This window comes from Bos grunniens, chromosome 27 (genome assembly GCF_055505025.1).
Source record: "Bos grunniens cultivar Pamir isolate PY7600 chromosome 27, Bosgru_T2T1.0, whole genome shotgun sequence".
NCBI classification, from domain to species: Eukaryota; Metazoa; Chordata; class Mammalia; order Artiodactyla; family Bovidae; genus Bos; species Bos grunniens.
In genome coordinates, this window is record NC_141191.1 from 16,058,532 (window position 1) to 16,563,369 (window position 504,838).

The 504,838-nt window shown below is 44.1% G+C and overlaps 4 protein-coding genes and 5 long non-coding RNA genes across 29 annotated transcripts; 6 read left to right on the forward strand and 3 right to left on the reverse strand.

Moving 5' to 3' along the window:
- Positions 1–6,363: 6,363 nt before the first annotated feature.
- On the reverse strand, positions 6,364–16,159 carry RWDD4 (RWD domain containing 4). Of its 2 annotated transcripts, none has more exons than XM_086379919.1 (7): positions 15,878–16,159; positions 14,429–14,509; positions 12,299–12,404; positions 12,067–12,214; positions 10,805–10,922; positions 9,875–9,924; positions 6,364–8,184 (listed from the first exon to the last, which is right to left on the reverse strand). In XM_086379919.1, exons 3-7 carry the CDS (start codon positions 12,322–12,324, stop codon positions 8,152–8,154), a joined length of 375 nt encoding a protein of 124 aa, XP_086236045.1. In that variant the 5' UTR covers positions 12,325–12,404; positions 14,429–14,509; positions 15,878–16,159; the 3' UTR covers positions 6,364–8,151. The 2 variants fall into 2 exon arrangements, with proteins under 2 accessions (XP_086236045.1, XP_086236044.1); XM_086379918.1 differs by having other exon boundaries at positions 12,299–12,408.
- Positions 16,160–16,171: 12 nt separating this feature from the next.
- TRAPPC11 (trafficking protein particle complex subunit 11) lies at positions 16,172–55,345 on the forward strand. 6 transcript variants are annotated; one of them, XR_015156106.1, is made up of 31 exons: positions 16,172–16,512; positions 21,566–21,790; positions 22,636–22,805; positions 24,045–24,115; positions 24,929–25,043; positions 25,798–25,897; positions 26,258–26,331; positions 27,896–27,992; positions 30,009–30,142; positions 30,795–30,942; positions 33,314–33,407; positions 34,349–34,428; positions 34,536–34,614; positions 34,722–34,776; positions 35,132–35,277; positions 35,759–35,820; positions 35,916–36,048; positions 36,646–36,776; positions 38,006–38,161; positions 39,925–40,112; positions 40,216–40,364; positions 40,549–40,670; positions 41,982–42,101; positions 43,201–43,266; positions 43,375–43,531; positions 45,973–46,084; positions 49,354–49,445; positions 50,694–50,827; positions 52,263–52,430; positions 53,800–53,954; positions 54,375–55,345. XR_015156106.1 is itself a non-coding variant. In XM_086379915.1 (31 exons), exons 2-30 carry the CDS (start codon positions 21,587–21,589, stop codon positions 53,925–53,927), a joined length of 3,375 nt encoding a protein of 1,124 aa, XP_086236041.1. In that variant the 5' UTR covers positions 16,172–16,512; positions 21,566–21,586; the 3' UTR covers positions 53,928–53,954; positions 54,375–55,345. The 6 variants fall into 6 exon arrangements, 4 of the variants coding, with proteins under 4 accessions (XP_086236041.1, XP_086236040.1, XP_086236043.1 ...); XM_086379915.1 differs by having other exon boundaries at positions 53,910–53,954; XR_015156107.1 differs by having other exon boundaries at positions 16,298–16,726.
- Positions 55,346–98,630: 43,285 nt separating this feature from the next.
- Positions 98,631–294,425, forward strand: STOX2 (storkhead box 2). Of its 9 annotated transcripts, XM_086379924.1 has the most exons (6): positions 99,491–99,554; positions 99,746–100,188; positions 275,874–276,026; positions 282,640–284,905; positions 285,066–285,114; positions 290,051–294,425. In XM_086379924.1, the coding sequence occupies exons 2-5, from the start codon at positions 99,825–99,827 to the stop codon at positions 285,070–285,072; spliced, it is 2,790 nt and encodes a 929-aa protein (XP_086236050.1). In that variant the 5' UTR covers positions 99,491–99,554; positions 99,746–99,824; the 3' UTR covers positions 285,073–285,114; positions 290,051–294,425. The 9 variants fall into 9 exon arrangements, with proteins under 9 accessions (XP_086236047.1, XP_086236048.1, XP_086236050.1 ...); XM_086379922.1 differs by lacking the exon at positions 285,066–285,114 and having other exon boundaries at positions 99,415–99,554; XM_086379927.1 differs by lacking the exons at positions 99,491–99,554; positions 99,746–100,188 and adding an exon at positions 187,487–189,224.
- A 20,153-nt stretch (positions 294,426–314,578) lies between these two features.
- Positions 314,579–336,410, forward strand: LOC147343558 (uncharacterized). The gene is made up of 9 exons (XR_015156110.1): positions 314,579–314,789; positions 316,215–316,294; positions 316,927–317,101; positions 318,988–319,058; positions 320,215–320,378; positions 327,219–327,322; positions 331,001–331,125; positions 331,693–331,881; positions 336,359–336,410. It is a non-coding gene; the product is annotated as an uncharacterized LOC147343558 (long non-coding RNA).
- ENPP6 (ectonucleotide pyrophosphatase/phosphodiesterase 6) lies at positions 334,017–448,728 on the reverse strand. Of its 7 annotated transcripts, none has more exons than XR_015156108.1 (9): positions 423,658–423,927; positions 393,228–393,407; positions 372,611–372,722; positions 367,670–367,811; positions 365,672–365,851; positions 363,251–363,388; positions 352,724–352,853; positions 340,689–341,078; positions 334,017–335,639 (listed from the first exon to the last, which is right to left on the reverse strand). XR_015156108.1 is itself a non-coding variant. In XM_086379934.1 (9 exons), the coding sequence occupies exons 3-9, from the start codon at positions 393,382–393,384 to the stop codon at positions 347,591–347,593; spliced, it is 1,074 nt and encodes a 357-aa protein (XP_086236060.1). In that variant the 5' UTR covers positions 393,385–393,407; positions 444,333–444,484; positions 448,561–448,728; the 3' UTR covers positions 343,961–347,590. The 7 variants fall into 7 exon arrangements, 5 of the variants coding, with proteins under 5 accessions (XP_086236059.1, XP_086236060.1, XP_086236056.1 ...); XM_086379934.1 differs by lacking the exons at positions 334,017–335,639; positions 340,689–341,078; positions 423,658–423,927 and adding exons at positions 343,961–347,805; positions 444,333–444,484; positions 448,561–448,728; XM_086379933.1 differs by lacking the exon at positions 334,017–335,639 and having other exon boundaries at positions 340,626–341,078.
- On the forward strand, positions 336,477–337,613 carry LOC147343560 (uncharacterized). The gene is made up of 2 exons (XR_015156113.1): positions 336,477–336,612; positions 337,447–337,613. It is a non-coding gene; the product is annotated as an uncharacterized LOC147343560 (long non-coding RNA).
- On the forward strand, positions 352,145–354,499 carry LOC147343561 (uncharacterized). Its single transcript, XR_015156112.1, has 2 exons — positions 352,145–353,006; positions 353,945–354,499. It is a non-coding gene; the product is annotated as an uncharacterized LOC147343561 (long non-coding RNA).
- Positions 363,065–394,701, forward strand: LOC147343562 (uncharacterized). Its single transcript, XR_015156111.1, has 3 exons — positions 363,065–363,176; positions 391,848–391,990; positions 393,584–394,701. It is a non-coding gene; the product is annotated as an uncharacterized LOC147343562 (long non-coding RNA).
- A 33,013-nt stretch (positions 448,729–481,741) lies between the features above and the next one.
- Positions 481,742–485,674, reverse strand: LOC147343563 (uncharacterized). Its single transcript, XR_015156114.1, has 2 exons — positions 485,443–485,674; positions 481,742–481,935 (listed from the first exon to the last, which is right to left on the reverse strand). It is a non-coding gene; the product is annotated as an uncharacterized LOC147343563 (long non-coding RNA).
- Between the last annotated feature and the right edge of the window lie 19,164 nt (positions 485,675–504,838).

Genomic DNA, 504,838 nt, shown 5'->3' on the forward strand with positions numbered 1-504,838 from the left:
AGGGTATACAATTTGCATGATTTTCCTTAAGAACTTCAGTAAAAGCTTGGTTTTTTTTTTTTTTTTTTTCTTTTAAAAAATCAAGTTGCAAGTTCACTGAGATTCAGTTCAGTCGCTCAGTCCTGTCTGACTCTTTGCCATCCCACGGGCTGCAGTACCCCAGGCCTCCTTGTCCGTCACCAACTTGCAGAGCTTTCTCAAACTCATGTCCATCGAGTCGATGATGCCATCCAACCATCTCATCCTCTGTCATCCCCTTCTCCTCCCGCCTTTAATCTTTCCCAGCATCAGGGTCTTTTCAAATGAGTCAGTTCTTCGCATCAGGTGGCCGAAGTATTGGAGTTTCAGCTTCAGCATCAGTCCTTTCAATGAATATTCAGGACTGATTTCCTTTAGAATGGACTGGTTTGATCTCTTTGCAGTCCAAGGGATTCTTAAGAGTTTTCTCCAACACCACAGTTCAAAAGCATCAATTCTTCAGCACTAAGTTTTCTTTATAGTCCAACTCTCACATCCATATATGACTACTGGAAAAACTATAATTTTGACTAGATGGACCTTTGTTGGCAAAGTATGCTTTTAATATGCTGTCTAGGTTTGTCTCAGCTTTTCTTCCAAGGAGCAAGTGTCTTTTAATTTTATGGCTGCAGTCATCACCTGCAATGATTTTGGAGCCCCCCAAAATAAAGTCTCTCACTACTTCCATTGTTTTCTCATCTTTTTGCCTTGAAGTAATGGGACTGGATGCCATGATCTTAGTTTTTTGAATGTTGAGTTTTAAGCCAACTTTTCCACTTTCCTCTTCCACTTTCATCAAGAGGCTCTTTAGTTCTTCTTCACTTTCTGCTACAAGGGTGGTGTCATCTGCATATCTGAAGTTTTTGATCTTTCTCCCGGCAATCTTGATTCCAGCTTGTGCTTCATCCAGCCCAGCATTTTGCATGGTATACTCTGCATATAAGTTAAATAAGCAGGGTGTCAATATACAGCTTTGACGTGTACTCCTTTCCCAGTTTGGAGCCAGTCCAATGTTCCATGTCCAATTCTAACTATTGCTTCTTGACCTGCATACAGATTTCTCAGGAGGCAGGTAATGTGGTCTGATATTTCCATCTGTTGAAGAATTTAAGACAGTTTGTTGTGATCCACACTGTCAAAGGATTTGCCATAGTCAATAAAGCAGAAGTAGATGTTTTTCTGGAATTCTCTTGATTTTTCTATGATTCAGTGGATGTTGGCAATTTGATCTCTGGTTCCTCTGCCTTTTCTAAATCCATCATGAACATCTGGAAGTTCACAGTTCATGTACTGTTGAAGCCTGGCTTCATTTTCAGCATTACTTTGCTAGTGTGTGAGATGAGTACAATTGTGTGGTAATTTGAACATTTTTGGCATTGCCTTTCTTTGGGATAGGAATGAAAACTGACCTTTTCCAGTCCTGTGGCCACTGCTGAGTTTTCCAGATTTGCTGGCATATTGAGTACAGCACTTTCACAGTATCATCTTTTAGGATTTGAAATAGCTCGACTGGAATTCCATCACCTCCACTAGGTTTGTTCACAGTAATGCTTCCTAAGGCCCACTTGGCTTCTCATTCTAGGATGTCTGGCTCTAGGTGAGTGATCACACCATCATTATCTGGGTCATGAAGATTTTTTTTGTACAGTTCTTCTGTGTATTCTTGCCCCCTCTTCTTAATATCTTCTGCTTCTGTCAGGTTCATACCATTTCCTTTATTTTGCCCATCTTTGCATGAAATGTTCCCTTAGTATCTCTAATTTTCTTGAACAGATCTCTAGTCTTTCCCATTCTGTTGTTTTCCTCTATTTCTTTGCATTGATCACCAAGGAAGGCTTTCTTATCTCTCCTTACTGTTCTTTGGAACTCTGCATTCAGATGGATATATCTTTCCTTTTCTTTTTTGCCTCTAGCTTCTCTTCTTTTCTCAGCTACTTGTGAGCCTCCTCAGACAACCATTTTGCCTTTTTGCATTTCTTTTTCTTGGGGATGTTCTTGATCACTGCCTCCTGTACAGTGTCATGAACCTCCATCCATAGTTCTTCAGGCACTCTATCAGATCTAATCCCTTAAATCTATTTGTCACTTCCACTGTATAATAATAAGGGATTGATTTAGGTCATACCCGAATGGTCTAGTGGTTTCCCTACTTTCTTCGATTTAAGTCTGAACTTGGCAATAAGGAGTTCATGGTCTGAGCCACAGTCAGCTCCTGGTCTTGTTTCTTTTTCTTTCTTTTTCTTTTTTTTGCTGATTGTATAGAGCTTCTCCATCTTTGGCTGCAAAGAACATAATCAATCTGATTTCGATATTGACCATCTGGTGATGTCCATGTGTAGAGTCGTCTCTTGTGTTGTTGAAAGAGGGTGTTTTCTATGACCAGTGTATTCTCTTGGCAAAACTCTGTTAGCCTTTTCCCTGCTTCATTCTGTACTCCAAGGCCAAATCTGCCTGTTACTCTGGATATCTCTTGACTTCCTACTTTTGCATTCCAGTCCCCTATGATGAAAAGGACATCTTTTTTGGTGATAGTTCTAGAAGGTCTTGTAGGTCTTCATAGAGTCATTCAACTTCAGCTTCTTCAGCATTAATGGTTGGGGTATATACTTGGATTACTGTGGTATTGAATGGTTTGCCTTGGAAATGAACAGAGATCATTCTGTTGTTTTTGAGATTGCACCCACGTACTGCATTTCGGATTCTTCTGTTGACAATGAGGCTACTCCATTTCTTCTAAGGGATTCTTGCCCACAGTAGTAGATATAATAGTCATCTGAATTAAATTCATCCATTCCAGTCCATTTTAATTCACTGATTCCTAAACTGTTGATGTTCACTCTTGCCATCTCTTGTTTGACCACTTGCAATTTACCTTGATTCATGGACCTAGCATTCCAGGTTCCTATGCAATATTGGGATAATTGAGATTACCTTACATTTATAGGATAATTTAAGGAGAATTAGTATTTCAAAAAACCAAATTTATTTCAGTTGCTCAGGTCAAAAGCTTTGGAGTCCTTGTTGATACATGTCTATTCATTTCTCCTACATCTGTCATCTGATCTGTGAGCAAGGCCCGTGGCAGTTCTCTCAATGCACATTCAGAAGCTGATCATTGCTCACCCACCTCCACCCCCTCACCCTAGTTCAAGCCATTGATATCTCCATCCACATTTCTGCAGGTTTCCCTTCTGGCTCAGTTGGTAAAGAATCTGCCTGCAATGCAGGAGTTCTGGGTTCGATCTCCACTTTAGGAAGATCCCCTGGGGAAGGAAATGGGCAGCCACTCCAATGCTCTTGCCTGTAGAATTCCATGGACAGAGGAGCAGGAAAGGCTGTAGTCCATGGAATTGCAAAGAGTCAGACACGATTGTGCGACTAGCTTCCACTTTCACTTTTCCACATTTCTGCAACAGCTTCCGCACTGGTCTCTCCCTGCCTGCCTTCCAGCTTCAGTTCATTCCCAACACTCAAGCCACAATAAACAGTTCAAACAAAAGTCATCCTGTTTCACTCCTCAGCTCAGAGCCCTCTATGTGATGGAGTATTAGTCACACAAAAAAGGAAATCCCACCATTTGTGACAACACAGATAGAATTGAGGGCATTGTGCTAAATGAAATGTCAGATAGAGTAAGACAACTATGGTGTGGTGGGTATGTGGAATCTGAAAAACTCGAATGCATAGAAGCACACGGTAGGTTGGTGGCTGCTGGGGGCTGGAGGGTTGGGAAAATGGGGAGATGCTGGTCCAAGGGAACGAAGTTCCAGCTATAAGATGAATAAGTCATGTCCAGCATGGTGACTGTACTTAACAACGCTGATTTCATTCTTGAACGTCGGTGAGAGAATAGATCTTAAAATGTTCTCACCACACGGAAAAATAATTATGTGAAGAGATGGAAGTGTTAAATACGTGTATGTAAGTGTATACGTGTTGAGTATATGTTAAGCGTGTAAGTGTATCAAATCACAATGTTATGTCAATTACAGCTCAATAGAGCTGGGGGGAACCCCTCTTGAGGCTGTCCACCTTACTCCAAGTAAAAAACAGACTTGGAGGAAAAGATAGAAACTAGGGTAAATTTTAACAGATGGCATTTGTCAGCAATTAGTGGGAGTGAAGCTTCTCTTTTAGCAGATGGGTGAATGTTCTTGTAACCAAACTCTATGATTTCTTCATTATCATGGAGACTTTGAATAAATAACAACCACCAATTTAAAACTGTATCTTTGAGCATCCCCTGGAAGGGAAGGAATATTTAGTGTATTCAGCACATATCGAATGAAATGGCCAACTTGCAAATCCTAGATTTAGTGATCCTCAGAGACACAGGACAGAAAGAGGAAAAGGATTCACTTAATTTCATTCACATTTGTGCTTTAAAAAAAAAAAAAAACCATTCTATTGGGTAGAATTTGAAAAGGGCGTGATTTTAAGAGCTCAAAACAGACAGGGAAAAGCATATAGGAATTAATCAAGAGTTTGCTGCCACTGAAACCTCAAAGGAACTCAGATTTTCCCCGGATACAAGGTCTGAGTCTTAAGTATGTTCCTTCACCAATGAGGTAGGTAGTGACTCAGGACACTGACTGTGCTCTGTCAAAACACACACACTATCACTCTGCAGTCGCAGCAGAATGAAGCGCTAGAGGACAGGATTCTTTAGGCTACACACGGGGTGGTAAGGCTGGGCCCTTGTAATTTCACACAGGAAAACCTTTCTCCTTATCTCTGGGGCTCTAAACGGTGTCATCAATTAAAGCTTTCGAGGTTAATTTCTAACACTTAATCAAGAAGCAAGACGTTTCTCATCTGTATCCTCTGCTCTCTCACTGGGACAGTTTATTCCTTACTTTATAACTTGCATTCTCTTTTATGAAAGAAGAAAGAACTGATCATACAGAACCGTTTGTGGTTTCAAGTATCAAGAAGTGTCCCAACAGGCCCAATCTTTGCGGGAGCCACAGAAATAGATCCTTTATAGCGTCCAGAAGGACACAGAGAAACGTGCAAGGTCACTTCAAATTCCCCAGATGCCAGTAGTAACAGACAGAGGAACATGGGCTGGGCAGGGATGCTTCCTGTCTGTTTCATCACCACCATAGGTGGCTCAGACGGTAAGGAATCTGCCTGCAATATGGGAGACCTGAGTTCAGTCCCTGGGTTGGGAAGATCTCCTGGAGAAGGGAATGGCTGCCCATGTCATTTTTCTGGTCTGGAGAATCTCACAGACTGTATAGTCTATGTGGTCGCAAAAAGTTGGACATGACTGAGGACTTTCACTTTCCTACTTTCATAAGCAGATTATAATTTGTCAAAGTATGTTTTTTTTTTTTAAAAATTGGCTGCACTGGGTCTTAGCTCTGGCACATGGGATCTAGTTCTCTGAGGCGTCTGCCTGCAGTGCGGGAGACCTGGGTTCGATCCCTGGATTGGGAAGATCCCCTGGAGAAGGAAATGGCAACCCACTCCAGTACTCTTGCCTGGAAAATTCTATGGACTGAGGAGCCTGGTAGGCTACAGTCCATGGGGTCACAGAGTCGGACGCGACTGAGCAACTTCACTTTCACTTTCTTTCCACCTTCCACAGTAGATTTGTAGCCCTTTCTATCGGCTGCCCAGAGGTTCTACCCACTCCTTACCATCCTGGGTTGAGGGGTTTTTTTTTTTTTGAGATGGCAGCTCAGTCAGTAAAGAATCTGCTTGCAGTGTAGGAGACCCAGGTCCAACCCCTGGGTTGGGAAGATCCCCTGGAGAAGAAAACGGCAACCCACTCCAGTATCCTTGCCTGGAGAATCCCATGGACAGAGGAGCCTGGCCGGCTATGGTCTATGGGGTTGCAAGAGTCAGACACGACTTAACGACTAAACCACCACCACCACAGCGGGGAGGAATTTAGGCTGAAACCCAAGAGTGAGATAACTTGCTATGAGTTGCAGAAGAGCACATGTATATATACCTACATTTACCGCTCCATCCAGAACCAACGTTCAAGACAAGAACTCTTCCCCAGGGGCCCCACGAGGGCCGGGGTCAGCCTCATGTGTGCTGTGCATGCGTGTGTCTCTACCCTGAGTTAATCCTGGACTTCATCTCCTGACTTCTGGGCCCCTGAGGCTGTGAGAACTAAAGGTTTACAACTTGCATTTAAACTTTTTAGATGCTGGGCATTTCTTATCCTCTCATCAGCTCATTTAAAATATCTTTTTTTTTTTGGGGGGGGGGGTCCAACATTTTGCACCATTTCTAGCTGGATGGTACATCTTGCGCTGTAAGTCAGAGCAGTTATAAAACCAACAGTTCTCTCTCAAGTACGTGAAATAAAACATACAGAAACGTCACTGGGTAAAATTCAGGTTTTATTGCTTATTACATCATTCCATACAGTTTTACGTAAACAGACTTTGAGAAAATATAGTGGGAGTATTAACCAGATGACGGCGACCTTGGTGAGGATGTTCAAGTGCTTTACATAAGGCAGGAAGAGGCGCCACTGCCACCGTCAGCCCCGGAATTTGTACACTCCATATAAAAAGAGTAAAAATAGTTCATTGGCATTTAACTAGCATTATTCTTTGTAATCTATGAGCCACGACACACCTGAATGATTTCAGAATCTTCTGCATAAAACAAAGCATTTTTTCCTACTAGCAGATGTAGCAGTTTCAGCTTCTTCGAAAAACAAGCAAATTGGCACAACATAAACCACGCCCACAACATGAAGACAAAAGTTAGTGTGTTCCAGTGGTCCTGGATTTTGATGTCTCTGTCGGACTAATCCAAGCAACACAAATGTAATTCGGCATTTAAGAATGAGACTGAGTTTCTTCCTGTAGTTATGCTTACGTTAGAATTCAAGCGATTTCACTGACGCCTATGTGAACCTAGCAAAAACCACGGCTACAACAATCTGCTCTTTTGCTAAGGAAACGTCTTTAAAAGTTTACTATTCGTTAGAAACTTAGACCCAAGCTGCACAGGTATAACTTGAGGGACCAAGAGCCAACCTTTCCAGAAACCACGGCAGTAGTCTAAGTATTTTTGAAGCTGGGGAGCATATGCTATCTCACATACATGTCAGTAACTTCCTGGTAAAACTGCACTAATAGCTTCCTCTGTTAATGACTTAAAAAAAAAAAAAAATTCCAGCAAGTACTACAGTTCAGCATTTGAAAGATTTCCAAGTCTATTTGTACATGGATGCCCGGGCTGAGACACACATTTGGGTACTGGAAAAGCAACAAGGCTTAAAATGCGGTTTTATGTGAAACCACTTAGAAGAACTCAGTTACCAAACAACTAAAAATACACAATGGATAAATAGGAATTTATTAAAACCGCTGTCTTTAACAATATAAAAATTAAATATTAAGGCATCTTTTACTCCCATCTAGGTATATGCAGCAAAGAGAAATGGTTTAAATAGGAACCAGCACTTCTATTCAAATATTTTCTAATGTATTTGGCAGATCTTTTAATTTTTTTCCTTTCTCTGATTCCATGTATCATTGAAAGCTCTCAGGATCAAACATCATTACCCAAATCAAAAGTATTAACAGATATACATTTCTTAAAAAGCAGTTCACCCCTGAAAAATAAAAAGGACCTAGAAAGAATATTACGTATAAAGTTCAAATACTAGTATTTAAATTTCTCTGAAGCAATTTACGCTTCAGTAATTAAGAGAAAGAAGGAACAAAGACTTAAAGACGAGAAGCCTGTTAATACGGATCATACTGTGAAAACACTGTTCACTCACTGTTCTCCACTGGGATAAGAATTTGCAAAGGCTGGAAACCCCTTTAAAAAATATCACATCCACTGGAATAAGATCACATAAATTGACATCGATTATTTGTAACTCCTTGTATTTGTCCGTTTATAATTGGTTCCATAAAGTATACTAAACAGTAACATTTTCACCTTTTATTAAGGCAAGTTTGTGAAAATAATTTAATACAACCAGATTCCCTTCATGAACTTTCAGCTTTAAACATTTTTTTTACGTAAGAAACATACAAAACAATTGTTTTATAAAAAGCCACCTCGATACCAGAAAAGAGTAATGAAAGATTTTGAACCCCATTTACTTATTAAAGGATGCTCTTTCTTCGTCTCAGATCCCAAGGGCTATTCATCGTCTTTAGAGCCAGTTTTGCTCAACTACAAAAAAAGATGAAAACAAATATTCAACAAGTTTAAGCTATCGTCTTATCTGAGTTCACTTTTTCCACTTAAAATCAAAAGTCAACCCACTCCAGTGTTCTTCTCTGGGGAATCCCAGGGATGGGGGAGCCTGGTGGGCTGCTGTCTATGGGGTCGCACAGAATCAGACACGACTGAAGTGACTTAGCAGCAGCAACATTTATAGTTAACAGAACAGGCAACAGCGTTCAGGTAACTTGTACCACCTAAAGATTTCACCACGTGGAAATACTAACACTTTTAAAATTCAGGCTCAACTACTTTAAACATGATTCTTTGATAATATAACCTCAACAGAAAGAGGGAAAAAAATTCCTTAAAGCTTTCCAAGAAATAAATTGGAACCGAGAGTATACAAAAGGTGCCATTTATAAAAGGAATGATATTTTTGTGTTTTTTTAAAAAAACAATAAATTCTAAAATTTTTAAATTGTGGTAAAAAAAAAAACCGTATTAAGATTTATCATCTTAACCAGGCAATTCTTAAAATTTTGAAAATGGTACAACTCTTAAATTGCAGGGTCAGCCTTTTGCCCAAGAAGACGATAAGAAATAAAGATCAACCTCAAATCTCGTGGGTAGGGTTTTAGACCACTGCGGTAAAGTGAACATCACAATAAATCAAGTCACACAGATTTTCTGGCTTCCCAGTGAATGTAAGTTATATTTACACTATACTGTTGCATTATGTGTAAAAGAACAATGCACATACCTTTATCAAAAAATACTTCATTGCTAAAAAATACAAACCCTCGTCTGACAATGCTAGATTGCCACAAACCTTCAATTTGTACAAAACGGTATCTATGAAGCAGAATAAAGTGAACTGCAGGAAAATGAGGTCTGTCCATACTGAGTTTCTTTATTCCAAGTGCAGTTCATGGCTCCTCACTCTCAGATGACTGTGTACTTGGTTTTAGAACCACATCAATTGCTTCAAATAGTTTCTATAGAAAAGGCCCAAACAGCTGGCTTCAAAATAAACTTTAAGAAAACACTGCTTTTAAATCACCCGTATTTGTGGGTCCTCATTGATCCTAATTTTGGATCACAGGAATTATTTCACATAGCACAGTGACACTAATTGGCATAAAAACTCATTTCACAAAGTCCCAGATAGGGCATTAACTCGCTGTGTTAAGGATCTGTTGACGAGGAATCCAAGACAAACGCTGAGAGAAGTGGGCCGAAAAGCCCAAGTGGAAAGTAAACAATTCTGTACAACAGAAACAAAAAACCTTTCTTGAGGATGGTGGGCAACCGCATTCAGGGGTTTGTCCTAAAAAAAGTACTTCACCTCCACTGAGAAATCAAAACACTCCTTTTTGTGACTTGTTCCTTCAAATTCCGTATTATCTATAACTCAGAGTTATGTTTTACATAAACAGTCACCCTTTATTGTAGTTACAACTCACTTCTACAGATTTTTCACTATTTAAAAAACCAAAACCTAAAACTGAGGGGCTAGGGAAGAGAAAAATGTGAAGGATATTTCAAAAATACTTACATGCTGAATGTGAAAAAGGAAACACAGACATCAGGGTCCAATGCAAAGATTGATGGGGGAGAAAATGGAAGATGTGAATTTCATTACTTGACAGCAGTAACTGTAACAATCTTATGAAGAGGAGAACAAAATGTTACAAACCTTCACCACATCAACCCAGTTCCATCCCCGAGGAAGTTCTCCTTTGTGATCTAGGGGAGAAAAACGGTAACTTTATTGCTAAGAACAATCAGTAATACTTAAACTTAAATAAGATTTTTCTATACTATTCTATACCACAAATGGATTAAAAATTTAAATCATTTATTATTAAGGAGGAAAAACAGCCTATCGTCATTCTGCACTGAAAGCACTTTCCCTGGGAAAGTTCCCCTGGGAGTACTTGCAAGGCGTTTTAGATGTTACTGCCTTTCTTATTTATCCTCTTCCCATTCAAGACAAAACCTGACATCACGGAAAAAAGATGGAGGTGAGCTGGTAATGCCAGGAAGAGAAGCTAATTAATTTATTAGTCTGATGCCCTTGCACAACTTCCCTGCTTTATATAAGGTCCCCGCTTAATGAAATAAGTGTGTCACTGTGCTGTTCTGTGAGTTATATAAATAGATCAATTACAGAAAAAATCTGTTATTTATTGTATTATGATCTGATGGTAGACCAGACTTCATTTCTAATGAAAGCTGTATTTCAAAAAAAAATGTCAACAATATACTTATCTGTCATAAAGGTAAACAAACAGGAAAATCCCAAACATGTCAGAGAGGGTACCGGTAGGACACATATTTGTTCACTATTCTCATATTCTACAGTATTCAGACTGATGTACACTTGGCCACTTCACCTTCTTCTTAAATGCTTCTCTCTTGTGGTAGTTCAGTTCGGTCACTCAGTAAAGTAGTAGTAAATATTTTCAATATGTATTTGTGACTTAAAACTGTCTCTGATCCAAATGGTTTAAGAATAAAGAGTGCAGAGAACCAATATTCTAAATCTAAATAATACTTATTAGGCACCCATATCACATCAAAAAGCAGTCAAGTGTATCATAAAAGAAAAAAAAATAACACAAACCTGTTTTATCTGCCAGCTTACGTTTCTGGGCTTTTGAAAGTTGTTCCTTTTTATCTTTTTTCTTACTTGATGGAGCTGTATTAGGAGTTTCAGCTGAGATGATATTGCTTATGGATGTCTAGAAAAAAAGAAATAATTCTTAGACTCTTGCCTTAAAACTTACTGAATTAAACTAAATATGCCCACATCCTGAAATGAGCTGACAATTTTTAGGTTTGTGAAGTAAAAGACTCTTTAATTATTATGTTCATTAATCCGGTCAGGAAGCTCAGCACATGACTGGTTTTACTCCCCTAAAAGTTCACACTGAAGGACATAATATTGTTACACTGTTATCACCAGATCCTTGAGAAAGAAGATCTGATACCAGTATTATCCTAAAGCTCTGAAGTGCCGAGGTAATTTTACAACTCAGTTCATTTGCTATTATTTGAAAGCTTAAATATGTCTTTAGAAAAATCACTGTGTGCCTACTTAGAGCCTTCTGGTTCCCAGAGGAAATGAAGGAAAATTTTTAAATATTTGAGTTCATGGAGTCAGAGAGACAAAACTGAAAATGCTTACCAGGTGCCAAGCATTGCTGTAAAGGTTGTACATATATCACTCATTTGATTCTGAGTACAATCTTATGAAGTAACTACTATTATAACTCCCATTTTACAGATGACAAAACTGAGCACAGCAAGATTAAGAAAGCTGCCTAAAGTCACACAGCAAAGAGTGCATTCTCAGGGCCACAAGGTCTCGCTCCCAGTGCAGGAGTCACCGCCCTTCTCTGCTCCTCTAGCTGCCTCTCAGGGTCCAGCTGTAACTATCATTTTGAATGTAATACAAAATCTCCTCCCAAGCTGTCCTGGTGGCTCAGTGGTAAATAATCCACCTGCCAATGCAGGAGACACCGGTTTGATCCCTGATCCGGGAAGATCCCACAAGTTGAGCAGCAGCTAAATCCGTGTGCCATAACTACTGAGCCTTGCTCTAGAGCCCAGGAGCTGCAACTGCTGACGTGCAAATGCTAAGGAGCCCCTGCTCCACAAGAATAGAAGCCGCCACAATGAGAAGCCCATGCACCGCAACTAGGGAAAAGCCTATGCAGCAAGGAAGACCCAGCACAGCCAAATAAATAAATAAACTAAAAAAACCCCACCAAAAACAAAGTCTCCTTCCAATTAAAAAAATAAATAAATTAGTAGTAAAAATGAATCACTAGTAGCATAAAACCAAAGCAAACAAAACGTGGCAAAGTCGAATCCCCTGCTCACAGCAGAATGAACGGGATGATGGTTCTCCATGAACTGCTCCTTATTGTCCTTGGCGTATTCAAACAACGTGTAGGTCATGGCCGTCCCGAGGTGGACTTCCACTGCTTCCTGTAACTTGGCTAATATGCTCTGTTTTACATCTGATGATCTGCAATGCACAAGAAATACACCGCTAAGAGAAAAGTAAAAAAGGGAGTTACCATGACTGAAATGACAACGTAACAGTACTTACATGGTGTTGTTAAAAAAGGCATTCATGGATATGATGGGAGGTGTCTGCGGATAGGTTTCTGTCCAGGAAATCTCTATGAGGAAGGCTTTGGGATCCCCATTTTCACCTATCTGAAGAAAAGGGGAATCTTAGGCTTGTAAAAAGTTCTACAAAAACAGAATATTAAATGATGATTGTTAAAATGATGACCTCAAAAGCTTGTGATCAGATCGGAAATGTCGTTATTTTTAAAAGTTCAAGGGGATGAGCTAAGTAAGACCCTGTTGAGGGTGAGGGTAGTGTAAACGTGTGTGACTTTTAACCCACTCTGAGCCTGTTTTAACAGCTTTGGTTGATGTCCACGGCCTGCCTCCAGTCTTTCCCAGCAGCAACTATATATCTTATACGTACAGTTTTTATACCATCAAAGCTTTCTGAGGACAAAGAGAAGATATCAACCATGGACAACAGAAATAGAATAGATAAAATCCACACACTTGAAATACCTCATCTTTCTCTTCAGTTTTCCAACTGCTAAATCATAATAGACATTAGGAACATGTAAATGGATAGGCATTAGTTAGCACAATCTCAAGAAACTAGAAAATGAAATGTAAAATTCAGAGAAATAAAGAAAGGGCAGAGAGAGAAGGAAGGAGGGCCTTAGCCTGGGCAACAACTCCTAAGTTTTTATCTTTTTATTTATTCTATTTTTGAGGTGTAATTGAAATAGATTATGTTAATTTCAGGTGCACGACATAATGGTTTGACATTTCCATACACTGCAAAATGATCACCACAATGAGTTTAGTTAACATCCACCAACACACACAGTTACAGGGGTTTATTTTTGGTTATGATGAGAACTTTTATGATCTACTCTCTTAGCAACTTTCAAATACACAATAGGGATTATCAACTGCAGTCATCATGCTGTACACAATATCCCCAGGACTTATAATTGGGAAGTTTATATCTTTCAACAGCCTATTTGACCTGAGTTGCTTAAAGATCTCTTTTTTTTCTTTTGCTTTCCCCAGCTTTTTATTTTGAAAACGTTTACAGAAAAGCTGGAATAAAACCATGAACACCACGCACACTTCACTGCATACAAATCCATCAGTGTTTACACGATAGGACACTCACATATCCTGCAACATCCTCAGTGAGTAACTGCTGGTGTTAGCGCAGACATCGGGGGAGGACGGGGGGCTCTCCCATTCACTAGGGTAGGGAGGCCATGAATGGGGAAGTCTGGGGAGGTGACTGGATGCAAGGAGAAGGGCCCAGTGCTTAACTTCACTGTTACCTTTGGCCACTAAGTCTCTGTTGTTCTATTTGTGGGGTGATGTGAGGACTGTGGAGCTTGAAAGGGAACTGAGAAGCAGTGAGCAGAGAGGGGAGTTTCTGAAGGAAATAACTATAAAGGATTTATTTCCTGTGAGGTCAGTAACAATCATGCATAAGGATCAATTTATTTTAAATGGTGACAATGTCAGCAACCATAAACCTTTCTTAAGTCTTTTATGAAAAAACCTTCCCCTACCACCCGCCACTACTTAACAGTTTGGATAAATGGTCTATATTATTTGTTTATGAAGTCAAATACTGGTGCTGTTCCATGCTGAAAATTATAAGCAACCTGTGTTTTAAAGAAAAATTGACATTTCATATATGTGAAAAATATTCACACGTGTTGATAATACAGAACTACAAAAATAACAACTTTTCCTGACTAAGCTGTAAAGCAGTAAGAAGAAAACTAGGCTTGGCCTAGAGACCTGGATTTTAACCCTAACATTTATCAATATCGCTGTGGAAACTTGGGAAGTCAGGGCTGAGATGCTATCTTTAAGATTAGAAGGTAAAAACCACAATTTCTAATGTTTCTTCCATTTCTAATACTTCATATTTCTCTTATACTAAACACATTTATCTTAGTTTGAAAAAGCTTCTGAATTAAGTTTTCAAAGTTTGAAAATAACTGATGTCATGGTGATGAGTTTTCATTTTCATTTAAATGTGTCAGCAAATCCAAAGACATAGTAAATGTAAGCCACTAAATTAAAAAAAACAAAAACAAAAAACCAGCATTTTAAAAAACAACTTCCCAACAAAGTAGCAAGTGCTCCTCTTTATGTTAGGTCTTACCCTGTATTGAAATGAAACTGGACTTAATTCCCGGAAACTTTCATCTCCTTCATAAATAGAGCGTAACGCCTCCAGTTCCATCTGAAAGAAATGAATTAAAAGGGTTTTGTTTAATCGTACAAGTGGATTAGAAATAGAACATAAACTTATAATATGTCCACGGTCACACAATTCTAGACGACTGAAGGAACTAATAAGAGTGAATGAATGGAGAAAAGCTAAAAGGAACCAGTCAGTGTGAGAAGAGGAGGTCTGAAAAACTGGGCAGGAAAATGATCTCCAAACATCTGAAAATCGGTCCTATGAAAGAAGAATTGAGTTTTATTGTTAAATGGAGATCTGGTTCTCACCGCAGGAATTTTGCTTCAGTATATCTGAGACGGAGAGCAGGCATCTGTTTTACTAACAATTGCCCAAATGGTTCTAGGTGGTGGTCCCTGGGCCAAACTGGAAGGAACATTACACTGTACGCTGCACGCTTCACAGGAAGAACTGTTCAAGCCTTAGCTTAGAAACTAACCTGGCAAGAGTATTTTAGAAGCATTTGGACGTCATGGCTTGTGGGTCTTCTTTAAAGGTAACTTTCAACCCCGAGATTCCATTACTTCTATCATACACTGATAAAAGTGCTAACTTTCAAGCAGTATATTCTAAATGAAGAGTGAGATTGGGATTATTTATCTAGGAGACTGGGATTCTAGACCCGATTTTACCACAAACTCACTGTGCAGCCCTGGGACTGTCACTTTATGTTTGTAGACCCTTCTTCTCATCTGTACACATTACACATTTAGAAGCTCCCTCTAGAGATGACCTGGAGCATCCCTTCCAACTCTCACGTCATATGATTCAATGTCAAGGTGGCATTTCATGAGAAAATACTTGAGTGTAAACCATACAACTACCCTAGTACATGGATGCTCAAAACAGACCTCGTATCTACTGGAAAACCATAAGGTGAATAAATGATTCCTTCCACCAAGCTATATGGCCAGAAGACACTAGGGTCATTACTTCCCTGCACCAGAAATTTAACTAACTCAATTAACTTTCTCTGCCGGTCAACAACAGATTCTAAGATGTAAACGAGATAGGATTCTAAGAAGCCTAACTCGGAACGCGGGCGCTAAACAACTCCGGGGTTTAAGGCCAACCAAGTGCACCGGCTTGCGGGCCAAGGACACTTGCCCTTATTGTCAAGAGACCCGGAGGTGGGGGGCGGATCCCCGGCTTCGCAAAAATCCAAAACTGCGGGGCGGGTGGGGGTGGTGGTGGAGAAAAAGCAGAGGCGGGCCCCCACCCCGGCACGCGTACCGGGGCCTCTCCCCGCAGGACGCCGACAAACTTGGGGCTGCTCCAACCAGATTGCCGCCTTGGGGGCTAGGGGCACGCGCGGGCGGAGAGGGGCACCGCGCCTGCGCGGGGAAGGGGCGTCGTGCCCGGACTCACCTCCTGGTCCTCGTTGGCACCCATCGCCCCAGTCACGGGGCGCACAGCGTTTCGTGACAACGAAAAGGAAGCAAGGGCCGTGGCCCCGAGGCCGGGCCGCTCCCTCTCCGGCTCCCTGGGCTGCTGAGACACACACTTCGCGCGGCAGAAGAAGAGTCGCGCGCCCCCGATGCCCGGGCTGAGCAAACCCGTCGGGCCGCTGGCTGGGGACCGGAGGCCGCGACAGCCGGGACGCCGGGAGGCTTGGATGAGAGGCGGCGGGGCGGTGACCACAAAAGCCCCGCCCTCTCCTCCTTCTCGCTGCTCCTATTGGCTACTCCTTTCCCCGCCCCCCCAGCTCCTTCTCCTCTAGGACTCGGAGCCCCTTCCTTACGTTTCCGGGAGCGGCGTCCAGTTCCGGTGCTGCGATTGGTGCAGAGCGCTGTCAGGCAGGTCCGGAAAGTGCTTCCTGTGCCTGCGCAGGTGGGCCCTGGGAAGTTTCACTTGCTGGCCCCGGCGCAGGGGCGGCGGCTGAAGGGACGACGGACCCAGCCTCCCCGGCGGCGTTCTGTGACATCTCTGCCTGCTTACTCTCGTCCTCCGCCGGCTAGCGGTGAGCGGCCACAGCCGCAGCTGGCCTGGGACTTGCGACCTGAGTGAGTCCGAGTCGGAAGACCTCCGGGGCCGAGAGAAACCGCCGAGGAAGACTGCTAGCGCCTAAAGATGCTGTTTTTTTTGGGGGGCGGGGGGTGGGTAAGGGGGGGGGAGCCTGTGATATCCTACGGCATCAGCGAGTGCGTTCCTGTTTTAGCTGCTAAAGAAAAGACGCCCCAGCTTTAAAGGGGGTGGGTCGGGGAGGAGAGGAGGAAGGTAAGCGTCTGCCTTTAGGGCTGCAGCGTTTCTTCACTTGAGCTCCGGGGAGCAAGATTCTGGACCCGGGGGGGGGGGGGGGGGCATGTCTTTCCTAAGTCGGGCTTTTTGCTTCACACCCTCAACATCAGCTTTTGTTTCACCGTCCCGGCCTCAAGCTGTCCTTCCTCTTTTGATCGTTTTTGTAGTTGGACATCGTTGAGTCCCATCCTTACCGGCCTTGTGTCCTGCGCATCCTGAACCTCCGTTAACTAAAAAATAGGGACTGCATTATTATTGTTATTACCTGCCACTTTTTTGCAGTCTGTCATTCTTTCTAAGGGAGCTCCCCTGGTGGCGCTACTGGTAAAGAACCCATCCGTCAGTGCAGAAGACATAAGGGTGGTGGGTTCGGTCTCTGAGTTGGGAAGATCCCCTCGAGGAGGAAATGGCAACCCACTCCAGTATTCTTGTCTGGAGAATCCCATAGACAGAGGAACCTAGTGGGCTACAGTCCATGGGGTCGCAAAGAGTCTGACACGACTGAAGAGATTTAGTACTCACGCATTCTTTCTGTGGAGAAGGAAATGGCAACCCACTCCAGTGTTCTTGCCTGGAGAATCCCAGGGACAGCGGAGCCTGGTGGGCTGCAGTCTTTGGGGTCGCACAGAGTCCGACACGACTGAAGCGACTTAGCAGCAGCAGCAGCATTCTTTCTGAGAGTCTTCCTTATAATTATATGATCACGCCAGCTTCCAGACTACTTCCCTTGCACAACTTGCTCTCCCATCCAGAGTGTGTACTTCCTACTTCTACATCTCCTTTCAGGTCATAGTTTGGTTAGTTGCCTCATTGGTTTCTTCCAGGAGATCTGGGAATTTCTCCTATAGGCTGTCATCGAGATCCATAGAACCTTTGCAGTTGGCCTTTGCTGATATTCTTCCCATTTTTTTTGGCCACTGATTAGGCATAGCCATTTCAAATGCAAAAACTTCCTAAGGTAGTATGTGGCAAGACTTTCTGATATATTTTCATACGGTAATTTTTGGTACACAGTTACCATCATTTAGAGCTGCATAGTTTAGTATAATAGCCAGTCACCATAAATGGCATTTGAAATAGACTAGCCTGATTGAGATGTGCTCTGAGTGTACAATACACACCAGACTTTGAAAGACTTAGTATTAAAAAAGGTAAAAGGTTTCACTAGTAACTTTATAGTTATGTTGAATTGATAATATTTTGGACATTGGTTAAACAGCATATTAATAAAATTAATTTCATCCTTTTTTAATGTGACTACTACAAAATTTGAAATGATTATATATTAGTTTATGTTTATATTATATATTAGTTTATATGTTTATGGACATAACATAAACTCTTGGACAGGATTTTGATTTTAAGTGATTAATAGTCATTTCTGTTTCTCCTTATTTCCACCTTATTTCTCCTTATTCAAGGACCACAGCTAATTCTTTTGAGTCTTTGGGGTTACTAAAGGAAGTGGGCATTTAGGGCTCTAATCTAGATTCTTTGGGATCAAGCAGTGGCACTCAGATTGTGCTTTGACCATCTCTTTTTTATTTTCACCCCAAATTCACTGAAACTAGAATGGCTATTTTTCTGAACATGCAGCCCTTTGCCCTCATAGCTTACTCCTGTCCTCAGAATATCTGTTGAAGCAGTTCTGAAACGTCTGTCTATTGTACACATCTGTTGTTTCTGGTAGGCTTTCCAAACCATTTATCTGGTACCCAGTGTTCCTTTAGTACCTAAGGTGAGAAGCCTAATAGCCTTTCCTAAATCAGTTTTTCAGGTAAAAATACTGTTTCAGTGGCCTACGTGCTTCTCACAGAAATTGTGTGTGAGTCCTGTATGACATGCTGGTGAAGATAACCTCTGAAACCAGTCTTATGGTACATGTGTATGGAATCAAGAAATTATTCTTATAATACAGTGATAATTTTGATTGCAATAAACACATCTTTATATGATTGCTTTTGTAAACTTAGTGCATCTTGGATTGATACAGACCGCTTCTCAGCTAAAGGACACAATAGAAATATGTTCTCCTGGAGGGTTCCATTCATTATTAATTTTTCCCTTGTAGATTTTCCTTTAAGTGATGTATTTGCACTAATTGTGGAGAAATGAGAAAACATAGCTACTTAGATAATTAGCATACAATTTTAATGATAGCTTAGGAAATCAGAAATTAGACGTTAGCAGTTACAAAGAAATTAGAGATAATTGTACTTTATTGTATAAGTCAGTCAGTCATTACTATTATTATTTAATAACTGAAGTAGGTAGTTTGATCACCCTCCTGCGATTTTGGTCTGTTCATCCTGAAGTTCTGTGTGGTTTTGAGATGTTACAAGAAATAGTGATTTGCTTAAAGTTGACTACAATCGTTGTACATGTTGTTGTTCAGTCGCTCAGTAGTTTCCCACTCTTTGCAGCCCCATGGACTGCAGAACACCAGAATTCCCTGTCCTTCACCATCTCTCGGAGTGTGCTCAAACTCATGTCCATCCATTCGGTGATGCCATCCAATCTCATCCTCTGTCATCCCCTTCTCCTCCCGCCTTTAATCTTTCCCAGCATCAGGGTCTTTTCCAGTGAGTCAGTTCTTTGCATCAGGTGGCCAGAGTATTGGAGTTTCAGCTTCAGCATCAATCCTTCCAATGAGTATTCAGGACTGATTTCCTTTAGGATGGATTGGTTGGATCTCCTTGCAGTCCAAGGGACTCTCAAGAGTCTTCTCCAACACCACAGTTCAAAAGCATCAATTCTTGGGCACTCAGCTTTCTTTATAGTCCAGCTCTCACATCCATACATGACTACTGGAAAAATCATAGCTCTGACTAGACGGACCTTTGTTGGCAAAGTAATGTCTGCATTTAATATGCTGTCTAGGTTGGTCATAACTTTTCTTTCAAGGAGCAAGCGTCTTTTAATTTCATGGCTGCAGTCACCATCTTCAGTGATTTTGGAGCCCAAGAAAATAGAGTGTCATTGTTTCCCCATCTGTTTGCCTTGAAGTGATGGGACCGGATGCCATGATCTTCATTTTCTGAATGTTGAGTTTTAAGCCAACATTTTCCACTCTCCTCTTTCACTTTCATCAGGAGGCTCTTCAGTTCCTCTTCACTTTCTGCCATAAAGGTCGTATCATTTGCATATCTGAGGTTATTTACATTTCTCCCGGCAATATTGATTCCAGTTTGTGCTTCATCCAGCCCAGAGTTTCTCATGATGTACTCTGCATAGAAGTTAAATAAGCAGGGTGACAATATACAGTCTTGACATACTCCTTTTCCTATTTGGAACCAGTCTGTTGTTCCATATGCGGTTCTAACTGTTGCTTCTTGACATGCATACAGATTTCTCAAGAGGCAGGTCAGGTGGTCTGGTATTCCCATCTCTTGAAGAATTTTGCATAGTTTGTTGTGATCTACACAGTCAAGGCTTTGGCGTAATCAGTAAAGCAGAAGTAGATGTTTTTCTGGAACTCTATCTTTTTCCATGATCCAACGGATGTTGGCAATTTGATCTCTGGTTCCTCTGCCTTTTCTAAATCCAGCTTGAACATCTGGAAGTTCACAGTTCACATGCTGTTGAATCCTGGCTTGGAGAATTTTGAGCATTACTTTGCTAGCGTGTGAGATGAGTGCAATTGTGCGGTAGTTTGATTATTCTTTGGCATTGCCTTTCTTTGGGATTGGAATGAAAACTGACCTTTATAGTCCTGTGGTCACTGCTGAGTTTCCCAGATTTGCTGGTATATTGAGTGCAGCACTTTCACAGCATCATCTTTTAGGATTTGAAATACCTCAACCTAAATTTGGAATTCCATCACCTTTACTAGCTTTGTCTGTAGTGATGCTTTCTAAGGCCCACTTGGCTTTACATTCCAGGATGTCTGGTTCTAGGTGAGTGATCACACTGTGATTATCTGGGTCATGAAGATCTTTTTGTACAGTTCTGTGTATTCTTGCCACCTCTTCTTAATATCTTCTGCTTCTGTTAGGTCCATACCATTCCTGTCCTTTATTGTGCCCATCTTTGCTTGAAATGTTCCCTTAGTATCTCTTAATTTTCTTGGAGTCTCTAGTCTCCCATTCTATTGTTTTCCTTTGTTTCTTTGCATTGATCACTGAGGAAGGCTTTCTTATCTCTCCTTGCTGTTCTTTGGAACTCTGCATTCAGATGGGTTTATCTTTCCTTTTCTCCTTTGCCTCTAGCTTCTCTTGTTTTCTCAGCTATTTGTAAGGCCTCTTCAGACAACTATTCATTTTTAGATTTCTTTTTCTGGGGGATGGTCTTGATCCCTGCCTCCTGTACAGTGTCCGTACATACCTCTGTCCATAGTTCATCAGGCACTCTGTCTATCAGATCTAATCCCTTGAATCTGTTTCTCACTTCCACTATATAATTGTAAGGGATTTGATTTAGGTCATACCTGAATGGTCTAGTGGTTTTCCCTACTTTCATCGATTTAAGTCTGAATTTGGCAATAAGGATTTCATGATCTGAGTCACAGTCAGCTCCCGGTCTTGTTTTTGCTGACTGTATTGAGCTTCTCCATCTTCGGCGGCAAAGAATATAGTCAGTCTGATTTTGGTATTGACCATCTGGTGATGTCCATGTGTAGTTATTAAATTGTAATAGGCCCAATTCAAGAATTAAAGTTTTCCCATTTGCTCTCTTCTTTCGGATTTGCTCGACAGTTTGTAAACACTCAAAGTCTTTTGCCTTTTTGTAATATTTCCTGAATGGTAGAGGTTCATATGTTAGATGAGGATGTGGGCTTTTACTAAGTTGATTATTGATGTATTAATGTTTGCATTTCAGAGTTTTCGTGACGTCTTAAACATGAGCCCCACCCAGTGGGACTTCCCTGTGGAATTATGCTGTCGGCCTATGGCTTTCGTCACTCTCACAGGCCTGGATGTGGTCTATAATGCTGTCCATCGCGCTGTCTGGGATGCCTTCTGTGCCAACCGGAGGGCTGACCGGGTACCGATTTCTTTCAAGGTGCTCCCAGGTGACCACGAGTATCCTAAATGTAGACCCAAGGTAATGACGTTACTTGCAAGGGGACCCTCCTTCTCCCTCTGTCTCCCCTTCTTTGAGTGTGTATATCTTTTTTGTTCCTGTATCTGTGCAGGGAACCCCCTGAGTGTATCAAGGGCATGGTTACAGAGGTGCATGAAGAAAACTCTAGATGTTTTCATGTGTGTAATACGCTGCAAGTTCCCAAGTTGTTTTGTATCCTGTCCTCTCTTTCCTCATGTGGAGTAAAGGTTGGACCAGCATGAGCTGGAGTAGTCTGGGTTGGTGCAGGTGCTCTGGGGGTGATTCGAGAGTTTCTGGGTGGTTTGGGCCATCCCCTCCCACGACATGGCACTCCTGCTGACCCGCAGTGACTGCCCTTCTGCCCCTGTACTTAGGAATTATCCTTCCTTTTTTTCTTTGACCCACAAGGAGGAATAATGCCATCCTGGCCACATGACTTAGAAACAAATGAAGCCATTTTGGGGTTTAGAGAACACCTGAGCAGCTTTTATAAGAGCAGAATCTGGGATAGTGAGGAATATAAGTAGAATTTTTGGGGGAAAGGGCTGTTTAATTCAGCCTCTTGAATTTGAAAGCTTGACATAGTTATTTAAAAGACTTGAAGTCATTAGAAATGCTTTGGCTTTGGTCCTTCTTTAAATGGTTACGGTACTGGCTCTAGGGTTGAGTGTCTACCTCCAAAAATTGCTCTTATTTGGTCTCTGTAAAAAGTGTTACCTTTAAAAAGTGTGGCATGTGTGTATGGAATGAGAGAAATACACAGAAAGTGCCTGCACTCCATAACAAGTGGTCTCTGCTGTTCTCGTTGTCAAGTACCTCTTTTCAACTTTGGCCAATGTTTGCAGAGAACTTCGTATGAATGGTACATCCCCAAAGGGATCTTAAAGACGGGCTGGATGAACAAACATCTGAATCTGGTGCCAGCCCTGGTGGTCGTGTTTTATGAACTGGACTGGGATGAGCCCCAGTGGAAGGAGAAGCAGTCCGAATGTGCCACCAGAGTGGAAATAGTCAGGTATGGTCCCCTTTGTCAGGCTGACTGTGTGAGGTCAGACCTACCTCTGGAGCTTACCGACACTTACTGAAGGCAGCTGAGTGCTGTTAAGACTGCAGTGGTCGTTCTGGTATCACTGGCCTCTGAGGAAACCTGTTGATTGGCTAACAGGTAGCATTGCTGCTGCTGCTGCTAAGTTGCTTCAGTCGTGTCCGACTCTGTGCGACCCCATAGACGGCAGCCCACCAGGCTCCCCCGTCCCTGGGATTCTCCAGGCAAGAACACTGGAGTGGGTTGCCATTTCCTTCTCCAGTGCATGAAAGTGAAAAGTGAAAGTAAAGTTGCTCAGTTGTGTCTGACCCTCAGCGACCCCATGGACTGCAGTCTTCCAGGCTCCTCCTTCCATGAGATTTTCCAGGCAAGAGTACTGGAGTGGGGTGCCATTGCCTTCTCCAACAGGTAGCATTAACTGACCTTAACTTACAGTATGCTAAGCAATGGGAAGAAATTTCAAAGACAAATTGGCCTGAATATCCAAATGTTTTTCTTGCATTTATATATTTTTTTGAACTGTAGTGGTTTATTATTTAGCCTCATAAAGCACTTTTTGCTTTATCACTGTTTGTTTCTAAATAATTCTTTTGGATGACTTCTCTAACATATCACTATAAAGAAATAAGTTGTTGTGTAACTTTTATATTAAAGTATATGTTAAACTTTTGCCTTCTAAGAAGATTTTTTTTGTAAGAAATAGGAGCTCAATATGGGAGAAGGCAATGGCAACCCACTCCAGTACTCTTGCCTGGAAAATCCCATGGACGGAGGAGTCTGGTGGGCTGCAGTCCATGAGGTCACTAAGAGTCAGACACGACTGAACAACTTCACTTTCACTTTTCACTTTCATGCCTTAGAGAAGGAAATGGCAACCCACTCCAGTGTTCTTGCCTGGAGAATCCCAGGGACGGGGAAGCCCGGTGGGCTGCCGTCTGTGGGGTCACACAGAGTCGGACACTACTGAAGCGACTTAGCGGTAGGAGCTCAATGTGAGATTATACTTTTAAGATTTAAATCATTGTGGCATGTATGTTTCATTATATGTGGGGGAAAAAATTCCCCTAATCTTGATTTTTTTTTTTAGTGTAAATTTGTCTTTCTTGGACTAAATTGTCAATCTTGTATCTTACGTAAAATCTTGAATACACTTTTTAAGTAAAAACAGTTTAATTATTAATTCCTCTTATTGCTCTTTTTCCGCTGCAGGCAGAGTTTACAAGGGAGAAACACCAAAGTTGCAGTGGTTCTGATTCAGAAGAAAACCCCCTTACCCCCAGGTAGCAGAAGGTTGCTTAACAACTAATTGATTGGTTTATCCTTCCAGTTATTACCAGAAGGCATCATCTTTAATATTAAAATCTTTTGCATTCAGTTATGTGAAAGATGGTGTGTTAACCTTAAAAAAGTGCCAATAACACAGGAGTAAATGCTTATTATAAAAAAATTAGAAACATTAAAAAGTGCCGATCTTCTCAAGTCCTGCTCCCTAGTTCCATTCACCTTACCTAGGGAGGCACACATTAATTGACCCTATAGTGAACAACTATAGGTTGTTTTCGCTTTTGAGATCTCGTTGAAATTATATTCCTTACATAATTTTTTTTTTTTTTTTTTAATTTCCAGTAGGGCAAAGAAAAGTGCTGGGGGGGGGTGGGTGGTTCTAATTTTCTATAAGAAAATGTCTTATTTCAAGTGCTTATTTCTTCTACCATCTCAAACTTTAGAAGCCAAAATGTATTTTTGTTTCTGTGTTGAAACTTGAAGCGTCTTAAATAGTTTTCCAAACCATTTTCATGAATGGTTTTATTGCTTTTATTTTTAGTTACGGTTTTTGAAACTGTTATGTGGTATATCTGTTGTTATTCCTTGGCCTGTCTTGGCTCTGTAGAAAATTCCACAGTGTTTTTCTATGACAGAGATGTATGGTACAGCTTCTAAGCACCCCACAGAGCTCTCAAGGCCCCTGGGGTCCTACAGATGTGGTGAAAAGTGGCTTGAGTTTTTTTTTAATTACATTGTACCAATTTGGGGAAGTGTTCATTAGGAAAAATATACTGATTATCTCTCTTTATGGAACTTGTTGTCAACAGGAGAAGATGTCATTGCTTCAGAAAGGGCTGCAGCCTTATGCAACGCGTGTGAGCTGTCAGGAAAGTCTTTGTTCGTACTGCCCCATACAGACCACCTTGTGGGTTATATTATAAGGTGAATAACCGAGACAATATATTGAATTATTTAAGTTTTGACTAATCCATTTTATTTTACTTTTTTGCACATTTTGCTTAGATGTATTGAAACCCTTTTATAACTTCAGAACTCTTCCAAGGAGGAAGAGCCTTGAAGATCAATCTTTGTCTGACTTTGAAGTCAGCTTTCTTTCATCCCTGGGAAGATACTGCTGATACATACTTATTTTCATAAGCAGAACTTTGAGTTGTTTACCCATCTTCAGGCAATTTGGTTCCTCTGTAATCTCATAATTATAGAATGAAGCCGGATTTAACTTACACAAATGTTACTTTCACCTCATTTGCTAGTTCTCACTTCCGCTCCCTTTCCTGTTAGTTTTCTTTATCTTTAAACCCTAAATGTTACAGTCGCAAAAACAGTCAAATCTAATTGAGTATTAGATATCTTATTTCTTTCATACTTATAAAATAATAAAATAATTGGAATGGGAGTAATATTAGAGCTTACCTAATTTTTACAAATTGTAAGAGTTATTTTTATTGATTATTTCTTAGACAGTAAATAATTTTAAATGGCTTTTGGTGGGTCTTATTTGTAGATTTTTTTTTCCCTAAAAATTTAGTTTATAGTTTGTTTTACTTTTTATCTTAAGAAGTAAATCAGGCATTATTTCTGTCAGGATTTACTTTCAGGTCTTAGAAATGTGAATCTTGAAAACACTTTGGTTTAAAGTAACTTTAGTGTTTGAATGTTTGTTTTTTTTTAACAGATTAGAAAATGCCTTTTATGAACATGCACAGACTTATTACTACACTGAGATTAGAAGAGTGAAATCTCATAAAGAATTTTTGAATAAAACAACACACCAGGTACATGTCTTTTCCTAGAGAAGGAAATAGTAGCAGCATTCTAGAGCAGATTATTCATCATCAGTTATTTTTGAGGAGATTAAAGTTCTTAAATACTTTGATGTTTTTAAATGGCTTCTGTACTTTTGAAGTTTTTTTTAAAGCTTTTAAAAATTAATTTACCTTTTGTCCTCTTTGCCCTTAAAGCTCATGAAGATGTACTTTTATAGCCTTCTTAACTACATTTGTTTACTGGAATAATCCTTGAACCTTACTTTCGAATATTTTCCTTTATACTTTTAGATTTCCTCTTAACAAGCATTGTTATTTTTATATTTTTAAGAGAAGATGTGTAATGTATTTTTTTTCCTATTTTTTCAGCTTTTATTTGTTAGACATCAGTTCAAAATAGCTTTCTTCAGTGAGTTGAAACAAGATACACAAAATGCTCTGAAGTAAGTTTCTAACAGTTGTCAAACTAGATTTTTCTTTATGTTAACAATAACATATTAAGAGCAATTTCTGAATCACAACCAAACTTTAATTTTTAAAATGTTTATCTTGGTTAGATTCAGGTTCGTAATATTCACTTTAATTTTTCTAGAGATAAATGGAATATAATGTTTGAATTTTTGGGAAAAATATCCATTTTATTATCAGAAGTAAATTTTATAGTATTAGAAAGCTTTCTGTTCTAATTTAATTAATTTCATGATCTAAAGAAATAGAGTACTAAAATTTTTCCCATCCTGTTGCCTGCTTCTCATTTGTATACTCAGTAAAACCCTTGTGTGAAGACTGATTTTCAAAGTTTAATATGTACTGAACATTATCTGAATCAGACTGAATTTTTTAAGGTGTGTAGTACATTTATTCAATTCAACTGTGATTTTAATTAATTTGTTTTCAGTTTATAATACCTGCCAGTAGCATCATCTGTTATTCAAAGGCTCTGTTTAGCACTTTGAAGAATAGTTGCAGAGGCGTTGGCAGTGGTTAGATGTTTTATCCCTTTGCTTTTATTTTGCTACACAGAATATAGTAAAACATCTCTTTCTAGCTTAACTGAATTTTTTAAGATTGACAGTGCCAGTGTAGCAAAAGGATAAAAACCAGCTTTCTATCCTAAAATTGAGGAAGGACTAAGTATACTTGGGAGTGGAATAGAGAAAAACTATAAGTAAGTCTGTCATTCAGAAGAATATTGCAGGAACCTCTTCTTTTTTGTTTCTGATGAGGTGCTAAACACCAAATCGTGTTTTATAAATCTCAGCAACTTCATATATAGTTTTACCTGGTTTTAAAAGGTAGTGTATTTATTGTCCATGGTATTAGTGAAACACCTTCAATTCTAATTCTGTTCAAAAACAGTGCTGGAAAGAAAGCTGTTACCTGGAGAAGTTAGGCGCGGTTTTCTTTGGAGAAGACTGCGATTTTTCTCATTACCTTCTGTCTTCTGTCAGACTTTGCTTTCTCACCCTGTTCTCTCCGTAAGCACTAGCTGCCCTGACGGTGTCTCCACTGAGCCCGTGCTCTAGACCAGTGGTTCCCACGTCACGTGGAGAGAAACCTGGCTTTAAAGCTGCTGACCCATCTCTGTCTTGATGGCTCCTTCTTTGCTCGTACAATGTCTGTTTGAGGAGCTCAACAATGATGCTTTTAAAAATTACTTGTTTTTTAACAGAATGTTAATTTTGCCATGTAACTCTTGGTCAATTTTCAACTTTACTTTTGTTTTTTCAACTTATTTCTTGTCAGCTGTAGACAGATGTTAGTGACCGAACAACGTGCTGTGGGTTCTGTTCTTAGTGAAAAGACATTGACTCATCCCACATATATCAGTGTGTCATTTTCCAGGACATCAGAGACTGATCTGTGTATGTTGTTGCTGAAGCTATTGAGTGTTAAGACATGTTGAGTAAATATCGACTCTGTTATTTCTGGCAATTTTGCTGATAGGAATCTTTCCTTAAAATCAACCGGCATCATGATTAACTGCCTTCCCCGTGTTTATATTAGGAATTACAGGACTGCCTATAACCTTGTACATGAATTGAGAGCCCATGAAACTAACATTCTGGAAATTAAGACCATGGCAGGATTTATAAACTACAAGGTAATATTTCTACTTCCAAGAATAAGGAATATTTGGCTTTAAATATGGGATTGTCCACTTAAGGTTTGAAAATCCTGACTAGTCACTTGCTCTGAAAAGTGATCACTTGATAAATTGTGTTAGGCACTCAGTTGTGTCCGACTCTTTGTGACCCCCCTGGACTGTAGTCCGTCAGGCTCCTCTTTCTGTGGACTTCTCCAGGCAAGCATACTGGAGCGGGTTGCCATTCCCTTCTCCAGGTGGTTAATTGTGTTGTGCTCCTTTATGTCCCTTATCTCAAGGGCTGCCCTGGTTCTTAGCAGCCTAATTGTAGTGCTTGGTTATGAGCTATGGGTCCCAGAGTTCTCATTTAGAGCGGTTTTATCTTTGTAAAACTCCTCCAGGAGGGTCTTTTGTATTTAAGTGGGCGCAGGAGACAGTGAGAAGAAAGCTGCCTCTAGTACTGAACTGTAAAAGATGCGATCTATTAGAACTGGGTACGCTTCCTTGGTGTAATGGCATAGGTCCAGAAAGAGTGTACTTATTCCCCGTAGAGAAAAGTTTGATACCTGTTACGTGAGCACTTTAAGATCGTATATGGCAGAAGTAGACACCTCCGGAAGATGAGAGAGGCTGTGTGTTGTGCTTTTCATCTTTCTGCACCCATCTTTTAAAGAGGCTGTCTCCGGGTTAGTGATGTGAGGGCAGACAGACACTTGATTCATTACTCGTGTAAGTGTAGCTTGGTACACCTTCTGCAGAAACTATTTTTTATAATGACTGTGAAGATTTAAATTTGCACATTCCTTTTGACCTAGCAATTCCATTTCTGGAAATTTATCCCACGTCTGTGCTAAGACTTACAAATCACGTGTATGAGGATATTTATTGCATCTTGTAATAAGAAAAGATTGGAAACCCAGCAGTAAGTGATTGGTCAACATAAATAACTCCAAACAATGAAATACACAACTGTTAAGAATGAGGCAGCTCCACATATTGAAATGGAATATCGAAAATATATTGGTAGGTGAAAAAAGTGAGGCACAGAACAGTATATTTAGTGAAATGCTATTTGTATGAAAATAATATTAATAGTTCACATGTAAATGCATGCACATACTTGTCTGAGCAGAGACTATACCACGAATGCCAGGAGCTGGTTGCCTTTAGAGGGGGAAATTGGACCCCCAAGGGACAGGGATGGATGAGAGAACAACTTTTCATTTATTCCTTTTTACCTAAAAAATAAAATCAAAACTGCTAATAAGTATGTGAGCTTCCCAGGTGGCTCAGTGGTAAAGAATCTACCTGCCAAGCAGGAGACATGGGTTCGATCCCTGAAGCTTCCCTGGAGGAGGGCATGGCAACCCACTCCAGTATTCTTGTCTGGAGAATGCCATGGTCAGAGGAGCCTGGTGGGCTACAGTCCATGGGGTTGCAAAAGAGTCGGACATGACTGAGTGACCAAGCCACAACAGTAAGCATGTAGAAATAAATTTAGGCTTTGTTTCTTCTTTTTTTTTTCATTTACCCTACATACGTATAGATTATTACTTTGAAATAGTATCCCAGAGAAAAATTTTTCAAGAATTTCTGTGATCCTTCTTTGATACAGAGGCTACTGTGCTTTTATTGTGCTGCAGAATATCTTTAGCTTTCTGACAATTCTACAACTGAAAGTTCGTCTGTCCTTTCTCAGTTACCTGTGGGAAATATTTTATTTTTGCCCATCTTTAGGCTCTTCACTGGGTTTAATATTTCCTTATGCTATACTTTAACGAAACTTTCTAAGGTATAGAATAGATTGACTACAAATAGTGAATAATTTTATTTCATTAATTGATGGGACATAACCTTTTTAGATAACTTTTCTAACAGAAAATCAGTTTTGTTGTACTTCAATTCTATTGAACTTCAGAGATGGACATTTCGTAGTTTTTTTAAAGTTAGTCTCAAATTTTATATACTTTTAAATAAACACACCTTTGAGTTTCGTTTTCTTCTTAACTTTGGCGTTGGTTTTACATCTTGCAGATCTGTAGGTTGTGTTTTCAACACAACACCCCGCTGGATGCAATCGCTCAGTTCCGAAAGCATATTGACTTGTGTAAGAAAAAAATTGGAAGTGCGGAGTTGGCTTTTGAGCATGCAGCATGGATGTCTAAACAGTATGTTTTAAATTTATTTTCAGAATTTTTTTTAATCAAATTCTTGGAATTTGGAGGAATGGAGTTAGCATGGACTTTGGTTATAAATTACACTAAGATTTTTGTCAGTAAGTAGGTTTTTAATGATCCAGCATGTTTGGTGTAATGGCAGATATTGATTCATACAGTTCCTTAATGGGAATCAGCTGTTTACTGGTCCCATCTCTTTCATTCAACACACACACACACACATATATATATCAAGTTTCTGCCATGTGTCCAGACACTGAGAATATAGCAGTGAATAGACAATATCCCTACTGATATGGAATTTGCTCTTTGAGACTGATGACAAAAAATTGCTAAAATGAAAAGTTTCCCAGACACGTGAATGTATTTGAGTGGTTGGAACAGTGTTGACATCTGGTTTGAGGATACATTTATAAAGACTCACTAGCATGGGAGAGTTGACTTAGAGAATTTTTCTGTAACCTACAATTAGTGTGTATTAGTATTTACAAAGCAATCCCCACAGTTTACAGCTCACCAGTGGCATTTTCTGGATACAGTCTTCTGAGGTTATGGTTTCCGGGTGAAAGACTAGTATTAATAGAAGTAAGCTTCTTTTTCTTTTCTCTCTTAAAATTTCTTGATTTTTTTTTTCCCCTTGAAGATTCCAGGCCTTCGGAGATTTATTTGATGAAGCTATTAAGTTGGGGTTGACAGCTATTCAAACTCAGAATCCTGGTTTCTATTATCAGCAGGCAGCGTACTATGCCCAGGAACGGAAACAGCTTGCCAAAGCCCTCTGTAACCATGAAGTAAGTCACTGACTCCTGTATTACCTGGCAATTAGGAAGTTTATTAACCTTCTCTTGAAAGAGGATAAAGCTGGTTGGCATTGATAATTTTTTTCCAAGCCTTTGCCTATAACGAGTTTTTATCGTAGATATTTTCAGGAATTAGGATTATTTTCAGTTTTAGCCTGAGTACTCTCTTTTCACCTATGAACTAAGCAGACATTTTTCTTTGAAGAACTGATTTTTGATTAGCCATAAGTTAGTGATTTTGACCAGGAAAAGTTGCTTTAAAATAAAAGCCACAGTTTAGCCTTTGCCACACTGTAAATTCATTGTTTTGCAGTGCAAAGGACACTGAGCAACGTGCTTTATTTTGACCCAGTGGAGAGGACGTCATTGGACTTCTTTCTCTTCCTGGGGTTCTCCTCCATGGAAAACTCTAAAGAATCTATTTAAGAGTACTAATTGCATAGTTTTTTAAACTTGACACTTTATATTGCCTTTCTCTTGCATGTTTGTATCTAAATACCAATTACTCCATAAGCACCTTTTAAAGTAGAATCATGGTATGTGTATGTTTATGTACATAGATAGAGACACTTGCATTCATATAGTTATATCAGTTTATTTTCACTTAAGATCTCAAAATTCTTCTCTGAAATTAGGGGAATTTAAACAACAGTGCTACTTAAAAAACTGTTTAGAAAAAAAAAAGCAATTTGCATTTTAGTACTTTAAATATTTGAATTTTTCCCCCTTAAATCATAATATACCGAGACTATTTTCTACCATGTTATTTGGATATGGTGTATAATTTCATTGTATATTTTATATTTTTAAAGTTTGTCATATTATCATTTGAGCACAGTTTTTAAAAGGCGATTAAAACTAGGTCTTGTCAGGATATGTATAAACAGGCATTTGCAAATCCTGGCTGGAGTGTAAAATGATATTTCTGTCAACTAATTATATTTCTGTCAAGTAATTACTTCTGTCAAGTAATTATATAATCATGCCTACCTTTTGACCTAGAATTTCATATTCAGGAAGCCTAAGGCAGATAAGGGATCCTAAGAGATAAGTTTTAAGAGTTACTTATAAAACTATTAATTGTAGTGCAAAATAATAATAATGTAAACAACTGTAGGAAGTCTGTTAAAATGTGGAATAGAAGATGCTGTTATAAAAAATAGCATGGCTATTTTTCATAGCCATGAAAAATAATGTTTTGGAAGAATATTCAGTGATATGGTGAGATATAGGGAATGTATTTAAATGAAAAAAGTAGGTTGAAAAATTATTTTAGCTGATGACAGGTAAACATTCACATATAAAATCTGGAAGAATAATGTACACACTGTTAATAGTGGTGGTAGGTCTACAGGTAATTAAATTTTTATCCTTTTCCTTTTGGAAGTTTTCTTTATTTTTCAACAAAAACTCTTTTTACGTTTTGGTTTCAGAGGGGAGAAGGTTATTTTAAAAAAAAAGAAAAGGAAAGCAGCATAAATTTGTGAATCCTGGTGCCAAAAATATCCTTCCTCCACCAATACCAGGACTTAATACACTTACAATAAAAGAAAATCATCTTTTTTTAAAAAACTTCTGATAACATTTTTATTTACACAAAAATATATATGGTTTAACTATCAAGTTTAATTTGTAATATATTTTTATTGGTTTATAAATAAAAAGAAAATGTAGAGAAGTTATTATTAAATCATTTGTTAGAATCAGGTTGGTTTATTCAGTTTTATTTTTATGATACTACCTGATCCAACCAGTCATTCTAAAGGAGATCAGCCCTGGGTGTTCTTTGGAAGGAATGATGCCGAAGCTGAAACTCTAGTATTTTGGTCACCTCATGTGAAGAGTTGACTCACTGGAAAAGACTCTGATGCTGGGAGGGATTGGGGGCAGGAGGAAAAGGGGGCAACAGAGGATGAGATGGCTGGATGGCATCACCAACTCGATGGACATGAGTTTGAGTGAACTCCGGGAGTTGGTGATGGACAGGGAGGCCTGGTGTGCTGCGATTCATGGGGTCGCAAAGAGTCAGACACGACTGAGCGACTGAACTGAACTGAACTGAACTGACCCCTCTCAGTATTCTTGCCTGGGAAATCCCATGGACAAAGGAGCCTGGCAGGCTACAGTCCATGAAGTCGCAAGGAGTTGGACATGAGTTAGCAACTGAGAACGCCCACATGGAATATTAAACAGTTTTTGTTTAATTTTGTGAAAGTTCAATTTGTGTTAAAATAGTCACAACTTTGATATTTAATTGTGTGGTTTGTATTTATGAAAGCTTTTTTATTCTGACAATGATTAGGGAAGAGTTGGTTAGTGATGGGTTGTATAAACTTATTCAGGGTTGTGTTTTAACTTACAGGCTTCTGTAACGTATCCCAACCCTGATCCCTTAGAAACACAAGCAGGCGTTCTTGACTTCTATGGACAACGATCATGGCGACAAGGAGTACTCAGTAAATGATTTTTCCTTTTTCCTTTTCTGTCAGTCTCCAAAGGCAAGAGATTGCTATCTTAATTTTTCCTTTGGCTGCATTAATATAACAAATTATGTTGAGGTAGCAATATTTGCTTTTTAAGCATTCTTTAAAATTGAAGTACAGTTAATTTACAATATTGTGTTTCTGCTGTCCAGTAAAGTGAATCAGTTATACATATACATATATTCAGTCTTTTTTAGATTCTAAACATTTTTTTAAGATTTACTTTTTAGAATGTGTTGTTTCTATCACTGCATCTTAGAATAACATAGCTAATGATGTGATCAACACATGTGGACATCTGTTGTCTTAAAGAATTTAGTAAGCCACTGTGGCCAATTTTTATATTTGACACTTTAAAACATTACTTGTACTACCTTAAAAATAATTTCTCTGCATCTTTCTTGTTTTATACACACTTATTTGGAGCAATTTCTGTGGCCATTAAACCTTAAGTGTTAAGAAATCATTTACTTTGGGGGAGAATGGATACATATATATGTACAGCTGAGTCCCTTCCCTGTTCACCCGAAACTATCACAGTATTGTTAACTGGCTATACCCCAATGCAAAATAAAAAGTTAAAAAGAGAGAAATTATTTACTTTGGTGTCTAGGAAATATATTCTATCTAGAGAATGATATTGATACCACTTTTTTTTTTAATATCACTTTTGAGGTGGTCGTTTCCACTGAGCAAAAGAGTACTGAGCTCAGTATCGCACCGTTCAGAACAGAGGCCACCCCGAAGATTCCATGCTGATAGAGCCGCCTCTTAGACTCTTCAGAGTTCTAGAATGTTGAAGAGTCTGAAGTACATTGTAGTAAAGGCCTCAAGGAGTGCACACATCCAATGTCCGTGTGGAGGATCTGTGTTCAATGAGCTATCTGAAATGGGCTGTGTCCTCTCTTACACAGGCTTTGATCTTTCGGATCCCGAAAAAGAGAAGGTGGGGATTCTTGCCATTCAGCTAAAGGAGAGAAGTGTTGTTCACTCTGTGAGTTTTTGTGTTTTTTTTTTTTCCCTCAACACAAACTGTATTTTCAAGGAAAACATGAGATTATTTTTATTGGAATGTTTAACACTTTTTATCTTTCCCAACAGGAAGTAATAATAACTCTTCTAAGCAATGCTGTTGCGCAGTTTAAGAAATATAAGTGTCCAAGAATGAAGAGTCACCTGAGTATGTATCCCTGACATGCCATGACTTCATGCAACTTTTGAGGGATTTCAGATTATACTCATACAAGATTTCAGATTACATTCATACAATCTTTGTTTCCTTTATAGTGGTTCAAATGGGAGAGGAGTATTACTATGCAAAGGATTATACCAAAGCTTTGAAGTGAGTCCTGTTCACTATTTATTTTTGTAAGCATTCTGATTCCCTTGCAGCTAAATGAGAACGGAAATTTGTAGTGGAGGATTTATTACTTCCATGTTTATTCCCACTTCTGTTAAATACCGTTTCTGTGATTTTTTTTTTTTTTCCAAGTAATGTTTATTGGTACAGTCCTTTTCAGACTCCTAGCAAACCTCACATTTATTTAATGTGAAAATACCTGTTGAACTATTTCAGGGAGATTTTTCTGAAGTTTATATAAAACGAGTAAAGCACTTGCTTTTCGTTTCTCCATGAACTCTTCCTACACTGCCGTGTGAGGCTGGCTCAGCATGTCTGACATGTCGCCCTCTGTCAGGTTGCTGGATTACGTGATGTGTGATTATCGGAGTGAAGGGTGGTGGACCCTGCTCACGTCTATACTGACCACGGCTCTGAAGTGTTCCTACCTCATGGCCCAGCTGAAAGATTACATCACTTACTCCCTGGAACTCCTTGGCAGAGGTAACAACATTCTTTCAGTAAAATCTGGAATCTTAACAACTACAGAGACTCTTTAAGCTTCTTATAATTGGAAACATAATTCAGTATCAAATATCTGATAGTACTATATCACCTGCTGGTCACTTTGCTGAGAGAAGGGGTTTATACTTTAATGGAACTTGATACAGTTGAAGGTCATACTGTAGTTGAGAAGAACAGATTTCTTCTGCCTTACTTTTCAAATTATTGCATAAGATAATTGTTCACAGAAGAGTTCAAATGCACATACATAAAGTGTTGAGGCTGACTTAGAAAGCTGAGCTGTCAGTTTTCTGAAATTGTGCTTAGCCATTTTAGAAGAGATATTTATCTACAGTATTTTAATACCTGTAGGTGGGGTATTGGGCTTACTTGGGGCTTACCCTCCTAATACCTGTACAGGGTCATGGGCTCACTTGGCCTGTCCTATAGTTCTGATGTTTTGCTTCTTCCTTTCTATTAGCTTCAACGCTGAAAGATGATCAGAAATCTCGGATAGAAAAAAACCTCATAAATGTTTTAATGGTAGGTTGGAACTCTTTATATATAAAATCTGTATCTGGATATGTGTATTTTTTTTATAACTAGCTGAACAAATGTTTAACTCCATGTTGGTGCAGAATGAAAGTCCTGATCCTGAACCTGACTGTGATATCTTAGCTGTGAAAACTGCTCAGAAGCTGTGGGTGGACCGAATCTCTCTGGCTGGCAGCAATGTTTTCACAATAGGAGTACAGGACTTTGTGCCATTTGGTGGGTAACCAGCATCTATAGTATTATCTTAGAGAAATTGTCCATTTTCTAAGAAATAAATAGATGCAGAATAATAAAAGTCAAAGAATTTTCCAAATACAGTCATTTTGTAGATAAACCGAATTTTTTTTTTTTTTTTTACTTTCCACATCGACATACAAAGATGGTCAGAATTTTAAATACTTAGTTTAGGTCTTAAAATTTTCTGCTGGGTTCATTTTTAGTTCAGATGTTATTTGAAACACATTTGAAAAAACAGTTATTTAAAAGGTTTATGCTTTCCTATCTAGGCAGGTATTTTGAAATAAGCTAAAAATAACAGAATGGTTCTTTTTTCTTTAAAATCATATGTCAGTTATATTTCAGGAGCAAGCATGCTTTTAAAATTAAAGAGGTTTTGGAGGTAGAGTTCATTAAAATTTTTTTTTAAAGAGTTAACTGCATTTATGTCTGTTGAAATGCTTCAAGTTCAGAAGTCAGTTAGAATACTCAGGAGAGATGTTTCCTTTCTGAGGAGCAGATGTTGGTTGGAGAATAACATGTGTGGGGCTACACGTCTGGTGGTGTCTGACTTGGCCCCTTTTGTTCCGTTCCTAGTGCAATGCAAAGCCAAGTTCCACGCCCCAAGTTTTCATGTCGATGTTCCTGTGCAGTTTGATGTTTATCTAAAGGCTGATTGTCCACATCCCATTCGGTTTTCTAAGCTCTGTATCAGCTTTAATAATCAGGTAATGGTACCTTTTAATGTGTGTGTGTGTGTTTTTTTTTTACCATGTATGTATTGTACCATAACTGGCATTAAATGAAGTAAAATGAACTTAGTGACTTTTAGGTCTTAGTAGGTTTCTCGCTAATAGGTGTATGATACAGTCTATCTAAAAATAAATGTATTTATAATTTTCAACTTCTGTGTCCGCAGTGCAAGTCTTACAGTTTTCCTATTCTAACTTTTGTTTTCACTTCCTGCTTAGGAAACCTATGACCTTTGTCTATACATAGAGAAAAGTTTTGTAATATGTAACTTAAATTTCGAACAAGATATATTCAGAATGAGTGTGATTAGATTTTCAAAATCATTTGTTTTATTCTCACATTAGTATTAGCTTTTCATTATAAAACTGTTTGGAGAAGGCAATGGCACCCCACTCCAGTACTCTTGCCTGGAAAATTCCATGGATGGAGGAGCCTAGTAGGCTGTGGTCCATGGGGTCATTAAGGGTCGGGCACGGCTGAGCGACTTCCCTTTCACTTTTCCCTTTCATGCATTGGAGAAGGAAATGGCAACCCACTCCAGTGTTCTTGCCTGGAGAATCCCAGGGACGGGGGACCCTGGTAGGCTGCCATCTATGGGGTTGCACAGAGTCGGACATGAGTGAAGCAACTTAGCAACATAAAACTGTTATCTTTTTGACTTTAAAGAAATGAAAGTGGAATAGATGGATATAAAGTAAATGTGTAAACGTGCGCTCTTCCAGTTTCATTCCTTTGGGGGCATCACAGTTAACTTCTCGAATAGCTCAAACATGGTATAGTGCCCATATATTAGCAACTTTTTTCTGCAGAATTGGGATAGTATATTTCTCACATTTGAGCATTTTTGTAGTGTGATGTAGCCAAGTGCTTGATTATATTCTGTTTCAGTTATAAGCCCACTTTTAATTTTCTGGTGACCCAGAAAGTATGTTGAGCTGTTAACCAGCAAGCATTTATTGATTTTCAATATTCTTAGCATCGTGGCGAACCTGAGAAAATTCAGTGTATGTCAACCCCATTAAAATAGAAGCATTTTGGGAACAAGGGCAGGAGCAACCCCGGGTCACTTGACGATTAGTATGTTTTATTCAACTACAAACCTTACCCAAGGATTCCTTCTGATTAATTGGAGAATCTTAAAGCAAGAGCATGAAATTTATGTTTAAGAAACATAAACCGTGACCCTCACTCTTGTCTTTTTCAGGAATACAACCAGTTCTGTGTAATCGAAGAAGCATCCAAAGCAAGTGACGTTTTAGAAAATTTGACTCAAGGCAAGATGTGTTTAGTTCCTGGTAAAACAAGGAAGTTTTTATTTAAATTTGTTGCAAAAACTGAAGATGTAGGAAAGAAAATTGAGGTTAGTTATAAAATGTGTTTAAAAAATATTTTAAATGATACAAGTAATAATGAGCATGCATCAGAAAGAATTTCAATAATACTTAAGTTTATTAAGTTAAAAATGAAAATCTTCCATTTGGACTTACCAAGGGAAATCATTTATTATGGTTTTTTGATAGGTTTCCTTTCAGTGGGAATATATTATACGTAATATTCAGTAGTTGGCTTTAAATTGCTAGATAGTGTTGTGTGTTAGACATCACTTCCTGTTAACACATGAGACCAGCCTTATCTTTAACGCCTGTATAATCAGTTGAGGAATTTTTAACTATATATATCATGTATATGTGTGTGTATATATTTTCTGTAATGTGGGCTTCCAGGTGGCACAGAGGTAAAGCATCCACCTGCCAACACAGGAGATGTAGGAGACCTGGGTTTGATTCCTCAGTCAGGAAGATCCCCTGGAGGAGGAAATGGCAACCCACTCCAGTGTTCTTGCCTGGGAAATTCCACGGACAGAGGAGTCTGGCGCGGGCTACAGTCCATGGGTCATAAAGAGTCAGATATGACTGAGTGACTGAGCACAAGCATTCTATAATGTAGCAATTATATTTTGTAAAATATGACATAATTCACACTAAGGTGTGGTATCATTTTGATGTTTAAACATTGCTGATTGCATCTTTTTAAAAAGCTTGGTACTTTAAAGGGTTCATTTAATGTAGATAATTAAAATGTCTTTCAGGAATATAAGATGAAACTCATTTTTTTGAGCATAAACTTTGGAGCCAAACTCCACAGGTTTCAGTTCCAGCTTTCGAGCTCACCTGCTTGTGGCCCTGGGCAGTTACTTGACCACTTTTATCACAGTTTATTCATCTGTAAAGTGGGAATAATAATGTTACCTACCTCTTAGTGTTTCATGAGGATTAAATCAGTTAGTATAAATTTCCTGGAATAGCAGTTAGGACGGGGTAAGCCTCTCAGGAAATGTTGTTTTCCCATGGCTGGAATGGGACAGGTAAGCCTAATCTGAACTTGGGACCATTTCTCAGACAGAAACATAAGACTGCACCCCCAGTATTCCCATAGCAATTTTTGTGAATCTGTTTATTATATAATCTGTAAACCAGTATCCAGAGTTTTTGCTTGTTCATTTAAAAAAATTCTTCATGATTTTGACTAAACCCCTAATGTCATATTTTAATTTTTTATGAGAAACTAAGGAAGTTTTAAAAAATCTTTTTGCAAGATACCCCAAGGAAGCCTACCAGATGCAAATCAAAATTAATAATGCTATTAAATATATTTGCAAATAGATTTAGTGGAAAGGACATTTATTCAGTTAGTAAAAAATTTCCTTGCTTGTACTGTTGGTGTCATCAGGAAAAGTCCGTGTGGAAGTTGGAGTTAGGTTCGGAGGAGGTGAGTGGTTACCAGAACATTCGTTAGTTTTGCTCAGCAGCCACTGCTTGCCTGTCTGCTCCCTCGGGCACCACCCCAGGTGCTGAGGTAACTGCCGCTCGGCCCGTCTCAGCTGGAGAGTCGGGTTATTGTCCTCGTGTGAAGGTGAAGAGGTTGAAACCTGGTGCAGGGTTACTAGCCAGCGTCCCAGCTGACAGGGGCCCGGGAGCAGGCTCTCCGAACGGTGTTCCGACCTGTGTGTCACGTCGCGGGTCCCAGGATCTCCGTAGCGCAGCAGCCCACCCCGAGGCTTCCTGGGAGGGGGTGGTGACAAACCGTACGAGGTGGCCTTTCTGACAGACCTCCTCCTCGCAGATTACGTCCGTGGATCTGGTTCTGGGCAGCGAGGCGGGCAGGTGTGTGGTCCTGAACTGGCAGGGAGGTGGCGGGGACGCCGCATCCGCCCAGGAGGCCCTGCAGGCTTCTCGCTCTTTCAAACGAAGACCCAGGCTCCCCGACAGCGAGGTCCACTGGGACGGCATCGTGATCCAGGCGAGCACCATGTGAGTCGGGCTGCGGCGGGTCGTGGAGGGCCGGCTCACTTCTTTGAATACTTTGCTGTTGTTTTTAGATCAGTTACTTAGCTAGCATTTTTTCCCCCCAAAGGATCATTTCCAGAGTTCCAAACATTTCGGTCCATCTGCGACATGACCCACCCGCCCTGACTAACGAAATGTACTGTTTGGTTGTGACCGTTCAATCCCACGAGAAGAGCCCGATCAGAGACGTGAAGCTCACTGCTGGCTTAAAACCTGGTAAACTTTTCTTTTCAAAATTTCATGTGCGTTGATCCAACATGAAATAAACATCACGGTATTAACTTCAGGAAATCTGTTTTGAAAATGGTTATGATCGAGTGCTCTCTCTGCAGTAGTGTTGATTCGCAGGACAGCATTTGAATCTTCTGTATTTTTAAAATGTCAACATTTGTACTTTCAGGACAGGATGCCAATTTAACTCAGAAAACGCATGTGACTCTTCATGGGACAGAACTGTGTGACGAGTCTTACCCGGCTCTGCTCACTGACATTCCCGTCGGGGACTTACAGCCCGGGGAACAGGTGAACTCGGCCAGCCGGGACTCAGAGGAAATGGGTTAGGTTGTAGTGTTAAATATGGAGTGGGTTTTAGACAGCTTTGGCACATTTTAACAGCACATCCCGAGACTAAACAAGTCATTTAACTTACGCACATTTTATGCACACATTAGACATATTTCAGTTCAGTTCAGTCGCTTGGTCGTGACCAACCCTTTACGACCCCATGGACTCTGTGCAGCACTCCAGGCCTCTTTGTCCATCACCAGCTCCGGCAGCTTGCTCAAACCCATGTCCGTTGAGTCAGTGATGCCATCCAATCTCATCCTCTGTCATCCCCTTCTCCTCCTGCCTTCAATCTTTCCCAGAATCAGGGTCTTTTCAAATGAGTTAGTTCTTCGCAATCAGGTGGCCAAAGGATTGGAGTTTCGGCTTCAGCATCAGTCCTTCCGATGAATATTTGGGACTGAATTCCTTTAGAATTGACTGGTTTGATCTCCATGCGGTCCAACAGACTCTCAAGCGTCTTCTCCAACACGATAGTTCAAAAGCATCAGTTCTTCAGCACCCAGCTTTTTTTATAGTCCAACTCTCACATCCGTGCATGACTACTGGAAAAGTCATAGCTTTGACTACATGGACCTTTGTTGGCGAAGTAATGCCTCTGCTTTTTAATATGCTGTCTAGGTTGCTGGTAGCTTGTCTTCCAAGGAGCAAGTATCTTTTAATTTCATGGCTGCAGTCACCATCTGCAGTGATTTTGGAGCCCAAAAAAATGAAGTCTGTCACTGTTTCCACTGTTTCCCCATTTTTTTGCCATGTGATGGGACCGGATGCCATGATCTTAGTTTTCTGGATGTTGAGTTTTAAGCCAGCTTTTTCACTCTCCTCTTTCACTTTCATCAAGAGGCTCTTTGGTTCCTCTTCGCTTTCTGCCATAAGGGTGGTGTCACATATTTAAATGTATAAAATATCTTTAACAGTTTTTATACAAGGGGTTTTATAACAAATGATCCTGATATTGGAAATCCATTGCCTGATAAAATAACTAAATAACATAAACTTTACAACTTCTTGAAAGAACCTTTCAGTCAATTTTTATTTCCAACACATAATACAGAGTTCATGAGAAGTTGAGAATGATAATAGAAAAAACAGATGGTGTGATAATGACCCCATTCCTAGGCTATGGCAGGAACAGCTGTAAGAAAGTGTTCAGGTGATTACCCAGTTAGTCCAGTAAACTCTGGAAGGTGGGAGCATTATCCTAGAATATATATCAGGAGGCAATCTCTGTAGTATTAATTAAATTAAAATACTTTTATGTTGTTGCAGCTGGAAAAAGCGGTATACGTTCGCTGTGGAACAGTGGGCTCAAGAATGTTTCTTGTGTATGTTTCTTATCTGATCAATACAGCGATTGAAGGAAAAGAAACTGTTTGCAAATGTCACAAGGTACTTTTTTCATGGCGACTTTGACAAATATCATATGTAGAGTGTTTTCCTATTTTGTGTTATTTTAGTTAACCTGTGAAATAAGCAGCCTAGGTGATTATAGTGTCCTCCCAGCCCAACAGAGGAGGAGACCCAGAGATCTGGGGGTTTGTAGTTTGGTCACTGCAGAGAGTCTGGGCTGTGGCCTCTTTTAAAAGTCACTGGGAAGCAAAGATAAATAAAAGCCCATTGTTTTATGAACAGACCCTGGCAGAGAAGATGAAACAGGTGGGTTAAGAGTCCAGACCCCAGGGTCAGATTCCGTTCAGCTTCTGCCTTTGTTACCTACTAGCTTTGTGACCCGCCCCCCCGCACCGCCCATCTTAAAGCAGCAGTAGTACTGACATCTGTTTCTTGAGTTACTGTGAGCTTTACAGTATGTGTACAGTGATTATAAGGGGCTTCCCAGGTGGCTCAGTGGTAAAGAATCCGCCTGCCAGTGCAGGAGACCCAGATTAGATCCCTGGGTCTGGAAGATCCCCTGGGGGAAGAAATGGCAACCCACTGCAGTATTCTTGCCTGGAAAGTCTCATGGACAGAGAAGCCTGCGGGCTACCGTCCACAGGGTTGCAAAGAGTCAGACAGGACTGAGCACACACAGTGATGCTATGTCATATTACATTATTGCTATTATCATTATCCTTATTCTAGTCATCTTGAGCCAAGGTGAAGTAAGGGACTTAAAAAGAAGACCCAGATTCTAGGCTTCAGACCACTAGCGTCATGGTTTAAGGCCAACTGCTAAGTCTTTAACTTTTGGTTCCTCTTCTGTGGAATGGTGATGGTGCCTGCTGTGCCCACTGTTGCTGGATCCTGCCATAAATAATGTATGAGAAAGCGCTCTGCAGGGTGAGCTGTTACACAACCATAGGTGCCTTGTTAGAAATGCTAACCTGGACTCTCTACATAGGTTTTTACAAATATTGTCTAAGGGAAAGGTCCTAGTTTCGTAATATTTAAGTTGGGATTATTTATTGATCAGTAATTGATTTGTGTTTTGTAGTCTTCTTTTGTTAAGACTGAGAAAAGCCATCGATGTGCCCTTTCCGTTTCCCTGCAGGATGAAACTGTAACAATAGAAACGGTCTTTCCATTTGACGTTGCAGTTAAATTTGTTTCTACAAAGGTATGTCCTGGGAAGCACATTGGAAATCACTTAGCTGAAAGAAATTAACAGAAAAAAGGAAGTGGGTCAGTGTACTTCCTGACAGACCTTTGTCTCCATCTGCGACAGTTCGAGCACTTGGAAAGGGTTTATGCGGACATCCCCTTCCTGCTCATGACGGACCTGTTGAGTGCCTCCCCCTGGGCCCTGACCATCGTCTCCAGTGAGCTGCAGCTTGCTCCCTCCATGACCCCCGTGGACCAGCTGGAGTCCCAGGTGGACAGAGGTGAGAATGTGGCTCATCCCCCTTCACTAGCAGAAGACAGTGGGGGACAGTTAGCATCGTTTACAGTTGACCTTGTTTTAAAGGATCAGGTTCTTGATACTCTAAGAAAGTGACTAAGAAATGTACTTGAAAATACAGTATTTTTTCCTGTTTGGATTTTTAATAGATTTTTTCCAATTAATTTTTAATTGATGTTTACTACTGTTTATAATTTGAAATGGGAAAAGGTGTTTATCAAAGAAACTTTGGAAAACAGAAAAGTAGACAAGTTTTCTAAATCATCCAACTAAAACAGTTTATAGAGCAGATAATACCTTTCTGGTTCAGGGTACTTTGGGCTTTCTTGTATTTCTTAAAAGGAATAAAAACTAGTTTGAATGTTCAGTTCAGTCGCTCAGTCGTGTCCGACTCTTTGCGACCCCATGAATCCCAGCATGCCAGGCCTCCCTGCCCATCACCAACTCCCGGAGTTCACTCAGACTCACATCCATTGAGTCAGTGATGCCATCCAGCCATCTCATCCTCTGTCGCCCCCTTCTCCTGCCCCCAATCCCTCCCAGCATCAGAGTCTTTTCCAATGAGTCAACTCTTCACATGAGGTGGCCAAAGTACTGGAGTTTCAGCTATAGCATCATTCCTTCCAAAGAAATCCCAGGGTTGATCTCCTTCAGAATGGACTGGTTGGATCTCCTTGCAGTCCAGGGGACTGTCAAGAGTCTTCTCCAACACCACAGTTCAAAAGCATCAATTCTTCGGTGCTCAGCTTTCTTCACAGTCCAACTCTCACATCCATACATGACCACTGGAAAAACCATAGCTTTGACTAGACGGACCTTTGTTGGCAAAGTAATGTCTCTGCTTTTCAATATGCTATCTAGGTTGGTCATAACTTTTCTTCCAAGGAGTAGGCGTCTTTTTATTTCATGGCTGCAATCACCATCTGCAGTGGTTTTGGAGCCCAAAAAAATAAAGTCTGACACTGTTTCCACTGCTTTCCCATCTATTTCCCATGAAGTGATGGGATCAGATGCCATGATCATCGTTTTCTGAGTGTTTTAAGCCAACTTTTTCACTCTTGTCTGTCACTTTCATCAAGAGGCTTTTGAGTTCCTGTTCACTTTCTGCCATAAGGGTGGTGTCATCTGCATATCTGAGGTTATTGATATTTCTCCCGGCAATCTTGATTCCAGCTTGTGGTTTCTTCCAGCCCAGCGTTTCTCATGATGTACTCTGCATAGAAGTTAAATAAGCAGGGTGACAATATACAGCCTTGACGTACTTCTTTTCCTATTTGGAACTAGTCTGTTGTTTCATGTCCAGTTCTAACTGTTGCTTCCTGACCTGCATACAAATTTCTCAAGAGGCAGGTCAGGTGGTCTGGTATTCCCATCTCTTGCAGAATTTTCCACAGTTTATTGTGATCCACACAGTCAAAGGCTTTGGCATAGTCAATAAAGCAGAAATAGATGTTTTTCTGGAACTGTCTTGCTTTTTCCATGATCCAGCAGATGTTGGCAATTTGATCTCTGATTCCTCTGCCTTTTCTAAAACCAGCTTGAACATCTGGAAGTTCACGGTTCACGTATTGCTGAAGCCTGGCTTGGAGAATTTTGAGCATTACTTTACTAGCATGTGAGATGAGTACAATTGTGCAGTAGTTTGAGCATTCTTTGGCATTGCCTTTCTTTGCGATTGGAATGAAAACTGACCTTTTCCAGTCCTGTGGCCACTGCTGAGTTTTCCAGATTTGATGGCATATTGAGTGCAGCACTTTCACAGCATCATCTTTCAGGATTTGAAACAGCTCAACTGGAATTCCATCACCTCCACTAGCTTTGTTTGTAGTGACGCTTTCTAAGGCCAACTTGACTTCACATTCCAGGATGTCTGGCTCTAGGTCAGTGATCACACCATCGTAATTATCTGGGCCGTGAAGATCTTTTTTGTACAGTTCTTCTGTGTATTCTGGTCAACTGGATATAAGGACAAATATTGTGAGGGTTTAAAAAAATCACGATGTAGTCTTAAGACCAAATATGTGTGTGGGTCACTCAGTCATGTCAGACTTTTTGTGACCCTTGGACTGTAGTCTGCCAGGCTCCTCTGTCCATGGAACTCTGCAAGCAAGAATACTGGAGTGGGTAGCCATGCCCTACTCCATGGGATCTTCCCGACCCAGGGATAGAACCTGGGTCTCCTGCATTTCAGGCAGATTCTTGACCATCTGAACCTCCAGGGAAGCCCGAGACCAAATATAAGCAGGTTATTTTAGTTGCTCTGTCTATCTGTCTTCCTTGAAAAAATCATTTAACATCTCCAAGTCTCTATAGATAATATACAAAAAATTGATAAGGTATCCTTTTTTTGTTACATTACTTGGATGTAAAGCCCTCTGTTTATAGATGAAATGACTGGAGGATTATAAAGTCTCTGTCTTGCAGTCGTCTTGCAGACTGGAGAGAGTGCCAGTGAGTGCTTCTGTCTCCGATGCCCATCGGTTGGAAATGTTGAAGGCGGAGTAGCAACCGGGCATTATGTTATCTCCTGGAAGAGGTGAGACTGTGTCCCCCCTGCCTTTTCTCCATTATCCGTGTCATCCTCATGCCTTTATTGTGTGTCCCTCTCAGTTAGCAGGTGAGAGCTTCTGCCAGCCTGTAGAACGGACGAGAAGCTACATGCTGCCACTGACCATTTGTCAAAAACACGCAGATGGAAAAGGATAACTTTCGTTCATGTTTGTTACAGCTTGTGATCTATATACTGACAAGATTTTCGCCAAATTCTGATGACAGGACCAGTAAAAGCATTAGGAGAAACTGCCCTCATTTGCAGTCAGTAGGACTGTTTGCACAGAAAACCCAAGGGGATCAATACGTTATTAGAATTATAAAGAGTTTCAGCAAGACTGCTGTGGATATAGCATCAGTATACAAAAATCAGTTGGATTTCTATATATCAATAATAAACCTCAAGGCAAAGTACTTTTAAAACAGGTATCATTTATGTAACAGCAAAATGATGAGAAACGTATCTAGTAGAAGATATGTATTACCTGTATGGAAAAAATTACAAAAATTTAAGACATTAAAGGAAGACCTAAACAAACGGGAGAGGTACAAAGTAGTCCCTGATCAGATCAGATCAGATCAGATCAGTCGCTCAGTAGGACTTGGTTAAGATTTAATATTATAAATTGTCTGTAGATTCAGTGCAATTTCCTTCAAGATCTCAGCAGCTTATTTTGTTTCTGTGGAACTTGACACTCTTGGATCTAAAATTTGTATAGAAAGGCCAAATGTCAGTAATCGTCAGAATTCTCAGAAGAGGTACAGCTAGGCAAGGGTACTTGGCCATTCAAATTCTAAGACTTATTGTAAAGCTACAGTGGACATCACTATGGTGTGGGCTCAGGGAGAGGTAGATAAACCAGTGGGACAGAAGAGCGAGTCTAGGAATTGTTCCACAGATGCACATATGGAAATTACGTTTCATAGAGGTAGCATTGTTACCACCAGGGGAAGGATGAACTGTTTTATAATTGGTGGTAAACAACTGAGTATTGACTTGGGGAGAAAATGGGATATCTGTTGGGCATTGTATATAAAAATTAATTTCAGATTTATTGAAATTCTAATTGTAAAAAGCAAAACTTTACTACTTTTAGGAGAAAAATAAGAGAATCATTTTATGACTTCAGTGTAGGGAAGAATTTCTTTAAATAGGACACTAGAAGTATGAGCCTCTAAAATTGATGAATTTGATTTCTTAAAATTAAGTTTTTCAGTTCATTAGAAAATGCCATGAAGAATGTGAAAAGACAGTACAAAGTGGGGAAGGCTACTTCCCAGCATCTGAAATGAACAGAGGATTCGAATTCAGATCAAGAACTTTTTCAGATCATTAAAAAGAAACCTCTAAGCTGAAAGTTGAGAAAAATACTTGAGTAGGCATAGTGATCAGGAGAAGCTGAATGGTCAGTAAACACAGGGGAAAGAAGGTCAGCCTTACAAGTAATCTGAGATTTGTGTACTCCCACTACTTGGCAAAAATAGAGAGGCTTAACAATGCAGAGTTTGTCACGAGGGGAAGTATAATTAGAATGCTGCTCTGGAAATCTGTTTGGCAATACCTGGTAAGCTGATGGCTATAGCGTGCAGTCCTAGAAAAGATTCAAACATACAGGAAGGGGACGTGGTTGGGAGTGTTCATAGTAGCACTGTTTATAATAAAAAATTAGAAGCAACCTAGATGTCCACCAACAGGAAATTAGGTAAATGTGGCACAGTTGTACAGTGGAATATTATATATCAGTGAAAATGAAGGAACCAGAGCTATAGCTGCTGCTGCTGCTGCTAAGTCGCTTCAGTCGTGTCTGACTCTGTGCGACCCCATAGACGGCAGCCCACCAGGCTCCCCCGTCCCTGGGATTCTCCAGGCAAGAACACTGGAGTGGGTTGCCATTTCCTTCTCCAGTGCATGAAAGTGAAAAGTGAAAGTGAAGTCACTCAGTTGTGTCCGACTCTTCGCAACCCCATGGACTGCAGCCTTCCAGGCTCCTCCATCCATGGGATTTTCTAGGCAAGAGTACTGGAGTGGGGTGCCATCGCCTTCTCCGAGAGCTATAGCTAACAGCCTGTTAATGTTAAATGAAACAAAGCAACTGCAGATGTTCAGGATATGAACAAATTGTGCAGAACTAGAAAACATGTAAAACATATGCTTCCTAGGCTTTATGTATAATTTTGAAAAGCATAAAGAAACAGGAATGATAGATGCCAAATTCAAGCTAGTAGTTACTTTTGGAGCGGAGGGTAGGGGGTTCCAAGCAGCAATGGGTCCAGGAGAAGCTTCAGCTCTGTTGTTATGTTCTCTTAGACTAGGAGGTGGATACATGGCATTGCATGGGTTATTTTCTTGTGTGGCTTAATTATTTTATAAATCTTAAAACTAATTATTAAAAGTAAAAAATAATTTTCTTAAAAAAATACCTTGTCTTTTTTCCACACCGCTGAGTTTACCACGTTGATGTTCAGCTCAGTTCACATTTGTAGGAGTTAAAAAACTGTTCTGAAGGCACTGCTTCGTTTACTCTGTCGTGTTACCGTAATACTGTAAAGACATGTACTTCTTAAAAGGGAGGGTTGGCTGTTTTGCCCGTGGCGCTTGCTCAGTAACGCTTTGCCCTTTTGAAGCAGTGTCACCTGTTCCACCTCTGCATACAGGCTCTTCCCACAGGTTGTCAGATAGTTGGCAGCCGCCCCTGTGGTTCCCACCCTGACTGTCCTACAGGGAAAGTATCTGACCGCTTCATAACGTTACTCACTTTATCTGAGTAATGCCTGAATGCCACTGTGTCTGCTGATAGTGACATATTTTTAGATCTGCAGTTTCTCCTGCACACCCACGGTGCCATTACAGCAGCGCGTGTCCAGTGGCCTGGGCTCCTCTGGGCACGGTCCTCAGTGTGGGGAGACATTGGGTCGTAATGTAAACACCTCTGCTACCGATAGAGGACATTTTGCTACCAAAACGCTGGGTTAGATGGTGTGCTTTGTGGTACAGTTGACTTATGTTCTGACACAAGTCCTGACTTCATCACTGAGACCAAACAGCAGCCTTGAGTTGTAACGCTCTTTCATTGAAAGTTCTCAAAAATGGGATTGGAAAAGCTCCTACTTCACAAAACTCCTTCCATTAAACCTTTAGAAAAGGGGTCATTTGTATTTGCTTTGCAGTGGGTTGGTGAATACCCACGTTCCCTGGTTTTGATGTATTTACTCCTCACATGAAACGTGGACCTAAGGGGCCTCTCTTCTGCCTAGGACTTCAGCCACGGACGGCGTCCCCATCATCAGCACCGTCATCACCCTGCCCCACGTGATCGTGGAAAACATCCCTCTCCACGTGAACGCAGGTGCCTCCACTCACCTTTTATTTGATCTGCGGAATCCAAAAAGAATATTTATTTTAGCTGCTAAGATTTTTTTTCTAACTTTCCCCATTAAGAGAAATGCCCACCATTTACAAAAAGTAGATTGTGACCAGTCTTGTTTATCTATACCTCTACACGACCCTCCTGCCCTCAGCATTTTGAAGCAAATGCCAGAATGTTATTTCATCTATAGAGATTTCAGTATGCATCTTTAACATCACTGGCTGTTTTTCTAAACATAATCACAGAGTCATTATGATAACTAAAAATTAGCAATAATTTTGCAATATGATCAAATTCCTGTGTTGAAATTTCCCTAGCTGACTCTGAATGTTCTTCATAGTTTGTTATAAGGCCTCTGCATTGCTGTTGATTGGTGTTGGTGTCTAGACTCTTAAAATCCCTAGGCAGGCAGACAGCCTCTCCCCCACTGCACTGCCTCTACCCCACATCACCTCCTCTACCCCCTTCATCTCCCCCCTCGCTTCCTTGATGTTCATTTGTTGAAGAAACTGTCCTCGTGTAAAGCTACCTATAGTCTGAATTTGCTGACTTGCACTGCATCATTTTTAAGTATTTCTCTGCCCCTATAAATTGGTAACTGTGCGTGTGTGTGCATTCAGTCACTCAGTCATGTCTTCGTGACTCCCTGTAGTGCTCCCCGCCAGGGTGACTCCCTGCCAACCTCCTCTGTCTATGGCATTTCCCAGGCAAGAATACTGGAGCACGTTGCCATTTCCTCCTCCAGGGGATCTTCCTGACCCTGTGTCTCCTGCATTGCAGGCAGATTCTTTACCACTGTGCCACCTGGGAAGCCCAGTTAGATCTATAGTCTTGATCAAATTCAGGTTAAAGATTTTGACAAAAATACATCATAGTTTCCACCAAGGGGCCCATAATGTCTGTCATCCCATCTCGAGCCATTATTGATATTTAGGGAAATTTTTTGTAGGTTTAAGAAATTAATCCTAAAAGGTAATTCAGCTCTTGGTAGCCAAGACCCTTTCTGAGCCAAATCAGTTTAGAAGGAGACATTGATTCTTCTTAGCCTGCTTTATCATAGCCCTGTGGCTATTTTACAATCAGAGAATTTTCTTATTTAACAACAGTGCAGTGCTCTCATTAATTTAAATAACTCCATGTCTATGCAATGAAATTTATTTACAAAAGGAACCCATGAATGGTGAGCTTTGTTGTTTTTTTTAACCAAGAGAAATGTCACCTTTGCAGATCTGCCGTCATTCGGGCGTGTCAGAGAGTCGCTACCTGTCAGGTATCACCTGCAGAATAAGACTGACTTAGTTCAAGATGTGGAGATTTCTGTGGAGCCCAGCGATGCCTTCATGTTCTCAGGGCTTAAACAGGTACAGGTTGTATCTCACGGGGTTGCTTGTGAAGACGGAGGAGTGTGGCCAGAAAGTGGAGAGCTGTCAGAAATGGCTCTTGTTTTGGTAGTGGTGAATCTTAAGTCACTTTTGAAGATTTAATTACAACTTGCTGTAGAAGTGGGTTAAATGGGCCACTCTTTCCATGTTGAGATCACACATAGAGGTTCTTTCTCTATGTAAAACAAGAGTTCACAAATCCCTTGGACTGATAGAATTCCTGGAAATTTTTTATTGCTAACGAGTTTGTGTGTGTGTGTCTTTTAATTTGAGACCTTTTGAAGCATAACTGCACAGATTAAAAGCCTAATTTGCTTCTGAACTATCAGTATAATTTTTTAGAGATTTTGATCCTGCATAGAGTTATCTGTGTTACGTGTAGGCACAATTTTGTATCTACATAGAAAAATATGTGATTCAGATGTTTTTCTTCATCTGTTCATATCAGAGGTGGAAAAGTTCATCAGATTTTTGGGTGGAACATGCTCTCAGGCAAAACCATATTTTCAGTAAGAATACTGTCCCTCTCTGTCAGAGTGGCAACAGAGACACACCACAGTGGTCAGCACATGCTTTTTATTATTAATAATAAGGGTGCAATTAGAGCACAAACTTGTAATAACACCAAGTAGTATTCACCCTGAGTCAACCATCTGGCTGGCATGTCCTGAGTGCTGTTTGCTGTTAAATGAAAGTAGAATTACACGTGAAGTGTACTATAGGTCTGTACACTGATATAAATGTATAATATTAATATACACCAAGTATAACGTTGGCTGAATATGTTGATTCACAAACACATATATTATCTCTGATGCATCACATACCTTTATGTATCATTTGCAAATGAGTAGGCTTTTCTTGATTGTCCTGATCTGTTTCACGTATTGACTTGAAAATAATTAAAGTACCGAAAATCTTACTAGATAGTGCTCTTTCCTTTTGCCCTGAAGGTACTTACCTTACCACAAAGGTAAAATCCCTAAGACAAAACACAGGAAACAACCAGCTCCTCTCACGTTGATGTAATGTTTGCAGAGATGCTCTTCTGCACGTTATCCTGTAGCGCACTGTGGCTGTAAAGCCTGCCTGGTCTGAGACACGGGAAGTGCTGAGCTGCCTAGTGTTTGCATTGTTAAGCAAGAACAGGTTGCCTTTTGCGTGTTGGTAGAAACTGAGAAACCATGCACGTGTTTGTATTACATTTGTTACCTGTGTGGTTCTGGCCTCATTAATTCAGCCCTACATTTTGGTGTCTGTCTAGAAGATGGAATAGGAGAGGGTGCAAATATTTCTCCAGAAGGATTTAAGTGTCTGATCATTTGCCAGAACTTGACAGGTAACAACATGTAGCTGTTGCGAGTTTATTTGATACATGGATTTGTTTATCTTTTTCTGTCACTTTGTGATTTAGATTCGATTACGTATCCTCCCCGGCACGGAACAGGAGATGTTATATAACTTCTACCCTCTGATGGCTGGGTACCAGCAGCTGCCGTCTCTCAACATCAACTTGCTCAGGTTTCCCAACTTCACGAATCAACTGCTCAGGCGCTTCATACCAACCAGTATTTTTGTAAAGGTAAGGTTTAGACATTTTCTGTTTTTTATTGTCTTGGAAACAAATGCAAGTAGATGTTTTTTCACATCAGTTGGTCAGTTCAGTTGCTCAGTTGTGTCTGATTCTTTGTGACCCCATGGACTGCAGCACTCCAGGCTTCGCTGTCCTTCACCAACTCCTGGAGCTTGCTCGAACTCATGTCCATCCATTCGGTGATGCCATCCAACCATCCCATCCTCTGTCGTCCCCTTCTTCTCCCACCTTAAATCTTTCCGAGCATCGGGGTCTTTTCAAATGAGTCAGTTCTTCTCATCAGGTGGCCAGAGTATTGGAGTTTCAGCTTCAGCATCTGTCCTTTCAATGAATATTCAGAACTGATTTCCTTTAGGATGGACTGGTTGGATCTCCTTTCAGCCCAAGGGACTTTAAAGAGTCTTCTCCAACACCACAGTTTTTTCACGTAAATGTCACTAAATAGTATTTTGAGACTAGCAATTTTAGTATCTTGACTGTTACTATAAATTTGGCAATATTGCTATTTGTTTCTTATTAAGTTATTATCAATTTTTTATTTTCTATTTTATAGATTTTTTTCTTAGATCTAATTTTAAAGGTTTTTATTCCTTTGGGCAAATGAAGATTTATCTTGATGGCATCCTTAAACATGTGTTTCCTTTGGCTTAGTAAAATATATTTCTATTTTTGTTTTTCTTTTTAAAAATTTTTATTTTACTTTATAATTTATTTTTTAGAAATATATTTTAAAGTTTTAGTTAATTTGTAACTAGTTTTTAATCAAAATGGATTAATTTTCTGAATACAATCCCTGAACTTTTCTGATTCTAATAACTATGTAGTGCTACTGGATTTGGATCTTTTCTAAAAATGATCACCCGTCAGAAACTATACTCGGGTTTAACGTTTTGATTGTTTTAAACAGTGATATGATTTCCAGGTTCCTGTTCTTTGACTGACCTAGTCTTCCGTTCATTCCATTCCTGCACTGAGCTTCAGTTGCCTTCCTCACACATGCATGCGTGTGTACCTACATGTATGAAACCTCCCAGCCACAGAACAGAGCAGGAGACCCCCTTCCCAGCCTCAGGGAACCCCCAGAACCGTCGGCTTAAATCACAGCCATCGGCCTGTGGTGCTGCGGTTCTAACGCTGGTCAGTCGCCTCTCCTGCTCTCCCCACAAAGGTCCGCTTTTAAAGTCCGTCAGCGCAGTAAAGTCATTTGCAGGAATCTTATTCTTTTAACTACTTGATGACTCTCTGGGGTGTTGTCAGACTTTCTGACTTGTCAGAAATTTTACGCCTAAAAGCAGTCACGATATCTTTTATTGACTCAGCTTTTCCTCTTCTGATGTCACATTTTAAATTTTTTCAGTCAGTGAACTTCGAGAAAAGGGCATTCTGCGTTTACCCGCCACTTCAGTCCTCGCAGTATTTGTAGTTATGCACCGTAGAGTTCACGATGCATCACTCTTTCCCAAACAGGAGAAGGGGAGCCCTTGAGGCCCAAGGAGCTTGCTGGCAGCGCAGGTTTGTGGCCTGCTTAAAGCTCGGGACACAGGCTGAGCACGAGAGGGAGGGTAAAGCTTTCCCTCTCTAGCAGGAGTGGTGGCCAGGCGCCCTGTCACACACGGTGCACTGACGGGTGGGTGGCGGCTGCAGGCTAGGGGGCGAGGGGCTCCACGGGCAGAGGATGTGCTGCGCTGGTGAGCTTGCCACTAGGAACAGAGGGAGCGGGCCGCACGGAGGCTGCGAGGTTACCGTCCCCAGGCTCACCTGGCGAGAGAAGGTGGGGGAAAGGAGACAGATGAACATAATCTTGTTTGGAAACTTGCACACGTTTATTCTGTGTCTGTGAAACAGTTCCAAGTACTTGCAGACCCTCTCCAGTTAACAGCGCTTCTGTGGTCATTCTTACCTTGCAAACCCTCCTTGTTTTCCCCTCCGAAGCCACAGGGCCGGCTCATGGATGACGCCTCCATCGCGGCTGCGTGAGATTCAGGACGGGCCTCAGCCATTCTCAGGGAGAAACTGGGCAGAACTTTGTGATTGTTTCCTGGTGAGCTGTACTTGATCATGGTACAGGTTAATCTTCTCTATTTTTTAACGGATGTTACACCAAGTCTTCAGAGGAAGTCATGCTAAAATATTAGGAAAATCTTCTAGTTTGACTAATAAATATTTGAAATCTGTCAGCGTGACGTGAAAGGGTGTTAACCCTTTGTTTTTGTTGAAAGTCATTTTGTGGACACGGGCATCTTCACAGTAATGGGGTTTTGTATGTGCAGTAGCTGAGGAAAGTTAAGTCTCTGAAATACTCCTGGACAAGGGGAGCCGTGCACCAGTGTCTGCCCCGGAAAGCTGGGAACCCCCGTGGGTGTCTTTGAGAGTTGGCTAAACCAGAGATAGAATAAATCTGTTCTCATGCATCTAACGTATGTTCAGAGTCCATACACAGGAACCAGAAAGCAGTCACGGGACTGACAGAGACAACTTCCAAAAAGTTTTAATGAAAGCAGTTTAAGATGTCTAAAAAAAAAATAACCTTTGCTTACCACCAAAACATTTCAGATAGGTTCAGCTTGCTTGGTTCATTTATGAAGCAGGTTCATAAACCAGATCCTCACCTGTCAGGATCTGAACTGCAAGATGCTAAGCATAATCTCCTAAACTGAAAGTTTTAGAGAAAGATGAAAGGTCTAAATCTAAAGTTCTAGAGCTTTTAGTTATGTTGTGTAGGTTGAAAAGAACTGTTTAAAACTTTTGAAAATTCATGTACATAAAAAAACATATTGTGAAAATCCTCTGTTAAAATATCTTAATTTAAAACTCCCCTGTTGTCCAGAAATTTTTATTATTTAAAAGTATAGGAGTTGTAAAAAGGAAAAGAATGATGTAAATAAATAACTTTCTCTTTCAGACATGCTTGTGTGTACCTTTTATTTATTTTGAGCTTGTTGGATAGCTTCTCTGTGGAGCGGCTTTTGCTGGCTAACACCATTGCAGAAGTGTGTGTGGTGGGGGGGGTGTTCCGGAGCCAGGGGCTGTGATGCGCTGGGGGGATCTGAGCTCCCTGTTGTCCCTGCCGCTCAGGTGGAGACCACAGGAGCTTGTCGGATCGTCCCAGGGCCAAGTCCCAGCTCTGGTGACTTTGTTCACATTGCCCTTTGTGTGTCTCAGCTTCTTACCTGGAAGACATGGATGATATGAGGATAATAAAAATTAAAAACACAAGAGGGACTGTAAACAAAAATGCCATGAAGTAATGTCTTCTCTGTGCTCTTTTATTTTATATCCTACTCTGTTCTGTTAAAAGATGTTCCTGGTGTAACGAATTGATTTCATGACTCACTAACAGGATGTAACCTGCAGTTTGAAAAATTCAAAGGTGCATCTGATGCCGTACTCACATAATAAACGTCTCCTGTGTGTACACTGCCATTGTCAGACACGAAGTACCCAGGGCATGTTAGGACACATGGATCTCTGGCATTCACTTTAGCATCACTAGCCTTGATGTCAGTGTGATCTCTGTGAGTGCAAATACACCACATAAATTGGCCTGCGCTTTCCCTCAGTAGCATAATCCTTTCTCAACCAGGAATCCTCCATGTCGTTCATTTTACTGCAAATGTATTCCATTTACTTATTTTAAATTATAGCAAATTTTAATTCAGAAATACATGAAATAGTGATCTTGCCTGGGTTCCCCAGACAGAGATATCACAGCATTGCAGGAGCCGTTGACTCACTGAGGTTACAAGTGTCCAGAAGGACCGCGGAGCCTTTCCCTTGGAGCCTCTGCTTCAGCCACAGCCCCTGTGTCCCTCCTGAGAGGCTCCTGTCTCCTCTCTGAGTCCTGTGTCACCATTTGGGTCTCACTACTACTCCTTACCAGTACTATGCACCACTCAGGGGGACACATTTTTAAATAAAGCATTTAAAACTTGGCCTTTGGGGGAGTGACTAAAGTTTGCTTTTTGATTCTTGAAAGTAAGCACTGGTTTTTAATCAGTGTGGAGTGTTACCAAGAGGATGGGGACGGTAATGTCTTTGGAATAAAAAAAATTTCCAGTTTGCTTCATTTTATATTTTTATGATCCTAAAATTACAACTTCAACTCAGTTTTCCTCATGAAGTGTTAGGTTCCTTATCTTTGAATTCTTCTTTTTAAGGGACTGTATGGGATCATGGGATCATGGCTCTTAGATGGATTTTTTTTTTTTTTTAATGTCTTCAGCTTACTTGAAAAAAAGATTCTTTTGTTCTCATTCAGTCATTTCTTTCATGGCCCATTCATAACTCCACCCAGAATATGAAAAGCCTCTCTTCTTGATGCTGTCCCTAACAATAGCTCTGAAGAATTCTGAGCTGTAATTTCCACATTGGCATTGCAAAGAAAGAGGGGGTGCTTTCAAGGAAGAAACAAGTGGGAAAGCTAAACTCACTCTTTCAATGAGGAGCGCCGATGTGGTCTCCACATGTACCTTTCTGAAGCTTCCTCTCTTGACCTAAAACCCCAGAAAAGGCACCAAAAGTGTCCCAACTCCTTGTACTTTTTACACTAGGTAAGAAAAAAAATGCTTAAGATGGATTGTGTTATTTACCGGTTGAGAGAATAGATGGTAACGACTGTAATTTTCAGGAAGCGACATTGGTGATTAGAGATTGTTGAATGAGTATGTGATAGCAAACAGAAATGTGACTTGCTCTTGCTGTGCATTTGTGTTCTGAAACATTTCCAACAAGGGATACTCAAGCCATCCTTTGATGAGTGAGCCCCGTCGCCACCATCGTCTTTGTACTTAAGTCAACGATGCCATTCTCAGACAGCTACTGAAGGGCTGCATACAATTCGCCAAACGAGTGTAAAGCCCCGTGTTTTCACGCACGAGAAAAGAAATTCTTGGCTTAAGTATGTTCAAGTTCTCTTCCAAGGTCAAATTGGTGAGAAACTTTCCCTTCCACTCAATTTACTTGCACCTGAGAGCGAAAGAGACAGTGTTCACCGGGCCTTTTGTGTCTGCTTTCTGAAGCGTGTTTTACCAGAGTCAGCCCTGCCAGGCACGCCTGCGTTTCCGGTGACATGTACCATGCAAATGATAGGTTGAGCCATGCTTTAAATTCTAGTTTCTCCCCAGTCGTTCAGAGAATGCAAAACTCATAGCCACCTTGCAGCTGGTTTCTCATTTATGGAAAACACTTCTCAAATGTATCAGCCTGCCTGGCATGTGAGAACTTGGAAATGATAACCTTTATTAGGTTGGCCAGGATAACAAACATAAACCATGTATGTTTCCCAAATGATAATTGCCAGTATTTATTGAGGGCTACCAGTCCATTCTAAAGGAGATTAATCCTGGTTGTTCTTTGGAAGGAATGATGCTAAAGCTGAAACTCTAGTACTTTGGCCACCTCATGCGAAGAGTTGACTCATTGGAAAAGACTCTGATGCTGGGAGGGATTGGGGGCAGGAAGAAAAGGGGACGACAGAGGATGAGATGGTTGGATGACATCACCAACTCCGTGGAGTCATGTGAACTCCGGGAGTTGGTGATGGACAGGGAGGCCTGGCGTGCTGCGATTCATGGGGTCACAAAGAGTCGGACACGACTGAGCAACTGAATTGAACTGAACAGAGTACCAGGTGATCTTTGGTCTTAACCTCATTTGTTTAATACTCAAAAAAGCCCACTGTGGAGTAGATACTATTATTATCATCCCCATTTTAAAGATGTGGAAGCAGGCACAGAGAAGGTAACTTGCCCGACGTTCTGGTTATCACTGCACAGCAAATCATCCCAGTACTTGGTGGCCCAACACAACAATCATTTTTTATGGTGTCAGTGGGTCAGGAATTGAGGAAGGGCTTGTCTGGGCAGTTCTGGTTTGGGCTCACTCATGCAGCTGTTCGTTTGACAGTGGGTGAAGGAGGAAATAGGAGGGTGAGAACAAGGAGGCTGCAGCCGCATGGGGTTAGCCAGGCGTCTCTCCGTGTAGTCTCAGGACCTTTGCAGGCGGTCTTTGGGCTTCCTCACAGCATGACGGTCTCAGAACGCTTGGCTGCTCCCATGGCGGCACAGAGCTCTGGTGTGGCTGGTGCAGCCAGGAAGACAGAAGCCTCATTCCCTTCCACGGCCTGGCCTTGGGTAGCACAGAACGTCGCTTCCACAATGCTCACAGGCCCATCCACCTTTAAGAGGAGGGAACGTGAACCCTGCCTCTTGCTGGGGAAATGGTCACATCCTAGAAGAATAGCGGGGACAGGAGAGCTCACTGCAATCTTTGGAAAATGCAACCTGTCTTAGCCAATGACATGACACGTGGTGGAAGAGCTGGGTTTCAAATCAAGGCCCTCTGCCTGCAGCGGAGAAGGCAATGGCACCCCACTCCAGTACTCTTGCCTGGAAAATCCCATGGACGGAGGAGCCTGGTAGGCTGCGGTCCATGGGGTTGCTAAGAGTCAGACACGATTAAGCGACTTCACTTTTCACTTTTCACTTTCATGCATTGGAGAAGGAAGTGGCAACCCACTCCAGAATTCTTGCCTGGAGAATCCTAGGGACAGGGGAGCCTGGTGGGCTGCCGTCTCTGGGGTCACACAGAGTCAGAGATGACTGAAGCAACTTAGCAGCAGCAGCAGCAGCCTGCAGAGCCCACTTGCTGAACCTCCACGCTACGCAGCCACCGCTTTAAGGCTGCCCGTGTTTGCTCCTAAACAAATGAGCTTTGGCTAAATACGGGTTTGATGACTGAGGCATTGCGCACTCTGTGACTGAGACCTATTCTTAAGTCTATGGCAGCAACGCTGTTGCCCTTAATTACACATTGACTTCCAAGTGTTCAGAGTGCTTGCCATGAGCCAGTTTCTGTGTCAGCAGCTAAAGCATAAAGGAATCTTCTTCCTGAGGACCGCCAGTCCAGCACGAGTTGCTGCCATGCGATGAATGCAATAGAAGTGGGCACAAGACCGGTGAACTGATGAGATGTGTGGGAATGGCTTTAAAATGCTCCAGAAAACAACATCAAAAACTGGAAGACAGCCTAGGTCAGCAAGAAGTAGATGAAACAAGATCTGAAAATCGTTGATCATTCTTTAAAGCAGGTAAAGAGTGCCTGGGGGCTGTACTTTTGGATATGTCTGCAATTTTCCATGATAAAAAAATTCATAGAAGATTCAAGGTAGAGAGGAAGCCCAGTGGAGGTGATTATAGGGTGTGAGTGAGGAAGCAACCGAGAGGAGGGGCTGACTCCTGGAGTGACACAGGAGTGGCTTCCATGTCCCTAATGAAACTACTGGGAGTTTTTCCTGTAGGGAATGCATTTCCATCGCCCCTGAACCAACAATGTTACGGGAGCTGGGTTTTGGGAACATAAAAGTTTGTAAGGTGACGAAGGGGTGCTGGCTGGTGTCGGCTCCTGCCCACCTCCTCGCATGCCAAGCTCTCTCAGTGTAGACAGGCTGGCTTTGTTTTCCCTACCCGAGAGGTTCGCAATCAGTGATAAGAGAATTAGGGGAGGAATGAAACTCTGAAAACTGAAAGAATGCTCGCTGCTCTTCAGCACTGTTGCTTCTGGAGAGCAGGGCTTTTTCTGTTAGAATTTGATAATTTTGAACAAAGTCTGTCATCTTGTTAGTTGTAGAATGCTCTCATTAGAGTATTGAAGAGTTGTAGCTTGAAAAATGTTTGACCCTGGGTGATAATGAAAAACCGTAGTCTCCACAAAGGACTGAATCCCAAATACCCAACTTACCAGGAAACAGTAGGGAGCCCTACATTCAAGATGTGTTTAAATATTGTTTAAACACAGGATAGCTCATGTGTGTATCAGAGGTGTTAGTGCCTACAAGTTGTTCAGACTACGTTTACAATATTTTCTCTGCTTGTAATTCCTACCACTTAATTCATTTTATTCTTTCATAGAGAAAATTTCCAAACATATACAAGAGAAGAGGCTATAATACACCTCCATGCTTCTACTCAGCTCTGTAACCATTAATACTTTGCTCTCTACTGTCTACATAGCACTGGACCCACATCTATCCCCCTATTAAATAATTTCACCCATAAATAAAAGGACTTAAAAAACATACAATGCAATAATATTATTACATCTAATAAGTTGCCAATAATTCCTTCAGTTCAGTTCAGTTCAGTTCAGTTGCTCAGTTGTGTCCGACTCTTTGCGACCCCATGAATCCCAGCACGCCAGGCCTCCCTGTCCATCACCAACTCCCGGAGTTCACTCAGACTCAAGTCCATCGAGTCAGTGATGCCATCCAGCCATCTCATCCTCTGTCGTCCCCTTCTCCTCCTGCCCCCAATCCCTCCCAGCATCAGAGTCTTTTCCAATGAGTCACCTCTTCGCATGAGGTGGCCAAAGTACTGGAGTTTCAGCTTTAGCATCAGTCCTTCCAAAGAAATCCCAGGGCTGATCTCCTTCAGAATGGACTGGTTGGATCTCCTTGCAGTCCAAGGCACTCTCAAGAGTCTTCTCCAACACCACAGTTCAAAAGCATCAATTCTTCAGTGCTCAGCTTTCTTCACAGTCCAACTCTCACATCCATACATGACCACTGGAAAAACCATAGCCACTGGTTGAGTAGACGGACCTTTGTTGGCAAAGTAATGTCTCTGCTTTTGAATATGCTATCTAGGTTGGTCATAACTTACCTTCCAAGGAGTAAGCGTCTTTTAATTTCATGGCTGCAGTCACTTTGCTGCTGCTAAGTCGCTTCAGTTGTGTCCGACTCTGTGTGACCCCATAGACAGCAGCCTACCAGGCTCTGCTGTCCCTGGGATTCTCCAGGCAGTCACTTTAGAAGTTGCCTAATATACAACATATGTTCAATTTTCCCTAATGGACTAAGCAGTCTTTTTAGAGTTGGTTTGTTTCAATCAGCATCCTAACAAGGTCAATCATTATGTTTAATTATGCCCCAAGGCTTTTTCGAGCGTCATTTACTGTAACAGTCCCTTCCCCACTTCTATGCCTTATCATTGACCTGTGGAAGAAACGGGATCAGTGTCTTGTAAAGTCCACACCCTGGTGTTGGCTGGTTGCTTCCCACGGTGTCATTGGGCTTGTTTCTCTCTTCCCTGGATTTCCTGTGGACTACGAGTTAGGGTTTAAAGCCTGCCTGAGTCCCTCTCTACCTACCTTGCCCCATTTTTTTTTTTAAAGAATGTCTCACAGTTGATTTGCTGCATATCTATTGCCACACAGACCTGATTGCCTCACTTTTAGTGATGCTAAAATGGATCAGTGGGCTTACAGGATGACGGCCTAATCCCTTCATTATGAGGTTCAGCTAAACATCCATCAATGGCAATTGTCTGAATCAGTCACTTAATTAGAAGTTGCAAAATATAATTTTAATATACTGGCCTGCATTTATTGGCTAGAATTATGCTGTTGAGAAGCATTCTTCCCCACTCACCTACTAGGTCTATGTAATTACTCTAATAAATAGTTCCTATAGGAAAGAAAGAATTTTTAATAACTTGATTCTTTCTCTTTATAATTTTCAGGGTAATGAGAGATACCTTAACTAACTCTTTGTTAACCAAGAACTTTGGTTTTTGTTTTGGTTTACTGGTCCTCTCCTTTTCTCCTTTCTTCTTATGAAATAATCACGTAAATGAAAGACTGCAAAACAGGGGAGTTGGTGCGAGGACTTTCTGACATTTTGGTGGCTTTATCACCTTCTCTATAGGGACACCCAGTGCCCTCCATCTGGCTTCATCTGAACAGAGGGATTCTTTTTTTTTTTTTTAACTTTATTTCATTTTGGCTATGCTGGGTCTTCTTGCGGTGCCTGGGCTTCTCTGGTTACTGGGCATGGGCTCCAGAGTGTGGGGTCAGTAGCAGTGCATGGGTTAGTTGCCCCATGGCATGTGGGGTCTTAGTTCCCTGACCAGGGATGCAATCCATGTCCCCAGTCTTGGAAGGCAGATTCTTAACCACTGGACCACCAGGGAGGTCCCCAGAGGGATTCTTACGCCTATGTTTACCCCTGTAAAGCCTCTGCTTTGAAAAGAAATTTGACAAGGAATCTTCAGCTGTAAGAATGAGACCAACAAGAAAACTTCTATAAACTTTTGTCAGACAATCACTTCTGCAAACCTGGGCCAACCACACACTACAAATCAATATTACAGAGGTTCCAAGTGATTCCCTAGAGGAATTAGTGCAAGAACCTGATACAGAGGAAAGATTCAATGATGTTTAATAAATGGATTTTCTATGAATTCTTTGAAAACCGATTATCACAGCATGGTGGCTCTTTCAACACAGATGCAGATACTGTTAAAAAATTATTTGGGATACTTGTTAATGACAGTTAGCCAGACTTATTCAAGAGAGGCTATTGCAAAGGGGTTTTGTGGGGGAGTGAGATCAGATTCAACTCTGACAGAGATGAGTGTGGGTTTGAAGGCAAAGAGCCGGTGGGCATCAGTGGATGGGAAATCTGTTGTTTAGTTACTCTGTCATGTCCTACTCTTTGTGACCCCATGGACTGTAGCCCACCAGTCTCCTCTGTCCATGGGATTTCCCAGGCAAGAATACTGGAGTGGGTTGCTATTTCCTTCTCCAGGGGATCTTCCCAACCCAGCCATCGAACCCTCATCTCCTGCATTGGCTGGTGGATCCTTTAACACTGAGCCACCTGGGGAAATTTTTTTTATTGCTGAGGCAAACCCTAGGGGGTAAGAGGAATTTTTGCTAGACCAACTCAACAGAATGCCTGCTGAAGGCAGCAGAGATGGTCAGGTACCAAGGTGGGGAATTCCTCCTGATTTAGCAGGATTCTTGCCCAAACTGGATTCTCCACAGACAGGCAGAGAAGCCCAAGTTGGACCTGGTTGAGCAGAGGTGCCCAGAGGAGCCTGACTAAAGTTTGGTCAAAGGAGGGGTAGGTGCCCATGCCCACTTACAACCATTAACCACGATGTTTTATTTTTCAGGTTAATCATTCTTCGTCTATCAGGTAGTAGAGTATTTGCTGTTTTCAAAGTCAAGTGTGTCTGAGCGGGTTGGGCAAGCTGAACCTTTCTTTTCAAGTGTTGCCACCTGCTGCCTCCCAGAAGATGAAACCAGGGCCGCCCCTTGCGAGAGGCTCAGTGCATGAACAATGCTAGCTCAGGACGCAGGAGGACGGTTGTCGCATGACTGACTCCGAGTTCTTCGAAGCAGAAAGAAATTTCCAAAGTGGTTAGACAGGCTGGGTGACTTCAGGACAAGGCGCCTTTATGTTTTAAAATCGGAACCCAGCTGTGAAGAGCCAGCGAAAAGGTTTTCTTGTACCTGCTGGGATGACCTGCAGAAACCCTGGCTGGGAGCGTGAGCGCGGACTCCGCACGCACGCACGCACGCACGCAGGCTCCCCTCCACTGCACCCCGGGTCCCCGCGTCCCCGGGTCCACTGCACACCCGGGTCCCCCCATCCCTGGGTCCCTGCACCCCCAGGTCCACTGAACCCCTGGTCCCGCGTCCCCCATCCCCGGGTCCCCGCACCCCCGGGTCCCTGCCTCCCCCGCAGCGCGCGCTGAAGGGATGCGAGGATGCAGCTAAAGGGATGCCACCGCTGCAGCGGCAACCAGGCTGGGCTCCAGCGTGAGGACCCCTAGTGCATCTTAGACGGAAGTTCACCCTAGTGGGATCACCCCTGGCTTGAACATGGTGCAGCCTCTTCCAGAAAGCCGGCCCTGCTGCTACGCTGAGAGAGGCCCCTGGGGGCGTTTTCAAAGTGAATGCAAAAAGGCTTCTAAGGATTTTGCCAAGCCCATGTAGGGTGTGGAGCCCTATTAAATCTACCTTTTCTTTCCAGGAGGAGGTATCATAGTCGAGAAAGACAGAGGTTGTGTCCAGTTTAGAACCTCCAGGCTACCCGCAGATGTAGGGACCGAGTGTCCTAACACCCTGGCCTTCCCGAGCTCCCAGCTCACCCCCTCCCGCTTCAGATGCTGATAGAAGAGTGGAGAAGCTCTGTGTCCAGAAGGCAGGCGGCTAGTATCTGAACCGGGTGTCAGCTGCAAACTGGCATTTGCCGTGGGGGGTCGCCATCTCCCTCTACAAGGATTAAATCACGTGCTACTGCTGACCTCCGACACCCCCGAAGGGCCGAGGGAGGAGAGCAGAAAGGAGGCACTCTGTGTTTGGGGTGAACTGGAAGGACAGGTCTTCAGAGAGTTAGCTATGCTCAGGAACTAATTTTATGAGCCCAATTCTTGTATCTCCTCATATCTAGAAAAGCACTAAAATCCTTCATGGTGACGACTGTTTCTCGTGACCTAGCAAAGCTTCACGAGACTAGTAGAAACCTTCTGGAAAAAATATGTGCTTGATTACATGTATTCCCCTGCACCAAAATCACATATATACTGACCTTTCCCCCCTGCCTCTTTGGAGCTGTCTCCCAGAGCTATCTGAGGCGCCGTCTCCAGTCTGCAGTCCTCATTTTGCCCCAATTATAACTGAACTGGCAGCTCTCATGTTGTGCATCTTTTTTCAGTCAACAGAGGCCAGGGGAGGAGGGCAGCGGACACAGGTGCCTCAGGAATGTTCCCTCTCGGAAGGGAGCGTGGCCTGCATTGCAGACGCCAGCACAGCTACACTCAGGTCCCGCCTGCATTCTCTCTTTTCCTGTTTGGTTTGGCAGATCTGCAGAGCTCTCAGTGGGGCCTGAACCCTCACGGACAAGTCTTTCTTTGTTAGAAGGGCCCTCCTCCCTGGTGAAATCACCTTTATCCAGATACATAGGTCTGATCAAAGGGAAATACTTTAATAACACGGAAAATGGTTGCTGTTATAGTGTTGTGGGGCGGCGGGGCGGAGGGAGGTGGGGGGAAGCAAGTTCCAAAACGGTGTGTGATCTGATCTTGTTTTGTCAAACACCACAAAAATACAAATACATACTCAAAGGAAAAACACCAGAAGTATATGCATCAAATTCTACTTTTGGCTTATTGGATGATAGGTGATTTTAATTTTCTTAATCTTACCTATCTGTTCTACAGTGATTTCAACAGTAGACATGGTTTTTTCCTAATCAGAAAAAAAAAGAAAAATTTTATCAAACAAACAAAAAGACAGTGTCACAGGCCCAGTGGGAAGAGAGTCCATGGGTGGGCACACCTGGTGATACTTTACCAATATACCCACGAGAAGCACCCGTGTAGATTGCTGGAGACACTCTATCTCGTAGAAGATACAGATCGGTTCCTGTTTTGTGGCCACTCGAGGAAGAAGCAGATGAACCCCCACTGCTGTTATAACCACGATGCTTTTCTCTTACCCAGAAGATTCCTCAGGATATTGGTGACTCTGATCTGTTGCTTGGCAACATGTTCATTGAATTGGTTCTCTTCCAATTTCCAATCCTCTGTGGCTGGGGAACTTCTCTGTCATGCCTCAGCTTTTGGGCTGTAGGAGGCAGGTCTCGATTTAGGTCACTGACCTTGGGGACGATGTCAAAGGGATCCAAAGAGCTGCGAAGTCTTAACTAAAGGGGACCCAATAGCTTCCTTTTTGCCATAGCACCCTAAATGGGCCTTCCAGCAGAACCACAAGAATGTAAGTGCCCAAAAGACAGGTTTTATTCCCTGCGCCGTCTCTCACTTCTAGAACTATTCCCGACACATTAGAAGGAACTGGTAAATATTGATATCAATAAATATAGCGATGAACTGTAGACTTACTATTTGAAAACCTCTCAGGTGTTCAGATTTCTCTTTCCTTTACTTTCTTAGTTCTTATCCTTTCTCCCTCTTCTTTTCTTCTCACTTTTACAATCTATCAGGAGAACTCCTTCCTTACCCACCCCATGCCCATTTGTCATTTCCTCACTACCAATCCAGTTATTTACTAAAAATGACAACGAAACCCACAGGCCACAGCTGTTGTCTGGCCCCTCGAAACTTCCAAGTCCCACCCAACAAAGTCTTGAGACCTGGGAAAGCCAAAACCAAAACTCAAGCGTTTTCAGCTGTGCCCGGTATTCTTGTTTCCAGCTCCTTGTAAACGTGAGGGTGACTGGAACGCTGGTATCCCCACACGAGGGATGCCAATGACTTTTGTCAAAACGTGAGAAGGAGGGACTTCCCTGGTGGTCCAGTGGCTAAGCTCCCAGAGGGAGCAGAGGGTCTGGGTTTGATTCCTGGTCAGGGAACTGGATCTCGCATGCTGCTGCTAGGACCCAGGGCAGGCAAATAAATAAATAAATACTATTTTTAAAGTGTGAGAAGGAGAAGCTGTATCAGACACTGCAGGCTGAGGGCCAGTGTAATTTGTGTAATTCGGGAGCCACAGGCACTGGACCCTGTTTCCCTTTGCAAAATCCCCTTGTCTCTCTCCAAGCTGGGTTTCTGTGTCCTGAGCCCCAGTGAAAGCTCTAGAAAATGCTATCTCTGGGGAAGAGGTGGGGAGGTGGGACTCATCTGCAAAGGTAAATAAAATATGAGGCCAGTTGTAATGATATTTTGATTTTTTTAAAAATCTCTTCAAAAACTCTGTATGGCATTTTCATCATCATAAAAATAAGAACAGAGTCATCTGCCCGAGGATTAAATAAAGCAGGACAGTCTTAGGAGGAGCTGGACCAAGGCCGCTGCAAATGTCACTCTCTCTCCCTCCTGCTGCCTGCTGTTCTTGTGCTTATGTCTTTGGGACCCCGATTTGTAAGAAAACTGCGTGTGTGCCTGCTAAATTGCTTCAGTTGTGTTCGACTGTTTGCAACCCTATGGACTGTAGCCCGCCAGGCTACTGGGATTCTCCAGGCAAGAACACTGGAGTGGGTTGCCATGCCCTCTTCCAGGGAACCTTCCCAACCCAGGGATCAAACCCGCGTTTCTTAAGTCTCCTGCATTGGCAGGTGGGTTCTTTTACCACTAGCGCCACCTGGGAAGCCCAAGAAAATTGTATTTCCTGCATTTGGGATCCTGGTCTGCTCCCTACTGACGTAAGAAATGGGAAGAGGCGTGGTCAGGCGGCCATGTTGCCCAGCTCTGTCCACACTGAATTTTGTGACTGGTGGGTCCTAGAGCTATGCACTCTGAATGGTCTAGAAGGAGAGAGGCTGGGGCCAGTGAGTCTGAGCGTCACTGTGGGACATCCTGCTGGCCAGTGTCATTTCTCTATCTCAGTTAAAGTTCTCTGCGAGATTTTGCTAACTTACATTCTTTGCAGCAAAAATAGAGTGATTTAAAACTTTTTTCTCATTGAAATCAAGGCATCAGGATGTGAGTCATGGATACATAGAAACAGAACTTTTCACTGTCTGATATTTCCCTCTTGGAAACCCCAAAGAGGCACGGTTGTTGACAGCACATATTGATCATTCATTCTGATTTCTAGAGAACCTGGGCTAAGATAAGTTTATTCCAGAATACCTTTTCACTTAAATGAAAATTCTTCTTTGTCAAATTTTACCCAGACCATTCACTTTCTTATTACTATATTATTTTTAGTACCATTATACATGCAGAGCAGAAAACTTGGAAAATGCAGAAAAATATGAAGAACTCATAATCTCATTACCTAGTGATCAATACCTTGAACATCTTGGAGAATTTATTTCCAGTGTTTATTCTCTACATCAGGGAAGGTTATTTTCTGAATCATCTTGGTCCAAGGCAGCCAAACCTATTATTTTCAAACTATTTCTTATGCCTGGCAGCAGATCCATTTGCAAATTTTTACATGGGCAGCTTCAGCTGGAATAGTATAAAGTCACAGGTGTATTCTCATAAATTAATGGACATTCCTAAAGTACCTATCATGCTTTAAACATGTTAGTCATGGGTAGATTTTCTAAACACATGTAAACTTGTCTTTTTTTCTCTTCACATGCAGTGGCACTAATAATAAGCTCTCACAAGGATGCTCTGAGAACAATAAGGCATGGAGGAGGGCTGAGGTTGAATCACTATAAATAGGAATAGTCATGAGATTCAGTGGGGAGATGCTGGGCACTTAAATGTGTGTGTGCTTAATCAGTCCTGACTATTCTCGATTCCACGGACTGTAGCCATTTCTTCCTCCAGGAGATCTTCCCAACCAGGTTTTGCATTGCAGGCAGATTCTTTACTGTCTGAGCCACCAGGGAAGCCCAGGCACTTAAAGTGGTGATATCAAAATAAAGAATATTCATGCTGGTTTATTGGAAGTTAGACTAGTGTTTTGGGAGACTATGATGTCATTATTAATAGCAGACTTTGTGATCAGCTGATTCTGACTTTTCTCTTTATATGTTGTCTGACACTTGGGTATTATTTAACACTTTTAAGCCCCAGTTTTCTCATCTGAAACTTGAGACGAATAATAGATATCTTGCAGAATTGTTCATTTATTCAACTAGTATTTGCTCAATGCCAGTTATTCAACAAATATGCATGCGGTACTGTGCTAGTCTTTGGGGCACTTTGTAGATCATGTGCATTGTAAGAAATAATACAGAAAGATCTTGTGTGCTCTTTACTAGTGTCCCCAAAGGTTTTACTTAGGTAAACCTAAAGTACAATGTCACACCAGGACTTTGACGTTTTTGCAATCTGCCAATCTCATTCAGATTTCCCCAGCTATAACCAAGAATTGATGCTTTTGAACTGTGGTGTTGGAGAAGACTCTTGACAGTCCCTTGGACTGCAAGGAGATCCAACCAGTCCATTCTGAAGGAGATCAGCCCTGGGATTTCTTTGGAAGGACTGATGCTAAAGCTGAAACTCCAGTACTTTGGCCACCTCATGCGAAGAGGTGACTCATTGGAAAAGACTCTGATGCTGGGAGGGATTGGGGGCAGGAGGAGAAGGGGACGACAGAGGATGAGATGGCTGGATGGCATCACTGACTCGATGGATGTGAGTCTGAGTGAACTCCAGGAGTTGGTGATGGACAGGGAGGCCTGGCGTGCTGGGATTCATGGGGTCGCAAAGAGTTGGACACAACTGAGCGACTGAACTGAACTGAACTGAATGACCTCAAAATAAAAAGTTTAATTTAAAAAGTGCCCTGCTCAGAGCTAACCAATGTTTTAAAATCAAATAAGGGAAATTTGGATGATGAGGATGGTAGTCATGGTGACAGTGGTGATTATGATACTAATAATCATTTATTGAGAATCACTGCAAATTCCAAGAGGACTGAGGAGTATTTATACCCTAAAGATCAGCAAATACTACATGTCAAGTTGGTTTCTGAGTTTTGTTTGTTTTGGTGTTTTAGTTTTTAAACGTTTTAAACTGTTTTGAGAGCTGGCTCCTACACCCTCAGAACTCCGTTTTCTCTTCCCTTAGAGAAATTCCCTTAGAATTGCTAACCTATAAAGGCTGTGAGTAGGTTCAGCGGATAGTGCTGGTTCGGTCCTACCCAAACCACCAGAGTAAACCATGTCACCTAATTTTATCAAAAATACTGTTTGAGGATTGTTTAAATGTTGCTCTCCTATTGTGCTGATGGGGATTTGGAAATATTTATAAATGCTATTGCCCTGACTGAAAGCCCCCAGAAACGATATTATTGGGAATAACAATCTCCATGTCTTTATAACACAGTAATAATGTTATCATATCTTTATAGAAGCACTGTACAGTCTACATAGAGTTTTCACGTAATCTCCTTTGGAGAAAGATGGAGCAAAGATAATTTCATTTTGTAGGTGACAGAACAGGCCCGAGAAAGTCAAATGATTTATTCATTTGCAGGTGACGGGTGGCAGAGCTGGAATTTGAACTTGGGTTTTCTAACTCAAAGCTAGTGATTTGCGTTAAAGTGCAAATACATTTGCTAAAAATGTTTAAGTTGAGCTAATATGTGGTCAAAATCCAGGGCAGTGTTCAGATCATTGGCCTCTCATGGACTAAATATCCAAACATTTGACCAAATTGCCTAACTAGTCATCCTTGCCTGGTAATATCTCATTCTAGTTTGCCCACTTCGGGAAACTGTACTGCACTCTCCTGGACGCTCAAGTTTAAAAGGAAAAGTGGGGGCAAAGAGGTGTCCCCCCAACACGTGTGGTTCAGGAATGCCAGAATGTTGTCTTCTGTTTCCCTCATGCCCTCCCCAAAAATTCCTCCTGCTTCACTGGTGCCTGAAATTCTGTAATTTATTGTTTTGGCATAAACCCAGGAGAAAGGAAGAGACATAAATTTTTTCTTTTCTAGAGCTGACTATGTGCCAGGTACATTCTTATTTATTCTCCTCATCAATCTTATGCATTACCCTCTTTTATAAAAGAAGGAACTGAGGCTCAGAGAAGTTGAGTAATTTTTTCAGGGTCACAAAGCAGGTAAATAGAAGAGATTGTAACTGAACTGGAAGCAGGTTAACTCTAAAAGTGATAATTTATCTACTATTCTAGGCTAATGTTATGCTAATATGTATGCTCTACTACTGTATGAAGTTGGAGACAGAAATGACAACCCACTCCAGTACTCTTGCCTAGAAAATTCCACGGATGGAGGAGTCTGGTGAGCTACAGTCCATGGGATCGCAAAGAGTCAGACACGACTGAGCAACTTCACTTTCATTTTCACTATATGAAGTACTACGCTCACCAAACAGCATTTATTTCAAAAGCAACAGACTCTGAATTCATGGAATGAACCAGGGAGAAGAAGACCTTATTTTAGTTTTCTGGGGCTGTCAAAACTAAGTGTTACAAACCAAGTGGCTTTAAACCATGGACGTTTATAATCCTGCAGTTCTAGAGGCTGGAAGATTGTGATCAAGGTGTCATCAGGACCATGCGCTCTCAAAAGGCTCCAAGGAAGGGCCCTGCCTTGTTTCCTCTGAGCTTCTGCTCGTTGCTGGCAATTCTTGGGACTCCTTCACATGTGACAGCATAACTCCAACCTCAGCCTTGTCCCCATGAGGTCCTCTTTCCTTCCCGCCTTTGTTTCCAAATTCCCCTCTTCTTATAAGGACAGCCATCATGGGATTAGTTACCCCAATCCAGTAGAACCTCATCTCAACCTGATTAGATCTGCAAAAATTCTGTTTCAAAATAAGGTCACATTTACAGATTTTGGGTGATAGACATTTTGGGGAGACATGACTTAACCCAGTATAGACCTGAGCTTATCCGTATCTCTTGACAACTTGCTCTAGGTAGCCAAGAGACCATTTTTCTTTAACCCCTTTGGACAAAATATTTCCCAACATTTAAACATCAAATCTACTGATTCATCAGTTGTATTTTTTCGATAGATGTAGGCCATTCACTGCCTGTCACAAAGGTCTGTGATGGGGTTGGAAGGGTGGCTGAGCTCTCTGACGCTTGGGTTGGCTGTTTCGAGCTTACCCATTTTCTTTCCCTTTATTGTTATTGCTTGTCATTTCTTCTTGATGTTAGCATTTGTGGTTGTGTAAACCCTCTCTCACTTCTATCTTCTGAGAGTTGGAAAGCCAGAACTCCGAGTTCGCTATAACTGTAAAATTTAGCCTTATACAGACTTAATAACAAACCAAGGGGCTTCTCTCTCTCTCTTTTAAACTTTTTATTTTATATTGGCAGTGTAGCTGATTAACAATGTTGTGATAGTTTCAGGTGTACCGCAAAGTGATCCAGCCACGCACATACCTGTGTCCATCCTGTTGCAAGCAGCATACACAGAATTAAGACAAGATTCTAAAGGCTACTGACTTGGAACTTGTTGAGAAAGCTTGAACTCAACAAAATAGCATCACACTTCACCTGGAGAAGGCTAGAAACAATCCTATGTGTTGGTATTCTATTCCTTGTAATTAGGGAAGAGCTAATACCATTTCAGTCTTGCAGCTAAGCGTGTGGTCCATGTTTCAGCCATCTGGATTCTTCACCTTTGAATGTTGTCCCTGTGCTTCTGGCTCTTCTTTTCCGCAGTAAATCTTTCCTGTTTCTTTAAGGCTTGTATCGCTAATCACAGCTATATGCCCTTGTTCAAAGCAAGGTCTTGAAGCATGCAAGTTTCATTAATTGATTTCTTTAAAGGAATTTGCTGCCCTTCGATATACTCTACAAGATGCGGGCTGCCTGCAAGTTAACGGGGATGGTTACACAAGGCTCTGTCCATCTGTCTGTCTGTCCTTCTGTCTCTAATCCAAACACGGTCTTTCCAGGGCCTGTCATCTCCACCCCTTTTCTGCTTTCCTGATTCCAATTTATGCATTTGCCATATATCTGAATGGAAGCTGAGTGAGGTGTTGCTGTGTTTACTTAGTCTGATAATATGTAGAAGCTCAAGTGGTAAAGGAATGTAACAGTTCTTAGATTACCGAGCCTCGTACACTCAAGTCCATTAACCTCCGGCCCCTTTTCCTGCCAGAATTCAACAAAGGAGAAGTCAAAAGTTGAACTCCAGGGTAGGAGGAAATTGACTGTATAAATGCAGATTCTTCTAGGCAGGCTTAACGTTTTAACGCAGGCTCAGAGGCTGACCCCATTGGGTCCAGCAATCATTTCTTCTGAGAAGAGGGTCTGTAGACTGTTTTCATTGAGCAAGTTTTAGACATTTTGCCCTTAAATCCGGTTTTGCAGGTGTTGGTCTGGCTCTGGGTGAAACCATGATCAGGGCCAAGTTTCACTTGTTGCCTTCACAGCTGCTGTCTGACTCCTCCCCCGATCGACAGTCCCTTCTCTGATCAGGCCCCACACTGCTCTCACCGCCTTAGACTGCCCCTTGTTTTCCAGATCCCCCTAGTTCTCAAAGCTTAGGCCTGTCCCAGATTCTGTTCCCTCCAGACGGATCTAGACATTGACACAAGCCAGAATCCGGGAATTTTCGAGCTGAAGGAACTTTAGAGATAAATTCGACGGATTAATTTAGTTAAGCAAAGGATAGGTGATACACAAGCATATCTCATTTCATTGTGCTTCTCTTAATTGCATTAGCAGATATTGGGTTTTTTTTTAAAGATCAAAGCAATGTGGCGACTCGACACTGAGCAAGTCTATTGACAACATTTTTCCAACAGCATTTGCTTACTTCATATCTTGCGTTGCTGCTGCTGCTGCTGCTGCTAAGTCGCTTCAGTCGTGTCTGACTCTGTGCAACCCCATGGACTGCAGCCTACCAGGCTTCTCCATCCATGGGATTCTCCAGGCAAGAACACTGGAGTGGGTTGCCATTTCCTTCTCCAATGTATGAAAGTGAAAAGTGAAAGTGAAGTTGCTCAGTCGTGTCTGACTCTTAGCGACCCCATGGACTGCAGCCTACCAGGCTCCTCCATCCATGGGATTTTCCCGGCAACAGTACTGGAGTGGGGTGCCATTGCCTTCTCCCATATCTTGTGTTACATTTTGGTAATTCTCACAATATCTCGAAATTTCCATTATTAATGTTTATTATTGTGATCAGTCATCTTTGATGTCGTTACTGCAAAAGGATTATGCCTTGCTAAAGGCTCAGATGATGGTTAGCATTTTTTTAAAGCAATACAGTGCCCTTTAGTTGCTGCTGCTGCTGCTGCTGCTGCTAAGTCGCTTCAGTGGTGTCCGACTCTGTGTGACCCCATAGACAGCAGCCCATCAGGCTCCCCCGTCCCTGGGATTCTCCAGGCAAGAACACTGGAGTGGGTTGCCATTTCCTTCTCCAATGTATGAAAGTGAAAAGTGAAAGTGAAGTCACTCAGTTGTGTCCGACCCTTTAGTTAAGAGCACGTGTATACCTGTGGTGGATTCATTTTGATATTTGGCAAAACTGATACAATTATGTAAAGTTTAAAAATAAAATTAAATTAAAAAAAATAAAGTATAAAAAAATAAATAAATAAAAAGCTAAAAACCTGAAGAAAAAAAAGAGACATGAATTTTTTTTAAAGACATAGTGCTGTTGCACACTCAATAGACTAGTGTGTGTGTGTGTGCTTAGTCATGTCTGACTCTTTGCAACTCTGTGGACTGTAGCCCACTAGGCTCCTCTGTCCATGGGATTTCCCAGGAAAGAATACTGGAGTGGGGTGCCATTTCCTCCTCCAGGGAGTCTTCCCAACCCAGGGATTGAACCCACACCCCCCATGTCTCCTGCATTGCAGACAGATTCTTCATTGCTTGAGCCATCGGGGGAAGCACTTAATAGACTGGAGTGTGGTATAAATATAACTTTTATATGTGCTGGGAAACCAAAACAATTTATGTGACTCACTTTATTGCAATGTTCACTTTACTGCAGTGGTCTGGAGTCAGTTCTACAATATCTCTAAAGTATGCCTGTGTGTGCACACACACACACACACACACACAGACCATATACACAGACACAATATAGGTATAATAAGGTGCAGAGGTGGTATGGGGGGTCCTCCCAATTACTCCATATCAAAGGTTTACTCCCTCAGAAGACCTGCTTGGTAAATGATAACACAGCTCAAATGAGCTTATCTCTGGTTCAGTGAGCCAAACCCAAGACATAGCATTTACTGACTAGGAGGGATGAGTGGACCATTATCTTCCTTGGGAATTTTTGTTGTGAGAGTTCACTCGTTATTGATGAGACTACAAACCTCTATAAAATCTTGGAATTCAGTAATGCTTTGCATTTAGAAATTTTATTTTGAAATAATGAGATAATCACATCTCGCATCCAGTACTTTAGATTTAGGTAATCATTTCACAGAGCCTTACATACTATAGGGTGCGTTCCATACACAACGCTTGATGGATAAACTGATAAAATAACTATCATTTGTGCCTTGCAAATGGTCTCTTGAGGGAAGTAGTTTTGAAAATTACTGGGCCCAGGGATAGAATGTCAATCTTCCAGGTTATTCAGTGCTTTTGTGTTTGCGTCTCATGCATTTCTCATTTTTAGAGTATTCTTATTTAGTCTTTACACATACAATATGTTGCTGTTGTTCAGTCACTCAGTCGTGTCTGACTCTTTGTGACCCCATGAATTGCAGCACACCAGGCTCCCCTGGGGTTCACCATCTTCTGGAGCTTGCTCAAACCGATGTCCACTGAGTTGGTGATGCCATCCAACCATGCCATACAATATGTACTTGGCTCATTATGTCTTGCTGTTAATTACTGAGCATGATGAAATCTACTTTGAGAAATGCTAGAACTTTCTTCGCAGACCTGGCCAGGAGTGAGGCATGAGCGGGGCAGTGCAGAGGCTGAGTGGAGCTGAGGGCTGGGGGGTGGGGGTACTGCCTTCCTGAGTTGTGAGGCATCTCTGGTCCTGGACACGCCGTGGCTGCCGGATACGGTTCCCACAGCACAAAAGGAGCAGAACTTCCTTTAGATCAAACTCGCCCACAGTGACTTCTATTTATCATTCTTTCATCTCCCTCTAGAATCCTGACAGGGAAAAATGCTGCCTCGGGGTTGCTGTGCTGCAAAGTACAACAACCCACTCTCAGAAGACCATAAATATTTGGAGTTTGAAGTGGATTGGGAACTTAAAAAACAAAAAAAACCCTTAAAGAACTAAAGTTTGGGAACAAGTTAGCCAAGCCCTGCTTTCCTTAAAAGGCATCTGATATGCTTTGCATTAAAGCTGACCTTTTCGTAAGAGTTTCTGGAGGAGAAATTGTGATTAGTGGTTTTCTTTTCCCCCTGCTTCTTTTAACATGATAAAGATTCACTCTGCCAGCTGAGCATGTATGGTGGGGTGACAGCAGGTTACTTTCTCTGTGGGAGAGAGAAGTGTTAGAGTGAGGCCCTCCGGGGGAGTTCTTCATGCTGGCTACAGCTTTGACGAAGGCTTAAGCTGAAAGATACATCGAGTTTGAAATACATATTTTACAATCCGGGACGGTGTCCTGGATTCTGGCAGGCATGCACGCAGCATCCTGTCACGCAAGGCAGAGAGCGGGGCTGAACTCATGCCTCAGATCCCTTGCGAGGAGAGATCCTCTTACTCACCCTCAGGAGCAAAATCACAGAACTCCTCTAAGACCTGTCCAGATGACAAGTCAGCTCTCTCAGTCTGGGGAGGGCAAAGAATAATGCTACAGAGATAAAGAAAGGAAGAAAGAGAGAGAGGGAGGAAGACAGAGGAAGGAAAAGAGGGAAGGAAGGAAAGAAGGAAGGGAAAGAAAAAGGAAGGAGGCAGAGAGAGACAGAGAAAGAGAGAAACAAAGAAAGAAAACGAAATTCATTTGACTGTCATTTGCTGAGGTTTTAAAACTCTCCTTCATCATCTGATAGGAAAATCTGAGAGCAATTATGTTGTAGGAAGGGGTGTCCCCCTCTAGGGCTCCAAGAGCGGGCTCTTGTCTAACACTCGGAAAAGAACTGTCCAAGGAGCCAAGTGCTGACAAAGCAAGACACTTTATTGGAAGAAGCCACCCAGGCAGAGAGCAGCAGGGTAAGGAGAACTTACCAGGAGAACTGCTCTGCCACGTGGCTTGCGGTCTTGGGTTTTATGGTGATGGGATTAGTTTCCGGGTTGTCTTTGGCCAATCATTCTGACTCAGAGTCCTTCCTGGTGGTGCACATATCAGCCAGCCAAAATGGATGCATGAGAGAGGGATTCTGGAGGTGGACGGACACATGGTGTCTCCTTTTGACCTTTCCTGAACTCTTCCGGTTGGTGGTGACTTATTAGTTCCCTGTTCCTCCTGTCATAAAACAACTCATGTAAATGGTTACTAGAGAGCCTGGCCAGGGCAGGCGGTTTCAGTCAGTGTGCTTCCCCTAACAATTCCAGCCGTGGTTTGGTTTGTCCTGTGTAGACCATAGTTCTCAAGGCTACGAGCAGAATGGACGATGGGGTCAAAGGCAGGGCCTTGGTCTTAGATCGTCCTGTCCTTGGGGGCAGCCAGGGAGAGGAGGGAAGAAGAGCAGGGATGGAGTCAGGGCTGGGGTCCGGGCTGGGGCAGAGCGATGCTGGCAGACGTGAAATCAAGCTCTTCCGATTTTCAAAGCAAAACTGTTCTTGTTTCTTTAAATCACATGCTCTGGCTGAAGACCACTATTGAAAGCAAGGCTAGCTCAGACTTTAGCAAGGCTAGCTCAAACTTTAGGTCATGTATTAACCCCACTGCATTATTAATATTTCTAACATTTCATAGAGGGGACATTTGGTGACACCCAATGTCAAGGGGAGGTCCCAAAGGAAAGAGAAAGCCAGGAGACATCACAAAAGCCCCAGAGGTGTGGAAGCAGACAGGTAGCTCTGACCATTCTCGCCTTGTATTTGTGTATTTGGTTATTTCAGGTCCTTTTTACTACCAACTGGGGCACAAGGCTCTTTCTCCATCCTTCACCTCTGACTCTGGCAACTTCTCCGCTAACTGCCCCCCAACCCTGTTGCCTTGAAGATAGCTCTGATCCCAGGCTCCAAATGCAGAAGGACAAGTTCCCAAGAGTACAAACAAAGGAGACAATAGAATTTGAAAGAAGAGCTCCAGGGAACCATTCAGATCTGAGTCTGGAAGTAAAGATAGTCGTTGGCCTTACACTAGCAAAGTGGTTTTATTTTAAATTACCTTATGATTCAGTTCAGTTCAGTCACTCAGTCGTGTCCGACTCTTTGCAACCCCATGAATCGCAACACACCAGGCCTCCCTGTCCATCACCAACTCCCGGAGTTCACTCAGACTCACATCCATCAAGTCAGTGATGCCATCCAGCCATCTCATCCTCTGCCGTCCCCTTCTCCTCCTGCCCCCAATCCCTCCCAGCATCAGAGTCTTTTCCAATGAGTCAACTCTTCACATGAGGTGGCCAACGTACTGGAGTTTCAGCCTCAGCATCATTCCTTCCAAAGAAATCCCAGGGCTGATCTCCTTCAGAATGGACTGGTTGGATCTCCTTGCAGTCCAAGGGACTCTAAAGAGTCTTCTCCAACACCACAGTTCAAAAGCATCAATTCTTCAGCACTCAGCCTTCTTCACAGTCCAACTCTCACATCCATACATGACCACTGAAAAACCAAAGCCTTGACTAGACAGACCTTTGTTGGCAAAGTAATGTCTCTGCTTTTGAATATGCTATCTAGGTTGGTCATAACTTTCCTTCCAAGGAGTAAGCGTCTTTTAATTTCATGGCTTGCCCAATTTATCACATAAAATAAGATGCAGTGATACACACTACAACATGGATAAACAATGAAGCCATGCTAAGTGCAAGAAATCGATCACAAAAGATCACGTATAATGTTGTATGAGTTCTTATATGAAAAATGTCCAAAATGGGCAAGTCTGTACAGACAGGAAGTAAATTAGTGGTTGCCTAGGGCTGTGGAATAAGGAACTGGGGAAAGGAGTGACTGATAATGACTACAGGGTTTCTTTTCTGGGTGATAAAATGTTTTTAAAAGTAGATTGTGATGGTGGTTGCATAACTCTGAATAAACTAAAAACTACTGAATTGTACACAAAGTTCTGCAATTTTATGATACATGACTTTCTTAATAAAGCTGTTTTTAAGCATATAGGATGCCAAGTTAAATTTGAATTTGTGGCCCTAACTGCAAAATTTTAGTATATCCTATGCAATATTTCTCAAGAGGCAGGTCAGGTGGTCTGGTATTCCCATCTCTTGCAGAATTTTCCACAGTTTATTGTGATCCACACAGTCAAAGGCTTTGGCATAGTCAATAAAGCAGAAATAGATGTTTTTCTGGAACTCTCTTGCTTTTTCCATGATCCAGAGGATGTTGGCAATTTGATCTCTGGTTCCTCTGCCTTTTCTCAAACCATCTTGAACATCTGGAATTTCACGGTTCACGTATTGCTGAAGCCTGGCTTTGAGAATTTTGAGCGTTACTTTACTAGCGTGTGAGATGAGTGCAATTGTGCAGTAGTTTGAACACTCTTTGGCATTGCCTTTCTTTGGGATTGGAATGAAAACTGACCTTTTCCAGTCCTGTGGCCACTGCTGAGTTTTCCCAATTTGCTGGCATATTGAGTGCAGCACTTTCACAGCATCATCTTTCACGATTTGAAATACCTCAACTGGAATTCCTGCCTGCCTCTTGAGAAACCTATATGCAGGTCAAGAAGCAACAGTTAGAACTGGACATGAAACAACAGACTGGTTCCAAATAGGAAAAGGAGTACGTCAAGGCTGTATATTGTCACCCTGCTTATTTAACTTCTATGCACAGTACATCATGAGAAACGCTGGGCTGGAAGAAGCACAAGCTGGAATCAAGATTGCTGGGAGAAATATCAATAACCTCAGATATGCAGATGACACCACCCTTATGGCAGAAAGTGAAGAGGAACTAAAAAGCCTCTTGATGAAAGTGAAAGAGGAGAGTGAACAGTTGGCTTAAAGCTCCACATTCAGAAAACTAAGATCATGACATCTGGTCCCATCACTTCATGGGAAATAGATGGGAAACAGTGGAAACAGTGTCAGACTTTATTTTGGGGGGCTCCAAAATCACTGCAGATGGTGATAGCAGCCATGAAATAAAAAGATGCTTACTCCTTGAAAGGAAAGTTATGACCAACCTAGATAGCATATTCAAAAGCAGAGACATTACTTTGCCAACAAAGGTCCGTCTAGTCAACCAGTGGCTATGGTTTTTCCAGTGGTCATGTATGGATGTGAGAGTTGGACTGTGAAGAAAGCTGAGCACTGAAGAATTGATGCTTTTGAACTGTGGTGTTGGAGAAGACTCTTGAGAGTGCCTTGGACTGCAAGGAGATCCAACCAGTCCATTCTGAAGGAGATCAGTCCTGGGTGTTTATTGGAAGGACTGATGCTAAAGCTGAAACTCCAATACTTTGCCACCTCATGTGAAGAGTTGACTCATTGGAAAATCTCTGATGCTGGGAGGGATTGGGGGCAAGAGGAGAAGGGGATGACAGAGGATGAGATGGCTGGATGGCATCACCTACTTGATGGACGTGAGTTTGAGTGAACTCCGGGAGTTGATGATGGACAGGGAGGCCTGGCGTGCTGTGATTCATGGGGTTGCAAAGAGTTGGACATGACTAAGCGACTGAACTGAACTGAGACAATATTTGGGATGTATAATAAAAATGTTTTTATTGTTTGCTTAAAATTCAAGTTTAACTTGATGTCTTATATTTTATTTGGCAATGTTACATTTCAATTAAATGTCTCAGAAACCACCAGTTCACAGAAGTAAGAATAAATAGCTCATGAAATGTCATTTAAATGAGATTTAAGGAGACCCCTATGTACTTTGGGCATTAAAATGCTTAACAATTAGCTAAAACCAAGAATTTCTTGATTTAATGATAATCATTTAAAAAAAAAATCTGATTGTAGCTGTTGAAGCAGAGAGGTCAGAAAGAGAAGAAATAACCTTTAAATTGTTTTATTAAAAATTTCTTCAAATTATAAAAAATGTTTAGAAGAGAGAATTGTATATTTTATAAGAGCCTTCTAACTTTTACATTTTATAAATCTTGCCTTTGAATTAGAAACATTCTGGGGAAAGTTCATGTGTGTGTAGCTTCAAAATTTTGACTTAAGTGGAGAAACTATTATAAAATATTTACTATATAATGATTGTTACCCAATGAGATTTACCATAAAGCAAAGACTATAAGGTTGTTATAAGATTGTCATGCTTTGTGGAAGAAAATGGAGTCTCCTTCCAGTAAGGTCTCATGTCTAAGGCGATGTCTCTGTTTCTAAATTCTGGTGAGCAGGATTCTCTAGGTTTGCACATGCATAATGCTCATGTTTACAGAATGACCACACCCTGCTTTGATTCTGGAAAATCCAGCATGAAATCGCTACAATGGCATAAATCAGTGCAGGATTACTAAGCAGTTATTAGCAAGTGGTGCTTGTAAACCTCTGTTCATGCTCTCTCTATCTCTGTATATATTTTTGGCCACCTCTGAGGCACACGGGGATCTTAGTTCCCCCAGCAGGGATCAAACCAGCGCCTCCAGTGTGGAAGCATGGAGTCTTAGCCACTGAACCAGCAGGGAATTCCCTGTTCATACTCTCAGCACAGTGGTAACAGCAGTCAATATTTTTCTTATCTTACAATTGGGAAAACATAAAATTGCAATAAATTGTTCTGAATTTAATAATTAGATAAATTGGAATTCAAATATGTTAGGGGTTACATAATGCAGCATTTAACCAAACCATAGATTTTTTTTTGCTAAATATTTATAATAAATAGTAGATGTTAAACTAATCTCTCACACTGTAATGGCCTAACTTTTCCATTATGATATTGGTATGATAAAGGATTAAATTTCCTAAATAAAAAAATGGATAAAAAGAAATTAAAATGAAATCAAATTGTCAAGTTCCAAATAAATTCAGAGAAACAGACCAAATTCTGCCCTTCAAATAATTTCAAGGAATGTAACTAATGTTAACATAAATGATGGGTGTTATAAATGAGTTCAACATTCAGCAATGATTTTCAGAAAACTTTCTTCCTTCTGTTTACACCAAGAGTTTTTTAAAAACATTATTCACCTAGGTCACACATTATGATTTTGATTCCTAAAATGCCACTGCATAATTGTTCTCCATTTACAAGTATTTTTTAAAGTAAGATGGTAAAGAATCTACCCGCTAATACAGGAGTCACAGGAGACATTGGTTTGATCCCTGGGTTGGGAGGATTCTGTGGAGCAGGAAATGGCAACCCGCTCCAATATTCTTGCTTGGAAAATTTCATGGACAGAGGAACCTGGCGGGCTACAGACTGTGGAATCGCAAAGAGTTGGACACAACTGAGTGACTGGGCACAAAAGATCTTTAAAGAAGATAGAGTTGTCAAAAAAAAGGTAAATACTTTTTTCAAAATAAGAAACAGAATTTAAGAGCATGAACAGTATTTGGGAACAGAAGTGCTTAAAAGAAGACAAATTCAGGCAGATGACTTATTTCTTAGACCCATGAAAGCTTTTTCTGCTGAAACTCTTAAAGACTGGAGTGTTTCTGGGGCCAGGGGCCAGGAGAGTGAGGAAGCCCCCAGAGCTGGATTGAATTCCGGCTCCTCCTTTTCCTCCTCGTCTAGAGTTGGCTCGTGTTGTCTGTTGGATTCTGGCCCAGGCATGTTAATTAAAGCCACGAAAGACATGAAGAAGTTTACATTTTCCTAACACACAGAGGTAGGAAATTTGGGGTCAAAACTGAAAGCCACAAAACTGGTGGAATTCGTAGTTCTTAGGAATGGGACAGTGCTCACTGGCCTCAATCACAGGACTCGTTCCATGGGAGAGAGAGCAACGGAAAAGGAAGGGTCTTGTGCTTGAATGACTAAATGATTTAATTATAACTGCTCATTAAAATTAACCGCATCTCCAGACTTTAGCACGCAAGAATATTTGCGGATTGTAGATGGTACACAAAGCTGGGCAAAAATGACGCATGGTGTTCAGACGTGGACCCACTGTAAAAAGCAGAGACAAACCTCACAAAGGCTGAATCTCTTAGACGTGGATAAGATGAAACTCTTTGCTTTTCATTCATTCTTGAAGGCCAAATGTGTCTGAAATTGGAATTACCTTTTCCTATCTTCTGTTCATTCTGTGTCAGAAGTCTCTCTCTGCTATTTTTTTTTTAAGGATTTAGTGTTGTTACTTTTAAGTCCAGATTTTTGTCAGTCAGTTAAGGAAACCATTAGGGCCACTCCCGGCCACTGGGCTAACACACTGAATGAAGAACACTTGGATCTCTGTTTTAATTTACATTATACAACATTTATTTTCATGTATTTATATAAATAAATTCAGTCCAATTCAACATTATACAGCTTCCACTATGATCTAACACATTTATTGGATTCCCACACATGTGCCCCCAATTGTTATTGATATATATTGGTAAAACCCTGCAATTCGTCTGGTGTGCATAGCAATCTCATAAGTCATATTTAGTATCTGTTGGGACTTGATGGAATTTGAGTCTGGCCCTGGTGGCTCAGCAGTAAAGAATCTGCCTGCCATGCAGGAGACACAGGAGATGTGGGTTCGATCCCTGGGTCAGGAAGATCCCCTGGAGGATCTGGGGGAGGGCATGGCAACCCACTACAGCATTCTTGCCTGGAGAATCCCATGGACAAAGGAACCTGGAAGGCATATAGTCCATGGGATCGCAAAGAGTCAGATACGACTGAATTGACTGAGCACGCACAGGATCTATGAGTTTATCCTGCAGAGGGTCACCAGTCTTTTGAAAGATCTTGGAAGAGACCATTGCATGATCTTCTGGCTCAAGGACAATCCCTTCCTTAGACATAGGAGATGGAATTTCTTTTACTGGCATGGAAGACTTGGCAGAATCTGCGAACTCAAGGTTCCCAGCTGTACTGACTATGCCTGTATGTCTCCTCCAATTTTAGGGTCCTACTTCTTTCCATCATTGCCTTAACTTTAACAAAAGAGATCCTGGAAGACTAGAATTCATCTGAATTGGACTTTGGTTTGGTTTTCAGAAATCTTGGCGTTGTAGCTACAGGAAAAAGGTTGTTTGTTTTTAGGGTGACTATAGAATGTTTCAGGCTTCCCAGGTTGGCACTAGAGGTAAAAAAAAATTCACCTGCCAATGCGGGAGACACAAGAGACACCGGTTTGATCCCTGGGTGGGAAAGATCCCCTGGAGGACATAGCAACTCACTCCAGTATTCTTGCCTGGAGAATCCCCATGGACAGAGGAGCCTGGTAGGCTACAGTCATAAGATCACAAATAATCACACAAGACTGAGCACGCATGCTCAAAAAATATTTCTTATCCTTCAGCCAGACCTTCAGCTGGGGATTTAAAGCCCTGAGCTCATCATTTTCTTTACCCAAGTTCTCCAGACTGTAGCCCAACAACCTCATTGTCTATAAAGGGCTTCTTTTTATTGAAGAAGCTTCTTAGTCACCTAGAATCTTGCTTTCTATGAACGTTTGATTGCAAATAATAATTAATTTTTGCCACCTCATCTCATGGACTACCATTATTAGTCATTATTAATAATTCTCATCACTAATACCTTTAAATTGAATACAATCAGAGAACCAGTTTCAGATGGCCTAGAACTGAGAACACATCCTCTGGAACCATTTCTGGTACTAATTTCTGTATAATCTGGGTTCAGTCAGAGAAGCAGGATCACTGTAAGTGAAAAATGGATTTATTCTAGGAACGAGACCTCACATAGTAGTGGGGGCAGCTGTGGGGCAGGGTCTATGCAAGGCTGTTGCCTCTGCATCTGGTGATGAGCCTGAAGCCTTTACAGGTTACCTAGGTTACCAACAGTGGGGGCAGGAAAGCTAGATAGGAAATGCAATCAGCCCAGACCAACTGGGACCCATGAGAACAAACCAGAATCTGTCTATCTCTACTGCCCCCAACCCTGCTAATACATGTAGCCTGCTGACGAAGCTGCTGGTCTTCACCACCAAGCCACACACACGTCTGGCCCAGGGGTCGGAGAAGCTGGGCAATAAGATCTGGTGGGAAATGGAGGAGAAGGAGCTGCCTGCTGTACCAGGTGTGGCCAGCAGATCAGTGACACCACATATGAGCTGACACGGTGCTTGGGCCCCTGCACTGACTTTATTCAGAGCCTACCAACATGGCACAGGATTCACCTGACTTCTAAATAGCGTGCAAATTTCTCTTGTGGTCAACCCTAACCCCAGAAACATGCCGGAAAAAAATGCTGGGCAAGTTCTTCCAGCCTAATCAAGCTGACATTGCATTGTCATCCCCGCAGCAAATGATCAATAGTCCTGTTCTCATGGAGCTTACATTCTAGTGAGAAACCAGGTTAAAAAATAGAGATTTAACTATAGATACATACATATATGTAAATATGTTTTTGTGCATTCTTTATTACAGCCTTTGGAGATAAGTACTTTTATTATCTCCATTTTATAGAAGAGGAAAGAAACTAAGGCAGAAATAGATGAAATATTTCGCCCTGGTTCTCACAGCTGCTGCTGCTGCTGCTGAGTCACTTCAGTTGTGTCTGACTCTGTGCGACCCCACAGATGGCAGCCCACCAGGCTCCACTGTCCCTGAGATTCTCCAGGCAAGATCACTGGAGTGGGTTGTCATTTCCTCCTCCAATGCATGAAAGTGAAAAGTGAAAAGTGAAAATGAAGTCGCTCAGTCGTGTCCGACCCTCAGCGACTCCGTGGACTGCAGCCTACCAGGCTCCTCCGTCCATGGGATTTTCCAGGGAAGAGTACTGGGGTGGGGTGCCATTGCCTTCTCCGGGTTCTTGCAGCTAGTAAGTACCAAACCCTTCTGACTAAGCCCAGGGCATTAACTGCTCCTCTGTTTTGTTTATTTGGCACAAAGTGTTCCCCAAACACTCAACTCAAACTGCACACTCTTTTCAGGTGATAATCACAGATTTTAGCAATTCATGGCATTCACATTCTTTTTTTTTAATTAATTAATTTATTTGACTGCACCAGGTCTTAGTTGAGGCACCCAAGATCTTTATTTAGCTGCAGCATATGGGATCTAGTTCCCTGACCAGGGATCGAACTCAGGTCTCCAGCACTGGGAGCGCAGAGTCTTAGCCACTGGCCACCAAGGAAGTCCTGCATGCACTTTCTTTTAACTGAAATGTACTCATTGATAATTATCTCCTCCAGCTGAATATAAAACTCTCTGAGAGATGGTGTGAATTTTCTTTTTGCAGGCTCACCTCCAAAGCTAATTGATAGCGCCCATTCAGCAGGCCCCTTAGAACCTCCCACACTGACTCAGTGCCTCAAAAACGTCAGAGTGAGGTATGCAGACCTGGGGCCCGAGCAGCTGTCTTTAGGAAAGAAGGCTTTTCTGAATTGCCTGTGTCCATTCTTGGAAATGTGCTGAAGCAAAGAGAAAGTAGTCAGGGTGCCTTCAAGGATTCCCCCGGGGGCTGATAATTCCTCGTGATAATCACATAATCCAGGCAAGTCAGGGCAGGGAACAGTCAGGGAAGAAAGAAGGGTCAGAGTTGGAGCCGGTCAGACAGAGCCAGGCGTTTACATCTGCTCTGAAGAAGGATCATCGCAGGGATCGTTACACGAATTCCTGTAGTTCATTCAGCCGACGGAAGAGACAGAAACCTCAGGCCTAAAGCCTGTGTTTTTGTATACTTTCAGAATGAAAGGACTTTTGTTGTTTCTCCTTTAGATTTATTGAATGTTCAACCCACAGAAAACAGAAGGTGGGGGGTCGACCTGGAGGGGAAAGAGGCCCCCACCCACTACCCATCATTTCAGCTTTTACTGTTATTGGCTCCCGTGAAAACACCGGAGAGGGATTTGTTTTGTGGTCGGGCTTCCTTTTTTTTTTTCTTTTTAAACATCATGACTAGATCTGCAGTATTTCCTCAAATATGTAAGGGGAAGGGAGCGGTGACTTCCTAAAGGAAAGTATTTGTATTTTTAGACTGAAATATGCTTTGACAAAGCTTTTCTCAAAAAAAGACATAATAAGAGAGTTCTGAAAAACAGAAAACCCCTCTTAAACTATAGTGAAGGCAGTTTAGCTTTTAAAAAATATATTTTAATGTCATGAAAGAGAGATAAGCAATTTTATTTTCAAGGATGACCCTCCTCCCCCAGCTTCCAAAAAAAAAAAAAGTCTGGATTTTAGACTACTTGCCTCAATTCCACTTTGCTTCTGAACGTTTTTGCTTTAGGGTCACACATCAGCAGAGTCCAGGAGAACCAGCCCCTGGGGAATGAAAGGATCAGAACAAGGTCACCAGTGTGGGTAATGAGATAATGGGGAGGGAGTAGGGGGTGAGGAAGAAGTAGGAGAAGGCCTGGGGAGATACTCCTGTGAGGACACAAACCGCTCTGCTTTGTCATGAACTTACGGTGTCTTACATGTCGATGGAGTCCTGGAGGTCAGTCAGCCCAGTGTTTTTGGTGTTTCAACCATGTGTATCAGTCACATCTGACTGCTAGCGACCCTATGGACTGTAGCTCACCAGGCTCTTCTGCCCATGGGATTCTCCAGGTGAGAATACTGGAGTGGGTTGCCGTCTCCTCCTCCCAGGGGAATCTTCCTGACCCAGGGATGGAACTCGAGTCTCCTGTGTCTCCCGCACGCATTGGCAGGCAGGTTCTTTACCGCTGCACTGCCTGGGATGCACGAGCTGAATATGTAGCCTAGGAGAGTCGGCCCGTCCACAGCTGGGACCATGGCAGTACTTCCCAAAGGAGCACTGGGTGGTCCGGAGAAGGCATGGGACTCAGAACAGCAGCCAAGTTAAAGCAGAACCCGCTTTGAGACATGTGGCTTCAGGAGGGACACGGTGTGCCCACATGCGTGTAGACAGGGGATCTGGCCTCTGTGATGTCCTCTCTGGGCTTTGGGAAGACATCTGCCTCCCCCACTTCCTCTCAATACTTGTTCATCCTGAAATCCCTAAAAGCCTTTATGTCACAGTTGGAGATAAAATGCCTTTTAAAAAGGTAAGAAGTTAGCATAAACATACCACAAGTGAAGGCGATGTGGTAGCGGGCTCCTGTCCATTCCTGAGCACATGTTGATATGGCAGGGAGAGGTGGCGTGAAATGACGCGGGACCCGAAAGGGAGCCTTGAACCAACAGAGGGTCACAGATCACAGATTAGAAACCGGCCTGATAGCTCCATTGGTAAAGAATCCGCCTGCAGTGCAGGAGACCCTGGTTCAATTCCTGGGTTGGGAAGATCCACTGGAGAAGGGATAGGCTACCCAGTCTGGTATTCTTGGGCTTCCCTTGTGGCTCAGCTGGTAAAAAATCTGCCTGCAATGCAGGAGACCTGGGTTCAGTCCCTGGGTTGGGAAGATCTTCTGGAGAAGAGAAAGGCTACCCACTCCAGGATTTGGGCCTGGAGAATTCCATGAACTATATAGTCTATGGGGTTGCAAAGAGTCGGACATGACTGAGTGATGACTTTCCCGTTCAGAAGATAAAAATGCTGTTTACAAATTTTGTATTATAAGAATTTTCAAGCATTCAGGAAAATTAAAAGAATAGTATACTGATTACCTAGAAAATGACTTATTTATATTAAACATTTTAATGTATCCACATTTGCATCATCTACCTGTATCTGTGTGTGTGTGTACAGTCAGGGATGAACGACTTCTTAAGAATATGGAATGCAAGACAGTAAAAAATGACAAGGTGCCCTGCAGAGAGGTGTCAAATGTACTCCAGATCACAGACTCAGGGAAGAGGGACCACACCCAAGATTTCAGACTCTACTCCCTTCCACTGAGCAACGTATCTGCTTATTAATTATGACGATCCATCCCTCACCCTCGGACCATACTTCTGAGCGTTCAAGCTGCTTTCACATTATGCACATTATTTTCAGTGTCTTTCTACCCAGTGTGAAGTAAAGAAGGAAATCACAGGGAAAGGGAGGTGACGTTGTGCGTCAGGGTCCTGAAAGCAGAATCTTTTCCAGGAGGTAAGCTCCAAAGATGACGTGCGGTCTTTCTCACACTGATATTTATGGTTCTTTTGAAATTTTGAACAAGAAAACTGGAAAAATCAATTTGGGGCTGTGAGCTCCTAAGGTGAGGCCATAGAACTTCACAGGGAAACCAAAGAAGCAGTTTTATTCAGAGGCTGCATTTCCTATCCTGCACACAATGCTAGAACCAGGAGGAAGACTAACCTGGTTACAGGCCCTGTTTTAGTGCCTCACTTTCACTTTTCACTTTCATGCACTGGAGAAGGAAATGGCAACCCACTCCAGTGTTCTTGCCTGGAGAATCCCAGGGATGGGACAGCCTGGTGGGCTGCGGTCTATGGGGTCTCACAGAGTCAGACACGACTGAAACGACTTAGCAGCAGCAGCAGCAGCTGCTCTCGGGCTCCTCACACACTGTCTCCTCTTTCTGAAATACCCTTCTTTCCATCGTTTCACTGGGTCCTGTGCCCTCATCCCACCCCAGCCTCTGCGCCCCACCCCACCCAGTGCTCACTCCTCCGGTTGCATTTTTACTCTGGGTTGTAATTTCCTGAGTATTTGTTTCCTCCGCTGGACCACAGACTTCACGAGGACTGAAACTGTGTCTTGCGTGTGCATAGTCGCTCAGTTGTGTCTGACTCTTTGCGACCCCAAGGACTGTAACCCACCAGGCTCCTCTGTCTATGGAATTTTCCAGGCAAGAATACTGGAGTGGGTTGCCATTTCCTCCTCCAGGGGATCTTCCCCACCCAGGGATCGAACATGCATCCTGGCATCTTCTGCATTGGCAAGCAGATTGTTTACCACTGAGCCACCTGGGAAGCATAATTGTGTCTTACCTGTCTTTATAGTCTCCGAGCTAAACTCTATCCCTGCCACTAGCAGATGTGCAGGAACATTTGTTGAATGAAACCGTGAACTCATGAAGATTTCAGTTTTAACTTGGTGTAGTAAGGTTCAGTGCAAGCGGAATAAAGTGTAGCAGGACTTGTTTGTGTTTCATTTTGGGGTTTGTTTTTCAAGGGTGAGAGGCAAGTGAGGGAGGTTGGCAAATGTCAGAGGAGGGGAGGAAATGGACTTGAATGTAGTTAAGACAGAGGCTTAAGCAGGTTGGAAGGCAGCCCAAGAGAATGCTTGAGGAGCTCATGCCCCAGTCCTGGGGACAGAAGGAATGGAAGTGTTCAAACAAAGAGCTGCTTGAGCTCGGCGCTGCAGTCAGAGGGGGCATGCGGTAAGCGGAGGGAAGGACCTGAGGAGAGGGGAATACGGGCTTGGCCACAGCCCTGCCCCTGAGCCTTGCTGAGTTTCAACAAAGAGCAAACGGGATTCCTCTCAAAATAGCTAAAACTCTGTGGATAGCCTGAGCAGAACTTTTCCAGTTTCCAAAGGAAGAGATGTAAGTTTCCAGAGATGTTTCAACAATACATTTTAAATAACATAAAATTCACCATTTTAAGCAATTTTAAAGTGTACAGCTCAATGGCTTTAGTACGTCTCCACTGTTGTGAACCATCACTGCCATCCATCTTCAGAACGTCTTCCATCTTCCCAAACTCTGGATGGAGAAAAGGGGACCATCCATCAGGTCACCTACCCACAGCTCAGGGACCACCGGCCCTGAGAATCTCTCCATGGCCAGTATATTCGCAGATTTCCCTGTGTGCCCTTGTAGGGCACAGGCAACTTCTGTGAAGGATAATCCCTTAAAGATGAGGGCTGGTAGGGTAGATAAGAGCCTGGGAGTCTGAGCTGCTGAAATTATCTGAGTCTCCAGTCACAAAAGGACAAATGGGAGAAACAGACATTGCCTGCGGGGACATTTTTAGTATTTAGAGTGATTCATCAAATTCAGGTGGTAATCATTGAGATCCCTGGCCACCAAACAAAAATGTGCGAGAGCACTTAGCTCTAATGAATGCAAGACAAAGCAGAGATGCCTTTTCCCTTTCTGGGGACACAATGCTTGGACTGGTCTGACCATATTTAGAACCATGGCTTTGCTTTTGTTTTGCCAACACTTTCTCCAACTCAAACCATATTATAATATTGGTATAGTTATGACCAACCTAGATAGCATATTCAAAAGCAGAGACATTACTTTGCCAACAAAGGTTTGTCTAGTCAAGGCTATGGTTTTTCCTGTGGTCATGTATGGATGTGAGAGTTGGACTGTGAAGAAGGCTGAGCGCCAAAGAATTGATGCTTTTGAACTGTGGTGTTGGAGAAGACTCTTGAGAGTCCCTTGGACTGCAAGGAGATCCAACCAGTCCATTCTGAAGGAGATCAGCCCTGGGATTTCTTTGGAAGGAATGATGCTAAAGCTGAAACTCCAGTACTTTGGCCACCTCATGTGAAGAGTTGACTCACTGGAAAAGACTCTGATGCTGGGAGGGATTGGGGGCAGGAGGAGAAGGGGATGACAGAGGATGAGATGGCTGGATGGCATCACTGACTCAATGGACTTGAGTCTGAGTGAACTCCAGGAGTTGGTGATGGACAGGGAGGCCTGGCGGGCTGCGATTCATGGAGTCGCAAAGAGTCGGACACGACTGAGTGACTGATCTGATCTGATAGATATTAGGTGATTTGTGAAGATGATGAATTGTACCAAGATCGTGACCAAGTAAGTTTATTTTACTTTTTGACAGCCCCCCAAGTAAGTTTATTTTTATTAATATATTGTTCTTTAAATTTACCCATGGAATTGATTAGGATAGGTTAGATAGGTTAGAGATTTAGAAAATGGTCTAAAGATCTCTATGGTTGAGTTCTGAGTCAGGAGGAAAACTGAACATCAATAGAGAAATCACATTTTCGTAGAAAGCATTCATTCTAGCTATGGCTGGGGTAGGCTTGTCTATGATCTTCACTAAAAAAGTAAGTCAAAGCCTGGGTTAGAGACAAGTTAGGATCATGATGGAAACTGTCTGGAGGAAATGTGGAAGTCGGTTAATTATAATAGGTTCTGAGCTTGGAGCCTATACACTCAGCTGTGCAGAAGTCCTAAGGAAAAGGCAACCCCAAGCCCTTTGCAGTGGTAGGTGTAACACAGCCTCCATCGGCATGATTAGAATTTGCCCAATCCAGTCAATCACCCACTTTCTGGTGTTTGGTTCCTCGTGTGAACCCAGCAGTCTGGTTATGGTCCCAGCAGCAACAGTGACAGACATGCTCTTCCCAAACACGAAGGGAGACACAAACACCACATTCACATATTCCACACGTGCAAATCACGTGAACAAACTAAGACATTCTAAGAGCAGCCTTTGTTGGATCACGTGACCATTGTTATTTGCTTTTATCTTTACTAACTGCCTTACCGAGATGTAACTTATACAGCAAAACATTCACCTCTGTTAAGCATACAAGTCAAAGAATTTCAGTGTATCCACAGAGTTGTGCAATCATTGCTACTGCTGCTGCTAAGTCGCTTCAGTCGTGTCCGACTCTGTGCGACCCCATAGACGGCAGCCCACCAGGCTCCCCCGTCCCTAGGATTCTCCAGGCAAGAACACTGGAGTGGGTTGCCATTTCCTTCTCCAGTGCATGAAAGTGAAAAGTGAAAGTGAAGTCGCTCAGTCGTGTCCGACTCTAGTGACGCCATGGACTGCAGCCCACCAGGCTCCTCCATCCATGGGATTTTCCAGGCAAGAGTACTGGAGTGGGGTGCCATTGCCTTCTCCGGTGCAATCATTACCACCACCTAATTTTAGAAGATTTCCGTCATTCTTAAAAGGAACACCTTCTCCATTAGCAATCAGCCCCCATTTCCTCCCCAGCCCTTGGAAGCTACCAATCCTACTTTTCTTCTCTAGAATTTTGCCTTTCCAGATGTTTCATACAAATCAAAATCATACATTTTGATTTCTGGACAAATCAAACCCATTTTTGATCTGTGGATGGTTGAATCCACAAATGTAGACTCCACAAATATGCAAGATCCACTGTACTATAGAGTCTGGAACCAATCCCCCATGAATATTGAGGGTTGACTTATTCTGTGGTATGGATATTCAACATTTTGCTATCCATTCATCAGTTTATGCACATTTCAGTAGTTTCTATTTTTTGACTATTGTAAATGCTGCTGCTATGACCGCTGTGGACAAGTCTTTGTGGGGATATATGTTTCCATTTCATTTCTCTCTGGTAGATCTCTAGAAGTGGAATTGTCAGGTCATATATAGGTCTGTTGCACTTTTTGAGGGACTGCTAAACTGTTTTCCTTAAACGACTATATCATTTGACATTCCCACCAGCTCTGTATGAGGGCTTCGGTGTTTCCACATCTTCAACAACACTTGCTATTGTCTGCCTTTTTTTGTTTTTTAATTATAACCACCCTAGTAGGTAAAAAAATGATATATTGTCTAGTCTTAAATCCATCCTTTGAGTTCTAATTTAAAACATTTTACTTTCCATTTTTGAGTGCTTGTACTGAGAAGTTTTGGGGCTTCACTGGTGGCACAGTGGTAAAGAACCCGCCTGCCAATGCAGGACACATGAGTTCAATCCCTGGGTCGGGAAGATCTCTGGAGAAGGAAATGGCAGCCCACTCCAGTATTCTTGCCTGCAGAATTCCATGGACAGAGGAGCCTGGTGGGCTATAGCCCATGGGGTAACATGACTACAACAAAAAACTGAGAAAATTGTAGGATGTCTATTGTGCTCTATTGCCAGGAATGGAAGGCCTAAATGTGCTTTTTTCTTGATAATAAATATGTTTTCTAATAAAATGTTTTTATTGTATGTATATATTTAATTCTGATATGAAACTTAATTTTTAGACATAGAGTGCTTACCTAATTACTTTTTCAATTTACATTTACGCCCTTTAAAATATTTAAGTAGGATAAACATAAATTGACAGCTGTGTGCTGAAAAGATACTAAGATTCACAATAACTGTCACAGATGGTAGACAAGTCTTGTTGACTTGCCACTTATTTTGCATTTCTAAATTTTCAGGACAATCCCCATTAATAGTATAAGGGAAATATAACAAATTACAAATAAAGCAACTTCATTTTTTTAGAAAGGTACATTTATTCATCTAGAATAAATGAGACAAATGCTTAGAAGTTAATGACTTTATCTTGAATCACCAAGAATGACTAACTATATATAATTAGATTTCTAAACTCTGGTTAGTCACATTTCAAAAGTAATTAAGTGGAAAACACCATAGGAATCAAATTCCATTTGTAACAAGGCCCAATGTCGATGATTTTGAAGTTCCACTTTAACAAATACAACATGAATAAGATCATTAAGCGTTCTCTTGAGAATGATTGTGTCTGTCTTTTAAAATGCTGTGGTATCTGCATGTTTCAGATAGCAGTTATCTGATTAACTACAGCATTTGCCTAAAACCATCTATTTTTAGTTGGCTCTTTTCTTGCCTTTGGAGATCTGCCATCTGCAGTGATTTTAGAGGAAGGCGGGCCTGTTGACTGGGCAAGATGACAGGGTCCTGGCAGGTTATAATTTCCATTGTTGAAGATCTCAGACTCTGAGCATCCACTTCCATATTTGGAACAGACAAAATCAAGGGAAGAACTTGGCAATTAGGTTAAAAAAAAATTAACAGATAATGAACTGATTCCATTCCAGTTAGTAGGAGAAATACACAAGAATTGTGTTTGTTTTCTCATGTCGTTTTGTTATTAATATCAGCTATTATTTCACAAGAAATGGCCACAAGGTGTTATATAGGCTCATCCATACAGTTATGAAATTAATGACAGTAGAGTACGTATCATGGCAACAGTTTGCCATGTTTTCTTCCCCCAACACAGCCTACACAGAAGATGCCATTTACATGAGGGACCAAACCTCATGGGAGCACTGGTGAACGGCACGAACCCTGGCAGGGTGGCTGTAACTCCAGCCCCTTTCTTTTGTATCTAAGAAAGCCTAGCAGAATATGAAGGATTGAGCAAACTTATTTCAAGAGGAACTTTGAATCCACCCTATTCTAAAAATAAATAAAAAGGAATCAATCCCAAACAGGTACTATTGTTTATAACCATTTTCTTGGACACACTGCCCAGCAACTGAGACTCACGAATGGATCATGTCCCTTAGGTTGGAAAGGACTGTATGTTATATGTCAGCCTCATACAGTAAGTACTCCTCTTTCAAGTCTTAGTTCAATATTATTCACTGTATGAAGTCTTATGTCTTTCTCAATGTTGCCCATTTAATGAATTTATCCTTCCTTTTAGCTCCCTCCCCATTGTAATATGTACATTTGTCCACTATTTCACTAATAAGGCCTAATTTCATTTTGGGGGGATTACTGTCTGTCTCCTCTTGCAAACTGTAAGCTCCCCACAAATAAGCATTATGTCCTATTTATTTCTGTATCTCTAGTTACTCAGCATACTGCCTAGAATACAAGTTTTTTGATACATGATTCTTAATGAATGGTAGCAAGATTTAGTAACTTCTAATCACTTTGAGTTAAAGACTGAGGCATGCATGCTAAGAACATGGACATCTGCTATTTAAAATACTTCATTTAAAAACCCACAATAACTTGATATGGCCGATGAAATTTTTGTTCAAATAAAATGGACTTCTAGCATAAAATGTGGGGTATGTTGAGTTGGGTTTACAATTATAGTCAGGAAGAGTGTAAAGTATTTTAATAGGAAAACTAGGCTGGCTTCTATTCTCAACTGCTCCCATGTACAGCTTTAGGAAATGAACAAGAACCAACCACGCATAGAAACAGAAGACAAAGAAAAGTACGTTTTACACACTGCTCTTTGAAAACTGGTTTCCAACTGGGATGGGCTTCCGGTTTGTGATGGAGATGCCAGGGCTGGTACAATATGAAAGCCAGAATACAGAGGCGTCATGGCTGGGTTACTCTCAACAGAGGCATTATTCAGAAGATCTAAGAACCAGCCAGAGTTCATTTTTAGGCTTACATGAGGCTCTCAATTATGGCAGCAATATTAAACTTTGTCTTAGAAGAGATTCATTCTTTGGGGGCGGGGAATGAGCCAGGAATCAGCATAGCATTTAAGAGCACTTTGAGACATTTTGAGAAACTGTCTCAAGCCATCAAAAACTGTTCCCTGTAAGGAAGATCAATACAGGTCTTGACTAAGTGAAGTATCTTTGGTAGGCTGTCAGGAGAAGTGAAGCATCTGACGTACTTTTGCAGTGTTTTCAACATCAAACTCATTCTCAACCACTATTTGAGCCAGTATCCTCAAGTGATTCACACACGTGCGGCTGTGATAACAAGATGATCAGTAACTCTTTGAAGAAGAGTGGAGGGGGCCTTTATGCAGTTGTTAAGAGCACAGACTCTGGAACCAGACTGCCTGGATGTGAATCTTGGCTTGAGAACTTTACACCAAGTCACCAAGACCTTGAGCACATGAAGTTCACCAAAGTTAAGATCTCTGTGGATCAGTTTCTCATCTATAAAGTTAAGATGACAAAAGTATCCAGCCCATAGGGTTTCTGCACAGATTAAATGAATGAGTATAATAAAGTGTCTACAGTGTATACGACACATAGGAAGCACCATGATAATGTTAGCTATTCTAATTATTAACCTGGGATAAACAGTAACAGACATTCCACTGAGAGCATCTTTCTGGCTAGTAGGTGAGCATGTAGACATAAACATCAAACAGAATCACTAATGCTGCATAAGTCATGGGCTTTCTAGGTGGCACTGCCAATACAGGAGACATGGAAATGTAGGTTTCCATCCCTGGGTTGGGAAGATCCCCTGGAGGAGGGCATGGCAATCCGCTCCAGTATTCTTGCCTGAAAGTCCATGGACAGAGGAGCCTAGCGGGCTACAGTCCATGGGGTCACAAAGAGTCAGACATGATTGAGCAACTGAGCATGCAGGCATGCACGTGCTACAGTTAAGGGTGTTGGTGGCTTACCCTTGAAAGAATCCTTTAGGAGGCTTTTAATTAGAATAAGCAGTAACCCCACAGTTATAAGATCTCTGTGGGAACTCTTGGGCTCCTACTGCAGTGAGGTTTTATTGAGTGGTTTGTGCAGATGCCATTCTTCCTGACACATTAATCAATTGGTGCCTTGAATTATGGAGTTAGGAGTCTAAATCACTTATCACACTTGTGAGATAAAAATAACGTAGCAGAATTTCCATTTTGCTTTATAAAAGTTGACTTTCCAGAGGTGCCACAATCAGGGCATCCCTGAAATCTTCTTTCCTGCCTAGATTCTTATTTGTTAGACTTTCCCAAGAAGCATGCAAACATTACCACAGTGCAACATTAAGTAGTGCAAACATTATAACAGTGGTCCAATGATCTATTGCTCTTTAATCATGTACCTCAAAACTCAGTGATGAAAAACAGCTGCCACTTTATTATGCTCATAGTTGGGTAGATCAGGAATTGAGACCAGGCACAGCTGGGGAAGGATCACCTTGGGTATACAAAGCTTCAGTTGGATTGACTTGAATACCCAGAGATGCCTGGGACAGCTCAGTTGGGGGTTACTCTGGGGCCATGGTTCTATTATATTTGGTGTCTGCTGGGGCTAGAATATCTCTTTCACTCCTGTGTTGGTGTCTAAGTTGGGAAGGTGAGAATGGCTGGGAACTGGCCAGCACTGTGCTCTTTCCATACCTCCTTCTCATGACTAGCTTGAGCTTCCTCACAACATGATGATCTCGGGGTACCTACACTTGTTACAAGGTGGCTGCTTCCAAGAAGCTTAAGTGAGAGCTAAGAGGCTAATCAGTCTACTCCCAGAACCGGTTCAGCATCAGTTCATGCGTGCGAAGTCACTTCAGTTGTATCCAACTCTTTTCGACACTATGGACCATAGCCTGCCAGGCTCCTCTGTCCATGGGATTATCCAGGAGTGTGTTGCCATGCCCTCCTCCAATTCATCTCTGCTCTACTGGTCAAAGCAATCAGAGGTCCTAACCAGAGTTCAAGGGGTGAAGAGAGATTCTATGTCCAGACAGGGGAGTGACGGGGTCACATTATGAAACGCACAAGCCTGGGAAGCATTGTGGCAGCTCTCTTTGGAAAACACAATCTGCCATGAACAGAAATTCCAAAGTGATGGCCCTTAGGCTGGAATGCACCTCCCTGAGTGATGACTGTCTGAGTGTCTGTTATATCCCAGTGGACAACCAGCGACTGATAAGCCTGGAGCAGAGCAAGTTTAGCAAAGCCCTCTCTCCTTGCAGGAATGGCAGGCAGTTGACAGCAGGCAGCGGGGAGAAGGGCTGATAAAGAATTTCATTCACAGTGCTCTTTCATTCTTTACATCCCACTTGATATTGAGCTTCAGTATGGAGAAAACTGAGGCAAGGGTTCTCCCCAGGGAGAGAGGATTTCTTATTTGATAAGTTACCAGAAAAGTTCTTCCTGAACATTTTCAAGTAAATCGGTGCAGCAGTGTCTCCTGAATGAAGTCATACTAGTTTATCGTGGAGGTTTTCAGTTCCTTTGGAGGCTGCAATGTATGCCGAGGCAACTTGGGTTCCAGAGTCATAAGTCTGATTCAAATCTTGGGCTTATCAACTATTCATTGTGTGACCTTGGCCAAATTAGCTCACATCATTTTTCTCCTTGGAAAAATCGGAATAATTGTTCCTCCTCCTTGAGTTTTGTAAGAATGAGGCATTGATAGATGTTAAACAGTTTTCCTTGGAAAATAACCAGGAACTGTCTCCACTACATGGGTCAAGATAAAGGTCTTGGAGGCTGAACCTAGGGAAGGAACAGTTCCTTGCCAAGAAACATTTGCATCTTCCTTCATGATGATGTACCCAAGTGCCCCGCTGAAGGGGATGTAAGCACAATGTAAATTTTCCAGGGACATTGGCAGTGTGGCCACTGCAACCTTGGCAAGAAACCCTTCAATGATCCCTCTCATCATATAACTTTTTTTTTTTTTTCAGGTCAGGCGTTTTCAAAGTGTGGCCCAGGACCACCACCAGCAGCAGTTAGCTAAGAATTTGTTAGAAAGAACAGTGGTTAGGTTCCACAGCAGACCTACTGAATCAGAAGTAGTGAGACCCACATCCTGGTACCTCTGTTTTGACAAAAGCTGCAGGCGACTCTGTGAGCACTTAAGTTTGAGAAACGTTGCTCCAGGAAAATTTAACATGAAACCTTGGGGTCAATTAGGGTTCTAGATATACAACTAGTCTTTCTCAATGGAAAAGAAGAAAAACGGAGTTTGTACAGAAAGAAGCTTAATGAATCGGTTTTTTGTTTGTTTGTTTTCGTTTTCTAAAAGAGTATAATCATTACCTTTCCTGGTGAATTTCATATCCTTTTCGTCAATGGAAGAAGACACTAGGAATGACCGGGTTTCTTCTACCTTAGGCCCACAGTACGGGATGCAGATACGGGAGAGAGTTCCCACAAGGGTTTGGGAGGAGGGACTGATGACAATTTTTCGTGGTTGACTAAGTTTTTTAAAAAGCCACTTCCAAGGGCACATCAACCAGTCAGCGGAGGCACTTGTTCCAGCAGGAGGTGGGAGGTGGGGGCGGGGTGGAGCGTGGGGAGGAGCGACACGCGCAGCTCGGGGACTCGGGGCCTTCCGTGAGTCGCCGTGAGTCCGTGGACCCGCCACCTAAACGCACCCCAGGACCCGGCCATCCGCACCCCCCGGGACCACCTTCCGCCGCGGACTGTTGGGGATTCCTCCGGCCCGGTCCGGCCAGGCGGGTTCCCCTGCCTCACGCGAACTGCCCGCCCCCATTCCGCGTCTCCGCCCCTCGCCGGGGCCGCCGGGCGCCGAGGGAGGCAAGGGTGCCACGGCTGGAAAATGAGCGGTGCCCGGAGGGTGGCCCGGAGCTGCAGGTAACGCGCGCCAGCCCCCGGCCCTAGAGGGCACCGCACACGCGCCCCGTCCACGCGTGGCGACCACGCTGCGCCCACCCGCGGGCTTGCGCCCAAGCGGGTCCCGGGGTGTCCTGGCGTCGGGGCGCAGGGTGGCGGGGGCGCGGCCGGCTCCGGGGGGGCGGCACTAACGCTCCCCGCGTGTCCCGCAGCTCAGTTTGCTCGGCCGTTCCCGGGAGCGGCGGGAGGCGGCGGCGGCGGCTGTGAGTGGGGTCACGCGGCGGGCGCCGGATGCCTCCGAAGATGGAGAAGTTTCTGCAGATCGCGCCTCACTCTCTGGCCATCGTCCTGGGCCCGGCTGAGGGGCCGGCGGGGCAGAGGTCCGAGGCCGCCCGGCCCACGTCCCCGGCCGGGCCCCGGCAGCTCTCCCGGCACCACATCGGCTACGAGATCTTCGCCGACTTCAAAGCCGAGAACATGCAGCACTTCTGGAACAAGAAGGTCACGGCCGCGGTGGCCGAGACGTTCTTCCTGGGCTGGATCGACGAGCAGGTTCTGCTGATCCAGGGCAAGGAGGAGCATTTGGAGGCGCTGCGCGAGGGCTGGTCGCGCCGGGCGCTGCGGCCGCCCTCGGGCTTCCACATCCGCTGCCTCGGTGAGTCCGGCCGCCGGGCGCCCCGTCCCGTCCCGCCGGGTCGCGTCCGGTGCCGTAGCGCCGGGGACCTCTCCCCGCCCTGCCGGAGCCGGCGCGCAGGCCGGGTTCCCCCGGGCGCCCGCGTCTCTCTCCACCCCCGCGCCGCGCCGGGGGAGGGGCCGGCGGCCTGGGCGCGCGCGGGACGGGGGAGCTTCCTGGCACCGAAACCCCGGGAGCAGTACCTCTGCGCGCACGGCGCTCCTGGCCGGCCGGCGGGAGCCTCCCTGGCGGCACCTGCGGGGCGGTGCCTGGGGCCGACCAGGTGGGCGGCGGCGCGGGAGGCTCGGCGGGTCCTCGGCCGCTCCGGTGCTGCCGGGTTTCCGCATCTGCGCTCGGCTCTGGCCGCGGGCGAGCGTGCAGACGAGGGAGAGGTGGAGACAGACGGCTCCCAGGTAGCTTCGAGCGGCAGCGGGCTTAGCCGCGGGAGACGGCGGCTAGGTGCGCGGGCGCCCCCGGGTGCATCCTGTCCGGGGACCGGGACCCGGCCCCTCCGCGCCACCCCCGGCTGCCTCTGCCTGGCGCGGCGCGTCCCTCCCGGGGTGGGTTGACTTTTAAGCGCCGGTGTTTCTGTGCACGACTGAGCTGTGTAGATTTCGTTGCCGCCCGTACATCTTTCAAGTAATTTTGTGAGTTTGAAGGTAGGAAGAGACACGAGGACCAGAGAAAAAAGTCTGATCCTCAACAAAAGAGAAAGCAGTGTCCGGGAAGAGCCTGCAAGGTGCTGTTCACTGCTGCGTTTCCAGCGCGTCTCGATCTGCTGTTTGTTTCTTAAATTGCCTTACTTTTTCTCAACCCAGTCTGCATCTCTTTTAGACTGTACTTTTTATTTTTGTACTTTAGGCTCGGTGGCTCAAAACGGATATAGTAAATAGTAATATTTTGTGAAACGGTTTCGGGAAAGAAACCATTCTTCTAGTCCCAAGGTTTAGAAATTCTTTTGTGACATTTTGGGAGGAGGTCAAAAGTTCAAACGCTAAAAGACGGTAAAGCCGCCTTTTTCGTTAGCCAGGGTTGCTACGCTACCTTCTGCTGAAAGCAGACCTTTTTACCTGCTAACGTGCCTTCCTCTACGTATGGCAAATTTATAGCATTTTTTTTGTTTGTTTTGTTGTGTTTTGTCAATTTTCGAATAGCAGAGATCTTTACAAAACTTTCTTTAAATCCAGTAGACAAAAAACTAGTAAAGCTTGCCTCTTGTGTGTTTTACAACGTGTGTTGAAATTTCGAAAGGTGCCTTCACTTTCTTTTTTGACGTTAGCAAAAACCTCAATGGAGTCCCTGTAATTAAGCTGCCTTAGTAAAGGGCCAAGATTAATGTCTCCGAGATTTCATCTGCTCTCCTACTGTAGAACTGCAACACACTAGGAGGTAAGAATGTATGTAGTCATTTTTAGGCACTGCAGAGATTGCATTTCAATAGTTTTTAACCTTGACTTCATACTTATTCTTTACTTTCTATTTTGGAAAATTTCAAACAATATGCAAAACTAGTACAGTAGTTCTCTCCCTCTCTCCTTCTTTGCCAGGATATTTCAAGACCTTGAGCAGATGCCTGCAACCCCAGATGGACCTATATGTTAATACTGTTTTTTCCTATACCTTCATACCTATGATAAAATTTAATTTTAAAATTTCTTACAGTAAGAGAATATCTGAATTGCTAGCATCATTTCTCTTCTGCTTTGGGGCCATTGTTAAGTAAAGTAATGGTTACATGGACACAAACACTGCAATACCACCACTGTTGAAGTGATGCTGGGCAGGGCGACTGCTAAGTGGCTAATGGGCAGGCAGGTAACCTATGCATTGTGGATTCGCTGGGCAAAGGGATGATTTACATCCCAGGATAGGGTGGGATGGGGGAGTGAGTTCATGAAGCTACTCAGAATGATGCCCAATGTAAAACGTATGAATTGCTTGTTTCTGGAATTTTCCATTTAATATTTTTGGATCTCAGTGGACTCCAGGTAACAAACTGCAGAAGCAAAACCTTAAGGGTTTTGCTTATAATAAAAAATGCTATATTGAACTCCTATGAACCCATTATCCAGCTTCAGAACTTACCAGTATATGACCAATCTCATTCCATCTTTAAATCTCTCCCACTGTTCGAAATCCCAGCTATTATAATAATAGCGTTTGATTTGTAAATATTTCGGTTGTTCGTATTATTTTTCATTTTAGCAGAATTGGTGAGCTTATGGAAATTGGTGATTTGTCATATCAAGCAAATAGAACTATTTTGGCATTTTAAGGGTTTACAGATTGCTGTAGTTCATTGACTGTGGCCTGTTGCCTCGGTATCTTAAACTGTCTCAAGCTGACTGGCAGCTGGCAGGTAGAGTAGCTGCACTGGCTCAGCCCTTACCTCAGTAGCATGATGGCCAGCACGCAGAGCACCTCCTGAAACCCACAGCAGACCAAGGAGCATGGGTGATGTCTTCTGGGATCCAGGTGGTTAGCTTTTGTGAACTGCTTGGGGATTCAGTAACGATGGTAAAATACTGAATTGTTTGTGATGGTTCACCTCCTGTAAAACTTCTCTCAGGGAACCTCCGTGTCAGCTGCAAGGCTTCCTAATTTTTTGGTGGAAGATCTTTTATTGAGCTTTGAAACTCCAAAGTCCAGAAGCCCCTGATAACTGGCTCACAACCTTTTACTCTGAGGCACAGTATATGTGTGGACAGGTTCATACACTCAAAAATACAAGAAACAAAACCTCAGCCACAGACGTGTACTCAGAGGGAACCTAGCTCTAAATCTGGAAGGAGTGAGTGCCAGTCTCTTAGGCACTCCGTCTAATTTATATGCAAAAGCAGGAGTTGATCATTATCTGTGAGATTTTATTATTAGTAATGCATTTCTTGCAGGATAACTTTCAACGGATCCCTCAGACTGACTACCTATATTATCAGGTGCTTTTATGTGGTTTTGTGATTTTCCTTGATTATTTCGTGGGTATGAGACAGCCACAAAACCAGAGAGAGATGAGCCTTCTGGAGGGCATCATATTTCCTCTTGTTGAACTTGAATTAACTTCATCAGTCACAAGTAGTCCTCTTAAATAACTGGTAGGCAAATGCCAGTTTGCATTTTATTCTACTTATGGTTAATAATTATTCACAAAGTTTGGTTGTTTTCCAGGTAGTCTCTGAGAGCTCATCTCTAGGTCGTGGTAATAAAATTGTCCTGTTAGATCCTCTCAGTGACGAAAGGGGAAGATTGCCTTTGTTCCATCTCAGAGTAACCTTCTCCTCGTGGGGTGTGTGTGTGCGCGCGCGCACGTGCGCACAAATGCATTAACCCCATGGACAAGAGGTCTGCCCAGGCCCTCTTTTTTGGCTGGGGCCCAGCGTTGGTGAGGCAAGCCTACACTTTCACTGCAGGATTGAAAACAATCTTGTCTTGCCTTGTAACTTGAAACATGCGTCTTGAAGTTGCCAGCAATTCCAGATTACTTTTGGCTGTAATTCCAAAAGTGTGTGGTTCTAATCACACACTTTTCAGGTCCGGGTTCAACAAGGGGGAGATGACTATGGATTCAATAAGAAGCAAGGAATTAAGGAACTCAAAGGAAAAGTAGTTTTGATTTGGGAGATTCAAACCCACTGCTTAGAAATGACCTACTTTGGACATGGAGGGAATAAAAATTCAGACTTTTGATTTCTGGGGCCCTCCAAAGGGAGGTATGGGCAGGAAACTAACAATGTTTTAAAGTTGTGCTGTGTACTTTGATTTAACACTCAGTTGGACGTCTGACATGTTCACTGAGTGCCTGCTAGTGCCCGGCTCTATGTCCTTCTGGAGGTTATAAAGACTGATGAAGCCTGCCGTCTTTGTAGAGATGCTGACTCTGGAACTGGGCATGTGCAGAGGCCTCTGAGCTCAGGGAGTGAGGAGCAGTTACTTCTTCCTGGTGGCCTGGGAGAGGGGTTCCCAGAGAAGAGGCTTGCCCTGAGCCTGGTGCAGGGCTTCCTTCAGATCAGGACAGCTCTCCCACCTGGGCAGGAGCATAAGTGGTCACCGGACGGAGGAATCCCAGACGTGTTTGGCTGGCTGGGGAGTAGGGGGACAGCGGTATGATCAGACAGCAGAAAGCGGGGCTTGGGCCAGAGGTGCCAACTGAGAAGCCCTGGTAGCTTCTGAGCAGGGAGAGGGAATGACGGGGTTTGATCTTTGGTATCCTGAGAATTCTGGGGCAGGGGAGGGGACTGGGCACAGGTACAGCAGCTATTGAAAGAGCAGTGGGGAGAGGTGGTGGGCGCTGTGAGGGAGTGTTTGTTCTCTCTCAGTTCCTTCCCGTGGTCGGGGTTACTGTGCTTTGGAACATAGCACTGTAGCCTGGTTGAGTCTGGAGGGCCTTCCAGCCTCCCCACAGCCCCAGAGGCCCTTGTGAGGCCCCTGCGGGGAGCCCAGATGTTCCTCCCTCCTGGGGCTCCTGGGGTTTCCCACCTGCCAGCCTGATTCAGATCTGACCATCTCCATAGATGCTCCTAACTTAAGATCTCAGGGACCGTGGCTCAGTGTCTCTGTCCCCTCCAGTGGCTCTTTATACTTAGATATTATATTTTACTTTATATAGTATTATACAGATTCTTTGCGACCCCATGGACTGTAGCCCACCAGGCTCCTTTGTTCATGGGATTCTCCAGGCAAGAATACTGGAGTGGATAGCTATTCCCTTCTCCAGGGGATCTTCCCGACCCAGGGATCGAACTTGAGTCTCCTGCACTGCGGGCGAGTCTTTACCATCTGAGCCACCAGGGAAGCTCCATATAAATATATATTTGTATAATTATATAAATATAAATAAATATAGGTATATATTATGTTTATACATATTATATAAATTGAATTATACTTTGTGTGTGTGCTCAGTTGCTCAGTCATGTCTGACTCTGTGATCCCATGGACTGTAGCCCACGAAGCTCCTCTGTCCATGGGATTCTTCAGGCAAAAATACTCGAGTGGGCTGCCATTTCCTTCTCCAAGGGATCTTCTTGACCCAGGGACTGAGCCTGTGTCTCTTGTCCCTCCTGCATTGGCAGGCTAGTTCTTTACCACTGTGCCACCTGAGAAGCCCATATTATACTTTATCCTTAGCTATTAACTTAGTAAGGACCAAACACGCTTTTTAGGCTTTAAATCAGAACTTATACATTATAAAATTTTTAGCTGTTGTATCGCTAAAATTCACATAATATTATACATCAGCTATAGTTCCATAAAAAAAGAAAATTGTTTAGAACATAAGGGCATCAAGCATTTCTTCTATTCTTTATTGGTTTTTTTCAAAGAGAGTTGCTCTCTTAAAGTGGCTTTTCCGAGTAGTAACTTTTTAAGACAATTGTTTTAAAAGGATACACTTCAAAAGAATTTGTATATATCCCAACCAAAAGTTGATTTATTTAAGTCAACTTAAAATTGAATAATATGCCTAGGCTCATGTCTGGGATTGCCAAATGAGTGTTATAAAGCTTTTGGAATTAGAGGCACCCAGTCATTCAACAACTGAAGAACCTCCTCCGATCTCCTAGGATTTGTTCTGGGAATTGAAGTGGAGAATAGGTCAGACATAGCCCTTGTACTTTTGGATATTCCATTCTAAGAGGGCAACAGAAATTTTAAAAATTAAACAAAAACTAAGAATTTCAAAGTATTTTAAGGGATTTAAAAATTAAGCAGGTGAGGACTTGCCAGGCAGTCCAGTGGTTAAGACTCTGAGCTTCCACTGCCGGGATTTCGGGTTTGATCCATGGTTGGGGAACTAACATCCCAGATGCTGTTAAAAAAAAAAAAAAAGCAGGTGATAGAGAGTGACAGGGAAACATGAGATGATAGCTAACATTTATTGATCATTTACTATTTCATAAATGCTTTATTTCTGTTGGCTATTTAGGTATCATTATTTTACCCGTTTTACTGTTGAAAACACTGAGGAATAAATAGCAGGACAAGTGCTTCTCCCAGGACGCCTAGTTAGTAAGAGAGAGAGCTGGGGTCTGGACCCAGGCAGCATAAGTTTTGCCTGTTTTTCTTTTTCTTTTTGGTTATACAGATAAGATTCAAGTTCAGGTTGCCGGCCCCCAATACACACACTCTCCTAGCAGTTTAGGGTTCCAGGTACCCAGAGGCCACGGGTTTGCTTGGAGGTGGCTGAGACCACACAGGGAAAAGGGAAACCAGCACCGGTCCAGGATGCTGCGAGAGACCCTCACGATCAAGCTTCCTTTAAGCCAAACTGTTTGGTCCATTGCTTTGTGTGGTTAATGATCTTTCTGCGGGGCTCACTCACAGGAAGGCAGATTCTTCATTTTCTGTCCCAAAGCCACATTCCCCGCCAGGGCTTTGACTGACAGCCCAATAATACCTCTTGTTTTGTGTAGCACTTGACTGATGGATGAGCTGGGGGCCAGTGGTGGAGGAGCAGATGAAAATCAGCTTGAATGCCGGAGGGACAGAAAGGAAAGCCCTTGAGGCTGATGCTTGTTGAGCCAGCCAGAGAATGGAAGGTGTGACCGGAGATGAGGTCAGAGGGGCTGGCCGACGCCAGGTCGTGTGGGGCCTCTTGGTATTTTATTCTGTGGTGACAAGGTTTTGAGCATCCAGTACAGTTAGGGCACTGGGTTGGGGTCTGTAGAATATCCAGAAAAGCGTCAGACAGGGGACCCTCTCTTAGAGAAGCTTACCTCCTGTATTAAAATCTCACTGTCTAGACAGTGAACAAGGATGTATTTCAACTTTTATTGATTTCTAGCTAGTCATAAAGATATTTTTATGAATTACCTCACTCTGGCTCGAAGAAATTTTCAGTAAAGGTGTGCCAATTTCATCGTAATGAAGTGTTTAGAATGAACTTCAAAGACTCAAGGCCTTGTGATAACTGTTGTAATTTAGATTATACTGGCATGGGAGGATACGGCTGTGGATATTTTGATATCAGTCTCTCTTGACAAAGAACCGTAATCTTGGACACTGTCAAGAGTCAGAATTAGTGGTATCTCTTTAAAGAATTTGATAAATGATTTGGGTCAAGAGGTACAGGGAATTTATCAGAGCCTTTGGGGGTGGCAGACCCACCTATCTATGAGAGTCCGCAGGATGGTGGTGGGCACCCTGTGACATGGCCCCCCGGGCTTGAGATATTCTTTTGATATTAATGCAATGAAAGCAGACCTCCCTGCTGTCGATGTGAGTCTTAATGGCTCAACACACACAGTAAAATTCTTCCTCTGCCTCAGTTTCTTGGGAAGGCCCTATATTGGAGTTTTCTATAATGAGAGCCCATCTGTGGATGTAAAATGGCATGTCTCTGAAACAGGGATGTCACCTCCCACTTCCCAATACCAAACACGTGGGGGAGGCTTTAAAGTCCCCCTGTCTGCGTGGATGCCAGCTGTGTAATAGTAAGTCCAAAATAACCTCCTCACAAAGCCACAGGTCCCTGGAGGTCCCAAAAGGCTTACCAGTGTCGCTTAGCTATGGACCCAGTCTGGCAGGATTGCACCTTCTGACCACCTGCGATCGCTATGGCCTCTGTCTTCACGGTGAGGCCGCTGGTGCTCAGAGGACGCGCTGGGATGCTGTGACTGCATCCCCTCTTAGCATCTCCTTCCATGCCTGTCACCCTTCCCCTGACGCTGTGTCAGACGCCCTCCTCCCCATTTCTTCTACTTTCTCTCCAGGTTTGGGCAACTTTTCCTTTTAAATCTTGCAATCACAGGTGATGTCTTCTCTGCCTTTCTACTTCTAAGGCCACATGCCCCCCGCCCCTAACAGCCCGAGTTTTTTAGAACCTGAAGTTCTCCTTATGTGTCCATTTCCAGGACACCAGAGCTCCATCACCTGCTCTTCTAAAGAACACTGTCTCTGGCGATTCCAGGCTCCTCATTTTCCTTGGAAGTGACCTTCATGAGTCAAGATAGTTTTCTGACACTTTCATGCTGAAAAAGAGGGGAAGAACTTCTATATGTTTAATGTCTCCAAAGGGACACCATCCCAGATGTGATTTTCAAAACAAAATTTTATTTCTTTATAGATGTTCCCAAACCTGCGGCTTTCACCCCTTGAGGCTGTTTTCTGCTCTTGCGCAGGTCCTCTCCGCAGCTTTTTCCTGCCAATCTTACCAAGGCTAGGGGGAGCGTTACAGGATCTAATCTGTGTTCCTGCAGTAGAGGGGTTTTTTCTCTGCTATGTGGAAACATCTGTCCAGTCTGGCTAGTTCGTGTAGCTTCTTTGTTTTTTCTTTTTTTTCTTCATGTTAGTTATTTTTTCTCTGTTTCTGGACAAAAAAATCAGACACTTTCTGGACTCCTCCAGAGGAGGCCAAAGGATGATACAGTCCAATGAACACTGCTGTCCTTCTGGAAAGAAATTCCAACTCTTTATCTCATTGATTATAATCGTGTTTATGCCACGTGTGTGTGCGTGCACACGCGCGCTCAGCCGTGTCCTACTCTTTGCAACTTCATGGGCTGTAGCCCACCAGGCTCCTCTGTCCATGGGATTTTTTAGGCAAGAATACTGGCATGGGTTATCATTTCCTCCTCCAGGGGATCTTCCCAACCCAGGAATCGAAATCTCATTCTGTTGTTACAGTTCACCCAGATCCTCAAACCGCCTTCCTCCAAGATCTTCTCTTGGCCTCTAGCTTCTGATGGCTGGTCCTTTCCCCCTTGGTTCATTCTGTTTGGGTCTTGATGATATCAGCTTGGGGAGAGCCTGCTGACTTTACAGTCAATATACAATCGCAGGATACACAGATGTTCCTTTCATTGTTGTTATTATGGGGGACAACTTTGTGACCAGCATACCTTGTCTAGGTTGATCACTCTCCTTTTATCAGAGTCCAGTTATTAGTTTGTAAAAAAAAAAATGGCTTTAGGTTATTAGACTGAAGTACTAACATAGAAAAGTGAAAGTGGTTCTTTAGAACCCGTCTCTGAACGCGCCAGATGATGGTGGTTGCTCTCTCATCCTCCTTCCACTCTTTCCTGTATCTTGAACATTTCCTCTTACATCAGTACTAAAGGAGGACCATTCTAGAGGACGGGCTTTATGCTTTTTGCTCCTTCAGTTTATTAAATGTCTACTGAGTCTACTTCAGAGTTGGAGAAGGGGTGAGTAGGGAGGAGGAAAAAGAAGAATGAACGTCTGTTAATATTCACTGTGGGTCAGGCATTGTTCTCACACTTTAATATAGTCTCATGTAACCCTTACTGAGGTTGTGCTAATATTTCCATTCTATAGAAGAGGAAACAGATTCAGAGAATATTTATACGTACATGTTTAACACAAGTCCTTTCTCATCCTTTTCACCTTGAAATTTTTTCCCAAAATTAATACTGGAATATCTCTGCTTTTTGATTGGTATATCGATTGCCACCTTTTGCTTTATCTTTTGTATGCTTTTATTTTAGTGTGTGTTCTATAAGCAGGATATCGAGTTAGACTTTAAACCCAATATGAAATTTGTCTTTTTAGAAATATTGAACCACTAACTGTATTGTAATAACATTTGTTTGCTCTTGCTTGAAACTTTTGTATGTCACATGGAAGGCCCTACAATGTGGGTTTGTTTGTTTTTTTTTTTTCACACAAATCATTTATGTTGAAGTAGTGCATTCTTTTTACAAATGAATTAAATACCTTCTTTGGTGCTTTGCTCTTGACCTTGTAACTAAAGCAGTAGCTATAACCAGCAACCTAGTTATTCTGTAGCTTAGGTGAATCCCCAAATCTCTATCATCAACCCTAAGGAAGTGAAGCCAAGAGGGAGATAATCATAGCTGCTCCCATAGCCCCTCCTCAGGGAGGGAGCCAGTATAGACCTGAGTTAGTAAAACAGTCACTTCCTGGCTTAGAAACCCTCTTTGGACAGTGTTGATTTGGACCAGAGGCCGTGGAGGCTGCCCTTGCAGGACCAAGGCTCAGAAGACGGGGAGGATACTTGGGCAGGGCGCTGGTTAGCATTTGGTCCTGTCCAAACTGGCCATGAGACATTGAGTCCTCACCCACTGGTCCTTGATAATTGGTCCCGTGCTCACGAAAGTTTTGAGCAGGCCCAAATGTCCTGCAAGGGTGGCCTTCATTTATTCTAAGGAGGTTACATCAGTGTCATTTGGTAACTGGACTATTTCCTTTGTTTAGCTTCTTTTTTAAAAAACTTGTCATTTTATACTGTGCAAAGAGTCTTAGATCCAGGATCAAAAGCAGAAGAGTGAGGGATGTTGGATGTTACTGAGTTAAACTGGCTCGCAAGGCAAGCAGCAGGCTCAGGTAATTGTAGAGAGAGATTTTGAGGTGATACAAGAAAGAGTAGAAGCTTCTTATAACAGAGGCGCATCTTTGGTTTGCGGAAGTCCATGCAGACAGAATTAGGTGGAGACTGCTGATGGCGATAATGTAGTGACATGTGACTGATGACTGTGAGGAAAAGGTTTAATTTGATGAACTTTTCCCCTCTTCTTTCAAAAATGAGCACGTTGCATATCTTTTTGACACTGTGAAAGAAACAAGGCTCAGAAAGCCCCAAAGTTTCTTTCCTTTTAAAAAAATTTAAGTACAGTTGATTTACAGTGTTATGTGTTTTCTTAGAATAGTGTAAGTTTCTCTTGTTTTCAAGTAGGTGCCCACTCGTTATAACATGGCTAATACTAAGAAAGCCTGGATTCCATAAAATCCAGCATTATCTAGCTATATTTGTGGTGAAAATGTAAAAGCAAATTTAACCAGCAAATTTAACCAGCAAATTTACATGCAATTTGAATAAGTGGGATTTTAAATTTCTATGTACTCAAACTGATGATTAGTTGATAAAGTTTTATTGTGTATAATGCCTTTTTAATGAGCCTAAATATTTGAATGACTTTAGATTTAATAAGTATTAAAGTGCCGTGCTGAAATAAGTATTACATTTTTTTTTTAATTACTTTTTTCTCTCCTCTCCCATTAAAAATTCTGGACATTTATTAGCAGAAGAAGGAAGGATTGGTTAAATGCTAACAGAACATACATTGGATTATTTCTGAAGAGCAGTTTGTTGTGAGTTGGTGAGTTCACATCATTTCAATGACTGTAAGACGGACTGTAAGAATGTAAATCTGGAGTGGCTGAATCCAAGGGTCAAGTGTATGATCTATTCAACAAATGCTTTTAATTTCAAGGGGAGGGATTTAGAGTATGCACAATTGTTCAAGGAGAGGGAATGTGAGTAATTTTCTCTGAGCCCTGACCCTATGTACGCAAAAGTTCTAAGGACTTATGCATGCGGACTTGAATGAGTGAATGTGGTCCTTTGTAATATTGCCAACATATTTAATTTTCCAAGTAGGTAGGTCATTGTGTCAACTTTGTCCTCATGCCAGAACCATTATCCAGGCTTTTCAATTAAGATACTGCCTTCTCAAGTCACAAAAGTTGAAAATGACTACCATTTATATGCTCACCTGTTTTAAAATAACTGGCATTTATGTTCTGCTTGCTTGTATTAGCAGCTCCCTTTGAGTGTGTCTTTCGCATTAGTTTGTCATTGCTTTGAGGATGGAGACGATAAACTTCGGTTATGTGTCCTACTTCAGGTCTCTCTGTGATGTGGATTTATGAGTGTAGCGTGAGTGTATTTAGAAGTATAGTTAATGCTAACTGGCTGCTGGCGGTCATTTCTAAACTCCCTTTTGTGAAAATAATTAGACAAGGAGATCGTTAAACTGGGGTAGCCCTAGTGTCTTTGGTAGCTTATGTAAGCAAATTGAATCCAGAGTCGACCAGATTTTTCTTGAATCTGAGAAAACAAAACTTAAGAACAACTACTAACAGCTGAGTGAAGTTTCTTACGTAAGCCAAACATTTAAGATACAGCCAAATAAATAATTGCTTTGCTTCCCCTCTTCTCTATAAGCACCTCTGCTGTAGCCCCCCACACTGGCAAGCCCCCTAACCACTTTTCGGTTTTGACAATGCCTGAAAAAGCATAATTTTGGCAAAATATTATAAAATATATAATCTAATGATGATTATAGTTAACAGCCTATGTTAGATTTGTTTGAGTTACAACTCTGCTTTAGAAAATAAGACTTGGGGTACAGATTTTAAAAAATAAGTCAGATGGCATGTTAGTTATATTTCAGTTAAAGAGAAAATAAATTGGATAATTGAGGAAAACCACAGAGAAACTGGCCTCTTCAGCTGTTTGAAAAGCAAGAAGGAAAACTAGTATCCCTGAATATTTTTGTTGTCAAGGGAGGGGAAAGAATTTGAGAGGAAAGGGTGTGAAATGAGGTCATAATTGGAAATAATGGACTTTATTGTTAATGGTTCTGGCATGTGACCCAAGCGTGCAGGTTGCCATGTTGGGTCACCTAAGGCAGCAGCCACAATTCGGGACCTGAAATACATTAAAAGTGTTGCTGCAAAGTTACTGTGTTTTAGGAGGACGGAAGAAGACGTCACATTTATTAACAGACAAGTTGTATGTGCATGTCCTGAAAAGAAAACATTGAAAAAGTTATGTTTGTATTTCTGTATCTATTAGGATGGGGTTTCCCTCGTGGCTCAGCGGTAAAGAATCTGCCTACAATGCGGATGATGTGGGTTGGGTCCCTGGGTTGGGAAGATCCTCTGGAGAAGGGAACGGCAACCCGCTCCAATATTCTTGCCTGGGAAATCCCATGGACAGAGGAGCCTGGAGGGCTGCAGTCCATGGGGTCACAAAGAGTCGGACATGACTTAGTAACTGAACAACAACAAAACAATATATTAGGATACACGAAATTATCAAAACATTTACTTCCATGTCTGGATGCCTGTAGCAGCCTTAGCTGCCAGTGTTCGAGACTTCAATGTCTTTTTTACTTTGCAGGCCTGTCCGAACAATCTTCAGAATTCCTGGGTGAATTTGGGAGATAATAAATAATTTCATGAGGCATTAGTCACGCATGGATTCACAAATGTACATTGTAAAGAATAAAATGTATATTGTATAGTTTTTTGAAAGTAGAGTCATGATGTCATTTAGCCTTAGTCATGAAAACCTTATTCAGAAAATGGTGAAGTTTTTTTCCCTCTGGGAAATTCACTTTTCTCCAGTACACGAGATCGGATGAAAGTAGAACAGGTTATCAGGAATTCAGAAAAGCTGTGAAGGTTGTAATTTGGGTAATCTCTTGGGGGCTTTCCAGGTACCACCAGTGGTAAAGAACCTGCCTGCAAATGCAGGAGACATAAGGGATGTGGGTTCGATCCCCGGGTTGGGAAGATCCCCTGGAGGAGAACATGAAGAATGACTCCAGTATTCTTGCCTGGAAAAGAAAAATTAGTTTTCATCAAAGAGATTCTCACGAAAACTAGGTTTTTACATCCACCAAAACTCTTTTGGGGAGGGCAAGTGGAGAATTCCACTCTGTCCACCTCTAAGGCCAGTACTGAACTGATTGGATTGAAAACTCAGGTCAAGCTATTGAATTTTCATTGTAGCCCTAGCTCACTTTTGCTGTCTGCCGTGATCATTGAAATTTTGCTCCTGGTCTGGGTACCATATATACCTGAAGTAATGAAGGAAGAAAAAAGATCTGTTTTGTCTTCTTAAGGTAGGAGAGCACTCACCACCACAGCTTTGAAATGTGGTCTGAATCCTTGGAAGTTTGTGAGTTGAGTCAAAGCAAAGAAAACCCTCTGACAATTTTTGGGCCAACTTAGAAAACACTGGCTTCCAAAACTGCTCAGTAATCTAGGAGAAGACCTCAGTCCTTACTGACTCAGTGCTTTAATTGTGGCCAGGAGAGTTTGTGAAGCACCAGGGAGGTACCATGCTTGGTGACTCTTCGGATGCTGATCACAGGGTTCATCCTGTGATGGGTTCTCACAGGGAAATATACTTGCCAGGTTTGTGAGTAAAAACACATAATACCTGAATTTGGGGAACTCCAGGGAAAAGGCCACCTTCTCTGCATGTATGAACAGCTTTCATTTGGAGCAGTGCATATTTGGTAGAAGAAAATTGATTTTGCATTTTCCCTCATTATTCTGTTTCGGAGGTGGGTTCTCTTTGCGCAGTGAAGAAAATCTGAGAAGTCCAGATTAATTTTATTTCGATAATAAAATGATATTCTGTGTCCGTGATAAACTGCTTAGGCTTATGCTTCTCACTTTCTATTTTATTTTTTTACTGCTTGACCCTATCATTAGAGTCTTACCCATGAGGAGGTTCATTACATAGTACCCTTTCCCTTTCTGCCCTCCATGGAAGGCTTTGGAATACCCGAGCAGTCCCTGTAGCTTGCTGGGCTGGTGTGTGTAAGCCTTTGCCAGGTGATAAGGCTGGGTGTGGTGTCAGAGCCCGGGTTGGGTTAGGGTTCTCATTCCTGCTCTGAATTTAGCAGCTGTGGGGCTCAGACCAGACCCTGTTCGGTTGGAGTAAAAAAATAAAATTCATGAAATAAAAAAAAAATACAAATGTAGTCACTTAACCTACAGGACAGGGAAGCCTGGTGTGCTGGAGTCCAAGGGGTTGCAATGAGTCAGACACGACTGAGCTGAACTGAACTGAACCTTTTTTATTTTTTTGGTCGGTCTACTTATTTTTACATAACGATCTATTATTAGTATGTACATATCTTGTATCTTGCAAAGGGCTGAATTTTTCGTGCTTGGTTTCCAAGGAGGCTGACTGAATACCAAGCTGTTGGATGAGTGGAATTTGGCTGATTCCAGTCATGGTTTTTGAGATGTTCAAAGTCACCTTGAAACTGGACGTGCAGACAGTTGAGCTGAAATTATTTTCCGCTCAGGGTTCTGTTGGCGGTGGGGCCCTGCTCCCCTGATGCTAATCCAATAGAATGTAACAACGTTTATTTCGCTTCTGAGTTGTACACAGAGGCTGGGTTAGGACCTCCCTTGGCTGGGTGCCCTCGTGTAACTGTACGGAACTTCACGGAATGCGGGTCACGGCTTCATTTTCCTTTCCGTCTGAAGAGGCGAGGGCCTGTGCTAGCAGGTGGGGTGCTTTTCTATGAAGCGCAGTGAAAGCAAGACGCCAGTGTGGTTCATGCCAGGGCCCCGCAGACGGCTCGCCCGTTCAGAAGACGGCAGTTCTCTTGCCGCTACTATCTGGGATATTTTCATCTGCGACTCTGAAGAGAACGGAGGGTGTTCCAGACCCAGATTTTAAAGGTCAGGGCTCGCAGCTTCATGCATTTCTGTGTGCTTTGATATCGCAGGTGCTGGGCCCGGGGTTGGGGGGGGAGGGCTTGCAGAGGGCCTGGGAGGCGGTTGGGTCTCCAGGGCGGGGCTGCAGTGCCGCCTGCTCGAGGCTGCGGGGTTCAGCGGGAAGGGGGCCTTGTTCTCTCAGGCAGCACCCCCATCCTTGTCCCAGTCGGGCTGGGCTCCCAGCTCTCGCCTCAAGGGGTTTGTGAGTGAGTAGGCGAGTAGCGGGGCGTGGTAGGGCGGGGAGGAGGGAGGACCTGGGGCTCAGACCTGGAGGTTAGGAGATTGGATCCAGACTGGCCCCTCGGACCCAGCGTGTCCTCCCCGAGGTGGCCCTTCACGCAGTGGGAGCGGAAGTGAGGAGAGCTGATGGGTTTGTGTCGTCTCACAGTCCTGGGAGCCGGGCCTGTGCCCGGCCCTCCTCACGCTCCCTTCCCTCCCGGTCCCCTCGACCTTTCGGGCTCTGGCCTCGGGTGCTGCCACCCACAGCCCGCACACCCGAGGGCTGGAGTGAAATGGCCCGGCAGGGTCAACCCCACGCATTGTGAGCCTGGATGCGGTTCTTGTGCCCTTCCAGACCCAGCAGGCCCTTTTGCTGTTTGCTGCTGCAGCAAAGTCACTTCAGTTGTGTCCGACTCTGTGCGACCCCATAGACGGCAGCCCACCAGGCTCCCCCATCCCTGGGATTCTCCAGGCAAGAACACTGGAGTGGGTTGCCATTTCCTTCTCCAATGCATGAAAATGAAAAGTCAAAATGAAGTCGCTCAGTTGTGTCTGACTCTAAGTGATCCCATGATCTGCAGCCTACCAGGCTCCTCTGTCCATGGGATTTTCCAGGCAAGAGTACTGGAGTGGGTTGCCTTAAGAATGATCTTACTTACTGTCCCTTCTAGAGAAGGACATGGCAACCCACTCCAGTGTTCTTGCCTGGAGAATCCCAGGGACAGAGGAGCCTGGTGGTGGGCTACAGTCCATGGGGTCACACAGAGTCAGACACCACTGAAGCGGCTTAGCAGCAGCAGCAGCAGCAGCTCTGTCCCTTCGCTCTATGGTAGATTCTGAAGTAGCCATGTATATACATGAACATATTTAATCTTCAATACTTTGGCCACCACATGCGAAGAGCCTACTCATTGGAAAAGACCTTGATGTTGGGAAAGATTGAAGGCAGGAGGAGAAGGGGGCGGCAGATGATGAGATGGTTGGATGGCATCACTGACTCAATGGACATGAATTTGAGCAAGCTCCTGGAGATGGTGAAGGACAGGGAGGCCTGGCATGCTGCAGTCCATGGGGTCGAAAAGAGTCGGACATAACTGAGCAACTGAACAACAACAGCAATTCAGTCTTCACAGAAACTCAGTGAATTTCTTCTTATCTCCATTTTATAAGAGGCTAAAATTCAGAGAGTACGTGTCTCACCCAGTGTCAGACAGGTGAGGGGGCGGTGCAGAGCTTCACCCCAGATCCGCCAGCCTCTGTGCCTCCCCCCACCCACTCCTGGGCACCCTTCTTCCTAAACACTCACCCACTTCTGCCTGGTCCACTGTGGTTCCCCTGTAACCTTCAGGAGCTCTCTTAAGCTTTTGCAATCAATTTTTTTCTTCCAATATGAATTTAGGACTTCCCTGGTGTCCGTGCTCCCATTGCAGGAAGCACAGGTTTGATCCCTGGTTGGGTTATTGCATGCTGCCTGGCAAGGCAAAAAAAAAAAAAAAAAAAAACAATATAAATTTAACTACAGTAATCTAATAGGTGTTCCTTTTCTTGATTAAACGAGCATCAAGAGGCCGTGGCTGTCCAGAAGGAGACTGTCTAAGGCAAACTGTACAATAAAAGGCTTTCCTTCCCACCCACCTCTGCTACTCCTTTTTCCTGCCCAGTCACGTCGTCAGATGTTTGGCCCACAAGAAATTACAGCAAAGCAAGTGGTCACAGTTCTCAGCACTAAGTGAGAGTGATGCCGACAGGTATCTGTTGCTCCCGAGTCCGTCTGCTAGAGACGGTTCCAGCAGGTCTGAAAACTCGCCTGATGAGCTGGCCCTTCTGTTTTCTAGAGCCTCCTCAGTTTTCCTTGGCTCTTTCCATCCGCGCCCCTAGATTGTCAATGCCTGCTGGGGGAAGGTTTTATTCTTTGGCACATTTTAAATATTGTAAAAGGCGGTGTACACTGTACATTAAAAAAGGTCTAACAACAATGCAATACCGCTTTGTCCATCAAACGCAGCCTTGGGCCTTGATCGTTTCCCCAGGTACGCAGACGTGCACAGCCTTGTACTTTGAAAACCGGCTGCCATCCTTTCCAGGAGAAGTGCTTTTAGCTTCGAGGAGGCATCCAGTGTTCAAGTAATTTGACAGTTTTGTGTAACAGTTTCATTGAGCTTCATCCCCTAAAGTGTCACCTACTTGAAAATTGTTTGGGATTAAAATAATCTGATAATAAATCCAAACTGGCCAGGGTGGGAGAATTTCAGCACAGATATGCTCCTATGAAACTTTACTTTTTTCTTTTTCTGGGTCATAAAGCTAATAAAATATACTTTCCACCTCCCGACGTTCCCCACGTTTTCATATAAATTATTTCTCACCTATGTTCTACTTTCCTTTAAGCCTATTTTATTTTCCTAGGCCAAGAGCCTTGGTTAATTTCCTTAGATAAATATCGGTTATCTCTGATAAGAAAAAGCCCACTTCTGCTGTTGCTGCTGCTAAGTCGCTTCAGTCGTGTCCGACTCTGTGCGACCCCATAGACGGCAGCCCACCAGGCTCCCCCGTCCCTGGGATTCTCCAGGCAAGAACACTGGAGTGGGTTGCCATTTCCTTCTCCAGTGCATGAGAGTAAAAAGTGAAAGTGAAGTCGCTCAGTCGTGTCCGACTCAGCGACCCCACAGACTGCAGCCCACCAGGCTCCTCCGTCCATGGGATTTTCCAGGCAAGAGTACAGGAGTGGGTCGCCATTGCCTTCTCCGAAAGCACACTAGAGAGAGTTAAATGGAGCAGCTAGCTATCTCAGTGAACTTGCAATGACAGATAAACAATGACAAAAATATTATTGTGTGATTGTAAAAACAAAACAACAACAACACTCAAAACAGAAAACTTTTTTTTTTTTGATTGAAAGAAGATTTTATTCAATTCCATTAATTCAATCAACAGTTACATCTACATATAAGATACTGTGCTAGAGTTCTTGATACAACAATGATCAGAGAGCTCAGTCTTACTGGATTTGGCCCTTTCTCTAGTCAGACAAGAGCAAAATTTGTGGGTCTCAAGATTATTTTTAAAGTATATTCACCATCCCTCCTAGCTTTTGACATTGACAAGTCGCTCAGTCGTGCCTGACTCTGTGACCCTATGGACTGTAGCCTACGAGGCTCCTCTGTCCATGGGATTTTCCAGGCAAGAGTATTGGAGTGGGTTGCCATTTCCTTCTCCAGAAAACTTACTTCTTGACAAACTGGTTAACAGAAACTCTTATTTGACTTGTGCGATAAACTTCAGAGGGAAGCAGAGAGAAAAATGTACATTTTATGAAAACAATGGTATGTCAATCGATGGAGCATTTTGTGTATATTACATGATGCGAGGATACCAGGCACCGTAGGAGACCCAAAGACTGCATGCATTTGGCCCCAGCACCCCTTGGGGCTCATGACTTTACCAGGAGCACACGGAAGGGGAGACTGGTGGCTGCTGAAGGGTTGAATCTTGTGCACCTGGGCAGTCTCCCTGGGTTTCTGGATGGGGGATAGGTCAGACTAGCCTAGCTGCATTCCTACCCTGGACAAAGTGTGAGGCCCCCAAGTTGGCTTTCTTTCCAGTCTGTACGTCCAGAGAGCCCTCTCCCTCCTCACACAGCCTTGGGGGCTGTGGAGAAACATGGTGAATAATCCTTGACACGTAGAGACCCAGGAGGCACTTGATAAAAAAGGGGCCGATGTAGAAACTGAGAGTTCAGGCTCATCCCAGGGTCTTGGGTGTCAGTGCTGGGGATTCTGTTCGACGTAGCTGTGACATTCTTTGCCACCTGATGATGCTTTGAAGATCTGGAGCTAATTTTTCATGGAGGAGACGGAGAGGCAGTGGGTGGGGAAGAAAGGGGGTATTATAAGGAGGAGAGAAGAAGATTGAATAGGGCTTTCAAAGTGGTATGGAGCAAGGTGAGCCTGGGGGTCATCAAAAGCTGGTCCGTGCTTTGGCTTGTGGTAAGCGTGTGTTGGGGTGGCAGAGGTCAACTCCTAGCCTCCCCTCTCATCGCCGCACCAGTGAAACACCCTTGCACTGGACATTGAGGAGCCTGAAGCAGAAGGGCGGGAGGCTTCGCCCAGGACTGTGTATAGTTGCTCTCTGGTGCAGGAGTCTGAACTGGAAGGGGTTTTGCAGGTATATGTAGGGGCTTCCCTGCTGGCTCAGTGGTAAAGAATCCACTTGCCAATGCAGGAGATGTGGCTTTGATCCCTGGGTTGGGAAGATCCCCGGGAGGAAGAAATGGCAACCCACTCCAGTATTCCTGCCTGGAGAATCCCATGGACAGAGGAGCCTGGAGGTCTACAATCCACGGGGTCACAAAGAGTCGGACACGACTTAGGGACTAAACAACAGCAGCAACAGATGTATGAGAACTGATCTGCCCTGCCGGCTGGGCTTGGAGGATGCCCCCTCTTCTCCCCATGCCCCTTGCCCCAGGCCTGGGTGTAAAGCCATGATCACTTACTTCCATCGCTCTCCTCCGGGACAGCTTGAAACCTCAACCTAGAGAGACGGGGAGCTGCTGGGGCCCGACTTTGTGGGGCCGAGGTGCCCAGGGGAGTTAGATATCCTCACTCAGCAGTGGAAGCTGCTCTGGGCGCCTTGGTAGAGGTGGATGGGAGACAAGCAGTGTTCAGGGAAGGTGGTCTGGCCACAGGGTGACCTAGTGCGGAGGGGGTAGGGGCAGTGATGGGTTATTTGGGTGCAAGCTGAAAACTGATGGCGTTTTCAGCCTCGGCACTTCTGGGTCATTTTTGACTTCCTCCTCTGACATTCCCTGTTTGTCTCCCCGGAAGTTCTTCATGTTCAGGGCACAGCCGACTACCCAGGGAGCACATGAAAAACAGATTCCGGGGCTGCATTCCCGGGGCCGGGAGCGAGCCTGGGAATCTGCATTTTCAGTTTGCATCCCAGGCTATCCTAGTGCAGGGGAATTGAGGACCACTTTTGAGAAAGCTGACCTGGTTAGTAGTCAGGTTCTATCAGGTTTGGAGCTTCTTTCTTCTCTTCTGCCTTTTTGATCAGCCCCTTCTTTCTGTTTTCCCTGCCACTGTCCTCCTGGCCTCCTGCCTTTCCTCCCCGCTCACTGTTCTCTTCCAGACCCTGCTTCCATTGGAACCTCAGGGCAACCCCAGGCAGTCCGTCCCCTTCGCCTGGTTCCAGGGTCTCCTGTCTCTGTCCGCCACTGGCCCTGCAGGCACAGCTCTCTTCCTCTTGCTGAGAAAACTGCCCTGACCTCCCTGCTAAGTAAGTGGTGGCCCCTCGCCCCCATCTTTGCGAATCTGCAGCTTCTGTTCCCCACACTGCCTAGTTATGGGGATGTGTCAGCTGTCAGCGTGTCAGAGGAGCCCAGGCTTTGAATTTGGCAGCGACTCTCACCTCCATTTTTCGTGCTGCAAAACCGGTCCTGCAGGGTTTCCTGAGATAATTCCCGGGAAGAGACTTAAGTTTAATGCTTAGTACATAGGATGTGTTTATTCCAATGTTCTTTCTTCCTCTTTTTCTTATGTGTCCTGAATCCCCAGCTGGACCAAAACACCCTCAATAGACAAAAAATGGGCTTTCCGTTCCCCTCTATTCTCAGCGTTGAGCTTAGTTGGCTTGATAGGTAATGATAATACAGAAAGCAGTCACAGTAGTGACAGTGGGGGTAACGGTAACAGCAAACGTATAAAGTATTTGTGACGTGCCAGACGTTGCATAGAGCGTTACTCATTGCGTCTTCTCAGCAGAGCTTTGAGGTAGGTGCTGTTCTGTACGCGCGATGAGGAACGCGGGGCATGGAGAGGCTGCGGGACCTGCCCAAGGGCACCCAGCTGCCCAGGCTTAGAATTTGAACTCAGAACGCCTGGCTGCCTCCGCTGTACTCTTAATAGCACTGAAGTAAGAAAAAAGCCCACTTTACATATGTAAAATATGTTGACCATACACAGAAATAGAGGGATGCATACAATGAATTCCTATTTAGGCCACTTCAGTGATCATCATCATGTCCTATCTTACTTTATCTGTATCCCCACCCGCTCCTTTGTCTCCACTTTGTATTATTTTGAGACAAATCCTGGACATACACCCTCCCTGTAAATACTTATGTAAGTAAGTAAGTAAGTGTTAGTTGCTCAGTTGTGCCCGACTCTTTGCGACCCCATGGACTGCAGCCCACCAGGCTCCTGTGTCCATGAGATTTTCCAGGCAAGGATACTGGAGTGGGTTGCCATTTCCTTCTCCAGGGAATCTTCCTAATCCAGGGATCGAACCCGGGTCTCCTGTACTGCAGGCAGATTGTTTACCGACTGAACTACAAGGGAAGCCTTATGTACTTATAGTAATTATGTATGTATCTATAAATGATGGATTTCTTAGTATAATCACAATGCTTTTATCACACTTAAAAATGTTATCAGTTATTCCTTAATCTCTTCAGTTTTGTGTTTAAATTTCTCTGACGATTGAATTAGCTTTTTTTTTTTAATAATTCATTGGTTCACATCAGGATCCAAACAAAAAAATAGCCCATTTTTCGTGATGATTTTTAAAGCAGAATACCCGAAGATGCTTACTTACTGAGTTTAATTCAGCAGATATTTATCACATGTCTGTGTGTTTTGCAAGGCACAATGCGAGGGTGATGAAAGATATTTTCTGGGAGCTGTCAACTGGCCGTGGTGACTGATAGGATTCATAAATGGCAGAGGGCATTGGCTTGTTTTGCCTCTAAGGTTACAAGCTTGGAGTGAGCGATGCAGGAGTAGAAGCCTTGACGGAGAAAGGGAAGGTGGAAGAATAAAACAAGCCCAGGAAAAATGTGATGGCTCTGGCTTGTGGATTGTAGTTAGAGCTTAAAATCATATTCTGTCCTACATGTATATGTCTGCATTCCATTCTTCTTCTCTGACTTTCCACTTGATTCTTCTTTCAGTGGCAACTTGGAAGTCATGATGCTGGCTTTGTTTTCCTTGAAAAAAATCTTGATAGAAATTTAGGGGTGAGCTTCATGACGATTGTGTCTTTGAGTAAAGTAAATAAATGTGTGTGTGTGTTGGGGGAGGTGGTAAATCCACGCATTTCAGTGGCATAATCCCATTGGTGACAGATTCAAGGTTTTAGGTATGTGCTTTTATTGTTCCGTCTGACTCTAATGGAGGGGAAAATGTTTTGTCAAAAGAGAAAAGCATTCAGAGAACGGGAAACATTAAATTCTGTGAAATATTTCTATTCGCTTTGAGATTATTCGTCCCTTTGGTTTGAGGGCCTTTCTAACTTCAAAGTGATTTACCTTGAGTTTGATGGAATCGGGCTTTAAAACTAGGCTGAGAATCATGTATATGCTATAAAAATCTACCGCTGAAACTTGCTGCTACAAACATGTGTGTTTCATCAAGTAGATTTAAGTTGGAACAGGCATAAGAAAGAAAACAGTTTGATTTGGGTGCCAACTGGGAGATTAGAATAGCAATTTGCTTATTTCAGCTGTTTTATTCAGTAGCACTTATAAAGTTGACTAATTTCCTCCACAAATAGTTTGCCAACTTCCATTAAGAAACAAGAGATTTTAGGAATAAACTTTTACTCTTTTCCTATCCAAAGAGATGGTTTTCAGTTTTGTTTTTTTTTTTTTAAAACGATCAAAACTATCACATTTTTCTTTGGCTAGAGAAATTCTATTTGAATTCCTGTCTGACTCATTTTTCATACTCATTAAAAGTTATTTATAAAACTGAATCATGAAACTACTGGATTTTTGGTGAGACAGTTAATCCAATGTGCTTTAAAAAAATTTAAGTATAGTTGATTTATAATTTGTGTTAGCTTGATTCAGTTACATATACATGTTTTTTTCAGATTGTTTTCCATTATAGGTTATTATAAGATACTGAATAGCCCTGTGTTATATAGTAAGTCATTGTTGCTTATCTATTGTATGTAGAGTAGTTTGTATATATTAATCTGATACTCCCACTTTATCCCTGCTTCTCTTTCTCCTTTTGGAAACCATGTGTCTTTCCTACATCTGTTTCAGTTTTGTATATAGATTGATGTGTATTATATCTTAGATTCCACATATGAGTGATGCCATGTAATATTTGCCTTTCTTTACCTGACTTAGTGTGATCGACTCTAGATCCATCCATGTTGCACGAATGGCAATATCTCATTCGTTTACGTGGCTAAATAACATTCCACACCCCCAAACTACATCTTCTTAAACCAATTGTCTATTGATGGGTGCCTGGGTTGTTTTCATGGCTTGGTTATTGTGAATAGTTTTTGCCTGAACATTGGGGTACCTGTATCTTTTTAAATTAAAAATGTTGTCTTTCTGGATATATGCCCAGGAGTGGGGTTGCTGGGTCATATGGTAGTTCTGTTTTTAGCCTTTGAAGGACCCTCCGTACTGTCTGTCCTCCACAGAGGCTGCACCCATTTATATTCCCACCAACAGGGCAGGAGGGTTCCCTTCTCTCCACACCCTCTTGTAAACTGCTGTGAATTGAATTGAACTTCAGATCTGTAAGTTATTTTTTAAATATTAAAAATATTAATCTCTATATTCCATATTCTCTGCTTTGGGATTGAGCTGTAGAAGTGGCAGAGAGAAAAAAGAGAAAGCATGGAAAAAACCTGTTTCTTTTTCCTATTAAAACTCTCAGTCCATTGTCATTTTATTGCTTATCTTTCTCTTTATTGTAGCTCTTTCTGACCTTAAGAACTCATCAGTATTTATAGATCTGCTAAGTCCCTTCAGTCGTGTCCGACTCTGTGCAACCCCAAAGACGGCAGCCCACCAGGCTCCCCCGTCCCTGGGATTCTCCAGGCAAGAACACTGGAGTGGGTTGCCATTTCCTTCTCCAATGCATAAAAGTGAAAAGTGAAGTTGCTCAGTCGTATCTGACTCCTAGCGACCCCATGGACTGCAGCCTAGCAGGCTCCTCCGTCCATGGGATTTTCCAGGCAAGAGTACTGGAGTGGGGTGCCATTGCCTTCTCCGATTTATAGATCTAGAAAATTATAAATAACAAAAATTTCTGTAAGCAGGAAGATTATTAATTGTTCCTCATTTTCTTATGTGTGTTTTTTAAACTATAGGTCCCTGGGATCAGGAGCACAACACCTTCTGAATTTCATATGGAAATCGGTCCCTGGTCACCTTATCTGAGCCCCCGCCCCTCCTGAGTCCAGCCCTTTCTCTGGGCTCACAGTCACGTGAGCCACGATCCCCTCTGCAATTTTAAGCCAGCTCGACTTGGGGGTTTCTGTTGCTGCTGCTGCTAAGTCGCTTCAGTCGTGTCTGACTCTGTGCGACCCCATGGACTGCAGCCTACCAGGCTCCTCCACCCATGGGGTTTTCCAGGCGAGAGTACTGGAGTGGGTTGCCATTGCCTTCTCCTGGGGGTTTCTGTTACTTGCAGCCAAAAGCACTTACTGCACTTTATAAATAGATCTATTTCCTGTTGGAAATGAACATGAATAATTTTCTTTTCTGGGTCAAGGAATTTATACTCCGAAAGAGACATGAAGAAAAGGGAGCAATTATTGAACACCTGCTGTGTGTCAGGCACAAATGCAAGGTGTTTTTACAGACATTTTCCTCGTCAGTCCTGAAGGTGGGCATCATCATACCTCGTCACCTGTTCCTGCCGCAGTGAGTGATGTGGCTGCTGCTGGCCCTGGGGCCCACGTCTCCCACGGCTGCTGGAGGGAGGCTGGTTGTGGCTGGCTCTGGGCTGTCCATGGGTCTTTACCCAGCTCTGGGCCTGTGGCCTCGTGGAGGTGGTGCTGTTTCCGGTGTCTGTGTGACAAGGACTAATCTCACTCCTGCCCCTGATAAAAGGTGTGTCGGGATCACCTGGTGCCTTCTGACTTGCTTTTCTGCCAACTTGTTTTCTTTGCACGGAGTAGTAGAAAATTGGGCCAGATGTAACTTGATTTCTGACTATAATTAAAAAATTTCCCGGCCATTGGCCAAATGCAAGCAGAAGTGACTTATTAAATTCTGAACTAGCTGGAGTGCTTTCCAGATGCACTGAGAGATTACGTTATAGGTCATGGCATGGCTTTCTGTATTCCACAGGGCGGTGAAATGAAGCTGTGATTGAATACATCATCCTTTGAGGGGAAAAAAATCAGAACAAAACACGTTGAGTGAAGGTCTAAGTGTTGGGATTGGGAAGGGCAGTCAAGTTTGTCTCTGAACCCTGACCTTGGGACTGACTTCACCTTTGACCTTGCTGTCTCAGTGAGCGCCAGGCTGGTCTGGCCTGGCTGCTTGTCATTCCTCATGTGGAGGTTTGAAGAAGTATTTCAGGGTGATATAGGGCCTTCTGGCTTTCCTTGGCGGCTCAGATGGTGAAGAATCTGCCTTCAGTGCAGGAGGCGCAGGAGACTCAGGTTCGATCCCTGGGTCGAGAAGATCCCGTGGAGGAGGACATAGCAGACAGAGGAGCTGGCGGGCCACAGTCCATGGGGTCACAAAGAGTCGGACACAACTGAAGTGACTTAGCATGTAAGGGAGCACAGGGCCTCCGAGGTGGCTGAAATTAGCTGGGGTGGAAAAACATATCTTTTCATCCTAGGCCAGCAGCTCATGGACAAGAAATGAATCATGTGCTTTTCTCACACATGAAGGGCAGCAATTAAGGATCCTCTTCCAAGAATAGGAAATTTGTTATGGTTTCCTTGTCACCTGATCCACCATCAACACATCTGGGAGAGTCACGCTGATAGAGGACTATTGAATGAGAGTGCTTTGTGTTCATAAAACGTTCAAAAGGTGGTTCTAACAGGTAGGGCTGCATTTTTGAAAATAAAATCTTTTGGTCAGCTGCCTGTAATTACATAGTTAGTGCAGTAAAGTTGTCTCAGTTCAGAAGTACCCTCTGAGGTTTAGATCAGCCCTGGACAGGCCTTCCCTGGTGGCTGAGATGGTAAAGAATCTGCCTGCAATGCAGGAGACTCGGGTTTGATCCCCAGGTTGGGAAGCTGCCCTGGAGGAGGGCATGGCAACCCATTCTAGCATTCTTGCCCAGAGACAGAGGAGCCTGGCGGGCTACAGTCCGTGGAGTCGCACAGAGTTGGACATGACTGAAGCGACTAAGCAGCGGCAGACAGGCCTTGGGAGGGCTGTGGGATTCTGGTTCAGCCCCTCTTGGTGGAGATGCCCCAGAACTAGGCTGAACTTCAGGCTTGAGCAGCCTGCGGTCACTGGAGGCTGTGGGATTCTGTCTGCTGGTGGGTTTCCGTGGAAGTTGTTTGCTGCTAGCAGGCAGAGGAGAGGAGAGGCCACGAGAGGCAGGATACAGACGGTGAAAAGGTTGGCCTTTGAAAACACACGCCCAGAAAACTACGCACACGAGGAAGGTTTGGACAGGAAAGGAGCTTGGCTCTTTGTCCTCGTTTCTGCCCCTGGTTCTGCCTTGAACTTGGATGCTCTTCCTCCTGGTGCTGCCAGATTGCAGCCCCTGTCAGGAAACAGGGGGTTAGACCATCCCTGAAAGCTCCAATAATTGTGTCATCATGAAAATTACTTTTTGATGAGCCTGATGGAAAACTGAGAAAGGTGTAAATATTTGGTGATTCTCAGACTTCAATTATGGGGAAAAGAATGGGCTAGAGATAATTTGTTCAGTGTTGGAATTTTGTGGTGAAGAGTTAACTGACCCATCACATAAAAACTCGACTGTGTTGTATAAGAACCAAAACTGTTTTGTTGGTTTTTTTTAATGGCCATACTATTCAAAGCCATCTATATGATAGGTTTTATTTGTTTATTTATTTTTGCCCCTGTTGCTTGGCACGCGGGATCTTAGTTCCCAGACCAGGGATCAAACCTGCGCCCTCTGCACTGGAAACACGCTGAGTCTTAACCAGCAGACCACCAGGGAAGCCCCATAAAGAAACAAAACTTTTAACCCATTTTTAAAATCCCGTTCTTTGTCACTTTCTCTTTGGCCTCAAGTGCCCTGTCCCCACTTCTGAGTCTTTGTTTTGCCTGGTTTTTTGCTTGTTTTGTTTGTCTATATTTTACTACTCTGCCCCAGTCCTCCCTGTTGAAAATATTATAAGCATGAGATAACCTTGAATTTTTTTTTTTCATCCCAAACTGACAGCAGTTTAGCTAAAGCAGTTAGAAAGAGTGATGTGAGAGTATGTTGTCACAAGATCCAGCCATGAATGTCCTTCCTCCAGTTACAGCCAGCTGGGCATTCTGGGACAAGCCATGTGTGACCTCATGTCTCAGTGTTCACACCTGTAGAATGGCTGTGATTAGTGTTCTTTGCTTTACAGGAGAGGAACCATTTCTTTGGGATTTTGCAGAGTGGGCTGACAGGCTGGAGAGCCAGAGAAGAGCAGGTGTTGCCATCCTGACTCCAAAGCCAGTCTGGAAGCAGAGTTCTTGTCTTTCGGGGAGCTTCAGTCTTTTTCTCTTGAGGCTTCTAGTGTCTGGATGGGGCCCGCCCACGTTATGGAGGTTCATCTGCTTTAATCAGAGTCTATGGGCAAAATGTTAATCACATCTAAAAAATACTGTCACCGCATCTAGATTGGTGCTTGATCAAGTATCTGGGTGCCGTGGCCTACTCAGGATGGCATGGTACCACCAAGTTTAACATTCTCCTTGTTGCTCAGTTGGTCAGTCGTGTCTGACTCCTTGCAACCCCAGGGACTACAGCACACCAGGTTTCCCTGTCCTTCACCATCTCCTGGAGTTTGCTCAAACTCATGTTGGTTGAGTTGGTGATGCCATCCAACCATCTCCTGCTGCTAAGTCGCTTCAGTCGTGTCCGACTCTGTGCAACCCCATAGATGGCAGCCCACCAGGCTCCCCTGTCCCTGGGATTCTCCAGGCAAGAACACTGGAGTGGGTTGCCATTTCCTTCTCCAATGCATGAAAGTGAAAAGTGAAAGTGAAGTCGCTCAGTCGTGTCTGACTCTTAGTGACCCCATGGACTGTAGCCCACCAGGCTCCTCCATCCATGGGATTTTCCAGGTGAGAGTACTGGAGTGGGGTGCCATTGCCTTCTCCCAACCATTTCCTATATATATGCAAAAATAGTTTACAAATTATGCAATTTCCTGTCTGCCACTAGAGGGCACTCTGACCAAGGGAAATGGAAGATTCCCTTGTGCCTCATCTACTGTTTCCTTCTAGAGCAGACAACATCAACACTTGAGACCCTAGGGGACCTCTCCTCTCTAGTCCCTCATTTTACAGTTGAGAAAGTTACTTCCACTGCCCCGAAGTGTATGCTGCAAGATGACAGAGTAAATTAAAGACAGAAACTAGAGTTAGAACTGTGGTCTTTTGGACTTTACATTTCATATTCTTTCCATTTGAGGGCATTCTAGTCATTTGTATTCATTGCCTGACAATTAATATAAGTTAATAGTTAATGACCAGCCATACTTTGATGGAAGTAAGTTGAACTTATGAGTTATTTTGGTTGGTTCATGTAAGTTGCATGTGATGAAATCTTACACAGCATCCCTGGTGGCTCAGATGGTAAAGAATCCACCTGCAGTGTGAGAGACCCAGGTTCGATCCCTGGGTTGGGAAGATGCCCTGGAGGGGGGCGTGGCAACCCACTCCAGCATTCTTGCCCAGAGAATCCCCTTGGACAGAGGAGCCTGGCAGGCTACAGTCCATGGGGTTCCAGAGAGTTGGACACAACTGAGTTACTAAGCGCACACACAATTACAAAGTAATTCACTTTCAAAACACCTACATTAGTTGGTACTGGGTCTGTAGTTAGCTTTGGTGAATACTCTAAGGGTTTTGTTTTATTTTTTTGTAAAATATTCCCTTTAAGGGACGCAGAAGGCTGGTGACACATGAAGGCTCAGCCTGCAAAACTTTTTTCTTTTTCCTGTGTGTGTATGTGGGGTGTGTGTGGGGAATGTGTGTGTGGGTAGAGGGGTGGGTATGTGTGTGTGGATGTGTGTGGGGTGTGTGTGTGGGATGGGTGTATGTGTCTGTTGGGGGTTGATCGGGAAAAGGGGATGCAAGTCATAACTTGACTTGTTGTTATAGCGTCTTTTGCACCTTGACTGGACTGTTCGAATACCTTATTAGAGGTAGGCACTGGGCATAAAAGGCTGATTTTTTGGAGGATGGATGAGTAGTTAAGAATAACAATTCCTTGCCTGTTTGAAAATTCTGAGTTTGTTTCTGGTGTCTGTTCTTTGTCCTTGTACTGATACAGCCATACTTGTTGTCTGAAGGATGAAGTCTTTTGGCTCTTGGGGTGTCTCCTTTTCATCTGGTAGATTATGTTTAGTCTCCCCACCAGGGGGCAAGCGAAGAAAAGCAAAGTCAGTCTGATTGCAGCTTCATCACTGCAAATCCACGGAGGTGACGTTTTCTTATGGCCTGTTTATAGCTAGGAGGGATTTCATGTGTGTGGGGTATGTATGTGTGTATGTTTATTTGCTATATTTCACTGCATAGCATTGCCACAGTTGCCACAATTGCTTCCCTGGTGGCTCAGCTGGTAAAAGAACCCACCCGCCAATGCAGGAGGCACAAGAGATGCAGGTTCGATCCCTGGGTCAGGAAGATCCCTGGGAGAAGGGAATGGCAACCCACTCCACAATTCTTGCCTGGAGAGTCTCATGGACAGAGGAGCCTGGTGAGCTGCAGTCCATGGGGTCACAAAGAGTCGGACACAGCTGAAAGTACACACACACACACACTCAACTTAGCTTCTTAGAAATCCTTTAATAAAAATGATTATGACACAGGTAACAGTTTCAGTGGGAATTCTGACACCATGGTGCTTGTCCCGTATGCATAATTTCAAACTTGCCAGCGTCCCTCTTCCATGCCTGTGGTTTGGTCTTAATCCATTTATCTGGCTACAGAAGTGCTCAGGCATGTAGTTTACAGTATGTTCTCAGACACTGCAGACTATAGGTCTGCGGGAAAGCATTTTCATCATACTGTTATTAAATAATCAGAATCCTCCATTGAGGGTGAGTCCTGTCCTGCCTCTTGCTACCCACACTGCTTCTTAAAGTGAGGTACATTTGGAAGTCACCTCACTGGCTATTTTAGAATACTTAGAACAACTTAAAATATGCTTTTTTTTTTTCAGTTAATTGAGATATAATTGACATACAACATAAATTTGAGGTATACAGCCTAATGGCCAGACAACCATGCAATGTGAAATACAGGACAGCTTTTTAGAATAGGTGAGAAGTTTAGAAAACAGGAGCAGGAAAAATAAGCAACTCATTAAGGATTTGTTGTTGGATGAACTGTGAAAACCAAATACAGAATTGACCTTGCCTGAATCAAAATATTGAAAAATAGTGGGTAAGAGAAATACTTATATTGAGAGTTTTATTTTATCATGGATGCATGCAATTCCAGAGAGTCATTTATATGGAAAAAGCTTTGACTTTGGGATGATGAGTCCTGGCCTGGCTTTCAGCAAGTGCTCTATTCTGGCTGGTGTGTGGCTTACGTAATTAATTTCCTCATTTAGTCCTTATAAAAAAATTTGGTGGATGATGAAGTCATTTGATCTTTTTATGTTCATTACACTTCATATTTATTAAAAATATAACACACAGGTGATTCCTCATTTCTCTAGTTGTTCTTATTGTCTTTCTTGATTTGAGACTTTAAGAAGTATTGACTGTCCCATGCATTCTGCAAGGCTCAGTCTTAATAAATATAAACCAAAGCTGCTCTTTTAGTTGGAATCTAGCATGTAGCGGTTTACTAGTTCCATACTGCATGACTAAACTAACTTTTCGGGTGCTCTGAATGACATATAGAAGACTATGGCTTTACTAACAAAACAAACAGGAAAACTTAGAGCCTCACGGTCTGTTTCTATCAGTTTTCCTTCAATTATTAATACCTACTGAAGTAGCTGCTAATGACTGATTACTTATACAAATAAATTATAGGTACTCTAAAACCCTGTTTGAAGTTTCTTTAAAGTTTCTGATTGGGTTGCCACCAGGTAAATGAGTGTGTGAGCCTTGTACAGGCCTGTGAACCAAATTGCTTTGCGATTTTATATATTGAATATTTAATAAAGGATGCTCCAGGGCTATGTGCAGAAGGGGTTAAGCTGGAGTGGGGGAAAGTGCCTTATGACAAAGATTCTGTCTTCTCAGAACATACCACGTTGGCTGCCTGCATTCTGTTCTTAGCAAATCAAGCCGATTGGGTTTTAGCTCTGGTTTGTGCGGTTTTTCCATGCATAATGGTCCCATTTTCATCCACTGCTTTTGAAACGTGCTCGAGTTTGCAGTCATCTCTCCATGATAAAATAAGTCACGGTGCGTTTCAAACTTCTTTATTGTTTTTGAAAAGGAAACCCTTTTTTTCAAATGAAATTGCACACGGCATCCCAGTATATAAGGATGAGGGCTGAATGACTTTTTTAAGGTAGAGGGACTAGCCGTTCAGAGCCTTGCCCAGGTCTTCCCAGAGGGGCCTCGCCCCAACCCCTGGAACCCTCAGAACATGGTGTGGAAAGCACTGGCGAAGATGAAATTGCTTTTGTATTGAGGCACAAAAGTGAGTGTATTTTCCACTCATTTTTGGTACTTGCTCAGCCATGTCTGTGTACAGATGCTTTGGTCTACCTGCATGGGAACTGAACTTTAGATCAGGGATTGGCAAACTTTTTCTTAAAACTCTCTCTACAGGCTCTCAAAGTTGAATTTTGCATAATTTTCACATGTGAAGAAGTACTGTCTTTTTTCCAACCATTTGAAAATGAATAAGCATTTCTCTCACAGGCCAGAGAACCGCAAGCTGGATTTGGTGTGTGGGTCCTAGTATGCTGATTCCTACTTTGGTCATTCTATAGGGATTGCTTTTTAAAAAATTGCATATGTTTAAAACAATAAACGCTGAAGAGGGTGTGAAGCAAAGGGAACCCTCCTACACTGTTGGGGGGAATATAAATTGGTACAGCCGCTATGGAGAACGGTACAGAGGTTCCTTTAAAAACTAAAAACAGAGCTACCATATGACCCTGCAGACCTGTTCCTGACCATATATCCAGAGAAAAACATGATCCTAAAGCATACATGCACCCCGATATTCACTGCGGCACTGTTTACAGTAGTCAAGACATGGAAGCAACCTAAAAGTCCATCGACAGAGGAATGGCTAAAGAAGTCGTGGTACATTTATACAATGGAATAGTACTCAGCCATTAAGAAGAATGTAATAATGGCATTTGCAGCAATGTGGATGGGCCTAGAAAGTGTCATACTGAATGAACTAAGTCAGAGGAGGAGAAATAGCATTTGCCATCCCTTATAGGTGGAATCTAAAATGATACAAATGAACTGACAAAACAGAGACTCACAGACTTAGAGAACAAACTTATGGTTGCAGGGGGGAAGGGATAGTTAGGGAGTTTGGGATGGACATGTACACACTGCTATATTCAAAATGGATAACCAACAAGGACCTACTGTATAGCACAGGGAACTCTGCTCAGTGTTATGTGGTGCCTGGATGGGAGGGGAGTTTGGGGGAGAATGGATACATGTATATGTATGGCTGGATCACTTTGCTGTGCATCTGAAACTGTCACAGCATAGTTAATCGGCTATATGCCAATACAAAATAAGAAGTTTAAAAAAAAGACAAAAAAATAAAGGAGAGTAAAAAAAATTGTATGTGTTTAGCTGAAGTTCAGATTGAGGCGTCTGTAGTTTGTTTCAGCTTCTCTGATGATCTCTTTTCTCTTTCTGAGGCTGCTACTATATGTCCACCTTGTGTCTCAGTTCAGTTCAGTTCAGTCGCTCAGTTGTGTCCAACTCTTTGTGACCCCATGAATCGCAGCACGCCAGGCCTCCCTCTCCATCACCAACTCCCAGAGTTCACTCAGACTCACGTCCATCGAGTCGGTGATGCCATCCAGCCATCTCATCCTCTGTCGTTCCCTTCTCCTGCTGCCCCCAATCCCTCGCAGCATCAGAGTCTTTTCCAGTGAGTCAACTCTTCGCATGAGGTGGCCAAAGTACTGGAGTTTCAGCTTTAGCATCATTCCTTCCAAAGAAAACCCAGGGCTGATCTCCTTGTGTCTCACAAGCTGCTAATTCCTAGTGCAAAAGTTCTCTCCAGTACGCTGTGCTCAGATGCAGTGAAATACCTTCACACTGGGGGTTAGGGCATCAGTGTATGCATTTTGGGGTGGGGACACAAGCATTCAGTCCATGACACTCTTCAGCTTCCTTATTTCCATTTTCATAAGAAGAGCAAAATTGAAATGAATCCTCTCAGAGGGCTAGTGAGTTCCGGTATTTGCTGTTGCCAAGACCCCACATCATTGTCACCAAAAAGTCACCTCCCAGTTTGTCTCTCTGAGCTGAGCAACAGGTTTTAAAGACTGGTAGGAGGAAGGGATTGAAAAGAAGACGACGCAGGGACTTCCTGGCGGTCCAGTGGTTAAGACTTTGCCTCCTAAATGCAGGAGGTGCAAGTGTGATCCCTGTCAAGGAGCTGAGACCCTACCTACTCTGTGGCCAGAAAACCAAAACATGAAACAGGAGGAATATTGTAACAAATTCAATAAAGACTTTAAAAATGGTCCACATCAAAAAAAAAAAAAAAAAATCTTAAAAGAAGACCCAGAGCCAGGAGAAGAGCTTAACTGGTTGACACGCAGGCTGAAATTTACCTCTTCTTCCAGCAAATATCCATGCAGAGTTTTGCATCTTGTGGCTTGTCATATATTCCTTGTACCCAGCCATCCTAGGCACGGTGCTAGATTAATGGTGCGGCTGAGTGATGCACGTGTATGTGTGTGTGTGTTATAACTGCCCTGTTATTTGCTATTCACAGTGGCCCTGTCAAGTCGGTTGGCCAGTGTCTTTAAGCTGTGACCCTGCTGGCTGTTAAGATCAAGCGCAGAAGTGTGGGGAGTCGGACAGACTTGCCCAAGATCACATCACAAGTTAGTGACAGAGCTGAGATTGAAACTCGTGTCCTGTGTAATTGTCACATCTCGCTACTTCCTACAGCCTCCTGGGTGGTTGGAAAGCGTTTGTCTTAACTTTATCTTGGAAGCTGGATAACAGGGTTTCCTGTTTCAGCTTCGCGTGTCCCGCCAGCTCTGTCATCTCTGATCGTCTTGATATTTCGTGTCTCAAATTAAGTGTTGGAGAAATTTTGTGGGGGGTAGGGGTGGTGGTAAAGCCTTTTTCCTGCTAGGATAAAGTCATCATTCTGTTGTAGTCATTTAAGGCTAAATTCCCTAGGACATTAGGGATAGGCATATATGGCTTAGGAAATTAACAGTGATTCTTTATTCCACTGGCCAGATTTGTCCAGAATAAAGCATTTTAAAATTTAAATTTTTATGTTGAAATGTTGGTTGAAGTAGAAACTTGTGTAGGAAAGGAAAAAAAACAAAAATCATTGCTGATAGAAAAACAATTTTTAAAGAAGCAAGACATGAACAAGTCATTTTCTAATGGTAGTAAGTATTCAGGATAAGAATCCAGTTCTCTTAGGACTCCTGCTGCTGCTGCTGCTGCTAAGTCACTTCAGTCGTGTCCGACTCTGTGGGACCCCATAGACAGCAGCCCACCAGGCTCCCCGTCCCAGGGATTCTCCAGGCAAGAACACTGGAGTGGGTTGCCATTTCCTTCTCCAATGCATGAAAGTGAAAAGTGAAAGTGAAGTCGCTCAGTCGTGTCCGACTCTTACCAACCCCATGGACTGCAGCCCACCAGGCTCCTCCATCCATGGGATTTTCCAGGCAAGAGTACTGGAGTGGGGTGCCATTGCCTTCTCCACTCAGGGCTCCTATCTGAAGGAAATCTTTCTGTTTAGGTGATAAAATGATTTTACTAGGCTGGAACTTCTTACAGTGCTGGGGAATCGCATTTGTAGAGCTGCTTCCTTCAGGTTGAGCATGTTTATCTCACCAAGGCTTGGAAGAGAGGCCAGCTGAACTTCAGGACTGCCCGATGACTCCTGCAGCTCGAGTCATTATGGGAAAAGACAGAGGGACATGCCGGCCTCCTTGACTTTCATGAGCTGGGCAATGGGGCTTTCATTCTCCTAGACTTTCTGGGTCCCTGAAAGCAGTTGACATGGGTCCCCAAGAATTGCTTCAAGTTCTTTAAGGAACAACTCTTGGGGCAGTCCTGGTCCCCAAACCTGGATTTCAGGCTCAGCCCCATCCCTTGCTGCTGCTTATCCTCTGCCATCTTCTTTCCTTACACGTGGAATGAGGTTGACAGACTTGGACAAAAGTCTGAGGATCCATGAGAGGAGCTGACACATTGCTCAGCATGGTAACTGGCCTGGAGCCACTGCTCAGTAAAAAGGTCATTCGCTGTCCGTCTGCTGGGTGTCTTCCCTTTCTTGGGGGACCCCGGGCAGCCGAGCCCATGCTTGTCCTTCCGAGGAGGTGCTGAGTCTGTGCTGGCCCCAGACGCAGCGGCCAGGTGGGCCGGAAACCTGCCAGGGCACTGAGTGCCTGCCGTTATCTGAATCTGGGTTTCTCCATTTGCATTCTGAAATCTGGCATTTAAATATCTGTGTGTGTATGAACATGCGCTCAGCTGTGTCGGACTCTTTGCGACCCCTATGGACGGTAGCCCGCCAGGCACCAGGCAAGAATACTGGAGTGGGGTGCCATTTCCTCCTCCGGGGACCTTCTTGACCCAGGGATCGAACTGGCCTCTCTTGCATCTCCTGCCTTGGCAGGCGGATTCCTTACCACTGTGCCACCTGAGAAGCCCAGAAAGGCTGGTGCAAGAGGTTAAAGGGTTTTGGGAAGAGAGCTGTTCGTCTTCCAACATTACATTAGGTTTCCTCATGCCCTTTTGTTTAAATTTTACTCGAAACAAAGAGACATCACATATTTTTCTTTAGATATTCAGGTTCCTGCCTTCTGCCCAAGCCCCTCCTCACCACCCCACCTAAGGAAGGGGAGTTACAGCTGTGATCCACTGGGGTCACAGGCAGAGAATCTGTATTGCTAGGTGGTACCATTTCCTTGAGCTGTTTGAAGACTTCAGAACCCTGAATGTCTTAGGACTGTTTAAAATGGAAGTTGCAAAGAAGGAGTGAGGAGACCAAAAAGAAAGAAGCACAAGAGATGCACTTATATTTATAGAATCTAATGACACCAGCGATGGTGTGAGTACTGAGAACTCCTAATTATAACTAGAGAGGCTGTTAGAAGGCTCAAATGTTCTGAGTCTGTTTCTTCTGAGGCAAAGAGAGCTATTGTTCACCTCTCCGAGAGTCAGCCGCTCCCATAGGTGAGTAGGTTGTCATTAAGTATAGTTAAATGACAGTTTACTAAATGCATTCTGCTACCTAAAGCAGTCCTGCTTTGCAGTGACCCTCTGTGTCAGCAGGGTGAGCTGTCCCACACTGATTAAATGGTGCTCTGGCTGGTTCTACGGCTTCTCAGGTGCACAGTGGTGAAGAACCTGCCTGCCAGTGCAGAAGAGACAGGAGACGTGGGTTCGATCCCTGGGTGGGGAAGATCTGCTGGAGAAAGGAGACATGGGTTCGATCCCTGGGTTGGGAAGATCTGCTGGAGAAGGACATGGCAACCCACTCTGGTATTCTTGCCCAGGAAATCCCACAGACAGAGGAGCCTGGTGGGCTACAGTCCATGGGGTCGCAAGGAGTCGGACATGACTGAGCAGGCACACGTTATGTTACATTACTGGTTGTATAAAAGAGTCTCAGAGTTTCTTGAACTTTAGAAAGTAATCATGAAAAGTAACGTTGTTGTCATTGACAGCAAACTTGTTACTATTTCTTTCTGCATTTCTTGGACTACTAAATTCAATCTTTTTATGACTTAGTTTTACAAATTCAACAGATGTGGGACACACGTTCATTGAGTGTCCGCCGTACCAGGCACTATACAGTCACGAAGAGAAACACTCAGTGGACGGAATTGCGGAAGTTCTTGCGTATAATTTCAGTGTTTTCCACGTTCTCATTGACAAGATGAAATAACCACTAAAGAAAGCGTAAGCAGTTCCTTTGGCTGAAGTCTCAGAAGATTTTCAAGTACGTAAAACTGGGGGAAGGTAAAGATTTTAAGAAAGAAGTATATATAAAAGTAACTTCTAGCTCAGTATATTCATAATCCACCAATGCCCACCAATTAATAGCATTATAGAACTTTCTGTTGTAATATTTCAGAACCTTTTCCGAATTATGAACAGTTTTATATATCTCATTCCATCTGGAAACTAAACAGAATTTGACAGCTGACAGCCGATAGCCAAAGCCGGGTTAAATAGACAAAGCGTATTAATATCAATGATGTAAAAATATGCACTCTATAAACCAAGAAGGTCTTGGGTGGCTTTCAGACTTTTAAAAAAAGTATCTGTAAGCACTTTAGCCATTTCTTTTATGTTTGTCTATTTAAAAAGATGGATTTGAAACTATGAAACATTAGTGACAGTAAGAAATATCGTGGGGCAATAATGCTGTGGTCCAGTGGCTAAAATTTCTTATTTTTTCTGATTTCTTGAGGATTGTGAGGAAACAGAAGCTGACAGGCAAATAAGAGGAGAGAGTCAGTTCAGTTGCTCAGTCATCTCCGACTTTTTGTGACCCCATGGACTGCAGCATGCCAGGCTTCCCTGTCCATCACCAACTCCCGGAGTTCACTCAAAGTCATGTCCATCGAGTCGGTGATGCCATCCAACCATCTCATCCTCTGTCGTCCCCTTCTCCTCCTGCCTTCAATCTTTCCCAGCATCAGGGTCTTTTCCAATGAGTCAGTTCTTCACATCAGGTGGCCAAAGTATTGGAGTTTCAGCTTCAACATCAGTCCTTCCAGTGAGAGTTTAGGGGGTGTTTTTATCAGGATTGCCTACCTGAAAATCAAACAAAGTAAACATGTTAAAATAACCAGCGCATGTGTTCCTCTCTTATTTATAAGAAGTAAATGCTGCTTGGAGAGGGTTTTTTTTTTTTTTTTAAGTTTGATCTTTGCCCTAAATAGAAAAGCACCAATATTAAAAAAAAGAAAAGATTAATTACCCAACATTTTATTTGGAGTTTTACTTTCAAACCCAAAAATTCTTTGTTTCCAAACTTGGTGCTAAGGAAATTTTCTGTTCCAAATTAAAAAAATAGAGAACATGGTTTGTCAGTTTTTTTCACACTTCTTGGATTTAACTTTTAGAGACAATTTAGAGAATAACAGTGCGGTAAACTGTAAGAGCTGTTTATAAACTTAGCAGAAGAATAGTAATTTTCCTAAGGGTTTTGTACAAATACATATATTTGTATCAAAAGTTGAGAGACAAAAAAAAAAAAAAAGTTGAGAGACAATGCACTAACTTGAGGGCTACAAAAAGTTTTTTTGGTTGATTTTTTTCTGGGTTTAGCAAAAAAAAACCCAAAGCCCTGAAAACCAAAAACCCCTAGATTTTTTTGTTTCCTTTGTGATTTGGTCACTTATAAAGATAACAACAGAGAAATTTTCAAAAAATATTCTATATTATTTTATAATTAATACTGTCTGAGCCACAAGGGAAGTCCATGTATAATTATAAAATATATTAATTATATAAAATATAACTATAACTTTATTAATTATATAGAACATTAATTGTAGTGTTAATTACAAACAGACCCTATGGATTGTAGCCCACCAGGCTCCTCTGTCCGTGGGATTCTCCAGGCAAGAGTACTGGAGTGGATTGCATGCCCTTCTCCAGGGGATCTTCCCAACCCAGGGATCGATCCAGTGTCTCCTATGGCTCCTGTATTACAGGCAGATTCTTTACCTCTGAGCCACCGGGGAAGCCATTAATTAGAAACATATTTATAACTATATTATGCAATATATATTATATAAAATAGCCCATCATTTTACATTATTTTCTTCATGTGTCAATATATTTCTAATAATTATAGTTGACCCATAGTCCTGTACTTTTATTTTTACCCAGTTAACATCTTTATATATAATCAGTTTTACATAGTATAACCTCATCTATGTAGTGGTGGTTTAGTTGCTAAGTCGTGTCCAACTCTTGGGACTCCATGGGCTGCAGCCCACCAGGCTCCTCTGTCCATGGGGTTCCCCAGGCAAGAATACTGGAGTGGGTTGCCATTTCCTTCTCTAGGTGATCTTCCCAACCCAGGGATCGAACCTGCACCTCCTGCATTACAGGCAGATTCTTACCACTGGGCCACCAGGGAAGCCCAATATCTATATCCAGTTCCAATTTTGAATCTTAATAGTCTCAATAGATTATTATCATAACAAAAATCATTATTTGGTGAATTTTTTTCACTGCCTTAGAGAGTTCCCATGGTCCAGTTGAAAATTTTCGAGATGAAAAATGTCTTCAGGAAGATAAGAGTTGATTTCTTAGGAAATCACACCTGTGAACTCATTATCCTCTTCAGCTTGCCTGGCATTAGTAGGTCAGTGAATTCAAGGTAAACGATTGCTTTATTTCACTGTAAAATCAGCAGTTTTACTCATGGAAACCATCTTCTTGTCTCTTACATCTCCTGCATTCACAGGCAGATTCTTTACTACTAGTGCCACATTGATAGGTTGTTGTTTTTTTTTTTTTTAAAGCACTTAGAATGTCATTACATTGCCTTCTGGCCTCCATGATTTCTAACAGGAAATCAGCCGTTAAACTTATGGTGGCTTCCTTGTATGTGACATGTCTCTTACCTCTTGCTACTTTTGAGATTCTCTCTCTCTGTCTTTTAATACTTTGATTACAGTGTGTCTCAATGTGGGCGTCTTTGAATTTATCATACTTGGAGTTTGTTGAAGTTGTTAGATGTGCAGATTAAGTGTTTTTGGCCATTATTTCTTCATATACTCTTTCTGCTTTTTTCTCTTCTCTCTTTCTGGAACATCCATTATGCTTGTGTTGGCATGCTTGATGGGATCCCATAGGTCTCCTTAGGTTATGTTCAATTTTTTTCTGTATTCTTATTTTTACTCTGCTAAGATTGGATAATCTCAATTAATTCATCTTCAAGTTCACTGATTCTTCTCTCTGCTCAAATCTGATGTTGAGCTCCTCACTTCAGTCACTGTACTTCTCAACTCCAGAACTTCTTTTTGGTTTCATTCTGCAGACTGTTTATTGATAGTCTCTATTTAGCGAGATGTTATTTTCATGGTTTCTTTTAGCTCTGTGTATATGGTTTCCTTTAGCTTTTTGGGCATATTTAAAATGGTTGATTTAAAGCTTGGTATTTTAACTTCTTCAGAAACCATTTCTATTATTTTTTCTCTTTCTGCTGTATATGGGCATACTTTCTGGTGTCTTTACATGCCTTATTATTATTATTATTATTATTTTTTTGGTTGAAAACTGAATGTTTTGAATACTATATTGTGGCTACGTTGGAAATCAGGTTTCCCGCTCCTCAGGCCTTGTTCTTCTTTTTTAAAAAATTTTTTAGGCCTTGTTATCCTTGATTTTTGTGGTTGTGATTTTTGTTTAGTGTTTTTTATGAACCAATTGTGTGAAGCCTTTATTCTTTGTCATATAATGCGCTTGATGTCTTTGGTTAGTGTAGTGATCAGCTAGCAATTTTGACAGAAATTTCCTTAAACATCTCAAACCAAAAAAAAAAAAAAAGAGAGAGAGAGAGACAGGTCAAGCCTAATTATAATTATTTGAAAACAAGGTCTGCTCTGATTCTTCCAGCGCCCGTAACCCACACCAGGAAAGTGGGTTGCGTCTTCAAAACCACCATTGAGTTGGGTAGGGGACCATGGGACCAGAGAAGTTAAAAATGCCACAAACCTCTTATAGTGATACTTAGTTCACCTGGTTGCTGTAAACCTTTAACCAACTTTCAGATTTCAGATAAAGTTGATTCTGACAGTTTTTATTAGCTGTTTTGTAGAGGGACTGGCCCGTGGAATTCCCTCCTCCACTATTTTCACAAATGTCACTCATGTGCTTGTATATATAAGAGAAAACATATGTGTGAGCTGAGTGCCAATACCTTTGGTACAGAGCAAATTGGAGAGGAGAGAGATTGAATGAGAAGAAGGGAAAAGGAAATGAGGGGGATATTAATCGACCCAACCTCAGGCACCAAACACAGCACAGTCTTCCTAGAAAGTGATATAGTTCGTGTGTCTGTTCTTTTAGGGAAACAGTGTTTGGTTGCCTGAAACAGACACTTGAGTAATACTAGCTCAAACAGATAGGGTTTTCTTTATATCAGATAATGAGAAGCCTGGGTTGGCCAGGCAAAGGCTAGAGAAGTAGCCCAATGGTGCTGTCAAGCATGCAGGCCCTGTTGGTCTTTCTCTTCACTGTCATTGGAATATTGGCTCCTACAGCCTCTGTTGTTGCCTTTTGATCTCAGTGTGGCTGCTGCAGCTCCAGGTATCTCCCTGTGCATCAGGAATTGATGCACCACGTCTTTTTCTGTTTTTGTTTTCTTGTTTTTATGTTGGGGCTGAAAGTTCTCCTCAGAAGACTTCTGTTTTATTAGCCATGAGTAGGTCCCATGCCATTTCATTTCAGTCACTGGCCAAATTTCCATGACAAGTTATGATTCTTTCCTTAGGGCTGAGCAAGGGCCTGTCGCTCAAGAGATCAAAGGATCCGGGACTTCCCTGGTGGTCCAGTGGTTAAGAATCTGCCTTGCAATGAAGGGGACCTGGGTTTGAACCCTGATCTGGGAACTAAGACCCCAGATGCTGTGGACCAAACAAGCCCACATGCCACAACTAGAGTCTGTGTACCACAGCAAAAGATCCCACGTGGCACAGTGAAGATACGTGCTGCAACTGAGAGCTGACACAGCCAGGTAAATATACTGTTGAAGCGCTAAGTTGCTTTAATTGTGTCTGACTCTTTGCAACCCCATAGACTGTAGCCCGCCAGGCTCTTCTGTCCATGGGGATTCTCCAGGCAAGAACACTGGAGTGAGTTGCTATTTCCTTCTCCAGGGGATCTTCCCAACCCGGGGATCAAACCCACATGTCTTATGTCTCCTGAGTTGGCAGGCGGGTTATTTTACCATTAGTGCCACCTGGGAAGTCAGAGCGATCAAAGGATCAAGATTCTGTAAGCCAGAAACAAAGAGGGAAGGTAGCAATGGATGGCGGAGAAGGCAACGGCAATCCACTCCAGTACTCTTGTCTGGAAAATCCCATGGACAGAGGAGCCTGGTGGGCTACAGTCCATGGGGTCGATAAGAGTCGGACACGACTGAGCGACTTCACTTTCACTTTTCTCTTTCCTGCATTGGAGAAGGAAATGGCAACCCACTCCAGTGTTATTGCCTGGAGAATCCCAGGGATGGGGGAGCCTGTTGGGCTGCCGTCTATGGGGTCGCACAGAGTCGGACACGACTGAAGTGACTTAGCAGCAGCAGCAGCAGCAGCAGTAGCAATGGATGGTGGCCATGGACAGAAACTAGGAGGGGTGGCAGGTAAAGGTGGGAGGTGGTTGCATGGAAGATTCAAGGTGAAACAAGGTGTCATTGTTATTAGGGAATTAAAGGGATTAGAAACGAGGATCAGAAACACTAAGTGTCCAAAAGTCATATAATGGGGGTAAAACTAGAGATGCCCACTGGTTACTTTGGCCAAAGTGAGCCAAAGCCCATGGCGTTCCCAAAGCTGGGACGGGGGCCTGGAGCCCACGTCACGGCCCAGGTGGAACAGATGGGCTCCTTCAGAGTGCCTGGTTCCTGGCTCTGGTGTTTGCTGGTGGGAGTTTATGTTCCACTTAGAGCTGGCAAGCAGCTTCTGGCAGGTGTGGCAATCTGCAGGCTCTTAGACAACCAGCTAACTCTGGGTCTCAAGTCAGATTCCAGACACTGAACTGGAGATTGGGAAAGGGTTTTGCAGAGCCAACTTGGGAAACTGGCAAGAGTCCCAAATTCCAGGAGGAGCCAGATTTACCCGGCAGTTAGCAAGACAAGAGCTTGGGAACAAAGCTTAAGGGTGAAGCCCTGTTATTTGAGGGCTGGAGGCAGGCTGGGATCAGGGAACCAGGAGCCCTTTGATTAAAGCTTTAGGGAGGGACTGGCAGCCAGGGTACCTGATGGAAGACCCTGGGGCAGAGCTGGCTTGTGTTAAGTGAAGGGTCGAGCATCTCAGGGTGGGATTGGTGGTGGGAACTGACGATCTGACCGATCTGACCGAACCTACTACAGACGGGGGATCAAGTGGTCCCATGGGGGAGGGAAAAGGAAAGATGTAGCTCTGTAGAGGAGAGCTCCAAGAAATATTTTGGAGGTAGCATTTATGGGACTTGGCAAGAGGAAAGGCATCTTGGCGTTTGAGCCTCCGTGACTGGCTTTATACAAAAATATGAAATGTCCAAGCAGCAGTCATTTTCGATGCTAAAACCCCTTGAGGTAGGGATGTTAGTAATTGATACGTGAGGCTTGGGAGAGAGACTACAGCTGGAAATGAAGGCTGGAGTCATTCACATCAAGATAGTCATGTAATGAGACTAGATAGAGGGCGTGGAGAAACAGTTCAGCTTATGTGCCACAAGAAGAAGTTATTTCTTCCAGTGGTTGTTATTTGTTTCCTATTTATTTGATTTCTCCATGAATTCTTTTCTCAGATCCTTCATATTTCCAGTTGATTCTTCTTTCTTCATGTTTTCAGTTATACCTAGTTTTCCCAAATACCTGCATCTTCTTATGCCTGGTGGCTCAGACGGTAAAGAATCTGCCTGCAATGTGAGAGACCTGGGTTCTATCCCTGGGTTGGGAAGGTCTCCTGGAGAAGGGCATGGCAACCCACTCCAGTATTCTTGCCTGGAGAACCCCATGGACAGAGGAGCCTGGTGGGCTACAGTCCCTGGGGTTGCAAAGAGTCTGACAAGACTGAGTGACTAACACACATGTCTGAAAGGCTTATTTAAATTCTTTAAGGATTTAAAAAAAGAAAAATCAGAGGATACCATCTTCCCCATCCCCCAGACAAGGATTTGTGTTTATTCTTTATGATTTCCCTTCATAGCAATTGTTATTTATGGGTAACTCCCAAGATTCTTTAGTGATAGTTTTTTTAAAAATGGCCAAAGAAGAATGTGTTGTGACTTTTCCCCTTCATTTTTTAATCATGTAGCAAATGGGAGGATGGGAAATGCTGTCTTATCACAACCACATCAAAATTATTCCAGCCTCAACATCCTGACCACACCCTGTACTTCGGAAGAGCGTTCCTTTAAAGCCACAAAAGATTCTTTTCTTCCATATTAAGCTGGAGAGGGTTTTCCAAGATTTATATTAACAAGGAAAAAGAAAAAAAAAATTAAAACCAATATCATCAAATTGTTGGTTTCATAAATTGGTATAAGAATGCCTAAGTGCAAGTTATACTTAGGAGAAAGGTATATATTCTTAACAGTCAGGATAGTGAAATCATTATTTGAATGAATTATTTGAAAAATCATTTGTGAGTTTGGGGGGAGAGGTGTCCATGAGTTTTTCAAACACACCTACTAAATGTAAAGAACTTTCCAGAACTGCAGTCAAAGCTATAGGTAAGGTAACCAATATTGTTGAGAGCAGGACACTATTGGGATCAGAAGTCAATGTTTGGAGTAGTTACACACTAGGATTGTCTGGGGCAAAACAATGTAAGACTTAGGTCACAGGAGTTCTGGATTTCAGTGGTGGTTCACGGGTCACATAATTCAAGGTGAAACGAAATGAAAGTCAGGCATTTCCTCCTTGTCCTGGCCTCTATATTGAAGCCGCCGTTTTGTTATATAAAATACAGGTGGTTCAAGGGCCTGGAAATGCTGAAATGAGATTGTCTTAGTCTTTTCCTGTTGCTTTTCAAGTCAAGGTGACGGTGTTTGGAGACCGTGTTGAGTGGATTCAGGGCCCAGCCCTGTAGGTACTTAATGACTTCAGTGTGGGCTTTTAATCTCCTGCCCAAGTGTTATCTTACTTGTCCAGACAAGCCTTCACCATTCTAGGAGAGTGTGGGAAAATTAACACTGCTGAGCGACCCGGCAAGGAGAGAAATGTCTGAAGCTAGAAATGAATTGCACTCGTATTTATTTTAATGCGGTCTGGAAACGTACAGCTTGAGATCTCTGTGCCGCTTAAGGCGAGCCCAGCACCCTTCCACGGAGGGGGAAAAAAAAGAGCGAGAGGATTGAAAAATAGAGCATGGCTATCTTTACTGCTGGAGTTAGCTCTCAGGAAACCTGAAATGCTGAATGTAATAAAATGTTGACAGCAGTTTCACTTAACATGCGGGAACCCTGGACCAGAACGACATCTTTGGCACCAAAGGAAATCAGGAGAATAAAAACAGCAGTCGTCGGGATTTGAAGGAAAGCCACAGATTATTACCATCTGTACGTTTTCCAGACCCTGTGCAAAACCAGAAAGCCAGGATCCAGCCGGAGAGTAAGTATATTGAACTCTGGTGTATGTTTTTAGACGGAAGAAAGTTAGAAATTGGTCTCAATGTTTGAACACAACGCTTCGTAAAACCTGACGAATTTTTTTTTTTTTTCCCGGTAACCATGTCCTCATGGTTTATCTTGAAAACCTGTGTGTTTCACGTGGGAGCTACCATTGTTATAAACCTTTATTGTACCAGGTCATTGTACTTTCATGGTTTCTCTGTAAACGTAGCATTGTAAGTTGCTCTTCTATTTCAGATTGTTCTTGTATATCGTGTTTTTGTGTTCTTTCTGGAAAGTTGTGGAAAGTTCGTGGTGAAGCGCATTTTAGTGTTTGGGTCATGAATTGATCAGCTCATCACTGTCAGCTATCAGTTAGCTCATATTTTTCTGTTTATTATCCAGAAGAAGGTACTTTCAGATGAGCCAGTCTTTAAGTATTTTTGGATTAATTTCCTGCCTCACGTTGACTGACGTTATAATTTGAGCCAACAGCTGCATTCTCTACGGTTGAAACCTATATAGAGACTAAACATAAGACACAAAAAAGTTTCTGACTGTGTGTGCTTTAATCAGGGTTGATGTTTGTTCAGAGATCTGAGACCTCAACTTGTAAAGTCTAGCCCTTGAAAAGCGAGAATCACTGAGTGGGCTCGGGATAGGAGTGGCAAGAGGGGAGATGGGTTATTCCTTTTTATAAAAGGAGAATGTCTGTTTTAAAATAACAACTAGTGAATAAGAGAGGCCTGTTTATCTAAAATGTTTACATGAAAGAATTAAATCCTATGTCAATGGGACCATTAGGTAAACTATTTGACATCTCATTGAGAAATAGAAACTTGTAAATAGCTTTTGATATGTAGCTCTGAGAATAAAATTTAATGGGATGATTCTAACTTGAAAACAGCAATTAATGACAGATTGTAGAAGTCAGCCAATTAATTGTCACTGAGTGCTTTTCTATCCAACACATATGAAAGATTGTTTATAAACAGGGAGTATTTTTTTTCAACGTGCATATGAATTTTGTATAACACTTGGCAGTTCTTGGCTAGTTTGGCAACATTAAAATCTTAGCTCTTAGACTAGTTTCCTGGAGATGAAATATTCCATGGATATATCTGTGCTTTCCTTGCAAGCCTGGCAATCTTAATGTTTAGCAAGACATTCTTCTCTGCAGTGTTTTTCTTCAGTCACCTCAAATTCTCAGAATAATTTAATATGAAGTGTTTGGACAAATTGAAATGAGGGAAGGGTCCCACACCTGTTGAACCCTAGGTTTGCAACGACATTGAATCGCACGCATTGTGCTTAATTCTGAAAGCTATTCATCCCAATGTTCATTTTGCAATTAAAGTGTGTATACGGGTCTCTCTCGCTGCAGGGTGTTCTTTCGTGTTAGGACAGCCCAATCCATTTCTTTAATTAATGACGCAGAGTCTTAGTTCATGGACCAGTCTCAGGGGAGTAATTTAGCATATGTGAACGGGCTCACAAGGCTTTCTGGACTCTTGGGTCCTATTTGATAAATTATTGCTTCAATATATTAAATGGACCCCAGTGTCCTAAAAACATTCATATAATTTCCACATGTTCATTTTTTTTTTCTTGCTGGAAAGTGTAACTTACAGCTAGAGTGGCTTAGAAATCTTGGCTCCTTCTTGAAGAAAAACCAATGGGCACGTTTAGCAAACCTTTCAAAAATATCTCACTGCAGGAAAATCTTTGATAAAATCTATGAATATGTTTATAACATTTTTAACTGTCTGTGTAAGCATCTTAAAGCTTCAGAGAAAAAATGCTAAATTGGCATAGTTGATTTTTCCTCTTGCAAAACACTTATGAGCAACAAGGTTGTATTGAGCAGAAGGTATGGTTGGAATGGCGTGTTGAGGAATGTTAATGATTTGTCTGAAGGGGTGTGCGTGGAGTGCACAGGCTGGCCCTTCACCTCCATCCTGCCTTCTTTTTGAAGTGACATTTGGCATTTTCGCTGCTTAGTGGTGCCAGCTCGCTAGGAATCTTGAGTTCATCACACAAATTCTGGGTCCCAGCTGCTCTGACATGGGTCAAAAGTGGGGCAAGCCTCACCGAAGCTGGTAGCTGCCTTGGCAGGTCTGTTCTGAGTCAGTTTCCCGTTTAGAGTTTCATTCCTGGCCTCGCTGGGGGCTCCCGGATTGGTGGAGTCTTGCTGCAGAAATGTATCTCGTTGGAAATGTGCTAAGTGTCGCACCCCTGGACCCAAGCAGGCCAGGCCTAGGAAATTTGTCTCCATCCAAAACAAGAAGGACACCCTGGGGGTCTGCCTTCACGGAAGCCACAGAGGCCCTTGGCTATCTGTCCCCTGACTGACTTGCAGCTGATGGCAGGGTGGTCCAGAATCATAATAGAGTAGTTGCCTTGCCAGTAGCCGGCATCGACCCTGGGGCTTGATGATACCCTTGCCCGAGAATAATGGAGAGTTTTGCTCTTAGGGAAAAAGAGAAGGAAGATGTCACATTGTTACTTTAAAAATAGTCCTTTTTTTTTTTTTTTGCAGCAGTGTCTGCTGAGAAGTGATTGCATCCTGTATTCATTTTGGAACTCTGTTCTCTTTGGTACTTATCCTCTAAGCTTAAAGCAGTCAGCTACCAGCTCTCATGGAGAATTTGCTGTGGGAAGTCCCGAAGGCTTGGTCCATGCCATCTGAATGAGAAGTGGGGCATGTGGAACAGCAGTGAATACTGTGAGTGTATGGTTGGAGCCAGATCGTGTGGTGCTGGCCCTTTGTGGCAGGAGTTCAGAGGACAGAAACCCAGCCAGGCCTCCTCATCTGCCTCAGCAGTAATCCCCCTGCCTCCTACAAGGTTCTTCCCGCCCGGCCAACTCCTGCAGCAGCTGATCCTGTGCCTCCCTCATGCTAACGTGTCAGGCAGCCCCCTCTCTGATGTGAAGTCCGGTCCTGACTCAGCTTCTTCTGGAGCTCTGTTCCTCCACCTCCTCACCTGCTGCTTAAAAAGACAGTTGTGCTTTCATGTTCCTTTCTTCCTGAAATGATTCTCCCCGGAATCAGCAGTAACCTCGGGATGCTGAACGTTTTCCCTGGCCCCGCCTCCTCTAGCGCTCAGCGCCTGGGGTTGTGGCTGGTCCCCTGCTCTGTTTTGTGACTCCCCGCCCTTGGTTTCTGGAAAGTTGCGCTGTTCTTGTTTGGCATCTCTTTTGCATGCGCTTTTTGGCAGTGCCACTCCCGCCCACGCTTCCGTGATTCTTTCCCCAGTTTCAGGCCTGCCCGTCTCCTTATTCTTGCCCTTGGGTTTATCCGCTCACCTCCCTGAGCTGTTGCAGTAGAGGACTCAGTCATGCACTTCTCCAGGGTGGGTTAAGAGCCTACTCTCCGTCTACACGTGGAGGGTGGAACGCTGACCCGACTGGTGCCTGCCTCCTGGAGTTTGTGGTCCAGGGAGGCGGAGAGACAGGCACACAGTTCACATCCTTATTGTCGGGGAGCCGCCCCTAGCCGGGGGGCGGGGGGTGCTGCGCCTCCTGTGCGAATCCGTGGCGGGCACCTGACCTGACTTGACCTGGGGGATGAGTCCTAAACCCACAGCCCCCTGGACCCCTGACCTCTCTCTCTTGAACTTCAGTCTCTCTTGGATGAAGAGGGAATGGTCTCTCCTGGTGACCTGTCGCCACCTCTAGCACACCAAGTCTGAGGGAGTCATCTTTTCCCCCCAGTGTGCCCCCTACTGTCTGCTTTCAGGCCACGGAGCCAGCACGTCCCCCCACCCCCTTAGGCTGGAAGTCTGGGCATCACGCAGAGTTCAGATTTCCCTCCGGTTCCTCACCCAGTCGCTCGCCCACTGCTGTCAGCGGGTCCCCTGAAATCGCTGTCCACTCTGCTCCTGACTTTCTGTTCCCATGGCCGCTGCCGGCGGCCAAATCCTCACCACTTTCCTGCCCTTTTAATATTTGTAAATGGGCTATTTGCCGATTCAGAGGAGATTTACAGAAATTACCCAAGTGGTTCATGTTCTTGGTGGAAAAATTTTAGAAAATGCAGGTAAACGAAGAAAATAAAGGGAAGAAGAGAAAACTCACACGCCGCATCACACAGATAACATTCCTATTACAACTCTGATATTTAACCTCCTGAACTTTTCTCTGCACTCTCTATGCATCAGAATATTCTCATATGTGAAAATGGGAAAACTGTCTTACAAACTGTGGTTCTATTCTCTATATTGTTTTGGAGCCTACTTTTTTGTATTTAGCCCATAAATGTTCATCCCTTGACATCTTTAAATATAATTATTTGTATTATATTTGTATAATTATTTGTAATGATTTTCCATGGCTGCATAAGGATTTGAAATAATCAGGACTTTAATCTCTACACTTATTTCAGTGCCTTGGTGCACTACCGCTAGGTCATCTTCTTAAAACATTTTTTATTCTTGCTATTCTTTCATGCAAAAAACCATCAGTGGCTTTCTGTTGCCCAAATGTGTGTGTGTGTGTGCACACGTGTACACACACACACACCTCTTCCTGTTTATGTAAAGAGGTTTTTCTGACTTGGTCAGGCTTCAGCATTCCTTTCCTCGTCAGGAATAAGGTTAGGCCACGTTTTGGCGGTTACCATACATCTTGCAGGACGGTGGGGCTTTGGGATGATGGCGGGACAGTTACTGGCATGCCCCCAGCACCTGGCTCAGCATCTTGCTTCTTCCTGCATCCATTCTCTCCTTTTACTGCCGTCCAGTGTCCTGGGCCTGCCAGTGACCAAGCCCCTCCTCCCACCCCAGCCCTGGCTCCTGCCCAGTGAAAGTGTTTGACAGCTGTGTCAACATGCAGATGCAACGGGGCAGGACCGCGGTGCCTGCCACGGGGGTAGAGGGCTCTATGGGGTGACTTTGGAGCCTGACTTGAAGTGCTGCAGCGCTTACCAAGTTAAGCTGGTGGTCAGAGAGGATGGGGTGGGGAGGGTGGAAAGTCTGCACAATGGGGTGAGGGGGACAGTCCTTGGAAGGAAGATGGGGAGCTGGATTGTGGGTGTGGCTGTAGCCCAAAGAAAGAGATGACAGGTCTGGGGAGGGGAGGGCCTCTGCAGGAAAGGGTCAGTCCGCCCAGCAGACAGTTCTGATCAAGCCAACTAAATGGTGAAGCACAGAGACGCAGCATGGCTGTGGTACCCCAGGAAGGCATGATCGAAACCAAGATCAAGTTCTGTGTTTTTCTGGTTTTGATGTTGTTAAGTCAGATCTGGAAACCCATATATTACTGGGCAATCCAGAATATTTTATGAAACTGACTGGATTTGTTTTTTCCTAGTCTAGCAAGAGACTACAAAGCCTGTATGGTGTCTAAGACTGTATTTTCATTGTCACAGTATTTCTTTTATTAGGATTAATTCATGTCAGTTTTATTTACTGATATAAACGCAGACTAGAAAGTGTGTGTGTGTGTTTACATACTTGTCAACACATTAAAGCTAGGCTAACCTATAACTATACCTTTCTGGGGAAGAAGTGAAAACCCTTTTTACTATTCAAAGGTAATATATCTTCCCATAATTAAATATCTCTGTTTTAAAAATCACATCCCTTCTTACTGTCTAGACCCACTCATTGTGAATTTTTAACTCAAAAAAGTAACTTGCTCCAGTTTTTGAACAAGGAGACAAGAAACTATTCAGTCTTCACAAATAGAATCACAGTGTTTTAAACTGTGAGGGACTTTCCATGTGGTCCAACCTCTTCATTTTACAGAAAGGGAAACTGAGGCAGTCATAGGTGCGGCAATTTGTCCAAAGTGACACAGCTAATGAGCAGCTCAGCCAAAACAAAAAATTGGGATTTCTGGCTTCCAAGTCCTATGACCTTTCCACTGCCCCATGCCTCATCCTAGTTTTATTAAAAAAAAGAAAAGAAAAGAAAAGAAAAAAAAAAGTCAGAGAATTGAACTGACACATTTCTTTAGTTCTTCTGCCTCTATCCAGGGTGTAAAAAAAAAATCCTGATGTATTTTAAAAGAAACATTTAAAAATGTATCCGGACGGGTAAAGAAGATGAGGAATATTTGTGATATGCTAATTAGAATATATCTCATTATGCAAGAAACATGGAACTTGGCAGGGGGGGATGCTATTCAGAGCAACTTGAGAAAACTTCAAAGGCAGGACAAAAGAGGGTTCTTTTCATTTATTTGATAATGTGTGGTTGCCATCAAACTTCCAATAGGGTCTGACACCTTTATAATAAATCCCCGTAGAAACTGGGGGAATCTGTCAGACGCATGGAAGGAAAGGCAAACAGTTCCGTTTTTCTCTGGGTTTCCTCGGGTGTAAGTGGGGGCCTTTCCCACAGCGCTGGCCTGCCAAGCTCCTTCCTGTAGAAACCCATCTGTGCTACCACGAGTCGTTTGCAGAGGGATCATATTTTGGCAGCCAGGCTAATCCCTCCAAGGTGACCCACTCTTTGGAGAAACAGATCATTTGCAGTTGTTGTTACGAAACATGCGTGCAGTGATGCATGTCGTTGTTTGGGGGAAAAACAATCAAAGTGTGTTTTCTCCCCATGGCTGCTTGTTTCACCAGATCTCTCTAAGTAGAAGCGCTATTCTTTCAGAGCAGTTCTAAGTGTCCTGGGGAGAAACACCAGAATGTGGTCAGGTTTCATGTTCAGAAGGAGACATGAGCCCCCTGGTGCAGAGGGAACTGCCCCTATCCCCAGGGGGGAGTCCAGAGACCTCGCCCCTACTCCAGATCAGAGGGGGCTGTCCCTTCACCTTGGCAGGGCCCCCCACCCCTGCGACTCTGGGGCCAACAGAGCCCTTCCTGCCGGCTGTCTGCCTTTGCACCTGACTCGACCATTTCTGGTGTGATTGATGCAAAGGCTATGAGGTTCATAGGTACCCGCGAGGATGAAGGACAGAAGTGTCAGTCACCCTTGGCCTGTGACAGTCTCTAGGTAGGAAAGGTCCTAGGGAAGGATCAGGACACCTCAGGGTGCCAGTCTGGAGTTTAGATGTGTCTTTCAAGCAGGGTTTAGTGGAACACGTGTGAATTTTACCATTAGAACAGACTGGTTTGGGATCCCAGCTATTCTGTTTGCAGTCTTAATGTCATAATAGCCTAGAATCTTCTTGCCTAAGAACCCAATTGACTCCTGCAAGGGCTGAGGACTCTTGTGTCTCCAAAAGGTTATTTGTGGAGCATCAGTCAGACAGTGCTCATGAAACAAGGGGTGCCTGTTGAGTAAATGTGGACATGGTGCACAGCATCCCCCCCGCAAACCCCACAGAGTGCCAGTGCCAAATGTTGCAAAGACTCAGAAGTTCTGCAGTGGGAAATACGTTCCCGGCCATTCCCCACCCCTGGCCACAGAGCCCCTCTTTATATGCAGCATCCATCAACATCTGGGGCAGTTCTGGGAATGCCATTCAGAAATACCAGCCTGGGGAGGTGCTATTTAGTGTTTACTAAATGGTCTCTTGAAAGAGTTCAATTATTTCCTGAGACTCCCGTCTCTGTGAAAGGATTAGAAACCACATCTGTAAAGCACTTCCATATGCTTAGCATGAAGAACCTGGATAAACGGAGATTCGAAGTGTTGAAAAATCATAAATCCACTCCTGTTTTGAACACTCACGTTAATTACTTTGCCCTTTGAACTCACAGCATTTCCATTACTCTGGTGCCGGGATGGGCTTGTACTTCTGGATTCTTGGTTGTCAAAGCCGGAACCAGTCTTAACTGGTTTAAGAGATAAATGTTCGCAACCACGCATGGCTTTGATTTTGGATTATCATCTACAAGCATGTCCGTGTACGTGGAAAAGAGTCTATTTGTAGATCGCTTGCAATCTTCTCTACCTGGTTGCATTCCTCTTCTTTTAATTTTTTTTCCCTGCTCTTACCCAGGGATTTGCAAAACTATATCTGAAGTCGCAGGAAACGTTTCTGATAGATGTTCACAGAAACCCTCCTGAATTCTGGCAAGAGTTTGTGGAAAAGTGCCTGATTCACTTCTAGCTTCAACTTTATAATTTCTCACAGATTTTCACGTCTCCTAATACTTTTGTTTCTCCCTGTTTCCTAGTTCCAGCCACAAGTGTGTTGTCTTTTTCATTTTCTTAACTCTGTGGTCTACCCTTTTTAAAACATTCCTTTATTTTAATCCTCTGCCTGGAGTTCAGCACTTCTTAAATTAAGTTCTCAATACAAAATTTTTGAAATATGAAGAAACAGAGGTAAATAGGGCTTTTTACTGCAGGACTTCTGAGTGCCTTTAATAGTCTAATATGCATTGTTAATCTCCAAAAGGGAGATAGAACAGTGTTTTCCTAACTTATACTACTGAACCTCTACCTCAGCCCCTTTAATAGCATCTTAGAGGAATGTTATTCTGCAAATCCCTCTCTGCATCAGACCCAGACATCTCAACCTGTACTTTCCTTAATCATTCCTGTAGCATTATGTACCATTACCCCTTTGACTATCTGTCCCAGTAAAACTAAACTGTATTATAATCATCCTGAAAACCTTTTTATTTCTCCAGATCTTCTTATGATATTCCCTCTCTTCCCCATGGATCCAGTGATCTTTCCTAGCAAATCTAGAATGCTTTAATTTCTTTCTTTCTTCTGCACCTCTATCAAATCACAGCTTCTCTGGGAAAACTTGACTGACCAAGCAATCTACAAAGCTTTAAAGTTCCAGGAAGCCATCACTTAGGACAGTAAGAGAAAGAGGTGTGACTGTAGAACCAAACCCTTGAGAGAGAGGCAGGACCAGGGCTGGTTCCTTTTAGGATGACTCGACCTCACAGAACTTTGCTGGAAGTTGTGGCATCATGAAGAGCAGGGACAGGTGGGTCTCCTGGAGAAATGTCGCCTTTAGATAAGATTCATTTTTGTATAATTTTTTCTGGCATGCAGTTCGTCATTTTATAGAATGAAGAGTTTTTTTCCAGATTATAGATTACTATAGTTTGCAATATTGTCAATGCTTCCTGTTAGCACAAGCATAATCATAGCCAACAGAGGAAGGAAGCATAAAGGAGTTTGCATTTTTTCACCTGTTAGATTTGTTGGTGAATCAAATTTAACCTGAGCACAATACCTTGACAACACTTGAGGTGTGACTAGTGACCTCTGTGCTCAATGGTGATAATGTTAGAGCAGCTGTGAGTTTTGAATCAGATTGTTACTCTCATTCTGAGTTCAGTATCTGATCTGTAAGATTTATCTTTGGTTTCTTATAGTATTTTTTTTCTTTTCCCAGTACTTCTCAAACTTTAATGTATATCTGAGTCTCCTAGGAATCATGTTAAAACACAGATTCTGATTTTTTAAAACTGGAGTGTAATGCTTTACAATGTTGTGTTAGTTTCTGCTACACAACAATGTGGATCAGTTATATGTGTACATATATTCCTTCCCTCTTAAGCCTCCCTCCTACTCTTCACCCAATCCCACCCGTCTAGGTCATCGCAGAGCACCAAGCCAAGCTCCCTGGTTCCCACTAGCTATCTGTTTTACACATAATAATGTATATATGTTTGTGCTACTCTGTCATTTCATCCTACTGTTGATTGAAACATGCTCCCAGACAAAAGTGAGTTGAGAAGCTAACAGATTATTTACACTGAGAAACACATTATTTCATTGCCTGGCATTTTGCACCTTCTTTGCACCCTTTCGCATTTTGTACCCTTCTTATTGCTCTACGTTTTACACTGAACTTTTCTTTAATGTTATTTGAGAAATCTAGGAACAGAGCAAAATTTAGGTGTGTGTAAGCATTTAATCACCTGGACTTTCTGGTTGTCAGTAGAAGTCTTTGAAGTTTGTTTTCTTATGACTAGTATATTTGGACTGCCAATTTGGTTGTAAATTTAGACTTTATTTTATTGTAGTCTTGATTGACTGAGACTCTGCACTCACTTGAAAGGGAATAGCATATTAGCTTATGGATAGTTGGGGGCAGGTAAGATAAGTCTATTTTAAGTATATGAAATGATTAGTGTATTTTATTTTGTAAACCAACAATGTCTAGAGTTGAAGCAATTCATCCTCATGTTTGCTATCTGTGGTGCAAATTAAAGGAGAGAAAGAAAAGCTGTCTTTGCTGTTCTTTTTTTCCACGAATGGGGGCTATTTTATGTGACTACATAAATCAGTGACTGCAAGGAATCAGTGACTACACTCTCTGTCACTGTGTTTCAACTCTTTAGCTGCCTATGAACAATTTGGTCGATTTTAGAGTAAATCAGGATAGGAATGTATTCATTCCATACACACGCCATGGGCACATCCCTCAAGCTTTTGGAAAACAGTTTTTCTCTAAACCTCCATTTTCATTTCCTGATAGCACTTTAGGAAATTCCACGAAGATCCCGATTGATTCTGAAACTCCCGGATTGCCTTTAAAACCTACTGAGACTCTTGACTGAGGGTTTAAAGAGCAATTTCAAAAATACAATACAGGAAGAGAGGGTGAAAGAATAGAACTTATTAAGCCCAAGAGCCCAGGGAGCAAAGGTCAACGTGGTGAGTGACCAGTGTCCATGTCACTTTTTGGACAGGGGTCCTGAGGGCGGTGTTGCCAAATGAGCTTTCTTGATCAGATAATCATTAAAGGTATATAAAAAGATCACAGGCTCAGAACAGTGGCTCAGCCAACCAAGATCCTGCTTTGCAGTGGGACTGGCCATTATCTGTCCTTTGTCATCAGGAGAGCAGATTCTTCTTTAAGAACCTGGGGTGTGTCCCCCACCCAGGCTCTTGTCTCTCATGTCGTTAATGCTTGGCTTCTGCCTTTGCTTTTACTCCATTGATGATCACTGGGCTCCTTTGCTGGTCCAGGTTTTGTGCTGAGCACAGGAGATACAGAGGGAAATAGCCTCTCCTCTGGATATCTCACCCTGGAGAAGGAAATGGCAACCCACTCCAGTTCTCTTGCCTGGAAAATTCCATGGACTGAGGAGCCTGGTAGGCTGCAGGCCATGGGGTCGCAAAGAGTTGGACACGATGAGCGACTTCACTTTCAGTCTCACTTTTCTGGATATCTCACAGACCCACAGAGGGTAACAGACGGGGAAGCAATTTATCACCATGTGTCGCTAGAGCACCCACAGAGAGGTGGGGAGGCAGAAAGAGGAGTCAGAACTCCTTCAGCTTTTCATTTGTGCTGTTTGAAATCTGTAGGCTAGGACATGAAATTAATATGCCTCTCAAACATTGGAGTGTACCTCATGCTTAGGATTCTTGCTTGGCAAGTCTGTGTTTACCCGAAGGCCTCTCTTTTAGCATTATCTCTCTCTCCATGACTGCAGTCTTGAAGTGGCATCTGAGGTGAAATGTTAAGAAAACATTTGGACATCAGGCCAATAAATCACAGAAGCTGTTTTGCTAGTCAAGTGTAGTGACATTTTTAGAGAAGACACCAGAATCTGCAATAGCCGTGGCTGTAAGTCCTTCCTGTACCTATGGGTTGGGATAATGAAAGACAGATCTGAATCTTACTAGGGTGTCCAGGTGGGCTGGTGAGGTGGTAGAACCTTCTGCAAAGACGAAGGTCATCCGTGAGGTGAAGGTGGCCCAGGTACGCAGGAAAAGTTCAGGGAAACAAGGGATGGATAATTACACTGGGGGGAGGCGTATCCAGGAGCACCGAGTTCCTGATGGCCAGGAAGGATTCACACGCCGGGTTTCTCTCCTGGATGCAGCAATGCTAACCTTTCCCTCCAGTTCAAGACCTTATGGAATGTAGCAAAACCTCCAAAGAGTGGGAATAAGGTACCTGGCTTAATTGAATTTTCTGCCTTAATTAAGAGTAAACCCTTCGGTCAGGCTTCCTAGGTGGCTCCAGTGGTAAAGAACCTGCCCGCCAGTGCAGGAGACATGGGTTGGATCCCTGGGTCGGGAAGATCCCCTGGAGAAGGGCATGGCAACCCACTCCAGTATTCTTGCCTGGAGAATCCTGTGGACAGAGGAGCCTGGTGGGCTACAGTTCATGGGATCACAAAGAATCGGACACAACTGAAGCGATTTCACAGGCACACACAAACGTTTGTTAAGAGTAAACCCTTTTATTAAAAAAGGAAATCCTTTTATTAAAAGTAAGCCATTTCCCCCCCTTCTCTCCTCTTGTCCATGAAAATGTCTTTTATATGATACAGTGAATACCCTTGAATCTTTGGGATTTAGTTGAGGTTTGGGGATTTCCCCAAGTTCATTTGACTTTGGTATTATATCTCATGGTAACAGATGAGAATGTAGCTCTCAGAAATTCAGATGATTTTCTATAACTTTAAACAACCAAAAGACACTAGTTATGTTTTCATGTGCGATGTGAAGGTTCTGGTTAGTGACATTAAAGTTTACCAGCACTGTGGGATGGCACCCCACTCCAGTACTCTTGCCTGAAAATCCCATGGACGGAGGAGCCTGGTAGGCTATAGTCCATGGGGTCGCTGAGGGTAGGACACGACTGAGCGACTTCACTTTCACTTTTCACTTTTCACTTTCATGCATTGGAGAAGGAAATGGCAACCCACTCCAGTGTTCTTGCCTGGAGAATCCCAGGGACAGGGGAGCCTGGTGGGCTGCCGTCTATGGGGTCGAACAGAGTCGGACACGACTGAAGTGACTTAGCAGCAGCAGCAGCAGCACTGTGGGATGCAGGCTGCTTTTAGTGTCTATGACAAACGGAAAACATGTTCTTCTGTTACCTTACAACAGTTTTGCCACCAAAAGGAAAGAAAATGGACAATAAGAAAATAGAACCTGCTACTTAAAATAAATGTAATTAAAGGTGGCTAGAAACTGTCTTTGAAAGCTATTCCAAAACCATGTCTGGTATCAATGGCGTATATGGATCGATGGGTAGAGACAGATGTTCCTAAGTTATTTCTAAGCTCTTTTTTTACTGTAGCCATCAGAATCCCATGAAGGTTAAAAGCTATAATTATCACCTTTTCAACTTGCTAAGTTATATTTTCATCGTCGGAGGTAATTTGTATTACTGAATCTATATACCACATGATTACATAGTTTGAAAATACGAAATGTTGTCTTTCCTTAGATTAAATCAGTAGAGATGGAATTTGGTGTAACTATAAGAATACTTAGAATGGTCATTTATCACATCGTTAATTTGTTAACTCAGAATCAATCTTTATTCATTTTGGCTTTACTAATTTAAAATTTTATGATTAGGGCAAAAGTTGGACTAGAGTTATTTTCAGAATTTGTGAAAAGCCTAATTAGATTATATAATTGCATAAATAGAAACAGTCGGTGACTATTTAAAGCTACTTAAGAGACCATTCTCTGGACGTTTTCCTCTACTTGAAAAACATTGATAAGCTATTTAAAAATCATTCCTCAGTCTAAAGGAATCCTGAAGACGGTTTGCTTTTCCTTGCTCTGTGTGTGTGTGTGTGTGTGTGTGTGTGTATGTATGATGTTGTGATGTATTTATTTCAGGCATTATTATGGCCAGACCAAGGAATGGCCTCTGGTTAACAGAGGACAACTTTTAAACAGACAATCCATAATGTGATATGGAGATCTTCACCAGCATTTGTTTATGAGTTGATTTTGAGCAGCTCAGCACTCATTTGCAAAGGAAAGACTCTTTTAAAGTAGTGAATACATTTTTAGACTGAACCACCCACCCAATTTCATTCTTCATGTGGCTGTGATATCAGAGTACTAGTATGTCCAGGGAGAAGGCAATGGCACCCCACTCCAGTACTCTTGCCTGGAAAATCCCATGGATAGAGGAGCCTGGTGGGCTGCAGTCCATGGGGTCGCTGAGAGTCAGGCATGACTGAGCAACTTCACTTTGACTTTTCACTTTCATGCATTGGAGAAGGAAATGGCAACCCACTCCAGTGTTCTTGCCTGGAGAATCCCAGGGACGGAGGAGCCTGGTGGGCTGCCGTCTATGGGGTCGCACAGAGTCGGACACGACTGACTCGACTTAGCAGTAGCAGCAGCAGCAGTATGTCCAAGCTGTGTGCTATTATAGAATGTACTAGAACTAGACAGCTAGAACCATAGTATGATTAAGGTGCCTTTGATGGGCTGGTTCACCAAAGTAGTACATTAATACTCTCATAATAAAGTAATTTCACCTATATGAGGGACCATGTTGGCTTTTTGTACTCTGGACTATGACGTGCATTATCATTTATAACATGTTTCTTGGGACAATGCCTTCTACGGTGGGTTGTGGTTTATAAAATTTTAAGTCAAAGAACACCTGTGTACATATTTGATTTATGAGAGTGGGAGTAAACTGTTTAATAAGACGAATATTGAGAGATTTAAGAGTCTTTCTTTGAATAGTCGTGTATCACACAATTATGATCTTCATGGCATTTCCAACATACTAAGTCTTTCAACATCATAATTATGAATTTCATAATTTCATTACATTGAGCAGGGAAGGTTTCCATTGTTACATCATTAAGAGTGGGGTTGCTTGTTCATGGGACCTTGTTTGTGGATGGAACTTTATTCTTAAAAATATAAAAGTGTACTTTCTGGGAGGATTCTTTTAAAAAAAATTTAACAGCACCTTGTTTCTTTTATTGAAGTGTAGATGATTTACAATATTATATAAAAGGATTCTTTATTTCACAGTTTTTATTAATTCCAGCTATTCTTCCCCTGGCAAGCCCACATTCATGGAGTTTCCCAAATGTAAAAACGTTCTTGCCTGAAAAGTTCCATGATTCTATCTTGAAAGTTAAACTTCAGACCTAGATGTCATGCAGATACTGGTTTTATGTGGCATGTTTCATGCTTGCCTCAGGTTATTTATGAGCTTTCTATTTCTCTGGTTCCTTCTCTGTCTTCCCTAAAACGAGGCCACAGCGATGGTTACGCTGGGGAGCAGGCACCATTCCTGCCTGGGTTTTAAGAAGAGATTGCTGGGTCGGGAAGATCCCCTGGAGAAGGGCATGGAGACCCACTCCAGTGTTCTTGCCTGGAGAATCCCATGGACAGAGGATCCCAGCGGGCTAAGTCCGTAGGGTCGCAAAGAGACAGACATGACTGAAAACAATTTTAGCGTACACATCGCCCTGACACGGGAGCTCTTTGGGGCCAGGTCTTCGCTCCAGGTGTGCCCACGGTCTTGGGGGTTTTGTTTTATTTTCTTTCTCAGCTGTCTTTCTCCCTTTAAGGGCTCTGAAATCCCTGCAGGGCATAGGAATTCTTTGCCCTCTTCTTGGCTGCCTTTCAGAGGGCATGTCTTTTTTTAGTGCCTCTGATAGGCGTTTCCTGCTCTTTTTTTTTTTTTTCAAATTGCTAAACTTGAAAAAGTTTTTGAACCTTGAAAAATGTGTGTCCTGATCTACTTTCCGGACTCATGCCAGTGAGTAAAATTACGCTAATTGCTTTTAATCTCCCAGTCACTTCAGTTCTGGTGTGAGAACATTGTGGTACGTGTGAACAGGTTTTTGTGCCAGAAAAATAATCAAAAACCCTTGCTCAGAAAAATAGTGCCATTAGGAACCATCAGCAGCACATAATAATGGCAATTAATGACAATCAGGGGCCAACTTACTGCCTGCCATATCTGACTTTTTTTTTAAAGGAGTGAAACATATGAAGTTTATTTTATTATTATTATTTTTTTACTTTGTGCAAGTATTTTTACATCTGCTTGCGATTAGTCTGCCTTGTAACTACCACCTCAGGCCCAGTTCTTTTTAGGGGAAAAAATGAATTCCTTATGTAATAAGTTATCGTTTGGAAAATTTCTCTGACAGACCATGAGCTCTTCTTATGAAACATTCAATACAAAAACAAAAAAAAAAAAAGAAAAAAAGCGCGCAGCTGTAATTTACTACAGGAATAGGGGTTTATAATGGAGAGATAGTGGAGCTTATGTATCCATGTTAGTTACTTTCACAAGGATGAGCATTTGTACCTCGTATCTGAATGCAATAATGTAATACAAAGGGTTACAGCATAAAAACCCCTATTATACGGGTGAACAAGAACTTAAACTAAGAGAGCATGTTATAAAGGGGAGCCCTTCGGATCTTGCTCAAGATGGCTTATTTACTAGAAACATCTTCAGTTTAGGCTTATACGGAAGTATAAACCCCAAAGGCAAAGTAATCGTCAGATTCCAGAATATGTATAAACATTATATGTACTTAAAAAAAAACCACAAGTGTATTCCAAAAATTTAAATATAAGAAAGAAATACGAAAGCTATGTGTCAGAGACCTGAAAGGCATATTTAACATTAATAACAGAAGGGGCCTGGGCCTCTTGTAGATTTTGAAGTGGTGGTTTTTAAAATTAGAAGCTGGGTATGTTGTGACCTAAGAAGCATATGATTTAGCTGTTGCTAGGGTAAGGGGACTGCTTTTGCCAAAAGCTGAGTAAACAAACAAGATCAACCCACATAAATTGATGTCTCTGGTCCTCACAGCTCATTGACCATCTGCTTGTTTTTTTGTTTTTTTTTTTAATTCTGTGTTTTCTCCCCTTCAATATCTGTGTATCTGACACTTTGGAATTCAGATCTGCCTAATGAGATTAGTCAGTCATCTTTGTGGTTCTGCTATTTGCTTTTTTTCTGTGAAAATTTGAACAATCTTGAAAACCCTGGAATCAACCTGAAGACCTAAAAATTTAAGAATGTCTCGTTCTGAGATTCGTGCCTAAGCTGTGAATGTTTCTCCTTGGGTTTTTAAAGTGTTACTTGTTTTTCAGAAGCTGTCTCTTCATTTTGAATGCAGAGGGAGTCTTAAATCTTTTCCCAGCATGTCACATCCCGTTGGTGCGTTGTTTAGATCTGTCCGTAAGCGTTTTTGGACTATGCACAGTGAAAATGGGGAGGACCGGTTTGTTTCTTAGCGTGCTCGAGATTCTAGAAGGGTGTTGAAGACTGCCTTGTCGATGTTAAGGGCTGTGCTAGCAGCCCTCGCTGCAACTTTTCTACTGAAACACCGTGATTTGGGATTGTTTTCATGCATGCTGTGGGAGGAATAATGCCGCTCTTTTTACTGTCTCGCAGGTATGTTGAAAGGATGAGTGAGGCAATGTATGCGAACAGGCTTTTGAGTTCTTTGGAAGAGAGCTATTTCAATCAGGCATATAATTAGCTTCACCCCCATTATTATTGTGCTGCTTCTAAAACTTGCACAGGGCAGCTCCACGGTAAGGCAGGGTGATAGTTGAATCAGCCCGAAGCCGTCAAGGCTGCCCACCTTTCCCCCCCAACCCTTCCAGTTGGGAATGGCTTCATTTTCCCAGGATGGTAATCCCAGGGCTCTGCAGAGAGTTTGAAATGACGTCATCTCCATCAGAGAGTGTGGATAAGCTCTGTTCCCGGACTTGCTCTCTCCTCCAGCTGAGGTCCAGGTGCGTGTCTTTTGTTGTACAAAAGCCCACCTTTCTTCCCACCTGGGCTGGATGTCTGAGACCCACTTTGCCTGCGGCTCCTGTAAGTACATGGCGAGTGGACCATCATTCCATCTTCCCTAGAGAAGGAGTGCTCTCACTCAGACTGGCTTCCACCAGCATCCTAGCAGATGGCAAGAAACACATTGCAGAGACTTGGAGAGAGGAAAAAAAAAAGCTGGGTGCATGCTACCCACGCTTGGGCTGCAGCTGTAGTTGGATATTGGCTTATCAGTGACATTGTGGGAAAGTCCTCATTCCCTGGGAAAAGTGAGTCTTTCTTTTCTTTGCAGGGGTGGTGTCTGCTTTTGTCTGCACCCCGAGCCCTCCATGCAGTCAAAACTGCAAAAGAAAGTCTTTTACATGTACTGTCTCTTAGAGAAGGGGAGAGCCGTGGGGCCAGAGATTGGATTTATAGAATTCTCCCGAAGCGGCTGTCATCTTGGGTTGACTCCTCGAAAGCTCAAGAGAGTCTCAGGAGGACTGAGATTATGAATGAGCTTATATGACTTTTTTGAGTGTTTAAAGCATACTTATCATTGCAAGTAATTTTACAGAGCTCTTTTACCAATATTTTCTCTCGATTTGTAGATCTATGCACAAACATACACAGAGAATATTGTTTTCCACTATAATGGAGTTTGTACGCTGTGGGGAACCTTTGGTTTCTACACGCACTCGAGAATGGAGTCACATACATGTCAAGAGCTCCTGTTCCTCAGGCTTGGAGTGGTTCTCTGTTGCCTCGTTCACTGGCCAGCATTCTGCCCCAGTGGTCATCCAGGGCCCTTATGTGTTGAGGCTTGTGAAGAAGCTGAGCTCCAGTTCTTTTTTTTTTAAACTACAAAATATTTATTTATTTATTTAACTGCACCAGGTCTTAGCTGTGGTATGTGATTTTTTTTTTTTTAAGTTGTGGCATGCAAATTCTTGGTTGTGGCGTGTAGGAACTATTAACACTTCCCCAACCAGGGATGGAACCGGGGGCCCCCTGCAGAGGGAGCCAGGAGTATTAGCCACGGGACCACCAGGGAAGTCCTCCAGTTCTTTCAGTTATTACTTTCTTAAAAACAGGGGGTCTTCCCTTCTTTCTCTTTCTCCCCTCCTCTTCCTACAGGCTTTGATCTCGGACAGGCGGTAGCGGGTACCACAGTCAGGGTCTTAGAGGATGGGGTAGAAGAAAGAGGGATTGGGTTGTTTTCTCCTCCTTCCAGAGGCTGAGTTGCCTTTCTAGGGAGTCTGTATGTGTGCCCCAGGCCAGGTGTCCTTTTGGGGAGAAGAGCCAGAGACTGGGTGCCCCCAGGCTCTGTGACCCAGGGCATCCTTGTTCACATGCCCTGGGAGCCCAGCTTCCAGTGTCTCCATCCGTTGCCTCTGGCTTTGCCTTTGACGGAGCGGTAGTTGGTGCCCCTTTGCAAAGGCCTCTGAGAAACTTGAGTGACACTGTGCATGCATGCTTATTTGCTCAGTCGTGTCCAACTCTTTGCAACCCCATGGACTGTAGCCCGCCAGGCTCCTCTGTCCATGGGATCCTCCAGGCAAGAATACTGGAGTGGGTTGCTATTTCCTCCTCCAGGAGATCTTCCTGACCCAGGGATGATACCCGCATTTCCTGTGACCTCTGCATTGGCAGGTGGATTCTTCACAACTGTGCCATCTGAGTAGTCCCGGGAGCCATTATGTTTGGAGGCTCAACTTAAGACCTGGCTCTTGAGAGGGAGGGAGGGTGTTTGGCTTATTTTAATCTTGCATCAGTACTTTGAATATTGTTGTCCTGGTGACCCCAAGGGAACTAGCATCTTTACAGGAACACTTTGCTGATGCTCAACGCCCCATGTACACCTCTGGCGGTCCAGGTCTCCTGGTGACCCAAGTTTTGTTTCTTGCGGACACGTGAACGCTGTCCCTGACACACAGACTTGTTTGACTGAGACTTTGTCTATCATTGAACTTGAAGGGGAGACTCCAAGCGGTCTGAGCCATTACCCCTGACTTGGCCAGGCTCCAGGCTCTTGGCAGCCTCCCAAAGGGAGCCTTCCAGGGGGCGGGCGGCGGGTCCGGGGGCCTGGGCGTCACTTCCTCCGGGGGCAGTGCCCGCCTTGGCCCAGCCACCTACCTGGCTGGCTCTGACCCGTGAGCCAGTACTCCTTGTTTATAGCATTAGTAACCCGAAAGGGAGCTCCACCGGAGAGGAGGTTTTTAAAAATGAAAGTAGTCAGTCAAGTTAAGCTGGGGGGACAGGAGGAGAGACTGCCAACTGAAGTAATTTGAGAGGTGCTAAAAGACCCCCACCAGCACGGAGGCCACCCCCAGGGCAGCCTGCACAGCAGGGGCCCTGCCCCCACCCCACTGCTGCCCGGCTGTGGCCTAAGCCACGTGGCTTAAATGCTGGGCCCTCTCTCTCACTCGCCTGCCGATCGGAGGGATTGCCAGGTAGGTGCTGTGAATGAGTAAGGTGGGTCAAGGTCTTGACACTCGTGGCCCTCCGGGTACCATTGTGACCTGGGAATGGAGAACCAGATCTCAGCGTGAGAGAAGTTGCCGATGGTGCTCGCACCGTGATGCACAGCCACTGATGTTTGGCCTTTGTTGGGGGGACAGAGGTGGGGGAAGGACCCTGGAGCCGTGGGCTCCAGCCACAGGGGCACGGCTCAGCTCCATTCAGGAATAAAGGCCCTGGGCTATGCTAGTGTTGACCTGAGACAAACAGAGGGCCAGAAGCCCTGCAGTTGAAGATGGGTTTATTTGGGGTCAGCACACAAATGCAACTCAGGGTCGGCAACCACGGAGAGCCGCAGCGAAGTCCCCACGCAGCAAGAGAAGGAGAACTCTTTTTATAAAAGAGGGGAAACGGAAGTTGGGGGGCTGTGGTAAACAAAGGGCCCCTCAATTTTCATTGGCTGGGTCCTTCCTTGCTGGGAAAGAAGAGGCGTCTTCCTTTTTCCTGTAGGGCTCTGCTGACATCACAGGACGTGAGAGTGCCCCCTTCTGGTCTCCCAACTCTAATCGAGGTTTCTGTTTATTAATTTTTTACAGTATCTTCAGGGTTTTTTTTGATGCTGTAAATCTGTAAAAATTTCCCCACTTTTAAAAATATTAAAGGATTAGAAATGAAAAGAAAACCCTTCTATGTGAGCTGAATTTGACTAGTTTTCATCTTTGGGAGAAATACCAATCTCTTAAGTTCTCTCTTAGATCAGAATCTTACGGTCTTGGATTTCTGTTCCCCATGCTGTTCCAAGTGTGGTCCATGTTCCAACACATCAGCCTCAACTGAGAACTCCAGAGAAGTGGAGACTATTAGACCCCATCTACATTTTAATACGGGTCCAAAGATTACAATTTGAGAAGCAATGGACTAGAATATCATTTCAGGGAGGGTTCTGCTAAATTATTTTGGAGTGGGGGAAGACATGAACAGTCATCGGTATGTAAGCACGAATGCAGTCTTCAGATTAATTCATTGATGAAAAGAATGAATGGGTTCAAATACATGAAGATTACGGTGGATGCAGGAAGGAAACAGGCCTGTAACACTTTGGTTGGGATGTTGTTTTGTATCCCGTGGGCACTGGGGTGGGATGCATGGAAGCTGTGAGCTTCTGGTTGAGGAAAAAGGATTTTTGTGGTGGTGGTTTTTCAACTCAATGAAGAATTCTAAGCGCCTACCTGATGCCACACTTTGCTTAACTCTTTCACATAATTTATCCCATTAAATCCTGACAACAGTATTTTGCGGTGAGGATGATCACGTGAATGTTTTACAACAGGAAGCTGAGCACCAGGGCAGCTTGGGAAGCCTTCCAAGGCCACCTGCTGGGACGGAAAGACTGCAGTTTGCACCCGGGAGAGCTCAGGCTTCTCACCTAGAGAGCAGTCCAGCTCAAGCTCCTTTCCTGTAACTCGGCCAGGGCTGGGCCTTGCTGGAGACTTTAAACAATTTCTAATTACTTTTGGGAAAGGTTTTTCTCTTAGATCTTCCATGGAGGGTTTGCTCTGTAAAAAGTGGGAGCAGCTCCAAAATAAGAAATATTTGATACTCCTATAAAGACTGATGGTTCTGTTTGAACAGTTGTCTCTTGCTCTCAATCTCGGAAGTTGGTTCCTGATTTTGATTTGAAATTCGAATTGCAGACAATAGCAAAATCAGGAACATACAGGCAGTCTTGGTGTTGAAAGAAAAGTGAAGGGGTGTGAATTTAAAAAGCATGTTCATTGTGCACTTTTTATGAAAAATCTTCCTTTATAACGACTTCTTCAATTTAGTATTTAACATTTCAAAGGATTTCAGAGGACTCTGCCTTCTCAAAAGTTGCCAAAGATTTCAGCTATTGTCATTATTAGACTTCAAAGCAGGGACTGCAGGCGATTTTAATGCCAACGCTTTTAATCCTAACCTTTGTATTGAGATTAGGAACACAAAGCCCGTAAGGGGTAAACCAAATTTTTTTTGTTTTGTTTTGCTTTGTTTTTCTTTTCCCCAAAGAGTTACAATGAAAGCCCCAAAGCCCCACTCACTGGAATTGTTCTTCACTCATTGATAGGTTTTTTTTTTTTTTGGAGCTATAAGCTGTGATGAAATCAGCACAATGGTATCTGTCATTGAAAAAATAGCTGCTGTAATGAAAGGACTTGGCACCTACAACAGACAATTTCAGGTGCTCGCAGCCTGTTTCTACAAAAGATAAAGAGCCATGAGTCTCTCCCAAATTACCTTGTATGTGTCATTAGTGTTTGAAGAGCATATGTGTGTTTGGGGGAGTTGGTATAAATTAGCTGCAGTGACCTCAGACAGCCTCAGCCTCGCTTCCGCTGACCACTTACCCACATGCATGTTCAGTTGCCCAGTCCTATTGAGACCCTATAGACTATACCCCGTCAGGCTCCTCTGTCCATGGGATTCTCCAGGCAAGAATACTGGAGTGGGTTGCCATTTCCTCCTCCAGGGGATCTTCCTGATCCAGGGATGGAAGCTGTGTCTCTTGCGTCGCCTGCATTGGCAGGTGGGTTCTTTACCACTAGAGCCACCTGGGATAGAGAGTAGTGTGTACCCATTAATCCCAAACTAATGAGGCACAGCTGTAGGAGTTACAAGTGGCATAGTTGGTTTGCTGCTGCTGAAGGGGGGGTTAGCAGGAACTGTTTTAGGTGTGTGGCTGGCTTCATCAGAGGCTTAGGGAGTGAGATAAACAGATGATAAACAGAAAGATAAGGTATACTTGGAAGGATGGAGATGAGAGATAGGGAAAGGTGATAGTGTGTTACGGTACAGACAACACTGAATTCAGAAGTCAGATACCCAGGGCTTTGTCCATTTTGGGCGGCCAACTTGCTACGCAGGCTTGGGAAACTTGTTCTGTAGCTCAGTTCCCTGACCATATAGTGCACGTGTAGGAGCAGACGGCTTTAAATGTCTTCTTTGCCCATTATCAGACTACTCGATTCTAACCTGAAGTACCCAGGCATAAACCAGCCAGCCAGCCAACCATCCAAACAAGCCAAGAGACATGCTGTGGAGGATAAAACATCGTGCTAATTTTGCAGAGGAATTGAAAGATACTGTCAGAATTTTTAAAAAGATAACTTCATGGCCTGATCAGAGACAAAGGTAATTTTTGTCATCTACATGAACTATACCAGGAAAAGTATGTTTGGATGCCACGAAGATGGGAAAGATGAGACTGAAGTGTTCAGATTAAGATTAATTCATAGGCATTTATGCATTTATGCCTATGAAGATGAGACATACAGAAGAAAAGACCTAGAAAAAATTGTGAAAGAGACAGAAGAAAGATTGGACGTTATTTTACTATTTTCCTCTCATTTTAAAGTTTGGACAACCAAAGTGTGAAATTTTAGCATCTTATCCCTGACAGATAAAGAACATTGTAGGATAGTAGTTTTGACTATTTGGTAATATATTTCTGAATAGGATTTAGTGATTTTTTTTTTTCCATCTGTGTACAGACTCTCAGGAGGGAATATTCACAAAGGAATACAACGGCTGGGTATTTAAAATTTAGACCACTGGATAGATAGCAGTTAGGTTTGTCTAATTGGTTGCATATGGGGGAAAGGATGAGGGTGAAAACTTTGTAAATAACACTGTAGAGTGGTCCCTACCTCTTTAAAATCCTTTCTGCCTTCAGTGAGATTGAAGTGAATTATCTTACCTGAGCTCCAACTGCTGCTGAGGTTACCTATAAACTCAGAGATTGTCCAGGAAAGAAGTACAACCTCAGGCACCAAGAGGGAGAGGAAGTCTTAAACAAAATCATGGAGAACAAGAAAAGGCTTGGTCAGTGAATTGAAAGGACATCACCGTGGCACATTTTAAGATCTTAAACGGTTCGTTCAAATGACTAAATCAAAGTGTTGATCGTTAAAAACCAGAATTCAACATGAGGTACTACCTGGGGGCCTTAAAAACCTGATAAAAACAATGTAATCTCTATGTAAAATGCTGTTTAGTCATAATGGCACAGAAAGAGTAATTGTTCTATGTTTAATTATTTTATTCTCATACCCACTCAAACCTGTTTCATCCACAATTTAAATTTTCCATCTGATTTCATCGTCTCACTGGCCTGTAGCTTTGTGACACGGGCAAACAATGACCAAAAAATCCTAATAGGTGAAATATCTTTAGGCATCTCCATTTGGGAAGTGGAAGTTACTTTGAATCAACAACTTTAAAATAACCGGTTTCGCCTGGTTTGCCCTTAAACTGACCTAGAACTGAATTAATTACATGTCACAAGAGCCCCAGCTAAAGTACCGTTCTGTAATATGCTTTATGACCAACTACACTATTTGAGAAGTATGAGTAAGTGGCTGATATTAGAACTTCAGATCTAATGTACATAAATACCCGACTCACTGTTCTGAAAAATTACAGTGGAATTGTTTGTTCTGAAACAGATTCCAGTCTGTTCTCTCTTTACAAGGACTTCCAAATGGAATTTGGAAAACCGAATCTCTGAGATGAAACTCCATTCCCTCAATCCATGTCAGACCTGGCGTGGTTTTTCTGTGTATGGAGCTTTCTGTTCTTTGACTCTTTACTCTCCATTCACATCCATCTTTATGGGTTCCTGAGTGCTGGGTTCCTGCCCTTTTTTTTTTTTTTTTTTTAGCAATCATAAAAGAGAAAACAGGGTATTTCCCAGACATAAAACTCTTTCCTGTTTCCCAGTGGATCAGTTAATCCTGGACCATTTCTAGAGTTCAGCAAAACTTAATTCAGTTAAATTCTGTCACTTCATTCCATCCCAATTCTGACTACATAAAGAGGAAGAAAGCCAAGACTGTGGCCAATGTCAGAAAAATATCTTTCTCCCAACGTTTAGGTTGACTGCTTAGTTCTTGTAGTTGGACAAATGTGCCATGGAGTTTTAGCAGCTGTTAGGATTTACTATGCCTGAGTTGCCCTTTAAACTGCTTGTCTGACATATTTTGCTGCTTATTTTTAAGTGGGCTTCATATTTCATAGTATCTTATAGCTGGAGGAGACCTTGGGAAACTTCTGGTTGAACCCATTTGCTTTAGAAATGAAACAGCAGAGCCCACAGAAGTCAAAAGACTTGTTTTAAGGTCACAAAGCCAGTAAGTGGCAAGTGAAAGTCACTCAGTTGTGTTCAACTCTTTGTGACCCCATGGACTATAAGGTCCATGGAATTCTCAAGGCCAGAATACTGGAGTGAGTAGCTGTTCCCTTCTCCAAGGGATCTTCCCAACCCAGGGATCGAACCCAGGTGTCCTGCATTACAGGAGGATTCTTTACACCCTGAGTCACCAAAACCCAGGCTAGAACCCCAGTTACCTAATTCTTGCACCAGTGGTTTGGTCATTTGTATCAGAATAGAATGTAGTGATATTTTTACCTCTCTCTAAACTCAGGAGGAACATTTTCTGAAAAATGCATGTTATTATTGGAGATTTTTTAAAAAGACCACTTTATATAGCAGTTACTTTTTTCCCTTTTATTTTGCACAATTTCTAATGTGCAGAAAAGTAGAGAGACTAGAAACACAAACCCAATAGCCAGGTTTGACCATTTCTAATTCATGATTCATCTTGTTTCATCTGTATCCCTACCTTCTCTCCCACCCCATGTTATTCTGAAGTAAACTCAGACATTGTATTATTTCATCCGTAAATAGATCAGTACGCATCTCCAAAAGATTGACATGTAAAAAGATAACCACAGTACAATTATTAACTGAAATAAATTAGCAGTAATTCCAAGTGTTATCAAATATCCTATAGTCTGTTTTAAAAATCTGTTATAAATAATGTATGATCATTTTATTTTCAAACATATTTTTCCTAGGAGAAACAAACTCAGTTAAGAATGGTGGGTATTTGAAATGAGAGAGGGAAGAATTGGGAGTTTGGGGTTAGCAGATGCAAACTGTTATCCATGGAATGGATAAACAACAAGGTCCTGCTGCATAGCACAGGGAATGATATTCCAATATCTTGTGATAAACCATATGGAAAAGAATATAAAAATGTGTGTATATATACATGTATAACTGACTCACTTTACTATACGGTAGAAATTAACACACGTTGTAAATCACCCATACTTGAATAAAATGAATTAAAAAGAATAGTTGGTGTTTTAGGTCAATGAAAAGAGAGTGGCTATACACGACTGTAAACATCACTGATAAAAACATGTCACGAATTTATAGTCAGCAAGGAATTTACTAGATATTCACTTGGTTTTGCCGTGTTTTAATTCTCCTTTCTACCCAAACGGTAAATTTTCATGTGATATTTTCCAAAGACATTGCAGCTGTTCTCTTTGAATCCCTTCAAGTCAAGCATCAGGGTATGAAAGAGACTTGTCACCACAGAAAGGGAGAGAGTCGTGGCTATTTTTGGTGGCAGGTTCAGAACAGATTTTTCCTTTGCGTCAGCAGACGTGAATACCTTCAGCTCCTTGAGCTCTAGTTTCCTAGCATGGGATATAAAATATTTTCTGGCTGGGGACAGGTTTTGTTCATTACAAATTAGGGAAGATTAATTGATTCTTTGGAGGAAATGGTTGATAATGCATTTCTCATTTCTTCAATTATTCCTTTTTTAAAAAAATAATTGTATTTACTTTTTTATTTTGGCTGTGCTGGGTCACTTGCTGCGGGCTTTTCTCTAGTTGAGATGGGCGCTGACTTCTCTCTGGTTTTGGTGCACGGGCATCTCATTGTGGTGGCTTCTCTTGTCATGGAGCAGAGCTCTAGGGCGTGTGGGCTTCCGTAGCTGCAGCTTCCAGGCTCTAGAGCAGACAGCGTATTAAAAAGCAGAGACATCACTTTGCCAACAAAGGTCCATAGAGTCAATGCTATGGCTTTTCCAGTAGTCATGTACGAATGTGAGAGTTGGACCATAAAGAAGGCTGAGTGCTGAAGAATTCATGCTTTCAAACTGTGGTGCTGGAGAAGACTCTTGAGAGTCCCTTGGACAGCATGGAGATCAAATCAGTCCATCCTAAAAGATATCAACCCTGAATGTTCATTGGGAGGATTGATGCTGAAGCTCCAATACCTTGGCCACCTGATGTGAAGAGCTGATTCATTGGAAAAGAATCTGATACTGGGAAAGATTGGAGGTAGGAGGAGAAGGGCATGACAGAGGATGAGATGGTTAGATGGCATCACCAACTCAATGGACATGATTTTGAATAAGCTCCAGGAGTTGGTGATGGACAGGGAGGGCTGGGGTGCTGCCGTCCATGGGATCGCAAAGAGTTGGACATGACTGATGACTGAACAACAACAAAAGCTCTAGAGCGCAGGCTCAGTAGCTGTGGAGCTGCTGAGCTTAGTTGCTTGGCGGCATGTGGAATCTTCCCAGAGCAGGGATCGATCCCATTTCTCCTGCATCGGGAGGCAGATTCTTCACCACTGAGCTACCAGGGAAGCCCTCATTTCCTCCTTTTAAATGTCTTCAGTGACGGGAGTCAAGTGCATCTTTTGAATGACTGTCCCATCTCAACACCTTCAGATAGGTGTGGAATATAAGTTGCAGGATATGAAGTCCAAAACAAAGAAATCTCATTGCTTGTCTTTGGTAATAAGAAAGCTAGGCGTTTTGGCAGGCATGAGAACACCAGACCTGTTTACAGGAGACTTTTTATTCCTTAGAGAAAGAGTAGGAAAATTGGGTCCTGGGTGGTGAGAAGCAGGCAGCAAGATTTTCCTGAAGGCAGCAGTCATGAAAGTGAACACCCTAGAGAATCAACCAGATGGGAGAAAAGAAAGAAACTAGCCGTAAAAGCACAGCCGCGTGCTTGGTGCTGCCCTGCTGTCACACCCCTGAAACTAACAGCAGAGAGAAATGTGATCTGAAGCGAGCTGGAGATTCGGTCTAGGCCAGACTCACTTCGGGGACGTAATACACCTATGTCGTGTGCTTATGGGGCCCGCAGGCACACCTGGGGATTTGCTTAAGGTTTTCCCTCCCGTTCCCATCCCCCTACCACCTTTCCAAACGTGGACAAAGTCCTTGCTCCGCATCTTTCCTAGTGTCTGTTGTTGTCGCGTGCTTGTTTTACCTTGTCTCTCTGCCTTTGGTTTTGGCTGGTCTAAGAAGCACAAGTGTTCAGGAGAAGAGAGAGAAGGGTGGGGATTATATCGCTGATAAATCCTACGGTTGGAGCGGCTGTTTTTGTGACTCGGGAGGCCCACTGGGCTCTCCGAAGCCCTGCCTTCTGCGATGATTACCTCCTGCTTGCGTCTTTCACCCTGGCCTTGAGATGCGGTGATTCTCCCGCATCTGTGGGACCTTGTGGGGCCGGCTGCCTCATCTCCGCAGTGTTAGTGGTGCCGAGGAAGGAAGAGGAGACGCCGCAGCTTCTGGAATCAGAACAGGATGTAAAAAGATGAAGATGTGCCGGCCCGGTGGGTGAGCAGCATCTCTGTGTCTCCCTCACTCCCAGGGTCCTGCTCTTTCAACCTTTTTGTGTGTAACTCATGGGATTTGTAGGACATATTCCTTTAAAAATGCACTTTAAAAAAGTATTTATTTATTCGTTTGGCTGCAGTACTTGTGGTGCAGTTACCCTGCTGAGCGTGCTACGTACGTTTTCATATTTATTCTTCACACAACAGTAGGAGAAAGCCCTTTCCTCCATTTTCCTTGGAGGAAATGATGGCCTCGTAGAGATTTTTGGACTTTGGTCAAGGTAACGCATCTAATAAGTGTTAGATCCAGGAGCTTTCTAATACCTGCAGATGGAGGCAAGTATCTTAGACCCAAGTGTATTCTCCTTCACCACGGAAAAAAGATAGGGTGTTGGAGAGCTCCATTTTTCTTGTATTTCTGAGACAACTTAATTTTTAAATTAATTTTTTTTTTTTTGGAGTATAGCTGTTTTACAATGTTGTTAGTTTCTGCTGAACCAACAAAGTGAATCAGCCATACATTTACATAAATCCCCTCTCTTTTGGATTTCCTTCCCATTTAGGTCACCACAGAGCATTGAGTAGAGTTCCCTGTGCTGTACAATAGGTTCATATTAGTTATGCTTTATACGTAGTGGTGTGTATATGTCAATTTCCCAATTCATCCCAGCCTTCCTTTATCCCCTTGGTGTCCGTATATTTGTTCTCTACGTCTGTGTCTGTTTCTGCTTTGCAAATAAGATCGTTATACCACTTTTCTGTATTCCAAGTATATGCGCTATTATACGGTATTTGTTCTCTTTCTTACTTCACTCTGTGTGACAGACTCTAGGTCCATCCACGTGAGACACCTTCATTTTTCAAAGAATGGGGATTCAAGGCTTCAAACAAGTTCCGCCCCCTTAGCCTATGCCCCCCAAGCAGTAATAATAGTAGCTAACATTTGTAGATGGGGAAACAGTGGTCAGACTTTATTTTTGGGGGGCCCAAAATCACTGCAGATGGTGATTGCAGCCATGAAATTAAAAGACACTTACTCCTTGGAAGGAAAGTTATGACCAACCTAGATAGCATATTCAAAAGCAGAGACATTACTTTGCCAACAAATGTCCATCTAGTCAAGGCTATGGTTTTCCCAGTGGTCATGTATGGATGTGAGAGTTGGACTGTGAAGAAAGCTGAGCACTGAAGAATTGATGCTTTTGAACTGTGGTGTTGGAGAAGACTCTGAATTGAGAGTTCCTTGGACTGCAAGGAGGTCCAACCAGTCCATCCTAAAGGAGATCAGTCCTGGGTGTTCTTTGGAAGGACTGATGCTGAAGCTGAAACTCCAATACTTTGGCCACCTCATGTGAAGAGTTAACTCATTGGAAAAGACCCTAATGTTGGGAGGAATTGGGGGCAGGAGGAGAAGGGGACGACAGAGGATGAGATGGCTGGATGGCATCACCGACTCAATGGACATGAGTCTGAGTGAACTCCAGGAGTTGGTGATGGACAGGGAGGGAGGCCTGGTGTGCTGTGAATCATGGAGTCGCAAAGAGTCGGACACAACTGAGCAACTGAACTGAACTGAACATTTGCAGTGACGTCTCCGTAGCAGGCATCCTCTAAGCAGTTCGTGTGGATTTGTTGATTTGAATCTTACAGCAGCCCTAAGAGTTCTACTAGCATCCTCATTTTCCAGTTGAGAAAATCGAGACTCAGGTGGTCACACGGTGGGGATTGTTAGTGGCCCAGGGCATTCACCCAGGCAGGCGGCCTCTAGTCTCTGCACCCCCAGCCCTCTGATTGTACCACCCAGGTCCCAGGTCCATGGAGGCTCCGTGCTGTTGGCTTCCTCCTGGCCTTGAAGGAGCCTGGACCCGGAGGCCCCCGTGAAGTCTGGCAGAGGCAGCGCAGCCTAATTGGGATCTGGATGCACGCTCCTGCCTGCTCGGTGCCAACCCCGTGGTTAGGTCTTATTCTGACTTGCTTATTTATGGGCCCTGGGGCTTGGCAAGGAAGGAGCTAGAGGGTCAGACAGTCTGCACCAGAAAGAGACAGATTCTTGCTCCTGTTAATGAGAGTTAAACATCTCAAGGGCTGCTTTTCCCCACCCTGTTCTCCACTTCCTTCTTTTGGAAAGTGCTCGAACCCTGCCATCAAGCAGATGGCCTTGAGGTGGCTGCTTGACCCCTTGTTCCGTGGGCTCACTAGGCTTCGGACGAGGGGAGGGGACAAATGCTCCCATCTTCTCAAGCTTGGAAAAACAAGTTGGCTTCTTTCCGGCCTGAGTGATCTGCACAGGTTTACTCTAAAGGGAAGGTTTGCTTTCATAAGCTGCCAAGGAAGTTCTTGGGCCATCTCGCTTGGTTTATTTATTTTCTTAATGAATTCAACTTTGGTTTAGGAGTTTGCAGAAGTTCAAGGATAGTCATCAATAACATTCTCACAGGTCGAATTGGGTTCCCTTGCCCAGTTCCTTGGGCTTCCCAGGTGGCGCTAGTGGTATAGAAGCCACCTGCCAATGCAGGAGACATAAAAGACGTGGGTTCGATCCCTGGGTCGGGAATATCCCTTGGAGGAGGGTATGGCAACTCACTCCGCTATTTTTGCCTGGAGAATCCCATGGACAGAGGAGCCTGGCTGGCTACGATCCACTGGGTCCAAAGAGTCGGACATGTCTGAAGTGATTTAGCATGCAGCACCCCATTCCTATGTTGACATTCTAAGCCCTGAGACCTCAGAATACGACTGTGTGTTTTTGTTATTTATTTGGCTACACAGGGTCTTAGTTGTGGCATGCTGGATCCAGTTCCCCAACCAGGGATCGAACATGGGCCCCCTGCATTAGGAGCTCAGGGTCTTAGCCACTGGACTGCCAAGAAAGTCCCCAGTATGACCTTATTTGGAGGTAGAGTTGTTGCTGATGCAAATAGTTGAGATGAGGTCATCCTCGGGTAGGTGGCCCCTAATCTGATGTCATTGGTGTCCTTGTAAAACAGTGACATTTGAACACAGAGATACACACATGGCGGAACGCCAAGTGAAGACGGGTGATGCAGCAGCAGCCGAGGAAGGCCAGGATGGCCAGTGCACCGCCAGCAGCTGGCCTCCCAGCCCCGAGAAGGAGCCCACCCTGCCCACGCTCTGATCGTGCACTTCTCCAGAACTGTGAGAGAGTTTCTGTGGCTGAAGCTGCTCAGTGTGTGGCTTTTTGTTATGGCAGCCGTAGCAAACAGATACAAACTAATTCTTACAAACGAGCGAACAATAAAAATGAAAACATTAGTTAGCCAAGTTGGACGGGCCTGCCTGCGCCTTTGTGGAAAGTGGGCTTTCTTTTTTCCAGTATTGAAGCAACTTAGAATCAGAGGACCTTGGCACTGGGGGGCCTCGGCTGGGGACTGACACGGGGTCTGCAGGGGCACCTGCTGGGCTCAGCCTGAGTCCAGGGTCACTGGCTCACTTCTGCTTCTCTCTACCCACACTTCCTTTCCATTCATTCGTGACTTCAGGTCCTTTGCACAAGATCCATATCCCGGGAATAATCTCTGTCAACTTCTCTCCCCTTTTCTGCCTCTTCCTTTAAGCCTTCCTAGTTTTGATAGCGATGTGCCAGTTCCTTCCTTTCAGCTCTCCTGTACCAGAAGTGAAATCCCCACTCCCATCTGGCAGAAAAAAGACGCCCTGCCCCCAAATTTTAGATTCATCCTCCTCCTCCACCCCTCCAGTTGAAAACCTCAGATTTTATAATTATTAAGACATGCTCCCTGTTTAGAGACAAAAGAAAAAGTGACCTGCTTGATTCCATTTCCAGCAGCGTGCTACTGCTAAGTCACTTCAGTCGTGTCCGACTCTGTGTGACCCCATAGACTCCGCCGTCCCTGGGATTCTCCAGGCAAGAACACTGGAGTGGGTTGCCATTTCCTTCTCCAATGCATGAAAGTGAAAAGTGAAAGGGAAGTCGCTCAGTCATGTCCGACCCTCAGCGACCCCATGGATTGCAGCCTACCAGGTTCCTCTGTCCATGGGATTTTCCAGGCAAGAGTACTGGAGTGGGTCACCATTGCCTTCTCCTTCCAGCAGTGTAGCAGACCATATATTCTGAAAAGTCTCCTGATTAAAAAAAAAAAATCACTATAAATTTCCAGGTGAAATATTTCATAGCATGTTTTGGCTCTTCAGTCTCATAAAACACAAACCCAGCTCCATTCACCTTTCAGTACCACTAGCAACTCATCCTCAGGGGAACTGGCCTCTTCATACTGAGCAGAGAGACTGGTAAACAGAGTAAGTTGCAACGGGGTTTGATTATTTAGAACCGTAAAAGAAAGAGAGATGGGGAGGGAGGGGAAAGAAGCAGGAGGAGGAGGAAGAAAGAAGGGAAGAAGGAAGGAAGGAAAGGCGGGAACTAATCATTGGTCGACAGTCACCTGGGGCCGGTGATGTTTGTAGAGCGTGGGTGGCATTGTTCTCAGGTCTTGTTGTTTGGGAGAGCACAGAGGTAGTGATCCTTAGATTTTTTTTTTCAAGTTCAAGAATGCTTGTTGAAATATCAGGGTAATCACTGAAAGAATGAAAGAAGTCACTAAGAGAGAAAGAGAAGACCTAAATGATTTAACGTGGCACAGTAAAGAACTTCCTGAACTTTTCAGGGATGCGGCCGCTGACGTGGCAGTCAGAAGATGTGGGTGTGTTCAGCCCTGGACCTGGTAGAGGGTGTTAATTAGAATGAATTAAATTAACATTTACTGAGCGCTAGCTGATTGCCAGGCACCTATATCATGTAATCCTCAGAACAACTCCATTAAATTGGCACTTAGGTTTTCCCCCATGTTCCAGAGGAAGAGCTGTTGACAGGGCATGTCTGAGGTTGCTCAGCTGGGAAGTGGAGGTGCTGGGATTCAGACACTGACAGATGTGCTCCAGACCATTCACTTTTAGCTCCTAAACTGTTCCACTTTAGCAAAATCCTTGCAGGGAAATCCTTGTTGTTGTTCAGTCATTCAGTCACGTCTGAGTGACCCCATGGACTGCAACACCCCAGGCTTCCCTGTCCTTCACTATCTCCCGGAGTCTGCTCAAACTCATGTCCATTGAGTCAGTGATACCATCCAACCATCTCATCTTCTGTCGTCCCCTTCTCCTCCTGCCTTAAGTCTTTCCCAGCATCAGGGTCTTTTCCAGTGAGTTAGCTCTTCATATGAGGTAACCAAAGTATTGGAGCTTCAGCTTCAGCCTCTATCCTTCCAGTGAATATTCAGGGTTGATATCCTTTAGGATTGACTGGTTGGATCTCCTTGCAGTCCAAGGGACTCTCAAGAGTCTTCTCCAACACCACAGTTTGAAACATCAGTTCTTCAGCACTCTGCCTTCTTTATGGTCCAACTCACGCATCTGTACGCGACTACAGGAAAAACCATAGCTTTGACTAGACGGACCTTTTTGGCAACGTAATGTCTCTGCTTTTTAATATGTTGTCAAATTTGACATAACTTTTCTTCCAAGGAGCAAGCGTCTTTTAATTTCGTGTCTGTAGTCATCGTCCACAGTGATTTTGGAGTCCTTGTGTTAGCAAAATTCTAAGTGGGGAGCAGAGAAGACTGTGTTCCTCCAGGATGATTCAAGGCCTCTCCTCTCCATTCTCCCTTCCTAGAGCTGTAAGCCACCTCCCAGAAGCCTGCAGCTGTACACAGCTGGAGGAAGCTTTTGTTCTGATTTCATGGGTACTGCTGAAAGCTCTTAAATTTGGTCATTTGTCCATAAAATCACTTTCTCAAACTTTTCCCCTTTAGTTGCTGAGGTTGCGGTGGTGATTGTAATAGTCTGTCATGACACGTGAAAGCAAATTGGATGTTCTCATAATTGTTGCATACTTAGGACATACTTAGCCTCTCATCCAAGCCAGTTATATTTCATTTGTTGCAAAAAAGATTCATCCTTTAAAATCCATCTGTGTTATAGTGTGGTTTTTCATTTGGCTTGGGAAGCTGGTCTGTGGTGACCTGCAAACAGAATTGAAAGAAAATATTCAAGATCGATTAGTCTGAAGGAGCCGTGTGGATTTAAGTCTAAATCTCATGCTGCTATGGTGGAGTGTAGGAACAATGCTCTTTGGTGACCTAAAAGGGAAGGAAATCCCAAAAAGAGGGTATATATGTATACTTTTAGCTGATTCACTTTGCTGTACTGTAGAAACTAACACGTCATTGTAAAGCAAGTGTACTCCAGTAAAAATTAATAAAGGCAAAGAAGTATTAAATAAATAAATCTGATGCACAGTCTGTATAAACCAATCAAGGGAGTCATTTGAGTTGTCCGAAGAAATGTGTCTTCTCTTCTACACGCATATATGTTCACGCTGCTGCTGCTGCTAAGTCACTTCAGTCGTGTCTGACTCTGTGCGACCCCATAGACAGCAGCCCACCAGGCTCCTCTGTCCATGGGATTCTCCAGGCAAGAACACTGGAGTGGGGTGCCATTGCCTTCTCTGATGTATATTCATAAAACGCACTAATAACTTAGAAATTGGAGGGCTGTTCTGACAATATAAAGAATTCTGTGAACTTCATTTGGACTAACCAAGAGCAATTAACAGATAATCCCAAATCGAGTACTCCCCACACTCATCATTATGGGGTCAGGAAAAATCCTGGATTGGGAATCTCAAGCGAGGAATTTGGGTTTTTCAACCTCTGTATGACTAGGGGGCAAATCATACTGCCATTAAGTCTTTGTTTTTTTCATCTTTAATTATGATAACAGATCTCGCCTCACTGACCTCAAACCTTATGAAAGTCAATAAGATCCTATGCAGACATAATCCACTGGGGGCTCAAAGAGTTGGACATGACTGAGCAACTAACACACACACACACGGTGGATCTGAGGGAAAACAAAGTATGTGTAATATTCCTTTATAACCCGGAATCCACCTTACAAATTCATAGGCATTTGTTGGGCTTCTGATAGGAACATTGTGCCATGCCATGACATACTTCAGTTGTATCTGACTCCTTTGCGGCCCCATGGACTGTAGCCCACCAGGCTCCTCTGTCCATGGGATTCTCCAGGCAAGAATACTAGAGTGGATTGCCATGCCCTCCTCCAGGGGATCTTCCTGACTCAGGGATGGAACCTGCATCTCCTGCATTGGCAGGAGGATTCTTTACCTGCTGTGCCTGGGTATCTTCTTTCTTTTCTGACAGCTATCCAATTCAATAGCACCCACGGTTTCTGTTATTTGCTGGTAGCAGCTCTGTCTACCCCTGGAATTCAGCTTGTTTGGTTATCTGATGCAGAGCAGGATTAATAGATTGAACAAAAAAATCCAGAAAGGGATCAGTTCAGTTCAGTCACTCAGTCATGTCTGACTCTTTGTGACCCCATGGACTGCAGCACAGCCAGGCTTCCCTGTCCGTCACCAGCTCCCAGAGTTTACTCAAACTCATGCCCATTGAATCGGTGATGCCATCCAACTATCTCATCCTCTGTCGTCCCCTTCTCCTCCTGCCTTCAATCTTTCCCAGCATCACGGTCTTTTCAAATGAGTCAGCTCTTTACATCAAAGAATTGGTGGCCAAAGTATTGGAGTTTCAGCTTCAACATCAGTCCTTCCAATGAATATTCAGGACTGATCTCCTTTAGGATGGACTGGTTGGATCTCCTTGCAGCCCAAGGGATTCTCAAGAGTCTTCTCCAACACCACAGTTCAAAAGCATCAGTTCTTCGGCACTCAGCTTTCTTTATAGTCCAACTCTCACATCCATACATGACTACTGGAAAAACCATAGCCTTGTCAAAAATTGGCTGTTTTTTTCTTGATGCCTTCTCCTTGCCAGCAGTGAATGGGTACATTTATAGGTTTACCTCAGATCTGCACTTTAAGAGAGAGATTATTACCATCACAATGGAAACAAATAGAACTCAAAGACTGACTTTCCCCAGGCCCCCAACAAAGACATGTCTCCTTGGCATCACCACACCTCACCGCCCTCTGTTACTCTGACTGTCATTAGTCTGGCCTAGAGATGGTTACTGGGATCCTGCCAACCTGCTCCAGCCCCCGTTGTCCGAAAGACTCCGGCCCCTCTTGAGTTACTTCTCCTTGGTGAGTTCTTGCATCCCCAAACAACTGCTTTCTTTGGGAGTAGAATTCACTGGGCACCATGATTCAATATAGCCCTGTTGGAAGTGGGTTATAGGTGACGATGGACCTAAGTGGAGAGACTAAGAGAAATTCAGCTTAGATTTTGATAAGAATGAAAAGACTGAAATATATGTGCAGTCTCATCATTCTTATGACCTCTCCTAGATGTGTTTTACCCCATGGATTTATCACCTTCCACCACCAGTCTAGATCTGTTGGCCAAAATGTGAAGTGGTCCTATGGATAGAGCTTGATGAGAAATTTGGCTTTTTTTTTTTGGTAGATTTACAAGAGGTGTTTGCACATGAAAGGCTCTGAGAAGTCCAGCATATGTTGTAACTTGAACATATCTTCTGAACTTAGGCTTCTTTTTAGCCTTGTTTACTTCTCCGTATAGAAGAAAAGAGGCTTCCCTGGAGGCTCAGTGGTAAAGAATCCACCTGCCACTGCAGGAGACCCAAGAGACGCGGGTTTGATCCCTGGTCCAGGAAGATACCCTGGAGTGAGAGACGGCAACCCACTCCAGTATTCTTGTCTGGAAAATCCCGTGGACAGAGGAATCTGGCGGGTTTTGGCCACGGGGTCGCAAAGAATCAGATACGACTTGGCTACTGAGCAACAACAACCACTGAACTTACAATGGAAACATCTTTTCAAGTCATATTTGGTAACATATCTCAGGACAAGTGTTCCCCAGAGCAAATTGTCTGTTGCGAGCTGTGAACCTAAATGCCAGCAGTGTAATATCTGTGCTGGCAACCATACAGGAGGTCCACACAGGGATTGAGCATCTTCTAAGACAGACAATAAATGCTCAAGCTTTCTGATAACGTTAAAGCTAGCAGTTTGGGGTCTGGGTGAAGGAGGACAAAATATATCTAGTAATTACATGATAGTCCACCTTATTAGCTGTTTTTGGATGCCAAAATATCCCAGGTCATATGAGTGTGCATACATGAATATAGACATATCACGTGGGCTTCCCAAGTGGCACATTGGTAAAGAATCCACTTGCCAATGCAGGAGACTCAGGTTCAATCCTTGGTTCAGGAAGATCCCCTGGAGAAGGAAATGGCAACCCACTCCAATATTCTTGCCTGCAAAGTCCCATGGACAGTGGAGCCTGGTGGGCTACCATCCATGGGGTTGCTAAGAGCTGGACACAACTTGAGCGACTGAGCACACTGAATGCATTGCATAAGAAATTTTCCCAGTCTTCCAGCTCAAAAACTTCTGAAAAAGCCTCACTCTCCTGGGACACACTGTTTTCCATATTCCGTTTAGGTTCATAAGTTGAGCCATACAAACGTCCGATTTTAAGCTGTGTATATGTATGTATCTTTTGACTAAGCACACTTTTCAGGTTAAATTGTTAATATCTTTTTCAAATTGTATTTCAAGAAGCAGCAGAAAGATGAATGACTATCAGACTCAGAATTCTGATTTTTTAAAAATATTTATTTATTTGTTTGGCTGTGCTGGGTCCTGACTGGGGCCTGTGAACTCTTAGGTGTGGTGTGTGGGAATCTAGTGTCCTGATCTGGGAAACAGAGACTTAGCCACTGGGCCACCAGGGAAGTCCCCAGAATTCTGATTTTTATTTAACAAATATTTTAATCACAAAGTTCGATGCACATGTCACAGCATACATAAATATGTAAGCACCCGTTTCCTTTCTGCAGACTCAGCTCTCTTACCATACCAAAGGGGGACTTTTTGTGTACAGCAAAGATCACTTATAGATATTTAGATCTTCAATGAATGTTCAGTGTACTAGATATACAGATTCAAAATACCAAATTTTCCCTTATAGAGTTATAACTTGGAAAACCAAAATTTCCTTCAGTTTTTATAATCAGCATTATTTGTTTGTACATTTGGTATTTTAAAGATGATCAAATAAAAACTGTAACTCTCAGTGGGCCTTTGAAAAGCACTGGATCAACTCAAACTAAAGACTAAAGTCCCTTTACTCAATAATTAAAACACAGTTATGAAAGACTTCAAACCAAATCTTTCAGAGTACTTAATCAAGCTTCCTTAGTCATCATATCTGAGCCAGTTACTCTGAGCCACTGGGCACAGCCATGAACAAAGAAGAACAATGAACTGCAATGAGCAAAATAAAAGTATCCCTTGCCTTCATGGAGTTTACATACTTGTAACTATTAAATTCATTCACCTCTTGTAAATCTAATAAACCAAAGTTTTAAATGAGGAGCATATCAAAGTAAAAATTCTGACTTTCAACTTAAACCTACAAGTCTAAAATCAGAGTTGGCCCTTGAACAACACAGGTTTGAACCACCCAGGTTCAGTTATAAGTGGGTATTTTTCAATAGTAAATACTATATGGTCTGTCCATGGTTGATTAAATCTGAGAACTATGGATGGGATGGCAGCTATAAATTATACTTGAATTAACCCAGTTGTTCCAGGGCCAACTATATACATTTGAACTAGAATCACAAAGCAAATGTTTGTCTAATTAGTGTCACTAATCTATCCGATATGTAAATACCAAAGGTACAAATGATTCTTAAGCCTGATTAAAAAATTACAAATACTGTGAAAGTGATTTGTTATATCGTTTTCTCTATTTAATTCTAAACTGTCCTACTAGGAACCACTGGGATTACACAGTTGAGCTTACTTAATGAACAGGTCATGACCCAGATACTTGATTGTCTCAAGTAGGTTGAGAGATTTGAAACTAGGACTGGAGACCTAGAAGTTGTGTATGACCAGAGTGAATCTTTCCACAGGACGGATGCACACACCGAGTGTGATTTTAACAGTGGCTCTAGTGATGCGACTCCACCTCTCCGTGGCATTGGTTTCACAAGATGTTGTTTGCTAGGTTCAAGTCTTACCTTCATAACTTTTTTTGATGTTGCCACTTACTTTGGATGGATAATTTCTTAACAGCCCCAGTCTCCTGCTTTACTGATTTGATTCAGCTAAGCCACCCTATTTACTGCCTGGTTCTTCTGTGTCTGGCTATTTGGCTTTGGCTCCGAGAACGTTCTCTTTTTTGAGTATGGACACTGGGTGATATCACTGCTCTGCAAAGTGGAGCTGTAACTCTCCTCCCAAAATAACTATCAACCCACCCTCATTCCTTCATACCAACAATGAATCAGTTTTTCAGTTTTAAGTCATATGATTCAAATTCAAATCAAACCGTCCAGAAGAGCCCTGGATGACCCCTTCCCTAAACAAATTCCCTCTTCTAAGCCCTCTTTATATAGAAATTTTAAAACTATCATTGCTTCTTTGCTTAAAACCCTTCATTGGCTCACTTACTACAATAGAATTCGAAACCCTTAACAGGCCCTGCAAGCCCTTGCATGATCGGGCTCTTGGCTTCATCCATGATCTCATCATGTGCCTTCCCCTTACGCTCCAATTCCAGCCACACTGGCCTCCTTTCACGTCTTCCCACGGAAACCGAGATGCTTTCCTACCTCAGGGCCTTTGCATGCACTGTTCCCACTTTCTGAAACATCATTCTCCCCACTCTTTGCTTGGATGACTCCATATCCTGTACGTCTCAGGTTAACCATCATTTTTTCATAGAGGTGATTCTTCTTTGTAGACCTCAACACAATCTGTGTATTTATTTGCTTACTTCTTAGACCGTAAGTTACATGGGGCCATGTGTGGTGTTCTGTTTGCCTAGCACCCATCACAGCATATACTAGTCAACAATAATTTATTGAATGAATAAGTATCACAGTTGCAATGTGTGTGTGTGTGTGTGCTCAGTCACACAATTGTGACCCTGTGGACTGTGGCCCAGCAGGCTCCTCTGTCCTTGCGATTTCCCAGGCAAGAATACTGGAGTGGGTTGCCATTTCCTCCTCTAGGGGACCCTCCCAACCCAGGGATCTAACCCAGGTCTCCTGCATCTCCTGCACTGGCAGGATTCTTTACCACTGAGCCACTTGGGAAGCTCACAGCTGTCACAACAATCACCACTAGCCTTCAGTCACAACTATTATAATCATTCATAGAACCACTTTTGGCTCATGGGAGGTAGAGTAATTGTTTGTTGAATTGGGTTGAGATATCTAAATGTCAGTATCTCATGCACCCATTAATACAATTATTTTTATTACCTTTATGGTTCTTTACACATTTAGTCTTCTATAGCTTCTAAAGCTGGAGGCTTTCTGTTCTTAGCCGTCTTCTTACAGTAAAGAAGACATTTTAGCATGCCTTTTGGGGAACTGTCCTTTTCTAACTTTTAAAAAATGTCACTGAACATTAGCTAATTGGTGTAGGGTTGGTACTAAATCTTGATTAGTGTAAATACACGTTCTATAGGCTGCTTAGTGATTTTTTATTTGTTTACCCTAGTTTCCTGAGAGAGGCTTATGAGTAACCCTAGCCCCAGGTTACAGAGGGCAGCCCGGAGATGTTGAATGGAAGTTCTAGATTCTATCATGTTTGTGGCTTAAGCTCCGCCCTCTACTGTGTCGTTCTCCAAGAACCTTGCCCCCTTCCCCCACCCCACCCCAAAATTAATGCCTTGGAAAAGCACCGAATTGTGCCAAGACTCCTGAATCTTAACCATTTAGGACTTGGTGGCTTTTTTTTTTCTTTGCGGGGGAGGGGCTTTTTTTTTTTTTTTTGCGGTATCAACCTCATATCCCCGTCTCTGTACCTTGGCACCTGCGAAGATGAAAAAACAGCATAAAATACTGTTTTGAACGTTGCATCGTCACTCACGGGAAAAGGCGCAAAGGCGTAAGAAAAATCGGCTTTATTTTTGTTGTTTACAACACCTAGGCGTTTTTTGGAAACCCGAAGGAGAAGGTCAGGGTTGCTGGGGAAACGGCCGCAGGGCCGCGCGGTCGGGGTTCGCCGCAATGTGCCCGCGCGCCTGCGACTCGGCATGACCCCCGCGCCCCTAGCCCTGCGCCCCGGCTGGGGCGGCGCATAGCCCCCTCCTCCCGTCCCGCGCCGCGCGCACTGTTGTCCTTGAGCGATTGGTTGGTTGGACCAGAAACAGCTGTGCAGAGCTCAGCCATGCAGAGGGGCTGTGGACCTGAATGCAGCCTGTCGGGCTGGGAGTAACTGACCCCGGGGGCTCGAGGGAGAGAGAGGACAAGTCGGAGCCGCCTCCGCCGCGCTCTCCCGGCGGCGTGGAACCAGGTGCCCGGGCGCTGGCGGCGGTCTGAGGAGCTCTGGGTTGGCGCCCCCTTCCCCCGGCTGTAGCTGCCTTCGGGGTTGGTGCAGGTGGGGGCCAGGCAGGGCACCGCGGATCGCCCCGTTCCCACTGACCGGTTTCTCTTCCTTTCTGCGAGGGGGAGGCGCTAACCCTCAAAAAAATGTAAATATCCAGGCGCGGACTCCGGGCTGGGGCACCAGCAGAGTTCCCAACGCCGCCGCCGGGTGTTTTGCATGGAAATTGAGAAGCCAGACAGGATCGGTGCTCTAACTTAATGCAGCTCTGCGATTAGCAGGAGGCCGGGCACCTTCCCGGCTCCCTGTCCATCAATAGCCTTTCTGCGCGCTCGCGATCGCCTAGCCGCGGTGCCGCCGTGCGGGGTGTTGACCGGCAGATGCCGCATCCTTGGCAGCCATGGCTCCCGTCGCCGCCGCGGCCAGTAAGTAGGAGCATGCATGTGTAGGGGGGGGCACATGCGTGTCGGCGCGCGCGCGCACACACACACACACACGCACACACGCACGCACACCACCCCGAGCCTCGGAAGGAAGGAGGAAGACCGACGAGGCGCTGCAGTTGCGAGGACGACTCGGGCTCTTCGTGAATTCGGCAGGAGCCGGCCTGGCGCAGCTGCTGACTGCAGAGCCTGCCCCAGATCGTGGGCACACGCGCCCCCAACCCCCTCACCCGAGCCTCTGGAATGAAGACTGCCTCCCGAGGACTGCAGGGGAGGCAGAGCCAGCCCGTGCCCGGGACTGCGGGCCGCGCGGCCGGTAGGCCCAGGGGGACACGACTTGGACGCTGTCATCCCCACGCCTCGCTCTGAGCTGCCCGGTGCCGAGAGGGTCTGCCGCCGCCCCCTCCGGCTTCCCGGGCGCCCGATCCCGGGTCAACCCCGGAGGCCCCGGCTTCCTCATTTGTTTGGGGCTTTTGTGCCGGGGGCTCACAGTTGGCTAAGCACTCCAGCGCTGAATCGGGCCATTGTCTGCTCTCCCATTGCTTCCACGCTGCAAGTCTCGGCGCCCCCACCCCGCCCGCCCCGCTCCCCGCCTCCTCCTGGCCGGGGAGCCTCCTAACGTGCCTCCCCCCCCCCCCCCCCCCCCCCAGGAATCTGGAAGCTATAAGCCGGGCGGATTGCAAATGAAGTGTAATGCATTGTGGGACGTGTGTAAAATCGGAGCCTTCGCCGTGGGGGTGTGTGGGGGCGTGGGGAGGGCCGGACCCGCCGCTGGCGGTGTAGACGCCGACGAGGAGGGGCTGGGAAAATGAGCGCAGAGTCCGCCCGGGTCGTGCCCGCCGTAGACGGATGAAGCCGCGCACTGCGCCCCGGCGCTGAGGCCCGGAGGATCGGGGGCGGCGGGACGCCCTCTCCACCATGAAGAAGACCCGGAGCACAACCTTACGGCGCGCCTGGCCTAGCTCGGATTTCTCGGACCGGGCCTCGGACCGCATGAGGTCCCGCAGCGAGAAGGACTACCGCCTGCACAAGCGCTTCCCCGCGGCCTTCGCGCCCCAGGCTTCGCGGGGCTACATGACATCAGGTTGGTAACCGCGTTTCTAACCCCGCGGGCCGGGGCCGCGGGGTGTGCTCGGGTCCTTCCCCGGGAAGGGACGCGCGGTGATTGATGCGATAAGTTATAGGGAACGCAGGGGCAAAAAAAAAAAAAAAAATTAGCTCCCATCCACCATTTTGTACCTCCGCAAGATCCACAGCAGGCCCTCTCAATATGGGGTTGGAGAGCTGTTAGTTAGGTAAAATCTGGGAGGGGGACGCGCCAGGCGTTTTGGCTGCACGGATAAATGACCGCCAGCCTGGGCGCCCAGCCTCCCTGGGCTCGTGGAAGAGCCGGCGTCCGCGGTTGCCCTCAGTACCGGGCTGGCTCGCTCCCGCTCGGTGGCCAGTTATTATATCCTACCGGGTATTTAAACAGCCCTTCTTGCTTACAAGGGAACAGGTTCCATGCAGTTTTGGATGGTTTGAGTCAGGGGAGAGGTTGCAGTCAGGCTGGTCGGCTTGCTTGCACGCAGGGAGCTGTGTCGCGGCTCATTGAATGCATTCGGTGGGGTAATGGTGTGTATGCGGATTGAATGCTCACATGATTCTGCGTGCATTTAACATATGTTGCTTTGAATTAGGTTGTATGGGAAGAATGGAGGCTGTGTCATGTGTTTGCATGCCAGGCAGGAAAGACAGACAAGACGGTAAATGAGGATGAAGGCTTCAGAAAGGGTTGCGTCTTAAAACACATAGAAGCCTTTCTGAAGGCGCCAGTTAGTTTCCTTTGGAAATGCAGCGGAATGGCTTTGCTTGTGTGTCTTGGGAACCCAGGGATAAAATACCTGAAATGCTGAAGGAGGAGGACTGTAAGACTCTTTTCTCCTTGTTTTCTTCTTACTGTTGACTTGTTGACTACTTGTATGTAGCGATGTGTAAGACACCAATTTTGGTTGATTTGGTTTTCATTCGGAATGAATTCATTTTCTTTGAAACAAAATGTCATGGAAGAACTGAGATTATATTTGAAAACACATCCTGTACCAGACCATTTTAAATCCTGGGAAGATTGCTTTAAGCTTACAGTTGGTACTTAAAGTGTAGCTCTACTATCTTTCTCCTAAAATAGCAAGTTTTTTTTTTTTTTTTTAAACCTAGGCCCAGTATTTCATGCTTTAAAAGTGTCTTGTGACCACACTTCCATGAGTAGAAAACCTAAATAAAATAACCATCTTTTTTAAATTGCAAAATCTGGTGACATAAGGATGTACTGTTTTGGCAATAAGGCTCCCTTGATTTTCCCGGTCATGAAAAGCCAAATTTGTAAAGGAAGTGACAACTACAGTTTATGCTTCAGTAATTGAAGTCAATCACTGCTGTGGTTGCTTTATTCTTCAGGCTGGTGGCAGTAAATTTTGAAATACAGCTAAATCCAAATGTAACCTCAAAACACATCTGTCCATAAACCCATGTCTGCTCTGGGTGTTCAGATAATCTCAGGTTTCATATGTTTGAGGTTTGAATGTCTTCATTCCACTCTGAATGGTTCCCCCTCTTTTCTTTTTACCTCTCTTCAGGAATCAGTACTGATACGAAGTGTGAGGCTGGAGGGGGGCAGGTGGCCATCATTTCTTCCACAGACATGCAAGACTCTGTAATGCTTTCAGGCGCATACCCATGGAGCCCATTCTCATCTCTCTTGGCATAGCATCATTATGATCACTGTTTCCTTCTTTGCTAAAGAACTTCTCTGCTATTGCCAGTTTTGCAAGGTATTTTTGAGGGCTTGAGGAAGAAGCTTTTCATTTTCTTTGATTCTCTTGTTTCATTTCTTGCTGTGCACATGGTAAGCTGGTCAGGGGATACTGAAGGATCAGCTCTTTCAGGCTGGTGGAGGTCTATGTAGATTTCACATTAGCTTACTGTTGAGAAAAGAAAACCCAAAGGTGGGGGAAGAAAAGCTGTGTGATTCATTCAGCATTTCATGGAATCTCCCCTGCCTCAAGCAGAGAGCCTTGCTAGATTCTCATGGGGCTGCAGGGTTGGATATAATATAGTTTTGTCCAAGGATGAAAGTGGTTATTTTTTCTTTGTTTTAATTATTGTCCAATACATATAATAAAAGGGGTTGGGGCTCATGGAAGGATCTAATAATTATTAAACAAACTCCTCCAATAAACACTGGGAGAGTAGGTGCAATCTTATATACACATCTTTCTGGGGGAGATTGGAAGTAGCTTATCAATTTCCTTTCCAAATATAAGTGTTGATAGTAATAGGTGGTATATTGAGACACTTGGAGATCATGTGGGAGATGTTCTCTTCCCCTTAACAAATGTAAGAAAATCCATTTGTATCAAGTTAGTGACTCTGGGTGCAAACAGAGGCCTTTGTCATTTAAAAATGAAATAGAAAATGAAGCAACTTAGAAACAAATGAGGCTTTTCATATTTCTTCTGTTTGTCCAGTCATTTGGCGTAATAGCCACTAGTGTTTATCGTGCTTCTTCTCAGTAAAAAGAGATTTTGTTGTTGAGTTCAAAGGACAAGATAAGCTTCTTCAGAGAAGCACTAAATGACTTAATTTCAGTTGAGGTATTTTTAGAAATCCCCATCTGAAAAAATTCCTTAAAAATATTGTGAAAGTCACTTTTTTTTTTTAACTTTAGGAAAGGAAAGAGCCTTAGAAGTTTTAATAGTTCTTCTTTTGGTCTGGCCTACTGTCACACAGTAGGTATTTCAAGTTTAAATGTGTTTATTTAAGGCAAAATTACAGGCATTCCATAATAGGTTTCTAATGAGACAGCACCTTTTCAAACAGTCTTTTCTTCACTAATGCATAATTACCAGTTTGAAATGTGATTTATAGCAATAGGCTTGACATTTAGCCTTAGCTTTTTCGTGTACCTTCGGGATAAACTACACTTAAGCTCAAGAGGTTAGAATAGACACATCTAAAATTTAAAGAGATCCTGCAAACAGATGGTTAGATAGAGAATTCTGAAACTTTAAATTTTAAAGACTGCCTTATGTGACTATTTCAGCCCCCAACTCATGCTACCAAATCAAAAATAATCCTAAGAATTCACAGGCCTCCTGGCAACCAGCAAGTTCACAGGCCATGAGATGTGTTCATTGTTCATCTTGAATGTTAATTTCCCAAAGGTGGTTTCTGGGCAGAAGGGGAAAAATCTTGCCTTTTGTTCAAATCAAGATGAATAATATGCATCCATGATCTGAATAAGAAAAAGGGTTAGGTCAAATAAATGTGGGGTTATTTTTCCATAGTTTCTGAAACTAGAAATTATGATATTACTTAGAAAAGTAAAACTCCCCACAAAGAGGGAAGTAGCTATATAATCCTTGCTGCTACTGCTAAGTGGTTTCAGTCGTGTCTGACTCTGTGCGACCCCAGAGACGGCAGCCCACCAGGCTCCCCCGTCCCTGGGATTCTCCAGGCAAGAACACTGGAGTGGGTTGCCATTTCCTTCTCCAAAGCATAAAAGTGAAAAAATAAAGTGAAGTCGCTCAGTCGTGTCCAACTCCTAGTGACCCCATGGACTTCAGCCCACCAGGCCCCTCCATCCATGGGATTTTCCAGGCAAGAGTACTGGAGTGGGTTGCCATTGCCTTCTCCGGCATATAATCCTTAGGGCTTCGTATATGGGAATGTGCTTACCTACCTTCATGAAATGGTTTTCAAGGCACCGTACCTTTGTTAATGAAGGAGTTAGAACTTTCTCTGTTAGGACCTTGTGAACTGTGACCTCTTTATGCAAATGATGCGGCTGACTTTTAACTTTCTTCCCTCTCCTCTCCCCCTGCCCTGGGGCCAGGGCGGCGGGCAGGGGTTGGGGGAGAGGGGGTAGCTGCTTCTTTATATTGCACATGGCATGCCATCAAGTTTGGGGACATTTCATTGATAAAGATTGGAAAGCAATTTTTTTCCCACTATAAAGGTTCTATGGCACACGTGCATGAAAGATATCCTTTATGAACTCGACATCCCAAAGTCATGGTACTTTTCGATGGATACTTGTCATTTGAAAGAAAAGTAAGTCAGAGAGTTTTAAAGGATTTGAAGAAGAAGCCCCAAACTGACATCTTAAGAAAATATAAGTCAGTTTGGTCTGCTGATCTAACTAACGTGAATCAGCGGGGAGGAATGGCCAGGACACCACCTTGATGAGTTTATTAGTTTTCATTTTTTAGAAACTAATTCTGGGGCACAGTGGATGGTGTGTCCCAGTTCCTTATGTTCTGTTATTTTGAGAGACATGAGAGTTTTCTGGGAGTGGAGGATGGGCACCCAAGGTTCTAATCTGGGCCTGTCCCAAACCAGCTGTGTCCCTGGTGGGTAACATGACCTCTCCCGTCTGTAATGGGCCCTCCTGGCCCACGTTTCCATCACAGGATTGGGCTCCGTGGAGGCTCTGTATTGAGCAAGGCGGGATTTCTGAGCACTTACACAGAAATTGTTAGAAATAACCTTTGCCCTTTCTTATTGGAGTCATGTGCTTCCGTACCTGGGGTGTGTGGGAAGAGTGCTCTTTTGACAACGGAGTCTTATTTCCTGTCATCCCCAGATGTTCCATTAAGTGACTGCATTAGGGCTTGTCCTGGTGACCAGACTGATGGGAGTAGGGGGGATGAGGGACGAAGCCCTGGCAGGTTCTGATCATTTGGAGTTTTCATAAACAGCATCCTGTTGCCTCCTATTCAGTCTTTGCAGAGATCCATTTCCAGCCTCGCTGCTCCAACTGTGTTTTAATTTGAAACTACCTGTGTTGACTCCTTGCATCAGGCCCGTGGAAGTGAGGAATATTACACTTGGTGGTGAATGACTTTATTCTTTATTTCCCAGGAGAACGTGAATGTGGTTGCAAAAGGTCACCTCTCTTGGTATTTCAATATCTTTTATACTCTTGAGAACGTTTTTATTTGAAAAAAGGAATATGAGTATATTGTATAAAAACCTTAGCATTTTTATACCTCCAGAGCAATTATGGCTTAAATTCTCTCTACCCCAGAGAGTTAGGGCAGTTCAGACACTGGTTTGTTCTTTGGTACAAGATTGCTTATGCTGAGTGCAGACAGAACCAAGGAGCGAAGTATGATTGGACCCTTGCTGGTGGGAACGCAGGCCGACTTTCGCAACTAGGACAGGTTTTGTGGATCAGCCATAAAAACTGCATGAGGCCTGATCTGTCACGTTTCGAGTAGAGCTTCTTGTAGTTCGTAAGAATTTAGACTATAGACTCTATAATGTAGCCCTCACCAGTTACATGAGAAATGACGTGGGTAATTATTTTTAAAGTAGATAGTAAACTTTTCCTTAAGTAGTTAAGCTCCAGACTATTTTTATTTGACGTCGGAATGCACAACCAGTTGGCCAGAACATCCCATTGATTTCTACCACCTAAATAGTTCTAAAATCTGCCCCTCCCCCCTCACCGCAGTTGTTTGAATCTTCTGTTCCATCAGGATGTCTTCTAAACCGACCATGTCCAATTCATGCTCCATGTGTCCCCAGAGGGACTTTATTTTTTTAATCCCTCTCAAAGCAAAACTGATCCTATTCCTTTCCAACTCTTTTTGATGTTTCTTGTGCCTATGAATGAAGTCTGAGACCAAGGCTCATCATGGCATGACCTGCCCTACTTTCCCTTCCTTTCCTTCCCCCACCCACCCTGTGTTTCAGGCTCTGGAGTCTCTCTACCTTTGGGAACATCTTGTTGCTGTTTGTGTGCCTCTTGCGATTTATGTCATTCCACTGAGAATGTGCTCTCTGTCTTTAAAGGTCTGAGATTTAGCTAATGTATAAAGCTGATGCTGTTGAGCCTTCCAGAACAAGCTCAGGTAGCCCCTCTCTTTCTACAGTATGTCACTCACATGACATTTGTTTTCTGCGTGTGTTGCAGCAACACAGTTCCATTGTATTGCACCTCGGGTTTGCTAGCCAGTGAATCCCTCAGTCTTGGTATTACGTGTTTGTACCAGCCATAGAGCTTGGCATATATCAGGGACTCTGGAATTGTGTATTGGACAAATGAATAAAACACGGCTTCTCTTTAAAAAGTTTGTTCGTTGAAGAGATATCTTGAATTCCTAATGTGAGTCATCCTTTTGTACTCACGAAGATTCTACTCTTCAAGGACTTCCTGTTATGGTTGGTAGGACCAGCTCTCCGTGACTCAATCATTTGAAAGCAGTAAATACTGGAACATAATCACGAGTTAAGCGGGGTGGTTGATATGGCTGGTGTAGATGGAACAGGAGTTTAGAGAAGAGATGCCAGTACAGAACACTGCCTGGAGGGGGGATTTCCTTGCTTATTGAAGGACTGGGTAAGAGTTGAGGAGACAGAGGAGGAGCAGGACTGGGGGAGTGAGTATGAACCAAGGCATGCAGCCGGCAAGGAACATATCAGCGTGAAATTTGCCATTCTGTAGCTGTGGGATGTAACTAGAAATAATGTGTAGCTCGGTCAGGCAGGATCTTGAAATGTAGGTGGGATTTAGAATTTATGGGGCAGAAATTAGATTTGTGAGTTTGAGAGAGAAACAGTGAAAGGAGCGTCTTAGGAAGAGGGGTCTGGGCGTGGCTGGCAGGGTAGATGGAAGAGATGAGAGTTGGGAGGCTAGGAGACCAGCTGGAAGGTGGTGGCCGGGACAGACTGATCAGGCAGTAGTGTGTTGAGGGACCACCCAGAGCAGTGTTTCCCAACGCTCCTAGGCATTAGCACACCACGCTTGAGAACTTGCAAACCGTGTCCACATACCATCTGTGCCTTTATTTATGTAATAGTTCTGTTGAACTCTACCCACTTTTATATTTAAATGGATGAAAAAAGAAGCATTTTTAACTTCATGTGAAATAATGGGTTTCATTTGACAGTTGTTTTCCTGACCCCCTTTACAATTATTATTATATCACTATCTCAGTAAAAAAAATGATCCAGACAGATACCACCTGAAATGTGGTGATACCCCCACTCAGGTACCTGAGTGGTACTCATGCCTCATAGTGAGAACTTGTATCAGCCAAAAAAGGACGGATGAGTGTGAAGGGCAAAGGGACCATCTGTGAAAAGAAAGGACCTGGCTGTTCCTTTGTAAGTGACTGGATTGAAGAGGGGAGAGGAAATCAAAGGTGAATCAGATTTTTGTTGGAAGAATGCAACACATGACCAGGAGGCTGGGGGAAATGGAACAGATGATGAGATCCATGTTAGACTTAAAGAGTTGGTTGTCTAAGCAGAGAAGTAGGTATACATATGATGGGGTAGTTTGGGGGTCACCCACTTAGCAGTGTTAGTGAGAACATGGAAATACCTTAGCCATTGTATTTCCCATTCTGCTTCTTCAAGGGGAACAGATGACTTGCTTATTTTTATTTCCAGCAGATGGAAGGTCAGTTGGATTCCGTTAACGTTGGATCCTACTTGGGTTTCTGAAAACCTGTAGACTCAAGGTTAGGATTTAGAAATCATCTGCTCTCTTTTCCTAAAAGTAAAGTGCTTTTTAATGCTTGCATTTGTTTGATTAGTGTTTGCACTTACTCAGAAGCCCTTGTGTTGTTGATACAAGGGATATGCTTTTGGTATCTCTAGTTCAGGTTTGAAAAGAGTTTAGAGCTCTGCAGGCAGCAGCACAAAAGACTAGACCAGCTATGTAAATAATGTATATTTCAAACATCTGTCATATACCGATTCAGTGGGAAATTTATGGCTTAGGTAACTCATATACACAGTTAAAAATCTCCATTTATCTTCCTATGTAAATCCATGATGGCCCCTCCAGGCCAAGTTTTCTCTTTTTGAAGATAAAAGAGAAGTATTTGGCAGGTGCCTGTGGGCATTAGAGGTAGCAGGACTTATGCCCAGCCCTCTCCTTCTGATGGCCGTAGTTTCAGAGAGAGGAACTGTCTACTTTGTAATTAACACCCCCCACCTCAGCCCTACTGCAGATTCCTGTCTAAGCCGATTCCCCTCCGAGAGCTCATAGACCATTTATTGCCTTCAGCACATCCAACTTTTGCTTTGAAATCATTTATTTCATTATTAGATAAAATGAAGGCCCCTATAATGATTGAGGTACCATGGATAACTGTCATTTTTTTGGCTGCCCAGCAGGTGAACTCCCTCCCTGCCGTCTGTGTATCTCCCCACTGTTGTGAGTTGAATGTGTCCTCCCCAAAAGATAACATCCAAGTCCTAACCCCTGGTAACCCTGAAATATGACCCTATTTGGAAATAAGGTCTTTGCAGATGGAATTAAGTTAAGATGAGGTCATACTAGAGTCAGATGGGTCCTGCATCCAGTAAGGCTGATGCCCTTATAAGAAGAACAAAGAGACACAGACGCAGAGGAGACATCCATGTGAAGGTGGGGGAGAGATTGGAGTGATGGGTCTGCAAGCCAAGGCAGTATGGGGATTGCTTGGAACCTCCAGAAGCCAGGAGAAAGGCGTAGAAGGGCTTCTCCCCCAGAATCGCCAGATGGAAACAATCCTTTGGCTCTTGGCTTCCAGAGCTGTCAAGAGAATAAATTTCTCTTTGTTTTAAGCCACCCAGTTTGTGGCACTTTCTGTCAGCAGTCCTAGGAAACCAGTGCACTCACCCCATGGACCCTGGGACCCCATGGACCCTGGGACCCCATGGACCCCATGAACCTCGCTTCCCTGTGGAGACTGGCCCGCTGTCCTGGCCCGCCTGCCTTGCGGTCATGGTTTCACCAAGTGTTCACTCCTTTCCAGACTCTGCATGGGCGCTTGTAGGGCAGTGAGGTACGGTCCCTGGGTGGTGGTGGTGTGGCAGCAAGATGGCATTCTGCAGGCAGTGTCCTGTGTGTGGCAGGGTAGACAGTGCCCGCTGCAGAGTGGTTTGTGCGCAGGGTGGCTGCCATGGTGTCCTCACTGAAGTGGCTCTGAGTTCCAAGCCTGGGTCTCCAGGCCTTCCTGTGATCTTGAGCTTCTCAGTACTTTTCAGTAAATTCCTTTTCGGAGGGGCCATGTAGCAGAATGATTTAGAGCAGACATGTAGCTCAGATCACTTCATAATCCAGCTTTTCCAGTACTGAGTGGCTAAACTTGGACAAGTTACCTCTTTTTGCAGGGCCTCAGTTTCCTTACCTGTAAAATGGGAATAATAATGACATGTATGTATCCATGCGGTTTGGGGTGAATTATGTGACTAATATGCGTAAAGTATTGCTTTGGTTCCTGTTGAATAGAAATGGAAGAACCCCGAAGGAAGCAGATAGAATCTCAACAAGGCCTCACAATTGTCACTTCAAAGTATGCTGTCAAGTGTAAATTGCGTATAAGCTACATTTAAAAAAGTACAGTTGAGTTTTGCTCTGCAGCTACGTTGTCTTCATTTTTGTGAAGACTTCAGGGCCCTTGTTGTCCCCTCTTCAGTAAGACCCAGTGTCCCCTCCGCCTCGCATTCAGCTGCTCTCCTCTTTGGCCTGATGAAGCCGTTTCTTCTCCGTGCTCCCGTAGCATCCTTGTGTGCCTCTGATATCATGGACACACCTGTCGTCATCTTCTTGTCTCATCCTCCCTCTAGACTGTACACTCTTTGTGAACTTGGTTCTAGCCTCACTTGGTTTTGTTCCAGCAGTTGCTGGGTATGTAGTAGGCTTACAGTAGGAGCTGAAAGGTGCATCTACGGGGACTCATTGTCTTGCTGCATTCCTGATAGCTGCAGTGAGATCTCTGACTCTGTATTTCCTTTCTGTAACAGCAGTCATAGTCAGTCTCCTGGGGATTGATGATGAGAGGCCCCCAGGGTCCTTGTACCCTATCAGTAATCCTGACCCATTCACACACACTGCGCCGAAGGAGTAAACTGGGGCACTCTAGATACCACTGTCTGGTACATGTATAAGCTTCCATATTGGGATTTCAAGCATTCCAGCATGGATCTTTGATGAGATTATAAAACAATATAGCTTTTTGGAATCCACCAAATTTCTAGGATAAAACATCCCTTTAGATGCTGGAGCTTATAATGGGGCTTCCTGTGAACCTAATGAACTCACTTGAATTTTCATTTTGACTGGTTTTAAAGTAATTGAAGGGAGTATTTGAACCTTTTTTTTTCCTCCTACACTTGCTGACTGGTTATTTATAATGAAGACAGCGGACTACTGTTGGTAAACTGTTTTTTTTTTTTTTTTTTTTAAAAGGTTTTTAAAAAAGTCTTCTTAGCCAAGGATCTGGACATGCCCAGAAGAGCTGAACAGTGAAGATGGTCATAGTCTCAGGTGGATTTTTCCGTAATTGAAATAGTGGCTTCTTATGTTCATAAAGTTCCTTTATATAGTGGCAGGCTTTTAGACTTGGGGCTTTGATTTTACTCTTCGGCCATGCTGCGCAGCAGGTGGTATCTTAGTTTCTGAACCAGGGGTTGAATTTGCACCCCATTGCATTGGAGGTGAGGAGTCTGAGTCACTGGCCCACCAGGGAAGTCCCTTGATTTAGGGCTCGAAAGTGAGACAGGATGTTGGTGTCCTGGTACCCACTTGCTACCTGTATAATCTTGGCAATGTATCCTCTGCTTCTCATTTATAAAATGAGGATAAAGTAGTATCTAATGTGTAGTTGCCATGTGGAGTAAATGAGCAAATGCATGCAAAATATTAATAATTAGCATCGTGCCTGACACATAGTAAGAACTTAGTACATTTTTTGCTGCTGCATTATTTCTTTGGGTACAAAACTCTACAAGAGTGACTTGTTCCTAAATATTTTATACTTGAGCCATGTAGAAGAAGGGAGATGACAGATAACTTGTCCAGGGTCGATTGGAGTTAAAAACAGCTTTCAATCTGATTCTTGTACTTTGGTCCTCACTTACTCACAAATCAAATATTCCGTTACCCCCTGACTTGGGTATGTGATCTTCTAAAAGGTTCACAAAATTATTCATTCATCTAAGTGGGTTCACTTGTCCCTGAGTTTCCATCTTAGGAACCAGGGTAGAGAATCGTTGTTTTCAACATTCCCATGAGATAGAAATCTAAGAGAACTTGGCTCCACCTGAAATCGGGGAAATGCTGCCCTGTCTAGCGTGTGTGTGTGCTAAGTTGCTTCAGTCGTGTCCGACTCTTTGTGACCCTATGGAGTTGCCCACCAGGCTCCTCTGTCCATGAGGTTCTCCAGGTAGGCATAATGGAGTGGGTTGCCGTGCTTGCCTCCAGGGGCTCTTTCCCACCCAGGGATCGAACCTGTATCTCTTATGTCTCCTGCCTTGGCAGGCGGATTCCTTACCACTGCGCCATCTGGGAAGCCCATGTTCCTCCCTTGGTGACTTTTAAATAGTCAGGCCGGTGCCCTGGAATCTCAGGTCAGCATGTCCCCTTGGGTTGCGGAAAGGGGGTGCTACCCTTTGGGATCCGCTTTTCGCTTGTGTTAATATTTCAGCAGCTTTCCTTCGAGCAGATGGCTTGGCAGCAGGACTCGGGGCTCTGGGATGACAGACTGAGCCGGGGAAGGAGATGAGGGTTTTCCCTCCTCCGCAGCTTTCGAAGCTGCGGCCACCTCCGCCTCACCTCACTGTCGAGGCAGACACGCGGAGCATGGCCGGCCAGGATTTGGGAACTCAGAGCTTCCCGTTTTTTTAACACATCGCCCCTCCCCAGGTCTCCCTTCCTTCAGAGTCCAGGGGAAGATAGCTGCAGGAGAACCTGAAGTATATATGAAGTAGCTTGCCTTATATGGCTGCGGCCAAGTCATTGAACTTCAAAAGCCTCCTCTAATTATAGCTCCACAGTAAGACAAAAGCCTTGGCTTTTGTGGGCGAAAGCATGGTTTTTGGAGACGGCAGATCTTGTTTTCCCATATGCTGTACACTGCTTGGTTGTGGGTGGTTTCAACATGTGGAGAATTTCAAAGAACATTTGTTCGGGATGCCAAAGGCATAATGATGGTGTACCATCCTGAGCCGAAGGGCCAGAAAGGATGGTTTCCATTGTCAAGTGCAGCCGGAGGTGGGAAAGTGCGTTCTCCCAGTGGAGCCAGGCAGAGCATCGCTGGGCTAGGCTTGATGCTCAGGGCCTCCTGCCGTGTTGTGTAGACAGGTCCCAGAAGGTTTCTGTTCAGCCTGGCAGTAGGAAGCCGGAGGTCAAAGGTCCCAGGCCATGAGCCCAGGGTTTCCTCTGTTGGTCTGAAAACAGGCTTCCTATCAAGATAAGAGTTCCCAGGGCCTCCTAAAATGTAGACATGAAGAGGCGGCCTTTTAACCCTCAATTCCTCCCTCCGCCCAAGAAAGGGAACCATTGTTTATTGAGTATGTACTTGGTACCAGCCAATGCTTAATTAAGAATGACCTCATTTCATCTCAGAATAGCCCTGGGAGGCAGTCACCGGTGAATATTTGAAGCATCACAGGCCATACCCCTGAGATTTTATACATACACACACATACACACACACACTTAAAATCTTGTATGTGCTTGACTGTTAGTCTACATGCTTGCTGTTGTTGTTCTGTTGCTCAGTTGTGTCCAACTCTTGGCGACCCCATGGACTGCAGCCCACCAGCCTCCTCCGTCCATGGGATTCTCCAGGCAAGAATACTGGAGTGGGTTGCCATTTCCTCCTCCAGTGGGTCTTCCTGACCCAGGGATTGAACCCATGTCTCCTGCTTTGGCAGGATTTTCCACCACTGTGCCATCTGGGAAACCCAGTGTACATGCTACCTGTTGGTAAAATTAACTTCTTATTTTTAAGTAAATGTGAAGTATTTGCTTTCACCACTCCAGTGGTTCATCTTGTACTTGCTGTAAGGAGCCCGTTGGAGAGGCCTGGCTTGTACTGAGAGGAGAGAATTTAGAGTTTCCTGCTTACTCTAACAAGTCTAACCTCAAGTATTTGTGTATGTCATTGGAAAAAAGAATCCCAGCTCTGCCAGCTGATATTCTGAGAGTTACCACGCTTTGACCAAAGAATAGGAAGAGTCTCCTAAAACCTGGCAGGGTGTCCGGGGGTGCATGGGTGGCTATTGCTGGAATATTCCTGCGCTGCTGTTTCTTAGGCTTCCTCCTCTTATCACTGTAGAGGGGGTTTCTCATCCTTCTGCTGTGAGCTCCTCGCTGTCCTGATTGGCCCAGTGTTATCAGAAGCTGTCCGTCAGTATGGTGAACACCCCTGATTTTTTTTGGAGGAGATGAAATCCTTGGGATTGCACAGCTCTTGGGTCTTACTTGGTACGAAAGGTACCTGACAACCACGTTTGAAACTTGAGATGGAAAGAAGTTCCCCCACGGAGACATAATTTCATTCATTTGTAAACCATTCTCTTCTGCTGACTCATTTTCTCTGAACTCCTTTACTTTTTCTGTTAGGAAGAACTGGAGAAGGATGAGGTTTCATGCAGTCTAACTTTTGCCATCTGTTGTTGTAAGAGTTTATGCTGAGCAGTTATTCTGAGCATCCCAGTAAGGCCAGGATACAAATCATGGAATAATTTGACAGTACCCCACCCAGTAATTTAAAATTACGCTATCAGGGGTCAAAAAAGGGGGGGTTCCATGGGTCTGAATGATATAAGATAGCATGAAGTCCAAGGTAATCAAGACATTAATAAACTAGGATTTTTGGTGAATATGATTTTTACAAAGTATTGATATTTAGGGGCCTTCCCTGGCAGTCCATTGGTTAAGACTTTGCCTTCCAATGCAGTAGGTGCCAGTTCAATCCCTGGTCAGGGAACTAAGATCCCACATACTTCGTGGCCCAAAAAACGTAAAAAATGGGAATTATATTGTAACAAATTAAAGACTTTAAAAATGGTCTGCATCAAAAAAAATTTTTTTTTAAAAAGCATGGATGGTTAAAATTGAGTAAATGAACCATATCTTTAATGATGAGGAGGGCATGGCAACCCACTCCAATATGCTTGCCTTGAGATTCTCCATGGGCAGAGAAGCCTGGTGGACTATAGTCCACGGGGTCGAAAAGAGTTAGACACGACTGAGCGACTAAGCACAGCAAGAAGTCAGTTAACCAATTTAGAACACATCAGATATGTTTTTTTTGGGGGAAAAAAACTGTCCTTGTGATTTCCCCATAGGAGTCACTGAGAAAATCCTGTACAGTTTCTCCTAGTTTTTCAGTGGTCAAGGAGGAGGAGTTCAGTCACCCATGGCAACGGAAGGAATGTGAACGCTACGAATGGATAATCTCCATTTAGTACCTCTGCTGGTAGGAGGACTTGCAAAATCTAGCACCTGCATAATCCTTGGATTATGTAATATTTAAAGCAATACAAATACAGGAGCAAACTCCTGTCCTTTAGAACATTTAAAGAACAGCCTCAAAGTTTTATGATATACAGTTATTTTTTTAAAAAGCAAAAATTGGTTTTACACACTATGGAGTACTTTAAAATTATATGTCTTTTTAACCAACACCCCCCCCCACCATGTTTTATGGCTGATTAACTAGTGAACGCTTAATTCTCTATGTACTAGACTTTAAAATAGCAAATATGTATAGCACAAAGTTGTCAGCTCTTAAATTAAAAAATATAATTTATAGTTTTTCTGTATTTTTAACATTAGGATCAAGGCACCGAGATAGATAAACTCATAGGATGAAAAAGATCGTTTCCTTGTATTCCGTTTCCTAAGATGAATTTCTTAATATTTGCATGTCTATGGTTTTAATTTCTTGTTGCCAAGAAGGCAGTCTGGGAGAGATTTGACTGGTAAACCCACTTCCTTAAAGAAAAGGGTTTTAACACTCTGCAGTAAGTTAAACATCCAGAAATTACATTTATCTGAGCTAGAACTTTCACAGATTCACTGTGCCCTGCGGCTCAGATCAGGAAGATGCTGCTTCAGCTACAAGCATATTTGACTCTGTAAGGCTCATTCTTGGGTCTTCTCTGGTGGCTCAGATGGTAAAGAATCTGCCTGCGGTGCAGGAGACACAGAAGATGTGGGTTTGATCCCTGGATTGGGAAGATTCCCTGGAGGAGGAAATGGCAACCCACTCCAGTACTGTTGCCTGGAGAATCCCGTGGACAGAGGATCCTGATAGTTTACATTTCATGAAGGTCACAAGGAGTTGGACACAACTGAGTGACTAAACACACACACAAACACACACACAAAATAAAACAAAAGGGTTCCTGTTTCTTGTGCTTTTCTTTGAATACTGTATTCTTATTTTTTCCCCCAGATGAGAGACATACTTCATGATGGGTAATGTCAACTTCTGATAATTCAAATGCTATTCCTGTTCATGGCCTGTGACAGGAGGCGGTGCTGTGGGGTATAAAGATAGGAGCCCTTCTTCCCCTTGGGTTGCTTAAAACCCGGTTGAGAGCCCAGCATCTCCTTGGAGGTGAGCTGCAGAGAGCAAAATGCGGGACTTGTGAAAAGGCCCAAGTTCCCACCATGAGCTGGTGCGTGGGTAGCACTGGGTTGTGGTGTGCTTGTGGCTACTGGCCCTGAGTTGTTACTGGCCTTGCATTCTGGATATCCTCACCTGAGCACAGCCCAGGCAGGAACATTCTGTGCCGACTGAGGCTCCGGGACACCGTCTGTGCACCAGCATCGAGCTGGTTCCCTCTGCAGAATCATCCAGGGAGCTTGTTAAGCAGATACGCATCTTGGCTTCATTCCTCCAATATTTAGATTTGTAGTTTTGGGATGAGGGCCAGGGTTCTGTGTTTTTAGAAACTCCCTGGGCAATTCTGATGGACAGTTGGTTTGGGGGCCACTAATTTTGCATTCCTCTCTCAGGACTATGAGCCTCTCCGCTGATTCATTCATTTATTCAGTCACTTCCTCTCACATTTAACAAACTGGTACCCAGAGCTCGTGTGAAGGTTTGAGTACATGGACTTGGCTTTAGAGAATGACCATCAGTTCTTGCCTTGGAGAAGCCCACAATCCCCTGGAGACTCGTGGAGGCGGCTGCAGAACGCTGTAACACAAGGTGGAGGAGCTGAGTAAGGAGTCCCAGAGCAAAGCAGGAGGGCCTAATGGAAACCTCGGAGCCAGGAAAGGACCTCAGAAGAGGCACAGGGAGCCCCGAGTTGGCCCTCAAAGGTCTGATGGGAGTCAGCCACGTGGTGAAGGCTGTGGGGAGGAGAGAGGCTGGAAAAGGGAGGGACCCCCGGGCAGACCTCTCCTTTTGGAGGCTAATTGGGGATGGTGGGAGATGACGACCAAAGGGAGCAGAGACCACAACCTGCAACGGTCTTAAATTTCAAGTGGAGGATCTGCACTTTCATCCTGAAGGTAATAAGTCACAGAACTTTTTCTGGGATGCTGGGATTTGCAGTTGAGAGGGATCATCCCAGCTCAGGATGGAGGATGGGCCGAGGGACCCAAAGGAAGAAGCTGGTAGGTGGACAGTGGATACAGATGTGCTCGTAGGGGTAATGGGGTCAGAATATTGAGGAACCTCGAGATGATGGTGTCTTGCTCTTCCTGGAAGCAGGAAGTCGGCCATTGGCTATGAGAGGTGGAAGAGGTGCTAGGCGAGATGGTGAAGAGTTCTAATACTGATCGCCGTGTTGGTACCAGAAGAAGGATGTGCTGTATGGATTGGGGAGCCACGTAAAGAGCCCAGCTGGGGCTGAAGACCCCGACTTTGTGATGGCATTTAGTTTCTGTTGTCGTTATCGATGATAAACTTCTTTTTTAAAATTTATGTTTATTTATTTGGCTGTTCTGGGTTTTAGTCCTGGCACTCGGGATCTTTGTCGTGGCATGCAGACTGTTAGTTGCGGCACATGGGATCTAGTTCTTCGACCAGGGATCGAACTCCAGGCCCCTGGCATTGGGAGCATGGAGTCTTAGCCACAGGATATAAGCAACTTCTTTATTTGGCTGAAACAGACGTTCAGCTGATAACTTTTTTACCTGTGCAAACCTTATCCCACAAGCATGTTACTGATTCCCATGGAGAGGCTAGGAAGCCAGGACTGTGCAGGCAGCTCTTTCCTCATCGTGGGCAAAGAGGAGTGAGAAACTGGGTTTCCATGATGCTGACAGCCAGCGGCAAGTGTTAAGAATTCTACGTAGCTGGCGCAGTGATCGTTCATGATTTTTGTTTTGTTTTGTTTTCTGTTGAATATAGGCTGTTGACTTTTAGATGGCATTTAGTTTTTAAAGTTCTGGCTTCTCGGCCTTTTGGCTAAGATCTAGTATGGGAGCTTCCCAAGTGGCACAGTGGTAAAAAATCTTCTGCCAATATAGGAGACGCAAGAGACACAAGTTGGATCCGTGAGTTGGGAAGATCTCCTGGAGGAGTAAGTGGTAACACGTTCCAGTAGTCTTGCCTGAAAAGTTCCATGGACAGAGGAGCCTAGCAGGCTGCCTTCCATGGGGTCGCAAAGATTCTGACACGACTGAGTGATTGAATACAGTTTTAAAGCTAACTTAATTTGATTGGGTGTATTTTCATGACTGGTAGTCTTTAATCTGAGTGCAGAAGTGGGAAAACCAGACATGTGGACTTTTCTGAGATTGGCACTTGGCCATGCAGAAGGATCAGGAGTGATCAGGAGGCTGATCTTTTCTCTCCCTGTATCGTGACCTGTGAGTGAGGCTGATTTGGAGGTGGGGCCTTGAGGGTGGATGGGAAAGTGATCTGTGGATTCAGCTTAATCCTCTGGATAGCATTGATAGTCTGATGATAGTGTTCTAAATACTCCAAAGGTGAATCCAAATTAAATTTGGATTGGCAGAAATACAACAGGCAAAAAAATTGACTCTTATTCTCAAGCTAAGTTGTTCAAAACTCACTTTTCAAGTTGTTTTAAGAATAACTGAAATCTGAATATGGTGCCACTAAGAATTTTTTCCTAAGAACCATCGGTGTTATTCTCAAGAAAAACTGATCGTCTAATTAGGTCTTTGTCAGAAGGAACTTGCCATGTATATAATGTCCCACACTAGACAATGTAATAAATATAACTGGAACTAGAACTGCACTAATTTGGGATAATTAGGAGGAAAACTTGTCTAAATAAGTGAAAGACTTAAATTTTATAGAATGTTTAATGAAATGGAGTCATTACTTTCATGTCCTTAGGCTATCTAACGAATGGATAAATTATTTATAATTAGCATATCAATTGTTGCCACATAAGACATTGCTCCTTTATTATTTGAAAGCAAGTTATTTTTCCCTTCTTCAGAAATTGATATGGTCCCTTGAAACCTCATTAATGCTACTTATTTATACTAGCTAAAGATGACCTTTAGCCCAACCCTATTCTGTAATCCCCAAATTCCAAATTGGTAGATTTCAAATTAAAGTAAAATTCTGTTTTATGGGAGAATGAGGTAATTCTGAATCCTTAAAGACTGCAAGGAGATCAAACCAGTCAATCCTAAAGGAAATCAACTCTGAATATTCATTGGAAGGACTGATGCTGAAGCTCCAATACTTCAGCCACCTAATGAGAAGAGCTGACTCATTGGAAAAGCCCCTGATGCTGGGAAAGATTGAGGGCAGGAGGAGAAGGGGGCAACAGAGGATGAGATGTACATGAGTTTGAACAAACTTTGGGAGATAATGAAGGACAGGGAAGCCTGGCATGCTGCAGTCCGTGGGGTCGCAAAGAGTCAGACACAACTGAGCAACTGAACAGCAAAGACATCTTGGGCCTTTTGCTTTATATTTAAAAAGAAATACCTTTTTCTACCATCTATATGGGAACAGGTGTTTTTAAAATTCATAAATAATACCTTAAAATGCATAATATATGCACATGACATATTTAAGAATAATGAATTGCTCAAGATAAATTTAAAAAGTAAAATTAAAACAATGAAATCTAAGACAAAAATAAATAATAAAAGTCAAAAATAAGTAAAATATTCAAAATGGTAGTATTTACTGTATCCCAGAATAAATAAATAATAAACACATTGTTTTCCTCAAAGACTATTTCAGAATTGGTGATGATAATGTCCTTCATTTATTTGGGAGCCTCCTAGATACCAATTACATTCTTCCATTTAGTACAACAACCCATCCGGTGAAGTCGGTACTATTATTATATCAGTATGCTGTTGAGGAATCTGGGGTTGGACATTGCACATCTGATAAGCGGCCAAGCTAGGATTCAAATCCAGATGTAAGTTTTCTTAGTAAAAACCTTTAATGTGTTATCTTCCAGCTTACAGTTAGAGTAAAGCAAATGATGTTTTTCACCAGATCTGTAAAAGAATTAGGAGATGGAAACTGGGCAGTGAGTAAAATATCAGGAACAGAATATCCTAGGAACAGAAAGGGGAAGAGTTGTGTTTAGTGCAACAATGGCATCGTGGTGTGAGGATCAGAACAGGACATGATACGGAGTATTAATCACTGACCTTAATCTTTTTTTCTAGCCAGTTATCAATTCTTTGCACACACGGACTTCCTTGTTGTTTTTCTGAATGTAGAGTCAACATCAAGTAGTGACTTTGGGCCCGGTTTGGAGAAGAGTGCCTGAGCTTGGATACAGGCTCTGCATGTCGCCAGCTTTGCAGTCTGGCCTCTCAGCCGTCACTAAGATTATAGTCTTTTTTGTGCAGCGTATAGGGTGAGACCAAAAGACTATAAACCTGTACCCTGTATATCAAGTAACTGGCTATAATTAAATTCAATGCTTTGTGCTATTTTTTGATTCTTTGGTGACATTTGCCTTCCTTCAAAAAACCCAGTACATATTTAGATACAAGTGTTTTAGGAATTCAGGGAAAAGAATGGCCCTTGGTCTGGTGGGTTTAGAAGTATGTTCCCTCTCTTTGTACTAATTACGTGCAGATATGTTGGGTCACGGAGAAGGCAATGGCACCCCACTCCAGTACTCTTGTCTAGAAAATCCCATGGATGGAGGAGCCTGGTAGGCTGCAGTCCATGGGGTCGCTGGGAGTCGGACACGACTGAACGACTTCACTTTCACTTTTCACTTTCATGCATTGGAGAAGGAAATGGCAACCCACTCCCATATTCTTGCCTGGAGAATCCCAGGGATGGGGGAGCCTGGTGGGCTGCCGTCTGTGGGGTCTCACAGAGTCGGACACGACTGAAGCGACTTAGCAGCAGCAGCATGTTGGGTCATTCTCTATCTGAGTGTGTCTTTGAGATAGAATTTCTATCAATAACTGGTTGACTGGGTTATGTATATTTCGAGTATACTAAGTGAGACTGAGAAAGTGATAGAGTCTCTGGACATAGTCACATCTGGTTCTTCTGAGCCTTTTGGAAGCATTAAAACCAAATGAACAAAGAGACTGTTTTGCTAAGGATTGATACATCTCATTTCATCCCCACACATACCCCCAAAAAAGACCATTTAGCAGCACTGGATGGTGGAGGGCCAAGGCATTGACGAGCTTGTAGTGAAATGTGTTTCTGAGGTCCTGAAGCTGTCTTGTTCACATTATGGTCACCGATTATTTTTGTGCATCTGGTACAACTAATTATCCTAGCTACATAACATAAGAAGGGAATTGGTTTTCAGTATTCATTTTTAAAGCTTAATAGAATAATAGAAGGTATATTTCTTTCCTTTTTCTTGTGGGAGGAAGAAGCTATTTTTTAATGGCATCCATCAGTATTTCTGAAAACTTGGTCTGAATACTGATACAAAACTACAATGTTTTCTTTCTTTCTTGAGTGATGATCCAAGAAACAGATGACTTCTGTAGATGTCCTTGTATCAGAGAGATGGAGCATGAGCCATAATAGAAATTTCTACTGGGAGATAATGAAAGTGTCTTTTAGGATCAAAATGGCCTTTAAAATATTTAATCTTGAAACTAGAGTTTGTTAGTTTGTTGTTGAAATGACTGTATTAAACCTAAACCCTGGCTTGCTGAGTAACTTTTCATTGTAATTTCCTAAAAGATCTTCATTTATCATCTACTACAATGTATTCCATATAGAGTGACCTATTCGTGGTACTCTTCTCTTGGTTTATTCAGTGATCTCTAGCATCTATATACAAGCAATATTTTAGGTCCCAGGAGTCTAAGGATGGAAAAAACTCGGCTCCTCTTCTTGTAGATGCTACAGGCTGCTGCTGCTGCTCCTAAGTCGCTTCAGTCGTGTCCGACTGTGTGCGACCCCATAGACGGCAGCCCACCAGGCTCCCCCATCCCTGGGATTCTCCAGGCAAGAACACTGGAGTGGGTTGCCATTTCCTTCTCCAATGCATGAAAGTGAAAAGTGAAAATGAAGTCACTCAGTCGTGTCCGACTCTTAGCGACCTCATGGACTGCAGCCTACCAGGCTCCTCCGTCCATGGGATTTTCCAGGCAAGAGTACTGCAGTAGGGTGCCATTGCCTTCTCCATGCTACAGGCAATTGGGAGAGAAAGGAAGCGAAAGAAAGTCACTCTTCCTGGAAGGTAGTGTCCATGGTAAGGAGAAGCCAGAACTGAGCCTAAAGACTCAGACAAATCAGGAGGGCTTTGTAGGGAGGGTGACCCTACAATTTATCTTCCAAACTGGAGTGTGTGGACCAGGGAAAGAGACTCTATTAATAAAGACACTGGAATAGCAGGCAGAAGCTGCAGTTCTCCTGTGAGATACACGATTACCTTATCGGGTTAAGAGATTTGCAGGCTATTCACAAGGCAATCAACAAGGAACCAAGGAAGGTTTTTAATCTAGAAAGTGACGTGGTAAAAGTTGGCTTTGTGGAAGGCCGAAAGGGATGCATGGAGACCCAAATAAGGGCTGTTCCTGGGGCCCAGGCCTGAGAAGGTGACCACTGGGAGCTCATGATGACAGCAGAGAGGCAGAGTGGTGACCAGTCCTGAGAGGTACTTTGGAGACCCAACTAGCAGACCTTGGTTATTACTGGATGCGGCAGCTGAGCAGGAATGCAGGAGTCAAGGGTGGTCCCCAGGTTTCTGGGGGAAGAGAGAGGCATCCTTTGCTGAGATGGCAGTGATGAGGAGGAGCAAGTTTGGGAGAGAGGCATTGACGAGGTCCCTTTTGGACATGTTGTGTTTGAAGCCCTTATGTAGAGGGACAATAGACATGCTTGAAAGACATTTTTTCTCTCATGTATTAACCTGAAAATCAATCTGCATAACATACTAATATCATTACGTATGGATTTTATTCCGCATTGAGATCTTGAGCCCGAAGATTTGCCTTGTTTACTCAAGGGACCATGCCAATCTGGACTAGTCTAGTTCCCATTTCGAGCCTTGTGAGAAGGGGTATAGCTGGTTCTTCTTTCAGTTTGGTTGTGTCGGGTCTTGGCTCTGGTGTGGGCTTCTCTCTCCAGTTGTAGCACCAGGACTTAGCTGCCCCGTGGCAAGTGGGATCTCAGTTCCCTGACCCCACATTGAGCCTGTATACCCTGCGCTGGAAGGTGGATTCTCAACCACTGGACCGCAGGGAAGTCAGTCCCTGGTCCTCTTGAAGAAAAGCGGGGAGCTCAGCTTCCTACAGCAACAATGTTCCCCAGCTGCCTGTCAGAACTTTGGAAGATCTGGGTGTTTCTGCACCTTTAGAGCTAAAGAATGGAGAAGGAAATGGCAACCCACTCCAGTGTTCTTGTCTGGAGAATCCCAGGGATGGGGCAGCCTGATGGGCTGTCGTCTATGGGGTCGCACAGAGTCGGACACGACTGAAGCGAATTAGCAGCAGCAGCAGCAGAGCTAAAGAAATGTCCCACCTGAGAGCTCCTTGTTTAAACAATATTTGTAGCGTTTTGCAGAAGACTACTTCAATAATACCTAGTATTTACAAAGTACTTACTCTAAAGAGCTTGCTTTAATTTTTCCATATGTCCTTAGAACATACATGGGAAGTTGGCAAGAGGCAGAATTCACTTTACAAATGACAATGATAAATATGACTTGGTTAATGTTTATATTCTCCAAATATGTATATTTTTAATGGGCATCAATATAAAGGTTTCTCCTTAAGCTCCCAGAAGATTTCAGAAGCGGAATTTTCCATCCAACATGTCCAATTTGCATCCAACAAGTATTTTAATTCGTGGCCAGAAATATCACACCTTTCCCTATTGCATTTTAGATAATAGTGATTAATTTTAAATTTGATGTCATAGATTTAGCAAAAGACGTAATTAAGGATGGCTTTTCTTAAGTATGTTTAATTGTATTAAAATCAAAGTGATTACATAAAAATCTTTAAAAAACAGGGGAGTTTTATGTCATAATACATTGTGCCCAATTTGGGTATTCCTGACAATTTCAATTTCAAACACGGTAATTAAAATGGTAGTGTCTTCTGTTTGGAAAAGCATTTATTATTTGTTTATATTCCATCTCATTCTCCCTCCCCCTAAAGTATTTGAAATGTCTTAGGGAGATTTTTAATATAATATGATTTTAAATATTAAGTAAGTGGACACAGGGAGAAAAAATAAAAGTGGAGAAGTAAACTGAAGGTAGGATGTCTTAACTCACACAAAGATAGTGTAGTTACTGGAAGCGACAAGAAATTCCATCGTATTTAAAGGTTAAATATAAAGAGGGCACTTCAGTGAACAATCACCGCCCCTCCTTCCTGAATGCCCTGTCCTATTCCATTCTCTTAAATCAGGATCAGGCTTATTTGACATTCTGATCTAAGTGTACAATCATCTTTTATTTTCATATAGTCTATCTATGGGCTTCCCTGGTGGCTCAGTCAGTAAAGAATCTGCCTGCAATGCAGGAGAGGTCAGAGACCCGGGTTTAATCCTTGGATCGGGAAGATCCTCCGGAGGAGGAATTGGCAACCCCCTCCAGTATTCTTGCCTGGGACATCCCATGGACAGAAGAGCCTGGTGAGCTGCAGTCTATAGGGTCTCAAGAGTCGGACACGACTGAAGCAACTTAGCATGCGGTGCCAGAGTTAATTAAAACAACTATCCAGATTCTTTTATTCAATAGTTCCTTAATTTAGAGAAGTAGTTGTCAACCTCCATAATAGTTGTCTTAGCCTTCATAGACCTCCTTTTTTTTTTTTAACTGCAAATACTTTGGTGATGCTTCTCTTCCTACCCAGAAATATAAACTTACCTATACACGTAATTTCAAAAGAATCGATTTGTTACCTCATTGTAAAAATAAGTGGGAATTAGAAGGTAATTTATAATAAAATAGTATTTTGTTAATCACAAAAATTTTCATATGCTTGGAAAGGGCCCTCCTGAAGCCCTGATGGAGTCGTCAGATGCTTGTTCCTTCCAGAACAGTCACAGGTGCAAAGGCAGCTGAACCAGGCGTCCTGTATGCAGGGCTCAAACCATAATCCCCCTGGCCAGTTGTGGACAGTTTCCTGAAATGAGGACTAACTCAAGGCAACATTTCAAACAAAGCAAAGTTTGTTCCATGTCCAGTCGTAATCCTGGAAAAGTCAACATTTATTAAAACTTTGGGAAGCAGTTCTGTGTTAACACATAGAATGGAGTTCTGTTCTACGCGCAGATAATTACAAATAAACGTTTAGCAGCTTGGATGCCCCCCTCCCCTACCACGAACACTGGAAGGTACACTCGGGGAACACGTGTTCTGGGGGTCTGCTCTGTGCACTGCAGCACTTGAGCAAACGGGAACCTCCCTCTTGGAACCTCGGTGACACTCTCTCAGGCTTAGTGGCACACAAAACAGCCACACAAATGGCCCGGACTTCTCTCGTGGGTTCCACCCTGTGGAAGCAGAAGCAAAAAGGTGGAGAAAGGTATTAATGAGTTTACGTTCAGGGCTGCCTTTGCCTTAGACCTGGAATGTGGCATTTGAGGATCAACTCCCTGGAGAACTGTAGGACTGAGTAGATCTAGAGTGGATAAATCTGTCTACCTGTTCCAGAAAAATAGAAGGGAAACTGAGGGAAGAGGCGTGAAAGGCTAGATGAGCAGGCACAGGTGGGGCGTGGAAAGGGCAGAGCAGTTTGGTAGCTCCTGAGAAGTCAACCCAGACTGAATCCTTGGTGTACTTGGTAGCTGCCTGATCTGGAAAAACCCTTTCCAACTCTCTTAGTCTCTTTCTTCACCTGCAACATGAGCACTTATGCCTCATTTATAGGGTTAAATGGGAATTCATAGGATGATAATATATTGCAGTCATTGACATTGTGCCTGGGACCCAGGTTGTACTTAAGATCTGCAGGCTTCCTCTGCCCACTTCCTTCTGCAGTTCAGTTCAGTTCGGTTCAGTCACTCAGTCATGTCCAACTTTTTGTGACCCCATGGACTGCAGCACTCCAGGCCTCCCTGTCCATCACCAACTCCTGGAGTTTATTCAAACTCATGTCCATTGAGTTGGTGATGCCATCCAGCCATCTCATCCTCTGTTGTCCCCTTCTCCTACCGCCTTCAATCTTTCCCATCATCAGAGTCTTTTCCAATGAGCCAGTTCTTCATATCAGGTGGCCAAAGTATTGGAGTTTCAGCTTCAGCATCGGTCCTTCCAATGAATATTCAGGACTGATTTCCTTTAGGATGGACTGGTTGGATCTCCTTGCAGTCCAAGGGACTCTCAAGAGTCTTCTCCAACACCACAGTTCAAAAGCATCAATTCTTCAGTGCTCAGCTTTCTTTATGGTCCAACTCTCACATCCATCCATGACTACTGGAAAAACCATAGCTTTGACTAGACAGACCTTTGTTGGCAAAGTAATCTCTCTGCTTTTTAATAAGCTGTCTAGGTTGGTCATAGCTTTTCTTCCAAGGAGTAGGCATCTTTTAATTTCATGGCTGCAGTCACCATCTGCTGCAGAGGTTTATAATCTGTTTGCATTTCCAGGAGGGGGAACGTATGAGTGATTGTTCCCTGCAATTTTTCTAGGTGCTTAATTTTTAGGTTCTTAATTTTTGAGGTAGAAAACCTGATAATGTAGATGGTACATTGTGTACACTGAAGCATCCTGAATTTTGGTTGAAACAGAGCCTCTGTATTTTAGATGTGGAGTTTACATTTCAAAACATTTCTTGGAGAAAAAAGAATATTTTTTTAAATCACAAAAGAAATATTTTGTTGTGAAAGTGAAGTTGCTCAGTCGTGCCTGACTCTTTGCAAACCCATGGAGAGTAGCCTGCACCAAGCTCCTCTGTCCATGGGATTTTCAAGGCAAGAATACTGGAGTGGGTTGCCATTTCCTTCTCCAGGGAATCTTCTCAACCCAGGGATTGAACCCAGATCTCTCACATTGTAGACAGATGCTTTACTGTCTGAGCCACCAGGGAAGTTACCCTTGTAAATAAACTTAAACCTGAAGTCTCATCACCCCAATCTGACTTCTGATTACTATAATAGAATTTTTTAAATTCTTTAAAAAAATTTTAATGGTGTTTTATTATTGTTTTACTTTTTCTTTTTTCTCTTTTTATTTTTTAAATTATGAAATATGATAACACATTTAAAGGAGACTTGGAAAATACAGACAAGGTTATAATTTCATTATATATTGCAATTATTTTTTAAGTAGAAAAATTAAGATTTTTAGTAGTAGTTTCAATGTCAAACTCTCAAAAATTAATAGAATGAATATACAGGGAAGCAGGAGGATATAGTAGACCTGAAAAGCATTATGAACCAATTCAACATAATTAAGATTTGTACAGTTTTCACACTGTTGTTGTTTTATTTTTATTTATTTTATTTTTAGGCCGTACCAAGCAGCATGCAGGATCTTAGTTCCCCAACCAGGGCTTGAACCCATACCCTGGGACAGCCAAGAAAGTCCCTGTAGTAGAATTTAAACTTAAGTTACTCCTTCAGCCTTCCTCCTGGTTTTAGCGAAGGCTGTTCTTCCTTCTGGAGTCCTTCTGTGCTGTCTTTTTGAAACTTTTTTACCTGACCTGCTGGAGTCATCCTTGTGTAAAATGTCCACCTGATTCTACTTATCACTTCAGCCTGGCTTCTCTGCGTCTGCTGTGATTGATGTATATATTTTTACATTTCTCCTGTAAGGGTTTTACTTTTTTTTTTTTTCTTTCACAGTGGATCATGAGTTTATTGAATACACGATTTTATTTTAGTGTAACAAGTTATTTCACCTTCTAAGCCCCTATGGTAGTGGTGCTGTTTTTGTATAAGAAAGCTGCTCAAAAATGAAAAATACAGTCCACTGCATTGATATTGTGATTATACAGGAATATTTTGTAGACAGAACTGTGTCGGAAGACCGAAAGTGAAAAAGAAAAACCAGATTGTGAAAAACCAAGAGCTTTTGGAGTACATTTAATCATAAATAAATTTATATAAAGGCGAAATGCAGGTGCATGGAATTGTTATTTAGAATTACCAGCCTGCTTGTACTCCTGGAGGTGTTGTAAAAGATTGGTGACACGTGACTTTTTTGTCTTTATTTCAGACTTCATGCAGTTATCTGTTATAACCATTTGTATGTCCTGTAAATGCTGTATCACTTTATTTCCATTATAACTAATTATTGAAATAAGGGTTTTATAAGGATGGACAATCCTCTAAAACGTCTAGAGATGTAATTTTGTGGCCAAAGGATTGATGCTGTAAATATGGTGACTTCTTTATATTAATACAAAGGTATTATCTTATTAATTTTAACAGTTTCTGAACTAGGCATCATGAGTAAGGAGGGAAGAAATCATGACAGTATCTTGAATTTACACTTGCATATATTTTAATGAACTCCAAAACACTGCATGGGTATCAGATGCCCAGGTAAAGCATCCACTAATGGGGACTGTGGTGATTTCCATTTCATTTGATGGACTTTTTTTTCCATTCCATTTGATGTGTTTTTCTTTCTCTGGGTCATGCCCTGCCTAAGAGAAAACTTGCTGTGCGTGCTAAGTTGCTTCAGTCGTATCCGAGTCTTTGCAACCCCATGGACTGTAGCCCACCAGGCTTCTCTGTCCATGGGATTCTCCCGCCAAGAATACTGAAGTGGGTTGCTATGCCCTCCTCTAGGGGATCTTCCCCACCCAGGGATGGAACACTTATCTCTTATGTCTCCTGCACTGGCAGGCAGGTTCTTTACCACTAGCGCCCCCTGGGAAGCCCAAAAGAAAGCTTAGCAATATGCAAAGAAAATCCCAAGCACATTGAAAGTATTTAATGTATGTCATGGTTCAGCTGAGATAAAAACCTGTCTTTTTTAAAAAAATTATTAATCCAGAATTCTCCCCTCCCATCCAGGCTGCCACATAATATCGAGATACATGCCTGAAAGGCTATGTGATAAAATTTTTAAATATCCATCATCCTCCAGCATCCTCCTGCCCTTTTAACTTATTATAATTCGTGTGTGTGTGTGTGTGTGTGAGATGAGAACACATAACATAGGATCTACCCTGTTGGCAAATTTTGAATATACTCAATATAGTTAACTGTGGATGTTGTTTGGCTCCACGGGTATACACTTATCTCCAAAGTTATCAAATTGTGTACATCAAACATGGACAGCCTTTTGTATGTCAGTCATACCTCAATAAAGTGGTCTAAAATATATTTTAAAAAGCGAGAGCAGCATCTAAATGCTGATGGCAGTTTGATGTTTCAGTGGGATCCAAGGCCTGTCTCGTGAGTTCAGGCGTGGTCTGAGCTGCAGATGGTGCGTTCTCAGTGGACACCTCTTTGGAAGGACTAGTTTCTGTAATGCAAAGGGCTGTAAAGTCTGAAAACCATTTATTTTGCTGCTAGATGATTTAAACTTATCTCTAACTTTACTGGATAAATTGTTGGCATTAATTTCATCAATGGAGCATTAAAGATGAATTTTGAAAGTACGGCATCTCTGGCTTTGAGTAAAGTTTGAAAAAAATCCCAACCTTGTTGAATTAAAAAAAAAAAAATCTCCATTCCCTCTAACATACCTTTGTGAGCCTGGTTTTTCTACTATCAGTCAGTCAGTTCAGTCGCTCAGTCGTGTCCGACTCTCTTCGACCCCGTGAATCGCAGCACGCCAGGCCTCCCTGTCCATCACCAACTCCCGGAGTTCACCCAGACCCACGTCCATCGAGTCAGTGATGCCATCCAGCCATCTCATCCTCTGTCGCCCCCTTCTCCTGCCCCCAATCCCTCCCAGCATCAGAGTCTTTTCCAATGAGTCAACTCTTCACATGAGGTGGCCAAAGTACTGGAGTTTCAGCTTCAGCATCATTCCTTCCAAAGAAATCCCAAGGCTGATCTCCTTTAGGATGGACTGGTTAGATCTCCTTGCAGTCCACAGGTCTTCTCCAACACCACAGTTCAAAAGCATCAATTCTTCGGCGCTCAGCTTTCTTCCTAGTCCAACTCTCACATGACCACTGGAAAAAGTCTCTACTATGACTGTTATTAAAACAAAACTCAGAAGCGTTTTAGACATGTATTATCTCCTGTTAAGTAGTGCTGCCATCCATCCAGTTTAGATTAGAAAATTAACAAGCAAGAAGCAAGCTCATTTGTCACATTAAAAGGTTTATTGATATGCTTAGTTTTGTTCAGGGTATGCGTATAGACATTTAATATGGGGAATATTTTTCTTCCATAAATTTTGTCTCATCACAATTATAAAAAGAGAATTACAAGTGTAGTAGCATTTCTATAAGTGAATTGTCTGTGAACACACTTTCAGCAAAAATACCTAACATTTGTTTTTTCCCTATGATTTATTTGTTCTGATGATATTTATTGAGATGTAATTTTATGTCTGCATATCATGATAAAAATTTAGGAAAAAGAGAAAAAAAATTGGGCTTGCTTTTGACTTCTCTGGAGATCCAGGGGTTAAGAGGGTGCAGGTTTGATCCTTGGTTGGGGAGCTAAGATCTGCATGCCTTGGGGCCAAAAAACCAAAACATAAAATAGGAGCAATATTGTAACAAATTCAAATAAAGACTTTAAAAGTGGTCCACATCAAAAAATATTTTTAAAAAAAAGCAGTTTGTCTTTCATATCATTTTTCCCCAAGAATTCATTTTTATTGTATTTGCAAAAGTATCCTTTGCCACAGATAGTTTGAGAAGTGCTGGTATAATTAATCTGTCTGAAGTTGTGGTAACAAGCAGACATTTGGTTTGTAAGCACATCTTAGAAACACTCCTTTGTCTGGGGACTTTTTAGAAATGCATATACATTGTGATTTTCCTGTGACATGCAGGGTTCTTATCATATCATTTTTTTCTATTATTTTAAAAAAAGATAGTGTTTTCTTTCAAGTTAATTTCCCATCACTTTGTATACAGTAAGATTTTATTACCAGAGTTTGCTCTTTGAACTGCTATAGCTTCTGTGTGATACCTTTGGTCTCCATAAGTCTTCGTGACTTTGGAGATTACATTCTACCTAATTTTAGGATGTTTTGAAACCCACTTCAGATTTTTTTTTTTCCTAGCCCTGAACAGTAGCATCAGTCAGCTCTGATTTAAAATGCTCTTTTAATAGGTTACTCATTATAGATAGTTTTTATTTGAATGAATTGTTTTTAAAACGAGAGCCATTGTGATAAAGTAGAGTCAGCACCTTGGTATATATGGGGTAGAAGACGGTTTTCAGATTTTGGATGTGTAAAGGTTTTCAGAGTTAACCAGGTAATTTGGATTTTTAAGTGATTTATAGCAGTCATTTGGTACCTTGGGCCTAAGGATGGTGTATTGGTTTTCTTGGGTTGCTATAGCAACGTACCATAAATTAGGTGACTCACAACCACAGAAATATATTCTCTTATAGTTCTGGAGGCCAGAAGTCTGGAACCAAGGTGGTGTTGTCAGGGCCTCACTCCCTCCAAGAGTCTCAGGAGGGAGTCTTTGTCACTCTCTTGCAGTGTCTGGTGGCTTCAGGCTGTTCTTGTGTCGTGGCTACATCATTCCAATCTCTGCCTCTGTCTACACACCACCTCTCCTCTGTTCTGTGTCTTCTCTTCTGTCCCTTGTAAGGATACTCATCATTGGATATAGGGCCCACCCAGCCAATCCAGAGCTTCCCTGGAGACTCCGATGGTAAAGAATCTGCCTGCAGTGCAGGAGACCCGGGTTCGTTCCCTGGGTCGGGAAGATCCCCTGGAGAGGGAAGTGGCAACTCACTCCAGTATTCCTGCCTGGGAAATCCCATGGACAGAGGAGCCTGGTGGGCTATAGTCCATGGGATTGCAAAGAATTGGACACGACTGAGTGACTAACACTGAGCACTGAGCAGCTAATCCAGGATGATCTTATCTTGAGATCCTCAACTTATCACATCTACAAATACCTCCCCACTGCTCACCGTGCCTTGCTGCTTGCGGGGTCTTAACTCCCCCGACCAGGGATTGAACCTGAACCTCTGGCAGTGAAAACAAGGATCCTAACCCCAAGACAGCTCAGGAATTTCCTACAAAGACTTTTTTCTTTAATAGGGTCTCAGTTGCTGGTTTTGAGGGTCTCCACTCAATCCATTACGGATGGTAACAGATCTTCCTATAATTACCGAGCACCTCCTGATGTGCTGCAGTGGTTGCTGGAAGCATGTGAGCTGTGGTAGCGTGAAAAGGGCTGATTTTGGGGGTTGGTAGCCCTGGATCTGGGTTCAGGTTCTGGTAATCTCCTAGCTCTGTGACCTGGGGGCCTGTTTTTTAGTTTCTTTGCACCTCACCTTCCTCCTCTGCAGTGACCTGGTGAGCAGATGCAGTATGCCTGAACATTCTCCACCTGTGATAGATATGTCAGGGGTGATCATAATTTCAAATAAGGTGGTCCCTCATTTGAAGATGCACTTTTTTATCGTTTCTGAAATCAAGGTGCTTTTCTACATTCATTGTTTTCCCTGACTTCGTGAATTCACAGTCCCATCCATGCCTATTGTTTTCTTGGCACTCCTGAGGCCAAGAAAGCACTTCATTGCTGTGTTTACAAATTAGTTAGGTCCAGTACTCTTGCCTGGAAAATCCCATGGACAGAGGAGCCTGGGAGGCTGCAGTCCATGGGGTCACTGATGGTCGGACACGACGGAGCGACTTCACTTTCACTTTTCACTTTCATGCATTGGAGAAGGAAATGGCAACCGACTCCAGCGTTCTTGCCTGGAGAATCCCAGGATGGAGCCTGTTGGGCTGCCATCTATGGGGTCGCACGAAGTTGGACACGACTGAAGCGACGCAGCAGCAGCAGCAGCAAAGGACTAAAAAAGTGTTTAAATGACGTCCTAACAGTTTAGTGGCAATTTGAAAACTGTTTTTTTTTTTTGGTTCTTAAATAACTCCAGTAACCTACTGAGTAGATGCGTGCACACGCTCAGCACCTCACAACTTCTCAGACCTGGGAATGAGATTGGACACTGTCGCCCTTATTCATACTCCACACCGGTTTCTGCATAATGGTGCTTTTGATCAAAGTAACCACCCTAGAGCCAGCTCTTCAGAGACATTGCTGTAGTGAAAATGTAGCACAATCCAATTTGAAACCATGAGATAACACCAGCTGGTTGTTGGTGTGATGTCTGAGAGAGGTCATCATGTTTTCTAATTTGGTGATACTAAATTTATTTCCTAATCAGCAACGTAAAAGCCTGGATGTAAGAATGTCTTCTTCATTATCCTAAATAATTGGCACCCTATAGTTTATGCTAAACGTAAATTGCCTTTGTACATTTCCAACCCCATGTATTTTAATGCTTCAAAATTTTGTTTTCTATTTGCATAAAGTAATTGTTCAGTAAATGCATGTTGATGAAACTTGTGTCAAATAAACTAGTTTTCATTTAAAGTATAGTGTGAAAGTGTTAGTCGCTCAGTTGTGTCTGATTCTTTGCTACCCCATGGACTGTAGCCTGCCAGGCTCCTCTGTCCATGGGATTCTCCAGGCAAGAATACTGGAGTGGGTAGCCATTACCTTTTCCAGGGGAATCTTCCTGACTCAGGGATCAAACCTGGGTCTCCAGCATTACAGGCAGATTCTTTACCGTCTGAGCCACCAGGGAAGCCCAGGTTTCATTTAGGCTAACACCGAGAGGAAACATTCAGGAGACACAGAGCTTGGTGTTGGATTGTTTTGGGTTTGATCTGTTACAGCTAACCAGACATTTTTAAAGAAGCAAGCTCTGGTCTAGCTTCTTTTGCCTAGCCAGAGATGAAGATGATGAGTTAAGAGTATTTGAAAAAGCATTAGTCATCTTCAGTTTATCTTTTCATAAACCAAGTTAATTACTCTAGAAGATGACCATCCTGAACTCTGGGGTCAGTGTACAAATGGAGTCCTTGAGTAATATGCATTGATTCAGAATAATCATTCTTACCCGTTCTTCTGGTTCTCCTCCTACTCCTCAGTTCTTTCATTTATTCAAAAAATGTTTCTTGGGACTTCCCTGGTGGTCCAGTGGTTAAGACTCTGAACTCCCAATGCAAAGGGCCAAGTTTGATCCCTAGATCCCACATGCCTCAACTAAGATCCAGTGCAGCCAAATAAATAAATTCTCAAAAAAAAAAATTTCTTGAGCACCCCAGTATTTATGTACTGGGATCTGTTCTGCATCAGCCTACTGAGCATATGATGATGAGCAAGGTGGACGTCACGTGATATACGCAAAGCACGTAGCAGAGTACTGGCACATAAGTTATTAGCAACCAGTAGATAAAATTCTTATTACCAAGTCCATGTATTGTGCATTAGAAAGCTCCACCAGAAGGAGCACAGGGATGTCCTATAAATCAATAGATTGTGAATTTTTTGTTATAGACGTTGGCTGGAGAGAGAATGGGCGACTCCTCTGTGCTAACAGACCTGATGAGCCCCCTGGTGACGTTCGTCCCTTCATCGTGCCTGGCAGCCGATTACTGCTCGTCTGTTATTAGATTGCACATGTGTTGATGGATCTGTCCTCAACCCATTAGAAAATATGCATGGTCCTCAGGGGTATGTAGTACATCAAAAGTGTCTAAAACCCTCAAGGATTAGTAAGTAGTTAGCCTTCATGCCTAATGTGTAAACAGCAGAGGAATCTTTGATTTGGGCTCAATCAGTGTAATTTTGATGTTAACAGATCAGCAGCCAACAGTTAAATAAACTTTGACACTGAGAGTAGATGAGCACAATCCAATTTGCTGTTGATCGATCAACCAGCTAATTTTGTTTTAGTTTAGACATTTGTACGGCACTTTTCTCATGCATTTGTGATGCACATATGTGCAAAGCTTCTTGCTTGCAAAAAACAGCAAAACAAACAAAAAACCCTCAGATAATTATAGAACATTCATGACTCACTCCATCGTACCAGACCTAAGGTCTAAGGTCTGGTACTCCTTAGTACTCCATCGTATTAAGACCTGAGGTCTTAGATCTGGTCTCAGGCATTCGCTGAAGGGTCACTAAGAGGCTTCTTATTCTTCTGAGCTCATACCTATGTGATCCTTCCACCTCCTTCTTTAATTTTTATTTTTCATAGTTCTCCAGCTCCCTTTCAACTGTATTCTTCCCCTTCTTAAAAAAATTTCATATTGCATAATTGAATTGGTAAATCAACTTCTCAGGAACTCCAGAAAGAGAAGAAAAAAGCTCTTTATTTGTAAAACGTGGGCCAACCATTGTTTCAACTTGAGAAAACAGATGACAGGACCTTTATAGAACTGCAAGTCTAGTGCAGGCTCAGATGGAGAGACAGATGATGTTTATAAAGCTTTTTCTCTATCATGTTTTTTTTTTTTTTTAAACACTCATTTTTTAAAAGTTGGTTTCCTTTTGAAAGCACTTCTTATTGACATGAAGTTATTTTTTAACATTATCCTAGTCATAAAGAAATAGGCATTGGTCTTTGTGTTGCTATTTAGTATTACAGGTCAGTTCCTCTAACTGCTGGGATGTTGAGTTCCAATTCTGACAGTGAGGAGTTAAAGCTTTTCTAGGAAAACATATGACTCTGGGATGCATTCAGCTTTCAGAGTTGCATACAAAAGAAGCTGAGAGATCCTTAAATTTAATAAGGTTCATTATTCCAGATGGAAGTTTAGGCTGCAAGACAACACCAGCCCATTTTTAAACACATTTAATCATTTAAGTACGTTAATTGGTGGTATAGGATGTTATGGGGCAGTGACCTTGTGTTTGCAAAGCTGACAATCCAGGAACCCTCTGTCCATGAGCAGGAGTAGTAACTCAGTCTTTCTGTTGATAAACTTAGCTGAAGCAGGGAGTCATTTTTTTCTTTTTAATTGGAAATATTTTATTTCAGCTGAAAATACCATTTTGATGTAGGGCTAAGGACTCTTATTTGCATATGAGTATGCACAGTTTTTCTTACAAAAATCATACCCATAAAACATTATCTATGATTTCCAGTTTGGGTTTCTGTAGAAAAGGATGAAAATGGGTTGATAAGAGTATTCAGTATACTAATCTGTCAACTTTTGAGTGTTTGGAATTTTCCATGTTAAAAATGTTTTTAAAATAAAAATATGAAGAAATAAAGCTATTGAGCATTTAAAATATATGAGGAGAAATGGAAGCATAGAAATTATTCTTAAGTTTTATGATAATGTGTGTGTTCAGTTGCTAAGTCGTGTCCGACTCTGTGACCCCATGGACTGTAGCCCTCCAGGCTGCTCTGTCCATGGCATTTCCTAGGCAAGAGTATTGGAGTGGGTTGCCATTTCCTTCTCCAGGGGATCTTCCTGACCCAGGGATTAAACCCGGGTCTCCTGCACTGCAGACAGATTCTTTACCAACTGAGCTACAGGGGAACCCCCCCTCCAATAAATTATTTTTGTCCTTTAGATTGTATAGATCATTTCCAGGTTGCATGTGCATTTTAAACAAACGTTAGTAGCGCTCTCATTGGTTCTGATGGGAGCAAGGTTCTCCGAGTGCCTATAGAAGTACATTTAGAAATGGCAGCCCTGGCCTTTCTCTGGAGAAAAAGTTTTGTGAAAACAAAAAGGTTCAGTTTTCTTGGAAGATGACAAATGATGCAGAAGGTTGAGGAAAACCATGTGTAGTGAAGTTGTTTTACATTCCTGAAGCCAAACCACACCATTTTAGTGGCAACTCAGGGCTTCCCCGGTGGCTCAGTGATAATCCATCTGCAATGCAGGAGAAGCAGGAGACACAGGTTCAATCTGTGGGTCAGGAAGATCCCCTGAAAGAGGGCATGGCAACCCACTCCAGTATTCTTGCCTGGGAAATCCCATGGACAGAGGAGCCTGGTAGGCTACATTTCATGGGATCAAGAGGAGTCGCGCACGACTTAGTGACTAAACAACAACAGGGACTCTGTAATTTAGAGTCCTGTAAGACTCTGTAAGACTTCTGGAAATGATCCCTTGTCCTTGTTCAATATATTCTTTCATCTTTGGTTTGTTTTCTTAGGATGCGTCATCCCCTCTGTCCTTGCTAAGAACTGTAGTCATCTTATCCTCCTTTGAGAATGTATTTCTTTAAGCTCTTTAAAAAGCTTCACTCACGAAATGCTTTATGTTCTAAATCTGAATAATACATTTTGAATGTAGCTACATAGCTCCCTTAGGATGCCAGTTTTTTAAATGGAGCAATTTAAAATATTTTCTATGCAAATGGGCACTCGGGATGTAAGCATTTTGATAAGCATGCAGTCATCGTTTCAAGGTATAACTGGTCTCATTCTAAAACAAACGCGAGGTATTTGCTGGATTCGAGGTCACAAACGATTTTTGTTTGTTGCAAATGACCTCTTGTGTTTAATAAAAGAGCAGGGTGCCTAGTGATTAAAATCATGATGGACTTTTGTTGTCATCCTGACTTGATTTCCCATTCTGAGTCCAGCATTTATTTGCTGTGTGACATCAGGCCAATTACATACCTTTTCTTAGCTGTAATTTGCTGTCATAAGACTTAACTACTTCAGAGATAATTGATGTGAGGATTAAGTGGGATTATGTACGTGAAAAGTGCCAAGCACATAGCAAGAAGGTAATAGTAAGTAATATTTAACTGTTGGCCTCAGCATTTATGTATGTGCACGCTCGGTCATGTCCAACTCTTTGTGACCCCACGGACTGTAGCCTTCCAGGCTCCTCTGTCCATGGGATTTTCCAGGCAAGAATAGTGGAGTGGGTTGCCACGCCCTCTTCCAGGGGATCTTCCCCACCCAGATCAAACCCCCCATCTCTTGCATCTCCTGCATTTGCTGTTGCTGTTCAGTCACCCAGTCATGTCCTATTCTTCGTGACCCCATGGACTGCAGCATGCCTGGTCTCCCTGTTCCTCACCATCTTCCGAAGTTTGTCCCCAAGTTCATGTTCATTGCATCGGTAATGCCATCTAGCCATCTCATCCTCTGTCGTCCTCTTTTCCTCCTGCCCTCAATCTTTCCCAGCATGAGAGACTTTTCCAATGAGTTGGTTCTTCACATCAGGTGACCTCAATACTGGAGCTTCAGCTTCAGCATCAGTCCTTCCAAGGAGTATTCAGTGTTGATTTCCCTTAAGACTGACTGGTTTGATCTCCTTGGTGTCCAAGGGACTTTCAGGCATCTTCGCCAACACCACAGTTCAAAGGCATCAATTCTCTGGTGCTGTGCCTGCTTTATGGTCCAGCTCCCACAACCATATGTGACCACTGGGAAAACCATAGTCTTGACTATACGGATCTTTGTCAGCAGAGTAATGTCTCTGCTTTTGAAAACACTGTCTAGGTTTGCCATAGCTTTCCTGCCAAGAAACAGTTGTCTTCTGATTTCCTGGCTGCAGTCACCATCCGCAGTGATTTTAGAGCCCAAGAAGAGGAAATCTGTCAGTCCTTCCATCACCTGCATTTACTGGTGTATTAATTGTGGTGTTTGTGGGGCCAATCTGTCTTTTGCTTCTCTAACAGTGTGCATCCCCAGATGTGCCCTGTTGCTTCCATCCTTTGAGTATACAAAGAATTCAACTCTTCCTCTAGCTGTATACGTTATGTAATCTCTTCGTGGGACTTCCTTGGCGGTCCAGCGGTGTCCAGCGCAGGGGATATAGTTCAGCCCCTGGTCGGTGAGCTAAGATCCCACGTGCCTCACGGCCAGAAAAACCAAAACATAAAACGGAGATGAGATTATAACAGATACAATGAAGACTTCCAAAGTGGTCCAGGGTTTTAAAAAATCTAAAATAAAGTCCTTCCTGCGCCTGTTTCCCTGTCTGTAAAAGGGGCAAACAAGAGTACGACCTCTCTGAGTTGTGAGGATGAAGTAAAGTGATAGTTGCTTACTCTTCAGCACTCAGTACACATTTGCTCTCTTTTGGGGCATTATATTCCTTTCTTGAAGTGCTTCTCTGTCCCTATCCCTTCGTGAAGAATCCTTGCTGGTCACCTTCTTTGCTGCGTGTTTTGGGGCGCTCCCAAGCAGAGCTTAATGTTCCTGCTTGTGCGTCCCAGCACCGTTTTGTACACAACAATATTGCGTCTGGTGCACTGAATTACAATTAGTTGGCTTTTCACTTGATTCTGTGCTCTCCTAAGTTAAAACAAGACTCTGTTGTAGCGAGTTTCTATGTAAGGGTAAAATCGAGAGCGATGCTTGAGAAGGACGTGGAGCTTTCTTTACTTTCAAAAGTAAAAGCCAACAAATAGACTGTTTTTATGTTGCACGTTTATAATTTGTTCTCGAGCTGGTATGTAGCATTTCAGAATGGGCAGTTGGAATGTTTTCCAATTTAGAGCCTCAGCACTGGTGGTTTCACACAGAGTTTGGGGAATTATCACCAGGCAGACACTCGGGTGCACCCGGGCCTGTGACTCTAGAGACTGTTGCCTTTGGCGAAGCTATTAACTCATTAATGCTTTATTTTTAAAATTGAGGTGATGAGTCCTAGCTTAACTGCGTTGCTGTTAGGATTACATGAGAGATGATGTAAAATCCCGTTCCTGGTTCTTTGGTGGTGCTCAGGAAATCTTAGACCGTTTCTTCTCCCTGCTCCCAGTTTATCCATACTCATCTTTATAGATTAGGAGAAAAATAATATGTGTTATGTGTTTACTCAAGTTCCACACAGTAGTGGAGTTCTCATTTTGATGTTTTTAATGTCCTGATGGGGAAATTGAAGCTGTTGCCGTCAGAGTTGGGGAGAGGGTTTACAGTGTTCACAGCCAGTCACCAGACATAAAGATCAGGCAACAAAGGAGGAAGCATAAATATAGCATATGGGAGAGAAAGGGGGCTCAGAAATGACCTCGAGTCATAAAAACTCAGAAGCCAAACCAAACAAGTAAATGTGTGCGTGCTTAGTCACTAAGTCGTGTCCGACTCTTTGTGACCCCATGGACTGTAGCCCACCAGGTTTCTCTGTCCGTGGCATTCTCCAGGGAAGAATGCTGGAGTGGGTTGCCGTTTCCGCTTCCAGGGGAATCTTCCTGACTCAGGAATCGAACCTGTGTCTCCCACATCTTCTGCATCGGCCAGTGGATTCTTTACCACTGAGCCATTTGGGAAGCCCAAACAAATAAATAGGCAGGCTTTAAAAGAATCACAGTATTAATTCTTTAAGCATGGGAATTCAAAGTTATCACTGTCCTTCTTTTCTCCTATATCTTTAACTTCCAGAAGCTGCCTTTATAGTTTTAATGCTTTGGACTTAAAATTTGCTGTACTTTCTTCATTTTACTATTTCAAATTTTCATCAAATATTTTTATAATTTTTAGTCATATTTATTTATGAGTTGTTTTTTCAGGCTGAGAGGGTCTTATAATTCTAGAAATTTATCTAAATTATACTCTATATTGTGTGCTTTCCCTTATTTTTATTGAAAAATAAAATTTTTCAATTTTATTGAGCATTTACCCTCCACCTCCGGCCACGTTACCTTTCTGAACTTTTCTGCCATCGTGTATGTACCTCCAAGGGGGTTTAAGGTCTCCCAGAGATAGGTAATAACTTAAATTAAAAATCGTAAAATTTTCATTTTAGGCCTGCTATTCTATTCTCTCCATTGTACAGGATTTTTATTATATTTGATTAATGTGCTAACTGCACGACATGTATTAAATTACATTGTTATTTCCTAGAAAGGGTAGCTGAAATTCTTTTAGTTTTTATTTCTCCGGGTAGACTAAATCACTTAAAAATTAATTCATCCCTATACTCAGTGCACGTTGATTGTGGGCCTGGCCGAGGTCTAGATGCTGCTGGGCATTTATCTGAGGCTCTATGCTGGCGAGCAGAGGCCTTATGGACCTTCCGACTGACAGCGAGAACAGACCAGGAGAGGAATGAAGCCAGCAGACAGGAAATTGAGAAGCAGGGACTCTGACCCAGGCGGGGACTTGGGAGGGAGACTGCTGCGCTGCAGAAAGCAGTGGGGACTCCATTGTGGCTGGGGCTCCTGAGGGGGTGGGGGAGAAGACCCTGAGGACCGCGGGACACCCTCAGCCGCCTCCATCAAGCAGGTGGCCTCATAAAGCTGAATTGATGCTTTTGAACTGTGGTGCTGGAGAAGACTCTTGAGAGTCCTTTAGACTGCAAGGAGGTCAAATCAGTCCATCCTAAAGGAAATCAGTCCTGAATATTCATTGGAAGGACTGATGCTGAAGCTGAAACTCCAATACTTTGGCCACCTGATGCGAAGAACTGACTCACTGGAAAAGACCCTGATGCTGGGAAAGATTGAAGGTGGGAGAAGAAGGGGACGACAGAGGATGGGATGGTTGGATGGCATCACCGGCTGAATTTAAGCAAACTCTGGGAAATACTGAAGGACAGGGAAGCCTGGCATGCTGCAGTCCCTGAGGTTGAAGAGTCGGACATGGCTGAGCGACTGAACAAGAGCGAACCGAAGCAGTTAAAGGCGTGTCAGGGAAGTGATGTGACCACACTGAGACACGTTGCAAAGCCCCCTTTCCTGCAGTGTGGAGAAAGGGCCTGGGGTGACAGGTCAGGGAACAGAAGCAAGACCCAGAAAGGGAAATCCCATAGCTTCCTCATCCCTGAGAGTCCCATCGGTGACTTAGAAAAAGATCGTCTCATCCAATTTTTTTAAAGGTAGGTGATGGACCATTCTGACTATCCCATGCTTTCCCTCTAACTCTTTTTAGTTCTTATCCGTTAAAGTGGTTTTGTTTTCTATGCAATGAACAGCACTGGATTTCTAGTCTCCCTTTCTCAAAAACCTTCAGCACAGAAAGAAAGTGTGTATGAGTTTTCTCAAAAGACAAGAAAGAGAATGAATGTAAAATAATCCAAGTCATGCATATTTCAAAACAGGAAAACTGCTGCAGAACCCACATGTGGCTTTATATAAAAGGTATGTTAGCGGAGGACTTAGGAGGGAGGTTTGTTCTATATACCTCAGAAACCATAACATGTACCATTTCACAAATTAACCACAATTCAGAATATTCTTCTAAACATAAGAGTAAAGAATCTATTACTGATTCTACCTTTGTTCTAAAAGCTTCATTGGAGCTTTTCCTTGGCTCTAAATTGTTTGAAACTGGCTGTATGGTCAAAAGTATATACAGATTTCTTCAATATGTATTAGATTCCTTTTTACAAAAGTCACATAGTTAGGGGGTTTTCTATTAAGTAATATGTTCACCGCTTTAAAAATTGGGAAGTTTGTAAAATTTTCAAAATAACTGGGGGTAAACCGGAAGGGAATTTAAAGGGCCGTGAAATAGGAGGGGGCATATTCGGGGTATTCCTCCATCTGGACAGCCTTAAAGTCTATGGCAGTGGCTCCCAGAACATGCCGTTGGAGGAACAGTCAGGTCTTTTGATTAAAAAAAAGAGTTCTATGGTCAAGTTGGTCTGAGAAACACTGGATTAAACAAAGTTCAACTCTTTTCATTATGCTTGGAGTGCTAAATATGCTAATATGAATGGTGACTCTCCCCAACTGGTATAATGTGCTTCCCAGATGGATTTGACCACAAACATTTTTTAAAAGAAGTGCTCTCTGAGAGTAATGTTTTCTGGAATTTCCTTTGGAAATGCTAATCTGTCTTGCAGGGGTGCCAAGATAAAGTGGGGTACAGGGATGTAGTTCCTAACCCCACACCTGTTCCCTCTTCAGTCTTCACTGTGAATGCCTGTTTACTCTGCCCATTGATGGACTGTCTCTTGTTCGTTCCCCGGGCAAGCCCAAGACCCCATTTACAACAATCTGAGTCATAGATGACTTGATTCAGCGTTTTTTCCTGTGCCAGGTGCTGTTAATGAGATACATATTTTTTATTATACTCATTTTTGTGGGGGAGGAGGGCCTGCGCCACATGGCTTTCAGAATCTTAATTCCTTGACCAAGGATTGAACCTGAGCCCTGGCACTGAAAATGGTGAGTCCTAATCACTGGACCACCAGGGAATGCCCTTTACTTACATTACTAATGGGGAAACCAAGATCCCAGGAGGTTAAAAACTTTTGTAAAGTCACACAGGTAATAAGTGCTGGGCGCAGAGAAGGTACTCGGTAAAGGTGTGACTGATCAATTGACATCTGCTGTACCTGAGCCTGTGCTGCTCATCAGTTTTGTTTTTATAATAATTTGATTTTTACTTTCACATAGGTAATTATGTATACAGTCAGATAACAACTGTAACAGTCAGTCAGTTCAGTCACTCAGTCATGTCCGACTCTTTGCGACCCCGTGGACTGCAGCACGCCAGGCCTCCCTGTCCATCACCAACCCCTGGAGTTTACTCAGACTCATGTCCGTTGAGTGGGTGATGCCATCCAACCATCTCATCCTCTGTCGTCCCCTTCTCCTCCTGCCTTCAATCTTTCCCAGCATCAGGCTCTTTTCAAATGAGTCAGTTCTTAGCATCAGGTGGCCAAATATTGGAGTTTCAGCTTCAGCATCAGCCTTCCTAATGAATATTCAGGACTAATTTCCTTTAGGATGGACTGGTTGGATCTCCTTGCAGTCCAAGGCGTGCTTACAAGTGATAAGCACATACACACTATTTCCCCCGTCTGGTACAGTCGGTCTTCTGTGTCTGCAGGTTTTGCAAATGTGGGTTCAAACAACTGCTGATAGAAAATATTTTTTAAAAATTTCCAGAAAGTTCCAAAAAGCAACTCGAATTTGTCTTGTGCTGGCAACTGTTTACATAGCACTTGCATTATATTGATATTAGATATTGGAAGTAATGTAGAGATGATTTAAATATATGGGAAGATGTGTAAAGGTTATACGCAAATATTATGCCATTTTGTATATGTGCCGACAAAGGTCCGTCTAGTCAAGGCTATGGTTTTTCCTGTGATCATGTATGGATGTGAGAGTTGGACTATAAAGAAAGCTGAGCGCCGAAGAATTGATGCTTTTGAACTGTGGTGTTGGAGAAAACTCTGGAGAGTTCCTTGGACTGCAAGGAGATCCAACCAGTCCATTCTAAAGGAAATCAGTCCTGAGTATTCATTGCAAGGACTGATGCTGGAGCTGAGGCTCTAATACTTGGGCCACCTGATACAAAGAACTGACTCACTGGAAAAGACCCTGATGCTGGGAAAGGTTGAGAGCAGGAGGAGAAGGGGATGACAGAGGATGAGATGGTTGGATGGCATCACCGACTCAATGGACATGAGTTTGAGTAAGCTTTGGGAGTTGGTGATGACAGGGAGGCCTGGCGTGCTGCAGTCCATGGGGTCACAGAGTCGGACACGACTGAGTGACTGAACTGAACTGATATATAAGAGACTTAAGTATCCTTGGATTTTGGTATCTTCGGTCATCCTGGAATGCCCCCAACTCCTCATAGGTTCCAAGCGACGACTGTGTGATGAAAAATACCATCACCTGTCACCTTCCATCCCCCACCGTTTCTAATTCCCACTTGCCAGGGGCACTCCCTTTTGACTCTTTTAGTTGTTTCTTTGGTATTTACTCAAGTTTCTAAACAATGTGCTTGTGATGCTGTGTCTTGGTTTTTTAAGTTAAAATTTTTGTCTAAAAAATAGGGTAAATGAAAATTTAGTGTCCTAACATACTGACTTCCCATTCCCTTATCCTCCCAGTGCAGTGACACAGGAATTCATAGATAAAATCAATAATCAATGTTCATGGTATGATGACTATGTAACTTTTACTCTCTGAAGCACCAAGAGTTGTAGGAGTACATTTACTTTTAATACAACCTGTCTATCCATCCATCCAGCTATTATGTATCTACCTTATGTACCATTAGAGAGTAGTTGCAAATATCATGGCACTCATAAATAACACGACACTTCATCCTTGCTTGTTTTTCAAGAGCAAGGATGTTCTTTTTCATAATGAAGCTAGAATTACCAAATTCAGAAAGTGGATCATTGCTAGAATACTATTATCTAGTCTACAGATCTTGTTTAAATGTTTCCTATGATCCCAATAATGTTCTCTATAGCTGTTTTTAATGTTATTTTTAGATTACAAGCTCTCATCAGTCATCACACGTGGCACTGATTGCATCTCTCCAGTATTTTAATCTAAAACAGTTTTCTAGCTCTTCTTGGCTTACATGACGGTGAAAGTGAAAGTCGCTCAGTCGTGTCCGACTCTTTCTGACCCCATGGACTATATAGTCCATGGAATCCTCCAGGGTAGAACACTGGAATGGGTAGCTTTTCTCTTCTCCAGGGGATCTTCCCAACCCAGGCATCGAACCCAGGTCTCCCACATTGCAGGGAGATTCTTTATCAATTGAGCCACAAGGGAAGCCCAAGAATACTGGCGTGGGTAGCCTAGCTCTTCTCCAGGGGATCTTCCTGACCCAGGAATCGAACCGGGGTCTCCTGCATTGCAGGTGAATTCTTTACCAGCTGAGCTACCAGACATGACGTTAACCTTTTTGAATGTTCCAGGCTGGTGGTGTTGCAGAACGTTCCTCAATATGAAGTTGTCTGATTATTTCAATTAGATTTAAACACCTGTGGTGGGGGTGGGGGCAAGAAAGGGGCTTCCCCAATGGTTCAGCAGGTAAAGAACCTGTCTGCAATGTAAGAGACACACAGGAGACGTGAGTTCGATCCCCAGGTCAGAAAATAGCAACCCACTCCAGTACTCTTGCCTGAAAAATCCCATGGACAGAGAAGCCTGGCAGACTCCAGTCCAAAGGGTCACAAAGAGTCAGATGCGACTGAGCACATGAGCCAGAAGAAGAGGGGAACAGGAATCCTTCATAGGTTGTGCTGTGGTTTTCAGTATGTGGCATTGGCAGGCATGGTGGCTCTGTCTCACTGGTGATACCATATTTGATCATTTGGTTACAGTGGTGTCTGCTTGTTTTCTCCATCGTTTGTAATTAAAAAGTAGTCTGTTCATTGTTCTGTTGTTCTCTTCACAGTTCCAAGACTGTGAATCTCTAACAGCCTTTTAACCTATGGTTTTACCAGGCATCAGTAATTCTTGCTGGGATTACTTTTATTGCAATGGTGGTGACCATTGCCAACTCTGGTTCTAAAATACCTTCTGAAGCTATGAATTGGCATTCAATTATTTATTTATTTTTTTTAAAGCACTCTCCTTTTCTGCACACTGTAATTTTTTGTTTGTATTTTAATCACAGTGAACTCTTGGATTCTTTTTTATTCACTGTGTTATTGTCTTTTGCATACATGCTGTTTGATGCTTAACTTGTTACTGATTTAGCCGTGAAAACCCTTTCAACTTGGTCCCTGAATCACTTGAGGTGTCACCATCAGTTTTTGAGCCTTTTTCCTGCTTTCTGGCACAAAAAGATGTCGTTGATGCACTGAAGCGTTTCCTGCCTCAGACCTGGGGGCACGGGGGAGGTTAATCGTTTCTCTAAGGAATCTTTTATCCTTGTAGTGGGGAATAGTATTTAGAACCCAAGATCATGAGGACTATGTTGGCTCATTGCTACTTGTGTAACATTGCCTCTAGGGATTTCAGTGGATGAAGCTAGGGGGAAAAATACACACACAGATACGCATCACACACTTCCACATCACAGAGCTCCTTCTCTCCTTTCCCCACTGCATATTTGTGTATTCCTTCTACCACAGTGTATTTATGAATTTTCTCAGTCTCACCATACACACAAAGTTGTTTCATAATGATGACACCCACACCACCATCCGTGGTTTGTTTTTTCCCCTCTTGTATTATATTTAAACTTTCTTCACTCTCTTAATTCAGCTACCTCTCATCCATCTGCTTGTCCAGTTTCCAGAATTATTTGAGGGTGACATCTGCTTTCGTCTTCTCTCTCCTTCTCTTTTATTCCTCTTACTGTCCTTGTTGTGGGAGTTGGGAGCTACTGTTGACAGTCTACCATGTTTAACCAAGAGCCTCATCAGAGATGTTCCATCTGTTGGTTGCTTGGAGGGAGAAAGGAGACAATATTTACCTTTGATGATACCCGAAACGGCCCTGCCAGTCATCTCTCCTTCACTTTCACAGCTGACGTTCTTCCCATAGCCCTTCCTGACAAATTAGAATTCTGTACGGCTTTCTCAAGGTTTCTATTTGTAACCATCTCAGTGGGTGGGACTTCTTTCCTGTGTTAAATGTTGGTAGACTTGAAAAGAGATGTGGATGATGCTGGAAAAGATATGGCCCGCCTATCTGATTCTGTGTTTGCGTTGTGCCTTGTGGGCTCAGTACCACCAGTCAGGCAGAGCCCTAGATGACTTCAGACAGAGAAAGGAGTTGACCTTTCTGGGAGGAAACCAAGCGACTTACCCAGGTCTGAATATGATATCTTGATTTCCCCCATTTAATTGAAATGAGTGCAGACTTTTCCTATAAACTGTAACACTGGGGTTTTCAAAACCACTTTCATGTCTGCTGTTTCTGCTTCTTTACAGTGAACATAGGCTCACATTTTAATGTTCTTTCTCCTTTGTTAAGGGCCCTCCTGGCTTAGACCATAGAGAATCTGCCTGCAATGCAGGAGACCCGGGTTCCATCCCTGGGTCAGGAAGATCCCCCTGGAGAAGGGAATGGCAACCCACGCCAGTAATTTCTCCTTTATTAAATGTGTTAAGAGGAACACTGAAATAGCAAGAGAAGTTTTGACCTTAGAATTCCAAGAATGCCTATGGTATCAGCTCTAGTTATGAGGTGTAACTGGAAATAGAATGGGAGTTTCTAAAAGGCCATCTCTGTGAGGCACCCATCCTCTCTGAAAGAGTTTGGGAGGTTTAGTTGATCTCGCTGAGCTTTGGTAAACAAAAGCTGGCATTTCTCTTTCGTGGGTTTTCAACTGCGGAGCTGCTGTTTTCATCCTGCCCCCATGGTGGCACATTTTGGTGGGCAAATCTGAAATATATGGCACATCCACTGGCATGCTTTTTTGCTGAGAACCTCTTCTGGCACTTGCCATATTGGCAGTTTTTATAGGGTCTTTTCCTCTGTGCTCTATTTATTTACTCTGCTTGCATTGTGGAATTCTGGGTAAAAGGCTGCTTTAAATCAGAATCAAAAAATAAATTAAAAAAAATATTTTTAAAGACCGTTTTTGGCCGAGAAGCTTGCGAACATTTCCACGTAAATCATCTTTGACGAATTGGCTTGCCTCTTTCCAAACAGGAAGACCATCCTTCGCGACGTTCAGGGTTTGGTTTTGCTCTGCTGCAGACTAGGTTTAGCGACAAATTCCATCTGGCTGAAGCTCCATGCAGTCTCTCTATTGATTGGTTATATTGGGACTTCATGGGAGTGTCCTTCAAATCGCTTTTCCCAGCATTTTTAAAAGCTCCACTGGGGGGAGGGGGGAAGGAGAGAGCGAGAGAGAAAGGAGAAAGGACCCTGCATTGTTTCAGTTTGCATCCAACATGCAAAACATAGTCCTAAATTTTTAATTAGCCAAGTGAGTGGTGAAAAGGGAAAGTAATATAACAAGCCTCGGTGAGCAGCTGGGATGTGTTGCCATGACGACAAGTTCAGCAGGCTGCCAGCGAGCATGTCAATGGGTAATATTGGGAGAGGGCTTTGAAACAGTGCCTGCGAGCCACAATGTGATTGGTCACGCCTCTGTTGTCTTTGTGTGAACCAGGGGATGCTGGGTAAGACCTACAGTGAATGCTCAGCTTGTCTCAAGGCTGCAATGAGGTAATGCTTCTGAATCTTTGGGGATTATGAGCTCCTGCCTCCAAAAGACTGCAGTCTCCAGTGTTTTCATTCCTATTTGCCTTAATGACCGACTATACCATGTTAAGAAGTTTTACAGCTGCTTTTATTCATCCTTTTGTACATGCATGTGTGTATTATAGATAACACGTGTGTATGTTGCATATAGAATCTCAAGCGTATTCTAAAAAAAAGAGATAACCCTCCATATTAGTCATTCCGCTTAGACTCAACATTTCTTTTGATTGCTGGCATCAGTGGCAATACCTATTGATGGATAAATGATGTATTAAAGTGCATTTATGTTGGGTAAGCAAACTCGTTCATTTCTAGAGACTATTTTGGCGTTGATTACTTTCTGAAGTCTTTTATTTATTTTAAGTCTTTTAATAGCTGTAAAGGGGGTTGTACAGAGTGTTGGCTTTGCTTGGTCAGGAGGTGTATAGTTCATTTTAGATTCCTTGAAATTAGTTGGTTTGTACCCTAGTATATCTGATACAGTTTTTTTTTTTTCTTTACTAATTGAAAGTAACATCTGACTGCTCCACAGTTATATGCTGAATAATGGTTTGACAGTTGAAACTTAAAGCTGTAAAGGGGAGCTCTATTTACAGATGCAAAGATTTAGAAATGTTTATGGCCGGCTTGTGAAACAAATACAGCAAGGTGCTGGTCTCACAGACACGTGAGCTATAATCCTAAGCCCTGATTCTGGTCCTCAATGATATGTGACTTGGATTCTCGCCAGGGTTTTTTCGGGTGGTTAGAGAGACTGTTTTGGGTTTTTTTTTTTAAATCACATTCATAAACAGTAACCTAGTGCCCTGGAGAGGTTAGGGCAGCACCTCCCAAGGCTGTTAGTATAACCTGGAGAAGCCGAGTGGATGACCTGATCCAGCGCATCACAGATGGAAAGGTGGTGAGCCGGCTGCTGGACTGAGCTGTCGTATTGCCACCCTGTTGTATTTACCTCACAAAGAGTTCATAAAAATTTATAAGCCTTTAAATGGATAAAAAAAAAAAAAGAGTAAAAACCTTAACGGTAACAAATGGTTTCTGCTGCTCCTGCATAATGCAGTGAACTCTGCCAGCTCCCTCGCTTTATTTGAGGTCAGGCCACGGGCATGTGGTTGAAACCCGATGATCCTCCAGCCGCACCGTCACCATTCACGGAATCCGAGTTAGGATCTGGTCTTGCTGCAAACCGCGCTTGCTTGCGTCTTTCCAAGCTTTTAAAGTCTGCTTTCATTTTACTCCTCTGGATGGTTTCTGTTTAGAAGTAAAGTAAACAAGGGCTTATACACAGAGCCAAGGATAAATAAATGTGAAGAGTGTATCTAGGTTTTAAATAATTGGGTTCAAAATACTTGTGGCACCAATAGAATCTTGGGTTGTGACTTTTTGCCAACATGTTGATTCTGTCTCGTGGCTCAAACGCTGCAGCTGAGCAGCGTGCCTTTACACCTTAGATGGGGAGGCCCTGGACAGGTGCTGGAGTCTTTGTCTAAAACAAAGCAGAATGCAGTGACCCCGTGAAGTGTGCAAGAAAAATCCACCTGTTGATAAACAGCCACTTTTTCTCTTATGAAAAATTTGATGTTTCCTTTCCTTCATTTCTTTGGGGTTACATTACTTAAGCAGCTGCAAATCTCAGGCATGCCTTGCTAATTGAAACTGTTTTTTAAATTCATTAATGATTCAGAGTTTTCAGAGAATTGGATACTTTGGAATATGGTCTGGTTGTGACTGGCAGGATTTGTTACCCCGTGTTATCTTGCAGGCTGTGAGAGATCCATACTTTAAAATTCGGAAATCATATTTATTCATCCTTTAGGAGAAGGTATCTTTCTTTTGTGGATTGTATGCTAATTTGGTTCCCTTCATCAAGTAATAAAATTCGAATTTCTTATTTAGGGGATTTTGTGTGTGTCTCTGTGGATCAGATTATGATATTGTGAAACCTTCGTTATTAAGTCACGTTAGAGCATTTCACGTGCAAAATTACCATGTTAATTTAACAATGAAATGAAAAGTCAAGAAACTTGCCATTTAATTTACTGTCTCACAAGCTTTTTGCTAGTTTGGAAAGCCCTCTTGAAGAGGAGGAATGGCAAGTTGCACCTAGCATGAGTCCTTATATCCTGTGACAGGCTCCACAGTAAATGACTTCTGATGGGTGTGAAGCCTGATGCTTTGAGATTAATGGCAGATACAGCATTGCAGGGCCTCCCTTGCATCGCTAATGTTATCAAATGAAGCTAGTGGCTTAGCCAAGGGCTTTGCTCAAAAGGAACATGTGATTGATAATACTGATGGTTTGTAAAGTTTTCAAAAATATGATCCTTTGGGGAAATCCAGAGGGAAAAATATGTTTTTAGATAGTTTGAGGGACTCGAGGTTTAAAAATACTTTCCTTTAAAAATCCACACTTTACAAACGCTTAACATGCCTATCATATTTAGAGAATGGGATTTATTGAACACTGGAAGTGCAAGTTTTGGCAGGAAAAACAAAGAAGGAGAATAAATTAGGGCCTCTGCCGGGCAGGATATCAAAAGTCTTAGGGTTTGGATTTAGACAAAATCCTAATTGTTCGGCTTTCTTTCAGTGTGACTTTTGGTTACTTATCCTCTCTAAGTTGATCCTTCTCGCTTGTCTGCTGGTCACAAAAGTCACTGCCTCCCAGAGGTCAGAAGGAGGGGACCCATGTACACACCCAGATCTTTATTCTAAGGGAAGTTCTTTCAAATAGAAACATGAGGAGGTAGTAACTCTTATCCTCAGTTGAGAAAAACCATGGTCTCTGTTCTTATGGACTTTATTATGACATCAGGAAGTTGCATTTGTACAACACTTACCTTCATTAATCAAGTGCCATTAAAGTAATGGTTGTAACTGACACAATTTCTTGTAAAGGGAACTCAGTGTTACATGTTGATTTCATCCATTTAGAAATGTTATGTTCTTTCTAATATGATAAAAATAAAACCTTAGCAATTCACAGCATGCTAATTTGATATGTTAAAAATTGAAACATGGGCTAGTATGAAAAGTACTTCTCCTCCGTTCATGAAGAGAGGGTTTTCTAGTTGAGTTAACAGCACTGGAAGAGGGAGCAGCACTCAAGGGAGAGGATCTGCTTTAGAGAATAAACTTTGCAAGTCACTTCAGTTCTTCAGATGGATTATTAATTAATATTCAAAGGTCATGTCTAGAAAGGACAACTTTTCAGGCCTTTAGGATATAGAGTCTCCTTTATGATGGTTAATTTACCTATTTGTATGATTTTCATATGTCAAATCCTTTTGTATTTGGAGCTCTTACTGTTTGCCCACATGATAAAGTTGTATGTAATATCTAATGGTATAATGGTGGAGTAGCAAATGCTGCCTTTATGAATTACTGTATGTGTATCTTGGCATCCTTGAGTAGATTATTTACTTGGAGCTGGACAGTTGTTGCTTAGTTGGTAAGTCGTATCCGACACTTTTCTGACCCTATGGACTGTAGCCCTCCAGGCTCCTCTGTCCATGGGCTTTCCCAAGCAAGAATACTGGAGGGAGTGGGTTGCCATTTTCTTCTCCAGGGAATGTTCCTGACCCAGGGATTGAACCCAGGTCTCCTGCATTGCAGGTGGATTCTTTTTACCACTGAGCCACCTGGAAAAGGCTGCCTTTATCAATTACTGTATGTTTCTCTTGGCATCCATGAGTTGGTCATTTACTTGGTGAACAGTACCATATCTGTATTTTCCTCTTGTTCTCATAATGCCTGGTCTAGTGCTAAGTATGAAGTAGGTGCTGTTACATTTACTTTTTCAAGTTGTTAAAAAAATTGATGGGTTTTTATGTCAAAAGTTGCTCTTTTTTAATGAAGGTATAGTTGATTTACAATATTGTGTTAATTTCTGCTGTACAGCAGAGTGATTCAGTTATGCATAAATATACATTCTTTTTTATGTTCTTTTCCATTATGGTTTATCACAGGATATTGAATATAGCTCCCTGTGCTATGCAGTAGGACCTTGTTACTTATCCATTCTATGTATACGAGTTCGTTTCCGCTAACCCCAAACGCCCACTCCACCCCTCTGCCGCCCTGGCAATCACATGTCTGTTTTCTATGTCTGTTTCTGTTTCATAACTATGATCAAATATGTGTCATATTTTAAACTCCACGTATAAGTGGTATCATATGGTATTTGTCTTTCTCTTTCTGACTTACTTCACTCAGTATGACACTCTTTAGGCCCATCCGTGTTGCTACAAATGACATTATTTCATCCCTTTTTATAGCTGAGTAGTATTTCATTGTATATATGTACCACATCTTCCTTATCTGTTCATCTGTTGACAGACATTTCAGTTCAGTTCAGTCACTCAGTCGTGTCCATTTAGGCTGTTGGAAAAGTGACTCTTGACTTCAGTCACAGGAAATGGAAGGGATCTCTGAAACCTTAGCTGTGTGTTCTGTTGAATTTCCTTATTAGCAACAGTTCTCATCTCTACCTAGTTCCTCCTTCAGTCAACGCACCAGCCTTCTGTTCCCGAAATGTGAAGTTTCAGTGTGAAAGGAAGTATTATGGTTGAATTAAATATAAGCAGTTATACCATGTATAGGAATTTTTCATCTACACACTGCTCTTGTAAGCTTTGACATTTTCTTGGGAAGAGGGGATATGGAGGTGTAGAGGTTTGGAATACTGGACAAAACCCCATTTGAATCTTGGTTGTACCGCTTGCTTCCTGGAGACCAAGAACAGATTACTTAGTCTTAGCTCTTTAAATGAAGATTATCCCTGCATCACAGGGTTGTATTGGTTATGTTTACCTGCATAAAGTACCTGCTACGTTGTCCCTGCTATGTAGAAGCTGCTCAATAAATGCCAGTACACTTTATATCCTGTTGGCATTTTGTTGCTCCAGTGACCAAATTCTTTTGGCCTTCCTGGGCTATCTTCCCTGCTGGGATAGGAGAAAAAATGATTTGTTGTTGTTGTTCAACTCTGATCTGTTATTCTAGAGGGATATCTTTCTGATATGATAAGAAAATTTTATCAGTTGTGTTGATGTTAACATCCTTGGTTTTATCCACTTGAAATCAGGGATGTCATTGATATCAGTGTATTTAGAGTCTTTGATATTGATAACATCCCTACGTTCAAGCGTATGAAACCAGACATGCTAGATAAATGCAGGAACATCAGACAGGAAGTGCATTCTGGCGCCCAAGTGTATTTAGGGTGGGTGGAAGAAACCCGCAAAGATGGTTTTCTGGCGGTTCAGTGAGGCAGAGATCTGGCTAACAGCAAAGCAGGAGAGAAGTGGTAGGTTTAGACACATCCAGACAGTGAGTAGACTGACGCTCTTTAGGTTATGGAGCTGGTGAGGGATGGTCAGTGACCAGAAAACAGGTCACGGTCACGTGTCTGCACTGATGCCAGTGCTATAATCTGGACTAGGAGACCCCAGGGTTTATGGACATGTTGAGTTTGGACATGTTGAGTTTGAGGCACTGGGGCCATGGAGTTGTCCGGTGAGGACAGAGGAGAGAGAGATGAGTCAGGAGGCTAGGGAAGGTTTTAGGACCAAAGAGAGAGGGCTGGCCCCCATCAGCTCTGTGGAGCTGAGGGTTACAGCCAGGGAGGGATCGTGGGTGGCGTCCCCTCACAGTGGGGTAGCGAGGGCAGAGAGGAGGATGAAGGTTGGCGCCCTGGCGAGCCCTCCTTTCTAGAAGCAGCCAAAGGAAACTCAGACCCTAGACATGAATTTAGAGTCCAGATTTCCCTTTAATGATTTACACATGACTGGTTTCCCCCAAAGAAATTGATAAGTCCACTGTTTGGAACTGCAAAGCCAAAGCTGGAACGAACCACCGTCATCTAAGTCAGCTCTTCTGCGTTTGACTGACAGACTGATGGGTCTCGTGAGTCCATCGGCGACCTCACCGTTTCATCATGCTGCACCCCTTGCAGGAACCCTGTCTCTCTAGAAGCTGTGCTCAGCAGAGGTTGTGTGCTCAAGCCAAACCACACAGTTCGGTTCATGAAATAAAAGGATTACAGATGGCTGTGGAGGATGGAAGACGCTAAACACTAACATTGAAACACAGAATTAAAAATAGTCGTTGGCCATCTTCAACGTGAGCACATAAGTTTATCATTAGAGGGGATGACCTAGGATATGTGGAAATTGTGACTTAGTCTGCTAAGTACTTCTGAGAGCTATTAAAAGAAGCAGATTGTTCCTTTGTCGAATTTTGCTTAAAACCTTTCCCTTTCTGTTGATATAACTGTATCAGTATCATAGTTATTATGACTGTCATTAAAGCTGTTTATTGACTGGGTCCCTAGGGGTTACCCAGCTCTCCTAGATTTCATGCATAACTTGGAGATAATAGGATTTATTTCAAAAGATGCTTGTGACAGATAAATGAAAAGGGATATATATGTAAAGCCTCCTTGATAATGCTTGGTACCTATGGACTCTCAATAAAATATAGATTAATGGGCTTCCCTGATAGCTCATTATGTAAAGAATCCGCCTGCCATGCAGGAGACCCCAGTTCGATTCCTGGGTCGGGAAGATCCTCTGGAGAAGAAAATGGCAACCACTCCAGTATTCTTACCTGGAGAATCCCATGGACAGAGGAACCTTGTGGGCTACAGTCTGTGGGGTCATAAGAGTTGGACACAACTTAGAGACTAAACCACCACCACCACACATAAATACCTTTCCTCTTAAGCCTCTCTCCCACCCACCCCCAACCCACTCCTCTGGGTCATAGAGCTCTTTCTAATGGAGCCATTGCATGGTATCCCCCTGGGAGGAGAACATTAGAGTTTGAGGGTCAAGTTATTTATGGCTGGGAGTATAATTGTTGAGAGGTCATGTCTGAGAGTTTTATTTTTGGTGCAATTTTTTGAGTTGATAGAGGGCAGAAGCTTCTCAGGCTCAGATAGGAACCAGTTGGAGTGGCACGCTTCTGGGGACCCCAAAAGCCAAGCGTGCTAAGTCACTTCAGTCGTATTCGACTCTTGGCACCCCCATGGACTGTAGCCTCTCAGGCTCCTCTGTCCATAAGATTCTCGAGGCAAGAATACTGGCGTGGATTGCCACGCCCTCCTCCAGGGGAATCTTCCCGACCCAGGGATCGAACCTGCATCTCTTGTGTCTCCTGTATTGGCAGGTGGGTTCTTTATCACTAGCGCCACCTAGGAAGCCCCCAGATACCAAGAGTTTGAAGTAGCAGTAGGAGGACTGGACATACTTGAGTGAAAACCTCAGGCCACACCTCTCTCCCGTCTCAGCTGCGTGGCCTCTACCAGGGCTGAGTGCGGGGTCTTTGAAGAACCCACTACTCCTCTCTGTGTGCTAGAGATGAAAGAGAGGGATCGGGGGGAGCGGGGCGGAAGCAGGGCAATAATTGCATCTGATGCTAATGATCTGCTTTGTGGACAGCATCCACGTCTCGTTTCTCCCGGTCCCTCTGACACGGAAGACCAAGCTCATTAGTCCTTGTGCCAGAGCGTGGACTTGGCGAACCAGAGCACGGCACCCACGTCCATCACTTCAGCTTGCTCGTTAGTGAGTCTAAAGCAAATATTGTGCCAAAGAGGCCAGGCCCACCAAAAAGGAAGTCCGTTCTAGTTGACATGTCTGTCTGCTGTTCTCACGGAGGTGGGTAGGGGGAGCTATTTGGTACGTTGGCCGATAGATGAGCTGAAATGGTACCTTTTTGAGGCTGAAATTTTTGTGTCATCAAAGTTCTGGTGTGATTTGGGGGAAAAAAAAAGTTTGAAGAAATAGTGACCAAACGTTTTTAAATTTGCTAAAGACATAAACTTTCAGATTCAAGAAGGCTAACATCCTAAACAGGATAAATGGAAAGAAACCTATGTTCAGATATATTGTAAACTGCTAAAAACTAAAAAAAGAAAAACGAAAGCATTTAGAGAAAAACAACACGTACTAGAACAACAAGGAGAAAAGACTGGAGATTTTTCATTTGAAACCACAAAGCCCAGAATGAAGTGGACTATTATTTTGAAAATACCCAGTGATATCCTTCAGATATGAAGGTAAAGTAATGACATGTTCAGTTAAAAGAAAACCAAAGCATTCACTTCCAGAAGACCTGGTCTGAATGAAATGGTGAAGGACAGGAAATAATACCAGAGGGAGGGACTTCCCTGGTGGTCCAGTGTTTAAGACTTTGTCTTCCAATGCAGAGGGTGTGGCTTTGATCCCTGGTTGGGGAGCTTAAGATCCCACATGCCTCATGGCCAAGAAAAAAAAAATACCAGAGGAAAACTTGAAACATCAGGAATGACAGAAAAGCAATAATGGCAAATATTTGGGTAAATGTAGTTATAACCAGTCTTAAGTTCTTTAAAATATATATGATGATGGAAAACAGATACAGGTACTGATGGAGTTTTCACTATGTATAGACGTAATACATATGGCAACTATGACATATAAAGAGAGAAGGGTAAAGAAACCAGTGTGGTGGTAAGGTTGGTCACCTGAAGTGGTAAAATATTAAATCTAAGTAGATTTTGAAGTTAAGTATGTGTATGGAAAGCTTTTTGCCTTTTCATACTGTCCATGGGATTCTCTGGGGCTTTCCTGGTGGCTCAGACTGTAAAGAATCTGCCTGCAGTGCAGGAGACCCAGGTTCAATCCCTGGGTTGGGAAGATTCTCCTGGAGAAGGGAATGGCAACCCACTCCAGTATTCTTGCCTGGAGAATTCCATAAACAGGTTACACAGTCCGTGAGATCACAAAGAGTCAGACGTGACTTATTGACTGGATAACAACAACGGAAAAAGTGTAAAACAATAAATAAAAATATTATACAAAGAAATATAGTAAAAGCTCAACAGGTAGAATAGTTACATGATTATTTAACTATTAATAAACATTATTAAAAACGTTCACTGCATCAAATATAAATAGTATAAACTACCAAATAAATAGCAGAAATTGTTAGAATGGGTTTTTAAAAAAATGACCAAAGGCTACTTTGCCTACAAGTAACTGACTCATTGGAAAAGACCCTGATGCTGGGAAAGATTGAAGGCGGGAGGAAAAGGGGATGACAGAGGATGAGATGGTTGGATGGCATCACCGACTCGATGGACATGAGTTTGAGTAGGCTCCAGGAATTGGTAGTGGACAGGGAAGCCTGGCATGTTGCAGTCCCTGGGGTCGCAAAGAGTTGGACATGACTGAGCGACTGAACTGAATGGAATATATTTTAAATATAATGACATGAATAGGTTAAAAGGTTAAAAGATATACCATGAAAATATTAATAAAAATACAATAAATAAATAGAAGTGAATATTACATGGAATGGATTAATCAGATTAATCCAGGTTAGTTGAAAGAAAGAAAGCTGGAGTGAACCTATCAATGTCAGAAAAAGTAGACTTTAGAGCAAGGAAAATTACCACACATAAAGAACATTGCAAAAAAATGAATGGATAAATTCACCAATATGCCATTAAAAAGTATATGTTCCTCATATACCATATACAAACATCAATTCAAACTGGAATAAAGGTTTAAATGTAAGATCTGAAGCTACAAAACTCTTAGAGGAAAAACAAAGGCAAAGCTTTATGATGTTGGTCTTAGGCAGTGATTGTCATTGAATGATTTCAGTGATTATGGTTAGAAATTATACCCAGTGCACAGACAACAAAAGCGAAGTTAAACAAGTAGGACTATACTGAAACTAAAAAGCTCTGCACAGCGAAAGAAACAATCAACTAAATTAAAAGGCAGGCAACCCACAGAACAGGAGGAAATATTTGTAAACCACATACATGTGTGATAAGGAGTTAATTTCCAAAATATGTGAGGAACTCCTATAATTTAATAGACAAAGAAACAAGTAGTACTGAACAACTGAAGGCTTGAATAGACATTTCTCCAAAGAAAATATACAAATAGCCCACAGGTATATGGACAGATGCTCAACATCACTGGTCATCAGAAAATCCAAGTAAAAACCACAATAAGATATCACCTCATACCTGTTGGGATAGCTATTTTCAGAAAAGCAAAAACATTGGCAAGGATTGGAGAAGTTGCAAATCTTGTACACTGTTGGTGGGAATGTAAGATGATGCAGCTGCTATGGAAAACAGTGTGAATTTTCCTCAAAAAATTAAAAACAGAACTACCGTATGAGCCAAAAATCCCACTTCTGAGTTTTTATCCAAAGGAACTTAAAGCAGAATCTTGAAAAGATATTGGCACTCCCGTGTTCCTTGCAACATTATTCACAGCAGGCAAGATATATGGAACAATCGAAGTGTCCATCAGCAGATGAGTGGATAAAGAAAATGTGGTACTTACATACAATGGAATATTATTCAGCCTTATTTAAATAAGAAAGAAATTGTGCAATATGCAACAACATAGATGAACCAGAAGGACATTATGCTAAGTGAAATAAGCCAGTCACAGAAGGATGAATACTGCAGGATTTCACTTACATAAATTACTTAAAATAGTCAAAGTCTGGGCCTTCCCTGGTAGGCCAGTGGTTAAGAATCTGCCTGGTAATGCAGGGGACACCGGTTTGATTCCTGGTCTGGGAAGATCCCTTATGCTCTGGGGGAACTAAGCCCGTGTGCCACAACTACTGAGCCCATGCGTGGCAGCTGCTGAAGCTTGAATGCCCACTCTCCACAGGAGAAGCCACTGTGACGAGAAGCCTGCACACTGTAAGTGGACAGGAGCCCCGGCTCACCGCAGCTAGAGAACGCCCCTGTGCAGCAGTGAAGGCCCATTTCAGTCAAAAACACATAAATTAATAAAAATAAAAGACAATAGTCAAAGTTGTGAAGGCAGGCAATAGAGCGGTGGTTGCCAGGGGCTCGAGGAATGGGGAAATGGGGGTGTGAAATTTCAGTAACGCAGGATGAGTAAATGCTAGAGACTTCATGTACGACTTTGTGCCTATAGAAAACAATACTGTATCGTACACTATCGTTCCCTTTAAATCTGTTAAGAGAATGATTTCATGTTAAGTGTTCTCATCAAAGTAATTTTTTTTTTTTTAAAGAGTACATTACATGTGTATAGACCTAACAACAGAGATTCGGGGTAAATGGGACAAAATAAAACTGAAAGGAGAAATGGATGGTTATAGTTGGGAATTCAGCCATTCTCTCAGTAATTGATTGGACAAGTAAATAGAAAAGCAGGAAGGATATAGAAAAATTGAACAATACCATTAGGCAACTAAGACCTACCTGACATTTATAAGGTGTTCTTCCTCAAAATAGCAAAATATACATTCCTTTCAAATCCTCAGAGAGCATTCACAAAGATAGCTGATATCCTGAGACATAAAAGGAAACCTAAGAGAAGTTAAAAGAATTTAAATAATTCAAAGTATGTTATTTTATCATAATGGAATTCAACAAGAAATCTATAACAGAAAGATAACTGATAAGTATCCCAATACTAGGAAATTAAACCATGTACTTTGAAGTAATCTGTAGGCCAGAGAGGAAGTCTCAGGGAAAATAGAAGGTGTTTTGAGGTGAACAAAAATAAAAATATATCACAATTCCTGTGAAGCACACAAAGCAGGGCTCAGCAGGAAATAAAAAGACTAAATGCTTGTGTTCAAAAAGAAAAGAAGAGCTATAATGAACAATCTAAGCTTTCGCTAAAGGAACTAGAAAAAGAAGAGCAAAGTGAATCTAAAGCAAGCAGAAGGAAAGACATAAATAAAGAGTAGATATCAATGAACTGGAAAACAAAACTAATGGAGAAAACCAGTGAAGTCAAAAGCTGGTTCTTTAAAAATAGCAATAAAATTGATAAACTTCTAGCCAGATGAACAAACAAATAAGCCACACATTGTCAATAGGAGGCATGAAAGAGGATATATCGCTGCAGACCCCACAGACATTGAAAGTATGAGAAGCAACTGCTAGAGACAGCTCTATGCACTTAAATTTAGCAACTGGATGAAATGGAAAGAAATGTTCTTTCTAAAAGAAAGAATACCCTTTCAGAACTCAGTCAGGAAGAAATAAATGACCCGAATGGTCCTGTAGCCTTTTAACTGTTTGTTTACTCTTGGCTAAGCCTAGTCTTCATTGCGGGGTGCAGGCTTTCTCTAGCTGCAGCGAGTGGGGTCTTCTCTTGTTTCGGAGCACGGCTTTAGGTGCGCGGGCATCAGTAGTTACGGCATGTAGGCTCGTAGTTACGGTGCACAGGCTTGGCTGCCTCATGGCTTGTTGAATCCTCCCAGACCAGGGATTGAACCCGTGTCCCCTGCATTGGCAGGTGGTTTCCCAACCACTGGACCACCTGGGAACTTCAGTCCTGTATCCTTTAAATACGTTTAATTTATAGTTAAAATTTTTACCCGCCCCCCTGAAACCAAAACCCCGAAACAGGTTCAGGTAGAATTGAAGAATTCTACCTGACATTTATGGGGAAATACCACCAATTCTACATGGTCTTTCCCTAAAAATAGAGGAGGAGGCAAAACTCCATAGCTCATTTTATTAAACCAGCATTATCTTTATGCCAAAACTAGACAAAGATAGTATAATAAAACTGCAGACCAGTGTGCCTCATAAACATAGATGGGAAAATCCTCCACAAAATATTAGCAAATTGAATCCAGCAGTTTATAAAAATGATAAACCATGACCAGGTTGGGAATAGCCCTGGAATACAAGACATTTGAAAATCAATCAGTGTAATCCACCCTATTAACAGACTAAAGAAGAAAAATTATTGGATAATATCAATTGATTCAGAAAAAGCAGTTGAAATTCAGTATCCATTCCTGATGAAAAACACCTAATCTAAGAATAGCAGGAAACTACATTAACCTGATAAAAACAAAACTGCACTAAAATCATTCTTAATAGAGAAAGAGAATACTTTCCCCTTAAGTCTGGGAACAAAAGCAATATCCTATTCAGCATTTTGCTGGAATTCCTAAAAAAATTCCTTAAAAAAAAAAAAAAAGAAGGTGGGTTAGTGGTAAAGAACCTGCCTGCCAATGCAGGAGATATAAGAGAGGCTGGTTCAATCCCTGGGTCAGTAAGATCCCCTGGAGGAGGGCATGGCAACCCACTCCAGTGTTCTTGCCTGGAGAATCCCATGGACAGAGAAGCCTGGTGGGCTACAGTCTATGGGGTCACAAAAGAATTGGACATGACTGAGCACACATAAACACTTTATTAATAAAAGTGTGTGATCTAACTTCTATGAGACTGTACGGAGATAACCCTAAGAGTTGAGGTCAGTAAAAGAGGTTAGAGGAAACAAGAAGTTTGTGATAATGAACCCAATAATGTTTGTTTTTTTTTTTTTTCAGTCAAAAACTATTGATCATTTTAAGGGCTGAAACTACTATTTTCAACCACTGTTGGGGTTCCTCCATATACAGTCTGAACCCTGTTCTCATTCTAGGAATAGGGATTGAGGACCCATTAGCAGTCAGCCCAGGGCATACTGACGGAGAAGGCAATGGCACCCCACTCCAGTACTCCTGCCTGGAAAATCCCATGGACGGAGGAGCCTGGTAGGCTGCAGTCCATGGGGTCACACAGAGTCAGACACGACTGAGTGACTTCACTTTCACTTTTCACTTTCATGCGTTAGAGAAGGAAATGGCAACCCGCTCCAGTGTTCTTGCCTGGAGAATCCCAGGGACGGGGGAGCCTGGTGGGCTGCCGTCTCTGGGGTCGCACAGAGTCGGACACGACTTAGCAGCAGCAGCAGCAGGGCATACTGAAATATCAGGAAAGCAGTCTATGGAAAGACTCAAGTTATCTGAAGCCTGGGTTGGTTTAGCGGCTCACCCCTTCTGATGGGTCCTATGGGAGCCAATAGGAAATACGCATATAACCGAGCATGCGGAGCTCAGCTGCGTGAGGGGAAGGTTTGGCCGGCGTTCCTTCACTTGCCCGGCATCTGGACCTGGTTTCGGTCATTTTCCCCTCCTATTCGTGGATTTCGTGGGGAAGTGTGGTGATGCCTTCTTTTCATGTGTGTTTACGTTTCATTCCTCAGTTAATTGGAAGCACCTTGAGGTCAGAGGTTAGTTCTGCGGATATGTCTCCTTTGAAAAAATATGGCAGCTTTTGCGACTTTGATATTTTTTCCCCTGATTCCATCTTACAGAGAAGGAAGGATAACTCAGTCGTAATTAAATAACCCAGTGATAAAGTAATTCAGTTTTCCGCTCTTTGACCTTCTAACTAATTCCAGTGAAAAGAGCTCTAGGACTCAATAATGGTATCTCTTTAAAGCAACAGAAACGCTGAGGATAACTTTGAAAGCTAATTGGGAGATAGCCTTTCAGGTTATTTTCAAGTGTAGTTGTTGCTTCTCAAATTGGAGGCATAGTTGCCTCCAGGGACCAGGACCCTCACTGAAGGTTTCCACAACTTCAACATCATTGTGGACAGTCTTCCTAGAGGGTCAGTTCACCTGTACATTTGGGGAAGTAATGTTGAATGGTGTTCAATGGATAACAGTTTTTATAATTTTTAGACAAAAGCAGTCTATTAGAGAGTATAATCCATAGCTTGTATGAATTTCAGGGAGACTTCAAGACAGAATGATTTTTTTCCTGCGTTTTGAAAACCTTTCTGGGCATCCCATCACTCCTGTACAATGGAAAATACGATGTAGAAATGTCTGAGATGCATTCAGGTGCATTAGAAATGAAAAGTCTACAAATCCAAATGCTGTTGTAATAAAAGAAAAAGCATAATTTTGAGAAGGGTAACTTCTCATTTTCCCCTTGCTTCTCCATAGTTTTCTTACCAGTCAAGACATCATATTTCAACTCTTGTCTTCTAAACAGAAGACTCACGGGCTCTCAGGTTTTCTCACTTTATCTTTTTCTTAATCTTTTCTCACTCTTATCTTTTTCCTTCTTGCCTTCTTTGGACATCGATGAGAAGAACTGCGGGCAGAAAAACAATCCATCCTACAGTGCAGAATGGAAAATTGCACATCTGCCTCCTTAATTTATAGTGTCATATCCAGAGTGATCTGGAGAAGCCTTAGAATTTAATTTTCTTTGAATAAATTGTACAGGATGTTGTGGAATAAGAGAGAGATGTCCGCATCGAGGCTCAGGTGGTCCAGATACTAATCCTAACTTTACTACCAACTCTGTGTGACCTTGGGCAAGTCATCCTCCCCACTTGAACTCTAGGGTTACCTGTAGTCAAATGATTATGTACTAGATGACTTTCTGTCTTCTCCAGCTCGAAAATGCCATTATTCTGTGTTCCTGATGCTGGGAAAGATTGAAGGCAAAAGGAGAAGAGGGCGGCAGAGGGTGAGATGATTGGATGGCATTACCGACTCAATGGCTGTGAGTTTGAGCAAACTCCAGGAGATAGTGAAGGACAGGGAAGCCTGGCATGCTGCTGTCTGTGGGGTCACAAAGAATCGGATATGACTTAGTGACTGAATAGACAAAGAATCCTATGAGAAGTGACTGATCCAGAGGCGTTTGAGAATTGTAAGTTATGTATATTAGCCACGCTCTTCACCTTGTGTGGATACTGGTGCTCGCTAACACTTGTAGGGATACCAAGTGTATTTGTTCTTTAAATATTTAGTTTCCTTGCCTGTACTGTGCTGCATCAAATCCAACTTTAATTGAAATTGTTTCTTCTTCCCTAATAAAAAGGCACATAACTTAGTAAACCCAGGGCTATAAAGGCTTTGAAAACTTTGGAGCATTCTGTTTCTGAAACCACTTTCGCTGAGATTTTAATTTGTGCCTGTTCCCCAGCTTTCATCCAACCAGCAAAGTCTGAGCTCTTATCAGTGCCCAGAGGATTTTGTCTCGAGGGTTCTGTCTTTTCCCTTTATTTCTCAGCTTGAGCTATTGTTTTACCCTGGACTCTGCTCCAGACTGTAGAGCAGACCATAGCACATACAGGTGGGTAGATTCTGGGCAAGTGGTGTTAGGTACACAGTACTTCTAGCAATGCGTTTCTGACGGTGTTCTAATGTTTCCCACTGGCTGTTTTGGACAGGTCCTTCTGTGGAACAGGGAAGTATGCCTCCAAGCCCTCTTTGCATCTTATTTGGCCTCTCATCACAGGCTCTTCCCTTGTTTCAGGAATGAATTATCTTCTCTCTTTGGACGCATCCCATACCCTGTTGCCAGAGTAACCTAAACTTTTCAGCATCAGTAGCATCACTCACCTGTATAAACCTTTAATGACTTTCACTTAGAATTTCATGTTCTTCACAGTCTTACCTAGCCTGACCCACCGTTCAGGTTCATCTCTACCCGTCTCCTCCATGAATCTTCCTGTGCCAGCCACGCTAGATAGTCCATCGGCTGTGCTCCAAAACCTCCTGGACGCTCTACTTCACGTCATCACCCTGCACACTGCTTCACTCCTTGGAAAGGCATCTTTGACTTTTCTCTTCCTCCCCCCATCCTTACCCATCTTGCAAGTCCCTTAACTGCTGCCTCCTTCCTGAAGCACTGGCCAGTGGCCACTGTGCTTCCTTGCCATCTTTCTCCTGTATCAGAAATAACCATCTTTCTTTGTTCTCGTGGTACTCTGTCCCTCTTTGCCTTGAATGGCTCAGACGTTGGTGCAAAGCTGTGAGGAGAGGATCTGTAACTTCTTCAGCTTTGTACTGACCTCAGTGACAAGCAGAGAGGCTTACACGTTGTATTTCATAAATGTTTGAGACATTGTATTTCATAAATGACTGTTGAGTTAATTACATTGAATGAGGGTAGGTTTAATATAGTATTGCTATAGACTAGCATTTGGACTGGGAGTGTGGAACTGGCGGATGTAAACTGTTATATGTAGGACAGATAAACAACAAGCTCCAACTGTATAGCACAGGGCACTCTAGTCGATAGCCTATGGTAAACCATAATGGAAAAGAACATTTAAAAAGAATGTCTATATGTGTATAATTGAGTCACTTTGCCGTACAGCAAAGGTTGGCACAAAACTGTAAGTCAACTGAACTTCAATTTTAGAAAAAGAATGTGTCTGTAAAAAAAACAGAGCATGCAAAAACCCTTCTTTTCACAGAGCTCATGTTCTCCCTGATGGTAGCCCTTTCCCCGTTGTCCAGATTCTAGGATGAGCTGGCCCCTCCCTTGAAGCCATTCCTGACTGTGTCAGCCCAGGTTCTTTCTCCCAGATTTTTATAAAAAATTTATTTAAGTGGAGGCTAATTACTTTACAATATTGTAATGTGTTTTTGCCATACATTACATGAATCAGCCATGGGTGTACATGTGTCCCCCATCCTGAACCCCCCTCCCACCTCCTTCCCCGTCCCATCCCTCAGGGTCATCCCAGTGCACCAGTGCTGAGCACCCTGTCTCATGCATTGAACCTGGACTGGCAATCTGTTTCACATATGGTAATATACATGTTTCAATGCTTTTCTCTCAAATCATCCCACCCTCGCCTTCTCCCACAGAGTCCAGATGGAATGGATAAGAAAGCTGTGGTACATGTACACAATGGAATATTACTCAGCTATTAAAAAGAATGCATTTGAATCAGTTCTAATGAGGTGGATGAAACTGGAGCCTACTATACAGAGTGAAGTAAGTCAGAAAGAAAAACACCAGTATAGTATATTAACACATGTATATGGAATTTAGAAAGATGGTAACAATGACCTTATATGAGAGACAGCAAAAGAGACACAGATCTCCCAGATTTTCAGAGCCACCCATTGGCTTCCTGTTCCTCCCTTTGGAACACACTGTTGTATTCTTGGTATTTTTTATATCTTAGCTCCTCGAGTGCACTAGAAGCCTCTTGAGAGTGGAGACCATGTCATCTGTTCATGAAAAAGTTTGTGCACCATGTAAATATTCAGTACATGTGTGTATGCTAAGTCACTTCAGTTGTGTCCGACTCTCTGCGACCTCATGGACTGTAGCCCACCAGGCTCCTCTGTCCATGGGATTCTTTCTCCTGGCAGGAATACTGGAGTGGGTTGCCATTTCCTTCTCCAGTAAGTGTCTTTGATTTGAGAACATCCGGTGCTCTCTGCTTTATCAAGTACAGTCGCCATAAGACCACGCTCTGCCGTTAGTCATCAGTGTTTTTGAAGGATCCTGAATGAGTCAGGACTGGTGATGCTACGTAAGCCTCTGCTGAGGAACCAGTCACATGCCCAGCGAAGCCTCTGCCCACACCTCATCCACCAAGGAAATCACCTATGTGATATTCCATATGATGTTTGTAAATCATTCCTGTAACACCGAAGCTGTTATTCAAAGGATCAAGAGGCAGAGGAGAAGGAGCACTAATTATGTCTGCAGGCGATACTCGCATTCGTCTCTCCATCAGAGACTGGCACACGAGACAGCAGAGTGCCTTGACTTCGCATTAGCCTCAACTCTTTGTTTCTGAGTTGAGGCGAATGCATGTTCATCATAAACTCATCTTCTTACTAGTAGGACTACAGAGTGAGCTTGTGGTTGTGGTTTTGGTAGGTCAGTTACACTCCTTTGCATGGCCATTCGGTAATAGTCTGCGGCTGAGGCTGGAACACACTCCATCAGGGGCTGGAATACTGAGCAGAGGCAACCGCTGCTAAAGGGACCCAGCCCAGGGGCCTCACTCTGCTGGTCTCCTGTGCTGATGAGGTGAGCTGGCTTCCCTTTAAAGGTAAAAATTTAAGGATTAAAAAAAAAATTTGTTTCCAGTGGTTATTATAATAGTTGAGAGGCAGACTCCAAGGCCTCCTGCCCCAGGTTCAGCTCTAGTCTCTGCACTTAATCAGTTGTGGAAGCTTGAAGAAGGCAATTAATCTTTTTTTTTTAAATGGTGATTATAGAGACTTCCCTGGTGGTCCAGTGGTTAAGACTCCAAGCTTCCAATGCAAGGGTCATGGGTTTGATCTCTGATTCGGGAACTTAGATTCCGCATGCCTAAAGATGAGGCCAAAAAAAAATTTTTTTTAAAGAATGCACTAGAAAATAAAGTTTAAAGAATGGCGGTAACAACAATATTTATCTTCCCAAAAAAGGGATATATGTATATGTGTGGCTGATTCACTCTGCTGCACAGCAGAAACTAACACAACATTGTAAAGCAACTATTTGCCAATAAAAAAGGTGGAAAGTATTATTAAAAAGATTAATAAAGATTCACAATCTAAAATTTTTTTTTTTTTAATATCAGTACTTACCTTATTGGGTCCTTGTAAAGTTTGGATGAATATCTATACACGGGCAGAGTAGGCCCACATAGAGATGGAAATATACATGTTTGGTATTAGAAAATCTGAATATATTTTTAGTTGTAATTTTCCGTCCCTTTTCTTTGAACGTCTGTTGTTGTTTTTTTCTTTATGCATTTATTCAACCTTGTTTGTGTCATAGAGGAAACTTGAGTTTTTAGCTGTTAAGAGGTGGTCCAGTGTCTCGAACTTCTTCCCAAGATGCTCTTAAATGGCCAGAGGTCACAATATCTCATTTAGATCTTAACTTTTACTCAGTACGTCATCGCCTTCTTAAGTGCAGGGTTTATTTATTAGGCATGGCTTTGAGCCTTATGGGCTTCCCTGGTGACTTAGACAGTAGAGAATCTGCCTGAAATTCAGGAGACCTGGATTTGATCCCTGGGTCAGGAAAATCCCCTGGAGAAGGGAATGGCAACCCACTGCAGTATTCTTGCTTGGAGAATCCCATGGACTGAGGAGCCTTGTGGGCTACAGTCCTTGGGATCACAGAGTCGGACACGACTAAGCGACTAACACGACACTTTTGGACCTTATAATGATCAGACTGTGCCTAAGAGGAATGGGCTGAGTTAGATGGATTTTGGTGGATTTATAACGACCACCAGCAGAACCAAGCTCAGAGACAGTTGAGTAAAGGTGACCTCCTTGGTGGTGGTGGGTTTCAGGCTGAGTCATTGTCACGGATAGAGCCCAGGGCACATGTCCAATGAGGGGAATTAATACCTCCTGGAAGGGAAAATTGCCATCAGACTATTTCTGATGTCTACAGCATCATTGATGAGGTTTTCTTTTCTTTTCTTTTTTTTTAATTGGGTCAATGAGACCTCATTTAATCACAGATAATGTAGAAAAGTTCTCTGGGGGTTGACAGTATGACAATAGCCGAAAGCCTACCACTGTCTCAGACCAAGTGTATATAGAGTCCAGAGTGGGGGAGTTGAGGGTGCCACGGGGAGACACGGCTAAAGTCTACCTGAGTCTTCATACAGTTTTACAGGGAGATTGACATGCCCGAGTGGGAGCAAAGGCAGGAGCCATGAGGGCAGAGAGTTTGCAAGGGATCCGCTGGAAGAAGGAGCTGAAGAAGCTTTGTTTAACCATGTTGGGATCACAAGTACCAGTGGATCCATAAATGTACATAGAGTGTGTGTACTTACCTGTGGTATCCCAGACGGTGGGCAGTGAGCAAGGAGATGGCTTGGAATATAGGGATGGGATTATTATTTGTAGCCATTGGATGAGTTGTCAGACAGATTTCTACACTGTTTAGTTTTCCGAGAGCAGGATGGGAACTGCTATGTGGGGTTACAGAACTCAGTTGATGGGGAAAGCCTTCACCAGAGGATGTGAATGACTTGGACTGGCTGAGCTCTGTGGAAAGAGGTCCTTGAAGATGGGCTAGGTGATTCCCTGGTGGTCCAGTGGTTAGGACTCTGCGCTTCCACTGCAGGGGTGTGGGTTCCATCCCTGTTGGGGAACTAAGATCCCGCATGCCATGGAGCCGAGCCAAAAAATAAATAAATAGAAAATTTAAAGACAGGCTAAATCACAGGAGTGAAGAGATGACGTGATGCTCTTGAGGCTTTAGCCTGGTGATCTTTCTAACTCAGAGCTGCGGGATAGTCTTACTGAGAGATGCATGACATTTTTGTACTTCCCAACTCCAGTGCTTCATCCTTATTGTCGGTTAGCTACTGGAGAGGATGGGGGAGAATTTGGGGTGCAGGCATCCTTGGCTACCCAAATCTACTTCCTTTCCGAGTAGGGGATAATTTATCTTTATCAGCATCATTTCTGAGCGGAGCTAGTGAGAGGTGCCTGCCTGGGTATTATTTTGTTTGGAGGAATTAACACACCCTCGTTCACGTCGCTCTTAATTATTCCGTTCCTCTTGGACTCCATTTTTCTCTGGTTTTAACGTGATGGTCAGCGTTCCTCTCCTCCCCTCTCTTCCTCTCCTCCCCACTCCCACCCTCTTTCCGTCTCCAGCCATCTCTGTGTCGTTTCTTGTAAATAGAGATGAATCATTCTTCTCCACGGTCCTGTCTAAATGAGTTCTTCCGCGTGTATGTGTGTCTGTGGGTGTGTAAATACAGTGTGCACACGTGCCTGTGCCTGAGGGGCTCGGCGGTGGGGCTCATCCGCGCGTGTGGTGCGGTACAGACAGTGCAGTGAAAACGGTATATTTTGGCACAGATCTGGAAGGGATCGTGTGTGTGTGTGTGTGTGTGTGTGTGTGTGTGTGTGTGTGTACGCGCGCCTTCCGGATCTGAGGCACAGCAATTCTTAAAAGGAAAAGAGAAAAAGCAGAGAGAGCAGCGCTGTAAAAGAAATCGTATGCACTCATCCCACCCCGTGCAATTCCGGTGGTGGTGGGAGCCGGGGGGCTCCGCACGCCGGGAACGAGCTCTTGACACAGTGACCTCATTCCCCACTCCGCCCTCCTGGCGGCGGAAGCCGCGCCGGCTCCCCGGCCGCCTCTGCTGCAAGGCCGCTGGCGCCGCGTCCGGAATGATGCGACCCGGGCTTGCGAGGACTTGCCCGGCAACTGGAATTTATGACAAAAGAGCTCGCTGCAGCTAAACTTTGATCCAGGGTACGGGGTCGCACTGCCTGTTACACACAGGAGGAAGACACGTCCTTCTCTGCCATGAAAAGCCAGCCTTAAAAAAAAAAAAAAAAAAAGGACCCCCCCCCCCCAAAAAAAAAGAGCGCGCATGTGTCAGATTTATAATTACGAACTGGTGAGTATACGTTGCCAGATCAATGTTCATGTGTGCGTGTTTTCTCCAAGTCCGGAGGCATCTGCCCTTTTTCCTGTTTTTATGATGAAAAGATCTGCATTGGTGCTCATTGCATGGTAGGGGGCCCGGGCCACCCTTGGAGGGGACCATGTGCCCCTGGCGGCCCCCAGCCCCCCGAGGGGGCGCGGCGGGGGGTGCGATCCCAGCCCCAAAGTCTCTGCACCAGCACAGACAAAGGAGCCCATACTGACAGTCGGAGGCTGTAGCTTTTCTTGGAGTGATGACTCATTTCGGCTCACAAAGGATTCTGGGCAGGGTAGTGAGGAGTCAGGTTGGCTGATCCACGCCTGTGACTTCACTTTGCAGAGGACAGGCAGCAGAGGAGACACTGCCGATTCCCAAGGCACTGCAGTGGGCTGTCGGCTCAGGGCCCCCAGGGGCCAGTGATGGACGGGGTTGGGCATGGGCTGGGATGCCAGCTGTTGGGGTGAACAGGAGGGGAGAAGGGGAAAGAAGATTATTTTTTCCCCCTAAAATCATGACTGGTAAAAGTCCATTCATAAAGCCTTTTCAAGGTGCTTTTGGTGCCAAGCTTTTGAACTGAACTTGTGCCAGTATCTCCAGACCTGAATTGTCAGAAGAGCTGAGAGTTCTTTTTTCAAGTAGATGTACTCAGGTAAAGTACCAGATCCCTGTGGGGTCCATGGGCCCTCAGTAGCCCTTCTGAGATGCTCATTTAGAATATTATGACTGGAAAGTTTACTCTCTCTTCTTATTCCAGATTCTAGGACGTCCGTTTCTGTTACTGGCTCCTTTTTGTGCCTGAATGCTAACCCCTAGCATGCACCAGGCTTTAGCGCCAAAGCTACCTGGGGGATGGAGCCAGTCCAGAAAGGGCCAGGTAGGTCTCCCCTCGTTTTCTTTCAAGAGTGGTTGTGTGCAAAGAAATACGGTCAAATGTCTGCAGCCCCTTGGATAAGGGTGTCCTATCCCCTGAAATGTGATCTTGCTGTGATAATCCCTCTGCAATCTCAGTCTTAGGCAGGAGAGGTGCCCCATGGAGGTGACCGCGAGATGCCACCTCCGTAGCCTGATGCATCTCAGCCTCACATCAGAAACCAGAGTCAACTGTAGGATATGTGAATTGGAAATAATTAAACAGCTCCACATTCCCATCAGCTGTAATATAGCTCTTTCATCCCCTCTGATGGAGGCATTCCAGTAAACATTATTTGCAAACTTTTTCTTCTTGATGTCATCCCTAAATAACGTTCGTGTGTTATTTGGCCTGTTAACCTATATGCGATGCACTGAAGTCCAGAAAGCCTCATTTATATGTGCAGGGGCTGTTTCCAGCACTAACATCAGACAGAGGTTGCTATTAACGGCTCAGGAAGTAAGTGTATCTCATCATCATCTGTTTTAGGATCCAGGTGATTACAGGGCTGTTTTCTTACAACATCCATGGACTTTTCACACAAAAGCTCTTTTTAAAACAACAACAACAACAAATGGTGAGACTATAAAATTTGGTTCTCAAAGGGACATTACATGCTCCAAAGTGAAACTTGGCAAATCTGGAAGCATGGTTTTAGAATCTCATCAAATTGATGGTTTTAGCACTTTCTAGTAAAAAATATTTCTGACAGTCATAAGTGCAATTTGTGATAATAACTAGAACATTTCAAAATAGTACAAACCCTACCTTGGGCAGGCCCCTTGAACTCTCTTTGCTCTCATATCCACCCCCATAGTTCACCCTTTCACTGAAGGAAAGAACGCTTGTTTCCTTTCTTCATTGTGAAGTTGTACCTTCCTTGTGACTAATACTTGGCATCTTCAAAGCAAAGTTGAGGATGTTGAGTCAGTTTCAAAGGATGTTTGGTCACGTCATACCATATTGAGAATATAGTGTCCCCACACCCATCAATTCTGCTCATCCTTAAAGACCTTATTCAAAATCTGCCTCCCACAGAAGGGTTTCTCTGATTGTAGGAGATCATGTCTTAGTCCTATTATAGAATTAACTTCTCTAGATAGATAGATGTAATTAGACCAGGTTCCTATTATAGGAGTTAATCTGCTAGCCATTCAAGTATTTTCTTCTTATATCTCTTCTAAGGATGTTTGAAACAGTAATTTGAACACATTATAATTGCTTGTATTTTTACACGTTTATATCATGTTTCCCCATATAAATTGTAAGCCCGCTGAAGGCAAAGATGAATATTTGTGCCTTCCTCTACAATTCATTTCTCTAGCGGTTGCCCTCACATGGAAAGCGGGCAGTAAGTAGTTGATTAAGAACAGAGATGGTTCAAAAAGCATTTATTTGTCATAAAGGGTGAGAATGCTGTTTGTGCATTTTAACAGTCTTCTTCGGGATGGGTTAATGCTGAGGTAGACCTCAGGAGTTAAATGTAACTCTAGAAATGATGATTGTTCTTACTTTGAGGTATGTTTACAGACAGCAGCTTACACTGCTGGTAAAGGATTGTTGTTGTTAAGACCAGATGTGAAGGTGAGTCCCTTAAATATGGACACTGGTTATGATTTACTTGAATAGGAAGAATAATATTCTTGGACAAACTGTTCTTAAGTAGGGAGTAAGCTTCCATGGTGGCTCAAATGGTAAAGAATCTGCCTGTAATGCAGGAGACCTGTGTTGGATCCCTGGGTCGGGAAGATCCCCTGGAGAAGGAAATGGCAACCCACTCCAGTGTTCTTGTGTGGAGAATTCCATGGGCAGAGGAGCCTGGCAGGCTAAGGTCCATGGGGTTGCAAAGAGTTCTAATGTTTTGTATGGCAGTCCCTTTTTTGAATTCTATAGGATGTTTTCCTTAGAGGAAATGATCGTGATGACTCTTTGCATCCCAGGTTCCATTAGAAATTATTTAACTCCTAGCATCACTGATCTTCAGCACATAAGGGTACTGAAGTGCTGAGTTTCCTTTCCCTTTCTTAGGTAAAAGATCGGCCCAGCCAAAAATCTTAAAATAGGCCAACATTCTCTATATCCCTGTGACTCTGTCCAAACAATTTCCCGTCTTTTAATGTTTTTCTATTTCCAAAATCCCTGTGTAATGCATATTTCCCAATCCTTTCCAGCCCAATAATACATCCTAAATGCTATATGTTATAATAGGTTATATCTTAACTTTTCTGCCTCCCAGGCAAAATATTCCATTCACTCAGTGCCCATGCTCACAGGCAAGAATCAAGAAGAGAGCAATCTGATCAATCTAATTCATGCCAGAGTGAGAACGACTGCTGCCCTCTCTGTTTCCCACTGATGCCTTAGATTATTTCTTAAAAGCTTTTTTTAAAGGATCAAATTATTTTTTATTAGTAGAAATTCAAACATCGTAAAAGAGTAAATGGAATAAATTTAGGTGGGCTTGGGGATGATCATTTTAATACTAACTGCTGCTAAGTCACTTCAGTCTTATCTGACTCTGTGCCACCCCATAGACAGCAGCTCACCAGGCTCCCCCGTCACTGGGATTCTCCAGGCAAGAACACTGGAGTGGGTTGCCATTTCCTTCTCCAATAATACTAACTACTACTTATTAAATATCTGTTATGTCTCAAGGACCATGTCAGCACTCAGCATCCATTATCTCATTTAATCCCTTCCATAACTCTATGAGGTGAGCATCACAGTGTATACCTTAGGAAAAAGACAATGAGACTCAAAAAAAAAATGAATTAATTTGCTCCAAATGACACAGCTAATGAGGAACAGAACTGGGCTCTGAACTTAAAGTTTTGGCTAACAAAGTCCGTGGCCTCTACCACTGTCTTGTAATGCCATACTTTTGAAAGAAAAGTGACTTCTGGTACAGTGTGTTGGGAGTTTCCTCTGTGTGTGTGCGTGTGTGTCTGGCTTTTTGTATCTCTCGTCCCTTTGTACCTGTCTATAGTTCTTTCAATAACAGTTGGAAGGGGTGGTAGATGTGCAGTCCTTGGGGAGCTGGTTGCAGTCATTCTGTATGATTTGATTTTAATTTGGGAATTATCAGTATATATTTTTGAACTGCATTTAATTGTTCTATTATGATTGTATTTTATAGAAGTTGGTCACAGTGTAGTTAGGACCTAAACAGATTAAGCAAAGACTGCAAAGGTTGAGAATTAGCTATGGTGATTCTAACTTAGGAAGAATGAAAGAGAGTGACTCTGGAAATTTTAGATTGATTTATATTGAACTATAGTTGAGAAATAGCATCCATGGATTTTGGAGCATCTGCTATGTCTCTGTTGTCAGGCTAGGTTCCCATACGGAATGGAGACAGAAGAGAAGTAGCTTAAAATAGAAATTTAGATGCTGTCCTATGTGATGTGCTTATAACGAAGAAAAGGAAAACACACATATTACACAGGACTCCGGTTAGCCAAGTTCCTTACAGAGTTGGGGCTTCCCCGGTAGCTCAGTTGGTAAAGAATCTGCCTGCAATGCAGGAAACCTGGGTTCGATTCCTGGGTTGGGAAGATCTGCTGGAAAAGGGATAGGCTACCCACTCCAGTATTCCTGGGCTTCCCTCGTGGCTCAGCTGGTAAAGAATCCACCTGCAATGCGAGAGACCTGGGTTCGATCCCTGGGTTGGGAAGATCCCCTGAAGAAGGGAAAGGCTACCCACTCCAGTATTCTGGCCTGGAGAATTCCACGGGCTTTATAGTCCATGGGGTCGCAAAGAGTCGGACGACTGAGCGACTTTCACTTACAGAATTGCATGACATCTGAGAGCTCTTAATACCCACTCCAGTATTCTGGCCTGGAGAATTCCACGGGCTTTATAGTCCATGGGGTCGCAAAGAGTCGGACGACTGAGCGACTTTCACTTACAGAATTGCATGACATCTGAGAGCTCTTATTACCTGTGGTCATCTAGGACTGGTATTTCACTGTGATTTTATTGCTGGAGATAAACAGCCTTAGCTCTGGATGAGGGACTGGAGAGCGAGATTGCTGATGGAAAACATCTCAGTGGTTTGTTGTTGTTTAGTTGCTAAGTCATGTCCAACTCTTTGCCACCCTGGGAACTATAACCCTCCAGGCTCCTCTGTCCGTGGGATTTCCCAGGCAAAAATGCTGGAGTGGGTTGCCATTTCCTTGCCCAATCTCAGTGGCTAGCAGGGTCTTACCTTGCCTCATCTATATATGTAGTACCTATTTGCTTGACAGCATTTGAGTGCCTGACGTGTCAATAGGTTTATTCTGTAGTGCCTAAATATACACACCACGTGGGTTATGATGTGGAGACTTCTTAGCAAAGCTTTGTGAGTTGCAGAAACAGATAAATTGGCCCAGGGGCTCTTATTTCCATCCTGACTTTTCAGCTCACAATCTATTGTACTAGTGGCATGGTCTAGACGTGTTCGATCTTTGTGGTCAGAGATGCCAGTCATCATCCTTGCTGATGGTGAAGACAGCTCCTGAGCCAGGGAGCTCTCACTTCTCCCTATCCATCGATTGTCTTCCCTATCTGATTCTCCACCCTTTGTGGTTTGTCCATCTCTGCTTATCCTCAGACAGTTTATTTATTTATTTATTTTTATCAATAGTCCAATCTCGGTAATGAGAGTGTTAGCTAATATGACTAATGAAAGCTTGTAGCTTGGGGAAGATAACAGGTTTCTTCTGCAAACCAGTGGAGCAATTGATTTGTCGTTAGACCTACCTGGTGCGTCTCTGCATTAGATGGACTGCGAAATAGGTGATAACGGTGGACACTAACCCATTTGTATTTGTGCACATGTGCCGTCTGCCACTGTGACCACTCTTATGTAACTCTCATTAGAAGTTTCTTCAGAGAAGGCAATGGCACCCCACTCCAGTACTCTTGCCTGGAAAATCCCATGGATGGAGGAGCCTGGTGGGCTGCAGTCCATGGGGTTGCTACGAGTCGGACACGACTGAGCGACTTCACTTTCACTTTTCACTTTCATGCATTAGAGAAGGAAATGGCAACCCACTCCAGTGTTCTTGCCTGGAGAATCCCAGGGACGGGGGAGCCTGGTGGGCTGCCATCTGTGGGGTCGCACAGAGTTGGACACGACTGAAGCGACTTAGCAGCAGCAGCAGCAGCAGCAGAAGTTTCTTAGTAAGTCATAGCTGATCGACACCATTAACTGTAGTAATATTAACGAGACCTTCTTATTTACATTCTCTTTTGAATTAAAACAAGTTATTCAAGTAATAGCTGAGGAGTTAGATCTTTTTTATGAGAACTACACCAAGACTTGAAATAAAGTACCAGGGAGCTTTCGAAAGAATTTAGAGAGTTTCTAAATATTAAAAAAAAAATTTTATTGTCAGTGCCATTGATGATTGCAATTGATATTCAACCTTAAATTTCTGAGATCAGTGGCATTAAGCCAGACATGCAGTAAACTGGTAAAAGATCCTTTTTCAGTGCCAGTTTCCTTTTAAATTTCCGATACAGACATTTGAAAGTCAAGTACCGTAATTTGATTTCTAGGGAAAGCTGCTTAAAATGAAGCATCATGTAAGTTGATGATGCTTATGTGTTCTGCCCTGCTGAAAGGGTATTTCTGTCTGCAGGAGGGTATATAGGAAGGGGCTGTGTGTGTTTTTTTTTAGAATGGCTTTAAAAAAAAAAAAAAAGAACATCTGTTAAAAGACCCAAAAACAACATATATACATAAAATCAGGGCTAATAAATTAAACTTAATTGTAAAACACCAAGATTTGTGTGATGTTCTGCTTCTGAGAAGCTGTTCTCTTAACCTCAGAGAGCTTATGATTTCCTCAGCCCCAGGGGTATGGAAGATAAACCTTGGCAACATTCTTCATCCTCTGAACAGCTTGTTAAAGGAATAGACTTGTATTATCGCTGTACCCACCATACATTTTAAAGGCATGTTTGACTGTTTTTATGAGTCATGGTATCTACTGTGTGTGGTAATTTTACTGGCATCTATAATTTTAACTTTAGTGTTAATGTTGGCACTCCAGAGAACAAAAAACAGGCACCCTTTGGGTCTAAGGAGCACGACTTTGAATTAGGAAAGAGTAAATTCTGAAGTCTTTATTACAAGGGAAAAATTCAGAGCTAATCTATTTTTCTGTCATTTTTAAAAATTAAATCCTACTTTTTCAGGTTGGATGGGCATTAAAATCGTTTTCTCCGGCAAGATGGAAATAGAGGTAGCCAGCAGTATTGTATTATGCTTTTATGCCAGAATTCTGCTGCCTTGATGGAGAATCAAAGAATTTGAGTCTGAAGGAATCTTTGAAATCGTGTCATCCAAACCCTTATCTTACAGAGAGGAAACAGACACAGAGTGGATAATTGCATTTTGTTAAAAGAGCCTAGGTCCTTAACAGTACCTCCTGAATGCCTTTTTTATTGGCAATTTCCCAATGATAAATTCGTACAGTTTCAGAACTACATTTACAAGGAGGTTGCTTTGTTTCATGAACTTCGTTAGGGTCAAATGTAACTTTTGAATCCTAAGTACAGAATGAATTGACATTTACAATGGAAAACAGCATTTAAAAATAAACAGGAAAACAGCATAATTCCAAGGGAATGCTAGTATTTGGTGGGGGGAAATTATTTAAAGAAGGCTAAGACAGAAGATGAACTTCAGGGTACTTGCAAGGTTGTAGTTCATTGTGATGTGATCCACCTGGAAAAATTATGGCTTTCCTTTTCGTGTACAATTGCGTGAATATGGGTTCTTTAAGATGAAAGGAAATAGATATATGTTTGCTTTTCTGGTAGGTATCTTTTGGAAAGCTGTGGGTGTCATCTGGGAAGGGACAAATGTGAGTTGCCGTGGAAGTCATGCCTTCTTAGCTGCGTCCCCACCATATGCAAAGGTTGTGGAGCCCAGAGAACCTCAATTAGCAACTGGGGGGAAAGTGGCATTCATAGAAAACTGAGCTTTATTATAGTTCTTTTTTTTCCCTACAAAAAGAACCAAGATGGGAATAATTTTGGAACTCTAGTGCCCAGAGGTTTGGGGTATCTAAGAGGCACACTCAAATAGATTTCTTAAAAGGATGAATTATATGAGAGAGGATTTTTAAAAACAATTCCAGCTAAAGTAACTGGCCTGAAGTTGGAAGGGAGAATAGATAGAGTTAAATAGTAAAAATGCACGTGCATTTTTCCTTATATTTCTGAGGTATAAGTCACCAGCTGTAGAAGATGAAAGAGGAAGTCGGCATATGGGTGATTTCTGCCTGTTGTCCCAGACCCTCCTTGTCAATTTCTCAGTGATGGTAATGGTCACCGGTTTGTTCCCCACAGTTGCACCAGAGTTGATTTTCCAACACAAACATGTCATGTATAGATAATTACTCTGTATAAATATCAGAGTTCCCATCAGCATCAGGGGTAAAGTCTCAGCCTTCTGGTCACCCAGGATCTGGCTCCTACGGTTCTCTCCATCTCAACCCCCAGCCTGCTCCAGCCCTGCCAGAGGACATCCCCAGCTTCCCAGCTCAGCCTTGCGCATGCTCACTCCCGCCTCTGGTCCAGCTGCTCCATCCTTCCCTCCTCCCATCACCATGGATACGTTTATCTCCGCCCTCATGCTTCTCAGCTGACCTTACATGAAAGCAGTGGCCACATATTCACGGAGATATTTGAAATCAAATGTGAAATGTTTTTAAAATCAAAGATGTGTACTTAGAATTGTAATATTGCCACGCCTTCTCACATTTTAAATTCATTTCACAGAAGTTTGCTCAACGCTCACTCAGTCCAAGGCACTGTACTTGGCCTGATCCCAACGATCCTGGATTTGACAAATGTCCCCTGAGGACAGTACTTAAATGGATGTTTGTAAGAAAATAAAGCTGAAATAAAACCTATTTATCCCCGCTTTCTAGAACAATAGGACAGCATTATAGCAGTTTAGAAAGAATTGGCTAGCCCACAAAGTAGCTGTGAGCTTTTACAGGAGTTGTCTTTATGAATATGTTCAGAACTAATTCTGGCAGTAGAAAAATCCATCCTATAAATTAGACAAGTAACAATTCATCGTTTATGCAAAATGTGGTTGTTTCTGTAGATTATGGTGACCAGTAACATTATAGCAGTATTTATATTCCCTTGTTTTCTTCTTTGACCATAAATGTGGTCCACCTATTGGAAGAATTTTCTAGTAGCATGTTTTAAGAGTGACTAGTTGGCTCCTTAAGTAGGTTTGACCTAAGAGCCAAAGAAAATTATGGTAACCTTGAATAATGTGTTATGTTGTGTTGATCAATACCTATAATTCCTTTTATTCCCTAAGTGCAGGTCTTAATCCTCACATAATATATAGTTATTTTTTCTGTGGTAACTGCTGTGTTTTGGGGGAGAAATTAACAGGGAGAATCTTAGAAATTGCATGGTTAAGTACATTTGCTCTCTCATTAAATTTTGTGTTTGTTTTGCAAATTATTCAGCAAAATATATGAGTAAAATCATAACCCTTTAAGTACCCCGAGCGTTTCTTCAGATTTTGTTATAAATGGAAATTCATTCATTCAGCACACATGTCCTGGGTGTCTAGTGTGGGCTCTGCTTTATTCTAGGCACTGAGAGCGTAGTGAGAATGTGGGGTTCACCTTTCCTTCTGCCACGGAGCTTGTGTTCTAGTGGGTGAGACAGACAGTAAAGCGGTACACAAAAGCACACACGCACGCAGTCAGAGAGTGAAGACAGGGGCTTGGTGAGGCCCTGGTACCAATTCCTTTGTGTGTGTGTGTGTGTGTGTGTGTGTGTGTGTGTGTGTGTGTGTTGGGGGTGGAGCTTCCACTCTACCAGCAAGTCTGCGACACCAGCTGAGTATCCTACGATTCACCGCAATTCCAACACCATCTGTCTGAACGCATCAGATCCCATGGGTTCAGGCCTCGGTCCACAGACTGCCCTCACCCCAGCTCACCCCAAGCCCGACTTCAGATGCCAGTGACAAGTCCAGATTGTGGCTGTGCTTCTGAAAGACCAGGCAGTGGATTGGAGGCGTCCATGACCCCCTCCTTGGGTTCAGTTACTTTTCTGGAGCAGCCTACGGGGAGAAACCTTCCAGTTACTAGAGTAAGAAATAGTTTAAAATAAGAAGATTGTAAAAGAATGCACTTCAGGAAGAGCCAGATGGGAGAGATACAGTGCAGGGTGTAAAGAAAGGACATGGAGCTCCATGCCCTCCCCAGGTTCAGCCCTGCCCCAATTGCCACATGCTCAGCAATCTTAGAAGCTCTCTGAACCCCATCCTTTGGGTTTTCACGGAGGCTTCGTAACATAAGCATGCTTGATTAAGTCATTGGCCATTGGGGATTGATTCAACCTTTAGCGCCTGTCTCCTCCCTGGAGATTGGGGGCTGGGCTGAGAGTTCCAGCCCTCTAACCACGCGGGTGGGCTTTCAGGTGGCGCTAGTGGTAAAGAACTCACCTGCCAATGCAAGAGACATAAAGAGATGCGGGTTCAATCCCTGGGTTGGGAAGAGCCCCTGGAGAAGGGAATGGCAACCCACTCTGGTATTCTTGCCTGGAGAATCCCATGGACCAAGGAGACTGGCGGGCTATACTCCATAAGGTTGTAAAGAATCGGACATGACTGAAGCGACTTAGCATGCACATACAACCACGTGGTTGGTTCTCCAACAAGGATACCTTGGTCTCTCTCATCACTTAGGAAATTGCACGGGTTTTAGGAGCTCTGTGCCAGACTTGAGGACAAAGACCAAACATGTATTTCTTATTGTAAACCGCAGTATCGGGTAACATGAGAGGGAGTGTGCTGTGGTTTTAGGATAGCATTAGATCTGGTGCCCTGGGCAGGGCTCCTCAAGGAGGCCCTGTTTAAAAGGAGACCCAGAGAAGGAAAAGCAGCCCGTCTGGATAGAAGTGCCAGGAGCCCCCCAGATGGGGCTCAACAAAGACAGAGGCTGTGAGTGGGGAAAGGTGGGTGACTTCAAAGAACAACAGCAGTGGTGAGCCCTTCGCAAGGCGGAGGTGGGGAGGGGCTGGGGGGTCCTCGCAGAGCTGGGTGGACAGGCTTAGGCCAGTGTAGACCTGGCAGGAGTCCCCACCTCCTAGGTGCAGCAGGCAGTGGAGAATTTCAGGCAGGGACGCGGCATGTTTTCAGTTTTTCTAAGAACTGTCTGCTCTGCAAAGATGGGAGTGTGCGGTAGGAGGGAGGGCTAGGAATCATCAAGCTATTGTGATGGACCAGGTGAGGGCACAGAGGCCTGGGGTAGGGGTCGCACTGGAGATGGATTGGAGAGAAGAGAAACATGTGGGCACAGTGGATATAGGATGGCTGATGGGGCTGGGGGTGGGACCGGAGTGGGACATGCTTTATCTTCAGTTCAGTTCAGTTCAGTCACTCAGTCGTGTCCGACTCTCTGTGATCCCATGAATCGCAGCATGCCAGGCCTCCCTGTCCATCACCAACTCCCGGAGTTCACTCAAACTCATGTCCATCGAGTCGGTGATGCCATCCAGCCATCTCATCCTCTGTCGTCCCCTTCTCCTCCTGCCCCCAATCCCTCCCAGCATCACAGTCTTTTCCAATGAGTCAACTCTTCGCATAAGGTGGCCAAAGTACTGGAGTTTCAGCTTTAGCATCATTCCTTCCAAAGAAATCCCAGGGCTGATCTCCTTCAGAATGGACTGGTTGGATCTCCTTGCAGTCCAAGGGACTCTCAAGAGTCTTCTCCAACACCACAGTTCAAAAGCATCAATTCTTTGGCGCTCAGCCTTCTTCACAGTCCAACTCTCACATCCATACATGAGCACTGGAAAAACCATAGCCTTAACTAGACGGACGTTTGATGGCAAAGTAATGTCTTGCTTTTTAATATTGCTATCTAGGTTGGTCATAACTTTCCTTCCAAGGAGTAAGCGTGTTTTAATTTCATGGCTGCAATCACCATCTGCAGTGATTTTGGAGCCCCCAAAAATAAAGTCTGACACTGTTTCCACTGTTTCCCCATCTATTTCCCATGAAGTGATGGGACCAGATGCCATGATCTTAGTTTTCTGAATGTTGAGCTTTAAGCCAACTTTTTCACTCTCCTCTTTCACTTTCATCAAGAGACTTTTTAGTTCCTCTTCACTTTCTGCCATAAGGGTGGTGTCATCTGCATATCTGAGGTTATTGATATTTCTCCTGGCAGTCTTGATACCAGCTTGTGCTTCTTCCAGCCCAGCATTTCTCATCATGTACTCTGCATAGAAGTTAATAAGCAGGGTGACAGTATACAGCCTTGACGTACTCCCTTTCCTATTTGGAACCGGTCTGTTGTCCCATGTCCAGTTCTAACTGTTGCTTTCTGACCTGCATATAGGTTTCTCAAGAGGCAGGTCAGGTGGTCTGGTATTCCTATGTCTTTCAGAATTTTCCACAGTTTATTGTGATCCACACAGTCAAAAGCTTTGGCATAGTCAATAAAGCAGAAATAGATGCTTTTCTGGAACTCTCTTGCTTTTTCCATGATCCAGTGGATGTTGGCAATTTGATCTCTGATTCCTCTGCCTTTTCTCAAACCAGCTTGAACATCTGGAAGTTCACGGTTCACATATTGCTGAAGCCTGGCTTGGAGAATTTTGAGCATTACTTTACTAGCGTGTGAGATGAGTGCAATTGTGCGGTAGGTTGAGCATTCTTTGGCATTGCCTTTCTTTGGGATTGGAATGAAAACTGACCTTTTCCGGTCCTGTGGCCACTGCTGAGTTTTCCAAATTTGCTGGCATATTGAGTGCAGCACTTTCACAGCATCATCTTTTAGGATTTGAAATAGCTCAACTGGAATTCCATCACCTCCACTAGCTTTGTATATAGTGATGCTTCCTAAGGCCCACTTGACTTCACATTCCAGGATGTCTGGCTCTAGGTGAGTGATCACACCATCATGATTATCTTGGTCATGAAGATCTTTTTTGTACAGTTCTTCTGTGTATTCTTGCCACCTCTTCTTAATATCTTCTGCTTCTGTTAGGTCCATACCATTTCTGTCCTTTATCGAGCCCATCTTTGTATGAAATGTTCCCTTGGTATCTCTAGTTTTCTTGAAGAGCTCTCTAGTCTTTCCCATTCTGTTGTTTTCCTCTATTTCTTTGCATTGATCGCTGAGGAACGCTTTCTTATCTCTCCTTGCTATTCTTTGAAACTCTGCATTCGATGCTTATATCTTTCCTTTTCACCTTTGCTTTTTGCTTCTCTTCTTTTCACAGCTATTTGTAAGGCCTCCCCAGACAGCCATTTTGCTTTTTTGCATTTCTTTTCCCTGGGGATGGTCTTGATCCCTGTCTCCTGTACAATGTCACGAACCTCCGTCCATAATTCATTAGGCACTGTATCTGTCATATCTAGTCCCTTAAATCTATTTCTCACTTCCACTGTATAATCATAAGGGATTTGAGTTAGGTCATACCTGAATGGTCTAGTGGTTTTCCCTTCTTCAATTTAAGTCTGAATTTGGCAATAAGGAGTTCATGGTCTGAGCCACAGTCAGCTCCTGGTCTTGTTTTTGCTGACTGTATAGAGCTTCTCCATCTTTGGCTGCAAATAATATAATCAATCTGATTTCAGTGTTGACCATCTGGTGATGTCCGTGTATAGAGTCTTCTCTTGTGTTGTTGGAAGAGGGTGTTTGCTATGACCAGTGTGTTCTCTTGGCAAAACTCTATTAGCCTTTGCCCTGCTTCATTCCGTGTTCCAAGGCCAAATTTGCCTGTTACCCCAGGTGTTTCTTGGTTTCCTACTTTTGCATTCCAGTCTCCTATAATGAAAAGGACATTCTTTTTTTGGATGTTAGTTGTAAAAGGTCTTGTAGGTCTTCATAGAACCATTCAACTTCAGCTTCTTCAGCATTACTGATTAGGGGCATAGGCTTGGATTACTGTGATATTGAATGGTTTGCCTTGGAAACGAATAGAGATCATTCTGTCTTTTTTGAGATTGCATCCAAGTACTTAGTGCAGTATAAAAACAAAGACGATGTGGAGGAGTTATTCAGAGCATCCACATTTCATTTGGTTCTCTAACCTGAGTTTAAAGTCGTTCCACATATTCAGCCTTATAGTGAAACTGAGCTTTTTCAATATAAATGCATTTCAGAGGCACTTGAGGCTTCCTTGCCTCTTACAGTTGGCAGCAAAGAAATTAACTGAGAAGACTGCTAAACGTTTGACCTTTGTTAGTTAAACTAAATAATTTCTACTAAAAGCATAAGGACTAGCATGACCTAAACCAGTTGGTTTTGCTAGTGGTCACTCCATTTTTACGGAAAGCTCAAGTTCCCTTTCCCCTATACAAAATCAGAAAATAGACAGACCCGCATTTAAAAGAAAATATGTAGTATTTTTGGATCTTTCGTCTTCTGAGACTATGATAATTATGATAGGCAAATTCTGGAAGGGGTTAGCGTCCCAAGCGATATACCGATACACTTGGAAGGCGCTTTGATCTCCCCACCCTTTGTCAGCTAACCCCATTGTCGTTTTCATCTGACTTATAAAATCACCCCATGTGGCCAGCCTAGCAAATCATCAAGAAACCTGCCTCCCTGCCCTCATCCTCTTCTGTGGAAGGTGGAAGGAGAGAGAGGAATGCACAGGAGAGATCATTAGAGTATCTATGACTGAGCTATGGGGCCACCGTGGGGAGGGGGGTTTGAACATCAGTCGCTCCAAACGCCCCCCACCCCCCAACTCCACTGCATCTCAGCACCACCAGTCATTCATCTTTCACACAGAAGCCTTTGGAATAAGGTTGTGTTTGAATGAAGGGTGGAGATGGTCCCGGCCCACATGATTCTGTCATTTTTGAGTCATTGATATGAACTGAGCTTCACTAGCCAGTGAGTGAAACTCAGATTCTGAGAACAGCCCGAAATTCTGTCTTCCATCTTCCACCCACTGCTACTCCGCCAGATATTTGCAAGACTCTTTCCAAGGTCTGTCTGTCCATCTGCGAGACTTACATGCCACAGGCCCTGGCAGTTCGTGGGTTCAGTTCCTGGTTTCTGCTGGTTTTTATCTCTACTGGCCATCTGCTGTTCTGGACCTGGGCACTCCTCCTCTGGTTGTAGGGGAAATGTCTCCTTCTTCTCAGACCCATCTTACAGAGAATGGAGCCACAGCAGAGCTGATTGGAGCCCCGAGGGATGCCGGGGAGATGGGAATACTGGACCGAGCTGGGCTTGGGGACAAGGTCGGGGGCCTTTGACCTGGGGTCCCACTGTTCCATCTGGTGCACCTCTTAGACTTACCCTCTCACCTCGTGGTTTTCATCCCAGGCGCTGTTACCTGGTTTTATCCATCAAACCATCTGGTCCATTAAAGCAAGGTTCACGTTCTTTCCCAAAGGCCCTCGAGACTCCTCCCTGCCCCAATCAAGCTAGAAGTCATGTCTGGACACAGGAGGTGGTCCACCCCAGAGCACCCAGACACTGCCGGTCAGTGGAGGGGGGTTGCTCAGTGTCACAGGTTGGCCTGGATCCAGTTTTGGCACGTCAGGGTGATTTATAACAAGGGTGAAATCCTACTTGGAAGCAGAGGAGGAGAGATTATGTAAATCCATATGAAAAAGAAGCTTCAAAGCTCACAGATACTCTGCTGAGAGCCTCACCCCCTTTCTGAACGGCCTTTCTCAAGCGAGACCTTACAGAATCCCAGGTAGGAACAGGTGGGCCCCAGATGTCAGGAGGGATTTCCCTGCCCTCCACCTCTCCCTCTGCGGGGGGCTCCCCTGCCTGCCCGCAGAAGCCTCTCTGGGGAACGCTGGAGATCCTTTCTCAGAACACGACTTGAAAATCACACTGTGATACAAGATTGCAGCAAGGGAGACAGTTACATGCGCCGAATGTTGCCACCTCCCCGAGAGCCATGTGGGGCCCCTCCGCCTGCTCTTTCAGATCCATGTGTGCGGGAGGCCACAGGTCCTGCTGGATGGTAGGCCCATCCTCCACGTGGCCACCGGCGTCTCTTCCTGAAATTCACATCTGACTCTCTCACTCCTTGAATTCCCTCATAGGATGAAGCCCTTGGGCACTCAGTTCTTTGCTCATAGTTGTCCCCCTTCTCTGCGGCTCCCCAGAAAATAGCCCTGCACCTCGCAGGCTGCTGGCACACTCCCACTTCAGCCCCAGATTCAGGTTACATGACCTCGGAAAAACCTTCTCTCACTTCCTGCGTCTCAGTCCCATCCTCACCTCCAGGTGTGTTCGTCACCCTCCCCCTCTGCCCCAGATTATTGTTCAGCCTTCTGCATAGGGAACTTTTCGTCTGTCTGTCTCCTCCACGTACATAGAAACTCCTTGAGGGCAGAGATGTTGGTGGGAGGGAGCTTATTCACTCTCCAAGGTGCTTCTCAAGCCCCCAGAAGATGCTGATGTGCAGAGGGCACCCAGCGTTTGAATGAATGAATCTTCAAGGTACCACAAGTGCACTTGTCGAGATGTGCATGACAGTTATTAAACAAATCAGCTCCAAGTTAAAAAAAAACAGAGATCATTGGGAAAAAGCTTCACAGTTGCACGCCTTTCAGTAGTAAGTCTATTCCAACGAGAGCTCAGGTTTTAAAGGCAAGTTTTCTTTGTGGAGGCAGCTGAAGCTTCTGCTGTTCTGTGCAAGTCTTTCCACCTGAGTGCACGTGGCTGTGGCAGTAACACATTTCAGGGTTGAGGGTTGATTGTATTTGCAGCACAGGGAATAGGTGAGTCATGGGAGGGGTGTGTGTGTGTGTGTGTGTTTGGAGGGGTGTGTGTGTGTGTTTGTGACAAGTGGCTGGGTCTTAACGAACTGCTTACTTGGTAATTGTCTTTCTGCAGGTGATGTATCACCAATCAGTATGTCTCCCATCAGTCAATCTCAGTTTATCCCACTTGGGGAAATCCTTTGCTTGGCCATCTCCGCAATGAACTCGGCAAGAAAACCTGTCACCCAAGAAGCACTGATGGAGCACCTGACCACCTGTTTCCCAGGTAATGGGAAAAGGGTGATATACTTTCCAAATGGATGCGCACTCTGGCCACCCTGGGACTTTATATGGACACTTCATCCCATGATTAAATTCAATAGGAAAAAAAAAAAGTCTTTGCCAAAACCAACCAGTGACTTTTCTTAGCTCCGCAATTAAAAATCAAGGCATTAGTGTTACCTCAAAAATAATTTGCCACCTTCAACTGTAATAATTTCTCATTGGCATTGAGGGCAAGAAACTAAATCAGAATCCACAAAGAAGTCTGTGAAAACTACCACAATTCCATTTAACCTTTACAGCTCAACCTTCCTAAAGTACGTGAGCATCTTGATTCATGGCAGGTTTTGTTTCCTGCCTGCTTTCTTTCTTTTCTTCCTTTCTTATCTCCCTTCTTTTTTCTTTTCTTCCTTTGATTTTCTGCTTTTCTTTTGGTGTCATTTAATGGCACCCCACTCCAGTACTCTTGCCTGGAAAATCCCATGGACGGAGGAGCCTGGTAGGCTGCAGTCCATGGGGTCGCTGAGAGTCGGACACGACTGAGTGACTTCACTTTCACTTTTCACTTTCATGCATTGGAGAAGGAAATGGCAACCCACTCCAGTGTTCTTGCCTGGAGAATCCCAGGGATGGGGGAGCCTGGTGGGCTGCCATCTATGGGGTCGAACAGAGTCGGACATGACTGAAGCAACTTAGCAGCAGCAGCAGCAGCAAGCTACTTCAGGGAGAAAGCGATGGCACCCCACTCCAGTACTCTTGCCTGGCAAATCCCATGGATGGAGGAGCCTGGTGGGCTGCAGTCCATGGGGTCACTAGGAGTCGGACACGACTGAGCGACTTCACTTTCACTTTTCACTTTCATGCATTGGAGAAGGAAATGGCAACCCACTCCAGTGTTCTTGCCAGGGACGGGGGAGCCTGGTGGGCTGCCGTCTGTGGGGTCGCACAGAGTCGGACACGACTGAAGCGACTTAGCAGCAGCAGCAGCAGCAGCAAGCTACTTCAGAACAGAACAATTTAGAAAGCTTAATACTCTTCAAATTCTATTTGAAAAATGCATTTCAATGACAGTTCTACAACTTTGGAAGGATTTAGCTGTCATATTTATATTTTTGTTTTTTAAAGCTTAGACTGTTTACTTTTTCATAGTTTACTATTTGAGAATAAAGTTTTGAAGTCTAGCTGAATATTATTAAAATAGTCAAACTTTTATTTTTAATGCATATGTTATAAGTCGAAAAAATAGTCTAGATTTTGACCTCTATTCCTGTTTTGGACATTCACATTCTAAAGAGTTTTTAGTAAGAGTTTTCTAGTGAAAATATCTGTAGGCTGATACTTAAGCCCTTTTATCATGCTTCTGTATTGCTTGAATTTTTTAAAACAACTTTTATATACCAGTTCGCATTACAGAAATATAGGTATTTTTTAAAAGATCTGAAAAGAACAATTGTTGCTTTTCAGCTTTCTAAATAGGTCTGCATACTATTATATGTCGAGTGGGTAAGCAACAAAGTCATACTACATAGCACCAGAAACTGTATTTGGTCTCCTGTGATAAACCATAATGGGAGTGAATATAAAAAGAATATATATATATATGTATGTATAACTGAATCACTTTGCCATAGAATTAATGCAACATTGTAAATCAACCAAACTTTAATTAAGAATAAGTAAATAGGTCCTCATCCCTCCAGAATGATCAGTTAAATTGGACCAGTACATGTTAAGTTGTTACACACGGATCTTCCTGGGAGGAAAGTGACTGCTTATGGACTTGACATTGGCTTCGGAGTTTGCTGGAGACTGTTGGCGTGATCTATGCTGTATTCTGTCTCCAATTCATCCCCTTAAATCGCTTCCTACTGAATTCTCCCTCGGTCAGCGTCCTTCATGAACACAAAGAAATCATCTGAAGAAACCCATTAAGTTTTCAGTCTAAAGTTCTTACCATACAGAACATGAGCACGTGTGCTCTGTTCCAACAGTTGTCAGACTTGCAAGATTAAAGCAATATGTGTCTAAATAACCTCCCATCGGCATGCAGTATATTTAAATAGCTATTTTTGCTTTGGGAGATGGAAAGATATGGATAAGGAGAAAGGTCAGATTCCAGCCCTATATTAATATAGAGCTCACCTTTGCTCTTTACACCAACAGAATCTGAACTCATGATGAACTTTGGGAATGGAATCTGGACGTGATGGAATATGCAAACCTTGACAGTCTCCATCACAGCCATCCCTTTACAAGTGAGCCCTACAGATTTCTAGTGGAACCCTGAACTTCATAGATAATTGGAAATATCTGTCATTATACTCAGGCTTAATAGTAAAATAAAAATCATAGACATCAGTGACTTTCAGCTAAAGCTTTGAAAACTCCCAGTTAAGGGTATGGAAAACGGATTGGACAGAGAATGTTTCTACTTGGTTTTTTCCAATTAAACATTATTTGATTGATGTGCTTGAAAATCCCCGTCAAAACTTTAGCTGTAAATTCTCTCTGGAAACTCTTATTCCTTCATTTGTGAACAACCAGGAAGCATGTTCTTCCTGGTGAGTAGACATGATTACATTGCAGTCATGATTCCGTGTAGTTCCCTGAGTTTTCTAAGATCAGCACTTGGAAGGCCTCCAATCAGCAGATTCTATAGTACAATGAAATTTTTGTCTTATAGCTATAATAGCTATAGCTATTTTTGTTATAATAGCTGTTTTTAATGAATGACCCTTCAGCTTTCCTTTATTGTAATAGCGTAGTAACTTGTCAATCATGAATTCTTCTAAATGAGGCTTACCATTTTTTGAAAAACTTCCGTTACCAATGTTGGTCAAAAGTACGCTACCATGTAGGACAGAGTCAGTTTCAAATATGAGTTTGTCATCTGGTGCTGTGGTTCGCAGCTCTAGTGGTCGTCGTTCATGAGACTCTAATGTGAATAATGTCTTATTCTGAGAGTTGGATTCTGTGTGGCTGCTGCCCCCTGAAGTTGTTCAGCAGAACTAGAATAGTTCGTAGGGCTACTCACAGGGTAGAGAAGCTACGTTGTTCCTCTTCTGTGCAAGCATTTTCTGTTGTATATTGGCTCTCACAAATTGCAAATATATGGCTTGGGTTACAACCCAATTCAGTTCAAACTCATTCTTGTTTTGAACAGAAAGTATCATACAATGTTTTAAAATTTTTTTGATATTATATCAGCCTTAATAACCAACATACATTTGCATACAAATCAACATACATTTCTCAAGAGGAGAGCCTTAAACAAAAAGGAAACCTTGCTGCTCAGAAATTAAATAATTATGTTAAACAATACATCATTCAGAAGTACTGTTAACCTTTTCTACCTTGGTCATGAAGGGTGCCTTCTGAAGCATGCATGTGTACTAAGTCACTTCAGTCATCTCCAACTCTTTGCCACCCCATAAACTGGAGCCCGCCAGGCTCCTCTGTCCATGGGATTCTCCAGGCAAGAGTTCTGGAATGCGTAGCCATTCACTTCTCCAGGGGGTCTTCCTGACCCAGAGCTGGAACTTGCATCTGTTACATCTCTGAATATGTAGATTCCATCATACATGGACTCTCTCCCCTTGAGAACTGCAGGCCATTTCTAGTGTTTTTGTATTTTACTTTCATAGTTTTGGAAGGACTGGGGGAGCCTAAACCTCTCAGCTTACCCAGTTATTCTAGGTGGTTACACAATGTTCTTTGATGGTAATCGGGGTTTCCGTGGGTCCTGACCCAAAGTTGAGACTCCTGATAGCTAATATTTGTGAGCACTCCCTATGTAAGGCACTACTCTACATACATTAAACTCATTTAAACTCACAGCATCCCTCTGAAGATAGGTACTATTGCTGTCCTGCTTCCCTGGTGGCTCAGACTGTAAAGAATCTGCCTGCAGGGCGGGAGACCTGGGTTCTATTCCTGGGTCAGGAAGATCCCCTGGAGAAGGGAGTGGCTACCCACTCCACTATTCTTGCCTGGAGAATCCCATGGACAGAGGAGCCTTGCGGGCTGCAGTGCATGGTGTTGCAAAGAGCTGGACATGACTGAGCGACTAAGCATGCACAGATTATTATTGTCTACATTTTGATGACACTAAGTCGAGGCTCAGACTGCCTCAACTACCAGCTGCAGTAGTTCTCTAGAGCAGTCTTAACAAAGTCCAGACATCTATTATCTTACAGTTCTGGATGCTGCAATTCCAAGATCAACATATTGGCAGGGTTGGTTGGTGTCTTCTGCGGGCTGTGAGAGAAGAATCTGTCCCAGCCTCTCCCTGGGGCTAGTAGTTATCTGCCTTCTACCAGTTCCTCTTCTCAGTGTGATATCTCTGTGTCCACGTTTCCCCTTTGTAGAAGAACACCAGACATAGTGTGCATCAGGGCTCACTCTAATGACCTCACTTTAACTTGGTTATCTCTATAAAGACCCCATGTCCAAATAAGGTAACATTCTAGGCTACTGGGGATGAGGACTTACATATGAATATGGGCGGCAGGGGGACTCACACTTAATTCAACCAGTAACATCAGCTACCAGTGGTGCAGCTGGAATTTGGATCCTTGCAGTCTGACACAGGAGCCCGAGCGTTCAGTCTCCCCTGAAATTGCCATTTTTGTGGGTCAGACATGGTTGCATATTGCCAGGATGATTCCACCTGACCTATTTCCAAATGATATCATTCAGGTCAGTCTTCAAAGTATGATCACCCTTGATTTGTGGCACTGAGGAAGAGAGAACGTTAAAGAAATTAAATGTGCTACAGCCTGGAGAATTTATACTCTCTGAAGAATGCATGTTCTTAATCGTCTCTTTAAGCGTGTTAAGACAGCGCTTATACGTGCACACAAAACTCTGAAAACAGTCACTGTACAAAAGGGTATCTGTGATTTTCTTCTGGAACATCTATGTAGAGAATACAGCAGTTTGAGACTCGGTGATCAGATGGATTTAGAGCCCCTGAGCTTTCACTGGTGTGTTTATTAGAGCTCTCTATGAATTTGAAAAATTCATATTGCTGCCACCTTCCTTTTGCTGGCTTATGACAGGAGGGAGGAAGGTCTCACCTAAATACCACCAGTGCTGTCATCACATTCAAATTTGAAGATGATGATTTCAAAATTGGAAAGTACATCCTAAACAATGGTCAAGTCTAGTTGCCCTTTTATATAATTTATAAAATTAAGTTTATTAAATAAACTTAATCTTGGAATGAGCGTATGGAGCAGCTTCAAGTGTATGTGGTAGCCTCTATATATATTAGATTGCTTTTCAATACCAGGATGGCTCTCTTAACCATGACTTCCTAGTTGCTTTTTTTTTTTTACTTTACAATATTGTATTGGTTTTGCCATACATCAACATGAATCCGCCACGGGTGTACACGTGCTCCCCATCCTGAACCCCCCTCTTACCTCCCTCCCCATGCCATCCCTCTGAGTCATCCCAGTGCACCAGCCCCAAGCATCCTGTATCCTACATCAAACCTGGACTGGTGATTCATTTCTTATATGATATTATATATGTTTCAATGCCATTCTCCCAAATCATCCCACCCTCTCCCTCTCCCACAGAGTCCAAAAGACTGTTCTATACATCTGTGTCTCTTTTGCTGTCTCGCATACAGGGTTATCGTTATCATCTTTCTAAATTCCATATATATGTGTTAGTATACTGTATTGGTGTTTTTCTTTCTGGCTTACTTCACTCTGTATAACCGGCTCCAGTTTCATCCACCTCATTAGTTGCTTTTATTGAAAGTCTTTTCTGTAAACTTACAAGATACTGAAAACGTTTTTTCTTCATTTAAGGATATTCTGCCCTTGGGACATCTCTGGCAGTCCAGTGGTTAGGACTCTGCACTTCCATTGCAGGGGGGTCTCAGGTTTGATCTCTGGTAGGCAAACTAAAATCCGTCATGCCATGCAGGGCAGCCAAAATAAAATTCTGTCTTGAACAATTCAGTTCAGTAAAGGTTTGTAACAACAGTAGCCACCTAACTCCATCTAGCATCCATTTTTCTCTTCCCAGCGTTTATCTTTTCCTGTTCTGTTGGTAGTACAATTCTATAAGAGTTTTCAGAGAAAACCAGGATTCACGTTAAACTTAATGAACACCTTTGAATCCTGCTTAGTTGCTGTATGATGATACTTAGAAGCTGGGCAAAATTAACAGGATTCTGTCTTAGTCCATGTGGACTGCTATAACAGAATACCATGGACTGGGCGGCTGAAACAACAGACATTTATTTCTCACAATTCTGGGACTGGAAAATCCAAGATCGAGGCACCTGCAGATTCAGTGTCTGGTGAGAGCGTCCTTCCTGGTTTGCAGACAGCCATACCCTCACATTGCAGAGCGAGAGAGCTCTAGTCTCTTCCTCTCCTCATAAAGGCACATCACGAAGGCTGCAAGTTCATGACCTCATCTGAACCTAATCACCTCCCCAAAACTCCCACCTCTTAGTAGATCGCCCTGGGGATTAGGGCTTGAACATGGGGATCAGTTTGGGGGGGCACCATTCAGTCCATAAGCAGACTCAAAACACTCCAGAATCAACCACACCCCTCTCCTTCCATTCTCATGAGTGTGTCCTTTGGTTTCAGGTGTTCCCACCCCAAGCCAAGAAATTCTCCGGCACACGCTGAACACGCTGGTCCGGGAGAGGAAGATCTACCCGACTCCTGATGGCTACTTCATCGTCACTCCACAGACTTATTTCATAACTCCTTCCCTCATAAGAACTAACAGTAAATGGTACCATCTGGACGAGAGGATACCTGATCGGTCTCAGTGTACCTCTCCCCAGCCGGGGACCATCACGCCCTCTGCCTCAGGCTGCGTCAGGGAAAGAACGTTGCCCAGGAACCACTGCGACTCCTGCCACTGCTGCAGGGAAGACGTGCATGCCGTGCACGCGGCCACCCTGCAGAGGAAGCCCGCCAAGGACTGCAAAGACCCTTACTGCCCTCCTTCCCTCTGCCAGGTGCCAGCCACTGAAAAGAGTAAAAGTACTGTCAACTTCTCGTACAAAACGGAAACCCTCTCCAAACCGAAAGATGGTGAAAAGCAGTCCAAGAAATTCGGGCTCAAGTTATTCCGGCTCAGCTTTAAGAAGGACAAGACCAAGCAGCTAGCCAACTTCTCTGCCCAGTTTCCTCCCGAAGAGTGGCCCCTGCGAGACGAGGACACGCCGACCACCATCCCTCGGGAGGTGGAGATGGAGATCATCAGGCGTATTAACCCGGACTTGACCGTGGAAAACGTCATGCGGCACACTGCACTGATGAAGAAACTTGAAGAAGAGAAAGCGCATCGGAGTAAAGCCGGGTCCTCCGCCCATCACAGCGGAAGAAGTAAAAAGAGCCGGACTCACCGCAAATCCCACGGAAAGTCTCGGTCGCACAGCAAGACGCGAGTATCCAAGGGAGACCCATCCGATGGTTCCCATCTGGATATCCCGGGCGAGAGGGAGTATGACTTTTGCGATCCTCTTACCAGGGCCCCCCGGGAGGGCTGCTTCATCATCGAACACAAAGGGGATAACTTCATCATGCATAGCAACCCCAACGTGATTGAGTCTCATTTCCCCATGACCCCAGAATGGGACGTGTCTGGGGAACTGGCCAAAAGGAGGACTGAAATGCCTTTTCCTGAGCCTTCCAGGGGAAGCTCACACTCGAAAGTGCACCGAAGCCACAGCCATACCCAGGACCGAAGATCCAGGAATGAGAGATCCAACAAGGCCAAGGAGAGGTCCAGATCGATGGATAACTCTAAAGGCCCTCTGGGTGCTTCTTCTCTGGGGACGCCTGAAGACCTGGCCGAAGGCTGTAGCCAAGATGACCAGACCCCCAGCCAATCCTACATTGACGACAGTACTTTAAGGCCTACACAGACTATCGGTCATCAAAGGGCTCACGTTTCGTCTGCAAGCTATAAAGAGGTGTGTATTCCAGAAATAGTCAGTGGCAGCAAGGAACCGCCCAGCGCTTGCAGCCTCTTGGAGCCAGGCAAAGCGCCAGAGAGTTTGCCATCCTTTGGTGAACTCAACTCTTGTCCAGCAAAGACGGCTGCAGATGACTATTTCCAGTGCAACACTTCCAGTGAGACGGTGCTCACGGCGCCGTCTCCTCTGGGGAAGAACAAAGAGGACCACGACACTCTGACCCTGGTGGAAGGGGTGAAAAAGCTGCCTCTGTCGGACAGGCAGGCCCCTCATTCCTCCAGGGAGCCTGCAGGGCACAAGGAGGAGTCGCCAAAGGGGCCGGGCGGGGGTCCAGTCGCTCCAGGCGCGGTAGTTGAAGGCCTTGCCAACGGACGCCTCATCCAGCATCACGGCGCCGAGCCCAGCACCCTGGACAAGAGGAAAGAGATATTCAGCAAAGACACACTGTTCAAACCTCTTCACAGCACCTTGTCTGTAAACAGCTATCACAAATCAACCCTGTCCCTCCTCAAATCGCACCCGAAGACCCCTGCCGACACACTGCCAGGCCGATGCGAGAAACCAGAGCCGTCCCTGGGGACCTCGGCCACCCCCGCCCTGCCGGCCTCCCAGCGTCAGCAGGAGTCAGTGGGGAACCAGGAGGCCTCTTTCGACTATTACAACGTCTCTGATGACGACGAGTCTGAGGAAGGGGCCAACAAGAACGCAGAGGAGGAGAAAAACAGAGACGATGTAGGTACCATGCAGTGGCTCCTGGAGAGGGAGAAGGAAAGAGACTTGCAGAGGAAATTTGAGAAGAACCTCACCCTGCTCGCCCCAAAGGAAGCCGACAGCAGCAGCAACCAGAGGGCCACCCATTCGGCACGTCTAGACAGCATGGACAGCAGCAGCATCACAGTGGACAGTGGATTCAACTCCCCACGGTAGGGAGCGGCGTCTGTGCGTGCACACAAACGTCCACCGGGGCCTGGGGCTTTATGCAGGTTAACTCAGAGTTTCTAATTTCAGTCTCAGTTCTGTGAAAGAGGGTGAAGAGTTGTGTGAGTTGTATTGTTAACAGCCTGTTTCTGACTTCTTTTTCAGGAATTGAAACAAATGTTTCTGCAGCTGTAGAGATCACCAATCTGGACTGGTGGGTTGGCTCCTTCCCGTCCAATCTAAGACCAACATTTCCCAGTATTTCGATGTTGATATTGCCACCATGCTGATAAAGGAAGGGTTGTTCATTTTTTTTTTTTTTTTCTTTAAGTCTTTCAAAAAACAGTAGTTTTTTTGAGTAAAATGAGTAGTCAGTGTGACGGTGGGAGGTAGGGGTTGGGAATAACTTGATTGACTCAAAGATGGGGAATCCATCTAGTGAGAATATAATAGCTCATCTCACAACCTCTGCAGCAGATCTAGAAGCTTGTTATCGTCTCAACCCTGACTTTCTGTGCAGCCTGCACCCCTTGCTCTCATACACCTTCCTCTCACCACTCAAAAGTCTGCAGGCACGTGGAACTGGTCCCGTCCCAGAAAGACTGGGGGCCTGTGCTCCGTTAGATCGAAGTGCATGCCAGCACTTTCTTTTCTCCTCCTGCAGAATCGGCACTTTGTAGGCATGCCGATCGTGGTGCCTTCCTTTTGGTAGGTGCTGGTAATTCAGCAGAGGGTTAACAGCTGAGTGTGCAGTGCCTAGTGGCCACAGCCAGGGCACTGAAGTGGTTCAGGGGGTTAGGAAGCAAAAGGGAGTCTATGCCACTTTCCTTTTTTTTTCTCCTTAATTCTTCCTTCTCTTCCAAGAGCGACTTGGGACCTGACTCTCCTTCTGAATTCTACTCCAGATTGGTGACTCTGAGATGCAGAAATACTGTTGAGAGATTGACATCTCCCATTAGTTGTGATTCCCAACTTTTTATAGCAGTTTGTATTTGAACAAGTCCAAGATACGAATATATATTTCTTATATTTATTTTAATTATTAAGAATTAAAATTAGTTGCGTTGTAATCCTTTGACTCTGTCTCTGGGTAATTTGGAGACAGAGCATCCCCAAACAAGAACAGGGAATCATTCATCTGTTTGCCTCCTGTTAGACCTTGGTTATTTCTTAAAGGGCTAGTTCTTTATTACCATTATTATTATTGTCAAGTAACATTTCTTTTCCGAGTTAACACATGTGGAAGTCTGATGTCTAAACAAACCACAGACATGGCACCCTGGTTAACATGGAAGCCAGGAGCTCCAGGTCTCCTCTGCCCACCCTCAGGGACCTTAAAACCTCAGGGGGCCATGGCACTCAGTCTGCAGACTACTGGCCTGTTACGTGACTTTGCTCAGAAATAATTTTTGCTGAATGTTTTTTAATCCCACATGAAATCTTAATTTATATACCAACTGTTCAATATATTCTTTTCTCTCTGCTTCCCTCTTCTATTCTCATTTTTCCTCTTGATTTCCTAGTAGGGGATAGCAGATAAGCGTGACTAAAAGTCTGCCCTTGGTGGTAGATGTTCGCTATGTTGCTTATGGAAGGTGTGGGTTATTGGCCTGGACCTCCTGCTCTGCTGTTTCTTATTCTCTGGGTTCTCCCTGCTCGATGCTTCCGCACACCCGTTTCCAGCTCTTCACGGGGCACTCTTGGCCCCTAGACCTCCACAGAGGGAAAACCACCGTGCTCCAGAGATAGTTGTAAGGGGGATGTTGAGAGGTTAGTGGGTTCTCACTCAAAACCTGACCACTGCATAATATTGAACGTTTTTTGTATGGGGGCAGGTAAACAGAAATGTTCATGTAATTGTTGAACCAGTCTCTCCACAGAATATATTTTATTATCTCTAAATTAGGAGTACAGATAATGGAATTGATGAACGGGATCATTTCTTGAACAAAGCTTATGTGCGTTGCTTTAATAATGTACTCAGGGTCAAATGTGCTGTCCTGGTAGGTCATCCTGAGGAGTCTGTCTTCACTCAGGAGCTATCTGCCCTCTCTTATTAGGTAGAATTTTCTTTACGGGAATATGTAGATAACCCATAAATGTCATGCAGTTAGAGAATCTATAGAACAATTCCTGATCGCACCCCTTTTGTTTTCATATCCTTTGGTTAGAACCTGGGTGGCAAACTTATTTTTGATATTTATTTTTAAACTATATTCCCTCTACTTCGATAAATTTACTGAGTTACCTTTCGGATGCACGAGGATTGTCTGTGAACGAGAATATTTGAGTTACAAGAAGTTTTACTCTCCAGTGTAAGGAGTCTTTTTGCCAAATAGCATTATCATGCTGACACAGCTCCACCGTTAAGATACAGGAATCTTCAGGGGCCATTTATTCAGATCTTTCAGTGAAAGAGCTCACTGAGCAACAAAGGTCCGACCTGTGCCACCACCCCACTCCCCCTGCCAAAAAAAGGGGGATCTCCACACTGTCAAGTCTTCAGTGCTGACTCAGAAGTCGTGTTCGGCCACATTTCCAAAATTCTTTAGTCAGGAAGATCCCCTGGAGAAGCAAATGGCAACCCACTCCAGTATTCTCGTCTGGGAAATCTCATGGACAGAGGAGCCTGGCGGGCTACGGTCCGTGGGGTTGCAAAGAGTTGGACAAGACTGAGCGACTAACACTTTCACTTCAAAGTGCATTGAGAGAAGGAAACAAGGTAGAAATTTAAAGTATGCCGTGAGACCGAATGTTGCAAATGAAGAATCCTGTTGTGCAAAGCCTGCTATTCCAGAGTTGAGGCTGAAAACCTGTTGATAAACACGATGTAAGAATCAGAGGGCTCCAGGCCGCCCAGCACGTCTGACATGTCCGGTGCTGTCCAGGTGCGGGCCCAAGGGGAGTGCATGCGGGACACGGAACAGCAGGGCCCCTGGTTCAGTTCTTCGGCCTGTAAAATTCCGAGATTTTATCGGTTTTTATAGGTTTTATAGATTTTTATAGGTTGCACTCCATTAGCTCTCTTTAAAAAAGTGTGACATTTTAAATGTGAGGACTGTTGTTACCACTCACCCTCCATCTCCATGAATTGTTTCATCGTCATGTCCACAGCCTTCCATATGACTGTCAAACACTGTACTCAGTGTTGCAGTAGTAATGAGATATATCCTTTGGAGACACTGGAATGCCCCATTGTGTTTATCACTATTAATATGTTGGCCGTGGTCAAAGGTAGTCCGAGGTATCTTAGAACATGTGTAGCTCCCACCTTAGGCCATCTCTTATAATGATGTGTGTTGATGGTACCTGACATACAGTAGAGACTTGACAAGTTAAATTCCCACCTCAAAAAGTGGTTTAAAAGTGAATTCCTTGGACCTCAAAATGCATTTTCCCATAGGAAAAAAAAAGTCACTAGTAATACATAGATTCCCAAGCCTCCCCACAGTGACTGATTTTTTTCATGAGATGCCAGACGTACAACAGAAATAACTCGCATTTGTCTAGCTTTTGGGTGTACAGATCTTTCCTGGTTGCTTATTTCTTCTTCTGAGTCACTGAGTAGGTACAGCATGTAACCCAACCTGCTTTAAAGATGAGGGAGTCAAATGCCCTAAAAAGTTGCTATTGTGATTACGAATGCAACCGAAGGAGCGTGTCATGACCTCTCTGGGGTTCTACATGTTTATTATCCTTTTTCCTTCCTCCACCTGACTCTCAGTTGTAGTCCTGGAAAAACACTGATGGATTTTCTTAGAGGAGGTGTAAGGCAGGTAAGTAGGTAAGTCTAGTGTTTTTCTATCACTTAAAGATGATATTTGGAGTATTCCTTAGATATGCCCAGATTGACCATAAGCATCATGAAAGAACTTGATTTACTTCTATGAATGCTCTGGAGTTACCCTCTGCAGTCAGGAAGCGTTCAGTTGTCTTTTTGGTAGTCGGTGAACAAACTCCCTTTTAAACAACTAACTCTTGGCTTTCTGATGAGAGAAGCAAGCTTAAGGCCACAAAGGGTCAGGATGAAATACGCTGTCAGGCATGGCTGCCAAGGGATAATGTTCAGACAGATTCACTGTGGGTTTTGGATGAGAACGAAAGCCAGGTGGTGAGGATGTCCACTGGGTAGATTGACTTTAAATCAGTGATGGGGACCAACATGGAAGAATATTTTATAAACCTTGAATCTATCCAATAGGGTGGATGTTTTGAGCATCCTCTTCTTCTACCTCTTTGTGAGCTGGTAAGTTTCGTATTACCATTTTGAGGACCTAGAACACGAAACCCACTCAGTTCCCGTCAGTCAGGCCAAGTAATCTTATATCTGTCATTGTCCTACACATTTGACATGTTAAATGTTATAAACCTCTTGGGACAATAAAATAGATTTAAGTATTTCTAAATTAGAAAAATTAAAAGAGAAATCGAAATACTAAAGCTTTAAAATCACCTCTAAAGATTCCTTTAAAAAATTAAATATTTCTACCAAAGTGGAAGAAGGGAAGAAATAAATGTAAATAGAGAAAACCTTAGATTCCTTATCTGAAAATAGAATGTACATTAACTAAAGTGTTACGTATTTAAAACAGAGGTATGATGTTTTTAAAAAAGAATGTTATTCCCATCACTGCTGCAAATTGGCTAGTATCCTGCTTGAAGTTCACCTCCAGAGTCAAAAATCTTCTAAGCAAGAATGAAAACAGAATCATTAGGATAAAAAAAAGTATGCAGTTGATTCAGGAGCAATTCTATCTACGAATTTCGAGCCTGAAATGGAATCATTACCTATGTATAATTTTAAAAATCTTCTTAAAGTCTTTAGTCTTTTTAAAAAAGGAACACGAGAGCCATCTATCACATCAGATTTTGAAGGTGTTTCCTTGAATATGAAAGTCTAGGGAAGACATATTTAGCTGTATGAAAACCCTTTACTCAGTGTGCTGCTGATGATAACATGTCTTGTGAAAAGCTTCTGGAGTCCAAGTTGCTGGAGCATATGTGAATAATCAGTATGAGATGCTATATACATGACATGATAAACCGCCAGAGGAAATCCATTAACTCCATCATTTGCTCTTCCTCTAGGGCTCGATATATAATTATTTATGTTAAAAACCAAACCAAACAAAACCTTTTTACTCTTGTAGCACTCGGGAGAGCCTGGCTTCCAACACATCAAGCATTGTTGAAAGTAACCGTCGTCAGAACCCTACCTGGAGCCCAGCCCACGGTGGAGCTGGCCCGGCCTTCAGTTTCCGAGCAAGTACGGACCCCCCCACCAACGAAGCTGAGAAATTACAGAAACCTTCCAACTGCTTGCAAGCTTCTGTTACTAGTGTGTGATAGTCATCCTGCCTCTGACCTCCCGTCTCATTCGATACAGCCAAGTTTACGACACTGTGGCTGGTGTTTACATCTTTGGAAAGACAAGCATCTCAACGGCAGTTTTTGTGTTGACTTAAACTGTGCTGCTAAGTAGGCTAGGGCGAAAAACAACAACCGAAAAATCTTTCTTTCAGAGTATTGCTTTTCACATTTATGGCTCTGTAGCAACAAGAATAGCAGTAGGGTGATGTGTATACTTTTGCTTCACTAATTGTAATTGAGCACACATAGGGAAGTCTAGACACTGTAAGTGTAATATGCATTTTCGATGTCTTGCAGTTGCCAAGTCCATTTTAAAATGCCACAGATGCGTGTTGCTCCCAGTCTGTGACCAGATGGTGCCACAGAACTGATCCTTGACACTTCCAAAAGAAAACAAACAAAAAAAAGATAAACAACTAAGCCACCACAAAATGTCAAATGCAAGGGTCTACCTTGAGGGAAATCGATGCCAAACTGATGAAAAGGGACCCCAGCCCTTTGTGTGTGAATCACTGAGGCCCCAGTCATTTTGCACTGTGAGTTTTTTTTGACACGATTTTGTAGGAGCCCATGGAAGTGTGTCAGAAGGGGTCGTGATCCAAATACTGGGAGTGTTTGTTTTCAGGATTTTGTTTTTTTAAGTGTCATGGATGCTTGTCCCATATGTTTAACCTTCCATCATCACAAACAGGAATATAGGCCTTTGATTCTGAAATGGACAAAGGAAGGGTCCCCCAGCCTGGCTGGGGCACAGCATTGAGTGATGGGAGAGGGAATGCGGACTTTTAAAAAGGTGTTCATCAGATAGTGAAGGAAGAGCATTTCTTCCTTGTGAGACCTAAGGGTGATGCTATCTTACTATCAGAGATAAACGATAATTAGTTTGTTTAAAAGCAAAATGTTCTTTGTGATACAAATGAAGACTATGGCCTGGGGACGTTATTCTTTCTAATGGAAGGACATAAATCTATTTTATGTAGTTTTAAATAGAATGCCTAAATTAGGCTGTGGGAGATAATTTTTAGTGGTTATAGGAAAGAGCAAATTTAGGGAGAGCTGAACTTCAGGCCTTTTATTCCTGGGAAGATATCTATAGAGAAAACTTTAAAATACTTTTTGATTAGAAATATACATGTGCCCATGTAATTAACAACAGAATGTGGTCATTCTGCAAGTGTGGTGGAACCCTAACTGTATGCCCCCTAAATTTATCAGAATAACAATTATGCATACATGAACTATGCCAGAGTAATGTTTACAGAAACTTTGTAACCAATTTCAGGAGGCATTTTTAGGTGGATGTATAGTTTTTAGCCCAATTTATTTCAGGATGGCTTGTTAATTACATTTTGTTTCCATTTACAATGTCATGATGACTACAGAGAAGGTTCTCAGCAACAAAGGAATTACAAATAATCAAGATTCATTTCTCTAGGAAAGAGATGTCTCAAAAGTTCCCATGTCTTATTTTAGGAGAACCATGGAATAAATCTGTAGATAATGGAAATTTTATTCACAAAAGGATTTCATTTGATACCAGTAAATGGTCTGACCAAAAGTTTTATTTAGCTGAGTGGCATGTGGTGTTTGGAGCCATATACCATAAAATAAATACCCAAAAATAAATCTAAAATATTTTCACCTCGGATTTCAGGAATTGGCATAAATTGGCAAAACACTTCTGCTTCAGTATTAGGTTGAGTCACTAGCCATCTGTTTAAAAGAGTAGAGTCTTTAAATAGACACAGTTGGGCTGTTTCTTGAAACATTTAGAGACTCTCTCATGCTTTTTCAGATAGCTGGAAGTTTTGTTGGGTCAAACTGGACTCGTTGAGTTTAGTATAGTTTCCTTTCTTTGCGCTTATAGTGAAACGTGAGCACGTTTCTTGGCAAACTCCCACACCTTTAAAATGCTTCTGTCGGTTGGCTTTCAGTCTCATGCTTTATTTCCTCCAAGGCATGCCTTGATTGCTCACAAATGCACTCTTGTCTCACTGCTTAAATTTGTCCAGAAGGAATGATAACGTATCCAATAGACTATACACAGAGTCTGTGTCCTTGGGGAGTTGTATACCACACAGTTACTAAATTCTTCTGTCTAAATTCTCTTTTTTTCACCCCTAAACCTACTCTCCAGCGTGAATCATACAATCAGTTCATAAATAATAGAACCATTGAAACAATACATCAGCCTCTAGTTGATCCTCCTAAAGTAGCCATTAGAATAATCACATACTGTGTGAACAGGAAAGAAAAGCATTACCTTTAAAGAGAAGCTTTAAAATATGAATTTATCAATATTTCACAAGAAATAGGTTTACAGAAGACATTTGAATAAAATGTATACATTCTTTGCCCGATGCTATGGGGTACATGATTTAGGGGAAAAAAAAACAACAACAAACCCCCTTAGACCAGCAGCCATTAGCATAGAAACGATGGACTTCAAGGAGGATATGGTGTGAGCAGACGTTCCATGCAGATACATACCCGTCAGAATCGAATTGGGATGCCTGAATGAATGGGGGAGAAGAGGGGGCTGGAAGCACGTTACAAGTATGACCCCAGATGGTCTGCGGTGATGTTCTCTGTAACCCACTCCAAGCTTTGCCCGCATCCTTTTCCTCCGGTGAAACGATCGCTTTGTGGCCCACGGCTGCTTACCTAGACTTCACTTAGAGTTTATCAACTGAAAGGTTTACAAAACTGAAATCTGGTTGAATCTCTGTGTAGCGTTCAACTTTAAAGGGTCAACCCATCTGTCGGCATTTTGCACACTTATGTATTATTATGATACAGCATATTACTTTATGGTAATTTTTATTTTTACATATAACTACCTCCATAAATTTGATGAAGCGGCCGCAGTGCGTTCAAGTGTATTGTTCAGAAAAGCAAAGTTGACAGCGTTCTTAACCATTAGGCCATGGCATTCTGTGTGTGTGTCAGTGGTTGCCTGTGTGCACTCGTGACTGTCTCATTGCCATGGTTTTTCTTTGATGGCATTATTTCATTCTCAGCTGTAAACCCATCTCTCTTCTTTCCCACAGAAAGCGCACTTGATTTTGTTATGAATGAAAAGTTTAAATTTCTTGTCTCCCCCGCCCCTGCCCCCACCTCATTCCTGCTAAGAGCTCTCTCTGGCCAAGAGCCAGTTGGTAAACATGATTTAGCAAGCTATTTACTCCTATGAAAATCTGATTTGAATTCTAGGTTTTCGGTCATAAGACACACCAGAAATTTGGACTGCCAACTTTGGAGCACTTTGGGCCTCTCTGCCTTCACTTGCATGCTACCGTATCGAGCCCAGATTTCATTGGAATTAAAAGAGCTGTGCTTTGTATCCACAATTTCCGTTCCATAATTTGTATTTCATTTTATATATTTTGCACATCTCAGGGGACCTTCATAAGCACATGAAAGGGGGTTGCCATCAAATAGAGAAAACGGGAAGAGCTTGAAAGAGGACTAGCTGGATAAAAGTAATAAATGACTGCTTTTCTGATGTTGTGAAGTTCAAGTTCAGGAAGCATCCAGTGAAAGTTAATCTGGAATCACAACGATGTGAACACCAGCTGTTCCTCAGTCTCCCTTTTTCATAATCCAACCAGCATTTCTAAAATGTAAGTTTAAATTATATTGCAGTCACCATGGGGAGAAAAAAAAAAACCTGTTCAGCAGCAATGAAAGCATTGTTTGTTTTTTAGGTTGGCACAGCTTTGTAAAATTCTACCCAGGACAAACCACTTATCACCACAAAGTGTACTTGAAAATAACGTTTTTAACTTAAATGATAGGCATATTGCTCACCATGCAGTAGTGATCTTGATTTGAAAAGCCTCACAATTTATAACATGGGCAGCGTTTGGAGCTTGATTAAAAACCAAGAACAACCTATGAGCACTTCGCACATTCATTTTGGGATCTCAAAGTGCTTCCAAAGCATTCGGATTCACAGTTCACAGAGCAGGTCCTATTTGTAATACCCGTACTTGAACAAACAGAAGGAGTGACATACGATTACCCAGAAACACAGTGGCAGCTATCAGTGATCTATTTTCTATCTGTTTGATAGACCCTCATGAGAAATCACGAAATACAATGCTATTTTTCTGATGTGTGCTAATAAAGTCAAAGAAAACAAATACAACTTGACACCTTTGTCCATTTTCATTCAAAAAGTTCAGGGTGTTGGGAATTTGACAAAAAACAAAAAAAGCCGCCCAGATGCCCTTGGGGTCGGAAGTAGATCTGGAACGCACACGCTTGTTTACAGTTTCCCATGGGCTTCTCTCAATCCTGTGCTAAAATACCGTCTTTCAGGAACACGACTGCCCCTGGCAGTGGAAGGTGCTGATACAGAAACTTTCACTACAAAAAAAACCTTTTATCGAGTCCTCTCCACAGTGCTTCTCAGCACAACTGAAATTCAGTATACTGAGCCCTAATCTGAAGAATCTGGAGTTGCCAGGGAAGCTGATCTAGTTCCAAGTGGGTTTGTTTTTTTTTTTTTTTAATCTCAAATTAGGAGATAAAAGATCCTGGTCGAGGACCTTCTTCGTTTATCACAGGCCAGTCACAGAACCAGCTAGCATTGCGCCGTCGGGCAACAGTGGCCCCCGCGGAAGTGATCCTTTCCTTCCCCCCCAACCTCCCTGACTCTCCACCACCCACCCCGGCTCTCTTATCATCCCACCATCCTCAAATTTCTGCACACACTGAGGGCTTGAGGAAGCTAGGACGCAGGAAAAATGGAGGCAAAAGCCATGGAAGACATTGCTTTGCTCTGGGTTAGTAGAATACAGACAGGAAAGAGATTATTATCGGTCTGATCTTTGCCAAGTAAGATAAAGGAATCAGCCATCACTCTGTCAACTCTCCCAGAAGGTTTTACAGTATTCCGGATACATCCAATCTTTTCCCATAGATTTTTTTATTCGGGAGAGGTTTCATAAATTAGATCTATGAGAAAATTCATTACTCTGTTTCCTGGGGTGTTGGAACCACACACTGGCGTCTCCTCGATGGAGTTCATCTCTGCGTCTTTTACAGCACCATCCCAGCCATGGCTCCTCTCACACTAGAGTCCTGTGTTTGTTTGTTTTTTAATTGGAGGCTAATTACTTTACAGTATTGTATTGGTTTTGCCATACATCAACATGAGTCCACCACAGGTGTACATGTGTTCCCCATCCTGAAGCCCCCTCCCTCCTCCCTCCCCATACCCCATCCTGAAGCCCCCCTCCCACCTTCCTCCCCGTACCATCTTTCTGGGTCGTTTTTACAGTTGTTTTAGGACTTACAGTGGCTGGTTTGCAAGGTTCAGAATTCTACAAGGCTCGAGGGGGACTAAACCTTCTTCTGATGATTGTATATTACCAGTTAACAGGGCTTTCTTTGCTCCTTGCTGTCCTCAAACGTGAACATATGCACACACACGCCCTGCCAACGAGGAAAGGGGTTGTTTTCCAGGTGAGGTGGCCATGACTCTGGAAGCCAGGGTGAGGCCAGAAGCCTTACCCGTCTTTTCCAGGAATGTTTAATGTTTGGTCCACATACAGCTGCCTCCCTCCTTGTCCAGAGCCTGGTTTTGACATGCCTGTTCCCTTGCACCCCGCCTCCTGAAATAGGTACCAAACCCGAGATCCGAGGTCTCCAGCACGAATCCTCTGCAGTTATACAAAATCCATCCTGTCGTGTACACACACAGCTCCTCGCCCCCCTTTCCTCCCAGTCTGCCCGCCCTGCCTCCTCCCCACTTATATCCCGATACACCTCCAGGGTTTCCACATCAGAAGGGCAAAGCAGTGTGTGGTACTGTGCACACAAGGATGGGTTAGGAATAGAGCTGTCCTAGGGTCACCTTCATATAAGTATTGACAGCTACAAATTAAGGTCCTTAGAGTAGTTGACATAGATACAACTGTCTAGAAGAGAATTAAATTTCAACGTTCAGTTGAAAGGGATCATAATTCTGCAGGTATCTTTCTCCGAGTGACTGAATGTGACTATTGCATTAGGGTAAATGAATTAAGAAGTGCAAGTGGGATTTACTGTATGTTAGAAAGGAATTTTGCAGCCAAGACTGCCTTGAATAAAATGTGTTTGCACTGAAAAAAAAAAAATTTTAAATTACTTGGTCTCTGGTTGCTGTAAAGGTCATCCAAGATGGATGTTCTGTTTATATTGTATAGTATTTCATATGAAATAATTACAGTTCATGAAATGTCTTCCCTAATGTTACTGATTTATAACAGCACATTTGTAACATGCTTTTTATCGTGTCAGTGTACCATATTGTAAATGAGGATTACTTGTCATGCTTAGTATAATAACTTAAAAAAAAAGCACAGGGATTTTTGTAAGTCTATATTTGAAAGTCCCTCCATATGGTAATATTGTGTTCATGTTGTTTATGTAGTGTTGTGTGAAATATCCATTTTGGATTGTGTTACTTTTTAAGATATTAAATAACATTTGGTTATATGTCTAAGTGGATTTTTTTTTTTTTTTTTGGTACTTGAGAGAAAAATACCTTACGTGAGACCACTTTATTTCTCTCCTCAACTAATATTACATCATAACAAAATTTTATTGCACAATCTTGGTTATTAGAGCTTTTGAATTAAAACAACTGAAAATGGAAATTCCTGATCAACACCTTTTCCAGGAATGTTTAAAAAGATCCCGTTTTTAGCCAGCTATTCAAATTTAAAACCGAGTGAGGCTTACAGAGGCATATAATTAAGTTTTCTAAATGAAATTATAAAGTAATGTGGTCAGTTTGTTTTGTTATCACTCGTATCATAGCTTCTACCCCCGACTGAATGTGGTTCCCCTATCCAGCACCCACTCGGAAGTTACCCGCATACTCCAGGGAGGCCCTTTTGTACTGGTTTTGAATGCCTCTGTGTTTACCTGCCTTCAGAATCTATTATCCTTTCCTCTGACTCTCCTCAGTGGTGACAAAACTTTGTCCTGGGAGAATGGACCTCCTTTTTTCAAACCCAAAGTGACCTGCTGTCGAGCAAATGATGGAGCTGGGAAACATTATTAGTCGATAACAATATGGAGCTGTAAAGTCTAGCCTAATTTTCTTGTGAAGGCGATACCCAAAGCAGACTTCCCAAAGTGTTCTGAACAATGACAGAGCCATTTGGGTAAGTGTGGAAAACCTAAGGGGGCTCCTTTGAAGGACAAGCCTTATTTTTAGTTGTTTGCCTATGCAGACGCTTCATTTTTCAAGCATGTAATAGGGGGAACAAGAATACCGGAAGTACACTGTGCATTGTGTGCTAGGAACAAAAACCTCTGTGCTGGAGGAAAGGTAATTGTCTGTTCCTTTCAGAACCTTCCAGTGAACTGGACACAGGAGGAAATGTAGTGACTCACCAAGAAGCTGGAAGGCAGGATTCTGACTCCTCTGAGAGAACGGTCACAGTTCATAAAAATCTTTTCTTTCGAAAGGAAATGGTATGGTTTTAACTTATTTTTAAGTGTTTAGAGTGGTGTGTTTTTTTCCTCCATAAGGAAAATCCAGAGTCCTCGGTATTTGTCATCTCTGCTCTTGCAGCTGTGAAATCAAGAGCCGCTGAATAATAAAAAGAAGTTATTCACCTGACTTTAATAATTTATTTAACTGTGAAACCTTACCCCTTCTGTGGGAATACCTGGATTTAGTGACATTCCCCCTCTGAGCTCCATGGCTCCAGACTCTTCCTGTAAAGCAAACAGCTAGTCATCTAACCCATGGGATAAGTGCGTGTGATGAATGTTCACAGAGCATAACACACACTGTGCAGAAATGTCAAGAAAAAACAAGTCACCTGCATGCACGATATCCTGGGTGAGGTTTGGGTGAATCTTCTCAAAAGCAGTGCATTAGAAGTATGATGATAAAAGGGGGGAGAGAGATGCAGTGTGTTAAAAGAGAAATAAGGCCAGAGATGTTAGCTTGGAATTCAAAGGGCAAGATTGAACTACTGATGTTCGGTGAAGACCGGACTCTGTCTTCCTAAGTCAGATCTAGGACTGGTGTCTGTGGCTCACACGGAATGAACGTGTCAGCCTGTGCGTGTCTGAGTGACGGTGTCCGTGGGTTCCTTAGCCCCCAAAGCTGGCCCAACACGGGCCTCCAGGCCAGCGTCCCTCACAGCCCCTTGTTGCTCTTGCTTGCTGCGAAGTTCCAGGCATCACTTTTCTTTCCTATTACCTGGGGTTTGTTTCACTTTATTACTCTTTTCTCTATGTAAAACTAAGAATTTTTGTGTTATGCTTTCTAGTCTGTTAATGCTTGGACTCATTCCTAATCTCAAGTGTATATCTGTAATAATGTAGCATAGAATAATACAGAATAGGATATAACACTAATTATATTAGTAATAATAATACAGGGAAGTGTGGTGTGCTGCTTGGGGTCACAGAATCAAACACAACTTAGTGACTGAACAACAGGATTATGTTAATAAGGACATTCTAGTACAATGTAAAATATAAAATTAATATAATGTATATTATATTACTGTATACTTGTATATAATTGAGATTCATATACATTATATATATTTATATTGTATTATATGTAATAATAACACGTGATAAGTTATATACATAGTAATTTTGTATATAACTACAATTGATTACTAGCACTTTAAATTTCACATTTATAGTCTTACACTCCTTGTATCCAAAGCCCTTTATCTTTGCTTAATCTCATTTCCACTCACCTTTGCACTGAGAGGCTGTTTTTCTCCAGCACTGGGATATAAATTTATCACCAGCTATCAAAGGCCTGAGAAATCACTAGAAACTTTCATATATACAGATGGATGATGATAGACAGACAGATGATAACATAGATATTGCATTAGACCAAAGATTTCTGTATTTTTTTTATAGTCTGTAAATGACAACAAAACGAGATGTTTTAATGATGTATTGAAAACTTGTTATCTTGGGAAATTGGTTTGGAACCCTCTTGTGTCCATGCTTCAAGCCAGCATCTGCCATTCTTTACTGTATCCTATATTGTGGGGAAAAGTTCCCCCGGTAACGCACCTCGTTCAATGTCAATAACAGTTCAATGGTTCTAGCATTTAAAATCCCTTTCTTGAATTTTTCCACAATCATGAGATGTCCCCTGTTGCCGTCCCATCTGATTGGAAAGGTGGCAGTGGGTCTGCCCTACAATGGTCCAGCTTCACACTGCTTGTCATTGTTGACAGGACATGTGACGGACTAACAAATCTTAAATGGATTGGAAAAGACAAGCGTTGTCCTTTCCATTCCTTCTCTTCAGATGTGTTTGATGGCAGTCATGGGACATCTGTGTCAATTGTCAAGAGATCGATATTCAGGCTGGGAACATTTCAGGATTCTCAGGGAGAGATGCCCTTGGAAACAGGAGATGCCATTTCCACAGCTGTATCCCTTCCGTGTCTCCTGCCTGTAAAAGGGATCCAATGAGATGGACCAGGGGCTCCATCTGGCCCTCTTAAGAAGTCAGGCAAACGGGCGCATTAGAGCTTATCTTTTACAGCTGACTTTTGTTCTAGCCAATTGATAGAACTACCAGTGCTTTGAGAGACTGCCCTAAAGACTTCATCAGTCAGACTATTTTGTAGATAGCTTACTGAGAACAAAGCACTTCCATTGCATTTTTAGACTTTTTTGGCTGCTCTGCACGACTTGTGGGATCTTAGTTCTTTCACCAGGGATTGAGCTTGTGGCCCCCTGGAGGGGAAGCATGGAGTCCTAACCACTGGGCCACCAGGGTAGTCCCCCCACTGCATTTTTAAACACACATTTTATTACAGTTTTAGAATTACAGAATTATTGTGACTGCTGTATGGAGAATGCCTGTGTAGCTACCCCATCACCATTTCCCCTGTTATTAACATTTTGCTTTAGTACAGTACATTGGTCATAATTAATGAACCAATCCCTCAGTTCTAGCTGTCCTTTTCAGAAGAAAGTCACTAAGCTCAGCTCGCACTGGAGTCAGGATTTACCCCCCATCTCTTGAAGGGTGGAGAATTTAAATAGATTATTTGAAATTCTGTACAGGAAATGTCTTCTTCCCCATTTGTTTTGACATAATTGAGTCACATCGGTATCTGTGCACAGTGTATGCTTGCTTGTTTTATGCGTTGGGTTGCAGTCCTTTCCTACTTTATGTATGTTATGCCTCAGCTTTTTCAGCTTCTGCTCTCGTTTGCTCCTTTGGTGGGCTCCCGTATCCCTTTGACGTACCCCCATCATCATGGTGGTTTGTTCATTTCTTTGTGAGCACGTCCTAATTTCCCGGCATTATAGGATGCTCTAGGCTCATTTTGTATATCCCACTCCAGTCTCTGAATCGGTCACTTCTCTACTGAGCACGTAGTTTCTTATATTGAAGGATGATATTAAGAAACCAAGATCTAGGAGATAGTTATGTACACCCACCAGTACTGGAGAGCCATAATTCCTAAGTTTCTTCAGCTGATAGAGCAAGGAGATACCTGTGTGTGTACTAACCTGTGTACATCCATGTCAATAATATCTCTGTGTGGAACATCGGTATCTCATAAGCTAAATGTGAATTGACATGGATGTATACAACTCTGATCCATTGCTACACAGATCCTTCTGCCTCCCGCCTCTGCTTATCTGTAACCTCCCACCCCGGCCGTGAGAAGAATCCTGGCTCCCACCATCCACCATCCATCATCCATTTACTTAATCAGTTACAGTGTACACATATAGTAGCTCATCCTTTGCATTTTATAAAGCTGATTAGATAAATATGGATAAACATGGAAGTGAAAAAATGGAACATTTTCAACTTATTCTTGCTTAATACGGAAGTACTGTGAAGATCGTAAACCTTGGGCTTGTTAGTTCCTAATGGGATTGCTCTAAAGAATTTTAAAGTTCAAAGGGTAAAAGGGCACGATTAATATTATTTAATGTGCTCCTTTCCTTATGTCACACTGTTAGTACTTGGAAAGAAAGTGGTATGTTGACTTAAGAGCAATATCCATATGTTTGATAAGACCTTACTTTTTTCTCCCCACTCCAGTCTCTGCAAATCTGAATTGTAACCATATTCCAAGGGCCAGATCAAATGCCTTCTCCATCACAAGGCCTCTCTGAACATCCCTTCCCACTTTTGTGTCCTGACAAGAGTATGGCCTCTTGCCTGCTCCTGCAATAAATGTACCGTTTCCAACTCTGTGTTCCCAATTTTCGTTTTAAAGTCAGGACTTCGAACTCCCACCCGAAACCATGACATTAGCTAAACAATTTATGCCACTTTTATAATGTTTACCGGGTTTCCTGGGGTTGGGGTGGGGGGATCTCCTCTTGTGACTGTTTCTCAGTGGTCCTTATGAGCTTGGAAAGTTCAGGTAGGCTGGACTGTCCAAGAAATGGGCTCAGTGAGGTGGCTTCTAGCAGGATTCCAACAACCTTAGGGGCTTATTAAAAGCGGAATGGGAAGCTTTAGTCCCTTTTTGCAAGGTTATCCCCATCCTTCACTCCTGGGCTGTTACTCGGGAGCCACTGAACGAGCAGCTGTCTAACATGTGAAAGGAACAGACCTCATCCACTGAATATGGGGAGTCCGTTTGTGGGGGTGTAAGAGACTGTGGGTGCAGAGTGGGTCTCCCCAAAGTGGTGGGGGTGTTGATGACAGCGGACACAGTATGTTTCTTTTTAACTGTATCTTAAATGTAAAGACAGTTTATGCAAATGTTTATGCAAATGTTCCATAAAAGTATAATGAAAAGTTTACTTTCTGGATTTCACGGGTTTTTTCGCCTATCTTAACCACATGTTTTTCTATTTCTTGTCATTTCTTTCCCCAACCTCCAACCTCTTTTTCTTTTTTAACATCTGTGAGATTTTGACAACTCACTTTTAATATGCTCATTCCTCTCCCCTCCCCCATCTCACACTTTTAAAACAAGTCCTTGATTTTTTCTTTCTTGATCATTGTTGCCACATCTGCCTATGACGTTGTCCCCAACTGTGACTTACTCATTTTGTAGCAGTGACTATTTTAAAAGCCCAACCAGGTAATAGCAAAATTCCTTGCTATTACTCCCAAATACTCAAATTAGCTTTAAAAAAAGTTTTAAACATTGCTCTGGGTTGACTGTGTACCAGATTCCCCTCCCCCCAAGCTCTAGATCAGTTGTGGTATTGGGAGTTTGCTTTTTCAGCAGGTAAGCTGGAACAGCATTATTCTCTGTGGCCCCAGGGCTCAGAAATGGTGTTGCGGTTCCTACCCTGGGATGTGGTCAGGATGAAGTCAATGATGACATAGTCTAGTTCCCTCTGGGGGATGTTTTAGGTAACTTGAATAGTCTTCCAATTCCATTCTTCCTAAAAGTCATGCCTCTATGAAATCCACATCTTAATTTTAGTTTCTACCTAGTCCAATTTTTCTACAGTAAGCACATATTATTTTAGAGTCAGAATACTCTTTGTGAAAATGTAAAACGTTTAAGAATACAATAAGTCGAAGAAGGGTGAAAAATTGTAGTGAGGTCGTCCTGTGTTTTAATCCTCCCTGGGCAGCCAAGTCCTTCCTTTCCTCCCAGCTCTTTGTGGCCACTTCACCTCTGATGGGGACTACACGCTGAACCTGAGATTTTTCTTGAGTATAAAAAGCCTTCTTAATTTTTCAAGTTGCAGATCTATGTGTTTCCTGCTTTCCAGAGCATAAACAGTCTCCTGGTCTCAATAAAAGGCAATCCAGAATTTCCTCAGATGAGGTAGGATTAAGAGGGGGGAAGAAAACAGGATTAAAGGTAAGGATTACCTTTTAGGGACAGAGTAAAAGCCATCACGTCAGGGGGAGGATGAATCATTCGGAGCCCGGATAAGCTGGTGCTTGATTCCTTTTCCTTAGTTGTTACTTTAGTAATTGAACATTCTTCCCAATTGGTTTATCACAGCTAACTCATTTGCCCTCAGAATCCAGTTGAGAAGACTTCGCTGTCAGTGCAGTGGTTAAGACTCTGAGCTTCCAATACAGGGGGCGTGGGTTCAATCCCTGGCTGGAGAACTAAGATCCCACATGCTGTGTGGCTTGGCCAAAAAAATAAATATTAAAAAAGGAAGAAAGATTTTTTTTTCTTAAAGAATCTAAGTAAGAATCTTTAGATACTTCCTACTGCATCTGGAATCTAGTATTTATCAATTCATGTTGTACTTAATCAATTCTTATCATAATTTCTAATAAATATATCACAATCATAGACATTAAAAAGTATCACCTCAAAAAGGTAGTCCATTAAGCAGATGCAGCTTAAAAATTTAGGGCCCTGTAGGTGTGGACTAGATTTTTGCAAAACTAGAAAAGTAAATGAGGTCTAAATTGTTCCAGTTTTACTGAGTTATAATTGACATACAGCACTATGTAAGTTTAAGGTTTATATCTATTACATAATGGACTTACCAGGTGGCACTAGTGGTAAAGAATCTGTCTGCCAATGCAGGAGATTCAAGAGATGCAGTTTCAGTCCCTGGGTTGGGAAGATCCCCTGGAGTAGGAAATAGCAACCCACTCCAGCACTCTTGCCTGGAGAATCCCGTGAACCAAGCTTATCTATCTTCATAGAGTAATCTGGATCTGTCACTCCCTTACCCTCAATTTGCCCTCTGCCATTCCCGCTCCCTGTTCATAACCACGAAATAATACAAATGAATGTATAAGCAAAACAGAATCCGACATAGTTCTAAAAAGCCAAACACAAGGGTATGTCACTGCCAAGCTGAAGCGCATTCTATGGAGACTTTCTATACAGCCACTAACTTTTTCCAAGGACAGGAAGTCCTCTAAAACATTCCTCCCTACAATTACAAGAATCCTGTTTAAACTGAAAGCCTCATCCTTAAGACAATCTGGAGATGTTAAGGTTTCTACTAGAAGTGAATAATGTGCCAGCTGTTGGCACATCCTTTCACTAACACAGACCCCTGGAGCCATTGCTTCCGGATTCAATGTCCCATTCACCCTTTGAAGGATGCTCTGTAGAAGTGAGCGCTGTACCCAAGGCTGCCCCTGGGTGGACCTGAGACACAGGTTGAATGAGCCTCGTCCTGGTCTCTGCTCATCAGTTCTTTCCTACAGCCTTGTCTCTCGGATACAGGAGGAAAGCCAACAACTATCTAGAAAAGTTCTCTTTTCCAAAGGGGTTCATGTTATAAAAGAACCTACAAGAGGAGAATCCTAGGGGGCACAACCTTCCACCTAATCTCACAAGAGTCTGTCTATGTGTCTTTCTGTCCCGTCAGTCTGTAACGAACTTCTGGAGGGGAAGGCCTGTTTCTTAAGTCATTGATGTTTTTCCTGTGCAGACACAAACCTCGATGTTTATGAAGGAATGAATGGATACATGTTTGAACAAAAGAAGGCGTGCATGAGAGTGGCTGACGGAATGTAGGTACTGACGGTAAGATGACCTGCGACAAAGACTCAGATCCATGAGAGCCACCTGGAACTCATTTCATTCTGCTTTTAAAGTGTGGCTAACTAGATGAAGAGACTGTGGAATAAAGGTGCATTCTTCAAGAAGCCTCTAAGAAAAACCATGTGGCTCTGATTCTGATATCTATGTGGAGGTGGGGGTGGCGTTTTTGTCAACGTTCCTAGCGAGGCGTGATTATCAAGAACTTTTAAAACAGAAACAATGATATTTGCAATATATTTGGGATAGCACATATTTATGAAGTTGAACACCAACTTAAGTAAAATTAGAATTAGGTTTATAATACGAATCTCTCCTGAACCCTTGTACCACATGACCACTGCATTGTACATGGCTGGAGAGATTCCAACACACACATATGTATTCACACATACAAACAATAGCATAGCAGTATCATACAAGTAGTGTGAGGAATGGGAAAGCCATTCATAGGTGGGGAACAGATAAACATTTGGAATGTCTGGTCTTTGTGCTATGCCTCACTGATATTGTTTCTTTGTTAAAAACAAATATATCTTTATTATAGGAAATCTGAAAATTACAAGAAAGCAGAAAAGCAAACAAGAATTATGCATCATCATATCTCCCAAGATGATCACAAGTATTGTACAGTATGTATTTCTTGTTAACATTTTTACATATTTTTAAACACAATTGGGGCCACCTAGTCCAAACTATTTTGCAACCTGCTTTTCCCCCGTAATTTTCATGAACATTTCTCATGACTTTCAATATTCTTCTGCCATGTTCCTCTAAATGGTTGCACAATAGGTCTTTCCTTGAATCATTTTCCTTCTGTTTCTCACTGTTGAACTTTTCTTTAGATGTTTTCCTGATGCTGGAATTTTTGGGCTGCAGCGAACATCCTTAAAGAAATCTGAATGTTCCCTGAAATTAGAATTCCTGAGTCAAAATCTGCATGCATGTTTAAGACTTTTAAAATATATTGTCACATTACCTTTCCCAATTTGTTGTGTCCAATTACCCTCCTGCCAGAAGTTATGATAAGATTTATGTTCTAAAGTATTTAAAGGTCGGTTTTACTTTGGTATGTTTATAACTGTATCCATTCCTTTGCCAGTTGTATTCAAGGGTTAGATTCTGGTGTCTAATCTGTGGAATTATTCAGTCTGTTGATCGAGCCTTTAGCAGGAAAGATATTAATATCACACATCTCCTAATGAAGCTTTAACAAAATAGTATTAGGATAACAGATTTTTTGACTTTTTCACCTTTATAAGTACACCGTGGGAAAATGAATCAGTCATGTCTTGTCATAAATATGTTGAGAGAAAGGAACTTTTTTGCTTGTGTATCTTTTTCACGTGGATGGCCAACAACCGTATTCCAATTCAGAGTTGTTCCCACTTTGTTGTCTCAAGTTGGAAGCACAGTATAAGTATGATTAAGTCTCCAGCTTGGCAGCAAAAACACTTGCAGCGTAACCCAGATAGGCTCACCCTGTGGGTACAGGTCAAGTGAAAGCGTCTCTAATTCCCTTGAGGATGTTTTTCATTTGAGTCCAGAGTGAAAGCTGCTTGGAAACGCCTTGACAGTATTCTTCTCTATCGGGAACATTAGATTCCCAAGATGCAACGTGTTTTCAGATTTATTATTTTCCTATCATGAAGAAACTCAAGGATACTTCAACCTGGAGAAGCTTTTTATTTGACGTCTTTCTTTCAAGGTAACAGCTCTGCAGCGGTTTGTTTCATATGCACCCGCTTATTAGTGGTAGCTTTTGGTGAAAACATGCTTATCAAAAAGGGATGATATATAGTGAAGAGCAGCTGCTCCAAATCACAGACTATTCATAAATAGCTTCCCACCCCCACCCTGAGTGAGGCCCTCTATTCTCCAGTTATAACAGTCAGCAGAAAATGAAAACCCTGTAGGGTGATAAATAGTTGAAAAAATATTTCTCCCTAGTGTTTCGAATGTTGTCTTATAATGCACTGCACTTTCACTGAACCAGAAATTGTCTGTAATAAAAGAATATTGAGGGGGAAATGTTTAGATTCTCATTGAATGCTAGAACTTAGAAGACATGCTCTGCTTTCACTGACAGAGGTTAATAGCCGAGTATATGTCATCAGCATCAATAAAATGAGAGATTTTGGTCCCTAGCCCCTAATAAAAAATTACAATTTTTAACATGTAAAAGCTGGAGATCTTTTTTTCCCCTAATTTAAAATAACAGTTCAATTACCAATAAGCAAATGATCTCTTATTAAAAATTCTATAAATATTTCATATTTTTAGAGCCATCAAAAATAAAAGGCCACTTCTTTCAGCTGTCTTTTGACTTAAAACCATCTTTTCCATTTATCTAAGGAACAAATACTATTGTTTCTGGAAAGTGTGCTGCTTTCTTTCCTGGTTATTAATCATCTGTTTTATACGTTGTAGGGACCATACTCCTACACATACTCTTTACTTGGAGCTTCCTCCCTTATAAAAGGAATTTGGGCAACCCAGAAATCATTTCAGAATCGTCCCGAGATCTGTTGAGGTGGAAGTGAACTCTAAATGGTCAGCTGTGATAACAAATTCACTGTCAGTTCTGGACTGTGATTTCTCTACTTGACCAACTTGGTTCCGCCAGGGGTGAATTGAATATCAGTCTTGCCTATAGGTTACTCTTTTTCAAGCTATTAGTACAGTAATCATCAGTATCTACTGAAGAGAACTGTGGTTTGTAAACAGCTTGACTGTGTCTAAAGTGCAACTCTGCTCTTACCCTAGAGGACTAAAGTCTCAAAAGTCCTTGAACTTTTTATTTTTTTCTTTCGAGTGTGTGCACTAAAGCAAGAATGTGAGCTGGTTTTCCTCAGTCTGAGTCTTCCCTGAAACAGATGGGGCTTGTACTTATCTGGATGGTTTGGGGGGAGGGGGTGGGGGGAGTCCTGAGGACTCCCACCTTGACATTGCAATGAAAACTTTCCCTCAAATCTCTAAATTCTCTCATCTGGCACAATAAATTAGAAAAGCCTGCTGTTCCCTTTGGTAGGCTTATGGAGTGCCCCCATGTTAGATTAATATCCAGAAATCATCTCTTCTCTGGTGGAGCATAAGGCAGGTGATGAATCCCAGATGTTTCTGCATGACCGTCATTCCCAGACATAATAGATGACATCAGGGAAAGAGCTGTGACTTCTTTTTCTTTCTTCCTCTCTTTTTTCCCTCCTTCACCTCCTCCTCCCCCTACTTCTTCCCTCCCTCCCTTCTCACCCCTTCTTACACACGCACACGCTCATACACAAACACACACATCTTTTTCTTTCTTTTCTAAAGGATTCAGGGGGTTTGAAAGTTGACTAAGTAACCTCACGTAATGGCTCAGTCGGTAAAGAATCCACCTGCGTGCAAGAGACACAGGATCGATCCCTGTGTTGGGAAGATCCCCTGGAGGAGGAACTGGCAACCCACTCCAGTGTTCTTTCCTGGGAAATCCCATGGACAGAGGAGGCTGGTGGCCTGCAGTCCATGGGGTCTCAAAGAGTCAGACATAATTTAGCAACCAAACCAGCACCAGCAGCTACATTTGATGGAATAACTTGCCCCACATTTCAGTAACCACAGCTGGCGCTGAGGGCAAAAGGACTTGGGGTTGTCGGGAGATACCTCAGAGGTGGCAACCTCGGACGTGGGACTTGGACATGGCAATGTAGAGGGGGCTGTGAACAGCATCGCAGGACAGTGGTTCACTGGGTTGTCCCTCCTGCAGTTCTCCTTGCTCAGAGCTGTGGTTGAGTCCGTCCTCTTTGCTTTAGCCCTTGTTGCCTTAGAATTATAGGGAGAACTGTAAGCTCCCTAGGAAATTCCAGGAAGTCTCCAGCTGCCTTAAGGAAAGTGAACTTGGTAATAATTGAACCTCCCCCATTTCTCTAGTATTATGCCGGCCCTTCTGTTAGATTAGAGACAATGACTTTCAAGGATGCATTCAGCACCCTGATTTCTTAGATGAGGGGTCTAGGATTCAGGGGAGCATGTGGTCCAAACATGTGAACCCAGCCTGCACATCCAAATCCATGTGACCCTAAAGCACGTGTGCAGGGGCCTGTGGGGTGACCCCAGCCGCACATCCAGACCCGTATGACCCTAAAGCATGTGTGCAGGGACCTGTGGGGTGACCCCAGCCGCACATCCAGATCCGTATGACCCTAAAGCATGTGTGCAGGGACCTGTGGGGTGACCCCAGCCGCACATCCAGACCCGTGTGACCCTAAAGCATGTGTGCAGGGGCCTGTGGGGTGACCCCAGCCGCACATCCAGATCCGTATGACCCTAAAGCATGTGTGCAGGGACCTGTGGGGTGACCCCAGCCGCACATCCAGACCCGTGTGACCCTAAAGCACGTGTGCAGGGGCCTGTGGGGTGACCCAAGCTGCACATCCAGACCCGTGTGACTCTAATGCACGTGTGCGGGGGCCCGTGGGCACTCAGTGCTCCCAGCTCCTCTGATTGCAGGCTCTCAGTACAACAGCATGACTTCACCAAACCCACCTAGTTGGCAGAAGCGCTCTTTCTGCCTTTAGGGGGCCCACAGTCGGGGCTCAGTGCTCACTGCCGGTGCCCCTGCAGCTCCGGATTCCTCCTCCTGACGTGGGGGAAGATCCTGAACAGAACAGAGACAAACTCGAGGGCTTTCCTGTGGCCGTGTGCTGTGCTGTGCTTTGTCTCTCAGTCATGTCTGAGTCTTTGTGACCCGATGAACTGCAGCCCACCATACTCCTCTGTCCTTGGGATTCTCCAGGCCAGAATACTGGAGTGGGTAGCCTTTTCCTTCTCCAGGGGATCTTCCCAAGCCAGGGATCAAAACCAGGTCTCCCGCATTGCAGACGGATTCTTTACCATCTGAGCCACCAGGGAAGCCCAAGAATACTGGAGTGGGTAGCCTGTCCCTTCTCCAGGGGATCTTCCCAACCCAGGAATCGAACCAGGGTCTCCTGCATTGCAGGCAGATTCTTTACCAGCTGAGCTACCAAGGAAGCTGTCTTGTGGCCATGGAAGTTGATCAAAAGCTTTTCTAACTGCAGTGCTGTCTCTTATTGCTCTCAAGCTTCATCCACCCGGGATGAATGGAGTTTATCTTTCTCAAATTAAGGAGTTTCCTGAACTAGAGGACACAGAGGAAATCCAGTGCCATGCTGGAGCAACCCCTGTGAAGCTTTCACCAGAGCAGACTTGCTTCATGAGCTTAAAAATCTGTAAACACTTTTCCTAGCCAATGGTTTCCCATCTAACTGAGGAGTGTGCATGGAGACTCACATGCTTCTGTGTTTGGATGTAACCTCCCAGGGAATAGGTCTCCGAGGGAGGAGAGTGAGAAGCCTTCTTCAGCTCTCCACTCTGTGCTCCATGATGTAGTCCATCAGAGTCTGTTGAAAGTGTTAGTCACTCAGTTCTGTCCAACTTTTTGTGACCCATGGACTGTAGCCCACCAGGCTCCTCTGTCCCTGGATTCTCCAGGCAAGAATACTGGATTAGGTAGCCATTCCTTTCTCCAGGGGATCTTCCTGACCTAGGAACTGAACCCAGGTCTCCTGCTTTGGAGGCAGATTGTTTACCATCTGAACCACCAGGGAAGAGTCTGTTGGGCAGGAGGGAAACCGAGACTTTGAGTCCCTTTCTTGCTGATGAAAGCAAGCAGCATTTAAGAGCTTGGAAATATTCAGCCATCCACGCCCATCATCCACTCTGCCTTACCTCCTGTGCCCACATCAGATGTAGGCAGAGCTTAGCCCTGGAAGTTAGATGGCTTACGTAACTCACCACTGTCCACTATTTTGATCACACTACCAGGGTAGCTTAAGTAGCTGGCATCCTCTCCTTTTCAAGAAGGGGAGATTTGGACTCAGAGGTCAGGTCTATTGTCCACAGTGACAAACAGCAGAGTCAGGAGTCAAACCCCAGCCAGCCTCACCCCAAAGCCTAGATCTCAGGGATGTCAGGCTGCCTTCTGTACTTTTAGATAAACGGAAAGTATCATTTCCCCTTCTATTTATAAGACTGAGTTACTTATACAATTTGTGCTTCCAGTGTTTTTGGAGTGTAGCATGCCAAACCAGGCTCGCAAAGGGTCACAGCAGAATGTGTCCACAGTCTAACCACAGTGCTGTTTACAGAAGACAGACTTCAGAGCAAGAGAAATTCCACAGAGCGTCATGTTACTGTGAAGCCAAGCCATCAGGAAGTTTCTTTTTAAAAGAGTATTTAACTTTTTTTTCTGTTTATAAAAATAATGCACAATGAGTAAAATGGAAAAAATAAAAGCCACCTATAATGTTAACATTATGGTATACACAGTTTTAATACTACTATTTGTACACATATATGTATACCTGCATATACAGGGCTTCCCAGGTGGTGCTGTTGGTAAAAGATCCCATCTGCCAGTGCAGGAGACATATGAGACAAGGGTTCGATCCCTGTGTTGGGAAGATCCCCTGGAGGAGGGCACGGCAATCCACTCCAGTATTCTTGCCTGGAGAATCCCATGGACAGAGGAGCCTGGTGAGCTACAGTCCATGGGGTTGCAAAGAGTTGGACACAACTGAAGTGACTGAGCACCCATGCGCGTGTATATACATATACATCTTTTAATAAACATATATGTATTAATATGGCTTGCATATTTAATATATTTATAACAGTATATATTGTATATATAAAAATCTTTTAATAAAGTTAGACTAATGCTATATAGCATTAGTCTAATTTTATATAATTATATATAAAATATACATATGATTTAATATATATACGGCTGGGGTTTCTTTTAAGCATGACGCATTCTCTCACCATCTGGCCAGCCATTAGCCACTCCGTGGATCAATCCAGGGTCTTCCTCCAGGGCATCTCACCTTACAAACAAAGTGCTACCCTGGGAGGATTTCCTGTCCTTGGCTGCCCCCAATGGGGCTACAATGACTGTCAGCCCACTTTGGGCTGGTGCAGGCATCTGGTAGAAGGCCATCTAAATCTGGCTTGACTTGCCATCTCTTTTCATCAGTTGGTCATTGAGATTCGCCACAAGGCCACGGGCATCAGCTGAGGTCACCAGTGTGGCTGGTCCGAGCATGCTGGGGTACAACTGACTGGCTTCTGGGCCTAATCTGTGCCTTCAGGAACAGTTAGGCATCAACCTGTGTATATCATCTCTCTGTAATGGTTGAGCACTTCTTGAAATGTTCAAGTTTATGGTCAAGCGAACCAGATAGCACATGTTCACGAATGGCAAGTATCAGGTGTCTGTCTGGTCATTTGGGGGACTGCAGTGAGTTGCCACTCTGCCCCTCTGCCCTGCCCCCTACCCAGGTTCTAATGGCAAGCTAGGAGCTGTTACTCCCAAAAGGAGACGAGGTATTTGTTGGAAACTAGCTTAAATCATAAATCTTAAGGTCCTGCATTTTTAATGCTCCACGGAAGCTTGAGATAGGCTCCAAATGTGTCCTGTCCGTCATCTGGTGAGTGGATACGGTGTGTTCATACAAGGAAAGTTATTCAGCCACAAAAAGAATGAAGTACCAATATATGCTGCAAACTGGGTGGATACTGAAAGCATTATGCCAAGTGGAAGAAGCCAGATGCAAAAACCCACGTGTATGATTCCGTTTATATGAAGTATTCAGAATAGGCAAGGCTGTAGAGACAGAAAGCAGAAAAGCAATGACTGCAGCTGGGCGAAGGTGGGAATGAGGTGGTGTTGGGTGCATGACTGCTTGGTGGGCGTGGAGTTTTCTTCTGGAGTGATCTAAAAGTCCTAGAACTAGACAGACGTGATGGTTGCGAAACACTGTCAACATACCAAACACCACTGTGTAATGGTTAAAAAGGTGAATTATATTATATGCATTTTACCACAATTTTTAAAAAGTCACAGAATTACATGAGATTTCTTTTTGTAAACACCCTTTTGTCTATCTGGGAGTTTTAAGTTGTTATTACTTTTTTCTCATTGCTTTTCTTTATTATGTCCTCAGACTTTTCAAATGGTTTGTAACAGTAGGTATTTCTCTTGTGCCCAGTGTTTTCCAGGAAATCCGCCATTCACAGCCCTGATTCTCCTGATCTGAAAGTGAAAGTCGCCCAGTCGTGACCAACTCTTTGCGACCCCATGGACTATACAGTCTATGGAACTCTCCAGGCCAGAATACTGGAGTGGGGAGCCCTTCTCTTCTCCAGGGGATCTTCCCAACCCAGGGATTGAACCCAGGTCTCCTGCATTGCAGGCGGATCCTTTAACAGCTTGGTTAATTTCTCTGCAGGCTTGCTCCATGGAAATTCCCTTGACTTACCTTCACCTGTACTTTGCCTGCACCTCTGTTCCCCCTCACCTTTTATGTTTCTGTTCTTTGCTTAATTGAAGCATATCTTCAAGTAATTGCAGATTGTCCCATCTGGAAATGTCTATAATCCACCCTTAAAACTGATCAATTAATTGCCGTAGTTAAATATACTTTGCCCTCTGCTTTTTTCTAGGCTTCAGTGTTGCTTCTGTTTTCTCACATTTTGTATGTTACTTGTTTTTTTATAAGACGTTATGAGATTCTTCTTATTATCTATAGTATTCTGAAATTTCATTAAGATATGCTTGGATAGAAGCCTTTTTTCATGCATTCATTTGCTTGTGTATTCAAGTGGTCTCTGAAAATATAAAGACTTTTATTTTTCAACTCAGAAATTTTTCTGTGTTATATCTTCACTAATTTTCACTCCTCTATTTTCTCTAGTCTCTCTTCCCCAAACCGTTATTTGGAAGGACGTCATATATATTTCCAGAGAGGCAATGGCACCCCACTCCAGTACTCTTGCCTGGAAAATCCCATGGACGGAGGAGCCTGGTAGGCTGCAGTCCATGGGGTCGCTGGGAGTCGGACACGACTGAGCGACTTCACTTTCACTTTTCACTCTCATGCATTGGAGAAGGAAATGGCAACCCACTCCAGTGTTCTTGCCTGGAGAATCCCAGGGACGGGGGAGCCTGGTGGGCTGCCGTCTATGGGGTCACACAGAGTCGGACACGACTGAAGTGACTTAGCAGCAGCAGCAGCATATATGTTTCTAAAAGATGCAAGACGTCATATATAGTTCTCTTAGTTTTTTTATAGTTTCTTTTAGGCATGTCTCTCCCAGTTGTTTTTTTTTTTTAAAAAAGAGATTTCCTTGACTCCTTCCTCCAATTACCCTATTGATTTATTTCATCTTGCCTCTCATTTTTTAAAAAAATATTTTTATATGGGCCATTTTTAAAGTCTTTCTTGAATTTGTTACAATATTGCTTCTGTTATGTTTTGGGGTTTTGGCCATGAGGCATGTGGTCTCTTTGCTCCCTGGCCAGGAATGAAACCTGCACCCCTGCATTGGAAAGCAAAGTCTTAACCGCTTGACCACCAAGGAAGTACTTCTCATATTTTTAATTTGTAAGAATTTTCAACTTGTTTCATATCCATTCCTTTATCAAAACATCCTGCTTTAATTTTATAGATAAAATATCATTCTTCAATCTTCGGGGAATGCCAAAGTTGTGTGTTCATTTAGTTATTTCCCTATTTTCCACATCATTCCTTCCTTCTGGGATCACATTTTCAATCTGTTTATCATGAAGTCTTACTTTATATTGATCTCAAGTTATCCATTCATATTTAAGAGTAAGAGTCAAAAAGAAGGTTGAGAACATTGTGTACTGGAATAAGGTTCTTGTTTTGTTTTGTTAGGTCTATCAGGCAGGAAGGCAGCTATTACCATTAGGAGTCCATCAAAAGCCAGAATGTGGAGGTCTTTCAAGGGGAAGGTAGTTATTTCATTTTCCAAAAACGAAACTCTGATTCTTCAGCTTTGGAATGCTTAGGTCATAGCATTCTGTGGAATAGGCTGGGACGTTGATTGCTTAATTTACCGACTTTTAAAGAAGCCACATGTTTGCAGCCTCAAGTTTCACCTCCCTCTTGCCATTCCGAAGTCTCCAATTCCTAAGCCCTGGAGGAATCCCACAGGGCGCACCATCTCCCCCTCCCTTTGATCCAGATTCCCCCGGGTGAGTACTCGATGCTTTCTTCCTCCTCCTTGCGTAGTTCATCCATCATGCTCCCCAGGCCTTCTTCCCTTCAGAGTTTTGTGGAAATCCCTCATCTGCGGATGGGCCCTCTCCAATCTCTCTGACACTGCAGGTTAATATGTTTTTAATCTTTTATTATCCTTACATTATAGGGTGTCTCCAGGGAGAAGAACTTTTTTTTCCTCTTTTTGCTATGGACTTAACCTCTCAATTTATTAATTTCGCCCAACTGCAAAATGATCTTTTCTAAAGTTACTTATAATTTTAAAATTCTGTTATAAATCTCTTCCCTACTTGTGAGTTGACCTTATATCCCCAAAGCCTCTGCTTCACCAAGTTGCTTCAAGTCTTCCTCAGACTTAATGTTGACTGAGTGAATAATTTAACTTTTTTTCCTAAAGGGACTGATTTATTTTGACCTGCTCCATGATCTCCCTCGGAGAAGGCAATGGCACCCCACTCCAGTACGCTTGCCTGGAAAATCCCATGGACGGAGGAGCCTGGTGGGCTGCAGTCCATGGGGTCGCGAAGAGTCAGACATGACTGAGCGACTTCACTTTCACTTTTCACTTTCATGCATTGGTAGGAAATGGCAACCCACTCCAGTGTTCTTGCCTAGAGAATCCCAGGGACGGGGGAGCCTGGTGGGCTGCCGTCTATGGGGTCGCACAGAGTCGGACACGACTGAAGTGACTCAGCAGGATGATCTCCTAGAGTTCTCTGGAGAAGCATTAACCATTACATGTAGTTAACAACTCCTCTCTCTCACCTGGGTCAGCCTGCAGAATGACTCACGTGAAAAGTATCTTGAAGGCAAGTGTTCGCCTTTGTGATTTTCAGGTTAGGGCTTACGTTCAAAATGTCTCCGATTTTTGTTAATGGCATCTTAATATTCGTAGATGTCTCTTCTAATTTTCAGTCCTATGAGACTTTTGTTATACTCTAGTTTCTGCTGTTCTGGACAAAGACTATCATTTTGAAGTTTCCTTTGGCACTTTCCCAAAGTGAATTTCGACCATACCACTCATTCTCTTTTTGAAGTCAGATGACTCTACATTTGGTGAAAACCTGTCTGGATATGTTGTATGATGCAGATAGAAGTCTAATTTTTGTTTTGCTCTATTTTTGGTTCTGTTGATTGATTCAATTTAAAACCTAATAAAGTGTGTATCAGACAAATTTCTTCATCATACAATACTGTTGAGAGGGAACTCAATATTACACTTAGTTCTTCTTATATGCCAGGCACTGTTTTGGAGAATTTGTATTCATTAATGCCTTTAATCCTCAAATGATCATGTATTTTTACATTGTACAGACGAGAAAAAGGGAAGCCAGGGTATAAATTCAGGCGGTTGGGCTCCGGAAGGACATTTTTGTGGAAAGTTGTTTCTTTTCTTTTAGAAATTGTCCAGATAATACCTCATCCTAAGGAAGAGACATGAACCCTGGAGTTATTTTGGTGGAGAAATACAAGGAAGAAGGTAAATATCTCAGAAATCAGAAGATGATACCCTTGTTTGTTAGGAATTATAAAAGTTTCGTTAAAAAAAAAAACAAAAAACAGGAACCACAGAGCAGAATATCCAGAGACTAATAAGCCTTGGTTTTAGAGGCAACTGCTGCTGCTGCTGCTAAGTCGCTTCAGTCGTATCCGACTCTGTGCGACCCCATAGACGGCAGCCCACTAGGCTCCCCGTCCCTGGGATTCTCCAGGCAAGAACACTGGAGTGGGTTGCCATTTCCTTCTCCAATGCATGAGAGTGAAAAGTGAAAGTGAAGTCGCTCAGTCGTGTCCAGCTCCTAGTGACCCCATGGACTGCAGCCTACCAGGCCCCTCCGTCCATGGGATTTTCCAGGCAAGAGTACTGGAGTGGGTTGCCATTGCCTTCTCCTTTAGAGGCAACACTCTCATACAAATGTTTTAAAATTCTTCCATATCCTACATTCAATATCACTTTTTGATATATTATGGAAAAATATTGAAAAGAATTTTGTACCCAAATTGACTTACCTACTCACTCATTCAACAAGTTTTTTAATTCACTGATACATCTATATACATACATATATACATTCTTTTTTTAATGTTCATTTCCATCATGGCTTATCATAGGTGCACTCTTCAATAGTTAAGATACGGAAACACCCTAAATGGCCATTGACAGAGGAATGGATACAGAAAAGGTGGCACTTATGTACTGTGGATTACTAATCAGCTATAAAAAAAAAAAAAGGACAAAATACTGCCATTTGCAGCAACACGGATGCAACTAGAGATTATAAGTGAAGTAAGTCATTCAAAGAATATTTTTTGAGCACCAGCTGAGAAGCTGACGTCAGTCTAGGTGTAGAGGATGTGTTTGTGAACTAAAACTGAGCTATTTTCAAGCGGGTTGTTGGCAGGTGGGGGCACCACCAGCAAGAAACATCAGAAACGGATGATGTGGTAGAGGATGCCATGGAAGGAAGGAAGAACAGCCCGGGATGAGGGAGATTTGGAATCCCTAAGGAGATGGGCACAGGTTACAGTTTCCAACGTGGTGGCTGGGATAAGCCTTTAGAGCAGGTTAGAACTGAGCTAAGGCTTGAAGGAAGTCAACGTGTTAGCCTTGTTCTATCTAGGGGAAGGCTGTTCCCAGCAGAGGGAATCGCTAAAGAGGAGCACCCCAGCATGTTGGAAAAACAGCAAGGAGGCCCCCCAGCAAAGAGAAGAGATGAACTCCGAGAGGGATTGGGGATCCAGAAGTTATGGGCTTCGTAGGTTGTTTGGGGGGCCATGACTTTTACTCTGAGTGAAATGGAAAAGCAAGACAAGGTTTGACACAGTCCAGCTTAGGTTTACAAAGACTGCTCTGGCCACTGTGTTGAGAAGAGATTACAGAGGAACAGGAAATGGATCAAAAAGATTGCTAGGAGACCAGCACAGTAAGCAGGTGGGAGGTGATGGGGACTTGAACCATTGCAGGGGAGGAGGTGAGGAGTGTTCAGATACGAATGTGTTTTGAAGTTGGAGCCAGTAGAATTTTCTTATATTGGACTTGGGTTGAGAGAAAACTCAGCATGCAGGATTGAACTCTGGTTTTTAACTTGAGCATCTGATGTCTCCTCCATGAGGACGATGGGGAAAGTTGTGAGTGGAACAGTTTTGGGGATCTGTACCTATTGAGGTTGACATGTCAGACATCTGAGTGTCAAGCAGGCAGTTATACAAGTGAGGCGTTTAAAAGGGAAGTGTGAGCCAGAAATATAAATCACTCCCATGAATACTTGACTACAAACGATTCATCTCGTTTACAATGGGGTATACTTTTAAAAGCAATCATCGGGAGAGCACTTAGGAATTTGTATAAAGTGAGAACCTTTAAAATCTACAAACTGTCTCAAGTAAAGAAAATATTTGTGAATTCTGAGTCTAATAATCAGATGGACATAATATGTTTTATAAATATTATGGGCTGAACCGTGTCTCCCCAAAATTCCTCCACTGAAGTTCTAACCCCCAGTATCCTAGCCTGTGACTGTGTTTGAAGATGGGGCCTTTAAAGAGGTAATTAAAATAACATGAGGGCATGCGGTGGGCCTTAATCCAGTATGACTGGCGTCCCTGTAAGAGGAGGTTACAACACAGACACACGGGCAGGGACGCACGCGTGAAAACATAAGGAGAAGGCAGCCAACTGCAAGCCCAGGAGAGAGGCCTCAGAAGAAACCAGCCCTGTGGAGGCCCCGACCTGGGATTTCTAGCTTCCACAAATATGAGAAAATAAATTTCCGTCATAAATGCCCAATCTGTAGTACTTTGTTGTTTATTAGTACAAGGACACAACAGATAGCAAATTGAACTTGAATTAATTATGTAGGTTTTGTATTTTTACAGCAGTTATATATATATATATATTTTTTTAATTTTGCAGAGTTTTGTAAGCACTGAAGTATGTGCAGTCTGGGCATTTGAGGCTGAAATGCTGCTGGGGAGGGGTGTGGGGGGCGGCGGGGGAGGCACTGTGGTCAAGAGAGAGAAGGCTTTAATTGAAGGCTTGGAAGTGCAGAATTTCCTCCCGAGAGGATGAGCTCGCCTGTTTTATTCAATGTGTATCTAGAGGGATGATAACTTTGTGTTTTCTCGTTCTGCCTTTTCACTTATTTTTTCCTGCCTGGGTGTTGCTTTTCACAGGGAGAAACAATGACTTTTTAACTCCACTCCTTTCAGAAGAAGGCTTTATTAGCATCTTTATCTTACCGAAGGTGAGGCGAGTCATTGAAATTTAATATTATTATCCAGAATCTAGTGTGCGCCGTGTGTATGTGTCAGTTTAAATGTGTTCATGAATAAGATACTGTGAAAACAGTTGTTAGGAGATTTAACTTAGTGCAATTAATAGTCAGCAGTTGGGTGCAGCAAGTCTCTGCCTGTTCATTACTCACAGCTGAACAGATCGAGTCACTTGGTCATGTGCTGAATATCATCATTTGCTCAGTGGTGTAGAGTCTCGAAAGACAGTGTGGTCAGCTGGGATCCGTACCTGAAACTGACCTTGCAAAGATCCAGAAACCCATCTCTGAATTGCTGGCAACACCAGATATTCCTGGAAGGGAGGAGAAAATGAAACATTCCCACTTACTCAGAGATAAGGCTTTGAAGGGAGCCGACTGGCTGAGGTAGCCTTCTCTCGGCTCCCTGAGAGCCAGGTGTGAAGCACCCTGTAGTAGCTTCCGGAACATTCCCTGGGGCCCAGCACACAGAAAGCTTTGGGTATGTCGGCTAAACAAATAGATATGATTTTTTTTCCCCCTTAGGAGTGAGTTTTGCTAGAAGGTGTGGTGGGGGTGGGGGGTGGGGGATGAGCCTGGAATGCAAGATTGGCACTTTTAAAATAAAACAAGCGAAACTAACTTTTTAATGAAAATTCAGTAAATCCAGAACTCAATCAAAAATCCAGAATCAAGGCTTGGACCCAGAAGGAGACTCTAGCTGGAGACGGATTCCCGGGCTCCCTTCTTTGCTAAGGTTTTACTTCTGCTGGGGTTCGCTGGACTCCGCTGACCTCAGGGGTGTCCCTACTTGAAAAATGCTTGCCTGAGCCTGGATGCCATCACCTTCTTTGTGTTCCCTTCAGTATAGCTACAGGAGGTGGGGCCCTGCAGACAGGGTTCCAGAAGGTGGAGCAGATGGAAAAGAAGACACAGTACACGTGAGCATTGGAACAGCCCCACTTTGAAAGACTGAGCTAATTCCTTTTCACCTCCAAAGACCTGGTACAAAACCAGGTCACTCCTTCTGGGTTCTTGAGTCCCAGCTCTTGGTTTTGCTTCAGAAAACATACCTGCCCATCAAGATTGTGACCCCGAAAGCCAGGGTCCCTTTCTCTGTCCTATCTGAGGCTCTCCCTCCAAATTCCAGGTTGAAGTTGGAGAAATGGGCTCCCTTCCCTCCCCACCAACATTACTCTTCCTCCAGTGAGCCCTCCATCCTTACAAGCAGAGAAGGACCGTGTGCTGCCCAAGAGCCACCTGAGCACCGCAAGCCAGAGTCGCCCCAGGGAGCGTCTGTCACAGGTAGCCACGGTAGGACCAGCTGCCACCATTCCCCGTCACATGCTGACACCAGCACATTTGGAGGGAGAGAGGAAAGACACATCGTGAGAGCAGCTCATTGACAGGTGGCCCTGCCCCCCTGGGAACCAGCTCTGCCTGCTTTCCAGTTCCACCCACGACCTGCTCTGCATTTATGATATTTGAGCTGGGGGATCGGAAGATTGAAGTAGAGCAACTGTGTCTTTAAAGTGGTCACAGGAATGTCAAAAACACGCAGCAGCTCCATTTTAATGGTTTTTCTTGGGGAGTAGGCAGCCTGGCCGCCAGCCCTGCCTCATCCATGCCTCCTTGTGTCCTGAGTCAGGGGCTCCTGGAAAGAAGGATGCTCCAGAGAGCACGTGGGGCCACTTCCTTTCTCCTTGGCTGGGATTTGGGGTGTAAAACTCTCAGAACAAGGCTGGTCTCTCACACCTGTCACTCCCTCAGCCTATTTGGGGGGTTTTCTGGGCCTTTCTCTGTCATTGGCTGCGTACATGCATGGTTAGTCGCTTCAGTCGTGTCTGACTCTTTGCGACCGCATGGGCTATCGCCCGCCAGGCTCCTCTGTCCATGGGATTCTCCAGGCAAGAATACTGGAGTGGGTAGCCATGCCATCCTCCAGGGGATCTTCCTGACTTAGGGATCGAACCTACATCTCTTAGTCTTCTGCATTGGCAGGCGGGTTCTTTACCACTGGTGCCACCATTGACTAACAGATGCCTAATGGTTTCACGTTTTAATCCCCACTCCGCTAACTTTTCCATCAGCACCACACCCACCCTTGTAATGGTCCTGAACTTGCTGTTGTTCAAACATGAGCTCCTGAACTGCAAACTCAACTTTATGATTTAATGCACAGGTTTTTTTTTCCCCCTAGGAAATTTATCTGATCTTGGCCAGGTTTTAGTATGTCATTATGCCATATGTAATGTTCTTAGATTAATCTTCCTTCTCACTCCCTCAGCTTGGCTTTATATTAGTCATACCTGGGATCAGAAATGCTTTGTTTCTTCATATTCTGAATACTGATATTTCAGATAGATATGGAAAATCTCTTTGGAAGCCTCAGAGAGGCTTCATTTGGCTGAGAAAGGGGTTGAGGAGAGATATCTTGTATCGTTTGTAAGATATAAGAAGGGCTTCTCTGTGTTTTTCTGTTGTTTAGGTTTTTTTAAAGGATGACCTGGGCTACACTTGAGACTTCTTGAGCGTTTGAGTCCGTCTGGCACTTTTATCTTTTACTACTTCCCGTCTCAGTTTTATTCAGCGTGGGGCAAAAACAGTCACAAAACTTCACCACAAAAACATTAGTCAAGAGGTGAACCCTTTGTTCTTTGCCAAAAGCTTGGAGAAAAAGGAGGTTCAGAATTTAGATTCCACTCCCCACCCTTGTCTTTCCTAGAAAGAGCTCTTCTTTGGAAATAACTCAAGACCACAGATTCTTCCTAATCCCACCTGTCTTTGAATCTTTGTGATTTTCAGTCTAAATAAAGTAAATGTTCTTGACTTTCCGCTGGGTTTCTAAATGAGGAAGCCATGTGCAAAGTCCCTCTGCAGGGCTCTTTTGGTATTTGAAACTTTAGTTCTCTCCCAAATGATGATGGTTCCTCGGTGAATCTTGACAATCATTTCTAAATTAGCCTTGTCTGAACTTGTGCTTGGTAATCTCAGGTATTTAATTGTAAGTGTCATAGATTCCTAGCATTTCCAACGCAGGTGTCAGATTAAAAAAGACAGTTTGACGTCCTCATTGCATGGGTCATTTTAGTCATCTTGCACACCAGGAGCGAGGTAATTAATATTGTCCCCTCACTGCAGGGCTGCAGTACATGTGGCACTTCCAGGTATGGACTGTGATACACATCGTACCAGCGGTTTTTCTTATGAGGCACCACAGAGAATACCAGGGTCAGAAAGCCAGACCGTGAAAAGTAACGAGGTAATTCTATCAAGAAGCGGAGTAGCCAGAGCTAATGCGTGGTCCTGTCTGCTGAAATGTTTATTTTACATAATTCTTGAAAAGTGAGCGGAAACCATGCTTTTAAGTTGGCTTAAGAGAGATTGTGTTATGGAGGAAGTCAGATGCGCAAAGTGTTCAAAGGAGGACACTTTGGAGCTTAGAGTCAGATTTGTTGTTCTTCAGCTTCTCACCAGTTGCTGCGCAGAGCTCACTGCTGGTTTTGAAATCAGTCAGGCTTCTGGACAAAGTAGGAAAAGAATCAACCGTGGGGAAATGGCCATTTCTGGTACCAATTTTGATGTTGCTTCACAGTCAATGTTTTTTCAGTTCTTCCCAAATATTTATCCCTTTTCAGGCATCAGAGTGTTCAAGTCCTTACCTCCTTTTTAGCTGGAATTTCACTGGAGAATTTAAATGAGTAATCAGTAGGTTGCTTAGTGAGCAAGGGATTCAGAGACAAGGGGAGTGAATTGTTTCAGGGGATGATACCTCTGGGTGAGGGAGGGACCCATTACTAGTGCCTGCAGACAGCAGCCTGGCCACCTCTTCTGACTCCATTTGTGTCCATCCGTTCCCTGCTTCTCTGCATGGGTTGTACCCCAGGAATCGTGTCAATCTCTGCTTTGGGCTTTACCTTTTTTTCCAAGTTCTGGATATGTATCCACCCATTGCCCAAGTCATGCACATGAATATACTTAGAGAGTACCTGCCTACCAGGCTTTGGTTCCCAATTTTTCTCCAATCAAGGCATCATACAATTGATTTGGTGTCCCCTCACTAGCAGAGAAGGCGATGGCACCCCACTCCAGTACTCTTGCCTGGAAAATCCCATGGACGGAGGAGCCTGGTGGGCTGCAGTCCATGAGGTCACTAGAGTCGGACACGACTGAGCGACTTCCCTTTCACTTTTCACTTTCATGCATTGGAGAAGGAAATGGCAACCCACTCCAGGGTTCTTGCTTGGAGAATCCCAGAGACGGCAGAGCCTGGTGGGCTGCCATCTATGGGGTCGCACAGAGTCGGACACGACTGACGTGACTTAGCAGCAGCAGCAGCCCCTCACTAGATCACACCCTAGTCCCTGCCTTCTGAGATTGCCCCATGTTGATTTTAATAGGATTAGAGATGGTTTCAAGCTCAGTTTAGTTTAGTGAATGAAAGTTTACTGGGTATATACCACTGAAACTGAAAACATCCAGTGTCTCTTTTGGAGGAACTCAAAGGAAACCTGAGCCTGGTAAAGATGAGTAGAACAGAAAACCATTTCTAAATTCCTCAGTGGCATTGCTTACTTCATGGATTCGTGTCATTACTGTTATTTTATATTACAGTAACATTTCCAGTCTGTCACATTTCCCCCTGTGGTTGGGGGAGGGAAATCAGTGAATGGTGCATCTTGAACAGAATTTGAAACAGATGAGTTGTTCCTCTTCTGATCACCTGCATACAAAATTGATGGGACTGTGGGATAAGAGAAATCAGTGGCCAACTTCCAAAGATCCCAAATAATGTCCTCAAATAGAGGGATACATAAGAATCTGAATTTTTTTTTTAGCTTTTTTGAGGTATAACTGGCAAATAAAATTATAAGATAAGATGGACAACATGATTTGTCATGTTTATACAATTGTGAAAAGATTCTCTCCAATGAGTCAGTTAATGCGCCCATCACCCCCATATTTAAATTTGTGTGTTTAAGTTCTATTCTCATAGCAAATTTCAATTATAAAACACAGTATTACCCACTAGAGTCACTGTATTATACATTATGCTGCTGCTGCTGCTAAGTCACTTCAGTTGTGTTCGACTCTTCGTGAAGCCATGGACTGCAGCCTACCAGGCTCCTCCGTCCATGGGATTTACCAAGTAAGAGCACTGGAGTGGGGTGCCATCGCCTTCTCCAATATATTATGCTCACAGAACTTATTCATCTTATGGCTGAAAGTCTGTTCCCTATTTCCCCCACCCCGCCAGCCCCTGGAAACCACTTTTCTATTTTCTGTTTCTATGAGTTTTTTTTTTTTTTTTTTAAGATTCCACATTTAAGTGATACCATGTGGAATTTGTCTTTCTCTGTCTGACTTATTTCACTTAGCATAATACCCTCGAGGTTCATTCATATGATTGCAAATGATAGGATTTCCTTCATTTTTTAAGGCAGAATAATATTCAATTAGCCATGAAATTAAGAGACGCTTACTCCTTGGAAGGAAAGTTATGACCAACCTAGATAGCATATTAAAGCAGAGGCTTTACTTTGCCAACAAAGGTCCGTCTAGTCGAGGCTGTGGTTTTTCCAGTGGTCATGTATGGATGTGAGAGTTGGACTGTGAAAAAAGTGGAGTGCTGAAGAATTGACGCTTTTGAACTGTGGTGTTGGAGAAGACTCTTGAGAGTCCCTTGGACTGCAAGGAGATCCAACCAGTCCATCCTAGAGGAGATCAGTCCTGGGTGTTCAAGAAAGGACTGATGTTGAAGCTACAACTCCAATACTTTGGCCGCCTCATGCGAAGAGCTGACTCATCTGAAAAGACTCTGATGCTGGGAGGGATTGGGGGCAGGAGGAGAAGGGGATGACAGAGGATGAGATGCCTGGATGGCATCACCGACTCGATGGACATGAGTTTGGGTGAACTCCGGGAGTTGGTGATGAACAGGGAGGCTTGGTATGCTGCGATTCATGGAGTCACAAAGAGTCGGACATGACTGAGCAACTGAACTGAACTGAATATTCAATTATATATATAGCCTGGTAGGCTGCAGTCCATGGGGTCACACAGAGTCGGACACGACTGAAGTGACTTAGCAGCAGCAGCAGCATATATATATCAGATCAGATCAGATCAGTCGCTCAGTCATGTCTGACTCTTTGCGACCCCATGAATCGCAGCATGTCAGGCCTCCCTGTCCATCACCAACTCCCGGAGTTCACTCAGACTCACGTCCATCGAGTCAGTGATGCCATCCAGCCATCTCATCCTCTGTCATGCCCTTCTCCTCCTGCCCCCAATCCCTCCCAGCATCAGAGTCTTTTCCAATGGTGACTCTTCGCATGAGGTGGCCAAAGTACTGGAGTTTCAGCTTTAGCATCATTCCTTCCAAAGAAATCCCAGGGCTGATCTCCTTCAGAATGGACTGGTTGGATCCCCTTGCAGTGCAAGGGACTCTCAAGAGTCTTCTCCAACACCACAGTTCAAAAGCATCAATTCTTCAGCGCTCAGCTTTCTTCACAGTCCAACTCTCACATCCATACATGACCACTGGAAAAACCATAGCCTTGACTAGACAAACCTTTGTTGGCAAAGTAATGCCTCTGCTTTTGAATATGCTATCTAGGTTGGTCATAACTTTCCTTCCAAGGAGTAAGCGTCTTTTAATTTCATGGCTGCAGTCACCATCTGTAGTGATTTTGGAGTCCAGAAAAATAAAGCCTGACACTGTTTCCACTGTTTCCCCATCTATTTCCCATGAAGTGATGGGACCAGATGCCATGATTTTAGTTTTCTGAATGTTGAGCTTTAAGCCAACTTTTTCAGTCTCTACTTTCACTTTCATCAAGAGGCTTTTGAGTTCCTCTTCACTTTCTGCCATAAGGGTGGTGTCATCTCTGTATCTGAGGTTATTGATATTTCTCCTGCAATCTTGATTCCAGCTTGTGTTTCTTCCAGTCCAGTGTTTCTCATGATGTACTCTGCATATAAGTTAAATAAGCAGGGTGACAATATACAGCCTTGACGAACTCCTTTTCCTATTTGGAACCAGTCTGTTGTTCCATGTCCAGTTCTAACTGTTGCTTCCTGACCTGCGTACAAATTTCTCAAGAGGCAGATCAGGTGGTCTGGTATTCCCATCTCTTGCAGAATTTTCCACAGTTTATTGTGATCCACACAGTCAAAGGCTTTGGCATAGTCAATAAAGCAGAAATAGATGCTTTTCTGGAACTCTCTTGCTTTTTCCATGATCCAGCAGATGTTGGCAATTTGATCTCTGGTTCCTTTGCCTTTTCTAAAACCAGCTTGAACATCTGGAAGTTCACGGTTCACATATTGCAGAAGCCTGGCTTGGAGAATTTTGAGCATTACTTTACTAGCATGTGAGATGAGTGCAATTGTGCGGTAGTTTGAGCATTCTTTGGCATTGCCTTTCTTTGGGATTGGAATGAAAACTGACCTTTTCCAGTCCTGTGGCCACTGCTGAGTTTTCCAAATTTGCTGGCATATTGAGTGCAGCACTTTCACAGCATCATCTTTCAGGATTTGGAATAGCTCCACTGGAATTCCATCACCTCCACTAGCTTTGTTCGTAGTGATGCTTTCTAAGGCCCACTTGGCTTCACATTCCAGGATGTCTGGCTGTAGGTCAGTGATTACACCATCGTGATTATCTGGGTTGTGAAGATCTTTTTTGTACAGTTCTTCTGTGTATTCTTGCCATCTCTTCTTAATATCTTCTGCTTCTGTTAGGTCCATACCATTTCTGTCCTTTATCGAGCCCATCTTTGCATGAAATGTTCCTTTGGTATCTCTGATTTTCTTGAAGAGATCCCTAGTCTTTCCCATTCTGTTGTTTTCCTCTATTTCTTTGCATTGATCACTGAAGAAGGCTTTCTTATCTCTTCTTGCTATTCTTTGGAACTCTACATTCAGATGTTTATATCTTTCCTTTTCTCCTTTGCTTTTCGCTTCTCTTCTTTTCACAGCTATTTGTAAGGCCTCCCCAGACAGCCATTTTGCTTTTTTGCATTTCTTTTCCATGGGGATGGTCTTGATCCCTGTCTCCTGTATATATATATAAATTATACTTGTATGTCACACTTTCTTTATCCATTCACCTATGGACATACACTTAGGATGTTTCTGTGTTTTGCCCAGGGTGAATAATGCCACCAGGAACACAGAAGAACAGATACTTCTTTGAGAGAATGATTTCCTTTCCTTGGGCTACATACCTAGAAGTGGAATTGCTGAATCATATGGTAGGTATATTTTTAATTTATCCAAAGTGCTTTATATATTATATTATCTATTGTCTATTTTATATATTATATGTAATGTATATATTATATATTTATATATATGATGCCTTTAGTGCCTGCCATGCCTGTAGGCCCTTCTGGGAGTTTAGAGGAAAGACAAAGTCAGTGAGCAAAGTCTTAGATGGTGGAAGCCTTGGATGAGCAGAGACAGGAGGAAGAGCTGGCTCTTCAGCCATGGCCTCGGAAAGGCTGGGTTCCCAGAATGACGGAGCCATAGTATGAGGAGCAACAGGCAGATCCCACCAAGGGGACTGATGACAGCGCCTCTAGAACTTGGCCTGCTTTTTGGTTTCTTTGCCAGGGCTGGATGGAGCCTGGCTGTTCTAGGCAGGTTCCCTGGTTTCTCTGGGCTCCCGTGCATGCCCAGCCCAGATGTCTGAGGCTGAGGTCACCAGAGTGGCTTTCACTCCTCACTTCATAAAAGAGCATATTTACCAGAAAGTGTCAGGAGCTTCGGGAGATCAAAGTCCTATGACATCAGCTTTGCTTGTGCTGAGCCCTAACCTGTCACCGAAATTTTGGGCTTCACTTTCTCATCATAGGCTTCCCTGGTGGCTCAGACGGTAAAGAATCCACCTGTAATGCAGAAGACCTGGGTTTGATCCCTGGGTTGGGAAGATCCCCTGGAGAAGGGATCGCCTACCCACTCCAGTATTCTGGCCTGGAGAATTCCACAGACTGTATAGTCCATGCGGTCCCAAAGTCAGACACTACTGAGCAACTTTCACTTTCAGCCTCCATATGTGAAGATAAGGCTCTTAACTCCGCCCATACAGCACGCACGTTGAGCTTTTTGTTTTTCCTTAACAATAGTAGAGAAATTTTGCTTATTCACCTATATTCTGGATGGGTTTCACTCATCTTGTGCCCAACAGCGTACATTTTGCCACACTTGGCATTTAAAGAGGCACTTCCTGAGACAAACAATGGAGGTGGGTGGCCTAAGGGGAGGGGATGGAAAGACCAGGAGGGAATTTTCTCTTCCTATCCAGTGAAGGTGATATTTTTACTCCAAACAAGAAGTTGAATTCACCAACTGATGGATTAGAGGATGATTTGATAAAGAGGGAAAGAGAGAACCACTGAGTTGCCCATAATAGAGCTGTGTGTGTGTGTGTTATGATATGTTCACCCAGACAAAACCTTCCCGGCCAGTTCCTATGCATGTTTGGTTCTCAGGAAATGTGTGTCAGGATGGGGTGGTGGTGGTCACAGGACTAAAATGCAAATGATTCTTAGGGAAGAATGATTAGTTTTTACAGTTAATGGAAATGGGAATTTACTTAAAAAAAAAAAATTGCACTCAGCTGCAGTTTATCTATTTATTTATGGCTGCCCTGTGTGGCATACGGGATCTTAGTTCCCGAGCAGGGATTGAACCTTCACAACCTGCAGTAGAAGCCTAGAGTCTTATCCAGTGGGCTGCTAGGGAAGTCCCCTGGAAATCTACTTTTAATTGGACAATTTTCTTTTCTTCTTTATAAACTAAAAACCTTACTTTATAATCTTAGTACAAAAGGTAACATACCTTCATTTTAGATAAACTGGAAAATACAGAAAGCCCCATACTTCCCCAGAAATAAAAATCTTGGCTTTCATTCTTAGTCCCTTTATTATTCATCTGAAGATTGAATAAGAAATTTCCAAAAAGGTAGAAAGCTCAAATCCAGATCTCACCTTCTCAATACTTGCTGCCTTTGAGGGGACTGTCTCTTCACTCTCCATCAGCTGCTTGCCAGCAGACAACCAAGCTCCGGGTGGACCCATCTCCTCCCTCCCTTGCAGGCTCTCCTGGTTTCAAATATCACCTCTTGACTCCAAAATCTGGATTTCCAATCTCGACAGTCCGTGTAATCAATCTTCTATAGAAAATGCACAGTTCATTCCATTTTCCCCTCTCCTTCTATCGCCCTAAGACATCTCTCTTACCAGATGCCAAGACTGTGACAACATCCTCTAAACTGCTCTCCCTCACTTCAGGGCCTTCTTCTAACCCATCCTTCATCCTGGGATTAATTTTAATTTTCTAAAGCAACGCTTTGAACGTTGCCCTTCCCCTGTGCTTCTCTGGTGCCTCTGGGGTAATGTGCTAACGCTTGACACTGGGAATCAAAATGCTTTGCAGTCTTGCCCTTATTTACTTGATCGACTCATCTTTCCCCTGATGGTCCAGCTATGGCAGAAACGTTTCACTTTCACTGAAAATCCATATGCTCCCTTGCGTTTCTCAGCCTCTCTTGCTATTAGACTGGGCCCAAGTGGCTGGGTTCTACCTAAAGAGATGTGGATAGAAATAAGGTTTGTCACTTCTAGGCTTGACCACGACAGCCCCTACATGGCTGTCTAGTCTGTCTTCAGGTTTCATAGTGTTTCTAGAGGCCACGTGTTGAGAAGGTGCTGCTACGATGCAGTGGCGCCTCCATCAGCCTGGGACCCGGAGTGTCCATGTGGAGTAGATCACCTTGTTGACTCTTGCTGGACATGTAATATGAGTAAGAAGTACGTTTGCCCCTGGTGGCTGGTAAAGAATCTGCCTGCAGTGTGGGAGACCTGGGTTCAATCTCTGGGTGGGGAAGATCCCCTGAAGAAGGGAATGGCAACCCGCTCCAGTATTCTTGCTTGGAGAATCCCATGGACAGAGGAACCTGGCGGGCTACGGTCTATGGGATCGCAAAGATTCCCACACGACTAACACTTTCACTTTTACTTTGAGATTTTGAGGCTCAGTTTGTTACTAGACCTGGTGATTCTGAGTTAAGAGGTAGGAACACTCTGGAGTGGTCACACCAAGATGTGGGTAATGAAGGGTCAGAGTCAAGGTTAGGGGAAGGCTTCTCACAACTACTAATAACTGGCAGGGGTGGGATTTGAACCCAGGTCTTACTCTACTAGCTGAGAACCACACTGCTCTTGGGACACTGAAGACTCGACTCTGCAGGGCAAGCCCACAGAGCTCCCTGGGTTTCCCAGAATGACTCTGGGGCCATCATTTGGCCCCTCTGTTGTTGACTCCCAGATCCTGGATGCTACCTCAGCTTACTTCCTTGTGCCTGGTTAGGTCTCTCTAGGCTCTTTTGGAGGTCTCTTCTCCTGGGAACATTTCCAAATCTGAAACTGAGGACTTGAGCCTTCTCCCTCTCACAGCATCCTGGATATATATCATAGTACAGTACTTCCTGTCTGCTAATTATCCACTTCCTGTATTCCATGATGGAGTTGCTCTAGGCAGTGTGGACAACCTATCCCTGTATCCCACTGCCCCCTTAATTTGCCCATCCTAAACCTTTGACACATGTCTGTTCAATAAATGAATGGACACGTGTCTGAATGACCACATCTAAAAATGCCTCACAGTTATTATGCTGTCTTGCATTAGAAGAAAAGATGTGCTACATGTTTGAGACTTTTTTTTTTATCATGGTTACTCTAAAGGATTGAAATGTTCTTCAATTACCTCTGACTATAATTTTTTGACATCTTCAGCCTGAAACAGTATCTAGCAGCTTTCCACTGTGCCTGTGTGGGAAACTTCCTGAGGGCACATTTTGGGTGAATTATAAACTTCTCTTGCTCTGTGTCTCAAATAGGTGTCCCACTTTTTTTTTTTACCTTTCACAGTTGTTGAAGACAATAAAGATTTTAAACTTCACCTTCTTGACCTGAATCTGAAAATAATGGCTTTCTCCTCCCAGTTCCAATTCCAGCACTTAGATGGAGTGACGGAAGAAGGAGCTCTGAGTTAGGTAATCATGGCCCATTCATGGGGAGGCTTTGTCTTGCTTGAGACTGGAATGATGGCCGGCTTAGTAACTCTTGGTGGATGGAAATGAATCTGGGAGGGAGCAAGGATCCATCGGTGTTGAGCACCTCACCCGTGCATGGTCCTGGGTGCCAGAGTGGGGGGAGAGACCTCGGGGTGTTCACCCGTGTTCCTGCCCTGGGCTTCCCAGGTGGTAGGTCACCTTCCCAGTGGCATGAATCCATCCTTACTCAGCATTGCCAGAAAGGGCATTTTGGGGCAGAGGGAGAGAAAATAGCAGTTACTTGAGCACCCTTGTCCCGCCCTAAGCCTTTTCCTAGAGGTTTCCTTGGTTGTGCTCAACACAGGGATGGGCCAGGCGCCCTGGCTACACCCCAGCAGCAGAGTGCATGCCCCAGTCTCTGGCTGCTGGAGAGGCTGCTGAAAAGGAAAGTTGTCGTCTAGTTACTCAGTCATGTCTGACTCTTTGCAACCCCATGGAATGGAGCATGCCAGGCTTCCCTGTCCATGAGATTTCCCATGGTGGAGTGATTGCTGTTTCCTTCTCCAGGGGATATTCCCAACCCAGGGTCTCCCACATTACAGGAAGATTGTCTACCCTTGAGCCACCTGGAAAACCCCTGGAAAGGGAAGGATAGCCCCCAAACCAGGCACAAGATTCAACCACTCCCAGCTCATCCTTCTGAAGACTACCGGATCCCAGGACCCTGATGCAAGGCCGAAGCGTTGCAAGAAACTGGTGAGACAGAGGCCCTGTCGCAAATGAAACCACCCACAGTGTATGACCTGGCTACCTGGCTGGGTTTGCATGAGGCCAGGACACCCGGTCAGTCCAGGGAAGGCTGTCACCTGTGTCCTGAGTCACCTGGTGGCTGGTGCAAGGCCCTTTTCCTCCTCCTCATCACCGTTACTGGCTCCCACACAAACTGATGGTCTAAAACTTTACTGGGTTTTCCTTCCTGAGAGGATCTTCTCACATTCACCCTGTCTCTCTCAATTTAGAGAGACAGTGAGAGCCACAAAATTCAAGTTATTCCCTGAAAGGCAGAGCCTGGGTGGGCCTCCAACCACCACATCAACAGACCACATCTACCAGTCAGTGTGGCGCCCTGGCCATCCTCCCTTTCTGATGTATAATTGCTTCCTGATTTTCTCTTTTCCAAATGGAAAGGAATTTTATTTGGTCATTTAGAGTTTTACAATAATACAAAATTAACATTAGGAATTCTGACGAAGGAAAAAAATAGCAGATCAACCAAAAGCACAGCATTTATGTTCTTATTATTTTTATTACTAATAGTTTGATTATCATTATTAGATTATTTTCTTTAAAATTATTTATTTTCAGATTATCATTATTTTATTGTGATAATTATTTTCGATTGGTGTAAAATTGGCTTAACATTGATGTAAAATTTGCTTAACCGTTTTCAAGGGAGCGACTCAGTGGCATTTGGTTAATTCCCAATATTGAGTGACCATCACCTCTATCGAATTCCAAACCATTTTTCTCAGCCCCAAAGGAGCCCCCAGACCTACTGGCAGTCCCTCCCCATTCCTTCTTCTGCTTGGCCTCTGGTAACTATTAATCTGCTTTCGGTCTCTATGGATTTACCTATTTTCAACATTTCATATGAATGGAATCGCACCATATGTGATCTCTGTGCCTGACTTTTTTTCAATGATTATTTTAAAGCACTGTTTTCTACAGTAAGAAGTAGCTAAATGGAAAACATTAAGCTTAGTAGGATTATTAAGTATTCACTCCTGAATAGACTTTCATGTTCAAGGGTGCAGTGGTGTTTTATTTAATCTTTTTTTTTTTTTTTTTAACCATGCTATACTTTACATGCTCAGGACTAATTTGTTTTATAACCTGAAGTTTGAACCTTTTGATCACCTTCACCCATCCCCCACTCCCTGCCTCTGGCAACCACCAATCTCTTCTCTGTATCTGTGAGCTTGAGATCATTCAGTATTTATCTTCATCTGGCTTATTTCCATTAACACAATCCCCTCAAGGCCCACTGCTGCTGCTAAGTCGCTTCAGTCGTGTCCTACTCTGTGCAACCCCACAGACGGCAGCCCACCAGGCTCCCCGGTCCCTGGGATTCTCCAGGCAAGAACACTGGAGTGGGTTGCCATTGCCTTCTCCAGTGCATGAAAGGGAAAAGTGAAAGTGCAGTCGCTCAGTCGTGTCCGACTCTTAGCGACCCCACGGACTGCAGCCCACCAGGCTCCTCCGTCCATGGGATTTTCCAGGCAAGAGTCCTGGAGTGGGTGCCACTGCCTTCTCCACTCAGGTCCAATAAATAAACACGTGTCTCATTTATCCTTGGCGCACCCCTCTGCCTGGGCAAGCTAGTACCACCGTCTTTTGTGCTTTATTACTGCTGTTATTGGGCTTCCCTGGTAGCTCAGTCAGTAAAGAATCTGCCACACAGTGCAGGAGACCCGAGTTCAATCCCTGGGTCAGGAAGATCCCCTGGAGAAAGAAAGATGGCAGCCCACTCCCGTATTCTTGCCTAGAAAATCCCAAGGACAGGGGGTATCCAGGGGTCACAACTTAGCAACTAAACCACCACTATTGTTATTACTATTAATAAAGCACAAAGGGCATTATTAATTAATAAAGCACAAAAGCCCCCAGTGGTACTAGGGCCTTCCCTGGTAGCTCAGCTGGTAAAGAATCTGCCTGCAATGCAGGAGACCCCAGTTTGATTCCTGGATTGGGAAGATCCCCTGGAGGAGGGCATGGCAACCCACTCCAGTATTCCTGTCTGGAGAATCCCATGGACAGAGGAGTCTGGCAGGAGGCAGTCCATGGGGCTGCAAAGAGTCGGACACGACCGAGCAACTAAGCACAGCACAGCATTACTATTAATACACTTTATTTTCAGAACAGTCTTAGATTCACAGGAAAATTAAGCAGATAGTACAGAGAGGTAAAATAGAGAGTATATAGGAATGTACTACCCTCTGCCCTTTATACGATTTCCCTTATCATTAACATCCTACGTTAGTACAGTAATGAACCATTGTCACAATTAATGAGCCAGTGTCAATGCATCAAAGTTCGTAGTTTATTCAGATTTCCTTAGTTTTTACGTAACGTCCTTCTTCTGTTCTAGGATCCCATCCAGGATGCCCCATGACAGAGTAATGTCATGTCCTCTTAGACTCATGGCTGGCACAGTCACCAGCCACGTGATTTTGAGGACCTTGACAGTTTGAAGGAGCACTGGTCAGGTTTATTATGGGATCTCCCGTTACCAGGATTTGTCTAATGTTTTTCCCAAGACAAAACTGGCGTTGTTATGGGTTTTTGAAAGGAAGCTCACAGATGTAAAGTACCGTTTTCATCATATTTATAGTAAGGGTACAGATCAACATAATGTATGACTGTTGATCTTGACCTTGGTCACCTCACTCAGGCAGTGTTTGTCAGCTTTCTCCACTGCAAAGTTACTCTCATGGTCCATCCCTTTCTGACTTTTAAATTAACAAAAAAAATCTTGTTCTCAGGACTAGATTGCACTGTTTATGTAACCAAGTGGATGCTTTGTGTACATGCAGCCTTGAAGGTTGGAGTGGCCTCGCTGTCTGTTTAGCATTGCGGCCATCAAAACAGAGGCAAACCTATTCAGGGGCTGTGTGTGCCCCAGACCTGCAGCCCCAGTGATGAACACGAGGCACAACCCACACACACAGGAGAACCAAAGTTTCTGCTGGGATGCTGGACACTTCCTGAGAACAGTTAGCAGTTCTTCTCTGCTTGAATTCTTCTTTAAAGCTCTTCCCAGTTTTATCAGTCATGATGTCATAGCTAGTGTGAGCAGGCACAGGAATGCAGGAGCAGAATCATATTTCATGTAGTCATTCAACAAACATCCCTAAAATGGGCCCAGCATTCAGCAAGCACGCGTCATTAGGGTCATTAAGCTCCCTGTGACAAACAGGTTTTTGTTCTGCTTCAGTGTCACAAACGCCCCTTCACAAAGTAAGGAAATCTATTTAATACATGGTAGATAATAGAAGCCCCAAAGGTATGGTTGCAAAACCTATCAAATAGTCATGCTATTGCTTTCATGAAAATTCAAGTAAATGAGAGATGAACTCTGGGCTCTTGACACCCGGAATAAACTTTTTTTTTTTTTGGTTGCCTCGGGTCTTGTGGCATGTGGGATCTTCCCTTGCAGCACTCAGACCCTCTAGTTGTGGCGCTGTCTTAGTTGCTCCATGGCCTGTGGGATCTGAGTTCCCCAGGGACCAAACCTTCATCCCCTGCAGTGCAAGGCGGATTCTTAACCACCGGACCACCAGAGAAGTCCCTAGGAATAAACTGTTGCCTGAATGTTTTCAACTGGAGATAAAGTGCAACAGGAAAGATTGGGATGGTGGAGAGAGAACGTCCAAGGTCCTTTTCATTATACTCTGCGGATACTTTCTGAGTTCTTCAGTGAAAAACTTGAATGTCCTGCTTGCCATTAATAAAACCTTCGGAAAAGACAGGAAGAAAATAAGCACCCCTCTTTATCAAATAAGACTGGGAGGGAACTGAATAAAGTTATCTGGGTAACTGGAGATTTTACATAATTATGTGGAACGTAACTTTCTGGCGGGGAGCTTAAAATTCAGGACAGCATGTGGCTGCACTGACCCACCCTCTGGCTACGGCCCCAGAGCACGGGAAGAAGGGAGAGGAGGAGGGCAGAGCTCGTGGAGGAAGAGGGTGGGCTCAGCTGGGCTGGGTAGTTTGAGTCTTAGGGGGAGGTCGTTCTGGGGCTCAGGTGACAGATGATGAGCAGCAGACAAAAGCCTTTGCCCAGTAAACACACTTAGAAAGGTGGACAAGCAGAAGACCAGCTGATGGCCCATCACCACCATCACCCTGGTCATCACAGTTTGGTCAACTTGCACGGGGCATTCTGCCCTCCGAGGGCTGTTCTATCCATTTTCTCAAGAGATATTTAAGAATGGAGATTTCAGATTGGTCAGTGCCTTTGACCGAGTGACAAAGCTGTTACAGACTGAATGTTTGTGTCTTCCCCAGTTTATATATTAAATCCCCAATACCCTAGTGTGGCTGGATTGGAGGTCCCGGAAGGAATTAAGGTCAAAGGAGGTCATAAGAGTGAGGCTTTGATCAAATAGGATTACTGTTCTTATAATAAGAGACATCAGAGAGCTTGCTTTCTCTCTCTGTCCCTGTACAGACACGCCGAGAAAAGGCCACTTGAGGTCACAGTAGGAAGGTGTCCATATCTGCAAGCCAGGAAGAGAGACCCCACCAGAAACAGAACATGGCTTTGGACTTCTGGCCTCTAGAACTGTGAGCAAACAAATGTCTGTAGTTTAAGCCACCCGGCCTGGTATTTTGTGAATGTTGACCCGAGCAGACCAAGACATCTGGAGACACATGGAGCCTTTCAGCTGGAGCTTCAGGACTATGCTGTACTTGCCACTGAAGGTGAGGAAATAGGCTTATAGGCTTCTTATATTGGGGTACTTTGCAGTCACTGCCCAAGACGTGTTTCAGTCTCTCAGGAAAGAGTGAAAGGACCTCTGAGTTTGGTTCAGGTACTGTGTCTGGTCCACCCGGCAGGGGGCTGGCTTGTCTGACTTTGTCAGGTTTCATCACTGCAACTCCACTTTGGTCACCTGCCCCCAATATCTTCATTTTAATGACCTGGTTTATGAATAACTTGGATTCCCTTAGACTGAAATTACCAGCTGACTTAGGGTGGGTCTCTCCCGACTCCCATAGGGTGATCCAGTGAGGGAGCGGGCTGCAGGCACAGCTGTACTGGGAACCAAGGTCAGGTATTGGTAAGGAAGCCTGAAAGCCACTGTTATCATCTAGTGACCCGGTCACACCATTGTTCTCATCAGCTGATCACATCAACTCTGCTGAAAGTAAAGTGCCCCTAAAGCTGGAACTTGGGGCCAGAGAAAATTATGGCAGGATAGTTGGAAAGCTCTTGGGTTCGTGGCCGAGTTGGGGAATTCCTGAAGAGGAAATCCTGGGAGAAACTGAGTTGCATCAGGGTCTCTAAGACCCGGCTTTGATAGAGGGGGATTCAGGAAAGGGCGGGCTGATCCTATTTCTAGGGGAGTCGCCTTTGGGACTCAGCCACTCCATGACTCCTACCAGCTTTGATCTCCAGGGCAGGCCAAACGGACCCCTTCGATTTCCCTGAAATGGTAGGATTTATTTATGTCTGTATTGTATCTGCAGACGTGTATGATGTGGGTTTCCTCCACTGTGTTTCTTCAGCTGCACTTTCATAATTTATTCTGCCAGGCTCAGCCTGTCCTTGACATACCAAGCCATTAACTTGAAATCAGAAAAGGTCTGAGAGGCCTCTACATTCTTTCCTGTGATTATCAGGCCCTACGCTAGCTGGATATAAAGTCACCGGGCTGGAAGGGGAAAAAGAATTGGCCTAAACGGTCATGGAAAAGTCTAAACAGAAGATTTTCTTTCTCTCTCCACTGGCAATGATTTATTTTCATGGTTTTATGAGACTTTAATGAGGAAACCTTATCTCTACGCCTGGTAATTATCAACCAAATTCCCATTTCCTGTCAGAAAATCCACCATAAGTAAAAACAAAAAAAGGTGGAATCAAGAGACTCTTTGACCTCCGCGAGCTGTATGTCTGAGGAATCACTCACTGCCACGCAGAGAAGGTGACGGCAAAGCACGTGTGTGACGCCCCTTGTACACTGACCGCTGCCGCAACTGGACTGATCAGTGCAAATCAATTTAGTGTAACTCGGTACAAGCAGACAAAGATGCTCTGGTCCTGCCGAATGCTGTCTCAAGACACAGCTGATTACAGGGAAGTGCCATTCCCATCTTCAGTGCTTAGTCACTAGGTCGTGTCTGACTCTGTGCAACCCCATGGGGTGTAGCCCACCAAGCTCCTCTGTCCATGGGATTCTCCAGCCAAGAATACTGGAGTGGATTGCCAGGCCCTCCTCCAGGCGATCTTCCCAACCCAGCGATCGAGCCCAGGTTTCCCGCATTGCAGGCAGATTCTTTTATTGTCTGAGAGCCACCAGGGAAGCCCATGAATACTGGAGTGGGTAGCCTATCCCTTCTCCAGGGGAACTTCCCGACCCAGGAATCAAACTGGGTTCTCCTGCATTGCAGGTGGATTCTTTACCAGCTGAGCTACCAGGGAAGCCCCATTTCCCTCTTTATGATTTAACCTAATTTCTAGTCTGGTTCAGTTCCTTCTGCTGGGTAAATGAGTTCACACCTAAAGCAAAGGCCTAACAAGATGCTATGAATTTTGCCTTTTGAAAAGTTGAGTTTGGGGGTTTTGTTTGTTTGTTTGTTTTGAGGGGTTTCTCTGGCCACCAGTCACAGCTCTTGCCTGTATCTAAAGAAGCTACAAGGTCGGTCACCTGGTGAAATCGCCATGATTCAAGCCATCAGGACGGATTCTCCCCAGCATCTTGGGATTGAAGCAGAGAGCTTGTCAAGCCTCCAGACCTCTAGGATGGAAGAGGAGCTCAAACGAGCTCACCAGAAAGGAGGAGGCCAGTGAGAGTGTTAGAATCTTTTTAGAATTTTAAGGCGCCATAGCACCCAGAGCAGCCAGGAAGTCAGAACACATCAAATCTTTATTTTCAGTTCCAGTTTTGTTAAGAAGGTGAGAATCTCTTTTTCGTGCACTTTTCTCTAGGTGTAAAATTTGTCATGCTCCCAAATAACCTACGAATTTCTCCCTGCCTGTTCTGTCATTTAAAAAGAATTATGTTCGTGCCTTTATCATATCTTCACTGGCATCCAGGCCAGTGATGAGAGAACCATAAAAAGAATGTCATGACTTACTTTAAATTAAAGAAATACTCTTCAAAAAGGTATTTTCAAGTCACTGCAGATAGGACCGGATAGCCTTGTTTCAGGTACAACAAAGTGAACTCCGGGAGAAAGTGAGATGGCCTTCATTTGCTCTTGCCCTCACTAGAGCTGGATACCACTTCCCTCACCCCATCGCTTCATCCCTCCTGTTCTTTCCTTCCCCACGAAGGTAGGTAGGAACAGGACCCTAGACAATAGAGTTACTCTGTAGCACAGGAGTGGTCAACAGGTTTAGACATCACTGCAATTTTCATTGTCTTTTCAGTGATTAATTCATTTATATCCTTGACTGTATATATTGCAGGGGTATTCATGCCTGGCAGCCTTTTTTGGACTAATCAATGAGCTGGGTCAGGCTTTTTTCTTCTTCTTTTCTCTCTTGAGGAGCCATTACAATTTAATCACCTTGCTAAGATCACAATGAAGAAGAGGCTCTTGACACACCAGTATTATCCAGAAGAAGCATATGGCAAGAACAAGGACTTCTATAAATTTAGACCCAGACAGTATATGGATCTAGAACAATACTATCCAAGAAAAATATAATGTGAGTCACAGAAGAAATTTAAAATTTCTGGTAACGTCATTAACAACAGAAAAAGGAATCAAATGCAATTCATTTTAACATATTTTAGTTCACAATGCATTTCTAAAACATTACTATTTCCACATATATCAATGAAACAATGCTAATTAAATCTTTGTGGGTTTTTTTGCATTAAATCTGTGAAATCTGGTGTCTTTCATACTTATATTAAATCTCAATTTGGACTTAAATTCAATCTCACATTTTTTCAGTAGCCACATAGAGCCAGTGGCTACCCAATCACACAGCCTGAATGCACAATATTTATCTGCTCCAAATAACTATACAACCTCAGTCATTTATTTGCTGCTCTGGGTACATGAATGACTGTACTTAGTAATGGTGTGGAGTCTCCCCCAGAAAATTCTGCCTCCCCTGTCCTCTCCACTATCCATTCTGAAGCAGAATTTAGGGACTTCCCTGGTAGTCTTGTAGCTAAAACCCAGTTCAATCCCTGGTCAAGGAACTAGCGCCCACAACTAAGATCCTGCCTGCTGCAACTAAGACCCAATATAGCCAAATAAATATTTTTTAGAAATAATTTAAAACAAGGCTTAGAATTCAGTTGCTGCTAAGTCACATCAGTCGTGTCCGACTCTGTGTGACCCCATAGACAGAAGCCCACCAGGCTCCTCTGTCCCTGGGATTCTCCAGGCAAGAACACTGGAGTGGGTTGCCATTTCCTTCTCCAATGCATGAGAGTGAAAAGTGAAAGTGAAGTCGCTCAGTCGTGTCCGACTCCCAGCGACCCCATGGACTGTAGCCTACCAGGCTCCTCTGCCCATGGGATTTTTCCAGGCAAGAGTACTGGAGTGGGGTGCCATTGCCTTCTCCGAGAATTCAGTTAGGCCCAGTCTATCCCTGCATTCAGAGAATCATGCCTTAGTTCACCAGCTGGCTGTAAAATTTAGATCCCTGATTCTCAAAGGTTGGGATGCAGAAGAATCAGCTTACGTAAATTCACATTCCTGGGCAGAACTCCAAACCAACCATGAACTCCAAACCAAACTGGAAACCATGATGGTTTCTAGAGGTAAGGCCACCAAGTGATTTTAATTCTCCCTTAAGTTTGAGAACCACAGACCTTCAAACAACTTAGGATGGCGTTTCTCTAGGGACTTCCGGGTCGCTACTCGTTCAGGGATTCGTTCAACTTCCCGCGACAACTTTCATCTCACATGTCGTCCCGGGCGCGCAGAGCCTGCTGGGAAGGCTGTGGGTTAATTTCCGCCCTACACGTCATCGTCGCCTTGCTCTCAGCCAGTTGCATCCAGAGACCTATATAACACCCACGCCAACCGAATAACAGCCTTGGGGTGTGTTTTTAAGGCTCCAACTCTCCTTTTGAACTTTCTTCCATTTTTGTATGTGCCAACAGAGCCGGCCATGGGCACCACCTGATGCTTACTCAACCACAGTCCCAGGGGCTTTCAGGGTATTTAGAAAAATCTTCTCATTAATCTTCAGGGCACCCCTGTAAAGTAAATGACAAGTGAAATTGTCATTTGGCAGGAAGGAAACCGAGGCATCGGGTAGTTGATGTGTGAAGAAAATTGGGGTCTTCCCCTCCTCCCACCACCCACTCCCCATTTCCCAGCCGCAGAGGCAGGTGGGACTCAGAAGGTGTAGGAGGAAGGGAGCCGATGACTGGAACACCTCCGCTTCCTCCACGTGCCAGGACTTGAGCATCCAGGGCTCTGAACCGCCTTCTGCTGTCTCTTTCAAGCCATAGGAAAATGACAATGCAGGCTTGTGTTAGCATCTTGTTGAAAAGTCGAATTAAGCATGGTGAAGACAGGACTCATTTATCTTTTTTTCCTTTATTCCCATCTGCTGCACTTCCTAGTGTTCATGGCTAAAGAGGGGGCCTGCTGAAATGTTGAAAAAGAAACCCCTGCCCCCTGGATTCCATGTCACACATTAGTCATTTGTCAAATCCTGCTAGTTTCTACAAAAGATTTCCTGCCTCTGGCTTTTACAACTTATCACTACTGTGAGAAGCTCTGTCCAAATTTAGGTGATCTTCTGACCAGAGTGTCCTAAGCTTTTCCATTCCTTCCTTCCTTCCTTCTTTCCCTCCTTCCTTCCTTCAATAATTCATTCATTTCACCAGGCAATTATCAACTGTTGTATGGGCAGACTTTGCTGGTGCTCCAGATGTGGTCTGGTGACTTCATCAGAAGATACAATCCCAGCATCCTGCTTAGCTTACAGCCTCATTGGAGAACATTTGACAACAGATTATTACAAGGCAATGTAATTTTCTCTGCAATAAATGAAACAAGAAAAGCCTTACAGAGAAGACTCTGAAGGATAAATGAAAGTTGGCTAGACGGAGAGTGGGAAGGAGCATCCTAGACATGGAACCAAGGTAAGAGAGTTGACAATGGTTCGTCCGGGGGCTCAGCTTAGAAATTTGACATGAAATATCCAAGATGTAGAGGGACATTAAACCATCGAAATGCATGGGAGGCAGAATTTGGAGTTTAATTGCATAGGAATGAGAGACAAGGGTGGTTAGCTGATGCCTTCTTCATTGTGTTACTCCTATTTCCTGTGAAATTCTCTCCTTGCATTGGCCATACCAACCAGAACATTTAATTCTACAGAAATAAGAATTTGACTCCTCTGAAAAATGGAAGAAATGACACAGGGAACTATATTCAATATCTTATAATAAACCATAATGGAAAAGATTATGAATCTAACCAGAAACTAACACAACATTGTAAATCAACTATACTTCAATAAAAAATAAAATTATTTTTTTAATTGGAATAAACGAAATGACTACCTTGTAAATTCTGTGAGGACAGGAAAGATAGTTTTTCCTCTATGCGTCCCCAAAAGGTAGCCCAGTACCTGGTGTGAAGCAGGAGCTCAAGAATCTTTGATGAGCTAGATTGACTACTCTGAAAGCAGTTTGAAAGCTGTATTAATTTCCTGTGGTTGCTGAAACAGATAACTGAAAACTGGGTGGCTTAAAAGAACAGAAATGTATCCTTTCATGGATCTGGAAGTGAGAAGTCTGGAATTGAGAAGCCGTGCTCCCTCTAAAGGCTCTAGGAGAGGACTGTTTCTTGCTTCTTCCAGCTACTGGTATTGTGACCCATGGGGTTGCATGTGGCTGGTGTAAAGAGTGTCAGCCAGCAGGGCCTGATCTGGTCCAGAGTGTAAGGAAACGTTTGGCCTGAGTTCTCAGGGAAGGGGCACTAAGTAGGTGAGGATGGCGTACTTGTCAAGGAGGAGAAAGTGACAGGACGGAAATGCCCTAAGGCGAGAAGAGCTTACGGAGTGACAGGGAGAGCGACCCATCAGGTGAAAGGACATACAAGGTGCCCGCCCCAGGAAGCCTGCTGCAGGAGTAAGATTAAGGAGGTAGTGGCGTGGCGGGGGCAGTCAGCGATGGGTTCTGGCAGGGGAGTGGCCTGGTCAGCGTTTGAGAAGCACCCTCGAGTGGAAGAGAGGAGAACGAGCTGGAGCCAGCCTTTGGCATCTCAAGAACACCTGTCAGGAAGCTGACGCACAGTGATACGCAGAGGTCCTGGCTGGGCTGCTGGCGAGAAGGGGCACGTGGGCTGTTACTGGTTTCTGGGGTGATGCCACAAGGATGCTCCAGGAGGGCTTCCCTGGTGGTCCAGTGTTAAGACTTTACCTTCCGGTGCAGGGAGTGTGGGTTCGATCCCTGGTTGGGGAGCTAAGATCTCACATGCCTCATGGCCAAAAATACAAAGCAGAAGCAACATTGTAACAAATCAATAATGACTTTAAAAATGATCCGCATTCAAAAAAAAAAAAAAATGCTCTGAGAGAGACTGAGTGTATTTGAGTAGTAACGTTGGCTAGAGCCTGGACTCATACGGCCACAGAGTTCCTGGCTATTCCATTTTCTTGAAATATCCCCACGAGGCAAATCTGTAGGGATAGAGTGTAGTTTAGAGGTTGCCTGGGGGTGGGTAGTGGGAAAGGCAGGGTGAGTGCTAACATGCTCATGGATATGGAGTTTCTTTTCAGGGTGATAAAATGTTCTAGAGTTGACTGTGGAATAGTTAGTTGCACAGCTCTGTGACCATACTAATGCCATTAAATTGATACTTTAAAAGGAAGGGTTATAAGACATGTGAACTGAATCTTGATAAAACTGTCATACTTTAAAAAAAGTAAATATGCTTAGTATATTCAAAATCTAATCTTCCTTCCTTCCTTCCACCAATCTGTCAAGTTTATAAGCTTGGGATGGAATATGCTTAGTCCATGAAATGAAGTATAATTATATTGTCACTTGGGTGATAAGAAAAGATAGCAATCCAAAAAGGAAAGGTTTGTTTGAAAAAGCACAGACAAAGAGAAAGAATATGTGCTGTGTAAGCAAGTCTCCTCAGTTTTATTTATTCTTTTTTTCATTCAACACATTTATGGGACATTTACGAAACATGTGAGGCACGACACCAGGTGCAATTTTATGATTTCAAAGCAACACATAAGCATATCTTCCATCACACAGCCCTGAGACCGAGCTTCCTGTGGTTTATAACTAGGCTGTTGAGCCTACCATCTTTCTTCCTCCTCACAAGTAGCTTACAAGAGCTGATGTTGGTCTATCACCAATCACTTACAAAGATTAAACACGTAATCACATTTGGAAATCTCTTGAGATTTACAGACATGTAAAACACTTTCATAGAAAATTCGTAAAAGAGCTGCGTGTCTTGAACAACGAGTTTGTCTGATAGCACCGTTGAGGATCTTAAACTCACGGGGATTGGGTATGGAAAAGCCATTTCACCACCAGGACTTACAGATCTGCTTTGGTTTTAGGAGGGCAGGAAGCTGACCCAACTGGGATCAGGCCATCAGCTGGATCAGCCTGATGCCAGGCTGATGGCCCCTGAAGAGACTGGCAGATCATGAAGTTGCTGTGGGAGCCTCGGGTCTACCAAAGTCAAATCAGAACCCACCACTCCTTAGGGCAAACCCAGACCTTAGATCCACGTGACTTAAAAGTGTTGTTGAAGGCCCCGTGCCAGGTCTTCAGAACCTGCATCTCCAGAAGAGGGCCAGGGATGCTGGCCATCCCAGAAGGTTTGCAAACTGCTGTCTATGACAATTCAGATGTGCTGTGGCTTTTGAAGAGCCCTTTAAAAGTAAAGAGTTGGGACTTTGTAAATCAGGCCTCTTGGAGGTGAGAAAGAATTCCCTGGGCCTGCTCTAATTTATGCTGAAGTCTTCAGAACGTAGTTGAGTTGGGTTCGGGTGATTCTGCATACAGGCAGGCAGTAGCCATTCATCTTATCTTCAACTCAAACATCACGCCTTTCACCTGTCTTTGGTATTTTCAGGTCAGTCCAATGAACTTCCTCCCGGAATTAACGATGAAGTTGTAAAATAGGAGGAAAATTGTGTGTATAGTCCTAGCAAATGTTACTCTGATGGAACAAAATGCGTTTAGAAAAAGTAGAATTTTCCTTGGGAAAAGAACATAACTTAGAACAAAAATCAAAAGAAAAAATTCTAGCTAAACAGTTAAGCCACTAAAACATATGTATTGCTTTAGGTTTAAGGGTTTTCCTCCACTCAGTGTCTGAATTCTCTTTATTAATCACCAATACTTATGATTCCAAAGTGTCTTATTCTCATTTTTGTTGTTGTTCAGTCGCTCAGTCGTGTCCGACTCTTCTCGACCCCATGGGCTGCAGCACGCCAGGCTCCCCAATCCTTCACCATCTCCCAGCGTTTGCTCAAACTCATGTCCGTTGAGTTGGTGATGCCATCCAACCATCTCATTGTCTGTCATCCCCTTCTCCTTCCTTCAATCTTTCCCAGCATCGGGGTGTTTTCTAAAGAGTCAGCTCTTTGTATCAGGTGGGTGAAGTACTGGAGCTTCAAAACCACTTACAGAGTAACTACACCTTGTCAGGCAAATGTCTGAGATATTACTATGTAACTTGAAGATTTTAAAAATGAGTGAGGGGAAAAATTGGTAGAACAGAGTGGGAAGGACAAACTCAAGACCGTATATCTGTTCGTACCCCTCTAGACTTGGATAATCCACTTTTAGTTGAATCCCTGGGTTTCTTTTAGGGCTCCTTCCTTCACAGGGGAGCACAATGAGCTCCACCGAATTAATTAGAACACAGTCCTTTACAGAGAAAGACAACTTCAAACAATAGATGCTCTTTCAGTAACCACCACAGTGTTCCCAAAGCACTAATTGGCTTTCAGACAGATAACAAAGGCTGATTTGCCTTTCTATTGACTTGAAGGTTTGCTAGCGCTTTAAAAACACATTACATAAAACCTTAGAAATCTTTTGTGAAGATAAATGTGGTATATTTAAGCAGTGATCCTTCGCTTTCATGATTCAAGGTCTGGAGATGGCTCCCAGACTTCTTGAATCAGGGTGAGCGTAGATTTTCATTTTTTCAAGGTAAACAACACATAAGCCGAGTGTTTATTGTCTGAGGCTTTATTGTCCTGGTGAGACCTGATGTGTTGTCTTTTCTTGATGAAAAGTCTCATCTGCAGGTGGGCTTCATTTAGTGCAAACTCATTTTTAATGCAGTGATACATGTCTGTGACTCTGATCATATAGAAGTATAGATATCCCTTGTCTTGCAACAAGATCTCCTATAGCAGACTTAGAAGACTAAAAACATTTCAACTCAGGCTCAGTGCCTCTTCTTTGGGGTTTCTTAAAAACCAAGGTCTCTGAGGTGTCACTTTGCCCAAACTGTTACCTAATCACATGGCCAAGTGGTTAGTGACTGGGATTCAGTTGCATCATGCTGAGTCTGTTCCCTGCGCTCCACCATTTTTCTTGGAATTCTGGGTCACTCAAGGGTCCACTTTGCTGTGGTTGTTGAAGAAGCCTTGCTTTCAGGGACACAGGTGCATCAAACTTATGCTCAATACGTCACCATTTCAAGCAATGGAGTGAGATTTCTGCAAGTATGTCCACACTCCTCAGCCAGACATCCCTTTCCCTACCTGTGATGATAGACGATATGTCCGGTGTTGCTGGAGTTTATGGTGGCACTAGTGGTAAAGAACCCACCTGCTAACGCAGAAGATGTAAGAGACCCAGGTTAGATCCCTGGGTTGGGAAGATTCCTTAGAGTAGGAAATGGCAACCCACTCCAGTATTCTTGCCTGGAGAATCCCATGGACAGAGGAGTCTGCAGGCTACGGTCAATGGGGTTGCACAGAGTCAGACATGACTGAAGTGACTGAGCACGCGCTCACATTCTATATGGGATCCTCTGAGTCAGCCTTCCCACAGGCAGATGGGCAGACAGGCAATCCAGTTCCTGTCCTGTGTGTTCACACCGCAAACACGCTAGGAGAAGGCTTGTCGAAGCCCGTATCTATGGTAAACTCTTTTGCTCCTCCACCCAGGGAGAAAATTTTGTGTACTCAGACTTTGGGAAGGAACCCATATCTTTCACTTTGTTCTCTGAATTCTGCAATTCTTAGTGAGTTTGACTGATGGGTGAGCCAAGCTAAGATACTCCCTTTCTGGGACTTTGTATAAGGTGAAGAAACGTCACGAGCTGGGTCAGAAATAGACAGCAGCTACTGCTTTCAAATGGGCCTCCGTTTTCCCCCTGATGGAAGGAGCTGTACAGGATGGCTCCCAGGTTTAGACAGACCCCAGACAAGAGCCTGCTTTGTGCAAAACAGAAGGACCAGGACTCCATAGAATACCCACCTGGGGTCTGGTCACTACAGCGGGAGGCCCTGTTCAGACAAGCCATCTGAGTACATCAGAAAAAAAAAGAAGAAGAAGAAAATAACCTATAGTTGAACAAATGAAAAGCTAGAATTTTCCTTACCTCTAGAAAATATAAACAAAAAAAAAAATCTAAAGAAATAGGGACTTTTGTGTATGGAATCATCCAAGAATAGATTAACAGTTGTATGTCTTCGCATGAATCGAGGTGGTTAATTCACCCACTGTGCGGAGTGCTGGGGACACGCCGCAAGCAGCTAGGCCAGCATCGCCAGCAGTACCAGCAGGACGGTGACCAGTGCACAGGCGCAGGGCGGGGCACCCGGAGCCGAGCTGGCTGGGTCCTTCAGCATGCACATCACCCGGGACCAGGACCCGTTGTTGGGCAGGGGGGTGACGCCTGTCACCTTGCACATGAGGTTGTAGATATCCACGACTCTGATGGGAGCGGCTCTGAAGTCGGATTTGAAATCTGAAAGAGCAAGGCAAGGAAGCAAGTCGTCAAGGCCACTCCTGGGCTGGGCAGGGCAGAGGGGTGAGTCACGTGCTGGAGGGATTGCGCTTCGAATTTCAGCAGCTCTAGGACTGGTAGATCCCCCTTGACCACAGAGCCTGGCCAAGGGATTGTGAACCTGGAAGGCGATCTGGAAGGTTCTAGGTTGTGAAAGGAAGTCGCTTTCTATGGTTTACGGAGATGTGAGTATATGCTAAGTCGCTTTAGTGTATCCGACTCTTTGCCATCCCATGGACTGTAGCCTACCAGACTCCTCTGTCCATGGGATTCTCCAGGCAAGAATACTGGAGTGAGTTGCCATTTCCTTCTCCAGGGGAATCTTCCCAACTCGGGTTGAACCTACATCTCTTACGTCTCCTGCATCTGCAGGTGGGATCTTTACCACTTAACGCCATGTTTCTTTGAAAGACAAATCAGACAATAAACTGATTTGTGCATAACTGTGCTTCCCTTTGTAACAACAGAGCTTTCCTTGAGGACCCAAAGACCAGGTGAAGCTGCTCATTTCTGCAAGCCTCATCTTGCCCAGCTCCCCAAACCCAATTCGGTTGCATAGGTCTCTACCAGGCCACCTATCTGGCAGGGACTGGTTAGCCTGGGTGCCCCCAGCTCAAGAATGTTTCCCATTTTTCTGCCACGTGGAGGTCCCAGGACTGGACAGAACCGGCAATTGTATAGTTTTTCTCAGTGTGGCTAATGCACAAGCCACAGAGATGGTCTCCTAAGTATGTCTGGAAGATCAGTTGAACATTCTTTGGGAGCTTTTCACTAGCATATAAAGTAACTTAGCTGTGGGAAAGATAAAGACGCTGGTATTGGAGTTGGGGACCTGAGTGAAGGCTGGAAGCCATCTCATGAAGGAGAATGCTTCCACCCAGATGCTGTTCCAGATTCTACGTAGACAAAGGCCCCCGGGGGCAGGGCTGGCTGTTCACAGCACAGAAAGTAAGGGCGCTGAAGGGACCTTCTCTTTCTCCATAGGAGGCAGAAAAGATGCTGAATGAACATCATCGACTCAATGGACATGAGTTTGAGCAAACTCCAGGAGACAGTGAAGGACAAGGAAGCTGGGTGAGCTGCAGTCCATGGGGTTGCAGAGTTGGACATGACTAAGTGACCGAACAACAACAAAGAGCGAATATGAGACGTTAGTGATATTCATAAGCCGCTTTGCGTTTAGGTTCCAAACCAGCGCTTCCAGAAAAATACCTAAAACTATTGAAGTTGAATTTAGGAGGGACTTTTATCCATCAATAGTGGCTTCCCTGGTGGCTCAGTTGGTAAAGAGTCTGCCTGCAGTGCAGGAGACCCGGGTTCGATCCCTGGGTCAGGAAGATCCCGTGGAGAAGAAAATGGCAACCCACGCCACTATTCTTGCCTGGAGAATCCCATGGACAGAGGAGCCTGGTGGGCTACAGTCCATGGGGTCACCAAGAGTGGGACTTGACCGAGTGACTAACTTTCACTTTTATCCATCAGTAAAGGCCCAGACATGTGCTCTTTTAGTCCCTGCATAATTTTTTTAAAAGGTAGTTTTGGGGCTGTAAGGACAAGTTTTCTATCTTAGAAAATAATCTTTATAATTGCTTTGCTAAAATGATCACATATCCTTGATTTAAAAAGCAAAGAAACACTAACCACCACAGCGACGTGACCCAGAAGTGTCCACCCCAAATTCCGCTCTTAATGTTAACCCTGAAATTACAAATACAGAAGCAACAGAGAGGACTCTGCCACAGAGTGTGTTAGATCCAGAGCAACATCTCAAGTGATGGGTTTTGCTCATTTTAAGGTATAAAAGTAGAATTCCATGTAAAGAAGTTCACGGGCTTTACAGAGCAGCCTGCAGCCACTCACCAGCTGGATAAGCTCAGGGGGTGGGCAGAGATGCTGCCCAAATCCTAGCTGCAGGCTCCTGTCTGTGCTCAATAGATGGGAGCTGTTGATATTAATAGAAGAAGTGCCCAGCAAGGGAAGGTTCACATTGAAAATATTTACCCCGTAGCTTATGTGAAATGTTCACTTACTTTTAGGGTAGGGAGGGTAAGGATCTGCATTGCCTCAGGGTAAACACTAATTTCAAACAAATCCAGAGCCACCCTGGGAAGGAGAATGTAGAGTGCCAACCCTTCTCATCTGAAGGAAAACGTTAAATTAGCTGAGGATGGTGGTTACGCCTCCCCAGAGAAGAGTCAGCCGCAGCTGAGGAATCAATGGCGAGGTGGTCCTGTGACGCGGAAGATTTCTCTCCCTGACTTGCTGTGGAGGTAAGGTCATCCTGCCACATCACGTGGTGGCCATGTCCCGTCACGTGTGCAGGTGGAGGTCAATAGCAAACCCAAGACAGCCGTCCCCAGCCTTTCAGACATCTCCTTCTTTAACATTTGGCAAGAAAAATTGAGGTCAAGCTCTTCTGACCAAAAAAAAAAAAAAAAAATGTTAGTGGATGGACTTAGAGATTGTCATACTGAGTGAAGTAAGTCAGGCAGAGAAGGAGAAATATCATATATGCTTAGTCACTCTGTTGTGTCCGATTCTTTGCAACCTCATGGACTGTAGCCCTCCATGCTCCTCTGTCTGTGGGATTCTCCAGGCAAGAACACTGGAGTGGGTCATGCCCTCCTCAAAGGAATCTTCCCAACCCAGGGATCAAACCTGCATCTTCTGCACTGCAGGGGAATTCTTTACCATCTGAGCCACTAGGCCACCTAGAAATAATGTATGATATCCCTTATGTGTGGAATCTAAAAAGAAACGATACAAATGAACTTCCTTACAAAACAGAAGGAAGACTTAGGGCAAGGTTAGATTGTTCCAATTAGGAACTGGGATTAACCAGAGAGAGCCTGTCTTCCAGAATGATTTCCCCTTCACTTAGCTGGACCAGACTTCCTGACTTCTAAAGCTGTATCTGGGCAGCCGTAGCGATGCTCAGCATCCTGTATGAGCGAGAATTACCTCCAATTAATCAGGAGGGCTGTACGTTTATCTCAAAGTGCAGCTAGATTGTTATTAAAGACCTCGCTCTTAAATTTTCTTCTGCGTAAACAGTCAGTGTGTAGAGCTGTTCAATCTTGCATGCGAAGTGAAGCCAGAAACGTGATGGTTTGCGGGAGGCTGTATCTGCCTGGAAACAGTTTTGCAATTAGCCCAGTGCATTTTCATCTGGGGTCGTCTTTCTGTCTATAAAAGACTTAGGCTTTTAGTTTTAAAGGAGCATATGATGGAGGCCTTGTTAATGGACAAAAAGCTCCCCACTGAATTTCAGCTGTTGCAGCTCTGGGTACTGGGTTTAAAATTTTGGTTTGAGGCTAGATTCATTTCTGTTTTAAAATCTGCCCAAGATGCTTACTCATAAACACTCCAGCTGACAACTGTTTTGCATTCATGATCTGATTCCTCTCTTTTGGGGAAGGAGGAGGTGATGCCTTTGAATGAAAGCACCCCTGTCTCATGTTCCTCTGTGTAAAGGCCATGGCCTGGGATGTCTCCACGCTGAGCTAGTGGTTGACCTCACAGCATCCTCAAGGCTCCATCCTGAACTCAGCTGGCTTCTGAGCTCCGCAGATCTAACCTGGTGCTTGGCTAACAGGTAGCTGTTATCGGTTGACGGTATCATGCAGGAGCATCCTCTGAACTCTCTGAGGCCAATGTCGTGAACCCAGCTGTGCCCTAGAAATGCTTGCGGCTACTGGTCCTGTTGCTTGCTTAAGGACGTGGGCACTAGGATGATGTGTGGGCAATGATGTGGACCCACATGTGTTCCCTAAGCTCGGCCTCCCAGAGGCACCCGTGGAGGGGGCGGAAGTTGACACCGTGTAGCTCTCAGCAGGTTTTTTTGTGTGTATGGTTGAGAGAGTGACCCAAGGTGAATGGAATGAAGGAGGGCCCACAAGCATCTCTGTCTGGTATGTTGAGGAGGAGGGCAGGGCTTCCAGGTGTGACCTCTAACCTATCACCTGATAGGAAAGCATGGGCTTTTGTGGGCTGAAACATTTTGATCGAAACATTCAGAAAAAGGAACTTTGACTGTGGATACCAGGGTAAGCTAATAAGCTTAATGTTTAATAAGGAGTGTGGACAGCAGGAAGGAAGACGAGGAGCTCGTAATCTGATCAGCTGACTCTTGATGGTTGTTGACTGCTTTTCACTCTTTTTTTTTCTTTTAAGGGAGTGTACAGGTAGTAATATGATTGTTAGAGCGTTTGATAAACTTTTCCAAAATGTGAATTTTACAGTGCTGTATTAATTAAAGCAAATGACCAAATGGGCCCCCCTCCGCCCACCTCTCTTCCAGACCAGGAAGGCATCAGGTCCAAGAAGGCAAAGTCAATTCACACTCTCATCCTAGACACTGCAGAAGTCATTCTGGCTCATCCTCAAAGTCAGTCACAAAACTGTTTCCTAGCCTGCTGTGAGCACATCCTAGCTTCTGGTGGGCCCTAGACTGGATGACCCACACAGGGGTGGCCGCTCTAGACAGGGAGGAAGTGTGGAAGTGTCAGACCCCGTGAAGCGAGCATGTTGACTCTGGGACTTGTGGCTGTCAGCAACCTGGTGCCTGATAAGCTTTCCTGGACATCAGATGGCTGTGAAGGGATGTTTTGATGAATTAAGTAAAAAATGAATCACAAACATGTGGAATACATTTTCCTCACTGCGCTTGAGATTTAAAACTTACAGGGAGAAGTATTTGACCACGTTTGCCAAACCCAAGAAGCATTTGAAAGCAAGCCAGCCAAAGACATTTTGTGGAGACCGGCTGGCTTTGCTCAGCTTTGCTCATAAAGAGGATCCGTAAAGAAATTGCTCCAGCCTTTCCGAGCACCCTCAGCCCCTGATGCCTCGGAGGAGGAATAACTAAGATCTCGCCTACCAGGTCCGAAGGCCAGGAAGATGCCCCTCATGGCTCTGAGCTCGTTGTCGTATCCGTGCCAGCCCCATTGCCAGCCTTCTGGCTTGCGGGTGACGGTGCTGTTCATCCAGAATGGAAGCGACTCTCGATTCTGAAATCAACAAGGCATTGACATCACCCTGTGACCAGGCCAGGGCGTGAGCGAGCATCGGGTTCAAACTACCACCCACCCAGCGCGGGGCTTTCCTGCCCAGGGGTCTCAGCCAGGGTTGTCCGACCTCAGCCAGATCACTTCTCACTCCAGGTAGCTCGGACCTTTGGAGGTGGCCCGTTAAATTGCCAGAGAGCCCTAGTTCTGAAAGTCTCTTCTTGCTCTGGGCTGAACTGTGCCTCGTAATCAGTTTCAGAGCCACTAAACATAGTGTGTCAGAGACAGAAGGGATGTGAAAGTGTACCTGTGGTATAATAAAAAATAGAGTTGGCCTTTGTCCCAGGTTCCCTGGCCCAGAGCACCTAAACCCTTGGAATTTCCTGAGTGCTGAGGGTGTTTTGTTATTCGTGATGAGTCCTGAGTTCCCATACCTGAGTTTACGCTAATGGGATGGGATGATCTTTGGGTTGAGGGGCTAGATAGCTTCAGGATGGGGGTGCTGGTCACCAGAAGAACCAAGGGGAGAGTTAGAACTTCCAGCCCTATCCTCTGATCTCTTAAGACTGAGTTCAACCATGTGGGTAATGATTTTGTTACCTGAGCCAACACAGTGAGACCCCACATAAACCCCCAGGAACAGCAGGGTCCGGGGAACATCTGGATTAATGAACACACAGTGATGGGAGGCCGGTTCCCCGACCTGGGTTCTCGGCGCCCCTCACCGCCACAGCGTGCCCTGTGCCTCTCTTCCATTTGCCTGCCCCTGTGTAGCATCCTTTATAAGAAGATTGTAATCGTGAGCGTAGCAACTTTCTGAGTTCTGCGATTCATCTCGGTGAACTATCAAAGCCGAAGGCAGGTGGTGAGAACCCTCAGATTTATGGCCAAGTCAGACACAAGTGTGGGCAGCCTGGGGACCCAGGACTTGGGACGAGCATTCAGATGTGCGGGCCGTCTTGTGGGCCGGAGTATGGGTCTGCTCTATCCTGGGGTGGTGTCAGAGTGGAGTTGAAATGGTAGGACACCCGACTGCTGTGGAAGAAATGTTGCTGGCAAACACAGAGGCTAATGGAATCGCTTCATTTTTCTAGCCCAGCCTCGGAAGCCCAGAAGCAGCAAGCCTGCACCACCCCAGGAGCCCCTCCCCTGGAGGAACCACCCCTGTCCTCGTTTGTCCAGCTCCACCCCGGAAGTCCTTCTCTCCACTGAGCCAGCCTTTGAAGATGAACCCATGTTCCTCTCCTCCACGCCTGTGGACCTTCATGTCCTTTGACCATTCTTCAGTTGGGATGGCTTCCAGACCTGTCGCTGCCCTGTCACCCGTCTTTTCTTCAGAACTAAATTTCCCTAGATTGTAGTAGCTTACTTGAGAGACAGCAAAGCTCACAGGAGGTTTTGCAAATCCCGAGGAGACTGTAGCCAGTTGGACACAAACCGAGCTCTTTGAGGCGGACTAAGCCTTCATTCCTGATAGTCCGATCATCTTCTGGCTCAGCAGGGTTTAATATGACAAGTTTTCCAAATGCAGGAGGTAGAACTGACTAGTTGTGATGAATGCGTGGAAGCAGCACAGCTCAAGGACCAGGGATTTACAGGTGGGCTTCCCTGGTGGCTCAGACAATAAAGAATCTGCCTACAATGCAGGAGACCTGGGTTCAATCCCTGGGTCGGGAAGATCCCCCTGGAGAAAGGAATGGCAACCCACTCCAGTATTCTTGCCTGGAGAGTCCCATGGACAGAGGAGCCTGGCAGGCTACAGTCCGTGGGGTCGCAGAGTCGGACACGACTGAGGGACTAACACCTTTGCAAGACTTGTAACAGCACATGTATGCCGTTTTGTGTGATGTGCGGTTCACCGAGAGCCTCCCCCGGCATCCACTTAGGTGTCAACACCTCCTGCTGCAGACGGTATGTTTTTTTCCATTTTGGCGCAGAGTGGTTAAGTGACGCTCTTAAAGTCACAGAGCTGTTGGGAAGCAAGGCTGGGCCTGGAAGCCGGGGCGTCAGTCTCCTGGTCTTCGTGCACCTTCCAGAGCCCCACAGCCAGGGCCACTGCAAGGCTCCTACAGCCTGCCCCTTGCCGCTTCATTCACTGAGTGGCAGCCAGGATGGAGACGAGATTTTGAATAGGATGTGGGTTAAATTCCAGTTTGTTGCTTTCCAACTCTGTGATCCTGGGCAAGCTGCATAACTTGTCCGAGCTTCAGCTTCCTTGCTGGATGTGACAACACCCGCCTCAGAGACTCTGAGGGATAACCTGACTGTGTGCTAAGCCCGACACACAGTAGGTGCTCAATAAATAGCCGGGGGCGGTCTCCAGATGCCACCGGCTGCAGGGTGAGGTGCTCGGGGCTTGTGCAGCAGGGTTGAACCCTCCTTTGCTTATTTAGCTGTCATATCACATCGCATGCCTGTCCCGTCTCACCCCATAAATCGCTCCCTGGCACTGCTACTTTCCAAATTGCACTGTTTCATTGACTCTCTGTTTCCTCAATTTCCATCCCTCCTTCTCCAGCTGTAGCTTGTATTTTTCCACGGGAATATATTTATTAACTTACTGCATTTCTGGTTTATACCCTCTTTTGTTCTTTGTGGTCATGCTCACAACACATGCCAGCTTAGCTTCGCTTGCTAATTTTATGTGCTGCTCCCCTCCCCACCCGTCTACAAGGCAGTGATTGCTGAAGAACTAGGTAGGATACGTCACTAGTGGTGTCACTAATCATGAGTCCCATGGGACACATATGTCCCACGGGGAAGGGACAGGTGGAAGGGAGGTGAAGCCTGCCTGATTTGAAAATTCCAGTCTAACTTCCACATGCAAACATACAGCAACGAGGCATCTCAGCCCTGAAGATGACGGGAGATCTGTATGATCGCAAGTAAAACCACTGGTGTTTTTGTCAACATGACAAGTTGCTCTGGTGAAACAACTGTTCTTGCTTTTTTTTTTTTTGAAACACCTATGTTTACTGATTTTAAAAAGTAATAATAACCTGGCTAGTTATGTGAGAAGCTAAGTGATTGAACGGATTATGTGACATAATCAGACTGAGTGGATTACATGACATAATCTAATTACATGACTTAATGAACCGCAAGAAGGGGAGTTGATGAATTTTTCCCTTGTCCTTCCTGGTGGCTTTTACTGATTCACTTGGTCCTCTGTCTCCTCCCACTCCCCTTCCCCGCCCCAACATTATCACACCAGTGTGGGCCTGTGCAGTCGTGTAATGCACACCTCACACGTGCAGCCCTGCTGGTGAGGCGCTCCACACCTCCCACATCCCCAGGCTGGGGGGTCCTCAGGTTACTGGTTGAGGAGCCTCCATCCCTCCTGAACTTCCCAGGTCCAGGGACCCCCACACAGCACCACCTAGCGACATCCTGGGGTGCCCGGGCCCTCCAGATGAAAGCGTGTGTGTGTGTGTGTGTGTGTGTCTGAGCTGGGGCAGTGTGGACACAGAGGAGTCCCTGCGAGGCCCGGGAACCTTGCATAGTGACTGCATGTGGGAAGAGCATGAGAGGGAAGCAGCGTGAGGACTCTGGAAGGAGTGAGGCAGTTTCTCTAGGAGGCTGTGCCAGTTAGAGGGGCGGACCAACCGTCCTGGTTTGCCCAGGACTGAGGAGTTCCAGGGATGCAAAAAAAAAAAAAAAAAATTATGACTGACCTGGGCAAGCCGGGACAAGTTGGTGACTCTGTAATGAACACTTTCTTGGCAAGTCAAATAAAATCTTTGCTGAGTGTCATTTGTCCAGCACCTTCTGGTACCCCTCCTCTGTACAGGGGTGGATAGCAGTGCCAGGACCCCCCCCCCCATTTATGAGCCCCTAAACTAGCTCATTGTTTCTAATGGGAAGGACCCGGAAACCGTTCCCCAGGAGGAACACCAAGGAACAGCTGTTACTGTGTTTATAGACGTATGTTCTCGTATTTGCTGCCTGCCTTGTATGTTTGATGCCTCACTCCACTACCAGCTCACCACCAAACGCCTGCCAGAAGCTTGCTGAGCTGGGGAAGCCAGGCGATTACTTGTGAGATGAGTGTTTTGGTTTCTAGACTAGGTCTTTGCCTCATTCATCCGTGGCGTCAACAACAACCACAAAGTAGCCTCCACTGTCTACCCCCCAGATCAGCAGACCAGTTAATTCGGCCCTTGCCGGGACCCATGTCTCTGACTCGGCATTTTTGGAATCCTTTCTGGAGCTGAGCTGAGCTGTCGGGGGTGGGGTGGGGGCACAGTCAGAAATGGGGGCGGCGCTGGGAAGGAGGGTCAGGGCGACAGGAGTGATGGAAGGCCGGGGAGAAGCAGAGGGCGGCCTGGACAGTCTGCAGTCACTGCTGTCTGTCTGTGGCTGAGGCACTTGCTTTGGTGAACCGTCCAGCATTTACTCACTTCGCACTGTTGCATCTGGAGACTGTATTATTAGCACGTGCTGTTCTCACCGGCTCCTTTCCATTTCCCCTGGGTGCAGATCAGAAAATAATAGCTAAGCCACAGAGAAAATGATTCTTGAGGAGGCAGGAGGGTAACCAGGTCTGGGAAAACATCTGGACGTCAGCTCTTGCTTCACACCCCAAAGTGACTTCTCCCGATGGCTGAGGAGGTGGAAATCCGTCCTCCGTGGGTTCCGTTCCCGACCACAGGTGCTGGTGGGGGCCGTGTCTGCATGGCCCTGGATGACCTCCTCTCCCGTCTTTCCCTGGAAACATACTGTCTACACCGCTGGATCCCAAGCCTGGCTGTGCACACAGCACCCTGAGTTTATCCCGAGTCTCACTTTGGGTGTTTGGGTTCGCAGATGGGTAAGATGGCAACTCTGGCTATTTAATAGTCATCCCCTGGGTGGCTGGGATGCGTCGTCCGGCCTGGAAACCACTGGGAGTCTTTCACCTGGCATTTGTCCTGGGCTTTGTTCAACGATTATCTGTCCTTTCCTAAGAATGCTTCGTCTTACGCTGGTTGCCACGCTGAGTCTGTGTTTCAGCCGCTGTGGGTGCAGGGTCAGGCTTGGAGTCACTCACACGGGGTGCTTTCCAAAGAGGAGTCGTGGCAGCCGACTGGCTTTCCCCAATATCGTTGGCCGGCGCCAGGTTCACTGATGGTTACACATCTTGACCGCCATCCCTCATGTCAGCCCCTGAAAGTGTACTTCCTGCTGAGAAGTGGGGTCAGGGACCCGAGTGTCCCCTCCTTCTCTCTGGATGAGGCCTCTCACCCCGTGTCTAGGGTGCTGGGGAACAAAGGTGAAATCAAGTCCAATTAAAACCAGTAAGTAACATGTGAACCCCTAAGGTGTGTGACGGGCCTAATACAAATGAAATCGACCTTATTCCCCTAGGACAGGGTTGTAACAGGAGCTTCCCCTGCCCTCCACAGTGCAATAAGCTCACAGCATCTCAGGCTGGAAAAGGCACCCGGTGATGTCTCGGGAGAGGCCTCAGTCGGGACTCTTGTGGAAGGGAGCACGGTTTGGCTGGCTCCAGGGTTTTGCTGCCAGGGTTAAGGTCGAGCTAGGGGACAAAGCGCCGTGTCTCAGGCTTTGTGGCATCACCATTTTAAACCCTTCTCCCAAGAGGCTTCCTGTGGGGTGACTCCTCAGAGCCCTCGGGAGTGGTGGTCACAGACCCTCAGACGTGTGTTTATCACACTGCTGCGAAAACAAGTCCCCCCAACTGTTTCTCCGTCTTAGAGGGCCTCCTCTTTCTAAAACCAAATTTAATGTCTTGGGCCCCAGGCCCTGCTCTCACCCTGGTAAGCCCACTGCCACGCACAGCCTCGTTCTGGAAATTGGGAAATGCCAGAGATCAGGAACAGCAGGGCCCAGAGGCGGCAGAATTCCTCGAGAGAAGAGCTGGAGCAGGGCGCCCAGCGGGTGAGCTTCCTTCTACTTCTTCTTTCCCTCAAGATCATGCTTGCTGAAGCCCGCCGAGGGTGAGGAGGGCATCCCGTGCCCTCCGACGGCTTACGGCGATGACCCTGGTCGCTGCCAGAAGGCAAGCAGCTTCCAGTTCCCGACACAGGCATCCTGGACCTCCAGCACCTCAGGCCCGCAGGAAACCGCTCCAGCTGACGCTAAAACTCAGGAGCCGTGCTCTCCAGCTTGTCTTGATTTCCCCAAGTATTTTGGGCCCAGGGCCTAACTGCCGCTCAATCCCAGGCCTGAGAATTGAGCCTGGCATTTCATATCCTTTGCCGGTTTTTGAAATAAATCTTTCCTCGGGAGACCAATATGGGCCTTTTTTTGGAAGCTGAAGCCTGTATTTGCTGCATTTCTCTCCATGCAGATGAGAGTCCGGAGGATCCACAATGCAGCTCCACGTCTCACAATTTTTCACCAGCTTCTGGCCACATTTGGCCGCCTTTCTGAGTGCGGTGTCATGAGGGGGACACTGTCCAGGAGACGCCATGGGAATCAGCCCCTGAAGCTGAGTGGGGACCGGGGACAGCTGAAGTGTCCGCCCGTCCCTGGACTCCAGCTGGGGGCTAACTGGGCCAGGACAATGACCACTGGTGGTTTCAACACATTTTCTCTGTTGAAATCTCTTCTAGGGCTACTAACAATTAGCCCAGGTGAAAGGCCTGACTTAGCTTTCCTCTCTGGGTACTTAGTCACTGATTTATTAGCCTATAAAGTAAACAATTTGTCAAAAAGACCTTGATGCTGGGAAAGATTGAGGGTAGGAGGATAAGGGGATGACAGAGGGTGAGATGGTTGGATGGCATCCTTGACTCAATGGACGTGCGTTTGAGCAAACTCTGGGAGGTAATGAAGTACAGGGAAGCCCGGCGTGCTGCAGTCCATGGGGCTGCAAACAGTCGGACAGGACTGAGCGACTGAACAATAACAACAAGTAATCAAGAACCAACTGTCTCTATTTATGAATTAATTTCTTAACTTCGTATTCCACAAACAGGTACTGAGTCTCTGCCGTGTACCAGGTTCCACAGAGGAAAACCCAGGCTAGGATGCCACAGACCTGCCCTCAAGGAGCTTCCACCCTGGGAAGCATCACTGGGCCTGCCTGCTGAGGGTCTTTGGACCACGCTAGACATTGTGACAACTCCAGTGGCTTAGTGGGTGAAGAATCTGCCTGCAGTGCAGGAGACGCAGGAGACGTGGGTTCAATTCCAGGGTTGGGAAGATCCCCTGGAGGAGGGAACTGGCAACTCACTCCGGTATTCTTGCCTGGAGAACCCCATAGACAGAGGAGCCTGGTGGGCTACAGTCCAAAGGGTCAAAAAGAGTTGGACACGACTGAGCAACCATGCCTGCACACAACCTGCCCAGCCCCTTGCTAAGTGCCCCCTGGTGGAGGGATGGATGGAGAGCATGGGTGGATGAAAAGATTTTGGGGGAAACCCCATGGGCTGGGGCTGGGTAAATGCGGCCACATGCATGGCTCAAAAGCTCCAGTGACGATGTGACCCTTGTCTCCTGACAAGGACATGCAAAGAGAGGGTTTACAGAGCATGGTGACCAGGTCTTAGGGAGACAGATGGGCGGAGGTACCATTTAGGAAGCCCGGTTTCCATGCTTAAAGAAAGGAGCTTGGCAGGTATGACTGGCTGGGGCTTAACCTAGGCAGGTGGTCTGGGTTTTTTTTTTCTTTTCTGCTGCTTCGTGGTTAGTCTTCTGGGAAAATGAACACATTCAGCTTCCTGCCCCTGTAGGAGAGGAGGCCAGAGAAGGTACTGGCACTAGTTGGAAATCCACTCTGTATATTAACTCTCACAATGAAAAACAAACTGTGGGAGCCACTGGGCAGGGGGCCTTGCTTTTATTACGTCAGGATAATGGTGCCATTCCAGGTGACAAAGTCAATCTGTTTCCCTGCCTTTATCTTTTTCAGTGACAGCTCTCCAAGCAACCGTTAAAAAAAATAAAAAACAGAAAGAACTCAATGGGATCTTCCTGTTGGAGCAGCTGCCTAAGAACCAGAAGAACTTAAGTTGGTGGCAAAAACTATATGGGAAGGGCGTTTTTGCCAAGGAAACCAAATCTTGCATGTTTATGGGATGGCGGTTGTAGGGAAAAAAGGAAGGAAAGATGGGATTCTGTTTTATTGGCCCCAACCAGCAGCAATTTGTCCTGACTCAGCTGTTTTCATATTTAAGCCAGAAAGAAAAAAAAAGGCTCCTCTGCTAGCCAAACCTAGACTCAGAGCAGCTGCTTTTAAAGCTGAGAAACTGTCCCGCTGCAGATGCAAACCGAGATCCCTCGCTGGGCACTGGTACGGAGGTTACAGAGCAAACACAGCGTTCCATCACCATGTGGGGAGAGATTTTGCAAATAAGAATGGGGTAGATTAATAGTCCTGGCCCAGAGCAGCAACAGGGGCATAGAGCGACGTTTTCAATTCTCTGTAGTCAAGTAAGTTTAGTAAACAGCAGGGAGATGTAAAAGAAAAAAAAAATCTAAGCAGGGAAAGAATGGGTGCTCGCTTCTAGGATTTTTCAGAAGATAGAGCAAAACCCCAATATTAAATCTAAGTATCAGAAATTAAAATTAGAAATTATAACTTAAAATTATAATTTATGAATTATAAAATTATAAATTTTAACTAGAAATTAAAATCCTTAGATTATTAAACCTAAGGATCAGAGATTATTATTTTCGTATGTGAATCTTGAAAATAAAAATCTGTAAATTCGAAGACAGTAAAATGATTAAGATATTCAGTCTAGGAGACTGCTACTTGCTACTGCTAAGTCACTTCAGTCGTGTCCGACTCTGTGCAACCCCATAGACGGCAGCCCACCAGGCTTCCCTGTCCCTGGGATTCTCCAGACAAGAACACTGGAGCGGGTTGCCATTTCCTTTTCCAATGCATGAAAGTGAAAAGTGAAAGTGCAGTCGCTCAGTCATGTCCGACTCTAGTGACCCCATGGACTGCAGCCTACCAGGCTCCTCCATCCATGGGATTTTCTAGGCAAAAGTACTGGAGTGGGGTGCCACTGCGTTCTCCGCAGTCTAGGAGACTAAGGTACAACAAAAGACTGACTAAAAGATATTTAAATTTCTCTTAAGGGGACCAGGGACCGCCGTGATTTTCTAAAGAAACATTTGTGTTTTTATGTTATATACACCTTGAGTTACAGTAATATATACTGTATATTCATTGCACTTTCCTCTTTGAGTTGGCTGCTAGGAAGCTCAGAACCATCTTTGTGAACTGCAGTTCCCATCAGGGAATCCCCATTTTCCACACCTGGGTCCCTAGATGTCCATTCATTTGCCTGATCAGTATTTCTGCTGATGGCCACCTGCCCTCACTCTGGCAGATTAAATACCAGTCTTAGGTCTGATATAATCATCCCTTAGTGTTTTCAGGGAACTGTTTCCATGACCCCCTTGGGTACCAAAATCCGTGGACGCTCAAGTCTCTTACATAAAATGACACAGCATTTGCATATAAGGACATACATTCTCCTGTGTATCTTAAATCATCTCTAGATTACTTATGATACCGCAGGCAATGCAGTGTGATATAAATAGCTATAAATATAATGGAAACGTGATGTAAATAGTTGCCGACACTCAGCAAATTCAAGCTTTGCTTTTTGGAACTTTCAGGAATCTTTTTCCCCCTGAATATTTCTGATTTGCGGTTGTTTGAATCTACAGATGCGCAACCTCAAATTCAACTGTACAATGACCCTCATGTGCCAACATCTGCCACTCTCTTTTACCCTCTAGTCTGATCAGTTTGCAGCCCAGCTTCAAATTCATACTGACAAGGACTCAGGCCCTGTCTGGGAACTGACTGTACATGGGACCGCAGATTCCCCTGGAAGGGGGTGGGGGGGTGGGCTGTCCCATCTGGCCAGGTGTCAAAGCTGATGCAAGAGCCTAATGAGCATGGTGTCCAGGCAGACAAGGAGAAGGCTGCTGAGGTCTTTAGGGCATCGGGCAATTAGGGTTTGGACTCAGAAGGCAAGAGAAGCTCTGTAAAATCAAGTTGGCAAACCCGAGACCTGGACCTGCACGAGGGCTTTTGTTTCCAGTCACTGCTCTTCAAGGTGAAAGCAAAGTGGAGCCTCTCCTGGCTATTCGCTGCCCTAAAGCAGTTGCTTTGGTTCGCAGTAATTGTTCCACTTTCAACTGAATAGGTTACATTGTAAGCCTGGGTAATTGAGTTAAGGCCCGTTTGTTAAAATACAACAAGTCTGGAGCCACGAAGTCTAAACCTTGGCTCTGGGTCGGAGCTTCCCGTTTGCATCTGCCGTCATCTGACCAAGCCTTTCAATTCTCTCAAGAAGGAAATAACGCAGCCGATGAGAGACTTGGGTAAAAAACGAACATTTTCAAGTGGAAAAGGTGAGTAACTATTTACCTTTGGCTGTTTGATAGAATTTGTATCATGGATGTCTTGTCGTGTGTTTTATGTTTACCTCAGTTATGAACCATCCTTCATCGGCCACTAGGGTCAGAGGGGAGACAAACTTCCCTTTCTTGTAATAGAACCTGCTCGGAATGTCTTCCTTCGCGTAGACAGTCATGTGCTCCACTCGCCTCACTTTGTTATATATCTGTAAAGAGAGCCAAGAAGGACCAGGTTTGCATTCTCTTTCTTACATATACGGGACCGTGTATTGGACCTGGTGGAGAGGATCCTCTTATAAAAACTTACTTATGTCAAAAATACTATAGCAACATTAAAATATGAATGAGAAATTGGTCTGCCTGGCATTAAATACCCCCAATATCAAAGAAATGCATTTATTCTTTGACTCGACCTAGAGCATGTCCTACCTACCCCTGATTCTAAAAGAACTAGTAGGGATGTCCCTGGCAGTCCAGGGGTTAGGGCTCCATGCTTCCAAAGTAGGGGGGGCTTGAGTTCGAACCCTGGTCGGGGAACTAGGATCCCACATGCCATGTGGCCACCCCCCCGCCAAAAAAAAAGTACTAGTAACTGTTTGCCATTAATTACACTGCTGATCTGATGAAGACATAAACCCTGTACGTATTTGCAGTATTTAGCAGCAGCTCAAATCTATTTGGCTAAAATTAAAACCAACTGGCTGATGTAGATTCTTTGGTGCTTAGCCAAATCAGGCATTCATTCCTGGGTAGACCTGAATAGAAAATTGAGTTTATCCACTCAACTCGGGAAAATAATGAGTCTTTAGGCTGCTTGGTAGAGAGTTTCTAATGGCCCTGGGAGTTATGATTTCCTACATAAAAAAACCTGTAATTCTTAAGGAAAGGAGGGTGCACCCCCAGAAAGATTTGAGATAAGTGGAAACTCCCATGGCACGTAGGGGGTCTCACACACTCTTGTGTCCATCATGGGATGAGCTGTCACCCAAACACAGCCCCTGCTCCTGAATAATCCACCAACCGCTTTAGGCAGCTTGCACCTGCCTGACGTACACACCACACTGGAAGCAAGAAGCTCTTCCCAGCTCGCGAGCCGCTGATGCTCTCACATCCTGGGGTCCAGGTGCCAAGTTGGAGACATGGATGGTGCTCCATGCCCGCAAAACAGAACTTCTTTGCAAGAAGCCGTCGACTGCGGGAGCTGCCAGTGTGGAAAGTATTCTTCCCAGTTTCACACTTACAGAGTTACAGGAATGCTGAGCACACATGTTGAATACCTGTACTTGCTGACCATGGAGCTTGAGAAAAAGGGGGGCATCTGTGTGGAGAGGGGATGAGGCTGGGGGCAACAGCTTTGTGGGCACCATGTTCCTCAACCCCCTACGGACAGATCTCAGACCTTAAGTGGGAGGGAGCAGGTAGCGTTGGCAGGGGGGTCTCTCTCTGGGCCAAAAAGGAGGACACTGCCCCCTACCCCAGCCTGCACCAGCGCTCCATCAACACCAACAACGCCACTGCCATGAGGACAGGTAGAGGCGCCAGGCCCAGCTGAGGCCCATTCCTGCCTCCCTGTGGGTGGTGCCCCCACTGTAGGTGGGGTGGGACCCCCCGAAGACGGCAGTCTCTCCGGGAGTGGGCGGAAGCCCCAGGGCCTGCACTGGGAGACGACCATGCCACACGGGGCCAAGCAGTCAGCCAGCGGTGCCACTTGCTCCTTTTGCTCCTCAGTGTGGTGTGCCAGCCACTCAGACGAAGTACTGTTCGGAGGACAAGTGAGTGGGGGTCTTGCCATCTCAGGTGCCCAGTTCCCGCGCGCAAGGACTGCCACACCCTCTTGGGAATGGCGCTCTCCAGGGGTGATCACTGTCCTTGGTGACCGTCTGCATTCCCTGCCGTGGGCCCAGCAAGCTTCTCCGTGCTTCAGAGCCACCCAGGAGGGCGGCAACCATGCCGCCAGCTCCCAGGCAGGACAAAGATGCAGCAGGAAGGCTGGTCAGGGAGCTGCTCAGCTGCTGAGGGTTGGAGTCCCATCCCTGGCCAACCTAAGGCACACGCAGCCTCAGCCTGGTTTCACTGGTCACCTTCTCCCCGTGCCCTGATGGGAACAGATCAGACTGGCCGCTTTCTTCCAGAGAAGAGCTCCCAGTGCGGGCATCCACTGCGCCAGCTGTGCCTGACACGTGCTGCGTGTCACCCAGGAAGAAAGCAGCCCTGTTAGGGGCTGGGCCCTTGGCACGCTGAGCACTGCACATCCTTCATCTCGCTTCAGAGCCACTAATGTTCTGAGCTCATCTCAGACAAGGGAAGACACGGGAAGATGAACCGCTGGACAGAGGTCACCCGGCAAGGGAGGGGCCGGGTGGGTCATCTGTCTCCAGAGTCCTGGCATCCCGAGGTTGCCCGGCGTTTCCGCCTTGAAACTACAGATAAAGACCCACCACAGACACCCCCGTCCCCCCCTGACTGGGCCCACCACCCACCCTTCTTACCTCAGAATGCTTCCCGGGGGCTGGCCACAGGCTCACGACTGGCCCTCGCCCCTTCAGCTGCTGCAGGTCACGGAGGTTGATGTAGTTATCCAGCTTGATCACTTTGTCTGTCCAGGAAATGTCAGTCATCCCGTGATCTGAGAAGATGATGACGTTAAGGTCGTCCTGCAGATCCCGTTCCTTGGGGGTGGGTTGGGGGCAGGAGAGGCGGTCAGGACGGCGTCCATAAAAGGGCCGTCTCAATACTGGCTGTCTTGCAAAGAGGTGTTTTCTTTTTTTTTTTAATTTTTTTTTTCACACCAAAAACATTCATTTTGTATTGGGGTATAGCCAATTAACAATGCTATGATAGTTTCAGGTGAACAGTGAAGGGACTCAGCCGTTCATATACATGTATCCACTCTCCCCCCAAACTCCCCGCCCATCCAGGCTGCCACATAACACTGAGCAGAGTTCCCTGTGCTATACAGCAGGTTTTTGTTGGTTATCCGCTTTAAATATAACAGTGTGTACCTGACCTTCCCAAAGTCCTTACTTACGGGCTATAGGAGAAAGAGTTCGTCCTCAGTTCTGAATTTAATCACCTACTTGTCTGCCTTGATGCAACACGGCTCAAAATCGTAGCAGAAGCACTTTGGGGAGGGGAGCCCGGGAGCCCATGCTGAACATGATACGTACGGGCTCCAGGTTTTTAAGGTAGCCAGTCGGTTTTCGTCCTCTTTGGGGCTTGCAACATACTCATGTGGGAAATATGACGACTATCACTTGCCCATTTTACACACGTTTGAAAAATTAAGCCCAGGAAAATTTTAAAAATTAATGCTTTAAGTCAGACAGAGAAATTCAAATATCATATATCATTTTTAGGTGGAATCTAAAAAAAAATGCTTCAAATGAAATTATTTACAAAACAGAATTAGACTCATGGGCATAGAAATCAAACTTATGGCTACCAAAGGGGAAAGTGGAAGGAGAAGGATAAATTAGGAGGTTGGGATTAACATATACACTACTGTATATAAAATGAACATAAGGTGGTGGTGGTGGTTTAGTTACTAAGTCGTGTCCAACTCTTTGCAAACCCATGGACTGTGGCCTGCCAGGCTCCTCTGTCCATGGGATTCTCCAGGCAAGAATACTGGAGTGGGTTGCCATGCCCTCCTCCAGGGGATCTTCCTAACTCAGGGATCAAACCCGCATCTCCTGAAGCTCCTGTTTGGCAGGTGTATTCTTTACCACTGGGCCGCCACCTGGGAATACTGTAAAAATACAAGGGACTATATTCAATACATTGTAATAGCCTATAATGAAAAAGAACCATATATATATATGTGTGTGTGTGTGTGTGTGTGTAACTGAATTGCTTTGCTGTACACCTGACATTAGCACATTTCAAATCAACTATACTGCCATAAAAAAAAAAAAATTAAGAAATAATACTTTGCTTAAAGTCATTCAGGGAGAAAACCCAGGCCTGGTTTTGATGCCCATGGCGACCTGGTGACCAGACTGATAGGCTTGGGGTAAAGCATTGGCCCGTTTCACCCGCTGAGCCAGGCAGCCATGCAGATCAGGTCACTTCAGCACCACTGGCCTGGCTGCTCACAGGGGATCTTGTGGTGGTTTGGGAGACCCTACATGAAGAAAAGCTTCCCTGGGGGCTCAGCTGGTGAAGAATCCCCCTGCAATTCGGGAGACCTGGGTTCAATCCCTAGGGTTGGGAAGATCTCCTGGAGAAGGGAAAGGCTGCCCACTCCAGTATTCTGGCCTGGAGAGTTCCAGGGATGGTATAGTCCATGGGGTCGCAAAAAGTTGGACACGACTGAGCGACTTTCACTGTATGAAGAAAAAGTGAACCTACCCCTCCACCCCCAGACCCTCAAGCTGGCCCAGTCAGCTCTCAGAGTAAGAAGGGCGATGCCGAGGGCTGGGACAGTCCAGGAGACAGGGGAGAGGGACAGGGGGGAGGTTAGCCCAGTGGGCTGGGTTTCCGGTCACCTGGATCCACTTGGTCATGTACGCCATCACGGTGTCCACGGCCTTCACGGCGTCTTTCCTCTGTGGTGACGACGGCCCATAATGGTGGCCTTCCACGTCGACGCGCTCGTAGTAGATGGCCGCCAGGTCCGCCTGGCCGCTTCTGGGGGGCAGGGAGAGAGGTGCGGCTGAGAGAAGCCCCCCAGCCTTCTCCCCTCCCGACCTACGGCCCCAGTGGGAGCGGGCCTGTAGGCCCGGCACAGCTGACACCCTAAAACGAGCAAGCGGGTTCTCCGAGGGAGAGACAGGAAGAGCGCATCTAGACCTGCCAGTCCTGAGCACCATGGCGACGAAAGCCACAGAATGTGCTTCCGCGTTACCTCCGCTCTCAGCTCATCAGGACCCAGGAGTTGGAAGAGGCGGCCACAGGCAGGGGACGGTTCTGAAAGCCCCACTTCCTGCCCGGTGGCTTCGGAAGATTAGAGAAAAGAGAAGCGATCATTCAAGTAACGGCTCTCCCATTACTGCTGGCCTTCGAGGAAGCCTCTAAAGAAAACACTGAGCTGGAGGTGCAACTGACCGGCAAGGATAAGAGCAAGCTTTACCAGGCCACCTTGCAGGAGGCAGACAGGTTTGTGTTCAAGGCTTGACATCAGCAGACACTCCCAGCACGCTTGTTCCCTGGGCACCCAGGAAGGCTCAGCTCCAGGGTGGACACAGAGTGAATTCTAGCACTGACCACACTTCCTGCCTCCCAGAAAGACTCGGTTCTGGCTAAACGCCCGCTCTGGGCCAGAGTACTGGTGGTAAAAACCCAGCTATGTAAGCCTCCACGTGGGTCTGAGACCGAGTGGGAACTAGAGAGATGAACTGGACTAGGAGGCTGAGGGAGCCAGGGAGGAGAGAAAACACGGGGCCAAGTGCCCGCCCTGCCCTGCACAGCTGGGGGCTTCCCACTATGACTGCCCCGCCCCCAACCCCTCCCAAAGCTGGGGAACAGAGCTACATTGGTGAGGATGCTGGTGATGACGAGTGTAGCAGTACGGGCAACCGACAGAAGAGGAAGCAACGGAAAAGGAATGAAGGTTAACTCCTTTGCTTGGGCTTTACAAAGATTAATAACAAATACTCTTGGCAGACTGCCTTATTCATCTCAAAAAACTCTATCTAAACACACAAGGGAGGCAGCAAGTTCTCTCTGGGTGTGGTCTCCCTGACCCTTAGAATGAGAGGATGTGTGTCCTGAACGCCTGCAGTGCCTTGGGCCTTGCGATCTACAGCAGAGGAAAAAGAACCCCAGAGTAGTTCAAGAGCGTGGTTGCACAAACGAACACCCTCGCCCGTCCTTCAGGTCTCAGGGCATGTCCGGATGCCCAGGCTCAGCTGGGTAGTCCTTCCGGGCACTCCTGCAGCATTCCTGGTTCATCTCCAGGTTGTGATTCTTCACACTGTGCTCTAATCGCCCATTTATGTATCCTTCTCCCCTCTAAACTCCGGGGTTCTTTCGCCCTGGGGTGCATTCATTCTCCATGTATCTCAGCTCAGCCTAGGATCTTTCATACAGTAGGAGCTCTGTAACTGTCAGTCGAAGGTATAATAATAGTAAGTGCTCAATGTGTGTGTGCGTGCTAGATCGCTTCAGTTGTGTCCGATTCTTTGTGACCCCATGGACTGTATAGCCCACCAGGCTCCTCTGCCCATGGGATTCTCCAGGCAAGAATACTGGAGTGGGTTGCTGTGTCCTCCTCCAGGGGATCTTCCCAACCCAGGGATCGAACCTGCATCTCCTGCATTGCAGGTGGATTTTTTACAGCTGAGGCACAGAGGAGGGAAGCCCCAAGTGCTCAATAAATGATAGCTATTCTGGGTCAGGCACTATGTTGAGGGCTTTTTATGCATTATCAGAATTCATCCTGACAGAAACCCTATCAGGCACAAATACCGAAAACAGAGAGCTCAAGATGGTTGTCCATATCACTCAGCTCATGAGAAGCAGAGCCAACACTGAGACCCCGGTGGGGCTGACTCGACATCCTGACCCAACACCCTGAAAGGATTCAGCAGGCCGTGCACCAATGGGGAAACATTCTGTGTAGCCCAACGGACTTGTGGAAATGGTTCTCATTTGGCTATCGGGTCCTGCCAACCCCAAGAAAGCCGGGTGTTGAGGCACAGCGAAGGCAGCGGCGAGACCTAGTCGCTCTCATTTCCTGGCATGAGCTCTGTTGGATACACCTCCAGGCTGTGGGTCTGTGGTGAAGAGCGTCCCCAGAGAAAAGCTTTGGCAGATTTTGCAGGTGAGGAAATAGGCCAAAAAGGATGCAAGGAGTTGCTCAAGGCCTCACAGATCTGAGTCGCGGCTGCTGTGCTGTGTGTGCTTAGTCCCTCAGTCGTGTCTGACTCTCTGTGACCCTGTGGCCTGTAGCCCACCCGGCTCCTCTGTCCATGGGATTCTCCAGGCAACAATACTGGAGTGGGTTGCCACACCCTCCTCCAGGGCATCTTCCCAACCCAGGGATCGAACCCAGGTCTCCCGCACTGCAGATGGATTCTTTACAGTCTGAGCCACCAGGAAAACCCAAGAATACTGAAGAGGGTAGCCTATCTATTCTCCAGGGGGAGTCATGGCTAGGATTGGAAATTGTGAACCTTTCACGTCCAGGGTCAGGACACCACAAGCCCATGCTTTTGAATGTCCACACCAATGCCATTCACTGCACAGGGATGGAGTCCAGAGCAGGTTCAGCCCTGCATCTTCCTTCTCCATGGTCATACTCATCAAGAGGGCACAACCTTTAATGATACTGTGACGTTCTCATACCTCAAGGTGTACTTCATTCATGGTTTGGAGGAGACACGGCTTTCAAGGTAAGGGAAATTGCCAGTCAAGCGTGATTATCTCTTTTTAGAACAAAACAGACTGGTCCTTCTTTAACAAATACCATGTCCTCTCTCCTCCATGATGTTGTTCAGTTGCTAAGTCATGTCCGACTCTGTGACCCCATGGTCAGCAGCACACGAGGCTTCCCTGTCCTTCACTATCTCCCAGAGCTTGCCCAAACTCATGTCCATTGAGTTGGTGATGCTGTCCAACCCTCCCATCCTCTCTCTCCCCCTTCCCCTCCTGTCCTCAATTTTTTTAGTATCAGGATCTTTTCCAATGAGTCGGCTGTTTACATCAAGTGGCCAAAGCATTGGAGTTTCAGCTTCAGCATCAGTCCGTCCTCCATGGTGGGGACTGGGTTCAGTTATTATTTGGTTGTTTCTCACAAATAATATTATCATCATTCATCCTTGCTAACATGTGGATGCCTAATAACAAATCCCCCTGCATTTACAGACAGCAGAGAACAAAATGTCCCTGAGGGTCCCCATAATGTAGGCGGTGGGGAAAAGCTCTTACTCAGGAATGGCATTTTCATACCAATCCCTAAACTTTTTTGAGGCCCGTGTTCATTACACTGAGGGGCTGATGGCATTTCCTTCACCATGTTTGCGCATAATGGAACTTTCCACAAAATCATGCCCTCAGACATGCCTCCGCATTTAGCTGCCTTGTGTACTTGAGCCTGGAGCATCCCAGACGTGCTGGTCCACACAGTACCTCCTGTTTTCTGTGCGCACCCCCAGGGTGGGGCTTGGACGTGGGAAGAATTTCACAGGGTTGACTGGTTGCCCTGAAGTTCAAGGAAATGCTTTCAGGTCACTACATTTTAGACACTGCACCTTAATACAGCAGCCACTGGGCTGGCTTCTTTAAGGCTATTTGGCATATTCATAAATCTCCATGTGGTCAGAAAGCTAGTAAGTCTCACAGGTTTACCTGATGGCTTTGTGTCGGGAAGCTGTCAACCCCAGATGCCAGGAACACTGGAGCTGTGATGCTCACTATTTGGGGATTTATATGCATGCCTTTTGTGAAAGACGTCTATGTGGGAGCATGTTGATTCATGAGGGACCGGAGTCTTCAAGGGCTGAGCGCGCTTGCCTGTTTGGAGCTTAGCTGACAAACTCTTGGTGGCCAGCTGTTTTCCACATGGGTCTGGTCTCCATCACAGGTCAGCTCATTTGTAACGGAGGGGCCGGGTGAGGAGCGACAGATGGGAACGCCTACAGATCTGTTTCTGGCCCTTTATAGCCTCCAGCCCAGGAACCATGCCAGAAGGACATGTGGCCATGAGCCCAGTTACCTGAAAGCTATGTGGGGCCCCCAGCCCTGGGGTTTCAGGGACACCCAGATCTCCCATCACCTTAGGATTCTGTCCAGATCTCTTTGCAATGTAAAAAAGTTCAGGATGTCACATCCACTTTCCTTACTGAAGTGGATTGGAAAGAAGGAAATTAGGCAGAGAGAAATGGAGGCAGTTTAAAGGGATAGTTGAAACTGTTGACTGTGAAAAAATTCAAGACTTAGAAGTTAAGTCAGTTTCCCTGACTCTCGTCTGCTATTCAGGAGAGCTCTACTGACCTGCGTTCTTTCAAACTAGGTGTGATGATAGTTCCATGGGGAAGAAGAAAAAAGCTTTTATGTTCTAATGTGCCAATAGGCTTTGTATGTTTCCAAGAAGATGGCAGAGTAGGCAATTTCTCCAAACTTTTTCCAACACAGATCTTGCCTTTTTTTTTTTTTTGGCCAAAAACTTATCAACGTCTTCTGATAGCCAAGCATTCACTATATCATGATTAGAGAAACGCTGACATTCACATGGCTTCTCTACTATCCATCAACATAAAGAAGAAAGTCCCAAATACCTAGAGACTTCCTTGCCCTCAATTCAGCGTTTCCAAAGACCGCTCCTACCTAAAATTTCTCATGCTAGCAGGTAGCAATCACCACGTGAAAGGCTCACCACCTCTCTGAAACATTGTGCCACCTGTCCCAAAGGGTTCTTAATCCATTAAAGCATTCTTTATTGGTCCTGGAAACAAGGAAGAACATGGCTAAGAATTTGGGACACTCACTTGAAGACGTCAAGAGCGCCGCTGACTGCATTGACAAAATTGATATCCGTTGGGACAGATTTATACTCGAGGCAGTAAGTAGGTCTGACACCAAGAATCTCAACTTCACAGCCTAAGGAGGAGAAAGATGGTAAATGGTTACCTTCTTCAGTAATCAAGATAGGGTCATAGGACAATTTTAGGAAGCAAATAACATTAGTCGAAACAAAAATTTTTGTTCCTTTTTATTAAATAAAAATGTATTAGTGATAGGTGGTGTATTTAGCTCTAATTTTGTTTAAGTGGGTCTTAAATGTCATTTCTATACAACACTTGGGTAGGAGGAGAAGAGGGTGACTGAGGATGAGATGGTCAGATGGAATCACAGACTCAATGGACATTGAGTCAATGGAGTTTGAGCAAACTCTGGGACATAGAGAATGACTGCATGCTGCAGTCCATGGGATCGCAAAGTGTCGAACACAACTGAGTGAGTGAATGATGGATGACAGTACAACACTGGTATCTTCTGACAAAAACTGGCAAAATTGGTTAATGGTTATCTTTCTCAGTTTGAAACAATGACAAAAATTAATTAAAACACAAAATGTCTCAACTTTTTTTTCTATAGAATTTTTACAACTACTAATTCTTCTAGTGTATCTTTGCCTGTTCTAGAATCAAGTAGAGAAAGTGAAAGCGAAAGTCGCTCAGTCATGTCTGACTCTTTGCAACCCCGTGGACTATCCAGTCCATGGAATTCTCCAGTCCAGAATATTGGAGTGGGAAGCCTTTCCCTTCTCCAGAGGATCTTCCCAACCCAGGGATTGAACCCAGGTCTCTCGCACTGTAGGCAGATTCTTTACCAGCTGAGCCATAAGGGAAGCCCAGTATCAAGTATAAGGTAGTATCTGACTAGCTTGGGAACAATAGTCTGACTGGACTCAGAAGTACTGTACTGATGGAAATGCCTAAAAATCACTGACTTCACGAAAGGATTCTAAGCTAAACTCTTGCCTCTTCCAAAATGAAGTAAAAGAATGAAAGGCATTTCGATGTTAGGAGCTGCTGTGGTCTCAGTTTTTTCGTCACAGGCCCTGAACAAGTTGAAATGGTTGCCCTAAGAAAGAGCCACCAAACCTTATCATCAGAAAATGGAGCAGGAGAGGAATGAGCCAGCCTCAGTTTAAAATAGTTGAGTCTATTTCTTGGGCACCAACTAGGTCACTATGTTCAGACATAGCATCTCCATCCGGTTTTGTTCTAGAATCTAGCCTAGTGGGAGAGGACCTCGTGAAAACAGTATCAGACTTGAAGTCTAAAGTGAGATGCCTGTTTTCTGGGTGGTAAGGGAACTCAGACACAGGCACATGTAATTCAGATATTGTTTCCTTCTGGAAGCTTTCCTCGAATCCCCATTTGGACTCAGTCTTATAGACTGTGTCTGGCTGCTGTGTTGGGGGATGGAGGTGGAAAGAAAGAGATGCCCAAGAGATGAGAGCAGTGGAAACAAGAGTTCAAAGGGAGAAACAATAAGGTGTGTGGAGACCAGCAAGAAGGGCAACATTCCTAGGCAAGGAGGGGTCTGGAGGCCAGACAGTCTTTCTTGTAGCCCAGAGAAAATGAGTCCCATGTAAACTTGGTATAATCCTTATGAATCCTATATAATACTGGATCGTGCCTCCATTTTATCAGGAGAAACTGAGTCAGAAAGGTAGCGAGATTGTCCCACTGCCACAGCGCAAGTGTGAGGAGGAGCTAGCATTAGAATCTAGGGTTACCTGACTCTGAAACTTCAGGTATTCTTTTAAAATAGTACCTGATGAATTCAGACATGCATGGACAGAAATTATGGAAACTAAAGACAGAGATATTTCAATACTATTAAGATTTACTCAAGTTTATTGAGAAATAAGTCAAAATAAAAGAATCTAAGAATGAATAAGATAGGGTTTTAAAATAAAACAACAGCAAATGATGAAGTCTCAAAAAACAGTTAAGTATTAGTAATAAGTATTAATGTAGTTATGTGAAAATTTTTTTTTGAAAAATAAGATGCATATTTTAAAAATGTTTAATAACCTGTATCCAAAGTTCCAAGTTATTTCAACAAAAATTAAAGGAAAAGCATTTTTACTTTTGTTAGCAGGAAGGAATCATTAATATATAGCTTTTATTCTAGACACTTAAATGATTGGAATATACAGAAAAAAGTTGTATGCATAACTTCCAAGTCACTAAAGGAAAAAAAAGATGCGTAAAAATCAAAGTACATGAGAAGTTTTTTTAGAAAGGAAATATCCAAGAAGCACTAATACTGAAAGCATAATTAAAGAGAAAATCAAATATACTTGTTTCAAAATAAATGTGAATGGGTTACACTCTATTCTTGCAAGAATGTCAACATGAAGTAACTATAAACTATTTTTTTTAATTTGTAGTTTAAGTAAAAGGACACAGAAATGTTAGATATAAAAGAGTAGACCAAAGAAACCCACCAAAAGTAAACCAAAATATCAGGTCTATCAATAGTATTAAAGTTGATTATGGTCTCATAAGCCTGAAACAGCTACAAATCCACATTAATCATTTAGAATGTGAGTTAGTATTTACATACAATAAATATACACAACACAACACACAGAAGGCTTGGAAATATAAAGTGCAAAATTACAGTCTTGGTGGGAGACTTTAATGACAGCTCAAGATATAAAGAATAAAGAAATATATAAGATAAAGATACAGAGGCTTTGAATGTTAGTATCAATAAGTTGTATTCAATGTGTGTGCGAACTCAGTCACCTCAGTCGTGTCCAGCTCTTTGCGACCCTATGCACTGTAGCCCACCAGGCTCCTCTGCCCATGGAATTCTCCAGGCAAGAATACTAGAGTGGGTTTCCATGCCCTCCTCCAGGGGATCTTCCCAACCCAGGGACCAAACCAGGGTCTCCTGCATTGCAGGTGAATTCTTTACCATCTGAGCCACCTGGGAAGCCCAAGTTGTAGTCAATAGACATTGAAAATGTATCTTATTATTATTGAATCTTATTACTATAGAATTCTTATAAGAATGGAAGTATTATAAAAATACAACAGTTGGAAAAGCTGACCATATTCTCATCCACAGAGAAAATCTCAGTAACTTCCCAGAAGTAGAACCTTTATAGCACAATGCGTATTATCTCTGACCACAGGTAATAAAACTAGAAATTAATCATAACAGTTAACTAAAAATAAATCCAACTCATTATAAATAAAAAAGTAAACCTCTGTGAAACTTGATGTAAAGAGGAAATGGAAACTTCACTGACAGGCTAGTTATTAACAATGGTGAAAATTCTACATTTCAAAACTTCATGGGACACATTTTCATTTAGGTCAGAAGCAAATAGGAACATTGCCGTCACCACTGTAATTTGTTACTGTTACAGAACTGCTTATCAAGGCAATTAACAAGAAGCAGAGATAAAAGAAGGAGTGCTGGAATCAGGAGGCAGGCACGAGCATTCCTCTATGGGAGCATTTTAAAAAACTTTTTGTCACCCGTGGCAAAATACCTATTTTGCTTCATGACACAGAACACACACACTCACAGAAGAAACAGATGTTGCACCAAACTATGTGCGATGCCTGCTGACATCCCTGTTCTATGCTGTTTTACGTGGGTTTTTTAAAACACTGGTTTGTGATCCATATTGAATATCACTGTCCTTATGAATCAAGACCAGTGTTTGAAAAACACCAATATGAGGGCACGCGCCTAGGAGTGAATTTCTGGGTCGCGCTCCTCTGTAGTGGCAATGTTAGGTAATACCTTTGCCATTTTGATTGTATACATGCTTTGCCTTGCAAGCCACTTCAGAAAACATATTCTAAGATAATAGAGTTGCATATACGAGCATCTTTAATATAATATTATTTAGAATATAAAATTAAGAAGCAATTTAAACATTTGGTAATAGAGGTATGTTTCAATTATGGCACATCCAAATAATGAAATGCCATACAGGAATTAAAAGTATGTCATTTGTATTCACTGGCATACTATTTTATGTGAAAAAAAGGCTAGTGAATAGTTGGTAAAGGAATTATCTCATTTTTGTAAATATTTAAAAGATGATTTTGTCTAAGAAAGAGTGGAAGTGAATATAACAAAATATAAGAAAGGGTAAAATTTCAGTGGCTGATTTGGTAGACTTATTCTGGGCTAAACTGAAGTCATTCCGAAGTTCCTTTCCATCCCTTAGTATAAAAAGAAGAAAACTTTCTCAAGTGCCCAGGCTCACTTATGACTAGGAATGGACACGTGACCCACCACTGGCATTGATATCTGCTGAGATGCTTCGACTGGGAAGCTTTGCTTCCACATAAATAATAAACATGAGGTGCCAGCACTATCTCTTTCCCCCTTTTGCAGTTAGGAATGTAGGTTGTAAGGATATGATCTCTGGACTGGGGGCAGCCATTTTGAAACCATGAGTCAACAAGCATGAAGATAAAAAGTTAATATGCCAGTATGGAGCAGAAGGATAGAAAGAGCCTAGGTTTTTCAAAGGACATGTTAAGCTGCTGAACCACATAAAGTACATACTACTTATGTGATACAAAGAAATTCCTATGTGTTTAGCCATTGTACACTGTTGGCTAGGTTTTCTAAAATTTGCGCTAAGTAGTTTCTAACTGATACAAAAGGATCATAGTTGACTTTTAAATTTCTATTATTGCTTATTGAATTGAACAAACTTTCCTAAAATAAATACCTGTTATTTTTGTAATAAGAAACCAAAAACATTTTTTAGTTGTAACTTCCAACTTCCTTCCAAAAGACACATTAGGACACAAAAGTTCTAGTATGAATATCCACTTTTTAAAAATTATGAGTAATGCTGATATAAACATTCTTGTACACATTCTTGGATGCACTTAGGTATGCATTTCTGTTGTAATCTGCATAGGAATAGATTTGCTAAATTTGGGATATGCGTATGCTCACCTTTATTATCAGATACTTCCGAAGAGTTTTTCAAAGCTGTCAAATTAATTTGCTCCTCCCAGCATTATATGAGCCTGTGTTTCTCTACCCTTGTCATCACTTGGATGTGTAACTATTAATTTCCATTTAAGAATGACTTTAGTTGTATTCTACTTCATTATATGTTAGTTGTATTCTACTTCATTATATGTTCAGTTCAGTTCAGTTCAGTCACTCAGTCGTGTCCGACTCTTTGCCACCCCATGAATCACAGCACACCAGGCCTCCCTATCCATCACCAACTCCCGGAGTTCACTCAGACTCACATCCATCGAGTCAGTGATGCCATCCAGCCATCTCATCCTCTGTTATCCCCTTCTCCTCCTGCCTCCAATCCCTCCCAGCATCAGAGTCTTTTCCAATGAGTCAACTCTTCACATGAGGTGGCCAAAGTACTGGAGTTTCAGCTTCAGCATCATTCCTTCCAAAGAAATCCCAGGGCTGATCTCCTTCAGAATGGACTGGTTGGATCTCCTTGCAGTCCAAGGGACTCTCAAGAGTCTTCTCCAACACCACAGTTCAAAAGCATCAATTCTTCATTATATGTAGTATTTTTATTATTCCTCAGTCTAAGATATTTTCCAAATTTCCATACTTACTTCTTTGAACTATGAGTTATTTAGAAGTCTCTGGTTATTTTACAAATGTGTGGATTTAAATTTTTCTATTATCGACCATAATTGCACTGTAGTCAGAGAACACATTCTCTATAATTTCATACAGTTCCAATTTGTTGAGAAATGCCCTATGGCTAACATACAGTCATTTTTGACAATCGTTCCATGTACACTTGGGAGTGATGGGTATTTAGCGGTAGCTGGGTACAGAGTTCTAGTAATATCAATTAGGTAAATATGTTAATTATGTTGTATAAATTTTCTGTATCTTTCTAACCTTTTTCTTTTTTTTTTTATCAGTTACTGAGAAAGATGTCTTAAAAATCTATCACCATTGTGAATTTACTCATTTCTCCTTTTGGTTTCATCAATGTTTGCTTTATTTATTTTGAGATTGTGTAATTAGGAGCATTAAAATTTAGAATTATTACAACTTCTTGGTAGATTGAACTTTTATATCAACACCAACTGTTGTTTATTTAAAAACAGTCTAAGCTTAGGGTCTGCATTAGCTAATGTTATAGCTGTACCAGCTCTCCTTTGTTGAGTGAGTGTGTGCTGTGTCTTTAAAAAATGCTATCACTTTCAACATTTCTGCATACTTACATTTCATGTAAGTTGTTTTGTTTTACATTTTGGCCGTACTGCACAGCCTCTGGGATCTTAGTTCCCTGACCAGAAGTGGAACCTCTGCCCCCTGCAGTAGAAGCCTGGAGTCTTAGCTGCTGAACCATCAGGGAAGTCCCAATGTACATCTTTTATAAGCAGCATATATTAGTTTTTGTTTTTTAATCCAGTCTGATAATAGTTGTTTTTAATGTAAATTTCTATTAAAGCTTAACAAAAACACATACAGAGTGAATAAATGATAAATATACTGTTGAACAAATTCTGACAAAGTAAATGCAGCTGTGTAGCCAGCACCCAGCCCAGGAAACAGAACATGACCTTCACATACGAGCACTTCTCACGCCCCCTTTTAGTCACTGCCCTTCCAAGTGTAAACACTATTCTAACACTGTAGATTAGCTTTACCTGCTTTTGAACTTTATATAAATAGACTCCTTCAGAGTAATTGGAGTATTTAATGAAATATTAGTTAAAAAAAAAAACTTCTACATGTAATGGACTTAAGGAAATTTTTGTGTTTAAATCAGCCACCCAAATACATGTCTTGAATTCATGATGCATTTGATAGCTTTTGTCTCCTTTCTTAATTCCTTTCAGATTATGTATGTACGATTATTATTGTTCAATTTTCTCTCCTCTATTACCATGTATTTATATATTTTAATTAACCTCTATCTGGCATCGTGCCCTAAAGATTTTTTTTAACTGAAATATTGGTTTATTGAAATATAAATTTGTACTCCCATAACTTTCCAGGCAATGCAAAGAGACATTTGAACACTTCAACTCTGAATTTTACATTTATCCCACCTTCTATGCTTCTCTTGCCATGTATTTTAATTCCTTATGAATTTTTAATCTAAAAATTATTACGAAATATTGCTATTATTATTAACTTATCTTTTTCTACACACTTACTCTTTCTGTGGCTCTTCATTCCTTCCTCCACCTCTGCACTTCCATTCGTGATCATTTTTCTTCTGCCTAAAGAGTTTTGCCTTTCCTCTACTCTAAACCTGCTGGCAATAAGTTCTCTCAGTTCTCTGTCTCTAGAAGAAAAAATCATTATTTTGCCTCCATTTCTGAAGGATATTTTTCACTGAATACAGAGGAATGTTTTCCTTCCATCGCTTTGGGAGTATCATTGCATTGTCTTTCTGGATTCAACGTTTCTTTTGTAAAGTCGGCTGTCAGTCCTATCCATGCCTCTTTGCACAATTTTATGCTGCTGCTGTGAGGATTTTCTCATCGTCTGAGGAGTCAGCAGTTCTCATAGCCACGGTGTTCTCTCCTGGGTTTCACAGCACTTCTTGAGTCTGTGACTCGATATTTTGGAAAGTTCTCAAACGTCATCTCTCAAATGTCACTTGTGTCTTATCCTCTCTCTCCAACCCTTCCTCATGCGGCCTTTTCACAATGTCCCGTACGTCTTGAACATTCTTTCCTGCCTTTTTTCATCCTGTTGCCTATTTAAGCTGGAGCGCTGTCTTCAGCTCTAGAATTCACTTTTTTAAAAAAGGTTCTAGTTTACTAGTACAAGTCTCCATTTCATCACTTAGTTCTTTTATCACAGCTCTCTTTAGGTCATCTGGTATCTGGATCAGTGGGTTTGAGTCTACTGTCTACTGTGTTTCTCTTGATTTTTCAGTCAAGATTGGTCTATTTATTTCCCCTGTGTTTTCAGTTGGGCCTTGTTTTCCCATATTCTGTTTTTTTTTAATAGCTGAATGCTCTCTATTGTATATGGAAAATTGTAGCTATCATTTGACACTCTGTATGTTATTAACTTCTTCTGGAAAGCATATGCTTTTGTTTATCATGGGCATGTAGACTACAGGCAGACCATCTTAACCCAGAGTGAATTTACTTTTTAAACTATTTATTTATTTGTCTGCACCGGGTCTTACTTGCAGCACATGGGATCTTTCATCTGCGGCATGTGGGATGTAGTCCCCTGAGCAGGGATGGAATCCAGGCCCCCTGCACTGGGAGGGCTGAGTCTATACTAGGGAACCACTGTGGAGGTCCCAACCCAGAGTGAATTTAGTCAGAGATGAAGATGATTTGATTTTCCAGTAGTCATATATGGATGTGAGAGTTGGACTATAAAGAAAGCTGAGCACCGAAGAACTGATGCTTTTGAACTGTGGTGTTGGAGAAGACTCTTGAGAGTCCCTTGGACTGCAAGGAGATCCAACCAGTCCATCTTAAAGGAAATCAGTCCTGAATGTTCACTGGAAGGACTGAGGCTGAAGCTGAAACTCCAATACTTTGGTCGCCTGATGCGAAGAGCTGACTCATTTGAAAAGACACTGATGTTGGGAAAGATTGAAGGTGAGAGGAGAAAGGGATGACAGAGGATGAGACGGTTGGATGGCATCACTGACTCAATGGACATGAGTTTGAGTAAACTGTGGGAGTTGGTGATGGACAGAGAGGCCTGGTGTGTTTCAGTCCATGGGGTCGCAAAGAGTCAGACAAGACTGAGAGACTGAACTGAACTGAAGATGACATGAAGTTCAGCTTGGGCTTTATGAGGGCTTCAGTCATCCAGAGGTCGTCTAGGATGTTTTCTATGTCTCGTCTCCATGATGACCCGTGAATCCCAATCTTTGTCATTTCCCCCATGCTGAGACCCTGTTAAAATCTCAGGTTAGTGTCCTAGTCTCTCAGGGGCTACTTTTGAGGTCAGTGTTTGAATAGAGGAGAAATACGGTGCCAATTGTCAGATACACCCAGTTCTCTAGATCTTGGTCTGTGTCTGATGCATTACTTCCCCCCCAACACACACAACCCAGCAGCATTTTCAGTTGTTGCTGGAGAGAAGAGTTGTTTCAAAGGATCTTTGCCTGCCATTGTACCAAGTGGAATCCCAAATTTCAATAAATGATTTTTAAAAATAAAAAGTTAACAATTTCATTGGAAACACATCTCATAATGAAAGGAATGGGATCTTTTAAAAATCAGTTTGTATACCCACGGATGAATATGATGGATCTGTAGAATGAGACAAGTTTAGAATTGACTCTATTCCTATTTGTTAAGTCTAAGTGCTAAGAAAGTAGTTTACATAAATAAGTAGATGGAAATAGCAATAGTCTGTCATTTAATTCTTTGAACTGCTTCTTTGAATGCTAACATTCACATAGTGATCTATCATCATAAATTTTTAAATACTGCTTCAGCTGACAATTCAATTAAGTTTTTCTTAAATAATTTAAAAGAGAGCATTGGAAATTACTTGGTTTTTTTTTAGGTTTTGTTATTTTGTCACTCACTGCATGCATTCCTTTCTATACACCTACTCCAATATTTTGAACTGTTCCTTTGTTTGGGCCTGGAGGCTTTTAAATACTAGGGCAATGCACCTTAGTAAGGTTCTTGATCACCAAGGGGTACCCCTTTCTTATATAAAGTGGGAAAAGGACGCATTTTTAATCAGAACAGACTTTGCACTATATATGAAAGGTGATGATCTTCAGAGAGATTCCTTTAATGGTGCTCTTGGAAATCCTTACAGTTTGAAGACCCCTGAACCAGGAAAACAGGCAGCAGTACTGCTACTCTAGGGGAGCTTCAGAAAGCAGCAGGGTTTAGAGTGTCATGGGGAGCTGGAGGTAAGATGTGATGGATGGCTGTCATTTATTCTCAGGCTTGTCCCCCAGCTGAAGCTCTAGCAGCCAAGCAGAGAGAGGGAAAACCTTCACTGCAGAGAAAACCAAGCATTATTGCTCACTGTCTCTGCAGATAAGCAGAAAGCCAGATGATGGAGTGAGAGGATTGTGTCTCAACTCAGCAGAGATCCCCTGAATGCAAGTCCTGCGGGAACAGTTAATTTGGATAGAACCTATATACCTCCACATGGATCCCGGAAGGGGGAGCCCAGTCCCCAAGTACACAGAAACGGGGGCCAGTGCAATCCTTCTGCGCACTCTGTCCTGAACGGTCTCTCCCGGGTGGAATCTCAAAAGGCAAACCAGTCACTAGACCTCTAGTACTGAAAGCCCAGAATGAATAAATAACTGGCAAAGGAAACAGCCAGCCAGCAAAGACAGCCACAGTACAGTGAAACATGGAATTAGTGAGTGGTAGTTTCAGAGAGGGCAGGGCTCATTATTCCTGGGAGAATTTGTGTGGGGGCTTGGTTTTATTTTCCTTAGTCTTTATCTGATGGAAATCAGCGCATCAGAGGGGCTGTGTTTCGTGGATCCCATGAGCTGTTTCTCTGGTCAGGAGTCTGTGGGCCCCTCTCTGGATCCACCACGGGCTCAGTCTGTGGGCCTGGGCGCCCTGCGGCTGCTTCCAGAACATTTTCATGGCCTCCCCAGGAGCGTGAGTCTGGTCAACTGAGGGCCTTTAGGTCACCCTAGCCATGCCTGAGGAAAGCAGGGATTCCTGAATCTCTGCACAGGAGTCTATGGGGAAACAAGGGCAGTGGCCTGGCTCTAGAAGTTTCAAAGACGAGCCGGGAACTTGGCAGGAAGCGTCTGGCAGGCCTTGGCTTTGCTGCATCTTGTTTCTTCGTGGTTCCCAGGGAACTTGGAAGGGAACTGCCCTTAATTAGGGCTCATTGTCTAGGTCCTCATCTTATCTTTGTCAGAAGTCTGTTTTCCCACCTCAGCAACCCAATAAAAATATCCTGAGCTGAAAATAAAGAGTTAGACGGAACTTAAAAGACAACCCAAGAGAACCACTAATCCCATGCACCTTTATGCAAACAAGAAAAAAAAATTAAGGCTTTCTTCTTCAAAACACTTAACTTCCATCCACTGGAAAATTATTTTAATATATCCTAGCAACACTTGACTCTCATGGGCCAAAATACTGTCAAAATAAACATGGGAATCTGTGATGGTGACAGTGTCAGCCATGCCCCCAAGGATGCAGCATCCGAACACAAGGAACAGCCCTTCACAGCAGCCTCACGTCAACCCTTTCTATTTTACAGCTGAGAAAGCAACAGCCTCAGATGGAAGAGGTGACTGCCTCAAGGTCTCCTTGCCGTTTACTAATCAGCTTCCTGGCTCTGATACTTTTCCGCTGTTTTCCTGAATAATCCTTGCTTCCTGGCAGCTCCCTCCAAGGACCACCAAGCTGAGCCCGTGAAAATCATACCTCTCCAAACTTCCTAGAACAGAGGTCTCACCTTCTAAGTGCCGCTCGGCTTGCCAACTCTGATGCGTCTTGTAACAATAACCCCTGCGAGCTGCATTTTGTGCAGGTGTACGGCCGCTGAATACGTGTCTCTGGAGAGCTTATTAAAATAGCTAAGCCAATTAGCTCTCTTAGACACATGTAACCTTTTCCAGGGAGACACATCGGAGGCACAGGAGCTTGTGGGGACAAGTCCTTGGGGGAAGCTCGGCCTTTGATCTCAGAGACCCTTTCCTGGGTCTGCCTGGCCCACAGGGCTGGGAGGACTCTTCTGATCTGGGAACCTTGGGGCTGGGGGGACTGGCCTGGGCACAAGGTGCCATAAGGGCTGGCCCGTGATCAAGGGCAGAGAGCTGAGATGAGAAGCACCCATCCAATAGAGAGGATTGTGGAAACTCCACTGAGAATGACTCACTGGGCATAAGAGGTGACTGATAGGAACCCAAGGGCGGGGGCAGCATGTGCCTAACCCTGGCTGGGCAGCTGCTTTTGGAAGGCGGTGAGGAAACTTCAGCAAGGCATTGTGAGGCCCAAAGTGGGTTGCAATCTCTGCCTCTGGGAGTCCGATGGGAAAGTCTCTGTCCCGGGTCAGGGATCACACTTCTCCCCAGCAGACCCAGGTGAGGCGTGAGGGACTCCCCCGGCGCCCCCCTCTTACCAGCCACGAGCAGCTTCTTTGGGCCTCAGGCACATGATTCAAGATCATCAAAATCTTGCAAATGACTGCATGATCACAATGATGTCATGCTCCCCCCGGGGGTGGAGGGGGAAGGCGTCTTGACTGCTGCACACGGGGTGTCCCTACCAGAGCCTCCTCCCTGAACAGTGGTTTCCTGGTATTTGGATCCGAGAAGGCTTCCCTGGTGGCTCAGATGGTAAAGGAAGGAACTTGGGGGGACACGTTTCAGTCTCCAGCAGTGTCTGTATCCTTATCTGGAGTGTCAGCTGCTGATCACAATTACCCATTTCAGACTTTGTCTGTGTGGTCAGTCGTTCAACTGTGTCCAGTGCTTTGTGACCCCATGGACTGTAGCCTGTCAGGCTCCTCTGTTCATGGGATTCCCAGGCAAGGGTTCTGGAGTGGGTTGCCATTTCCTTCTCCAGGGGCTCTTCCTGACCAAGGGATCAAACCTGCATCTCTTGCATCTCCTGCATTGGCAAAAAAAATTAAACAAACTTCTATTAGGCTAAATCTCTGAGACTCTGGGACTCATCTGTTTCTTCAACTGATACTAATCTAACTAATACTCCTTGGTCCTTGAACTCAAGTTGCTTTACCTACTAAAACCTAAGTCCCTGGATGTTAAGATCTGGCCATTTCCAGTTTCTGAGCTCTTGGCTCCTGCCTTAGTCTCTCAGCTGCAACCTTGTCCTATTCTCTGTAGTTCCATGAACACAATATGCCCAGGCCTGCTCCTCTTTGAACCTTAGCGCATGTTCCTTTCTTATGCCTAAGATGCTCCTAGAAACCTGTCCACATTCGCATCCAGTACCACGTCTGCTGTAGTCACAGCATCATCCACGGTGGGGGCTGACTGCAGACTCCTTGTCTGCCTTGAGACCTGAGATGTGCTTGTTTGTCATCAGAATATACCAACTCCTAGCAGGAGTCAGTCAGAGAAGGCAATGGCACCCCACTCTAGTACTCTTGCCTGGAAAATCCCATGGACGGAGGAGCCTGGTAGGCTGAGATCCATGGGGTCGCTAAGAGTTGGACACGACTGAGGGTCTTCACTTTCACTTTTCACTTTCATGAATTGGAGGAGGAAATGGCAACCCAGTCCAGTGTTCTTGCCTGGAGAATCCCAGGGATGGGGGAGCCTGGTGGGCTGCCATCTCTGGGGTTGCACAGAGTTGGACATGACTGATGCGACTTAGCAGCAGCAGCAGCAGCAGGAGTCAGTGGATTCACTAACCAGAACAAAAAAGGTGTTTTTTTTCCCCCGTTTAATTGAAAAGTGTGGGAAAAAAATCATGGCAAATTTTATTCTTTGTACATTTTGTTTCCTTCAAAAACCAGTATGAGATGAGGTACAATGATCATTGTCACTATACAAGCCCAGACTCTCCTGCAATAGAGGGAAATTAAACAATACTGTGGGGTTATTATTATGAACCCTTCTTGATACTACACTGAAATTAAACAGCTACAGAGTTTGGAGTTGGCCAGTGATGCTGCAGATAATAAATCCAGATGCTGTCTTTGCCACCCCCACCGTGCCCCTCGGCAGGGAACCTGGGGATGGCCACTCTCTCCGGGAACCTTTTCTTTCCTCTCATCTCTGCAGCAAGTGGGGCCAACAGATTTCAGCTGGCCTGCTCTCCAGTGGGCCCTCCCCTGCCCGTGGGGTGACGTCAGGCCGCTCATCAGATGCCTTCAAAGGGTGATGTCACTCTCCTTCGTTGTACTTTTCATGGCTCTTCTGTCTTTCCTCCTGCTTCTGGAGCAACCCCTTTGCTTCCTCTGCAGCCTCACTCGCCCCATCTGATCCTCGAGCGCCAGCTTCCTCCAGGCCTGGGACCCTCTCCTCTCTGCTTGTCACCTCTCCCCTGGCTGACCTTCCCGGCCACAGCTTCATCACCTGAGGTCCTCCCTGTACCACCTCGATGTGTCTCCAGCTCCGCTCTCTGAGCTCTGGGCCTGTGACTTGACCGGGTCAACTCAGACATTCCTCTGCCTCCACACCACTCCTCTTTCAATTCCCAGGTTAGGCAAAGACTCGCCCTCCCTCTGTACCAATCTGTAAGCCAGAAACCAAGTGTCCAGCTGGTCGCTGCTCAACCCCTCCATCCCAGATCCAGTGCGTCACCAGGTCCTGGTGATTTTAACCCCTAAGTGTGTCCCCAAGCCCCCCGTTTCTCCCCACCTCTGCTACCCTCGTCCACTCTGTTCTCACCTCTCTCCTAGGTCCATGCAGGACCTTCCTGGTGGGCTGGCCACCCTCCGTCCACTCCCTCCGGATACCTATGTTCCCTGCTCCAAGGCCCTGCCAGAGTTCTCTTATCAAATTCACATACTATACTGTTCCCTCCTTCCTTAAGACCTTCCAGTGACTTCTAGTTCCTCTCAGGATAAGAATACATTTTTCAGTTGGCCCATGCAAGGAGCCCGGCCTGACCTCAGCTTCTCTCCACCCCACCCACACCCCGTCGATCCTCCTCTCTTGGTTTTTTGAACCTTCCAAGCTCCTCTCATTCCTTAACATCTGCTCAGATTGGATGCTCCTTCTACCACTACCCTCCCGCCATGCCCTCAGGTGTTAACGTACATCGCCCTCTAGGGTGAAACCAGATCCCCTATTAGATGAGATCATAAGGCAATCGACTTTTCGTCACTATACTTTAAAGAAGTGGACTTTTCATTTATCCGGGCAAGTATTAGATTATCATCTGTCTCCTGGACTGGATGGATGGTAAATTCCCTGGGGGAGGGGGGCAGAGGCAGGGAGAGCCTGTATCTGGTTTTGCTCACGGCTGTCTCCTGAGAGCTTATTATGGGCCCTGAGTCACACCCTTGTAAGATGTTTTATGAAGAAGCAGATTTGCCATGATTCCTGAAGAATGGGAGTACGTCCCTGGGTTTCTCTTTAGGGCTTTCCAATGACTATAATGGACGTTGCTGAGAAACCTTGGCTGAGACACCATCCTGTGAGAGGAGCCTGGCTGTGGCTGAACAGCTCTGAAGGCTCAGGAGAGCTGGGGGAGCAGTCCGCAGCAGGCAGCACTCCAGAGCGACACCACCCTCCCCAGTCTCTCTGCTGCGGGACTGGCTGAGCCTCGAAAGGAGGCTTTCAAAGATCAATCGTGTCTCTGAGACAACCGCTGACTTGAAATGCTAATGTGTCACCTTTTCCTTGCTGATGCAGACAGACCACGGCAGCAGTGGCGCAGACCTGACCCCCAGGTACCAACAAACAAAGCAAAGCATCCCAGGTGCGCTCAACCCAGAGTTGTTGTTCAGTCACCAAGCCGTGTCCGAATCTTTGTGACCCCATGGACTGCAGCACACCAGGCTTCCCTGTCCTTCACTGTCTCCCTGAGTTTGCTCCAACTCGTGTCTGTTGAGTCAGTGATGCCATCCAGAGACTCTCAGAAAATTCTGACCCAAGCCTACTCTTGGCAGACAACATGAATCAGAGGGTTAGGGGGGCTGTTATTGATACTTTGATGAGTTTTTAAGACATGTTTCTCTCACATTGGGGAAAAAAACCCAAATCTCCTAGATATTATAGATGTATATATGTTGTCATGTCAAAGACCATCTGGTATTTCTCATCACTACATTCTCTTGTATTTATGAGCGCTGAATTGTGAGTATAGTATGTATGTGTTTGTTTTTCTAGCAAAACAACAACAACAACAACAACTCAAAAAACAAAGAACATAGTTTTGATCAGTTTCCTAAAGAGATCTTGATTTATAAGTGTAGGTAACTGAAAATTACTTACTGACTAAAGCCTCTTTGGGTCCTAAAATTGCAACCACCTTAAAGATCAATGCCAAACTGGCAGCGTTACTGGAAGATTTAGTGAAAATCTGGGTCCCTGTGTTTGAATGTTTGAAAAAAAATTCCAGCCTTTAATCCAGATGTTTGGAGTCACATATAGATAGAATCCAAGAACTTACACATTAGCATGATTGATGCTGGGCTCCTAGACTGCCCCCAGCCTAAGTTGATTCATCTAAGTTTGGCCAAGGGAAAGCTGTCAGGGACGTAGCATGGTGGGGCAGGGCAAGATGCTGTGAACAGTCCGCAAGTCCTGATCAGTAGCCAGGAAGTGTCTCCTCACTTATCCAGACTAAATCAACTTGATTTTAATAACCCAAACTGGACTGGGAAGCTTCCTTGGTGGCTCAGACAGTAAAGAATCTATCTGCAATGTGGGAGGCCTGGGTTTGATCCCTGGGTTGGGAAGATCCCCTGGAGGAGGGCATGGCAACCCACTCCAGTATTCTTGCCTGGAGAATCCTCATGGACAGAGGAGCCTAGTGGGCTACAGTCCATGGGGTCACAAAGAGTCAGACACGACTGAGTGACTGAGCAGGCACAAAATGGACTGGAGCTGGGTCACATACCCACCTGTTAACTCCCCACCCAGCCCACCTCTGGGAGGCAGGGGAGAAGCCGGTTGGAAATGTGTCTTTCCCCACATAAGGTGTCTTATTTGTCTCAACACCTGCACAGGATAGAGGCCATATCCACACTCAACACCATCCCCAGCTGTATGAACATTTGCCCCCAGTTCTTCCTGACTGCTTGGTGTTATGGAGTTAGTGCTGCAAAATCATGACTGAAGATGTAAACTCAGAGTCTTCAGATGCTTGCTCCAGGAGTTTTAACCACAGACTCCTAAAAGGCTGCTGATTTTGTTCCTTTGGGGAGGTTTCATCAGAGTCATGAGAATAAACTTAAAAACTTCTGCCATTGTGTGAAGTAACCTCAGTTGTACACAGAGCTCAGATTCTATCTCCATGCAATGGTTTACTTACCCTCTATCCCCCCATGTCACCTCCTCTCCTCAGGGCATCCTTCTCCTTGGTTTGGTCTCCATCTGAGGTAAATATTGGAGATTGTTCTTTTCCCCCACTCAATAAAACCCCCTGGACTTCGAACCAGAGGTATGGAACAGGAATAAAGTTAGGGGATGATACACCCTCAACTCATCCTTCACAGAGCACTCCTAGATCCTGGCTGATCTGGGATCTAGGAGTGCTCTGATCAGGGTCAAATACTTCCCTCCAAGTATTTGATTTAGGGCCTGGAATCATTTCCTGAGGGGATCATCTCCCTGCTGCACAGCTCCATGGCACCACTGGGTGGGGAAATAAAGGCTCTGTTTACAATATTAAATTTCTCAAGACTTGAGGTGGGGTCCTTTGGACTCTTCACCAGTGATCAATTTTTCAGTCTGCCGCTTTATCTACCTGACAGGAAGACTTGAACTCCTGCCATTTCTAAATTGCACTTCTAAATATTGACTTCATGGCGAGACTCGAAGTGTCATAACACAGCTCACTGGAGCAACGAAGATTTCCCAGGCCTCGTCAAGAGGTCTGTACAATGTCCAGTGGGAAGTGAAGAGGGGAGAGGAGGATTTGAGAAGAAAAAACCAAGTCACATTTGGAAGAAACGCCACTGCACTCTGCTTAATCTTGCAGAGACCAAGGACCACATCGGGCCAGGCGCTGTGTCTGGAGGGGGCTGAGGCGGGAAGGGAAAGGACAGCAGGGGCCGTTAATGCCTCGGCAGTCAGCCAGTAAGAACGGAGGGGCTGGAGCATGCCGGACGTGGGCTGGGCCGCAGGGCCTTCAGAGCCAGCGGGTTCTCAAGGAATCTGAATTTGTGGATCCAATTTACAAGGACTAGACGGTGTCTAAGAAGCCAGAGACTTTTCATCCAATTTCTGTCAAGACTTCCACACAGCCAGACAGTTAGCTCATCTTTGTTTGGAGGAAACTCTAGGAGGTTATCTTTCTTAGCTTCTGCCCTCCTGACAGGTAACACCTTAAACTGACCTCAAGGTGTATTTGTCATGTCACATTAGCTGGGACTCAGAGAAAGTGACTGGCTTTTTTTGCCCTTCAGGAGCCATTTTGGAGGTGCAGCAAGATACTTTACATGCAAACTAGCGTCAAGACTTTGTAGCTACTCGGTGATATATAAATTCAAATTGTTGATTATGGTTATGGAGCCAGATGCCCCAAGGTGAGATCAAGAGCGATGCTCTGTAATAAGGCAGAGAGAAGTCTGAAATATGGCAACTGTCTCTTTTAGGGTCTTCCCCCGTCTTTCCGCGAGCATCGGCATCCAAAGCCACCCAAAAGGTCATGGGAGAGGGGGAACATAGGCAGATGAAGCATGTGGGGAGAGGGGAGGAGATTCCGGGGGAGGTCCTCTTCAAGGCAGGAAGAACTCAAGTTCTAAGACATGGAAAGTTAAATTAACCCGATACCGTGGAAGGTGACCCTTATAGCATTGGGGCAATATTCATCTTGATGGTCTGTTCTGAGATGGTCCCTAAGACAGTGCAATCCATCTGTGCCTCTCCTGGGCCTATGCACCAGGATCCTTGTGCTTTTCAATGCCGATTACTGAGAATGACCTCAAAATGTAGCAGCATTTTGCTCCGGACCTCATCACATTGTGCTGAACCTGAGCTTGCCTCCTCTCGGAGTCTGATTAGCTTGGCTGAGGCACCCACTTGTTTTCTTAATCTTAAGTCCAACTGTTTGAAAAATGGAGCCTCCATTTAAGGTGATGGCATCTTCTAAACCCTACCCTTGCTTGAAAGCTTCTTCTCACATCAGCCAAGGTAGCCATTAGGGACCAAACCCCAGGTGTCTCCTGAAGCAACTCTAATACTCCCCCAACTCTTCATCTGCCAGCAGGACTGGTCTATCTGTTCCACTGCTGGGAGGTGAAGTAGCAGATATGATATGAAAGCCACCCTGGTCGTCCCAGGCTCACCTGTGGACACTACTCACTGCTCGGTGGTGGCTTTAGACCACTTGCCACAGAATGGCAGGTCGCCCTGTTCTCCATCTGTCTGTGTTCCACGCTCCTCCTCCAGGAGCTGGCATGGCCTTGAATGCCCTGAACCACTCTCCATGGGACTGCCGCCAACCAGCATCCTCCAAACTCCTGCTCAAGGCCCACGTCCTCGATGTGGGCCACCTGTGACTCAGCCTGGGCTTACTCACCCTTCTCTCCAGGCTCCCCCATTCCCCCAGAACCTGCCACGCTCTCACCATTTCATCAGGCTGCTTTGCCACCAGCAAAATCCCTCCAGCAGCTTCTCCACTTGTATCCCTTCATTTCTTCTAGGCCTCCCCCATCTCTCCTTCCACAAGAACAATCATCTAGGATTGTACCATGAAGCAACAGGAAAAAGTGTCTGCAGCCACGTGCATGAAAAAGTCAAATTGCCCACTTGCCTAGCAACACGTCCCATCAATGGGAAGACAGAGGTGGGTCGATTATTTTGTTGTCATGGAATCCTGTCATCCTTAACGACAGAGTTTTGGCTGACAAAATGAGAGCCTCCCGGACTTCCCTGGTGGTCCGGTGGTTCAGACTCTGCGCTTCCACCGCAGGGAGCACAGGTTCGATCCCTGGTTGGGGAAACTAAGATCCCACAAGCCATGTGGTGCAGCCAGAAAGAAAAAGATGAGAGATGCTGAAGCCTCCTTTCGGCCTCCAAGACAGTCTGCTGCTGCTGCTGCTGCTAAGTCGCTTCAGTCGTGTCTGACTTTGTGCGACCCCAGAGACGGCAGCCCACCAGGCTCCCCCGTCCCTGGGATTCTCCAGGCAAGAACACTGGAGTGGGTTGCCATTTCCTTCTCCAGTGCATGAAAGTGAAAAAATAAAGTGAAGTCGCTCAGTCGTGTCCGACTCTTAGTGACCCCATGGACTGCAGCCCACCAGGCCCCTCCGTCCATGGGATTTTCCAGGCAAGAGTCCTGGAGTGGGGTGCCATTGCCTTCTCCGCCAGGACAGTCTACATGACTGCTTATCTCCCTCATTGAAGTAAGTTAAGTCCTTCAGTTTCTCACTGACCTACAATCTGCAGGCAGACTATTAATACAGAGGCTTCATTTAATGCACAACCAGAAAGTTGCAAGAGCTTTGAACTCTCTTTTCAGTATTGTAGGAGATCTCAAAATCTATAGAACTGGTACTCTAAATTCTTTTGTAAAGCAAATAAGCACCCTATTACTTATCTCTCTTGGGTATCCAAAATTTTGCCCATGAAAATGCATGCTATACTGCAGAAATATTGCTGAACCAAGGATAGTAAGAGATGGCATAGTGTCTGGTCTGATGCTACTGTTCAAACCAAAATATAAAGGACATTTCCCTGGTGGTTAAGAATCTGCCTGCCAATTCTGGGGACACAGGTTTGATCCCTGGTCTGGGAACTAAGATCCCACATGCCACAGGGCAACAAAATATAGAGGAACACTTCCATAAGCCACTTTTTGAACAAAGATCCCACTTTTCCAAAGCCTGGCTTGGTCTTCAAACACATCTACGTGCAGCAAAATATAAAGGAACACTTCCATAAGGTGCTTTTTGAACAAAGATCCCAGTTTTTCAAACCCTGGCTTGGTCTTCAAACACCTCCCCGTGCATGCTTGTCCTGAGAGATGCCACTGTACTTTGAGGTTTGGGAGGTTGGAGTGGCCTGGAAGTCAGCACACTCACCTGGCCAGTAGTACATGTAGACCTTCCTCTTGGCCTTGGTCAGAGTGACCCACAGAGGTTCTGATCCATTCCACCAAAGGGGCAACTGGCTGTCTCTGTTGATACCTAAGTCAAATGACTTGTTGGTGTCAGGGTCCCACATGTAGTTCCCAGTCATCTGATGGACCTCACAGTGGCGACCTGCATTAACGAAGACACAAGGCTGTCGGTTTATTGCTCTGGTGTTTTTACATGTCATCTTTATTTTCTGAATTTATAAGCCATTCACGTTCATTTAGGGAGCAGAGAACAGCATACATTCTTGGTTTTTTATATTATTATTTTTTTTTAAATCATAGATGTTTCTTTTCTCTTAGATTATACCATAAAGGCAAACAACCCAGTAAGAAGTCCAATACTGACTGACGATGGGCCATCTCAAGTGAAAGTAATTGGCCAAGTCTGAAGCTATTTTAAGTTAAACTGAGACCATCGTGTGTAAAACCTGACCCATTGTTCGTGGCTCGACGTCTAGAAAAGAATCAGTGTGCACACTGTAGATTCCCGTGGGCTTGGGTTATGTTCTCAGCCCAGAGTTCTCTCCGCAGCCTTTCCAAGCCCTCCTCCCACCAGATCACGAATCCAGACGCCATGGAGTTTGTTCCCATTTTTCCCAGATAAAGAGGAGTTATCGCTTCAAGTGCCGAATGATGACAGAACCCCTGATGTTTGGAACAGAATGGTGAAAAACAGACTCCGCGTTGAAAAACAAAGCAAGAAAACAGCCCTCCCAGTGGAGTGTGGCATAGACACGAGAGGAGCCTCTGTTGGGTGCAGAAGTGAAAGACACAGCGCTTGGACTCATTTGAAACATGAGGCTTAAATTATTTATTTTGGAGCAATCTGTTACATCTTTAAAGTAAAAATAACACAAACATTGGCGAGTGCATCAAAAATTGCTGCGATTTTAGTGAGCATCATTTGGCACCGGGATGAAACATGCTTCATCGAGCTCACTGACGATGCTTCATCAAAGTGGCTTTTTTGTTCCCTTGTTTGTTTGCTGTTGTTCTTTCTTTTTGCCAGTGCCTACTCCTCAACACCCACACTTTACTTTTAATCAAACCAGGAGAAACCATAAAATATAATTTTGAAAATTTGTAGACTCAAAATATCCCCAAGTAAAAACCTTTTATTTCATCATAGAAGCTCAGGCGTTCCACAAGTGATGTTTTCAATTTAAAGCCCAGAGAGCCAAACACAATTATTTTTGCCCAAAACTATAGAGTTAGTTTTTCGACCCTGACCAAAGCTTTCACACGTGAATTGACAGAATTAACAAATAAATAAAAACTTTGAGCAAATTATCCAATGACTAAAGAACTTGTTAGTTTCATTTATTCCTCCAACTAACATTTATTAAATGCTCCTATGGACTGTACATTGTGATAGATGTAGAGATTCACATTTGAATAAATGTGGTCCCCATACTCAAGTACCTTGTTATGAGTGTTGCTGTTTAGTTGCTAAGTTGTGTTCGACTCTTTGCTCCCCCGTGGACTGTAGCCCTCCAGGCTCCTCCGTCCATGGGATTAGCCAGGCAAGAATACTGGAATGAGTTGCCATTTCCTTCCCCAGAGGATCTTCCCCACCCAGGGCTTGAACCCACGTCTCCTGCACTGGCAACTGGATTCTTTACCGCTGAACCACCAGGGAAGCCCTGGTGTTGTACAGCGTTGGCCAAAAAGTTCGAATAGTAGGGAGAGGGGTGTGTGTGTGTGCGTGCGTGCAGCAGTCTCTACTTTTAATTGGAACTGTTTCGATTACTCTAGAAGAAATGCATGAAACCCAGATGAAAGCAGGGGCTAATATGATTCAGTTTTGAAAATGTGCTGTATTCAGAGAAGCATGAAGCAATTAAAACAAAATTTTTTTTAAGTATTTACAACTTCTGTCCTTTACTTGTATGTCTCAGAAACCCTACAATATCATTTGATGAAATTTCCCTCTTCTTTTCAACACTCACATTCAACCCTCTAGACCCAAAGTTTACAGGCTTTCTCACTATCCTTTGCTCTTTCCCTCATGGATGAAAAGTGATGGCCTCCCCTAGACTGTAGAGCTGTGATGTGACTGGATTATGGGGTGTGTGTGTGTGTGTGTGTGTGTGTGTGTGTGTGCGCGCGCGCACATGTACGTGTGAGACAGGGAGGCAGACAGAGAATATTCTCCTGGAGAATTTCTGCTAAACTAAATTCTCTACCTCTCCCCCTTGTATTTTTTAAATACCCACAAGGCCTCACTGAGAGCTAGGATCTGTGTGTGCAGCTGACACACAGCTCTACCATATTTTCACATTTCAGATGATGAGGTCTTCTTTCCTGTGGTCATCTGGGTCTCTTCACTTTTTCCCTAAAGGGTCTTTGGTTCTCAACAATAGGTAGGACCTAGCATTAGCTTTTGTATCTTCTTTCCATACCAATTGGTCATGGTGCCTGTAGACTCTGGTGAACCTCAGAGACCTTGACTACGGCCCTCTCCAGGGGAGTGCCTTTGAGACAAGACCTCCAGAGATGGCTTTGGTCACCACCAGCACCCGGGCTGGTCCGGGCTGGCCCAGAGGGACACATCCCTTCTAAAGGGAGCTCAGACCTCAGCAGGTAAATCATCCATCCCCACTGTCCCGAGACCCAACCCCTGTCCAGAGGATGAAAGACGTGAGCATCAGTGGGGAGGGTCCCGACCACTTCCTGGGAGAGGATGGTGCCCAAGAAGATCCCAGACCCAGTGGTTTCCCTTCTATCATTAAAGGGTTTCGAAGTGAAGAGGGAGATCTTTCAACAAGAAGGCCATCTTGGAACCTTGTTCAGAAAGTGGGTTTTGTTCTTTGGGGCTTCCCCAATAGCTCAGTTGGTAAAGGATCCACCTCCAATGTGGGAGACCCCGGTTTGCGTCCTGGTTTGGGAAGACCCGCTGGAGAAGGGAAAGGCTATCCACTCTGGCTTTCCTTCTATGATTAAAGGGTTTCAAAGTGATGAGGGGGCTCTTTCAACAAGAAGGTCATCTCGGAACCCTGTTCGGAAAGTGGGTTTTATTCTTTTAGTGGATTGGGCCTTGAGTTGAAATGAGAGGGTGTATTCTTCAAAGGCTTAATCACAGATGCCGGGCTGGCCCCCAGGGGCATCCCTTTGTTCTGGGAAGCAGTGCCTTTCAGGGAAGCCAGCAGGAGACAGTCGCTCTCTATCTCCTCGTCTGCTCAAATCTTCTCTCCCAGCTGAGCTGATTTTCCTTTGCATGAATATATGAAGGCTGGCAGTCTGGCTGTGACAGTCTGAGTCTGCTCTTCCTCAAGCTGGTTTCCTTACCCACCCTGGCCTTCTCTCGCTCTTTTGTTTTTATTGCTTGGGCAAAAGCGGAAAAGAACAGAACAGAACGGAGCACAGTGTACCGGCTTCTGCAGCCCACAAGCTCTCCTCTCCATATTTCTGCCTGACCCGTGTCTATTTTAATGCATCTGCAACTTTTCTCGATTTTTCTCTGCTCTTTCTAAATGGAGCCTCCGGTAGTTTGATTACTTGGACCCTTTGCTCAAAACATCAGTAGAAACTTTCTTGACACCATCACAAACCACAAATCCCAGGTGGATTTCAGATACAGTGTTAAGGAAGATCTGCCTCCTCTCCCACCTCCCCCACCTCCTCCAAATGCAGCTCTGTACACACATACGCCTATGAATACATACATGAATTGGAGAAGGGAATGGCAACCCACTCCAGTATTGTTGCCTGGAAAATCCCATGGACAGAAGAGCTGGTGGTACAGTCCATGGGGTCGCAAAGAGTCGGACCTGTCTTAGCAACTAAACCACCACCACCACATAGATGAATACCTGGCACATAGTAAAACCTCTGAACATTAACTTACATTATTAATATGAAGATAGAGAGTCACACCGACAAATGGAATCTGGAGATCAGTTGGAGCCTCCTTTCTTCTGAGCTCTCTACGTGATTTGTCCCAACCCCATTTCCACTGAATTCTTGCACTTCCCCATGACACTCAGTACATCGCAGGCATCTCTCCTTCTAGACTCCTGCTGCCATGACATATGGCACCCCAGAAGTGACGCTCACTGCGTGGCACAAAGAAACCCGCTCACATGAAATATACATGAGTCGGGTAAACTTAACTGGGGATTCAGTGGGGTGTGAAGAGGAAGACTGAGAGCAGTGCAAAGAACTATGGATTGAGGGTCAGACATCCGTGTTCTTAAAAGTCCTTTCAGCTACCCCCACCAAGGTTTCCTCCTTGGCCCCTCACTCAAAAAACTCTGGCCTTGTACACCTTACTGATTCATCTCTGCTACACAGCACCTACCTCCAAAGTTTCTCCCTGAATTTCAAAGTTCTCTCAAAAGCAGTTCAGCCCTCCAGAGCTCCTGCATCACTCCTAAGTCTGCGTAGCTCATTAGCTTATGCATGCGTGCTAAGTCGCTCAATCCTGTCCGACTCTTTTTGACCCCATGGACTCTGGCCTGCCAGGCACCTCTGTCCATGGGATTCTCTAGGCAAGAATACTGGAGTGGATTGCCATGCCTCCTCCAGGAGATCTTCCCAACCCAGGGATTGAACCCAAGTCTCTTATGTCTCCTGCATTGGCAGTTGGAGAGTCTCAGCTGGAGACTGAACTGAACTGATAAGCTAATGAGGGCTTCTCACTAGTGCCTCTTGGGAAGCCGTCATTAGCTTATCAGTTCAGTTGCTCAGTCGTGTCCGACTCTTTGCAACCCCATGGACTGCAGCACGCCAGGCTTCACTGTCCATCACCAACTCCCAGAGTTTACTCAAACTCATGTCCATTGAGTCAGTGATGCCATCCAACCATCTCATCCTCTGTCATCCCCTTCTCCTCCTGCCTTCAATCTTTCCCAGCCTCAGTGTCTTTTCCAATGAGTCGGTTCTTCGCATCAGGTGACCAAAGTATTGGAGTTTCAGCTTCAGCATCAGTCCTTCCAATGCATATTCAGTACTGATTTCCTTTAGGATGGACTGGTTGGATCTCCTTACAGTCCAAGGGACTCTCAATTGAGAGTCTTCTCCAACACCACAGTTCAAAAGCATCAATTCATCTGCGCTCAGCTTTCTTTATAGCACAACTTTCACATCCATATATGACTACTGGAAAAACCAAAGCTTTGACTAGACGGAACTTTGTTGGTAAAGTAATGTCTCTACTTTTTAATGTGCTGTCTAGGTTGGTCATAACTTTTCTTCCAAGGAGCAAGAGTCTTTTAAGTTATTAGTTTATAGAATCCTTTAAAAAATGGGGGCAAGGGGAAGGAAGGAAGAAAATAAGGAAGGACAAAAAGGAAAAAAAAAAAACAAAAAACAAAAAGAAAATGTTTCTTTGAACAGGAACTGCCCACTTCAGAAGGCCATTCTAGTTAGAGTTGTTATATTTATTTTAGCCAAAAAAAAAAAAAAATGTTGTAAGATTCCCAGTTAAATTTGAGTTTCAAATAAACAATTTTTTACTATAAATATATCCCCATTATTCCATGGAATATACTTCTCCTAAAAAATTATTTGTTGTTTACCTAAACTTCTAATTTAACTGAGTATCCTGTATCTTATCTGGCAATTCTAGAGGAAGCATTCTTTATTTGCTCCTATTTCATAGTCACAGTGAAGGAGAAGACGTGAAATCAGGAGGTACTCAACTGAGGTGATAGCATGTGCAAATAATGATGAGACGAGGGGGTGAACATTTTATTCAGGTAAAATGTAGAACTTTCCACTCTACCACTCAGGGCTCCCTTTCCTGGGAAGACAAGATCTCCTTAATGACACGCTGGGCTAGTACAATTCAAAACAGTCGGAGCTTCACTCAGCCAAGGTCCTGGCATGACACATGTATGTTGTCCAAGGGGTTGTTTGCAAAGGGGTGGCCAGGGCCCTGGGGGGCCAATAAGAGACGGTGAAGCAACCCGGGCTTATTCCACTTTCACCCATCGCGCACCTGTCCCCCCAGGCTTGAAGGGCAGGGGGAGCTGGCGTAGCCAGCAGGGAGCCAGGGGGAAATCAATACCCGGCCTCTGCTATCCTCCCGATGCTGTCCAGCTGAGGCTCTCCGTGAGATCCTCCAGGGGCTGCAGGCAGGCCAGAGAAGGGGGAGGAGGGCAAAGAGACCAATAGAGAATTCCCAGCACAGCCGCCAAAGAGAATCCTAAGGCATGGGCTTCTCAAGAAAGTCAATCGTGTTGATTTCTTAGGTGGAGGAGTGAGTCCTTAACTGGATATGGGGACCTCCTGAGCCTGAGGTCCCGCCACACGGCCTTGTGATACATATGCCCCTGCACACATCTCAGGAACGGAAGACACCCCAACTGGCTTCCTGTTCTGACTTGTGCGTGTGTGATACTCAGTCGCTTCAGTTGTGTCTGACTCCGTGCGACCCTATGGACCGTAGCCCTCCAGGCTCCTCTGTCCATGGGATTCTCCAGGCAAGAATACTGGAGTGGGTTGCCATGCCCTCCTGCAGAGGATCTTCCCCACCTAAGGATCGAACTTGCGTCTCAGGTTCTTCACCATCTGAGCCACCAGGGAAACCCCTGGCCTAACCCACCACCTGTGAATTCAGAAGTAAGGAATGACTCTCCACATTTTCTAGGTATTAGCTGCAAAGGGGTTGAATATTTTGCTCACTGTCCCAGTGCTAATAAATCATATGTGGACGAGTTGGGGGGTGCAAAGAGATATGAGTGACTCGAACTTGGATTATCTCTCTTTCATCATCATATTCTGGGCACTTCACTTTTCATGGTTGCAATAGATTTAGTGGTTATATTTGCAATCTGGAACATAAAACCATGCTGATTTCAAGATGAGACCTCTTGGCCTTTTTTAGACCATTTATTTATGTCTCTAAACACACATGCTGAGAAACAACGACATAATGAATTCAGTCACTAAACACTCAGGTTCCACAACCAATGAGGAATTTCTCTATTATACAAAAGCTTTCTGAATTCTTGGGGTGTCTAATCACCTTTACAAAGTAGTACTAATCTTTAATACTAAGCCATTCATTGTTTTTCTGAAATCCATGTGTTTCCATTAGATGAATATGGCCACGTCTGCTAGATATCAAAACAGCTGGTTGAAAAGTGAAGTCATACTTTAGGCACATCAGTTTAGTCAAAACATAGAGATATAAACACAGCTTACAAAATGTTAATGCGGACTTTGGAAGTGATTCTTTTACAGCATACACGTTTTCACCCAGAGGCAGCCCTCAGGTGACTTCTGAGCCCAGAGCTGCGCGCAGGCCTCTGCAGCCGCACCTGCGGAAGTCTGGGTTATAAGCATGCACGATGGACACCCGGCACCAGCTGTGGGCAAGCTGCCCATCTCTGAGAGGTTGACAGGGACGGTGGAGACAGCATGAGTGCGTGGTCAGACGGGTCAGAGTTGGGGTGAAGGGGTCTTCCCCTGTTTCTAGCTGTGGACATTGAGGCTAATCTTTAAATTCTCAGAGCCTCACATTTCCATCTCTAAAATGGGAATAATAATACTACTTCCCTGGCTGGACTGTGATGAGTATTAAAGACAAAAATAGTTTAAAAACATATGTAATGCTTACTATGTTCCAAGGTTTGTTCTAAGTCCACCTGTTACAGGTTGAACAGTACTGTGCTGTGCTTAGTCGCTCAGTCATGTCCTACTCTTTGTGACCCTATGGACTGTAGTCAAATAGGCTCCTCTGTTCATGAGGATTCTCCAGGCAAGAATACTGGAGTGGGTTGTCATGCCCTCCTCAGGTTGAATAGTACCCTCCCCAAAAAGATATATTGAAGTCCTCAACGCCCAGTACCTCAAAAGGTGACCTTATTTGGAAAGTGGATCTTTACAGAGGAAATCAAGTTCAAGTGAGGTCACAGGGGGCCCCTAATCCAATCAGACTGATGTCCTTATAAGGGGGGGCATTTAGACATGCGCACAGAGGAAAGATGCTGTAAAGCCACAGGGAGAAGACGGTCATCGACGAGCCAGGGAACACCAGGGACCCCAGAAGCTGGGGGTGGCGAGGAAGGACCCTCCCCTGGCAACTTCAGAGGGACCAGGGCCCTGCCAACTCCTTGGTTTCTGGCTTCTGGCCGCCAGAACAGCAAGACAATGCATTTGTGGTGTTCCAAGTCACCCCACTTGTGGTACTTACAGCAGCTTTAGGAAACCAGCACGTTTAAGCTTCACGATCACCTTAACAGGCAAGTACTCACGGTAGGCCCACTTTACAGGTGAAGTAACTGGGGCCCAGAGAGGTAGATTGATTGAATTCTCACACCGGCAGGTGACGTGGAGCCAGGATTCAACCGAGGGAGCCTGGACCCAGAGTCCTCACTCTTGACCACGATGGCCCTCTAACACTAGCTCACCGGGGGTCACCAGTTCACCTGGCACTGGGTGCCCCCCAAGCCTTAACAAACCTGAGAGACGGAGCTGCTGCCGCTGCCGGAGCAGCTCTCACGCCATCATACAGCACCCGCCCTCAAGGACCGGTGGACTTCTGGGGACCCTAAGGGATCAGGGGTCAGGTTCCGGGAATCAGCCCACTCAGGAAGCACTTTACCTGGGCTGGAGTTAGACTCAGGAGGGGTCATGACCTGAAGGCCAAAGGTCTGAGCCACCTTGACAGGTGTCTGCTGATCAGCTTAGTAACAGGACTAGTTAGTTACCAGGTCTCGGCCACCTTCCCTGTACCTGGAACTAGGTGCTTCCATCTCGTTTAGTCTTCAACACAACTCTGAGAGGCAGATAATACTGTGCTCGTGCGGCAGGTGGGAGAGTAAGGCTCAGAGTGGCTGAGGGGCAAGGTTAGTGCCAGGGAGCTGGCAGGAGAGCAGAGTCCCAGTTCAAAGCCAGGTCTCCGGGACTCAGCGCCCGCACCCTCCCCAGGAGCCTCTGCCCTCTGGCCACCGGCTGCCTCCCCAGCCCACCAGGTCATTTGGGTAGAAACTGCCCCAGATCCAGGGACTGCCTCTGAGGCTCTCCCCAAGGTAATCACAGGGAGGAGCTCGGATCTTCAGAAAAGCCAGACCCGCCTGCCGCTGGCAATTGATTATCATGCACAAACTGTACCATAAATATCTCTGAAGGAGGGGAGACTGCCAAACAAGGGGTGCTAACAAAGCGGATGGGACTCCTACCCCCTTCTCCCTCTGGAAGGTGTCCAGCTGCAGAACGAGAGGCTCCCAAAGGTCTGCGGTGTAGGGGTCTCCAGTTAAAGGGTGCATTTTAGAGACTGAACGTATCTACAGACATCACCTCAAATTGACACGATGCCAAGAAGTAACTGCACGCTGGATTCAGAGCTCGGCAGCCTGAGAACGTTATATAAGCCAGACTTTTCCACCGCTAGACTCCTCTCTGAACTTTTCCATTTGGAGGGTCTAAAGATGAGCTGAGACCCTGTTTAGACTAGCGAGTGTTCAGGAACTACTCGATACCCAAGAGATATGAAGGAATGAAGAGTGCACTGCTCGAAGTACTGACCTAACTCACAAACTTTAATTGGCTTTATGGGTCACCTCTGCTAGGAAATACATCTTATTTTCTTAACTTGTTCCAAGACAGAATTTGGTGTGTTAAAGAAGTGGTTTCGAGAGAAATATGCAAGATCAAGTTGAAAGAAAAATTCACAATTTGCACATCTTTAAATGCAACGACTGATGTATGTGCTAGACACAGTCCTGATTAAGTCTGAGTCACAAATATTGCAAGTCCAAGATAACAGGCTTTGATTATAGTGTGAAGTGTAGGGACTTGCAACAAAAATAACCCCAGAATGTTAAGAGGGGAGAGATTTTTTGATTAGAGATATTCATGCTCAGAGTTTTGAGGTCACTGGACTCAAAAGAATGTATTATTTTTCTGGAATATGCTAGCTTGGTGTAATTATTTAGCAACTAGAAGACAGGTACAGAAACAAAAGTTATTTCCAGAATAAGGACAAAAATGTAAGCTTGGGACTTTTAAACACTCTTTATTTGGGGAAAGCTAATTTTTACCAAAGCTCAAGGATATTTCCAGACAATTTAATCTATCCTCATCTCAGCACAAAGCTGGAAAAGAACTTGAATTGATTACTGCATTTAAGATGGAATCCCTTCTGAAACACACTCCCATTTTATTGAGCATTTCTGTGCTGTGCTGTGCTTAGTCACTCAGTCATGTCTGACTATTTGCGACCCCATGGACTATAGCCCGCCAGGCTCCTCTGTCCATGAAATTCTCCAGGCAACAATACTGGAGTGGGTCATCATTCCCTTCTTCAGGGGATCTTCCCAACCCAGGGATCAAACCCAGGTCTCCTGCACTGCAGGCAGATTCTTTACAGTCTGAGCCGCCAAGGAATACATCATACACAAGAGAGAGCCCACCAATACCTCGGTCTAAAAGCTTCTTCTCCCTCTCCCTAGTGATAACGCATCCAACTCCGCCCCACTCAGCCACCCTCCCCTCCCGCAGTGACATCAGGTCAGCCACAGTCCTCCTGCTACTGGAGTGGGGTGACTTTGGTATAAAACAGGCTCCAGCCACCTCCCATCCTGTCTGCCTGCAGGTGGTGGGAGGCCCCTTCTGTGTTCCCTCCCCATAAATTCACCCAGGACAGGAGTCTTCCTCCCACCAGCACAGAGGGTTGCTCTGGTTCTCCGGCTGCCCCGACCTGTGACTGGGGCAGGGCTGGGGGTAAGGAGGGGAGTTCAATTCTGTTTAAAAAGGAGGAGGGCACACTTAGGTCCTGGATCCAAGCCATGTTCAACGATCCATCTTTTCAACTGGTGTACAACCTAGAATGGCTAATGGGCGATCTCCAACAACAGATACCAAAACAGTATTGGATCAACCATTAATGACAACAATTGATAGAGAATGATCAAATTCAGCTATTCGGGCATGTGAGGTAATCACAATGTTAATGATTCAACCCAGTCCCTGGTGGCTTAGTTGTTAAAGAATCATCCTGCAGGGCAGGAGACACGGGTTCCATCCCTGAGTTGGGAAGATACCCTGGAGAAGGAAATGACAACCTGCTCCAGTATTCTTGCCTGGGAAATCCCATAGACTAGAGGAGTCTGGCGGGGTACCCTCCATGGGGTCGCAAGAGTCAGACAGAACTTAGTGACTAAACCACCAGGTGAACCCACCAATCTACAGCAAACAAACAAAAACCCCCATGTGTGAAGTATGATGCTAGCCCATGCAAGTTCACTGCCTTGGGTCAGGTGTGGCCATAGTAGTGAGACCGGTCTCCCACATCATGGGATTAAAAAATCAGTTTAGGTCATGGCTGTAGCCACAGCTTATGTGCCCAGGTCAATGAGCGATCTGCATACAAACAGACAGCGTTTGGAGCTGACGCTGCACCTGGCCTAATGATCTGTGTACATAATTCTGCTTAGGTGCTCTTAGCATATATAAAATGTGTTGAAAGATAACTTGCCCTGGGGATGAAAGAGTAACTCAAACAAGCAACTAATCACATGGCTAGGTGTGAGAAGTATCTCTGATGTATTGAGAGCTTCCCAGTCCAAACTGAAGACGTCATCTGAATAGAGGAGCTTTTTGAGTTAAAAATAGAAGCATCAAGAAGGATGAAAACTGGCAGGAACCGAGGACCAGTGAGAAGCACGTGGCCGAGTGGAAAGCACTTTGGAGCCCAACAGATCAAAGTCAGCCCCTGCGCTGGGATCTCACACAAGTCATTTAACTGCAGAGAGCCTCAGCTTTCTCCTCTGAAAAACAATCATACCTTTGTGTGTGCTAAGTCGCTCGGTCGTGTCCGATTCTTTGGGAACCCATGGACTGTAGCCCATTCTGCTCCTTTGCACGTGGTGTTTTCCCAGGCAAGAATACTGGAGTGGGCTGCCATTTCCTACTCCAGGGGATACTGCCAATCCAGGGATCGAACCCTAGTCTCTTGGGTCTCCTGCATTAGCAGACAGATTCTTTACCACTAGCGCCACCTGGGAAGCCCCATACATTTGTCCAGAGTTAAATAATTTGGGGTAGGCAAAACTTTAGCATGATGTCTGGCACACAGTAGGCATTGGGGAAATGCAAACCACCACCTAAATCCTCTTTTAAAGGGCAACCCTATTGGGCTTCCCTGGTGGCCCAGTGGTTAAGACTCTGAGCTTTCAATGCAGGGGGAGTAGGTTTGATCCTTGCTGGATCCCTCATCAGGCAACTGATATACCACATGCTGTGTGGCCAAAATAATAATAATAATAAATAAATAAAGGGCAACCTTATTAAACAGCATGCAGTGGTCAATGGCTCCAGGAGGGATAAGGCTGGGTAGCCTATTTATTGTCTCATAGTCACACACAAGCCCTTGAAATAGACTCTCAAATCCCCTTAAAGGGGTGGGGGGAGAAAAAGGCAGTACCACCCACTACCATTACTCAGGAAGGTTTGTAACCAGTGAATCTCCAGTTCAGAAACTAACCTCAGGCGTTTATGACAGCTCCCCTGCGCTTGGCCCGACACTGCCCTCTACTGGCCGTCACAATAATCATCACTCGCAGCCTCACCCAGGATCTCGCTGGGCGCCGCGCACCTTTGCCAGCCTGGTATTTTGTCTGACACTTTTCATATGTAAAGGCATCCCAGCATCCCCAGAGCTGCTTGTGAAGATACTAAACATACTGAGGATTCAGGCCGAGGCACAGAGAGAGGCCAGCGGGGCCAGGCGGTCACATACCCAGGGCAGCCCTCTTAGTCGCTGAAGCAAACGTGAGCCTGTAGGAGGAGGGATCCCTGGTCCGGACTTGAGTAATAAACCAGTGTCAGACTAATGGGACCTAACCGAGAATATGCGATTCTATCAGACAGATATCATATGTGGGAATAAGTGAACAGCTTTTCATTTTAGATTGCCAGCTGTTGCACAGCCAGCAAAATAAACTTGAATATTAGGAGCACAGATACTTTCCACCATTGACAGGCAAGCGAGCAACACTGATGTGAATGCTCTGAAAGACTCTCCCTCTACAATAAGACTACAAGATACAATATAACTAGATCTTGGGTAACACACACACACATATGCACGTGAGTTTAAAATATTGCCAAGCTCACAAGTGGTCCCAGGTCAGTAGTGTCCCTTCTTTCTTAGCAAAGCAAATGAATATTTTCTATTAAGTAAAGTTCCAATTTAAGCCCTCAGATTTCCCACAGACTAAGTTCAATCAACTGTGAGCTAAAAGAAAGAAATAAAGACCTAAGACACAGAGAAACAAATCGTATGGCTCAGGCAGGTAGCTCTTAGCCAACGGCCTTTGCCTTCCTTGCGTTAGTGAATAATCATTTCAACAGACCAGCCAGCAATTCTAGTTTCCAGCCACCCTCGCATCCAGGTGGAGCCATGACCCGTGGTTTGGACAAAGGAAGGAAGGCAGAAGAGGTCGATGCCATTGCCAGGCCTGGCCCACAAAGACCACGCTTGGGGTCCTCTAGGGGCTCTCCTGTCCACTAGCAGGATGCTGGCGCTCAGGGTGATCCTGGAGGCCACATGTTGAACACGGCAGAGCCTGTGTCAGTCAGTGTCCTTGAATGACCACACAGGCCCCACGTCAATCCGTCAACTTGACATGATGGCAGTAACAGAGAAAGACCCTAAGTGTTAAACCACTGAGATTGTGGAGGTTAAGTGTGCCGCAGTTGATTTTACCTTAACTAATCAGTCATTGTGAACATCAGCAGAAACAATAAACCACAAATTTAGCACCAAGGGCTTTAGAGTTTGGGGATTATCATATTTAGAATATGAAATACGCTTTATGACATGTTTAAAGAAATAAAAGAGAATCAACATTATCAAGGAACAAAAGACTATCAAAAATAACCCGGCAGAATTAAGAAAGAATCAAACAGAACTTTGGATGTTAAAAATATAATGATTTAAATTAAAATTTGGTGGAAAGATAAATCTCAGAATAAACACAGCTGAAAAGATAGTGAAATTGAATATATAATTGAGTGACCCAGAGGAAAGAGACTAAAGAGGAAGAGGTCAAATATGAAAGAAAGACTGTGGTGGGGTGAACGGTGGTTCCTTAAAAGGTACATCCCCCCAGAGCTTGTGGATGTGATTGTACTTAGAAAAAGGTTCTCCACAGGTCAAATTAAGGATCTCGAGATGAGATCATCCTAGACTATCCAAGTGCCCTTATAAGAAGAGGATACACAGTCGCACAAAAGGAGAAGACGATGTGACAATGGAGGCAGAGATCAGAGTGATGAATCTACAAGCCAAGAACACCGAAGAGTTCTGGCAGTGCTGGAAGCTGGGAGAGAGGCATGGAACGCTCTCCCTCTGAGCCTCTAGAAGGAACCAAACCCGCCAACATCACGATCTCAGAGTTTTGGACCCTCGAACTGTGAAAGAAAACACTTCTGTTGTTTTAGGCTACCTGGTTTGCGGCAATTTGTTATAGCAGCCGTGGAAAACTAAGACAAAGGCGAGAGATGAGGATAGAGTGGGAAGTTCTGCGTTACATCGGTTAAGAGCTGCAGAAGGAAGAACAGGGGGACCGGAGGAAGGGCAGCGCTACATAATGGCTATGTAATGTTGCTCCCCGATAATGGCTGATACTTTCCCAAACTGATGAAATATAGAAATCCTTAGACAAGGGACCCAACATACTAAAAAGCAGGTTAAAATTTTTTAAGACTTTTTTTTGATGTGGACCGTTTTTAAAGTCATTATTGAATTTGTTACAACATTGTTTCTGTTGTTTTATGTTTTATGGTTTTTTTGGCCTCGAGGCATGTGAGGATCTTAGCTTCCCAACCAGGGATGGAACTCCTACCTCCTGCATTGGAAGGCAAAGTCTTAACCCCTGGATCACCAGGGAAGTCCCAAAGAAGGTTAAATTGTAATACCAAAATTTATACTCAAAAAGCCCATAATGAGAATGATGAAAATCCACGTCTTCAGAGTCTATCTGTCCCTAGGACTAGGATTTCTGGGTCACGGGCAGCATTTTCCCAGGACAGTTCTGATTCCTAGCTGTTGTTTCTGATTCTCAGCAACGTTTTTCATTTTCAAAAGTATCTTCTTGATTTGCACAGATTTTGAATGTCACCAACCCCCCTACACACAAAAGACAAAAATAGCAGTACCAACATCCCATGGACAACATCTACCACAAAACTCCCTGTGAACCTCAAGATAAAAAAGCCTGTGAGAACCACCCAACCAGGGCCACAAAGAGCCATGTGGCGTGTCACATCTGTGGGGTGAGCAGAGGGAGAGTTTTGTGGACCCTCTTCTAGAAAAGTCCCAACAGCTTAGACCTTTGTACACTTGTCACGCTGTCCTAACTTGGATGACCCCTTGTCCTAATTTGGATTCTTAAAAATGCGGTATTCTTGCCAAAAAAAAAAAAAGCTTTTAATGAATCTAACCACGAAGAAAAGTCAGACAAATCTAAAATACAGCCATGGCCTTCTCAAGAATGTCAACATGGTGGAAGTCCAAAGGAAACAAAAAGGCAGGGATGTCGGTCTTGATGGAGAGCAAAGAAGCATGGCAGCGGAGTGGACTGCTTGAACCATGATTAGATTTTTCATTTCAGGAAAGGTTATAAAGGATTTTTTTTGGCAATGGAGAAAAATCGGAAAATAATTGTGGTCATATGAAAGTATATCCTAGACATGCTGCATTACTGGAGCGGGGGGGGGGGCGCGGTGGGTAAAGTGTCATGATGTTAACAGTTGACATTCTTTTTTGGCTGCACCATGAGGCACATGGGATCTTAGTTCCCCGACCAAGTATCGAACCTACGCTCCCTGCAGGGGAAGCACAGAGTCTTAAACACTGGGCCACCAGGGAAGTCCCAGAAATTGACTTGCAGCTGATTCAGCAGGCGCAAAAGCCAAAATAGAACCCTGTATTTCTCACGTGAGCATAAAAGCAAACGTGCCAAATATTAACGTTGAGAGAGGCACAGCACACAGATACTCATAATACTACTTCAGCATTTCTGTAGCTTTGAGACTTTTTCATTATAGAAACCTGGGGGATAGCCATATGATGGACTATTACTCGGCAATTAAAAGAAACAAACTGTGGACACCTGCCACCTGGTGACTGAACCTCACAAACAGTTCAGTCCAATTCAGTCTCTCGGTCGTGTCTGACTCTTTGCAACCCCATGGACTGAAACACACCAGGCTTCCCTGTCCATCACCAACTCCTGGAGTTTACCCAAACTCATGTCCATTGAGTTGGTGATGCCATCCAAACATCTCACCTTCTGTTGTCTTCTCCTCCCACTCTCAATCTTTCCCAGCATCAGGGTCTTTTCCAATGAGTCAGCTCTTCGCATCAGGTGGCCAAAGTATTGGAGTTTCAACTTTAGCATCAGTCCTTTCAATGAATATACAGGACTGATCTCCTTTAGAATGGACTGGTTGGATCTCCCTGCAGTCCAATGGACTCTCAAGAGTCTTTTCCAACTCCGCAGTTCAAAAGCATCAGTTCTTCAGTACTCGGTTTTCTTTATAGTCCAACTCTCACATCCATACATGACTACTGGAAAAACCATAGCTTTGACTAGACGGACCTTTGTTGGCAAAGTAATCTCTCTGCTTTTTAATATGCTGTCTAGGTTGGTCATAGCTTTTCTTCCAAGGAGTAAGTGTCTTTTAATTTCATGGCTGCGGTCACCATCTGCAGTGATTTTGAAGCCCAAGAAAATAAAATCTCTCACTGTTTCCATAGTTTCCCCATCTATTTGCCATGAAGTGATGGGATGAGATGTCATGATCTTAGTGTTTTGAATGTTGAGTTTTAAGTCAACTTTTTCACTCTCCTCTTTCACTTTCATCAGGAGACTCTTTAGTTCCTCTTCGCTTTCTGCCATAAGGGTGTCATCTGCATATCTGAAGTTATTGATATTTCTCCCAGCAATCTTGATTCTAGCTTGTGCTTCATCCAGCCTCGCATTTCACATGATGTACTCTGCATATAAGTTAAATAAGCAGGGTGACAATGTACAGTCTTGACGTACTCCTTTCCCGATTTGGAACCAGTCTGTGGTTCAAAAATAGTATGCTCAGTAAAAGAAGCAAGACCCAAGAGACCATGTATTGAAAGACTCCGTTTATGTGAAATATCCATAAAAGGGAAAACTAAAAAGACATAAAGTACATTAGTGGTGATCTGGGGCAGAGATGGTGACAAATGGGAGTCAACAGTAAGTGTGCATGAGGGGTGAGACCTCATGAAGGGTGAGACCACCAAAATGGGGAGAGGGAATAAGCAAAGACTGGAGAACAAGCAAAGACCGGTGAACAAGTCTTCACTGGAGGCTCCGTGTGAAGGGGTTAGCAGAAGAGTAGTCAGTGGAACTTAGCATAAGGGTGGATTGAGAGGAGGGAGGAAACTTGGAACCCAATGAAGAGTCTGTCGGAGGCAGGGATGGTCAAAAGATAAATTCCGCAGAGAGAAGCTGAAAGATGACACTGGATGTTGCTATTAGAAGGTTTGGCCTGTCCGGCTATTTCAGAGGCTCAGAACCCAGCAGTTCCATGTGCCCGACCGGCCAGCAGGCCCCGCGCTGGAAGAGTGGACTGAAGTCGATATATTAATAATAAATAGTTCCTCAAGATTAGGCCTTGAATTGCTCTCTGGCTGCCCTTCTTTCCTTGCCATGGTTCTATGCGGGGATTTCTCCAGTGAAACAGAGGGGCATGGAGTCCATTAGTTTTTTTCCCCAAAGAATTAGTAAACTTTGTTCCTCCGGGAAATTGGTAGTGAAGGATGTGATTTTAAGTACAACTTTCTGGCCGAGGTTTCTAACCCCCTCCCCTCGCACCCCGCTCCCGAATCCTACCTCAAACCAGGTGACTTTCCCTCTTTTTAAAATCATACTCTGGGGGCTACCCTGGTGGTAGCTCAGTGGTGAAGAATCCGCCTGCCAGTGCAGGAGAATTGGGTTCGATTCCTGACCAGGGTTGATCTCACAAGTCGGAGCAACTAAGCCCGTTGGACCACAACTTCTGAACCTGCGGTCTGCAGCCCGGAGCCGCCACTTCTGAGCCCACGTGTTGCAACTAGTGAAGTCTGCACACAATAGAGCCCGAGCTTCACGACAAGGAAGCCACTGCACTCAGCCCGCACACCGCATCTAGAGAGTAGCCCCTGCTCGCTGCAACTAGAGAAAAGCAACGAAGACCCAGCACAGCCAAACATAAATAAATAAAATTATTATAAAAAAGAAGATGATACCATTTTTACAGGGTCTCTGGTAGTCCTTAAAAAAAAATCATAACTATGAATCTTAACAGGGCAAGGCGTGGGGGTAAAAACAATATTCATCCTTTGAAAAGTAAGTGTATGGCTGTCTGGCTTCAGATGCCAACCACAGCTGCAGTGCCCTTTGGGTTCAGTAGTGACGGTTGTCCAGAGGGCGAACGGGGCAACAATAGCACTCTCTTCCCTTTGACATGCATCAAGGTCGGAAAGTTCCAGGGGAAACAGACCAGAAGTGGTCACAGCAGGGGACCACACTCCTGGCAGTCCAGCGGTGAACTTTCCGCCCTTCCAGTGCAGGGCGCACGGATCTGATCTCTAGTTGGGGAACTGCGATCCCACATGCTGCTCAATGTAACGTTGAGCCAAACAAACAATAAATAAAAATTTTAAAAAGAAGAACTCATGTTTTAAAAAAAAAAAACAGAGACGCGATCATGACAATAGATAAGACAGAGGACCTGTCACAGCATTTAAACCTACTTCTTGGAGCCCTCAAGCTCAGGGGAGCTTCTCTATAGCTCAGTTGGTAAAGACTCTGCCTGTAATGCAGGAGACCTGGGTTCAGTCCCTGAGTCGGGAAGAGCCCTGGAAAAGGGCATGGCAACCCACTCCAGTATTTTTGCCTGGAGAATCCCATGGACAGAGGAGCCTGGCGGGCTACAGTCCACGGGGTTGCAAAGAGTCGGACACAACTGAGTGACTAACACTTGAGCCCTCAACCCCTCATTTTTTTTTTTCAGGAAAGAAACTTGAACCCAGAAAGACTTTGAAGCCACAGGGTTTAGAAGCCACCATAGCCAGACTAGAACTAACACCTCTTGCTTCTAATCTATCACCCTTCTCATGAAGACGTCACCAAAGACAGAGAGGAAACGACTGGGCCATGCCCAGGGTGGTCAGCACCAGGGTGGGCACCCAAACGCGGAGAGAACGGGGACTCGTGTGAGGGGACAGGCGGTTACGTATGGCCTTGACGGGAAAGACTAGAAGACATGGCAAAGTCAAACACTAGGTAATCTTGTTTTGGCAGAAGCACTGCCTTTCTATTTCATGTTACTAAGAAATTCGTATTCTGCTGACCACAAAACCACCTGAGGTGGAAGCCGGGTAAAAAGGATACCTTCTACCTCACACCCTTCGCCCGAGGGAACTGCTATTTCTGAAAACTTTTCCAGACTCCTGGTTATAAATGACTTAAACTCCCAAACCTAAAATCTCTTGGGAAGAAGACAGAAGTTGTTTTAAGCCACCAGAGCGCTGCAGTCCTCCCCGGTTTGGAATTTAGCGAAAAGGTTAAACCATAATGAGTTTCCAATTGGCCATCTACTCACTTCTTAAAATATTTGACAGAGTGTGCAAAATACTTAATTATACACACTTGTGCTTTGCATTTCAGAAACCTATCCTGAACTGGTGTGGACTGGGGCTGGGAGAAGGGGGCTGTCGAGCTGTGTTTTAAGCAGTGTTTGCAACGTCCATTTGGACTTTTCATCCGCTGTGAAACTACAAAGCTCCCCCGTGATGGCCTAGCCTCGGGGGCTGCCTTTCTGTAAGAAGAGGGGGTGTGATGGCAAAGAGAATTTAAAAGGAAATGGGCTGAGTATTAAGGATAAAGCAGTTTCCAAGTAACTTTAGTGAAAGTGCTCGTTGCTCAGTTGTGTCTGTCTCTTTGTCACCCCATGGACTGTGGCCCACCAGGCTCCTCTGTCCATGGGATTCTCCAGGCAAGAATACTGGAGTGGGGTGCCATGCCCTTCTCCAGGGGATCTTCCCAGCCCAGGGATCAAACCCAGGTCTCCTGCATTGCAGGCAGATTCTTTACCATCTGAGCCACCAGGGAAGTCCTAAGAAACTCTAAAACAAACACAAAGTGATGCTTACTGAGTTCCTACCAAGTGTCAGGGTCCATGAGACACTTGACGGGGAGGGCCCGGCCCTCACTGGGACCACCAGGCCCTCCCAGGCCCCAGAACCAAGTGTACGAATAAACACCTGCTCCGCGGTCACTGCGATGGCCTGGGTCAGTGTCCCAGATGTGGCTTGTCAAAAGAGGCCTGTTTAAGCCATGCCGTACAACTGTTCAGCCGTGGCCGTCTGAGATAAGTAGCTAAGTGTCTGAGGTTGAATCCTCTCTTTTATACTCAACCCCAGAAGCGCTTATTGTTCGTATTGTCCATTGAGACACACAAAGGAGGGTTTAAAAACAGAGTTGTCCCTGAGGTTCTTGGTCTGGAAGAAGCCTGGAAGGGCAGGGACACACACACTGTGGAGTGTGTGTGTGCAGGCGTGTGTCGTGTGCATAACAAATGCAGCTACAAGGTCTCTGGCTGAGGGGCAGACGCTTGGATGGCCGCAGGACAGCGCTGTGCTGAGAGCCACTTCCTTGAAAGCGGGAGGTCCCAACAGGAACGCAGGATGCCGTACTCCCAGGTTCTGCCAGCCTGGGGCTCTGTGAGCTTGAATAAGCGATTTCATGTCTCTCAGCCTCAGTTTCCTCAGATAGAAAACCGGGGTAACCATGCCTGCCTTCCAGGGTTGTCTGAGGATGGCCTGAAATTCGATTTGAAAACACCTAGCACTAAGTGCTGTAGACACACAGATGTAGAAATCCGGTAGGCATTTGGGAAATGTACATTCTGTTCTCTCTTGACTGAATCTGGCTGCTTGTTACAAAGGAGAACAGTCGTGCTGCAGAGACATAGGCCTCCATTGTCATCAAAGGTTCTGACTCCAGCAACCAGAGGCCACGTGGCGAAGATGCCGAGGGACGGGTGGGGGTGCAGAGGTCCTCTGCGCTGGTCCTGATTTACCCGTTTCCTGGCTAGGTAACCTCGTACTAACTGCTTACCCCCCCACCCAGACTTGAGTTCTCTCATCTGCGAATTTGCCCTTACATAGTTCCAAGGTGATTATAAAGACCATTTGAAGGTATCAAGATTAGAAAGGAAGAAGTAACTGTTTTTATTTGCAGGAAATAGGATCTTGTCGATCCTTGCGATGCAGAAAATCCTGAGGAACCCACAAAATTCAATTAGATCTAATAAGCAAATTCAGCAAGGTAGCGAGATACAAGACCAACACCCAGAAATCCACTGTTTTCATACACTGCAAAAGTGAAATTAAGAAAATAACTCCATTCATAATAAAATAAAAAATAAAATGCCTAGAAATTATTTAAAAAGAAGGGAAAGACTTGTGCCCTGAAAATTATAAAGCGCTATGGGAAGACTTTGGAAACTGAATGGATGTCCCATGTTTGTGGGTCAAAAAATTTAATACTGTTACATTGGTAATATGTCCTAAATTGTTGTATAGATTCAACACAACGCCTAACAAAATCCTAGCTAGAGTTTTTTTTTCCCCCCAGAAACTGAAAAGCTCATACTAAAACTCATTTGGAAATACCAGTGACTCAAGATAGCCAAAACACTCTTCAAGAAGAAGTACTAAGTGGAAAAACACACACACCCCAATTTCACAACTTACCACAAAGCTACAGTGATCATGACAGTGTGGTCCTAGTATCAGGACGCACATAGGGAGTTAAACTGAGAGCCCAGCAATAAACTCCAGCATTCGTGGTCAGTTGATTTTCTACAAAAAATGTCAAGAAAATTCAGCAGGAAAGAAATTATTATTTCAACAAACAGTGCCAGAACAGTTATCTCACATCACACAGAAAAATTAGCTCCACATGTATCGTGAGCCTAGATGTAAGAACTAAAAGTATAAAACTCTCAGGAGACTAATGACCAGGGCTGAAGTCCTAATGCCTTAGGACTGGGTATGTGGTCCAGGACCTTTGCAAAGTCACAGAGGAGGAAAAGAGGTCACACCACCACCCACCCAGTAGAGACTGAATCTCCACTGAGCCCAGTGGGAGGGAGGTCAGAGTCAGATTGAGATTTATTTTTTTTTTATTGCAGTAAAATATACATAATATAGAACTTACCACTTGAGCCACTTTTAAGTGTATAGTTCAGTTTTATGAAGAACATTCACCCTGAGTGTGTAGCCGTCAGCACCACCCATCTCCAGAACTTTTTATTATCCCAGACTGAAACTCTGCCTCATTCAACATTAACTGCTTATTCCCCCAGCCCCTGATAACCACCTTCTACTCACTATCTCTGTGAATATGATGATTCTGGGTACCGCAGGTAAGTGGAATCAAACAATACATCTCTTTTTGTCTATGGCTTATTTGACTTAGAATGCTTTCAAGTTTACCCAGAGATTTAGATTTTTTTTTTTTAAAGAAAATACAGACATGCACAATTTCTAATACACTAAATGGACATGAGCTTGAGTAAACTCCAGGAGTTGGTGATGGACAGGGAGGCCTGGCGTGCTGCAGTCCGTGGGGCTGCAAAGAGTCGAATACAACTAAGCGACTGAACTGATTGAACCAATATACTCAAGTTTGTGAACTTGGATCCACTTTACATACAGATGGACTTATTCATCTTCCCCTAATTCTGTCAAATTCTTATCTAATCCTGAAATTGTTTTTCTCTCTGATCCTCCACATTCAATTAGTCTTGCCAGTTCCCTATCAGACCCCTGACCCTAGGTCCACTCCGGAGACTTGACTCCCAGGCTCTTTAACTCTCCCCTTGGTCTTGGACAGCCTTGTCCAAATCCACACAGCTCAGAAATAGCAGAGCAATTGTCTCAAAGCCTAGCTCTGCTCTCCAAATGCTCCATCATTCCCGCCTCTGCCCCTTGGCTTGAGTGATGCCAGTCACCCCCACCCAGCCTTTTCTCCAGGTTTCAACTCCTCCCTCAAATCCTGGTGGCTCAGGTGATAAAGAGTCTGCCTGCAATGTGGGAGACCTGGGTTTGATCCTTGGGTTGGGAAGATCCCCAGGAGAAGAGAATGGCAAGCCACTCCAGTATTCTTGCCTGTAAAATCCCGTGGACAGAGGAGCCTGGTGGGCTACAGTCCATGGGGTTGCAGAGAGACACGACTGAGCGACTAACACTTCCACTTTCTCACGTCCTTCAGGCTTTACTCAAATACCATCACCTCAGCAAACCTCCTCAGAAGTGGTCCCCACAACCCCTGTGCCTATTCCGTCCTGGCCTGTGACTCCACACACTGAGCTGTTCAGCTTCATTATAAGCTCATCCAAGACAGAGGACACGTCCCTTTGGAAGAGCAGTCTCACCTAGAAAACGTTCGCATAGCCTGCATAAGAAGTGATCATACACGAACATACATTATGAATTTATGTCAAAGTTACATGTTGCTGTAATAATTACCAGATTCAGTGGTTCGGACAGTAGGTGGTCCAGGAATCAGCAAATGAATGAAAATGGGCTCTCAAAGCACTACCCAGCTCTGAAATGTGACCATCTGTGGGTCAAGGCCGTATGGGGGGTGGGGGGCATCTTACTTTGGCCTGAAAAAGAAAGATGGGTTGGAAGGCAGCTGCGGCCGAGCTGGGGTTGAGGCCGGGGGGTTGCAGGGAGGATGGGAGTAGAGCCCTTCCAGAAGTAAGAAGTGTATCAGCCAAGGGAAGGACAGGACATTCTAGGAGAGGCCTTCAACCAAAACGGGGAGGTAAAGAGGTCACTCTCCAGAGTTCCATCCCCAAAAGGGTTTCACGACTGGCTGACCAAACCCCAGTGATCCCTGCATTTGAAGGGTAGGAACCAGTCTGTGTCCACTGATGGAATCTCCCAAGGCGTGAATCACCACGCAGCTGGCTGGTGGGTTCAAAAGTCCAACAGGTGGTTGAGAATCGGATAAATAAAAAAGGCATTTTTGTTTTCATTGGATTATTTTAGCTTTCAGCAGCTGTTGACACAGTCTGAGAGTGAACTCTCTGGAACATGATTTTCCTTCTTATCTGTTCCATCAGAACTCAGGGAGGTTATTTGAGGCTCGTGACGAAGAGCAGCCATCCTCCTAGGATCATCCAGACCTGGGGAAGTGGGAAGGACAGCTGAGCTGAGCCCCAAACACCCCCATCTCCACCCCCACCACACACAACCTTCTAGAGGCTTCCACCTCCCCTTTGACCAGATCTTGATGAAATCTACACAGAAGGCTTCTTTGGATCCCATCTCTACTTCAACTTACACATCTCGGCAGATGTTCGAGAGGCTGAGGGAGGAAGCAAAAGCCGTCCAGCAGGTAAGCCCCACCAGGACAGAGTGGAGTGCTGAAGGGCGCCAGCCAAGTGGCAAGCATGGATGAAGAGGCAGGAAAGACCGGAAACGATGGCTCAGCTTCCAGCCCCCCGCATCTGAGGGAGGCCGTCCTTTTGGCTGGGACGCTCTGCTCTAGGTCCCACTTGTCCTGGCACTGCAGGAGCGCCCCATCTTACAGGCAGGCACCCAGGGGGAATCACTTCCTCGGGGTGGGAAGGATGGGCAGGGCCCCTCACACAAGCCTGTCTGCGATTTCAGCCTGGGCACCTCTCATCCAGGTGCGTGTACCCTGCATGACTCCGTGACCCAGCTCTCAAGCCCCTTCTCCTCGTAGGGAAAGGGCCAAAGACAGGAGGAGGTCACGATCAAGCACCAGATCCGACACAGGACCCAGAGGAACCCCAGACCTGCCCCGGGGTCCCCGCCTGGGAGACCATGGACACAATGGCCTTATTCAGGGATGGGGACTCTGAAACCCGAGTAGGTGTTGTCCAAAGTGTCTCTGAAATAAACATTGACCTGCTGACTCAGGCTCCCTCTGAATCCATTTGAAGTGTTCTTTAACCCGTCTGTGGCAAAGCAGCCTTAATGGAGCAGCCTAGGCAGCAGCCTGAGGTCCCATCGGTCAGCAGCGGGGAAAGGAGAGTGAGACGGGAGACCCACCTGGGGTGGAGACTGCCTGGCTCTGTGTGGGGAACCTCCTGAAGGAGGGTTTGCTGAGCTCAGAATCAAAGGCTTTCAGCACGCCTTCAAGCTCTGCCACCACCCTCGCCAGCCCCTCCTGCTGGGAATGTGTTTCTTGAAGCCAGATGAACCCCTGTAACAAGAGCGCCCTGGCCTCACCGTGGATGCCAAGAGAAACAGGCTTTTCGAAAAGTGGCACTTCAGCGTAGACAGGTCTGGTGGTGGGAGCTGAAATAATGACGCGCCAAGAGAGATTACTTTTGTAAATTCTGGGAATGCGCTTTTTTCCTCCAGGTTTGAGCCTCTGAGTGCTCCTAACCGATTCGGCCACCCAGACACCTCGCACACCCACTCCTCAGCATTCACTACACACACTGTAGTTTTAAGTGGAAACGTGAAAGTGGAAACGGGAAGTAAGTGACAAAATTCAGACAAAAGTTCATGCAGTTGAGAAGACAGATTTAACTGTGTGTCTGTGAGAAGTATCCTCTACCAGCTGTGGGGCAAGTAGAAAGACAAGTCCATGTACGGGGTCCACTGGGACCCACAGGAGCAATTTCTCTCTTGGACTCCTTTCATTTTTCTACAGTTTCTGGAACCCTCCTTCACTCTACTGTCTTTGATCCCCTCAAGGGCCAAGTCCAGGTGAATATCCTAATCCAACCTGAAATCTAGTCTGATGAAAATTGACTTCATCAAATAAACAGCTATCCACGCTTTCCCATCTCTGCCCATAGGAGCCCGAGACTTCTGAACTTCTTGTAGCCTTGGAATTGACTCAGGTTCTCTTCCTCTTAGCTCTTCCATATTCACTCATACTCAGCAAGTTCTGCTCCAAGGGCATGCCTCAAATTCAACTTTTCACTTACAGCCCATTGTAAAGAATAGATGCTCAAGGCACAGCATTGCAGCATTAGTTACTATTGTAACTAGTGTTGTAACCAGGACATGAAAGCATCAACATCCATCAATAGAAGAATGGATAAAGAAGATGCAGTACATATATATACAATGCAATATTACTCAGCCACAAAAATAAACAGGACTGTAGTGACGCGAATGGACCTCGAGTCTGTCCCACAAAGTGAAGTAAGTCAGAAAGAGAAAATCAAATATCCTGTATTAACACACATGAATATATATGGAAGCCAGAAAAATGGTACAGATTTACCTATTTGCAGGGCAGGAATAGAAGCACAGATTCAGAGAAGGGACATGTGGACACAGAGGGGGAGGAAGCATTGACACATATGCAATTGCATGTGTGCTCAGTCATGTCTGACTCCTTGTGACCCCACGAACTGTAGCCCACCAGGCTCCTCTGTCCATGGGATTCTCCAGGCAAGAATACTGGAGTGGGGTGCCATTTCCTTCTCCAGGGGGTCTTCCCAACACAGAGATTGAATGTGCATCTCCTGTGTCTCCTGCATTGGCAGGCAGATTCTTTACCAATGTGCCTCCTGGAAAGCCCAATGTATACTCTAGCATGTGTAAAATAGACCCAGGGGAGGGGAGGCCAGGGAGCCTGGAGGCCAAGTCCACGCTGCTTGTGCTGGAGGCTCACAGAGACCCCCCAGGTGAAGCCTTGAATTCTGCAGAAGTTTGAGGATGTGGACTTTTTTCAAAACTTGATTTCTCAAGTACTATCTGCATTGATTTCCTTTGGCCCAAGTGACAGCTGGTTTTAATTTAAATCAGCTATTTTCTTGAAAGCAAGGGAAAGCTTACCTTATCCCATAATCCCTCACTCCAGAATGTGGGGCCTTGCAGTCTGGGAAGAATTTGCTTCAGGTGGCATTTCTAGGAGGGCGGTCAGAACTGTACCAGCACAGATATTAATTCTAAGTAGTTAAATTTCTTGGTTTTGCCTTGATTCCAGTAGATGATTAATCAAGTGCCTTTGTCCAGGCTCTGGCTGCCTCCTGGACTGGTCATAAGGAGACCTCTGTCTGTGGATCCCAGGTCACACGCACCACCTTCGGGACATGCCAGGACTGGAGTCAGCGCTGTGCTGGTTCCTGTGTGACATCTGCGCCTCTGAAGCCTGCCCTGTGACCTCAGCCCTGCCACTGATGCCCTCAGGTGTCTGGAGGGAAGCACGCAGCCTCCCAGCTCTTTACTTGGTAGTTCAGTCAGTCGTGTCTGACTCCTTGTGACCCTATGTGACCCCACTGTAGTCCACCAGGGTCCTCTGTCCATGGGATTCTCCAGGCAATAATCCTGGAGTAGGTTGCCATTTCCTCCCCCAGGGGATCTTCCCACCCCAGGGACTGAGCCTGAGTCTCTTCTATCTCCTGCACTGGCTGGCCATTCCACTGCTGAGCCACCAGGGAAGCCATATTTGTCCTGCTGCAAATACATTTTGGGCTTCCCCGGTGGTGCTGGTGGTAAGGAGTCCTGCCAATGCAGGAGATGCAAGAGACTCAGGTTCGGTCCCTGGGTCAGGAAGATCCCCTGGGGGAGGAAATGGCAACCTACTCCAATATTCTTGCCTGGAGAATCCCATGGACAGAGGAGCCTGGAGGGCTACAGTCCATGGGATCACAAATAGGCAGAAATGACTGAGCACATGACACACGCAGCCACACAGGCCTCCCAAGAGGTGCCCGTCCTAACCTTTTCTCATTTCATGCCTGCTGCTGGCAGCAGCTGAGATTCTGGCCTGATCAGGACCCAGAAACTAAGGAAACTGAGGTTCAGGGCACTGTGACGACTTGTGCCTGAAGTCTTCCCGACCCTGCGAGGACTCCCACCACAGCTTCAAGCAGCTTCTCTCCCAGCTTCAAGGCCAAGTTCTTTCCAGTAACCCATCATTCCTCATTACGCAAAGAGAACACCGAGGGCTTTATGTCTCATGGGCAATAATTCACGTAAGGAAGTGAGATCATAGTCCGTCTTAGGAATTCTGAGGAACCTTAAGAGAGTGTGTATTTCGGTACCGAAGGGATCTAGCGTGATTCTTTTGTTGGTTCATGAAATGCTCAAACGCTCAAACCCTAAGTGCACTTCCCAACAGATATATCCTTCCTTATATATATATATATATATATATATATATATATATATATATATGAAAAAGAGGAATTTTTCAATATCAGGTGGGAAAATAAGCACGGACATTGGGGGAAATAGTCTAGATTTCACCCTGAGTCAGTTCCAGGGCAGCGGACATGACAGCAGCCTCACGGCCGGGCACTGCCTAGCCCACAGTCCTGCTCCAAGCCTTACGTCCACTCAGTGTGTAAAAGACAAGCCACACCCAAGGACATCTGCACATGAACATATGCTGCGGGACACAGCCTATACGTAATATTGCTTCCATAAAGTAAAAAATGAGGCGGGGGCTTCCTTGGTGGCTCAGTGGTAAAGAATCTGCCTGCCAATGCAGGAGACACGGGTTCAATCCCTGGTCCGGGAAGATCCCACATGCCAGGGGCAACTGAACCCGTGCGCCACAACTGCTGAGCCTGTGCTCTGGAGCCCGGGAGCGGCAACAACTGAGCCCCAGTGCTGCAACTTTGAGGCCTGCAAGTTTGAAAGTAAAGAAGATCTCTGTCAAACGTTCCTGGGATCTGCACTGTCCCCCCATGAAAAGAGCCCTTCTGTCACGACTAGACCAGAGACTAGACTACACCCACAGCCTGACAAGAAAGTGTCTGCGTGACTAAGACTTTGTGCCAATTAGTCCTTGTGGGGATATCAGGAACGGGGGGGTCTGACGAACAAAGGGTCGTGTCACTGGCTTGGCTTCTCCACGGAGACTGTAATAGTCCCTTTTTGCTCCCTGGAGTCTGGCTTGCTCAGATTGGATTTTGTTCATCTTTTACTGAGACTGAGAAAAGCTCACATGGCAGTTTGTGAATTGAGTCTCCCGGCAAGGCTCTGAAAGACAACTGGTGTGGGGGGTGGTCTGCGGGTGTGAAAACCCCAGACGGACGGAGTGGAAGCCGGGCTGTGACACACAATAGCATCTATGTGTGGCCCAGCAGCCAGAAAGTGGCTTCCTTCCCTGCAAGGGGAGAGCCATGCCAAGTGAGGACCAGAAGATCTTAGAGATGCTGATCATTTGTCTGTTGGAGGGAGACGTTTTAAAATGGGCAAATAATTTCCATGCTGTGTGCAGTCTGGATTTTCTTTCCTCTCCATGCCCTTATTTCTAATTCCCAAACTCTCTCCCCTGCTTCATTTTATAACATTTTTATGCACACATGCATTCGGTTTCCATGTATGAAGTCAGACACAGCAATTTGTCTTTCCAGAATCCTGGGGCTTTGCTGTTCTGTGAAGATCCATAATGAGATACCAAAGTTCTCATTCCCTTCCTGTTAACATAATTCATGGAGTTTTTCCCTATGCTCAGAGCACAGAGCTAAATCCTACATAAGCATCATCAATAACAATGCATTCTCAACAGCGTCCTTGGACAGTTCACTAAATTCTTTCTGAGTGCCTTTTGCTGGCCCTTACGATGGTTAACTGGTAAACAAACTGGAAGATAGGAATCCCACTGTGCCTTCAGGATGTACATTGTATGACACAGATAGAGGATCAAGTTCGTGGAATCACATTCGGCGTGTCTGCAATCCCAAGTGAAGGTCATCTTTAGGCAAAAGTCAGCTTTCCCAAACATTGGCCCAGTTTGGGTGAGCTGGGGATTTGGGTTTTGTTTTCTTAACAGATGCTAGAAGTTAAAAACAGGAATCTGAACTATGTGTCAATTTTTTCTTCTCCATGTCATTTTACCTGGCCCAAAAAGGCAAAAGAAGGAGCAAGTAGTGTTGCGAAGTAATACTTTAGGATAGGACCCTGAATACTCCCTCCATCCAAGTCATGCAGGAATCCCACATGTAACTTTCATAGCCCAACAAGCCAAAACAGTTCCAGGATGACAGATGACTGCAGAGTAAAAGGGACAGAAGGAATTTGATCCAAACGAAGACCTGTTGGCTTTTTAAATTTCAACTTAGAAAATACGGAGTTGGCTAGAATTTTTAATTTGCAAAACAAATAACCACTTTAACCATCATCTAATTGTAGAGTCCTCTGTTCTCCACACTGCGAAGCCAAAACAGGTCCTAGGGAATAACTTTAAGAAAATAACACATTCATGCACTCACAAAAAAAGGAATCTCAGCTGAGAACACACACTTCTTGCCTATCCCTGGGGTCCCCAAAGATGAAGGCAGACTGAATCTTTACACACGATTCTAATGCCAGGAGCTCACTGTTCCTGATGGACTCCAGCCTGCCCTCTGCACCCAGAGGAAGACAGGGTACTCACCGGTCATGAGGCTGTAATAATTGGGATAAGAGAGAGTAGGAAAGTCCGGGGTCAAGTAATCCACTTTGACCCCTCTGCTCACAATCTCTTTGAACCCAGGCAAGGACTCCAGGGCCTCATCGCTGATGTAGTCTGCTCGGAAGCCGTCCAGCAGAAACACCAGGAGTTTCCGGCGGGCCGAGGCTGGCTGTGCCAGGCTGAGCACGAGGGCCAGCAGGAGGACCCCCAGCTTCCCTGCCATGCCGCCAGGAGCCTGCTCCAGCCTGCCCCAGCGGAGGATGCAGAGTCTGCAGCTATTCTCTCTTCTAGGGGCTGGACCTTGACTAGTGGCCTTCCTGAGCCAAGTTCACTTTCAGAATTTAAAGGTACAGCACCCCCTTTTAAAAAAACGTCTAGGCTCACCCTTTACTAGCAAGTCTGGAGATGGACTCCTTCAGAGAAGTCAGGTTCCCAAACCACCCGGAATGAATACCAGGGGAGAGAGAGAGAGTGCAACCCGTCAACCACAAAGGGGCACTTGCCATGGGTGCTTGCCATCTATTGTACCTCTACAATGGTGAAGTCACGTGATGCTGCAGCGGCTGACCTCTGACACCCTCCCCACCCCCCACCAAGGAGTCTAGGGTGGAGGTCAGGAATGAGGCACTCTGTACACCAGGAAACTGACACGGAAGGTCTTCGGATGGTGGTCAGATATTTTCAGGAGCTGGTTTTCCCTCATATCCCGTTGTTTGCTCATATCCAGAAAAGCACTAAAATCCATCTGCTAGTTACTGTATCTCGTGACTAGCAGAAGCGCCACAAGAACAGAAGAAACTCTACCAGAAAAAAAAAAACAAAAAATACGTGCTTGATGGCATGTACTCCGCCTTTGCCAGAATCACATATACACTGTCCGTGCCCCCCGACCTCTTTGGAGCAGTTTCTAAGAGCTATCAGAGGCACTGTCTCCAGGCTGTAGTCCTCATTTAACCCCAAATAAAACTTAACTCACAACGTTCACAGTGAGCATCTTTTTTAGTCGACAGTTATGGCGACCAGCGAGGAGCCCCAGACAGGACTTCTCTCCTTCCCCTGAAGTCTACGAGAAACCTGAACCTTGGTACCAGCAGCAGCCCCTCGAGCCCATCCCCCTCCTCAGGGAGTGCAGACAAATTTGGGGAAGTCTCTTTTGGTTCTAGGACCTCCCGTAGTGGCTGAGGATCCTGAGTTCTTGTTTTTTTAATATGGGGAGAGGGACCAGGGCCCTGCCCACTGACCTTGCTATCGGCCACCGGCCCCAGGTCTCTGGGGACATAGTGCGGACAGTACTCACTGGGACCAGCTCCCTCCAATCCCCGGTGATCTGGGGCCAAGAGCAATGGAGGCAGAGCCGGCCTGGAACCCCACCGCCCTGGCCCCTGGCCTGCTCCATCCCCACACTGGAGGTGCAGCCCTCAGGCTCCTTGGCAACTGAATCCTCAAGGCAGCTAAGCCTGGGTCCCTGCCCCGTCTTTTCATCCCGTGATCTTCCCAACCACAGAGACCTCTCATTCCTGCTGCAGGTGAACCCTGGAGCAGTGAGGTGGGGATAGAGACAGGTCCAGAGGCACTCCAGGTCCAGGGCTCACCTGCCCCTCAGGGCCAGACGACATGAGCTGCCCTCCCAGGGCTCTCTCCCGCCTGGGAAGGCATGGGGGTATTAGGCACTTGCCTGTGGCCCCTTGCAGTAGCTCAAACCCTCTGCTCCCTCCCAGGAAGGGAATGTTCTGAGCCTTCCAAGAATCCCTGGCCTCTGCTGACCCGGCTGGGCCCATCTGGCTCTGCCTCCCTGTGACGGGAACAGAGTCTGAAGGGTTAGAGGTGGATGGACAAAGATGGGGTGACTGGAGATGGATCAGCCACACGGGAGAAGGGAGCATCCCCAGGAACCCAGGATGCCACCTCTAGGACCCAAGTTATTTCACCTGGGGGTTGTGGGGGGGGGTGGTGTGTGTGCTCACCATGGTGGGCTACAATCCATGGGGTCCCTGGCTTCTCAGCCCATGGTTCTTCCAGGTAAGAATACTGGAGTAGGTAGCCATTCCCTTCTCCAAGGGATCTTCCCGACCCAGGGATCGGACCCAGGTCTCCTGCACTGCAGGTGGATTCTTTCTCATCTGAGCCATCGGGGTATATTGGAAGATACATCATTTAAAGGACTCACTACAACCCAGGTGGAAAGGCCCCCAATCAGGTGTTCTTAACTAGCTCATATGCAGCGAAATTAAAGGAAATTGACTCTTGGACCCATATTTCCCACTAAAAAGGGCTGCTACACTGGACTGGTCTATAGAGAGGAATGCTGACCTCAAACTCACCTTAAAAGGACCCTCAAAAAAAGGAGGAACTACACTCACACCAGGACGAGAAGACGACGACATCAGAAGTAGACAGCTTACCCCAGATGCTGGACCTGACTCCTATGGTCATGTATAATTTTCCATGACCTCTTGGACCTTTGCATATGAATCCAATGTTTTCATATCATGGACGTGATTCTATGCTAATTTTATAAATCAACCCAAATTGTTGGGTTTGTGGTCAATTACCTCTAGTACTTCTGGGTTACATGGTGGATATCCCCCCTCCAAAGCTCTGACTTGACAGCCCTTAGAAAATTTATTTCAGAAGAAAGTTTAATCCTATCCAGGCTACTCATGATTGCTATTAATATAGCATAACCATATTTATTTAAGAATGTATTTCCAAGATCAAATGGCAAAGTTCAACAATGCAAAACTGCAGTTACACTTGCACCAACCTCATAGATGGGATCCTCTTACCCAGCCAATTGATAATACCTGCTCTCACCCTGGTCATAGATTTAAAGTCTCTTTTCAGCTCAGAAGGCTCAATCAAAACATCAAGCCAAGTCTCAATCAATAACTGTGACCTTTCATCTATTAAAAGGAAATCCCCCATATTATGAGATGGGCTTAGACAGTTAACAACAGGCTTTGGTCATTCAAGTTTAAAAGCTCCTCAATGTTGGGAACAATTAAATCACACTAAGGATAATCAGCCTAATAACACTGGGAATCTAGGCTGGGTGCCTTATGAACAATGCCTACATATTATTACCCTTAGAGACAGTGATGGGTTTGGAACTGACTGGGTCAGATGACCAGAGAGTCACTGCTGCCGCTAAGTCGCTTCAGTCGTGTCCGACTCTGTGCGACCCCATAGACGGCAGCCCACCAGGCTCCCCCATCCCTGGGATTCTCCAGGCAAGAACACTGGAGTAGGTTGCCATTTCCTTCTCCAATGCAGGAAAGTGAAAAGTGAAAGTGAAGTCGCTCAGTCGTGTCCGACTCTAGTTTGCACCAAATGGGACTCAGTGGATTTGTGGTACTAATTTATGGCCTTGGCTTCCACCTGGATGGATAGGAAAGTGGACCCTGGGGTTTGCATGGTGACTGACTCTTGTGACTAGCAGAAGCTTCAGGAGACCAGCAGAAACTTTCTACCAAACACACAGACACACAGACACACATATATATATATATGCTTGATTGCACGTGTTATCCCTTTACCAAAATCACATATACACTGTCCTTCCCCACCACCTCTTTGGAGCAGCCTCTTAGGGCTATCTGAGCTAGTTTCTCCTGGGCTACAGTCCTCAATTTGCCCCAAATAAAACTTAACTAGCAACTCTCACATTGTCCATCATTTTTAGTCGACAAACCGTATTATTTTGGGGTGAATATTCCAGAAATAGAAGCACCCACGGAAAGGTAGAATTTCAGATGACAGAAGTCAACTCTTAACTTCTCAGTTGGGCTAACCAAAGGCAGGAGTCAAGGAAAAGGGTGATCTCTTAATTTGCTGTTATCCCTCATCTCTGCCCAATTTAAACTCTCACAGTGAATTCCTCAGAATTTAGTAACGTGACCCTCTTAACTCAGGGTATCAACAGGAGACAGTAAACTTCGGCTGGAGATACCTGTGAACTTTTCAGCAGTGCCCCCATCTCCAGAGCGTTTAACAACAAATTATCTGTCTACGTGTCAATTGTTTTATTATCCATCTATGTACAGAACTTACTTTATATTTCAAGGTGCTTGTGTTCAAACATAACACAACATAATACAGGTATCTCCTGTAGGAGGAGATACCTCTCAGCAGAATCATAGAGTCAGAAAGTTCCAGAGTTGGACAGGATAGTCGGGGGTCATCACTGGCACACTGGTCTGAGACAGCACTGCTCTAGAAGGGCAGCAATGAGAAAGACTTGGTGGGCGAGAGTTCGAGATGGACAAGCACAGCTAGGGACAACCGTGAGGCTTCATGCCCAGAAGGACCAGGCGGAGGAGGGCCTGGAGGCTGGCCTGGAGGTCAATACAGGGCAGCAAGCACAGGTGGGTCGAGAGACAAAGCACTAAGTCCAGATACCAGGCATCTGTGGGTCTTTCATTTGGCAGAAAATTCAATATAAAGGCTTATAAAATGTGCGTGGCCCATAGCAAGCACTTGACAAAGGCTATTATTATCATTATAACATTGCTCGGATCCTGGTGAAGCTTGCAAGGTTCTGGTCAAAGCTTCCTAGGAACTGGAGGTAGTCTGACCTTAATCAATTCTAGAATGGCTGTCACTCAACCTCTGTTCTCTGCCTATGATGCAATAGAGGTGTCAACTAACCTTATTCTGACCATCTTTTCACAATATATATCTGTACTGAATCAAAACAAAAGGAAAAACACTCTGCAATGTATCAGAATTAAACATTTGTTTAAAAAGAGTAAAAAGCAGCATTAAAGAAAATTCATACAACAATCATTCTATGCCTTCCTACTAGGAAAGCAGTTTTATCTGTGCAAGCTTTAAGTTCAATGGTCTTCAAGAATGTACTCAGGCTTCCCTGGTGGCTCAGTGGTAAAGAGTCCGCCTGCCCAAGCAGGAGATGCCTGCATTCGGGAAGATCCCGTGTTAGGAAGATCACCTGGAGGAGGAATCCACTCCAGGATTCTTGCCGGGAGAATCCCATGGACAGAGGAGCAGAGTTGGATGCAACTGAGTGAGCACGCAGGTGCACAAGAACACACGCTGTATATACAAGGTAGCTAAGTGAGCAAGATCACCCAGACACTAAGTGGAATGGCCAAGAGCTGCAAGCCTGAGGCCTAACCTCATGCTTGGGCCTTTCATGGTGGGGATCAGGGGCTCTCTCTTGATACAATCAGCCTCAGGTGGGGCTGCAGAATCCTGTCTCCTGTGGTGGACCCTGGCCTCACTGCTCCAGACTGCAGATGAGACTGAACCCATCCCATCACAATTCTAGTCGGTAAGACTGGGCCAGACTGCAGATGAGACTGAACCCATCCCACCACAATTCTAGTCGGTAAGGCTGGGTTACTATAGAACTTTAAAGATGCCTCCTATTTTTCTTTTTTCAGTTACAGATCAAGCAAGCAGAACTTTATTAAACAGGCAGCAGATAGTATACCCTTGAAACACGAGGGTGGGCTGACCTCGAAGGAGTGGCCCCTCATATCATTTTGATCAAAAGCTAGGCTTGGGAACCTCTGCTGACAATGACAGGCAGCAACAGACAGGCCTGAACAAGGTCATGTCATCTTCAGATCTGCATGTTAGAAAGCAGGATCCAGAAGCCACGAGGAGGCGACATGGGTGCTGATGGAGGCAAGAATAATAACATCCACCTTTCTTGATATTAAGGACTTTACATGCCGGACTTTCCTGGTGGTCCAGGGATTGAGAATCCACATGCCAATATGCCAATGCAGGGGACATGGGTTCGACCCCTGGTTGGGGAGCTAAAATCCCACACGCCTCAGGGCAAACCTGTGCTTTACAAGAGAAGCCTGAGAACTGCGACAAGAGAAGTCCCCAAGCGCCTCAACTAGAGAAAGCCCACCCCCTGCAACGAAGACCCAGTGCAGCCCCCCCAAAAAAACTTTACATGCACTAATTCACTTAGATCTTCTGATCATTTGTAAGGCAGGTATTTATATCCCTACAATGCAAAGGAAATCGAGGTTCAGAGACACCTAAGGTCAAATAACCCAAAGAGTCAGAACTGCAATTCCAGCCCAGATCTCTTTTATAACTTTGTATTTTAGGAGAACACATTCACTTTGTGAAATTAGGAAGAAAAATCAAAGTCTGTGTGAAAGAAAAAAATAATAATAAACCCTAAATATCTTCAGCTTGTCTTGATTAAACTGAGAGGGGGAAATCGCTGTTAGAACACTGCAGAAGTAACTGTCGCAGGCAATATCCATTGACGGATGTGAAAATTAGTAGAAGAACCAGAAACTGAGAGAAAGTGTTCATAAAACAAAAGGATGGGGCCCAAGGCAGAAGACATAAGAGAGACACAGGTTCGATTCCTGGGTTGGGAAGATCCACTGGAGGAGGGCATAACAACCCATTCCAGGATTCTTGCCTGAAGAACCCAAAGGATTGGGGAGCCTGTTGGGCTATAGTCCATGGGATCACAGAGAGTTGGACACAGCTGAAGCGAGAGCAGGCATGCACTATGCATTTTGTATAAAGGACTTGAGCATCCATGGATTTTGGCCTGGGGATGCAGGAGAGTCCTGGAAACAACCCCCTGCAGACACCATGGGAGGACTGTACCTACTGTGACCCTGATGATGGACCATCTAGAGTTATTCTGCATCTTCTCATGGTAAAATTTCTAAATCTTCTTACTGAAATAGGCAGAAGATTTTTTTGTGTATCAAAATATGTTTTAGTGGTTCCAGTGATGACAGAAAGCTTATAACACTGTGACCATTAAAAAAAAAGTTTGTCAAAGGAAATAACAAAAGCTATGCTAACTCCACTGTGCACCAGAGAAGCTGTCATGGATTAGCTTGTACAAGGAGATAGATACATGGGTATTTATTGTTACAGTGTCTGTAATGGCAAAAAAGTAGAAATAATCTAAAAATCCGTTAATAAGAGTATGAATAAGTGATATAAGTATTCAAAGAACAGAACACTATATAGCTATCAAAAGAACTGAAAGTGTTAGCTGCTCAGTCATGTCCTACTCTCTGCGACCTCATGGACTATAGCCCACCAGGCTCCTCTGTCCATGGAACTTCCAGGCAACAATACTGGAGTGGGTTGCCATGGCCTTCTCTAGGGATCTTCCTGACCCAGTGATCGAATCCAGGTCTCCTGCTTTGCCAGGCAGATTCTTTACTGTCTGAGCGACCACAGAAGCCCCAAAAGATATAGATGTAGAATGAGAAGTAGATGTCTAGTTCTTGAAGATCTCAAGAATAACAGTGAGTGAGAAAAACCAGTTGGAGATGAATACACACCGTCTACAATATTAACATAAAAACATCCAGCAGAATATTCTGTATAATAGTACCAACACCATGGAAACGATAAACATCAAAATCAGGGCTGAGGTTTCCTCTGGAAAGGACAGAAGAGAATGAGACCAGAGAGAAGTGCACTGGGGGTTTCACCTTTGTAATGTTCTATTCATTTAAGAAACAAAACAAAAACACCAAGGGTCCATGTAGGACAAAATGCTACAATTTCACAACCATGAGGGTTGGGACAAGGGTGCTATTTATATTATGCCCTTGGATTTTGTGCAGGCCAGAAACATATTATAACTTAAAAATCATCAGCAGCCCTGGTGATGAATTGAACATGTGGGTGGTAAGAGAAAGGGGTCTTGGATAGTTCCCAAGGTTCTGCCTCCGATGACGGAGTAGAACCATTTGTCAAGATCAGTACCGTAGGAGAATTGCCATCTTTAAGCAATCACCTCATCATATAAATCAGAAAAAAAAGAGGGAAGTTAACTAATTCAAACCACGATCCAAGGTAACAAAGGAACTTTATCTTCAGAATAGAACTAGGAAAGTGATCTCAGCATGGCTGTCAAGAGTACGCAATTCTGAGCCCTGGCCCAAACACTCTTGTACAAATGACCTAAGGTTCTCTCTTTATGTCTTTGTTGGATAAACAGAAATCATCGTGTAGGCTGAGGAAAGTAAAATGGATTATTTAATAATTACATAAAAGCTGAATGTAAAACTCACGTTAAACCAATAGAAACTCCTCAGTGTTTTTCAAGAAAACTGAAAAAATGGTTAGTCGCAGGAGTTTACATTAAATATGTGAAATATGAAGGGAAAATGCAGTAGCATGTAAACCTTGATAAGGAATTGCTACAAAAAAAAAAAAAAAGAGGGAGAGAGAGAATTGTCTCTTCTTGTTTGCTGCCAGATGGGAAGAACTGCTTTGAAAAAATCAACTACAATCACAGAATTATCGAGCTGTGAATATGAAAGAGACTGCAGACATAATCTAGTGGTAATCTGTTCATTTTGGAGATGAGAAAGTTGCATGTCAAATAGGGAAAGGAATGAAAGATCACAAAGGTAAATAAAATAATGAGTCCAGAGTAGGTATCATCTCCCATAATAATGCTTTTTAAAATTTCAGCTTCATTTATTCCACCTCTCTTCCCACCCTACCCCCTTTCATTGTTTATTTGCCTGTAATATATTTCTTTCCTGCTCGTAATGGTCCACAGGCGCTTTGAAACCTTGGGGCCAGGTACGTTGGGGAGTTGAGCGTTTTTCTAATTTGAAAAGGTAACATGGTGCGTGTAGAATAAATATATCATATAAACTCCAGCAGCATCTGAGGCATCACCCAATTATCAAATCTGTCAGTATTTCTACAGAAAAATGAATGCGCATTCACACTAAGTGGGATTAAAGAAAAGACCACAAATAGCCTCCCATTAGATCAAGGTGAATGTATGCCAAGGTGAGTTCAGATAAGATCAGGATTTTCCTCAAGTTATCAAAATCTTCACGCTTTCAGAGCTTTTTGAATTCCAGAAGTGGATAATGGCATATGCTTTGGGAGAAAACTCTAAATGTATCAGGTGAAGATATATACTTAGCCCCAAGTCTACAGGGCATAGTGTGGCCGAGTCTATGTGGAGTATTGTTAGAAAGACAGAACGGAAGGGGTGGAGCCAGTTCCACTTTGGCCTTGGGTCCTTGCCAGCTCCATTCCTAGTCCACAGAATCCTTTCAATGAACCCCCAGCTTCATAAGGGGGTGTGAGTGAGACAGATCTTTGCACCAACAGCCACTAGTAAGATTACTAGTTGCCAAGTCACAAAAAGTACCTCTTTCTTTTTTAAGACTTTTTTCACGTGGAGCATTTTTAAAGTCTTTTAATGAATTTGTTACAATACAGTTTCTGTTTTTTCTGTTTTGGGTTTTTCCAGCCACAAGGCAGGTAGGATCTAGCTCCCTGGGATCGAACCCGCACCCCCTGCATTGGAAGGCACAGTCTTAACCCCTGGACCACCAGGGAAGTCCCAGTATCTGTTTTCAAACCAGGGCCTCACTACTGGGTTCCAGAAAGAAGTCTCCAGTCTCCCTCCTTGAGAAATTTTAGCTAATGTTAACGATGCATCTGCCTTAATTGGGTCAGGTGGAACCAGAAGTGGCCCAGCTCACCAAGGAAGATATTTACTAGACCTATGTTTACCCAGGCAGAGAAGTTTGGTCTTGGTTTGACCCAAGCTCTTCCCTGACTGCAAGAGGCTGACCTCAAATGTCCAGTTATTGGGAGTCTGTTCAATGAAGAGATCCAAGGATTGAAGCAATCTGCAAATAAGAATTCATTACAGAGACAGTTTATCTTCTTGAAAACAGTGACTAATTTTGAACACCAAATGCTGTTATTATGCAAAATATGTGCAGCACTCTGACCTCATGCTATGAAAGAACTAAATGTACATATCACAGAGAATGTATATTTCAAGACAAAGTTTGCAGCCTGCAACTGAAGTTTAATTTTAAATTTGGTTATAGAAGTAGAGCCAACACAATCTACAGAGTTCACTCAACCTTATCAGTCAGTTGAAGTAGCCTCTTGATCAAGAACATACCATTTACCAATAAAGTAAATGTATTTTACTTAAAAGAAGGAAGAAGCACAGTCAACAAAACCTTTAAAGAGCCTGATAGGGATGTCATTTCTAGGAAGATGATGAACCACGACTGATCTGCCTGGTGAAAACAACTAAAATGCCCAGTGATTTCATAGTGGAGACCCTTTCACCTCTTCAAAACACATAAAGTGAAAGTCGCCCAGTCGTGTCCAACTCTTTGCGACTCCATGGACTATACAGTTCATGGAATTCTCCAGGCCAAAATGCTGGAGTGGGTAGCCGTTCCCTTCTCCAGGGGATCTTCCCAACCCAGGGATCGAACCCAGGTCTCCCGCATTGCAGGCGGATTCTTTACCAGCTGAGCCACCAGAGAAGCCCACAAAACACATAAGCAATATAACAAATCCCTATTAGTAACTGTGGTTTTGGGGCCAGTTCTTCCAGGTTTGAGTCAAAATCTCTGCATGAGTATAAGAGGTGGTGAGGCGGGCACAAGTTGTTATCCAATAAACCTTCACATCTCTGAGATTCACCACACAGGGCGTTGGGCTAAAGTCATTCGGCTTCTTTCCTCCTGGGCCCTGCCTGCAGATCTGGTCTAGCATGATCTCCATACTAGACATTTAACCTCATGGAGAGCAACCTCTTTACTGCAGAAGTTGCACTTTTTAAACTAGGAGATGTCAGGAGCAACTCTTATGTCAGGAAACCCAGGACTCTCTAAGAGAGAAAACATGCCTGGGTTCCCATTTCAGAATAATATTGTTGAACACAGTCTGAGTGAGCAGTGGCCTGTTTTAGGCTCTCTATGACAGCACTTGAAATCTTTGGGATTCTATGTTTTTACACCGAATCAGTTCAAACAAATTATCGAGCTTTTTCTCCACAAAGTTTACCCTAAGGCAGAAAGAGAAGTTTTGCTTGTTTGTTTGTCTAATGATAAGCTGCCAAGGGCTAAGTAAAAAGGACCTTTGCTTTGAGGGGCAGTGATGACTATGGAAGAGGGAGCTGTGAGTGATGGGGAGGGCTGTTCGGTGAGGTCTGCACTGAGGTTGAGCGCCGGACTTGCCCCCTTCTTTGTCCACCTGTGAGGTCTGCCCTGGATACCATTTTCAAACAAACAGGATTTCATCTGTTTATACCCACAAACTGGAGAAATGGCCTCAGTTTTTCAAAGAGCTGTCTCCCTCTAGTGGCTAAAGTGTTTTTTTTAAAGCCTCAAGCTTCCAAAGGAGCCTGCATCTGCTAAGAATATAAAACACCTACATTTTTTTATGGGGTGTATGTAAATAATCCTTGAATTTGGAAACATCACTATGGTATATAATAAGTTCTCTCACTATAAACCCTGGAATAATAATGCCAATTTCAAAGGGTTATTGTGAGGAAATATTTTGTTGCTGTTCAGCTGCTCAGTTATGTCCGACTCTTTGCGACCCCATGAACTGCAGCAGGCCGTGTTTCCCTGTCCTTCACCACATCCTGGAGTCTGCTTAAACTCATGTCCATTGAGTCCATGATGCCATCCAACCACGTTGCCCTCTGTCGAAATATCTGAGGATCATCAAATGAGATCAACAAAGGAGCCCTGCTTTGGTTTGGCAACTGGAGACTGATGAGGCGCTCTCACTGGCCAGGCACTGGCTTTGGCTCAAGCTCAGGAGCACAGAAGTCCAAGAGCAAATGTCACATGATAAGAACCCTCATGATCACTTCCAAATAGTTGAAACCAAGAACCTTCAAATGATGAGGCAAGACTATGAACATCAAGGTCAGCTGTGGGGACTGCTCCTGACAAGTGGGGATACTCTGTCATAGGCAGAACAGGTAGCGCTAGTGGTAAAGAATCTGCCTGCCAACACAGAAGATGCAGGATACTGGGGTTTGATCCCTGGGTTGGGAAGATCCCCTGAAGGAGGAAATGGCAATACACTCCAGTATTTTTGCCTGGGGAATCCTATGGACAGAGGAGCCTGGTGGGCCACAGTCCATGGGGTTGCAAGAGTCGGACACGACTGAAGCGACTTAGCACTCAAGCACGCAGCCAGGAGCCCAGTCCTTCCTGCCCGGGAGAAAAGGGGGAGCAAACAGTGGGTGTTCCAGACAACTCCCACCCGGTTCAAGGCTGCACTTCCTTTCAGCTTCTGCTGCTCCAGCTGGACGGCAGCCACCACAGGCCCACAGGTTCACACGTGCTCCCGCAGGGAAGGTGTGAGCACATGTGCCCCCGCCACTGCCAGGCTTTGGGAAACCAGGCTCCAGCTGCCGAGGCTGCCATGCCATGGTTATGGCTCACAGGGGGCGCCAGGCGGTGCCGCTGCAAAGCCACATCACCTCTTCCATTTTCTTAGCTCTGTCGGCAATAATCTGGGAGAAGGCAATGGCACCCCACTCCAGTACTCTTGCCTGGAAAATCCCATTGGTGGAGGAGCCTGGTAGGCTGCAGTCCATGGGGTCCTTAAGAGTCGGACACGACTGAGCAACTTCACTTTCACTTTTCACTTTTATGCATTGGAGAAGGAAATGGCAACCCACTCTAGTGTTCTTGCCTGGAGAATCCCAGGGACGGGAGAGCCTGGTGAGCTGCCATCTATGGGGTAGCACAGAGTCAGACACGACTGAAGCAACTTAGCAGCAGCAGCAGCAATCATCTTGGGGCCCTGGGCCTGCAAAGTGTGATACTGATTTACATGAAACCCCAAGGACTTCCCCCTCCCAAATCACTAGCCTGTGCTGACTAATGGTTTCTTAGGGGTGATGCTGTTCTGTGCTTGGTTGCTCAGTCATGTCCGAGTCTTTTGCGACCCTATGGACTGTAGTCTGCCAGGGTCCTCTGTCCATGGGATTCTCCAGGCAAGAACAATGGAGTGGGTTGCCATGGCCTCCTCCAGGGGATCTTCCCAACCCAGGGATGGAACCCAGGTCTCCCGCATTCCAAGCGGACTCTTTACCGCCTGAGGCACCAGTGAAGCCCATCTTAAGAGTGATAGGTTTCCTTAGTGAGTTACAACACCTTTCACTCTCAGAGCTGGACAACCTCCTGTACCTGGCCCCGCCCCTAGCGCACATGAGGCTGTTGTGGGGTATCCCTCATGATTTTTATGGGGATCCGCTGCCATTCACCAGAGAAAGCAATGGCACCCCACTCCAGTACTCTTGCCTGGAAAATCCCATGGATGGAGGAGCCTGGAAGGCTGCAGTCCATGGGGTCGCTGAGCGTCGGACAAGACTGAGCGACTTCCCTTTCACTTTTCACTTTCACGTATTGGAGAAGGAAATGGCAACCCACTCCAGTGTTCTTGCCTGGAGAATCCCAGGGACGGGGGAGCCTGGTGGGCTGCCGTCTATGGGGTTGCACAGAGTCGGACACGACTGAAGCGACTTAGCAGCAGCAGCTGCCATTCACTTTGGCTGGGTCTTTTGTGGAGTGCTTTACCGTCAAAATTCTCACTCTGCCTGCACCATCAGTAAATACCCTTTTCGGGCTTCTTTCCAGGCTTAAAAACTAGTGTGGGTAATTTTCTTCCCGAGTTTGATTCAGCAGTATCTTGTTTCTATGGAAACCCAGGCTGCTCCAGAAGCCCAATTCTAACTTCCTATTGCCCAGCCCCTCGTTTCACCAGCGATTTTAAAGTTGATTTTCACCTTCCCCGTGTATTAATCTTTGACTTTCAGAAGCTGAAGTAGCTCTGTGGAATGCATACGATCCACGCCCAGAGAACTCAGAGAAAGCAGAGTCCAAATGAACCATTTTACACCGCGCGGTCTTCAGACACCAAGGCCCGCTCAGTCATGAAGACAAACATGGCGGATTCTCCGAGAAGATGGTGTACCGCTGTGAATGAGATGACTGCAGCGTGCCGGGACTGATTGCTAATGTCTGCCACAGCCATGGGGGCGGCCATGGGGGCTCATGCTTCCCCTGAATCAAATACCGTCTAGTTCAGTTCAGTCGCTCAGTCGTGTCTGACGCTTTGTGACCCATGAATCGCAGCACGCCAGGCTCCCTGTCCATCACCAACTCCCGGAGTTCACTCAGACTCACCTCCATCAAGTCAGTGATGCCATCCAGCCATCTCATCCTCTGTCGTTCCCTTCTCCTCTTGCCCCCAAACCCTCCCAACATCAGAGTCTTTTCCAATGAGTCAACTCTTCACATGAGGTGGCCAAAGTACTGGAGTTTCAGCTTTAGCATCATTCCTTCCAAAGAAATCCCAGGACTAATCGCCTTCAGAATGGACTGGTTGGATCTCCTTGCAGTCCAAGGGACTCTCAAGAGTCTTCTCCAACACCACAGTTCAAAAGCATCAATTCTTCAGCGCTCAGCTTTCTTCACAGTCCAACTCTCACATCCATACATGACCACAGGAAAAACCATAGCCTTGACTAGACAAACCTTTGTTGGCAAAGTAATGTCTCTGCTTTTGAATATGCTATCCAGGTTGGTCATAACTTTCCTTCCAAGGAGTAAGCGTCTTTTAATTTCATGGCTGCAGTCACCATCTGCAGTGATTTTGGAGCCCCCAAAAATAAAGTCTGACACTGTTTCCACTGTTTCCCCATCTATTTCCCATTAAGTGATGGGACCAGATGCCATGATACTTCAGAGCAAAGCAGCATATTCAGGCTGCCAGTTAGCCAGGCCTCTAGAAGCTCAGATCCAGAGGTTCAGGGGTCAAGCAATAAGGTTGCCAGAGTCACTTATCCACCCAGAGCACAGCCTTCTAGAGTCCGGTTCCTTGGGGTTGGGGCACGAATACCCCGTTCCTTTCATCTGGGTCAAGCACTTTGATATAAACGTTAAGCATTGGCCCTATCCTGCATAGAGCAGGGGCAGGGAATATCTGATTTGCCCTTCCTGGAATTGGAGACTCCAGGACTCTTAATAGAGGAGGTTGTCGCTGTTGGTTTTCCAGGAGGAAAGCTGGCCTGAGCCATCTTAGGCAAAGCCCCAGACTATCCTTGGGAGAGGGTGGAGGGGTGGGGGTGTGTGGCAGTGAAGATCTCAGTGCACCCTGGGAGGGGCAAGATGCAACCGGGTCCAGGGACAACCATCCAAGTAGGCCTCTCCCACCCTCTCTCTCAGAGTCTCATCACTCCGTCGTTGTTTCCAGACTCTCCCACTGGCTCCCTCGGCGCCTGAGCCTGTAACTCCCCACGTGCAGACTGCCACCTTGCTTGCACTCAGTAAGTTTGGTGGGGTTGGCTGTATGCTCACTTTCACCTTAATTCTCTGCCCCAAATTGAATGCTGTCAGTCTTCGCTTGACTGCAGCTAGTAACAGAAAACCAGTTACTTTCTTTAACTAACTATTCAATATTCATTAATGGACTCTGGAGAATGGAATGGCAACATGCTCCAGTATTCTTGCCTGGAGAATTCTGTGGACAGAGGAGCCTGGTGGGCCCCAGTCCATAGGGTTCTGAAGGACTAGACAAGGATAAAAGCAAAGACTCCTTAACATTTGACAGATTATAGCTCCATTTGAAACAAATAAAAAAGCATTAAATTAAATTCATTTAGTAGGTTTATAATTATTATCTAAATAAACAGACATTTCCTAATGAAGAAGCCACATTTTACATATATTTCTAATACCAAATCAATGAATACCAAAGTAAAGACCACTACTCTTGGGAGGACTTTTTTTTAAGTGTTGTATTATGATCACTGACAGGAGGGACTTTTAACCATAACACTCTTTTACCTGAAAAACATTCATAATCTTTGGCCCAACCGTCTTCTCTCTAGGAATTCAATCTAAGGAAGTAATTAGAAGCAGAAAAGATTTTGTGTTTAGATATGTTCACATTAGTATGGTCTATTACAGCAAAAATACTGCTTATAAAATTACAGTTTATCAAGAGAATTGAATACTGAGAAACCATTAACCATTATTTTTCAAAACTCAATATTTTGAGAATATACAATATAATGTTTATATAAATGAATAGAATGTAAAACTTTATAATAAATAAAATGTTATGTGTAAGGTACAGAAGTTTATTTTATATACCATATTTAATAATACATATATTATGTTTTATTGTTGTTGTTTAGTCGCTAAGTTGTGTCCGACTCTTTTGAGACCTATGGGCTGTAGCCCCCTAGGCTTCTCTGTCCATGGGATTTCCCAGGCAAGAATACTGGAGTGTGTTGCCATTACCTTCTCCAGAGGATCTTCCTGATCCACAGACCAAACCCACATCTTCTGCATTAGCAGCAGATTCTTTATCACTGAGCCTCCTGGGAAGCCCTACATTATGCATGCATACATATATATCACATAGAAAAAAAGCTGTAAAGAAAAATACACTAAAATGCAAAAAATAGTTTCCTCTAGGTGGTGGGACTGTGAATGGTTTTTATTTTCTTAATAGTGCTCTTTTGTGGATTCAGGTTTCTCGTATAAGCCTGAAGATCTGCCAAAAAGAAAGGAATATGCTGGCCAGGCTGACACAAGTTGGATGTAGATATGTGTGACAATTATACATCCAAATCTAAAATAATAAACTACCATTACTTTAATTTCTTAAGATAAATATTCAGTGGCAGTTAAAAAAAAAAGGAAAATAGTCATGATGAGGTATTTGGCAAGTACAGAAATGTAAAAGAATCAAGGAGAGAATCAGGGAGAATTCCACCAGGCAGAAGGAAGGGCCACCATCAGCATCCTGAGCTTGCCGAGCTGTGCCCTGGAGTCCTGTGTGCACCATGCAAATGCCTCAGGAGGTGTCACAGCGGAGAGGCGGGGGCCAAACAGGTCCTCAGCCCAGTGGGGCGCCAAAACAGAACCCCCTTCCCCACTTGGGTCAATCCGTTTGTACCTTAGACTATACACTCCCCTTGAAGAAAGGCTCCATGGAAAATAACAGGTATAACATTTGAACACCTCCACATTAAGCCTCTTCCCTGAAACTAAATGTTTAGATTGCGTCGTTTTCTCTAATGTGATGGAAGGTTACGTGAACAGCTTTGTATTGTAATCTTTGCCTATATTTCTGCCTCCATAGTTGAAATTTCCAAGAAAAGAGTAATGATCATTTTCAGAGCTCTTGATGTTACTAAGTTGCCCCCATAAGGTCAACCTGTTTATATTCCCATCCATGTGCCCATCCCGCCACACCCTTAGCTGAGCATAATTTTTTTTTTTTAAAAGATAGTTAATTTGACAGATTTTAAATATTTGCCCATTTAAAATCCTGGGTTTCTTCCCCCTTGGATACCTCTTCCAAGAAGTCTTCCATCAGCAAAATCTGCTGCCCATGGTCCCTGTGAAGAGGACATGGGCGGCCCTCCCTAGAGTGATCAGAACTGTCCAAGGAGGCTTGTGCTTGGACATTTTCTCATGGTCCCAGGCCAGCCCCATGACTCCACCTCAGAGTGAGCCCAGTTTGTGGAAGAAGGCTCCTCCCCCTGGGAAACAGCAGATGCCAAGGTCTGAAGTCCTTCTTTCCTTCCAAACCCCCTCTAGACCCACAGAATCTCAGAAGCACAAGTTCCCCTTGGGAGACTCGGCCTTCAGGCCTCTGGTTACATAGATAAGGGCTCTGAGCCCTGGTGGGGAAAACAAGTGTACAGTCAATGGAACAGCCAGGAAGAGACCTGGGAGTCTTTGCCCCGTATTCTTCCCACCACCAGCCTCCAACTGTCCTTCTATCTGCTGACACTCTGGGAAGGGTCTGTCTTCGTCCTACAGCGTAAGGACAACACGGAAGGGTTCCCCACCAGAGGGCGAGGGGAAACTAAAATCTAGCGCAAGTACAGGAGTAGAACATAACAGCAGAAAGAAAACAAATTCAGAGACGCTTCCTGAACTGGCGGGTTCTTAGGACCCTAGCGGTCAGCCTTCGAATGGCCACTAGGTGGAGCTCTACTTTCAAAATAAAGCCTTAAGCCCTTGGCTCTAAGCTGGCTTTCCATTCAAACGGCCTTAGCCTGACAATGTCAATGGCTTATTACAAGGATTTGCTCAACAAGCCCATTGGATCCCATCCAGATTTTGTACCAGTTTACAGTCTGTAAGGCGTGCCCTAGATTATTGTCTTAAAAGTAAATGCAGTGGAGATGCACATATACATTTAAAAGAAAGAAGGGAGTTAAAAAACATGTGTTTATCTCAACAAAGATAATTTAAAACATATACTTAAAATATATTCTAACAAAATATATATTTTATATGTATTATGTAAGTATAGTGTAAAATGCACATATATTTATTTTGTGTATAATGTATATTTACTTATTGTGTTTTACATATAATCACAGTTTACTCCCTAAGTTGTGTCTCTTTTGAGACCCCATGGACTGTAGCCTGCCAGGCTCCTCTGTCCATGGGATTCTCCAGGCAAGAATACTGGAGTGGGTTGCCATTTCCTACTCCAGGGGATCTTCCCGAAACAGGGACCTAACCCTCATCTCCTGCACTGGCAGGCAGATTCTTTACCACTGAGCCCCCTGGGAAGGCCAGACATTGTATATATTAAAGTCTCTTTTCTGCTTTTGAGTGATAAATACATAGTTTGTAACTCCAATCATATATAAACACCTGTTAAATGTATTCTATATTATATGTAATATGTTAAACATGTATTTTATATAATAAAATATTTTCAAATGTATATTTAAAGTTCTCTATGGCTCAGTGATAAATACAGGTTTTCTAACTCCTGTGGTTCTCTTTTCTCCATAATAATCACCAAAACCCTGGGAAAGCAGAGTGGCCTTTTCATTAACTCGGTCAAGATTTTTAAAATCTATGTTTCTCTAGCCCGTATTTGTTCAGAAATAGTTGAAAATAGAAAAGAAAAGGGGAGAGATTCATTTAAAGAGAAATAGGCATTTGCTGTTGGTTCTCCCTTAATCAGGACAGAGAGCACAGAGAAAAATAAGAGAGTCTGCTGCAGCTATGAGAAGAGAGGCTTTAAATTGTCTCAACAAAATATGAATATATGCATATAGTTCTTCTAATTCCCTCTAGTGCCGGTTCCTAACATATAGCTGATTGAGAAAAAGTATATATTTAATAATTTATTTATGCTGCTTTGAGGAAAATCATGTCAGTGTCTCACATAAAATAATATTATAATATTAATATATTATTGCTTTTAAATGAGATCTGCTTGGCAATCCTTAAATGTAGCTTTTCTCAATTGCCCAGGGAAAAACAAAAACTTATACCACCACCAAAACTAGGATGGACAGATCATCTAATGGAAAATGCAGACAAACTCTATGAACAGCATGGCAGGCAGAACTGGGTGGAGGGAACCTGCCTACAACAGTCTTCACCTCAAGCATGTCCAGGTTTCAGCTCAGGAAACTGAAAGCACATGAAAGACGTTGGAAGATATATTGTATTAATACATCCCTGCAGTCTGCTCTCTCCTTCTGGGACCCAGGATTTGAACCCTGCAACAACCAGAGAATCGTACAGGAGTTCTTCTTTGTGATTCCACTCCATCCCTATCCCCTTTTAATCTATATTCATTCAGAGATAGAAAGAACTTTAAAAACCAAAAAGCTTGTCAGAGAAAATAAAATATCATATATCAATGCATATATGTGGAATCTTGATAAATGGAATAGATGATGTTATCTGCAAAGCAGCAACAGAGACACAGACACAGAGAACAAATGTATGGAGACCAAGGGCGAAAGAGGGGTGAGATGAATCGGGAGGTTGGGATTGACATATATACACTGTTATGTATGAAATATACATGAACCTACTGTATAGCACAGGGAACTCTACTCAATACTCTGTGGTGACCTAAATAGGGAGGAAATCCAAAAAAGAGGGGATGTATGATTCACTCGGCTCTACAGCAGAAGCTAACACAACGTTGTAAAGCAACTATACTCCAATAAAAATTAATTTTAAAAATCCTGTGCAGAAACTAGAAGGGACTGGAAGTCGCTCATCACATTTCAGGAAGAACAGTCCCCACAAGTAAAGTGCTCCAAGTAACAGAAGAGTAGGAAATACACTGTTTAACAATATATCAGAAACCTGAGTTTTCCATCCATTTCTTGGACACAGAATACCGCATCAGAGAACCAATTAGTTAAGGTAGGAGAAGTTGGCAGTCTGGTAAAACAGAGCTTCTGTGAGTGAAATTCTGCCAGAAATTGAAAACAGAACTCTTTTTTGTCCACCTATCCTCTAGCTATTGGTCTGAGAATGAGATTCTACACAAGTGGGTATGACCACGGGCAATCAGCTGACTCTCTCTCTTTATAAATACTAGTTCTATATAGATGTCACTTCATTAAGGATGAAGCAATAAGGGGGGAAGTGAAATGCTCGATTACATTTGAAAGAAAAGTTATACAATGAAAAATGTATATTACTAGTCAATTCTACCTAAATCCTGAATGTCTACAAAAATTGGGAAAGGTGAGTGAAAATTTTGACAGGGAGCGAAGGTACTCTATGTGATTTGTTTTACATAATTGCTATGAAGAAAATGAATAGGGCAATGGTTTACAGATTAGCAGGCAGAACTACTTAGACGAAATAGCCAGGGCATCTCTAAAGAGCTACAGTTCCCTGACTCTTCTGTAAGTGGAGCTGAGGTTCCAAAAGAAGGACAGGATATTAATATGTGGATCCCACTGCATTCAATTAGGCGCAGAACTGACCCAAATGGAATAAATAACAAGACACAACTGAAACCCATTACCGATAGAGAAATGGAAATTAAAGGCGATTTCTTTCTTAACTCAGCCTTACCTGGTATATAGATGTTTTAAGAAGATAGATCAGGCATCTTATCCTTCATCTTATTATTAAAACAGGGTAACATTTGGTGGGGCTTCCCAGTAGTTCAGCAGCAAAGAATTTGCCTACCAATGCAAGTTCGATCCCTGGGTCTTGAAGATGCCCTGGAGGAGGAAATGGGGGTCTCAGAAAGAGTTGGACACAACTTAGCGACTGAGCACAACATTTGGTGAATATTTACAAAACGGTTAGCATACCATTCAAGTTAAACTGATACTTACTCTGTATCTTGTCATCATAGAGCTGTTGTGCCCACAGTACCAAGAACTGTGCTCAGCACACAATGGGAGCACTGTGTGATGAATGAATGAAGGAGGCAGCTAAGGGCTCTGGGGATGTTGGCACTATCATCACATTTCTCACGCCCACCAGGCTTGCAGGACAACGCATATTGCTTTCTGGATGCCGCACAATGGGCAAATGTTTTCTAGAATCTCACCCATCCTCCAACAAGTCTTCAGTGAGATGAAATAAAAATTTCTTTGTGAATCTCTATTTTTGGGTGCCATCCAGTTCTCAATCAAGCCCAGACCAAAGCTTCGACTCTTGGGATGTGTCAGAGTGTGAAGGAGCCCTTGTAGCTTACGCGGCTTCTCATACAGGTTTCCATAAGAATCTGCACGCATGCCTGGTAGACGATTACCTTTCATAGTGTGCCTCCAGCTCCACGTCTCAGTGGCTGCCGTAAAACACAGCTGCCATAAATGTGGCAGTAGTTAAGGACAGGGTGAGTCCCCTCCTGTCCCTCGTGCTTTAGGTCAGTTCCCCAGACAGACCTTCCCTGAACCCTGAATGTGCACAAGGTCTTGCAGTGCAGAAATGAACGTCCTGAGGGGTTGCTTAGGCTTGTAACTCTACCAGACGCTCCACCAAGCACTTTTCTGTGTCTTCGCATTTGGTCCTCATAAGCAACCCTTGTTATTAGCCCATTTCCCAGATGAGGAAACTGAGTCTTAGGAACATCGCAATTACTAATGAAGGAGTCTGGGCGTGAACTCAAGTCTGCCAGGCACTAAAATGTTTTCTCTTAACTTTTAGAGAAAATGCCAGGTGAGGTGACAAGAATTACAGGTGCCTGGGTTGTGTGCTCTCCAGAAGAATCTTCATGTCCTTGTAAACATCTTGCACATCTAACTGGCTAGCAAAAAAAAAGTGTTTTTTGCTTCTGCACATTTTGTTGTAAGCATGCAGCAAACCATCTATATTTAGCATTGATGAATGTTTGTGTCCCACGAACCTAAATATAATGTATTTTGTTTCTAAGTTACAAACAATTAACTCACAGGGGAATGTTGGTCTTTAGCCTGTTTATTAAATCAGGCACTTTCTGAACTTCTGTAAGAGGAGGAAAGGAATGAGCATTTATTGAATGCTCATTGTATGTTACACACTTTACAGAATGAGTCCATGTAGTCCAGTAGCCCAATGAGACAGGCTCTTCCCTTGTTTATAGGTAAGGACATGGAAACTTAGGCACACGAGTGTCAGAATCAAAATCCAGATCAGGTTCCAGTGCCAAAGCCAGTCTGTTTCCATGGCTCCTCTGAGTTGGCTGGCATCTCCCTGTGCTGAGCATCTGGGGTGGGCTGGAAAGCAGCCATGGCTCTCCCAGACGCTCCCCCAGGGAGGAGTCGTCACGTGGTCAGGGTGCCTAGCACAGAGCAACTCTGAATATCAGCTATCTGTGCTCAGCGGGGCTGCTCTCAGAATCAGAGGGAACTGCAGCTTGAAAAGCCCCTGTTGAAGATTGTCAATGTGACGGGGACCCCCTCAGGCCAGTGATGAAGAGTGTCTCCCTTAACACAACATTGTAAAGTAACTATAGTCCAATCAAAGTTAAATTAACATAAAAGTCACTCCTGGTCCAAACTCCAGCCAGGCTCCTCTGAACCCTCTTTTCAGTGAAGCCTTGACTTGGTCTTATAAAGACTTAAACAAAATACTAGCCTAGTTTCTCACAGCTCAGGGCTGCATCCCTAGGTGACCCTAAGCCCTCCAGCCCTTAAAATGCCAACTTGAAAAAACTCAAGGCTAGCAAAAGGATTGGCCGTTCCAGCCAACAGCCCAAGATGGGGTCCCTGGCTCCTCGCCTCTGCAGGATGCGGGATGCTAACCTCAGTAAATGCCAGTTGACAAACCCAGATGAGTTTTGTTAACTGAAAAAAAAAAAAACACGCAGCCTGGAAGTTGAGAGTTCTGTTTATTCGGCAGAAATTTTTAGGACTTCAAGCCTGGGAGAGAGCATCTCAAATGACCCTGAGGGAACTGCTCAGAGGAGGCAAGTTGGGGAGCCAGGTTTCATAGAAGTTTTGAAACAAAGGGCAGGCAGTCTGAACATCAAAAGATTATTATTAATTAAAGAAAACCAGATATCTTAAGGAATTTAATGCTTTTCTCTGTATGGGATGATACAAGAGTCTGGGCTCACTGACATCATTCTTATGATATGCACCTCAGCTACCTACCTTGGGCCGGTACCCTGTGTTTTCACTTGCTGCCTTTGCTCAGGGCTCACGATAGGGAGTGGCTGCAGACTGATGGCTGCTAAATGGCAGGCATTCCTTTCCTTCCTGAGTGTCCTCAGGGTTCATGGGCTCACATTGGAGGGCTGCCATCACTGATGACTGTGATGTCCTTGTGTACTGATGTGACAGGAAATATTCCATTTCTTAGTATCGTATGGGGCAAATCCCATCTTCTCATCTGTTGTGATTTTTCACTTCTCTGACTCTACTGAGCCCTGTCCACTGCCCTGCATAGTCCTTCATTCTCCTTGAAAACACTCAAGTTACTTCTATAAAATCAAAGTTGAGATCAGTTCATACTGGTCTCTTTTCCCTAAGACAGAGGCAGGCTACCAATTAAAATCCATCTTTACCACCTCATTTTTAAAGTATTTTTGATATTAATTTCTCATTTAAGTGCTTTCTTCGCTGCAATCAACTTCTGTGTTTTTTCGGTCTTCTAACTTCATTGAGGCTTTGAATGGCTAAAAGTCAAAGATCTCTCTTGGGAAATGTTACATTGAACTGGAAAATATATGGGTTCCTTTCAGTATCTTTTTATATTGATTTCTAACATAATTCCACAGTGATAAGAGAACAGACTCTATATGATTTCAATACCATCAGACCATAAAAATTTTGCACCTTGTTGTATGTCCATGATCTGTTCCACTGTCTCCTGCTTTATACTATGGGAGGTTGAATAGATTCTGTATCCTACTGTTGTGTGAAAATTATATAAATCTTGATTATTTTGAATTGGTTCATGATGTTTTTCAGGTCTACTATATCTTTCTACTCTTCTGTATATTCATTCTATTAATTTTTGAGAGTTTGATATTTGAAACACCAACTAAAAATTATATTTATCTACTTAAAAAATAATCGCAATATGCAGTGGAAGAAGATGTAACTTTGTTCTATATTTTCCAAGTCTTCTGTAAATGTGTTATCATACTTTCATAATTTAAAAAATAAGAAAGAAAAAAAAAGAGAGAGAGAAAGACTTCTCCATGGAGTGTCACTCCAGGGAGCCCATTTTCTTTTCCTCCTTGATAAGCCCTGTCTTTTCATACTGTTCATGGGGTTCTCAAGGCAAGAATACTTAAGTGGTTTGCCATTCCCTTCTGCAGTGGACCACATTCTGTCAGATCTCTCCACCATGACCCGCCCATCTTGGTTTGCCCCACGGGCATGGCTTAGTTTCATTGAGTTAGACAAGGCTGTGGTCCTAGTGTGATTAGACTGACTAGTTTTCTGTGAGTATGGTTTCAGTGTGTCTGCCCTCTGATGCCCTCTTGCAACACCTACCGTCTTACTTGGGTTTCTCTTACCTTGGGCGTGGGGTATCTCTTCACGGCTGCTCCAGCAAAGTGCAGTCAATGCTCCTTACCTTGGACGAGGGGTAGCTCCTCACCCCCGCCCTTCCTGACCTTCAACTTGGGATAGCTCCTCTAGGCCCTCCTGTGCCCATGCAACCACAGCGTGGGGTTGCTCCTCCCAGCCGCCGCCCCTGGCCCCGGGCTTAAGGGCATGGGGTATCTCCTCCTGGCCGCCGCCCCTGACCTCGGACGCAGGGTAACTCCTCTCCTCCCTGCCCCTGACCTCAGACGCTGGATACCTCCTCTTGGCCGCCCCCCCGACCTCGGACGTGGGGTAGCTCCTCTCGGCCATACCTGCGCCGTCGCAGTCTGGCACTCTCGGCCACTGCCCCTGACCTCGGACGTGGGGTAGCTCCTCTTGGCCGCCGCCCTTCGGGCACGGGGTCCTCCTGGCTTCTTCCCCTGACCTCGGACGTGGGGTAGCTCCTCTCGGCTGCGCTTTAGCGCGCCCGTCGCAGCCGCCTGCGCTTTAGCGCGCCCGTCGCAGCCGCCTGCGCTTTAGCGCGCCCGTCGCAGCCGCCTGCGCTTTAGCGCGCCCGTCGCAGCCGCCTGCGCTTTAGCGCGCCCGTCGCAGCCGCCTGCGCTTTAGCGCGCCCGTCGCAGCCGCCTGCGCTTTAGCGCGCCCGTCGCAGCCGCCTGCGCTTTAGCGCGCCCGTCGCAGCCGCCTGCGCTTTAGCGCGCCCGTCGCAGCCACAGCGATCAATGCAAAGAAATAGAGGAAAACAACAGAATGGTAAAGACTAGGGATCTCTTCAAGAAAATCAGAGATACCAAAGGAACATTTCATGCAAAGATGGGCTCGATAAAGGACAGAAATGGTATGGACCTAACAGAAGCAGAAGATACTAAGAGAGATGGCAAGAATACACAGAACTGTACAAAAAAGATCTTTACGACCCAGATAATCACGATGGTGTGATCACTGACCTAGAGCCAGACATCCTGGAATGTCAAGTCAAGTGGGCCTTAGAAAGCATCACTACGAACAAAGCTAGTGGAGGTGATGGAATTCCAGTGGAGCTATTCCAAATCCTGAAAGATGATGCTGTGAAAGTGCTACACTCAATATGCCAGCAAATTTGGGAAACTCAGCAGTGGCCACAGGACTGGAAAAGGTCAGTTTTCATTCCAATCCCAAAGAAAGGCAATGCCAAAGAATGCTCAAACTATCGCACAATTGCACTCATCTCACACGCTAGTAAAGTAATGCTTAAAATTCTCCAAGCCAGGCTTCAGCAATATGTGAACCGTGAACTTCCAGATGTTCAAGCTGGTTTTAGAAAAGGCAGAGGAACCAGAGATCAAATTGCCAACATCCACTGGATCATGGAAAAAGCAAGAGAGTTCCAGAAAAACATCTATTTCTGCTTTATTGACTATGCCAAAGCCTTTGACTGTGTGGATCACAATAAACTGTGGAAAATTCTGAAAGAGATGGGAATACCAGACCACCTGACCTGCCTCTTGAGAAATTTGTATGCAGGTCAGGAAGCAACAGTTAGAACTGGACATGGAACAACAAACTGGTTCCAAATAGGAAAAGGAGTATGTCAAGGCTGTGTATTATCACCCTGCTTATTTAACTTATATGCAGAGTACATCGTGAGAAACACTGGACTGGAAGAAACACAAGCTGGAATGAAGATTGCCGGGAGAAATATCAATAACCGCAGATATGCAGATGACACCACCCTTATGGCAGAAAGTGAAGAGGAACTTAAAAGCCTCTTGATGAAAGTGAAAGTGGAGAGTGAAAAAGTTGGCTTAAAGCTCAACAATCAGAAAACGAAGATCATGGCATCCAGTCCCACCACTTCATGGGAAATAGATGGGGAAACAGTGGAAACAGTGTCAGACTTTATTTTTCTGGACTCCAAAATCACTGCAGATGGTGACTGCAGCCATGAAATTAAAAGACGCTTACTTCTTGGAAGGAAAGTTATGACCAACCTAGATAGCATATTGAAAAGCAGAGACGTTACTTTGCCAACAAAGGTTCGTCTAGTCAAGGCTATGGTTTTTCCTGTGGTCATGTATGGATGTGAGAGTTGGACTGTGAAGAAGGCTGAGCGCCAAAGAATTGATGCTTTTGAACTGTGGTGTTGGAGAAGACTCTTGAGAGTCCCTTGGACTGCAAGGAGATCCAACCAGTCCGTTCTGAAGGAGATCAGTCCTGGGATTTCTTTGGAAGGAATGATGCTAAAGCTGAAAATCCAGTACTTTGGCCACCTCATGCGAAGAGTTGACTCATTAGAAAAGACTCTGATGCTGGGAGGGATTGGGGGCAAGAGGAGAAGGGGACGCCAGAGGATGAGATGGCTGGATGGCATCACCGACTCAATGGATGTGAGTCTGGGTGAACTCCGGGAGTTGGTGATGGACAGGGAGGCCTGGCGTGCTGCGATTCATGAGGTCGCAAAGAGTCGGACGTGACTGAGCAACTGATCTGATCTGATCTGAAGCCCTGTCTGGAAATATACCATACACTATGGCCATCAAAAGCTCAGTTTAGTTCAGTCACTCAGTCGTGTCCGACTCTTTGCAACCCCATGAACCACAGCATGCCAGGCCTCCCTGTCCATCACCAACTCCCAGAGTTTACCCAAACTCATCTCCATCGAGTCGGTGATGCCATCCAACCATCTTATCCTCTGTCGTCCCCTTCTCCTCCTGCCCTCAATCCATCAAAAGAATAAATAAATAAAATTTTCCGTCCTTACCACTTAAGTCTCTGACCTCAGGCAGGGCTACCCCTCAGTGACTGTCACTCTGAAGACCCCACTGCCCCTTCCCCGACCCTGGCCAGTGCCCCATCGGCCCTCACCCCAACACTAGTCCTGGCAACCACTCTCCCTGGCCTCCACTTCCCCCAGCCTCCAGCCTCTCCTCCAACTCCTCCAGGGTTTCCACTTCCCGTTTCTGGGAGGAAAAGTAGGTTTCGCCTGAGTTGGGCTCTGGCATGAAGCAGAGAAATGTTTGGGCCAGATGGATGTTCTCTGATCACTGAAGCAGCGCATCTGAGTACGACCCTTTCAAACCTTCCAGAACAGTCACTAAGGAGAGTGGAAGGACGTAGCTTGCTTCTGGGAGCCCAGGAACGGAGCGCTGCAGAGAAAGGAGGTGTTGCTGGGAGCACTGGCCACCACGCCCTCGGTGCTGCTGGAGAAGTCCCTGCAGGGCTCAGAGCCCAGCACTGAGAAAGAAGATGATTCTGGTGGAGATGGAAGAGCTCCTGGGCACTCAGCCCCCTTGTGGGGTAGGAATCTTCACTTCACTGGCATCTTCACTTCACTCTTAGCCGCCTGCCCTTCACAACCACTTCGCCTATCTGCAAAGATGGGGTGTCAACTGGGAGTTTCATGGGAGTTGGTAATTTTCAGATAGCTTCGTGTTTCCACCCAAGCTGTGCACAAGACCAGATATATCTATGCTTTCAAGTTTTCAGAAGAACTGAGACCTCAGGTTTTGTTGTGGCAGTGTTACTTTATTTGTGATGACTGTCAAGGGTATGGCCCAGCATCTGAGCCTGTCTCTTCTTTGTGTTTTGAGCATGACCTTGGAGTCCCTGGACAAAAGGATGTTCATCTGTAATGTGAGATCATTGGATTAATGACATCCAATGTATCTGTGAACATTAAAAATATTTGAACGTCGCATTTTTATATTTTCCCAGCACTATTCCTTGCAAACTGGTGGCCTAAGAAGTAGAATTATGGAGAGATTACATGTGAATCCTGGAAAATTCTGGGACTCTTTCTATCACTTTACGACCCATCTTCCTGCTGTACTACATCCAAAAGAACTGTAAATCTAACTCCAAAAGCAGTGAGAGCAAAGTCATCAACCACTTGGCAAAATTTCATTAAATGTCACTAATCTCAGAAACTTCTCAGCCAGAAGTTTTTATCTTTCTCTCTCCCTTATCCCTTCCCAAGTCTGTGAGCTCTTTCTTCCACCCAAGGGAACCTCCTGTTTCTCTCCTTGCCTGCACTAAGTTTTTCAGTTTTTTGCAGCTTTACATGTTACCACTGAAAGGAAGGAGAAAGAGAGGAAGGTCTTCCTATATTTGTCTCTGTCATGTTAGAGTCTAAAGCACAAGTAACAATATCTTCCTAGAAGAAGATATTGTTTACTTGAAGAGCTAGCAATGTGAATCCTCGATCTTTCAACACAGAGTTCCTCTAATTTTTCAAGGCAGTTTACTTATATTTTTAAAAGTTGTTTATTCATTTATTTTTGGCTACATTGGGTCTTAGTTGTGGCACACAGGATCTTCATTTCGGTGTTCTGGCTTAGTTGCCCTGTGGCATGTAAGATCTTAGTTCCCTGATGAGGGATTGAACCTGCATCCTCTGCATTGGAACGTGGATTCTTGACCAGTGTACCACCAGGGAAGTCCCTCAGAGTAGTTTGCATGTGCTCAAGTTGCTCAGTTGTATTGGACTCTTTTGAGACCCCATGGACTGTAGCCCATTAGGCTCCTCTGTCCATGGGATTCTCCAGGCAAGAATACTAGAATATCATTTCCTCCTCCAGGGGATCTTCCTGACCCAGGGATTGAACCCTCATCTCCTGCATTGGCAGGTGGATTCTTTATCACTGAGCCACCTGGGAAGCCCTCAAGGTAGTTTACATCAGGGCTTTTCAAACACTTATATGCTTTGGAAATCTGTAGATCCTCTTAAAATGCAGACTTGAATTCAATTTTTCTGGGGTGGGGCCTGGGATTCTGCATTTCCAATAACCTCCCGGATGATGGCTGGCGATGCTGCTGCACCTTAGACCTCACTTTGAATAGCATGGCTTAGATTACCTCATTTTGTTCTATAATGACTGGAAATACTGGAGTTATAACAGTCATTCTCATGACTGCATTTGTCATTTTACAAGCAGGCAACCTGAAGAAGCTTGGCTGGCCTGTGACTTCATCTTCTCTTAGTTTGTGGTGGTGTTGTTTTTTTAATTGCTTTACAATGGTGTGTTCATTCTACTATGCAGCAAAGTGAGTCAGCTGTTTAAATACATCCCCTCTTTTTTGGATTTCCTTCCCATTTAGGTCACCACAGAGCACTGAGTGGTGTTCTTAGTACCACATAGTAGGTTCTCATCCATCTTAGCTTTGAAGCCAGAGCTGGAGCTCTCAAGCCATTCAGTAGTCTGTTGGAGACAGTGCCATGTGGAGGCTTTTCTAAGACAGAGACATGTTGACAAAGAGACACTAGTTGGGACATCACTATATGAATCTTTTTATTTTTTCCTGATTTTGGATCTGGCATTTATTATCATTACCATTTTGCATAGCATATGGAACTCCACTCCGTGTTATGTGGCAGCCTGGATGGGAGGGGATTTGGGGGGAGAATAGATTCATCTATATGTATGGCTGAGTCTCTTTGCTGTTGACCTGAAACTATCACAACATTTTTATTCGACTATACCCCATTATTGACTATGACCCAGATAATCATGATGGTGTGATCACTCACCTAGGCCAGACATCCTGGAATGTGAAGTCAAATGGGCCTTAGGAAGCATCACTACGAACAAAGCTAGTGGAGGTGATGGAATTCCAGTGGAGCTATTTCAAATCCTGAAAGATGATGCTGTGAAAGTGCTACACTCAATATGCCAGCAAATTTGGAAAACTCAGCAGTGGCCACAGGACTGGAAAAGGTTAGTTTTCATTCCAATACCAAAGAAAGGCAATGCCAAAGAATGCTCAAACTACCACACAATTGCACTCATCTCACACGCTAGTAAAGTAATGCTTAAAATTCTCCAAGCCAGGTTCAGCAATACATGAACTGTGAACTTCCAGATGTTCAAGCTGGTTTTAGAAAAGGCAGAGGAACCAGAGATCAAATTGCCAACATCCGCTGAATCATGGAAAAAGCAAGAGAGTTCCAGAAAAACATGTATTTCTGCTTTATTGACTATGCCAAAGCCTTTGACTATGTGGATCACAATAAACTGTGGAAAATTCTGAAAGAGATGGGAATACCAGACCACCTTACCTGCCTCTTGAGAAACCTCTTTGCAGGTCAGGAAGCAACAGTTAGAACTGGACATGGAACAACAAACTGGTTCCAAATAGGAAAAGGAGTATGTCAAGGCTGTATATTGTCACCTGGCTTATTTAACTTCTATGCAGAGTACATCATGAGAAATGCTGGACTGGATTGAAGCACAAGCTGAAATCAAGATGGCCGGGAGAAATATCAGATATGCAGATGACGCCACCCTTATGGCAGAAAGTGAAGAAGAACTAAAAAGCCTCTTGATGAAAGTGAAAGAGGAGAGTGAAAATTTTGGCTTAAAGCTCAACATTCAAACAACTAAGATCATGGCATCTGGTCTCATCACTTCATGTCAAATAGATGGGGAAACAGTGGAAACAGTGGCAGACTTTATTTTTTTGAGCTCCAAAATCACTGCAGATGGTGACTGCAGCCATGAAATTAAAAGATACTTACTCCTTGGAAGGAAAGTTATGCCAACCTAGACAGCATATTAAAAAGCAGAGACATTACTTTGCCAACAAAGGTCAATCTAGTCAAGGCTATGTTTTTTCCTGTAGTCATGTATGGATGTGAGAGTTGGACTATAAAGAAAGCTGAGTGCTGAAGAATTGATGCTTTTGAACTCTGGTGTTGGAGAAGACTCTTCAGAGTCCCTTGGACAGAAAGGAGATCCACCCAGTCCATCCTAAAGGAGATCAGTCCTGAGTGTTCGTTGGAAGGACTGATGCTGAAGCTGAAACTCCAATACTTTGGCCACCTGATGCAAAGAGCTGACTCATTTGAAAAGACTTGATGCTGGGAAAGATTGAAGGCAGGAGGAGAAGGGGATGACAGAGGATGAGATGGTTGAATGGCATCACCAACTCAATGGACATGAGTTTGAGTGAACTCTGAGAGTTGGTGATGGACAGGGAGGCCTGGTGTGCTGCAGTCCATGGGGTTGCAAAGGGTCGGACACGACGGAGCAACTGAACTGAACTGAACTGATACCCCGATAAAAAATAAAAAGTTCCCAAAAAAGAATGAATCTTTAATGCACTGTGAATCTGGCTACTGTTTAAAATAATGTATTTTATAAAAATTATTTATTCATTTATCTTTAGCTGTGGTGGATCTTCTTTGCTGCACTGGCTTTTCTCTAATTTTGGCAAGTGAAGGCTTTTCTCTCGTTGTGGTGTACGGGCTTCTCATTGCGGCAGCTTCTCTCGTTTTGGAGCACGGGCTCTAGGGCTCACAGGCTGCAGCAGGTGTGGCTCCCAGCCTCTAGAGCACAGGCTCAACAGTTGTGGTGCGTGGACTTAGTTGCTCCATGACACATGGGATCCTCCCAGACCAGGGATTGAACCCATGTCTCCTGCATTGGCAGGCAGATTCTTTACCACTGAGCCACCAGGGAAGCCCTAAAAGAATGTCTTGAATGGGTGTCTTGGAAGATCCAAGGTGCCTCTGTTTAGGACAGCTGTCAAATGTCATTGGAGCATCAAGCAGGAAAAATGTGAAACACTGTTTTCTATACAAAAGAAAACGAGAGGAAGAGCCTCAGAATAATGGGGAGCCACAAGGCTCCTCTTTCAGCTGAATCTGCCGGCTCTTGTTAGTATAATCTCCCTTACAAGCCTGAACTGAAAAGGGAACTTGGAGTATACAGCCTATGGAAGGGACTCTGGGACCTGGGAGCTGAGGGCTGGGGACTAGGAATCTGAGTTAGTAAAGAGCAAGACTGAGGAGTCAGTGACCAAACTGCTGGCCAGAGAACATTCTGGAGGTAAAAACACCAGCCAGCTGCATTCTTAAACGTTAGACAAAATCGGAGCATGTCACAGATGAAGGAACCTCAGCAACCACCTGGTCCTAAGCCTCCACTTGCCCACAAGGAAACCCACCTCCAGAAAGTTGGGTGATTTTTCTCAAAGTCAGAATATCGGTTGGGGCTTTTGGCTGGCTTTTGAACTCATGGTCCTGAGCTCTTTGCACTTAAACGTGTTAATCAACTCTTACACATGAAATTAGGTGTAAAAGCAATTCTTCCCAAGAATAAATTTAAAGTCTATTTCTGAGACTCTACAGGAAGTGGCCAGGAAGAAAAAAAATCAGCAAAAGAGCCTAGATGTGACACCTGCAGGCAACTGCACGGTTTGAGGAAGGCTGAGATTGTCCAAGCAATACGTCTCTCCAACAGAGAGCTGATATCACACCCAGGAGCATATTTTAATTCCCACAACAGCCCATTAAGTAGATAATATTAACCCCATTTTACAGATAGGGAAACTGAGTCTCAGATTAAGTAAATGCTTGTAGGTCAGACATCCATTGACCTGAGATGTGGGTCTACCTTCTCCCAAATCCTGTGCTTCTTCCATGCGCTGACTGGGCCCTCCCCCCACTGAGTCTGAGCCTTTTCCCGAGCCTCTGGGAACAGGACTTGATTTTCACAAACACTGGAAGCAGGAGTCAAATCCAAGAGAAATAGGATCTGAAACTCAGCTGCGGGGAGAAGCAAGATAAAGGGAGGACAAGCAGAAAAGTTAGTGGAGGAGGTTTGCAAGGTGTCCAGAATTGACTGTGAAGCTCTTGTTTCTATGAAGGGATCATTCAAGGTACTTTCCAGCAACTGTTTGAGGCTTTTGTTTTGATGAGCTGCAACAGCAACAGTGATGTGGGCGGCGGGAGCCCCCTTTCTCACTTTTCTTTCCTTCTTTCCGGTCCTGACCCCAGAGGCTGTTAAGTCGCCCATAAAACAGCCCAAGAGTGTGTCAGGCCGGGGTGTCCCCTGGTGCTACCAGCACTGCACGGTGACTACTCAAGGCTCGTGCCCTTTGACAGCCTGAGCTGAGTGCCTGGGGAGAAAGGCAGACGTCTACTTCAGAAGACAGCTTTGCTCCACACTGACCATCTTTGTGTTGGCAGTAACATAGTCAGCTTGAAAATGGATTTCTATTGGGAGAGAGAGACTTTTCTTAATTATTTTTAGTAGGTCAAAAACCAAATTAGATGACCCAGATCGTTTTCCACACAGATAGAGAACCTGCATCCACCCCCATCCTTCTGTGACAGCTAAGCTGGTTGCGCTGTAATCCTTAGGCAGAAGGATGCGAGGAGGACATTGGAAGCCCAGTGCCTGTCCTTTCCAGAACTGCAGGGTTGCAGGAGGAAGGGAAGGAGGTAAAGGAGGACAAGCTCTGGGGCTTTGGTTTGCCTTTTCTCTCCGGACCAGCTCTTAGGAAGAGGGGAGCTGTAGAAACGCCGAGATCACTGAAGGGAAGCTGGAACCTCAGGGTTGGAAATCCACATCTCTGGGTGTTGCCGTGAAAAGGAAAAAGGAGGAATGAGCTTTTCTTCTCTTGCCTGAGAACAAAGAGGGTAAAGAGAACAATGAGCAGGCCTGATCACTCCTAGTTTTTACTGTAACTGACCCGTTGTCTGTAACTAAGTTTGCTTTTCTGCCCCTAACTCCACGAGCTACATTCTCCCAGTCGAGTCTGACTCTTTTTGACTCTGTGGACTATAGCCCACCAGGCTCCTCTGTCCATGGGGTTTTCCAGGCAGGAATACTGGAATGGGTTGCCTTTCTTCCCCGAGGGGATCTTCCTGACCTAGGGATCAAACCTGTGTCTCCATTACAGACAGGTTCTTTACCCACTGGGTCATCAGGGAAGCCGTACTATCCTTGACCTCTATGCTAATTACATTCTGTATCTGGTGCTTTATAGCACCCTCTTTGCAGACCACTCCTTGTAGTTTTTCTCTCTTTGCCTTACAGAAAGAAGGTCAGGGTACAATACCCAAAAGACAATGGCCCCAACTACCAGGCTACCTTATGCCAACCAACACAAGAGGAAGAATACAAGATTGGCCCAAACTACCAGGCTACCTTATGCCAACCAACGCAAGAGGAAGAATACAAGATCCTTACAACTTTGTTGCTCATCACCTATCCCTGACTGCAAGCCCTCATCTGTATAATCCCCCCAGTTCCTCATGGAAGCGGGGCACAGGTTTGAGGCAGGAGCCTACTGCGTTCTACCCTCTACTGGCTGAGGATTAAAGCCACCCTCCTATTTTCTCCAAACTCTGTCTCCATATTTTTCAACTCAGCTTTGGTGTGTGGGCAAAGATAGCCAAGATTTTAGCGGCAACATGGGCAGAGGAAGGGGAAGCTCCAGGTCCTTGCGGAACACCAGCCTTCCGCTCAATGCTACATCCAAATGGTGCAAGGTAATGGCAAGTGGGTGACAGAAGAACCCAAGGCCCTGGTTGCCCTGGGCCTGCCTGTGGCTTGATGAAGCCCAACTGTCCTACATGCCACCAGAAGGGAATGCAGCCATGCTAAGAATTCCACTCATCAACAGAGATCTCAGGTCACTTCAGAAAAGCCTTGGGGGTTCCAGACATCAAGATCAGAGAAAACGACCAGGTCTCCAGACTCCAGTGTGGGCTGCAACATAACACCCCAAAGGGCCAGATGAGGCTAGGAGCCCACCAAAGGGACCAGGGCAGGAGGGAGCCCCATCCACTCACTCTGTTGCATAAACTGGTGTGTAAATAAAGGACACAAAATGGATGCAATCAGTCTTTCTGCCATGAGGTCACAAGAGCCATGCCTCTCCTCCATTACCAGGGATATGTCTTCACCCCTTCATGCTTGTCATCCCAGAATACCTGTTAATGGCACTCCTCAGTGGTAAAGCATACACTTGCAATGCAGGAGATGCAGGAGACACAGCTTCCATCCCTGGGTCAGAAGACCCCTTGGAGAAGCAAATGGCAACCCACTTCAGTATTCTAGCTAGGGAAATCCCATGGACAGAGGAGCCTGGCAGGCTACAGTCCATGGGGTCGCAACGAGACGGACCCAACTGAGCACACATGCTTCTAATGCTTCTTTTCTATCTCAAACATGTCTCGAGTTGGCCTGGCATGTGTGGTTATACATCATATAGGATAAGGGGCATATTGTGATTCTATTTATTAATTACAAAAGTATCACCTGCAAGTCTCGGGTTTCTTTCTGTTTGCACATCTGCAGTGAGCATGTTTGGAAAGAGGCTGCTAACAGTGGTTCCCTGAGCAGTGGGTGGTGCTGTGGAAAGTGTTGTGCTATTTTATACGTTCAGCTTGTTGTACCAGTGTGTGTGTCTGTGTTTTTAAAGTGTCCCATATGGAGGATGAGTTATAATGGTCACTCCATCCAGGACACAGGAATCATCTTGAAGAAGAACCAGGGAAGATAGTAGAAACTGAGAGCCTGAGCATTTCTGTTAAAGGCACTGAACATTTTTCTGAAACTGGGACAGTTTATGGGCTTCCCTGGTGGCTCAGATGGTAAAGAATCCACTTGCAATGCAGGAGAAATGGGAGACCTGGCTTCAGTCCCGGGGTTGGGAAGATCCCCTGGAGAAAGGAATGGTTACCCACTCCAGTATTCTTGCCTGGAGAATCCCCATGGACAGAGAAGCCTGGCGAGCTACAGTCCATGGGGTTGCAAAGAGTCAGACACGACTGAGCGACTAAGCACAGCACAGCACACCCACTCCAGTATTCTTGCCTGGAGAATTACATGCAATTTGTATTATTGCAGACAGACTAAGTTCACCAGAGTAAGTTCATTCATTCTAAGCAGACTGTAGTTGGTTTTTCCTATTGCCCTGTAGGGGTGGGCTCCTAAAGAATATCAGACGAGCCAGAGAGAAGCACCTTTTCTGTGCCCATCTGAGTATAGGGTGAGTAGTTTTGTGACTATGCTAGTGTGGAATCTGACTACTACTTTTGAAAGGCTGGTAACTCATTTGTTCCAAATGACAGAAATTATAATCTCCTTTTTTTGAAGTGTAACCTGTGATAATTCTCATTTTAAGGTTTTGCTTTCAGTCCACACTCAGGCCCATAACCAGGGCCAGGTTCCAGCCAGGGAGAGCACCGCAGCTTATTACGGGGCTGCCGGTGGGCTCCTGGGGATGGTCACAGCGCCCTCAGCTTCAGAAGAAGGTCAGGCGGGGCTGGGCAGTCACTTCCAGCCTAGAGAAGCTTCTCCATGGACCCCAGTAGTTGAGGAAATGTCAGCATTTGCCATGCGGGCTATGATACTGTCGGCTTTAAAAAAAAAAAAAGCACAAAGTGAGAGTTGTGAGTTGTTTTATTTGGGGCAGAATGAAGACTGGAAACAAGGAGACAGCACCTCAGATAGCTCTAAGAAACTGTTCCAAAGATGCAGGGGGTTGGCGGGAGGACAGCATATATGTGATTTTGGTAAAGGGGAAATACTTGCAATCAGGCACATATTTTTCCAAAAAGTTTCTACTAGTCTCATGAAGCTTCTGCTAGTCATGAGAAACAGTGACTAACAGAAGGATTTTAGTGCTTTGCTAGATAGGAGTGAAAGGTTGTTGTTGAATCACGCAAAGACACCGGGATTCTTGGCCCCTAGAGGAGAAGAATTCAATCCAGGGCCAGAGACGAGGCTTGATCGCTCAGAGCTTTTGTGTAATAAAATTTTATTAAAGTATAAAGGAGATAGAGAAAGCTTCTGACATAGGCATCAGAAGGGGGCAGAAGAGTAGCCCCCTGCTAGTCTTCAGCTGGATCTTATATAGTCACTGCTGCTGCTGCTGCTGCTAAGTCGCTTCAGTCGTGTCCGACTCTGTGCGACCCCATAGACGGCAGCCCACCAGGCTCCCCCGTCCCTGGGATTCTCCAGGCAAGAACACTGGAGTGGGTTGCCATTTCCTTCTCCAATGTATGAAAGTGAAAAGTGAAAGTGAAGTGGCTCGGTCGTGTCCGACTCCCAGCTAGCAGCCTGTTAATGAACTAAAGGAACGTCTTAAAATTTAGAATGGCACCAGGCCCCTTACCCATAAGATGCATTTTGGGATAATCTTGGCACCAAATGGTTTATCTTGGGCCATAAAATGATTAACTTGAATCTTGAAGAAGGGCAGACCACCATACAAATAGTTTCATTTACATAGATTAGGGGAACAATATCTGAGTATAACATAACTGGTTTGTCAAGTAGGTTCTGAGCCAAGAAGGGGAATCGGAATGGACTTGAAGACAGAGTCTGGGGTAAATGCATAGCACATTAGCATAGCTTAAGACAAATATTTCCATAAGAAAAAGGCATTGGTTATCTCTAGGTTTGAGAATAGTTAACTTCAGCCGAAACCAGGTGTCATTATGGCAACACAGTATTTTAAGAGAAACCTCCTTTTAAATTTGTATAGAGAAGGAAAAAATATCGCTAGTTTGTTTCCTCCTGTCGCTTAAGAGAGAGAAAAATGTCTGACACTTGCAGGCTATTTCCTCCATTTGGAGACCCCTGGCCTTCCTGCCTGTTACCCTCTCAGGAGGAGATAGAAGAATTGGGGTCATAAAATCAGCTCCTGAGAATATCTGACCATCTGAAGACCTGTCCTGCCAGTTTCTCCCTGAGCACGGAGTGGCACATTTCTGCTCTCCTCCCTGAATTCCTGCAGGTGGTGTTGAAGGTCAGCACTGCAGCAGCACAAGACTTAATCCTTGTAGAGATAGATGGCAAATGCCCATGGCAAGCGCCAAATTGTGACAACGTGAAAATAAGTTGGGAAGCACCTCCGAGCACTAATTCACAGCTAACGAGGTCTTGTGAAGGGAGACAATGTCAGTAGAAGCATTATTGACGAATCTAAGAACACCACGATAAAAGATGACTTACCATCTGTTCAAGATTTACCATTTTAACTGGAAAGGAACAAGATAATTATTTTCAGTTTGAAACAAATCTTGAGTCATTTAAGTAACTTAAAAAAACTGTCATGCATATTTTTGCTTTATCTGATGTTTAAAAGTTATTATAAGATATCTGGAAAGGGTTTTCCATTAGACGTGCTCAAAAAGACATCTGAATATAATAAATTTGTAAATGAAATGACAGCGTTTGAGGGGATCCCATGGATAAAGAGCCTCGCAGGGGGTTGCAAAGAGTCAGACACAACTGAGCGACTGAGCGCGCACACTAACAGGCATGAAAAACATAATTAGCTTCCTTAAATATAAGAGCGTTGTCCCACTTCTTTAATATTCAGATTTCTTTTTAAGTATTTAAATTGCTTCACTTCACTTCATATATATGCATATGCTTATTGACAGATTTTCCCAAATAGTGGATATTGTGAACAACAAGAAAAGAACAGCGTCACTCATTACCCAGGTGTATAAAAGGTTAAGTCATGACCCGCGCAGTGGCCCACTGACTGTGCACCCTGGTGGGAATTCAGGATGGAGAAAATCAGAATGAGGCATTCTGTGCTTTGGATAAAGGAGTCCACAGATAATTAAGATGCGTATCACAGGAAGAATTCCAATGATTCCAGATTCTTGTATCTTCCCAAACACAGAAAAGCAAAAGATCATTAATCTGAGATGTCTGCTCTTTGAGAGATAAGCAGTCATCTTTTACCGAGATGTATGAATGGGGATTTCCCTGGTGGTCCAGGGGCTAAGATTGTGCTCCGGATTCAGGGGGCCCGGTTTCGATCCCTGGTCAGGAAACTAGATCCCACATGCTGTAACTAAGAATTTGCATGCCGCAAAAGATGGAAGATCCTATGTGGCTGCAACTAGGAACCAGCACAGCCAAATAAATAGATTTTTTTTAAAAAAAGATGTACGTTTGACTACATGTATTTTCCTAGCCAAAAAAAATTCATATATACATTGGCTCCTCCCCTACCCCTTTAGATCAGTTCCTCTGAGCTACTGAGAGGCTGTTTCCTGGGCTTAACCCTCAGTAAGGTCCCTGAAAAAAACTGAAACTCACAGGTCTTACGTGGTGCATTGTTCTTTCAGTTGACGATATGATTGTTGAGAATGTTACTTGTACTAATAAATAAAACAATGAGGTTTGGAAGTTGAACTTAAACACTTAAGGGAGAAATAGCTTATGTTTAAATTTTTGTAATCTTCAACAAGTTAAACACTAATTTTGAAAACCAAAAAAATTAGTGTCCTACTTACTGAATACTTTTTGGCCTCTAAACAATCTTTTCTACAAAAAAAAAAAGGACACTCAATTCCCAAAATTTACCCCTGACACACACATTGGCTTTTGAGTTGTGAGCCTTGTGCAGAACAAGAAGACAGGACCAGTCCATCAACACTTAGCCTTGCTGAACCTCAGTTGGTGGAGTGAACTTCAGTGAATGAGAGCAGTTATATTTAGCATTTCTTCTTCCTCCTCCCTTTCAGTTCTAAAAATTCCAACACTGGGTGTCAGTATTGCTCAAAGGCACAGACCTATTCTTACTTAGAGTTAGGACGTAACCTGTTTGAGTAAATCCATTGACAAATCACCCAGATAAGTTTTAAATATGTTTGCAAGCTTGACCACAGAAACAAAGCAAGGTGTTATTCTGATCTCTGAAGCTGGCATGCAGGTCTCACCAGTCCTCCCAAATATCCGGGCTGCAGTTCTCCAAGTCTGCAGACCGTGGCCAAACAGCTTCTCTCCCAGCCCACCTGCCTCTTCCCATGCAAGGCGCCACCTGTTATGAAACCAAGGAGGGACTCGAAACCGTTTGTCCCCTTCATGGAGGATAACTACTTCACGCAGGTATAAAAGCAGGAAGGGGGAAAGAGATTTTAAAACAGCAGAGAAAAAATGAGCGATGAAAGAAAACGAATTGAAGGAGGTTCGGGAGGGAGCGGGTACGTGTATACTTAGAGCTGAGGCCCATTGTTGTACAGCAGAAACCCACACAACATTGTCCAGCAATTATCCTCCAAATTCAAAAAAATAAATAAATTTTAAAAAGAAATGAACTCACAAGCTCACGGTTTCTAGAATCATTCCCAGCACCTGAAGTTCACCTCCTGCATCAGAAATAACTTCTTCCTTGTTCTGCCTCCCTCTCCCCACATTAATTCTTCCTCTACTCTATCCCCTACACGTGGGCATCACCAGATGGCCAACACCGAAATCAGATTGATTATATTCTTTGCAGCCAAAGATGGAGGAGCTCTATTCAGTCAGCAAAAACAAGACTGGGAGCTGACTGTGGCTCAGATCATGAACTCCTTATTGCCAAATTCAGACTTAAGTTGAAAAAAGTAGGGAAAACCACTAGACCATTCAGGTAGGACCTAAATCAAATCCCTTATGATTATACAGTGGAAGTGAGAAATAGATTTAAGGGCCTAGATCTGATAGACAGAGTGCCTGATGAACTATGGACAGAGGTTCATGACATTGTACAGAAGACAGGGATCAAGACCATCCCCATGGAAAAGAAATGCAAAAAAGCAAAATGGCTGTCTGGGAGGCCTTACAAATAGCTGTGAAAAGAAGAGAAGTGAAAAGCAAAGGAGAAAAGGAAAGAGATAAACATCTGAATGCAGAGTTCCAAAGAATAGCAAGAAGAGATAAGAAAGCCTTCCTCAGCAATCATTGCAAAGAAATAGAGGAAAACAACAGAATGGGAAAGACTAGAGATCTCTTCAAGAAAATTAGAGATACCAAGGGAACATTTCATGCCAAGATGGGCTCGATAAAGGACAGAAATGGTATGGACCTAACAGAAGCAGAAGATATTAAGAAGAGGTGTCAAGAATACACAGAACTATACAAAAAGATCTTCACCACCCAGATAATCACAATGGTATGATAACTCACCTAGAGCCAAACATCCTGGAATGTGAAGTCAAGTTGGCCTTAGAAAGCATCACTACGAACAAAGCTAGTGGAGGTGATGGAATTCCAGTGGAGCTATTTCAAATCCTGAAAGATGATGCTGTGAGAGTGCTACACTCAATATGCCAGCAAATTTGGAAAACTCAGCAGTGGCCACAGGACTGGAAAAGGTCAGTTTTCATTCCAATCCCAAAGAAAGGCAATGCCAAAGAATGCTCAAACTACTGCACAATTGCACTCATCTCACACCCTAGTAAAGTAATGCTCAAAATTCTCCAAGCCAGGCTTCAGCAATATGTGAACTGTGAACTTCCAGATGTTCAAGCTGGTTTTAGAAAAGGCAGAGGAACCAGAGATCAAATTGCCAACATCCGCTGGATCATGGAAAAATTGAAGAGAGTTCCAGAAAATCATCTATTTCTGCTTTATTGACTATGCCAAAGCCTTTGACTGTGTGGATCACAATAAACTGTGGAAAATCGTGAAACAGATGGGAATACCAGACCACCTGACCTGCCTCTTGAGAAACCTATATGCAGGTCAGGAAGCAACAGTTAGAACTGGACATGGAACAACAGACTGGTTCCAAATACGAAAAGGAGTACGTCAAGGCTGTATATTGTCACCCTGTTTATTTAACTTCTATGCAGAGTACATCATGAGAAATGCTGGGCTGGAAGAAGCACAAGCTGGAATTAAAATTGCCGGGAGAAATATCAATAACCTCAGATATGCAGATGACACCACCCTTATGGCAGAAAGTGAAGAGGAACTTAAAAGCCTCTTGATGAAAGTGAAAGTGGAGAGTGAAAAAGTTGGCTTAAAGCTCAGCATTCAGAAAATGAAGATCATGGCATCTGGTCCCATCACTTCATGGGAAATAGATGGGGAAACAGTGGAAACAGTGTCAGACTTTATTTTTTTTGGCTCCAAAATCACTGCAGATGGTGATTGCAGCCATGAAGTTAAAAGATGCTTACTTCTTGGAAGAAAAGTTATGACCAATCTAGATAGCACATTGAAAAGCAGAGACATTACATTGCCTACAAAGGTCCGTCTAGTCAAGGCTATGGTTTTTCCAGTGGTCATGTATGGATGTGAGAGTTGGACTGTGAAGAAAGCTGAGCACCAAAGAATTGATGGTTTTGAACTGTGGTGTTGGAGAAGACTCTTGAGAGTCCCTTGCACTGCAAGGAGATCCAACCAGTCCGTTCTAAAGGAAATCAGCCCTGGTGTTCTTTGAAAGGAATGATGCTAAAGCTGAAACTCTAGTACTTTGGCCACCTCATGCGAAGAGTTGACTCATTGGAAAAGACTCTGATGCTGGGAGGGATTGGGGGCAGGAGGAGAAGGGGACAACAGAGGATGAGATGCCTGGATGGCATCACCGACTCAATGGACGTGAGTCTGAGTGAACTCCGGGAGTTGGTGATGGACAGGGAGGCCTGGCGTGCTGCAATTCATGGGGTCGCAGAGACGGACACGATTGAGCAACTGAACTGAACTGAACTGAACTCTAGCCCCAGACTCATGCTGAGATGCCGATTTGATTGTTTGATTGGTTGCTTAATTGTTTTAACCACAGCTGCTGACACTTAGGACCCAGATTACTTTCCATCTGCGTTTTCAAATTGGACTCTTTCTCTGTCCCCTTAGCTCATCTTGCTAAGATGAGCTCTTCCCACCCTCCAACAGCTCGGAGGACACTAGCTCACTCAAGTTCCAGTGCTGCTGGGGCGAGGCGGCGGGGGAGGGGCATGGTTAAACCTGAAGAGCATCATCATTTGTGACTATGGAGACCTCTCTGGTCTTTTCCTCTAGATTTATAGTCTCTCTCTCTCTCTCTCTTTCTTCTTTCCCATCCACCTCTTTTCTCTGTTCTCTCTTCTTTTTTTCTGTTCCTTTTCTTAATGTAAAATCTATTCCATTGAATGGTTTCTCTCTGACTAATTCTGCTATGTGAACAGAATTGCTAACATTAAATTTTGACTTTCAAAGGGGGCCCTCGCCATATTGTGTGACAGTTTTCATGACTGAATGAAGATGAGCCGTTTGTCGATGAGCCACTGGAACGGGGCTTGTAGGTGTCAACCACCTAGCTTTGCCCTCAAAGGTGGCCTGGGGCTCTGTGTGCCATGGAGTCACACCTGGGAGGCATGTTACTGTCCAGCCAAGCGAGGGCTTCCCGGGTGGTAGTAGTGGTAAAGAATCCTCTGGCCAATGCAGGAGACATGGGTTCCATCCCTGGGTCAGGAAGAACTCCTGGAGGAGGAGATGGCAACCAACTCCAGTATTCTTGCCTGGGAAATCCCATGAACAGGGGAGCCTGGCGGGCTATACAGTTTATGGGGTTACAAAAGTTGGACACGACTGAGTGACTGAGCATGCATGCATCCAGCAAAGTGGGAAGGGGAGGGTCACCCTCTACTCTGAAAAGATCCTCCAGTAGGAAGAGGAAGGGGACCAGACCACCCCCAGACTGATCACATCTGGCGAAACGGCAGATCGGGGTACAGCTGGGCTGACCCCAGCTTGATCCTGGACTCCGGAAAGGTCCTGAACAAAGAGCACTTGTGATGAGCCCATCCCCAGTGGTGCCATTAGCCCTTCACAGGCATCCTCCACTTTGCCTGGCCACACTTTCTTCCTCCTCAATTTCTCTAGGCCTCCGTTACTCCATCACCTTACTGGGGATCATCATTTCAATCACCGATATTGTTGACTTTGGTCTGAATGAAGCTTTAAAAAGCTTTTTGGCTAGCACTCTCACATTTTGTGATCTGACATGCCTGCTTTGGACTCATCAGTCAACAGGTATTTAATAATGTACACACTGTTGGCTAATCTGCCTTTTCCCCTTGACAATCACTGTGAACATTCCCCGTCTGTTATTTACCAGATTTGTAAATATTATTTGGATGGTTGTGTTGTAATCTGTCATGAGATATCCCATGAAATATTTCTTGCTGCTGGACATTTAGGTTATTTCCAAATTTTCGCTACTCCAAGTAATGCCTCCATAAATATTAGCGTAGCCAAAGCTTTGCAATCATTCTTTCAAATATTTTTAAACTACATATGCAATCAGCCAACACATGCACTTGGTAAAAACTTAAAACAGTACAGCTATGACCAAAGTCCCCGTGAATGACCAACTAGTCATTTTAGTGACCAAGTGGTCACTAGACAGTGATGTTCTAGTCATTGTCTTTCCGATAGAGATAACTACTGTAATTGGTTAATGGCTAACCTCCTTTTTTTCAGTGTGTTTACATATATTTTCATGTATCTAAATAAAGTATATAGTGGTGTATGGTTTCTATTTACGAGGCTAGGAGTGGCACGCAGATGCTCACATGCTGTATGTATTCACTCGGCAGCAAATCCTGGAGCTATTTCCATGTTCCCACATGAAGCTCTGGAACCCTCTCTGTAACTGTTGGGTCAATTCCATAATAAGGACAAATCACTGTTTATTGAGTTAATTCCCTACTGCTGTGTATCTGGGCTCTTTTTAGTTTTTTTGCTGAGACAAACAATGCTGAATTTGATCTCTTCTTTGCATACATGTGCAAATGCTTCTCGGGGGAGACTCAAAGAAGGAGAATTGGTGATCATAGAGAAAGCACATTTTTTAATTTTAAGATCTATGGCAGAAAGTGAAGAGGAACTAAAAAGCCTCTTGATGGAAATGAAAGAGGAGAGTGAAAAAGTTGGCTTAAAGCTCAGCATTCAGAAAATGAAGATCATGGCATCTGGTCCCATCCCTTCATGGGAAATAGATAGGGAAACAGTGGAAATAGTGGCAGACTTTATTTTGGGGGGCTCGAAAATCACTGCAGGTGGTGACTGCAGCCATGAAATTAAAAGACACTTACTCCTTGGGAGAAAAGTTATGACCAACCTAGATAGCATATTGAAAAGCAGAGACAGTACTTTGCCAACAATGGTCCATCTAGTCAAGGCTATGGTTTTTCCAGTAGTCATGTATGGATGTGAGAGCTGGACTATAAAGAAAGCTGAGCGCTGAAGAATTGATGCTTTTAAACTGTGGTGTTGGAGAAGACTCTTGAGAGTCCCTTGCACTGCAAGGAGATCCAACCAGTCCATTCTGAAGGAGATCAGCCCTGGGTTTTCTTTGGAAGGAATGATGCTAAAGCTGAAATTCCAGGACTTTGGCCACCTCATGTGAAGAGTTGACTCATTGGAAAAGACTCTGATGCTGGGAGGGATTGGGGGCAGGAGGAGAAGGGGACGACAGAGGATGAGATGGCTGGATGGCATCACTGACTCGATGGACGTGAGTTTGAGTGAACTCCGGGAGATGGTGATGGACAGGGAGGCCTGGCGTGCTGTGAATCATGGGGTCGCAAAGAGTCGTTCACAACTGTGTGACTGAACTGAACTGAACTGACTGTTAAACTGGACCAATGTGGCTGCACAATCAGGCTCCACCAGTGAACAAATGAGAGGGTGTGTGTGTGTCACTACCACCTCATCCATGCTTTGTATGGCCAAGCTATAAATTGGTGCCTCTCTAATAAAAATGGATCCCATCGTATTTCATTTGCATTTCCCTGATTTCTAAAAGATTATCTTTTTAAGTTTCAGTTCAGTTGCTCAGTCGTGTCTGACTCTTTGAGATCTCGTGGACTGCAGCATGCCAGGCCTCCCTGTCCATCACCAACTCCCGGAGTTTACCCAAACTCATGTCCATTGAGTCAGTGATGCCATCCAACCATCTCATGCTCTGTCCTCCCCTTCTCCTCCTGCCTTCAATCTTTCCCAGCATCAGGGTCTTTTCAGATGAGTCAGCTCTTCGCATCAGGTGGCCAAAGTATTGGAGTTTCAGCTTCAACATCAGTCCTTCCAATGAATATTCAGGACTGATCTTCTTTAGGATGGACTGGTTGGATCTCCTTGCAGGCCAAGGGACTCTCAAGAGTCTTCTCCAACACCACAGTTCAAAGGAATTAATTCTTCGGCGCTCAGCTTTCTTCACAGTCCAACTCTCACATCCATACATGACCATTGGAAAAACCATGGCCTTGACTAGATGGACCTTTGTTGGCAAAGTACTGTCTCTGCTTTTCAATATGCTATCTAGGTTGGTCATAACTTTCCTTCCAAAGAGTAACCGTCTTTTAATTTCATGGCGGCAGTCACCATCTGCAGTGATTTGGGAGCCCCCCAGAATAAAGTCTGCCACTGTTTCCACTGTTTTCCCATCTATTTGACATGAAGTGATGGGACTGGATGCCATGATCTTCATTTTCTGAATGTTGAGCTTTAAGCCAACTTTTTCACTCTCCTCTTTCACCTTCATCAAGAGGCTCTTTAGTTCTTCACTTTCTGCCATAAAGGTGGTGTCATCTGCATATCTGAGGTTATTGATATTTCTCCCGGCAATCTTAATTCCAGCTTGTGCTTCCTCCAGCCCAGCATTTCTCATGATGTACTCTGCATATAAGTTAAATAAGCAGGGTGACAATATACAGCCTTGATGTACTCCTTTTCCTATTTAGAACCAGTCTGTTGTTCCATGTCCAGTTCTAACTGTTGCTTCCTGACCTGCATACAAATTTCTCAAGAGGCAGATCAGGTGGTCTGGTATTCCCATCTCTGTCAGAATTTTCCACAGTTTATTGTGATCCACACAGTCCAAGGCTTTGGCATAGTCAATAAAGCAGAAATAGATGCTTTTCTGGAACTCTCTTGCTTTTTCCATGATTCAGCGGATTTTGGCAATTTGATCTCTGGTTCCTCTGCCTTTTCTAAAACCAGCTTGAACATCTGGAAGTTCACATATAGCTGAAGCCTGGCTTGGAGAATTTTGAGCATTACTTTACTAGCATGTGAGATGAGTGCAATTGTGCAGTAGTTTGAGCATTCTTTGGCATTGCCTTTCTTTGGGATTGGAATGAAAATTGACCTTTTCCAGTCCTGTGGCCACTGCTGAGTTTTCCAAATTTGCTGGCATATTGAGTGCAGCACTTTCACAGAATCATCTTTTAGGATTTGAAATAGCTCAGCTGGAATTCCATCACTTATACTAGCTTTGTTCATAGTGATGCTTCCTAAGGCCCACTTGACTTCAAATTCCAGGATGTCTGGCTCTAGGTGAGTGATTATCTTGGTCGTGAAGATCTTTTTTGTATAGTTCTGTGTATTCTTGACACCTCTTCTTAATATCTTCTGCTTCTGTTAGGTCCATACCATTTCTGTCCTTCATTGAGCCCATCTGTGCATGAAATGTTCCCTTGGTATCTCTAATTTTCTTGAAGAGATCTCTAGTTTTTCCTATTCTATTGTTTTTGTCTATGCACTGATCCCTGAGGAAGGCTTTCTTATGTCTCCTTGCTATTCTTTGGAATTCGGCATTCAAATGGGTATATTTTCCTTTTCTCCTTTGCTTTTCACTTCTCTTCTTTTCACAGCTATTTGTAAGGCCTCCTCAGACAGCCATTTTTTTTTTTTGCATTTCTTTTTCTTGGGGATGGTCTTGATCCTTGTCTCCTGTACAATGTCACAAACCTCCGTCCATAGTTCATCAGCACTCTATCAGATCTAGTCCCTTAAATCTATTTCTCACTTCTACTGTGTAATCATAAGAGATTTGATTTAGGTCATACCTGAATGGTCTAGTGGTTTTCCCTACTTTCTTCAATTTAAGTCTGAATTTGGCAATAAGGAGTTCATGATCTGAGCCACAGTCAGTTCCCAGTCTTGTTTTTGCTGACTGTATAGAGCCTCTACATCTTTGGCTGCAAAGAATATAATCAATCTGATTTCAGTGTTGGCCATCTGGTGATGTCCATGTGTAGAGTCTTCTCTTGTGTTGTTGGAAGAGGGTGTTTGCTATGACCAGTGCGTTCCCTTGGCAAAACTCTGTTAGCCTTTGCCCTGCTTCATTCTATACTCCAAGCCCAAATTTGCCTATTACTCCAGGCATTTCTTGACTTCCTACTTTTGTATTCCAGTCCTCTATAATGAAAAGGACATCTTTCCTGGATGTTAGTTCTAAAAGGGTGTTAGTTCTAAATGGTCTTCATAGAACCGTTCAACTTCAGCTTCTTCAGCATTACTGGTCGGGGCATAAACTTGGATTACCGTGATATTGAATGGTTTTCCTTAGAAATGAACAGAGATCATTCTGTCATTTTTGAGATTGCATCCAAGTACTGTATTTTGGGCTCTTTTGTTGACTATGATGGCTACTCCATTTCTTCTAAGGGATTCTTGCCCACAGTAGTGGATATAATGGTCATCTGAGTTAAATTCACCCATTCCAGTCCATTTTAGTTTGCTGATTCCTAAAATGTCAGTGTTCACTCTTGCCATCTTCTGTTTGACCATTTCCAATTTGCCTTGATTCGTGGACCTAATATTCCAGGTTCCTATGCAATATTGCTCTTTACAGCATCAGACTTTGCTTCTATCACCAGTCACATCCACAACTGGGTATTGTTTTTGCTTTGGCTCCGTCTCTTCATTCTTTCTGGAGTTATTTCTCCACTGATCTCCAGTAGCATATTGGGCACCTCCCGACCTGGGGAGTTCATCTTTCAGTGTCCTATCCTTTTCCCCTTTTCACACTGTTCATGGGGTTCTCAAGGCAAGAATACTGAAGTGGTTTGCCATTCCCTTCTCTAATGGACCACATCTTGTCAGAACTCTCCACCATGACCCATCCGTCTTGGGTGGCCCTACACGGCATGACTCATAGTTTCATTGAGCTAGACAAGACTGTGGTCCATGTGATTAGATTGGTTAGTTTTCTGTGATTGTGGTTTCAGTCTGTCTGCCCTCTGATGCCGTCTCTCAGCACCTACCATCTTACTTGGGCTTCTCTTCTCTTGGACGTGGGGTATCTCTTCATGGCTGCTACAGCAAAGCGCAGCCGCTGCCCCTTACCTTGGATGTGGGGTATCTCCTCACAGCCACCGCTACTGACCTTGGTCATGGGGTATCTCCTCAGTCACTCGCCTCTCCAGCGCTGTGCAGCTGCTTCTTGCCTTTTTTGAGTTTCTCTTCATAGGTCACATTCCTGAAAATTCAGTTACTGAGTCAAAAGATATGCAGTGTGTGTGTACATTTGCATTTCTGTAAGTGTGTTTGTATGTACATGAATATTTGTCTAGTATCTACCTCTTTAAAGGTTACATTTTTTTTTTCCTAAAATGCTCTTTTGTAATAACTGAACCAAATGTATACTCTCACTACAGAGTATATAAACTCTATTTTTTTTCATACTCTGAACACTACTGAGTTTTTTTTTTTTTAACTTTTTATTTTGTATTGGGGTATAGTCAATTAACAATATTGTGATGGTTTCAGGTGAATAATGAAGGGACTCAGCCATACATATACATGTATCCATTCTCCCCCAAACCCCTCCCACCCAGGCTGCCACATAACTTTAAGCAGAGTTCCTTGTGGTCAGCACTGAGTTTTAAATCTGTTGTTGGTTTGACAGTTTAGTACATAACTATAGCATCTCACTTATTTTAAATTATTTTTATGATGAACAAGACTGTCTATCTTCTTATAGTCTGGGGCAGTTTTTATTTCCTTTTTTTGTGAATGGCTTATTTCTTTTTTGTGTGGGGTTGTTCCTCTTTATTTCTGTGTGGATTTATAAGACCTCTTTACATGCTTAAGAATGTTAACCTACCTCTGAGGGTTCAATAAGGTCCTAACAGTTCAATTAAAATATTATTCCTAGTATGTTAATACATACAATATAAAACACAGGTATATTATTATATAAAATACAATAATATTCCTAATTATAATATGAATTCCTTGCAGGGGAATAACACACTGCCACAGGAAGGGCCCCTGGGAGAACCCACTTTGGGGACCAGAGCCCCTGAAGTAAATAAACATAACTTTATAAGAAGACTGTCTTCCTTTGGTTTCCACACTGTCTCTTCACTTATAAAGCGTCCTGACAGACTGTCACGCCACAGCAGTGAATTTTGAATGTTTGCGTGTGACTGGATTCCAGCTGTTCACTGTTACAGGGTCTGTCAGTGACGTATGGCGGGTCCCTGGCTGGGAGCTGCAGCTGAAACGGCAACGCGGCTCCTTACTTCCCTCATCTGCAGGGAACCCTCCCTTTCTCCCAGCAGGAGAAAGTCTGCCTTGGTTTTACCCTTTTCCTCAAAATCTGTATGTTCTATGTGAAGGAGAATAGGTTCCAGAGCCAGAAAGCTAGCTGGCAATGAAATGAACACACATCACGGATGACGTGTACACCAAACTGAAGGCAGGCCAATCAGGAACACTCATGGCGGGTTCAAATCCCAGCTCCACCCTGACTCACCCGGGGCTTAGCTTTCTCATCTGTAAAATGGGAACCACATGAGTACTTACCTTTAAGGCAGCTGTGGGGATTAACTGGATTCATTCGCCTATGGATTCTGGCCCAACAAGCATCTTTTGGGCAATATCTCTGATCACTGTTTTTCCATCTATTCTCTAAACACAGACAGATCTCTGCATGTGAACTATACTTTGCCAAGCAGTAGAAAGGGGCAGATGAGGGCATACAAATTCTACACCGTAGACACTGTAGCTATAAAAGAGTCTGGTGTGGGTGAAAGGACTTTTCTTGTTTGTCCTGGATATGACATTAGGTTTTTTTTTTTTTTTTTAACTCTCACTTCAGTTGAGGAGTCTGGCAACCATGGATTACCCAACAACGGTTACTATGGCTGCGAGGAGGCAACAGAAAGAACCTGCCAGCAGTGTTTACTGAAGAAAAGGGAGTCAATAGCTCCGGTAGTTAACTAATGACGGTGCTTTGTCCTAATGACGGTGCTTTGTCCTTGAGACTAAAAGACAGGAGTGACTGCAAACCCTGCAGAAAAACACAGCCCGGCCCTTTCCAAGGAAATCACAGCGTGTAACTCCTCACACTGAGAGGAGCCGTCTCCACAGAACTCCGTCAGTGTCTCCCCACCCAGAGGAATATGCCCAAAGGTCTCCTTTATTCAACATTAGAGCCGATTCTCTGTCATAAGCTTCACTATATTATATTGTCATGTTTATGTTCTTAGCATTTTAGGGACACTTTTCTCACAAAGTGAACATGGGTGATTCATACTGGGCCACATTTCTGGATTCATTTCAAGAATTATGAAATGGGGTGGGGGGTGGGGTATGAATTCTCCCTGACCTGTTTATGTCCGTTTGCAGTGATCGTTGATCATGACCTGTATAACATGGGGATACCGACAGTTACAGAGGGAGAATGAGCCTAAGTTGAGCAGATCTGGCTTTCAATTCTGTCTCTACCCTTTAGAGATTATGTGACACTTGTTAGTTATTTAATATCTCTGAGCCTCAAACTTCTCATCTGCAAACTGAATGTAACACTTATATTGAATATCACACTACCATATGATCCAGCAATCCCACTCCTGGGCATACACATCTGGAGAAAACCATAATTAGAAAAGATACATGCAATCCAATATTCATTGCAGCACTATTTACAATAGCCAGGACATAGAAGTACCCTAAATGTCCAGTGGCAGAGGAATGAATAAAGAGGATGTGGTATACACACACACACACACACACACACACACACACACAGTGGACTATTACTCAGCCATAAAGAGTGGAATAATGCCATTTGCAGCAACATGGATGGACCTCAGTTCAGTTCAGTCTCTCAGTCGTGTCCGACTATTTGCGACCCCATGAATCGCAGCACGCCAGGCCTCCCTGTCCATCACCAACTCCCGGAGTTCACTCAGACTCACGTCCATTGAGTCAGTGATGCCATCCAGCCATCTCATCTTCTGTTGTCTCCTTCTCCTCCTGCCCCCAATCCCTCCCAGCAGCAGAGTCTTTTCCAGTGAGTCAACTCTTCCCATGAGGTGGCCAAAGTACTGGAGTTTCAGCTTTAGCATCATTCCTTCCAAAGAAATTCCAGGGCTGATCTCCTTTAGAATGGACTGGTTGGATCTCCTTGCCGTGCAAGGGACTCTCAAGAGTCTTCTCCAACACCACAGTTCAAAAGCATCAATTCTTTGGCACTCAGTTTTCTTCACAGTTCAACTCTCACATCCATACATGACCACTGGAAAAACCATAGCTTTGACTAGACAGACCTTTGTTGGCAAAGTAATGTCTCTGCTTTTGAATATGCTATCTAGGTTGGTCATAACTTTCCTTCCAAGGAAAGTTATTAAAAGCGTGTTTTAATTTCATGGCTGCAGTCACCATCCGCAGTGATTTTGGAGCCCCAAAAAATAAAATCTGACACTGTTTCCACTGTTTCCCCATCTATTTCCCATGAAGTGACGGGGCCAGATGCCTTGATCTTGGTTTTCTGAATGTTGAGATTTAAGCCAACTTTTTCACTCTCCTCTTTCACTTTCATCAAGAGGCTTTTTAGTTCCTCTTCACTTTCTACCATAAGGGTGGTGTCATCTGCATATCTGCGGTTATTGATATTTCTCCTGGCAATCTTGATTCCAGCTTGTGCTTCTTCCAGCCCAACGTTTCTCATGATGTATTCTGCATATAAGTTAAATAAGCAGGGTGACAGTATACAGCCTTGACGTACTCCTTTTCCTATTTGGAAGCAGTCTCTTGTTCCATGTTCAGTTCTAACTGTTGCTTCCTGACCTGCATATAGGTTTCTCAAGAGGCAGGTCAGGTGGTCTGGAGATTGTCATATTGAGAGTGAAGTAAATCATAAAGAGAAAGACAAATATCATATGATATTTCTTACATATGGAATCTAAAAAAACAGAGTACAAAGAACCTATCTATAAAATAGAGTTACAGATGTAGAAAACAAAGTTATGTTTACCAAGGTGAAAGGGGGAAGGGATAAACTGGAAGACTGGGACTGAAATATACACACTACTATATATAAAATGTGATGACTAATAATGACCTACTGTATAGCACAGGGACCTCTACCCAATACTCCATAATGACCTATATGGGAATAGGATCTAAAAAAAGAGTGCAGATACATATTTATATATCTATAACTGATTCACTTTGCTGTATAGCAGAAATAGACAACATTGTAAATCAACTATACTCCAGTAAAAAACTTGAAAGGAAGTTAAAAAAAGAAAAGGGGGAATTTGAAGACAGACACACAAGATCAGGGAGAAGGCCATGTGAAGATGAAGGAAGAGATTGAGGTGATGCTTCCACAAACCAAGGAACACCGAAGATGGCCAGCAAACCACCAGAAGCCAGGGGAAAAGCCTAGGAACAGATTCTTCCCAAAGCCCTGTAGCTAATACCTGTGAGACAATAAACTTCCAGTATTTAAGCCACCCGATGTGGGGTGCTTTTTTCTGGCAACCTTAGCAAACTACTACAGGCCACAAACATGGCTTTATATTTGTATTATTATTATTTTTTTTTTTTTGCCATTGTATCTAAAGAGCTTAGCAAAATAGGAGCTTAATGCATATTTGCTGAAAGAAACATTTGTACTCTAGAGAACAAAGAGTTGTGGTTCCTGCCCTTGAACATCTGATAATGCGATGGAAAACACAGGGAAGGAAAAAGACAATTCAAAGTGTAGGCTTAAGGCCAGGTCACAGACGTGTTTGGTCAAGCCAAGCCCTACCTCAGATGGGTGGGCAACATTGGTCAGCCACCCTGGAAATATCCCAGTGCCTGAATGTTGAAGTATGAGTTAGTCAAGCAGAGAAAGAGAACTGGAAAAAACAGAGAGAACAAAACCCAACAGCAAGTGAGAACACGGACTGTCTGAGGAGCTGTGAGTAATTTGGTATAAAGATAAGCTGGAGCCTGATCTTAAGGGGGTTTGTATAACCTGTGTAGTCTGGGAACCAACGAGCTGGATTTAAACATGGGGAGCGAAATGTCTGGGCAGGCTTGAGTTTTAGAAGTTTCTCTCAGGCAAAAATGGGGGTCGATGACAGGGGGAGTGAGTCACCACCAGGATGCTCACTGCTCTTTATGGACTTTAGAAGTGGAGGGGGGAATTTTTAACAACCCCCCCTAAACCTCTTGGGCAAGCAGCCTCCCCAGGGCTGGGCCTGGTTGGGGACCGCCTGTAAGGTACACACCCTGCCCACAGACCAACTCCTATTTTGTCCTTTTAATGGGCAGCAGTACCTCATCACCAGATGTGTGGTACTGCTTACTATTTTTAAGTTCAGACAGTCCCCACTCTCCTAGAATCTGCCTCTAATTCTTGGAAGTTGGGGTAAAACCACATGTTTTTCAGCATTCCTCAAAACCACTAGCTTGAGCACGTAGCTCTGTGACACTGGGGAGGAGGCCGTGGACATCTGTGTGGTGTCTGTTCCCACTCAGTCTTCTCCGGTAGAAGAAAGCAAAACGGTGCAAAGCTGGGAAGACCACGGGGAGGATCAGAGGACAGACGGATCCCGAAGGAAGGAGGCTGCCCGAGACCGTCCTTCCCCAAAATGGACAGGAGCAGAGGAGGGGCTTCCGGATCTGAGGCCGGCCCCCCTACTCCTGCTGCAGGACACACCCAGGGGGTCTGCTCAAAGTCAAAACACCTACTGCGGTCCTGTCTTCTCGATCACCTCTCAGGGGATGGTGGTTGCTCTGCACACTGTGCTCAAGGCTGGAAGGAAGGCAGGCTAAGTGAGCTCGTTCTAGAGGATGGGAAGAAAGCACTTCACAGAGCACACTGAAGGCCCAGCCACCACTGCACCCATCCAAGGGGCTTCTGCATCCTCAAACACTGTCCCCCAATGGCCACCAGGGCCCAGTCCGGTCCCAGGCCCCATGGAAGCCAGTGGGATGGGTGTGATCTGGGCCCTGTGGCTGGGGGTAGTGACAGAGCCTATCCACCCCTGCAGACCCCAAATGCCAGGGGACCCAGCTGCTGACCTTTAGACATTATGACAGGGCTGGTGTTGACTTTTGCATTGGCACCTGCAGCCAGCCCGGAGCCTGGTGCGATGGGTCATCCTTCTGACAGTGCCTCAGAGGCACCAAGAGACACAAAACAGAGGGGGACACCGCAGAACGATGGGGTCACCGCAGAGCAGGGCTGCCACCTGTGTGGGCAGAACCCAGTGACATGGAATTTCCCTGCTGGTCTGGACGGGGTTTCGTGGGCTTTTCAATCTTGCTCTCTTTGATCTTAAGACAGTGTTATTACTGATGTACCCAGTGTCCTGTTACACTCTAGCAGGGGTTGCATTTCAGCAGTAGATCACAGAGGTTTCTTATGTGTGAATTGGGCCTATACATCCTCCTGAGATGCTCATTCCTACTTCTGTAACGTGGCCATCGAGTCTGATCAATGTATGCAGGGTTAAAAGGCTGATTTCTTAGGATGCCAAGAGAATCCAGCAGTAAGAGGCTGTTTAGAGAATCATGAATCAATATAGAAAAATTAATCAATTGAATCTGTTTTTTTCTCTCATTAATCTATCTTTTGCCAATATAATTCACAGGGCCACCAGATACCGAATGTAGGAGGGTAGAGAAAATATTTTTCCTACCCTGTGGTATCATTAAAAATGTAAGAGATACTGCAATTAAGGCTTGGCCCACTCTGAACCAATGCTCCCAATCTACAATCTCAAACCTATTTTTCTCCTCCTGACCTATAGAAGATAAAAACCAAAGACACTTAGGAAGGTAACACTAAAGATACCCTTATCCAGTTGGGTAGAATAGCTGGAAATGTCCATTTAAGAGTAAAATGACCCATAACTAAAGGTGAATTATCACTAGTTTTAAAATTTTTGCTAGATGTTGAAATTAAATGAATAAAAAGCATGGGGCTTAAAGTCTAAGGAACTTTAAAAACGCTCCCAGATCCCAACTCTGCTTCTTAACAGCTTTTGGCTTTGGGGAAGTTACGTATTATCTGAGCTTTGATCTGTGCTCAGTCATTCAGCTGTGTCCGACTCTGCGACCCCATGGACCATAGCCCACCAGGCTCCTCTGTCCATGGGATTTTCCAGGCAAGAATACTGGAGTGGGTTGCTATTTCCTCCTCCAGGGGATCTCCCCAACCCAGAGATCAAACCCGCGTCTCTTAGACTCCTGCATTGGCAGGCGGATTCTTAACCACTAGTGCCATCTGGGAAACCTGAGCTTCGATTGCTCATCTATAAAATTCAGTTGGTAGCACGCAGTAGGAATATAGCAAAGGCTGGAATCATTGAATATGTGGATAGATGAGGGGTGGACAGTCATTGAGTCAAAAAATTGCTAAATTGTCAAATTCAGGCTTTGTGGTTCCAACTCAAAGACCGTGGAGCTGACAGAGAATTGTTTTCAAGGGCTAGCAGGGTCCATGGAGGAATGAGCTGAGAAGCTCCTTGCCTGGTTCCCTAAGCATTCTGGTTAAACATCCAAGAACCATTCTACTGGCATGAAACCTAATGATAATTGGTCCAAGTTTTTATGAATGGACGATCACTCATAGTTTAATCCATCCAAAAAAATCTCCTTGGCTTTCCTGAATAAGGCCACACCCAGCTGGGTGAGCATCAGTTCAGTTCAGCTCAGTCACTCAGTCGTGTCTGACTCTTTGCAACCCCATGAACTGCAGCACGCCAGGCCTCCCTGTCCATCACCATCTCCCGGAGTTCACTCAAACTCACATCCATCGAGTCAGTGATGCCACCCAGCCATCTCATCCTCTGCCGTCCCCTTTTCCTCCTGCCCCCAATTCCTCCCAGCATCAGAGTCTTTTCCAATGAGTCAACTCTCCACATGAGGTGGCCAAAGTACTGGAGTTTCAGCTTTAGCATCATTCCTTCCAAAGAACACCCAGGACTGATCTCCTTCAGAATGGACTGGTTGGATCTCCTTGCAGTCCAAGGGACTCTCAAGAGTCTTCTCCAACACCACAGTTCAAAAGCATCAATTCTTCGGCGCTCAGCTTTCTTCACAGTCCAACTCTCACATCCATACATGACCACTGGAAAAACCATAGCCTTGACTAGACGAACCTTTGTTGGCAAAGTAATGTCTCTGCTTTTCAATATGCTATCTAGGTTGGTCATAACTTTTCTCCCAAGGAGTAAGCGTCTTTTAATTTCATGGCTGCAGTCACCATCTGCAGTGATTTTGGAGCCCCCAAAAATAAAGTCTGACACTGTTTCCCCATCTATTTCCCATGAAGTGATGGGGCCAGATGCCTTGATCTTCGTTTTCTGAATGTTGAGCTTTATAACACCTTATAAATGCAACTCTCCTGCATTCCACTGGCATAAATCTCAATCAGCTCCCCTGTCTCCATCCTCTGGCCTTTAAAGAAGAGGCAATTATCCTTCCAAGGAAACATATTTTTTTGCCCCTAACAAAGAGCAAAGGCCCTTTCTGAAAACGTTGTTTGCTGGCCAGTCACACCTCTGTTGGAATCATTTATCACATGCCGATTTTGTGTCTATGATGGTTTCTCACAGAGTGGCCATAAAGCTTAGTTCAAGGCCAAGAATGATAACAAGTTAAACTGACTACAGCTTTTCAGCTTGAATGCTCATGGTAATGATATGTTACTGTCGACTTTCTCTGCTGTCTGGGGTGCATGCTTACACATCACACACATACACCATTATGAGGCATTTATAAGTGCACGTCAGAGAAACAGACACTTCTCGTTGACACCTTAATGTCCACGGTGACTTGGTTATTCTAAATGTCATGCAGTTAGTGTCCAAAATAGCTCATCCCACAGCCATGCTTTGGCTCCCAACTGATCGTTTTGTTAACGTTAAGATTAGACAGAAAATATTGTTTTTAGAGAGTCTGGAATTTTAGTGAGTCTAAGGACTCCTGATGGTCTTATTTATTTTATTGGTGGGGCTCCCCAAAGGAATTTCACACCACAGATAACAAGAAGCAAGCATTTTCTCATTTACCAAAACCAAAGTTGGCGTACGCAGAAATAGAGTGTCACTCAGTGGTGTATTCGTGGTACAAAGATGTGAGATCGGGGCAGAAAAAAGAAGTACATCACCCGGTGTGGTGGTCCTGAAAGATAATTAAAAGCAAACAAAATAATGGGCTCAGGGCCAAAATAAGTTGAAGTTGGGCAGGTTTTCTGAAGCTGTGAAATTAAGAACAGCACTTGGCTCAGGCCAGGGGGGAGAAATTTTAGCTTTAGCGGGAGCTGTTGGCTACAGGGATGTTAGCCCTGCCTGAAGTATCTTTTTCAAAAGCTGGAAAGGATTCTTCACACATATGACCCTTCAAACACAGACACACACATTAAAAAAAAAAAAAAAGTTGGTTCCTGGATTGGTGAGATGCCCTTTTTAATTTTCTCCTATCTCAATACCATCTCATACATCTTATAAGTCCTTCCAATAAAAGAACGGAGGCAGCTGACCCTACTGGGTTTAATGGTGGAAAAACCAATATGTAGAAATGTAAGGGGGCACAGAAATGAAGACCACTGTAGCTGCTGCACGGAGAAGGCAATGGCACCCCACTCCAGTACTCTTGCCTGGAAAAATCCCATGGACGGAGGAGCCTGGTGGGCTGCAGTCCATGGGGTCGAGAAGAGTCGGACAGGACTGAGCGACTTCACTTTCACTTTTCACCTTCATGCATTGGAGAAGGAAATGGCAAACCACTCCAGTATTCTTGCCTGGAGAATCCCAGTAACGGGGGAGCCTGGTGGGCTGCCGTCTATGGGGTCGCACAGAGTTGGACACAACTGTAGCGACTTAGCAGCAGCAGTAGCTGCTGCAACCAGGAGGCTTAACAATGGATTCAGGTTTTATTCCAGCTTCTGAGAACCTCCTTAAACTAAGGGACATAAACCTTCACTCGCAGGCATCACGTGGGCCTGTGTGTCTACAGCAGAGGTTGGGGAGGGCTACGGGGTCTCCTGTCTTCATCCTCATTTCTCAGTGGTACAGTCCATAGGGTCCCAAAGAGTCAATCACAACTGAGCACACCACTCTCTCACACACACACACACGCACATATCTGACAAGGAAAGCGAGTCTCAGGCTGAATTCCATAAAATAAACATTTAAAGGCAGCAGGCACAAGAGAGTTGCATAACCAGTTCTGTAAACTCAGTGAGGTATCTGTTCTCCGTCCTCCTGGCACGCTGACAAATTCCTTGTATAACAGATTCACTTCAGGCAGATGTGACAATATTCGAGCACTAGATTTAGCTACACTTCTAGACAGAGTCCTGTGCGGGAATGTTCCTACAGGTCCTGCTTCAAATCTGAAGCCAGAGTCAGCACTGGTAAGGGCATACGCTAATTATTAGGCTCTCTAGATCATAATGACTTTTGTAAGCAAGAGCCAGAATGTCTGATACAGTCCTTTCAACCAACTCACGTGTGTGGAACACCTCTTATTTTACCAAGGAAAATTACCTCTAAGATCCGTTGAGTTAAATACCCAAGCCGCTGGTGTTTACGGAGAATGAGGACAAGGGAACTGCTTATAGCTGCCCCGAGAGCAGGGTCTTCCTAATAATCCCCCAGCAAACCTCCCCTGGAGTGTGTATTCAATCCTGAGGAGCGTCCTTCACAATTGTTCCTGCTCCTGGGGTTCAGTTAAAAAGAGGCAGAGGTCACACTGCCTATGTCACATGCAGACATTACTGCATTTTTTATTGTGATGTTTTACTGTTTCCAGTCTGAACTCAGACAGGAGATCCAGGCCTTCAACCAGTCTCTGAGCTTAAGAGAGCCCTCTCTTGGGCTTGCCAGGTAGCTCAGCGGTAGAGAATCTGCCTGCCAACACAGGCGACCCGAGTTCAATTCCTAAGATCCCATATGCCTTGGTGCAACTTAGCCCGAGCACCACAACTACTGAGCCTGTGCTCCTGAGCCCAAGAGCCGCAACTCCTGCAGCCGGTGTGTGCTAGAGCTCTTGCCCTGCAACAAGAGAAGCCATCGCAACGAGAAGCTTGTGCGCTGAAACTGGAGAGCAGCTCCTGCTCACCAAAACTAGAGGAAAGCCGTGCAGCAGCAAAGAGCCAGCACAGCCATAAATGCATACTTTTTTTTTTTTTTTAAAGAAGCTTTAATTCTTAGAAAAAAGAGACAGAGCCCTCCCCTTTCCCTGTCCCCATGGCCTGGAGTCGTGGTCAGAATCTGCCTGTATGCAACAGTGGTACCTGTTTCTTCTTGCCTAAGCCCAGGGCCAGCCCTATTTACCAGATGATGCTAACCAGATTAGAGCTTAATTCCTTCCCGGGGTCACCAGAGGAACTGGACTGAGGAAGGGATGTTTTGGCCTCAAGTAATCAGTTTGAACTCTAACATTGTCCTTATATAACTCTAAATGCTCTGATGTGTCTTCTCCACATGATTTCTCATCCTTCGATAAGCAAAGCCTGCTGCCTTCAGGGCCATTATAGGACCATGCTCCCGGGGACGGCAAGCAGAAGCTGCCGGCTCTCTTGAGCCTGGGTTCTGGAACTCGCAGGTCTCTTTTGGCACATTCTACAGGCCAGAATAAGTCACAAGTTCGTCTCAAATTCTAGGGAGTGAAGAAACAGACTGTGCCGCTGAATGGGAGGAGTGGCTAGGTCATGTTGCAAAAAGTATGTGTTCTAGAAAGGGAGGCATAAGCAGCCATTAAACAATAAACCAATTCCATTAATGGTATTTTATCTTCCTCATATATGAAATGAGAACAGTACCTAATTTCTAGTGATATTATGGTAATTAAGTGAAATAGCATCTTTGAAAGGCCAAGTATAAAAAATACCTGGAGAGGGAGTACCTATTATTAAGGTCCTTGACAGACTGATTATAGACAGGCATCTCTCATAGGCAATTCTTGTTCTAGAACACCTGTCTTATTAATCTTTCTTTTTCAGTAGAACCTGCAGGACATATGACGAGGAACTGAGTTTTGTTGCCAATTTTAGGGATAAAATCTTGCTTATCCCTTCATCACTGTAAGCTCCAAAATGTAGGAGTAGGAGATTACGGATGTTGAAATTTTAATTTGATTTGCCTTCAGTTTTTTTTTTTCCAGTTTATTTGTGTGGGTCAGTGTCCAGTTAGCAGAACAGAAACTACTCTAAGACTTTCAGATAGAAGAGCGTTAACATAAGAAATCAGCTATAAATGTTTTGAAGGGCCGGAGAAAAAAAGAGAGAAGCTGAGATCACTCAGAGATTAGTAACTGCAGGAAGCTAGCAGCATCCTAGAGCTGACCAAGAAAAAAAAAAAGAAAAAGTAGTATTGAGGGGAAAAAAAGGCCTTATCCAGAACGCACCATTGTTTGTGGCTGAGGCTGCTCATATAGTCACTGCTCCACTGCTATTATTCTTGGAACATCTCTCAAGAAGCCAGGAGGCTGAATTCCCATCCACACTTGCCCGTCATGATCCTGCTGCTTCCAGAGCCGGAGTCTAGGAGCATCACTGCCTCCACTGCTGAAATTCAACTACCTAAGCACAAACCCACATCACCCACTGCTGTTGCTGCTGCCACTGCCAAAGACTTCAGCAAAAAAAAATTTTATTTTTTTAATTGGCTTCTTCCTTCCACTCACCTTCCAGTCTCCCACCAGTGTCTGCCATTGGTAGAGCTCACTGGGAAGCCAGCTGGCTGGGGGATCTGGGAAATGTGGTTTGCAGGCTTCCATCCCCTCTATAGAGAAGGACAAGGAGGTGGGAATGGAACTGAGAGACTATAGAGGAACAGCAGGGTGCTGGTTCCTCCACACACACAGGTGTTTCCCACAGATGTGCATGTATCTCCAGATGCTTTCTACTCCGGTCTATCTGAAGCAAAGAGAACATACGTTGAATGTTTCAAAACCTCTAACAGAACATTACCTCACCACATTTAACCATCTGATGACCAAACCGCTCTTCTTCTTGGCCATTTACTCCTTTCTTCCTTGGGATTGGCAGGAAATATGTCAATGCTGGTAATAACTTGCATGTCACACTCCTCTTTGCAAAACACCAGTTGAATCATTTTGGTTTCCTTAGAAACAGGGACACAGGGGACCTCGCATCTAGTCAGCAACACAACCAGTTTCCATGCCCAGTCTATTCCACCCGCACATCAATATGGGTGAACCCCAGTGACTGGCCATCCCTACCAGGGCTGAGAGACAAGTAATCTTCACCAAGCCTCTGTCCTGGGCCAGGCGCCACGCTGTGTGTTCGCACACAGAATCCACTGCAGTCTTCCTAACTACTCTGACTGCTAGGGGTGGGTGCACCCATTTTTCAGAGTAGGAAAATAAAGTCCAACATTATAAATGGGACAGTCAGAGAATCTGAACCCAGGCCTGACTTACTCCAAAGCCAAATTATTTCCATAACACCCGCAGCCTCTAGATCTACCTTGAGATAACTCCCAAGCATGTAAAGAGCAGGAAGAGGGCTGGGCAGAAGAAGACGAGAGCTGAATGACTGGTTGGGACAGGAGTGGCAACAGAACAGGGGCTGTGATCGTCACCACTCGTCACAGCCGTCTTTCCGCTTGTGTCCCCTCTCCCTGCCAGTATCTCTCAGAGGTTGAGAGAGGCCTGGGTCACTTGCTTTTATTATTTTTCCCAGAACACAGTATAAGTTTGAATTTGGGGTTTCTGTTGATCTCCCCCACGGTGGGTCCCTGGGCTCCCCCTCCTTCTGTCTGCACCCCGATCTGCTGGGCTCCAAGGGGCAAGTGTCTTACATGACACATGAGACCTCCTCTTTCAAAAGGTTGTAAATACAGCTGGTCACATCCCAAGCCTGCTCTTTAATTGCTTTCCCTCAGGACCCATTACATCACTCTGCACCCAGGGGAGGGTCTATAAATATCTTCTGATCAACTGAAAAAACACACAAACCTTTTTTTTTTTTTTTTCCTAAAAAAAATCCTCATCATTTTAGGAAAAGAGTGACCACTAAAGTTGATTTCATGGGTTCACTTTGGGATTCGCAATGTTTCACACAGCCACAAAGCATGAAGCCTGTGGCATCGAACAAAATGAAAGAAGCAAACCATAAATATATATATCATTTTCTAAAATCTCTTCTTTTTAAAATTTCATGAGCTGAGACAGTGTTTCCTGCCTGGGCAGCCCTGTAGTCAGGTCCTCACCCCACACACATTGCTCTCCTCTGAAGAAGAATGAGAAAGAAAAAAAAAAAAAAAATGGAAATCTTGTGCTATTGGGAAACTGCTGGCTAAAAACTCCGTCTATCTCAACACTTTGTCCTCCTGACCCAGTTCTGTGAGATATCTTCATGGTCGAAAGCTTTACATATTTAAGCCAAACAGAACTCAGAATCCAGGAATGAGAGAGAAAATGAGATGATCTGAGGTGATAAAATATGCTGTTTTAGCCTAGTCTTCCCTTCTACGTAGATATCATTTACAGAAAAATGGTTTTAAACACCATGTTATGAAAACCCATCACTGGGAAGCAATTCAGAAGAGGTTTCCTTCCGGCGAGGAATCTGGTGCAACTTTTGGAGTTTCACATCTACCATATTTTCAGCAGCTGATCAAAAAGTCAATAATGTTTCCCGGACAATTTTTCAATTTTACACCAGCTACCAGACAGATCATCCTAAGGGTCTGAAAACAATATATCCCTAGTGGTGATTTCTTAGAAGCTTTGAAAGACTTCTAAGCTGAGACAGCTCAGTGAACTCTATATGCATTTTCAAAATGTCGCTATTCTGCCTTCAATTTTAGTTCCTCTTTCAGCTGTGGGACAGCAAACGCTGCTGCAGAAATTAGCTTCTCGCACTCCTCTGGGGTCTCTGAAGAGAAATGGACAGAGAGATGTGCATATAATATTCTGTCTCTGGGCCCATGGGCCTGTGCCTGGGGTGGGGCGGTGGAGGGCTCCGGTGACCTGCAGTAGTTCTCCGCAGGGGTCAGATGTCTATTGCCTGAAGAATCTACCCAGAAAGTTGGGGAAACTTCTCTTGCAGAGTGATAACAACTCTCCCTCCTCCAGCTCAGGCACTGGCCACAAAAGACAGGAAGGAAGTCACAACTTAAAAATAAAATTCGCACATAAGCATTCAGCCAACGTTTTAGTCTTAATCAGAGGTCTGTCTCATGGTGTCCTACCCCGACCTTCGTCCAATGTCATCAGCAGTCATCTGGATATTCAGACACCCTAGATCATCCCCTCTGGCCGGGATCTTCCTGGGAGAGGTGCCCCCCAACCCAGAGCCAGTGTGTCGCCCTCTGCTGAGAAAACCCTCCTGTGGCTGGATGTGAGTCCCACACCCAAACGCTGTGGGTTGCCGCTGTGTCCATCCGCCTCGGGATGAATTCCCCAGGCTTTAGGACCGTGTCTTTGCATCTCTTCAAGTTTCCCTTAAGGAGGGTTTTGGAACTTGCCTCCTGGCCACTAATGATGGAAAGCTTGTCACTGAGAAACTTTCAGTAAAGTCTCTGCTTTTCATTCAAGTAAAGGCTTCCTCCCCTGGAGCTTGCCCCATCTGGAAGTGGTCCCCGGGCACCATCTGGTCACACGCAGAGCCCCAAACCAGCCAGCTTTCAGTGTCTCCACACAGAGAGAAGGTGGGTTTTCATACCTTGAAGTGAATGAACTACTCCAAACAGCCTTTCAGTTCAAGATCTCTGTTCCAGCTTTCGATATGCATATTTATTCTCTCTTTTTTTTTTAGATCACTTCCTGGTAACAGCCAGGACTCACAGAATGACTGACTCATTTCATATTCCCCCTAGTTGGCCTCAATGCCTACCCAGCTTCCCTGATGGCAAGGCTCTGTTACCCAGAGGTTGGTGTGAAGCCAGCAGCAGAGCCATCTGGCCCCCAGGATGTAGGACATCACCATTTGAATCCACTGATCAGGGTCTATGAAGAGACCGCGGTTTGTAGTCTGGTGCTTCATGAGATGAATTGTCTTTTTTGTGAATGTAGACTCCAAATCATCACTCCATACCAACGAAATTAAGTCAGACACCTCTCCCTAAATCTGCCTTCAAAAATTATTTCTCTCGGACAATTCACAGACTCAGTCCTTTTCCTACCCGCTGGCTTGTATGAACTGTGTATTTATTTGCTGACTAAAGTTCTTTCTTTAGTCCTGGTGGCACAGAGTCCTCCCTGCCCCCACCCATGCTGGAGGTTGCATAAACAAGCTTATCTTTTGGCAATGATTTTTCAAAAGCATATGAGTCCTTTTCTTTCCTCTCCGTCCCCCAGGCCCCCATCCTGTACTGTATTGAACTAGTGTCGGCTTCCCAAGCTTTTCTCCAGAGCATTGTGCTGGAATAAGGTCCATGGAAAAACACCGCCTGATGGGTTTGCAGATGCGGAGGGACGATGGGATTTCAGTGGATCGTGGAGAACACCGCTCTGCCGTGTTAACGGAAGGTCAAGGTGCACTGTACTCCATTCATGTCCTTCCTTTAGAACACAAAGGCCAACCTGATTCTCCCCTTCTCACCGTACCAGCTTCTGGACCTTGGTAGCAGATAGGTGTGTCAGCATGGTGATTTGCTGAACCAACTAGTGAGCAAATATTTCCTCTGTAGGTGTAGCTTCCCCAGCCAGGGGCCTCACAGTGAGAATTACCTCCCTGATTCTTTCCTCCTCTGGCCTTTAATAAGCCCCCATGTCAACCAAGTTTAATGGATCCATTTTTTTTCAAGCCTTCCAGAGAGAGAGATTCATAATTGCTCCAGAAAGAGTTCCTTAATGTTCATTAAATCCAGTTTACTTAGGTATTTGATCTGTACCTTATCGGCACACAGTCCATTCTGAAGGAGATCAGCCCTGGGATTTCTTTGGAAGGAATGATGCTAAAGCTGAAACTCCAGTACTTTGGCCACCTCATGCGAAGAGCTGACTCATTGGAACAGACTCTGATGCTGGGAGGGATTGGGGGCAGGAGGAGAAGGGGACGACAGAGGATGAGATGGCTGGATGGCATCACTGACTCGATGGACGTGAGTCTGAGTGAACTCTGGGAGTTGGTGATGGACAGGGAGGCCTGGCGTGCTGCGATTCATGGGGTCGCAAAGAGTCGGACATGACTGAGAGACTGATCTGATCTGATCTATTGGCACATACTAATCCATTGTGTGTAACTCATTTCTCATTATTTTTTTTCACTGAAGTACAGTTGATTTGTAATATTATATGTTGCCGGTACAGCGGAAGGATTCAGTATTTGTGCAGATTATACTCCGTTATAGGTTGTAACAATTTAATGGCTATGGTTCCCATGCTATACAGTGTATCCTAGTTGCTTATCTATTTTATACATAGTCATTGATATCTCTTAGTCCCACAACCCTAATTCATCCTTCCATCATTATTATTTCTTGAATAAGTGATTGAAAAAATTTGTACATGTGTATCTCCTTCCCAGACCTGTCTCTGGGTCTTTCTGAGATGGTGACAGAGCCCCTCACCCCCCCTCTTCCTGTGGCACGTCCCTCTCCGGAACAGCTCCCTGAATGCTGGCTGTGTCTTGCTTATTGTACAGATAGAAAGGCACCCCGCATCAGTGGAAAAACCTCCTTGATGGGTCCCCCCAGCACCTGCTGTCTTTCCCCAGCCATGTGGCCTCAGTCTCCCTGATCGTTTCTGGGGCTGTCTTTTGAATCCTCTTAATGATCAATTGAGAGTTGGACTGTGAAGAAAGCTGAGTGCTGAAAAATTGATGCTTTTGAACTGTGGTGTTGCAGAAGACTCTTCAGAGTCCCTTGGACTGCAGGGAGATCCAACCAGTCCATTCTAAAGGAGATCAGTCCTGGGTGTTCTTTGGAAGGACTGATGCTAAAGTTGAAACTCCAGTACTTTGGCCACCTCATGTGAAGAGTTGACTCATTGGAAAAGACTCTGATGCTGGGAGGGACTGGGGGGAGGAGGAAAAGGGGACGACAGAGGATGAGATGGCTGGATGGCATCACCGACTTGATGGACGTGAGTTTGAGTGAACTCCGGGGGTTGGTGATGGACAGGGAGGCCTGGTGTGCTGCGATTCATGGGGTTGCAAAGAGTCAGACACAACTGAGCGACTGAACTGAACTGAATGATCAATTTCTCCTCTGACATCCAGCCATGCCTGAGTTTACTCCTGAATGACCAGCAGGCAGGTGGACAGCGGAGAGTCTGAAAACATGGTGAGGAATGCTCAGGTCTGTTGGAACAAAGGCCAAGGCCAACCCTGAGTCCAGGATGTGGAGCGTGGACAGGGCGGGGACAGCGTGAGGTCTGGGAGCTGCCTGTGTGCTCAGTGACCCAGGGCCTGGGGCCACACCCGGGGTTTTCCATTCCCGCAGGATGGACACTCACAGTCCCTTCCCAGCTGGAGCATCATCTTCACCTCTTGAGGGTGGATTTGAAGGGGTGAAGGGGAGAAAGAGACACACAGAGAGAGAAGCAGGGGAAGGAGAGGAGGAAGAAGAATAGACTGCACAGGACGTGGAGGAGGAGGAAGATGCGTGGATTAGGAACGGGTCCAAAGTCAAGACATGGGTATAAGTAAATCTACAGAAGCTCCTAACCTCCACGAGGTGGCGTATGCAACTGGAAGGCCCACCCACGCTATAGTTGCATTGTGGGTGAGACCTTTCTCTAAGTGTTCTGTGATAGGCAGAGGTGTCAGCATCATTTGAAGGACCCTAGCTGCAAACACTGAGAAAGTATGCACATCTAGAGCCCTTTCTTCTGTATTTTTATTTCCTCCAAGAGTGCCAATGCCACAAAATCATGGGAGGCTCTTTTGAAAGGAAAATTATAGGGGTAAGCACAAAATATTTGAAATATATATATAGACTAACGGTGGGAAGCGGGGAGAAGGCAGGAGGGACAGATATAAACAGACTTCCTGAGCCTTTGCTTTGTCAGTCAAATGCTCAAACAAATTCAGACTCCATGTGCATTTCAAGCTTCTCTCCCTTCAGCCCTGAGCCCAACCCCAGCACTATAGATACACAGACGTACTCACGTCAACCCCATGCTTCCCTACCTCCCTGTATTTAAAAAGTGCAATCTCCTCCACCTAGTTCTCCTTCTTGCCTTCCCTATTTTGCCAGATCTCACTTAAATCAGGCATTCCAACCTCTAAGACCTAATAGTGCCTGATGATCTGAGGGGGAGCTGATGTAATAATAACAGAAATAAAGTGCACAATAGATGTTATTCACTTTCAGTTCAGTCAGTTCAGTCACTCAGTCATGTCTGACTCTTTGTGACCCCATGGACTGCAGCACGCCAGGCTTCCCTGTCTGTCACCAACTCCCGAAGCTTGCTCAAACTCATGTCCACAGAGTCAGTGAAGCCATCCAACCATCTCATCCTCTGTCTGTCGTCCCCTTCTCCTCCCGCCCTCAATCTTTCCCAGAATCAGGGTCTTATCCAATGAGTCAGTTCTTCCCATCAACTGGCCACAGTATTGGAGTTTCAGCCTCAGAATCAGACCTTCCAATGAATATTCAGGACCGATTTCCTTTACGATGGACTGGTTGGATTGCCTTCAAGTCCAAGGGACTCTCAAGTGTCTTCTCCAACATTACAGTTCAAAAGCATCAATTCTTTGGTGCTCAGCTTTCTTTATAGTCCAACTCTCATATCCATACACGACTACTAGAAAAACCATAGCTTTGACCAGATGGACCTTTGTTGGCAAAGTAATGACTCTGCTTTTTAATATGCTGTCTAAGTTGGTCATAACTTTTCTTCCAAGGAGCAAGCATTTTTTAATTTCATGGCTGCAGTCACCATCTGCAGTGATTTTGGAGCCCAAAAAAATAAAGTGTGTCACTGTTTCCATTGTTTCCCCATCTATTTGCCATGAAGTGATGGGGCCGGATGCCATGATCTTTGTTTTCTGAACGTTGAGCTTTAAGCCAACTTTTTCACTCTCCTCTTTCACTTTCATCAAGAGGCTCTTTAGTTTTTCGCTTTCTGCCATAAGGATGGTGTCATCTGCATATCTGAGGTTATTGATATTTCTCCCGGCAATCTTCATTCTAGCTTGGGCTTCATCTAGCCCAGCGTTTCTCATGATGTACTCTGCATATAAGTTAAATAAGCTGGGTGACAATATACAGCCTCGACGTACTGTACTCCTTTCCCAATTTGGAACCAGTCTGTTGTTCCATGTCCAGTTCTAACTGTTGCTTCCTGACCTGCATATAAGTTTCTCAAGAGGCAGGTCAGGTGGTCTGGGATCTGATATTCCCATCTCTTGAAGAATTTCCCACAGTTTATTGTGATCCACACAAAGGCTTTGGCATAGTCAGTAAAACAGAAATAGATGTTTTTCTGGCACTCTCTTGCTTTTTCAGTAATCCAGTGGATGTTGGCAATTTGATCTCTGGTTCCTCTGCCTTTTCTAAATCCAGCTTGAACATCTGGAAGTTCATGGTTCATATATTGCTGAAGCCTGGCTTGGAGAATTTTGAGCATTACTTTACCAGCGTGTGAGATGAGTGCAATTGTGCAGTAGTTTGAGCATTCTTTGGCATTGCCTTTCTTTGGGATTGGAATGAAAACTGACCTTTTCCAGTCCTGTGGCCACTGCTAAGTTTTCCAAATTTGCTGGCATATTGAGGGCAGCATTTTTACAGCATCATCTTTCAGGATTTGAAATAACTCGACTGGAATTCCATCACCTCCACTAGCTTTGTTCGTAGTGATGCTTTCTAAGGCCCACTTGACTTTACATTCCAGGATGTCTGGTTCCAGGTGAGTGATCACACCATCATTGTTATCTGGGTCATGAAGATCTTTTTTGTACAGTTCTTCTGTGTATTCTTGCCACCTCTTCCTAATATCTTCTGATCTGTTTCTCTCCTTTATTAAGCCCATCTTTGCATGAAATGTTCCCTTGGTATCTCTAATTTTCTAGAAGAGGAATTCACCTCAATCATCCCCAAACCATCTCCTACCCCTGTTCCGTGGAAAAATTATCTTCCACGAAAACAGTCCCTGGTGCCAAAAAGACTGGGGACCGCTATTTCTTTCACAGTGAAGCAAGAACCTCAAATTCACCGGTAACAATATTATGGAACAGAGCCAAGCCATTCCTGCTGTCTAAATTCCAAACCCATAGGATCCCTGAATGTGCCGTAGATGGGTGTTTGAAGCTGCTAAATGTCAGGGATAAATTCTCGTGCAGCAACAGTAACTGGCGCACCAGGTATGAGCATAGACACATTTTTCACTGCATTTACTGTCTTGGAGTATTCCTGAATCGGAGTCATCATTATAATATAAAGAAAAAACATTTGAGGGAGATAAGTCACTTTTCTAAAAGAGAAAAATGTGCGGAATTTGCGGAGGGGGTGTTGCACCAATGCAGATGGGCACAACTCCCCACCTCCCCGGTATCCCTCAGGGTGAACTGCCCTCCTGGGAGAGGAAGCACCAGCATCCAGAACATGCACAAGTGGTCCCTGCAGGAAGAAGGCAGCAAAGGAAGCTTATCGGGCAGCTTAGGGATTGGAAGGGCAGTCATGGGAGAAACCCTTTTCTGTTGCATCTTATTTATGCCTTTATTATGCCACATTGTGGGTAACACACATGCACAGCGACACCGCACCGCCCTCCACCGCTGATAGGGGACAGGACTTCCTGGTGATTGGATAAAGAAATTATTGCTAGGAAGAGAAGGGAAGTGTATGCTTCCGGTGAGTTTTGTTTTCTGTGGCTGAAATGTGAGGAACTTGGTGAACCTCCCAGTCCAAGGAGTCCCTGCGACAGGCTGATAAAGGAAGGAGACAGCCCCCACTCCCCAAAGTTACTGAAGCGAAAGTGAGCTGTGCGTACACGGGATCCTTCCTTAAGTGGAGAGGAGTTGAAATGAAAAACAAAAGACGGTAGATTTTGTAATATTATCTTGGCGGTTACGTAATCGTCTAGAGGTATTGTTAAGACATTTAAGAACCCCAGTGATTAGCATTTGGACTATTTGTTTGACTTCCTGGCAAATGATCCAGAATAGTCAACATAATATTGAAGAAGAAGAAGAAGAATGGACACTACCTACGTTCAAGCTGGAAAGTTATGACAATCAAAACAGCATGGTGTTGGAAAAGAATAGACAAATGGATTAGTGAAACAGAATACAGAACCCAGAAACAGACCCCAATAAATATAACTAACTGATCTTTGACAATAGAGCAAAGGAAACACAGTGGAGAAAAGATAGTCTTCTCAACAAACAGTTCTGGGACAACTGAGCATCCACTTGCAAAAAAAATAAAATAAAAAAGATTCTAGACACACACCTCCTACTCTTCATGATTATATGCTGCTTTTATTACCAGACTTTAGCTGCAGCTTATTTCTTTTTTAAAAAAAAAATTCATTTATTTGACTCTGCTGGGTCTTAGTTGCAGCACGTGAGATCTAATTTCCTGACTAGGGATTGAACCCAGGCCCCTTGCATTGGGAGCTCAGAGTCTTGGCCACTGGATCACCAGGGAAGTCTCTGTAGCTTATTTCAGAATCAGAAACTAAATATTTTCCCAAGTCATTTTGGACACCTACAGTTATTCACAGCCTGACGAGGATACGCTGTCTTTCAGTCATACTAAATACCTTGGCCTTTGCCGCACAGTTAAGATTGACAATGTAATTTGAAGGCATCACAGAGAACCCTAGGGGTGTGTTGGCATTTCCTCTTTGGTTAAACTTATAATTTTGTTTTTCCTTTTTTAAAGAGCGTTAAACAGCTTCTGTTGAAAGTCACTAGAAACCTTTAAAAGATTTGGAGGCCTAAATAATAGTTTTTTTATGATGCATGAAGGAGTCACACCAATTTCTCCCAGTTTTGAAAATTTTTGTAATGTACCCTGTGTCGTGGGGCAAGGTGTAATGCTCAGTGTGTGCACACGAGGTGACTTCTGCTTCAATACAGTAAAGCAGTGAAAGCTTTTTAAGACATTTTTGGTGACCACTAGGACACATATCCACTGATATGTTAATAGCGTGTGGTGCCACAATGCAAACAGTGAACCAGGAGTGGTGAAGTGGATGAAGAGATACTTCTACGCTGGCAAAGCTTGTGTGGCCATAGGCAGTGCCAACTGTCTTGGCACCTCACTTCTCCGCCCAGCAGCAGGCAAATCTTTTTGACAGGGCTTGCGTTACAGATCCCAATTTCATAAATGTTAACATATGGGAAAATAAACTGTGTTAAACTCGAGAAAATAGGGCAGCTTTCAAATATTCCAAGCCCTTGGAGAATTCTGCAGAGCTGGAGCTATGGCCACCAGATAGAAAGTTGTGTCTGCCTCTATCCTTTGTCATCCCAACACCTCCTCCAGCTTCAAACCTGGAGATCACAGAGTTCAAGTCACAGCATGGAGGGAAAACCAATCTAAAAAGGAAGAAGAAGACAATGGTTATGCTTATTTTAAGCTTCCTGCCTGAACTACCATGAGGCTAATTTCTTCTAGATTAGACTTCATTTCCTGAGGGCTCATACGCAAATGTGTCTTTTCATGGCTGTGCTAAGACACGAAACCTCCTTTTCTCAGGAGGCTCATTTGAATGAGGGTGAACACATAGCTATTGTGAAAGACGGACTCCCATTTGATAAAGGAATGAGGAATAATTCCAATAAAAGCACTTTGCAGTTTTGCATGTCCGTGTGTGGTTATTTTTGCTTTGGGTGTTCTTTGATTCTTTCTTTTTAATAAAATTATAAAGCAAACAAACTTTTAATGATGGTTCCAAGTGCTCACACAGCAAAGCCGCTCCCCTTCCTGCTTAGCAATTAAGAGCTTTGCTTTGTTGCCTATGAAAAAAATTCGTAGCTTTAAAAGAAATAGTAAGTCCCCCAGTTTGGAAATATGCGATAAGAACCTAGAGGAGGACAAAGTCAAACCAGGCCAAGATGCAGGTCCGTGGAAGGAATTTACACAAAGCTCTGGGAGAAAGAGTTACCTTGTGGGAGCTCAGTTCCCCTTCACTCAGAGGGTTAATTTAATGAGACCATAAAATGAATATGTGATCAATTTTTCGAAATTATCCATATCCATTGCATTTGAAAAGAAGATATGATCATTACTATTAGGGTATAGTGTTGAATATACATGCATAAAAAAATAATTCCACCTTATTATTTACTAAATTGTTTAAAACTTTTATCTTTATCTCCTCCAGACCTGCCATGCTGAGCATGGTGTGTTGAAGTCTCCTTTTACTAATATGTTTCCATCTCTTTCTATTCTCATTTTATGTAATTTCTGTGTTATATGCTTGGTTGCTGTACCATTTGGTGCAGAGATGTTCATAATTTATCTTCATTGTGAATCATGATTTTTCAGCCTTAGATAGCATGCCTTTTTCTCTCATGTAAAGCTTTTTAGCCTGAATTCACGTTATCTGATTTAAAAATCATCACCCTTCTTTCTTACTGCTTTTATTTTTCTATTAGAACTTCTCCTGTTTCTTAATTTTTGGTCTTTTGAATCACTGTGATCAAGGCGTGTCTATTAAATATAACATTGCCTTGTAAGCTAATTTGATACCTGGCTCATTTGTCACTACAAGAAAAGAGAAGAAACCAGTAAAGTCTGTTCCATTTATTGATACCACTCCTGTTTAGTCTCAAAGCCGTCATATTATTTTATGTTATATTCACTGCATGCTGTGTTTACTGCATTTCCTTCTTCATTTGGCACATTTTCTTTGTTATTTCTTCTATGTTTATTTTTTTAGGTGACCTGCCTCTGCCCTCTCCAGGGTGGTTCCCATCATTCTGCTTGATCTGCTTCTGAGGCTCAGGCCACTGTTCGTTCAACCACTAAAAATAAAAGAACCAGGAAACTAAAAAACAAGCCTCTGCATAAGGGAAGCCTGGCGTGCTGCAGTTGCAGTCCATGGGGTTGCAGAGAGTCGGACACAACTTAGCAACTCAACAACAACGTAAATGGGGGTGGGGGTCCTGAGATGGCAACTGACATACCCTCGGCCACTCTCTCGCCTCGGGCTACATGTCTCTCAAGGGTGATAGAGTATCTTTATGGGCACAAGCAGCAGTCCCGATGCTACTGAGAACAGCACCCACCACCTTTAGCATCTTTCTGGCTCCAGCTGATCACAGCCTCAGCCTACACTGTCTTCCCAGAATCTAGTCTCTGACATTCTTCTAGTTCTTCTCCCAGGAAGCTTCTCAATCGCCGTGTTGATCCATTGAGGCAAACAGATACCCTGGAAAGGACTTCTCCTGCAGCTGCACCTGATCTATGTCTAGACTCTATTGAAGCTTCCGCCATATCCAAGTTCCTTCATCCTGTCCGTGACCTAGGATAACATTCTAGGATAGGGCAGGAAAATATCAAGAAACACAAAAGCTTAATAGTGTGCTTGTCTGATTTATAAGTTCGCAGAAATGCACCTGATTTCAAACTTGCTGAGTCAATATGTCCTGCATCCTACAAATCTGGTGGGAATCAGCGTGCCCACTGGTCTATGATGAAATCATGTTGCTGACCCAGAATGAAGTCAATTAGGATCACCTCAATAATCAAAAGTTAATTAAATTTTACCTGGTGGTTTTAGAAGGCATTTTAAAAATGTGTTTGAGTCCATGATATTAAAAATAAAAGTCCCTACTGACAGATTCTGATTGCCTTCAACTCCTAATATTTTCTTAACTATAAGCCCACTTAATCATAAAATGAGTCTTGCCCAACAAATCTTGGACCAGGAACTAGGGGGGGAAACCCCACTAATTTTGGGCTACATAGAAATTGGGGTCACATGTTTGAGCTCTGGAATCCTCAGTGATAAATTCTTGAATTAATATAAATCTGGAGGGGATAGATCATCTGGAAGCAGCGCTCTGTAATATGGATCCTGGCTATTTTATATCCAGATTATGTGCTTGATAAAACTGAGTGCATACAACACAGCCCAGACTTTAATGACAAGATCTTTCTCACAACATTCTTGTGAGTAAGATGTTAATGTCTTCTTTTATATACAAAAAATCCTGTTTTGTATAGATATTAAGAGATTTCAGAAAAGTCAGCAGCAAGTGAGAACTGAACCCAGGTTCATCTGATTAAAAAAAAAAAACCCAATCTCTTTCCACTACACCACCTTGCAGTCCCATACACATGGGAAGTACAGGATGATGACTCTGGTCTCTGGATGCTCTTATTTGGGAGTTTTTACTTCCTTTGGTGTTATTGGCAGAGTAAATTCCTTGAGGTGTATGCATATCCCAAACAAGCACTCAGCAGTCCCCATGCCCAAATTGCCGGGGGGAGGGAATCAAATCCATCCCCCTGGATTGGAAGCACAGGAACCTTAACATCAGGAAAGTCCTGCCCAACTTTTTCTCTTCTGCTTTCCTCTGACACCAAAGCTGGAAATGGACAGCCTTATTTCCTAGTTGTTCTTGCATCTGGGCTTCTAAACTGCGAATCTGGTTCGACAAGTTAGTTATCTGCGAGTGAGTGAGACTGAGAGTCAGGATGGAGGCAGAAGCTACCTTCCTTTGCATTCACTTGTAATCATCGGGCAACGTGATTGTGAGACACTGGGACTTTCTAAAGCTGCGTCTCAAGGTTTAGTCGCTAATTTAATGGGCCCCCAGAGGAGGCTGGATGGCATCACTGACTCGATGGACGTGAGTCTGAGTGAACTCTGGGAGTTGGTGATGGACAGGGAGGCCTGGTGTGCTGCGATTCATGGGGTCGCAAAGAGTCGGACACGACTGAGCAACTGAATCGACTGAACTCAACTGAAAGACTGCTTGGGCTTCCCTAGTGGCTCAGTTGGTAAAGAATCCACCTGCAATGCAAAAGACATGGGTTTGATCCCTGGGTCGGGAAGATCCCCTGGAGGAGGAAATGGCAACCCACTGCAGTATTCTTGCTTGATAATGCCATGGACAGAGGAGCCTGCTGGGCTACAGTCCCTGGAGTTGCAAGAGTTGGACACGACTTAGTGACTAAACCACCACCAAAGATTGCTTATTGGTTGGATGTCCACCACTACTAGACTTTAATCTCTATTCAAACACAGACTTTGTTTTGCTCACTTCTGTATAGCCTTCTAACACTTAGAACCCTAGTGGCAGACAGTAGGAACTCCATAAATAGTGTTCAATCAATGAATCTATTTTTCTTAACAGAATGTTGGTGCGTGCATTTAAGTCGCTTCAGTCGTGTCTGACTGTTTGTGACCCTAGCCCACCAGGCTCCTCTGACCATGAGACTCTCCAGGCATGAACACTGGAGTGCGTTGCCATGCCCTCCTCCAAGGGATCTTCCCAACCCAGGGATCAAACCTACATCTCTTACCTCTCTTGTATTGTCAGAGGGGTTCTTTATCACTAGCGTCACCTGGGAAGCCCTCTTACCTGAACACTACTCCTAAATTACTGCATTAGTAACAAGGTCATCAACAATATACCCTCAGTTATGCCTCTTCATGAAGCTTTCACCCGGGTTTAGAAAATCCTCAAAGAAAGCAAAGTGATATGTGTTCTCTGAATCTTAGCATTAAATTTAGGGTGACCAAATCCTTCTGGTTTGCCTGATATTTTCTGTTTTAGCACTGAAATCCCATGACCTGAGCAAACCAAGATGATTAGTTGCCCTAGTTAAATTCATGAGGTGGTGAAGGAAGGCATTTGAAATTATATTATTTTAAATCCATCTTGCAAATTAAAATTTGCAAACACAAATCTTTTAAACCAGCCTGGGGTTTCCTTTTCACGTCACAGTTGTCTTGTGAATGATCGCAGAAGCCATCAGGGTGAAATTTGAGCAATGGCCTTGGGCTGCCGCCTACACTTTTATCCATCTTCTTTTTTGGTTATGCACTGAATATGCTACAGCTCAGGGTGTGAAATATAATTAATAGCATATTTCATAATTAAATTTTAAAAACTTGATACAGGAGCTTCCCAGAGAAAAGTTAATAGCACTAGATCCTTTGGGAACGCAAGGGAAATCTGCTTATAATGTAATCGGGAGACAGCAAAGTTAATTCTATTGAGAATATTTATCATGTTAATTCTAGGGATAAATAAATGCTTAGCTATCACAAACCATCAACAACTTCCCCCTCCCCTCCTCCCCTCCCCAGACTCTAGCGGCTGACATTATCCTGAAATTTCAGACATCGAGTTCAAGTACAATTTGGGATTCAAAATAATGTCTTTGATATGGTGCATCACTGAGAACTGGAGAATGTGAGCATGCTCAGTTCTACGACCCAACCTTCCAGTAGATGGATTATGTTGGAGAGTTTCGTTCCCTGATGATTCATGTGGTTGAACGCTTGGATGTTTAGATTTTCAAACATTCTTCTCAACCCAAACCAAAACTTAGCGATGCCGTCACCCTGGAGTTTGTTGAGCACCTGCAAAAACATTTGTGTTGCTAAAATCAACTGTGCCCCCTGACGGTGCCGTTTCTCCGGCCGTGCGTGTGAGGGGTTAACGGAGCCGGAGTTGCACAATCTAGCACAATGCATTCCTCAGAAACAGCAAGCGCAGTCTGAACGTGTTTACAAAGCAGATACAGGGAAACTGACCAAGCCGCCCGAGGGCAGCATGCTTAGGGAACAGAGGCACCACCTGGGCTGCTTTTCTTCTTAAGAAAATTGCCTAAAGGACTCCAGAAAACGCTTTTAGACCGTGTGAACTCTGACATGTCCCACATCTCAAGCCTTCCAACCCTTCCATGGAATGACTCAAGTTCTTGGACAGACTTAACATTTTTGCTCACACCGGCTATTAGGCCTGGCCACTTCCTTCCTTCCAGGCTCTATTTTTGGTAGCAGAACCCCTGCACCTGTTGTTAGCATGGCCGCAGAAGGAAACCTCAACAAAACCCTGGTCTGTCTGCCCAGCAAGGCCAGGCCTGCCCAAGCCGGGCAGGGGATGGTGTCAGGGTCCAGAGGGCCAGCAGCCTCGGGAGAGAACTGCGCACCCACATCTTCTTGTGTCTCCTGACCCGAAGCTTTGCCCAGCCGGGGTGCTCCTCCCTGGGTCTGCAGCCAGCCACCCTCCCAAGGGCTGGAGCCCAGGCGCCCGGCCCTGTTCTTTGACACTGGTGTGTGGATCCCAGGGGAGCAGGAGAAGCTTCTGGGTGGGGGGGTGACTGCATAGTTTCCACATCTGGAAGGCCAACATGACTGAAACACAACCTGGAGAAGCTTCCAGTCCCACAGAGTGGGATTCCCTCGGGGAGGGGTCTGCAGCAGCCTAAGTACAGGTGGAGAACTGGTTCCCAGGCCCCTCGGTGGGTCAGGCTCTAGTCCACCAGCTCCAACCATCCTGGCCCAGGGTGCGCCAGGGGGTGGTGTTTCAAGAGGTAGCCGAACACCACGGAGTAAAAACCAGTTTCTGCCTCCATTCTCTTTGCAAACCAAGGCTGCTACTGAGACACTGGGTACCTGACACCGCGTGCCAGGACCCCTCTGGGCTACCTGCTTGCAAGCCTCCTAGTGCGCTTTCTCTTTCCTCAGTAGAAATTTGGCAGAATTGCCGGGGGTTCTTATGTTCACCTTTTATCTGGGTCTGTTTGTCCACAGCTAGAATAACAGGGAGCTTTTAAAACCTAATGAATTCAACGTTCAAAGAATAGCCTCGAGCAAAAGGAATGTCTAATGTTCCATTAGGGCAGGAGGCCATTTGGGGCTTAACCGTCGTTTTCATTCACATGCAAAATACTTCCAAAAGCACAAGTTGGAAAACTCAGAATCCTGAAACCCAATCACTCATCTTCCTCAATCCTAAAATTTTGATCTCACTAGTTACCTGATAGCCAAATATACTTTAGATTTAGGATGGGGGGAAAAAAAAACAGATACTATTTTGGGGTTTGGATGGCCAGTAGATTTGTATTTCTTTTCTGTGTGTATTTCTTCTTCTCTATAAATACATTTAAATAGACTAAACACCTCCTTTGGCAGTTACTTCCATCAAAACATGGAAAAATGCTATGGCTGAGCATGGATTTATTTAGAAACTTGCAAACGGTGTTCTGGAAGCCCTTTGCGGTTCAGGATGTGCTGGGTTCTTTCAACCTTCGGACTGGGCGGAAGTTCCTGCCACTGGATGCACAGGTCACAGCTGAACAGGCTCCTCATTATTAAGGGGATGACCCAGGTGCTGGAGCAGACACTAAGACACTGAACCTGCCAGTTACACACACACACACACACAGATACACACAGACACACACACCCCAAGCCCATCACAAAAGCCTATCAACACACACACACACCAAGCCCATCATAAAAGCATATCCACACACACACACACCCCCCAAACCCATCACAAAAGCATATCCACACACACACACCAAGCCCATCATAAAACTGTATCAGTGTACACACACACACACCAAGCCCATCAAAAAGGCATATCAACACACACACACACACACACCAAGCCCACCATAAAACGTATCCACACACACACCCAAGCCCATCACAAAAGCTTATCAGCTCACACAGACACCAGCCAAAAGCAGCATTGTCCTCAGCACTTCCTGTAACAGACAATGAGGTCTGAGGCTGCGTCCCTGAGATGCCCCGTCTCGCTGATTTTTCTTCCTCAGGCCAACCCCAGGCACGGGGCTCCTTCCCCACACTCCTGGCAAGTGACGCTGACGAACATGACAGAACACGCCCTTTCTCAGAAATAATTTAAACACCATTCTGGATCTCCTGCCTTCTTGGCTATGCTCTGGGTGCGTGCTCAGCTGTCTCTGACTCTTTGTGACCTATGGATCACAGCCTGCCAGGTGCCTCTGCCCGTGGGGTTCTCCAGGCAAGAATACTGGAGTGGGTTTCCATGCCCTCTTCCAGGGGAATCGTCCCGACCCAGGCATCGAACCTGCATCTTCTTGGCCATGGATGGTTATCTTTAGGCCCCTCAGGTGCATTTCCAGTTCTCTGTCTTCTCTCACCTGGAAAGATGCTGCCTGTCCGGTCACAACCGTGTCGGCAGAAGCACACGGAGTGGCCTCTGGGCCCTACAGAGCTGCTGAGAGGCCTGGAAGTGAGTTGGGGGGTTGGGGGGCTCCCTGTGTGTTTGGAAGAGAGAAAGGGGTCAAGAGGATCTCCCCTTTGATCTCCAGGTCACATGACCGAGAGCCGCCTTCCGCTATTGGTTAATTGATTCTAAAGCAGTGTGGCTGAGTAGAAGGATTTAGATCCAAGTTGCAAAGAACTGGACCTGTTTGTCCAGAACCTGGGAGAAGGTGAGGTCTTCAGTGAAGGGCACGGGCCGAGGAAGACTGGCACCCCTCCTCCCTGCAGCTTCCCCTCTCGCCCAGATTGCAGAGGCTTTTCGTGAAGGGGAGGTAAACCCACTGCCACCGGGGTGCTCCTCATGGGAGCAGCCAACCGTCCAGCCTGGCATTTCAGCCACAGCACAGCAACCAGTAACATGCTTCAGTTCATTTTTTGTTCAGGGCTGGATAATTTTATGGCCACTAGTTCTATCTGCAGCCACACACAGAGGGAGGTATAAAATTAGCCCTTTGTCCTTTCACTGAAGGAACCTTTTCAAACATTAACCCAGCAATCTCCTACACAAGCCTCAGAGGTAACAGGGAGGTGGGCTGAGGCTCCATAAGTTGATTTTACGGACACGGTGGAAGCTTGAGGGGTGAGCTGGGTGGCTTCCCCGAGGTCACGGACTCGGTGGTGGAGTCTGGGATTCTGCAATTCACATTTCTCACTCGAAAAGATATGCCTTAAGTTCTGAGGGCAGGGCCTTGGGCTGAGGCCCCAGGTCTTAGAAAGAAGACCGAGCCAGGAGGAATGCAACAAATACCTCCTGTTACCAAAAATGTCTTATCCGTGAGCTCAGGATGTGACATAAATACAGAATTTTAATCATATATTTAAGAACAAGAAAAACACAGATGTGCATGGAATTTGCTAACAGTAGAGAGCAGTGGAAAGGGGGAAAAAGACTCCATCCATAATCACACCAGCCTCGGACGCTTACTACCTG

Coding starts and splice junctions, on each gene's coding strand:
- RWDD4 (XM_086379918.1), bottom strand. CDS start 15,901: ATGGGTGCCAACGAGGACCAGGAG. Junction 12,215..12,298: donor GCCTTTTTTAACAACACCAT/GTAAGTACTGTT, acceptor TGTGCATTGCAG/ATCATCAGATGTAAAACAGA. Junction 8,185..9,874: donor ACTGGGTTGATGTGGTGAAG/GTTTGTAACATT, acceptor CTTTTTTTGTAG/TTGAGCAAAACTGGCTCTAA.
- TRAPPC11 (XM_086379914.1), top strand. CDS start 21,587: ATGAGCCCCACCCAGTGGGACTTCCCTGTGGAATTATGCTGTCGGCCT. Junction 40,365..40,548: donor CACTGCTGGCTTAAAACCTG/GTAAACTTTTCT, acceptor TTGTACTTTCAG/GACAGGATGCCAATTTAACT. Junction 50,828..52,262: donor TGTTCTCAGGGCTTAAACAG/GTACAGGTTGTA, acceptor TTTGTGATTTAG/ATTCGATTACGTATCCTCCC.
- STOX2 (XM_086379921.1), top strand. CDS start 99,825: ATGCCTCCGAAGATGGAGAAGTTTCTGCAGATCGCGCCTCACTCTCTG. Junction 100,189..275,873: donor CTTCCACATCCGCTGCCTCG/GTGAGTCCGGCC, acceptor GTCTTTCTGCAG/GTGATGTATCACCAATCAGT. Junction 284,906..290,050: donor AGTGGATTCAACTCCCCACG/GTAGGGAGCGGC, acceptor TTACTCTTGTAG/CACTCGGGAGAGCCTGGCTT.
- ENPP6 (XM_086379930.1), bottom strand. CDS start 423,898: ATGGCAGGGAAGCTGGGGGTCCTCCTGCTGGCCCTCGTGCTCAGCCTG. Junction 363,389..365,671: donor CCCCCGGGAAGCATTCTGAG/GTAAGAAGGGTG, acceptor CTCTCTTTACAG/ATATATAACAAAGTGAGGCG. Junction 352,854..363,250: donor AAGGATGGTTCATAACTGAG/GTAAACATAAAA, acceptor TGTTGATTTCAG/AATCGAGAGTCGCTTCCATT.